Source organism: Aquarana catesbeiana, linkage group LG06 (assembly GCF_042186555.1).
Source record: "Aquarana catesbeiana isolate 2022-GZ linkage group LG06, ASM4218655v1, whole genome shotgun sequence".
Taxonomy (NCBI): domain Eukaryota; kingdom Metazoa; phylum Chordata; class Amphibia; order Anura; family Ranidae; genus Aquarana; species Aquarana catesbeiana.
Window position 1 is genome coordinate 338,663,738 of NC_133329.1, and position 576,716 is coordinate 339,240,453.

Here is a 576,716-nt window from a genome sequence, read left to right on the forward strand (position 1 = left end):
AAGGGAGACTTACAGCTGATGATCCAGTATGAGAAATGTCTTTGTAATCTGCAGGGTGTATTGACAGAACAATTACAATTTGAAATGTCTGAAAGAGGGGAAAATCTATAGAGGTCCAAAGTAAATATGGCTTGGAGTCTAAGAGAAAAAGTCAGAAAGCAGTAGTGATAAGGTCACCTGGGTAATTTCACTGCTCGCATTGACTTGGTTACAGTTTCAGATGCTATATGGACACCTGAGGCCAGATGTGATCAGAGTTTGCCTGTAGGTATGGGCGACTTACCGCTATGCAGCTGTCAAGGTGCTACCAGCCACCCTATGGCACTTACTGATGAGACTTTATAGTAGCCAGACATCTGGAGAGCCTGCTGCCTTGGTGGGGGGATGGGGGGAGTAAATCAGGCTTTAATTAACCAACTTTCTCAAAAAAAAAAAAATCTTGCTGGTCCACTTCCTGCATGAGCTACTTCAGTTCCTACAGGCAGCTGATCTCTCGAGGGACACACAGGTGGCGTGTCAAATCCACTCACACTAGAGGAAAAAAAATAAGTGAACTTTATCTGGAATAAAATTGTTGAATGTTAGGGGGAGACATTGGCTGGCAATAGCTATAAGCTGCATTATTATTATTATTATTATTTTATTATTATCATTATTATTATTTCTGTTGTTGTCATTATTGTCAGCATCAAATTTAGATTTTTTTTTTTTTATGTATGAAATTGCTGTCTTGTAATAATCAGATGCACTGAGTTGTACCATTGGCCGAGGCAGCTCAATGTAAATAATACCTTGAAATAGTAACAATGTACTGTTATCCAATTTTCTGCTTCAGTGTTTCCTCTGATTTTATCACACCAAACGATCAGTAATGGCCTTCTGGGTTGCCACTTTTCGACTGTCCCTTGGTAAATTAGACGTTTGCATAGACATAGGAGGAATAGTACTATATAACCCTTTGGCAGATGTGATATCGTTGAGATATACTCATAAAATGACATCAACATTGTAACTGCTCGTATTTGCAGCATGATTACATGCTTGAAGTGATACATTATACCAGTCACTTTGCATACTGAGGATGAACCTAAATAAAAGATCACGTGATGTCTACATAAACTTAATTGTGGCTATTTTGTTTAAATTCTTGCTCAAGTTTTTTTTTTTTTTTTGCTTCATATTTAAAATAGTCTTTCATTATTTAGTAATTTAGCAAAATGTAGTGAAATACAGATTTTATTATGTATGGTATTTTTTGCCTTGACCCAAGTAGCACTGTTTGTCAAAACCAAGGAGAAATTCGGGAAAAAAATATTGACACTTTTATGAGTCTGTAAAATGTAGTAGGTAGTACATTGCAAACTTTGTTTTGTTTAGATAAAGTTACAAAACAAAGTTTTGGATAAGTCTGCAAAAAAAGGATAGATAGATAGATAGATAGATAGATAGATAGATAGATAGATAGATAGATAGATAGATAGATAGATAGATAGACATATCTATCTATCTATCTATCTATCTATCTATCTATCTATCTATCTATCTATCTATCTATCTATCTAGGTAGATAGATAGATATATATATATAGATATATATATATATATATATATATATATATATATATATATATATATCTATATATATATATGTATATATATATATATAGATATATATATATATATATCTGCCTAGATAGATATCAAACTGAAAAAAAAAAAACTCAATTTTATTCAATATTTTCAATATTACCCACTGATAAAATAAATGAATAAAACAATAATTAGTGGGTTTTTAGTAACTGAATAACACACCACCTCTTTTTCAAAACCATTTTTACTGTCTTAAAGAAACTTTTATAACTTATTTACAAAGTGTTTTGATTTTTTTTCCTTTAAGATACAAAGCAATAAGTTAACATTTTCAATATAAAACTAAACTTTTGACATATAAGAACACTAAACACAACGGTTCTCAGTAATCACAGATTCCAAAATTTCACAAAGATGTCAAAATTCCATTTCACAAAAGCATCATGGGTACTTACAGGCACGCAGAACAAAACAGAGGGCAAAAAAAAAAAACTGTGCAACATTTTTACAGAACACTAATAACATTATGTACAGGGATGGGGAGTCCTACAGATATTAACTTCTTCATACTACCACCATACTGCACTGCAATAGGTGGGTTATCCAATAGCCGGCATGCAAGGGCTTCATATATGCACACTGGGGGAGGAGGGGGATTTAATTGGTTTTCTAGACACTGGTAAAAATGCCAAATTTTAAAAGTGAATTTTCTACAACAGCCAATTGTCTTGTTTTCTAAGATTTTGCACTGTGTCACATTATTTAGGTGTTGGGCAAGCAGGCCATATTTAGTCTAGCCATATTAACAGATTATAGCATTTCTACAGGGCAGAAGGCGATTAAAAAAAATGCAGAAACACACAGTACCAACCTCAAAGCATAAAAAAGTTTAACAATTGTTTTTGCATTAACAATAACTCGATTCCTTTTTTTTTTATTATTATATCAAACAATCCAGTTTGCCAAACTGGTATTTTCTATCACATTTGTGTTGATGCACATATTTTGCTCCAATAAATAAGTAATTTGCTGATCCGCCAAAATTGAGACAGTTCCTCTGGCATGGAGATAGAATAACGGGCTCCTATAGGGGAATTTGCTGATTGTGGGTTGGATAGGTGGGGGGAGAGAGGTTGGAGAATGAGCACGAATTACCAAGAGACAAAGACAGACATAAGAGGGTCGGTGTCATTGTTCCTCCATCTACAAACATCTTTGCTTCCAATTGTCCTCAGAGTATGGTGTGTATGCCTGTATTCTCCACTTCTGGCTGCCAGGCTCTCCAGTGCCTGGGCATAGAATGGGTAGAGAGTGCTCTGCCAACTGTTGGGTACCAGCCCGCCTCATGTTGCATGTTGTGAGCTCCACCACTTTGTCCACTGGAGTCACCACGATTAAAGGCACAGAGCTTCTCCTCTAAAGTGGGCTTCTTTTTTCTCTTATCAGATAACTATGCAGTTTTATGAAAAAGGTCCCTTTGGGTAGATTTGGCCGAGGTGATCACATCAGCTGAGGCTGCTGCATAGCTTCTTGGTGAGCTGATGGGTACCAGGAGGTGTAGCTTGGAATGTAAGCTGTCCCAGAGGTGGCCTTCCCAGAAGAACTGGAGCTGTTCCATACCGGGGGCACTGGGGGGGAACCAGCAGAAAGTGACCTACCATTAGCTAGGGCGCTGCTTTCCAGTGCTGCCCCTCCTTGCTTCATCAGTTTCTTGAATTTAGACCTTTTGTTCTGGAACCAGATCTTCACCTAACGGAAGAAAACGGTTCAAACCGTTAAATCCAGCATCAAAACAAAAACTCAGCAAAAAAGCAAAATCTCAACACCAAAACAAATTCTCAACAACGATAAATATGCATGCATATGTAGCCATACATGTAAACAGCGACATGTAATTTACATATATATTATAAATCTACATAAATGCAAGTCCCTGCATAATTATATTAATAAATAAATATATGTTTTTAATATTGTATATTATATATATATATATATATAAAACACTTCTATACATGCATTAATATCTGGTTAAGCTTTTTTTAAGCATAAGCTTTATATTTCGAGTTTATTTTCCCTGTACATGTTATATGTATGCTAATATATATGTAACGGAATTTAAATGATTTATTATGTATTCATATCTTATAGTTCCATGCTTGCCCTGGTATTAATCTAATCATTAAATAATGTGGTACGATTAACATCAGAATCAGTGTTTATAATTCCATAAAATAAAGAATTTTAGCTGCTAAGATGTAACGTATACACAAACATTAGTCAGTGCTATAACCATTACAATATGTATATGATCTAAATAAATACACGGTATAGATAAACTATAACTAAATGGCGTATGCTATAACCGTTATGATGTGTATATGCTATGAATAAAAACATTATTTAAATGAATAGTATATGCTATTACCATTATATGATGTTAATGCTAAAAATAAAGTATAAATAAAAATAGTATAAGTTATAATCATTTTAATTAAATCTACAACAATATTTTTTTCTATAAAAACGAAGGTCAGTGACTATGTAGTGGGCATTGTGTGCAGTACATGCCCCCGGCTAGGTGCAGAGCTTTCTGTCGTGCGTTTTATTTTTATTTAATTTGGCAAGCACGTGTAACATACAATTAACAAAATCCCTTCAGTGTATCCTGTCAAGATAGATTGTTCATATAACTGATTGTTATAAAATACCATCACTTGCACTTTTAAAACTCCACCTTACTTTACTTAACCATTTAGAAACCAGCCTAGAATGCTTTCAAGGGCTCGTAATGTACCGAACAAAACAGACCAACATTTTCTGTTATAATGATTATGTTCAGAAATCACAAACACAAGGACGGCATTGTCATTTCTTATAAATAATCAGAGATAAATACAAATCAGCATCCATTAAACTAAATAAAAAAATAAGATCGAGGCATTCCAATGCAGCTGTAGCAGGCAAATGCCGACTATTCTTTGGCACCCCAGGGCTTTGTAGCTGGGCCACTCTTTTTTATCATGGTAGAATTATTTCATTTATATATAATTATAAAAAATATACAGATACACATATGTATATATATATATAAAATACTAGGCCAAAAAAATGCAATATGCAATGGTGTCATTGATCATAGTATAGTGTCAGCATAGCGATGCCAAAATTAAGATTAGATTAAAGTGTAGCCTTAGGTAGTGCCAGGGGCATCCAATTCACATGACACACATGGGTGTTTGGGTTGTATGACACCTGGGTTCTAGTAAGTAAAAGGAAGGGCACTGGATCCAGTGATGCCAAATTATGAGCTAGGCAGTAAAGATATGTGATGAAACAGTGTTTTGGCATGTCTGGCACCTGGGTGCCAGGTCTGTAAAAAGGGTGGCAGGATATTTAGGAGGAGTATATGGGCAATGCCACCTAGGTGCCAGGGCTAAACCTGTCCTGGGACAGGCATTTTGGTGCCAGGACTTGAAGAAGGGTGTCAGGATATTTAGGAGGGGCATAAGCCACCTAGGTGCCAAGGTAGATGCCAACTGAGTGCCAGGTCTGTAAAAAGGATAGCTGGATATGTAAAAGGGGTACATGCCACCTGAGTGCCAGATCTGTGGTGCATATAAGAGGCATACATGCCACCTGGGTACCAGATCTGAGATGGGTATATATGAGGGGTATGTGTCACCTGGGTGCCAGATCTGTAATAAGGGTGGAAGGGTATGTAAGAGGGGTACATATGAGGGGTACATGTCACCTGGGTGCCAGATCTGTAATAAGGTTAGCAGGGTATGTAAGAGGGGTACACATACGAGGGGTATATATATGAGGGGTATATGTCACCTGGCTGTCAGATCTGTAAGGTTAGCAGGGTATGCAAGAGGGGTATATAAGAGGGGTATATGTCATATGGGTACCAGATCTGTAATAAGGGTGGAAGGGTATGTAAGAGAGGTACATATAATAGGGGAATATATGAGGGGTGTATGTCATCTGGGTGCCAGATCTGTAATAAGATTAGCAGATTGTGTAAGAGGGATATATATGAGTGGTACATATAAGGGGTATATGTCACCTGGCTGCCAGATCTGTGAGGAGGGTAGCAGGGTATGTAAGAGGGGTACATGCCACCTATAGGTGTTGAAGCACAGGCGTGTGTGGGTTAGATGCCATGTGGATAGAAGAAGCCGATGAAATGAGTAGAGGGTACCTGTGTCTGGGTAAGTCCCAGGGAGGCTGCCAGCTCCGCTCTCTCGGGCAGTGCCAGGTACTGAGTCTGCTGGAAGCGCCTGTTTAATGCCTGTAGCTGCAGACTGGAATAGATAGTCCTTGGTTTTCGAATCTTCTTTCCTTTGCCATTAAAGCGAACCTCTCCACCTTCCACCACCGTGCTCTTCTCGGTCTCTGCCCCTGCGTGGCACACACACCAAAATCAACATCAAGCAAATATCAGGTAGAAAACTGACAACTCAACAACAACAACAACAGAAAAAAAAAACAACTAATAAGCGAACAGATCAAGTGTGAGAAATCAGAAAATAAAGCTCCAGCAGCCAGTGCAAGCTTCTATTTTTTTTCTTTCCAGCATGCTGCAGTTTAGGTTTAATTACCCTTAATTGCATACATTGTTTATAGCGCCACGCAATAAATAATTAGGCAGGCTAATGCGCGCACATCTGGGCTGATGCTGAGCTGAGCTCAGATCTATGTGTGGCTGCGGGGGGACGGCGGCTGGAGCGGTCGGTCGTGCCTTTAGAGAAGGGAGAGAAGATTGTCCATTGTACTGTACCTGGCTCCTCTAAGCGGCTCTGGCTGAGGCTGGAGCTGTTGGGGTAGGGCTGCACGGTACTGATGTAGGGATTAGAAGTATGGCTGCTCACCGAGTTCACATAGGGGTAAGCCAGCGGTCTGGAGAAGGAAGAGGCGCCGCTGTACGAAGTGTCGTGCTGGGCTGAGTGCAGGCAGTGCATGGAGTAATGTCCATGAGACATGGGGGATGGAGGCATCTGCTGGTTCGGCGGCCCGAACTCCATGAACACCGCCTTCCCTGACACCGGGCTGTTCAGACTTTCTGGCATAGTAGTCATGGTCATTGCTTCTGTCTTCCTGGGTTTTTTCCCCCTGCCTCTATTTTTTTTAAAGGGGGGAGGGGGGATATAGTTTTGCCTTATTTTTTTTTTAAGGATCCCCCCTTTTTTTTTAATTTTCCAATGGGGGTCCTCCCGAAAGAAAAAAAAAAAAAAGGGATCCCAATTTAAGCGGATCGGATTTTTTCACTTTCCATTCATAAGAAAAAAATGGAGTTTTGCCTCTTTAGGGGAAAAAAAGCAAAAAAAAAGTCCTAGAGGCGCGAGGCTGTGCACAGCTACACAAACTCGCCCGAGAGCTTTGACTCAGCCCCGCTTTGCATATTCATGAGGCGGCGCGGCGGATTGGTCGGCTGCCTGAATCCGGGCGCTGCCATTGGCTAAAACGCGCCTCGCTGGGCAGCTTCGCTGACTAGGGGAGTGAGCGTGGAGCGGAAGAGCAGAGGAGGCTTTTCCCAGTGGCCTGTGATCTGCCATCTATGACAACACATTACTAATGAAAAGTCTGGGGGACCGGGGGACAAACACACGGGGGGATCAGGTACACAAGGCGAAGGATTGTTTTAATCAGCCACATCGTTTATTTTTGTTCCTTCTCCCATATTTTACAATTGCCCGGGTTTCGCCGTTCAATACAGCAAAGTGAAGCGCCCACACAGCACTTTTCCACTCAATTTGTGATTTAAGACAGCAATAATAATTCTCCACACACGGTGAGAAAATCTGTCACATCCAGTAAACATCCACACACTGCAAGACTCAATGGGCCTGACCAGGGCTGAGATCTGATCTGTGCACCCCAGTGACCCCCTAAGATCTGATCTGTACACCCCAGTGACCCCCTAAGATCTGATCAGTACACCCCAGTGACCCCCTAAGATCTGATCTGTGCACCCCAGGACCCCCTAAGATCTGATCTGTGCACCCCAGTGACCCCCTAAGATCTGATCAGTACACCCCAGTGACCCCCTAAGATCTGATCTGTGCACCCCAGTGACCCCCTAAGATCTGATCTGTATACCCCAGTGACCCCCTAAGATCTGATCTGTGCACCCCAGTGACCCCCTAAGATCTGATCTGTGCATCCCAGTGACCCCCTAAGATCTGATCTGTACACCCCAGTGACCCCCTAAGATCTGATCTGTACACCCCAGTGACCCCCTAAGATCTGATCTGTACACCCCAGTGACCCCCTAAGATCTGATCTGTACACCCCAGTGACCCCCTAAGATCTGATCTGTGCACCCCAGTGACCCCCTAAGATCTGATCTGTGCATCCCAGTGACCCCCTAAGATCTGATCAGTACACCCCAGTGACCCCCTAAGATCTGATCAGTACACCCCAGTGACCCCCTAAGATCTGATCTGTGCACCCCAGTGACCCCCTAAGATCTGATCTGTATACCCCAGTGACCCCCTAAGATCTGATCTGTGCACCCCAGTGACCCCCTAAGATCTGATCTGTATACCTCAGTGACCCCCTAAGATCTGATCTGTGCACCCCAGTGACCCCCTAGGATCTGATCTGCACACCCCAGTGACCCCCTAAGATCTGATCTACACACCCCAGTGACCCCCTAAGATCTGATCTGTACACCCCAGTGACCCCCTAGGATCTGATCTGTACACCCCAGTGACCCCCTAAGATCTGATCTGTACACCCCAGTGACCCCCTAAGATCTGATCTGTACACCCCAGTGACCCCCTAAGATCTGATCAGTACATCCCAGTGACCCCCTAAGATCTGATCTGTACACCCCAGTGACCCCCTAAGATCTGATCTGTACACCCCAGTGACCCCCTAAGATCTGATCTTCACACCCCAGTGACCCCCTAAGTTCTGATCTGTACACCCCAGTGACCCCCTAAGATCTGATCTCTACACCCCAGTGACCCCCTAAGATCTGATCTACACACCCCAGTGACCCCCTAAGATCTGATCAGTACACCCCAGTGACCCCCTAAGATCTGATCTACACACCCCAGTGACCCCCTAAGATCTGTTCTACACACTCCACTGACCCCCTAAGATCTGACCTGTACACTCAAGTGACCCTTGAAGATCTGCTCTACACACCCCAGTGACCCCCTAAGATCTGATCTGTACACCCCAGTGACCCACTAAGATATGCTCCACACACCCCAGTGACCCCCTAAGATCTGATCTGTACACCCCAGTGACCCCCTAAGATCTGATCTGCACACCCCAAGGACCCCCTAAGAGCTGATCTGTACACCCCAGTGACCCTCTAAGATCTGCTCTACAAACCCCAGTGACCCTCTAAGATCTGATCTGTACACCCCAGTGCCCCCCTAAGATCTGATCTGTATACACCAGTGACCCCCCAAGATCTGATCTGTACACCCCAGTGACCCCCTAAGATCTGATCTGCACACCCCAGTGACCTCCTAAGATCTGATCTGTACACCCCAGTGACCCCCTAACACACATGTCCTAATTACTCAAAGGGAGTGGGGTCCTACCACCAGACACGCAATACTTGCAAATAAGAGTACCTGTCATGGTTCCTGCACACCTACCCTTCCATGAAGGGACTGGGAGGATCAATAAAGAGCACAGGCAATGGAACCATTTTATTAAATTGTAAATGTGTTTAAACTCAGATAATTGAATGCTTGCTTTGCATCGGTGGTGAGCATTATGCAATCACAAATGGCACATATCCACATATATAGTCATCATAGGAAGTACATTTATTATAGTATGGAAACCCAATTATTTATATATATACCTAGACATATAAATTTTTTAAGTAACATACTATACAGGTAAATAGATGGGTAGATGCCTGCTTTGCAAATATTATATATATATATATATATATACATATATATAATATATATATATATAATATATATATATATATATATATATATATATATATATAAGCCTTGCGCAGATGACACAAGTATACAGTGTAAGTGGATAGGTAGATGCATGCTTTGAAAAAAATATTTTTTATTTTATATATATATATATATATATATATATATATATATATATATATATAGGCCTTGTACCGATGATATAATGCTATACTTCCTATATATATATATATATATATATATATATATATATATATATATATATATATATATATATATATAATAAAAAATATTATGCCTGCTGTGCAAATTCATGTATAGAATAAGTTAAATATATATATATATATATATATATATATATATATATATAGGAAGTATAGCATTATATCATCGGTACAAGGCCTATATATATATATATATATATATATATATATATATATATATATATATATATATATATATTTAACTTATTCTATACATGATTTTGCACAGCAGGCAGCTGCCTACCTAACTACATACTTGTATAGAATATGGTAATTTAAAGCACACACACATATATATATATTTACATGCATGTTACCCATGGCTGTGTAAATCCTGTGTTGATGAATATAGACATCATACATGAATATACATTAGCACAATAAATAATTTATATATATATATATATATATATATATATATATATATATATATATATATATATATATATATATATATATATATATATATTTGCAACTCATTTTGACAGTAAAATAGGCACAATAAACAATGCCCATGATTATGTCCCAAGACAGCTGTATTCATTCAGTAATGGTAGTTCAATAATAAAGTCATAGACACCAATATGTAGGATATATATTGCATGCACCAGATATTCTTGTTTCCCATATATATATATATATATAGGTGGTATGTGAGTGTGATGTCCAGGCCATGCTCGGGGTGCTGTACTCAGTATTGGGGAGTCCGGTGGTTTTGTATTGTCGGCTCAGGGAGATTCCTGCCTTGTGGGAGATAATTAGGGATTGCCGGTAATGGTTTCTTCCCTAATTCGGTGGTGACTGTACGTGGCACAATGATCCTGTGGAACTGGTTCTCACGTGCAGCTGTATTGCTCCCTGATTCATTTGATTAAATGCTAGTCTCAAGTGCTCTGATCCCCAGCTGAAGCGGCCTCATTAGCATAACACTGATGTTTAATTTTCATACGCATAATTAGCCATATATTTAACAATAATAGCAACATGCTGCCTTTCACTATTAAACAGCCTGGGATTTAATCCTGCTCAGCTGAACTTGCAGCACCGCTATCACCATTCCAGCTTGTGCCAGGCTGTGGTCAGGAGATGGGATCACACTGTATTGCTGTGATATTGATATCCTAATAATTCAATCTTTAGCTTTATAAAGTACATAGTACTGCCTGATAGCAGAGAGGGAGCTGGCCTGTTGTAAAGGGGGGGACCTGGCATTGTAAAGACTAGGTGTCACCATAAAAGACAGATTAATGTATAGAGTCTTGGTGCAGGGAGCACTGATCATTCACTCTGACCAGGTAAAGGGATTTGTAATTCTGCTTGTTTTATACAGAAGCCATAAAATACAAAGCGACCAATGATTGGGATGAGCTCCTGTGTATTAGCTGATTGCTGCCTAGATTACTTCTGGGTGACACCAGTCATCTGTTTGTGTGCTGTAGGCAGTGACATGGAACATTATTACTATTTTCCTGAGTATGAAATTATACCAATGTAATGGCTGCAATTAAGAAACTGACCCTTTCTAAAAAATAAAAATAATAAAAGGACTAAAATACTAGCCACACATTTTTTGTTGTTGTTTCACTATAAGATCTTCTGGCTTCAAGTGTTAAAGGGACAAGGAAAAAATATATAAACTGTGATATACAAAGGAAGCATGTGTGTCTCATTAAAAGCATGCTTGTTATAAAGGTCCTTAAAATATAATTTGTCATAAAGGTGACAGCAGACAGTACATTCTTGGCTCCACCCCTTTTGTTCCCCTGAAACACAATCTCAATGTAGAGGTTAGAGCAATAATACAATTAAGCCTGTTTATCAAAAGATACATTTCAGGATGTAAAAACATAACATGTAAACTGCTACTTAATTATCATTTGCACTGCTCTACATTTTGCATTTTTATTTAAATAATATATATAAAAAAAACTTGGTTTACTTCCATTTTCAAACTTTGTTGCATCTCAGTGCTATTGGATCTGTTGCTCTGTGTAGCCACCTACATGCCTTTCCTCAAGGGATTGTTTCCTGATGAACACAATGGTGGACCATGACAATGTGTAATGTGTGTTGAACGGACCACTTGTAATTTCCACTGCAAGCCTTGGTGACAGAGTGACAACAGAGGAGCACAAATTGGAAGACAGGGACAGAGAGTTGTCCCCCTATAACAGGAAGTGCCCCCCAAAAGAACCTTCCTGCTAGGATAACCAGATATTTTTTTAATAAAAGCTGCTGGTTTAAAAACATTGAAAATGCTATTAAGATGTTACATCTTATATGAGATTTTATGATTGGGTTTACATAAACATAAAACAAATTGGTTAGGTGTAAGACAAGGCCAGAGTCTTGTAGAGCAGACAACAATCTGCTCCTAATTTTCACATTTACACAACCACTGCCAAGTGATGGGCAGTGAAAAATAAATGGGGTTTTGTGCTTTTTATGTAAACAGACAAAAGTTCTGCACCGGACAGCCAATCAGCTGCAGAGAACTTGCATGAAGATTGACAGCTCAACACTGCCCTGTGCCTGGCTACTGCAGAGAAAGATTCAACATGGAGGGACCAACAGTTCTATTATTAATTAAAAAAAAAACGGTGAGAGTGGTCGAGTACATAATGTTATTGTAGCGAATAAATCTGTACAACAGGTGTGTGTATTTCTGAACGGTTCTCTTTAATTAGCCACTAAAACTGGACAATGCAGAAACTGTGCATAGTAGCCAATCAGCTTCTAACTTCAGCTTGTTAAATTAAGCTTTTACAATAAAACCTGGAAGCTGATTTGTTTCTTTTGCAGAGCTGCACCACATTTTGCACTCTCATGCTTTAGTAAATAAACCCTAATTACTAGTAGAAAAAGTCAGAACTTTTTGCAATAAATAGTAATAGGATGTCTTTAATATCTCTGGGACACAGACATGCCCTATAACTATATAAACACAAACAACACTTTTTTTAATTATGTAGATCTTTTATTTCACATAATATATTCATCAAATAATGAAGTATGAGAGGTGCCCATGGCACCCTAAAATAAGAGCTCCAGGACATCACTATCTATAGAGGGTTGATTCTCATATATTGCTCATTCTTTAAATGGAACTCAAGATCTGAGGTCTGTAAGTGACATCTACCAGAAAGCAAGGGGTTAATGTTACCTGTCAGATATCACAAGGTGCCTATGTGCAATGTCCCATCATAACTTATGTGGCACTACAAGCCCCAGCATATCCTGACCTCGATTACTGAAGCCTTTCTGTCCACAGGCAATGGGACTACAATTATCATTAGAAAATGTAGTAAAGACCCCCTAGACTAGATCGTGGGGCCTGCACAAAAAATAATCGGAATACAACAGCCTATTTCCTATTTATTAGCCGCATTTTTTTAATTAAGAATTTGAAAAAGTCGCACCACCTCCGTGTAATTGCTACATAAACAGCTTGTTATCGTAACAGTGGGTACACTCTTCATACACTCCTAGCAGGGGAACACGAGCTCACAAAGCGACACACACACTGAGCGATCAGATACAATCGGTGCGACTGATCGCAAACGACTCCTTGCCACACTTTGCTCACCTTGACACGAATCTGCCAACATTAAACCACCATTGTAGTCAAATGTATCCATTACTAAAGTCTCAGGACACAAATTGGAAAATAAAATTGCAATGTTTGCTACAATTTTATCATAAACAGCAACTAAAGTGGTAATAGAGATTAGAGAAAATGAAAATATGTGAAGAGGAAAAAATAGATAATGATTCCAAAAAAAAAAAAATCTGCTGTTTAATGAAGGATCTGTCAAGCTCTGTGATTGATCATTTTGAAAGGTTATTGATTTTTATTTTTTATTTTTATTTTGTTTTTACAATTCTTGCATGTTATAAATGTCAAATCCTGCGTTATATAGAATAAAGTCATCATTGGACTGTTTTGTCTGTCATTTTTTTACACTGAAGTCATTAAATAAGCTGCAAATAGGACATTGCCTGACCTACAGCAGCCAGACTTTTTTTTTTTTAATTTATCCAAAAACGAATAAAATAAAATGTGATTACTAATCAGGACCAGGCGATCACAATGTGCAGATGAGGAGTAGATAGGGCTGAGCTGTGAGCTTGGACTGGATCCCAGAGGCTGGTTAGCGGTCTCTGAAGTCCAATTTGAATACCAAATGAAAAGCGCTCACATTCCTGCAGCCTGATTAGCAGCTTCCTAATTACACACTCCATGCATTACCTCCACCAGCCCGATCTGCACATTATTCCTTCTTTCCTCTATTACATTTTTTTTGGAGCTATTATTTTTCTCCAAAGATACACGTTTGATGCAGATTTCTTTTTTAAGCAAATGGGCATTTCTTGACATTTTGTAGAGGTTTGTGATTTCCTAAATAAGCACAGCCCAAAACAAAAGGTGACATGTACCTATAACACACAATAAAATTATAATAAATAATGGCTGGGAAAATGACACACACACAAAAATACACAAATGACATGATAAACAATCTAAATCAATTTTTAGAAAACAATTTAAAACAACAAAATGTATTATTTTAGTTTGTTTATCATGTCATTTGTGTATTTTTGTGTGTATGTCATACATCTAAAATAAATAAATAAATCTAAAACAATAAAAAAAAAATATTAAAATGACACAAACAGAATCCATGATTTTACGGTGTAAAAGCAGCTTTATTACCGAGCCAGGTGGACAAAAGGAACACTGATTCAAAGGTGTTAAAAACAATTCAGTGTGTGCAATTTATAAATACATATCATACATCTGGAAAATAAAAAATTCTACACTGATATGTACAGATCAGCTTCCAGGTTTTGTTGTCAAAGCTTAATTAAACACTGTGAAGGTTATAAGCTTATTGGCTACCATGCACAGCTGCACCAAATTCTGAGTGCACAGATTTTAGTAAATCTCCCTTGTTGTGGGCTATTTACTAAAACCAGAGAGTGCAAAATCTGCTGCAGCTCTGCATAGAAGCCAATCAGCTTCCAGGTTTTATTGCCAAAGCATAATTAACCACTTCAATACTGGGCACTTTCACCCCCTTCCTGCCCAGGCCAATTTTCAGCTTTCAGCGCTGTAACATTTTGAATGACAATTGCACGGTCATGCAACACTGTACCCAAATTAAATTTTGATCATTTTTTTCCACACAAATAGAGCTTTCTTTTGGTGGTATTTGATCACCTCTGCGGTTTTTATTATTTGCGCTATAAACAAAAAAAAACAATATTTTTTACTTTTTGCTATAATAAATATCCCCAATTTATTTTGAAATACATTTTTTCCTCAGTTTAGGCCAATATGTATTCTTCTACATATTTTTGGTAAAAAAAAACCAAAACGCAATAAGCGTATATTGATTGGTTTGCGCAAAAGTTATAGCGTCTACAAAATAGGTTATTGATTTATGGCATTTTTATTATTATTTTTTTTTTACTAGTAATGGCAGTGTTCTGCGATTTTTATTGTGACTGCGACATTGCGGCAGACAGATCGGACACTTTTTTTAAACCATTGACATTTATACAGCGATCAGTGCTATAAATAGCCATTGATTACTGTATAAATGTCACTGACGGGGAAGGGGTTAACACTAGGGGGAGATCAAGGGGTTAAATGTGTTCCCTGACTGTGTTCTAACTGTGGGGGAATGGGACTGACTAGGGGAGGAGACCGATTGGTGTTCCTATATACTAGGAACACACAATCTGTCTCCTCTCCCCTGACAGGACTTGGATCTGTGTGTTTACACACACAAATCCACGTTCCTGCTCTGTCACGAGCGATCGTGTATGCCCAGCGGACATCGCGGCCACCAGGCACACGCATAAATCCCTTGGTGACGCAGCAGGCGCGCCCACGCCCCCTATGCGGGTGGGAAGCCAAGGACGTCATATGACAATGGCCCGGTCCGGAAGTGGTCAAACACTGTGAAGGTAGAAGCTGATTGGCTACCATGCACAACTGCATCAGATTTTTGCACTCTCCAGTTTTATTAAATATATCCCCATGGCTGTTAAAATGACATACACGACAAAAATACAAATATGACATGATAATATGGTCTAAAACAATAAAAAATATTGAAATGAAGCAAACAGAATCCATGATTTTACGGTGTAAAAGTATCTTTATTACTGAGTCAGGTGGACAAAAGGAATACTGATTCAAAGGTGTTAAAAAATTCAGTGTGTGCAATTTATAAATACATATCATACATCTGGAAAATAGAAAAATCGACACTGATTTGTACAGATAGGAGAGCAGAGTGTGTGTTATTTGCTAAAACTTTGTGCAAAAGTGCAGCTCTGCATAGAAACCAACCTCTGGCCATACACTATGCAATTTTCTTGTTCAATTTCCTTTAGATTTACTTTCAACTATGTAGTGCAAGGGCCTGCCTGATTGCATACAAATTGAACGCATTTAACTTTGACCTCATATTATATGGTTTTGGTAAATCTAGAAGAAAATTGTATATAGTATGGCCAGCCCTATTGTCAATGCTTAATTAAATTAGAAGAAATGGACCCACATCACTGTAGATCAAAATCCTCTTTATTTGGACATCCCAAAAATTACAGGCATCAGAATGCTGGGTAGACGCGTTTCGCACACTTCACATGCGCTTAGTCGTTACTGTAGTAATGACTAAGCGCACATGAAGTGTGAAAAACGCGTCTACCCAGCATTCTGATGCCTGTAATTTTTGAGATGTCCAAATAAAGAGGATTTTGATCTACAGTGGTGTGCGGCCATTTCTTCTAATTTCATTGTGTAAAGAGGCGAAACGAGGCGAGCACCTGCTGGATCATTAGGCTTCCTTATCTCACCTGGAGCGGCGGGTTTTCTTTTTTCCAATGCTTAATTAAACACTGAGGTAGAAGCTGTTTGGCTACCATGCACAAGTACACCAGATTCTGAGTGCACCGGTTAAGTAAATCTCCCCTGTTGAGGGTTATTTACTAAGGCTGGCCATACATTATACAATTTTCTTGTACAACTTTCCTTTAGATTTACCAAAACCATATATTAAGAGGTCAAACCTAAACATTTTAAATTTTATATGCAATCAGGCAGGCCCTCGCACTACATAGTTGAAGGTAAATCTAAAGCAGATTGAATAAGAACACTGTATGGTGTATGGCCAGCTTAAACCCGGAGAGTGCAAAATCTGGTGCACCTCTGCATAGAAGCCAACCCACTTACAGGTTTTATTGTCAAAGCTTAAAATATAACTAAAGACAAAACTTTTTATTTTTAGTTTTGGATAGAGTGCAGAGGGATTAGAACACTTGTCAGTTTTAATTGCTGTCTGTGCCCCATTAAGGAGATTCACCTTCTTTATTTATTCTGTTTATTTATTTATTTTAGGTACTTATATAGCGCCGTCAATTTATGCAGAGCTTTACATATACATTGTACATTCACATCAGTTCCTACCCTCAAGGAGCTTACAATCTAAGGTCCCTAACTCACATTCATACATATACTAGGGACAATTTAGACAGGATCCAATTAACCTACCAGCATGTCTTTGGAGTGTGAGAGGAAACCGGAGTACCTGGAGGAAACCCACGCAGGGAGAACATGCAAACTCCAGGCAGGTAGTGGTTGGGATTCGAACCAGCGACCCTTCTTACTGCTAGGCGAAAGTGCTATCCACTACTACAATGTGCCGCCCGTTTACTGTTATCAATGAAAGGGAAAGAAAATCCCAAAATTTGGGTTGTCCCCAGAAAAGTAATAGAGCGGAAATCTTCCACTGGGGACACTAGATCTGCGGACCTGGGGAATTCCTTTACTTTGCAGGGATTTCCTCTCACTTCCTGTTTTGGTTATGGGACAGGAAGTGACGGGAGAGCTTCACAATGGGATACAGTGAAAAAAATAATCTGAGAGGGGTAATAACCCTTCCTTGCTGTATTAAGACCCCTTTCACACTGGGGTGGTTTTCAGGCGCTTTAGGGCTGGAAATAGCCTCTGCTAAGCGCCGGAAAACCACCTCCCATTCATTCAAGTGTGACTTTTCACACTGGGGTGGTGCTCTCGTGGGACGTTCTGAGAAGTCCTGCAAGCAGCATCTTTTGGGCAGTTTGGGAGTGGAATTCATTGGAATGAATGGGCAGAGCTTTGGAAGCACCGCATCACAGGAGTTTTTAACCCCTTCTTTGGGGTTAAAAGCGCCTCACTAGTGGCCCAAAAAGTGCCTCTTAAACATCGCTAAAGCGCCACTAAAACGAGCAGCACTTTAGCGCCAACGTGGCCCAAGTGTGAAAAGGGTCTTAAAAAAAAAAGTTTTGCCTATAGTTCTACTTTACTTTAACACTGTGAAGGTAGAAGCTGATTGGCTACCATGCACAGCTGCACCAGATTCTGTGTGTACCAGTTTAGTAAATCTCCCCTGTTGTGGACTATTTACTAAAACTGGAGAGTGCAAAATCTGATGCAGCTCTGCATAGAGACCAATCAGCTTCCAGGTTTTATTGCCAAAGCCTAATTAAACACTGTGAAGTTAGAAGCTGATTGGCTACCATGCACAACTGCATCAGATTTTTGCACTCTCCAGTTTCATTAAATAAATCCCCATGGCTGTTAAAATGACATACACGACAAAAATACAAATATGACATGATAATATGGTCTAAAACAATAACAAAATATTGAAATGACGCAAACGGAGTCCATGATTTTACTGTGTAAAAGCATCTTTATTACTGAGCCAAGTGGACAAAAGGAACACTGATTCAAAGGTGTTACAAAATTCAAAATTCAGTGTGTGCAATTTATAAGTACATATCATACATCTGGAAAATAGAAAAATCTACAATGATATGTACAGATAGGGGAGCAGAGTGTGTGTTATTTACTAAAACTGGAGAGTGCAAAATCTAGTGCACCTCTGCATAGAAACCAATCAGCTTCCAGGTTTTATTGTACGGCTACAATCAAATCAGGTTTTATTGTCAAAGCTTAATCAAACACTGTTAAGGTAGAAGCTCATTGGCTACCATTCACAGCTGCACCAAATTCTGAGTGCACCCGTTTTAGTAAATCTCCCCTCTTGTGGGTTATTTACTAAAACTGGAGTGTGAAAAATCTGGTGCAACTCTGCACAGAAACCAATTAGCTTCCAGGATTTTCTGCGAAAGCTTAAACGCCAGGTTCACACCTTAGCGTTCTTACGGCCCGCATCTGCGCAGGCATGGCAGCCCAGTTAAATGAATAAATACAAATGAATGAAGGTGCATGCACCTTTTCAAAAATGTGTCCACGGACCGAGATGTGTGGGGGTGTCATTCAGAATAAATGGCAGCCCCACACATCTCTTAAGAGCTGTGCGTTTTCACTGCGGGTGGTTGCAGGTATCGCTGCGATTTCCACAGCCACAGGCAAGTAAGAAGTTGATTGGCTACCATGCAAAGCTGCACCAGATTCTGAGTGCTCCAGTTTTAGTAGATCTCCCCCATTGTGTACTAAAATCAACCAAATGCACTGTAGTCTTTATTATGAAAATACATCATATTTGCCTTTACAGAAAGCAATGGGCAATACACTGAGTACAGCAGTCCATAGCAACCAATCAGCATTAGACTCTGACTGCACTAAATTGATGCAAACAGAAATCTGATTGGTTGTTATAAGTAACAGCACTTTATTTTTATCACAGTTGCTTTTTTTAAACACGCCTTGCACAGAGATTTTCCTAGTCTTCTTCTAGTGCTTTGGTTAGGATTTCAGCTCCTAGTGATGTAATTATGATGGTATGTTCAAACTGGGCTGACCTGGAAAACATATTTGTCAAGCATTAGAAAAGAAAAGGCCATACAGGTAAGTTATCATCGAGGAGCTAAATAGTTAACAGACATATTGACACTGATCACCTTTTTTTGTCCAGTGACACTGCTGTCCATTTGTCCTTGAGGATCCTAAAATCAGGAGAGCCCTCCATTATAATGGGTTCTAGAAGAAAGAAGAAATGAATTATGACTTACAGAAAAAGATGCTGATCTAGATTTCCATTAGGTGGTAACTGCAATGCTCAATGGGGGTGGGAGGCATGGGGAGTTAAACTAATTTGCTTGGTTAACTAATTCAGTAAATATATAATATAAACACATTCCTTTCTGCAGATGTGACTCAAAGGGATGGAAATTATAACCAGGCAAGAGAGATTAACACTATATTAATCAACATGGAGGGGGGATATTGCCACATCTTAAATATAAAAAAAAAAAAAAAGAAAGAAAGAAATGACCCTGCCAACCCGAAATAATGGATATTTGAAGCAGAGAATAAAATTCAAGACAGAAAATATATGGATGTCGTTTTAGGAAATATCTAGCTGTAGATATTGAGAAATGTAAAAGGCAAAGAGCTACAATATGTTTACATATTTCGATGGTTAAGAACAATTGTGTTGCACAGCATCTGGCCATGCAAAAACATTATTTACAAAACCTGTGCAAAATTGGCGCTGGTATCAGAAAAATCAAATTTTTAAATTTGGAAGATAAAAACAGTGAACAATTTATAATGAGGGAGATACATAGCTGGCCCCTGGAGCATAAAAGAATGATTTGCATGACTCCACCTACTGTCCTTGAATACAGTAATCAATGTGTGATTAAAGGCGAATTACTGTACTTTGCAGCCTTTTATTTGGATCACTATTCCAAATTATTGGATAAAAAAATATAAATGATATAATTATTGGTTATAATTACATAATGCCAATTCATAACATAATTTGTTTAAAATGTATAAATATGTTGCATCGCACCTAATACATACATTTCAAAATATGTTATTGCTTTAAATACACAAGATCTGTCCTAGTAAAGCTGGAGCAAATTATATGGAAATATAAAGAAGAACATAAAAATAGAGTCACCTCCATTACAAGTCTGAAATTGTACACTAAGAATGGTAGAAGAGCTTCAGAGATCACAGGCAATTTTTTTTTTAACTTGGTGCAAAAAAATTATTAATTGTATAATTGTATACATATATAAATGTACAAGTATAACAGAACGATTCCTTATGTGCCAGAATTTCCTCCTGAAGAAAGATATCCAGGGTGATATAATAAAATGGAGCTTTTAGCTGCTGGGGCATGCTGGACTGTATAGTTCCACAAGCTCTGCAGCTTTGTAGGCTGGCTATATTTAGCCTAGAAGTGAAGGATGTGGCACAGATGTGTGCAGACACACACAACCTAGCACAGGCCCTGCTGTAAGCGCAGACAGGCCAGCAGAAGAGGTCAGCAGGGATCAAGGTTCAATTTACAGACTGGTGATTGCCCTCTTTTTCTAAAATGTTTACAGCTGTGCCATCTTTACAAGCTGGGTGTTTGATGACATACCTGTTGCAAAAATGGGATTCAAGTGTACAGGGTAGTGATTCATCCAGAGACAGGGAGCAATATTGTTTTAGATTAGCCAAATAATCAATGCTAGGCTTGAGCTAGAACTGAAACAGTCCTTATGTGCAGGTGGACTCATCAGAGCTAAACAGAGAGTGAGGTGGGCAGCCTGGAGCTTCTCAGTAGCCTTGGAACTATACCCCCTAGAATGCCATTATACTCTGGGACTGAATGGTAGGCTGGAGTCACACCTAGGCCTTGATTTACTAAAGAAAATAGAGAATAAATTAAAAAGAAGGAAATATGTCTTTTATTTTTTAGTGTAAATATCGCCACATCTTCCGTGCACCAAGTTCACAATGCCATTACACAAGTTCTATATGTTGTTCCATCAGCTGTGCCAAATCACTTTTAAAGTCATAAACAGCAGTTTTTTTATTAATGTTCGATATCTCCAGAATAATAAAGCATTCACGTCAATGTTTTAAAGTGACATTTAGGCTACTTTCACGCTGGGGCGCTATTCAGGTGTTTTTGCGCTAAAAATATTGCCTGTAAAGCGCCTGAAAACTGCCTCTCAAGCCACCCCAGTGTGAAAGCCCGAGTGCTTTCACACTGGGGCGGTGCGTCTGCAGGACGAGAAAAAAAAGTCCTGCAAGCAGGATCTTTGGGGCTTTGCAAGAGCGGTGAATTCACTGCTCCTAAAATACCCCTGCCATTGAAATCAATAGCCAGCGCTGCCGAAGCGCCTGCAAAGCGATTTGGGAGCGGCGCTTTTAACCCTTTGTTTGGCCGCTAGCGGGGGTTAAAAGCGCCCCACTAGCGTCCTAAAAGTGCTGCATAAATTACAGTAAAGCGTCGCTAAGACGCACCGCGCCAGTGTAAAAGTGCCCTAAACTATATCCTTATTCTCCAAAAATACTCTATACAAATCCACTACTTAAAGTGGTAGTAAAGGTGGCTTTGCTTATTTATACCTACAGGTAAGCTTATATAAATCTTACCTGTAGTTACAGTAAATATCTCCTAAATGTGTACCTTTTAGGAGATATTAACTTAATGGGTAACTCCCATTAAATTGTAAATAAAATAATAATATAGCGTATACAATTGCAACTCAAGTCATATTGTAATTGAATGTTATTAAAAATGATCTTTCCTTTTCATTCTGCAGCTCTGTAATTCTCTATAAAATGCAAAATGATAGCTTGGAGGGATTCTGTAGACAGATGGTGTACAGAACGCCCCCAAGAAAGGTCATTGCCTGCTTGTGTAATTGGCTTACTGATTTTCCCAGAAATCTGCACTAACATACAAGTCAAGATTTTTGGCATCCCCTTCAACAAAAATGTCACGTTTGGTGAGATACTCCCAATAGTAACACGTCTACAGGGATGCAGACCTTGCCACTTTCCTCATTAAAGCCCCGCTGGTGCAGCAGCTGTTTGATAATGATAAAAACCACACTCATACAGATTCACTGAGCACATGGGCACAGACAAACAGCTTATCCTTAAGAAAAGGTAGGAATCTGCAACAAAGTTTGTTAAAATCCCTGCAATGCACATAGATAACCCAGAGAGGGAATGTATTTTTTCTCAACAAAAGTAGAGTTACTCTTTAAGCATCGCCGATGATGTCACCGGCGCATGCGCACTGCACTCTCAATGGACGGTGTGTCATTGAGAGAGCTGTGCCACGGCTGTGACTCCCATGCACTGACGACATTGCGACTTTGCCAATCAGATGGCCGCAGCCCTCGAACCTGGAAGGAAAACCGGGTGAAGATAGAAGCCCTGTCAGCAGTGAAAGCACGCTGCTGGAGGGCTTCGTTTTCAGGTAAGTCTTGCAGCAAGAAGGTTTTTTTAATAATGTCCTCTCCCCCCTCCCCCACTTCTGTTTACTTGGAATGAGCAATGCAGGTTAGTTACCATCATGAGCACTGCTCTATGCACTCTACAATGCCCATAGAAACATCCGGAATGCCTGGCTGTTGCAGCCCTCCTTAGATGGGGGAATCCAATAAGAAGCTACAAAGAAAGAGACAGGAAGGCACAGGCACCTAGTGCATCACCAAAAATAATTTCTTGGAAAATGTAAAACTAGTAAAAATGGATACTCACAAAAGTGCACAAGTGAGAACGTGTAAACAAGACAAGGCCATACGGTGCAGGATAGGCGTCGCCAACGACACCCCACTATGCTGGTTTAGACTGCCAGCATATGCTGGTTTAGACTGCCAGCATAGTGGGGTGTCATTTGAGAAGCCTGCCAACATAGCGGGGTGTCATTGGAGAGCCTGCCAACATAGCGGGGTGTCATTGGAGAGCCTGCCAGCATAGCGGGGTGTCATTGGAGAGCCTGCCAGCATAGCGGGGTGTCATTGGAGAGCCAGCCAGCATAGCGGGTGTCATTGGAGAGCCTGCCAGCATAGTGGGGTGTCATTGGAGAGCCTGCCAGCATAGCGGGGTGTCATTGGAGAGCCTGCCAGCATAGTGCTGTGTCGTTGCAGAGCCTGCCAGCATAGCGGGGTGGCGTTGGAGAGCCTGCCAGCATAGTGCGGTGTTGTTGCAGAGCCTGCCAGCATAGCGGGGTGGCGTTGGAGAGCCTGCCAGCATAGCGGGGTGTCATTGGAGAGCCTGCCAGCATAGTGGGGTGTCATTGGAGAGCCTGCCAGCATAGCGGGGTGTCATTGGAGAGCCTGCCAGCATAACAGGGTGTCATTGGAGAGCCTGCCAGCATAGTGGGGTGTCATTGGAGAGCCTGCCAGCATAGTGGGGTGTCATTGGAGAGCCTGCCAGCATAGCGGGGTGTCATTGGAGAGCCTGCCAGCATAGTGCTGTGTCGTTGCAGAGCCTGCCAGCATAGCGGGGTGGCGTTGGAGAGCCTGCCAGCATAGTGCGGTGTTGTTGCAGAGCCTGCCAGCATAGTGGGGTGGCGTTGGCGACGCGTATCCTGCACTGTATGGGGCCTTGGTCTTGTTTACACGTTCTCACTTGTTGCACTTTTGCGAGTATCCATTTTTACTAGTTTTACATTATCCAATAAATGATTTTCGGTAATGCACAAGGTGCTTGCTCCTTCCTGTCTGTTTCTTTGTAGCTTCTTCCGAGGAGGGATGCATCCATGCTAGTCATTCTGGATGTTTATGGATTTGTTCTTTCATAGTCCCATCCTGCTGTGGAGGACCTCTGAGTGCTGGGAGAGACTGTTTTTTTTCTTGCCCATACTTCATAGTGCAAAGTCCATCTCAGCACCGAAAGTTGGATTGCATCAGCATTAAAAAAAAAAAAAAAAATTAATTTTTTTAAACAGAGTTTAACATCACTTTAAGGTAACAATTGTTCTAAAATGTACACTATTAGCACAGTGGTGTAAATTCTGTTGTGAAGAGAGCCGGCAGCAAGGAGGAGCACTGCAGGAAAAAGAGGAGAGGTGGATGTATATGGACCGCAGTGCACTATTATCACACAGAAAATTAACAATTTGGCGGGCCAAACTTTACTTTATTGGTGAATAAGGTTGGGTTCATACCTATGCATTTTTAGTGCTTTTTGCATTTTGCAGATTTGTACTACTGTCCATTTAGCATGGTTTCCTATTGAACATGTTCTGTAGTGCAAATCTGCAAAATGCGCTAAAAATGCATAGGTGTGAATCCAGCCTTAAACACTAAAAGAGTGTGCATATAGGAAATTGGTGCATTTTCTCTGTTTGTCATCCTTTGTTAATACCCCCAAGAGTGTTTACCTTGCAAAGTAAATTTTCCATTAGCTTAGTAAATAAAGTGAAGATGTGCTCACTTCAAAAATCAAATCAGGTGTAAAGGAAAAAAAAAGGATTTTTGCTTTCAAATGATTGGATGATTGATGTGAACACAGCTTGACCTTATTCCCCCTAAGTGAACAGATCTACCCCTTTAGTAAATCCACCTTTTGTGGTGTAAAAATGCATGCAGTTTCGCCCTCCATGTTATGGTCTGTGTTTTCATGGTCTCTCAATTCTATGACTGTCTGTTCTTGCACAATTTCTTTCTGGAAGACATATGGAATACTGCATTCACATTACCATCAATGTATACAGGCTCCAAAAGACACATTGCACTGCAGCACAGATATACAATATTTGCGGGCCTGATTGATATGCATGACAGTGCTATGTTTGTGATAGTAGCTGACTGTGTTCTACCGCTGGAAGCACATAAAATGTTAACAATGTGGTAATACTTGGACATCCCGTTCCATATTACAAACACATGCATAAACTCTAAATCTAGAACAGACTGCCGTGCAATTGTTTTTTTTTTAGCTACAACACTGGGCCTGACTGCAATTATGACTGCATTATAAATGTGCAATGGAATAATCTCAACACTTGCCGAACGAAAGCAGGTAAAGATCTGCAGTAAGGTTTTTAAAGCGTATGTAAGGTCAAATTGTAAATTCATATATTCATGTTCACATTGTTTTTCAATTATTTCTAGCTTACTCCGATTAATCTGAACAATCTTGACGTTTGTAAATTTTCTGTAGATCTCCACACATTTACTTCCTTGAATTCTGTTGCACATATTCACTACTTCCTGTGAGTAGGCACTGCTGTGTCACACATTTCACAGAGTCTGCCTTCTGAACTACCGAGGTGCTAGAGGAGGAGCTTCAGGAGGCGGAGTCAAAACAGGAATCACGGCTTTCTAGCAGCAAGGTACCTTGGGATATGTAGTCTTGAGAAATAAAAAATAAGCAGTAGAGGGGAAGCTGCAAAGCATACAGGGAATCCAGGCAGCATTTACAAAAAATATTTTTCAAGTAAGCCTATATAGGATTGTCAAAAACAACTGTTTGTATTGTTGTATTATCAAATAAATGTATTGAAATTATTTTAGCTAAACTGAGAATTCTTTTTTAATCTAAAGTTTAAATGTAAGATACCCTTCCCAAAGTACTAGCCATTCAGCCAAGTTAGAATTAGGTTTACAGATGATGGAACAGCAAAGCCCTTGCTGCTGCAAGTGAGCCATCTCTACATACCCCAAAGCCAAAAGAACTGCAACTCTCAGACCTTACACAGTACACAGTACTGACATATCCAGCAAATATCCAAAATAGTGATTTTGCATAGTTCACTTGCTTGATAGGTTTGCTGTGAAGAAAAGTATGCAAACAACAACATGGAAGACCACCGACTCACCCACGATATCACTTTGGCTATGCAAAGTCATTAAAATCTGCTGCATGGAGGATCTGGTCCTCCTTGCTCAAAATAAACAAGACTCCTTCAAAAAAGACATGATTCTACTGGCTGGACTTTACTTTTTTGGAAGACGGTAAAGCCTGGTACATACTAGTCGTCTTTTTTTTTTTTTTCAACCTAGCAGGCTGAACTAAAAAAAAAAACCTGAAGAGCTCAGGAGGAGCCGCTCTACTAACTATGAAATGTTAGTACAGCAATCTCCCCTGCTGTGCTTTTGTGTTCTGACAGTGGTACTGCCTCCCGCCAGAACACACTGGTCAGCTCTTTTAGCTATTTGTGAGAGTGCTGATCTGGTGCCGATCGGCAGACCTTTTTCAGTCATGCCGGCCGAATGGCCCTTAAGGCATTCATGTTTGGGGACACTTGACTCTGCTCCCCAACCACCTGACATTCCACCAGAGGTATCCCCCCCTTACTATTTTAAATTTCTTTCTCCCCTGTCCTTTCTTCCAACTTCTGCAACACCCATAGCTTTCCTACCATTACTCTTCCAAATAACTTCCTTTCCCCAAGCCCTTCTTTATCCTACCTTCTCTCTTCTGTTCTCCCTCCACCCATTGAACACTTTTACCCCTATTTATCTTGATAGGCTACTTGTCATTTTCTCTCAAAATATTTTGCTCCTCTTTGATGCTATTTATTATTTAAGCAATCTTTGAAGGCTTTGTATACCCTTGATCTACATACCTTTTGATGATAATATGTCATACTATTTTGGGTGATTTGTACACCATTTTCTCTTGAAAAACACAAATAAAAAAAACATCACCAAGGGAGCCCGGACACATTTCACACAGAGTAAGAAAGCAAATATCCACTTTGTGCAAAATGCACCAAGACTCTTTTAATTACTGCTTGCCTGTGTACCTTTTTCAGAATAAACATACAGTCAAGTAAGAGAACTATGTGGAATCATTATTTTTGGTTATTTGCTTATTAGAATAATTAGTATTTTTCACCCCAAGATAAGGCTAGCACCAGAGGTGTCTGCTTCCTTTACTTCAGGGCATAAAGGTGCATGTTTGGTCAATATAAGCATGCATGTCTATTTAATAATTATTAAGCTGGACACAGATGGATAGAATTTCTGTTTCAATAGATTTATTGAATTGTTCAGAGAAAACATGACAAGCTCACGGTTTGCCCACACGGGCAGAGCTAAACAGTTACACGTAAGAACAAGTACAAATAGGCAATGTATAATGTTAAATCAGCAGAGTTGTGCTCAAAACTAAAGAGGACTGGTAGGAAAGTCAAAAGCAAACATCGCTTTCATTGCCAGGCTGTCCTCTAAGGGGAGACGATCCCCAATAACAATTATTATGTAGTAAGAGAAAGGAAGAATGAAGAATAAGAAAAAAAGAGAGGGGAAAGCAGGAAGGGAGAGAGGGGCCAGAGAGAGGAAAAATCGAGGGAGAAAGAGGGTATCATAGACTCGGGACCGGCATGGGCAACACCCATAAACGACCATAACTGGTTGGAGATAAAGATGGGAAGGAATAGCTTATCCAGGTTTCCCAGGCTTTAAGAAACTTTGAGTGCGAGTCCTAAAGAATACTGGACATCTGCTCATTGACCATCATGGCGGTCATCCGGGCTTTCACATCCTGGAGGGCAACCAAAGGAGTCTTCTAGGCCTGAGCTATGGTACGTTAGGCAGAGATAAAAAGATAGGAAGCCAATTTCCTCTGCAGTGCGAAATGGCCCAATAAAGGGCAATGTAGGAGAGCCAACCTGGCATCCTTGACTACTGTCACAAAAGCAATGTCTGCAGCAGGCCAAAAACCCTAGCCTAAATACCTATCAGTCATGGGCATGACCACCAGATTTGCAGGATGTCCCCACGCTGACCGCAATTCCTAAAACATCTGTCGCTGCTGCCAGGATAGGCATGAGCAATCCAAGCTGGGACCCAGTAACATTGCAGAAGAACTTTATAGGCAGCCTTAAAGGTAGTGGTATTGAAGGCACATTTCTCCACCATTTTCCAAGCCTTACTCCAGTCCTCTACCTCAACAGAGGAACCAAGATCTCACTTCCTTTGGGCCATATGGGAAAGGGAAGTTAAAGATGTCCTACTGTCAAGAGAGGCATAAAGTGTCAAGATGAGACCAGGAGACCCCATCAAGTTCTGGCAATTGTGCACAAAAGACATCTTGAGATACGGGTGTGTGGAAGTACGACGAAGAGACAAGATCCAATGTTGTAATTGCAGATAATGGTAATGTTGCCACTACGGGATCTCATGCATTTCCTTGAGGGCCTCAGATGGATAGAATTTTGTTTGGTTCTAACATTTGATTTTGAAATGAGTGGACTTTACTGATCAAACACCACATACAGTATCTCACAAAAGTGAGTACACCCCTCACATTTTTGTAAATATTTTATTCTATCTTTTCATGTGACAACACTGAAGAAATGACACTTTGCTACAATGTAAAGTAGTGAGTGTACAGCTTGTATAACGGTGCTGTCCCCTCAAAATAACTCAACACACAGCCATTAATGTCTAAACCACTGGCAACAAAAGTAAGTACACCCCTAAGTGAAAATGTCCAATATGGGCCCAATTAGCCATTTTCCCCTTCCGATGACATGTGACATTTTCCATTGCTTATATAGTCGCTGTTGAATATATCACTTTTATTTTTTTGTTATAATAATTTTTATATACACTGTAGTCTTTGCGTGTTATATTATTGTATCTACAGCACAATCTGCTTCCAGATTTCCATTCTGGTCAGGCTTCTGTATTTTATATACATCACCAGCGCTACACATTCATTTTTCCCATTTGGGAAATAGACATATTAGCGCTGCCAGCATTGCTGCAGAGGTTGAAGGGGTGGGGGGATCAGCCTGTCAATGCTCAGACCATACTCCGCACACTGCATCAAATTGGTCTGTATGGCTGTCGTCCTAGAAGGAAGCCTCTTCTAAAGATGATGCACAAGAAAGCCTGCAAACAGTTTTTGCTGAAGACAGGCAGACTAAGGACATGGATTACTAGAGCCATGTCCTGTGGTCTGATGAGACCAAGATAAACTTATTTGGTTCAGATGGTGTCAAGCGTGTGTGGCGGCAACCAGGTGAGAAGTACAAAGACAAGTGTGTCTTGCCTACAGTCAAGGATGGTGGTGGGAGTGTCATGGTCTGGGTCTGCATGAGTGCTGCCGGCACTGGGGAGCTACAGTTCATTAAGGGAACCATGAATGCCAACATGTTCTGTGACATACTGAAGCAGAGCATGATCCCCTCCCTTCAGAGACTGGGCCACAGGGCAGTATTCCAACATAACGACCCCAAACACACATCCAAGACAACCACTGCCTTGCTAAAGAAGCTGTGGGTAAAGGTGATGGACTGGACAAGCATGTCTCCAGACCTAAACCCTATTGAGCATCTGTGGGGAATCCTCAAACTGAAGGTGGAGGAGCGTAAGGTCTCTAACATCCACCAGCTCCGTGATGTCGTTATGGAGAAGTGGAAGAGGACTCCAGTGGCAACCTGTAAAGCTCTGGGGAACTCCATGCCCAAGAGGGTTAAGGCAGTGCTGGAAAATAATGGTGGCCACACAAAATAATGACACTTTGGGCCCAATGTTGGACAGTGTGTTGAGTTATTTTGAGGGGGCAGCAAATTTACACTGTTATACAAGCTGTACACTCACTACATTACATTGTAGCAAAGTGTCATTTCTTCAGTGTTGTCACATGAAAAGATATAATAAAATATTTACAAAAATGTGAGGGGTGTACTCACTTTTGTGAGATACTGTACACTGTTAGAAATGTGTTGTTCGAGAAAAGTTTTCCATCTTGCTCCTTTGAATCTTCTCATCACTGCATTTGAAAACGAATGTTGGTTTGACCCACCAAATTTTAGAAAAAGGACCAAACTTTCTTAGACCCTTCTTTTGCCAAGAAATTTCTTTCAACATTCTACCCATCTATGGCCAGCTTTAGTGATGACAATTATTTGGCATTGTGTTCTTACCTCTGACAGTCATCTCATGTCTATGGCTAGCTCTAGGCCAGAAGTACAGGTATTATTAAATAATGTTTGTTTAAAGATGGCCACCATTATTTAGCCACCATCATTTTCCTCTCAACTCCCCTGGCATTTGAAGGCAATGCACATCTCCCTATCTACCAAAAAAAAAGTTAAAAAGCAATTCCAGGTAAGTGAAATCACTCGGTGAACTACTAATTCCTTTTACCAAACATTGCAATTGTGGTAAAATGAAAAAGTTCATTTCTTTTGCTGTAATCTGAGTATGTGTAGTTAACTGTAGCCAGAATTCAGAGAAAACCTCACAGGGTGACTGAGTATACTTACTAAATCCTGTGCTGTGTAACTTTCCTCTATCCTTGAATCACATTCAAATCTCAAATGGCTGATCGGAACATGAGATGTACCTGCGAGAAACTCCTTAGTACTAACCTTATTAAATTTGGATTTCTGTAAATGAGACAGCAAGTAGCCTGCAGTAGATGTGTTAGGGCTTATCTCTCCGGCATCACAAATAGGGATTCTCAGATAACCAGAATAATGACAAAAATGAACAGTGTGGACCGCTGAAGTACAGAAAAACGAAAGTCCTGAGCAATGTGGCCAAGTTTCTCGTTTGAGTTTTAGGATGTAAATTTCAGTTTTACCTGGAGATAACCTGTAACACTCACTGACTACAAAGACATTCAACATATTAAAAAATACACTATATTACCAAAAGTATTAGGACACCTGCCTTTACACGCACATGAACTTTAATGGCATCCCAGTCTTAGCCCATAGGGCTCAATATTGAGTTGGCCCACCCTTTGCAACTATAACAACTTCAACTCTTCTGGGAAGGCTGTCCACAAGGTTTAGGAGTGTGTCTTTGGAATGTTTGACCATTCTTCCAGAAACACATTTGTGAGGTCAGGCACTGACGTGGGCGAGAAGGCCTGACTCGCAGTCTCCGCTCTAATTAATCTTAAAGGCGTTCTCGGGTTAAGGTCAGGACTCTGTGCAGGCCAGTCAAGTTCCTCCACCCCAAACTCGCTCATCCATGTCTTTATGGACCTTGCTTTGTGCACTGGTGGAGGGGGGATTATGGTGTGGGGTTGTTTTTCAGGGGTTGGGCTTGGCCCCTTAGTTCCAGTGAAAGGAACTCTTAAGGCCCCAGCATACCAAGACATTTTCATGCTCCCAACTTTGTGGGAACAGTTTGGAGCTGAGCTCATCTATGTCTTTATGGACCTTGTTACACATTCACAATATGACATGTCATCAGAAATGAAAACAATTCATTTATAGTGTGATTATTATCATAGCCACGTGTTACCTTTTACTTTACCTATTTTTAGAAAAGGAATTGTACTGACCTATAGTAAATGCCATCCCTTCTTCCATTTCCATATGATTAACATTTGCTAGGAGGAGAAAAAAGAATATATTTTACTACATTATAACAGCCTCAGAGAATACAGTTCTATTCCAAGATGGGTCTATGAGATGGAATCTCTGGGAAATATTATTACTTCTTACAATATTACATTTCATTCCGCTAAAGCAGAAGTGTGTCAGTATAAATCAAAGTCTACCTGGAATGACACTCAAACTTATACATATGAAACTATGTACATATAATTGGAGGTGTTGCCACAAGCAGATCATGGTAACACTGACAAGTAGATATATAAGTGATGGAGAAGAAGTATTTTCCATACAATTCATCCATCTCTTTCTGAAGGTAACTTGTCATAAGATAAATATGTAGACTGCCATGGCTGTTTGTCTGACTATCATGCTAATCCTCTAACTTCACTGCAAGCAAAGGAAAGGGGTAATTTAAAGCTTAAAGTGATATCAAAGTCTCATTTTTTTTGTTTAAAAATTACAAACATGTTATACCTATCTGCTCTGTGCAGTGGTTTTGAACAGAGCAGCCCGGATCCTCCTCTTCTTGGGTCTGTCATTACTGTCACATTGGATGGAAAAAGGAGCCCGTAGCACTGTGTAAGATCTATAAGTCAGTTTGGAGTTTACACTGGGACACGGACTCAACATACTGGAATCAGATAATCAGTTTAACCAGCCAACGGAATTTTCAAACAGATGTAGCACCCTGGGGTTTAGTCAGGGAGCTCCTCACAAATTTACTTACCAAGAGTAGTTATCTTGGTCGATTGATAGAGATCTATTGATTTCTCCCTAAGTTTGGCCTTGTTGCACTTCTCTCTTCTACCACTAGGTGGCCAGGTGCTTGGTGGTACTAGATGCGAGAAGGGCAACCCAAGGTCAGGTTATGGGTATATGGGGTATCTCAGCCAATGGGCAGCGGTTTTCTTGAATCCCTTGGCCTGCTGGGAGAACCTATATATTCGGGTGGGTTCAGGTGATCTATGTTCTGTGCCACCTGGACGGGTGTCTGGGTGGATGTGTGTTGTACGCCCGGGCTACTAGGCTGGAGTTTGGGCCTATCCCGGGGGCATCTGTCTGCCAGGCTGTGTGAGGGCCTGTCCAAAAGTAAAGAGAGCAGCGCAGGTTTGGGATTGCGGCTTGCAATCCAACCAATAGTGAGGGTTCTGTCAGCCGGAGAACCTGTCAATGGTCGGAGGCAGAAGGGAAGCTGTCGCAAAAAAAAGGAACCAACCACCTTTACCAGGGACCACAGTGAGCAACTGAAGCAAGTACCGGAACCACATTCTCACCGAATAGGCATGGTGGAGAATCGGGAAACTTCAGGCGGTGATCAAGTCACTGACCCAACCCGCGGAGGCTTGCAGAGCAGCCTTGTGAGTCAAGTCAGGGACCTCGCCGGTTAGCAGGGGTGAAGCTTAAGAAGTATCTGGAGTGCCAAGCTGGGGACCCAGCAGGGGAGCGTGGGTGACGCTTGAGGGGATACCACCGCAAACCTTGGAGGAGCTCAAGGGATTCAGAGTCAGTGAATCAGAGGGTCTAGAGAGAGACCGGGAGCTCAGTGTTGAAGAACCACACGAGGCAGTTGTAGTGAAGCAGAAAGGACTGTTACGTTTGAGTTAGGAACTGTTAAAGACTGTTGACAAAGGAGACAGCAAGCCTGCATGTGCAGATGTGGCTTCTTGCTGGGGCTTTTCCCTGCACAGCTGTCCTCCTATTGAAGTCTTGGAGTCTGTCAATTGAATTTGCAACTACCTAAGGGTGTCCTGGCCCTAACCCTCTTTCCCCCAAAAATACAAAAGGACTGTCAAAAGAAATAAAACCTCTTTTTACATCCAAGAAGTGTCTGGTGCCCAATGACTTCCACCATCTTTGCACCCACTATGCCTCACAACCCACCACATACTGAAGGATGTCAACTAGCTTTGGCCTGGAAAGTTCTCATTAGACTGGAAAAAGCCAGAGACCTTACTACACAGAGATAATAAATGACAGGCTACAGATTTCTCTTATGACAGGTGTACAGATAACTCATACAAATTCAGTATAAGATTTGTAAGTGAAAAGCTATTACCACACTTCCATTATTTTCTGAATAAACTATTTGAAAGAAAAATAAGGTCCAGTTTGATGCATGTAGCAAGAAAGTAAGCCTACTCTTGTGTGGTGATGGTAACAACTAGTAATTATACATAATGCTGTTCTATTTAACTTTAAACCCCTCTTCACCCATCAACTACTGGTGTGACTAGTAGGAATAATCCGTTAGTTGCAAAGAACTTTCATCACAGGTAATGCAGTAGAGCTCTCAGCCAATCAGAATCATTAAGTGCATGTAACCTAAAATATAGGGGTACAAGGCCTTTTTACTACTTGCCTGCTGTTTCCCATTAAAGTGGAACTTTAGTCAGAAACTTAAGTCCTGCTAGATGACTTCAGGCAGGCCTCTTTTGCAGGTATAGCTATGGTAGAACGTTAAAAATAAGTGCCTATACGGTTTAGAATCTAGTAAGACTCTGCACATGCTCGGTTGCTCTCCAGTTTTGGCACTGTGCCTAAAATCAGAGTCACTAGAGGCCAATCAACTGACAGCTGACAGTTTTTTTCCCTATAAAAACAACAAACATGTTATACTCACCTGCTCTGTTGAAGTGGATTTGCAGAGAGCAGCCCAGATCCTCTTCATCCCGGGTCCCTGTGATCCTGGACCCTCCCTCCTGTTCAGTGCCCCCACAGCAAGCAGCTTGGTATGGGGGCACCCGAGCTGAGTCACAGCTCCCTGTGTCCATTCAGACACGGAGCCCCGACCTGGCCCTGCTCCCCCTCTCCCCTGATTGGCTAGCTGACTTTGATTGACAGCATTGGCAGCCAATTGCGCCACTGCTTTGTTTCAGGAGGGAGAATCTCGGATGGCTGAGACAGTTGTGGACATCGCTGGACAGAGAGGGACCTCAGGTAAGTATTAGGGGGGCTGGGAGGAGCTGCTACGCACATAGGATGCATGAAGATAAAAAACCTTCTGCCTTTACAAGCCCTTTAAGAACTGTTGCTGAAGGGCAATGAAAGCAACAGAAATGCCAAAGACTGTACTTAGGGAACATAGAATAAAGTGATTGCAAAGTCTTGTTTTTAAAAAAAATAACAAACATGTTATACTTGCCTCTTCTGTGCAGTTGGTTTTGCACAGAGCAGCCTGGATCCTCCTCTTCTCAGTTCCCTCTTTTCTGCTCCTGGCCCCTCCCTCCTATTGAGTGCCCCCACAGTCAGCAGCTTCCTATGAGGGCACTGGAGCTGAGTCAGAGCTCTGTGTGTCCATTCAGACACGGAGCCCCGACCCGGCCCTGCCCCCTCTCCCCCGATTGGCTGACTGCCTTTGATTGACAGCCACGGGAGCCAATGGCACCGCTGCTGTGACTCAGCCAATCAATCGCAGCGTCCCGGATGGCTTAGACATTCATGGACATCGCTGGAGAGAGATGGGACTCAGGTAAGTAATTAGGGGTGCTGGGGAGGCTGCTACATACAAAAGGTTTTTTATCTTATTGCAAAGAATGCAAAGAGAAAAATAAAATCAGGAGAGGTAACAGGGAAAACTCTGGTAGAAATGTACATGTTTTTAATGGATAAAGCGACATAGTTTTTCAGACCAAGGAGAGGGGAAGCGTTTCCAACAAGGAAGTGATTGCTGTGGGCTTCAACAAAATGGCGGCCTCCAGCAAGAAGAAACAGGAGCAATGCTGGAGGCAGTTTACAGCACACAATCATTTTGGTAGTATAATTACTTTTTATTTTGTTAAAGAACATAATAATTGTTATCAAACTATTATGGGTAAAGTTCCGCTTTAAGGGAGGAGAACACTGACTAAAGATTAATAGAATCCTTACAGCAGTCATAAGATCAACCGCCTAGGCATTTGGTCATAATGAGCCTGATTTACTAAAGGAATTGAGAATCTTCACATAGTAAATTGTATAAAGGGCGATTGACTTTTTTTTTGTGCATTAACCTCCCTGGCGGTATGATTATGTCAGATTTTTGAATCTCAAAGCGGTACATTGTTTTGCATAGGTATTTGGCATTTTATATTGTAGGCCTGTAATTCTTAGTAATAACACACTTAAATCTGTCGGGTATAATAAAGTTTGAAACACAAAATCATAAATTATAATATAATAAATAACTATAAATAACTATAAAAAATAATAATATAATAATAATAAAATTACTTTCCCCGCAAATCACAATCGCTCAATTCTGCAAGTGTTCTAATTTACTATCGTGGTTTTCTAGCTGGTCTAAAACCACTTTTGACGTAAAGGGACACTTTTTCGTTGCCGTGGACATTCTCAGGTTTCCAGGCAGAAATAACAGTATATATAATATAAAAGTACATGCAGGGCACTGGACAAAGCACTAGGGACAAAAGGGAGGTGAAATGATTTGATACAGTAATGTAATCTGTAAGATTACAGTGTACTGAGTTATGTTTTTTTATACTTTTTAAATTTGCCGCCGGGCTCCGCCCCCCCTGCGTTGAGACGCTCGCAGGGAACGGTGCCTGGAACACAGAGCATTGGGGAAGACACAGCGGGGGGACATCGCAGGATCCTGGTGACAAAGTAAGTACACTATACCAGGATTCTGCAATGCAATCCTGAGTGTGCCTCGGGGTTACTGCTAATGGTACTGAAATTTAACCCCGAGCCACACTCGGGAATACCGCCAGGGAGGTTAAGTCATGAGTTAGCATCTGTTGTATTAAGGCAGGCTTTTGATATAAATAGTCTGCCAATGTCCCTTGACATGCTAAAAATCAGAAGGGACCCTTTTTTGTACCACAGCACGCAAAATTGCACATGCATTGCCTTAGTACATTGGTGTACCATTCAATATGAATGGCATTGCAACACAGTAACGCATGCTACTGCACATTGTGGTAATGTGCCCGGTACCACAACGTGTTAATTTAAATGGGCCCTAAATGTTTACTTAAATTATTCAGTTGAGTGAAAAGCAAATCCCTTTTCTTACTTATTTGATCTGCACATGACTGGGTAATATTGAAGTGAATATTCACACGATTTATTAAGATTTTTATCTTTTAGTAAATCAGCCTCATGACCTCTACTGAAGAGTTAAGATTTGTGTGATCACATGGTTGGCAGACAGACAGAAAGAAGGATGAGCAGCATTTTCCTCAGAAATAATATTTCAGCTCTTCTCTTTCTATACCATAAAACCACTTACCTGGCCTTAAAATGATACTAAAGTTGTTTTTTTTTTTATTTGAAATTAATAAACATGTTATAGTTACCTCCTCTGTGCCGTAGATTTGCACAGAGAAGCCCAGATCCTCCTCTTCTTGGCACTTGCGACCCTAGGGGGGGCCAGAGGGGGCCCTGACCCCCCCCAACATTATGCTGTGCCCCACCATGTGCCCCCCCAATAATTTTTTATTTTTTTTTACAAAAGGGCAATGTCTAAGAGGGAGAGCGCCCCCAGTCAGCTCCTGCGGGTAATTCCTCCCCCTCCCTCTGCTCGCTGATACTGCATAATGCGAGCGCTCACACAACCACAGCCACCCGATCTGCTCCTCCCCCTGCATCCTCATTGGCAGGGAGAAGAGCGAGTTGCAGGAAGCACTCCACCAGGACTCTCAGTTACTGAAAAAACAGACTGATTTCTCCCGTCCTTAGGACAGGAGAACCAGCCTGTAAATTCCAAGAGATGCCAGACCAGCGCTGTCAATAGCAGGGGCAGGACAGCAAGAGGAGGCTGGGGAACCCCACAATGGCAGAACACCAGGGCCCGGTGGCAAGACAACCTTTGCAACCCTGATAGTTCTCCCACTGCTTTGGACCCTTATATTTTCTTGGTATGCTGGTGACATATATCTCTTGTTTTCTGCCACCCTAGGGGGGGCCCAATACAGTAGGAAGGGAGCTCATTGCAGAACATGTGAAAGGGCCATTGTGGGATCGTAGTAAAGGGCCCCAGGATATATATATATATATATATTAATATATTAAATAGTTGCCCCCCTACTTTTGTCCATTCCCCCCATGTGCCCCCCCTAAATATGAAAGCTGGAGATGCCACTGCTTCTTGGGTCCCTCTTCGATGCTCCAGGCCCCTCCCTCCTGCCGAGTGCCCCCACAGCAAGCAGCTTGCTATGGGGGCACCCAATCCGAGCCGCTGCTCTGTGTGTCCAACCAACTGAGTCTCTTGTGCATCATCGCTGGATCGAGATGGGCTCAGATAAGTATTAAAGGGGCTGAGGGGGGGCTGCTGCACACAGAAGGTTTTTGTTTTATCTTAATGCATACAATGTATTAAGATAAAAATAAACCTTCTGACTTTACAACCACTTTAAGTTAAAAATTGGAATTATAGATATATTTTAAAGCGAAACTCAATAAATCTGTATTTGGAAACTGAGAATACCGCAAAAGCACAGACAAATAGAGGTGCCTATAAATACTGTAAAAACTGATTTATTTCACATGGGTGGAACACATTCCTCATCATTACATATCACATACAACAATATTTTGTACCCATCTTATACTGAAACTGTTCTTGCACAGAGCGACTCCGATCCTCCTCTTCTCAGGTGCCCCGCTGGTGCTCCTGGCTCCTTCTCCTCTCAGTGTGCCACCATAGGAAGCCGCACACCCGCAAGCTCACTACAGAGCTGTGCTGCCTATGTCTATAGACACAGTGTTGCTCAGCCACCCCCGATGCTCTTCACAGGATTTGACTGACAACCATTGGCTCCCGCTGCTCTCAGCCAAGCCTGCGAGAGCAGGGAGAAGAGGAGAGTGCCGTTGCAGACATGCACAGCGCTGGATCAAGACTGGGCTCAGGTAAGTATAAGGGGGGTGAGGGGGCATATTGCTACCTAAACATTTTTTATCTTAATGCAAGGAATGCGTTAAGGTAAAAAACGTTTAGGCTTTAGAGACACTAAGAAATTTAAGGAAAATGTCCAGTATCGGTTTCCCACCTGGGCCATTGTAAAATGATGGCCGGAAAGGAACCCTATTGTTCTGGGTGGATGTCATATGACGTCCTCCCCAAGCCATGCTCCAGGCGCGATCTGTCACCTGCTATGTCCACCGGACACAGCAGATGACCGATCACAGCAGATGACCGATCAGTGTACCAGCTCACTGCTGGTACCATGTGATCGCTGCAATCAATCACTGCAGATCATATGACAGTTGTAAACAATGAATGGGTTCAATGGTGTTGATAGCTGTGATTGGTCACAGTGATCACATAGTACAAACAGGGACAATCACAGACCAATTGTAGCATGTGATTAGCTGTGCCCAAATCACAGCTTATCCCAAAAACACACCGTGGACTTTCATTCAGTAAAAATGTTTGCTTATAGCAGTGAAGCTCACTGTTATAAGCAATCATAGTGTGTAAAGAAAAACAATCCTGATCACTTCCCCAGAGTGGTCCAGTGTTACTATGGTAAGGTATGGTTAACACTGTACTACACTGTACTGCTCTGGTCACAGTATGTAAAAAAATGTAAAAGAAAGAAAAAAGAAAAAATATTTTTTAAAAATTGAAAAAACAATCAAAAATATAAAACAATTGTATTTTTTTTTTTACATACTGTCAACAGTCAGTGTCCCTGGTCACTGCCACACCAGCTTTATGATGACACTGTACTGCACTAGTGACAGTATGTAAAAACTTTTTTATAAAATGTGATTTTTTTTTTTTTTAATTTCTTCATTCTCCAAAAAATTGTGTCCAAAAATTACAACTTAAAAAAATGTGCCATGCCTCTTACTAAATACTTTGGACTGTCTACTTTCCAAAAGGGGTCATTTGGGTGATATTTGTACTGTCCTGGTATTTTCAGGATTCAAGAAATGAGGCCATCAGTACATCAGAATTGATCGCTTTTCAGATATATTTACCATAGTTTGTGGACTCTATAACTTTCCTACAGACTAAATAATATTCACTGATTTGGGTTATTCTCGTCAAAGAAATGTAGCAGAATTCATTTTGGCCTAAATTTAAAAAGAAAGATTAACCAAATTTTACATCAGAAACAAATTGAAATGCTCTTTTCCCCCAAATTTTTGGCCTTTTTTCATTTATTTACCAAAAATAACCCCCCCATATTTATATGAGTACAGTGTTGCATGACATTCAAAGTGTGACAGCGCTAAAAGCTAAACACTGGCCTGGGCAGGAAGGTAAAAGTGTCCAGTATTGAAGTGGTTAAAAAATAATAAAACACACCAAAGCCAATTTCATTGTAATGGCTTTAAAATAACCAATTTCACTCTGCAGTCAGTACTGGAACGGAGAATGTAATTATAACAAACATATACTTCTCTTTCCCACTCAAAAGCACTGCCACAGCCTAGCAAGATATCTACAGAACAGAAACAGGTAATAGATAATGATTTGCAATAAAGGTCAATAAAATCATTGTAATGTATAGTTAATCTGGAGAGAATTTGTTTTCCTTAACAAAAATCTGGCTTTCACTTTTTGCATTTGCTTTCCTGGAAGTGCACTAGAAGATGTGATGTGACCTACAGTTGTCAGCTGGAGCTGAAATAGGCAACCTCAGAGTATGGAAAATGTCAGAATATTCTACCAGCCATCAGCACAGTGGGGACATGTGTCACCCAAAGACCTGAAAGGCTGTAGGTTGTCCATGCTTGACCTGTAGGACAGCAGATCTCTTTGAAAAGACACAGGACAGCTGATAGCAACACGTAAATAAGTGGCCACAAGTAGATAGCTGTATCCTAGGCACTAATGGATAATTTTTGCCTTTCACATAATACATAAATACATTTTGCTCTTTTTATTACTGTCTGTCCAACCTAATATATTTTAGCCACAGGTAAGCTCAGTCATGGTCTGTATCTCCTTTCATTCTCAGGAGGTCCAGCAGTGTTCCTGGCTCTTGCTTACAAAACACATAGAGGTTGATTTAATAAAGGCGAGACTGTGCACTTGTGCAGTTGTACTCTGCAAGTGCAGTTGCTCCAGAGCTTAGTAAATGAGGTAAACCTTCCCTCTGCTCATTTATTAAACTCTGGAGCCCCCCCTGTTTTTTACCTGCCCCCCCCCCCCCCCCAATCTGGTCCATGTTTACACGCAGTATTATCTTTCTCACTATAGCATCACTATGTATCCACTTGTATTTGTCCCCCACATCCCCTGTAGGGGAACATTGGCGGTGCTTGGACCCCGGCTGTGTGTGGGTTCATTGATAAGTAGCAATGTTTTCTTTTCCCCTATGTAATAATAATGATCATTGTATATCATTATGTATTTGTTTACCTTGATTACTATGTACATTCTATTAATTAATTTCAGATATTATTCTCCTGATGAAGCAGTAGAGTTCAGTGAAACAAGTTGAGGAATACAGGATTTGTGAGGACCCACTTATACCTTTGTTCTCCTTACTGGAGCGCACCAAGTAAAAGTCACACATTTTGTTAGGTTGTATTTTAAAACAATGTTCTGGCACAAATTTTGCTTAGTATGTTATGGGGTATTGGGATACCCTACTTTTATCTTTATTGTATAAATAAAAATGTAATCTTTTATATAATCCCTCTGTGTATTTTGTCCAAAACAGAAAGAGATAGTCCATATTTCCTTGTTTATGGGTGACCAGTAGGGGACTGATCTCCACTTCCAAATTTCCTTCAATACTTTTTGGATACTTCAATTTTTCTTATATAGCTAATCCTATTAGAACTCTGGAGCAACTGCACTTTGCAAAGTCCACAGTTACATAAAGTTACATAGTTAGTCAGGTTGAAAAAAGACACAAGTCCATCCAGTTCAACCATAAAAAAAAAAAAAAAAATATCGTACAATCCAATATACCCAATACTATACCCACAGTAGATCCAGAGGAAGGCAAAAAACCCCAGCAGAGCATGCTCCAATTTGCTATAGCACAGTCTATTTGCCTTTAGTAAATCAACCCCATAGCATCTTGCTCTCTTGTTTTTTAAGTGAATAGGGAGGAGATTTCCCCAAGAGACATAACAAGTTATCTACTACATCAATCTATTTGTATCTACTAAAAACTGAAATATCTCTTAGATTGTAATCAGTAATGAGCAGGGCCCTCTGTTTACTCTTATATTGAATTGTATTGTAACTGTACTGTCTTGCCTTCAGTTTGTAAAGCGTTACGATAACTGTTGGCACTATATAAATCCTGTATAATAATAATACTAATCAATTTTGATTAAACTGCCCATTTCACTTTTACTCCAACTGACTTTCTCTTTTTCTCTCCTCAATTAAAGTGATACTAAAGGTTAGTTTTTTATTTGTTTAAAATGACAAACATGTCATTACTTACCTCCACTGTGCAGCTCGTTTTGTACAGAGTGGCCCTGAACATTCTCTTCTGGGGTCCCTTGGCGGCTCTCTCCTGCATCAGATAACCCCCTAGGAGAATCGCTCTCCCGAGGGGGTTACCTTGCGGGCGTGCTCCTGAGTCCAGCATTTGCGTCTATAGAGGAGCCAATGGCTGCACTGCTATCAATCCATCCAGTCAGGACCCGAGACACCGGCTTTTGCTGGTGTGCTCGTCCCTGAGACGAGATAGAGGGGGTAGAGGTAAGAAAAAGGGGGGCTCAGGGGGGCTGCAGCATTACAGGAGGTTTTTCACCTCAATGCATAGAATTGTAGATTTAATCTTTAAGTAGATCCAACGAACGTTTACTTTTATTATAACATATGCTGTTAACTTTCCTTTCTCCTATTCATTTATACCAAAACCTTTGATTATTAAGTAAAGTAGAATATTTGGGAAACACTGTAAATGTGTCATGGATCAATATTGCATTGCATCCATTAAGCCCATGTATATATATATATATACACACATACACACACACCAATCAGCCATAACATTATGAGCACCCACCTAATACTGAGTACGTCCCCCTTCTGCCACCAAACAGCTTTGACTCATTGAGGTATGGACTTCAAAGTAACATGCACATGAATGTCAGCACCCAAGGTTACCCAGCAGAACATTATCTAAAGCATCACACTGCCTCTGCCGACTTGCCTTCTTCCCATACTGCATCCTAGTGCCATCCCTTCCCCAAGCAAGTAACGCACATGTACTTGCCCATCCAAATGATGTAATAGAAAACATCATTCATCAGGCCAAGCCACCTTCTTCCATTGCTCTGTGGTCTAGTTCTGATGCTCACGTGCCCATTGTAGGCACTTTTGGCTGTGGACACGGGTCAGCATGGGCATCCTGACCAGTCTGCGACTACACAGTCCCATCCACAACAAACTGCCATGCATTGTCTTTTCTTACACCTTTCTATCGGAACCAGCATCAACTTTCAGCAATTTGAGCTACAGTAGCTTCTCTATTGAATTGGATTACACAGGCCAGCCTTCGATCCCCACATGCATCTAGCCTTGGCCGCCCATCAACCTGTTGCCAGTTCTCCTTCCTTGGACCATTTTTGGAAGGTCCTGACCACTGCAGATCAGGAACATCTCACAAAGCTGAACTTTTGGAATTGCTCTGACCCAGTCATCTAACCAGACAAATTTAGGCCCTTGTCAAAGTTGCTGAAATGCTCGCCCAGTTTTCCTGCTTTCATCTTCAGGGATAGCTGCGTAATACTGTATATACCACCCATTTTCAGATGCCACTGTAACAAGATAATCTCTGACTGTTATTCACTTTACCTATTGGTGGACACAATGTTATGGCTGATTGGTGTAAACATACATACACATTTTTGGAATTTGAAAGGGTAGGACTGAGCTGACTCCCTAAATTAAAAATCTGCATATTTATTTATATAGTTTTGGGTAAAATAAAAGACTTACATCATCAGTTCATATCCCTAAATAAGCTTATTATTATTATTATAATACAGAATTATATAGCGCCAACAGTTTACGCAGCGCTTTACAACATTAGGGCAGACAGTACACTTACAATACAATTCAATACAGGAGAAATAATAGCCCTGCTCATTAGAGCTTACAATCTAAGAGGGAGGATCAAGTGATACAAAAGGTAATAACTGTGGGGGTTGGGCTAATGAAGAAAATAAAAGTACAGTTATTAGGTGGAGGCAGGATAGGCTCCTCTGAAGAGAAAGGTTTTCAGGGATCAACTAAAAGTGGACTAGGTGACAGTCAGACACATTGGGGGTAGGGAATTCCAAAGGATGGGAGAGGCTCTGGAGAAGCCATGGAGGCGAGCATTGGAGGAGATGACGAGGGAGATATAGAGCAGGAGGTCTTGAGAAGAATGGAGAGGACGATTTGGTTAGTATTTTGAGACTAGGTTACGGATGTAGCTTATGATCTAATGTCATATAAAAGGGTGGGTGGCAGTCAATTAACCTTCCACTATGTTTTTGTCCTGTTAGAGGAAGGCAGAGAATCAGGATGAAACCCAAAGAAATATGAGTATAAGGTACAAAATTCACGCAGACAACATCTCTGCTAATAAGTGAATGGAGTACCAAGTTTTAGTGTTTATTGCCAAGTTATGTTACATAGTTACATAGTAGATGAGGTTGAAAAAACACAAGTCCATCAAGTCCAACCCATGTGTGTGATTATATGTCAGTATTACATTGTATATCCCTGTATGTTGTGGTCGTTCAGGTGCTTATCTAATAGTTTTTTTAACCGCGTGCCGACCAGCTGCCACAGTTAAACTGCGGCAACATGGCTCGGCTGCGCGAAACGCCATCATGGTACGTCGGTACCATAGACAGCCACTAGGGGGCGCGCACCCCCTGCTCGCCCATGGAGCCGATGCGAGTGCCCGGTGGTCGCGATCACCGCCGGGCTACCGCAATCGCTCGGGGCACACCGAGAACTGGGATCTGTGTGTGTGAACACAGTTTCCGGTTCTCTGAGGGGAGAACAGACAGATCGTCTGTTCATACAGAGTATGAACAGATGATCTGTCATATCCCCTGTACAGTCCCCTCCCCCTTCAGTTAGAACACATACTAGGACACACTTAACCCCTTTACTGCCCCCTAATGGTTAAACCCTTCACTGCCAGTGACATTTTCACAGTAATCAATGCAATTTTATAGCATTGACCGCTGTAAAAATGCCAATGGTCCCAAAAATGTGTCAAAATTGTCCGACGTGTCCGCCATAATGTCGCAGTCCCGATAAAAATCGTAGATCGCCGCCATTACTAGTAAAAAAGAAATGAATAATAAAAAAGCCATAAAACTATCCCCTATTTTGTAGACACTATAACTTTTGCGCAAACCAATCAATATACGCTTATTGCGATTTTTTTACCAAAAATATGCAGAAGAATACGTATCGGCCTAAACTGAGGAAAAAAAATGTTTTTTTATAAATTTTTGGGGGATATTTATTATAGCAAAAAGTAAAAAATATTGCGTTTTTTTCAAACTTGTTGCTCTTTTTTTGTTTATAGTGCAAAAAATAAAAACCGCGGAGTTCACCAAAAGAAAGCTCTATTTGTGGAAAAAAAAAGGATGTCAATTTTGTTTGGGTGCACGATCGTGCAATTGTCAGTTAAAGTGACGCAGTGCCGAATCGCAAAAAGTGCTCAGGTCAGGAAGGGGGTAAAATCTTCCAGGGCCGAAGTGGTTAAACTATTGATGCCCCCCGCTGAGACCACCGCTTGTGGAAGGGAATTCCACAACCTTACCGCTCTTACAGTAAAGAACCCTCTACGCAGTTTAAGGTTAAACCTCTGTTCTTCTAATTTTAGTGAGTGGCCACGAGTCTTGTTAAACTCCCTTCTGCAAAAAAGTTTTATCCCTATTGTGGGGTCACCAGTATGGTATTTGTAAATTGAAATCATATCCCCTCTCAAGCGTCTCTTCTCCTTCACTGCTCGCAACCTTTACTCATAACTAAGATCCTCCAGACTCTTTATTAGCTTTGTTGCCCTTCTTTGTACTCGCTCCATTTCCAGTACATCCTTCCTGAGGACTGGTGCCAAGAACTGGACAACATACTGCAGGTGCAACCGGATCAGAGTATTGTATAGTGGGAGAATTATCGCTTTATCTCTGGAGTTGATCCCCTTTTTAATGCATGCCAATATTCTGTTTGCTTTGTTAGCAGGAGCAGAGCTTGGCATTGCATGGCATTGCTGAGCCTATCATCTACTAGGATCCCCAGGTCCTTTTCCATTTTGACAGAGGGGAGGAGGGGCAAGCGAGTACCTAGTTTGTCGCTGCAAACTTAGCTGGAAGTTCAGCCCCCTTCCTCCTTCCCCCACAGCCGGCCCATTCACAGAGCGCAATGTCCTTCATGCATGTGCAATAGGGAACCGGCTACACTGCTGGTTTCCTTTAGTAGAGATGGCGGAGGCAGCACCCGATAGCCGACTGAAAAATCGGCTTGGATTAGCACACTGCTGGATTCCTGGGCGGGTAAGTGTCCTAATATTAAGAGTCAGCAGCTACAGTATTTGTAGCTGCCAACTTTTAATTTTTTCTGACTGAGCCTGGAGCTCCTCTTTAAGTCGGCCATACATAGATCGAAATCTGGCCGCTTCAGCAGTGAATGGCCAAATGTCGATCCATGTATGGGCAGGCTGGTTGCTCCATGTATTGATTGATTTGTGTACAATTAGCCTGTTGGAAACTTTTGTCTCGATCAGCTCTGCTGGCTATAGTTGGTGGTGCTCATGAGTGTGTTCTGACAGCGGAGAAGTCTGACAGCGGGGAAGTCTCACATCGACTGTGTGGGTGGGGAAATCAAGTCGTCTTCTTTCATTCAACTTATGGGTTGAACAATAGAAAACGACTTGTGTACAGTCAACCTTAGAATGGTCAGTCTTCACTCATGTGGTTAAACTGTTTATTTTGTTTTTAAACTGTAGTGTAACTGCTAAAAATATGTTAGTTAGGGTTGACCCCCCCCCCAATCCCCACTGTGACAGCAGACCAGGCATCTTCTCCCACGTCTGCTGCCGGGCCGCATCACTCATTCACAGTATTCTGTGAATGGGAAACTACAACTACCGACAGCCTTTGCAGCTGTCAGGTTGTAGTACTCAATTAACTACCACGGCACTGTTGAGCGCTGCGGTAGTTCATTGAAAGTTCTTGTCAGTATGTAACCGAATGCTCGTGTGAGGTATGAGCACAGAGCTTACACACAGAGTCTGCAAGAGCCCTGCAAAGCACCCACGATCTGCTGATTGTGGGTGGAATGCTCTGCAGGCTCCCACTAAATAAAATAATAAATAGACATTTTTTTACCTGCAAAAAGACATGCATGTATTATTTATTTGAAAAGGTGAACTTGTCCTTTCATTTATTGCTTATTTAAAAAAATAAACAAACTAAATGTCAGACTATAATTACCCAGTCCACAGGATGACAATGCTTTGTGATCTTACTGCAGGATAAACAACATTGTCACCCTCTCAAAAGAAGTGAAAAAACAATTGATACACCAGCAGGATCAACAGGTAGCAGGTAATAAACTAATATTACATGGGGACTCTTCATCAATATTTACAGTAGGCCTAGATAAAAAGAAGAGAGAGTAATCTTGAAGATGCCACAACCATCCTGGCACTATGTCCCACATTTGGTGGGACTGCCCCCCCATCAAGAACTTTTTGGACATGATTCTGGGACTCGACACTAGGTCTACAGGTTTCACTATGCCTAACCTTCCTCAAATTGTTCTACTTTCTGTGTTACCAGGCTCTATTAAACAAACGAAACTGAATATCCTCCTACAATTTCTTACTGCCGCAGATACTGTACTACGGCACTGACACTCACCCAAACCACCAATCTTTCAGAATGGGTTGCTGAACTGGACTACATTTCCCTCTGCCTAGCTCAGGAAAATGACAAATAGGATTCATATATTCAGATCTGGGCTCCTTGGATGTTCCTGTGGGCCTCACAAAAATTCTATGACAGATTATCATCCACCTAATGCTACACTTCTCTGGCCCAAAGATGGTGACTATCCCTGTATCCTTTTTCACACCCAAAATTGCCCCTTTGCCTACAAAAAATTCCATCTCCTTCTTTTTCCTCTTCTCCATCATTGCTAATACGTCCTACAAATGTTTTCTACATGAGTATGGGCATATAAGTCTCTAAATATTGGAATCTCTATACCTGGTAGATTCTCTTAAATCCAGAATCCATGCTCACCTGAGATCTGTCATGCACCAAGGGAGATCTAGTCACCATGATGATGTAACACTTCTGAAGCAGTCTTGCTGCAACCTGACACTCTATAACCCTGTTCTTGATGGTGAAATATATTATACTTATAAAACGCCTACTCTACGATCAGCTTATTTCTATTATTTTCTAACCAGAGACATGGAAGGGGATACCTTTTGGTTATTATGGTCAACACAGCCTTCTTTTACGATCTAGATCTGGTCATAGATGCACAGTTTCCTCCATTCTCATTATACAGAGCAGCTGTCATAATACCCATCTGTCTCCTTCGATTTTTCATTCAAGAAATGTTGGGTGAGATGGATAATAGGGCTGCCCACTGAATGAATTTGTACAGTGTATGACCAGCTTAAGATCTCTTTGAAACTGCAATCCCTACAGCTAGATAAGTCATACATGAGAAAACTGATTAATTACTGTTCCTGGAGGAAACAGCAGTTATTGGTGACTGTCAGAAGTGCTCTCATTCCAACTATTATTTCTTTTTTAAGATTGGCTTCCAGACACACCAGATAGCTATTGTTTATGAGCAGATCACCCCGTCTTCACTGCATCAACCACAATGATGACATAGTCTAAGTTTTGGCAGCTGTACATCATGTAATTTACTAATAATGTGTCAGTGATAGAATACATATAATTAATGCATGCTACAGGGTGGTACTAAGGCAAAGTGCCATCACACTGCAGCTCTCTGCTATTCTGGCATATTGATATAGCCACTGGTTAGGAACCCACCAACAAATACACTTATACTACCATCAGACTTTAATGTCATAAACCAAAACGTTCAACTGGCTGATATCAGATGCAAGAAAAACATTTTTATGGCTTGTCTGTTAATGTCATACTATCTGTTTTCAGTTTTTTTTTCTACATTAACAGCTACAGCAGTACCTGAATGGAGGGTTAGATCCAAACTCCAGGCAAATAGCTAAATACGCAATTTAACTACATATATTGGACCTGTTCTACCTGTCAAAAGATTTGTATTTCTGTCCTTTCACAACCACGCCACACTGCATAGCCCTGTCTGGAAGGGCATGAGACCTGATTTGTCTCTGCTGCAGTAAACTAATGCCGTGTACACACGGGCAGACCGAATCCGGCGGACAATCCGACCGTGTGTGGTCTGCATCGGACTTCCGACGGACTTTAGATTTGAAACCTGCTTCAAATCTTTACGTCGTAACTCAGCCGGACTATACGACGCAAGGGCAGGGTACTGCATCTCGCGCTCGCTGCAATAGGAAAAACAAAATTTCCTATTGCAGCGAGCGCGAGGGGGAGGCGACGATGTCCCTTGGGTCTGGTATGGATTTTAAGGGGAACCCTCTATGCCGAAAAAAACGCGTGGGGTCCCCCAAAAATCCATACCAGACCCCTATCCAAGCATGCAGCCCGGCCGGTCAGGAAAGGAGGTGGGGACGAGCGAGCGGTCCTCCCCTCCTGAACCATACCAGGCCGCATACCCTCAACATGGGGGGGGTGGGTGCTTTGGGGGAGCGGGGCGCCCTGCGGCCCCCCCACCCCAAAGCACCTTGTCCCCATGTTGATGAGGACAAGGGCCTCTTCCCAACAACCCTGGCCGTTGGTTGTTGGGGTCTGCGGGCGGAGGGCTTATCGGAATCCGGGAGCCCCCTTTAATAAGGGGGCCCCCAGATCCCGCCCCCCCACCCTATGTGAATATGTATGGGGTACATCGTACCCCTACCTATTCACCTAGGTAAAAAAGTTGCAACAAAAAAACACACTACACACGTTTTCAAAGTAATTTATTAAGCAGCGCCGGGGGTCTTCTTCCGACTTCGGAAGAGGCCGGAGAGATCAGCGAAGTCGGAAGAAGACCCCCGAAGTAGGAAGAAGACCCCCGGAGCTGCTTAATAAATTATTTTAAAAACCTGTGTAGTGGCTTTTTTTATTGACACTTTTTTCCCTAGGTGAATGGGTAGGGGTACGATGTACCCCATAATCATTCACATAGGGTGGGGGGCCAGGATCTGGGGGCCCCCTTATTAAAGGGGTCTCCCGGATTCCGATAAACCTTCTCCTCGCAGAAGCTGACAACCAACGGCCAGGGTTGTTAGGAAGAGGCCCTTGTCCTCATCAACATGGGGACAAGGTGCTTTGGGGGGGTGCAGGGCGCCCCCCTCCCTCAAAGCACCCACCCCCCATTTTGAGGGCATGCGGCCTGGTACAGTTCAGGAGGGGGGGAGCTCGCTCGTACCCACCCCCTTTCCTGACTGGCCGGGCTGCATGCTCGGATAAGGGTCTGGTATGGATTTTTGGCGTAGGGGGTTCCCCTTAAAATCCATACCAGACCTAAGGGCCTGGTATGCCCCGCGACGGGGCTCGCAGGGCGTCAGTTTCGCCGATAAAAGCGGGAAGATTGACTTCCTTTTCTAGTCCCGTCGTACCTGAGTCACGTTCAAAATGAACAGACTTGTTTGTGTGTGGGCAAGTCCGTTTATTTGGAAAGTCCGCCGTAACACCTTCGGGAACTAGGTCCGCCAGAAAGTCCGGTCGTGTGTAGGCAAGTCCGTCCGTAGTCCGGTTGTGTGTAGGCAAGTCCATAAAAAAAGTCCGTCGGAAGTCTGTCAAAAGTACATCGGAAAGTCAGTTGGACCAGTCTGGTCGGAAAGTCTGCCTGTGTGTACGCTGCATTATACCTACAGGTCTCCCCCCCCACTCCACTGACTGGACAGTAAAAGGGAACAACAAACAAAAGACTAATAAGCTCATCTTACTGTCACTCTGCTCTCTCCTCACATCAGCCTATTCCTTGTTAACACATGAACGCTGCAGCACATTTGACATTTGATTGGCTTCTTGTGCTACTTTGTCCTCTCCAATTCCGAGCTCTGCTGTAGGATTGCAAAAGACTGATACCACATCAAATTCAGGTAATTTCCCTGCTTGCAAATAAAAAGCATACAGTACCTTAAAAAAGTATTCAAGCATAGTCATGTGTAATGCCCTGTACATACAGTCAGATTTTCCTACGGAAAATGTTCCATGGGAGCTTTTTGTCGGAAATTCTGACCGTGTGTAGGCTCCATCGGAATTTTTCCATCAGAATTTCCGACATACAAAATTTGATATCTGGATCTCAAATTTTCCGACAACAAAATCCGTACCTCACCGCGTACTTGGCGATTGGAATTTCCGACAAGATTTGTGTGACCGTGTGTATGCAAGACAAGTTTGAGCCAACATCCGTCGGAAAAAAAACATGGATTTTGTTGTCGGAATGTCCGATCGCATGTACAGGGCATTAGAATGGCCCAGTCAAAGTCCAGATGTAAATCCAATTGAGAATCTTTGGCTAGACTTGAAAATTGCTGTTCACAGACACTCTCCATCCAATCTGACAGAGCTTGAGCTATTCTGCACAGAATGGGCAAAAATGTTACTCTCTAGATGTGCAAAGCTGGTGGAGACATCCCCAAAAAGACTTGCAGCTGTAATTGCAGTGAAAGGTGGTTCTACAAAGTATTAACTCAGGGGGGCTGAATACAAATGTACGCCACACTTTTCACATTTGTTTGTAAAACATGTGGAAAACATTTATAAGTTTCCTTTCACTACACAATAATGTGCCACTTTGTGTTGATTTATCACATAAAATCCCAATAAAATACATTTACGTTTTTGGTTGTAACATGACAAAATATGTAAAAATTTCAAGGGGTATGAATACTTTTTCAAGGCACTGTACATTTCATGATGTATTATTGAATATAGAGCTGCATTTATACGTGACTTTCTATCTGCCTAGCTTTCAGCTTTAAATATTCGTTTCTAGCAGATGTACAGACTTCCCGTGTGGATGGGGGAAGCGCAGCCATGGATGAAAATGCATTGCCAATGCCTATGCAAACGCCTGTTTGCCTAATGCAGCATACACACTAGTGGACTTTTCGACCGGACTGGTCCGAAGGACCGAGTCCGGCAGACAATTCACACATGCGTGGGCTTAATCGGACCTGCAGCGGAGTTTTTCGGTCGAAAATCTGACAAACTTTAGATTTGGAACATGTTTCCGTGCCTATCGAAAAGTCCGCTCGTCTGTATGCTAGTCCGACGGACGAAAACCGACACTAGGGCAACTATTGGCTACTGGCTATCAACTTCCTTATTTTAGTCCAGTTGTACATCATCACGTACGAATCCGTCGGACTTTGGTGTGATCAAGTGTAGTCAAGTCCGTTCGTTGAGAAAGTCTGTTGGAAGTCCGCCGAAAGTCCGTCGGACCAGTCCGGTTGAAAAGCCGCTCGTGTGTACGCAGCATAAAACACACCAATATGCTGGATGGTGGCAGACACTACAGAAATACAAAATGCATAGCGAGCATAAGAGTGTTGATGAGCTGCTGAAGGTTCTGACCTGGCTGTTCAGATAACACTGCTCTAAGTATTACTTACTGTTAAATAGATTCTAGTGTGTTTCTATTATTGCAGATCTTTGTGGTTACTTCCAACATTAGAGTAACAAAATGACAACTAAGAAATGTGAAGCATTTGATGGCGTTTGTTGTTCTATACAGTAAGCATTTGTTTAAAATAATTTGTGCTGGGAAGTCTGCCAAAATGCATATTATATTTACGCATGAAGTCATAACACGAGCACTTCAGCATCTTTTTCTATTTTCATGCAGCATAAAACAGAGCATGTAACACATGGGGTTTAATGCCTGAACACAGTTTTGCAACTTTGACGTGTGTTAGTAAAACTGTCTCATCGCAACTACTTTTGGCATCCAGGTGAATTATACCGCCTTTCTCCAAGATAAATTAGTCTTTCATTTAGTGGTAAATTGTAACAGATATCACCTAATTTTCTTTTATTATCAAAGGAAAACTGGCCCAAAATTACAAAAATATATATATTTTTTAAACGTCGCTGTATTTTCCTTGCTACTACCATAACCTGCCATCAAAAAATGAATTCTCCTACTCCTGATGATCACAGCAATATCGCATATGTATATATTATCTATTGTTTGTACCCATAGTATGGCCAACGGTGCACATTTTCCTGTTTTTTTTATCCTACCTAAAACACACTAACTGATACCAATTAAAAAAATTCTTTGAAAAAAATACTGCCTAAAATATACTGATTCTGGACTCAATCTTTGACCCCCAACATTGACCCTTACTTTAACCCGGATTTATTTTTTACACACACTTTTGTTTATTTACATTTTTCTCCTCCAGCAAGGAGAGAAAGATACAAAGGGGTTGATTTACTAAAGTCAAATAGCCTGTGCCCTTTGCAAGCACAGTTGCTCCATAGCTGAGTAAGAGGGGAAGCTCTGCTGACTTTCATCATCCAATCATATGCAAGCAAAAATGCTGTTTCATTCTCCTTTTCTTTGCACGTGATTGGGTATTCTTTGCAAAGTGAAGCTTTACCTCATTTACTAAGTGAGGTAAAGCTTTCGGCTTAACTCGATTTTAAACCGGCAATGCAGTCCAACTTCGGGGGGCAATTTGACAGACATCTGTGCAGGTTCATGCACAGATGTCTATTCAAATCGCCCCCCAAAGTCATCAAAAGTATTACAGGAACTACTTATGGGAATCGGTGTGGCGCCACAAAGTCGGCGTCGCACTGATTCGGACAGTGCCATTGCCGGCAATAGCCCCCGATTTGCCCTGTGATTTGACATGTCAAATCGCAGGGCAAATCGGCCCAATATGAACGCGGGCTTAGTAAATCAACCCCAATGTATCTTTCTCTCCATTCAGAGAAGAAAGCCTACACAGGGGCAGGCTTTATAGTAACTGACCACTGTGACAGTCAATTAGAAGCGATCACAGCAATCAGGTGATCAGGAACTTGGCTTTCTGGCTCCCAATCATCAGTACTGGACCCCGGGCTCTCAGTGACAGCCCTGGCCCTGTGCTAGGAGGGCGCTGTGCAGCATCCTCCCAGCACAAAGATGTGAACACATGTATGTGGCCTCATGGAAGAAGACCCACTTCAGTGAATTCAGTTCACTTGGCGCAATACATATATTTCCAAATAGCCACAAACTATATAAAATCACTTTGCAATAAAATACCCTTGCAAACCCAGACATTACCTTGTACAATTAGCAGTGATGTCATCACTGGCCTGCACAAAGCCTGTGGAGAGAGCAGAACTGTGGGAAGTACCTAGCAGGCCCCACCTATTACAGGCTACTTGCAGAAAACTACAGAAGAGGACGGATACAAGACCAGTCACTCAGCACAAGGAGAGATAACAGCAGTGACCAGTCTTTTTTTCAGGTAGCTCCTGTACAAAGACAAAGTGCAGAGGTTGCATCATACTGGATTGCTGATCAACAATATCAGTTTTAAAGGAAAAGTACAGCCAAAGCTTGTTTAGCTGTACTTCTTCTTTGGATCACAGGCGTGCAGATCATTCTGCACTCTCATGACCCTATTTTCAGCAGTCCAGGCTCAGGAAAGATTGTGACCGTATGGTCGGGATCTGCCAACATGCCTGGACGAGTACCCGGCTCAGCCTCTTAGCGAACCGCTGGGAGCCTGAGCCGGCCGCTTCCACCCCCCTCCACAGCCCTGTGCTACAGTGAGCACTGGAGGGGCAGAGCAGAGAGCCGGAGACTTCCTATGGTGGCACACCGAGAAGAGGAGTAGACAGGAACACTGACAGGGGACCCTAGAAGAGAATCAGGGCGACTCTGCGCAATTCTATTGCACAGAGCAGGTAAGTAGAACATATTTGTTAATAAAAAAAATACAATTTAGGTCACTTTAAGGTTTGGTCAAACAACAGCTCAACCTCTTGATCTTTTTCCTTGCATCAGGTACCACTGTCCAATGAGAATACCTGGCAGCATTTCAACTCATCATCCCAAAGCTGTTCATTGGGGTTGAGATCAGGGCTTTGTGCAGGCCACTTGAATTTCTTCAGACCAAGCTCATCAACCCATGTTCTTATTGAGCAACACAGTCATGGTGGAATAGAAAAGGGCCTTTCCCAAACTGGTGGGAAAGGCACAACTGTTTATTATGTCTTCTGGACCACTGACACTACCCTTCACTGGAAACACCTGAACTCAATCATTTGGAGTGGCCATATAGTAGGTGTATGACAGCTGCCATTTTTGAACTGTGAAGGCTCCAAGGTTATAATCCTGATCACATGACTATGTAAACGGGCACTCCAAAAAAAAGTATTAATTTAGTTAAAGGTAGGTTGAGTCAGCTCCTGCCTATGTAAAAGTCTTGAGTACGCGGACAATGAGATCTCCCTGCCATAATTCCAGACTCCTGTTCCTATCCACCTGAGGGTTTTGGGTGTTCCAGCAATTCCTGTTGCAATCTCCAGAGGCCACAGCTGGTGTACAGACCCTGAAATCTAAGCACAATTTTTTTTCTCTCCACGTGTGTTATCTGCACTTTATATGTGTGTTTTTCTTCACTTACAGGATGATAGGGCGTGTTTTTTCAGGCCTACCCTGGAGTCTACAGGAAGTATGTGTAGCTCTTAGGCCTTTTGGCTAAGATCAAGTGTAGTATCTGTTCCTATCAGTTAACAAGTGGTGGCGCTGTGCTACTGTCTCTAGCCTACGGCGGTGGGTTGAGGGTGGCGGTGGCTATGCAAATCCACTTGGTGTAATGGTAACCTGGACAGTTAGTTATGAACTGAGGGCCATTAATAGGTCTCCTCTAGAGAAAGCCGGAAGGGTTACCTCCTGATAGGGATGGAGAGACACTGGGTCTGGCCGAAGGCCGGGTCCCGAAGAAAGCCTGTGGAGTATGTGCCCCTGGAGTAGCAGTCGAGGGGTGCCGTAATTACTCACTGTGAGAGGGACACTGAGTTTTACTGGCACCTTGGCCACTGCACCACACGCACTTTTTTTGCACCTGCCTCTTGGGCCGGGCCTTTTGGCCAGTTCCAGAGAAATATTTTATTCCTGGCCTCAGGGCCAGCTATTGCACCATAACAATGGCACTATTGCACTTTCTCAGCTTTCCTTTCCCCACCTTTATGTTGTTTGTCACTTTACGTATTTTTTTTTTGTTGGTTGTTGGGTTTGTACATGTTTTGCGTTTGATTAGTAGGGCGTAGGTCCTCGGCCTGCCCTGAACGTCTTGGGAGGGGGTGGACATGGCCTTCTGGCTTGGTTCACCCTCTCTCATGGGGTCTTCCTTTGGGGGAGCCCCACCTATTACTTGGGGTGGTCTGTCTCGGCAGACCTCCCAGAAAAGGGGGTCCATCTGGTTTCGGCTAGATGGACTATGTGAAAGTACCTCAGTCCCCGTCTGAAGCCTAAAACCCCGGGGATCAGGGTTCAGGTCCTCCCTCTTTGGAGGACTATTTGGTGTGCACTTTCTTTTGCACCGGGTGGAGTTTTTGAAATATGTTCACACACCACAGGCTTTAAAAAAAAAAAATGTGTAGCTCTTAGGTTCTTTTCTCCCCTGCATTTGGGTGGTTTGTCTTCGGGAGAACCCCTTAACTAATACTTAGTGATCAGCTTTGGCTTATCACGAGGAGAGGGATCTGCTGGGGCTTTTGGCTAGGTGAACCTGAGTGTACCCTACCCCTGTCCAGAGTTTTGCACCCCAGGGGGTTAGGGAAGGGTCCCTTTTCTCCCTTACACACCCCGGTGCACTTTTTTGGGTGTGTTCACTTACACTTTTTGGTTCACTTTGTTTGCACACCACACTGTGGGCTTGAAAAAGAAAAACTAATAATTTCACCATAAGAATGCCCCAAAGATATAAAGGAATGTGAGTTGATCGAACTATTCCATGATTTACTAAAACTGAAATTGTTTTGAGTAGACCGAGCCTTTAAAGTGATTGTAAAGCCTTTATTTTAAAATTTAAATAAAAAAGGATGTTATACTTACCTGTTACAAGAGCTGTCTCTTATCTACTTTGCTGGGGGCTCCCGCCATTGCTGTCTGCTCCTTTTCTTCTCCGAGTGCCCCCTCAGCAAGAAGTGTGCAATGGGGCAACACATGGGCATGCTCGTAAATGGGGCTGTGTGTGTCCTTAGACATATTTAACGCCCCATGCTCCCTCCTCGTAGGATTTGACTGACAGCAGCAGGGGCCTGAGTCTGTGAGACCAGAAAGTGAAGGGAGAAGAGCTCAATCACTGACAGAACTCAGGTAAGTGTTTGGTGCAGTTGGGGAATTTTTTTACCTTAATGCAGGGAATGCATTAAAGAAGGAGTATAGCCAAAGTTCCTTCCTATGGTTCACAGGAATGCAGTTAGTTTTGCACTCCTGTGACCTGTTTTCAGCCAACAGCGGGCTACAGTCTGCTGTCAGCTGACTGATTTTGACCATATGGTCAGGATACACACAGATCCCTGGACCGGCAGCTGGCTCAGCCTCTCAGCCAGCCGCTGAGATCCTGAACCAGCCTCTCCCGCTCCCTCCACAGCCTGGTTCTCCAGTGAGAACTGGAGGGGCAGAGCAGAGAGCTTGTGGCTGTCAGTCTGCAGCTTGAAGACTGACAGCTAAGCGATCAGCAGTGTTTCATCGCTCAGTTCTCAGTCTTAGAGCCAGTGGGGGACAGATGCAGCATCGGACCTATGCTGCATCCACCTAGGTGAATATCTTTTTTTTTTTTTTTATGAAACCCAAACTTTTCTTTTAAGGTAAAAAACTGTTAGACTTTAGAATAACTTAAATAGGTCACTAACTTAGAGCAAGCATACAGTCAAGTCTAAAGAGTTTACACCATCAAGCGCAGTATAGTTGCTGCAGTATAGTCCTGAACCCTGCTCATATTTCTACACTGACAGGTTCCTTTGGAACGTTACATTTATTATATCAGCTATGAAATAACTGAAGAGAAAATCCTATGTGTCTTGGAAATGATCACTCTCTGCTATTTAGTTCTGATCATTTTGTGAAACCTTTAGAAACTGAGCCATAGCATTCACAGGGGATCTTACATAAACCATACTAATCTATTTTTTTTTATTGTTCTTTAATATAGAACCTGTCTTCAGCAAATGTATGAAAAGACCTTTAAAGAAAACGTAAACCATTTTAGTCTCCTAAAGCACCATGTATCATAAGCAATTGTTATTTTTTTAAATAAATTCTTGCCTTTACTTATTTCTACTACTTGTTGCTGCTGATCTCCTGCAGCCTCTTCTGATCTCCAAGCACTCATACAATGGCTGCAAGGCATTTCTCAGGGTGGATTTCCTGATGCTGATGACAGTGGACCATGCCAACGTAATATGTGTTGATATGGTCGCTTGTAGTCTTCATCAGAAGCCTGTCAACAGGGTGGCAAAGCAGCAACATAATAGAAGGAGTGTTGCCACCAGGAAGGGCTTGCACAAGGACCTTGATTGCAGAATCACCAGGTATTACTATAATGGAAGCAGACTTTTAAAATGACATTACCATGGTAACATGAGATTTTAGTGCTTAGGTAAGTATTGTCCAATGCTGAATATCTCAAACACCTTTATTCAACAACAAAGTTCAACAGTGCATTGACAATTTTAATTAATTCCCTGTTGTTCTCCATTGTGAGCATATAGATACAATTCCAAGAGGCTGTCCATATGACACACAAATGTGGCTGTATTACAAATAACTTAGAGTAAAGCCATACATGGATAAAAAAGGTGTTTGAAAAAGTGTTCGATAAGCCTGATCGTTCAACTTTAGAAATGTAAGTGGGCGCATTTCGATTCTTGCAAATACAAAGTTTTATGCTAAAAGAAAGATCCTTCATGTCTGCATTTTGTTGCGTAATGAAACGATTTTCTAAACATTAGTAAGGTAATTGATCGTGTAGAGTTTGAAAAAACGTACAACACGCGCATTGATCGACAACATTTTTTTACCATTAACATCATTAATGATCAATAATATGTCGAAAAGTTTGGAAAACAATTAGATACAATGATGGTGTTAACACACTGTAACGATTTTCTATCCATGTTAGCCAGCTTAACTTTCTAGGTTTCATGATGATACTAAAGATTAGTATGTATTAAAGGAAAGAAGAAAAAGGGTCTGTTCATTGATTCCCACTCATGGGTACCCAAAGCCCTTCCTATCCTTCACCACAGATCTGCGGCTCACTTCAAATATTAAAGGAATAAATTAAAATGAAGAACTAGAGGACTCACTAGGACAGTAATTAAGATACATATCAAGCTCTTCCCAGTGTTCCCAGTTTATCAATTCACTGTACATGTCATCACCATTTCATTTAAATGACCCCACCTGCCATTATGGGATGTCAACTGTGATGCAACACAATGCTGTAAATTGAAGAGTTTCTTATCATATAGAGCTGAGCACACATCAATACACCACTTAGCTCATTCATGTATGTACTGGATCTTAACTTCTCAGTTCTTCCATTTGTGGTGTTTTTTCTTAATATCTTTGTCTACAGTAATTTTTGAAGATTTTTTTCTTAGAACCCCTGAAAAGCCTAGCTCTTGTGTTTTCCAGGCTTCACAAAGCAGCAGTTATCAAAGTAGTATGTTTTGAGTGGGGTGGGGGCAGAGAATGGACCCTGCTATGTCTTTAATATGCAGGATCTGAACAGGGGGATCGAATCCCAGCAGGCTGTGATTTCTTGTCACTCTACTAACTTAATTTTTCAAATATCTTATAGAGACTCCATTAGAAGGTGGAAATTTTAAGAAATAGTGCATCGTGTCTTCTCATGGATCCTCCCTAGGATTACACAGGGGAACTCACTTGGAGACAATGGTAGCTTGGCTGTAAGGGTCACCTTAAGCCATCTTAAAGTGGAACTTCACCTGAGAAGGGAAGCTCCGCTCATCCTCTTCCTCCTCCTCTGCATTATTGGAAGTTTTTTTTTCTGGGAGCAGGTACCGATCTCTGACAGGTACCCTCTCCTACTTCTGCTCTACTCGCCGAGGTGAGCTGAACAGACGTCCCCCCCCACCCGCAACCTCCTGCAACAAGTCACATATTCCAGGAGACTGCAGAACCATTGAGAGAGCGCAGCACGTCTCACGCACAGTGGGAAGCCAGCTGTGAAACACAAGGAAGTCACAGCCACCTTCCCTCAAGCAAGATGGCAGCACTGGGAACCTATAGACTGGTGAATAATCAGCCAGGGTGTTGATAGCGCTGGATCCCTGGACTGGTAAGTGTCTGTATATTAAAAGTCAGCAGCTCTAGAATATTTCTTTTAAAACTGACCGGAACTCCTCTTGAAGTCTCTATGTAGACCGAATCTCTCCATAGACCACCCAAACAGACCTACTACAGGTGGTACCCGGGTTATGAACAAGATAAGGACTGTAGGTTTGTTCTTAGGTCAAATTTTGTAGGTCGGAACAGTACATTTTTAAGTGTAACTCCAGCATGTGCAATGGTGTGGGATGTTCCAGGTGCTTCTGGGTGTGCAGTTGTGTTATTTGTGGCTCTTGTGGCCATGCAATAGTGCTGTGTGGGATGTCTGATGCTGCAAGATGGCTGCACGGCTGTAGTATCCGGGACCACCGCGGAGCGCAAGAGGCCAGCAGTGACATCACACCACCTGCATTCATAAGTAGTAGTCGTTTGTAACTCGAATGTTCGTAACCCGGGGACTGCCTGTATAGACTGAGTTTACATTTTTCCTACTAAAAAATCCTGAAACACTGAACTTTTGTTTATGTCATCTATTGAGTTTTGCAGCCAGAGCAACCGTGTAAAATATGTAACATATTTTGCCTTTTTTTTTTTTTTTTTTCTATTTCCCCTGATTACATCCTTGGGATTCCTACATTTCTATTGATAATCTAATGTTTTACCAGACTTCTTTTTTTAAGAACAGCACATGGGTGAATTTCCTTACATGAAAGTAAAGAATAAATAAATGATTTCAGTTTAGTGAACAGGAAGTTACAAGGATACTGGATTTCTAGCAGGATTTAATTTGTATTTGCAGGAAATGTATTTAGCCTGAAAAAAACAAAACGATGGCACCACATCTAAGGACAGTTAAGATGCAATGTATTTTAATTGTGTTTTTGGGTTTAGACACACTTTACGTAACAATGGCACCATTCTCTACCCATTTAATTATTGACATAAACTCAGATGACAGGAGAGATCCAGGCATAGGAAGCCATAATTAAAAGGTCCCAGTCATATAGGAAAGTGGCAGGGACAAGTGAAAGCTGTAAGAGAACACAAGTGTATGGGAAGAGATTAGAGTAGTAAGTGCTGCCACAAGAATGTTAAGCCTTGAATGAGAGGAGGAGAGTTTTGTAATTAACACAGACGTGAATGGGAAGCTGGCAGCAAAAGATATCCAAGTGGTAATGAAAAGCTGTGAATCTAATGATGATCTGCTGAACAGATCGTGATAATAAGAGGGATCAGTCCCTTTAAAATATCACCTATTTTACATGACATCGTACCTTACAGTTTTCTATAATTTGTGCAGCATTTGGGACGTCTTACACTAGCAATTACAATTTCCCAGTCCCGTGTTATCTTAGGATCTTCTTGGAAATAATTTCATATATAAAATGATGTTTTCTAAGAAAAAGCAACATTTGATTGTCTCTCACTTGAACTGTACATTTATGTGTATTTTTCAGCAACTGTAAAACGGATTATATAAGAAGAATTTCTGGTTGCACATTGCCAACATAAATATCTACAGAGGCCTGTGACGTTATCATCATTACAATGCTTCCATTGTTAGAGCTGGAGATGGTAAAGGAAAAAAGGTAATATGCGGTACATTTGCTACAAAGCACTTAAAGGGGAAAAGGCACCTCAAACATCTTGCTATACATGTCAAGTTTACTGTAGCTCCTCAGCATAAAAAATGTGTTTTTGTGCCAAGTTGGGATTCCCTACATTCCAAAACCTGGAAATATAGACATGTGTATTTTCTGACATTATGCTGTACAATGCATTATGGAAGATGAACTAGTACAAACCGCCTCAATGGGACACAAGAAAGTCAGTTAACAAAAAGAAATAAACCCAATGTGACATAGTAGACTCATTTCCAACATGTAACTGTAACATCTTATTTTCTGTCTTGCTAAAATATTCTTACAAATTGTTGTGTCTTGTTTACAGGGGTTTACCAGTTTAAAAGCAAACTTTTCACTGAAGAAAACTTGGACAAACCGGAGTAGTTACAATTGATAATATAGTGAAAAGAAATATAAGCAATAATTTCAATGGACCTAATAGCAGAACGATCAATAAATTCATAGATATAGACACCTGAATTTGTTATGTACTGTATTGTGACCTTTTCTATGAAAGTCAAACTTGGCTCTGCCCATCCCACCTTCCAAGATACTCTATTGGTTCCTTAATGGATAGCTGTACTTTCAAACAACTAAACCCTAACAGCCTTCCTCATGATCACCATTTTAGCTGTCCTTTCTTCTACATGCTTTAGATTACCAACCTGGGCTAGAAGCTGTGATTTACATTTGGTGGCACCCTAATCTTATTCCAAGTTGGTGCAGCTCTTTAAAAATTGCTTTTCTTCTTTATGTGGTACTGCATGGCCCTGCTGGCTTGGAAGAGGACCAGAGTGCTGCTTGGTATTGACCATAGCATCTGTACAGAGTTCCCTCATTGATTTGAGGTATGTACAAGCAGGGGGGTATAGTTAGAATGGAGAGGATGGGGGGTAGTTAGGATTTGTTGGTTCAACTCACTATTAATCTTAAATGTGATAGATAGCTACACTGACCAATGGTGGGGCTTAGGATTGTGAAGGCAATGACCAAGTGTAACTTCTATATTTGCATATGTATAGCTTCAGCTGCCTATCTCTGATCATTGTGAATCTTATAATCTCAGTTATCCAAATGATCATTTTTTTCATTGAACAACAAACTACATGTTTTGTAGGCTACTTAATACTTCCTTATCAGATACAGCCAATCTAAGAATATAGACTAAATAATGAATAAGTGCTTGCTATAACCCATTACAGTCAACCTGTCACAACCCTGATAGCAAGATCAAAGACATCAATAGATGATCATCACATTTGGTTTAACTCATTTTGTCTATTTGTCCTAACATCTACTGGTGATGAGGTTGAACAAGGCTGACCACACATGCGTAGGGCAGCCTGACTAAACCAAGTGAAGAGCTGCCTGATCTGTAACAGAATTTTTTTTTCATCCATTGTGATGGCCAACTCTGACTGATCTTGATCTTTTGCACCTGCTCTAAATTTCTGGATTATGTTTGAATAATAGCAGTGGTCATATTATCACTGGATACAATGGGCAATTAGGTCCTAGCAGCACTGGTTAAAAGCTAGTCATAAGATGGATAAAAAGTTGTCCGGGTTCAGCAGGGACCAGCAGAATTTCAATCCATCTATGGTGGTATCTATTCAAGAGTCAATTTAATGATCTACTTGTTTCGTAACAGACTGTTGGTATATTATCATTTGATCAAGAATTTGAGTGGCTGCAGCACTGATCAGTGTATACTGACAGCAGAGGAGTCCTCACAGTCAGAATACAATAGCAGCGGGGAGGATTCCTTCATCCACCTCGAATGTGTGGATGAGAGAATCCGTTCGGTTGTTTTTGATCAGCTGGCTGAATGATTAAAAATAAATAAATCTATCTATCTCTGGCCAGCTTAACCTTTCCCAGCTAACTGTTATCTAACCAAATACCTGCTGTCCTCTAAAGTCTTATTCACCTTATATAAAACCTGTTCTTTGCAAACTGGGCCTAACATAGCCTAATCTACATTGTAATCAGGTTGTGCATTAACATCTTCTTATTCAGACTCTTGTTGGCCTGTTACACTTTTCTACAGTTATTTTAATTATTGTGTATATTGACCTGTGAAGCACAAACTGTGCCTATTAAAGTATTTGGCCCCTTTGGAAGTTTTCATATTTTATTGTCATAGAAAATTGATTCACATTGGATTTAATTTTGTTTTTAACATTAATAAACAGAATTATACTTTTCAATATACTTTTCTGCGTAGCATAGGTTTTAGGTGATTGTAAGGTCCACCCTATGATGTGTCAGTATCCTTGTATAACCCACCCCATTAAAAAAAAAAAAAAAGAAGAACACTCTGCCATAGAATGGCTTATATTGGTGACAATCCACATATGTCGGAGATTTACATTATATAATCATTGAAATGGTAACACAGAGCAATAGTGCTCCAGAAGAGTATTTACTTACCATGATGCCAAATTTCAGGATGCCCATGAAAGTATGACCCAATTCCATGGCCAATAAATTGGGGACAGACTTGGAGTTTGTTCTCCTCAGCAATGCGGCTTCATATAAAAAAAAAAAAAAAAAAATGAAATAATACAAATAAAATTAACACATTTCTTTTTACTGAGTAATTAATTTTGTAATAAGTATTATAGTCATCCCATGAGTGACACAAACTTGGCCTCAGCCATGAGGGAATTAAAAATTACAGCCATATACTGTACTCTGAGACAGAGCAGCGACAGGTTGCAGCCTCTGAGATTTTCCCCCAATTCCTGTTAGGGCAGAAAGTGATGGGAACACAGACAAAAACAATATCACATTTTAGCAAACTGAGAAAGCGAAGTTCTGACATTGTTTATTTTTCTGTCTGTGCTTTTCTGTCCGAGTGACAACTTGTATGGGCATCACTAGAGCCAGAAACAAGGAGAACATTTTTCCCAATGGGGACAGCACTGAAAGGCTGTAATACTTCCCTGCTCAAAAAAAAATGTTTTTTGTTGTTGCTGTTTGAGCCTCTGTTGGAGAGATTTACCCATACCTCTTCTCCCGAAGACAAGGGAAAGGGTATTCAGAGAAATCTTTACAACAGAAATCAATAGTAACTTTACAAAAGTTTTGACTTTACCCAAAACTGTGGGAAAAAAGTTTTAGCTGAAGTGGGATCTTATGGATTACAAAGGGAAGTAGAAAAATGTGTACTTCTTAAAGAGGAGTTCCAGATATGGCATTTTATACATAGTTACACTAGTCCAGCGTGGACCAATGTAAATATGCATGTACACTTGGCCCAAAGGTTTGCATTCCCTGGCAGAATTTGTGAAATGTTGGCAGTAATATTGGAATAATGATTGATCATGCCAAAAAACTGTTTTTTTTTTATTTAGGGATAGTGATCATATGAAGCCATTTATTATCACATAGTTGTTTGGCTCCATTATTAATTATAATAACAGAAATCACCCAAATGGCTCTTATCAAAAGTTTACACACCCTGGAATGTTTGGCCTTGGTACAGAACCACAAGGTGACAAACACAGGTTAAAATAGCAATTAAAGGTTACTTTCCCACATTTCCCATGGCTTTTTAAATTAGTGTCTGTGTATAAATAGTCAATGAATTTGTTAGCTCTCACGTGAATGCACTGAACAGGCTGGATACTGAGCCGTGAAAAGCAGGAAATAACTGTCAAAAGACCTGTGCAAAAAGCTAATGGAACTTTATGAAGATGGGAAAGGATATAAAAAAAGATATCCAAAAGCCTTACATTTGCCAGTAAGTACTGTTCGATCACTTATTAAGAACTGGAAAGTTTGGGGATCTCTTGATACCAAGCCAAAGTCAGGTAGACCAAAAAATACTGCAGCCACAACTGCCAGAGGAATTGTTTGGGATACACAGAAAAAAGAACAGGTAACCTCAAAAAGACGGTGTGGTTGTTTTTAAGGAGGACAATATGTTAACAAAATATAATGGCTTCATATGATCACTATCCTTATATAAAAGTTTTTTGCCATGATCAGTCATATTTTCAATATGAATGACAAAATATCATCATTATTGCCAGGGTATGCAAACTTTTGAGCACAACTGTACCATATCTATAGGGTCCTGCTAGACACCACTACTCCAGTGATCGCCACTAGCTTCGGGGTCCTGTGCTGAGCAGCTACCCTGCTGCATTGTGCGACTGGATGAGGTGGAGAGGCAGGGTGGTGACATCACACTCTCCACCTCGTCAAATTAAAGAATGATTTGCATTCATTGAGAAAATGCAAAGCAATCTCTGAATGGCACCCATGCCGAGCGGCTGACCTCCGTTGTTCACAATGTAGCAACTCGGCATGGGACCCAGAAGCGGTGTCTGCTGCAGTGGTTTCCAGCCTCGATCCAATAGGTATGGTATATGCATAGTTACATTGATCCAAGCTGTATAAAACACTATACCTGGAATTATTCTTTAAACACATGACCAAGCTTTACCATTTAAACTCCAAACCATGAAAGGACTATAGCAAGTATCTTTGAGCTGGTCAAATGTTCAATGGCAAATGACAATATCATCATTAAAGTAAGAAACACATATTCTGGCACTGAATTATATACAAAAAATAATATACAGTAACTGGATTATGCATGATAAACTTATTGTTTGCTATTGCCATCAATTTTTAATTGCATAATATTGGTCTTAATGACACAAAAATAGTATGCAAAATTTAAGAAAACCCATAGCATTTAACGTGAATGAGTATTTCATGTGTGCTTAAGGTAATTGTAGTTGTTTTGTTAGTGCAACGACTGTGTTATTGCATTCATCCAATTTAGGTATACTGAAAGCTGGTTGGTTGCTCTGGAATTTTGCACTCAATCATTGCTCTTTATTTTATTAACTTTATTGCAGGTACTTATATAGTGCTGTCAATTTACACAGCGCTTTACATATACATTATACATTCACATCGGTCCCTACTCTCAAGCAGCTTACAATCTCAATTCCCTCACTCACATTCATAAATAAATACACATACTAGGGCCAATTTAGACAGGATCCAATTAACCTACCAGCATGTCTTCAGAGTGTGGGAGGAAACCGGAGTACCCGGAGGAAACCTACGCAAGCACAGGGAGAACATGCAAACTCCAGGCAGATAGTGTCATTGTTGGGATTTTGCTGCTATTCAAAAGTGCTAACCACCACACCACTGTGCTGCCTATACATTGCTTAAAGTGTATCTAATCCTAAGAAAAACAAACAATGCATATATTATAGCTTACAGTTCCATAGATTTGGTGGCTGCATATTGATTTATTGTGATTTTGCCAGTAATTCGCTCTTTTTCTTATGGTGACAATTCTCACTCACTGTACATAGGGGGAGGTGTTATTTGGTCCACAGAAGGGAACTGGGAAGGCTGATATATTGTTTGATATTTCAATTTAGTGCACAGGAAGTCACAGAGACACTGGATTTCTGGTAGGACCAACTGTTTTTTTTTCTGTACGCTAGGAAAATTTACCTCAAAATAGAAAATGAATGCAGTCATCATATTGTAAACTGCAATATATAAAAGTGGATGTAAACCCTCACATATACCCAGTGAAGTGAACAGCATTAGGTGATACACAGGGGATGAAACAAATCTCCCTACATACGTTTTACATGTATATCTGCTGTCTTTAGTTTTATATATTCTTTAGAAAGTTCAGATCATGTTAGAAGATTTTCTCTTCCTGTTTAGCACTGCAGTGACGCCTGGGCATACAGCCAAGACAGCTGATTGGAGGAAAGGCACACACCCCCTCTCCTCATAGGTAGAGACTTTCAGTTCTGTTTGTTAAATCATTCAGCACTCTGTTAATCTATTTATAGCATCCTCCCCAACACAAAACTCTGGCTACTTTTATCTTCTGTGTCGGAGATCTTTTCAGAAGTTCTCATGTTGATAACAGAAGAATGGGGCAGGAGACAGCTACGGGACACTGCAGATATATGTGCCCAGCTGAAATTTCATGAATCGGTATTACATCCACTTTAAGTTTTGCTTCTTGAGTTTAGAGATACACTATATTGTCAAAAGTGCACAAAGCAAGGTCCATAAAGACATGGATGAGCAAGTTTGGGGTGGAGGAACTTGACTGGCCTGCACCTCAACCTGATAGAACACCTTTGGGATGATTCAGAGTGGAGACAGCAAGCCAGGCCTTCTTGTCCACATCAGTGGCCTGACCTCACAAATGCGCTTCTGGAAGAATGGTCAAACATTTCCATAGACACACTCCTAAATCTTGGGGACAGCCTTCCCAGAAGGATTGAAGCGGTTATAGCTGCAAAGGGTGGGCCAAGTAAATATTGAACCCTATGGACGAAGACTGGAATGACCTTAAAGTTCATGTGCGTGTAAAGGTAGGTGTCCCAATACTTTTGACAATATAGTGTACTTTAACTGTGTAAGTCCTTACAAAGTTATAAAATACCATACTTTTGGCTGATGTATTCTCTACTTAGCAACCTTTCCTGTTTACGATAATGTAGTGATATGAAACTAAACAATCTTACAAATAAATCCATAAAAGTAGTAAGTCTAAAATGTTATTTTAATTGCAAAGCACATCTAAGGTCTGTATACAGTGTACAAATGCAAGTACAATTTACATAGGTTGGCTAGGCTGGTAAGTGTCCTAACCTCAGAAAATGATGCGGCACTAGCAGAGGTTAACATCATGGTAAAAGCATAGTGTTCCACACAGAAAATGTAATGCAAATGATATGCAGATGTGCAGTTATCATAAATATGCCCGATTCATTACGATCTATTAAAATTAATTTGGGTAAATAATGTTATGCTTAATATGGCATGTCTATAAATGGCACTAGGTATAATTTATGGCAAATTAACTGTAAGCTGATGATGGATTTCAAATCGACCAACATATATAGGAGGACTTGAAAATACAAGTCATGGTGCAAAAAAAAAAAAAAAAAAAAAAAAGCATTAAACGTATTAATTTAATATTTATAAAACAAAACTGCCACAAAGGCAGCCTGACAAACCTGGCTCTGCAATCCATCTCATAGGGGAAAACATATTCTTGATTCACCATTTTTTCAATTTTTGTTTTAGTTTAATTAAAAAAGATCTCCAAAGTGAATTGGTAAGGAGGTCAGCACAGGCTCCTTGCCTCGTCACTGTCTGGCCTCCAATGAATCCGTAGTGTCTCCTTGTTACAGTTATGGACAGCTGGAGTGGATCACTGGTATGTTGGGAAACTTCTGCAAATCTCCCCTACCTGGGTCAAATCTTACACCAGCCGTTAGAGATTTTTTTTTTGTAATAGTACCTCCACATATTATACAAAAGTTGCCATTCACTACCCACTCTCTCCATGCTCCAGCAATATTCCGCTCATCTTCCTCCATTCTGTGTCAGTCACTTCTGAGCTGAAGGCACCTAGCATGATGCAATCCACTTCCTCTGAGCCCAGGGTGTCAAACCAAATGGTGCTGTTATTAGTACATGAGCGCATTCTTGCTGCAGGTATGACAGGTTCTCTCATAATGTGCTATTACGTAGTGCATACAAGCACATTATGGCATAAAACAGCAGAAGCCCCCCCCCCAAAAAAAATGAAAAGAAAAAGGGGTTTATTACTGATTTAGGCAAACCAATTTGCTAATTTCCCCGAGACGTCAGATTGTGACGAAATGCACATCGGGAGGTTTGACATGCTGACGCCATCGCGCTGTAACACAGTGGACGGGTGTTCGCAAGCCGGCCGGCTCCTTTCTTGACCATTTTTACCAGCATTTCTGTAAGTGCAATCTTTTAACCTTAATAAACCAATATGATATGTTTTTACACTATGGTGAGTCTCTTTACATTTTTTGGGTAACGCTTGACCCATTCCCCTGGCGGTTTGATATTTGAGTCTCCCTGGTCGCCTGGCGCTTAGTTCAAGATTCTTCCCAATCAATACCTATGGATATTCAACACTCTTCTGGACAGAGGCCCTGGCTGGGTATTTAGCCGCAGGCTCATAAGAACTTGCCTTTTGGTAAGCACGCACTTTATGTAGTGGAGGTGCACTGTCTTTGAGAGGTGTTTTTTTCACAAGAATATTACCAGTGTGCACTATATGGATTTAATTTATTTTTGCAAACACATAGATTGCTGTGCGTTGAATTCACACACATTCATTGTGTGTGTCTGTTCTGGACTATATTCACAACACTATTTTATTTTTTATTACTTTTGATTTTATAGCACTGCTTTATTGAACTTTATATCTGTTTATGTGTGTATCTCACGTTTTAAGCGGCTGCTTTTTATTTTTATTTATTTTTTTTATTTAGCGCGGTATTTTCCTTTTATATATCTAATTTGTATCTTCTATGTTATACTGTAGAAGCTTACCATAAAAATCCTTAAAGCCCAACCCCAGTTTTTGGTAACGTGGGGGGAGGTCCAAATCCCTGTCAGGTTTTTGTGTGCAGTCTGTGAACCTGTTGAGGAGATTTACCTTTACTTTAGGTTCAAATGACCACATATGAAGTTATAAAAACCTCCCCATTTGAAAGAAAATTGTAATATCACATAACCACCTCAATCTTTGTTCCAGTACACAGAAAGTGGAAGAAAATATCCCCAATGAGGACAAATACTGCAGCAAATACTCAATACTCTAAATCACCCCAACCCAATTAAAAAAAAAATTAAAAATAAAGCTTTGGTTAGCATTGAACTTTAATCAATAACACAGAAATTATGTTGCTAACATCAGCCTATCAGAAATGAGCTTTTAGCAGTTCAGAAAATGTAGGGTGAATTTTGATGGATACCATGATGATTTTGTGCTGCTAAACCATTGAGATGATGGTTTATTTATTAAGATAAAGTACACAAAATCAGTAACCTTCTCCTAAATACAGAGTTCTGTGCCCTTTATGTTCTAAGAACTCTAATTTATGGTTTCTACTGGCAGACCCATTATGATCTCTAAATTGAATTTCACAGTTTGGAAGCATGGTACAAGCTTTAACTAACAGATCTAAACAAAATGCTAAAATAAGAAGTAATATGTTGTAATGTATTTGTATTGTATATTTGGACGACAACTGTACTGCTTAAACAAAAATTCGTACGATCTGGTATCGTACGAGAAAATTTGTTCCTGTTTGTCACTTTAGAAGATTTCGGAGGAAAGCTATGTCCTAACAAATAGATTATCTTACAATCGCTTATAAAGCGGTATTTTTTTGTACAACTTTCCGATCGTGTGTATGGGCCTTTACGTTCTATTTAAAATATTATTTTGGTATTCAATTTATTTTTCTACAAAGAAAAAAAAACAACCCACCTATTGTCAGTATTATTTGCCCTGTTTTAAGACCATTGGAAGTCAGTGGGAGAGCCTGTGTGCCTGTGCCTGCTTTCACCACTGACAACTAGGAAGAAGAGGGTTGGCTAAACAGAGCCCCACATTTTTATCTCTACTCTTTTCATATGCGTTTGGCTGCTAGAGACACAAAGGCATCAAACAATAAGAGGTCTATTTATAAAGCATTAAATGACAGATTTACAGAAGAACTGCCATAGATTTGATGACAAACCATTTTCCCTGAAAGCACTTTATTCATTATGTTGATTTGCACTCACCCTCCATCCTCCTAAATACTGGCCAATGGTGAAAAATGTGCAGCTAATGCATGTTAATCCTTGCAAGTGAATTTGCCTGGTTTCACCTAGCTGTAACAAACAGTCATTTTTTCACAGAAGGTTTTTTTTTCCATGAAACTGGTAGTATGTTAAATGGGCCACAGATCTTTTTTTGGATAGGGTAGGGAAGGGTTAGAACCTTGGTTAAAGGAGAAGTACAGCCAAAGTTCATTTGGCTGTACTTCTCCTGAGGATCACAGTAGTGCAGTACATTCTGCACTCCTGTTACCCGTTTTCAGCAGACAGTGTACTGAAGCCTTCTGTCGGCTGACCTCAGGCTGGGGCAACATCACAACAATGAAGTCGGGATTCGCCAACATGCCTGGACCGACACCCGGTTCAGCCTCTCAGCGAGCCACTGAGGGCCTTAACTGGCCGCACCCGGCCCCTCCACAGCCCAGCACTCCAGTAAACGAGGGGTGGGGGGGGGGGCAGACAGCAGTCACCAGCTCTCTTCTCAGGGTGCCCTGAGAACTGAGCGATCAACAGTGTTTGATCGCTCAGTTCTCAGTCTTAGAACCAGCGGGGGACAGATGACATCCACCTAGGTAAGTATGATTCTGAAAAAAAAAAATGAAAAACGCCCATACTTTTCTTTTAAGTATTTTTGTCCATGTTGGGGAAATTTCTCCTTACTTTATCTCCCAAATACATCTATCATTGTAAATACTGTACACGTTAAATACAATACCAACCAGTGAAATGCCATCAGTGATTGGTTGCAATGGATTACTGCACATTATTATTGCTGTATATTTTGATCTATTGAACAGACATGCCTATGTCCAAAATGTTGTGTTTCAGATTTACATGCATTCATTTGAAGAAGTTGATTTTTCCCAATCACTGTCCATGGTACTGAATTAATTGACTAGCCGGATTTGGGACATGGTCATGAATGGGTTAATATATATAAAACATATGTTCTTTAATCATTTTCATCAACTGTAAATTTAACATGCGTTTTCCTTTCTACATTTGCGGGAATGTGGAATGTGACCTGTCATTTAAAAATAATGGTCAATGCTAATTGTAAAGTAAAGATACTTCCTTGTAATAAGAATACTTCTTTATCCTTCTGGCTTTTGATCACATGATCGCTGCCATAAGATCTTCAGGGACTCATACTTAGGTAGTGCTGGGAAGTCACTCTGTGGCTGAGACCGCGACACTGACTCAAGGAGCCTAGGTATACAGTATTACTTTAGGTTCACAAAAAAGTGACGTTTTTGAATGAAAATGGTACTTTATTAGGATACCATAAAGGCTGCTTTTACACTCCTCTGCTGAAAAATGCATCAAAAATGCATATGTGTTTCCAGTGCATTTTCTGGTTGCCCGACTCCCAGCATGCACCTGTGAAACATGCAAATGTGACTAAAAAAAAAGCACCAAAAATGTAACTGTGTTGTGTTTTTAATAAGTTTTCTATTTATTTCAATGGGGAATTGCGTTTTTAATTTGGGTTTTGAAAAACACACCAAAGATGCAGCAAGCAGGATTTTTAAAAATGCAACTGACTGATGTGAAGAGTTCCAGAGGATTTAAAGGAATGCATTTTTCATACATTTTTCTTTTTAAACTGAAAAACATAAAAAACTGATTAATGTGAAAGGGCCCTAATGCCGCATACACGGTCGGATTTTCCGACGGGAAAGGTTGGATGTGAGCTTGTTGTCGGAAAGTCCGACCGTGTGTACGCTCCATCGAACATTTGCTGTCGGACTTTCCGCCAACAAATGTTCGATAGCAGGTTCTCATATTTTTCGCCAACAAAACTTTGTTGGCAGAAAGTCTGATCTTGTCAAGTCTACGCACAAAAGTTCACACATGCTCGGAATCAAGTACGAACCGGAAGCGCTCGGTCTTGTAAAACTAGCATTCGTAATGGAGATAGCACATTCATCACGCGGCAAATTTTGAAATCTCTCAACACAGCGCATTCTCTTCTTCTTTATAATGCAAGAATAATGAAGTTGCTTTGCTGCTGATATTCACAGAGTTCTGACAAACTGATTTTTTATTATTTCTCGTGATCTTTTGAATAATCTTTGTTTTTGTTGTTTTTTTTTTCTTGTGATCTCCAGATTAATCTTGTTTTATTTTTTTCTAGTGATCTCCATATTTTTTTTCTTTTTTCTCGTGATCTCCATAATATTTTTTGTCGTTTTGTGTGTCAAGTTACCACAACACCATTATTATCTTGTATTTTTTAATCTCAAAGAGATACAACTATGTTGGTGTCTCTTGTTTTAATTTGACATTGTATTTTTGAAATGTACCTGCCTACTCACAAACAAATTGTCCTTTTTGAAGTAAAACACATAGCCAAGTATTTGTCCAAACAAAAATTAGGAATTAAATAGGGATCATAACAAAATAAAGGCAAGGCTGGAGAAACAGTTGGAAATGGTGAAGCCTTTGTACCCCAGGGCAGACATCAATTATTTGACTGTCAAAATTGGTAACCTGAGGAGTCCATTTAATAGGGAGCACAATATGGTCCAGGACTCAGAGAGATCGGGAGCAGCAGCAAATGACATATATGTCCTGAGCATATATGTGGCTTATTTAAAAAAAGCCAAACCACTTTGCCCTACAAGTGCAATGCAAGTGCACTTGTAGGGCAAAGTGGATTGCCCTTTCTGAAATAAGACCCAGTGTGTCAACATGTGCTAGCTCACATAATGGGGGATCAATGGACGTGTTTCGGGGGTGCAACCCCTTCCTCTCACCTACTTCAGTTGCAAGGAAGGAGTTGCACCCACAAAACGCGTACATTGATATCCCATGATGGCAGATAGCACATGTTGACACACTGTGTGTTTTGTGGCTTTATCAAAATAGATGTAGGGAAAATAGTCACATTTTAGGCATGGGATCATGATGGAAATCCACATTTTGAGTCCCAATTTGTGTGCATCTTCAAAATTTGGCTTTTACAGGGGTGAGATCAACTCATCTGATGAAGGCAAAATCAACACATTTTTAACATACTAATGTCTCATATGGCCTTCATTTTATCAAAGTTGAACTTTGTAAGTTCCTGAGTTGGGGATGTGGATGTTATGTTTAAAACATGCCTGTTTAGCCACAAAAAAGGCTATATCTACTGTTAAACATACATGTTATACACCAAAGTTGTTGGTTTGTTTAAAAACCCTTTTATAACATACATGTGAATGTGCTTGGAGTAAAATGTTTTATACTCAACAATGTGTGCCTTCTTCTTTAAATGCTCAATACCATTTTTTTAGGAAGTTGTTCTAGATAAAGGGACAATGGGGGGTATTTACTAAAGGCAAATCCACTTTGCACTATAAGTGCACTTTTAAATGCACTTGTAGTGCAAAGTGGATTTGCCTTTAATAAATAACTCCCACTGTGCTGTTAAATTTGCCAAAAATCAGGCCATTTTAGGGACTACAAGCAATTAATTCATGGAGTTTAAAAGGATGATTATTTTTATCATTAATGCATTACATACATTAACAACGAAAACATTGTGTGTGTGTAGCAGACCCATAGCACAGCAGAACATAATAGTTAGCCGAAGAAGAGATTGTCACCTCATGTATCAAATAAGTTACGTTTGCACTATTGAAGAAAATGGCCAAAAATAAAAGGCCATTGGAGAACCTAGGAGACAGATAAGAAACACAAGCAGTAAACCAATTGAAATATGAGTTTAGTTTTTCACAACAAATTTATTATAAAGAGATTACAGATTATCTGGCATATCAATTGCCCCCTACCTGCAAAGTACTCCAGATAGCTTTGCCGTACTTCATGGGCGCTTTGGGGGGGGCAAGCCAGGACAGCCAGCTGCAAGAGCTGTCATTATTTCTTCAGGTAAGCCGGCCTCAGTCGCAACTGAGGCCAGATAGTTGGCTGCATTTTGACGCATTAAATTATGCAAAATGCAGCAGCATAAAATTATATGGTTCAGTTTATATTAGGTCATATTTATTGCCGTTAGAAAAAGACGGAACCGGCTGGCCATTATGCCAAAGGCATTTTCCACCACTCTTCTGGCACGGGCCAGCCGGTAATTAAAAACCCTCTGGTTCCGGGGTCAGGGTTCTCATGGGGAACAGCCTCATCAAATGCTCCCCCAGCGCAAAGGCCTCATTTGCGACAAAGACAAATGGGAGGCCCGCCACGTTATCCACTGGAGGAGGCAATCCCAAGCTGCCATTCTGGAGATGCCTGTAGACTTCAGTCTGGGTGATGACTCCTCCATCCAACATACAGCCATTCTTCCCCACGTCCAGATACAGAAACGTATATGTCGCCGACACCACCGCCAACAACACGATACTACTGTACCCCTTGTAGTTGTACGACCCCGAGTTGCGGGTGGGACGATCCAGACGTGTTTCCCATCTATCGCACCACCGCAGTTAGTACTTTTGCACATAACATTGCAAGCAGATTAGACACAAACATTCTTGGCCAACATAAGTATAACATTTATTGAAATGAGTATTTAAAGTCAAAAGTATAAGGTCCACTTATTAGATTCCTCACCCCCTGTGATGGCCCATTGTAAACATTTTAGGGTGGGGGGAGATGTTTTGGACAGGTAACCATTTCCACTTCATTGAGAGCTGAATGCATATATAATGTGTGTTACTTTGGCCAGCCCCTCCTTACTTACACTATTGGCAGCCCACAGGACAGGTATGTGTCATAATCCAAAAATATGAATACACACTGTCCAAATTGAAGCACATCTTTACATTCTGCAATTACCTATAAAGATAATAGGAAAACAAAACAGTACCATTTGAAAGCATTCAGGCAGGCACTTGCACTACATGCTTTGGTAAATTTATCCATAAATCTGACCACAAAAGAGGCAGGTATAGTGTGTATGGGTTTGGCAAAGTCAGCAGACAGAGTATTGGTATTGGTTGACTTAGCGGTTAAGGGGGGAGGGAGGGTTCCAAATGAGTTTGGGCGCCAAAAGAAAAGCCTCTTGCACTCTGGCTGAATTTAAGGACAACAATAACATTTATACACATTTTAGGGGGTGTTTAGGGTAAGCACTACAATAGAGCTGACAAAATACATTGGTAAGTGACTAGGCTAGGTGTGTAAGGGCCCAGGATAGCATGCTGGGGAGGTTAGTGAAAGCAAATATGCATGAAGGACTAAAAAAGAGCATTAGAAGCTTACAGCATGCATAAGCACAAAAAGGGCATTCACAGCATATTATAATCATAAACAACAACAAAGAGGGCCCCCCTATTGGTGGACTATTCAGGCACATATAAAAACCATAAGAAGGTATAATTAGTACAAATATAATTTATTAAATTGACACAATAAAAAATATAACAAAGTTGTAGCATCTATTGTTTGGAATGCGAATCAGACCATATTGCAGTAGTGTATATACAGTGTTTGAGGCAGTACTCTTGCACCCGACGCGTTTCGGAGTCAATTAAACTCCTTCCTCAGGGGTGGTGTACATTAGAGATAGTAATATATATATATTTTCTCTAATATAGAAAGAGGATGACAGTCAACATATGAGTATAAATCAATAGAGCATTTCATAATGTACTTTTTATATCTGATACACTTACATTAACACTATGTTGGCTGACTTGGCATTCTGTAAAACTTTTAGTTAAAAACAGCGACAATGACAAGGTCTGTCTACCCAATATGCTCTTGATTCCGATACAAACAGACATCTATATATTAGAGATGGTATAAATCCATATGTAGGTGGGGATGGGGTTTATTCCACAAAAATATATGCATAATATTCTCTTCAAGAAGAAAAGAAAAAACCCACAAAGGGCGTAAGATAGATATTTGAGGCTCCACTGAGGCGAAAGGCAACTCCTGCGAAAAATGTAATAATATAAGTGTATAGTAGGGGATCCTTTTCACTGTTTAGTATTAAAGTACATTAAAAGGGCTAATTCACAAAGTTCAACTCATACCTGGAGGTGGCTCAACAGATGATGTTTATAGATGTATGTTTGGTAGTTAAAAGGATGATAAATAGATATAAGGTGTTCAATTAATTGCTTGAATTTCAGATATTAGTTTTAAATGTTATTTTCTCATAGTAGAGAATTATGTGAAGGGATAAAACAGATACTATAATACTGTAACAAATAAAATTGATTAGCTTGATGAAGCTTTATCATATGTGTAGTATGTAAAGTAAAAAATAATAATACTGATATAGAGCATTCTATTTCTATATAATCAATTTTATATAGAGTTCATCTGTTAAGTTAATTAGGAATGACCGGGGGAGTCCCAGGTACAACCCAATTATAGATGTAATTGAAAAGCTGAAACTGAAGTAGATAGCCATTCCATAATGACTGTTTATTTATATAGTACAGAAGTACAAATTCAAGTAGTAATTTCTCCAACCAAAAAATATATAAATGGGTAAAGGGGTTATTATAGTGCTGTAACATCTGAATGGAGCTGATTAACTTTGGTTGGAAATTCATTGTAACACAAAAGATGTTAAAAGACATCTATATATAATGCAATCAGTTTTGTATTAAATTCATTAAACAGAGAAATCCCAAAGGCAACCTCGGTGTAGAAGTTGTAAGGGTATAGTTAGCAAAGTTGAGCTAGTGTCATGGCCCTTAAACAAGGATTGTTTACTTACATAGCATAGGAGTGAGTCAGATCGTGCAGCTATTCAGGCCGGTGTCATCCCGCAGTATGCGAAAGATGTCCGGCATAGAAATCAGCTGTGTTATAAAGCCTCTTTCCCCCAATCAGCTGTTGATGTCAATTACAACAGCTGACGTGGTGGGAGGGAGAGGAGGCAGATGCAAGCCATGTATGGCCCCCTGGGAGGAGTGAGCGCCGTCTCATCCGCGGCGCGCATGTGCGGGCCTATGCGTCAGGACGTTAACACGCCCACTCCACCCACCGACACAGAATGCTTCCCTGGCGGACTGCGCATGTCCGCCAGGGTCGCAAGATGGAGGTCAGTCAAGAGTGGATACAGACTGTAGCCTCTCATAGCGCCGTCACGGGTTACATGGCCTGGGCGGCTTTCTGTGTCGGGCGAGCGTCAAGTTTAGTGTGATACTGGGATGTTAAAAAGACATCACCTTGGAAATAGATTGGAAAAAATAAAAAATAATAAGAATGGAATGACAGTTTTACAGATTTCCGGAAGCAAGAGAATGTTGGTGACAGGCAGAGTCTCACAGGTATAAATGGCATTCTGGGAAACAGATTCACATATCAAGAAGTATGTAGGTTTACATATCCAAAAGTATACATAGGCAAAAGATCCAGATCATAAGACTAATTGATGTGATATGTAAAGAAGAAGAGGTAAATAGCAGGATCAACAATAGTCTCTTTCATTGGAGAACAGTATGAAAGTAATAACAACGCTTCTCATTAGGTAGGGGAACTTCTTAAGGGTATTCACCAATTCAGCATGGGATCACACATGGTTTGTAAATACATAAATTAAGGTAACGCAGTGGAATGCATGTAAACGTAAATCGCATCAGATAATACAAATGTCCATAGTACCAAAATAAGGTGTCACATTTGTATACATATAAACATCTGTGCTTCCATGTCCATATACATTAAAAAAATACATATCAGACATGACATATCATATGTGGTTACCATGCCATATGAAATATAGTGATAAGATAATATAGTAATGTGCTAAAGCAATCGTATGCAGCGAGAATTCATCGTTATCCTATTTGTTCCAACCCTAACATCTGAATACGGCTGGAAGTAAATAGACCACATGCATCCACATCCCAGAGGAGGAGAGACCAAAACAGAGGAAAGATAGTTTTATCATTATTGTTCCCTACCCCCTGAGGAAAAACCCTCAAGGGACGGTTTAAACCAAATTGTTTCATTCAAGCCCGGAGGCTGAGTGGCCTTTAATTTATATTTCCATCGTGATTCCATCTGTAATAAGCTCTTGTTCCAGTCTCCCTCTCTGGGATTCGGGTGCACGCGGTCCAGAATAAGAAACCTTATTTCCATTGTGCACCAATGTGAAGGATACACTTCATTTTTTGCAAATCATTGACAAACTCAAGATCCCTGCAAATGCATTACTAGTTACAGTAGATGCCGAATCCCTGTATAGCTCAATCCCCCATGATAAAGGCCTGGCAGCTATTAAGCACCTCATGCAAAATGCTAAAAATGTAGATCCTGTCTATGGAGAGTTCATCATCTCACTGTTGGAGTTCATTTTGACCCATAATGTATTCACTTTCAACGGCTTCCACTACCTCCAGGTTCAGGGGGTTGCTATGGGGACATGTTGTGCCCCATCGTATGCCAACCTGTACCTGGGGGAGTGGGAAGCCATGTTCCTAGGTAATGAGACTCTATCGATGTACACGGACCACATCCTTGGGTGGATACCGGTACATCGATGATATATTCATCATCTGGGACGGACCATCAGACCTACTCCAGAAGTGCCTTCTTAGGATGAATCATAACAATTTTAATTTAAATTTTACCATGTCTTTTGACAAACAATGTGTCACTTTCCTCGATGTAGAAGCCTACAGAGGAGAGGGGGGAACTATCTTGAGCAGGCTATATAGGAAACCTACTGCAAGCAATGCAATTCTACATGCTACCAGCTTCCACCCCAAACCCCTCATGGATTCTATCCCATATAGCCAGTATTTTAGAATAAGACGAAACTTTTTGAACGACAATATCTTCAAAATTGAAGCGAACAAACTACGTGAGAGATTACTACAACGTGGCTACTCATACACTTCATTAAAACGATCTTTCAAAAAAGCCTCTTTGAAATCAAGGACGGAACTACTCTATTCGGAGAAATCCGAAAACCAAAATGATACCAACATCATAAGAATCATTACAAAAAATAGCAATCAACAAAAACAAACAGCTGATTTCTATGCCGGACATCCTTCACATACTGCGGGATGACACCGGCCTGAATAGCTGCACGATCTGACTCACTCCTATGCTATGTAAGTAAACAATCCTTGTTTAAGGGCCATGACACTGGCTCAACTTTGCTAACTATACCCTTACAACTTCTACACCGAGGTTGCCTTTGGGATTTCTCTGTTTAATGAATTTAATACAAAACTGATTGCATTATATATAGATGTCTTTTAACATCTTTTGTGTTACAATGAATTTCCAACCAAAGTTAATCAGCTCCATTCAGATGTTACAGCACTATAATAACCCCTTTACCCATTTATATATTTTTTGGTTGGAGAAATTACTACTTGAATTTGTACTTCTGTACTATATAAATAAACAGTCATTACGGAATGGCTATCTACTTCAGTTTCAGCTTTTCAATTACATCTATAATTGGGTTGTACCTGGGACTCCCCCGGTCATTCCTAATTAACTTAACAGATGAACCCTATATAAAATTGATTATATAGAAATAGAATGCTCTATATCAGTATTATTATTTTTTACTTTACATACTACACATATGATAAAGCTTCATCAAGCTAATCAATTTTATTTGTTACAGTATTATAGTATCTGTATTATCCCTTCACATAATTCTCTACTATGAGAAAATAACATTTAAAACTAATATCTGAAATTCAAGCAATTAATTGAACACCTTATATCTATTTATCATCCTTTTAGCTACCAAACATACATCTATAAACATCATCTGTTGAGCCACCTCCAGGTATGAGTTGAACTTTGTGAATTAGCCCTTTTAATGTACTTTAATACTAAACAGTGAATAGGATCACCTACTATACACTTTTATTATTACATTTTTTGCAGGAGTTGCCTTTCGGCCTCAGTGGAGCCTCAAGTATCCATCTTACGCCCTTTGTGGGTTTTTTCTTTTCTTCTTGAGGAGAATATTATGCATATATTTTTGTGGAATAAACCCCATCCCCACCTACATATGGATTTATACCATCTCTAATATATAGATGTCCGTTTGTATCGGAATCAAGACCATATTGGGTAGATAGACCTTGTCATTGTCGCTGTTTTTAACTAAAAGTTTTACGGAATTCCAAGTCAGCCAACATAGTGTTAATGTAAGTGTATCAGATATAAAAAGTACATTATGAAATATGTTGACTATCATCCTCTTAATATATATATATTTTCTCTAATATAGAACTATCTCTAATGTACACCACCCCTGAGGAAGGAGTTTAATTGACTCCGAAACGCGTCGGTTGCAAGAGTACTGCCTCAAACACTGTATATACACTACTGCAATATGGTCTGATTCGCATTCCAAACAATAGATGCTACAACTTTGTTATATTTTTTATTGTGTCAATTTAATAAATTATATTTGTACTAATTATACCTACTTATGGTTTTTATATGTGCCTGAAAAGTCCACCAATAGGGAACCCTCTTTGTTGTTGTTTATCCTAATTTTGGATGTGGCACAAATCACGGTTAGCTGCTGATCTACTATATATGTTACATATTATAATCATGGTAATTATGCAATGATGAACTAAATACAATACATTAGCAAACATTAAATACATAGAACGTGATGTTAAAGGATAAAACTTACCTTAAAGTGGGGTTCCACCCAAAAAACAAAAATACATTAACCACTTCCCTACCCAGCCATAGTCATATGACGTCCACAGATGGGATCTCCCATCTTGGGTGGACGTCATATGACGTCCTGGGATTCCCGGCCGTCTAGGGGGTCTAGGGGCCGGACCGTGGATCTGTATGTGTAAACACACAGATCCACAGCCTGTCAGCTCTGAGGAGAGCGATCTGTGTTACCAGAACGGAGGAACACAGATCGGTCTCCTCCCCTTGAGCGTCCCCTCCCCCTTCAGTTAGAATCATTCCCTAGGAAACATATTAACCCCTCCCCGCCCCCTAGTGGTTAACCCCTTCACTGCCTGTCACATTTACACAGTAATCAATGCAATTTTATAGCATTGATCGCTGTATAAATGTGAATGGTCCCAAAAATGTGTCAAAAGTGTCCGATGTGTCCGCCATAATGTCACAGTCATGAAAAAAAATCGTGATCGCCGCTAAAAAAATAAATAAATATTTTTTTTTTTAAAAATGCCATAAATCTATCTCGTGTTTTGTAGACACTATAACTTTTGCGCAAACCAATCAATATACGCTTATTGCGATTTTTTTTACCAAAAATATGTAGAAGAATGCGTATCGGCCGAAACTGAGGAAAAAATTTGTTTTTTAAAAAAAAAATTGAAATATTTATTATAGTAAAAAATATTGTGTTTTTTTCAAAATTGTCGCTCTTCTTTTGTTTATAGCGCAAAAAATAAAAACTGCAGAGGCGATCAAATACCACCAAAAGAAAGCTCTATTTGTGGGGAAAAAAAACGTCAATTTTTTTTGGGTACAACGTCGCACGACCGCGCCATTGACGTTCAAAGTACGACAGCGCTGAAAACTAAAAATTGGCCTGGGAAGGAAGGGGGTGAAATTGCCCTGTATTGAACCAGTTAAAAATCATAAAAAACAAAAAAATTTGGATATTTTTTTTTTTTAACTAACATCTAAATGCCTGTTGCTAGGGGGTCCCTCGTAGTCTGCCCCTTCCAGTGCCTGGGCTGGTGACATCACTTCCCCCTCAGCACAGGAAGGGCTCCGCTCTGCTCCCTCGCCGCTGTCAATCATCTGGGACCCATTACAGGCCCCAGGTGACTGAGTGGCCAATCACGGCGCGCGGCGCCGCTGGCGCAGTGGGTGCCTGGCTGTGAAGCCACAGCCCGGCGCCCACAGTTGCAATGCCGGAGCCGCTGAACAGAGGGGGAGACGAGCGGGGCTTCGATCCCCCGCATCGCTGGACCCCGGGACAGGTAAGTGTCCAATTAAACGTCAGCAGCTGCAGTATTTGTAGCTGCTGACTTTTAATTTTTTTTTTTTTTTTTTACCCGACCCCCTGGGTGGAACTCCTCTTTAATATAGTCCTTCTGTAGGACCTGAATGATGGCAGAACAGGTCTCTGGAAAAATGATTCCCAGAGCCTGGGGGGAGATCCCAGTCATAAACTTAATATCCTGGAGACTTCTCCCCATCACCAAGTACTGTAAGGTGGCGACTAGCCTTTGCTCAGGAATGATGGCTTGCCACATGCAGGTGTCCTGCTTGGTAATATAGGGCGTAAGCAAAGCCAACAGATGGTGAAAAATGGGGTCTGTCATCCGGAGAGCATTCCTGAAATCATCAGGATTATTCTCCTGGAGCTCCTGCAGAAAGGGCATATGGCAGAATTGGTCACAATTAAGTAACCAATTCTTGGTCCATGAACTCCTCCTCCCCCTGTACATGGACTGGACTTGGGTCAAAGCAAGAACTCCAACACCAAGCCCAACAACAGCACGAACTCTACGACGAGTATGTAACCGCAACATGGCTAGGAAATGGTCGGCTGCTCAGAATGAACTGACAGAACGCACTGAAAAACAGAAAGGACCTGAGAAGAACGAGCTGAAAATCAGAAACGAGCGGACAAGAACGCACTGAAAAACAGAAGTGAACTATAAATAGAACGCACTGAAAGACAGGAACGAACTGACAACACGCACTGAAGAACAGATACGAACCCACAAGCATAAACTGAAAAGCAGAAACTAACTGAAAAGCACAAGGCTGAAAAGCGCGAATCGTCTCTCACCGAACTTCTACTAATACGAGATAAACATGAGATTAGCAGAAGGAGCCCAAAGGGTGGCGCACTGGCTATTGAACTTCCATTTTATCTGCTCGTCGTATGTGTTGTACGTCACCGCGTTCTCATGTTCGGAATTGTTGGCCAACATTTGTGTGACTGTGTGTATGCAAGACATGTTTGAGCCAACAACCTTTGAACAAAAATCCATGGTTTTGTTGTCGGAAAGTCCCATCGTGCGTACGGGGCATAAGGCTGAATATTAATGTAAAGATTTTTTTACACTTTTACTCTACAGAGACACTTGGAATTTCTGCCATCCTGTTCATATCTTAAAAAATGGTGTGCTGTGAACAAGACTTATCGCCAAAACTAGTCTGCTGCTGACTGTACTCACTGTGAAGGCTTTACAATAAATACACTTGATGTTATGGAGTTGCTGGCTGCTTCTTTTTTCTTGATGACCGTTTGTCTATTGGTGTGTGGGAGAACACCTCGGCTTGGACACCCTGACTGCAAACTTTTAAGTCTTTGTTTTCCACTGTTCTGAGCCATACAATCTTTGATCGAATATCTTAAAAAATGTCTGCACTGGTTTCTGAAATAGGTACTAAGTAGGGCGATGAATAAAATGTAACGATTATCTTGCCAAGGTCTGGCTATCCAGTCCTCTCTCATGTTTCTGAGGTCAAACCTAAAATGCACAGGACCCTAATTTGTAAAACCATCACAGAAAAACTATGAGACTATGTTTACCTTTCTTCTGCTTCACGTATACTGTTGCAGCAACTCCGTGTACAAATCCTGTATTAAAGGGGTTCTAAAGGCAGGTTTTTTTAAAATCTTAGAGTGGATGTAAACCCCATTTATGAAATCTGACCTGCGTACATATACAGTATCTCACAAACGTGAGTACACCCTTCACATTTTTGTAAATATTTTATCATATCCTTTCATGTGACAACACTGAAGAAGTGACACTTTGCTACAATGTAAAATAGTGAGTGTACAGCTTGTATAACAGTGTAAATTTGCTTGGAGGAGGACAGGAGCATGTACGTCCGAGGATGAGACCCAAGAGCGTTGCTCCGGACGGTACCCTTTCCAATGAACTAGGTACTGTATGCGCCCACAGAACCTACGGGAATCAATGATCGATTGTATGTCATACTCCTCATGGTTCTTGACCTGCACCAGGTGATGACATAGTACCGAGGTGGTGAAGTGGTTGCACACCAAATGTTTTAATAAGGAGACATGAAAAACATTAGAAATACGCATGTTAGAAGGAAGGTCTAATGAGTAAGCCACAGGGTTGATCCTATGTAAAATACGGAAAGGCCCAATAAATTGTGGTGCCAGTTTCAGTGAGGGAACACTCAGGAGTTGGAAGTTATGAGATGACAGCCAGAACCTCTCCCCAACCTGGTAAGAAGGCGCAGGTAGGCGTTGATGTTCAGCATGGAGTCTGTACCGCTCACTGGCACATAGCAACGACTCCTGGACCTGCACCCAAGTGGAACAAAGATCGCTGAGATGCTCCTCTAACAACATGGATGGTTGGAAACCATAATTCGCCATAAACTGAGATAATCGAGAAGCAGAATTGACGACACTATTGTGAGCAAACTCCACCCAAGGGAGGTATCACCAGTTGTTATGGTGGTCAGAAATATAGCAGCGTTGAAACTGCTCCAAGGCTTGGTTGGATCGTTCTGCGGCCCCATTGGACTGCAGGAGGATATGCAGAGGAGACAGAAAGCTCAATTCCTAACTGTGCACAAAAGGCTCGCCAAAACCTGGAGACAAACTGGCTACCCCTGTCAGAGATGATAACCTTGGGTAGTCCATGTAGCCGAAAGATCTCCCGAGCAAAAATGGATGCCAGTTCTTTGGACGTGGGCAACTTCTTTAGTGGAATACAATGTGACATTTTCGAGAACCGGTCAACCACCATAAGAATAACTGTGATGCCCTGGGAGTTAGGTAACTCCACAAAGAAAACCATACACAGGTGGGTCCAAGGCCTCTCTCCATTGGGTCATGGGTTAGAGGAGGCCCACTGGAAGGTTTTGTGGTGTCTTACTCTGTGCACACACGGAACAAGTGGCTACAAAGACGGTTACATCAGCGCTAAGATTGGCCACCAGAATTGTTGAGAAAAAGCCCAAATTAGTTGATTCTTCCCTGGGTGGCCAGCCACCTTGAGAGAATGGTAAGTCTGGAGCAAAGCAGTGCGGAGATTCTCAGGGACAAAGCAGCAGTCACCGGGTTTCTCGGGAGGAGACTGGATCTGAGCTGCACAAATTCTGTCACCCAAAGTGAGGTGAGACTGGTGCGTACAGTAGCCAGAATGCGATCGGGAGGTATTACAGGAACAGGCACCGACTCAATCAGGAAGCATAGGAAAACTGTTGTGTTAGCCCTTACATTCTTACTACCGGGTAAGATTGAGACTATGTAATTGAAGCTTGACAGAAAAAAAGCCCACCGCACTGTTCTGGGAGATGAGCATTTAGCCTCAGACAAAAATGTGAAATTTTTATGGTCAGTCAAAATGAGGACTGGCACAGTGGTACCTTCGAGGAGATGCCTCCATTCTTTAAGAGCTAAAATGATAGCTAACAATTCTCTGTCCCCAATCTCGTAATTGCATTCTGCAGGAGACAATTTCTTAGAAAAGTAGCCACAAGGACGCAGAGCGCTCTCAGGGGTAGGACGTTGAGACAGAAGGGCGCCCACTCCGGTCTCGGGTGCATCCACCTCAAGAATGAAGGGTAGCGTAGGATCAGGATGTGCCAACACAGGAGCTGAAACAAAGGCAGAGTTGAGAGACTCAAAGGCTTTAATAGAATCCAGAGACCAATTCTGTCAGTTAACATCCATTCTGGTAATATCAGTAAGGGGTTTGACCAGAGAATAGAAGTCCCAAATACATTTCCGATAAGAATTGGCAAATCCAAGAAAATGTTTTAACGGACGTAGACCTATGGGTCAAGGCCATTGTAGAACTGCAGATAATTTCTCTGGGTCTATTGAAAAACCAGCAGTAGAAATCTCATAACCCAGAAATTTACTTACAAAACAGGTTATTATCTCTCAGCCTCTGTAGCACATGGGAGACATCTGTGTTGTGGCTCTCTAGGGATTTAGAATATATGAGAATATCGTCGAGATAAACCACCACACATTGCTGCAACGTATTTCGGAGGACATCGCTGATGAACTCCTGAAGGGCTGCAGGAGCGTTGCAAAGACCAAACGGCATTACGAGGTATTCGTAATATCCTGTCCTGGTGTTAAACGCAGTTTTCCATTTGTCACCCTCCTTGATCCTCACAAGATTGTATGCCCCTCTCAGATCGAGCTTCATGAAAACCGTTGCTTCCTTAAGGTGGTCAAATAATTCTGTGATCAATGGAATCAGATAGGCGTTCTTAATTGTGATGCGATTGAGACCCCTATAATCTATACAAGGTCTCAGTTCACCACTCTTCTTTTTCACAAAGAAGAAGCCAGCACCAGCAGGAGATGAGGATTTTCAGATGAACCTTCGAGAAAGAGCGTCAGCAACATAGTCCCCCATAGCTTTATAATTCAAGACAGACAAATGTTGAAGGTCAATTGCGCAATCATATGACCGGTGTGGAGGCAATCTACCTGCTTGACCCTTGTCAAAGACATTGCTAAATTTGTGGTACTCTACTGGCAAGGAGGAGAGGGAAGAGGTGCACAAGACCTTAGCCACTTTCCAAAAACATGCCTTACTGCATTGTGGCGACCATGAAAGAACCCCAGCACAAAGCCAATCAAAAGAGGGGTTCTGCCTCTGTAACCAAGGATATCCAATAACCACCGGATAATGAGGAGAGGAAATTACTTGAAATTGGATTATCTCATGGTGAAGAGCCCCTACGGCCATGGTCAACGGAGCAGTCTCATGAGTCACATGGGCAGGCTGTAGAGGTCTCCCATCAATAGCCTCAAGTGAATGGCAAGTGGAGTGGCATGAGTGGCATGAAGCTGCAGCAAAATCGAGTATCGAGTGCTTAGACACAAAGGCACTGTCTATGAATAGGCCCCAAAGTCGATTAGAGCCTGTGTATCTATGGACGACTCAGACCATGAAAAGGTAACCAAAACTAAAGGCTTATCCTTCAAGGTAACTGAGGACGTAACAATGCCACATAAGGTCTGTCCCGGACGGGTAGGACAAGACTTCAAGAAGTGACCTTCCTGGCCACAATAAAGGCACAATCTCTCCCTCCTCCTAAAGGCCCTCTCATCTGCAGAGAGGTGTGAAGCCCAACTGCATGGGTTCTACTTCACTGGCAGACTGCACAGCTTGGCACCAAATGTACAGGAGGCATCCGCAAGTGCTCCTTAAAGGAAGGTCTCTCTGGGAGTCTGGAGTCAATGAGAATGGCAAATATGAACTTCTCCAGACCTGTAGGTATGTCTCGGGCTGCTACCTCATCTTTGATGTCGTCTGAGAGACCATGAGAAAAAGCAGCCACGAGGGCCTCATTGTTCCAAGCGACCTCTGCTGCCAGAGTACAGAATTCAATGACATAAAAATGGAAAAAGGTCCCCCGAGCGGGGTTTTTAGGCAGCTAACCATAGATATGAACAAGGCATTAAATAAAATATTAAAATGCTTTATTGAAGGGTAATGAATGAATGTAACAACATATAAATATAAATTGGGAGCTCCAGTGGGGAAATACCCATACCAAATACATATAATAGCAAACATAGGTTATACACAGCATATGATAAGGCTATTGCATAACAATCCTGACGCGTTTCGACCCATGAATTTTGGGGTCTCTTCAGAGGATGAGTTTGCTACAAAAAAAAGAAAAATTTATAACAGTATGTCCAGCTTATTTAAAAGAATTACAGCATAGGCAAGTTTGTTTAGCAACACTTTGCACATAATTACCACTGAGTTTGGATGTACCCCTCGATCAGAGCCTCCCCACACAGCAGCCAGACCATCCAGTGTGCCCGCACGTAGCAGCACCCCAGGAAGAAGGGGGAACAGGAATCCACTTGATATGGCTTACAAGGAGTCACACGTATAATTGCCCCCCCACCAACACACCACTGGGGGGTGGGGCCGGAACCTACGAAAATTGTCAGAGCGTTATAATCTGACATAATCTGCAACAATTCCCGTACTTTGATGGACATGAGTTCTCGGCAGCAGAAGTGGAGCGTGCGGGAACGTCAAATACCCTTTTAGAGGAAGTCACAAACTCTGGATAACTCAGGACAATGGGTTTTTGCGTCTCCCGTAGAGGGTTTGCCCAGGCCAAGGCTCTATCAAAAAGCAAAGAAATGAGGAAGCCTACTTTGCTTCTGTCTGTGGGGGAACGCCTGAGGCAGCATCTCAAAGCATATCCCAACCTGATTCAGAAACCCTCTGCATTAAGCTGGATCACCCCCAAATTGCTGGGGAAGTGGAGCGGAGCCAGGTAAAGGTTGAACCTGCGCCCTCAGGTAAATCAGGTGGTGAGTTCATGCCACTTCTACCTGAGACTCCTGAGGTCGACTTTTCGCTATATCGCAGACTCTGACAAGATTGCCATGGTCGATGCCATTATCACCAGTCGACTGGACTACTGTAATGCCCTGTATTTGGGTTTGCCTGCTTGTACCATCTACAAGCTCCAGTTGATTCAGAATGCCGCAGCAAGGTTACTGACAGGTGTTGGTCGTCATGACCACATCACTCCATCTCTTAGAGCCCTACATTGGCTGCCCATGAAAGAACGGGTTCTGTTAAAAACTGGATGTCTTGTCCATAAGGCATTGCATGGACGTGGCCCAGAGTATCTGAAGGAAAAATTTGTCAAGTAAGTGCCTACACGATCCTTGAGATCGGCGAACTTGGCAATTCTGAAGATTCCAAAATTTAAAAAGAAAACACGCGGAGGGAGAACGAGTGAAGTACAAGGAGCTGAATTTTGGAACACCTTGCCTCTAAAACTGAGACTTGAGAATGACTTTTTGAAATTCCGAAAAAAATTGAAAACCATACTTTGTACAAGCTTTTAGAGTCACCTAATTTTAATTGGGGTGTGATGGACAGACTCCTTGGCTTTTAATTCGTATGTTGTCATGCTGGTATGTTGGTTCTCTTAAAGTCTTTTAATGTCAATGTCTTTTTGTTTTGCGCATCGAGGCCTTCGGGTAAGACTGCATAGGTTAAGCATTTTAATAAATAAAATATACCTTTTACAGAGGCGGGTGACTGCACAAAGGCTGGAGCAGCAGCAGGGACGGCCTGCAACACAGGTTGTACTGGAACTGCCACAGTGGAAGGATCAGGTGAGCAGTGCGAATCAGGAGCGTCTGTAACGCTATGGCAAACTGATCAATGCGGTGATCTTACTCATTCAACCTGGAAAAAATATTACCACTAGGTGGATTGCCTGCATCTTCTGAATTCATGGCCTTTGCCTACTGTCAGGAACCATGAAACAGACGGAGACAGAAAATGCAGTAAAAATCACACCTTTTAATAAAACAAGGTACAACTGGTAAACGTAGTCAAAACATAGCCAGGGTTTGGTAGCCAAATCAGGTAGTCAGAACAAGCCAGGAAGCCAGAGATCAGCGTAGTCAGAGGCAGCAGACAGGATCAGGAACCAGAAGGGACGTCAGCCAGGCAAGTCTTTAACAGGAACACAGCAGAGAGTCTCTAGATATGTTGACCAAGGTGAAGGCCTGAACCAGGCTGCTTAAATAGCCAGAAGGGGCTGGCTGTGGGCTTGACTGACGAGCATTAGATGATCAACAGATGAGCCACTGTGGAACGATGAGTACTGGCAATTAACAGACAGCTGAGCAACCTGAGCACAGGAAGGGCTGAGAGGCCAGCCATGACAACCATCCCATCTGTTATACGCTATGTTTCCTAGTGCCTGTGCTGTATAAAAACAATGTAGATTTCTACCATATCAGAGCATCAGAGTAAAAACTATGCCAATTCCTACCTTATTAGAGCATCTCCTGGCGCTCACGTAACTCCTTGGCTCTCTGCTCGTCTCCCCACTCCTCCCTACTGACGTGAGCGGGAGTTCTCAACCCCGCCCACTATAGCTGTCAGCCAGGGAGAGGAGAGAGCCCAGGAGTCACGTGAGTGCCAGGAGACGCTCTAAGACAAGCTAGAAATCTGCATCTTTTTTATACAGCACAGGCACTGGGACATATAGCCTTATATAACAGAAGGGATGGTATAAATATGATATAGTGGCTTAACAGCCGCTTTAACTTAATATCCCAAGAGATACAGCAGGAAGTGAATGTAAATCTCTCAAAAGTGAGGGGAATATCCCTTTTTAGTGGTCACCAAGGCAGGTGTCCCTTCAGATTTTCCATTACTTCACCTGTTTTAGTAACAACTATAAAATGCTACATTTTTCATCACATTCTTTTTGTAGTGATGAGCCATAATTGTAAAATGTTATTATAGAAACTATATTTGGATTTTTTAGGTGAAATCATCTTATCTCGTTAGAACTGCATGTGGATATGTACGAGCTTCACGTCAAGCTTCATCTATCATTTGCAATGCAATCATAAAATATATGTATCTCTGAGGAGCATATGAAGTTTAGATTTTACATTTATGTGCAAATTTTTAACATATTGGTATATATCCAGTAGATGCATTACTTTTCTTGGAAGGACGTAAGCACGATGTATACCTATTTGGGATGCCAGTAAGAAATATGGGAGAGTTTACCATCACTGGGTTTTTGTTAGGGGCAACACTGTCCTGGCTTTAAATTGACAGTCTGGTCTGGTCTGGTACACATCACTAAATTTTTTTCCGTTCAACCCAGCAGGTCGAACGAAAAAAAACTGACGCCTCTGGTCGGTACCGCTGTACTAACAATCTATTGTTTCTACAGCAATCTCCCCTGCTGTTCTTCTGTGTTCTGACAAGGGGACGGCCGTCCCACCAGAACACTCCAATGACTGAGAGAGCTGATTGGGAGCCGGTCGGCTGCTGGTCTTCCAGCATGCTTGTCTGACAGAAGCTGGCCAGACGGCCGGCTTTTGTCTGACTGGCTGCCTCACACACGGGCCAAATGTCGGACAGTTTTTACTGAACCGTCCAATGTTGCCCGACATTCTGCCCATGTGCACGGGGCTCAAGCAATATCCTTATTCTCCAAAAATAATCAATACACATCCATTACTTATTGGCCCTGTAATCTTTTTTTCATTTAATGGTTTCTTACTGTGTTTTTCTGCCTCCTGGTAATGTCCTCCAGTAACTCCTGAACCTCCCTCCTCCCCTCACTTTGGAACAAGCAGTGCATGTTAGTTGTGGTTATATGCACTGCTCTATGTATACTACTAAACCTCATAGTACACAGTACATAAGCTCTAATCTATAATCGGGAGTGAGCAAGAGAGAATGACTACTTTCACACATACAACGGGACCATGGAGAACAAATGTATCCACCCTCTAACAGGAAGTGGGATCCCAACAGCAAAAATAAAGACTTGGATTTGGAGAAGCCCGAGAGCAACAGAAGGTATTTTTTGAGCTACAACTACATACATTAATAGATTTCACTTATTTTCATAATCGGAGTTTAGCAGAGGAAAAATGTGTTATTTTAACAGACACATTTTTATTTGTCTCCAAAAGGAGAAACATGGCATACAAATTAACATTGCCTTACACATACTTGTAACACAAAATACAGTGTACAATCATTCTTTCAGGTCATAGTGCTATATGTACAAAGTATAAAATAATAGTTAGTAATCCGTTGAAGAGGAACCAAAGGGGAACCAGAGTTAGATTGCGTGGGTTTAAATTATACAGTTATTCATCTATTATTGTAATCAATTTTCAGGTCTGACAATAGATGGTAATGATCTTCCTGTACTGAGAGGGGGGGGGGGGGGCGGGAGAAGATCGTAGGGGACAGGAGATTAGTAGTGGGGGGGGTGTACAGGGGACAACAGTGCAAGCCACAGTGAAGAGGGGCAAACCAATCTCCCAAGGCTCAGTCGCCTTCCCTTGCTCTCCTCCACTCCATGGGTCCTTCGGCCTATTACCAGTGCTCAGCTCTTAGTCCAGCTACCCCATATCTTCTCAAATTTCTTGAGGCATTTATGACTCACAAATGCGAGTTTGTATAGTGGTAAGATAGAGTCGACCATGGCTCTCCATTGTGAAACTGTGGGAGGGTCTGGTTGCTTCAATGAAGTAGGATAGCTTTCCTAGAGTAGAATGTTGCATAGAATATAAACAGCTGTTTGTGTGAACTCGGTGTAATATTATCACAGATACCCAGTAGGAAAATAAGCGGATCTAAACCTATCAACAAGCCTCCAACCGAGTTGATCGTAGAAACTACGTCCAAACAGAACTTTTGTATGAGAGGGCAGGACCATCCCACATGAAAGAAAGTGCCCATTTCAGTGGAACATTTTAGACATCTGTCAGATTGTGTAGGGTATATTCGAGAGTCTCTGTGGGGTATAGTACACTCTGTGCACAAATTTGAGCTGAACTAATCTGTCTATGTATTTGTTATTTTAATTTGGATCTTTGGGTAAATTATCTGAATACGTTTAATATTTCATAAAATTAATAAATGACGTTGCACAGGGAAAAATCTCATGTGGTGCTCTAATGCCCCGTACACACGGTCGGACATTGATCGGACATTCCGACAACAAAATACATGGATTTTTTCTGACGGATGTTGGCTCAAACTTGTTTTGCATACACACGGTCACACAAAGTTGTCGGAAAATCCGATCGTTCTGAACGTGGTTACGTAAAACACGTACGTCGGGACTATAAACAGGGCAGTAGCCAATAGCTTTCGTCTCTTAATTTATTCTGAGCATGCGTGGCACTTTGTGCGTCGGATTTGTGTACACACGATCGGAATTTCCGACAACGGATTTTGTTGTCGGAAAATTTTATAGCCTGCTCTCAAACTTTTTGTGTTGGAAATTCCGAAGGAAAATGTGTGATGGAACCCACACATGGTTGGAATTTCCCAAAACAAGGCCCTATCACACATTTTCCGTCGGAAAATCCGACCGTGTGTACGGGGCATAATCGTCTGTTTCCTTTCTTGTGTCTAGATCCTCCAAAGCAGGTATGACATTATCTATTGGGTTTAAAAAATGTTTTACCATGCTCTATTTATGAGATCAAGGCCTGAATTTGTGAAGAATCAATCATTTTAATGGCAAAGCTAAAATGGGTATTGATATTTTAAACTATATGGTATAATTCTTTATATTTCACCTGTGAATTGATATGCAGATTATCAGACAGGTGTGCCTAATACTTATTCACAATCTCTATGACTGAAAAATAAAATAGTTTTAAGTGGTTTTCTTTGGCGTCAATGTGTATTTTACCTGTACTTCAAACGTTTATTACTCAAAGGCACAAAAGGCCACCACACCCACTAATATCAGTTAATTTGAGGTGATTTCCATTATGAACATGTCCTTTTATGAATAATCTTTGTGTATGAAACTATTTGAAACAGGTATTTTTTTGGGTGACAGGGCCAGATTAAAGTGATTGTAAAGGCTTGCTCTTTTAAAAAAAACAAAAACAAACATGTTATACATACCTCCTCAGTTGCTTTTGCACAGAGCAGCCCGAATCCTCATCTTCTCGGGTCCCTCTTTGCTGCTCCTAGTCGCTTCCCCCTTTGAGTTCCCCTCAGCCAGCAGCTTGCTACAGGTTGTCGCCCAAGCCAAGTCATAGCTCTGTGTATCCTTTCAGACACGGAGCCCTGACCTGGCCCCGCTCCTCTCTCCCCTGATTGGCTGACTGACATTGACTGACAGCCATGTGAGCCAATAGCGCCATTGCTCTGTCTCTCAGCCAATCAGGAAGAATGTAATGGATGGCTGAGGGGATCATGGACATGGCTGGAAAGAGAAGGAGCTCAGGTAGGTAATTGGGGGATGCTGGGGGGGCTGCTACACACTGAAGGTTTTTTATCTTAATGCATAGAATGCATTAAGATAAAAAAACCTTCTGCCTTTACAACCCCTTTAGGTCAGTGGAGGCCTCCAAGCACTATACTGTTTGAGGAAAGGCCTACCTTTAAATAAAGAAAAATATAGAAAAGAATGACAGGCCGATCAGGAGTTGCAGTGGAAATATAGTCCCTGAAATCAAACAGAGCTAACTTGGTCAAGCAATCACACAAATAGCCCAATGGCATTAATATGCAGGCACATGTGGCAATATGGAGTCAACACGCTGGCAACAGTAACAATGCATTTGTAACAAATCTGGGCAGCACTGTGGCGATTGGGACAATATTTGGACAATGCACTAGTAATTGTGGCAATATGTGGAAAATGCACTAGCAATTGTAGCAATATGTGGACAATGCACTAGCAATTGTAGCAACACAGTGGCAATACATGGGCAAGAGACTGCTAATGGTTTCAATACACAGGTAGTGGTGGTAATACATGGGTAATGGTGCAATACACCTAAGCAACAAATAAAATATTAATCACTGAAGCTTTGTATACATTATCTTATCTGTTCTCAAGACAATAGTCATCATCTCCCTCTAGCCATAAAAGTCTACTTTGTGACCAAAGCACAACTCCCCACTTCTTTCCTTCTACATATCAACATCTCTATTGTTTGGTCTGTTGTGTGATTCCAAGCAGCAATGTTGATGTCACTACTCATTTAATGAGCAGGCCAAAGTCCTATCACTGCAAGTGACCAAGAGGTCTGGCAGGCTTACAGAAAAGTCATTAAAATTCACAGTGAAGACCATAATGCCTTAATCAAGTACAGTACAGAGATGAACGGATTCAATCAAGTATATAACCTATATCTATAAGTTTTATAACATATATAACATCCATCTACGTATTTATGAGGGTATTTGGTAAAAGGTACAGTGCTATAAACAGGCCCTGGTTAGCTTGTGGGCGGTGGCCATACAGGCACTGGGAGAGAGCACTTTCTAATGCCCCCATAGGTGAACTGAGGCTGGTGCTAATTGCAAATTGCATTTGGGGCAGCTCTTCATCCTAAATGCAACTCTTCGCCATAAGGACATCAGTTAAATCCTTGTAATCTGTGGCCCAATTTCTGTAACAGTTTACATTTTACACTACGGACAGTTCTTCTTTACACTTCATAACCCTTCTCTCTTGTGTGCAGCATTTCTAAACCGGTGCTGCAAAGCTTACACCTGACTCCACCAACCCAGTAACCAGTCACTCTCACGCTGACATTGCTTTTTATATTACACTTGAATAGTAGAAACTTCAACTTTGTACATATCCGATGCTTGTTCTCTCCCGAGGCCTCACTCTATCTTCCACGATCTACAGATTGGGTCCCTAGGATGACCCATGCCATGAGTCAGACCCAGTATTGGAGTTCTGGTTGCTTGGCACACAAGCTCCTTCACTACCAGGGCATTCCATTACCTATGCCAAGTCACCACTGCTTCCCAACCAGCTGGCTGCTTATGCACAGACACTAGTACTGTAGCCATTGGCAATGACAATATAGCCTCTTCTAAAAAGCTTCACTGCACATTAGACATATGTGCTGCATCTTCTCTAGCGTATTTCCTGTCCCTGGTTGTTAACCCTGTTTTGTGATATGCCAAGCATGCATGCACCCTGTTGAGATTGTCCTAAAGTAACTTCTGACCAGGCAAAGATGTAACAACAAGATTCTTTATGTTTATTCTTTATATTTAAATGTAACAAAGGAACAGTTCAACGTAAATGCATCCATCACACATTTCTGTACACATGCTTCTAAATGCCCTATATTTTCCTGGTGCCCCTGCCCCATGAGGTAGTCACATCTTAAATAGGTGAGAAAGTCCTTTAGAGTCTTTAAATCAAAAACATGAGTCCATACCCCTGGATTTTGCATTTTAGTAAACCCCTCTATATTTAGCATATTAAATATTTCAAGAAGAAAAGCAAACACAATAACATACTCTTATAGGTCCATGGTAACAGCTTGGCACCCTCAATAAAACACGAAAACTAATGCTACAATCAAAACATAACTGTGGATGTATAATGTATCAAAATATATTTTCTTCCAGGTGTAACTTACAGTGGTTAGAGTACAAGGCATTTCTTCTGCTACAGGGGTCCTAACCATGACATACAATGTTTGCTGTTATGCTTCCACTAGCTTCTACTGGAAAAGGATCCACATAAGAAGAGGTTGCAGAACAGGGGGATGCTAGGGGCAGAAGCAGTACAGGCAGTCCCTGAGTTATGAGCGGGTTAGGGACTGCTGGTTTGTTCTTAAGTCGAAAATGTTCGTAAGTCAGAAGCACATGCGCAGAACGGCAGAGACGCCATTTTTCGATGTTTTCCTATGTTCTGTCAAGTAGCCGTGCATGCGCAGACGTCGTTTTCCGATGTGCTGCCTCCCGTTCGTAAGTAGGAGTCGTTCGCAAGTTGGATGTTCGTAGCTCGGGGACTGCATGTCTGGGGAAAGGGGAGGGATGGCGGTGGTGGAAAAGAGGGGCAATGGGAATAAGAAGCAGTATGGGAGGGTAGTTGGCTGCTGGAGGTGAACAAGATGAACAGTAAATGTAGTACTGTAGGCTTATGAAAGGAGCTGCACAGGGGGTGCTGTAGGTGACCGGAGGGGACACTGCAGAAGGATGCTGGAGGCAGATGAGAGAAGCAGTAAAGTGTGACTAAGGACACCAGAAGAGGACTATACAGGAAAGAACTGGAGGCGAGGGAAAGGATGGGTTGGATAAGAATGCATTATGGGGGCCAATTGAGGTGAGCAAGTATGGGAAGAACTGGAGTCAAATAAAGTAAGCAATAAAGGGGAGTGCTGGAGTGTTGAAATTACTTCACTGTATTTAGTGACTGCCGAAGTGGTGATACAGAGTCAATCAGTGTGTGAGTGTGGGTTAGCAGATCTGAGGTTTGCTGATCAGGGTAGGAGTGGCGACTGGTTTGGCAGCTAGATTTCTTATCAGCCCAGTCTGTCCTTGATAGCAATTGCCCCTTTTATCCAACCTCCAGCTTTTTTTACTAAGAAAAACATCCAAACATTGAGTCTTAAGGTTTACCTAGAAGTGCTTCATAGTCTTATTACTCATTTGAGTTTTACTGTATATTTTCCCTGTTTTTTGTCAGAGACAAGCTTTTCCTGATAACCCTAACAGAACTCACTGTTCTGTACAGAACCACAAGCCCATATGATGTCTCTTGCTAGTTGAAAGAGCTGATTATAAAAGGGGAATTCTGCTCTTTGCATCACATGAACGGTAATCCATGGATTACGTTGCAATTGCTTCTTGAGACATGTTAGCACAGAGAAAAATAACAGTGACTTTTGCTGGTCACTCAAGCTAGACAGAAAAACAAAGCAATGTGGTTATTTCATATAATTGAAGTACCACAAAGGTTTTTTAAAAATGGAGAATCAGATGATCCTTTTAAATAATTTTAGACCATTCTTCTTCAGCATTGCTCTACAATAAAATTGGAATACTAATATCTTATTATACCAACATAACATTTGAAAATTTTATACAAGCAGGTATTTCTAGTAACAATAACTTTAATTCTAATGATCACCTTGAGGCTAGTGCCTGAAATCTTTATAATTTCATAACTGCACAAATTTGTTTATGTAAAAAATTCATCAGGTTTCAGCTGCTAAAAACCATCAATTTTTCCAACAGCTGTGATAAAACAGTATACTGTAACACCAATACAGAGAAATATTGCATTATGAGTGGAAGCTGGCTAAGAGCTGATCAAACCAAGGCTTATTTGTTTTTTTTTATTGTGTCCTTTTAAGAGATGTCTGGCAACAGCTCTTCCTACAGCATAAACATGCATGCGTAGCCTGACCAAGTGCCCAAATGTAGGTAGTTGTTGGCCGATAGACAAACCTGAGGGAATCTGGATCATGACATCCTAACTCTCTCGAATGTTGCTGGCTGATCTTTAAAATAAAGTAATAATCAAAACCTTTTGACTTGTCAAATTTTAATTGTTGTCTGCATCAATATTGGGGAGTAGCTTATTCGATCAGTCATGGTGGTCACCAAGGTGGGCACTAAGTGAAAATCTCTCCTGTGAGGACACAACAAAGCTTTTTCTTTTCCATTTTAGTACTGAGGCATTAGAACCTCTGTCTGGTTTTAATCACCGCATCCCCACCCCAGACATGCAAACACATTCAATATTGAGGCCAAATAATTAAATTTTAGTCTCAACTGACCACCTTAAATGCACCTTGAAGATTCTGAGGCCACATGGAAAAAGGTATTATGGTCAGATGAGACAAAATGTAATTATTTGGCCTCAACACCAAATAATGTCTGGCGGAAATCCAGCTCACCATCCAAATAACTCCATTCCTACAGTAAAGCATGGAGGTGGCAATATCCTGTTATGGGGGTGTTTCTCTGCGGCAGGGACTGGAGCACTCATCAGGATAGAAGAAAAACGGATGGGGCAAAATACCATCAAATTCTTGATGAAAATTTGCTGTCCTCTGCCAGAAAGTGGTCAATGGGAAGAAGGTTTACCTTTCTTTTTTTTTTTTTTTTAAATTGTTTATTTATTCCAGGAAACAGGCCCACAAGGACCATTACAACATATTCAACAAAACAGTATTACAGACACAGGGAGGTTTTCATGATAGCAGGGTACAAAAACTTATAGATGATGTTGATCGTATTATAATGAGTTTCCTATAAAGTAAGCCATCTGAGTTTGTAGGATTGTTAGGTAAGACTCCTGTATATCTCTGTCCATCATTTCCCTATCTGCTTTCTGATGATGGTGGTTTAGCTTGTACAGAGCTATCTCCTGTGTCCGGACACAACTGCAAACAACGCTGCATCCCTGTGGATTCGTCTCCCAATTTTTTTCCCTAATTAACTAAAACTTATATAGAATAGATATCTAAAAATGTAAACATTGTCCCAGATTGGGACTAAAAATAGTGAGGGGGAAAGAAAAAAAAAAAAAAAAAGGGGGGGGGGGAATGAAGTGTGTGTTTCTTTTTCTTTTTTTCTTTTCTCCCTCCTTTGGGGGGGGAGGGGGGGGCTCACGAACATGGGTTATTACCTTATACATTATTTCTTCAGTCTGTGCTATGTTATGTATCTACTATTGGGGGGGAGTTATGAGGTCGAAATCTGAGGGGTTTCTCTGAGATTTTGTCCTTCTGTTGAGTATTTGAACATATTCCATAATTGCCATGTTCTGGAATATGTCTCCTGTCTATTTTGGTTGGTCAGAATAAGGTCCTCCATTTTATTGATCTCTTCTATTTTTTTAAACCATAAATCCATAGATGGTGGTTGCGTTGACTTCCAGTTAAGTGGAATACAGGCCTTAGCTGCATCTAACAAATGGCGTACTACCGATTTCTTATAAATGCGTGTAGGGGTGTCTGTTGCATGCAGGAGGAAATATGCTGGATCATCCGGGATCGTACGATCTGTAAATTTTTGTGTTATTCGACGGACTTCTCTCCAGAAGCTCTGGATCCGCGGGCAGGTCCAGAATATATGTATCAGAGTCCCTCTGTCTTTTTGGCATCTCCAGCATAGGTCTGTTGTGTTTGGGAAGAATTTGTTCAATACTGATGGGGTTCTATACCAACGTGTGAGGATTTTGTAATTGGTCTCTTGTATTTTGGTGCAGATAGATGATTTGTGTGTGAAAGTCACAATATGGTGCTTCTGGGCTCGAGTGAAGTGGCAATTCAAATCTCTTGCCCATTTGTCTAGGCATGGAAGCTGGTAGTCTTCAGGTGGTGTGATTAGCAAGTTGTATGTTAGAGAAAGTGTATGTAGAATTGTTCCTGTTTCTGTACAAATCTCTTCCAAAGTCGTGAGTTGTTGGTCTGTAATGCTAGGGGGAGTCATGGTATTAAGAAAATGGTTTAGTTGTAGGGCTCTCAGGAAGTCAAGTTTGTATTGGCCTGTGGAGTCTAGAAGTTCTTCTAATGTTTTCCAGCGTCCTGCGGTACTGAAATGAGAGGCCTGGTATAATCCCGACTCGTACAGAGTGCGGAACTTTACGTCCCCCATTCCCGGGGCAAATCGAGGGTTCCCCAGGATTGGGCGGAGAGGCGAGTGGCGGGAAGACAACGCGGCCTGAGATATCAGGTGGGCGCTTATTTTGATGGTGCATCCTATCAGTGGATGACGTTTCATCTCTGTTGGTATGTCCGCATGGCACCATGGAGCTCTCTGTAAAGGAACTTCACTTTGAGCTTGTTCTATCTGTGTCCAGGTTTTGGTATTTCCATGTCGACACCAATCAATGAGTCTGCCTAAATGTACTGCGTGGTAATAAGTTCGGGTATCTGGCATTGCTAGACCTCCATATTGTTTTGGGAGTGATAATATTTTTTTGTTTAACCTAGGTTTTTTTCCCGCCCAAAGAAAAGTAATAAACGCTGAGTACACTTGTTTGAAGTATGTTGCGGGTATATATATGGGAAGTGCCTGCATTAGATAGAGGAACTTGAGTAGTATTGTCATTTTAAGGATGTTACAGCGGCCAAACCAAGAGTGCAGGCCACTGTCCCATTGGCTAAGTAGCTTTTGGACCTCTTTTAGAAGGGGTGGGAAATTGAGTTTGAATAATTGGGATAGTTTAGGTGGGATATGTGTTCCCAGATATTTCAAGGCTGTACTTGTCCATTTGAATTTAAAATTGGCTTGGAGTCGTGTGAGTTGTGGGGTGGGTATTCCTACACTCATTGCCTCTGATTTACTGAAGTTTATTTTTAGATTGGAGAGTTTCCCATAGGTTTCAAATTCGCTCATTAGATTGGGTGGGGATATGATTGGATTCGTTATTGTGAATAGCATATCATCTGCATAAGCAGATACTTTATGCTGTGTTTTGTCAACTTCTATTCCCTTTATATTAGGATTTGATCGGATATGGCACAGGAATGGCTCTAATGATAGTGCGAAAAGCAGGGGGGAGAGTGGGCAGCCCTGTCTAGTCCCGTTGGTGATCGGGAAAGAGTCCGAGACTACTCCGTTCGCCCTGATTCTAGCCGTCGGGTTTGAGTATACTGCTGTAATCCAGTTTAACATTTTGTTGCCTATTCCTATGTGTTGTAATGTCTTAAACATGAATTGCCAGCTCACCCGATCAAACGCTTTTTCAGCGTCCGTTCCAAGGAATACGCTTGGTGTTTTATGTTTGTTGGCTATGTGGAGTAAATTCAAGACTTTAATGGTGTTATCCCTGGCTTCTCTGTTCGGGACAAAGCCAACCTGGTCCAAATGTATTAGGTAAGGAAGATGCTGTTGAAGTCTGGAGGCTATGATCTTTGTGAAAAGTTTTAAGTCTGTGTTCAACAGGGAGATAGGGCGGTAACTCCCGCACTGTGTAGGGTCCTTTCCTTCTTTAGGTATTACCGATATCTGTGCTTGTAACGTGGAGGTATGAAGGTGTGTTCCCTTACTAAGGCCATTGAATAAGTTAACCATATGATTGCTAGGGAGGGGAATAGAGTTTTGTAATATGTGATGGTAAGTCCGTCTGGACCCGGCGCCTTACCTGGCTTTATGTTACCTAGTGCCATTTGAAGTTCTGGTATTGTGATCGGTTCATCTAATAGGTCTTTAACCTCGGTCGGTAAGGTTGGTAGGTGGGAGGAGGTTATGTACTGTGTTGTTGCGTCTTGATTTGGTGTCGATGTGTCCAGGTTGTAAAGGGAGTTGTAGAATGATCTAAACTCCTGTGAGATATGTTGGGGTAAGGAAAGTTTCTGGCCTTTGGAGGAGTTTATATATGGTATATATGATGCCAATTTCTGTGTTTGTAGAGTTTGGGCTAATAGTCTCCCGCATTTGTTTCCCGACTCGTATATTCTTTTCCGGCAGATCTGGAGTGCTGCTTTGGCCTTGTACTGTAGGAGTTCTGTAATCTGTTTGCGGGTCATGTCTACTTCCGTGCCTACACTCACGGATGGAGTCTGTTTGTGTTTAGTCTCTAACATCTGTAGTTTGTGGAGCAGTGAGGTCAATTGTGCAGTCCTTTGTCTCTTGAGTCGGGATCCATGCTTTATAAGCACTCCCCGTATCACCACCTTGTGTGCCTCCCACACTACCCCTGGGTCACTACCAGGAGTGGAATTAGTATGAAAGTATTGACCTAATTCTTTTACCACATCCGCTATGATCTCAGGGTCTTGTAGTAAATTTTCATTTAAGCGCCATGATGGTCTCTGTGTTTTATATATATCTGTTATCGCATATCGTAAGGTTATCGGGGCGTGATCTGACCAGGTGATTGATTCTATTGTAGTGGCTTTAATTGCTTGTAAATGTTTGTGAGGGATCAAGAAGTAGTCAATGCGGGAATATGTCTGGTGTGGTCTGGAGTAGAATGTGTAATCCCGTTCTCCGGGATGGAATAGACGCCAGGCGTCTATCAGTTGTGCAGTATGCAGTGATGTGGATATTCTTTTGCCCATGTCCCTTGAGATCGAGGACAGTCCAGAGGATGTGTCTTCTTTTGGCGTCAGGGGGATGTTGAAGTCCCCTCCGACAATCAGTTGTCCGTCTGCAAATTGTGTGAGATGTTCTAGATGACGTTTTAGGAATGTGTCTTGGTGAGTGTTAGGGGCGTAGAAGTTTGCTAAGGTTATCTTCACCTCTCCAATCTGACCTTTCAGGAATAAATATCGTCCCTCTTTGTCAGTCTTTGTGTCAATATGTGTCCATGGTATCCTAGCTGAGATTAGAATGGATACCCCTCTGGATTTGGCTTCAGAGTATGTGGAGTGGTACACTGTGGGGTAGTATCTATTCTTGAGTATTGGCAAGGTGTTTTCTCTGAAGTGTGTTTCCTGTATAAGGACAATGTCTGCCCTCATGCGACGCATGTCATGAAGCAGCATTCTCCTTTTTTCTGGCGTGTTCAACCCCTTTGTGTTCAGTGAGACCACGTATAATTCATCCATGTTCGTGAGTTTAAAATTAGGTATTTAAGAAAGAGAAATTAGGGCTGATGGGTTAGAGCTGGGGGAAAAAAAAAAAAAAAAATGAAGAGATAGGGATCTTTCCTAAAGATATACAGTCCCTATGAAAAGTGCTAGTGTAGCAGTATTTAACTGAGGCGCTCACCAGTTTCCACTGGGAACTGAGCGCAGTCCTAGTTGGGTTTGAGGATGGACAGAGTCGGGAAGTGAGCTCCACGGCCCCTCCACCCACCCCCGGCATTTGCAGCTATGATGTCTTAAACTAGACTGCAATAAAAACATATGTGAATAGACCAAATTCCGGTACAAACCATCTCACATATAATAAGGCAGTAAGTGACCTTAACTGTGAACAACAAGAGGGTTAATGCATTAGAACATTTGTAAACTTTCTTAGTAATTGGCTATGTATCCGACCATAAGATTATGCATCTAATACCGCCCCTATGTTTCCCACCACTGGCATAGATTCTGGTGTAGATATAGAACTTTCGTAATTTCCCCATCTGTGATTCTCCACACTTTAACAAAACTGGTATATGGTATACTTATTGATCTACAACGTATTCCCCCATGTCTCCAAAGCCAGGATGTGTGTGTGCCCTCGTCTCCCCCCCCCCCCCCCAGTTTTATCACTTGCATCCAAAAGGTAAAGTTACGCCTATCGGATAACATAACGCCTGTTTGGTGTTTGAGCCGGGAGTTTCAGTTATCACATTCAGTAATGAGTCTCGCTACGTAGGCAGGGGTCACATGTCCATCCTCCTTCCCCTTTGGTCTCCAGATGATCTCCCCCTCCGCTCTGCCCCTCCTTGGGGTCTCTAGTTATGGGAGTGCGGCAATTTCCCGCTGCTCGTTTATGGACAGAGGGGTAACAACAAGTTTGGTACCTGTCTATCAGTCCTCAAGGCAAGGAGGATATGAACTAGGCCACTTAGGAATCCCCCAGTTCGTTCCTGTCAGAACCCCCTAAACAGGCAAGGGTTGCCTCTCCAGCCATGCATCTGTCTAATAGCAGTGTCAGCGGACCTTCCCTGCCGCAGGATAGGGGTAAGAGAGGGGGTAGTCCTCAGGCGTGATCAATATTCCCGTGAGGAGAGGAGTGGGGGACACCTCAAAGTGTGGGGAGACCGGAGGGATACTGCAGGGAAGTCAATTTAGTTTCCATCTGTCCTGGGTGGGATATTGCGGGTATTACAGCGTGTGGGCACAATCGGGTCAGGATTCATAGTTTACTCACGGTGTCCGTCTCTTGGTTCTGCATGGGATCCTCTTCTATTTCTCTGTGGGCGTGGGTGATCCGGTCCTCTGTATGTGGAGGGGCCAGATCTGCTGGTGCGGCGCGGTAGTAGTTGGAGCCAGTCTGGAACTGGAATCTGATCCGCTTTGAGGAATCTGAATAGCCCGGGGAGGTCTGTTGGTGCCTGCAATGTGAAGGCATGTCCGTCTTTCCTGAACGTGACCGCAAACGGATATCCCCAGCGGTAGGTAAATCCTTTCTGCTTCGCTAGGTCTAGGACGGGTTTAAGCAGTGCTCTGCGTTTCAATGTAGCCCTGGACAAATCCGGCAGGATAGTAACGTGTGCGCCTTCTAGTTGAACACCCCCCTGTTCCCAGGCTCTACGGAGGATGGCATCCTTCTGTGGGTAGCGAAGCAGTCTACAGACCACGTCTCTAGGTCTTCCTGGATCTGACGGCCTGGGGCCCAGTGCTCTATGTGCTCGGTCAATATCTATGGAGCCAGTGGGGTCATTCAATATGTTACGGAACATCTCCTGTACTGTTTCTCCCAGGGCATCCGCTTCGATGGTCTCCGGTAAGCCTCGTAGCCGCAGGTTATTCCTGCGGCTCCGGTCCTCCACATCTTCCAGGTGGAGCTGGAGTGTTATGGCGGTGTCTCGATGGTGGTCCCGGGATCGCTCCAGTTCCGACACCCGATTCTCCAGTATTGAGAAGGATGCCTCCCCCGAGGAGACTCTGCTTGCCAGGGCGGTCACATCTTCCCTCACCTCCTGGATGTCTCGGCGGTGAGTTTCCTCTATCCGTAGGATTAGTGTCTCTATGTCAGTTCTCGTAGGGAGGGCTTGTATAAGGGCTCGTAGGTCCTGCTCGGCTTGATGCAGTTCCTGGGGATGCTTGGGGGTCTCCATTGCGGCTTGTGGAGCACTCGGAGTACTCAGGGATCGTTCCGGTGTGTTGGGGTAATGTTGCCACTCGTCCTGATCTTGGGCCTTTGTGATGGCTCCACGTGGGCTGCCTCGCGCTGCGGCCGTTCTAGCTCCGGTGGAATTCCGCTGCTTGTGCCTGAAATACCGATGTATATCACCGGTGGGTAGGCTGGAACGGTTCTCCCTGGATGCTGCTCTTGTCTTGTACTTTTTGGTTGATTGCATTCCGGTTTTGACGGCGTTTTTGCCGTGGGTGGAAGGCCGAGGCCGGGAGCTCTGAAAAAGTACAGCTTCACTCCGCCATGTCCAGGCCACGCCCCCCCCAGAAGGTTTACCTTTCAACATGACAATGACACAAAGCACATGGCAAAAATGACCACACAGTGGTTGAAGGAGAAAAAGGTGAACGTCCTTGCATGCCTTAGTCAGAGCCCAAACTTAAAGCAGGATTCCGGCCGTAAAAAAAAAAAAAGTCAGCAGCTACAAACACTGTAGCTGCTGACTTTAAATAAGTACTTACCTGTCCTGGGTGCCCGCGATGTCGGCCGCCCGAGGCCGACCCATCCCTCGGCTCTCAGGTCCCAGCACCGCCATCCTAGGTAAGAGAAACAGGCAGTGGAGCCTTGCGGCTTCACTGCCAGTTTCCTACTGCGCACGCGTGAGCGGCGCGGCGCCCTGTGAATGGTCCCGTGGCTTGGTGCAATTTAAACTCACAAAATGCTTGACCAATCCTTAGGTTTTTCTATGGATTGCGTTTGCTTTAGCCCGGGTTCACACTACAACGAGCTGCGGATCGCACAGGAGCGCTGTGCGTCCCTGTTCCCCGTTTCAGGGACGATTCGGGGCCGATTCTATGCCTGAATTTGGCCCTGAAACGGAGCCAAAGACGCACAGCGTTTTTGTGCAGTGCGCTCCGCAGCCGCCCTGGAGATATGTGAACCGGCTCCATAGGGAGCAAGTCACATTCTCCTGCTATGTGAATTAGATGTGCAGAAACGCACATCTAATTCGCATAGGTGTGAACCCAGGCTTAAGCTTATGCTTTCAACCCTGACGTCAAGCCTCAGGAATCAGAGTTTGGTTTTCTTACTGACCATGAAGCAAGGTGAGAAGCTTGTATTAAGTTACTCCTACAAGGCACCATATAAAGTCAAATTGTCACCTTCCCTTTTTGTAGGAACAGCCCCGGTTTCCATCATGCCACTAATCCATAGTTTACTGATGGTCCTATTTCCATAAATAACAGCTGTCTCACTGCATGTTGACCGACCATTTTCAAGCAAAAATTAATTTCACATATATTACAAAAAAAATGAAAAGAAATACCCCTTTTAGTTCCCAGCACAACTGAACACATTCTTAAGGCAGTTTATTCAAACAAAGACATTTCTGATGTACAAATGGCACATAAATCATTGTGTTTTCTTGACAATGAAGTTGAACTTATCTAGTGTTCTCTTTCTCAAAGCAACTGTGATGGATTGTAATAAATGATAATTTATAACATTGCATGTTCAGGTACAGTGAAAAGCATAGTAATTGTAATTTACAGTAACTGTCATGGCACATTATTAGCAATGACATTAAAATGATTTATTTTATTTTGCCTGGAGTATGGTTTTAAACATAAAATAATACAACAATAAATAAATAAATAAATAATCTGGGGTAGCCTTAGTCCTCAAAGGGTTAGACAAACTCTTCATGGTAGTCCTCACATGAGTGAAATATTGTCATTTTACCAAGCTACTCAGCTAAATTAAATTATGGAAAGTCGCACTTTTGCCAGTTTCTTGTATACATTTTTTTATCTTGATAAAATATTTATCCCTAAACACTGAATGCCCTTACATAGAATGTCCTTCCATTGAGCCCTTTACAGACAGGAAGTTTCAGTGTCACCAACTTTGGTTGCAAAAACAGACTCCCGTTTGTTCTCTAAGATCTGAAGATTGACAATATTAACCACTTAAAGGGGTTGTAAACCCTCAAGGTTTTTCACCTCAATGCATTCTATGCATTGAGGTGAAAAACCACCTGTAATGCTGAAGCCCCCCCGAGTCCCCGTTTTACTTACCTGCACCCCCTCTATCGCGTCCTGGGGACAGACACACCAGCAAAAGCCGGTGTCTTGGGTCCTGATTGAATAGATTGATAGCAGTGCAGCCATTGGCTCCTGCTGCTGTCAATCAAATCCAATGACGTGGGCGCCAGGGCCGAGTCCGGCATTCGTGTCTATGGACGCAAATGCTGGACTTGGGAGTGCGCCCGCAAGATAACCTCCTCGGGAGAGCAATTCTCCTGGAGGGTTATCTGATGTGGAGAGGAGCCGTGAGAGCCGCCGAGGGACCCCAGAGAGGATGTTCGTGGCCACTCTGTGCAAAATGAGCTGCACAGTGGAGGTAAATATGACATGTTTGTTATTTTAAACAAATAAAAAACAAACCTTTACAATCACTTTAAGGTCTGGCCTATAGCAGTTTTACTGCTAGAGGGTGGCACCTGTGCACATATATATATATATATATATATATATATATATATATATATATATATATATATATATATACACACATATACACACACACACACACACACACACACATACACGATCCGACTCTTCTGGGTAGGGGGCGTGCATGCGCGCCACCGGCGGCTTGCTTCCAATGTGATTACACACAGTAGAAGCTTAACGGCGGGTGCACGGTACCCAATGTCCTCCGGCAACCGCTGATAGTTAGGCAGAGAGACAGAATTGCGATCTGCCTATGTAAGCAAAGCAATTCGCCGTTTTAGTAGGAGGGAAAAAATTAAATTTGTCTCCCTGCAAAGCAGAAAAAAATTCCATCTCTTCCCCTAATAAAAGCACCTCACACAGTGTAGTAAAACATTGGTTAGGCTAACCCCTTCCCAGCCAGTGTCAATACTATAGTGTATATTTTTTTTAGCACTGATCATTGTATTAATGTCATTGGTCATCAAAAAGTGTCAAAAGTGCGTTAGTGTCAAAATGTCCGCCTCTATATCGCAGTCCTGCAATAAGTCGCTGATCACCGTCATTTTTTTTAACTTTTTTATTTATTTCAGGTACTTATATAGCGCCGTCAATTTACGCAGCGCTTTACATATGCATTGTACATTCACATCGTCCCTACCCTCAAGGAGCTTACAATCTAAGGTCCCTAACTCACATTCATACAAACTAGGGACAATTTAGACAGGATCCAATTAACCTACCAGCATGTCTTTGGAGTGTGGGAGGAAACCAGAGTACCCGGAGGAAACCCATGCAGGCACAGGGAGAACATGCAAACTCCAGGCAGGTAGTGTCATGGTTGGGATTCAAACCAGCGACCCTTCTTACTGCTAGGCGAGAGTGCTACCCACTACACCACTGTGCCGCCATTTCTAGTAAAAACAATAAAAAAAATCCCATAGTTTGTAGATGCTATAAATTGCACAAACCAACCAATATACGTTTATTGGGGCTTTTTATTTTACCAAAAATATGCAGCAGAATAGCTATATACAAATACAAATTGGCCTAAATTTATTAAGAAATTCGATTTTTGCTATTTTTTTATTGGATAGGTATTATAGCACAAAATATACATTTTTTTTTTGTTTTCAAAATTTGTCAGGCTTTTTCTGTTTATAGCGCAAAAAGTAAAAACCGCAGAGGTGATCAAATGCCACCAAAAGAAAGCTCTGTGTGTGAGAAAAAAGGACATACCTTTTATTTGGGTACAGCATTGCATGACCATGCAATTGTCAGTCAAAATAACGCAAAAAATGGCCTGGTCATAAAAGGGTGTTAAATATTCCAGAGGTCAAGTAGTTAAAAGTGTATGTCAAGCCCAAAACATTTTTTTTCTCGTTTTAGATGGAACCCTTGTAGTCAGGTTTTTATTGCTACCTGGGGCACCGTTAGAAAGATTACCCTCACTTCCTATCCGGTTGACAATGTTTTTACCAGACAGGAGGTGACGGGATATCTCCAAGTGCAACACAGACAGAGATGAAAAGGATTTCATAAGTACAGTAGGGGAAAGCTACCCTGTTTCCCTGAAATTAAGACCTAGCGTGATTGTCAGTGATGGCTGCAATATAAGCCCTACCCTGTTTCCCCGAAAATAAGCCCTACCCTGAAAATAAGACCTACAAGGACTTTAACTAGGGCTTATTTGGGGGGTAGGGCTTATATTGCAGCCATCACCGACAATCACGCTAGGTCTTATTTTCAGGGAAAGAACCTCTGTCCCCTTATTAGTCCCACTTCTAATTCTGATCAAAATCTGATAGAGCCAAAGGCTTAAACTCTAGCATTTATGAGCTCTTACAGAACATTTCACACAAATCATAACTTGTATACAGTTGCGCTCATAAGTTTACATACCCTGGCAGAATTTATGATTTCTTGGCCATTTTTCAGAGAATATGAATAATAACACAAAAACTTTTCTTTCACTTATGGTTAGTGTTTGGCTGAAGCCATTTATTATCAGTCAACTGTGTTTACTCTTTTTAAATCATAATCACAACACAAACTACCCAAATGACCCGATCAAAAGTTTACATACCCCAGTTAATCCTGTGTAATCCTGTGTATTGCCCCCTCTAACATCAATGACAGCTTGAAGTCTTCTGTGGTATTTGTGGATGAGGCTCTTTATCTTCTTAGATGGTAAAGCTGCCCATTCCTTTTGGCAAAAAGCCTCCAGTTCCTGTAAATTCTTGGGCTGTCTTGCATGAACTGCACGTTTGAGATCTCCCCAGAGTGGCTCAATGATATTGAGGTCAGGAGACTGAGATGGCCACCCCAGAACCTTCACTTTATTCTGCTGTAGCCAATGACAGGTCAACTTGGCCTTGTGTGATCACTGTTATGTTGAAATGTCCAATTACGTCCCATGTGCAGCTTCCTGGCTGATGAATGCAAAAGTTCCTCCAGTATCTTTTGATAACATACTGCATTCATCTTGCCATCAATTTTGACCAAATTTCTTTTGCCTTTGTAGCTCACACAACCACAAAACATCAGCGATCCACCTCCGTGTTTCACAGTAGGAATGGTGTACCTTTCATCATAGGCCTTGTAGACTCCTCTCCAAAAGAAGCGTTTATGGTTGTGCCCAAAAAGCTCAATTTTGGTCTCATCACTCCAAATGACGTGCCAGAAGGTTTGAGGCTTGTCTCTGTGCTGTTTGGCGTATTGTAAGCGGGATACTTTGTGGCATAGTAATGGCTTTCTTCTGGCGACTCGACCATGCAGCCCATCTTTCTGCCTTCTTATTGTGCATCTTGAAACAGCCACACCACGTTTTCAGAGAGTCCTGTATTTCACCTGAAGTTATTTGTAGGTTTTTCTTTGCGTCCGGAACAATTTTCCTGGCAGTTGTGGCTGAAATTTTAGTTGGTTTACCTGACAGTGGTTTGGTTTCAACAGAACCCCTCATTTTCCACTTCTTGATTAGTTTGAACACTGCTGATTGGCATTCTCAATTTGTTGGATATCTTTTTATATCCTTTTCCTGTTTTATACAGTTCAACTACCTTTTCCCGCAGATCCTTTGACAATTCTTTTGCTTTCTCCAGGATTCAGAATCCAGAAATGTCAGTGCAGCACTGGATGGAAGATGCAAGGGTCTGTCAGGAGTCCAGAAACTCATTGACCTTTTACACACACACACACTAATTGCAAGCAGATTACAGGTGAGGATGGTTACCTTTAATAGCCATTCAAACCCCTTTGTGTCAACTTGTGTGCATGTTATCAGGCCAAAATCACCAGGGTATGTAAACTTTTCATCAGGGTCATTTGGATAGTTTCTGTTGTGATTATGATTTAAAAAGAGTAAACACAGTTGATTGATAATAAATGGCTTCAGCCAAACACTAATCATGAGTGAAAGAAAAGTTTTTGTGTTATCATCATGATGGCCAAGAAATCATAAATTCTGTCAGGGTATGTAAACTTATGAGCACAGCTGTTCATGGGTGCCTGTGGGTCTGACCCTCAGTTGAAAAACCTGGAATGAGCTTTTTGAAACCACTAGCATGATTTTGCATAGCACGAGCCTTAAAGAAACCTCTCAAAAATTATTTCAGGAATACTTTCAGAAATACAGTAAATGCCTGGTCTCAACATTTTACTGCTCTACTAGCCGATTCTACGAGACACGAGTATATGTAGACCCTCATCTTATAAAACCACTCACTCAGTTTACAATAGAAATAAAAGGCAAAACATTTGTGTATTAGATATAAAAAAACATCATTCCTCCCTATTTTTATAAGTGATCACATTCCCTCTGTTCTCAGCTGCATAAGAGCTAGGGAAGGAAGAACAGCAGCAGACTGATCTTCCAAGTGAATGGTTGTGCAGGGGGGGGGGGGGTGTCAGGACAAGTATGACCATGGTGTGTCCTCCTATGACCATGGTGTGTACTCCTGAGTTCCCAGCACAGCTAGATAACTGACCATGGTGTGTACTCCTGTTTAGCGTGGTTATAATAGGAAAGCAGAGGGACTGGCAGGAACACCATGGATTTCACACAAAGGAAGCAATACAAAGAGAACAGGACACTTTCTCATACAAGTACAAGGTACAGCAGGCACATATCAGGAATATGAAATGTTGGGTTTATATATTTTTTAAAGCAACTCTAATGCCCCGTACACACGGTCGGACATTGATCGGACATTCCGACAACAAAATCCTAGGATTTTTTCAGACGGATGTTGGCTCAAACTTGTTTTGCGTACACACGGTCGCACAAAGTTGTTGGAATTTCCGATCGCCAACCATGCGGTCACGTACACCACGTACGACGAGACTAGAAAAGGCAAGTTCAGAACCAAGCGTGGCACCCTTTGGGCTGTTTTTGCTAATCTCGTGTTAGTAAAAGTTTGGTGAGAGACGATTCGCGCTTTTTCAGACTCGTGGCTTTCAGATCGTTTTCTGCGGTTCAGTTTGTGCTTGTGGGTTTGTATCTGCTCTTCAGTGTGTGCAGTAAGTTCGTATTGGAGTTTTCTGTGCGATCTTGCCCGCTCGTTGCTGTTTTTCAGGTCGCTCTTCACAGGCCTTGTTGTTCTTCAGCGCGTTCTGTTACTTCGTTCTGAGCAGCCGACCGTTTTCTAGCCATGTTTCGTATATGTACTCCTCGTAGAGTTCGTGCTATGCGGGGGCTTGGTGTTGGGGTCCTGACCTTGACACAAGTCTAGTCCATGAACAGGGTGGGGAGGAGTTCATGGACCAAGAATTGGTTGCTTCAGCGTGACCAGTTCTCTCATATGCCTTTGCTCCGTGAGATCCGTGAGAATAATCCTGATGATTTCAGGAACTTTCTCAGGATGACGGACCCCGTATTTCACCGTCTGTTGGCTTCGCTGACCCCCTATATCAGCAGGCAGGATACCTGCATGAGGCAAGCCATCACTCCGGAGCAGAGGCTCATCGCTACCCTGCGGTACTTGGCGACAGGGAGAAGCCTGCAGGACTTGAAGTTCTTGACTGGCATCTCCCCCCAGACTCTGGGTATCATTATCCCTGAGACCTCTTCTGCCTCATCCAGGTCCTGCAGAAGGAGTGTATGAAGGTAAGATTTTTATCCTTTAATATCACATTTTATTGTATTTAATGATTGATAATATATTGTATTTCTTTCCTCATTCCCTAATTACCATGATTGTAATATGCTGTGAATGTCCCCTTTGTCCTAATGCATGCTGGATTTTTATGTAATTAATTTTTTAGGTCCTTCATACAGATTTGCCTTCACTGACCTCCCCGACATGCTCTCCTGGCCCTATATTCACCTCATGTAGTCACTTAACAATGTATTTTATCAGCTCCATAGTAGTGTTTTACCCCAAACACCCCCTAAAATGTTTTTAAATGTGATTTTTGCTTTAATTTCATGCAGAGTGCCAGAGGATTTTTTTTGTGGTGTCCCCAAATCATTTTTAGTAACCCTCCCTCCCCCCAACTGCTAAGTCAGCTGATCCCAATTCTCTATCTATCCTCAATCATCTATCTGCTGACTTTGCCAAACCCATACACACTATACCCACCTCTTTTGTGGCCAGATTTATGGATGAATTCCCCAAAGCATGTAGTGCAAGGGCCTGCCTGTATACTTTTAAATGGTACTGTTTAAAGTTTTTGTATCCTATTATTATCTTGATAGGTAATAGCAGAATGTCCAAATGTGCTCAAATGTGTACAATGTGTATTTACATCTTTGTATTATGACACTTCTTACCTGTCCAGTGGGCTGCCAATAGTGTAACTAAGGAGGGGCTGTTCCAAGTAATACCCTGTATTTAGGCATTCATCTCTCAATGAAGTGGAGAGGGTTTCCTGTCCAAGATTTCCCCACCCCCCATAATGTTAGAAATGGCCCATGGGGGGGGGGGGAGGGGGAATATGATAGGTGTACCTTATACTTTGTTGTTGTTAAATTCCCCTTAATAAATGCTATCTGGAGGTTGGCCAAGAATGTTTGTGTCTAATCTGCTTGCCATGTTTATGTGCAAAAATATTAATTTATTTTTGTTTTCCTCAACAGTTTCCTTCAACGCCACAGGAATAGCAGACCGTGGCCTCCCACTTTGCCGAGCGGTGGGACTTTCCTAACTGCGGAGGGGCAATTGATGGGAAACACGTCCACATCGTCCCACCACCCAACTCGAGGTCGTACTATTTCAACTATAAGGGGTTCAATAGTATTGTGATGTTGGCGGTGGTGTCGGCTAATTATGACTTCTTGTATGTGGATGTGGGGAAGAATGGCCGGATGTCCGATGGTGGAGTCATCGCCCAGACGGAGTTCTACAGGTGTCTCCAGAATGGCAGCTTGGACTTGCCACCTCCAGAGGACAATGTGGAAGGACTCCCATTCGTGTTCGTTGCTGATGAAGCGTTTGCGCTGGGGGACCATCTTATGCGGCCATTCCCTATGAGGACCCTCACCCCAGAACAGAGGGTTTTTAATTACCAGCTGGCCAGAGCCAGAAGAGTGGTGGAGAACACATTTGGAATCCTGGCCAGCCGGTTTCGCCTATTTCTGACACCCATCCATATGGCGGAGTATAAACTTAATCATATAATCCTGGCGTGCTGTATTCTCCATAACTTTTTACGCAAACATTCCGCCAACTATGCTGGCTCAGTTGGGCCTGAGGCTGGAATGATCCATGAAACAACACTGACGGCGCTTGAAAGTGGCCGTCCTGGCTTGCCCTCCCTGAGTGCCCGTGATGTCCGGTTACGATATCTGGAGTTCTTTGCGGGTAGGGGGGCCATCAATATGCCAGACAATTTGTGAAGCCTTTATCAAATAAAAAAGCAAAAAAAAGAAAATCTTTGTGGACATTTACTGCTTGTGTTTGTTTTAGCTGACCGTGACAGAAATGTGTTGAGTCCAGAAAATGGCGTGATTGTGTAACCTTTTATACAAAGCACTGTTGGGTGTTATTTACTAAAGGCAAAGACACTTTGCACTACAAGTGCACTGAAACTGCACTTGTAGTGCAAAGAGGATTTGCCCTTAGGAAATAACCCCCATTTTCACAGAAAACAGCAATGACATCACCAACAAAGTGTTTTAGCGTTGACACAATAATTCACACATTCTTGCTTAACAATCTCTTTAATAACTGCACAATCACATGTGCATTTAGAAAAGTTTTTTCTAACAAAACAACATGTTTGTGGTATAACAATGTTTGGGGTAGCATTATCAAACAGATAAATGTCCATTTAAGCTAAAACAGGCCTGTGTAAAACCAACAAGAAAGCCACAAATCTTGAACTTACAAAGTTCACATTTGGTAGAACTTGAAGGCAATATCAGACATGAGTATTTAGGAACTGTGTTTGATATTGCGTTCAGATGGGGTGAAGTCACCCCAGGAAAAGCCTAATTTGGAAGATGCACACCAATTTACAAATGTCAACATGTGCTAGCTGCCATCACGGGGGATCAAGGGACGTGTTTTGGGGGAGAAACCCCTTCCTCACAGCTACTTTATTATTGAGGAAGGGGTTGCACCTCCAAAGCGCGTCCATTGATCTCCCGTGATGGCAGATAGCACATGTTGGCACACTGTGTGCATCCTCCAAATTAGGCTTTTCGACAAATCTTTCAAACATTTTGAACATTGGAGCACACAAAAAAACAAAGGGATTGTGAGGGGTTTTAAACTCGCCCCAAAGCATCAATGATGTTTTTATTTTTTTGAATAACATCATTGATGTTTTTATTGAGGTTTTCCAATTCTAAATTACACCTCATGATCTCCCCGATCAGGATCTGGGCACTTTCTGATGTGAAAGGATCTGGATCCACAACATCACGATCACCTAAAAAGAGAGAAACCCCCAAAAAAAAGGTATCAAAACAATGCCGTCATCCATCTCTTACCTGAGCCTGTGGTCGCAGACACTCACCTGTTGTGGTGACAATTTCCACCACATCTTCTTCCTCCTCCTGCTCTTCTTGGGTTGGTGGGATTTCACCTTCTTCCAGAGGTGGGGGGTCTGTGTTCTCCTCGGATGAGGGGTGTCCTCCGAGTCTTTTCTCCCCTATGTCAAACAAAAATGGTATACTTAGCACACAGTGATTTGATGGCAGAACTATAAATATAAAACATTGCTTGGAAGTGGGGTACAATTGTCTATTTTGGCAGAGTTCCAAAATGTGGCATTTTCAGTGTCCTTTGTCAAGCTTCAATACTTTACCTGTTTGGTACAAGCTTCACAGATGAAGCCCCCCTATAGTATACACTGGAGCACCTGTGTGGGCCCCTTAATAAAAATGGTGTTCTTGTGTCCCACACTAGTGCTCCATTGTCCAGATGTGTAAACAGCTGCTGAGTGTCCTCTCCTTACACAGAATCTAGTTTGCATTTCATTCTAGTAACAAAGCCATCTACACAACCAAAATCGTTTATGACAAGTAGGGCGTAAAAATTGTGGCCAAATGCATATGGCCTAAACAATGGTGTTTTATAGGCCGAAAGAAAAATGTTTGATACGAACGAATAATGTACCCATGAACATGAAATTTGTCATGTAAAAATGTAGACTTGTAAGAAAAGCACATGGAGCAGCACGAACGTAATAAACATAAAGAATAGGAACACAGGACAACTGCTTACTTTTTTGCAGCACTCTCTGGATCTTTCTGCACTTCTCATATTCTCTTAATTTCAGGTCCGACCACCGCTTCCTGAGCTGATCTTTCGATCGTCGTACCCCGAAATGCTGGTGCAGACTCCTGACCACTTTCGCCATGATCTTGGCCTTTCTGACATTGGGGTTGGGGTAACGCCCATACTTCCCGTCATAGTCGGCCTTCTTCAGGATGTCCACCATCTCCAACATCTCCCCAAAGGACATATTTGAGGCCTTAAATCTCCTTCTGGATCGTGACGTTTCAGGCTCCGAGCTTTCCTCCTCCTCGTTGCTATAATTAGCACGCACCTGCTGTGTATCTGCCATGTGCTCTTCCCCCACTGCGCCGAACCAAAAGGGGCGGGGAATAGACTAGAAAGAACGTCAGGGGCGGGCGGAGTTACAAGCATGCGCAGTGTGTATAAAGCGTAACATGCATGCGTATTACGTACGATCTGTGAGCATCGAAAGCGCCGATCGTGATAACGAAGGTAAGATCTAAACTTGGGCCTATACTGCTTCGAAATTGAAGCCTATATTGTAACACGATTAGGAGAGTTTTCCCTGACCTTAGGGTTTGTCTTGTGTTGTGTCTTGCAGAGAAAATGGATTGCTTCAATGACCACAACTTCCTCCCCCTGTTCATAGACAAATACAGGGAGCTGCCCTGTCTGTGGCAGGTGAGACATCCCCATTATAACAATAAACAAAAGAGGCAGGCAGCGCTGGAGAAACTGCTGGAGTTGGTGAAGCCGGTGGTCCCCACAGCAACCATCCCCTATTTAAAAGCCAAAATTGGTGGCCTGAGGAGCACTTATCTTAGGGAGCGCAAGAAGGTCACAGATTCCCAGAGGTCCGGAGCTGCAGCAGATGACGTTTATGTCCCCAGGCTGTGGTACTATGAGAGACTGCAATTTCTGTCAGACCACACTGAAGTCAGGGAATCCCTCTCCACTCTTCCTTCCACTCTTCCTTCCACCCCAGCTGAGGCTTCCGATGTCGAACCTGGGCCTTCCAGCCAGGAAGAAGTGGAGGAGCCCAGCTGGACCCAGGTATAGCATTCTTCTACAGATTTCTGGTCAATAAATAAATGATGTTTACTAGATGTTATTATTGATCACTAATTGCTGATTGAAAAAAGTGTTTTACATATTAATAGACAGTAGTGGGCACCCAAAATTGGGACAAGAATGAAAAATGCTGGGCTCAGAATGATAGTCTGTTATATTTGTTAACATTCAATTTGCAACAGTCAGGAGGTGAAAATTGTGTGTGACTGATGAATAAAAAACTAAAACTATGTCCCTTTTTCATACACAGGAAGACCTCAGCCAGGAGGAGGTTGTAGAATGTGGCAGTCAGGAGGAGGTGGGGATTAGTGGCTGCCAGGAGGAGGCGGGGCTAAGTGTCAGCCAAGAGAAGCCTGGGACCAGTCGCAGCCTGACTGAATCGCAGGTTCCTCCCCTCCGCCTTCCATATAAAAGAGCGAGGAAGACGACTCCCATGCAGGATTTAGCACTCAGGCTCATTCAGGAGGCTTCTGCGTCCCTACGAGCCTTACCCACTCCTGAAGAGGCCTTTGCCTGCATGGCTGCCACCAAACTGCAGGGCATGCAGGAGGGTCAACGCCTCCTGTGTGAGCAACTTATTTATAAAGTCCTAACTAAGGGGGTGAGTGGGGAACTAACACCCAAGACCGATGTGATTGAGTTGGACCATCCTCCTCCTCCTCCTGCTGCCACAACTCCACCACCAGAGCCACCGCGTGGAAGGAAGCATGGAAGGAAGACAAGAGAGTGATGACCCTGGGTTCAGTCTGGTCTGGCCAAAGATGCAGTCTCTCGTATGACCACAGCCTGGGGACACAGATGTCATCTGCTGCTTTCTGGATCTCTGGGACTTCTGGACCAGACTGCACTCCCTTAGATAAGGACTCCTCAGGCCACCAATTTTGCTTGAAAATAGTTGATGTGTGCCCTGGGGGTCCAAGGCTTCGCCAATTTCTGCAGTTTCTCCAGCGTTGCCTCCCTCTTTGTTTAGTTGTGAGCCCTGAATAAAAGTTATTTTTTTGAAAATTATACTCTCCTATGTGTGTTTTCAGCCAAAAAGGACAGTTTGTTGTTGACGATTCAGGTACATTTCTAAAGTACAATGTGAAATTAACAAGGGACAACACCACCAAACAATCTTCTACAGATTAAATAGAACAACATATCAATGGTGTTGTGGTAACTTGACACAAAAAACACACACAAAAATTTTCAGGAGTACAAATAAAAATCCCCCCCCAAAAAAATAAGCCTTGAAAAAAAGACAAACCAAAAAAAATAAAAAAATAATCGGCCTTAAAAACCAGAAAACAAAAAAAACAAAATAATGTTGTCAGATGTGACAAATCAAAATATATTGAGGGAATCCCGATAAATAGTAAAGAAATAAGTTTGTGAGAAGTCTGTGTGAATATGAGCAGCAAAACTTCTTAATTCTTGTCACATTATAAAGAAGAAGAGAGTTACCATTTTTAACATTGCAGCGTGAGGAAAGTGCTGTATCCATTGCGAACGCTAAGTTTACCAGACCGAGCTGTTCCGTGTCGGAATTTCTTCTGAGCATGCGTGGCACTTTGTGCGTCGGAACAGGCCACACACGGTCGGAATTGACGCAATCGGACTTTGTTGTCGGAAAATTTTATCTCCTGCTCTCCAACTTTGTGTGTCGGAAAATCCGATGGAAAATGTCCGATGGAGCCCACACACGGTCGGAATTTCCGACAACACACTCCGATCGGACATTTTCCATCGGAAAATCCGACCGTGTGTACGGGGCATTACACTTATTTCTTTACGCTAACTGCAGCTAGCCAGATCATTGCCAAACAATGTCTCAAGCCGGACTTCCTGATTAAATTGTCACAGAACAAGCTTGATGATAAAATGCTAAATGAAATGGCTTAAAGCTGAAAGCAAAGTACACAAGGTACATTTAGGAGAGATGTATTACCTCTGAAAGGATTTGGGTTTACACACCTGATTAGCCCCTAGTCCTGTTCCTTTCTTGGATTGGTACCGTACAGAACATTGGAAAAGGCTGATATCAAGTCAGAGTCATGTACCTAAGGGGTTAGTTCACCTTTACCAAAAAACTGCCTATTCAGGTATGGAGCGCCCCTGAATAAAAGCAAACAAAAATCAAATGCTGAGCTCAGAGCTGCTGCATCAGGAGAGAGAAAGCGCATGTGAGGGGATTTGAATCAGAGAAAGTGCTCACTCCTGTGATGGTGGATTGAACAGTGAGAGCTAGGAGTCTCTTATTGATATCCTAGCAAAGGTGCAGAATGGGATGATGCGATCTCTGGGAGTTTTTCAATTAGGCTTCAGGAGGTACATAAATGGCCTACACCTGTAGCAATCACATCATTCAACTTTAGACAAAGCTGTACAGTTTGTTTTTATCTATGGGTGCCCCTTACCTGCAAAGGCAGTTTTTAGGAAAAAGTGAACTATACCTTTAAACTTTTTACATTTAAAAAGTACATTTGATTAATTATTAACACATAGCGGCTTTCAGTTGCATTGTTTATATCTGCCTGGAATTCTGTGTACCTCCTTTTGGATCAAATTCCAACATTTACCACCAATCTGATGAAGTCTTGTTGAAAAAGAAATCACATCCTGGTTTTGGGCACCTCTGCGTTCCAACCGGGTTTGAATGACCCACAATTTGCATCACTTCTGAGACAGAACCTCTCCAGACTCCTTAATTTCTTGGTTGATCGCAGGCTTATGTCCAGCCGGGATATTGAGTCATGGTTCCAAATGGAACTAGACTTTTTCTGACTGGCTCAACTGACCACATACACTATATTGTCAAAAGTATTGGGACGCTTGCCTTTCCACGCACATGAGCGTTAATGGCATCCGAGTCTTAGTCCATAGGGTTCAATATTGAGTTGGCCCACCCTTTGCAGCTATAACAGCTTTAACTTTTCTGGGAAGGCTGATGGACGAGAAGGCCTGGATCACAGTCTCCGCTCTAATTCATCCCAAAGGTTGGGTTGAGGTCAGGACTCTGTGCAGGCCGGTCAAGTTCCTCCACCCCAAATTTGCTAATCCATATCATTATGGACCTTTCTTTGTGCATGGATCTAAATCATTTGGTGGAGGGGGGGGATTATTGTGTGAGGTTGTTTTTCAGGGGTTGAGCTTGGCCTTAGTTGGCTTAGTTCAAATGAAAGAAACTCTTAAGGTGTCAGCATACAAAGACATTTTGGACAATTTCATGGGGATGGCCCCTTCCCGTTCCAACATGACTGCGTACCACTGCACAAACAAGGTCCAAAAAGACATGGATGAGCGCGTTTTGGGTGAAGGAACTTGACTGGCTTGCACAGAGTCCTGACCTCAACCTGATAGAACACCTTTGGGATGAATTAGAGCAGAGACTGTGAGCCAGGCCTTCTTATCCAACATCAGTACTTGACCTCACAAATGTGCTTCTGGAAGAATGATCAAACACACTCCTAAACCTTGTGGACAGCCTTCCCAGAAGAATTGAAGCTGTTACAGCTGCAATGGGTGGGCCAACTCAATATTGAACCCTACAGACTAAGACTGGGATGCCATTAAACGTCATTTGCATGTAAAGACAGGTGTACCAATACTTTTGACAATATAGTGTATCTTCGATCACTACCGGCAGACCATCAACGAATTTGTCAACCTACGCCGTTCAAACAGATTTGCTTAGACCAGAATCAGCTCCCTCATTCTCACTCCCACTTCTATTCACTACTGAGGGATCAGGCAGACATGTAAAATGTAACCTTATTACAAAAATGGGAAAGTGACCTTAGGATTACTTTCTCCCAGTCTCCGAAAGACAGAATCATCCTTTTTGCCCACAAAGCCTCATTGGCAAGCAGGTACCAGGAGGGAGGCTACAAGCTTCTCACATGGTGGTACATAACTCCAGCTAAATTGAAAGCATCTATCCTCAGATCCTGAATACTTGCTGGCGCTGTAAGGAACCCGTGGGGACCCTTTTACATATTTTTTGGGAATGCCCAAAATTTAACAGTTTCTGAGATGAAGTAGAATCTACAATTAGGACCCTGACGGGGGTTTCTCTTGATAAGAATCCAGCGGCGTATCTGTTAAATGAAACTCTTCTATCTAACAAGAAATTTAAGAATTTACTACTCAGGCATTTACTCACAGCGGCTAAGGCCTGTATTCCGGCATTGTGTAGTACAAGCCCCCCCTACAGTAGCTCATTGACTGACGAGAACTGCAGAAATTCAGGTTATGGAAAACCTCATCATGATCTTGAAGGAACAGGAGGACAAGTATTGGAAGATCTGGCCTCCCTACTTCTTTTATAGGTATCAGACCCCACTTGCCTCCCAAACATAACAGTTCTTCAGGGCGACTGACGGTGGGGCGAGTCCTTTTGGGTGGACTCTTTGAGAGGGAGTACACCTCATCATTAGGTCCCCCTCCTTTTTTTTCCAACTTCCCCTGCCCCACCGCCCTTTATATGGCATTCCTCCCCCACCTTGCTTACCCCTCAGCTTCTAATTCCTCCCCATCTTCTACACATTCCCACTTTCTCTTTGTGTCTTTAATGAGCACTTTGCACTTCTGGTCTACAATACCGACTCTCTGGTCACTCTTAAAATATACAAACATTTCTTGGAATTTGACAATCAATATTTGTGCTTTGTATTGTTGATAAGGTTTGCTATACTTATTAGTGTGTTTTTGTCAGCTGCCCTAGTGACTGTTGTGCAATGGAAGTGACTGGATGTAATTTTGTACTCTTCTGCATTGCTGTACCGAATACCTTGACAATTAAATAAAGAATTAAAAAAAGAAAAAGAAATCACCCCAAAATATTACGTATAGCGCTTTGTCTTTCGGAATATATTGTTTCTAAAGAGTACAACTGGCTGGATACTGAGGATCTCAGATGGGAATGCTATTACTCTTGCTTTTTGGTTCTGTCAAAGTTATGGGAAACAGTTGCAACAGTCCACTTATAAATGTATGGCATTAGTTCCATAAGTTCAATAAAAATAAGTCTCCTGGGTATAATCCCTCCACAGACAATACTTCAAAATCTGAGACAGCAGCTATTGTAATTTTTTTCTGTGAAAGTTAGATTTTATATGGTTGTAAATCTAAAAAAAAAAAAAAAAAAAAAAAAAAAACAAAGATGAGGGGGGAAAAGAATTTCTCTTACACAAACGAAAAAGTCCCTTTGGATAATATATTTAAAAGTATATTCAATGACACCAACCTTCAATTTAAAACGAATAGGGGCAGAAAATGAAATGCGTAATTCTAAATAAGCTTTAATTTAAACTCACGGAAACAAAAATAAAACTGCAGTTGCCCTCCTCATTGCAGTCATAATGAAATAAAACAGGATACAGGAGCAGACATGTTTTTACCTTTCCTCTGCCCGTCTGCTTCCATGTAACCAAAAGGTGTTTAGTAGCGCATCCCCCTTCCTGTTCACATGGTGCATGTGGCTGTGGCTCCCAAAGGAACATGACTGTGCCATGAATGTTCTATAGCATTACAATTGACTAAAAATGAAAGTTTTGTTATATTTTATGTCCAAATAAATTATAATTCCTTTCACAGTCGTTACTCATGTTACTAATAATACTGTATATTTTGATTTGAATAATGTATGAATGAAGTGTAGTGATCCATTGCAAGCAATCATGCTGTTATAACTGCTTATAATTGTTAAAACCTGATTGGCTGTTAAGGATTATAGAACTATGCACTGCTGTTTGGACTGATGAACCAAATAAGCTAAACCAACAAATTATGCACTATGAACTCGTTATAACAGTGGACACACTCATATTATTACATACATAACCAACATAAAACTGTACGTTGACCATCTCCAGCAGGCTATTACTATTTTACCACCCCCCCCCCCACCCCACCCACCACCTTTTAGATTGTTAGCTTCATAAGCTGGTCCCTCCTAATCCTCATATATTGAACTATACAGTCTCCCTTTATATTGTAAAGCGCTACATAAACTGTTGGCGCTATATAAACCCTGTATAATAATAATAATAATAATAATAATAATAATAATAATAATAATACCATAAACCTATCTTAAAATGCTGATTATTGAATTCAGTCAATTCCCCACCCTATCACGTAGTCTATGATAAGCAGTAAGAACAGATATGTTAAGTTATCCTATGGCCTCAAACATGTGCTAACAACCCCCCCCAAAAAGTCATAGTTTAAAAAAAATTCAATTGACTCTTTGAAGGAAACCCCAAGGCATTATGTTTCAGGTTCGCAAGTTAATATTATTTAAGTGCAATTTTTTTTTCTTCAGAATACAGCACACAGATCACTCAGTTATGCCATCAGAATATTCATTAGATTTGACTGTAATAAAAAAAAAAGACCAATTACCATTTAAGCACTCTAGACAATGACACAAAACAAATGGCACCCATCTGTTGAAATTTAAATGAGAACCAGTTTGGATCCACTTGTTTTTACTGCTAGATTATTCCTTTTCCCCCATTAATATTTACATTATGCGACTGAAATCTCTGTAGTCTCTCATCAGAAATCCAAGGCTGCTTGCCATTATATGCACTAAAAATTTTTATGATGTTTTATTTATTATTTTTCTTTTAACAGCTTTGATTAATTCAGCAAATATGCAAAATCTTTTCCCCTGTACAGGAATATTACAGGGCACAAAAAAAAAGGCTAGGCTTTAGCTGCCACTGTTCACCTGGGTGTTGGTGTAGTGAGTGGGTCCCTTTTTTTTTTTGTCAAGTCGTACACACACACACACAAGTCGTACACACACACACACACAAAAAGGGAACAAAGGTCAGCACCCAGCCGCCACCTGAATGTGGGATTTTTCTTTTTATTCCTCTTGATGTATAGCAGGCTCTGTGTTATTAGTCTTAATGATAGAAAATTGTAGTGTTGATACAAATTTTTTTTTCAAAGTAGTAGGCGGGAGTTCCATTTGTTAGTAAGTTTTTTCTGCGACTAAAAGCCACGGACAGTACATTTATGTAGCGGTAAAAGGCCTACGAGCTCTTTCCATAGCAGAGCTAATTATTCCTACTGTGACCTTACTGATCCGTACTGTTCCGAGAACATCTCATCTGCGCGCCCGTTCCTCTGTGTAGATGGTGTCAGGGAATATGAAAAACCCTATAATGAAACCATTTTCATGAAGGAGAAAGGCTACAGGAGTTGCACTTGCTACAAAGAGGCTCAATTATATGAGTAATTGTGATAATTTTCTACATTCATATCCTTCAATGGGGGGAGAAGAAAAAAGGAGAAAAAAAAGGAACCACAAGAGAAAATTACTTTAACAAGAAAGTGCAGAGTAAAAAAAAGGAGGAATAGACAAAAAAATGTACAAAAAAATAAAAAAATAAAATAAAAAGTAAAAAAATAGACATGGAAGGAGGAATATAGAGAAAGAGGGAACAACAGATATGCTGAAAAGCTCATGTGCAGCTGGGTTGCACAATTAGATTGAATTTTTTTTTTCCTGCAGTTGATGAATGTGACTACCGCAAATGTGCCTGTGTAGTTAGCTATCATTTGTTGTTCCGTGACAGGAAAAGGATAATTACCTCTCAGAAAGAATCAAAGGCTGACATGCCCTTTAGACACAGCTATGAATGCAGAGCTCCATACAATGCCTGAATAAGAATTTCGTACTCGCTGGCCCTTTCCACATAAGAATACATTTTGTTAAAAAGCAAGAACACCACCAGCAAATTTGTTTGAACCCTAGGTGTTCGGAAATACGAGGGGCACCTATCGACTCATCCCTTTTTGCAAAAATAAAACTGCATTCTGAATTCCATTCCATTATATTCATGGATAGTAAGATAGTGAGATATGCATTAAATTTCTCTTCCCAGCAGGGGTCTGATTCAACATTTCCTATAAAAGAAGAAAAAGACACTATCCTTTTTTTTCTCTCAGATGATAGTTAGCCTATAATTTAAAACTGTCAAAAACACAATTTTGTGCAAAGTCTACAATAAAAGCTTCAGAGATATAACCCAAAGACGTTTTTGCTAAAGTTAGATTCAGAATCAGTTACAACATTTCTATAGCAATAAATACATATAAATGATACATCAACTTTTTTTTTGCCTCATTGTATACATTTTCTATTTTCTCCAAGAATCCTTTAAAGGTCCGTGTAGCAGAAAGTGTTTAGATTAGGTTTCTGACATCAGGAAAAAAATAAGGAATTGTCTTATCACGTTGAAAATGCTAATAACCTATTATAAATAAGCTCTAAGAATATGCATACCCTTTTTCTTATGAATGTATTAAATATATGGTTGCACAATTAATTTACTGCATTTGCATGTATTGGATCTGCTATCCAGAATTGAGTCTTGTTCTAAATTTACACCAACCTTCTATCTATATCTATAGATATAGATAGATATATCTATCTATAGATATATATTTATATATATCTATATATACACACACACACACACACATTGGCCATACACAGACCAAAAATTCTGTATTTTGTAACTGGTCTTGGAACGCTAAAGCTACCTGTGATCCTTTCACATTATAACAACAAGCCTTTTCATTTGTTGAGCACATAACCAAATTTTGCCTTTACTTGGCCTTTTTTTTAATGAAGCAAAAAAATTGCAGTGAGCCACAGGAGATAGTAAGAATCCATCAGAATTTTCCTTGAAAAATGTATGCTAGATGCTATGAGATCCTATACTATATATGCATTACTAATTAAACTATGAAATGTTTTGGCTCCTAGGAATTCGATCACTATTGGGCATGAGAAAAAAACTGACCTCATTGCTATCTAAATTAAGCACATAAATACGGTCATCGGTATTCTTAAACTATAGGACAGATCCAATAGAACATATACAAAACACACATGCACATATGCAGACATACACATTGCACAGCAGATATAAATAGAAAATCAGTGTGTATGTGCATATTTTTCTATTAACTGTATAGTAACAGTTGCAGGCTTGTAGGCCAGCTGCCAATCCCTCCCAACAGCTCATACCATCCAAAGTTGTCTGCATGCAGGCAGATCTAATATTTAAGTGGCAGTTGTTATATTCACATTTTGCTCTTTTTATGTAGTTATCTTAACTGACCCAAAGGTAATTCATTTTTATAAAAAACCTTTCTTACCCAAGGCACAATACAACTTGGTCTTCACACCCCGTATCAGTGAAATGGTAGTTTTGAATCGTAAAACATATCATCAGCTTCTACCTGACTCAGAAAAGACCCTGTCACATCTGCTAGCCTTCCCCTGTGCTTGTCACTACACACTGTAAGTTCACCTGATTGTGTTTCCAATAACAGAGAAGGGAGCTCCTGGCTTGCAGGCTGCAATTGCTTCATCCCTACATCTCTGGGCAGTTCCCACTAACTTCTTCCCATCTTCATCCACGTTCCCAACAAGAAATGTTTCCGACGTGTCCCCATGGTATCCGCCACTATACACCTAATAAGAAAAAAATGCATTCAAAGGTTACAGAATGTTTATAATAATCATCACCATATCTCCATTGTTTCTGAGATTCTAAAGCAGGACATTTCTGCGGCCAAAATTTTAGCTTTGTGATACAAGATAAGGCACACAGGACAGCAATACTCCATGCATGTTTTAGTAAATCTGCATACAACCATAAAGGTCAAATTTAGCAAAATGTTCTGCAAATAAAACACTAAGACAGTGGTGCTTTTTAAAAAGAAATCTAGTTATGTATATAGTATCTAGTAGTCAAATTCCATCACGATTCTCAAAATCAGATATTTGTTTGCCAAGAGCAATAACGCTATGTTTCATTTAGGTTAGGTTCACATTTATGTGTTGCAGGAACGCACCCCCACACATCTAGACAAAACATGTGGGTGTGTGTGTACCATATCATAAAGTAATAAAGTGCCATGCGTTTTGGTGTGAAATGATTTTTCAAAAAAGGCCATGCACTTGTTTAGTGCGTTTTCTGTGCCTAGGGCAGGCCACTATAATAAATGGGCAGCCCTAAATGCAATGGCTGAAACACGCACATGCTCCATTGCACCTGCATGGGTGTGAACAGAGCCCCACACAAGTGATTATAAAAAGGAAGGATATCAGTTTACATCTAACAAAGTTAAAGTATATGTCAACCCTCACCTTGTAAAACAACCCATTCAGTTTATAATAGAAATAAAGGGTAAAACTTTGTGTATACAGTATGTATAAAAAGCATTTGGACCCTTTTACACAGGCGGACCGATCAAGCCCATCTGTCAGGTTTTCAGGCGGACCCGATCGGACTGTCCACTATCCTCTATGGAGCAGCGGGTGTCAACAGACATGTGTCCGTTGACACCTGTCAATATCTGATCCAATCCTATCTGCTAAAAACAGAAGGACAGGGATCCATCCCCCATCCGTCTGGCGGATCGGACAGCAGTCAGATGTAAACGGACAGGTAGACATCCAACTGCCCATAGAGGAGAGCAGGCCATGTCTGCTCTGCATAAGTGAACACGGACCAGCAATCTGCCTGCTCAACAGGGAACAGCAGAAACATTCCCCACTGAGCGGACAGACTCCAACGGAGCCCACCCTGTGTGTAAGGGCCTTATGAATAACTTTTGTTTAACATATTCTTTAAAAGTAATCAGTGGCAACCCATCAATAGGGGGTGTACGGGCGCCTCCCCCCAAAGCTAGTCGCAAAAAAAAAAAAAAAAAAAAAAAAAAGGTGTCCTTTAAGTGTGTACAGGCGATGGCCACACTGCTGTCTATGGGAAGGTTGCCATGTTGTAATCAGTTGATTGCGGCTGAAAAACTACATTGGGCAGTCTTTAGGGAGTGTTCGGGGTGCAAGCGATGCGCCCACAAACACCCCCACTCTACAGCGATTGCTTCTTAGGCTCCTGTGATCTTTTGTGATTGGTGCAGTCCAGAGGAGTGCGGGCGGTGCTTTTTGCTCAACCGCAATGTCACTTCCCATCACTCACTCTTGTGTTGTGGACTGTAATGGATGCAGAGCAAGGCCTGAGCGGCGTCTCTCTGAGTCTCGGCCAGACCCAGACCGGAACTCCTACAGTAAACCAAGCAGAAGTGTCAGCCGCCCCTTCGCTCTGCACACACTTCCCAAATCCCGGCTGCTTCTCTCTCTCTCCCCACTCCACATGGCACTGTGGCAGACTGCGCCCAGGCGGGGCATGACTGATGATTGCGTGGCTGGAGCACACGCACACACTGGACTGGTGACTGGCTGCAGTGGCTGCACAGAGATCAGCCCCAAGAAGAGAGAAGGCATCATCGATCATCATGAGGAGGACTGATTACATAATCTGTTCTATGGACTGTAGTGTATACCCAGCATCTATATACACCCACCTTGTTCCTTCCTGTCTAAATCTTCCTCCATCATCACTGACTGCAGAAATACATCATCTGTCCTGTTACTGTATATATAGCTGTATACAGGACAGATGATGTATATCTGCAGTCAGTAATGATGAAGGAAGGTCTCTATATACAGGAAGGAAGATGTGTGTATATAGCTACAGTTGTGCTCATAAGTTTACATACCCTAGCAGAATTTATGATTTCTTGGCCATTTTTCAGAGAAGATGAATGATAAACACAAAAAAACTTTTCTTTCACTCGTGGTTAGTGTTTGGCTGAAGCCATTTATTATCAATCAACTGTGTTCACTCTTTAAATCACAATGGCAAAAGAAACTACCCAAATGACCCTGATCAAAAGTTTATATACCCCAGTTCTTAATCCTGTGTATTGCCCCCTTTAACATCAATGACAGCTTGAAGTCTTTTGTGGTATTTGTGGATGAGGCTCTTTATCTTCTCAGATGGTAAAGCTGCCTTTTCCTCTTGGCAAAAAGCCTCCAGTTCCTGTAAATTCTTGGGCTATCTTGCATGAACTGCATGGTTGAGATCTCCCCAGAGTATCTTAATGATATTGAGGTCAGGAGACTGGGATGGCCACTCCAGAACCTTCACTTTATTCTGCTGTAGCCTTGGCCTTGTATTTTGGATAATTGTCATGTTGAAATGTCCAAGTACGTTCCATGCGCAGCTTCCTGGCTGATGAATGCAAATATTTTTTGATAACATACTGCATTCATCTTGCCATCAATTTGACCACATTTCCTGCGCCTTTGTAGCTCACACATGCCCAAAACATCAGCGATCCACCTCTGTGTTTCACAGTAGGAATGGTGTATCTTTCATCATAGGCCTTGTTGACTCCTCTCCAAATGAAGCGTTTGCGTTGTGGCCAAAAATCTCAATTTTGGTCTCATCACTCCAAATGACTTTGCGGTTTGGTGTATTGCTGTGCTGTTTGGTGTATTGTAAGCGGGATACTTTGTGGCATTTGCATAGTAATGGCTTTCTTCTGGCGACTCGACCATGCAGCCCATCTTTCTTCAAGTGCCTCCTTATTGGGCATCTTGAGACAACCACACCACATGTTTTCAGAGAGTCCTGTATTTCACCTGAATTTATTTGTGGGTTTTTCTTTGCATCCCGAACAATTTTCCTGGCAGTTGTGGCTGAAATTTTAGTTTGTCTACCTGACCATGGTTTGGTTTCAACAGAACCCCTCATTTTCCACTTCTTGATTAGAGTTTGAACACTGCTGATTGGCATTTTCAATTCCTTGGATATCTTTTTATATCCCTTTCCTGTTTTATACAATTCAACTACCTTTTATCGCAGATCCTTTGACAATTTTTTTGCTTTCCCCATGACTCAGAATCCAGAAACGTCAGTGTAGCACTGGATGAAAGATGCAAGGGTCTGTCAGGAGTCCAGAAACTCATTGACCTTTTATACACACACACTAATTACAAGCAAACAGATTACAGGTGAGGATGGTTACCTTTAATAACCATTCAAACCCCTTTGTGTCAACTTATGTGCAGGTTATCAGGCCAAAATACCAGGGTATGTAAACTTTTGATCAGGGTCATTTGGTAGTTTGTGTTGTCATTATGATTTAAAAAGAGTAATTCACGATTGATTGATAATAATTGGCTTCAGCCAAACACTAACCATGAGTGAAGAAAAAGTTTTTGTGTTATTATTCATATTCTCTGAAAAATGGCCAAGAAATGAAATTCTGCCAGGGTATGTAAACTTATGAGCACAACTGTATGCATCCTATATAATAATAATAATTTGGAATGGAAAACTGATATATGACAATGTTGTTCCAGGAAGATAATGCTGCATTTCCCAATATTTTATCAGAGGGATTATTGATTCCTCTTGGCCAAACACACCAACTGTGGGTGGACTGTATAACCTGACAGTGTGTAAATTGTACTGGCAATTTTTGTCTTATTAGCAGCTTAATAACCTACATGTCATGGCGATCTTTAACTATTAAAGAAGAAATTCTTTAATAATTAAAGTACGCTGTGACATTCAGGGTAATAAACTGACAATATAAAGGTAAAGCAAGCACTTAGAGGTGCCTCAACATATTTTTTTTTTTTAATTCCTTATTTATAATTATGAAGCCATACAGCAGAAGGATGTGATTAACAGTCGAACAGATAAAGTCCAAAGCAATGACATCACCTCAGAATCAGATATACACAAAGAAATTCTATCTGAAATTATTAGGGGCTAAAGAGTTCAACTATGAAGAGCATCTACGGTGTATCTACACCGCATGAGACCCTCTAGGGACCATGATGAGGCATGTATGAGCAAATGTAAAAAAACAAAACAAAAGAAAAAACAGTACAGAGAAACACACATTAAAAACAATGGGACAAAACAGGGAGATGAGAATAAAAAAAGGAGGGGGAGGAGGGTGGAAGGTGAATAGAAATAGGTAAAGACACAGGAGGGGGGGGATGGGAGGGACCGGGAAAAAAACAGCACGTGAAGGCTCCTGGCAGCACCACCTAAAGCAAGTAAATCATCCAAGTTAATGATATAGACTTCAGGTATCCAGCATTAGGGAGAGCTCAGTTTAGCAGGTAAATACACTCCAACAGAACCATATTTTGCGGGCTTGTTCTGCCCTATATTTAGTTGCAGCAACCATTTCTTATGAACATATCTTTACATACAGTATCTTGGCTGGGGTCCTCAATTAGCAAATATTAATCTCTGTTCCTTAACCCAAGCTTTGTTGTGCCTCCTAGTAACTCATTATCATTAAGGTTGCCCATCATAGTTATGAACCAATATAAATGGGGGCTCCCAAAGGATTCTATCATGCAGATCTCAACAAATCTTGACACCTGAAATTGATCGGAAACTTCATTTAGGCTCCTCTAGGTGACACACATTTTCTCTACTGTGTTAGACCAATACAGTTAAATCACCTTCCTTCCCTTAGCCTGCCCCTCTCTCTATCATCTGAATTCTACTGTACACGAATAACAAGATGCTGATACCAAGTAATATACAGATGCTTACACTAGTTTAATCTAAAAATACATGTAATGATTGTTTATTCAACACATAACTGAATCTGTATTCTTTTTTATGCTCCTGCTTTCTGCTTGAAGCTCAGCTTTGTCAAGAGGGATCCAATAAGTAGCAAGATATGAAAAATATGTTTGCCAATTTCCCCATATATCTAGTGCAAAATAAAAATGTTTAAACATCACTACATACACCAGCTAAAGCAGTAAAATGCAAGGTCTGCTTATAATGCGCAGGTTCCCATCCTGTAACATTCACTGCCTAAAAGTGCTTTAAAATGTATCTATAAAGAAAAAGGTAGGCTGATAATAACCCTACCCTGTCTTCTGCCCATGGCACTTCCTGGTCAAAATAGGGCAGCCCAAATTTGGCGAGAAGATGAAATTGCAATGAAATAGAGAGATTTGGCCTGCTCAGAAATATTCCTGAAAGGTGGTGACATTCTCTCCCCCCCCCCCCCCCCCAACGATGTGGAAGATGGGGGTAAGGTCGATATGAAACATCCTTTTTTTTTTTTATCGTCAATTAATGGTATGTGTCAAAATAACACAACATGATACAAATAGGCCATGAAGGACAATCATCAGCAACACAAATTTAGAAAACCATAGCAGAAGCGTGTGCAGATGACTGCACTGCAATAAAAATTAGTCACCAGCACCATAAAGGTATACCTCCCAATCAAAACTACCATTGAGATGAAATGTGTTAGAGCTCATTAAATCCCATATACATACACCTTAAAATAGCAGCTGGTTAAAAAAGGTTCAGGATTACAAAATGTAGAACCTGTACACATGACCTGCAAGCAGTCATACCCATGGAATCAATGCACACCAGAAAGCTTTTTAAAAATGTTTTTGAAAATGTTGAGAGTAACACCCAAGGGTGTCTGAGGGGAGAGGGAAGATGTGAAAAGAGAGGACAGAGGAAAAGAAAAAAAATTAAGGAGGGGTAGAGGAAGAAGCAGAATGATAGTGCGAATTGAAGGGACGGAGGTCCATGGTAGGGTGATGGATCCTCAAAACAAAATCAATGCAGAAAATGCTAGCAGGTTAGGATAATGATAAGTATTCATCTGAATAGAAAAACAAATCCCAGTGAAGTCATCGCCTATTGGGCTCCTCTATTTGGTTTCTAAGAGCGACAGTCAAATGCTCCATGTGTTGGCTGTCGTTCACCCCAATGAACCATTGAGAGATGGTAGGTGGAGACTGTTTTTTCCCACATACTGGGGATGCAGGCCCTGGCAGCATTTAGTAAATGATTTAGTAATGATTTATTGTATTCTCTCACTGGACATAGGGGGTTAAGTTAAGAAGCACTGCAGCGGGGTTGTCAAAAAGGGAGACGTCCATTAGTTTAAGAACAATTTGCAGGACTTGTCGCTAAAAAAGCTGAATATTGAGACAGTCCCAAAACATATGAAGTATTGTACTGACCTGGGCTCTGTATCACCAACAAGGGCTGTGTCTGGGAAACAAGAACACTAGAACAGAGGGTGTCCGGTACCATTATGACAGGATTTTATATGCAGTCTCTTGGTATTTGCTACACAAGGAAGATTTGTGGGCAAAGAAAAGTATACAGTTCTTCTGATCGTCAGTAAATGTGGCATTCAGGTCCATTTTCCATTTGGATAGGTATGGAGGATCCTGCTGGAAAGATAAGTCAAGCGTGATACGATATGAGGAAGAGAGTGATTTACGAATGGGATCTTCACCGAGGCAGAGGTCTTCAAATGGGGTGAGGCACCTGGTAAAGCATGCAGGATCCGGGAGGGAATGTAGAAAGCAAGACAGTTGCAAAATTCTCCACCTGCCCATTGCAGAAATGGTGAGGGATCCAAAGTGATCCGAAGGTTGGGCCCAACCGAAGGGGCAGGAGAGCTTCATTGCACTGACGATTTGAACGATCTTGTCCGTGTAGCCCGGGGCTAAACCTGGGTGACCTATAATGGGTGTCATCGGTGAAGGAAAACCAGTCATGTCTGTGAATTTAAAATACCTTTTAAGTTCTAATAACGTCGGTTCTATTAAGGGATGGGATTGAAAGACGAGAGAGGTGGGTGCCTGCACAGACAAGGCCAACTATGGGAAATTATACCTATTCCTGTTCCAGGGAGACCCAAAGTTTACAGGAGGAATTCCTGCACCAATCAATCACTCTAGTACAGTATAGGGCAGGATCTGGGAGGTCTACTCCACCAGTTAGTTTGGGTCTTTGGAGAAAGGTCCTCTGGAGGCGAGACAATTTCCTCTGCCAGACGATCGTTTGAAAAAATGTTTGTGGTATTTTAATGGGGAAAGCCTGCAGGGGATATAGGAGTCGTGGCATGATGTTCATTTTAAGGACATTGCACCTACAGAACCAGGAGATGGCTAAAGATTTCCATTTCTCCAGGTCTGATGTTAAGATAGATAGTAAAGGATGAAAGTTTAACTGTTGGCGATCGAATGGGATTTTAGTGCCCAGGTACTGAAAGGCTTGTGGGGCCCAACGAAAGGGGAAATTATGAGAAAGATTAATGAGGGCCTGCGAGGTGAGGGTGACATTAAGTGCATCTGATTTTTGCTGGTTAACTTTGAAGTTAGACAAGTTTCCATAGGTACAGAGTACTGAAAGTAAGTGTCAGTTCCGGGCTCAGCCCTTCCTTCTCTGAGCTGGCTGCTCAGCTGTCGGCCAATTACCAGCTCCTATCTCTCCACAGATACTGAGCTGTTGACGATATCCTGCTCGTCAGTCCTGCCAACTTAAGCCGTCCAGCCCAGAAGATCTCTGCCTTCGCCTTAGTCAACATCACAGAGACTCTCGCCTGCATTCCTGTTAAAAGACTTGCTTGGCTGACATCCCTTCTAGCTCCAGATCCTGCTTGCTGTTTTACTACGCTCATCTCTGGCTCCCTGACATTTGGCTTGTCTGATTATCCATTTTGGTTCCTGAATTCTGACTATGTTTTGACTACGTTTGTTCTATTTATTTTTATTATTAAACAAGTATGATTTGACTGTACTTCTGTCTTGGTCTGATTTCATAATTTCTGACAGTAGGCAAAGGCCATGAATTCAGAAGATACAGTCAATCCACTTATTGGTAATACTTTTTCCAGATTGGATGAGCAAGATCACTGCATGGATCAGTTCGCCATGGCGTTACAAACACTCCTAAGTCGCACGGCTCACCTGGAATCTCCCACTGTGGCTGTTCTGGTACAACCTGAGTTGCAGGCTGTCACTGCTGCTGCGCCAGTTTCTGTGCAAGCACCCGCCTCGAGTATTACCTCTATAAGAGGTATATCTGGTTCAGCTCTGCTTCCCCAGCGATTTGGGGGCGACCTAGTTCAATGCAAAGGGTTTCTCAACCAGGTTGAGATATACTTTGAGATGCTGCCCCAGGCGTTTCCCACGGAAAGAAGCAAAGTAGGTTTCGTGATATCTTTGCTTTCTGAGAAAGCCTTGGCCTAAGCAAACCCTCTATGGGAGACGCAAAAACCTGTTGTCTTGAGTTACCCTGAGTTTGTGGCCTCCTTTAAAAGGGCATTTGACGTTCCTGCCTGCTCCGCTTCTGCTGCCAACTGCCTCATGTCCATGAAAGTACGAGAACTGTTGCCGACTACACCACTGAATTCTGTACTCTGGCAGCAGAGGTTGCTTGGAACAATGAGGCCCTCGTGGCTGCTTTTTCTCATGGTCTCTCGGATTCCATCAAGGATGAGAGAGCAGCCTGAGATATACCCACTGAGCTGGAGAAGTTGATCACGTTTGCCATCCTCATTGACTCCAGACTCAGAGAAAGACTCTCCGTACTGCCGTGCTCCAGACTTACCATTCTCCCAAGGCTGCTGGCCACCCTGGGAAGAATCAACTCTTTTGGGCCATTTCCCAACAATTCTGGTGGCCTAGTCTACGTGCTGATGTAACCGCCTTCGTAGCTGCCTGTTCCGTGTGTGCTCAGAGCAAGACTCCACGATATCTTCCAGTGGGCCTCCTACAACCCATACCTAATGGAGAGAGGCCCTGGACCCACCTGTCTATGGATTTTATTGTGGAGTTACCCAACTCCCAGGGCAACACAGTTGTCCTTATGGTGGTTGACCGGTTCTCAAAAATGTCTCATTGAATTCCACTTAAGAAGTTGCCCACTTCTAAGAAACTGGCTTCCATTTTTGCTCAGGAGATCTTTTGCTTACATGGGCTACCCAAGGTGATTGTCTCAGACAACAGTAGTCAGTTTGTGTCCCGGTTCTGGCGAGCCTTTTGTGCACAGCTGGGAATTCAGCTTTCTTTTTCCTCTACGTATCACCTGCAGTCTAATGGGGCAGCAGAAAAAGCCAATCAGTCCTTGGAGCAGATCCTACGTTGCTATATTTCTGACCAGCATAACAACTGGTTAGACATACCTATTACCGTGGGCAGAGTTTGCGCACAATAGTGCCTTGAATTTTGCTTCTCGATTGTCCCCGTTTATGGCGAACTATCGTTTCCAACCTTCCATGTTGCCTGACTCATTTGTTCCTCAGAGTATTCCTGCATTAGAGGAGCATCTCTGTGGTCTTCGTTCCACTTGGGCACAAGTCCAGAAGGCTTTGCGACATGCTAATGATAGGTACAGACTCCATGCTGACCGCAGACGCCCGCCCGCGCCTTCCTACTAGGTTGGGGACAGGGTCTGGCTGTCATCTCGCAACCTCCGACTTCATGTTCCCTCACTGAAGTTCGCGCCTTGGTTTATTGGGCTTTTCTGTATTCTTCGCAGGATTAACCCAGTGGCTTACGCATTAGACCTTCCTTCTAACATGTGTATTTCCAATGTATTTCATGTCTCCTTATTAAAACCTTTGGTCTGCAACCGCTTTACAACCTTGGTGCCACATCCTCATCCTGTACAGGTTGAGAACCATTAGGAGTATGAAGTACAGTCCATTGTTGACTCCCGTAGGTTCCGTGGGCGCATACAGTACCTGGTTCATTGGAAGGGGTAAGGTCCGGAGGAACGCTCTTGGGTCTCATCCTCGGACGTACATGCCCCTGTGCTCCTCCGTGATTTCCATAGACGTTTTTCCCTCAAGTCTGGTGGTCCTTTGAGGGGGAGGGGTCGTTGAGGAGGGGGTACTGTCAGGGCTGGGCACAGCCCTTCCTTCTCTGAGCTGGCCGCTCAGCTGTCGGCTAATTACCAGCTCTAATCGCTCCACAGGTACTCAGCTGTTGATGATATCCTGCTCGTCAGTCCTGCCTATTTAAGCCATCCAGCCCAGAGGATATCTGCCTTCGCCTTAGTCAACATCACAGAGACGCTCGCCTGCATTTCTGTTAATAGACTTGCTTGGCTGACATCCCTTCTGGCTCCAGACTTGCTGTTTTACTACGCTCATCGTGGTGCGGGGCCTAGACATAATAAGCAGACCTTGCATTGTGCTGCTTTAAATGTTTGCTTTAACGGGTCTAGGACCTGACATCAGAAAGACTGGTCCAAATATTTCTACATTTATTTTTTATTTATTGTTTATTACCAGTATTTATATAGCGCCTACAATTTACGCAACGCCCTGTCAGTCCCTGCCCTCAAATTGCTTCCAACTCCCTCACATGCCTGATTGTTATAGGTACAGTAAAGGTACCCCTATAAAGAGAAAGCAATGTTTAATGGAAAGGGAAGCTTTCCTGAAACTTTACTGGTGCTCTGTTATGCGGTCAAGCTGGATGTAAATTGTGCTTTCAACAGTGGGCAGTTTATTTTCGGTTGGTTAATACATGTCTTAATTACATGACTAATTTAAAGGTTTATTAAGAATGATGCATACTGCTGGAACTTTCTGCATTTTGAAACATCTTATAATCCTGCATGTAACTGCTGTTTCCATTCATAATGAAAACCTTTGTACACCTACAAACAGCAGATTTACAAAGGCATTAAACATCAACAATATTTGTAAGAAAAATATATGCAAAATAATTCTTATAAGCTGGGAGAGTGATGTAAAGATGAGTAACATATGCAGTTGTAAGAAGTCTGTGAACTCTCGTGAATTTTCTGGATTTCTCCATTATTGCCCCTACAATGTGATCTATGCCATAATAGTATAGGCAATTTGTACATTATCCTATCATTATGGAACACACATAGGTTGATTACAAAAACTAGAGAGTACAAAATCTGGTGCAGCTGTCCATGGTAGCCAATCAGCTTCTAACTTCAGCTTGTTCAATTAGGCTTTGACAAAGACAAAAAAAAAAAAAAAAAAAGAAAAAAACAAAGCGATTGGTTTCTATGTAGAGCTGCACCAGATTTTGCACTTTTACTTTAGTAAATCAACCACATAATCCCCGAGTGTGGCTCGGAGTTAAATTTCAGTACCATTAGCTGTAAACCTGAGCCACACTCGGATTGCAGAATCCTGGTACAGCGTACTTACCCTGTCACCAGGATCCTGCGATGGGCCCCCCCCCCCTCCTCTGCCGGATCCTCCGCACGATGCTCTGTGTTACAGGCTCCGTTTCCTGCAAGCGTCGCAACCAGAGCTGGTACGGGGGGGCGGAAAGGGCAGATGCCCTGGGCGGTACAATTTATTGGGGGTGGGGGGGGCGCAATGAAGTGTCCTTCTAAAACAGGCACAGCAGTCATTAAATGGTGGCCCGTGCACGGACCGAGCAACGCTCTTCCCCGGACCGCCAGGCCGCCAGTGTAGTAGCAGTCACTGGCTTGCTGAGACTGTGGGTTTCCCAGCAACCAGTGATGTTGCATGTGTGCGCCCTGCCTCCTGACCACGGCTCTCACTCCCAGTCTTCTGTCACAAGAGTGCCTGGCCGGGTGTGACATCACGTGCGCGCTCCGCCCCCTCCCCCTGCTACTCGCGGCTCCTGTCCTGACTTTCACTTGCATGATATGTCTCGCAGCTTTCCGCCCCACTGCAGTTTGTGCTAACTACTCTATGTAGGGCACGTTTCCTAAGCTGCACACTGATGGGCAGAATTTGTTAAGGGGCACACTGATGACCATATTTTGTTAAGGGGCACACTGATGGGCATAATTTGTTGTGCCCACCAGAGTGCCCCTTAACATAAAATGTGCCCATCAGAATGCTAATTATTTGCTCTGATGGGCATATTTTATTTTAGGAGCAACACTAATGGGCACATTTTATGCTAAGGGGCACACGGATGGGCACATTTTGTTATGCCCATCAGAGTGCCGTTAACATAAAATATGCCCATCAGCCTGACCCTTAACATAAAATAAGTAGCATGCTGATGGGCACATTTTATGTAAAGGTCACTCTGATGGGCATATTTTATGGTAAGGGGCACTCTGATGGCCATATTTTATTTTAAAAGCAACACTGATGGGTGCATTTTATGTAAAGGGCACGCAGATGGGCATATTTTGCTGTGCCCATTGGAGTGCCCTTTAACATAAAATGTGCCCATCAGCATGCAAGCTTATTTTAAGTTAAGGATCACGCTAATGGGCAAATTTTATGTTAAGGAGCACTCTGATGGGCACAACAAATTATGCCCATTGGTGTTGCTCTTAAAATAAAATATGCCCATCAGACCAGTGCAAGTAAATTAACCCCTTTGTGCTGCATAAATGGCACCAGTGTCAGTGTTACACTGGTGCCACTAATGCAGCACAAAGGGGTTCATTAACTGGCACTGGTCGCTAATGTATCAGAAACCAGTGGCAATACATTAACCCCCTCATGCTGCATTTTACAAATTGAGTGCAATTGAACTCTGTTTCTATTGCATTAAACATGATTGAATTTGTATTTTTTTAAGCATATTCTTGTTTTGAAATGACATTGATTCTTTCTTAAAAATGGGGGGGGGTGCAGTTTGCCATCTTCGCCCAGGGCACCAAATGGCCTTGTCCCAGCACTGGTAGCGACGCCTGGGGGCAGAGCCCGGCAGTAATGTTTACACATACAGTAATGCAATCTTACAGATTACAGTGTAATGTACTGTATCAAATAATTTCACCTCCCCTTTGTCCCTAGTGCTTTGTCCAGTGCCCTGCATGCAGTTTTATATTATATATACTGTTTTTTCTCCCTGGAAACTTGAGAATGTCCACGGCAACCAAAAAGTGTCCCTTTACGTCAAAAGCGGTTTTAGACCAGCTAGAAAACAGCAATAGTAAATTAGAACACTTGAGCGATAACGATTTGTGGTGAAATTTATTTTATTATTATATTTTTATAATAATTATTTATAGTTATTTATTATATTATAATTTCTTGTTTCAAACTTTATCATACCTGGGATGTCTACTAGACTCTTGTTTGGACAGATTTAAGTGTGTTATTCCTAAGAATTACAGGCCTACAATATAAAATACCAAATTTCTATGTAAAACAATTGTACCGCTTTAAGATTCAAAAATCTGACATAATCATACTGCCAGGGAGGCTGCATAACCAATGTCATTGATGCAAACAAAAAGTATATAAATCTCTAGCATTAGCCATCTTGAAGAGGAGAAAGATGAAGTCACATATTCAAATCAAGTAAACAAATCAAACCAAATACATTTTTTTTAAATCAAACTTACTTCGAACACAACACAAAAAGAAAAAACATAGCAAACAAACTCCTTCTAGGGCAGGAAACAGAGATAGGGTGAAAGGAAAAGGACCATTTACAAAACAAGTTGACTGAAAGAGCTACAAGAGGGGATTCTAAAGTCCTAGGCCCCCCAGCAGTTCACTGTAAAAACAGTTTACTATTGGAAGTGGGCATCCAATAAAGATTATAATAAGAACATATCTCACAATCCTTAGACTGGTAACAAAGGACCAGGTATGGGCCTGCAGGTATCGCTTACACTTGATAGTATCCATAATCATGAGCCTAACTTGAGAAAAACACTAAACAAGAGTTTTACTCGTGAGAAGTTACCATGGAAGATAACAATGTGCCTAAAAATACTCTCAATTAAAGCCCAACTCCAGGCAAATAAAAAATTATCCCTCGCAGTGGTCTAAATAAAAAGAAATTTTCTTACCTGATCCTCCACACTTCCTTGCAGCTACAGCGGTTTCCACAGCATCTGCACCCCCACACTCCACCGGTCTAGAGTCCTGGCATCATCAAGGCCAGGACAGAATCCTTAGCTCTGCATTGGACATGAGGATGCAGAGGAACAGTCCACCACCAGATCATAGGGGTGTGCTGCCTGTCAGAGGAGTGGATAATCAGGTAAGTAAAACATTTTTTTCCCTCCCCTAGATGAAAAAAAAGCTACTAACCCTTGCACTGTAGGCACAGCCCCACTGCAAGGGATACTGTTCGGGGTTTTGAGTTGTGCTATATAAGTATGCTGAATTCCACCTGATTGTTACAAAGCACTTCCGCCACACTGTTATATGGACAGAAGTGAGAAAATATTAACTTTTTACAAATTGTAAATAGTTGTTACCTTTGGAGAAAAATAAACACATGCAAGACCAACACTTCATACCAGCTGTGCAGAATAGTGGAGAGAGTATGAGAATGCTCTACTTCCCAAGGACCTAGACAACTTGAATCAGTAAAAAGCTAGTGAATTCCAGGTTGTAACAGACAGCTGTAGAGCATAATGCCAAGGCGTATCTGATCCAAAATTAGTTTAAAGTGATACTAAAGTCTTGTTTTTTTTTTTTTTTTTGTTTAAAAATAACAAACGTGTTATGCTTACCTGCTCTGTGCAGTGTTCTTGCACAGAACAGCTCAGATCCTCCTCTTCTCGGGTCCACCGCTGGCGGTCCTGGGCCCTCCCTCCTGCTGCCACAGCAAACAGCTTGATATGGGGGCACCCAAGCTGAGCCACTGCTCCATTTAGAAACAGAGCTGCAGCTCTGCCTTGCCCCCCCTCTCCTCATTGGCTCAATGACGGTCCATGGCGTCCATTGTATGTCTAAGCCAATAAGATGGGAGAGTCCCGGACAGCCAAGTCTCACCTGCAACATCGCTGGATCGAGATGGGGCTCAGGTAAGTATTAGGCTTGATTCACACTAATGCGTGTTTCTGATGCATTTTGCAGAAATGCAGGGAAATTTTTTAACATGGGTTCCTATGGAACATTTTCACATCAATGCATTTTTGTGCCTCTGCATTTTTGGAAAAGGTCGGGGACTTTTTTTCCCTGCAAAATGCAGCATTTTGCATGTAATAAAATTCAATGGACCCGCATCCAAAATGCAAGTACCACGTTTTTAACATGATTTTGCCTCAATTTGCATTTCTTTTTATTTCTTTTTTTTTTTTTACACTGTATATAGCTGGTTGCTAAGGAGGGGCCGGGAAGCCGGCCGCCGCGTCCTTAACAACCGATGAGTCATCAGCTGTCAGCTGGCTTCCCGCTCAATGTAATAAAAAAAATGCCGGTTAAAAAAAAAAATCGTGAAAAAAAACGGCGTGGGGTCCCCCCCCAGGTCCATACCAGGCCCTTGGGTCTAGTATGGATTCGGAGGGGACGCCCATGCCAAAATTCTTTAAAAAATGGCGTGCGGGTCCCCCCCAAAATCCATTAAAGACCCTTATCCGAGCATGCAGCCTGGCAGCTCAGGAAAGGGAGGAGCCGAGCGAGCACCCCCCCTGAACCATTCCAGGCCGCATGCCCTCAACATGGGGGGATAGGTGCTTTGGGGCAGGGGGGGCTCTGCGCCCCCCACTCCAAAGCACCTTGCCCCCATATTGATGAGGACAAGGGCATCTTCCCGACAGCCCTTGCCCGGTGGTTGTCGGGGTCTGCAGGCAGGGGGCTTATCGGAATCTGGATCCCGCCCCCTCCATGTGAATGAGTATGGGGTACACTAAAAAAAAGTAGTGTAGTGTTAAAAAATACAGTAGACAGTTTTTGACAAGTCTTTTATTAAAAATCTTCTTCTCCGCTTCTTCCTCCAGTCTTCCTCCATCTTCTCCTGCATCTTCATCCTCCGGTCTTCTCCTTCTCCCCATGCTTCTTCTTCCACTCTTCTTCTGAGTCCCACTGGTCTGTCAGCGCCAATGTCCTGCATTTCTTATATAACGATGGGGGGCATGGCAATCGGATTATGTCATTCGGAGGCCATGCCCCCTTGTGACGTCGCGGACCCATCATGCCCTGGGCTGTGATGTCATAAGGGGCAGGGTCACCGGATAACATCACCCTGTGACCCCGCCCCATGCCCATATAAGTCATTGTGCACCGCGCACATGGTATTACAGCGGGAGAGAGCGTCGAGTCAACATCGGAAGAAGAGAAGAGGGAAGAAGACGATGGAGAAGACCGGGCAAGAGCAAGCAAAAGAGCGGGCAAAAGAGCAGAAGAACCCGGCAGAAGGCACCAGACAGCGGGAGAAGAAACGGAAAGCGCGGAGAAGAGAGTGGAGAAGTCGGAAGAGACCCCCGGAGCTGACTTTTTTAAAACCTGTGTAGTGTGTTTTAATTTTGCCACTTTTTTCCAGGTGAATGGGTAGGGGTACGATGTACCCAATACTCATTCACATAGGGTGGGGGGCCGGTATCTGGAGGCCACCTTATTAAAGGGGGCTCCCACATTCCGATAAGCCCCCCGCCCGCAGACCCTGACAACCAACGGCCAGGGTTGTCGGGAAGAGGCCCTTGTCCCCATCAACATGGGGGCAAGGTGCTTTGGGGTGGGGGGCACAGAACCCCCCTGCCCCAAAGCACCCATCCCCCTATGTTGAGGGCATACGGCCTGGTATGGTTCAGGAGAGGGGTGCTCGCTCATCCCCTCCCTTTCCTGACCTGCCGGGCTGCATGCTTGGATAAGGGTCTAGTGTGGATTTTGGGGGGACCCCCACGCCATTGTTTTTAAATTTTGGTGTGAGGGTCCTCTACGAATCCATACTAGACCCAAGGGCCTGGTATGGACCTGGGGGGGGGACCCCACGCTGTTCTTTCTCTCAATTTTTTTTCCAGCAATCCTTTTTTTTTTACATTCAGCGGGAAGCCCGCTGACAACTGATGACTCATCGGTTGTTAAGGACATGGCGGCTGGCTTCCCGGCCCCCTCCTTAGCAACCAGCTATATATAGTGTAAAAAAACCCTGCAAATCGCGGTAAAAACACGTGTCCAAAAACGCAGCAAGCACCGCAAAAAGCACTGTAGAAATGCTCAAAAGCAACATGCATAGATGTGCATCGAGCCTTAGGGGGGCTGCTGCATACAGGTTTTTTATCTCAAAGCACAGAATGCATTAAGATAAAAAAAAACTTCTGCCTTTAGAACCACTTTAAGGCTCTTACCAAAAAAAGAAGGCTTGGCAAATAACTGAAAATAGCAATTACCTTGTTTTAACCATCCCCCCCTCCCAAAAAAAATACAGCAACATGTAACATGTTGTGCATTTCTTGCAAAGGAAGCCTTTTCTATTTATTATTACTATGACATAGATGAAGAACAGATCCCATTTTGGAAGACAATCATGCACAAATCCACAAAAAGTTTCACAAACTTTGTATTATAAACTGGTGATTTTATGGCATTATACAAAGTAGTTAAAATCAACTGTAATCTACATTTCAGCCCTGTGACAGAGCAGTTTAATAACGCTTTCCAGACGCAGGGATTAAGTATTTCGTGATTTTCACGAAATACACAGCATTGGTTTGCAGACAATTGAAACTAATTCCTTGCAGTCCATTGTGAAAAGTCAATAAATAGCACATTGTCAGTCATCCAGCTCTATATTTGGCACCTATAAAAGGTGTCCGGTACAGCAGCCCACTTCTAATGTGGCATCAGACAACAGCACACACAGAGCCAATCATAATGATAGCCCTTAAGAGATATGCTGGGCCTGGTATTGACGTGTACTGTATATGTACCTTAAAAAAAAACCATAAAATGAACCAGTCAGTGAATGGATCTCCAAATGCCTTTCTATAGAAATTTTTGGATTGGTGGGAAACTGGAAAGTTTGTCAAGCACACTCAGAAAATGACCCCCTTGACATGTAATTTAGAATGAACAGTAAGTTTTATTTTCTCATCAAAGGGAAATTATTATTTTTTGACAAACAATAATCTTAGTTCTATTAATGAAACATCTAGTAACACTTTGTTGTCTCACAGCTGTATTTAATACATGGGTGTGAGGCAATCATAAGGCACATTGAACTGTATGCCTGTAAGTGAAACTGGCATCCTGGCTAAAAGTCTTCTGGGGGAACATAAGGGATTGAGTCCTGCAGCAACGCATGGAAATTGCATTCTAGTACTTTTTCCACAGCAAGAACGGCGTTAGCAGATGCATCCTGGCTGGGAGTCGGGAGTGGGTGATAGAGGGACAGCCTTCACTGCTCCTGCACGGCTCCCCCAGCCCTGCCTGCTGCCTTGCTCTGTATGGCTGACATGAAGCAGTGGCAGCATATCAGAAGTGAATGGGGGGGGACGCAAGTGCAGTGAGTGGCTGGCTGTGTCTGTGCCCCTGAATCCCTCCTGTATGTTCCTAGTCCCCAGGTCCCGCCCTCCCCTGCGGTATCGACTCACCCCCCAGCCAAGCGAATGTGCTGCTGACCAAATCGTGAGTACCAGCTGCCCTCCTCTCTGCCCGACTCCTTCCAGCTCTGAATAGTACAGAGGGCACTGATCCGTGTTCCCTCTGACCGTGCCAGGCTATCTGCACCCCTCACTATGCACCCCACCTCCGACACTGTCCTCTACTCCTCTTCTGCCTCTACGCAGGAGCCCTCTCCTCTATCTGCACCTCCCATCCACCCTGCACCCCCTCTGATCTACCCTTCAGAACCTTGACCCCCTCACTGTTCACCCTGCCCCCACCCCATAGAACCCTACACCCCTCACCCCATACTGATCTAGCCTTCAGAACCCTGCCCTCACCCCACAGAACCCTGCACCCCTCACCCTGCCCTCACCCCATAGAACCCTGCATGGCTCACCTCATACTGATCTACCCTTCAGAACCCTGCACCCCTCATGCTGCCCTCACCCCACAGAACCCTGCACCCCTCACACCATACTGATCTACCCTTCAGAACCCTGCCTCCCTTACTGTTCACCCTGCCCCCACCCCATAGAACCCTGCACCCCTCACCCCATACTGATCTACTCTTCAGAACCCTGCTCCCTCACTGTTCACCCTGCCTCCACCCCATAGAACCCTGCCCCCTCACTGTTCACCCTGCCCCCACCACATACTGATCTACTCTTCAGAAACCTGCCCCCTTACAGTTCACCTGTCCTCACCCCATAGAACCCGGCACCTCTCACTGTTCACCTTGCCCCCAACCCATAGAATCCTGCACCCCACACCCCATACTGATCTACCCTTCAGAACCCTGCCCCCCTCACTGTTCACCCTGCCCCCACCTCATAGAACCCTGCACCCCTCACTCCATACTGATCTACCCTTCAGAACCCTGCCCTCCTCACTGTTCATCCTGCCCCTACCCCATAGAACCCGGCACGCCTCACTGTTCACCCTGCCCCCACCCAAAAAAAACCCTGCACCCTCACTGTTCACCCTGCCCCCACCCCATATAACCCTGCACCCCTCACTCCATACTGATCTACCCTTCAGAACCCTGCCCCCACCTCAAAGAACCCTGCACCCCTCATTGTTCACCCTGCCCCCACCCCAAAGACCCTGCACCCCTCACTGTTCACCCTGCTCCCACCCCATAGAACCCTGCACCCCTCACTCCATACTGATCTACATTTTAGAACCCTGCCCCCTCACTGTTCACCCTGCCCCCACCCCATAGAACACTGCACCCCTCAACCCTGCCCCCACCCCAAAGAACATTGCACTCCTCACTATACATCCTGCCCCCACCTCATTAGAACCCTGCACCCTGCCCTCACCCCATAGAACCCTGCACCCCTCACTATGCACCCTGCCCCCACCCCACCTCAGAGAACTGCACCCCTCATCGCTCTGTGCTATCAGCTGTGTCCTTACTCTCTGACCCCATCTCTTGTAGTAGGTCTGCAGTCTCTTGTAGCATGTCTGCACAGTCTGACCATCTCCTGTAGCATATCCGCACATGGAGTACGTATTATATATACAGTATATACATACATACACACACACTTTTTTATTTTTGAGGTGGGGGGATCTTGGGTGAGTTCCCACACTTTTTTTTCCCCAGGACTTGACTCCTGGGGAGCATCAAGCATTAGAGAAGGGCCTGGAGAAGTGTACTGGTCAACAAACTGTTCTGCAGTTGGAGTGATGTTAAGTGACCCTCATGCAGCTTTCATAGCAGTCAGTAGTCTAGGGAGGATATATAACAAATATGCAAGCGCCCAAGGGAAGTACACCTGAAAGCTTATTTAAAAAGAGGAATTTTGACCTGTAAATTCCATATCTTGGAGTACAGTACAGGACACCGTATAGGCACCTACCCTATAATCCTACTCCACGAGTCCCCAGTTTTGTAGCAAGCAGTGCAGGGTAACCCAGGATAGAAGGGAGGGGTGCCCGTGTCCTGTACTGTTCTACAAGATATGGATTTAATAGGCAAGTTAAAATTCCTTTTATCCTAATCGTACAGTACACAGGCTGAGTATTCATAGACCCTGGGGCATTTCTAAGCAATGAATGAGAAGGGTAGGCGACAACTAGGCAAACACAATTGTGCCAACAGGCCCAACAGCAACAAGGGTCAACAGACCAAAATTTATAGTGCCGCTGCAAGAACCTTGTGGCTAAAAAGCTGTATACTGTATGTAGCTGAGGTTACAGTTTATACCGCACGCCCTGCCGGTACACCTGTTAGTATACAAAATAGATAATTTGGGCCTGCTTTGGCCAAACAAACTATTTAAAAGCACAATAAACCTGGAGATCGGTTTTAAGAGCAAAATCTTTGAATGAAGGGACATCTTCAATTGGAACATGAGATTTTTGTTTAAGACTAGCTTCCAGACAAAGATGGCAGATATCTTTTCATAAAAGGCTCTCTACATAACAAAACAATAACACTAGCAAACATTTATGCTCCAAACAAGCACCAAGTCCCTTTCTTTCGGTCTGTAATGAATGCTTTCACAACCTTCAAAGAAGGCGCTCTTGTATTAGGCGGCGACTTTAATGTCCCACTAAATCCCATTCAAGACACATCATCAGGATCCTCAACACTTTCCTATAAGGCCCTCAGAGAAATCAAATCCCTACTTACAAGACTACTGCTTCATGACGCATGGCGTACGGTACATCCAGACACTAAAGATTACACCTTCTATTCCAAACCGCACGCCAGATATTCCAGATTAGACTATATTTTTCTATCACAAAATGACCTGCACCGGATTCATCAAACATCCATTGAACCCATGACCATCTCGGATCATCACCCTGTCTCCTTATCACTCCAGTTCCCCGAAACAACACCTAACTCGAGAATTTGGAGATTAAACCCATCTTTACTCACCGATCCCTCCGTCACAATGGCAATAAACTCCACCCTACAAAACTTCTTCAAAGAAAATAACCCAGAAGAAACATCCCTGTTAACTAACTGGGAAGCACACAAAAGCGTAATTAGGGGCGCCTTTCTCGCAGCTGCAGCAAAACGAAACAAAGAAAGAAGAAAACAACACTTAGATCTGATAGATAAGATTCACAAACTTGAAAAAGTCCATAAACAATCTCAAGCACACACCACTTTTCATGACCTGATACAAGCTAGAAAGGATCTTCTAGAACTACTAGACAAACAAATACAACGCAAATATATCCTATCCAAGAAAAAATTCTATGAATTTGGCAACAAAGCAAGCAAAATGCTAGCCAGGGCCCTACAAATATCTAAATCCAACACGACAATCCACCATATCATAGACCCCGCAGGCAATAAACTAAATAAAACCCCAGACATTGCCCAACAATTTGTAAAATATTACAGTAAACTATACAACCTAGACAAACCCATCCCCCCCCCGGGCGATCTCACCCGCACTCAATTGATATCAGAATTTTAAAAAAAATACAGCCCAACCCCTATATCGGAATCTGTAGCCCAGGAACTAAACACCCCACTTTCCCGCACGGAAGTTGAACTGGCTTTAAAACAGATGAAAACGGGCAAAAGCCCAGGCCCAGATGGCCTCACTGCAGGCTACTACAAAACGTACACAGAACTGCTTATACCTGCCTTCTTAAAAGCATTCAACTCTTTCACACAACCAACCGAACCCCCAAGAGACCTCCTTTCAGCCCACATAGCTGTAATTCCCAAACCTGACAAAGACCATTCCTTAGTCGCCAACTACAGACCTATCTCACTCCTCAATGTTGACCTCAAATGGTTTGCAAAATCCTTAGCTAACCGAATCCTACCTTTGATCCCCCAACTAGTTGGCCTTGAACAAGTAGGTTTTGTCCCCGGAAGAGAAGCGAGAGATAATCTCTCAAAACGCTCAACATCCACCATTGGCTTACTTCTACCAAAAACAAAGGCTTTATGCTTTCCCTCGACGCGGAGAAGGCATTCGACAGGGTGGCTTGGGACTACATGCAAGAAACTCTTAAAACTATAGGCCTTCCTCAAATGATGCTAAACTACATATCAGCTCTGTACTCCAGTCCCACTGCAAAAGTCAAAGTAAACGGTCACCTGTTGGATGCCTTCTCCGTGTCGAATGGAACACGTCAAGGCTGCCCACTGTCCCCTTTAATCTTTATTCTCTCTCTTGAACCTCTTCTTCGACGTCTTAATTCCAACCCAGACATCAAAGGAATACGAATTAAACACCGCACTTATAAACTAGCAGCATTCACGGATGACATCCTCCTATTCCTCACAGACCCACTTACCACGATCCCAAACCTGCTTAAAGACTTCCGAACCTTCCATACCCTCTCCAATCTCCAAATCAATTTCTCAAAATCCAATGCTCTGAACATCACCCTACCACCAGACATTTGTCAACAATGCCAACTCAACTTCCCGTTCACATGGAAGAAAGAAGCACTTCCATACTTAGGCATTCAGGTGCCGACCTCTCTAACCAATCTATAGACCATGAACCATGCCCCTCTTCTTAAAAAAATACAAGCTGACTTACAGAAATGGTCCTCCGGTTACTTCTCCTTGTTCGGCAGGGCAGCTATTATCAAAATGAACACATTGCCCAGAATTCTATACCTCCTACAAACTATCCCGATCAAAATACCACCCGTATTCTTTACTACCTACCGAAAAGCTTGCACAAGGTTTATATGGGGTAAAACGCGACCACGACTGAGCTTCTCAAGACTGACTGAACCCAAACTACTAGGGGGCATAGGTACCCCAGACATACGCAAATACCAACAAGCATGCCACCTGACTAGGATCATTGATTGGAACATACACTCCGCACACAAAGATTGGGTTCACTTAGAACAAGCATTTTCAACAGTACCCATTCAAAACTTACCGTGGATTAAATCCCACACATTACTCCTTGAATACGCCCAACACCCACTCATCAACCCTACACTGATCTCTTTCAGGGACACCTGTAACAAACACAATATCTCCTCAGTAAACGGACCGATGACACCCATTAGACAAAACCCTGACTTCTCCCCGGGAATGCATACTTCATTCCTGACATCTATATGGCCCCACCAGACTATTAGAGCCGAACATTTCTTTGAGGGAGGCCACCTCCTATCGCAAACCGCTTTAGCCACGAAGCTAAAAATAGACTCCTTCCCTTTTTGGACATATGTCCAATTACGTAATTTCTTCAACAAACCAAAACCCAAACCGAACTGGTCCAGAACCACAACCCCATTTGAAAACCTATGCCTAAGTAACTGCTCCCAAACCCATCTGATCTCACAAACATACACCCTCCTCTTCAATGAAAACAACTTGACAACACATTGGACCAATAGACAATGGGAACGAGACCTTTCAATACAACTAAGCGATCAAGAATGGGCTAATGTCCACACTTTAATCCACAAGGGTTCGATGAACGTGCAAATCCAAGAATCCGCATATAAACTATTCTCCAGATGGTATAGAACTCCACTCCTGTTGCATCGCTTTAACCCAACAATTCCCCAAACACGTTGGAGATGTAACGCAGACATAGGTTCACTCATACATATCTGGTGGTCTTGCTCCAAAATCCAACCTTTCTGGAAAGAAGTGCACACCCTCATCACACGAATCACCACTTACACCCTAAACTTCGATCCCGCAATGTTTCTATTACATCATTCTTCCTCTCACATACCAGCTTACCATCGTTCTCTAACCATGCATCTGGTGAACGCTGCAAGAATGTGCATACCCCCTAAATGGCGCTCACCTGAACCACCTACCATAAAGGAGTGGTTCCATCGTATACAACATACACAAACAATGGAAGACCTCATCCACCAATCCAATGACACTCAAGCAAAGTTCACCAAAACATGGACATCATGGATACACTTTACCACAACAGATGTATACAAACATTCCATAACATGACTACCTTCACTGGGCTGTGGCAGGAACTAAATACCTCCCGATTCCCTCATCCCACTGTATCCCTAAACTTCTCCCTTTATGTTTCTACATATCCATCTAACCACGGACTTATTGTTCTCTTCACTTTTTTTTTTTCCCCTCTTCCCACTCCCCCACCCCAATGAAATTCAATATCCACCCGTAACCATGATCTAGACTGTCAACTATTGCACCACTCTGTTAACCTATCATACCAAACTCCCCTACCTAAATACCTCGTAGGCCTCTCACGTATCCTGTCCTAACCCTAGCCGGTACCCCGACATTGGATACCAAACCGATATGCTCTATCGAACATACTGAATTTACCCCGAATTAACCCCTATGCAGTACCCACTGAAATATAATGATTTACCCATACCTTTCTCCATATACCATAATATATTTGTTGCCAACAAGAACACACATTAACATCCCCAGATCTATTGTAACGAAAAGTTGTACCCCTCTGCTTTTTCTATTCCTCACAGCATAAACTATTTGTAATGTTACTGTTTAAATCTTCATACCAAAGTGGCTGCGTCTGCATTACTGTATTTACAAGCAGTCTCTTTCAACTCCTCTTAACATGTTGACCCTTGTTTGAAAATTCCAATAAAAACTTGATTGAAAAAAAAAAAAAAGACTAAGATGGAAGGATCAACTACTGGGACGAACCACTTATTAAAGAACTCTTTTTTCCACTGGAAAGAGCCTGGCAATGATTTTTTGAGGAGTGAAAATCTTTTCTAGATTAACCAAGTCGTCATAACTTGCTCATTAAATGGGGAATGTCTTTTTTGATTAAGCAAGTCACTTTGTGCCCAAAGGGACATGGTGAAATGCAGGAGAATCAAGTGCGTACAGCAAATGTTCACACATACACATTAACAAACATATTGCGTTAAATTGCAATTTCAGATGTAGTGGAGCCCGGGGGTGAGGAAACTTCCACAGCCTCATCTAACACTGCCTGTGGGTCCTTCTCATGCCCTTGTATGTCCACCTCTTCTAGGCCAGGCATATCGGGATCTGACTCAAGTAGAGACATGGAGCCGGAGAAAGATTCTGGCGTTTTGTAGTCCTGGACAGAGATGGCTATATTAAAGCTGTTAGTTGTCTGAGGAATTGTGACTTCATTGTAGAAATCCAACTCGGTCAGGTAGGCTGCTTGTTTTGTGAACTAGAGTAAGATGCAGAGACCAGTGTTAAAACTGGGGCCTGCTCTGGTGCAAGAGGAGCATCATCCCTCTGTGAGGTTGAGGGTTGTGTGGGTCTTTGGCAGAGCAAAAGTTTGCCTTGCCTTATTGTGTGTTGAAATATCCTTTTGTAGTCCCAATTCAAATTCTGTGCGACCGGGTAACAAGTGGAAGCATAGGACATACCTAAACAAGGACCTTCATGGCAGGATCACTAATTATTATTTTAATTACCCCTATGCCAGGACCTGTATATTCCTTTGTCGCCCACTGCCTCAGCCACTAATTTGTATCTTTTTTTTTATGATATGGGTCAGTAGTTTTCCAAACTGCGGCACATTGGCCGAATGTGGCCCTTTGTTTGCCTTTATCCGGCCCTTGGGACACTAATCCTCCCACTGACACCAACAAGGGGGCATCATTCCCTTCACTGACAACAGTGGGGAATCATTCCTCTTACTGATATCAACAATAGGTCATTTTTACTTCCACTGACATCAACGATGGGGCACTATTTCTCTAGCTGAAACCAACAATGGGGCATTTTTCCTTCCACTGACACCAGTGATGGGGCACTATTCCTCCCTCTAATACTAATGATGGGGCACTATTCATCATTCCACTGACTACAGACACTTTGTAATTTTTTTTAATCCCACTGACACTGGGGAATTTCCACTCCGGCCCCCCTACAGTCTGAAGGACAGTAAACCGACCCTTTGTTTAGAAAGTTTGGTGACTGCTGATATAGGTGAATGACCTAGCCCCATTATGCTCAACTGTTAGGGTACTGTTACTGCAAAAGTATTATTAGTTTAATATTTTCCTTTTCTTTTTTTTTTTGTGTATTTATCTAATTGCCTATTCATTGGAACTGGTAAATAATGTCTTTCAGACACTATTTTGCTAAATGTCCACTTTATTTTTTTCAACTACAGTATTATCTCGTGCCTTATGTTTGAGGTAGTGGACTTTATTTACCCCGCAATGATAATCCTGGTTCTTCTGTTATGCAATAGTCATATGATGGGGTATTTGCATTGGTCTTTGACTGATATTTTTCAATAAAACTCAGTTTTTTTAAAAAGTAAGTATTATTTTAACGAAAGCTACAGGATTTAAAAATACTGAAAATTACTTTTGAAATTACATAAACATTTAACGCTCATATGAGATTTTAATGATTGGGTGTACGTCTAAGTTAACGCTTCTTCATAAAGGAACAGATGACTTACAACTGAGTTGAAAGTAAAGGAACAGCCTCTGTGTTATACTACGGTTGCAGTTCTGTTTCACTTGTTAGGAGCTTCTCTTCAAGATGTTAACAATTACATACAGTAGACACATTTATAATCAATATTTAAATGTCATTGTGATGTAGGATAGACAGAGGGTCAGTCAACCCAAAAAACTGTGATTTTCTTTACTATCTCAATTTTTAAACACCACGTCTCAGTGATTTAACCGCTTGCAGACTGCCAGCAGTACATTTCCTGGCTCCCCCAGGCATGGCAATGTACCCGTACGTCGCAGTGCACATGTGCACTGAGGCGCACGGTGGCGTGATCTGCAGCGGATTGCGATGCTCGGTATCGGGCCACTGTGAGCGGCCTGTATACCACGAGATTATTGTGTGATCACATGACACCTAGTAAACAATAGTTCCATTCATGACATCATTGTTTACTACTGTGTGTGATCTGTAATTGGTCACCCCCACCACAAGAGAATACTGTACCCTATTCTACAGAAGCTCATTTGTGATAGAAACTGCCAAGCATATTGAAGCTTGTTCTAGAGTAATACAGTGTCATTATGGTGGTACTGAACTACTGTGATGAAAGTATGTAAAAAAAAAAAAAAAAAATTCAAAAAGAAAAAACAATCTTTAAAACTGAATAAAAATCTAAATTTTTTGCAATCTTATTTAATTTAATAATTTCCCAAAAAATTGAGAAAACAAAATTACAACTTCAAAAAACTTGCCATGCCTCTTACTAAATACCCCGGACTGTATACTTTTCAAAAAGGGGTCATTTGGGGGGTATTTGTACTGTCCTGGCGTTTTAGGACCTTAAAGCAGAGGTCCGACCCCCCCCACGAAAAATTAAAAGTCAGCAGCTACAAATACTGTAGTTGCTGACTTTTAATATATTGACACTTACCTGTCCAAGGAGCCCGCGATGTCGGCACCCCAGCCGATCTTCGGATTCCTGGTAAGAGAACCCGGAAGTGAAGCCTTTGATTCCCTACTGCGCATGCGCAAAGCGTGCTATGCTTTCTAATTGGCCTGGCGATGGAGGAAGGAGAGGGGGCCGAACTTCTGAGCGACGGCGCCACAGCGTCGCCTCCGGAAGTGGGGAAGGAGACCTGTCAAATCAGGTCCCCGTTCCCCCCTCCCCCCTGAAATGTGCCAAATGTGGCACCGGAGGGGGGGAGGAGACAAATGAGTGGAAGTTGCACTTTTGGGTGGAACTCGGCTTTAAGAAATTAAATAGGCAGTCAGTACGTCAGGAAAAATCAATTTTCAAAAATATATTGCTATAGTTTGTAGACTCTATAACTTTCACACAGACTAATATACACTGATTTGGGTTGTGTTTCACCAAACAAATGTAGCCAACTACATTTTTGCCTAAATTTATGAAGAAAGATTATTTGTTTGCAAAATTTTATAACAGAAACTAAGAAACGTGTTTTCAAAATTTTCTGTATTTTTTTCACTTTCTGGTCTGACGAAGAGGCTGTGCATGCTCTGAAACGCGTTACCGCCCACCTTCACCTGATGTCACATTGGCCACGTGCATTCCAGCTTGGTTCCAGAACCTGGGCTGTCTCATCGCATCTTCACCTCCTCGCCAATCCACGTCACCAGGGACTCTGACAGCTGCAGGACGGCTCTCTCTCTCTCTCTCCCAGACAGACGAGGATTAAAGCGATCCCCATAAGGTCAAATTATATGCCTATGACCTCTTACTATCTTGTAAGTGTATAGTTGCTATATGTGGTGTGATTTGACTGTGCACCCATACTCCTGCATGCAGCAGTCTGGTTATGCTTTACATGCAGTGGAGCAGTAGGCATCCTTCTAGGATATGCAATTAAAAACATTCATACCCCACTCTGAAAACTGAGTTTTTATTGATCTGTATTCTTCCTGCCTAGATGTGAAGATGTGATGCAGTGGAGCAGTAGGCATCCTTCTAGGATATGCAATTAAAAACATTCATACCCCACTCTGAAAACTGAGTTTTTATTGATCTGTATTCTTCCTGCCTAGATGTGAAGGTGGCTTTACTCTGAGTACAGATTTACTTTAACCACTTCAGCTTTAGAAGTTTTTACCCCCCTCCATGACTAGGTCATTTTTTGCTATTTAGTACTGCACTACTTTAACTGGCAATTGTGTGGTTATGCAATGCTGTACCCAAACAAATTTTAAATAATTCTCTTTCACACAAATAGATCTTTATTTTGGTGGTATTTGATTGATTTGATTTGGGTTTATTTCTTTTACCATATAAACAAAAAAAACCCTGAAAATTTTGAAAAACAAAAAATATTTTTTGCTTTCTGCTATAAAACATATCTAATAATAAAAATATATTTTTTTAGAAATTTAGGTCAAAATGTATTCTGCTGCATGTCTTTGGTAAAAAAAAATCCCAATAAGTGATATTGATTGATTGTGTGAAAGTTATAGTGTCTACAAATGATGGTGTATATACTGTAATGGAATTTTATATATTATATTTTTTATACTAGTAATGGTGGTGATCAGCGGACTTATAATGGGACCGTGAAAGTGCGGCGGGCAATGAAAATTAAAATGTTTTGATGGGCAGGTGCCAGTCTTGAGGAGTGAGCTCTACAAATGGCCACTGCCCTCATCTATAACTGGCCTTTGCAGCAAGAAGCACATGGGCAACGCATGCAAAACAAAACCAAAGAAATTCCCAGCTCAACTTACTGACCAGCCTGCAAAGGCCAATTATAGGTGGGGGCATTTGTTTGTACTGTTGGAATACTGGTGAGGGGAGTGTGCCCCCGCGCCTAAACTCCTGTTTTTAATGCATACTGTTAGACAAAATAATTTGGTTGGTTGCAGGCTGGTCGGTAAGCTGGGATTTTTTTTTTTTCTTTCATGCGTTTCCCTTCCATGTGCTCCTTGCTGCAAAGTCCAGTTATAAGTGAGGGCAGTGGCTATTTGTTTGTACTGTTAAAAAACTGGCGAGGGGATGCACTGGACACCTTTGTTGCCACTGTGCTATGTGCTGGGTGTCCAGTGCGCCCTTGCACCTTTAAGGAGGGGTGGGCTCCCTCCAGGCTCACCTGCCCTCTGTCTATCCAATATAATGCAGGTGCTTCTACTATGGAGGCTCTCAATATTTGAAGTTAGGACTGCAGAAAATACTGGGGTGTCATGAAGTGGCTCTACAGCTTATGCATGTATTCGCAAATACGTGCAAACTAAATCACCATTTTTAACGCATACTGTTAGACAGGATAATTCAGTTGGCAGCAGGCTGGTTAGTAAGTTGAGCTTAGAATTTCTTTGGTTTTGTTTTTGAGGAGTGGTCTTGCCTAGGAAGATTGCATTTGCCTGTCATCCTTATAGAGAGGGCTCTCATGTCCTTTATGCATGTTTTTTATCCTGATATGGGACACTAGTAATTTCTTTATCTGGACCTACTTTGGCATGTTAACTTTCTTTATGACTGCAGTTGCATGTAGAATATCAATACCCAGCTGAACATTCAAGATTGAAAAAAATTGAAATTCAATAAAAGGGGCACACCAAGGACAGAAAGGTTGGGGAGGAAAATTAGGCGGGCTTTATGTGAATTGCTGAAGCTTCTAATGAGCGCTGTGAGAAGCTCTTTCAGTTAAAGAGATGAGCCTGTTCAATACTGCAAAACTAAAGATAAGAGTGGAGTTCAGCTTTAACCACTACAGCCCTGGAAGATTTTACCACCTTCATGACCAGAGCACTTTTTGGCACTGCGTCGTTTTAACTTACAATTGCACAGGCATGCGACGCTGTACCCAAACTTTTTTCCCCACAAATAGAGCTTTCTTTTGGTGGTATTTGATCACCTCTGCGGTTTTTATTTTTTGCGCTATAAACAAAAAAAGACAATTTTGAAAACAAAAACATTTTTTTTAACTTTCTGCTATAAAAAATATCCCCCGAAAATATATATAAAAAAAAACAAATTTCTTCCTCAGTTTAGGCCAATGTGTATTCTTCTACATATTTTTGGTAAAAAAAAAAAAAAACAGAGTCCGTGGGCACACTTACGCGCCGTGCGCATGCTATACTGCTTTTGCGGACTGACGTACAGGTACGTCTGTTTGTGCAGGCGTGCCATTCTGCCGACGTATATCGTCATGAGCCGGTCGGCAAGCTCTTAACCACTTGCCGACCGCCTAACTCACATATACGGCGGCAGAATGGCACGGGCAGGCAAAATCACGTACCCATACGTGATCTGCCTCCCGCGGGTGGGGGGTCCGATCGGACCCCCCCCGGTGCCATAGGCGGTCGGCTCTCGTTCGCGGGCGATGAAAGGTCAGGGGGAGGCCATCCATTGATGGCCACCCCCTCCCGATCGCTCCCGGCGAATGAAAACACTTCCTTTCCCTCTGTAATGTAAACAGAGGGAAAGGAAGTGATGTCATCCCTCCTCGAGCCGGTCTTTTCGTCCCGGCGCAGAGGAGAGAAGACATCCAAGTAAGTGCACCAACACTACACTTACAGTAGAACACGCAGGCACACTTTTCACCCCCAGTCACCCCCCGATCACCCCCCTGTACCCCCTGTCACTCTGACACCAATAGCAGTTTTTTTTTTTTTTTTGCATTGGTGTCAGTTTGTGTCAGTTACAAGTGTTAGGGCAGTTAGGTTAGCCCCCTTTAGGTCTAGGGTACCCCCCCTTAGGTCCAGGGTACCCCCCTAACCCCCCCTAATAAAAGTTAACCCCTTGATTACCCCCCGTCGCCAGTGTCGCTAAGCGATCGTTTTTCTGATCGCTGTATTAGTGACACAGGTGACGCTAGTTAGGGAGGTAAGTATATAGGTTCGCTGTCAGTGTTTTATAGCGACAGGGACCCCCATATACTACCTGCTAAAGGTTTTAACCCCTTGATTGCCCCCTAGTTAACCCTTTCACCAGCGATCACCGTATAAGTGTTACGGGTGACGCTCGTTAGCTAGTTTGTTTTTTGTAGTTTATTACAGTTTATTATAGTTTATTATAGTTTTAGGGCACCCGCCGTTTATTACCTTATAAAGGTTTAACCCCCTAATTGCCCGGCGGTGATATAAGTTACGTTTTTAGGGTCAGATAAGGTCTGCGTTGCCCCAGGCAGCGTCAGGTTAGCGCCAGTACCGCTAAAACCCACGCACGCAGCATACACCTCCCTTAGTGCTATAGTATCTGAACGGATCGATATCTGATCCGATCAGATCTATACTCCCCAGCAGTTTAGGGTTCCCTGAAACACAGTGTTAGCGGGATCAGCCCAGATACCTGCTAGCACCTGCGTTTTGCCCCTCGGCCCAGCCCAGCCCAGCCCACCCAAGTGCAGTATCGATCGATAACTGACACTTACAAAACACTAAGCACACATAACTGCAGCGTTCGCAGAGTCAGGCCTGATCCCTGCGATCGTTAACAGTTTTTTGGTAGCGTTTTCAATCAATCGCTAACAGTCAGGAGCTTTTTTGCCTGTGAGTCTCACTAGTGTACCCCTAAATTTAGAGGCCAAAATGGCAAATCGAAGGTACACTAGTGAAGAGGCCTACACGTTTCTGAGTATGACAGATAGTGAAGAGGAAGTCACTCATCTGTCAAGTTCAGGCTCAGAATACGAACCTGTAGAGGACAGCGGCTCCATGACAGATAGCTCTGACGACGGAGTTGTGGTCCCTGCTAGGGTCAGGCGTACCAGACCCCGAACTTCTTCTGTCCTTGAAGTGCAAGAACCGCAGGGCTCTCGTATGGAGCAGAGAAGTACTAGCGCCGCTACTCCTTCTGGTGAACTGGCAAGCACCAGCGGCCTAGTACACCCTGGTCATACATCCAGCACTGCAGTATCACGTGGTGACGTGGCGAGTCCCATAAGTGCAGTTCAAGCTGGCGAGGTGGCAAGCACAAGTAGTGTCCCGCTGCCACCAAGAAGAAGACGAACACAGGCCCGTCGTGCCCATAGTGCCCTTCCTGCTGCATTCGCCAATCCGAATTGGGAACCCACCACTTCTGCAGCACCCATACTTCCCCCTTTCACTGGCCAACCCGGAATTCAGGTGGAAACAGTTGACGTTACGCCACTGGATTTTTATTCGCTGTTTTTCACCGAAGATCTCTATAGATCTATTGTGGACCAAAGCAATTTGTACGCTGGTCAACACATCGCCACTATTCCCCAGTCCACCCTTGCCAGAGATTGGAGACCAATTACGGTCTCCGAATTTAAGATCTTTCTGAGCCTTTCCCTCCTCATGGGCATAACCAAAAAGAGTGAGTTGCGGTCATATTGGTCCACTGACCCAATTCACCATATGCCCGTGTTCTCTGCCTCCATGACCAGGGCACGATACGAGCAGATTTTGCGGTTCATGCACTTCAATGACAATGAACTCTGTCGTCCTCGTGGAGACCCTGCATACGATCGGCTCTACAAAATTCGGCCCCTCGTAAACCACTTCAACCAACGTTTTGCAGACTTGTTTACCCCCCATCAAGTTGTCTGCGTTGATGAGTCCCTGATTAAGTTTTCTGGCCGCTTGTCCTTCAAACAGTACCTTCCCAGCAAGCGTGCCAGATACGGGGTCAAGATGTATAAGCTCTGTGACAGGGCCACAGGCTATACATGTAGATTTATGGTTTACGAGGGCAAAGATAGTCACGTAGAGACGATAAACTGCCCTGACTACATAGGAAGCGCTGGCAAGATAGTGTGGGACTTGGTGTCACCCTTATTCGGAAAGGGGTACCACTTGTACGTGGACAATTATTATACGAGCGTGCCACTTTTTAGTCACTTGTTTGATCATCAGATTGGAGCATGTGGCACCGTGCGACCTAATCGCCGGGGCTTTCCCCAGCGGCTTGTAGAGTCCCGTCTTAGGCTGGGGAGAGAGCCTGCTTGCAGTATAATAATTTGCTCGCTATGAAGTGGAGGGACAATAAGAATGTTTTCGTTCTTACCTCCCTTCATGCAGACACGACGACCCAAATTACTACGGCGACTGGTGTTGTGGAGAAACCCCTCTGTGTCCACGAATACAACCTTAATATGGGAGGGGTGGACCTCAACGACCAGTTGTTGGCGCCGTACCTAGTTGCCCGTAAGGCCAGACGCTGGTACAAAAAAGTGTCTGTTTATTTATTTCAATTGGCTTTGCTGAATGCTCATGTGCTATACAGAGCTTCAGGACGGACTGGATCCTTCCTTAAATTCCAGGAAGAGATCGTCAGAGCCCTTCTGTTTCCAGATGGTGCTCCACCTCACCTTCCCAATCCAAATGCAGTAAGCCGGCTGCATGGGAGGCATTTTCCTTATGTCCTCCAGAGTACCCCTACCCAACGAGCCCCCCAAAAAAGATGTCGTGTCTGCAGCAAGCGCGGATTTAGGCGTGACACCCGGTATTGTTGTCCCTCCTGTCCTGACAATCCTGGTCTATGCATTGGTGAATGTTTTGAACGCTACCATACACTAGTGGAGTATTAGCGTAGGGTTCAGCACGGCACAGACTAGGCACACTAACACAGGGTCTCCCAAGATGCCATCGCATTTTGAGAGACCCAAACCTGTTACAGTTAAAAGTTAAAGTTACTAAAAAAAGTGTTAAAAAAAAAAAAAAAATAAAAAAAAATAAAAAAATAAAAATACAAAAAAAATATAAAATAAAAAAACCAAAAATAGTTGTCGTTTTATTGTTCTCTCTCTCTATTCTCTCTCTATTGTTCTGCATTCTATACTGCAATGTTTTATTGTTATGTTTTTATCATGTTTGCTTTATAGGTATGCAATTTTTTTATACTTTGTTTTTTTATTGTTAACCACTTTGTTTTTAGGTACGCCATTCAGCTGCAGAGCGGATTTATTTATCTTGACAGCAACAGCGTTTGCTCCCACGATATATAAAGCCGTGACTCCAGCGCTGTCGGAGGTGATTTCACCACCACAGTTACATACTTCAGCATATATGCCAAAGCGTGGGGGCAGCATTGGGTGGAGGAGCAATTTGCTCCTGCCTTTTGCGGGAGGATGCCCCCATGCTTCGGCATATATAAATGGTGCATGTATGCCCATCATTAGAAGTGGGCGGATGAAGGGAGGTATTCTAATGGTGGGCATACCCACCGATCAATATCTTTTTTTCGTTCAGCCCACAGGCTGCATGAAAAAAAAGTTTACAATACAAGGACCAGCAACGTACTGGTATGTTGCTGGACTTTGAGTGGTTATACCAGAATGATGCCTGCAGGTTTAGGTATCATCTTGGTATCATTCTTTTCAGCCAGCGGTCGGCTTTCATGTAAAAGCAATCCTAGCGGCTAATTAGCCTCTAGACTGCTTTTACAAACAGTGGGAGGGATTCCCCCCCCCCACCGTCTTCCATGTTTTTCTCTGGCTCTCCTGGCCCAACAGGGAACCTGAGAATGCAGCCGGTGATTCGGCCAGCTGACCATAGAGCTGATCAGTGACCAGAATGGCTCCAATCATCTCTATGGCCTAAGAAACCGGAAGCTACGAGCATTTCATGACTTAGATTTCGCCGGATGTAAACAGCGCCATTGGGAAATTGGGAAAGCATTTTATCACACCGATCTTGGTGTGGTCAGATGCTTTGAGGGCAGAAGAGAGATCTAGGGTCTAATAGACCCCAATTTTTTCAAAAAAGAGTACCTGTCACTACCTATTGCTATCATAGGGGATATTTACATTCCCTGAGGTAACAATAAAAATGATAAAAAAAAAATAAAAATGAAAGGAACAGTTTAAAAATAAGAAAAAAAAAAAAAAAATTAAGAAAAAAAAAAAAAAAAAAAAAAAAAAAAGCACCCCTGTCCCCCCCTGCTCTCGCGCAAAGGCGAACGCAAGCGTCGGTCTGCCGTCAAATGTAAACAGCAATTGCCCCATGCATGTGAGGTATCACCGCGAAGGTCAGATCGAGGGCAGTAATTTTAGCAGTAGACCTCCTCTGTAAATCTAAAGTGGTAACCTGTAAAGGCTTTTAAAGGCTTTTAAAAATGTATTTAGTTTGTCGCCACTGCACGTTTGTGCGCAATTTTAAAGCATGTCATGTTTGGTATCCATGTATTCGGCCTACGATCATCTTTTTTATTTCATCAAACATTTGGGCAATATAGTGTGTTTTAGTGCATTAAAATTTTAAAAAGTGTGTTTTTTCCCCAAAAAATGCGTTTGAAAAATCGCTGCGCAAATACTGTGTGAAAAAAAAAAATGAAACACCCACAATTTTAATCTGTAGGGCATTTGCTTTAAAAAAATATATAATGTTTGGGGGTTCAAAGTAATTTTCTTGCAAAAAAAAATAATTTTTTCATGTAAACAAAAAGTGTCAGAAAGGCCTTTGTCTTCAAGTGGTTAGAAGAGTGGGTGATGTGTGACATAAGCTTCTAAATGTTGTGCATAAAATGCCAGGACATTTCAAACCCCCCCCAAATGACCCCATTTTGGAAAGTAGACACCCCAAGCTATTTGCTGAGAGGCATGTCGAGTCCATGGAATATTTTATATTGTGACACAAGTTGCGGGAAAAAGACAATTTTTTTTTTTTTGCACAAAGTTGTCACTAAATGATATATTGCTCAAACATGCCATGGGAATATGTGAAATTACACCCCAAAATGCATTCTGTTGCTTCTCCTGAGTATGGGGATACCACATGTGTGAGACTTTTTGGGAGCCTAGCCGCGTACGGGACCCCGAAAACCAAGCACCGCCTTCAGGCTTTCTAAGGGCGTAAATTTTTGATTTCACTCTTCACTGCCTATCACAGTTTCGGAGGCCATGGAATGCCCAGATGGCACAAACCCCCCCCCCCCAAATGACCCCATTTTGGAAAGTAGACACCCCAAGCTATTTGCTGAGAGGTATAGTGAGTATTTTGCAGACCTCACTTTTTGTCACAAACTTTTGAAATTTGAAAAAAGAAAAAAAAAATATGTTTTTCTTGTCTTTCTTCATTTTCAAAAACAAATGAGAGCTGCAAAATACTCACCATGCCTCTCAGCAAATAGCTTGGGGTGTCTACTTTCCAAAATGGGGTCATTTTGGGGGGGTTTTGTGCTATCTTGGCATTTTATGGCCTTCAAAACTGTGATGGGTAGTGAGGAGTGAAATCAAAAATTAACGCTCTTAGAAATCCTCAAGGCGGTGATTGGATTTTGGGGCCCCGTATGAAGCTAGGCACCCAAAAAGTGCCACTCATGTGGTATCCCCGTACTCAGGAGAAGCAGCAGAATGTATTTTGGGGTGTAATTCCACATATGCCCATGGCATGTTTGAGCAATATATCATTTAGTGACAACTTTGTGCAAAAAAAAAAAAAAAAAAAATTGTCACTTTCCTGCAACTTGTGTCAAAAAATAAAATATTCCATGGACTCAACATGCCTCTCAGCAAATAGCTTGGGGTGTCTACTTTCCAAAATGGGGTCATTTGGGGGGGGTTTTGTGCCATCTTGGCATTTTATGGCCTTCAAAACTGTGATAGGTAGTGAGGAGTGAAATCAAAAATTTATGCCCTTAGAAATCCTGAAGGCGGTGCTTGGTTTTCGGGGCTCCGTACGCGGCTAGGCTCCCAAAAAGTCCCACACATGTGGTATCCCCGTACTCAGGAGAAGCAGCAGAATGTATTTTGGGGTGCAATTCCACATATGCGCATGGCCTGTGTGAGCAATATATCATTTAGTGACAACTTTTTGTAATTTTTTTTTTTTTTTTGTCATTATTCAATCACTTGGGACAAAAAAAATAAATATTCAATGGGTTCAACATGCCTCTCAGCAATTTCCTTGGGGTGTCTACTTTCCAAAATGGGGTCATTTGGGGGGGTTTTGTACTGCCCTGCCATTTTAGCACCTCATGAAATGACATAGGCAGTCATAAAATAAAAGCTGTGTAAATTCCAGAAAATGTACCCTAGTTTGTAGACGCTATAACTTTTGCGCAAACCAATAAATATACGCTTATTGACATTTTTTTTTACCAAAGACATGTGGCCGAATACATTTTAGCCTAAATGTATGACTAAAATTGAGTTTATTGGATTTTTTTTATAACAAAAAGTAGAAAATATCATTTTTTTTCAAAATTTTCGGTCTTTTTCCGTTTATAGCGCAAAAAATAAAAACGGCAGAGGTGATCAAATACCATCAAAAGAAAGCTCTATTTGTGGGAAGAAAAGGATGCAAATTTCGTTTGGGTACAGCATTGCATGACCGCGCAATTAGCAGTTAAAGCGACGCAGTGCCGAATTGTAAAAAGTGCTCTGGTCAGGAAGGGGGTAAAACCTTCCGGGGCTGAAGTGGTTAAAGTCTAGGGCTTAAATTTGTAATACATAATAAAGAAAAAAACTTCCTTGCATCCTTTGTTATCAGCTGGCTAGGCCTCTTCAGGTGTATTCTACCACATACCTCATTTTACTAAAGTGTAAAGCCAGGCTATGGACATTTAAATACTCTATATACATATTCTTAAGTAAATATGCTTAAAATAACCTTCACTGACCTCTCTAGTTACAGTCTCTGTTGAGCAATTCATCCAAAACAGTTTACAATAGAAAAAGTCGGGACTCAGCACTTTGATGTCTAAACTCTTCCAGTGCACCTTACCTGTGTTTGCATTAGATATTAGAAGGCTAACAGAAAGGAGTTGAGCTATGGAGAGAAAGTGGAAGTAAAACAGAGAATGCAAATTTTAAGGACAAATTATTTCACTGTGTTCACCCTGCCCAGAAAGAACACATGAAAACAAAGGAGGAGTGCTGGGGGTCTGATGGTTGCTGCAATAACATCTGATCTGAGGTCTGCTTTTTCATTAACCCTAAATGCAGGGGAGAGTGTTGGTGGCCTTTGCTAAAATGTGACATATAGTTTCAGTTCCACTTTAATCCCCGAAAGCAGTCTTTACAATACTTCAGTAGAGAGATAAATGGTAAACACAACAGAACTTTAACATATAGGCATGGCTAGTCAAGTTAGGAAAATGTCCCTAACAAAAAGATCAATGTATGCAATAATGTGGATCTATCAGAAAACAGACCAATATCAATCTAAACCCAGACAAAACATCTAGTTAGTAGCCATTTGGAGATCATAAATCAATTGTAGGGGGTTAGCTTAAACTTTGAGAAGCAAAAGGCCAACTCTAGCAGCACATGTGGAAACATCTTGAACCGTCTTCCCATAGTACTGATGTAAGGAGGCATTGTTTGCATATGCCGGCCTTCTGAGTTAATGTAGCCAAAGGCAAAGTTTGTTAATCAAACCAAAGGCAAAAATCGCTTCCGATGCCTGAAATATCCCATTCAACTCCTAGGCTAAAGAATTTTAAACCAAGGCAATCACAGCTTCCCCTAAAGAAAAATAACTCCGTGCTCCTGCCAGAATCCTTAATCCATCTTTCTTAACTATTTTATTTTTTTGGTGTAATAGGTAGCCTTGTCTGTTGACCTCTCCCAGTCAGTGATAGAAAGAATCTTTTTTTAAACATGCATCGGAAAATCTCTTTGTCATCGTCAAAAAACGTAGGGGGATGAAAAACTGCCAGATGTGGGGAAAATACACAACCGCAGAAGACAGCATAGCAAGATGATCAGCCCAATTACAGCTAATGTAAACTGATACAGATACACCAATGCACTGCTTCAGAAAAATACCAATTCCTGCAAGACTAGTTCTTAGTCTGCATCACGCAAAGTCTATTTCTTTTTTCCTTTTCCTTTTTAAGTCAGAATGTAAAATAAACTCAAATGCTTACATATAGCCTCCCTTAATATATATATTTTTTTTCTTCATCTAAGGAATTTAACTTTACATAGCAGAGAACAAAAGTCAGTGCAAGATTGATTATATAATCATCCTTATGGTTTTGACTTTTTTTTTTTGCCTTGGACAAAAAAAAAAAAAAGAAGATATTTAGGTTTTCAATCACATAAATATTAGATCTCATTTATTAAAATGTTGTATTCTCCCTCTGAGCCAGAGATGGGAGCTCATTTGATTTCCTCTGCAATGCCTTAACCCCTCCATAGCAAAAAAAAAAAAGCCTATTATTTACAAGACTCAATAGCTCAAGCTAAAATGTCTACACAAATTAAAGAATATGCTAGCCTAACAATTTATGTTCCTAATATGTGCCCCTTGTAGTTGATATGTAACCATGTACTGTAGCTGTGTTTTTAAAACATTCTGTTCTCTTTGTATTGCATCCTTTGTGTTAAATACCTGATGTTCCTGCCAATACCCCTGCTTTTGATGCCTACAGCTGTAGGCATCATCCCGGTTTTGTTTTTTTTCAGCCAGTAGACGGCTTTCTTGTAAAAGCAATCCTAGCGGCTAATAAACAGAAGAATAATTTAAAGCAACAGTGAAAAAAAAAAAGAAAAAAAGAACTTTTTTAATGCACCCCTGACCCCCCACCCCCCCGTGCTTGCGCGCAAAGAGGTGAGAGCATGCGTTGGTCCCACAAGTGCGCAAACAGGGATTGCCCCATACATGTGAGGTATCACCTCAAACGTCAGACTGAGGGCAGTAAATCTATCTATGGATTATAAAATTTACGTCATTTGTCGCCATTGCACAGACTTACGCAAATTTTAAAGCATGACACGTTTGGTATTTTTTTACTTGGTGTAACATCATCTTTTATATTTTACCAATTGTGTTTTTGTGCATGAGAATTTAAAAAAGTGTATTTAAAAGAAATAAAAAGCATTTGAAAAATCCCATGGCAAATACCGTATGACTTAAAAAATTGCAACATCCACCATTTTATTCTCTGGGGGCCTCTGCTTTAAAAAAATATATATATATATAATGTTTGGGGGTTCTTGCAAAAAAAAAAAAAAAATACTGATTATTACATGTAAACAAAAAGTGTCATAAAAGGCCTGGTCTTAAAGTGATTAATCCTTAGGCTGCTAATAGGAGTACATAGATAGGAATGTATACCATATTTACTTGTTTTAAGCTTTTTTTTTTACATTTCTTTAGTTGCTTCCTGGTTTTCAGGCCTAGGCAAATCATTTCATACGTTTCAGGAGTCCTCAAGACGGGCGGAGGGGTTTTCTCAGCTAAGCACACCCTCCTTCCTGCATGCCTGCGCTAAGGGCAGATGGATTCCAAGAAGTTAATGCTACATGAATCATCTTCCCTTAATCAAGATGTATACAGCCAGAAATGCTAAGGGTTTTTTTCTTTTCAAAGTGATTTCTCAGCAAAATAAAGCATTGAGACATGGACAGATGGGTGCATTTGCTTTGACTATTAAAAATGAATTAAATTGCATTTTTATTTTGTGGTGCTCAGATGCAGCGTACTTTCACTTCAGCATCGCATGTGTATAGACAGAATTTAGGAACGTGTGTCCATGCCTGTCTAGGGCTTATAAACAGGCATTCTAAACACTCTGATGTTTTATCTGTGCTAAAGCCGGCTGAGGGTCCAAGCAGACCAAATAGCTAGGAGGCTATACTTTTGTTGACAAAAGTGGACAGGAGCCCTAGAACGCAAGTTCTCTGAGTGGACTGAGCTCCTGTAAAGCTCTCTATTTGGACCTAATCACACAGATGGTGGAGGCTGCTGACAAAAATGGAGCTCCTTCTGCTTGGAGTCTGCTGATTCCTATAAACGATGTATGCTTTGGGTTAAAGAGTCACTGATGCAGCACATAATGGGGTTGATCTACTAAAAATGGAGAGTGCAAAATCTGGCGCAGCTCTGCATAGAAACCAATCAGCTTCCAGGTTTTATTGTCAAAGTTAATTGACCAAGCTAAACTTAGAAGCTGATTGGCTACAATGCACAGCTGCTGCAGGTTTTGCACTCTCCAGTTTTAGTAAATAAACCTCCTTGTGTTTTGTACCTGCAAGAGTTAAAGAGAGATCAACTGGTGACAGTGCACCATTTTTTTAATTCTTTATTTTTGCTTTTACAAGGTCATATAAGAGCATACAATATAGAAATGAGGTACATAGAAAACAATGAAGAATTTTCCCCTCATCTCCTGAGGTCCATAAATGGAACAGTGCATTATAAAAGAGAAGATGGGACGGCTATGACATATGTCCTGTATCGTAGGAGGCATAAGTCAGGAAAACACATACACACACAGGAGTGCAAAATAGCTCCATGTAGCACAGCAAAATTGGCTCCTCCCAGACAACCCGTCAAAGTGTAGGAGAGGGGGAATGTAACAAGGACCTAGCTAAGGAAATGGTTAGTACATTCATAAATGGTGAGAACAATGGCAATTCAAATAGTAAGATTTAGCCCATCGCAGAGGATAAAATAGAGAAAGAAAATATAGTGTGCGAGAAAACTGGGCAGGGGGAGGGTTTGAGTAAGGGAGGGCGTGGGCGCCTGGTGGTGAGCAGACCTTAGTACACCAAGGAGGGGTCTTGATGTATGCGTTTTTGAATAAGGGGTAGGAGACTGCTAAACATTTTGTAACTAATTTGAGATATACATTTAACAATAAGATAGACCAGTAGCTGCATTGGACAAGAACCTTGCCTTTCTAAGGAATTACAGTAATTGTTGCATGGAGATTGTCTGCTGGGAAGGGACCCCCATCTAGAATAGAATTATAACCCTGAGTGAATAACTGCGCTAGAATATGTGTAAATGTTTTCCAATAAAACACAGAGAAACTCTCTGGACCAGGGGTCTTCTGTGGCTTTGACTCTTTCAAAGCTTGCGCCCATTGCCCTACCATGACTTGTTACCCTAAAGTTTGAGTATCTTCTACAGATATATGTGGCAGACCTGAATCTACTAGGTATTGGGAGATTAAATCTAGTTTGACCTGATTGACCTCTGGTATGGTGGGTAAAAGGTAAAGGTTCCTGTAAACGCAGAACCATTTTGCAATTTCCGTCATGGTATGAAGTAAGCCGCCTCTTCTGGAATCTATAGATGGAAGCCTTGAGAGAGAAGGATCCCCCTAATCACACATTTAGGTATTTCTCAGATCGTCACAAGGGCAGAGTCTTTGTCACTGTGATTTTGAAACAAATGACCTGAGTTCAGATTTCACCAAGGATTTGACCTGTGTATCCTGTAGCAAAGATTGGTTCTGCCTCCACTGCCATGTTTTCCGGGAGTCCCTGCAGAGGAAAATATCTAAGAAAACAGGTGCATGATCAGAAATCATACGAGGCCAAGTGTACCCTGTGAATGTCTGAATGCTTTATTAGAAAATAGTCGATTCTGAAATACGATTTGTGGACAGATGAGAAAAAGGAATAACCCCCCCAAGTGCCCAAAAACAATCCACCATTTGACTGGTGTAAACATCATGTGGCAGCAACAAAAGAGTGGCAAGCCAGCTCCTTAGTGCTATAAAACAGCCAATGGCTGCCCAGAAGCAGGAGGTGAGTGCTACTGCCCAAAGCAATGCTGTTGCAATGAGACTAGTTGAATTTATGCAGATTTCAGCAACTGATGATGCAAACATTTTTCCAAGTGGCCTTGAGAGGAATGCTGTGCAAGAAATACGGCTATGGTGCTGCTTCTTCTGGTGGCAAAGTGTCAGGCAACCTACTGGGTGATGGGCTGTGGTAGCAACACCTATGGCAAATTTAAAGGAATTTTCTGCTAATGGAGAAGATTCACAGTGACCGATAGTCTTCAAACTTTAGTTTAAGAAAATACATCTCCCATGGAAACAGGTGAGTGTGTTTTTCCAGGACACAAGATCTCCAGAGAAAGCAAAGGTCCCGCCAAGGAACTGCAAGGGTAGCAGGGAGAGATAAAGCATGCTGTTGCCAAATTTCTCAAGGTAAACCAGCCACACAGAGATCTACACTACATTGTCAAAAGTATTGGGGCGCCTGCCTTTGCACGCACATGAACTTTAATGGCATCCCAGTCTTAGTTTGTAGGGTTCAATATTGAGTTGCGCCGCCCCCCCCCCCCCCCCCTCAGTTATAACAGCTTCAACTTTTCTGGGAAGACTGTCCACAAGGTTTACACAAGGTTGTATCTATGGGAATGTTTGACCATTCCTCCAGAAGTGCATTTGTGAGGTCAGGCACTGATGTTGGACGAGGAGGCCTGGCTCACAGTCTCCACTCTAATTTATCCCAAAGGTGTTCTATCAGGTTGAGGTCAGGACCCTGTCCAGGCCAGTCAAGTTCCTCCAGTCTTGTTTATATACCCAAGTAACTTAGTGACATTAAACTCTTTATTTTTTGAGTATTTTCAGCAGCTTATTAAAATTTATAGAATATGCGGCGTCTTTATCTTTTAATCCTGGTCTAGTTTAAGCTGGTGCCCCAGGTCTTCTTTTTCAGGGTGGTTCCTTTCTTTTGAAGCTTCCCATGAACCACCCTTGCATGCAGAGACTAGAGTTGTGTCTCCCTACAATGTGTGCATCAACAGAAATACACAGCCTTGTAGCCTAGAATGACAAGGCAATCCTTTGCTCCTCCCTCCTTCCTCTTTTCCAAGCTAATAGATTGGCTCAAGACTCCACTGTTCACTGTCTTCTTTCCTGTGCAAAACAGAAATTCAGGGAAGCAGCACAGAGAGCAGGTGCCAGCAGCATTGAAATCTGGGTTCTCAACTTGTGGCCCTCTAGTTGTTTAAGAACTATAAGTCCCATGAGACATTGCAAGCTGCTGACCGTTACAAGCATGAATCCCAAAGTCAGAGGCATGATGGGACTAAGTAGTTCTGCAACAGCTAGAGGGCCACAGGTTGAGCAACCATGCTGTAAATGCTGTGGTAATTTTAAAATGATGAGGGTTTAACACTACTTTAAGCAACATGCTGATGTAAAAGTTGTGGGGTATCCACTTAGATATCCCTGGAAACCTCAATGGGGCTGGAGTACCAGAGCCAGCGGCTTCTCAAGGCAACTCTGGTGGTGCCTGGTGGGTGAGGGTGTTCTTTCAAAGGTTAAAGAGAATAGGTATGGGTTAAATGAAGAGCCAAAGGCTCATAATGTTTAAAATATGTTATTATGCAGTTATTAAAGCGGAACTTCAACTGCAAAACTTATAAGCAGGAGGGATTTTTATTGTAAAAGACACATACTACGACTTGTCTGCAATAAAGGTTTCTTACCTTCCTCCTTGCAAGATGCTTTAGCATGTGCAGCTCAGTGTACATTCTTGACACCTCAGTGCCAGGATAAATTAACTGATTTAATTCATCTTGGTCCAGCCAATTGAGATAGCCAAAGCCCCTGGACTCAGAAGAAGCTGGGAAGAAGGTGCTGGTGCTGGCGAGAGAACTTACAAACAATGCATCACTAGAGGGACATTTTTGAGGGTTTAGTTCAAATTTAAATCGATGGTGTACTAAACAATGTTCCTGTTGAGGTTGTGGCAGCTAGAAACACTCTGCCCATTGACTTATATGGGCAGGTGGATGTCAGCAGAGTTGTGTCCGCTAACACCCATCTGCCATCCGATCCGACAAGATCCACTGAAAATAGAGGGATGGCGATATGTTCGCCATCCATCCATCGGATCAGATGGGATTGGATGAAAATGGACAGGCTGTCCATCTTCATCTGATCTTCCCATAGAGAACAGCGGGGCTCTGACAGGTCTGTTCCTGCACAGTGAGCAGAGACAGACCTGTCAGCCGCCTGCTCAGCGAGGATCAACGGAGTAATCCCCCTGCTGAGCGGATCCGCCCCGTGTGAAAGGGGCCTAAATTGCCTCCAGCATTGCTCCTGTTTCTCCTTGCCAGAGGCTGCCATTTTGCCGAAGCCCAGAGTCCCTGAACAGCAGTAAAGCTTTAGACTGTTAGCAGATTCACCTCTACATTTTCGGCATAGTGCCTAAAAATAGAGAGCAACGGAGCAAGTGCTGAGTATGGTGAGACAGTATCACTGGATTTTAAACAGTATAGGCACTTATTTTTAAAATTTTATATAGCTATACCTGCAATAGGTGCCAGCCTGAAGTTATCTATTTTCTGACTAAATTTCCACTTTAATGGCAATGCAAAAAGTCCCACGGTCCACTGCTGAGCTGCTTCCAGTTAATTGGGTGCATGGAAGGCAAGACAGAGGACTGCTAGACCATATTATGGAAGCCAAAATATCGGGGGCCACTCAATGTAACAGTGTGATGAAAAACATTTCTGCTTATCAAGTCTGATGTGCTCCTGGCCAGCTTACAATAAAGGGTGCTCTTTCTGCAACAGCAGGGCAACCCTCCTGCAATGGAAGGGCTGAGAATTGATGGGAAACTAGTCAAAATCCGGACTGTAACCAATGAAAGGGTTAAACAGTTGGTGTTGCAAAGTAGAGAGGGATTTATAAAAGTGTCAAAGTACACAAGTGTGGGTAAAGCATTTGGGGTCGTTGATAAACCCAATAAGGTCCCTGAAGTGCAAGGGGAAATGGTAATGTTGGATATGGAGAGTCGTGTCAGAAGGGTTCTCACCTGTTAAAAGTATACATAGAGACTTGGTTGCTTATACTAAAATGACAAATGTCACAACATTTGCCTATAGAGTATCAGGCAACAGATGAGTCTGTGTTTAATGAGGTTGCTGTAAGAGATAACCGCTCATCTGTGTGTACTCCTTCTGCAAACATTACCCTGCCTGAACAGAGTCTGAAAAGCAAATTGTTGATGTTACTGACAATGGTAAAAATGTAAATATATTGCTGGTTTCCAGATAGTTTGGTTACCATGGTATAAACCAAGAGTATGGACATTCCCAAATACCAATTTGATACGATAGAAGGGGCTGACAACTGCAGCAAGGTGGATACTCCTCAGTAAAAATGGAGATAGAAACTTCGGGTGGTATGGTACCATGTACAGTGAATGAAGAAAATGAAATAAATGTAAAAGTGTTGACAAAGAAAAAGTCCCATTAATAGGTTTTAAGTATATTTGTCCCAGACATCCAAAGCTAGGTCGACACATGCAGAGTTATGCTACTGCAAGACTCCATAAAGGTCTTAGGCTGTGACACTGTCTGGTAAGTATTTCCAGCTATAAGAATCACTGTAGTTTACAAAGAAATACCAAGCCACATAAATGCCCTGTTTGTAATACAGCTGGTGTGACCCAGAATATAATAGCAGACTTCGCTCTTGAAAACATACTTGTAAGAAGCTTCTGAAATGTGTATGCCAGTGTGGTGGCAAGCAAGTGTAGAATGTACCTCTGTTTGCATAATGCAGAGTTCCCCTTTCAATGCTTTTTGTGAGAGCAGAGATATCCCCAATCTGGGAGAGAGTGGGGGAAATGATCCTGGTGAAAAGCCATACAGGTCCTGTAGTGGGCAGTTTGATTTTGTCAGGAAATATTGGAATAAGGCTGGGGAGTGTCCATGATAGTAATATATGGCAGAAATATATTAAGAAAGGCACCGAGGGTTACTGTGATGATGTGGATACTTTACAGTTAAGATAATGAGTCATTGTTATATGGGGTTCATGAGTTGTTTTTTTTTAGATTATATCTTTTTAATGAAACATTTTTAAATACTGTACAAAGTGCAAAACAAAGTACAATCAGAGACACGGTACACTAAAGAGCAGTCATATGGCATGTTACAAAACAAATAAGTAATTCTTTTGGATACAAAAAATAAAAAAGACAAAAAAATACACATTCCTAGATACTGGGGTATATCAATACATAGTTCTAACAAAATGACCCTCAATATGCAGGCCCTCATTAACTTCCTATGTTTCGCACGTGACCTTGATTCTATGACTAAGTGGTCATTTAAAAAGAAAAAAAAAGGGAAGACAGAAGACATCTAGACCTCACCGCACCATATCTTAGCCTGATAAATCCAATAATCAAGAGTCACCAAATGTCAACAGTTCTCTAAATCTGGGAATTGTACAAAAAATGATCCACAGAGACCAAATTTCCAAAAATGTAGCATAACTATTGTATAAAGTAACAATTAGCTCTTCTAATCTTTGCAGCTATTGCATTTCATCCACCCATTTACAAAGAGATGAAGATGATTTCTGATTTCTAGGTATAAATTTATCTGCCAGCCATCAGAAAAAAAATCCCAGTCTACCTACTACTCTGTCTGCCCTTGTAACAGATTCCAATCCTAGGTTCATCGCTGCTCAGGTAAAATGGGCTTCATTGGATATCCACTCACAGATGCAGATTGGGCTGAATTTAGTGACACCTACAAAAAATCTGTTATTTTTTCCAAAGTTAGAATTATACAGCTTAAAGGTATTCATCATTCTCACCTTACTCCTGCTCGATTACATAAAATGGTTTTACGACTTTCGGGAAACTGTTCAGAGGTTGTGATCAGGTGGCTGATTTCCTACATTGTTTCTGGTCCTGCCCGATAGTCCAGAGATTTTGGGAGGAAGTAGGTTCTTTTATTTCTTCCACGCTGGGCTTTTCTAATATTTTACATCCCAAGAATTGTCTCCTGGGAATCTTTAGAGACCTGAAACTTTCTCAATATGCCAAATGATATAGAAGAAGTGCGTGGCCTCACATAACGATATGGGAGATATCAAAATTGATAAAATGTACCATCATCCGAGTTTAATTGGAATAGATGTTTGGGAGCGAGGGCCCCAACCCCAGACTCACCAGGGAAGATGCAAGCGGACTATTTCGGTACATGTGAAAGGAAATATATAGCAATAAGCAAAGAATATATCTAAAAGTGACAAGATTTATTGATACAACAAGCAAAAACAACAGAAAATATACTAAAAATATGCACAGATGACATGGAGTTTCGACTAGTTTCGTGGAATAACCTTTTAACATTAACATTTAACAATAACATTTTATCGCATTATATTTCATTCACAGATATAGTTCCTGATGAAGCGGTTATTCCGCGAAACTAGTCGAAACTCCATGTCATCTGTGCATATTTTTAGCATATTTTGTGTTGTTTTTGCTTGTTGTATCAATAAATCTTGTAATTTTTAGATATATTCTTTGCTTATTGCTGTATATTTCCTTTCACATGTCCCGAGATAGTACGCTTGCATCTTCCCTGGTGAGTCTGGGGTTGGGGCCCTCACTCCCAAACATCTATTTCAATATGCCAAATGCTTTTTACACATATTATACTTTTACTGTCCTGGAAAGTGTTGGTTTTACCTATACTGGCTTAAACTTATTAATGATTCGCCCCCTTGTATAAACTCACTTTCGAACTTAGGAAAAAAACAAAAGGTGTTTAATAAAATATGGGGCAGGTGGCTTTCTAACCCCTTTACTTTGACCTTTCTAGATCCAAAATATAAATGTTGTCTTTCCATGTTTATGGATAATGTATAATTTGTCATGGAACACGCAACTTCTGTTTGTTTTGTGCTTTCCCTGTGATTTGTAGGCACTGTGAGGCAATGTGAAGTGGCGTAATTGTTTATTGTTTCATTTTTCTTGGGGGGGTGGGTTTATTGGGGTTCACTTTGTACACCTGTTTGATAAAACTCAATAAACATATCTTTAAAAAAAAAGACAAAAAACACAGAGGACCCTTTTTAGCAGCAGTCATGGGACCAAGAGAGAATTGATAATGATGCAATTTGAAGAGAACAAATTATCTGAATACCTAATGTATGATTGTATATGTTAAATATAGCTGACCAAAAGGTGATAATGCAAGGGCATGTCCACCATAGGTGGAGCAGCGTGACTGGGTGACTTTGGCATCTTCAGAAAGATTTAATCTGAACCCACTGTTTACTGGATGAGTAAAATATGCTATCCAAAAGTCTAGTTAAAAGAACTGCCCTATAATAAAAAGCTAAACTGGGAAATCCCAGTCCCACATCTTCTTCTAATGAGAACATCTTATAGTAACCGTACTTGAGAACCTGCCCATATATATTGTATAAGGGCAGGTCATAGCACGTGAAAAAAATACTTTGGAGTCTTATAGGTAAGGTTTGAAATGCATATAAAAAACAAAGAATGATAAGTTCACCTTTAGTAACATGAGACATAGAGAGAGGAATAGTAATTATGAAATACCTTGGCTATATGTTCTGGAAGCCCAGGTTTCTATGACAGCGGCCTTCAGCTCATCTGAATTAATGGGTCTGCATCTTTCTCTTGACAATACCCCACAGATTCTCTATGGGGTTTAGGTCAGGCGAGTTTGCTGGCCAATCAAGCACAGTGACACCATGATCATTAACCACTTCAAGCCCGGAAAAATTTACCCCCTTCCTGACCAGAGCACTTTTTGCGATTCATCACTGCATCGCTTTAACTGACAATTGCGTGGTCGTGTGACGTGGCTCCCAAACAAAATTGACGTCTTTTTTCCCCACAAATAGAGCTTTCTTTTGGTGGTATTTGATTGCCTCTGAGGTTTTTATTTTTTGTGCTATAAACAAAAAAATAGCGACAATTTTGAAAAAAACACATTATTTTTAACTTTTTGTTATAATAAATATACCCAAAAAATATAAAAAAAAAAAAAAAAATTTTTCCTCAGTTTAGGCCGATACATATTCTTCTACATATTTTTGGTAAGAAAAAAAAAAAAAAAAAAAAAATCGCAGTAAGCTTTTATTGATTGGTTTACGCAAAAGCTATAGCGTTTACAAAATAGGGGAGCTTTATGGCATTATTATTATTTTTTTTTTTTTACTAGTAATGTCGGCGATCAACGATTTTTATCGTGACTGCGACATTATGATGGACACATCGGACATTTTTGCCACATTTTTGGGACCATTGTCATTTATACAGCATTCAGTGCTATACAAATGCACTGATTCCTATGTAAAATGACATTGGCAATGAAGGGGTTAACCACTAGGGGGCTAGGGAGGGGTTAAGTATGTCCTGGGGAGTGTTACTAACTATGGGGAGGCATGGTTATGTGTGACACGTCACTGATCTCTGCTCCCGATCACAGGGAGCAGAGATCAGTGACACTGTCACTAGGCAGAACAGGGAGATGCTCGTTTACATTAGCATCTCCCCGTTCGTCCTCTCCGTGAGGCGATCGCGGGTATCCCCGCGGCGATCGAGTCCGTGGGACCCGCGACCCGACTCACGGAGCTCCCGGCCAGCGGAGCGCATGCAATAGCACGGCGGCAAATTTAAAGGGATATATGGGTACGCCCATTTTCCCAACAGTGCCATTCTGCTGATGTACATCGGCGTGCGCCGGTCGGGAACCGGTTAAACCAGGTATTGGTACTTTTGGCAGTGTGGGCAGGTGCCAAGTCCTGCTGGAAAATGAAATCAGCATCTCCATAAAGCTGGTTAGCAGAGGGAAGCATGACATGCTCTAGAATTTCCTGGTAGAGGACCTCACTGACTTTGGACTTGACAAAACACAATGGACCAACACCAGCAGATAACATTGCTCCCCAAATCATCACCAACTGTGGACACTTCACACCTCATGCAACTTGGATTCTGTGCCTCTCCACTCTTCCTCCAGACTCTGAGACCTTGATTTCCAATTAAAATGCAAAATTTACTTTCATCTGAAAAGAGGACTTTGGACCACCGAGCAACAGTCCAGTCGTTTTCTCCTTAGCCCAGGTAAGATGCTTCTGATGTGGTCTCTGGTTCAGGAGTGGCTTGACACAAGGAATGCGACAGTTGTAGCCCATGTCCTGGATACTTTGCTTCACAATCCTCTCAAGGCTGCGGTTATTCCTGTTGCTTGTGCACCTTTTTCTACCACACTTTTTCCTTCCCCTCAGCTTTCCATTAATATGCTTGGATACAGCACTCTGAACAGCCAGCTTCTTTAGCAATGACCTTCAGTGACTTACCCTCCTTGTGGAAGGTGTCAATGACTGTCTTCTGGACAACTGTCAAGTCAGCAGTTTTCCCCAGGATTGTGTAACCTACTGAACCAGACTGGGTGACCATTTAAAGGCTCAGGAAACCTTTACAGGTGTTTTGAGTGTGACACCACGAGTCTAGAACATTGAACTTTTTCACAATAGTCAAATTTTCTGAGATACTGAATTCTGGATTTTCACTAGCTGTAAGCCATAATAATCAAAATCAAAAGAAAGAAATGCTTTAAATATATCACTCTGTGTGTAATGAATCTATATTATAGGAGTTTTGTTTTTTGAATGGAATTACTGAAATAAAATTAACTTTTTGATGATATTCTAATTTTTTGAGATGCACCTGTAGGTGCGAGTGTCTTTTTTGTATAGAACAGTGTATGAATGTACTTTTGAAGACAAATACAATTGTGCATGAGCCTTAGAATGTGCAGTACGGTTCTTTGAAAGCTCTCATTTGAATTTAAAATGCCCTCTCATATATATATATATATATACATATATATATATATATATATATATATATATATATATATATATATATATATATATATATATATATATATATATATATATACACACACACACACACACACACACACACAGTTGTGCTCATAAGTTTACATACCCTGGCAGAATTTATGATTTCTTGGCCATTTTTCAGAGAATATGAATGATAACACAAAAACTTTTCTTTCACTCATGGTTAGTGTTTGGCTGAAGCCATTTATTATTAATTCAACTGTGTTTACTCTTTTTAAATCATAATGACAACAGAAACTACCCAAATTACCCTGATCAGAAGTTTACATACCCTGGTGATTTTGGCCTGATAACATGCACACAAGTTGACACAAAGAGGTTTGAATGGCTATTAAAGGTAACCATCCTCAACTGTGATCTATTTGCTTGTAATTCGTATATAAAAGGTCAATGGGTTTCTGGACTCCTGACAGATCCTTGTATCTTTCATCCAGTGCTGCACTGACGTTTCTGGATTCTGAGTCATGGGGAAAGCAAAAGAATTGTCAAAGGATCTGCTGGAAAAGGTAGTTGAACTGTATAAAACAGGAAAGGGATATAAAAAGATATCCAAGGAATTGAGAATGCCAATCAGCAGTGTTCAAACTCTAATCAATAAGTGGAAAATGAGGGGTTCTGTTGAAACCAAACTACAGTCAGGTAGACCAACTAAAATGTTAGCCACAACTGCCAGGAAAATTGTTTGGGATGCAAAGAAAAACCCACAAATAACTTCAGGTGAAATACAGGACTCTCTAAAAACATGTGGTGTGGCTGTTTCAAGATGCACAATAAGGAGGCACTTGAACAAAGATGGGCTGCATGGTCGAGTCGCCAGAAGAACGCCATTACTATGAAAATGCCACAAAGTATCCCGTTTACAATACGCCTCAAACCTTCTGGCAAAAAGTCATTTGGAGTGATGAGACCAAAATTGAACTTTTTGGCCACAACCATAAACGATATTTGGAGAGGAGTCAACAAGAACTATGATGAAAGGTACACCATTCCTACTTTGAAACATGGAGGTGGATCACTGATGTTTTGGGGATGTGTGAGCTACAAAGGCACAGGCAATTTGGTCAAAATTGATGGCAAGATGCAGTATGTTTATCAAAAAATACCGGAGGAACTATTGCATTCATCAGCCAGGAAGCTGCGCATGGGACGTACTTGGACATTTCAATATGAGAATGATCCAAAACACAAGGCCAAGTCGACCTGTCATTGACTACAGCAGAATAAAGTGAAGGTTCTGGAGTGGCCATCTCAGTCTCCTGACCTCAATATCATTGAGACACTCTAGGGAGGTCTCAAATGTGCAGTTCATGCAAGACAGCCCAAGAATTTACAAGAACTGGAGGCTTTTTGCCAAGAGGAATGGGCAGCTTTACCATCTGAGAAGATAAAGAGCCTCATCCACAAAAGACTTCAAGCTGTCATTGATATTAAAGGGGGCAATACACGGTATTAAGAACTGGGGTATGTAAACTTTTGATCAAGGTCATTTGGCTAGTTTCTGTTGTCATGATTTAAAAAGAGTAAACACAGTTGACTGATAATAAATGGCTTCAGCCAAACACTAACCATGAGTGAAAGAAACATTTTTGTGTTATTCATATTCTGTGAAAAATGGCCAAGAAATCATAAATTCTGCCAGGGTATGTAAACTTATGAGCACAACTGTATATACATATATACACATATATATATTCACACACACATACACAAGGACTATCCGGAAAGCATCCAGCCATATAATATGAAATGAAAAAAATAGAGACATTTATTGAAGATACAAAAAACATTGTACATAGGTAGCAGAAGCCATGAAACAAATGTTGCCACAACACATTTCATGCCAAGATCCTGCGTCAAAATCTCGGACACCGTAGATTTTGGAATCCCAAGATTAGCTTCTAGTTCTCACACTGTCAGCCACCGATCATTGATTGACAGATTGATTGCAGCCCGTACAACATCTTCAGGTGTTCTGCTTATTGCAGGCCTTCCAGAACGTGAATCACTTTCAACAGATTCTTGACCAATTTTGAAACATTTTTGTTACACTTTTATTTGCGCTGCACTCATTGCATTGTCCCCGAAAGCCTTCTGAATCATCCAAATAGTGCGCGGAGGAACGTACTGCTGTTTGCTTAACACAAAATTTGAAGGAAATTCGGTGCTCTACTCGCTCAGTCACTTTGAATGCAACGGTCACAGAGTACACATGCTCACTCAATGACGTTCAGCTCCCCCACTAACTAGTACAGTGAAGTCATCATTGTTCACGCATGCACATTCCAGTCCACTCAGCTTGGCTGTCAGGTTACATCGATGTTGTGCAATATATACACACATAAATGTAATATATGGAAAATGTATGGGAAAAAAAAATATATGCACCAATACAAAACTCAGGAGATTGTTCACAAATGCCAGGAGCCTAGGCAATAAAATGGAGGAACTGTAGCTGCTATTATACGAGGATGTGGACTTCATGGGAACAACAGAAACTTGGTATGACAGCTCACATGACTGGTTGGCAAACATCCAACGGTGTACCTTGTATAGGAGGAGGAGGGGTGTGTCTATATATCAGGAAAGATTTATGGGTAGAAGAGCAGAATGACATAAGTGATGGGGCAAGGGGGGAGGTGGAGTCCGTATGGGTGGAACTCCAAAAGGTAAAAGTAAGCAGCAAATTACTAGTGGGGGTATGTTACAGGCCCCCTAACCTGAGGGAAGAGGTGAAGTTGGATCTCCTTTCACAGTTAGAAATGGCAGCGAGACAGGGAAAGGTCATCATAATGGGGGACTTCAACTATCCCAACATTGACTGGGTGGAAGGGACAGCCCACTCATTAAAGGCTTGCCACTCCTTAAAGCCGAGTTCCACCCAAAAGTGGAACTTCCACTTAATTGCTCCCCCCCCCCTTGGCACCTTTCAGGGGGGAGGGGGGTAACAGGGACCTGATTTTGACAGGTCCACTTCCCCACTTCTGGGAGACCGGGCCACGGCCCAATCTCCCAGAAGTTCAGCCCCCTCCTCCTTCCTCCACCGCCTGGCCAATCAGAAAGCGCTAGCGTGCTTCGGCATGTGCTGTAGGGAACCTACCGTGAAGCTGAAAGGTGTCACTGCTGGTTTCCCTTACCTGGAATGGCGGTGGCTGCACCCGACAGTCGATCCGAAGATCGGATGGGGTGCCAACATCGCAGGCTCCCTGGACAGGTAAGCGTCCATATTGTAAAAGTCAGCAGCAACAGTATTTGTAGCTGCTGACTTTACATTTTTTTTCCCCAAGGCAGAACTCCGCTTTAAATGTTCTATAGGACAATTTCATGTCCCAATAGGAATATTTCCGGACTAGAAATATAGAAATAACGCATTGCTAGATCTATTGACTACAAATGATACAGATCTGGTTGCAGATATGGAAATATGGGACAACTTGGGAACTAGCGACCACAGAATTATTACAGAAAATAAAAAGAGAAAAACTGCGCTGTACACTCAAAAACATATATGTGAAATATATGACAAATATTCCCAAATCATTAAACAAAGTGAAATTATAAGAAATCAAACTGGTGTCTAATTATTGTCACGTGCATATATAAAAAAAGTTGCCAAAACACGTCTGGGGAACGGCGTCAGTCACTAGATGAAACGTACGTCGGGAGGGTGACGCTCTGACATCATGGCCTTTCACTTGGACGGGCGCTCGCCAGCCGGCCGGCGATTTTCGCTCTTCTTTTAACTTCATAATTGTAAGTGTTTTACCTTATCCTAATAAATTTGTTATACGGAGTCACGCTATGGATACTTCTTCTTTACTCCTATGTTTGTGATTCGGGGAATGTTACCTCCCTATACCTGCCCACGGCTACGCCGCCAGAGAGATGCCCTAACGCTGGTTGGATATTCAGATCTTCATTTCATACAGTTTGTCTGCTGCCTGTCATAAGCGTACAGAGGGACGTTTTTGATCCATGTCCATCCGGCCTCCGATTTTTTGACAAGCTTATTAGCTTGCTATCTGGTAAGCTTGCATTTTAGGTGGTGGTGGATCACTATAATGGGTGTTTTCCTACTTTCGACTTCTCCACATTGATCCCTATGAATAGTGATCAAGGGTCTCTTCTCATTGCCCACTGGACATCTGTTCATCTGGTTATGGACTTGGTGTTTTAATTTCATTTTCACCACAAGTGTTTTGGCAACTTTTTTTATATATGCACGTGACAATAATTAGACACCAGTTTGATTTCTTATAATTTCACTTTGTTTAATGATTTGGGAATATTTGTCATATATTTCACATATATGTTTTTGAGTGTATAGCACAGTTTTTCTCTTTTTATTTTCTATATATTGCTGTGTATATCGCACATTGGAACTGCAGCTTATTTGTGAGTTTTTTTGAGCGCGGTGTTTTTCTACTTTTACAGAATTATTACATTCTGCATAAATCATAGGAAAGGGAGGCACGAGGGGAGTACAACACTACTAGATTTCCAAAGAGCCAACTTTTCTATACTGTGCTCAATACTGCAGGATATTAATTGGGACCAAACCCTTGAAACATTGAACACAGAGAAAAAATGGGAGTGCTTTAGGAACATATTAAATACAAGTATCACCAAGTGCATTCCAAGGAGTATAGCATATAGAAGAACAAAGGTTAAACCTGGGTGGCTAAACCAAAACTTAAAATGTCATATTAAGGACAAAAAAAATGGCATTTAAAACGTACAAAGCAGAGGGGTCATTATCAGCATTCCAACACTACAAGGAATGCAAAAAGAAGTGTAAGAACGCAATAAGGGCGGCTAAAAAAGAGACAGAGAAACATAGTGGAGGAGAGTAAAAATAATCCCAAGAATTTTTTAAAATGTATTAACAATAAAAAGGCGAGGTCAGAACACATAGGCCCCATAAAGGACGAGGAAAGGAAGGTGGTTACAGATGACAAGGAGAAGACAGCTGTACAAAATGTTTTCTTCTCCTCAGTCTTCACACAGGAAAAAGGATGGGTATAACACCCACGACTGTATTGTTAGCAACACACCACAGGATCTACTCTTGTGGCTATAATAGGCCAGAGGCAGGAAAGGATTAGAGAAGCTTAACATAAATAAATCACCAGGACCAGATGGCTTACACCCAAGAGTCCTTAAAGAATTCAGTCAGGTTATAGCCAGACCGCTATTCCTAATCTTTATGAACAGCATACTGACAGGAATGGTACCAGCTGATTGGCAAAAAGCCCACGTGGTACCAATATTTAAAAAAAGGGCAGAGATATATTCCAGGAAATTATAGGCCTGTCAGTCTAACGTCGGTAGTTTGTAAACTTTTTGAGGGGATAAGGGACCATATCCAAGAATTTGCTGATGAAAACAGTATCATTAGCAGTAATCAGCATGAGTTTACAAAAGGTCGCTCTTGCCAAACCAACCTATTAACATTCTAAGAGGAATTGAGCTGCCATCTGTACAAAGGTAGGTCGGTGGATGTGGTGTATCTGGATTTTGCAAAAGCATTTGATACATTCCCCCAAAAATGCTTAATCTACAAGCGGAGGTCTGCAGGCATGGACCATAAAGTTTGTTCTATGGATAGTATGGATAGTTTTAAAAGACTCCTGGATGTGCATCTTATTTCAAAAATTGATTTGCTTTTTGATGAGTGAAATAAGTATTTGACCCCTTCACAAAACAAGACTTCGTACTTGGTGGCAAAACCCCTTGTTGGCAATCGCAGAGGGCAGACGTTTCTTGTAGTTGGTCAACTGGTTTGCACACATCTCAGGAGGGATTTTGTCCCACTCCTCTTTGCAGATTCTCTCCAAGTCATTAAGGTTTTGAGGCTGACGTTTGGTAACTCGAACTGTCAGCTCCCTCCACATATTTTCTATGGGATTAAGGTCTGGAGACTGGCTAGACAACTCCAGGACCTTAATGTGCTTTTTCTTGAGCCACTCCTTTGTTGCCTTGGCTGTGTGTTTTAGGTCATTGACATGCTGGAATACCCATCCACAACCCATTTTCAATGCCCTGGCAGAGGGAAGGAGGTTCCCACCCAGCATTTGACGGTACATGGCCCCGTCCATCGTTTCTTTGATGCGGTGAAGTTGTTCTGTCCCCTTAGCAGAAAAACACCCCCAAAGCATAATGTTTCCACCTCCATATTTGACGGTGGGGATGGTGTTCTTGGAGTCATAGGCAGCATTCCCCTTCCTCCAAACACAGCAAGTTGAGCTGATGCCAAAGAGCTTGATTCTGGTCTCATCTGACCACAACACTTTCACCCAGTTCTCCTCTGACTCATTCAGATGGTCATTAGCAAACTTCAGACGGGCCTGTACATGTGCTTTCTTAAGCATGGGGACCTTGCGGGCGCTGCGGGATTTAAGTCCTTTGTGGCGTAGCGTTATTCTCCTGTGTAGTTCTGGCCCGATTCCTCACCGTTCCCATGATCACTGAAACTCCACGAGGTGAGATCTTGCATGGAGACCTAGACCGAGGGAGATTGACAGGTTCAGGTGTAGGTCTACAATCTTGTCCCTGACATCCTTGGACAGCTCTTTCGTCTTGGCCATGGTGGAGAGATTGGAATCTGGTTGACTGATTGCTTCTGTGGACAGGTGTCTTTTATACATACATACATTAAGAGCCTGCTCCTAATCTCAGTTTGTTAATTGTATAGAAGACACCTGGGAGACAGAAATCGTGCTGATTCATAGGGGATCAAATTATTTATTTCACTCATTAAAATGCAAATCAATGTATAATTATTCGAAATGCGTTTTTCTGGATATTTTTGGTATTATACTGTCTTTCACTGTTAAAATAAACCTACCATTAAATTTATAGACTGATCATTTCTTTGTCAGTGGTCAAAAGTATAAAATCAGCAGGGGATCAAATACTTTTCTCCCTCACTGTAACTATGTATACAGTATCTCATAAAAGTATCTCACAAAAGTATCTCACAAAAGTGAGTACACCCCTCACACAGTGGAAGAAGACTCCAGTGGGCAGCACAGTGGTGTAGTGGATAGCACTCTCACATAGCAGCAATTGGGTCGCTGGTTCAAATCCCGACCACGGCACTACCTGCCTGGAGTTTGCATGTTCTCCCTGTGCCTGCGTGGGTTTCCTCCGGGTACTCCGGTTTCCTCCCACACTCCAAAGACATGCTGGTAGGTTAAAAAGCGCCCTGAGGCGATTCAGTTCGCATAGGTAGCGCTATACAAGTCACTCATTCAGTGGCAATCTGTGAAGCTCTGGTGAACTTCATGCCCAAGAGGGTTAAGGCAGTGCTGGAAAATAATGGTGGCTACACAAAATATTGACACTTTGGGCCCAATTTGGATATTTTCACTTAGGGGTGTACTCACTTTTGTTGCCAGCGGTTTAGACATTAATGGCTGGGGGGGGGGCGTGTCCGGATGGCAGAGAGAGCAGAAGTGTAAAGCCACGGCTCCAGCTTCCGAGCGGCATCCTGCAGTCATCCTGAGCCCGATTTGCTCCAGAAAGGTCTTAAATTGTTCCCCATGGCTATGGGAACTTTCCAGGCTGGCATCCATGGTAAAATACGGGCCCCCGCGACAGTATCGATGGCGGAACAGGCGGCCGGGCACCGAAGGCAAGATGGCTCCGGGACACAGGCAGAGCAGCATGACATGCTGCTGCAGCCATCGGTCTCTGCTCTCCACAAACAACAGGCTGCAATGGTGAGTGAATTTGCCCCTGCTACTAGAGACACAGCCTGATCCACTGCAGTCCCACAGCCTCCACATGGACAGTGACAGCCCAGGCTCCCCCTCCACTGAACCTACCCTAGCCTCCATTATGCTTGCTATTCAGGACTGTAAAGCCTCCCTCAGTGCTCAAATAGCGTCAGAATGCATGGACTTTTCTCTCCTGAAGCAAGACGTACAAAACTTAAGGGATAGGGCAGGGGAAGCAGAGGAATGCATCAGCTCCCTTGAGGATGTTGTTCATCCCCTATCTGCCACAGTGAGGGATCATACAGGGGAAATGGCGGCCCTTCGTGCCAAACTTGAAGACCTGGAAAATCGTTCCCGAAGAAACAACCTGCGATTCGTGGGCTTCCCTGAACATGCAGAGGGTCCTCGCCCTGAAAAGTTCCTCTATAACTGGCTAAGGGAAATTTTTGGGTCTGACGCACCATCCTTTTCCCATGTGATTGAGCGGGCACATCGCACCCCTCCGGAGCACCACCCCGCTCCATTATTGCCCGGCTCCTCAACTTCCAAGACAAGGATGCCATCCTTTGCCTCACCAGGGAGAAAGGCCCCTTAAAATACAATGGCAATACCATTGCAGTATACCCTGACTTTTCAGCGGACGTCCAGAGGCAGCGCATCAGCTTCGCAGCAGTAAAGGCTCGATTACACACAGAGGGCCTCTCCTATGCCATGCTTTTCCCTGCAATGCTGCGCATCATTCATGATGGCAAGGCACAATTCTACACCAACCCCAAGGAGGCCATGGCATGGCTCAATGACTGATATGGAGTTCCACCAACACGCAGAGCAGTTTAAAGCCTGAGGCTCTAACCCCTACAATCCCCATCTACACTTGCCCTGAGCTGAATGTGGAGACACCTTTCTCCCTACACATGGGAGTTCCTCTACTATGCCCAGCGGACCGTTTTGGTTTTCCATAAGGATATTCCACCCCCCCCACAGCAGAACTGTGAACTGTTATCCTGTCATCCTCCACCCTTACAGACCAGACCTCCTTCCTATCGTCAGATCTGAGTCCCCCTATACAGGCTACTTGCATTTAACTATGCAATTTGCTCCATCTACTACTGAACTATGCTACATGCCCCATATGCAGAACCGTACGGGGGTCACTCTGGATTCCACTACCACCCCACACCAGTTGGTGGCGAGGCCATAGGACAGTTCTCCCCCAGTTTAAAAGGGGGCCCTTCAGGTTACTTCAGTTCAGGGATCCAAGGCTCGCTATGTTGGGGTTGGCTGAGGGGGGCAAAGGTTTTTTTGCTCTTTTTTTTCTCTTTTTTGGGACACTCTAATTTTTGATTTTTTTGCATCTTCTACGGGTACTGCCCAGGACAGTTTATGTTTTTTTTTTCTGGTTTATTAACTGATAGCTCATGCAGCTGCAAAGGCAGTTATATGTAGTATCCTGAAGATATGTTTAGATATGCTCAGAGTGGCATGGCCTACCAGGTATTAAGTGTGAAGGCATTTACATTTCTATGTGACTGTGATATGATGTATGACTTAGAATGGCAAAGCCCTTGAAGACAGTGTCATGGAACACTAGAGGAATGAATGCACCCCAAAAGAGATCCCTAGTCTTTTCGGTTTTAAAAAATGTCGTCCCCAAATTATATATCTCCAAGAAACTCACCTCACTGGCACTAAAGTGAGAACCCTTGGGCGTCCATGGCTGGAAAAATCTTATCACTCTACCCACACACACTATTCCAGGGGAGTATCTATTCTACTAGCTAAATCCCTTCCCGCTGAAACCTTACAAGTAACCACAGACCCAGAGGGAAGATTTATTATATTAACTAATTATACTTTTCGGTGGAGGTACTATCTAAATTGTCACTTAAGCTGCTGACCAGACCCCCTGGACCGATACTTTATATAGGGGACTTTAATGCCCTAATAGACCGCTTGGGAGGTGGTGGTAGGTCTTTTTCCTCCCTCCTGAATTGGATGCAGGTATATGATCTTACAGAGATATGGCGCTGGAAGCATCTGGACATGAGCCAGTATTCTTGCCACTCGGATTCATTCCACACCATGTCTCGGATTGACATGGCATTTACCACGGCGGATACCCTTCCCGTTGTCACTGCAGTCTCGTACCTACCCAGAGGAGTCTCGGACCACGCTCCTCTCTCTGTGGACTGCGCTCTCCTCCCAGATTCGGGCCCTGCTATCTGGCGTCTGAACTCTTACTGGTTAGAGGATGAGGTGATGCAGGGAGAGTGCAGAAAGGGTATTACGGGCTATTGGAAGGACAGCTTGGGAACAGTAGACTCCTCCACGGAATGGGAAGCATTTAAGTCCACATTGAGGGGCACCTTTATGTCCATCACGGGAGTCCTACGGAAAAACAATAGGCAACTCACGGGGGAATCTGAAACTGCCATGGTACAAGCAGAATCTGTTTACGCCTCTAACCCGAACCCTGACACAAGAGAAGAGTGGCTACAGAGACGCAGGGAGTATGAACTCCGTCTGTTAGACCTTACGCAGAAACGCATGTCACATGCTACTCAAAAATCATTTGAGCATGGTAACAAAGCTGGACGTCTCTTGGCATACCTGACCAGACCTGATCACCCCCTCATATCCATTCCGTGTATACTTACTGCATACTTACCAAAAAGGGGCAAATTAGTGACACCCCTGGGGACATCATGGAAACTTTTTTACATTTCTACAAATTTCTCAGTTGAAGAAATCGCAGTAGCTAGCTCACAAATGCCTGCTCATAAAACTCCCGGTTTGGATGGCTATCCAACCGAAAGGTACACACAATTTAAAGACATACTATCCCCATTTCTTTGACACATATACAACAAGGCTTTAGATACCTACTATGCGAGAAGCTTTGATTATACTTTTACTAAAACCCTGCAAGGACCCACTTAAATGCGAATCATACCACCCGATATCACTCATAAATGTGGATGTTAAGATCCTGGCCAAAGTGTTGGCAAATTGTTTAAACACTGTAGTGATGACCCTGGTACACAGTGATCAGGGGGGGATTTATACCCGGAAGGTCCACCAGAATGAATATCCACAGACTATTCCATAATCTGCAATACCCACATGACTGTCCTCCTACAAGGGCCATAATATCCCTAGATACATGTAAAGCGTTTGACAGTGTGGAATAGCCGTACCTCTTCCAGGTGTTGAAAATGTATGGCTTTGACCCCAGAATGGTAGCGTGGATAAAACTCCTCTATGCTTCCCTGAGGGCCCGTATTTGGGTTAACACTATAGTCACTGAGTACTTCTCAATCAATAGGGGCACAAGACAGGGGCTTCCACTGTCCCACCTTCTCTTTGCCCTGGCCATGGAGCCGCTAGCGCTACGTATCCGCTCCTCTTCATCTATAAAAGGTCTCCCCATTGCCACCATTGAGGAACTAATCTCGCTCTATGCGGATAACACGTTGGTGTACCTGGCAGACACCGATGTGTCACTCCTAACATTGTTATCCGAAATCAATACATTTGGAGACTACTATGGATTCAGGGTGAATTGGGACAAATCCAGTCTTTTCCCCTTGGACCCAGACGCAACTTCTCATATTTACCCAGACTCCAATCTGCAGGTCGTGTCCTCCTTTAGGTATCTAGGGGTTCTGGTGCAGACACCTCTGTCCACTTACATTGTCAATAACTTAGACCCACTACTAACTCGCTTAAAGGAGCAAACTAAACAGTGGATGGACCTGCCCCTGGATCTCATGGGGAGGGCAAATAACCTCAAAATGATCTATTTACCAAGCCTGCTATACATCCTGGCCAACTCCCCATGCAAAATACCTAAATCTATTTTTAAAAGTATAGACACAATCTGTACAACGTTCCTGTGGAATGGCAGATCCCCCAGAGTGGCGCTTGAGACACTAAGGTTACCGACACACCTGGCAGGATTGGCATTCCCAAACTTCTTTCTATACTACCTAGCATTTCAACTGGTGCATATCCATGACTGGCTACAACCGATAGCAGCAAATGCATGTACTACCACTGAGGGGGCCATTGTGTCCTCCATGGAAACCCTTCACAATATTGTTTACAGGGGCAAAGTCCCGCCCCCCCCCGGCACCTCCATGCTGGCCACATCCCTTTCATTGTTCAAATACATCACCACCAAAATAACACGGCACACACGGTCGGTATCCCCAAATAACCCTCTATGGTTCAACCCCACCTTGCAGGAACTTTACTCTTTACCTGACCCTAAACGTTGGTACTCCAAAGGGATTAAATACTTTTGTCACCTATACACTGCACAAGGCTTTAAATCCTTCCATCAGCTCAGACTTGACTTTGACTTGCCGCACTCATACCTGTTTTACTACTATCAGCTCAGACATGCTATCAGAGCACAGTTTGGCTCCTTAGATGACCCAACTAACCTACCACCACTAGAGAAACTGCTGAGACAACCTAACCCTACCAAACTTATATCTACTTATTACGCTGCCCTAATGACTGACTTTAACCCTAGATTTAGTAGGGCCCAGGAAAAATGGATCAAGAGACCTCATTATACAGGTAAAAATTTTCCATCAATCTCACCTCACCCCAACCAGGTAGAAAAAGATGGGTTTGTCACCCACGGCTGAATGTTTCCGCGGCTGCGGCCAAGAAGCCGACTTTCTACACTGTTTTTGGGCATGCCCAATGGTTCAGGACCTCTGGGCAGAGGTGGGCTCCTTTATCTCCACAGCCCTAGGCCTCCCTAACATTATTCACCCCAAGAATTGTCTGCTGGGCATCTTTGGTGACCTGCAAATATCGACGCATTCTCTACTTTTATGTTAGAAAAGTTATATTGTTGTCATGGAAGGGAACACAGACCTCTTTAAAAACCTTATGGCTGAAGCTAATCAACGATGCTATCCCAATGTACAAACTTACCTTTGAACTTCGGAAACGAAGCAAAATATTCCACAAAATATGGGACAGGTGGCTGGCTAGCCCCCTGACCCTCCCCTCACATTAGAAATAGATTGCAGGTTGCCTGTAGGCCGTGCTACTCTATATACTGTATATATAGAATTTTACTGGTGCTAAGTAACCAACACCTTGATTGTATTCTACATACGAATGTATGATGCTTAAACAATGTATTATCATAAGTCTCCCAAATGCACAAGCCTAGTATTTGATGCTGTATACCTATGATTGCCAAAGTTTTGTTTTTGTAAAGCATATTGTTTTGTTTTTCTCTTTTTTTTGGTTCGTCTGTTTGTCATAAAACTAATAAAAAATATCTTAAAAAAAAAGACATTAATGGCTGTGTGTTGAGGTATTTTCAGGGGACAGCAAATTTACACTGTTATACAAACTGTACACTCACTATTTTACATTGTAGCAAAGTGTAATTTCTTCAGTGTTGTCACATGAAAAGATATGATAAAATATTTACAAAAATGTGAGGGGTGTACTCACTTTTGTGAGATACTGTATATACACATTATATATCACCAAAGGCTGGATGCTTAACGGAGAGACCTCATATATATATATATATAGAAACACACATACATTATGTATATATATATATATATATATATATATACACATACACACACACATACATATACACATGTTCCTCCACTTCAAACTCGCTCATCCAGGCCTTTAGGTCTTGGTTTGTGCACTGGTCCAAATCATTTGGTGGAGAGGGGATTATGGTGTGGGGCTGTTTTTGAGGGGTTGGGCTTGGCCCCTTAGTTCCAGTGAAGGGAACTCTTAAGGCATCAGCATACCAAGACATTTTGGACAATTCCATGCTCCTAACTTTGTGGGGACAGTTTGGGGATGGCCTCCTCCTGTTCCAACATGAATGTGCACCAGTGCACAAAGCAAGGTCTAAAAAGACATGAATGAGCAAGTTTGGGGTGGATGAACTTGACTGGCCTGCACAGAGTCCTGACGTACACATTTTGTTTGGTCTAGACCATGATAAAGACAATATAAATAAAACCACTATACATTTCCTTTAAATATTCAATACACAGCAACTCAAGGTATTAAGCTCAATGGTGATGTGCATTTTCTGTAATGAAGAAGAATCAATCAGAAATTGATATGACTACTAGAACTTATGCCGCGTACACACGAGCGGACATTACGGTAGACTTTGACCGGCGGACCAGAGTCCGCCGAACAATCCGACCGTGTGTAGGCTCCACTGGACTTTTCCGGCGGACTTTTTCCCAAAAGCCCGCCGGACCTAGATTTGAAACAAGTTTTAATCATTCCGTCGGACTCAGTTTCTGGCGGAAAGTCCGCTCGTCTGTGTGCTGGTCCGACGGAAAGCCCACTCGTGTGTATGCTGGTCCGACGGACCAGATACCACGCGAGGGCAGGGTATTGCATTTCGTGCTCGCTGCAATAGGAAAAACAAATTTTCCTATTGCGGCGAGCGGGGGGCATACCAGGCCCTTAGGTCTGGTATGGATTTTAAAGGGAAGCCCCTACGCCAAAAAAACGGCATGGGGTCCCCCCTAAAATCCATACCAGACCCCGATCCGAGCACGCAGCCCGACCGGTCAGGAAAGGGGATGGGGACGAGCGAGCGCCCCCCCCCTCCTGAACCGTACCAGGCCGCATGCCCTCAACATGGGGGGTGCCTTGGGGGAGTGGGGCCCTGCAGGGCCCCCCCACCCCAAAGCACCTTATCCCCATGTTGATGAGGACAAGGGCCTCTTCCCGACAACCCTGGCCGTTGGTTGTCGGGGTCTGCGGGCGGGGGCTTATCAGAATCCGGGAGCCCCCTATAATAAGAGGGCCCCCAGATCCTGGTCCCCCACCCTATGTGAATGAGTATGGGGTACATGGTACCCCTACCCATTCACCTAGGGAAAAAGTGTCAATAAAACACTACACAGGTTTTTAAAATAATTTATTAAACAGCTCCGGAGGGGTCTTCCTCCGGCTTCGGGGGTCTTCTTCCGTCTTCGGGGGTCCCTCCGGTTCCTCTTCTCCCGGTGTTCCAGTTCTTCGGCCGGCTCCTCCGCTGTCTTCAGGCCACTCTCTTGCCAGCGGAGGTCCAGACTTCTGGGCTTCTTGTCTTCTTCCCTCTTCTCTTCTCCAGATGTTGACACGATGCTCTCTCCGGCTGGACTGCTCTCTGAGGGCTCCATTGTGACTTATATAGGTGGAGACCCCACCCCCTTATGATGTCACAGTCCCTGGGCATGCTGAGACTGACGTTTTAGGGGGCGTGGTCAACATCACCCGGTGACCACGCCCCCTAAAACGTCACAGTCCCAGCATGCCCAGGGACTGTGACATCATAAGGGGGCGGGGTCTCCGCCTATATAAGTCACAACGGAGCCCTCAGAGAGCAGTCCAGCCGGAGAGAGCGTCGTGTCAACATCTGGAGAAGAGAAGAGGGAAGAAGACAAGAAGTCCGGACCTCAGCTGGCAAGAGAGCGGCCTGAAGACAGCGGAGGAGCCGGCCAAAGAACTGGAACACCGGGAGAAGAGGAACCGGAGGGACCCCCGAAGAAGACCCCCGAAGCCGGAGGAAGACCCCCCAGAGCTGTTTAATAAATTATTTTAAAAACCTGTGTAGTGTGTTTTATTGACACTTTTTCCCTAGGTGAATGGGTAGGGGTACCATGTACCCCATACTCATTCACATAGGGTGGGGGGCCAGGATCTGGGGGCCCTCTTATTATAGGGGGCTCCCGGATTCCGATAAGCCCCCGCCCGCAGACCCCGACAACCAACGGCCAGGGTTGTCGGGAAGAGGCCCTTGTCCTCATCAACATGGGGACAATTTGCTTTGGGGTGGGGGGCCCCCCTCCCTCAAGGCACCCATATTGAGGGCATGCGGCCTGGTACGGTTCAGGAGGGGGGGGCGCTCGCTCGTCCCCACCCCCTTTCCAGACGGACCGGGCTGCGTGCTCGGATCGGGGTCTGGTATGGATTTTAGGGGGGACCCCACGCCGTTTTTTCGGTGTAGGGGGGCTTCCCTTTAAAATCCATACTAGACCTAAGGGCCTGGTATGACCAGCGGCGGGGCTCACAAGGTGTCAATCTCGCCGATAAAAGCGGCAAGATTGACTTCCTTTTCTAGTCCCGCGCACCTGAGTCACGTTCAAAATGAACGGACTTGTCCATGTGTGGGCAAGTCCGTTCATTCTGAAAGTCCGCCGCAACTCCGGCGAAAGTCCGTCGGAAAGACGGGCGGACTTAGCCCGCCGGAAAGTCCGGTTGTGTGTGGGCAAGTCTGTCCGTTTTAAAGTCTGGCGCACCTGGCGGACAAAGTCCGGCGTAAAGTCCGGCGTAAAGTCCGCCGAGCAAAGTCTGCCGTAAAGTCCACTCGTGTGTACGCGGCATTAAAATCTTTTTGCATTGGCTTACAGCACATGGCACATTGTGATACTGTGTTACTATTCGAGGCAAATTAGTGAGTGTGTATGTTTATATAGTAAAAATGTGTATATATACACTGTATATACACACACACACAGTATATACAGATAATATGCACAGCATCACTACTTTATTATACAGTTAAGAAAAAGCTTCCCTCAATTTCTTTGTCATGTGTTAAAGCCCTCTGTTGCCTCTCAGCCATTAACCATGGTATTGACACATAAACCCACACCTTATTCTGCAGGGAAGGGTTAAAGGCTCTTCTGCTGCAAATGGAACACAACACTATCTTCTGGGATTTTAATAAATGTAGGGAACACTGCTAGAAAAAGAGTTGCTGTCCAAATAGACTGACATACACAGGCCAATGTAGCCTCTAATGACAGAGTAAGATAATGACAGGCCCTACTCCAAATCAGCAGGAAGAGGAAGATCAATCTCGCTAGAGTGAAAGAAAAATGCAGCCTTTCCCCCACGTCTGCTCATCTCATACATATCTATCCGCAGCAGCTGCTCAGTACTGCAGCGCTCTGCATTAACTACACAGAGGATCAATAACAATTACACCTTCTCAAAAACATGACACATAGCGGGATGGGGCTGACATTTCACTTAGGCCAACACTGATCTCAGTTCATCTGATTCCAGCCTTAAATTCGTGTCAAGCCCAGGTCTACCTGGAATAAGTCCAGGGTTAAAATAAAAAAAATAAAAAAGCGAGGAAATAAAAATAGGTGCTTTTGTGTAACAAGAAAACACTGTCAACTAAAGCATTCTGCTGTCTGGGGACTTTTATAACGGGAAACATCTGCTGAAAGATTTGCACTGTTAAAAATACATAAAAGAAGCTGAAAAATGTTACGCTGCCTAAAATGGAAATATTGGTAAACATCTTTCAATTCTTACACATTTCAAATTCACTAGAGATGACTTTAAAACAAAAAGTCAGTCAATGAATGGAATACAGGAAAGCACTGCAACCACGCCAGATGTGAAAGTCTTCCATAGCTAAATATGGATCTTATAAAATTGAGCAGGCTTTTCACAGTGTAGCTAAGGGGGGACTTTTAAAGTGGTTGTAAACCGCACCTTTAAAAAAAAAAAAACAAAAAAAACCTGCAAGGCAAAGTCATAATGTGCTAATATGCATCACATACTAGCATATTATGTAACACCTTAGAACAAAGCCCTCCAGTTGCACACTGTCACTGCTGACAGGGCTTCCATCTTCCCCTGGTCTTCCTTCTGTGTTCAAGTGATTGGGCGAGCAGTAATACTTTACTACCACTTTAACACTATGCTGTACTGTATAACCCTCCATTCTCATGTTCCAGTGTCTTTGGCTTTGGTTTTGGCTGCAAGGACCTCAGAGAGATAGGGCATTGCTTAGAAACTGTGAATATCTGGCCTCCATTTTCACAAGCTTTATTTTATGGCCATTCAGAAAACAAAACTACATAACAGTTACGAAAGGGATTTAGGTAGTGGGGCAGATAGGTACATAACGGGAACGCAAGGAGAGCTGAAGTCTAGGAAGGTTGGTCTCCTACCAAAATACAGTAACAATATAGTTTGCATTCTTTCATTATTGCAGTGTAATTAATGTCTTTGTGTTTGTTTAGTTTTTTCATAGGAAGAGTTATTTTTTATCTAGGACAAGCTTTTAGGGGCCAACCCCTTCATCCAAGTCCAAGCAGTATTGTTATTGAGTAGACCAGTGCTCTCCAAACTCCATGCCGCCCTTTGCTCGCCTTTATCCAACCCTTGGGTTCTGCCCTTAGCAGAAATAGCCACCATGAGAAGAATGGGGAGGAAAATATAAATAAGGTTTGCAAAAACTAAAAAAAAACCCAGCAATTTTCTATAAGTATCTGTAGATTACTAGACATTTCTAAAGCCTTTGCTGTATTTTTTTTAGATGAGCATGAAACTCTTTTTTAAAAAGTAAAAATTCTATATTTTTTTAACAGAGAAGTTTTTTTTTATTTTATTAAAAAAAGACAAGACAGTACAAACACACCAAGTATCGTACATTGGATCTGACAACAGGTGATTACCGTATTTATCGGCATATAACACGCACTTTTTTCCCCTGAAAATCAGGGGAAAATCGTGGGTGCGTGTTATAGGCCGATCCCCGCCAATTTTGTGTGATCGCAGCGATCGCTGCTGACATACACAGCCGTGTGTAAATTCAAATATGGCGCCGAGACTGCAGGGACTCGGCGGAGCCGAGATACACATACCCGAGAGTCCTCAGCTTTTCTCTGCGCCGCTTACAGTCCCGCCCAGTCCCGCCATTGGACCTGTGTGATGTCCATCATAGGGCGGGACTGGGCGGGATTGTAAGCGGCACCGAGAAAAGCAGAGGACTCTCGGGTATGTGTATCTCGGCTCCGCCGAGTCCCTGCAGTCTCGGCTCCATATTTGAATTTACACACAGCTGTGTATGTCGGCAGGGATTGCGGCGATCACACAAGGATGCACTGGGGCAAGGCTGCACTGGGGTAAGGCTGCACTGGGGCAAAGCTGCACTGACATGGCTGCACTGGGGAAAAGCTGCACTGACATGGCTGCACTGACAAGGCTGCACTGGGGCAAGGCTGCACTGACATGGCTGCACTGGGGCAAAGCTGCACTGACAAGGCTGCTATGGACACTGGGGCAAGGCTGCACTGACAATTCTGCACTGGGGCAAAGCTGCACTGACAAGGCTGCAATAGACACTGGAGCAAGGCTGCTTTGACACTGACAAGGCTGCACTGACACTGACAAGGCTGCAGATGGACACCGATAACGCTGCATTGATGGGCATTTTAATGTACGTTTTTCTTCCTTAAACTTTACTTCTAAAAGTTTTTTTCCTTAAAATTCCCTCCTAAAATTGGGGTGCGTGTTATACGCCACCGCGTGTTATACACTGATAAATACTCTAATTATATGACATTAACATTGCATGTGGATGGGTTATTCAGCTCCAACAAGATGATGTACAGAATATAGAAGGTTTACATTACAGATTTGTATTATAAGATGAGTGCTACAATAGGAGGTGATCCTACAGAGACTATAAGTAGATGGAAGCAGACGAGCTAAACTGGTCCACTGGGGGCCGCACCTATCCCCCCAGCCGGAAGGGGGGATGGGGGGGAAGGCCCCACCCCTGATCAAAATTGAGCAGGATATAACCCTGAAATCTAGAAGGAGGGGGCAGCCCTGATCTCTCTTGCAGACAAGAGTGGAACTCTGATAAGAATTTCCACATGGGTCAACCACACCCAGTCGGGGCTCAGCCGCATGCATCAACCCAATTCGACCATACTTTATCATATTTTTGTGGACAATTTCTACTCTCATAGGTGATACGGTATAGTGGTAACACATTATTTATCATTTTTTGCCATGCCTCCCTGGATGGGGCCTGCCTTTGCTTCCATCTAAGAAGTATTTCTCTTCTAGCATAGAATAATGAGTAGTTTAGGCACAATTTAACATATCGGTCCCCTTCTATGTCTTCCAGATGACTCAATAATAGGGTTAGAGGGTCTAGTGGTATCGTAACTCCACATACCATTCCCAAAGTATCCGCCACCTAGCTCCAAAACGGGCAAAGTTTGAGACAGGACCAGACCATATGAAAGAAGGTGCCCGTTTCTAGTTCACATCTAGTAAAATTGGGGCTAAGTCCAGGATAAATTTTCGCTAACCTTTGTGGCGTATAGTAAGCCCTGTGTATAAATTTCAATTGTATAAATCTGTCCTTAGCCGCAATCATAGATGGAATAAATGCAGTTAAACATTCCTCCCATTCCTCCTCTCCCAAGGAGGGGATATCAACTTGCCATTTGGCCATAGATCTATTATTCTTAACCTCATGGGCTACTGTTAGGTGGACGTATAGGGAGGAGAGAGGTTTGTCCAGCATCCCCGAAATCAGGAGGCGCTCGATTGAATCAGGCTCAAGCGTCACCTGGGAGGGGAATTGGGCCCTAAGGGCATGCTGTAACTGCCAGTATCTAAATAGGAAAGTTCTCGGTAGGCTATGAGCGATTTGCAATTCTCGGAACGAAATTATGACACCCCGTGGCATGATCTGTCTTAATGTGGTGATACCCCTCTCGGCCCAGCTTGCCGGGTCTGGGATAGTAAAGAGATGAGGAAGCATGGGATGAGCCCAAAGTGGAGTGTGGGGGGAAATGTATGATTGTTTCAGGAGGGCTGCCCTGGAGGATCTCCACACCTGAATTGTGGTTTTCATAGGACCTGTCATTGCAGGGTCAGCCCTCGGCCCCCTGTATGGTAAATATGACCCTAGGAGGGCTACCTCCAGAGTGACAGCTGGATTCTGCCGAGGTTGCAAGAATCATCACCTTACCGTCACTAGGACTGCTGCCCAATAATATACCAGGAAATTGGGCAATGCCAATCCACCTCCAGACAGTGGGAGGCAAAGTATGTTCTTTGCTACCCATGGGGGTTTCTCTGCCCATAAAAAGGAGATCACTATACTTTCCAACCGGCGAAAAAAGGATCTGGGGATAGGGATCGGGGTGTGCCTGAAATAGTACAGGAATTTTGGTAAGTAAATAATTTTTAAGAGGTTGCCTCTTCCTACCGGGGTCAAAGGGAGAGATCTCCAGGTGGAACACTTCTGTTAAAGTTGGGTCAACAGTGGGTATACATTTTTGCCCAGGTAGCCTGTCATGTCATTCGATATTCTCACCCCCAGGTAGGTAAACTCGTCCACTCATTTCAAAGGGGTTCCTGTATCTATCTGGGGCATTGATTGGCAGAGGGGAAAAAGGACCGATTTATTCCAATTTTTTCGGATGCCCGAAAACCAGCCAAATTGTCAAACACGGCCAGGGCTGCTCTTAAGGAGTCAGAGGCCTCTGCCAAATAGAGGAGCTAGTCATCAGCATATAAAGAGATCTTCTTTATCACTGGGCCCACCTGTAGTCCCTTAACTGACTCGTCCGCTCTAAGAAGGATGGCAAGGGGCTCGAGTGCTAAGGCGAACAGGGCCTGGGAGAGCGGGCACCCTTGTCTTGTACCTCTTCCCAGCGCAAATACCCCTGAGGGGACCCAGTTGGTGCGGATACGGGTTCTGGGTTGGGTGTAGAGTAGTTGGAGCCAGGCCAGGAATCTAGGCCCGAATCCAAGTTTGTAAAGAACCGCCGAAAGGTAGCCCCACTCGACCGAATCGAAAGCCTTATCGGCGTCAAGGGATCTCCCAGTTTATCGGAAGAGGCAACCGATATGTGTGTGTGTAACCGACGGATGTTTATGTCTGTTCCCCTACCAGGCATGAATCCTGTCTGGCCTGGGTGTATCAGGCCCGTGATGACTGTATTTAATCTATTGGCCAGAATTTTAGAGAGGATTTTTGTGTCAACATTAAGGAGGGAAATGGGGTTATAGGAAGAGCATTGAGTCGGGTCTTTTCCTGACTTGGGGATGACTACTATTACTGCCTCATGCATTGAGTCAGGAAGGTGGCCCTCATCGAAGGACTTAGCTAGTAGGGATTGAAGCCTGGGGCCAGTTGTTCTGCATACATTTTATAGAATTCCACCGGGATACCATCCGGTCCTGGTGTCTTACCTGTTTGCATCATCTTAAGTGCCTTCTGGATTTCTTCGATTTTAATGGGGGCATCTAGTTTGTTGGCATAAGTTGGGGTGAGGGTCAGTATATCAACATCCCCAAGATAGGCTAACAATTCCTCAGAGTCATAGGCGACTTGGGAGCTATATAGTGTTTGGTAATAGGAGGCAAATCCACGATCAATTTCCTCAGGCGTGGAGAGCAGAGAGCCGTCAGTAGCCTGGATCTGTCCTATGGTCATACCTACGGATTGCTCCTTGGGGAGCCAGGCCAACAGGTGACCAGTCCTCTCCCCCTGTTCAAATATCCTCTGTGTTTGATGGAGGAGTCTCTTCTGCGTCAGAGTGGTCCTCAACAGAAGAATCTCTCCCAGAAGGGATTGCAATCGGGCATATGTCTGTGGGTCTGGGGACCTAACATATAAAGCCTCCTGTTTCTGCGCTTCCACTTCGAGGTTTGTGAGATCTTTTCTACGTTCCCGGCGAACTTGCTCTATGATGCTCTGGTACTGTCCCCTGGAGTATGCCTTAAAAGCATCCCAGACTGAGGAGGCCGAGGCTGAGTCAGCATTTATCCTCCAGTATGACTCCAGCTCATCCCTGTATTTCGGTTCCACTTCCGCATCCGAGACCCAATATCTAGACAATCGCCAGAGTTTGTCTGATGGGGCCATTGAGAGATCTAGCTCCAGGAGAACCGGAGCGTGGTCCGGAATACCTCGGGGAAGGATTGTGATATCCCGAACTTTAGGGAAAACAGGTCCTCCCACATAGACCAGGTCAATGCGGGAGAAGGTTCTGTAAGAGGCGGAGTGGCATGTGTATGCTCTGGCCTGGGGGTATTTCCATCTCCAAATATCATATAGACCGTAAGTGTCAGCCCAATCCACAAGCCCTTGGCGGGTCGTACCGGAGGTAAGGAGCCTATCTAGTCCTGCATCGTGAACCAGATTAAAGTCCCCTAGTATAAGTACATTTTGGGTGGAAAATTCAGTTATTTTGGCAGTTATTTGGTTCAATACCTGAAGGGAGGCCAGGGGTGGGAGGTATAGGCCTACAATTACCCATAGCACATTGTATAGTAATGCATGTATCAGCACATACCTGCCCTCCGGGTCCAGAGCCAAACTGAGGAGTCTGAAGGGAGGGTTTTTAGAATTAAAATGCTTACCCCTCTGGAAAATGTAGAGTGGGATGAGTGGTAATGTTAACCCATCCACGGCTTTTTTAAACTAAAGGTCTTCTTCCCCACCAGGTGGGTCTCCTGGAACACACATATGTGTGGGTGGTAGGCTTTGACAAATTGGAATACTAGGGAGCATTTAATAGGATAATTTAGGCCTCTTGTGTTCCAGGAGATTATCTTAAGGGAAGACATCTGCATTGTCTAGAAATGGTGTAGGATGATAGGTGTGGGTCAGACATCCCCCATCAGAGCGTCTGGGCCCGGAAGAGCACATAGGAGACATTAGCAACCATGTAATATTAGTCAGAGCAATCACCAACAGTACTGTCATAAACCAAAAAACCATAAAAACAATAACTCAGGGTCTGCAACAGCAGTCCAATGTAACCAACTGTCCCCTCCCCCACCCCGCCCATCCCCCCAACATGGCAGGAGGGCCTCCATCCCCAAACATAGGTCGGCTTTCCAGCCTAACATGAGGGCAATGTGCAAGAGGTACCTAGCCTCCCACTTCAGACCTGGCTGAAAAACAAAAAAATCATTTTCCAGTCCAGCAAGGATATTGAGTGTAGATCTCCCGGATCCCCGGGGACACATACTTCAGAACACGGGGGTACATAACATAAAGATCAACCCCGAAACCATGAAAGTTATTGGCTCGTTATAGCTGTATGCCCTGTCCCTTCTGTGAGTATGACAAATCCAAGTATTTGAGGAGAGAAAGTAGTCCCAGTCTCTGCAACCCGTGTCTCCCCCCCGGTACAGTAGAGGGGGGAAGGAGGGAAGAAGTGATATCTCTTCCAAGCGTCCCCGTTGCATCGGGGTGCCTCCGGGCAGGAGCATAATAGGAGGGCTGCCATTAGAGACAGGGGGAGACTGCACACCCAGGTTTACTACCGTCTGCAAGTTACTCAGTTTCTCTAAGGAGTCAGCACCATAAGGAAGGTAGATCTTATGCTGTCTGTAAGTGCAGGACCCCTAGGCATTATAGTAATGGGAGCAAACACTGCCCGTCCCCCCCGCTATAGACTGCAGCTCCGTGACTCAGCCGGGGAAGGAAAGGAACAGTCCCCACGCCATCTTGAGTCTTCTCTTGCCCGGGGTCCCTCGGGCAGGAACATATAAGGAGAACAAAAATCCACGTGGGAGCCGCAGCTCACAACTCAATACAGTTCAGCAGTGTTTCTTCTATGCTCAACAAGGGTAATGTCACAGTTCAGGAGAATATACAGGGGGAGGCTCAAAAGAACACTGGGCCAATGTGTAAAGGGCAGCATACCTGAGAGGATCTAGCTGGGGAGTGTCTCAGCCCATGCTGCAGCGTCTCTGGGTGAGGTGAAGAACTGAATCCTCTCCCTGTCCTGGACTCTCAGCCTGGCTGGAAAGAGCATACTGTATTTTACTCCCTTCTGACGTAGCAGGCCTCTGACATGATCGAAAGCTTTCCATTCGCGCTGGGTCTCCACCGTATAATCCGGGAATATGAGGAGCTTTGTGTTCTCGAATTTAAGTTCTCCTTGCAGTCTAGCCGCCTGCAGCACCATGTCAGGGTCCCGGTAATGTAGCAACTTGAATATAAAAGTGCGCGGGTGGGCTCCCTGAGGACCTCTGGACGCCGGGATACGGTGGGCTCTTTCAATAGAGAAATGCAGGGAGAATTTAGCTCTAGGCAATAGGGATGGTAGTAGCCCCTCCATGAATTCGACTGGATCATTACCCTCAGCACCTTCAGGAAGGCCGAGAACACGCAGGTTATTACGCCTGTTCTGGTTCTCGGCATCTTCAGGTCTTATTTCCAGGTTTTTCACTTTTAATTTTAGGGCCTCAATGTCTGTATGGTGTTCCCTCTGAACGTCCTCTGTCTCAGAGACTATCTCTCTACCTCCGCCACTCGGTCGTGGAACTTGTCCATGTCTCTACGGATAAGAGCGGTTTCAGTCTGTACATGGTCAATTTTCGTTGTCAGCGCGGCCTGGCATGTTGTTATCGCCAACATTAGGGCGTCAAAAGCTGCCGAGCCAGCCTGTATGACTCCGTCAGGCGGGGGATCCGTCTGAGTCTCCATGTGGTGAGCCGCGTGTACTATAGGCCGTGGGACGGGTACTCACAGAGGTCACGATGTTGCTCTTTTGGCGGTATCTTCTGCCCCCAGGCATCGCCGATCCCCTCGCAGAAACTTCGCTGAGGGACAGCTGTGTTTTAGTCCTCTAACACCAGGATCGTGGCAGGATGAAAAGCCGGAGACGGGAGCTCAGCTAACACGCGTCCACTCCCAGCGTTGTCTTGGACACGCCCCCCAAAAATTATATATTAATTTCCACAATGTATTTCAATTATTTCCAGCCAAATCCTATTACTCTGAACAATCTTGAAGTTTGTAAACTTACTTTTGAAGATCCCCACACATTTCCTTCCTTGAATTCTGAGACACGTATTCACTACACCCTGCTGATAGGCACTGCTGTGTCACACATTTCACAGAGCCTGCCTTGTGAACTACAGAGGTGCTGAGAGGAATTACAGGGGTCAGTGCTTGCAGGCAGCAAGGTATCATGGGATATGTCATCCTTAGAAATCAAAAGTAAACGGAAGAAGAAAAACTGAAAAGAATGCAGGGAATCCAGGAAGTTGTGGAAAAAGATGGCCAGCAGACAGGCAATAATCACAGCATTTTTCAAGTAAGCTTATATTCGATTGTCAAAATAACTATTGTTTGTATTGTCTTACAATGCTAATGTTATAAAATGAAAGTGTATGCTGTGACCATAGAAATGTTTTAACGTGGTTGTAAAGTCAGAAGGTTTTTTTTATCTTAATGCATTCTATGCATTAAGATAAAAAGCCTTCTGTGTGCATCAGCCCCCCCTAATACTTACCTGAGCCCCCTCTCTATCCAGCCATGCTGTAGGATTGTCTTGGCTGCCCGTGACTCCCCTCCTCACTGGCTGAAACAGCAGTGTGGCGCCATTGGCTCCCACTGCTGTCAGTCAATGAGGAGAGAAAGGGGGTGGGGCCAGGCCGCAGCTCCATGTCTGAATGGACACAAGGAGCTGCAGCTTGGCTCGGGTGCCCCCATAGCAAGCTGCTTGCTGTGGGGGCACTCGTCAGGAAAGAGGACCAGGAGAGCTGAAGAGGGACCCGAGAAGAGGAGGATCCAGGCTGCTCTGTGCAAAACCACTTCATACGGCAGGTAAGTATAACATATTTATTATTTTTAACAAAAGAAAAATTTGACTTTACAATCACTTTTCACAAGTTCTACTTGCATGCAGCTAATTCAGGATGAAAAATTAAAGTACTGAGTAGGTAATCTAGGTTCCCTGTATACAACTCTAGGCTTAAAGTAGAACTATAGGCAAAACTTATGCTTGTCATTTTTTTCAGCTTCCTTGCTTATACCACAAAGTAACCTTGCTAGATAGATGCAAGCAAAACAATAGAGTAAGGGAGGAGTATAACCTCCTTTGGTTTTTGACATCTGTGTCTCATTGGGGAGATTTTCCTTCACTTCCTCTCCCATAAGGAAAACAGGAAGTGAGAGGACATCCCTCCAAAGTGAGGAAATCCTTGGTTGTCACCAGGAACACCTGTTCCGGTGGAAATTTGGGATTTTGTTTTACCTCACTTCACTTGACCTCTACACCCTCCCTTATGAAATGGGCGACCAATCTTGACTCCATTAAGGACCTGAAACATCCAGAAAAGAACAATTCACACACTTGGACCGACTGGTCCATGCTTCGCTACTTTTCAGAGTTTCTTAATTGGGTCAAGGAAGATACTAACTCAGTGCCCCAGCCATGATGGAATGTCCCTATCCCGCCATCCATACCCCCATTCGCTTTTCTATTTCTCCCTCTCCACCAGTTACTCATCAGCAAACTCTCTACCCCATCCTTGCTCTGCACCATACTGGTTTGATTATTCCCAGTATACAAATTGACAATCCTATTGTTTGAAATTCACTACCTCCCATAATGCTTTCTGATGATGGTATCCTCACGGTCTATTTGTCAGTATTAGTGTCTGTATATCCATGTAAATTTTTCATATGCAACTTACCATACTTTGGTGGAGCTGTATTTCGCTATTTTTGTATGCGTTCTACCTCATGTACAGTAACTGTAACTTCAGTAATACAAACATTTAATAAAATAAGATTAAAAAAAAAAACTCAACAGGTGTTCTTATTCCGCTCTACTACCCAAAACTAAAAAAAATTTGTTTTGCATTTAGTTTTACTGTAAAAGTCCTTTTGTGTGGTTATTCTTTACGTTTATACTCCGCTCTCTCTGGAGTTCCACAATGTGCAGTCTATGGGAGCCCTGCATTCATAGTTAGAAACTCTCCAATTAGTACCTTGCTTCTTCTGCAAATGCACAGAGAAAACCCCATTCATCAGCATTCTGCTGATCCAGCATTTGTTGACTACTGCATATGATAAGCACATCATGGACTTTTGATTAGCTTGAAAACACTGTTGCTATGCAGTGCATAACTCCAGTAAGACTACAGCATAATTCTCAATTCATGCAAGAAGCACACATTTCACATTAAGTGCATTAATAAGCACAATCTTAAACTTACACTGCAGACAAAATTAAGCCTTTACAGAGATGCATCACAGGGCACCATGCCCAGTACTTCATTTTTTTTTTGTTTTAAGTATTGCTGTGACATACCATCCCACCCTGTTCCCAGGGAGAAAAAGTTACAACAAAAGTCACTGGGAAGTGTTCTCTGGATTCTAAATACACTATAATATCAAAAGTATTGGAACAACTGCCTTTACACACACATAAACTTTAATGGCATCCCAGTCTTAGTCCATAGGGTTCAATATTGAGTTGGCCCACCCTTTGCAGCTTTAACAGCTTCAACTCTTCTGGGAAGGCTGTCCACAAGGTTTAGGAGTGTGTCTATGGGAATGTTTGACCATTCTTGCAGAAGCGCATTTGTGAGGTCAGGCACTGATGTTGGACTAAAAGGCCTGGCTCGCAGTCTCCACTCAAATTTATCCCAAAGGTGTTCTATCCAGTTGAGGCCAGGACTCTGTCCAGGCCAGTCAAGTTTCTCCACCCCAAAATCGCTCATCCAAGTCTTTATGGACCTTGCTCATTTTGTGAAGGGGGGGGATTATGATGTGTGGTTGCTTTTCAGGGGTTGGGCGTAAAGGGAACTCTGAAGGCGTCAGCATACCAAGACATTTTGAAGAATTTAATGCTCCCAACTTTGTGGGAACAGTTTGGGGATGGCCCCTTCCTGTTCTAACATGAGTGCACACCAGTGCACAAAGCAAGGTCCATAAAGACATGGATGAGCAAGTTTGGGGTGGAGGAACTTGACTGGCCCGCACAGAGTCCTGACTTAAACCCAATAGAACACCTTTGGGATGAATTAGAGTGGAGACTGTGAGCCAGGCCTTCTCATCCAACATCAGTGCCTGACCTCACAAATGCGCTTCTGGAAGAATGGTCAAACATTCCCATAGACACACTCCTAAACCTTGTGGACAGCCTTCCCGGAAGAGTTGAAGCTGTTATAGCTGCAAAGGGTGGGCCAACTCAATATTGAACCCTACAGACTAAGACTGGGATGCCATTAAAGTTCATGTGCGTGTAAATGTAGGCATCCCAATTCTTTTGGTGATATAGTGTATTCTGATTTTAGTACTGCTGTATTGTTTACTGGAAATCATTATTAGCTTAGTGATTGGTTTGCTAGGAAGGGCTTTTTAAGATATTTTTTAGTGCACATTGCTAATGACTTCTGTGCGCAAAACATTTGCCAGAGTTGTTTATTTCTTTCACACAAAAAAGTAACTTGCTGGCAAAAAAGTTGCCCTTTGACCTCAGCTTTAATGCTTTCCAATGTATTAGTGAGTGCTTATTTGTATTAGTTTACATGTGTGTAATTGCATGTCATTTTGGCATAAGGCATACTACACAGGGAGCGTAGAGACCTATTAATCTGAATACGCACTGGCATTGACAACATGTGAACTTGCCTCCAGATCCTTTGCACTAAATGTCTCAGATCTGTTGTGGAATTACTCAGTACCAGGATTCTGGCACTAAAAGCTACTGACGTGTACATCTGCCCACTATTGATGCTGAAGGACTTTTTAATGTTGGTATAATTGATGGCATATGCTTAATAAGGCATCCTTGGTCATTGACCTACTGAATCTGAAAAACCCACCATGAAACTAAGAGTGTACATATATTCATCGATTTCAAAAATAGTAGGGGGCTAGCTATGGTGTTCAGGTTGTCCTGGTAGAACAAATCTCAGCATAGCAGCAGGTGTGGACCTAGGCAACATTTGCTGCACTAGCCCTATAGTCACTGGAGCACTATATGCTGAACAGTCAATGACTTCTGTAAGAAGCATACAATGACAACAGGAAAAGTCACTGGAGGCCTAGTTTCCCAGTGGTTGCATTGAGTTCTTGAGTTTCAACACTATTAAGGACCCAATGATGGAGGACTGAAGGAGAAAGGATTCACAGTGCAATTCATTAAGGACCTCGTCATCAAACGGTTTATTTTTAACACGAAGGGGAACAGGCGTTTTTGTTTAATTGTAAAGCCAATGAAAGGTGGTTAATAAGTGACTCACAGTGACGTCTATGTTGATAATGTCTCCATCCTCAAGAGGTCGGCTTTAAAAAGAAAAGAAAAGAAAATGACACATGTATTTAAGCCACCAATAGCGTACACTTCTATTTTAAGCCTATGATAATAAGCTGGGCAGCTATCACAATAACACTGAACCATGTATTAGTTCATTTAAATACAATGAGGGATATTTTTATAATACAGCTCAAACATATAAATCTGTACCAAAAATTTAAAAGCCAATTATACACTTTCCTAATTATCCAACATAAAAATAATGTAACATTTTCAAATGATGCAGTCAATTCAAGTATTGTTTGGGGTAATTGGGCAGTATCTGAGTTAAATGAACCTGTACTTTTTAAATAGAATCATATGACGCCAATGAGGAATATAGGGTAGATAGGTATTGCCTTTTTCTTTATAATTATCATACTGACCTCAGATTTTTTTTTTATTATTATTTAAGTTTAAGGTTATTCTAAAGGAACAAACAGTTCTACTTTGACTATAGCCGTGTATAGTGTATAGATAAGCTGTGCCCGCTTAATATGTGACAACTGAAAAGAGATTACACTGTATCAGATTTACTGTAGACAGCACTTCGAATTGCATTGCATGTATCCATAAGCAAATACGCTAGGACTACCAACAAAACACGGGCAAACCATATGGAAGAATACAATCTAGGGGTGGAGGTAAATCAGATTGGTAGATAAATCAGATATGGTAGATTATAGACTTGAAGTAAACCTGTGTTGTGTAAAACAGGCACCTAGAGGTAACTGGGCACACTGGGTTTGAGGGATTCTGGGTTACTAAACAAGAGATGGGGGAGAGAGAGATCAAATCATCCAGTTTACAAAAGTGGATGTGCTAGAACCAGACATAGCATAAAGGAAAGCATTCCTGCCGCTACTAGTACTGAAGTAAACATTTAAAAATGTCACTGCCAGCCCCTCTGTTTTATCTAGCCATACCACACTGTGTAAGTTTTTTTTTCAAACTAAGCCTCTAAATACCTTTTTCAGAGATCTTCAGGCCCCCCTCCCCCCCGGCTGACGTCAGAGGGAGATTTTGGCCCCTCCCGCTGTAGCCCTGGATCGGAGTTGAAGAACGGCCAGGAGTCACGTGACCGGCCTGAAGATCCCTGAAAAATGTGGAGGCTTTGTTTTAAAAAAAGATTTATACAGTGTGTTATGCCTGGATACAAGAGAGGGGCTTGCAGTGAATTACATTTTTAAGGTTACAAACACTTTAATAACAGCCACGTTGGCCTTGGCTTTGAAGAACGCTAACTGAACAATTATTTTTTTTATATTTTGAATTAAGAGGAAAATTCAGGTCATCTAAATACATACACTCTTTGTTATATTGCAACCATTTGCTAAAATCATTTAAGTTCATTTTTTTTTTCTTCATTAATGTACACACAGCACCCCATATTGACAAAAATTGTTGACATTTTTGCAGATTTCTGCTCCGTTGCCGCTCTTTTGCTAGCGGTGGCCCGGTCTTCTCCGTCGTCTTGTTCCCTCTTCTCTTCTTCTGATGTTGACACAACGCTCTCTCCCGCTGTAATACCGTGTGCGAGGTGCGCAACGACTTATATAGGCATGGGGCGTGGTTACCGGGTGATGTCACCCGGTGACCCGCCCCTTATGACGTCACAATCTCATCATGCCTACGGCATTATAGCGGGAGAGAGCGTCGTGTCAACATCAAAAGAGAAGAGTGAACAAGTCGACGGAGAAGACCGGGCCACCGGTAGCAAAAGAGCGGCAAAAGAGCAGAAGATAGCGGAGGAGCCCGGCAGAAGAACCGGAGAGCAGGAGAAGAACCGGAGACCTGGAGAAGAGGCCGGAGAGCAGGAGAAGAATCGGACACCGGGAGAAGAGGCCGGAGAGAGTGGAGAAATCAGAAGAGACCCCCGAAGTCAGAAGACCCCCGGAGCTGCCTAATAAATTACTTTAAAACCCTGTCTAGTGTGTTTTTTTATTGACACTTTTTTCCCCCAGGTGAATGGGTAGGGGTACGATGTACCCCATACTCATTCACATAGGGTGGGGGACTGGTATCCGGGGGCCCCCTTATTAAAGGGGGCTCCCGGATTTCGATAAGTCCTCCGCCCGCAGACCCCGACAACCAACGCCCAGGGTTGTCGGGAAGAGGCCCTTGTCCTCATCAACATGGGGACAAGGTGCTTTGGGGTAGGGGGGCCGCAGGGCGCCCCCCTTCCCCAAAGCACCCCCCCCATGTTGAGGGCATGCGGTCTGGTACGGTTCAGGAGGGGGCGCTCGCTCGTCCCCACCCCCCTTTCTGACCGGCCGGGCTGTGTGCTCGGATAAGGGTCTGGTATGGATTTTGGGGGATCCCCACGCCTTTTTTTTGGCGTAGGGGGTTTCCCTTAAAATAAATACAAGACCTAAGGGCCTGGTATGCCCCTGGAGGGGAATTCCCTCTCGCGCTTGCTGCGATAGGAAAATGTGTTTTTCCTATTGCAGCCAGCGCGAGATGTACAGTACCTGATCGCCGAGAAGGGATCGCGGTGGAAACACATTCTCGCGGACAGATACTGTACATTATCAGTTGATTAGGAGGATGTCATTTGCCTGTATATCATCCTTGTTTGACCCTCCCTTGTCCCTCTCCATCAGCTCTGGGGTCTCCATAATTTTGGAGAGTGCCTTGACTGAAAAAAGGTTGAGAAACACTCTAAACATTCTTTTACACATATCTGGTTCTAACTCTCAGGGGCTATTAACTAGATTGGAACCATGTGCTGTAGTGGTGGCACCGCAATACAACAGCAACAAATCCAGTGTGCACCCTGTAAATGGAACGCTCTATGAAGGGCCTCTCTACCTCTCCCTGTGGAGACAGCGTAATATTTACCCCTGCAAGAATAGAAAGCATGGGAACCTGTGAGGTCCCCCCCCCCCCCCAAAGACTGCTCAACCTCAGTAAACCCCCCCGCTGTAAGTGATAAGGAAGGAAAGCCAAAGACGAATGTAAGTGTGATAAACCATGAAAACAAGCATAGACTGGGTACTGCAATAGTAAGAGCACCAGGAACTAATCAACACAATACTCATAAATTAAGGTGGGTAGCCCAAAAACAAATAACCAGCCTACTTCTCTAACCATGTTAACCATGTATGTGGTGCTGTTGGATACACCAGAGAGGGTGCTCCATCACAGCACACCATAGTGTAGTAACTTGTAACAAGCTAAAAAGGAATTAAATGTTAAAATTGCACTCAAAAAGGGTGACAGATGACAGGTGTGTACAGCAAGTTGAGTTGTGGTGGTGCCTCAGAGCCGGCAGCCTCACATGGATTTCTCATCAGCCTTGGCCACAGGCACCCCTGCCTTTCTGCTTAACCTCACGCCTGTGGCCAAGGCTGGAGAGACATCTTTGGGAGGCTGCCGGCTCTGAGACACCACCACAACTCGCTATACCCACCTGTCATGTGTCATCCTTTGTGAGTGCAATTCTAACATTTAATACATTTTATCTCTTTACAGCTTATTACACTATAGTGTGTTTGTGCTGTGGCTCTCTCTCTCTCTTTGTTTAGTACTTCCCTGTGGCATGCCTATTGAGTGTTTTGCAGAGCGTATGTCCTCACAACCCCTTTCACCTGCCAGTATTACTAACTTAAACTTTTTGATACACGAAAGGACAGACAGATCATGTGACCTGAGATCTAAAAATGATTTTATGATACTTTCATGTTTTGTGAACATTTAGAATAGCTTAATATTGATCTAGTAATTTATCTGATATATCTGTATAATAATTTATAAAAAAAATCTTGGTTTTATCTGCATTACATGGGCAATTATTTTACTCTCAATAGCAATAATTTTTCAAGCTAACGCCATCTAAATGACTAACAACAGACCTTTAATGTGACTTGTCCAGATTACAAGTTCAAAATCCCAACATCAGTGTTTATTCCCTTTTATCCTATCCATTTTAGCGCTTGTGCAACATATCCAAAAAAAAACACTTAAATCACAGAAATCTTGGTAGGTCCTGGAGGTGTACAACCACTACAACAAAGTTCCCTTACCGCCAACCTCACTTTGGAGCCCTTTCCATTAATAGCTGCCCAACTTGCTGTAGGCAAAAAAAGGTTATTACTGACTGGTTATGTTTGAAATAAACTTGCACTGGTATATACCACCCTTTTTTGCATATTCATACACATTGTGGCTTTTAATTTAATGGGCTTTTATTAAAGTTTAATAATAGGAAGGAGAGAACAAATACATTTTAACACATACAGTTGTGCTCATAAGTTTACATACCCTGGCAGAATTTATGATTTCTTGACCATTTTGCAACAGAAACTACCCAAATGACCCTGATCAAAAGTTAACATACCCTGGTGATTTTGGCCTGATAACATGCACATAAGTTGACACAAAGTCGTTTGAATGGCTATTAAAAGGTAACCATCCTCACCTGCGATCTGTTTGCTTGTAATTAGTGTGATTAAAAAAGGTCAGTGAGTTTCTGGACTCCTGACAGATTCTTGCATCTTTAATCCAGTGCTGCACTGACTAAAATTTCAGCCACAACTGCCAGGAAAATTGTTCCGGACGCAAAGAAAAACCCACAAATAATTTCAGGTGAAATACAGGACTCTCTGTATCTGGTATGTGGTGTGGCTGTTTCAAGATGCACAATAAGAAGGCACTTGAAGAAAGATGGGCTGCATGGTCGAGTCGCCAGAACAAAGCCATTACTGCACAACTGCCACAAAGTATACAATATACCAAACAGCACAGAGGCAAGCCTCAAACTTTCTGGCACAAATTCATTTGGAGTGATGAGACCAAAATTGAGCTTTTAGGCCACAACCATAAACGCTACTTTTGCAGAGGAGTCAACAAGGCCTATGATGAAAGGTACAGAGGTCGATCACTGATGTTTTGGGGATGTGTGAGCTACAAAAGCACAGGAAATTTTGTCAAAATTGTTGGCAAGATGAATGCAGTATGTTATCAAAAAATACTGGAGGAAAATTTGCATTCATCAGCCAGGAAGCTGCGCATGGGACGTACTTGGACATTCCAATATGACAATAATTCAAAACACGAGGCCAAGTCGACCTGTTATTGGCTACAGCAGAATAAATTGAAGGTTCTGGAGTGGCCATCTCAGTCTCCTGACCTCAATATCATTGAGACACTCTGGGGAGAACTCAAATGTGCAGTTCATGCAAGACAGCCCAAGAACAGGAACTGGAAGCTTTTTGCCAAGAGGAATGGGCAACTTTACCATCTGAGAAGATAAAGAGCCTCACCCACAAATACCACAAAAGACTTCAAGCTGTCATTGATTTTAAAGGGGGCAATACACGGCATTAAGAACTGGGGTATGTAAACTTTTGACCAAGGTCATTTGGGTAGTTTCTGTTGTCATTATGGTTTAAAAAAAGAGTAAACACAGTTGACTGAAAATAAATGGCTTCATCCAAACACTAACCATGAGTGAAAGAAAAGTTTGTGTTATCTTTTATATTCTCTGAAAAAATGGCCAAGAAATCATAAATTCTGCCAGGGTAAACTTATGAGCACAACTATATATTTTGTCATGTTACAATCAAAAATGTAAACGTACATTATTGGGATTTTATGTGATAGACCAACACAAAGTGGCACATAATTGTAAAGTGGAAGGAAAATGATAAATTGTTTTCCAATTTTTTTTACAAATAAATGTCTGAAAAATGTGGCGTGCATTTGTATTCAGCCCCTTTTACTCTGATAGCTCTAACTAAAATCTAGTGGAACCAATTGCCTTCAGAAGTCACCTAATTAGTAAATAGAGTATACCTGTGTGTAGTTTAATCTCAGAATAAATACAGCTGTTCTGTGAAGCCCTCAGAGATTTGTTAGAGAACCTTAGTGAACAAACAGCATCATGAAGGCCAATGAACACACCAGACAGGTCAGGGATAAAGTTGTGGAGAAGTTTAAAGCAGGGTTAGATTATAAAAAATTATCCCAAGCTTTGAACATCTCATGGAGCACTGTTCACTCCATCATCTGAAAACAGAAAGAGTATGGCACAACTGCAAACCTACCAAGACATGGCCGTCCACCTAAACGGACAGGCCAGGCAAGGAAAGCATTAATCAGAGAAGCAGCCAAGAGGCCCATGGTAACTCTGGAGAAGCTGCAGAGATCCACAGTTCAAGTGGGAGAATCTGTCCACAGGACAACTATTAGTCGTGCACTCTACAAATCTGGCCTTTATGGAAGAGTAGCAAGAAGAAAGCCATTGTTGAAAGAAAGCCATAAGAAGTCTCATTTGCACTTTGCGAGAAGCCATGTGGGAGACACAGCAAACAAGTGGAAGAAGGTGCTCTGGTCAGATGAAACCCAAATTGAACTTTTTGGCCTAAAAGCAAAATGCTATGTGTGGTGGAAAACTAACACCACACATCACCCTGAACACACAATTCCCACTGTGAAACATGGTGGTGGCAGCATCATGTTATGGCGATGCTTTTTTTTTTTTAACAGGGGCAGGGAAGCTGGTCAGAGTTGATGGGAAGATGGATGGAGCCAAATACTGGGCAATCTTAGAAAAAAATCTGTTAGAGTCTGCAAAAGACTTGAGACTGGGTCGGAGATTCACCTTCTAGCAGGACAACAACCCTAAACATACAGCCAGAGCTACAATGGAATGTTTTAGATCAAAGCACATTCATGTGTTAGAATGGCCCAGTCAAAGTCCTGATCTAAATCCAATTGAGAATCTGTGGCAAGACTTGAAAATTGCTGTTCACAGACGCTCTCCATCCAATCTGACAGAGCTTGAGCTATTTTGCAAAGAAGAATGGGCAGAAACGTCATTCTCTAGATATGTAAAGCTGGTAGAGACATACTCAAAAAGCCTTGCAGGCTGTAATTGCAGCAAAATATGGTTCTACAAAGTATTGACTCAGGGGGGCTGAATAAAAATGCACGCCACACTTTTCAGATATCATTGAAAATCATTTTTCTTCCACTTCACAATTATGTGCCACTTTGTGTTGGTCTATCACATAAAATCCCAATAAAATACATTTACGTTTTTGGTTGTAATCTGACAAAATGTGGAAAATTTCAAGGGGTATAAATACTTTTTCAAAACGCTGTATACAGTATATTATTTATTATAAGATATAAATATTGATTGTAAGATGTTCAAATATATATATATATATATATATATATATATATATATATATATATATATATATACACACACGTACACATACAGTATCTCACAGAAGTGAGTACACACCTCAGGTTTTTGTAGATATTTTATTATACCTTTCATGTGACAACACTGAAGAAATGACACTTTGCTACAATGTAAAGTAGTGAGTTTACAGCTCGTATTGTGTAAATTAGCTGTCCCCTAAAATAACATTTATAATACACAGCCATTAATGTCTAAACAGCTGGCAACAAAAGGGAGTACACCCCTAAGTGAAAATGTCCAAATTGGGCCCAGTGTGTCAATAATTTGTGTGGCCACCATTATTTTCCAGCACTGCCTTAACCCTCTTGGGCATGGAGTTCACCAGAGCTTCACACGTTGCCACTGGAGTCCTCCTCCATGACGACATCACGAAGCTGGTGGATGTTAGAGACCTTGTGCTCCTCCACCTTTCCGATTGAGAATGCCCCACAGATGCTCAATAAGGTTTAGGTTTGGAGACATGCTTGGCCAGTCCATCTCCTTTACCCTCAGTTTCTTTAGCAAGGCAGTGGTCGTCTTGGAGGTGTGTTTGGGGTCGTTATGTTGGAATACTGCCCTGTGGCCCAGTCTCCAAAGGGAGGGGATCATGTTCTGCTTCAGTATGGCACAGTACATGTTAACATTCATGGTTCCCTCAAACTATAGCTCCCCAGTGCCGGCAGCACTCATGCAGCCCCAGACCATGACACTCCCACCACCATGCTTGACTGTAGGCAAGACACACTTGTCTTTATACTCCTCACCTGGTTGCTGCCACACACACTTGACAGCATCTGAACCAAATAAGTTTATCTTGGTCTCATCAGACCACAGGACATGGTTCCAGTAATCCATGTCCCTAGTCTGCTTGTCTTCAGCAAACTGTTTGCAGGCTTTCTTGTGAATCATTTTTAGAAGAGTCTTCCTTCTGGGACGACAGCCATGCAGATCAATTTGATGCAGTGTGCTGCGTATGGTCTGAGCACTGACAGGCTAACCCCTAACCCCTTCAACCTGTTTAGCAATGCTGGCAGCAATCGTCTATTTCCCAAAGACAACCTCTGGATATGACGCTGAGCACATGCACTCAACTTCTTTTGTCGACCATGGCGAGGCCTGTTCTGAGTGAAACCTGTCCTGTTAAACTGTATGGTCTTGGCCACCGTGCTGCAGCTCAGTTTCAGGGTCTTGGTAATCTTCTTATAGCCTAGGCCATCTTTATGTAGAGCAACAATTCTTTTTTTCAGATCCTCAGAGAGTTCTTTGCCATGAGGTGCCATGTTGAATTTACACTGACCAGTATGAGAGTGATAGCGATAACACCACATTTAACACACCTGCTCCCCATTCACACCTGAGACCTTGTAACACTAACAAGTCACATGACACCCGGGAGAGAAAATGGCTAATTGGGCCACATTTGGACATTTTCACTTAGGGGTGTACTCACTTTTGCTGCCAGCGGTTTAGACATTAATGGTGTGTGTTGAGTTGTTGAGTTACTTTGAGGAGACAGAAAATTTACACTGTTATACAAGCTGTACACTCACCACTTTATATTGTAGCAAAGTGTTATTTCTTCAGTGTTGTCACATGAAAAGATATAACAAAATATTTACAAAAATGTGAGGGGTGTACTCACTTTTGTGAGATAATATATATATATATATATATATATATATATATATATATATATATACACACACACACACATATATACATACAATAGATACACAGATAGATAGACAAACTGTATATACACACACACATTTTTTTTTTTTTTATTCAATCCAATTATTCCAAGTAGTAGAAGTGCACGAGTCAATTTTTTGGCAGACAGATAAGAGTTCTCCCCTTTTTACAAAATATTTTTTTTCTAGAGTCTAGACTGAGTAAGATCATTTTTGGTTTCATCTGTAGTATTTGTATTGTGATGCTTGTCACTTTTTGGGGAATATAAGATAGCACACTCCCTCTAGATTGTAGACTCAGGGGGGGTGAATCCCATTCTCCTATTGTTTCTTTTTATTGCTACAACTGTGTGTACCTGTCTGTGAAACATTAGTTTTGTATTATGTTTCTTGATATATCTACAATAGTGCTTTGTATAATGCCACTTGAGATAGCACGATAAAAAGAAAAACAACTAATAATAATCTATTCAACTCAGGGCAAATGTAGTCAGGGATTCAGTTTAGACCTATAAATACTGATCACTATAGCTTCTAAACATTACACTTTACCGTGTTCATATTCAATAACTTGAATAGCAAGGCTGTTTATGGATGACTAACTGCCTTGCACCATTATTCTTCCTACTGTTCTATAATGAATTCCGCGACCAGTGAAAATAGCACACCGGAGAGCATTTAGGCTTTGAGTTTTGATTGTGTATGAAGCCTTAAATGGCTGTATGCATATCATGTTCTTGTTAGTAATTATCTCTTTATAGAATTATCAACTGATTACCAAATAGCCCAGCTTCCTCCTGCCCTTCCTCTGAATCCAAATCCCTTTGTCCCTTTTTTCCTCTAACACTGTCCTTCCTTAGATCCAATATATGATCTCACTCAACTTTGGGCAACATGATTTGCAATCTTTTCTTGGAGCTCTGGATTCTGGGGTTTGTATCACACCAAAGGCACTAGCTGTATAGACTTTCTATAGTGTCCCTGTGCGGATTTCTTTTGACTGCACCAGTTTTCTCCAACAAACCAAAAACATAACTTTTCTGCCATTTCACAGATTTTTTTTCTGTGCAGGTTTGTGAGTGACATCAGACTTAGTTGAGGCAGTGGCTTACAAGAATGTTTTTGCATACTCTTTTAACCAATGCATAGTATGCCAGAATTATATAAATTGAATAAATATGTTGCTTGTTAATATGTTAATATAGGTATTTGTAAGTTTATTTCTAAATGCACAGAATTTAACTGGCTAATATATTATATTATATATATATATATATATATATATATATATATATATATATATATATATATATATATATATATATATATAATAAATAAAAAGTGAGTACACCCCTCACATTTTTTTTTCATGTGACAACACAGAAGAAATTACACTTTGCTACAATGTAAAGTAGTGAGTGTACAGCTTGTATAACAGTGTAAATTTGCTGTCCCCTCAAAATAACTCAACACACGGCCATTAACCACTTACGGACCGCCCACCGTCGTTATACGTCAGTACTTTGAAGAGGGGTTTTGTTGTTATGGCAGCAGCTAGCTACCATAACCCCGGTATCCTCTTCTTCAGCAGGCGGTCCTCTTTCAGATGAAAGTGGCCTCTATGGTGGATTTGCCACAAGATCACTTTTATCGGCGGCGGGAGAGGGGCCCTTCCCCCTCCCACCACGCTCCGGTGCCCTCTGCCACTTACCGGAGCCGTCGGTAGTGGCGGAGGCGATCAGGTCCTGTGTCCTGTTGGGTATGGAGATGAGTGAGGGGAAGATGGCCCCCACCCGTTTCCATACCATTGCAGGGCGGAAGCGACTTCAAAATGTCAATTCCGCCCATAGCTCTTAAAGAGACATTTTTTTTTTTTCCAGATGACATTTAATTACATTTTTTTTTATTGCATTTTAGTGCAAATATGAGATCTGAGGTCTTTTTGACCCCAGATCTCATATTTAAGAGGCCCTGTCATGCTTTGTTTCTATTACAAGGGATGTTGTGACACAATTTTTTTATAGAACAATGTAAAAAATAAGAATAAAAGGTAAAATAATTAAAAAAAAATTTTTTTTAAATGCGCCCCGCCCCGCCGAGCTCGCGTGCAGAAGCGAGCACATACGTGAGTAGCGCCCGCAAATTAAAACAGTGTTCAAACCACACATGTGAAGTATCGCCACAATCAATAGCGAGAGCAATAATTCTAGCCCTAGGCCTCCTCTGTAATTCAAAACATGCAACCTATACAATTTTTTAACGTTGCCTATGGAGATTTTTAAGGGTAAAAGTTTGTTGCCATTCCACGAGCGGACGCAATTTTGGAGCGTGACATGTTGGCTATCAATTTACTCGGCATAACATTATCTTTAACAATATAAAAAAAAAAATGGGCTAATTTTATTGTTGCGTCAGCGTGTGACATAGGACGTGCTGAGCCGAGTCAGAGAGCGGGGATCCAAGCCCAAGAAGCGAGGGATAGCGAGTAGTGGTGAGAGTTTCATCCACACACCTCGGGTCCGCCGTGACCATTAAAGCATTGGTGTTGGATTTCATTGGTGTTGGTGTTGGATTTTATGTGAGTGTAATGATTGAAGTTTACACAGTGGTTATTAAATTTGGTTTTACGTTACTACACTATTAGCGCATTTTTATTTACATGTGGACTGAACCTGTACATACATGGATGGATGTTGGATCACTCGTTTAAACCTGTCTGAAGGGAGAGGAATCACTAACATGTGTGGATTGGTGAATACTTTAAGAAATCTGCACATCATCCACGGTGTTCATCAACTTATGGACTTTATGCATATCTTTTATTGACACAGGGTGATTTTTGTGATTTCACTATAACTATTTATGGTATAGGTTTGTGCAAACGAATATTCACTTTATCACATTTATAGTGTCACTTTCAGCGCCGCTTATATTAATTTTCTTTTTGCAAGTTAATATCATTTATAGTATTTAGTTTTAAAGTGGCAGCTTTTGGGTTTTACACACTTTTTATATACACTTTTTTGGTTAATTTCCATTAAGCGCAGTGGTGGGGACCCAAGGAGGCCGCGATTTTTGCTTGGTTACCATTGTTTTCCTAAATTTATTGTTGTCTTATTGTTTAATTCAAAAAGTGTATTTTTCCCAAAAAAGTGCGCTTGTAAAACCGCTGCGCAAATACAGTGTGACAGAAAGTATTGCAACGACCGCCATTTTATTCTTTAGAAAAAAAAGTCAGTTTTTAACTTGTAAACACCAAATCTCAGAAAGAGGCTCGGTCCTTAAATGGTTAACATCTAAACTGCTGGGAACAAAAGTGAGTACACCCCTAAGTTAAAATGTCCAAATTGGGCCCAAAGTGTCAATATTTTGTGTGGCCACCATTATTTTCCAGCACTGCCTTAACCCTCTTGGGCATGGAGTTCACCAGAGCTTCACAGGTTGCCACTGGAGTCCTCTTCCACTGCTCCATCATGACATCACGGAGCTGGTGGATGTTAGAGACCTTGCGCTCATCCACCTTCCGTTTGAGGATGCCCCACAGATGCTCAATAGGGTTTAGGTCTGGAGACATATTTGGCCAGTCCACCACCTCTACCCTCAGCTACTTTAGCAAGGCAATGGTCATCTTTGAGGTGTGTTTGGGGGTCGTTATGTTGGAATACTGCCCTGCGGCCCAGTCTCCGAAGGGAGGGGATCATGCTCGGCTTCAGTATGTCACAGTACATGTTGGCATTCATGGTTTCCCCCAATGAACTGTAGCTCCCCAGTGCCAGCAGCACTCATGCAGCCCCAGACCATGACACTCCCACCACCATGCTTGACTGTAGGAAAGACACACTTGTCTTTGTACTCCTCACCTGGTTGCCGCCAAACACGCTTGACAGCATCTGAACCAAATTTCTTGTGCATCATCTTTAGAAGAGGCTTCCTTCTGGGATGACAGTCATGCAGAGCAATTTAAGTGCAGTGTGCGGCGTATGGTCTGAGCACTGACAGGCTGAGCCCTCACCCCTTCAACCTTTGCAGCGATGCTGGCAGCACTCATACGTCTATTTCCCAAAGACAGTCTGAGTATGACGTTGAGCAAGTGCACTCAACTTCTTTGGTTGACCATTGTGAGGTCTGTTCTGAGAGGAACCTGTCCTGTTAAACTGCTGTATGGTCTTGGCCACAGTGCTGCAGCTCAGTTTCAGGGTCTTGGCAATCTTCTTATAGCCTAGGCCATCTTTATGTAGAGCAACAATTCTTTTTTTTCAAATCCTCAGAGAGTTCATGACATTTAACACACCTGCTCCCATTCACACCCGAGACCTTGTAACACTAACAAGTCACATGACACCGGGGAGGGAAAATGGCTAATTGGGCCCAATTTGGACATTTTTACTTAGAGGTATACTCACTTTTGTTGCCAGCGGTTTAGACATTAATGGCTGTGTATTGAGTTATTTTGAGGGGACAGCAATTTTACACTGTTATACAAGCTGTTATACAAGCTGTACACTCACTACTTTACATTGTAGCAAAGTGTAATTTCAGTTCAGTTCTGTTGTCACATGAAAAGATATATCGGATGCACCGATACCATTTTTTTTTAGTACTCGCCGATACCAATTACCGATACCTACCGCAACTGTTTTGTTTTCACTTCAGCTGTCAGCAATGGTACAAAGCATTGAAAAGTTAATTACAAATTAAATAAATAGATTTTTTTTTTTAATTTGCGCTTTTTCAATGTGAAATGTGTAAATATGTGTTTTATATATATATATATATATATATATATATATATATATATTATATATATATATATATATATATATATATATATATGTAAAAATATTCACTAACAAAGCAAACAAAAAAAGTTTTAATTGTTTATCGTTTATAAAATAGACGTGAACAAAAAAAAAAAGCAGGAAAATAATTAAATAGAGGAGAATAGGGAGTTAATTAAGGCTGATTAGAGTAAATTAAGGGTTTATAAGGGGTTGATCAAAGGAACATTTGTTCATCCCTTTGATCTGCAGATAAAGAAACAGAAAGATTCAAAAAGAAACAATGAGGGTTATTTACGAAAGGCAAATCCACTTTGCACTACAAGTGCAAAGTGCACTTGAAATTGCACTTGTAAGTGCAGACGCTGTAGATCTGAGGGGGACATGCAAGGAAAAAGAAAAAAAAAAAAAAAAAAGCATTTTAGCTTGCATATCATTGGATAATAAAATCAGCAGATCTTCCCCTTATTTCAGATCTACCCCTCAGATTTACAGCGACTGCACTTCCAAGTGCACTTTCAAGTGCACTTTGCACTTGTAGTTTGCACATGTAGTGCAAAGTGGATTTGCCTTTCGTAAATAACCCCCCATTGTTTCTTTTTATTTTAGTGTTTCCGCGGCTGAGCAATGTTGTTAAAAAACATTTCCGGCTACTTTTTTTTTTTTTTTGACAGCTCCAATTACCTGACTTCTTTAACTCATCAGCTGTCAACAGGGGAGACCCATTGACAGATCAAAGAACCGAGCCTGAAAGTATTGTTTTCAGGTATCGGTACATTTGCACGAGTACCGATACTTGTGCAAATACTCGGTATCAACACCGATACCAATACTAGTAGGCAGGCACACACACACACACACATATATATATATATATATATATATATATATATATATATATATATATATACACACACGCACGCACGAACAGTGCCTTGAAACAGTATTCATGGCCCTTGAAATTTTCCACATGTTGTCATGTTACAACCAAAAACATAAATGTATTTATTGGGATTTTATGTGATGGACCAACACAAAGTGGCATATAATTGTGAAGTGGTAGGAAAATGGCAAATGGTTTTACACATAAATACGCCCCCCCCCCCCCCCCCCCCCCCCAAGTCATAACTTTAAAGAACCACCTTTCACTGCATTTACAGCTGCAATTCTTTTTGGGGATGTTCAATTTTGGTCTCATCTGAACAGAGCTCTTTCTTCCACATGTTTTGCTGTGTCCCCCACATGGCTTCTCGCAAACTGCAAACGGGACTTCTTATGGCTTTATTTCAACAATGGCTTTCTTCTTGCTGCTCTTCCATAAAGGCCAGATTTGTGGAGTGCACGACTAATAGTTGTCCTGTGGACAGATTCTCCCGCCTGAGCTGTGGATCTCTGCAGCTCCTCCAGAGTTACCATGGGCCTCTTGGCTGCTTCTCTGATTAATGCTCTCCTTGCTGGGCTTGTAAGTTTAATTGGATGGTCATGTCTTGATAGGTTTGCAGTTGTGCCATACTCTTTCCATTTTCGGATGATGGATTGAACAGTGTTCCGTGAGATGTTCAAAGCTTGGGATATTTTTTTATAACCTAACCCTGCTTTAAACTTCTCCACAACTTTCTCCGTGATGCTGTTTTGTTCACTAAGGTTCTCTAACAAACCTCTGAGGGCTTCACAGAACAGACGTATTTATATTGAGATTAAATTATACACAGGTGGACTCCATTTACTAATTAGGTGACTTCTGAAAGCAATTGGTTCCACTAGATTTTAGTTTGGGATATCAGAGTAAAGGGGACTGAATACAAATTCACGCCACACTTTTTAGATATTTATTTGTAAAAAATTTGGAAAACAATTTATCATTTTCCTTCCACTTCACAATTATGTGCCATTTTGTGTTGGTCTATCCCAATAAAATACATTTACGTTTTTGGTTGTAACATGACAAAATGTGGGGTGAATTAACTATTTTAATATTACTGGGTTTAGTAACACTATAAGAAACTTTATATGCAGATTTCGAATCTATTTTTATATAACCTTTTTCTATTTGTAGAACCCAATTGACTTGTGTCTTTTTTTATCATAACTATGTAATGTCCTTCCTATAAGATGCGGTTTTACTTATGATGAAATACTAGTATAATAAATAGAAACGTTGCCCATATCAACCATTATATAGTATTTTTTTTTTTTTGTTTACAAACTTTTTATTGGGTACAAAAAAGTGGTACAAAAAGTTGTTAACATATGCCATGAAAAATATATACACTGGTTTGATAGCATACCATTGGAAATCCGTACCCCTAGTACATCTGAAAACTAGAATAATTTTTTTTTTTTTTTACATTTTCTAACTTACTCCAGAAAGAACTGGAATTAAAGCGGAACGAAACCATCTTAGCCTCCGTTTGATCTGCAACGCCATGGTGCTGCCCATGTGATCAGTTCTGACACCAGACATTTTATGGTTTTACAGTTTGGTTAACAGCACAAGAAATTGTGACAGTTAACATTCCCAGCAATATAATTTCCGTTAAATCGATGGGTTTAGTTTCCTCTGTTATCAAGGTATCATTGTACATTAGACACAAGCATGGATGTGTTAAAAAAAAGGTCTGTTTTTCCCCAATCCTGGAAAGTTGGACAGCATGTAGACAAATACATTGGTTTATTATACAACAGTACCTGTCTGGAATTCCATGGCAGACCACATTGTTCACTGAAGTGCACACTGACTTGGGGAACCCTCCATAACCTAATGGGGATGGATAAGCATTCCGACTGATAATGTTCTCGTGTACAAATGCGTCTATTTCCTCTGTTGTCATGCCAACCTGGAGCAGAGAGAAAACGAGAGACATATACTATAACTTGTGTCAAGGTATAATCTGCTAGGTGCACACATAAATAGGTACAGCTGTATGCTGTAAATAGGTAATCACAGTTGCAAGCATTATGATTATGTGAAAACAAAACAAATGATGCTATATTAAAGCATCTCATTTGTAGCCAAGGGACATCCAATAAATCCCGGTATTATTTTTGGTCTACAAGGTCTGGAACATTATTCCAGTAAAGAGCAGAGTTATATGCCAATTAGAAATACAACACATTTTAAGGTGGTTTTGTTTTCCTAAGGCTGGGTTCACACATATGCAGCTGTGGTTTCAGTGCTGCAGTCCAGTGCATTTCTGTTCACCGGTTCAGGTGCGATTCAGGTGAAAATTTTTACCTGGAATCGCACCTGAACAGGACCCAAAAATGCACAGTACTCTTTAAAACTGCACCGCAGCCACCCCGCACATGAGTTTTTGTTTTGATAGTAACCTTCTCTAAAAGCCCTTACAGCACCACTCAGACTGGGAGAAGCAAGGGTTAGCTGTAGGACCCAGTTAGGCTCTGCTGCACATATGTACTGACAGGAAAAGAGAGAAGAGTGAGCAGAGAAATGACCATCACTGTGCTGCTGTTAATTCTCTGTCCAATCATAAGGTTGTGGTGGGGTTGATTCCTTGATCAAACGGTGCTGTCGTTGTCATAGAGGTTGTGACATTGGAAATGCTGTCTGGCCGCGGGGTACCTGGATCACAAGAGCGGCTGTTCCAATATAAGCATTTCCAATGTGTATTTTGGTGGTTACCAGAATTTCAGCTCTAATGGGCTCATGATTATACTGAACCATGGGTACATGTCCCATCACAGATATAATTCATCTCTGGTCTCTTGGCTGAGCACACAGGAGCCAATACATACTGATACTTTGCTCAGGGACTGGACATATATCACTTACATTCAGCTTAAAGAATAAAATAATACTGAAATCTGTGTTTATTGTGCAAAACACTGAGTTTTGTGTTTAGGTATCCAGTCTCTGGTCAGAATTGGGAACATGGGGGAAAAATAATAATAAAAACGTATAAAAAAAAAAAAAATGTATATATATCTATATATCTATATAGATATATAGATATATATATAGAGAGAGAGAGATCTCTCTCTCTCTCTCTCTCTCTCTCTCTCTCTCTCTCTCTCTCTATATATATAATATATATATATATATATATATATATATATATATATATATATATATATATATATATATATATATATATATATATATATCTATCTATCTATCTATCTATATACAGAGAGAGAGAGAGAGAGAGATCTATATAAAGTTAATCAAGTAAATTGATACCCAACATGTCACGCTTCAAAATTGCGCCCGCTCCTGGAATGGCGTCAAACTTTTACCCTCAAAAATCTCCATAGGCGATGTTTAAAAAATTCTACAGGTTGCTTTTTTTGCCTTACAGAGGAGGTCTACAGCTAGAATTATTGCTCTCGCTCTACCGGTCCCGGCGATACCTAACATGTGTGGTTTGACCAATGTTTTCATATGTGGGTGCTACTCGTGTATGCGTTCGCTTCTGCGCGCGAGCTCGTCGGGACGGGGGTTTTTAAAAAAAAAAAAATTTTATTTTTATTATTTATTTTACATTATTTTATTTATTTTTACACTGTTTTTTAAAAAAAAAAAGTGTCACTTTTATTCCTATTACAAGGAATGTAAACATCCCTTGTAATAGAAAAAAGCATGACAGGACCTCTTAAATATGAGATCTGGGGTCAAAAAGACCTCAGATCTCATATTTACACTAAAATGCAATAACAATAAAAAAAAGTAATTTAAAAAAAGGACATTGAAAAAAATATGCCTTTAAGAGGCGTGGGCGTTTTGACGTCGCTTCCACCCAGCAGTGTCATGGAGACGAGGGGGCGCCATCTTAGCTTCACTCGTCTCCAGTCACAGAAGGGAGACGGACGCAATCGCCTCCGCCACTACCGATGGCTCAGGTAAGTGGCAGAGGCACCGGATCGCGGCGGGAGGGGGGGGGGCCCTCTCCCGCCATCGATAAAAGTGATCTTGCGGCGAATCAAAATTTTTATGAAGTAAGCGTTCTTGGCCTTGTAGTAGGTAAAGGATTTTTTCCTCAAAAAGCAGTTTCAGGTATTAACTCTAGTATTTCAAGATGTGAGCAATTAAGGGAACTTTTGTCCTCTACCTTAAAAAAATACAGAAGAATAAATCTAAAATGTATATAATTTATGTTGGTATTTGGGTTGTTGGCAGTCCAATCACGCTTTAGGAATTATCTGCTAATTTGATAATTGTAACAGAATAAACTAATATTTTTTCTCAAAAAATGTGCATTTAAACTTTGATAAATTGGACATTTTAAAGCTGAACTTCAAGCAAACAGTTAAATACACATTTGAAATACATACTGTGCACATGAACTGTTTTACCTGCCAAATTACTGAGACGTGTGGTTTAGACAACCATATTAGCCAGGTCAGAGAACTCACTTTTCTCTGTAGATGTTAAGAAATACAGTTTGGTCAAGGACCCATATGCACCCTGCTGATTGGACAATGAAGGAGCAGTAGAAAACGGATGAGTTTGTCCCTGTGCTCCCCTTCCTGGCTCAGAATGCTGCCCCTCCTCACTTTTGCTGTGCAGATGATTGCAGAAAGCTAATATAAAGACATAGGGGTTGATTTACTAAAGGCAAAAAGACTGGGCACTTTGTAAATTGCAGTTGCACACTGCAAGAGCAGTTGCTCCAGAGCTTAATAAATGAGCAGAAGCTCTGCTGACTTCCATCAACCAATCATTCGCAAGCAAAAATGCGGTTTTATTTTTTATTTTCCTTGCACGTGATTGGGTATTCTTTGCTAAGTGAAGCTTTACCTCATTTACTAAGCTCTGGAGCAACTGCACTTGCAGAGTGCAACAGCACTTTACAAAGTGCCCAGTCTTTTTGCCTTTAGTAAATCAACCCCATATTCCAATGCTATTTTTAGTTTAAAAAAAAAAAAAAAAAACAGTGTAAATGTTTTAATGTATACATATCTGGTTTAAACTATATTTGTATTTCTGCCTGAAGTTCTGCTTTAACATTCCAGTGAAAAGGAGACATGTTTATCTTACTATTTCTTTAAGCATTGGGTGATACTCTCTCGGCTTCCATTACCTTTAAGATTTTTCCAGTCATAAGTAAAATGTGACGAGCTAGCTGACAAGCCCGGCGAAGCCCTTCAATCTGATCTTCGTCCTTAATTTCAATGAAGTCTCCCCATTCAGGCACAATGCCTGTCGTCACATAGTCTGGCTTCATTATGTGCTTCAAGGAAAAGGATTGGAAAGGAAGATCACAAAAAAAGGCACAACAATGGGATCATTTTCTCAGACAGTCCCCCTACTTCATGGCAACTTGCCCTTTAAGTTTGAGCGGTGACCTTCATGAGCCACCAAGCAAACCCCCAAGGCTTCTTCAGTGTTCCTTCCACTGCCCTTTTGAACTTAACATTGCCTGATACAAGAAGCTTATACAGCATGTAAACTACAAACTATTGCACAAGCAAAATACATAGCACCACAAGTTTCCTGAAACATATTTGTCCAACGTAACCAGAGAAGGATTCCCAAAATTCTCAACTGTAATACCTGAGTGTTTGTTCTTTCACATTAAACTGTCAGGAGTGCTGCAGATAACAGAAACACGCTTATTGGAATAATTTGAGTAATGAGTCTGAATTGAGAATTTGGTTATTACAGTCTGTCATTTTTGATGAAATGTAGTATGACTTTACTTTCCATTGATTTCTCATTTTTAGAATGTTGTCATCACAGAAAATACGAAGAGAACCTTCCCTTTCTCTGGTTGGGTATACGGAAAAGCCCTCACCAGGTCTTTCTTCTGTAATCTACAGGTCTCAATGGTGGAATGTTGTGATCTATACCTACTGTCATTTTGTAGCAACCCAAAAAAAAAAAAAAAAATTCAAGCTGTGAAAGTAAATAATTTTTTTTCATTTTAACAGACCTTACAGAGAATGTGCAAAGGGGCGCATCGTTTGGGCCCACATTCTTGGGACTGTGGCCACTTAGCTTTGGTTTTTGTTTTAAATTACCATTTGAATTGTTTGGTGCGATTGCTGTACTAATGACACTGTACCTTTAAATATGTAAACTGTGGTATCCAACATGGTTGAAAGGGAATTCCTGGAATTCCCTTGGGACACTAAAAAAGGGCTGCAGTTCGGTTTTCCCCTGCAGTGGCCAGTTAGTCCTAAAAAGACCTCCCTTCCTTTCCCATTGTGAGCACTCTGTGTGGTTTGGGACACCCCAGAATCCTGGGGGGGAACGTTTGTGATTCTTCGTTAAAGTTTAAGCTGCTCGAGTTCTGACAACTGAGCAAAGCCCTCTTTGAAGTTTTTTTTTAAGTGTGATAAAATTACCTGTTTGTTATTTGAGTTGTAAAACCAAGAAAGTGCCGTGGCCATTTCTTGCCAAAATTTTGTGGTTGTATGTAATTTTTTTGGTTGTATTTGAGGAATGTTTTTGATGGGCGGGTATGGCCTGCAGTCCCATTATCAAGGGACAGAAAGGGGGACAGTGTAGCAATGTGTACCACATACCACACAACCAAGTCACCTATCCCAACAAAATGTGAACTGTGCCAAGCAACTGGATACCAAATCTTATGTATCCCATGTATCCGGGTGCTTGGCTGGGGGTTTCCCCAACCCACTGCTGTGTAGTTGACAGAGTGGTCTGTGGAGTCCTTGACCTGCTTACAACCCCCCACCCCCCCTGGCTGGGGTGTGTGCTCCACCTTCCAGCAGCAACAGGGAGATGATGATGCAGCTAATAGGGACACTGGGATATGTAGTCCTGGAAGAAGGCTGCACAGGGAAGGCTAATATCCCTGCACATGCAGAAGGAGAAAGCAGATTTTTCCATGTTTTTGAGCTACGGATCTGGGTCTTATGTGGGGGGACAAGCTAGAGCACGAAACGTGTGTAACGCTACCCCCGTAGGAGCCCCTGATTAGCATGGTTCCTGTGTTCTTGGCCTTGGCATTGTTAAGAACTTCAGTCCCTTTGACAAACTTAGTTACGTGTACAAAGCAGGCAATATTACAGAAAATCACTGAAAGTAATACTTAGTACTCAGTAATAGTATGTTATCAAAGAAAACAGGCACTAAATCATTCAGTAAAGGCAAACTTAATATATTGTCACCTGACATGGTTGGTCAGAAGTAAGCATAGAAATGGATTAACAATTGTAATAACACAATTTAGCAGACGGGGTTATTAGTAATAAGGACTGGGCATAAGATGACACTTAGGGGTTGATTTATTAAAGACAAATACATGTTGCACTCTGCAAAAGCAGTTGCTCCACAGCTTGGTAAATGAGCAGAAGCTATGCTGACTTCTATCATCCAATCATCTGCAAGCAAAAATGCAGATTCTTTTATTTTCCTTGCGCGTGACTGGGTACTATTTCGCAAGTGAAGCTTTATCTCATTTACTAAGCTCTGGAGCAACTACACTTGCAGAGTGCAACTGTCCTTTGCAAAGTGCACAGTCTATTTGTCTTTAGTAGAGGTAAATTGGGTATCTGGCGCTCCAGGAGGCAATGCCCTTAGTTTGTACAATAATGTACATTTAATTAGTCAGTCTTTAGGTAAAAAGAAAGTTGAACCACAGTAAGGGGGTGATTTAAAAAGAGGCAGCCATCCTCAGAGTGTGTCAAGCAACTCTGCAAAACATAAAAGAAATGGGGGGGGGATGCGCCTCTAAGTGTAGTATTAAAACTAAATTATTGATAAATTATTGTTTATTGCACAAGATTAAAAACACTTACAAGATATAAGTGGGAGTAATGCTTGTCATAAGTATGTAGTCCTGGCAGTTCTACTGCTTCCCACAGGCTCCTCGCATTATCCGGGTAGCTGGGAGAGGTTCTGGTGTGATATTGTGCTGCATAGCTGTACATTCAGGAAAACCAGGAGTATTTGCCTTTAGTAAATCAATCCCTTAGCGTCCAGATCAGCATAAATAGTAGCAAGGTGTAGCAGTGAGCAGTAATAAAGCTTGATTTACAGAACACAGGAACCATGCTGCCAAAGTGCATTATTGGTGACTATGCTAGGTCTAGACTGACTGGATGTGCACTGTCCATAGAAATGAAGAAAAGGGGAGAAGGGAACAAAGGGGACTTGCAGGATGGTTTTATGGGAGGGGTAGTCCTTTATGCTGTTCTTCTGCTGGCTGCCGTTGGGGCCTTTTAAGAAGCGTTGGTGCACTTAACGACAGTTTTGATAAACCAGCATGCAGCAAAGGTACAGTATATGTGCAGTTTACCTAAAGCCGAGCTTCACCCAAAAAGGGAAGTTCTGCTTTAAGGCCTCCTTCCCGGCTCCTGTTTTACGAAATGGCATTTTTGGGGAGGGGGGAGTGGGGAGTGGGTTCCTGATTTTGAAAAAGCAAGGACAACAATACCGATGAAATTTACATTTTTCACAAGCCTACACAAACACAGTTAAAATACTGATTATTTAGTATAAGCCTGTATAAGAGTACAGAGATGAGATGTTTTATAGAGACTTAATTTCTCCACAGAGTACCATTGAGTATAATTATCCTATTATATAGATCACATCCCTTAGTGTTTTTTTTCTGTTACAGGTCCAGTAGGTTGAATTGTGCAAGTTTTTCTTAAAGACGTTAAGTAATGTGAGAAAAAATGTGGAGTAAACACTGCAAGGTCCAGCGGCAAGCGGTATCAACTCTTATAAGTAGGGCCCTTAGTGCCTTTCCCCCCCACCCAGATTGTAAGTAGGCTCATGTCTAATGTAGCTAATTGCATGCACATTCCCCATAAAGGTTACTGTGACCAGATTAAATATTCTTAGCAAGATCTATTATAAAAGAACAGAGAGAAAGAATACATATATAGGGAGAAGGGAATGGTCAGCACAAAAACTGGAAGAAATTGTAAAAACAAAGCATTTTAACTAGGAAAACCCAGTCTTGTGAATACATTTTCCTTTAATGTCCCTGAGTAAGCGCCTAGACAGAGAAAACACTAGCTAATAGCTCATTCCCTGCTGGTCCACACATAAAGGGTGTATAGAGGGGTCCGCCTCCAAGAAGGAAGGTTCACACTGACCCTTACCGCAAGATATGTACCACTTAATCAAAATGTTCAAATGCGCTTTATGAAATGCTTTGACTCCAATTTCCCAATACATGCAAGATGCTTGAATACTGGAAGCCAGACGCAATCCACCTCAGGCAGGAATTCACCACACCAACATATAGGGAATGGGCAAAGAGAAACCTCATTGTGCAGTATAACTGACAAAACTTGTTTATTATGATAGAGCCAGAGGTCATTGCAGTAAAAATCACGTGTAAAACCTCATTGCCGTAGCTATATTTCCAACCAGTAAGATGGCTGACCATCCAGCCTGGCGACGTCACGTGACCAAACTCCTCCTGATGTGTTTGGTAGCTCACAGACGTCTTCAGGGGCATGGTACCGCAAGTACGGGTCACCATTTATATACCCAATCAAGGCCGGAAGTAAAATACATTTATTAAAGTGCTCCACAACCCACAAGCAAGCTGTGCTTAACCAGAAACAACACAACTGCACCTCAATGGGAGGAAGTGACGCATTAGGTATTTTACTTCCGGCCTTGATTGGGTATATAAACGGCGATCCGTACTTGCGTGGCCACGCCCCTGATGATGTCTGTGAGTGATGAAGTGCGTCAATAGGACTTTGGTCACATGATGTTGCCACTCTGGATGGTCGGCCATTTTACTGGTTGGAAACATTACTATGATAATGAGGTTTTACATGCGATTTCTACTGCAATGTTTGAGTATTCTGGCTCTTTTATAATAAACAAGTTTGGTCAGTTATACATATACTGCATGTATGGGGAATTAAAGTCAAAGCATTTCATAAAGCGCATTTGAATACTTTTGATTAAGTGGTCCATCTCTTGCGGTAAGGGTCAGTGTGAACCTTCCTTCTTGGTGACAGACCCCTCTATACACCCTTTTGTGTGGACCAGCACGGAATTAAATTTTTTTGGAGATGTTTTACTTTTAACTTATCTGGACTATGATCTGGGCACTGCATTTGGTGTTGTTATTTTATTGTTTTCTATACCAGGAGGACCCTGTCAGCTGCTTTGCCATAATGTGATTGATATTTTTGTGACTGTATCTAGTGCGGTTGATCTGTGGGTTTTTACTAGTAGCTGTTGGGACCCATAAATACCATAAACAAGGGGGGCTCTTCATCAGGCTGGCATTAAAGTGTGTCACACAATGCTCTATAGAGAGCATCCCCAACTATTTGGGAGGGATACACCAAATAAATGATCACATCATAACAAGAATAGGCCCTAGTGTGATTTGCCATACAATTTAGCAGTTTAAAAACGCATGACAAGATGCATCCCATTGCCAGCAAAGAAACCGTTCAAGTCATTCCGACTCAAATCGCAGCGACTTTGAAAAAGGTTCCTGCACTACTTTTTTTGAGATTTCATTGCGATTTTAATTGACTTCTGTTAAATGAAGTCACAAGCTGCAATGAAATGGCACATCAAAATCGCACTGATCTATGGGTTTGAAATTGTACTGAAGTAGCGTGATTTCAAAGCCACACTGGTGTGAACCAGGGCTAAAGGGGATACTGAATATTTTATTTGTAATGGAATACATGTCAACGTGACCAGTTTTGTGAAAAAATTCTTGTTAACTAAATGTTTTAGAAACCGTGTTCTTTTATGTAATAGATTATATATGATTTTAACACTGCAATTAAAATTGCTATTTATTGGCCAGAATCATTGTTCCTTTGCCTCACTGTAAGTCTACAAGTCAGGTGTGATAGTTTGAAAACATCACAGCAGTTCTTGATCAAAAATGGATTGTAGTAAAACAGTGTAGTCTGGAGTTTGATGGAATTTTTGGGGGGAAAAGAAGGCGGCTAACTCTAAACACACAACTGTAGTGCAAGACAGATAGAAGGAGAAATACAAATCAATGTATGTAATATAATGATAATAAGGTTACAATAAAAATGCCTCAAGGTGAGCATTATGATAATAACCAAATGTATGTGCTTAGTGAAATTACACCATAGTTTCATTTTATTATACAGTTTAAGAAATGTCAGCACTATTTACCAACTGCTTTCTGGGATTGCAGTTTTTTACCTGGGTTATCAAGACCATAACCCCTTCCTGGCTGCGACCAATCAGTGCTGTGCTCCTCTCCTGGACAGCCTATACAACTCAGTGCAGCTCAAAGCCTACTGCCCAAGCAATGCTTCTTGTAGTTAAACCGGGCATGGAAGTTATCTGTAGTGTGTTTTGCCTGGCCTGACTTCTTGCCAGTTTCTTGGGTATAGACCATTTTGGTGTGATCCACAGTCCTCCAGTCTTACACCATTTGATGACCTCTTGACCCAAATACCCTGCGGTTCATGGTACCTAGGGTTTGGTGAACCCAGGAGTTGCAACCTGGGGTCCAAACCCTAGTGGGGGGAGCTTTTGAATTCTGTCTAGCCTTAGCCTGCATGCTTTGGGGGATCCCACGTCACCTACTTTTAACTGGGACCATTCTCAAGAACCTTTGCGAGGTGAGAGACACATTCCAATGTCCTCGTTTCCAACACATTTCAGTTCCTGTGTGTTCCGTTGTCCTGGAAACCTGTTCTTGGTCTACACTTCTCGGGTACAACTATGCTTGGTACCCTGACGCAGTGCAGTAAAAGGGTCCATGCCAGTGAAGGCGCCACACAGACAGGGAAACTAGCTGGTACTTAAAATCAGGAAAATCAATCAACATCTATGATTGTCTTTTCATGGGCTGTCTGCAGATTTACATATTGTTGTCAACCTTGACCATTGCTAACAACTGCCTAACTAAAACTCCAATGGGGCTATATGAACTCACAACAGGGGGGGGACCAGTCCTTCCTTGAATTAATTCAATGATGTGTGAGTTGCGATTTGCCCTAGATAACACAAGATCAAAACACACAGGCAGTTCAAAATTTTCAAACCATATCTGCAAATTACTGCAGGAAATTTGGGGTCAACCACATCTAGAAAGTCACCTGTTGGCTGTAAGTTGTAGATGCAAATAACCTCATAAGCAATAATTCATAGTAACTTAAAAATATTTTATTTTTTTTTTCCAAAAATGTTTTGTTTTTATCCCGAGCTCAACTAAAATCAATGTACATTTCTGTTAAAGTGAAAAACAACAAATGATCCTATCAAAAGTAATAAGTTCAGTTTACATTTAGCCAGGCTCTTACTCCCAGTTGAACAACTTTTAATCACAATTACCCTGGAACTTTCTGATATTTGGGACCGCTGAGCGCTCAGCCCTCTGGCAGGTGAATTGTGCAGCCTGCTGCCAGCGGTATATAATGCCACGTGTATTATTATCACAAGGAGGCTATTTTTTTTCCATTTGGGAAGATGGGAATGGTTATGTGGGAAAAAAATGAAAAGAAAAAAACCTTATTATAGTAGCTTATGTTTTTCTTCAAAGGTAACCACATCAGTCTCAATGTAGACTCATCAGATTCACAACAGTCCATCTAATGATGAACGCTCAGGTTGGATATCGACCATAAAACATCTTATTTACTTAAATCATTTACCAACATTATGGCACATTTTACAAGTTGGCTGGCCACTTCCTTGGTGTTGATGCCCACCTGCTGGTGTCTGCATCATTGAAGAGATTGCCTGTAACTATCTATCTGGAGGCTGATCACACCTATGCACTGATTACCTATTCTTCATAACACTGTCTGGCTGGGAGAGGAGTGTACGCAGCTCTGCTGCTCGCATTTAAATCCCAGGCTATGCCTACGGCCCCCTGGCTGTCAGTAGATGAATGTACTTGATCAGTAGTGCAGTCAACCTTTATATTGACGGGGAAAAGAATGAGATAATAGAAATTACAGTTACCTCGGGAACTGGATGAGCTGGGGAAACTGTACCTGGCCAAACTATACTATAAGCAGTGCTTCTTTGTCTCCGCAAAAAGAAACATCTCCTTTGTTGAATGCTCAACTGCCTGTGTAAGAAGATATGATTGATTGGTGCAGAGAAAACTCTTTGACAGCCAGTCACATAACCTGCAAAGAGAGACGTGAAAAGAAAAATATCAGTTAATATATCCTTTCATTTCTCAGACATTGTCAGATTAACTGTTGAATCGGTGTTTGTCTTTAGCCGGATTTTATGAAGAAAAGTAAAAATGTGAACTTTTTAGTTCTTTTGAAACTACATTTGCTATACATACATTAGAAATATAGGAAGAAAAAAGGCACAGTAAATATCCATAAAGTGAAACATGACTGAGAGCATTATGAAGGCTGCCACTGTGGGGCTCCACTGGAAAATGCGAGTTGCTTGGCTGTCTCTGGCTTCAGAACTTTCAGAATCACCAACATGCAACAAGCATGCAGAATGGAGATCAGGAAACTCAGAGTAAAGTCAGAACTCCTGATCCACAGACTTGGTCTGGGTCAGTGACTAATTCTTAATGGTACTAAAGCCTCTGGATCATTAAAGCAACATTTTCATAGGGAAATTCTTCCAGCAATGGCAGCCTCCATGCATCTTCAGTACAGGTTTGCTTTACCTTAGAACTAGTGCCCTTGGAGTGCCACCTTTTCATCTTCTCTGTATCATTCTAATTTTAGTATATGTTCTGGCGAAGCAAGGGCGCCACCGTTTCATATTACACACACATATAGGTAGCCCATTTACACAGGACAAAGTGTTAACTTTTGGAAGACTTCTTCCAGCATTTCAGCAATTTCTCAGTAAACAAAATAGTACTGATGCACCAAACTAGAGACAGGAAAATGAGCAGAAAGTGGAGTTTTTACAGTCAGTTTCACACCTTTTATTAGAAATTTAAAAGAAAAATTCAAATGAGATCTAAGGGCATCAATTCCATCTTTGTCCCCCTTTTTTTCTTTGTCCAGGTATAATGAATAATGTCCTATGAATTGTTACACTTCACAAGATCTCATGTATCAGTACTAGTTTTGCTTCTTTAAGTTGCCACCATGGAGAAGTAAAAATTTGCTACTATCCTAAAGGAATGTGTACCTTTTACGTACAATTAATGGATAACTTAAGAAATTATACTTCCTCCTTGCTGTATTTTCCCAAATACAATGCTCCTAAAATTTGGACTAACTGCAGTATCTTTATCTCAGAGCTTCTGGTCTGTGCACTATTTTTGAAATGGAATCAGTTGCTGCAGTAGAAGTCTATAGGGCCACCATTGTAGGGACCAATTCTAATAAGACAATAACAAGGACGAGAAGAAAGCACGGAGCTAAATGTACCACTCCACTCTGGTCCCAGGTTTTACATGAACTGTATCTTGGAAACGACAGCCCAGATGTATAATTAACACTGTACACTAACCTAATTTTGTACTACTACTTTTCAATAAAATTCCTGGAGTTCGCCTTAAAAATAATATATAGCAAGAATTGTATTTGTTGTCAGGGTGAACACAGGCACAATTGTTTCCACCCGTGTTTATGCACAAACAGCATTACTTGCTTTAATTTAGGACGCTAGATTGGTCAGCACCCAATACACTGACATCCCAGTGTAAATTAGCCTATCATGTTTTTTTTATTTTTGGAGGAAAATGAGTATCTACAGTAAATTGTGTAACCATAGGACACCCAAGCAAACAGGGACAGCATACAAACTTCATGCTTGTAATCAGTGGAGGCTTGTGCTCAATTTTCTTGAGGGCAGCCCGCGGCCCCCCCCAGCCAGCCAGCAACCCCCCCAACCAGCCAACCACTGCCCCCCCAGCGCTCACCACTCCCTGCAACGCTCATCCGCCAGCCTCACACTTACCCCACCTAGGTCACGGCTTCAGTGGCTTCTGCCTCTGCATCTCCTCCCAAGTCCCAGCGGTCGCTTCTCCTCCCGGCCATTCAGGACTTGGGACTTATGGCCGATTGGGTCTTAGTCCTTAGACTCAATTGGCCAGGAGGAGAAACAGGAAGACATTGGCAAATATTAATTAGCTAATGTCACACAACTGGGTGGGCTCCGGGTACAGTGCTTTGCGTCCTGAGCCCATCCTTTTTGAAGCCAATTAGAGCCTCAGGCTCTAATCATGTGTTTCGAAAAAAAAAAATTGCAATCAATGAGTCCGGCGCCATGCATGTAGACTATATGCCGTGCGCATGGATTGGGGGGCGGCGCCCCTGCGTCCTGTGTGAGCGGCCGCCATTGCTACTGATCCTGGATTCCATGTGACATCTCAACACAGGGAGGTAGCCAGAATTTTAATTAGGCACAATGGGCTCATGCCTACAAATGCTAGTATGACTGTGACGGACAGATCCCAGTATTACAGCGGCTCCTGCAACACAGACCTGGACTTGTCTGTCATTCTATTAGCTGGGTCCCAGTCTCTGTTGCAGGAGAGATGGAAGCTGCCCCAAATACAAAGGAAGCTTAAAAGCAACACTGTTTGCAGGCTCTCTTTATAAATATAATATCAATATTATTGTTTTTACATTTTTACATTTAGATCAAAGGAGTTTCCCTTGATCTCACATAATCTCAGTTAAAACAACCTGGCAAGTGAAAAAAGGTCTAATCTTTTAATAAAAGATTACCAATCAAACTAGCCTGAATTAACTAAGCACATGCAAAATTAAAAATGTTTTCCAATATGTTCCATTGTATTTGTCAAAAAAATATTTTTGCAAGACAATATTGCCAAAAGAGAATGAAAAACTATGTACAGCAGGTAAAATAAAGTAGTGAACACGCCACCATTTTTCTAGTTAGATATATTTATAAAGGTGCTATTTACATGAAATGTTCACCACATGTCAGTAACAACACATGCAATCCATACAAAGAAATCAAAACAAACAAGCTCAGAAATGAAGTTATGTGTAATAAAATGGAATGACACAGGGAAAAAGTATTGAACACATGAATTAGCCTAGGTTTACATTGGTAGGATTTGGCATGCGATTTGACATGTCAAATCGCATGCCAAATTGGCGGCTATTGCCGGCAATGGCACCGTCCGAATCGGTGTGGAGCCGACTTTATGGTGCTGCACCAACTTCCAAAAGTAGTTCATGTACCACTTTTGGCGACTTCGGGGGGGGGCGATTTATATAGACATCTGTACAGAAACCCACACAGATGTCTGTCAAATCGCCCCTGTAGACGGACTGCATTGCTGGGTTGAAATTGTGCGAGTTCAGCTGAACTCGCACGATTTCTAATCCGCAGCAATGTGAACCTAGGCAAAAGGGCGGTGCAAAAAGGCATGGAAAGCTAAGACACCAGCTGAAATCTATTAGTAATTAGAAAGCGTTCCTGCCCCTTGTCAGCGCAAATAAATATCAGCTGGTTCAGTCTCAACTGATGGCAAAACATACTGATGGCATTGGTTACAGGTGGTTTTCCAAACTTCTGAATGTTCCAGTGAGCACTGTTGGGGCCATAATCTGGAAGCAGAAAGAACATCATTTCATCATAAATCGGCCATGACCAGGTGCTCCTTGGAAGACAGAGAAGTGAAAAGAATTATCAGAGTTGCTAAAGAGCCAAGGGCCACTTGTGGAGAGCTTAAGAAAGACCTCGAATTAGCAGGTACAATTGTTTCAAAGAAAATAATAAGCAATTCACATGTTGAAGCTCGTTTAAAGTTTGCTGCACAACATTTAGACAAGTCTGTGAAATACTGGGAGAATATAGCCTGGTCAGATGAGACCAAAATTGAACTCTTTGGATGTCATAATACACACCATTAGACTTGTGCACAACGGAAAATTTAGTTTTGTTTTCATTCGTAAAATACATTTCGTTCTGTTATGTTCATTATGATATGTTAATTTGTTTTCGGATAATTCGTTATTTCTGTAGAGTATTGATATTGGAAAGTCGTTTGTTTATTGAATCCATTAACACACACAATGATAATATCTCTTCTCCTATGCTTAAATACAATACAACACCCTTTTCACTCATTTCTCAGGAATGTACTTTGCCAGTAATCAACCTCCGGCACAAAATGAATCAGCTGATTGGACTGTAAGATTTACTTTGAGTTGACCTTTTGTTTCATTAGACCTTTAACAAAATTAAAGAATTATGTCAAATTAATTTGTTATTTTCACTATAATTTCTTTTGTATTAGTTGAAATTCGTTTTTTTTTTTTTTTTCAGACGCATCTGAATGTCCGAAAGATGCAAAAGTCGGCCGAATTTCGATTCGTTACGAAATGTATTGCACATGTCTACACACCATGTTTGGAGGTCAAATGGCACTGCACATCACCGCTGTATGTATTATTTTGTTATCATTATTATTTACACATTGTATGTCAATCATTTGTAGCTTAGTCTTATTACTCTAAATGATACGGATGCTTGTAATCTGACATTGTGAAGATCCCCACAAACTTACTTCCTGGAATTTTGTGATAGGTATTTATTATGTCCTGTGGGTAGGCACTGCTGTGTCACACATTTCATAGAACCTGCCTTCTGAACTACACAGGTGCTGAGAGGAGGAGTTTCAGGGGATGAAGTCCTTAGGAATTGAAAGCAAACAACAGAGGAGAAGTTGCAAAGCATGCATGGAATCCGGGAAGTTGTGGAAGGAGATGGCAGCAGACAGGCAGAGTAAGCTTATATTGGATTGTCAAATATAACTATAGGTTGTATTGTTATTACAATACTGATGTTATAAAATGAAAGAGTATTTCCCTTAAAGTGGAAGTAAAGGCAAAACCTAACCAATTCTAAACCTACTCCCACCTCCATTCTAAGCCTAATCTATCTAACACTGTAAAGAAAAGATTGCTATACTTACCTATTCTGAAGCCACTCCGGTCTGGTCTACAGCGGCATAGTCTGTGCAGCAGAAAGCCAACAATGGATGGAAAATGCCTGGGAAGTGACGTCACCCCTATGGGGTTATTTACTACGGGGCTTCCGTTGTCGGATGTCTCTCCTACACACTGAAGCCGCCGTTGACAGCTCAGCCTGGGACCGGACAGGAGTGGCTGCAGAATAGGTAAGTATAGCGATCTTTTTTTCACAGGGTTAGCTAGATTAGGCTTAGAATGTGGATGGAAGTAGGTTTAGCGTTAGATAGGTTAGATAGATAGGTTTTGCCTTTACTTCCACTTTAAGTAATGAAAAAGTTATTGTTGAATCAATAGGTTTACAGCTAAATGTTCAGTTATGGCAGCTGATGTGATCCAATCCACCCACTGCTCCAGCCCCCAGTACCTCCGGATCATAGTTACATTCACAGTTGTTTTTTCCTGGTGGTTTAGGAACAAAAATTGTTTCATGCAGCATAACAGAGGAGTGGTTTGGGCATGGTCTATGTATGGGTGGTGTTTAAAGCACCTGATTTTCTGTGATTATCGTCTCTGGCATGAAATCAGGCCCCTGGCCACTATACCTCACAAGCTGATTACATTATATCACTAGTTTTATAATCAGTTTACTTTTTTGTTTTAACCTTTAGATATTATAATCATACAACAATCACTTTGATGAGGAGGACCATAGCAATGCTATATATGATTGCCACAATTTATGATGTATGTATCCAGGACAATCAAATACAATTTATTTTTGACAGATATTAGTAAACTGATTAGTTGTAATGGGCTACTGCACTTCGCATATCATCACAATTCTTTATACTGCATAACAGATAATGTCCAATTCTGTAATCTATGATCAATTAGTAATTTGAAAATTGCAAATATTTCATTAAAGAACAATAATAAAAATAAGCAAAAGAAGAGATTGGATTGGATGCAATCTAATGGGTTACAGACAGGACTTATTTTCTTTTTCTGATAGAAACAGTTGTTAATTGATTGAATTGGCCATTTTGTGTTTGAGAGCTACGATTCCTTCATCAAAACATTTGAACAATTGTTTTATGAATATTAATACATGTATGGCCCACAAAACAAAAGAGCAAAACCGCTCCTTTGGCTTTCATATTTAATATTAAAAGCTCCTATCCCCACTATATTTTAACAATAGGATCCCCTGTGTCTGTGTTATATAATAAATATGCTTATCTGTACCGATAACACAGCGGTTCCCCGCGATCTTGTGACTTCAGCGGCAGTGCTCGGTCCTGCCCACTGGAACTGTCAGCCGGGCAGAGGAGAGAGGAGAGGAGGTATGGGAGCTTTTTATAGAAGTGGCTAAACAACCACTTTAAAGGTTAAGTTCACTTTTTGAAGAAAAAAAAAAGAGTGCACATTTTGCAGGTAAACAAGTGTGCATTTTTTTTTCTACGGAGCCTGCAGAGCATTGCACCCATGATAATCAGATGAAATGTCTGGCTCCTGCAGACTCTCAGGACAGCTGTCTGCCCGTACCCCCAACACAGGCAGGCAGTTAGCTGACAGCAGGAAGATCAATGAACTAAGAAGAGACTCACCAGTGCCCTCTCAGTTTATTGAGAGCAATGGCTGATAGTACATGTAGTCTAGTCATTCACAAGAAACTGTAAATGAAGGACATGGCCGCGTGAGCAGAGTCCCGCACGGCCACACTGTTTTTAAATTGTGACAGGTGCGGGGAGAAGATTTCCTGCCCGCTGTCACAGGGGGGGGGGGGAGATGCAGATGCTGGGAGGTGTTACATGTTCCACCCTAAAAATGAATGGAACTTGTAATACAGTTAGGTCCATATACTGTACATTTGGACACAGGCACAGTTTTCATACTTTTGGCCCTGTTTGCCACCAGAATAAATAAACGAAACAATCCAAATGAAGTTGAAGTGCAGACTTTCAGCTTTAATTCAAGGGGTTGAACATATATATCAAGTACAAATTTTAGGAACTGCAACCATTTTTATACACAGTCCCCCCATTTTCAGTGGCGCAAATGTAATTGGACAAATGACTATAATCATATATAACATGTACGTTTTTAATAATTTGTTGAGAATCCTTTACTGGCAATGACTGCCTGAAGTCTGGCACCCATGGACATTACCAAAGACTGGGTTTCCTCCTTTCTGATGCTTTGCCATGCTCTAACTGCAGCTGTCTTCAGTTGTTCTTTGTTTGTGGGTCTTTCTGCCTTTAGTTTTGCCTTCAGCAAGTGAAATGCATGCTCAATTGGGTTGAGATCAGGTGATTGACTCGGCCATTGCAGAATATTCCACTTCTTTTCCTTCAAAAGCTCCTGGGTTGCTTTTGCAGTGATTTTTGGATCATTGTCCATCTGTACTGTGAAGCGCCATCCAATCAACTTTGGTGCATTTGGTTGAATCTGGACTGACAGTATATCTCTAAACACTGCAGAATTCATCTGGCTGCTTCCATCTCATCATCAATAAACACCAATGACCCAGTGCCACTGGAAGCCATTCATGCCCATGCCATCACACTGCCTCCACCATGTTTTACAGATGACATTGTGTGCTTTGGATCATGAGCTGTTGAAAGCCTTCTCCACACATTTTTCTTCCTGTCATTTTGGTACAGATTAATCTTAGTTTCATCTGTACAAAGAATACTTTTCCAAAGCTGGTCTGGCTTATTTAGATGTTTTTTGGCAAAGTCTAATCTGGCTTTTTTATTCTTCAGGCTTATGAATGGTTTGCACCTTGTGGTGAACCCTCTGTATTTGATACCACCTCATAGAGAGTGTCCCTCACTTGTCATTGTTGTGAATGGGTTTTTCTTTACCATAGAGAGAATTCTGCGATCATCCACCACTGTTGTCTTCCATGGATGTCCAGGCCTTTTTATGTTGCTGAGCTCATTTGTGCGTTCTTCTTTCCTCAGAATGTACCAAACTGTTGACTTGGCCACTCCTAATGTTGCTGCTATCTCTCCGATGGATTGGTTTCATTTTTGAAGCCTTACAATGGCTTGTTTCACTTGCATGGGCATCTCCTTTGAATGCAAGCTGTAGGTTCACAGCAATAAATTCCAAATGCAAATATCACACTTAAGCCTCATACACACGGTTCGATTGTTGTACGACCGAGCGTCTGACCTTTGTCAAAAGCATGTGTGCAGGATTTTGTCTAGTATACCAACTATCTGCAAATTGTTGTTCGACAAACACGAATGTAGTGACGTACTATGAGAGTATAAAGAGAAAGTTAATTTCTCAAGCGCCACCCTTTGGGCCCCTTCTGCTAATTTCATGTTAGTAGGAGTTTGGTGAGCGTTGATTCACACTTTTTTGTTAAGTTATTTTTATTTGGATGGCAGATAGCATCTCTAATTTAATTTCTGTTGGTTTTTTTCTGAACAATAAAAAAAAATTGCTTAGAATAATACTTGGCTATGTGTTTTTCTTAAAATGACAGTTTGGGAGTAGGCAGTTACATTAAAAACAACACAATGGAAAATTAACAAGGGACACCAACATAGTTGTATCTTTGATCTTAAAAACTCAGAGATAATGGTGTTGTGGTAACTTCCCCAAAAAAAATCAAACAGCAACCATAATATTAATATTATTTATATCACTACAAAACAAATGCCTTTTAAAATACGTTTGGCATAAACATCAGTATCACCAGCAAAGCAGCTCTGTGCTCTGCATTTCGACATTTCAACAATTGCGAATGTTAATTCTAGATTACGAACAGTGGTTTACAAGACCGAACTGTTCCCGGTCGTTCCTTGATTCCGATCATGCGTGTTTGTACATTTGATTTTTGTGTGACAATTTCTGTACTGACCATCCCAAAAACAATTGTATAGCCTGCACATCCAGCTTTTGTCTGACGAAAAAGTGAAATCGGCTGTCGAAAGCACCGTACTAATGATCCGAAAATCCGCAGACAGCTCGTCTTACGAATTTTCCCATCTGATTTTCGTATCGTGTGTACGGGCTTTTAGGATCAACTCCAGACCTAACTGTATGTTCCAAAGGTGAACTTATCCTTTAAAGGCCAATAATGTTTCCTAGTAAAAATTGTAATCTTACCAGTGGGTGTTTCATAGTCCATAAGAGGTAGCCAACAGGTTTCCCGAATGAACATCTATTAATGAAACCAATGATAAAAATACAGAGCTTGACATATATCTGGAAAAGATAGCTGCCTGACAGTCATGCTTGCCTTCCAAACAAACCAAACAACAGTGTTGTAAGGTGCTAGACTGACTCCACCTTGATGAAGTCCACAGCCATGAATGATCCAGATATCAACAGTCATATAGAAGGGCTGCCTCAGATTGACCACTGGGATAGTGGCGAGAAACACATGAGAACATAACACTGACAAGGCACTCCTGAAATTACATGAGTGTGTTATATATGCACAATATGATAAGACCTCAAAGGGCTGACTAGCAGTAATATCAAAAGCCCAGAAACACAGAGAACAGTGTATCCATTGAAACAGCCTGGGTTTATTCCACACACAGGTAAAAACAAATGAGATGAATGGTGGTTACCAGTTGATGACCAACACCATACCGCAGGCATGCAGGATTTGCTGGGGAGCCAGGTTACCGATGAGAAGGGATCTATGCTGGAACATTCTCGCTGGCTGCAGCAAAAAGGCAGGTGGATCCACGTCACTGAAAGTAGCTAGAACCAGGAAGTCTGTGGTGGAGGACACTCAGACTGGGTCACACCAGAGAATCAAGCCGGTTGCCAGGATAGCATGTTTCGGGGTATGCCCCTTTGTCAAATCCTGACAGGCAACCAGCAAACCAATGTTTATATCTGTGTACCGACACCCATCAATTAACGGTTAACCCAGCATATCCCTCAGCCCAAAGATGTCTGGTCAACTACTGATGGGGAATGCAACATTAACATTTAATAGACCTTTATAAAATATATAGATTAAAATTGCCATTAAAAAATGAAAAACGCACACTGCCTCGTGGCTGCACTCTAACGTACATGTAAATAATTTATATACCGCATAACACACTAATATTGTATGAATATAAAAACATGATAGAAAAAGAGGGGAAATAAATAAAAAAACTGAAGAAATAGAGGGGTGACAACAGGCAGACTATTTAAATATACTGTATCGCAGACCAGTATGTTCTATAACAAGATCAACATAGTTAGCCACTAATTTATACTTTATCCTCATTGAGACCATTGGAAGTCAAAGTATCTAATTTGTGGATCCAAAAGGTCTCAGGTTTGCACAGTAGTGCACACTTTACCTTCCAGCCTGTGAGTAACTGACTCACAACAAGTATGCAGCAAGTTAAGTCACACTCTTTATCTGCATACTTTTTCTGGGTCAGTGACTCAAAGAACAGAAGCACCAAAATCAGGATTCCAGCCATGCAATGTTCGTTTACATGTATAGTACCTCCTAATTGCCAGTCAGGCAGCATGAACCTGCTTCTCCATTATATAGGACTTTCCACATTACAAAAAATTGCCTGTGTAAAAAAACATACTTTTAACATATCAGAAACAGCGAGCTATATGAAATATATATTTACATGTAAACCTTTAAAAAAAAAAAAAAAAAAAGGGCTTCAATTGTGCTGAGGTGAAACCATTAAATTTGTCCCTTGGCAATTTCAATCTAAGCTTGCAGTACTTAACATAAAAAAGTCATGCAGATAAACGTTATAGCAGGTAGCATTATGGTAATCTTTTCATAAGACTGAAGTGTTCTTGAAAAAATCTTGCAGTGTATTATGCAGGCACACACACAGTTCACTCATGAAGCAAAGAAAGTCTAGAATGTATTTATTTTTTATCTGCACAAATGTGTTTCTCAGGGGTCAAAATACAGTATATGTTTTCTATATATATAAGTTCTGGCAGTGTCAATCCTGCACATTAAAACAAAGTTGGTATAACATTTCCCATTGATAGGACTTTCGTACACAGTTTAATTCAAAGAGTTATCATAAATAAAGATGATCTGCCATTGTGGAGGGGCACAAAGTAACCCCCTAATTTCATAAAATCTACAGAAAACAAATTTACATTCTATGGCATCTCCATGAGGCGACATGGGGTCTCACAAGTTGGATCCTAAGTCGGATGACATGTGAAATTCAATGTTTCCCTATGAGAGCCATCTTAATTGATACTACACAAGTCTGTCTGACTTTAGAAAAGGTTCCTGCACTACTTTGGTCCAACTTTGATATGACTTTGATATGACTTCAATGCCACAGAGTGTAAAGAGTCACAAAGTCGTATTCCAAAGTTGCACTGAAGGTCGCACGACTTTGGAACCGGGCTAGTGTGAACCGAGCCTGACTGAATTCTATTTGCAGTTTGCAAAATTTTTAGTTTCTTTATGTGGATTGAGTATGTCTGAACCAGAAAAAAAAGCAAGCTTCCATAATGCAATGTTTGTAGTACTCTATACAAGATGTATTGTCAGTCAGGATGATGTAATGAAGGTGGTGGGGACAGACTCAAAAATTTCTAGGGTCAGGTATTGGAATTCATGTTAGCTACCCTCTCCCATCACAAAGAAACCCCAGTGAAAACCTGATCAGCTACTGGAACCCCAGTGAAAATAAAATCATCTACTGGAACCCCAGTGAAAACAAGATCAGCTAATTGAACCCCCAGTGAAAACCTGATAAGCCACGGGAACTCCAGTGAAACCCTGATCAGCCACGGGAACTCCAGTGAAACCCTGATCAGCCACGGGAACTCCAGTGAAAACCTGATCAGCTACTAGAACTCCAGTGAAAACCCGATCAGCTATTGGAACTCCAGTGAAAACCCGATCAGCTACTGGATCTCCAGTAAAAACCCGATCAGCTACTGGATCTCCAGTGAAAATCCGATCAGCTACTGGATCTCCAGTGAAAATCCGATCAGCTACTGGAACTCCAGCGAAAACCTGATCAGCTACTGGAGCCCCAGTGAAAACCCAATTAGCTGCTGGAATTCCAGTGGAAATCAGATAAGCTACTAGAACCCCAGTGAAAACCTGATCGCCAACTGGAACCCCAGTGAAAACCTGATCGCCAACTGGAACCCCAGTGAAAACCTTATCAGCTACTGAAACTCTAGTGAAAACCTGATCAGCTACTGGAACCCCAGTGAAAACAAGATCAGCTACTGGAACCCCAGTGAAAACCTGAGCCATGCATTGCTTGGTGCTTAAGTACAATCGGATGGAGAGGTGGTAGGTGAGGGAATGTAAAAAAAAAAAAAAAAAAAAATTACTTCCAAGAAAAAAATGAGGGACACAGGTGATGTTGTCAATTTAAAGTAGTTGTAAAAGGTTTTTTTTGGTCAAAATTATAAACATGTTATATTAACCTGCTCTATTCCTTGGTATTGCACAGAGCAGCTCCAAAGCAAGCCGCTTGCTATGGGGGCACTTATGGTGGGCTCGCTCCCAAGCCGGGCTGTGTGCATCTCTAGACACACACAGCATGGCCCAGCCCGACCCCCTCCTCACAGGATGTGACTGACAGCAGCCAGAGCCAATGGCTGCTGCTACTGTTTTGATGCCTGTGATAGAGGAAGAGAAGACAAACGCTACTGCAGATGAGCACAGTGCTGGAGAGAAAGTACCACCAGGTAATTATTTAAGATGGGGCGGGGGGAGATGGTCTCTAATGGTTGTGCTGAATAGCATTAGACTGCCTGTAATTTAGGCTCACTGAATTATAAATCTACACGCTTGTAGTCTCTCTGTGCACGTTCACAAGCAATCCTTTATTTTTTGTCTCTTTTTACACTCTCTGTGGTTATGTATACACCAATGGATTTTTTCTGATAACTAATGAAAATATCTTTACACACTGGTGTCTTTTTACCGACTAAAGCTATCGGCGTGCATGTGGTGACAGTCATTGTCATCTGGAGCAAGTAAAGGTCTTATGTCTGTGTGGGCCCTTACTGCTTCCTCTATCACCAATCAAATTCAAATATCCAAGGCAGGTCTGCTTACGATTGCATCACAATCAGACGTTTTCATGTTAACAGATGGTCTCACTGACAAAAAGGCAATGGGATGAACAAATGACCCCATGGCTACCTGTATAAATCAGGTCATATATATATTGAATTTTGCCCGTTTCTTGCTAAATCGCCCAAAATTTGTTACATGGGTGGCCCTGCTGGCACCATCTGGCTTGACTTTGATCAGAAAATTGAAAGAAACGGGCTGAAAATGTCGGTGGAACAGTGACGGAAGCCAACAACCTGCAGTCAATGTTCTGGTATTCTGAAGGCTGCAGGTACCGGCTGTTTAAATACAATAACCCGCAGGAAAGATTTGCTGATGTGCACTGTTTAGCGTGGATAAAAAAATCTGTTAAAAGGAGAAGTCCAGCCTGAGCTTGTTTAGCTGGGCTTCTCCTATGGGTCACAGGAGTGCAATTCGTTTTTCACTCCTGTGACCCATTTTCAGCAGAGAGCGGTCTGAAGTTCGCTCTCCGCTGACATCACTGGAATCAGTCCAGGCACCGCGTCATCCCAAATTAGGAAGTCTGGATCCGCCAGCTGCCTAGACTGATGGCAGTCTCAGCCTCTCAGCGAGCTGCTGAGAGGATGAGATGGCCGCTCCCTGCCCCTCCACAGCTCAGAGCTCTAATGAGCGTGGAGGAGCAGAGCAGAAGAGCTACTGATTGACAGGTAGCAGCTCTCCCCTCGGGAAGGGGAGAGAACCCAACCATCGGCGGTGTTCGGTGGCTCGGTTCTCAGTGAATAGGCGGAAGGGGACAGATGCAGCATCAGTCTGATGCTGCACCCACCTAGGTAAGTATGAATACACAAAAAAAAAAAAACTTAATTTATTCAGCCTACAAGCTGTATGAAAGAAATGTATGCACATATGGCTGGCTTAAACAACTAAAGTATGGTGCAGGTAGGCTCCCATTAGGCATCTCAAGGTTTAAAGTGGTTCTAAAGGCACCAGGATTTTTACCTTCATGTATTCTGAAGGTCAAAAACCTTCTGTGTGCCCTCTCCAATACTTACCTGAGCCCCCTCTCGATCCAGCGATGTCCAGGAAAGCCCTGGCTCTCCAGGCACTCGCATTCCTGATTGGCTTTTGGCAGCAGTGGAAGCGGGGCTGCTCTGTGCAAAAACATTACACAGGACAGGTAGGTATGACATCTTTTTTTTTAATGTAAAAAAAACAAGGGTTTAATAACACTTTAATAATCAATTTTGACTTACATATCGGATATCTTTTTTATATTTGTAAAATCAGAGATAATCTTTGGAGTAAACATGGTAAAGTTGATTCCAGGACCTCTTTAATTGATTAAGGATGGAGGGGGGCTGTAGCGTCACACGGCAAGGTGGGTCTGTAATTTTTCATGATAACTCTGGCCTTAATATTACAGCATCTTTATTCTAGCCAAGGACTAAATGTTTATAGAATAGAAATAATTTGTCCAGCAATGGAAGTAGAGTCATGCTATTACACAATCCCTTAATGTTGTGTATATGGCAGACATGAATATGTTGAATAGGAAGTCCCATGAATAAGTCTTTTCTTCCAGGGACACATTTCCGTGACATCACACACAAGAAGGTTTTTATGCCAAGCATTTGCACTGTCCATATAATGTATTTTATGTACATGACTGTCAGTTTCATACGCTCTCAGACATCCCTTCATCTTCTTTAGGCTCTTTGAAGGTCCCTTCTAGGCCAGCTCTTCTCAGACTTCTCTTTCTAGATAAGATCATCTTAGAATGGATAATTAGTTTTCCTATTTACTAAAGCCAAAACAAAAAACACACCAACATGTGTATTGATATAATAAGACCCACTGATCTCATTTACACTTCCTATATTCTGATCAAGCTACGTGACCTCTCCAAGCCAAGTACAAATAAAGAAAATGATGAGTTGTCCTATGTTCTAACATGTGGTAAACTGCACATCATCATGCTACTGGGAGTGAGGATTCTGGAGTCTCAATTGAGACCCATATTTTACAAGCACTACTCTGCATGTATATACTCCAACCTATATGTTTAAAGTGGTTGTATACCCCCGACTATGAGTTTTACCTATAAGTAAGGCTACTATAAGGCTTACCTATAGGTAGTGGAAATATCTCCTAAATGTGCGCCGTTTAGGAGATATTTCCTTTGCGGTGCGCCGATGATGTCATTGGCGCATGCTCTGTGAAAAACGGACCTCCATGCCATTTTTTCCCGAGCGTGTGCCATGACTGGCGGCTCCGCCGCAAATGTGCGGGAGTGATGTGACGCCGCTCCGGCCAGTCACGCAGCCAGAGTCTGCGGCCCCAGAAGGAAGAGGGGCGAAGATGGATGCTTCCTGCAGTGGGAACAACACAGGCTTTGATTACAGGTAAGCGCCACAAAATGGGCTAGTATGCTGTGCACACTAGCCCATTATGCTGTTACTTTGCAGGGTTTGCTGGAAACAAAAGAGGAAGTAAAAGCCATCAGGGTTTACTTCCTCTTTAAGTGACATTAAACTCTGGTTTAAAACAAGGAAAATTCTATTAATAAATTGTATACATTCTTAAAGGGGTTGTAAACCTTCGTGCTTTTTCACCTTAATGCATCCTATGCATTAAGGCGAAAAAAACACCTGGCAGCGCCCGGACCCCCAGCCCCCCATTTTACTTACCTGAACCCTTGAACTTGACTCAACATGGACGCGCTGTCTCTCTGCCCGGGGTTTTCGGCTCTTGACTGGATAGATTGATAGCAGCGCAGCCATTGGCTCCCGCTGCTGTGAATCAAATCCAATGATGCGGGCGCTGGGGGGCGGGGCCAAGTCATACATTCGGTGGCTATGGACGCCGAATGCTGGACTCGGGAGCACGCCCACAAGGTAACCCCCTCGGGAGAGCGCTTCTCCTAGGGGGTCATCTGATGTGGAAAGGAGCCTCGAGAGCTGCCGGGGGAACCCGGAAGAGGATGTTCTGGGCCACTGTGCAAAATGAGCTGCACAGTGGAGGCAAGTATGATATGTTTGTTATTTTTAAACATTTAAAAATGAACCCTTACAATCACTTTAACTCCAAAAAGTCCCTTCTATTGCTCTCTGCCTACTCCAAATCTCCAAATTCTCTTTTGCTGCTGTGATCTGACTTCCTTAGAGGGTGACTACATGTGTTCTCTATGGTCCAACTGTATGTAAGAACCTAGCCATCCTCCTTTGTTCATTCCTAAGATGACTAGGAACTATGGGTTATGTAGTTTACATAGAGCAGTGCACACGACTGCAAATAACATGCAAAGGAGAGATTCAGGAGCTCAGAGAAGACATTACAAGGAAGCAGAAAAACACACTCAGAAGTCATTTATTGAAAAACAGATTAAAGGGGCCATTAAAGAGGTTGTAAACCTCCATTGGTAAGTTGTACCTATAGGTAAGCCTATAACTGCGCCGAAAATGTCATCGGCACATGCACTGTGAAGAAGCGGTCGCCCGTGACGTTTTTTTCAATAGCGAGTGCCGTGACCAGAGGCTCACACGCGCATGCGTGGGAGTGACGTCACGAGACTTAAGTCAGTCAGAGCCGAAGTCCATGGCCCCAGAAGGAAGAGCTGCGAACATGGAGGGGTGAACACGGCCTGCAGCGGGGACAGCATGGGCTTCGTTTGCAGGTAAGTGTCACATAATGGGCTAGTATGCAATGTATACTAGCCCATTATGCTTTTACTTTGCAGGGGGGGGTAAAACCCATCGGGGATTACTTCCTCTATAGTAGTGGATATGTATGGATCATTTTTCTAAAATAAGGATTATGTTTAGTGTTACAATTGTAACATTATTCACTTTGGATTTTCGTGGCCAACTCTATTTTGTGTAATCATGAATTAAATTACAAATTGAATGAAGAACTTCAATGTTTACAATAATTCATCTTTTACAAGGAATTTATTCCTTTTTATGTCTTGTTGGAGAAATAAAATTATCCCTTTAAATACAAGATGCTTTGGTGCCGTTACCATACCTTCTTCAATGTTTACAGTATTACCTCTATAGTTTTTGTTTATGGTCCCCTAATCTATTAATATGTACCTCTGCAACAGATCATCGATTGGCTGATTACTACATCAAGCTAAACTTTTTGAGACTTTACATATATACTGGGCAGGGGTAGTTAACATGCTAAATGCCGTTTTTCAGATTTCTTTTCCGCTTGACCCTAAACCATGCCTTTTGGGCATCTTAGATGATTTCCAATTGCAGGCTCTTACTAGAGAAGCAGTAGCTAGAAAACTTTTTCAAGCCAGGAGAGTTATATTATATTGCGGCACTGGAAATCCTATGATCCCCCTTCCCATAAGGAATGGGTACAATGTATGGGTAAAAACTCTCAGATTGGAGTAGTACATCTACCAGCATAGGGGATGCCCCTGTAAATATGATAATCTTTGGGGCCCAAGATTAGCTACCCCAGACCTGAGCCCACTTGACCTTGTCATAGACAGGCTCCTAGTAGGGTAATGTGTATCCCTTTGGTTGCTGGTCTTAGAAGTACTTGGATCACTAGGACTGATGCAATAGCTGCAAAATGTTACATATCAATTGTGTGGTTTGCAAAATCTATGCTCGGTTTGGTTGTGCCCAGTTTGTATTACTGACTGAATCTAGCATCATACACGACACAGATGGTAACTGTTAGGATTGGAAGGATATTCTAGACTTGCTGTTTGTAAACTCTTCTCAATAAAAACTTTTGGGGATTTTAACTAGAGTGTCTTTTCGCTTCTGATATGCGTTTGTTTGTAAAGCAATTTGGACTTCTTTCTTACAGAGCATATTTTTTCCACTTGTATTGGCATCTGTATAAATGCAGCAGATCCTATCGGGCACTTCTTAGCTTCTTTTTTCCACTATACCATGTAAATGCATTGCAAACAAAATTAACTAAGCAAGCCAAAGCAAGTGAAAGTGATCTAAAATGCAAGCCATTTTGTCTTCTGCGTTTCTGAAAGCATGCTAAGTTTGACTGGCCTCTGAATCTTACCATACCTTCTCTAACCTTGGCATTAATTTTCTGGAAATAAAAGTGATCAACATTAATTTAGATGATGAACAGCCAAGTATGTAGTTGTATAATGACCAACTTAGAAAGCATAAAGCAAGTGCAGGCTTTCTATCTGGCAAATTAGGCATTTGTCCCTTATTGTCCCTTGGGGCCTCCTGTCCATACCAGACAGTAGTCAATTATCAATCAGATGTCTGCATTCCATGCTAGGAAACCACTGTCATACCAAAAGATTCTGAGAAGCACATTAGACATGTTTTAGACAGTTCATATATTCTCATAATACACAAGAATATAAAGTATATACGTAAACTCAAATGGCTCATATTAATATCTACAAAACAGAAAGGGTCAAGAATCTGCAGTAAATGATGTGCTGTCTTTGCCAGGAATAAAGAGGGGACAACAAACCAGAGTTTAATTTTATTGTTGCAAATTATAAGGAGAATAGCAAATACGTCTGTTTGCGCACATTCCTTTCATCAATGAAGAGAAGGCAGGACAGAACCGTGTATGTTACAATATACAAAAGCGGTCTTGCATTTAGTGGGCAAAACCCAAAGAATTTAGTGATAAGCCTCGGGCTGATTGGACACAACCAGACAAGTGCCCTTCATTACAAAACAAAAGCAAATTCATTCTATTGACAGATGCTGATTACATCAAAGAGATTTTTGCAGGTGACCCATACCTGTTTCATCTATGCGTTTAGAGTCAGCAATGTCTCTAAGCAATTGTAATCATCATCTAACATGCAAGGCCCTTCCAGATCGGTTAAAGGATAGTGTCACAAGTCCCCCACTACAAGCTCCTGGGGAACAACGGTGCATTGATATTGTCAAGCATGTAGCCGGGCACTGGTCACGCTATCCTGAGCATTACTAGCAGGGGTTAATTGCTCAGACAGCCAAATAAAATACAGAGAGAAGCGTATAATTACAGAGACACTGAAAGGCCACGCTCAATTTTGAAGCTTAGTTGCATGAGTAAGATCTTCAAAGGGGAAGAAGGAAAAAAAAAGTACTTACCAAATCAAATGTTTTTGCTGCTGTTCTGCAGAGAACAACAATTTGCATACACAAGCGAACATGAACTGATGTAATTCAGAGGCGAGAGTAATCAGAGACAAATCTCTTTCGTTATAAAACTACTATTTTTTATATACAGAGCTGAAGATTCTAAATAAATGTTTTTTTAATTATTCTGTTCTGATACAAAGCCTGCTAAGAGGCTCAGAGAAATATTTACTCCAGACTATTTGGGTTCTTACTGGGAAGTGCATTTTGCTGATATTAGGGAGACTAATATGGTTTTTGATTACAGTAATTACATTTTTTTAAATTTGAAAGTTGTATGTAAAATGAAGATACACACACACACACACACACATACATATACAGTCAGGTCCATAAATATTGGGACATTGACACAATTCTAATCTTTTTGGCTCTATACACCACCACAATGCATTTGAAATGAGACTAACAAGATGTGCTTTAACTGCAGACTTTCAGCTTTAATTTGAGGGTATTTACATCCTAATCAGGTGAACGGTGTAGGAATTACAACAGTTTGTATATGTGCCTCCCACTTTTTAAGGGACCAAAAGTAATGGGACAATTGGCTGCTCAGCTGTTCCATGGCCAGGTGTGTGTTATTCCCTTATTATCCCATTTACAAGGAGCAGATAAAAGGTCCAGAGTTCATTTCAAGTGTGCTATTGGCATTTGGAATCTGTTGCTGTCAACTCTCAATATGAGATCCAAAGAGCTGTTACTATCAGTGAAGCAAGCCATCATTAGGCTGAAATAAAACAAACCCATTAGAGAGATAGCAAAAACATTAGGTGTAGCCAAATCAACTGTTTGGAACATCCTTAAAAAGAAATAACGCACCGGTGAGCTCAGCAACACCAAAAGACCTGGAAGACCACGGAAAACAATTGTGGTGGATGACCGAAGAATTCTTTCTCTGGTGAAGAAAACACTCTTCACAACAGTTGGCCAGATCAAGAACACTCTCCAGGAGGTAGGTGTATGTGTGTCAAAGTCAACAATCAAGAGAAGACTTCACCAGAGTGAATACAGAGGGTTCAACCCCAAGATGCAAACCATTGGTGAGCCTCAAAAACAGGAAGGCCAGATTAGAGTTTGCCAAAAAACATCTAAAAAAGCCTTCACAGTTCTGGGACAACATCCTATGGACAGATGAGACCAAGATCAATTTGTACCAAAGTGATGGAAACAGAAGAGTATGGAGAAGGAAAGGAACTGCTCATGATCCAAAGCATACCACCTCATCAGTGAAGCATGGTGGTGGTAGTGTCATGGCGTGGGCATGTATGGCTGCCAATGGAACTGGTTCTGTTGTATTTATTAATGATGTGATTGCTGACAAAAGCAGCAGGATGAATTCTGAAGTGTTTTGGGCAATATTATCTGCTCACATTCAGCAAAATGCTTCAGAACTCATTGGACGGCGCTTCACAGTGCAGATGGACAATGACCCGAAGCATACTGCAAAATCAACCAAAGAGTTTTTAAAGGGAAAGAAGTGGAATGTTATGCAATGGCCAAGTCAATCACCTGACCTGAATCCAATTGAGCATGCATTTCACTTGCTGAAGACAAAACTGAAGGGAAAATGCCCCAAGAACAAGCAGGAACTGATGACAGTTGCAGTAGAGGCCTGGCAGAGCATCACCAGGGATGAAACCCAGCGTCTGGTGATGTCTATGCGTTCCAGATTTCAGGCTGTAATTGACTGCAAAGGATTTGCAACCAAGTATTAAAAAGCGAAAGTTTGATGGATGATTGTTAATCTGTCCCATTACTTTTGGTCCCTTAAAAAGTGGGAGGCACATATACAAACTGTTGTAATTCCTACACCGTTCACCTGATTTGGATGTAAATATCCTCAAATTAAATCTGAAAGTCTGCAGTTATATCACATCACACTCAACACCTTCTCATCCAGTCCACGTCAACTCTTCTCTACCTTCAACACTCTACTCTGTCCTCCACTGCCTCCACCCACCAACTCACTCACTGCCCAGGAGATTGCCAATCACTTCAAAACTAAGATTGATACAATTCATGAGGAGATCGCCAATGTGCAAAAACCTCCCCCATGCAACACCCCATGTCCACAGATACAATCATTACTTCCCTCATTCAACCCTGCTACTACTACTGAGGTTGCTAAACTTTTATCCAGCACTCATCTAACCACTTGCCCCCTGGATCCTGTTCCCTCGCAAATGCTACGCTCACCCTCTGACTCGATTCTACGCTCTCTAACTCACATTTTCAACCTCTCCCTCTCTTGTGGCATCTTCCCAAACTCTCTAAAGCATGCGCTAGTCACCCCCATACTAAAAAAGCCCTCACTGGATCCCACCAATCTCAACAACTTACGTCCCATCTCCTTACTCTCCTTCTCCTCCAAACTTCTTGAAAGACTGGTCTACAACCGATTAAGCGACCATCTGACCATGAATAAACTTCTTGATCCCCTTCAGTCCGGTTTTCGCCCTCAACACTCCACGGAAACTGCTCTCCTTAAACTCTCAAATGACCTACTAATGGCTAAAGCCAATGGACACTATTCTGTACTACTTCTCCTGGATCTCTCTGCTGCCTTTGACACAGTGGACCACCCCCTCCTCCTCAAAAAACTCCACACCTTTGGTCTCCGTGACCGTACTCTTCGCTGGTTCTCATCCTACCTATCCCACCGCTCCTTCAGTGTCACTTACAACTCTACTTCCTCCTCTCCTCTTCCTTTTCCCGTTGGGGTCCCCCAAGGTTCTGTTCTCGGACCTCTCCTTTTCTCAATCTACACCACCTCCTTGGGTCAGTTGATTGCCTCCCACGGCTTTAAATATCATCTCTACGCTGATGACACCCAAATCTATCTCTCCACCCCCCAGCTCTCTCCATCTGTCTCCTCACGCATTACCAACTTATTAGCAGACATATCAGCCTGGATGTCACATCACTTTCTCAAACTCAACCTATCCAAAACCGAGCTCATGATATTTCCTCCCTCAGGTGCTACTTCCCCTGATCTCCCTGTCAAGATCAACGGCTCAACTATCAACCCATCTCCCCACGCCAAGGTCCTAGGTGTAATCCTGGACTCTGAACTAACCTTTCGACCCCACATTCTATCACTATCCAAAGCTTGCCGCCTCTGTCTTCGCAACATCTCCAAGATACGCCCCTTCCTAACCAATGACACCACAAAGCTTCTAATCCACTCCCTGGTCATCTCCCGCCTTGACTACTGCAACTCCCTCCTCATTGGTTTACCTCTAAATAGGCTATCCCCACTTCAGCCCATCATGAACGCTGCGGCCAGGCTCATCCACCACACAAACCGCTCAGCGTCTGCTACACCCCTCTGCCAATCCCTCCATTGGCTGCCACTCAGTCACCGAATTAAATTCAAGATACTAACTATAACCTACAAAGCCATCCACAACCTGGCCCCTAGCTACATCTCTAACCTAGTCACAAAATACCAACCTAATCGTTCTCTTCGCTCCTCCCAAGATTTCCTGCTCTCAAACTCCCTTGTCACCTCATCCCATGCTCGCCTTCAGGACTTCTCCAGAGCCTCCCCCATCCTCTGGAATGCTCTACCCCAATCCGTCCGATTTTCTCCTACTTTATCCACTTTCAGACGGTCCCTGAAAACTCATCTCTTCAGAGAAGCCTATCTGGCCCCCACCTAACAACTGTACATTTATCTTCTCAATCAGCACATCACCCACAGTTATTACCTCTTGACCTTCCCTCTTAGATTGTAAGCTCTAAGGAGCAGGGCCCTCTGATTCCTACTGTATCATTGTATTGTATTTGTATTTGTACTGTCTACCCTCAAGTTGTAAAGCGCTACGTAAACTGTTGGCGCTATATAAATACTGTATAATAATAATAATAATAATCTTGTTCATTTCATTTCAAATCCATTGTGGTGGTGTATAGAGCTGAAAAGATTAGAATTGTGTCGATGTCCCAATATTTATGGACCTGACTGTACATTATATATATACATACTATATTACCAAAAGTATTGGGATGCCTGCCTTTACACCAGGGGCGTCTCGCTGGGGGGGGCAGCAGCACCACCAATGTCGCACGGTCCTCACCCCCTACCCTGATCTCTCCGGCTGTCTCCCTGTCTTACACAGCGGAGCAGACCAAAGCTGTCTCCCATATCTATGGAGGAAGAGGAGGAGGGAGTCCAAGGGACACACTTTTGTGCCTATCCCACTCTGTTCTGAGGTCTGTAGAAATGTAATGCAAATGGACATGTGCTGGGGGGGGTGCTATGGGAGGGGAGGGTCTGCACTGATGGAGAGGGGGGGTCTGCACTAAGGGGGGTTTGCACTGATGGAGGGGGCTCTGCACTGATGGAGGGGAGGGGGGTCTGCACTGATGGAGGGGAGAGGGGGTCTGCACTGATGGAGGGGAGAGGGGGTCTGCACTGAAGGGTATCTGCACTGATGGAGGGGGGTCTGCACTGATGGGGTGTTTGCACTGAGGGGGTCTATACTGATATATGGGAGTGTCTGCACTGAAGGGGGTCTATACCAAGGAGGGGGGTCTACACTGAGGGGGTCTATACTGATGGAGGGGGGTCTGTACTTAGTGGGGGGTCTATACTGAAGGGGGACTATAGTTGGTGGAGGGGGGTGACACCAATTTTTTCTGCACCGCGTGACACCAACCGTAGTGACGCCACTGCTTTACAGGCACATGAACTTTAATGGCATTCCAGTCTTGGTCCATAGAGTTCAATATTGAGTTGGCCTATCCTTTGCAGTTATAACAGCTTCTTTTACAAAAGGTTTATGGAGGGGAGGGGGTCAGTCCGTCAGATTCGGGGCTATAACGTCAGCTAACTTCCTATAATAAAGTACTGTAAAGCCGTTGGGCCAGGTCTTTTGCCCACTTTCAGATCCTTAATACATTGGAGGACCTCCGAGACTTGAATATCTCGGTCCATTAGGGACACATGAGCTTCAGACAATGCGGGAAGCGAAACGCGACTCAGAAAGGTATCAGTGTCCCTACTGCACGTCTGGGGTGGAGCCGTATACAATGTGGTAAGGCGGTGGCGTAATTCCTCTAAAACTCGCACTGGATTACCAGTGAGCACATTATGTTGAGTGCGTAGAGTAAGAAGGATAAATTTAGGAGCGAAAGTGCGTAACCTGTTAGCCAACATCCGATTCGGCCTATTTGCCTTAGAATACCAATTCTGGGGGGACCAGAGCAAAATGCGCTCAGCCCCGTCAGTGAGACAAAGATCCAGCTCTGATCTTTGGTTTGGTCTAATAGTTTGCGGTTGGTGGGAGTAGAGGCCTGTTTAAAAGCAGTGGAGAGTACCTCCAAACAGGCCTCTAAGTCCCGTTGTTTTAGGAGGCATTCTCGCTTGCGTTTGGAGGCCAACTGTATAATGTGGCCCCTGAGAACCGCCTTTTCTGCCTCCCAGAGAGTTACAGGAGATGACACTGAGCCTGCATTAGTGCGAAAATATTCCACAGAAGTCTTCAGGATATCCGCCTGGACCTCCTTGAGGGGCAATAATGAGTAGTTCATGACTCAGGGTGAGTGCTGAGGTTTATCAAGTATAAAATGGCAAACGACCAAGACAGGATCATGATCTGACCATGGGGCGGCAAGAAAAAATAGATGCCACTAAGGGAAGATGCTTTCTCAGCATAAACATGTGGTCTATTCTAGAGTGAGAATGGCGGGGGTGGGAATAATACATGTAATCCTTACCCAGAGGATGGAGCTCCCTCCAGAGATCAACTAGATCATGAGACTGTAAAGAGCAAGGAAACTGTTTAGCATCAGGGGATGGGGTAGTGCGTTCCGAAGGATATTTGTCCAAAGAGGGATTCAAGGGTAGGTTTGAGTCTCCTGCAAGAAGGAGAGTACCCTTTTGGTGGGATGACAACAGGCTGCAGACATGGGTCAAAAAAAAACTCCTGGGGTAGAGTTAGGAGCGTAGTAGGTCATAATGGTAATTTCTGTTTCCTGGATGGTACCTTGAAGTAAATGATACCTACTCTCTGGATCCACTATCCATTTGTTGCAACTAAAAGGGACCGATTTGCGAAAGGCAAGGAGTACTCCCCTTTGTTTAGTTGGGCTAGTAGCCGTAAAAACCTGGGGATATTGAGCATCAAAGTATTTAGGACTGGAGGTAGTTGAAAATTGCTTTCCTGCAAACAGGCTATATCTATCTGCTATCTCTTGAGGTATTTAAAAATGTTCACCCATTTTTGAGGAGAATTCATGCCCTGAACGCTCAGGGACAACCAATTTAGCGTCATAGTGAGGAGAAGTAAAAAAATGAAATGATTCCACCGAACACAACCTCCGTGGACTCCAGAAAATAGAGAAAAAAAGAAAGGGAAGGAGAGGTAAGTAAAAGACAAGAGAAGATCATGCAATGAAGCAGAAAAAGGCTGAGTAAAACTCAAAGTAGAAAAGATCTATATAACATAGTTGTCACTGGTAGTGGGGCAAAAGGACCACTGGAGGGACGGAGGTTGACCAAGACTGTTGTCCTAGCCAAGTTCCGGCACATCTGGGAGAGCAGTGGTCCGTCTAAACCACTCAGCATCTATTACAGTCAAATTTACAACAGAAAGAAAAGGCACATAATATATATAAATAATCATTTAAAGGCATAACATAAAGGAAAAAGAACATTGGCCCAAGCAAAGTAGTAACATTATTCAACTAAGATTGCTATGACTACCAAAGCCCAGGGCTACCCACACGTACGTAGGAGAACCCAAAGCAGAGAGCCAATATACAGGTAACAAAACGACACTAGTAATCAGAACATTTAAATGCGACCACAACATGGTCAATGACACTGTGGTTCAAGATAACACCAAACAGCACAACCCGGGTCTGCTAGATGTTACCATAAAGGTAATAGAACACATCCAGAAGCCCATGATGAGCATGCGGTCCCCAACAACCAGGTGGGGACCACCTGGTCAACACCAGGTAAATCCCAGTTGTAAGCGACTGGGTGCTTTCACCGCCAACCATAAAAATAAAAAAAAAAAGACAGAGAAACACCATGCACATGGATTCCATTATTAAAAATAAACGTTCAGGTCGCCACAACCCCACGCCACCATCTCTTTATTGGGCAGCCCGGGGCAAGGGACCGATATACAGGAACAGTACTCAAGGAAGGTAAGGATTATCTGGTGCCATTAAATGTCCGGTTGGCAGGTAAAAGACACCATACTGAGGTGGGTAGAGCAGCTGAGCCTGGGCTCCATAGGCTGGCAACAAAACGTGGATCAATGCCCTCAATTGGCGATAAAAGCAGGTGGTCTGGTAGGAATGTCAGACTCTGGGTGGAGTAGAAAGCAATCCAGTCGAGTTCAGCCAGCTCTATCATCCTGTGGGCACATCCTGAAAGCGATGCTCTTGAAGAGAACAAAGTGCTTGAGATCCTTGGCGAGACAGCTTGGAGGACTTGCGAGAGGGTAGAGAAGGTCTCAGACGAGCAGAAGAGGAGGGCGTGCCCTTTTGAGAGGGGGGCAGGTCAAACTGCTGGTACTGAAAATGTCGCCGCAGGTCATATGGGGAAGAGGCGTGAAACTGGTGGCCTCGGTGGGAGAATGAAAGCTTAAAGGGGAATCCCCACCTGTACCTGATCCTATGCATTTGCAGAACCTGCAAGTAAGGTTTCAGGTTCCTCCGTTTAGCGATGGTAACCGGGGAGAGATCTGCAAAGAGTTAAATGGGAGTTGTCTTGAAAGGAGAGATCATGGCGGTCCCTTGCAGCATACAGGAGTCGTTCCTTGGTCCTGTAGTAATGGAACTTAATAATGATATCCCTTGGAGGGCCGTCAGTAGCTTTGGGAGCAAAAGATCTGTGGATACGATCAAATTCAAAATGCTCAAGGGTATCTCAGGTGCAAGTTCCTGAAAAAAAGCAGTAACAGTACCTTGCAAATCAGTGATGGCCTCAGGAACCTCGTGGATGCGGAGGTTATCTCTGCGGGCCCTATTTTCTACATCCTCCAGCTTATCCTGCAAAGTTCAGCGTTTAGCTTATCAACCTCCTCCTCGTGCCCCTCAAGCACGGTTGTGGCGAGGTCCGTGCGTTGCTCCAATTGGTTAGTGCGGTGGCCTAGCTCTTTAAGACCTTTTACTAGGTCTGCTAAAAGTTTGTGGGAGGACATTGTTATTTCATCCCACACTATGGAGCGAAATTTGTTCAGCAAAACATCTGAATCAATAGTTAAGGGGCTTACCAGATCCAATGGAAATTGGTGCAGGCTATCTGCTGGGGAAGCAGGGTCTGCTGCTGAGTCACGTGGAGTCACCTGGCTCTGGTGGTTTAGGCGCCATCTTGCCTTTGCCTTTCCCAGTAGCAGGGGGGACCTTTGCCTGAGAACGGTACCACTGGCTACTCCGGGGTGTGCAGTACATGCCTACCGGGATCCTGAAAGTATCAGCCGCCTCGAGAGCCGGACTGTGTGTGCCGGTATAGTGCCTGTGCCTTGTCAGCTGGGTTGTTGTGTTCAGACAGCGCAGAGCGAGAGAATCAGCCAGCCATCTCCCTCACCTGTGCGCATATGCCCTCAGTTATAACAACTTCAACTTTTCTGGGAAGGCTGTCCACAAGGTTTAGGAGTGTGTCTATGGGAATGTTTGACTATTCTTCCAGAAGCGCATTTGTGAGATCAGGCACTGATGTGGACGAGAAGGCCTGGCTTGCAGTCTACATTCTAATTCATCCCAAAGGTGTTCTATCGGGTTGAGGTCAGGACTCTGGTCCAAATTATTTGGTGGAGGGGGGATTATGGTGTGGGGTTGCATTTCAGGGGTTGGGCTTGCCCCTTCGTTCCAGTGAAGGGAACTCTTAAGGCGTCAGTATGCCAAGACACTTTGGACAATTTCATGCTCCCAACTTTGTGGGAACACTCGAGTGTACTAACTTTAGGCTCTAAAGAACAATTAAGAACTGAGTCACAAGCAATTAATTTTTTTAGGATCAAACTAAAATGGAAATGTTTAGACAGGTCACAAAATCTTGGTTTCTTAATTGTTTGTCAGGAATTATGGAAGGGAGGTCTCACATCTAATGTGTCCAAGGCATATAAGACGTCAGGGGCTAACTCAGCCACAAGGCTCCACCTATCACTATCGACTGACCCTTTAAGCGTTTGATACTGGCGTCTTTGCCTCTCTGCAAATGGCATGTGTGAGAAAAAAAAATGAAAACTAGGTCCAATTCCAGACTAAGGCTCCATTCATACTAGTGTGATTTCAGATGCGACTTGAGTCGCACAGAATCGCATACCAGTGAAAGGCACGTTGTTTTCAATGGTGCCCATTTACGTTATTGTGACTCAACATGGTGCAATTTTGGATAAGGCTCCTGTACTAGTTTGGCGTAATTCCGGTGCGATTTTGGCCCCAGAATAGAATATGCAGACCTTATAAAAGTTGCATTCAAGTTGCACTACATAATCACACAGAAAATATGATCAAGTTGGATCGCAGCAGTGTGAACCTAGCCTAACAGGTTTAAAAACCGGGAACTGTCAGAGATCTTTGACAATTAAGAGGAACTCTCCCCAATAGAAGGGGAAATTCCACCTTTGATAGATTTCCTATCACTCCCTCTCTTAATGATAGCAACTGAATTATTTTGCCTACAATCAATATTAGGATTTCTACTCAATGTAAAATCGTTTTCTTGGAGTCCACTTTGGGACACAAGAAATCTTTCATATTGCCACCTACAGGAAGATTGGACACCAGCAAACCAAATAAACTAGTAGGCCAGCCTAGGATAACACCTTCTACTACCAGCATTTGTCCCAGTTTTGTAGCAAGGCAGTACAGAGAATATGATGATAAACACAAAGGGGTGAGACCTGTGTCCCTCAATGAACTCTAAGAAAATAATTTTAATTTGGGTAAAAAAAATCCTATTCTCTTTCTCCTGCATTAAGAGACACACACAAAGTCTTTTACCTTTGGGACATCCAGCAGCAGTTCAACTGAGGGGAGGGCAACACAGCAAATACTAACAGACCAAAGAAAAACAGCGGAAAACTGGGTACTACAACACAAAGCCACCTTAAGAACGTAGAGAATGTGTGAAAAAGGAGACCAGGTTGCAGCCTGGCAAATCTGGAAAACAGTTGCTTGATGCTGAAAAACCTAGGAAACACTCTCAGATCTAGTAAAGTGTACATTAACAAAACACTGGAGCACTCTTTCAGGGTCCATCAGAAATCACAAAAAGAGTCAGCCTTCCTGAAAGGAGCAATATCCCAGAGACAGAAGTTGATTTAATAAAGGCAAATAGACTGTGCACTTTGCAAAGTGCTGTTGCACTCTGCAAGTACAGTTGCTCCAGAGCTTATTAAATGAGGTAAAGTTTCACTTTGCAAAGAATAACCAATCACATGCAAGGAAAAATAAAAAACAGGATTTTTGCTTGCATATGATTTGATGAATGACACCAGCAGAGCTTTTGCTCATGTACTAAGCTCTGGAGCAACTGCTCTTGCAGAGTGCAACTGCACTTTGTAAAGTGCACGGTCTATTGGCCTTTAGTAAATCAACCCCAAAGACTCAATGGAGGGAAATTTCCTTTGGGTGAACTGGTGCTGTTCAGGGGAACGGAATTGTTATATCCTGGTTAACCACTTGCCGACCACCTAACGCAGATATACTGCGGCAGAATGGCACGGGCAGGCAAAATCACGTATCTGATCACAGCATCGTTAGGGGAGCGATCCGTGCTGAGAGGGAGGCCACTCATTCGTGGCCACCCCCTCGCGATCGCTCCCAACAAATGACAATCTTCCTCTGCTGCTGTAATGTAAACAGCGGCAGAGGAAGTGATGTCATCTCTCCTCGTGTCGGTCTTTTCGTTCTGGCGCCGAGGAGAGAAGACATCCATGTAAGTCTGCACAACACTATACTAACAGTAGAACATTCTAGGCACACTTTTCACCCCCCTGCACCCCCTGTCACAGTGACACCAATAGCAGTTTTTTTTTTTTTTTTTTTTTACGGATTACTGCATTGGTGTCATTTGTGACCATTATAAGTGGTAGGGCAGTTAGTGGTAGGCCCCTTTAGGTCTAGGGTACCCCCCTAACCCCCCCTAATAAAGGTTTAACCCCGTGATCACCCCCCCCCATCGCCAGTGTCACTAAGCGATCTTTTTTCTGATTGCTGTATTAGTGTCACAGGTGACGTTAGTTAGGGAGGTAAGTATTTAGGTTCGCCGTCAGCGTTTTATAGCGTCAGGGACCCCCATATACTACCTAGTAAAGGTTTTAACCCCCTGATTGCCCCCTAGTTAACCCTTTCACCAGTGATCACCGTATAACTGTTACGGGTGACGCTGGTTAATTCGTTTATTTTTTATAATGTAACAGCACCCGCCGTTTATAACCTAATAAAGGTTTAACCCCTTCATCACCCGGCGGGTGATACAAGTTAGGTTTTAGGGTCAGATAGGGTCTGCGTCGCCCCAGGCAGCGTCAGGTTAGTGCCAGTACCGCTAACACCCACGCACGCAGCATACACCTCCCTTAGTGGTATAGTATCTGAACGGATCAATATCTGATCAGATCTATACTAGCATCCCCAGCAGTTTAGGGTTCCCAAAAACACAGTATTAGCGGGATCAGCCCAGATACCTGCTAGCACCTGCGTTTTGCCGCCCAGCCCACCCAAGTGCAGTTCACTGGCACTTACAAAACACTAAACACACATAACTGCAGATTTCGCAGAGTGAGGCCTGATCCCTGTGATCGCTAACAGTTTTTTTGGTAGCGTTTTGATACAGTCGCTAACAGTCAGGAGCTTTTTTATCTGTGAGTCTCACTAGTGTACCACTGAATTTAGAGCCCAAAATGGTAAAATCGAAGGTACACTAGTGAAGAGGCCTACATGTTTCTGAGCATAACAGATAGTGAAGAGGAAGTCACTCATCTGTCAGATTCAGGCTCAGAATACGATCCTGTAGAGGACAGTGGCTCCATGACAGATAGCTCTGACGACGTAGTTGTGGTCCCTGCCAAGGTCAGGCGTAACAGTTCTGGTGAACTGGCAAGCACCAGCGGCCTAGTACAACCCGGTCGTAGTCAATCCAGCACTGCAGTATCACGTGGTGGTGTGGCGAGTCCCATAAGTGCAGTTCAAGCTGGTGAGGTGGCAAGCACAAGTAGTGTCCCGCTGCCACCAAGATGACGAACACAGGCCCGTTGTGCCCATAGTGCCCTTCCTGCTGCAATCGCCAATCCTAATTTGGAACCCACCACTTCTGCAGCACCCGTACTTCCCCCATTCACTGGCCAACCCGGCATTCAGGTGGAAACGATTTTACGTCACTTGATTTTTATTCGCTGTTTTTCACTGAAGATCTCTATAGATCTATTGTGGACCAAAGCAATTTGTACGCTGGTCAACACATCGCCACTATTCCCCAGTCCTCCCTTGCCAGAGATTGGAGACCAATTACGGTTTCCGAATTTAAGCTCTTTCTGGGCCTTTCCCTCAACATGGGCATAACTTAAAAGAGTGAGTTGCGGTCATATTGGTCCACTAACCCAATTCACCATATGCCCTTGTTCTCTGCCTCCATGACCAGGGCACGATACGAGCAGATCTTGTGGTTCATGCACTTCAATGACAATGAACTCTGTCGTCCTCGTGGAGACCCTGGATACGATCGGCTCTACAAAATTCGGCCTCTCGTAAACCACTTCAACCAAGGTTTTGCAGACTTGATTACTCCCCATCAAGTTGTCTGCATTGATGAGTCCCTGATTAAGTTTTCTGGCCGCTTGTCATTCAAACGGTACCTTCCCAGCAAGCGTGCTAGATATGGGGTCAAGATGTATAAGCTCTGTGACAGGGCCACAGGCTATACATGTAGTTTTATGGTTTACGAGGGAAAAGATAACCAGGTAGAGCCGACAAACTGCCCTGACTACATAGGAAGCGCTGCCAAGATTGTGTGGGACTTGATGTCACCCTTATTCGGAAAGGGGTACCACTTGTACGTGGACAATTATTACATGAGTGTGCCACTTTTTAGTCACTTGTTTGATCAGCAGATTGGAGCATGTGGCACCGAGCGACCTAATCGCAGGGGCTTTCCCCAGCGGCTTGTAGATTCCAGTCTTAGGCTGGGGGTGAGAGCTTGCTTCAAGTGTAATTAACCACTTGACGACTGCCTCACGCCGATGTACGTCGGCAAGGCGGCACGGACAGGCAAAATCACGTACAGGGTACGTGATTTGCCTTCCGCGGGTGGGGGGTCCGATCGGACCCCCCCCCGCCGCCCGAGGCGGTCCCGTTCTGTCCCCCGGCGATCAGAGACGAGGGGGAGGCCATCCGTTCGTGGCCCCCCCCTCGCGATCGCCGCCGGCCAATGGGAACACTCCTTTGCTGCTGTATGCTAAACAGCAGCAAAGGAAGTGATGTAATCTCCCCTCGGGTCGGTAGTTTCCGTTCCGGCCCGAGGAGAGACGACATGTGAGTAAGTGCACCAACACACACACACACAGTAGAACATGCCAGGCACACATTACACCCCGATCCCCCCCCCGATCGCCCCCCGATCCCCCCCAATCACCCCCACCCCCCTGTCACAAACTGACACCAGCAGTTTTTTTTTTTTTTTTCTGATTACTGCTGTGTCAGTTTGTGACAGTTACTGTGTTAGCACAGTTACTGTTACCCCCCTTTAGGTCTAGGGTACCCCCCTAACCCCCCCTAATAAAGTTTTAACCCCTTGATCACCCCCTGTCACCAGTGTCGCTAAGCAATCATTTTTCTGATCGCTGTATTAGTGTCGCTGGTGACGCTAGTTAGTGAGGTAAATATTTAGGTTCGCCGTCAGCGTTTTATAGCGTCAGGGACCCCCATATACTACCTAATAAATGTTTTAACCCCTTGATTGCCCCCTAGTTAACCCTTTCACCACTGATCACTGTATAACCGTTACGGTTGACGCTGGTTAGTTTGTTTTTTTTTTATAGTGTCAGGGCACCCGCCGTTTATTACCGAATAAAGGTTTAGCCCCCCGATCGCCCGGCGGTGATATGCGTCGCCCCAGGCAGCGTCAGATTAGCGCCAGTACCGCTAACACCCACGCACACAGCATGCGCCTCCCTTAGTGGTATAGTATCTGATCGGATCAATATCTGATCCGATCAGATCTATACTAGCGTCCCCAGCAGTTTAGGGTTCCCAAAAACGCAGTGTTAGCGGGATCAGCCCAGATACCTGCTAGCACCTGCGTTTTGCCCCTCCGCCCAGCCCACCCAAGTGCAGTATCGATCGATCACTGTCACTTACAAGGCACTAAACGCATAACTGCAGCGTTCGCAGAGTCAGGCCTGATCCCTGCGATTGCTAACAGTTTTTTTGGTAGCATTTTGGTGAACTGGCAAGCACCAGCCCCAGGCAGCGTCAGGTTAGCGCCAGTACCGCTAACACCCACGCACGCATCGTACACCTCCCTTAGTGGTATAGTATCTGAACGGATCAATATCTGATCCGATCAGATCTATACTAGCGTCCCCAGCAGTTTAGGGTTCCCAAAAATGCAGTGTTAGTGGGATCAGCCCGGATACCTGCTAGCACCTGCGTTTTGCCCCTCCGCCCGGCCCAGCCCAGCGCACCCAAGTGCGGTATCGATCGATCACTGTCACTTACAGAACATTAAACGCATAACTGCAGCGTTCGCAGAGTCAGGCCTGATCCCTGCGATCGCTAACAGTTTTTTTTGTAGCGTTTTGGTGAACTGGCAAGCACCAGCCCCAGGCAGCGTCAGGTTAGCGCCAGTACCGCTAACACCCACGCACGCACCGTACACCTCCCTTAGTGGTATAGTATCTGAACGGATCAATATCTGATCCGATCAGATCTATACTAGCGTCACCAGCAGTTTAGGGTTCCCAAAAACGCAGTGTTAGCGGGATCAGCCCAGATACCTGCTAGCACCTGCGTTTTGCCCCTCCGCCCGGCCCAGCCCACCCAAGTGCAGTATCGATCGATCACTGTCACTTACAAAACACTAAACGCATAACTGCAGCGTTCGCAGAGTCAGGCCTGATCCCTGCGATCGCTAACAGTTTTTTGGTAGCGTTTTGGGGAACTGGCAAGCGCCAGCGGCCTAGTACACCCCGGTCGTAGTCAAACCAGCACTGCAGTAACACTTGGTGACGTGGCGAGTCCCATAAGTGCAGTTCAAGCTGGTGAGGTGGCAAGCACAAGTAGTGTCCCGCTGCCACCAAAAAGACAAACACAGGCCCGTCGTGCCCATAATGCCCTTCCTGCTGCATTCGCCAATCCTAATTGGGAACCCACCGCTTCTGCAGCGCCCATACTTCCCCCATTCACATCCCCAACCAAATGCAGTCGGCTGCATGAGAGGCATTTTCTTTATGTCCTCCCGAGTACCCCTACCCAGCGAACCCCCCAAAAAAGATGTTGTGTCTGCAGCAAGCGCGGATATAGACGTGACACCCGCTATTATTGTCCCTCCTGTCCTGACAATCCTGGTCTTTGCATTGGTGAATGTTTTGAACGCTACCATTCACTAGTTGAGTATTAGCGTAGAGTACAGCATTGCACAGACTAGGCACACTTTCACAGGGTCTCCCAAGATGCCATCGCATTTTGAGAGACCCGAACCTGGAACCGGTTACCGTTATAAAAGTTAGTTACAAAAAAAGTGTAAAAAAAAAAAAAATATATGAAATAAAAAAAAAATAGTTGTCGTTTTATTGTTCTCTCTCTCTCTATTCTCTCTCTCTATTGTTCTGCTCTTTTTTACTGTATTCTATTCTGCAATGTTTTATTGTTATTGTTATTGTTATTATGTTTTATCATGTTTGTTTTTCAGGTGTGTAATTATTTATACTTTACTGTTTACTGTGCTTTATTGTTAACCATTGTTAACCATTTTTTTGTCTTCAGGTACGCCATTCACGACTTTGAGTGGTTATACCAGAATGATGCTTGCAGGTTTAGGTATCATCTTGGTATCATTCTTTTCAGCCAGCGGTCGGCTTTCATGTAAAAGCAATCCTAGCGGCTAATTAGCCTCTAGACTGCCTTTACAAGCCGTGGGAGGGAATGCCCCCCCCACCCCCACCGTCTTCCGTGTTTTTCTCTGGCTCTCCTGTCTCAACAGGGAACCTGAGAATGCAGCCGGTGATTCAGCCAGCTGACCATAGAGCTGATCAGAGACCAGAGTGGCTCCAAACATCTCTATGGCCTAAGAAACCGGAAGCTACGAGTATTTCATGACTTAGATTTCGCCGGATGTTAATAGCGCCATTGGGAAATTGGGGAAGCATTTTATCACACCGATCTTGGTGTGGTCAGATGCTTTGAGGGCAGAGGAGAGATCTAGGGTCTAATAGACCACAATTTTTTCAAAAAAGAGTACCTGTCACTACCTATTGCTATCATAGGGGATATTTACATTCCCCGAGATAACAATAAAAATGATTAAAAAAAAAAATATGAAAGGAACAGTTTAAAAGTAAGATTAAAAAAGCAAAAAAATAATAAAGAAAAAAAAAAAAAAAAAAAAAAGCACCCCTGTCGCCCCCTGCTCTCGCGCTAAGGCGAACGCAAGCGGCGGTCTGGCGTCATATGTAAACAGCAATTGCACCATGCATGTGAGGTATCACCGCGAAGGCCAGATCGAGTGCAGTAATTTTTCCAGTAGACCTCCTCTGTAAATCTAAAGTGGTAACCTGTAAAGGCTTTTGAAGGCTTTTAAACATGTATTTATTTTGTTGCCACTGCACGTTTGTGCGCAATTTTAAAGCATGTCATGTTTGGTATCCATGTACTCGGCCTAAGATCATCTTTTTTATTTCATCAAACATTTGGGCAATATAGTGTGTTTTAGTGCATTAAAATTTAAAAAAGTGTGTTTTTTCCCCAAAAAATGCGTTTGAAAAATCGCTGCGCAATTACTGTGTGAAAAAAAAAAATGAAACACCCACCATTTTAATCTGTAGGGCATTTGCTTTAAAAAAATATATAATGTTTGGGGGTTCAAAGTAATTTTTTTGCAAAAAAAAAAAACTTTTTCATGTAAACAATAAGTGTCAGAAAGGGCTTTGTCTTCAAGTGGTTAGAAGAGTGGGTGATGTGTGACATAAGCTTCTAAATGTTGTGCATAAAATGCCAGGACAGTTCAAAACCCCCCCAAATGACCCCATTTTGGAAAGTAGACACCCCAAGCTATTTGCTGAGAGGCATGTCGAGTCCATGGAATATTTTATATTGCGACACAAGTTGCGGGAAAGAGACAAATTTTTTTTTTTTTTTTGCACAAAGTTGTCACTAAATGATATATTGCTCAAACATGCCATGGGAATATGTGAAATTACACCCCAAAATACATTCTGCTGCTTCTCCTGAGTACGGGGATACCACATGTGTGAGACTTTTTGGGAGCCTAGCCGCGTACGGGACCCCGAAAACCAAGCACCGCCTTCAGGCTTTCTAAGGGCGTGAATTTTTGATTTCACTCTTCACTGCCTATCACAGTTTCGGAGGCCATGGAATGCCCAGGTGGCACAAAACCCCCCCATATGACCCCATTTTGGAAAGTAGACACCCCAAGCTATTTGCTGAGAGGTATAGTGAGTATTTTGCAGACCTCACTTTTTGTCACAAAGTTTTGAAAATTGAAAAAAGAAAAAAAAAAATGTTTTTTCTTGTCTTTCTTCATTTTCAAAAACAAATGAGAGCTGCAAAATACTCACCATGCCTCTCAGCAAATAGCTTGGGGTGTCTACTTTCCAAAATGGGGTCATTTGGGGGGGGTTTTATGCCACCTGGGCATTCCATGGCCTCCGAAACTGTGATAGGCAGTAAAGAGTGAAATCAAAAATTTTCACCCTTAGAAATCCTGAAGGCAGTGATTGGTTTTCGGGGTCCCGTACGCGGCTAGGCTCCCAAAAAGTCCCACACATGTGGTATCCCCATACTCAGGAGAAGCAGCTAAATGTATTTTGGGGTGCAATTCCACATATGCCCATGGCCTGTGTGAGCAATATATCATTTAGTGACAACTTTATGAAAAAAAAAAAAAAAAAAGTGTCACTTTCCCGCAACTTGTGTCAAAATATAAAATATTCCATGGACTCAATATGCCTCTCAGCAAATAGCTTGGGGTGTCTACTTTCCAAAATGGGGTCATTTTGGGGGGTTTTGTGCCACCTGGGCATTCCATGGCCTCCGAAACTGTGATAGGTAGTGAAGAGTGAAAGCAAAAATTTACACCCTTAGAAATCCTGAAGGCGGTGATTGGTTTTCGGGGCCCCGTACGCGGCTAGGCTCCCAAAAAGTCCCACACATGTGGTATCCCCATACTCAGGAGAAGCAGCTGAATGTATTTTGGAGTGCAATTCCACATAGGCCCATGGCCTGTGTGAGCAATATATCATTTAGTGACAACTTTTTGTAAATATTTTTTTTTTTTTTTTTTTTTTTTTTGTCATTTTTCAATCACTTGGGACAAAAAAAATAAATATTCAATGGGTTCAACATGCCTCTCAGCAATTTCCTTGGGGTGTCTACTTTCCAAAATGGGGTCATTTGTGGGGGTTTTGTACTGCCCTGCCATTTTAGCACCTCAAGAAATGACATAGGCAGTCATAAACTAAAAGCTGTGTAAATTCCAGAAAATGTACCCTAGTTTGTAGACGCTATAACTTTTGCGCAAACCAATAAATATACGCTTATTGACATTTTTTTTACCAAAGACATGTGGCCGAATACATTTTGGCCTAAATGTATGACTAAAATTTAGTTTATTGGATTTTTTTTATAACAAAAAGTAGAAAATATCATTTTTTTTCAAAATTTTCGGTCTTTTTCCGTTTATAGCGCAAAAAATAAAAACCGCAGAGGTGATCAAATACCATCAAAAGAAAGCTCTATTTGTGGGAAGAAAAGGACGCAAATTTCGTTTGGGTACAGCATTGCATGACCGCGCAATTAGCAGTTAAAGCAACGCAGTGCCAAATTGGAAAAAGACCTCTGGTCCTTAGGCAGCATAATGGTCCGGGGCTCAAGTGGTTAACTTGCTCGCTATGAAGTGGAGGGATAATAAGAATGTTTTCGTTCTTACCTCCCTTCATGCAGACACGACGGTCCAAATTACTACGGCGACTGGTGTTGTGGAGAAACCCCTCTGTGTCCACAAATATAACCAAAATATGGGAGGGGTGGACCTCAACGACCAGTTGTTGGCGCCGCACCTAGTTGCCCGTAAGGCCAGACGCTGGTACAAGAAAGTGTCTGTTTATTTATTTCAATTGGCTTTGCCGAACGCTCATGTGCTATACAGAGCTTCAGGACGGACTGGATCCTTTCTTAAATTCCAGGAAGAGATCGTCAGAGCCCTTCTGTTTCCAGCCGGTGCTCCAACTCACCTTCCCCCAGCAAATGCAGTAAGCCGGCTGCATGAGAGGCATTTTCTTCATGTCCTCCCGAGTACCCCTACCCAACGAACCCCCCAAAAAAGATGTCGTGTCTGCAGCAAGCGCGGATATAGGCGTGACACCCGCTATCATTGTCCCTCCTGTCCTGACAATCCTGGTCTTTGCATTGGTGAATGTTTTGAACGCTACCATTCACTAGTTGAGAATTAGCGTAGGGTACAGCACTGCACAGACTAGGCACACTTTCACAGGGTCTCCCAAGATGCCATTGCATTTTGAGAGACCCGAACCTGGAACCGGTTACAGTTACAAAAAAAAAGTGTAAAAAAAAAAAAAGTAAAAAAAAAAAAAAAAAAAACCCACAAAAAAATATATAAAAAAAACAAAAATAGTTGTCGTTTTATTGTTCTCTCTCTATTGTTCTGCTCTTTTTTTACTGTATTCTATTCTGCAATGTTTTATTGTTATTATGTTTTATCATGTTTGCTTTTCAGGTATGCAATTTTTTTATACTTTACTGTTTACTGTGTTTTATTGTTAACCATTTTTTTGTTTTCAGGTACGACATTCAGCTGCAGAGCGGATTTATTTATCTTGACAGCAACAGCGTTTGCTCCCACGATACATAAAGCCGTGACTCCAGCGCTGTCGGAGGTGATTTCACCACCACAGTTAAAAAAAAGAGCATATATGAACGAAGAATGGGGGCAGCAGGGGCGGAGGAGCGATTTGCTCCTACCTTTTGCGGGTGGATGCCCCTATGCTTTGGTATATATATATATATATATATATATATATATATATATATATATATATATATATATATATATATATTTTAGGCACAGGTTGCGTTAAAAAATATTTTATTTTTTTACTATGGTTTTTTTGTATTTGCTTTGCAGGTATGGTAAGTCTTACTGTTATACTGTAATGTTACTTTGTTTTATTGTTAACCATCATTTGCTTAGCAAGTACGCCATTCAGTTGCAGCACGGATTTATTTATCTTGACAGCAACAGCGTTTGCTCCCACGATACATAAAGCCATGACTCCAGCGCTGTAGGAGGTGATTTCACCACCACAGTTAAAAAAAAGGAGCATATATGCTGAAGCATGGGGGCAGCAGGGGCGGAGGAGCGATTTGCTGCTACCTTTTGGGGCGGATGCCCCCATGCTTCGGCATATATAAACGGTGCATGTATGCCCATCATTAGAAGTGGGTAGATGAAGGGAGGTATTCTAATGGTCGGTATACCCTCCGATCAATCTCTTTTTTTCGTTCAGCCCACATGCTGCATGAAAAAAAAGTTTACAATATATGCCCAACAAGGACCAGCAACGTACTGGTATGTTGCTGCACTTTGAGTGGTTATACCAGAATGATGCCTGCAGGTTTAGGTATCATCTTGGTATCATTCTTTTCAGCCAGCAGTCGGCTTTCATGTAAAAGCAATCCTAGTGGCTAATTAGCCTCTAGACTGCTTTTACAAGCAGTGGGAAGGAATGCCCCCCCCCACCACCATCTTCCATGTTTTTCTCTGGCTCTCCTGTCCCAACAGGGAACCTGAGAATGCAGCCGGTGATTCGGCCAGCTGACCATAGAGCTGATCAGAGACCAGAATGGCTCCAATCATCTCTATGGCCTAAGAAACCGGGAACTACGAGCATTTTATGACTTAGATTTCGCCGGATGTAAACAGCGCCATTGGGAAAGCATTTTATCACACCGATCTTGGTATGGTCAGATGCTTTGAGGGCAGAGGAGAGATCTAGGGTCTAATAGACCCCAATTTTTTCAAAAAAAAGAGTACCTGTCACTACCTATTGCTATCATAGGGGATATTTACATTCCCTGAGATAACAATAAAAATGATTTAAAAAAAAAATGAAAGGAACAGTTTAAAAATAAGATAAAAAAGCAAAAAAACAATAAAGAAAAAAAAAAAAGCACCCCTGCCCCCCCTGCTCTCGCGCAAAGGCGAACGCAAGCGTCGGTCTGGCGTCAAATGTAAACAGCAATTGCACCATGCATGTGAGGTATCGCCACGAAGGTCAGATCGAGGGCAGTAATTTTAGCAGTAGACCTCCTCTGTAAATCTAAAGTGGTAACCTGTAAAGGCTTTTAAAGGCTTTTAAAATTGTATTTAGTTTGTCGCCACTGCACGTTTGTGCGCAATTTTAGAGCATGTCGTGTTTGGTATCCATGTACTTAGCCTAAGATCATCTTTGTTATTTAATCAAACATTTGGGCAATATAGTGTGTTTTAGTGCATTCAAATTTTAAAAAGTGTGTTTTTTCCACAAAAAATGCGTTTGAAAAATCGCTGCGCAAATAGTGTGTAAAAAAAAAAAAAGAAACACCCACCATTTTAATCTGTAGGGCCTTTGCTTAAAAAATATATATATATATAATGTTTGGGGGTTCAAAGTAATTTTCTTGCAAAAAAAAATATTTTTTCATGTAAACAAAGAGTGTCAGAAAGGGCTTTGTCTTCAAGTGGTTAAAAGAGTGGGTGATGTGTGACATAAGCTTCTAAATGTTGTGCATAAAATGCCAGGACAGTTCAAACCCCCCCCCAAATGGCCCCATTTTGGAAAGTAGACACCCCAAGCTATTTGCTGAGAGGCATGTCGAGTCCATGGAATATTTTATATTGCGACACAAGTTGCGGGAAAAAGACAATTTTTTTTTTTTTTTTTGCACAAAGTTGTCACTAAATGATATATTGCTCAAACATGCCATGGGAATATGTGAAATTACACCCCAAAATACATTCTGTTGCTTCTCCTGAGTACGGGAATACCACATGTGTGAGACTTTTTTGGGAGCCCAGCCGCGTACGGGACCCCGAAAACCAAGCACCGCCTTCAGGCTTTCTAAGGGTGTAAATTTTTGATTTCACTCTTCACTGCCTATCACAGTTTCGGAGGCCATGGAATGCCCAGATGGCACAACCCCCCCATTTTGGAAAGTAGACACCCCAAGCTATTTGCTGAGAGGTATGGTGAGTATTTTGCAGACCTCACTTTTTGTCACAAAGTTTTGAAAATTGAAAAAAGAAAAAAAAAATACATTTTTCTTGTCTTTCTTCATTTTCAAAAACAAATGAGAGCTGCAAAATACTCACTATGCCTCTCAGCAAATAGCTTGGGGTGTCTACTTTACAAAATATGGTCATTTAGGGGGTTTTGTGCTATCTTGGCATTTTATGGCCTTCAAAACTGTGATAGGTAGTGAGGAGTGAAATAAAAAATTTACGCCCTTAGAAATCCTGAAGGCGGTGATTGGTTTTCGGGGCCCCGTATGTAGCTAGGCTCCTAAAAAGTCCCACACATGTGGTATCCCTGTACTCAGAAGCAGCAGAATGTATTTTGGGGTGTAATTCCACATATGCCCATGGCATGTTTGAGCAATATATCATTTAGTGACAACTTTGTGCAAAAAGAAAAAAAAAAAGTTTGTCATTTTCCTGCAACTTGTGGCAAAATATAAAATATTCCATGGACTCAACATGCCTCTAAGCAAATAGCTCGGGGTGTCTACTTTCCAAAATGGGGTCATTTGGGGGGGGGCAGTTGTGCCATCTTGGCATTTTATGGCCTTCAAAACTGTGATAGGTAGTGAGGAGTGAAATCAAAAATCTACGCCCTTAGAAATCCTGAAGGCGGTACTTGGTTTTCAGGGCCCCGTACATGGCTAGGCTCCCAAAAAGTCCCACATGTGGTATCCCCGTACTCAGGAGAAGCAGCTAAATGTATTTTGGGGCGCAACTCCACATATAACCATGGCATGTGTGAGCAATATATCATTTAGTGACAACTTTTTGTAAATTTATATTATAATATATTTATATTTATATATATTTATATATATTATATAAAAATTAATATTCAATGGGCTCAACATGCCTCTCAGCAATTTCCTTGGGGTGTCTACTTTCCAAAATTGGGTCATTTGGGGGGATTTGTACTGCCCTGCCATTGAGATAGGCAGTCATAAACTAAAAGCTGTGTAAATTCCAGAAAATGTACCCTAGTTTGTAAACGCTATAACTTTTGCGCAAACCAATAAATATACGCTTATTGACATTTTTTTACCAAAGACATGTGGCTGAACACATTTTGACCTAAATGTATGACTAAAATTGAGTTTATTGGATTTTTTTTATAACAAAAAGTAGAAAATATCATTTTTTTTCAAAATTTTCCATCTTTTTCCGTTTATAGCGCAAAAAATAAAAACCGCAGAGGTGATCAAATATCATCAAAAGAAAGCTCTATTTGTGGGAAAAAAAAGTACACAAATTTTGCTTGGGTACAGCATTGCATGACTGCGCAATTAGCAGTTAAAGCGATGCAGTGCCAAATTGTAACAAGTGCTCTGGTCAGGAAGGGGGTAAATCCTTCCGGGGCTGAAGTGGTTAAAGTAAAAGGTAAGCTATGGGCCTTCAAATGCGAACATTAATTAGTGCTGCCCTCTCAAAAATCAAATATAAAAAAAAAAACAAAAAAAAAAACATATATATGGCATGAAAAAAAAAACAATGCATGCAAATCCAAATGAAATGTGAAAAAACATAAAATAATCCCATGGATTACAAAACAGAAAATCCTTTAATAACAGTCCCAATGTGTACAAACTACAAATAAATCCAGCGAAAGTGATATCAAAATCCTCCGTGTGAAATCGCTACCCAAAAACACCCTCAGGGGTGTAAAGCTCACCTCAGTAATGGCTCCCTGTAATGGGGCAGCAAAAGCTTTATAGTGCCTATGGGGTTGAATTAATAACCGCATATGGATGCTTCAGTGTTGTTACCAGTCAGCATAACATCAATATGTTCAGCTCAAAAAAAGTACAATCTCCGTGTAGACCATACTAAAAACATGCATTTATTAAAAACTTTTGAACACTCACATTGGAAACACAATAACAGGCTCATCTGAAAGCACACAGCCACCTTCCAGGATACAGCCAATCAAACAATGAAGCCACACCAAAAGGAAAGATTTACAGAAGCGTAAAATGCCCAGAGATTGACAGTCTCTCTTCTCGGTCTGTGTAACTCCGCCTACAGGTTTCATTTAATTGATGTCATTAGGGGCACACCATATATCTCAGACTAGAAAAGCTTAACTATTGCAGCTCTTTAGACATACGTAAAACGTTGAAAGAGTGAATGACTGCAGTAGGAGCCATCAGTTTGTGCCCATTTTCCTCAGCCGATTTCTGGCTCTAAAGTGATAGTGATCTGGTGACTCTGTAGCTGCCGGATAACTCCCCAGTATGCGGGCGGCACGGTGCCTGCCCCCCCCCCCAATGTGGTGGTACCCTGGCTCTTCCACTCTTATTGAGGCTCAGGACCACATCATCCACTGGCTTCAGGAGGCCAAGCGGGAAGGGACAGGGGAACATCCATTCCCCGATCTCCTCTGCACTTAATGAAACTGAAAGCAACAATGCTTTTGTCGCTTCCAGTTTGACAACCCTGGTACAGCCAGGAAAACATGTAATCAAGCAGATCTGTGATTGGCTATATGCTTTGGAGAGCAGGGGGGCACTGGGGTCTATTAGAACTCCAATTTCCCTAAAAAGAGCACCTGTCACCTGTCCAATGCTATCATATAGGGGTTTGTTAACAGCTGAGATTAAAAATAAATACGTTAAAAAAAATGTATAATAAAATGTATAATAAAATGTATTAAAAAGAAACAAAAACATAACCATAACCCCCCTTGCATTACACACAGAAATGTAAACGCTGTACAGGGTTTGCACATGTATCGGAACCGCAATCAAATTACACATCTGAGGTATCACCAGGATTGTTGCAGTGAGAGACAAAAGGAAAATTGTATACTCACCTTTCGGTAATTTTCCTTTCCTGTCGCATCTTCATGGCAGCATACACTTTGGGTTGTGACTCCGCCCCCACAACCTGATAGGACCACATAGCTATAAATTGTAGAGAAGGTCCCCAGCCCAGTATTCTCTGTATATATCTCCTCAGAAGGGTGGGAGATTGTATACTGCCATGAAGATGCGACAGGAAAGGAAAATTACGGAAAGGTGAGTATACAATTTTTCGTTTTCCTGTCGCATCATGGCAGCATACACTTTGGGGAATAACTCGCACAACTGGGTGGGAATGCAAACTAAATTTATTAACAAAGAATAGAAGAATTGGCCTGGATAACGGATCTCCCGGAATCCACTGTGGATAAGCGAGCGGAATCCACCTTATAATGAGACATAAAGGTGTTCCTGGAAGACCAGGTAGCCGCTCTGCAAATTGTCTCCGCCGAGACTCTACAATATGCCGCCCAGGAGGTTGCCACTGCCCTGGTGGAGTGTGCCCTTAAGCCCTCAGGTATTTGAAGGTTACTTAATGAATAGGCCTTCTTGATGGTCTTTACTAGCCATGAAGCGATGGTGCGTGAGGATGCCGCTTGACCTCTCCTGAATCCATGCGGGATGATTAGGAGACTTTCCGTCTTTCTGATGGATTTGGTTGCCGAGAGATATTCCAAGACGTTACCTTTGACGTCTAATGGATGAGGATCGCCCTGATCCGTGCTGAGTGCTGTGAGATTAATCTCCTGGTTGAAGTGAAAGGATGAGGATACCTTGGGGATGAAGCGATCCGAAGGTCTTAGGACTAGTCTGTCTGGAAAAACAACCAGATATGGTTCACTAACCATTAAGGCTTGCATCTCTGACACCCTTTTAGCCGATGTTATGGCTATTAAGAACGAAACTTTCAATGTTAGATCCCAGAGGGAGATGTTCTCGATTGGGAAAAAAGGCTCCTTCGATAGTACTTCCAGAACAACTGAAAGGTCCCAGACCGGGAAGGAAGGCTTTCTGGGGGGCCTCAGTTTTAGACAGGCCCTTTGAAACTGAACTACAAGGGGATCTTGTGTTCATTTAACTCCTGTCAAGACAGGGCCGACACCTGAACCTTCAGGTTGCTTGACCTAAGGCCTTTCTCTAGGCTTAATTGAAGAAATTCCAGGATCTGTGACACCGATAGGGAGGATGAGTCCCAACCTTGCTGTTGAATGAAAGTGACAAATTTCTCCCAGACCCGTCTATATGTATTGTTGGTGGTAGGTCTTCTGGCCTGGAGTAAGGTATCCACCACCTTCTAGGAGCAGCCTTGCTCTAAGTACCTAGCCCTTTGAGTCTCCAGGCCATCAAATGTAGCTTCCCCAGATTCGGGTGAAGAAGACAACCTTGGGAGAGCAGGTCCGTCAATAACGGGAGGAGCAGGGGATCTGCCGTGTTCAGCTGCATGAGGGTAGTAAACCATGGCCTTCTTGGCCAGAAAGGAATTACTGCTACCACCACTGCCGTTGATTTCTTGAGCCTCAGGAGGAATCTCCCTATGAGGGGAGTCGGAGGAAAAATGTACCCCAGGCGAAAGTCCCAGGGGTGCTGGAGGCAATCCGTCCCCTCCGCCGAAGGAAAGGGTATCCTTGACAGGAATCGCTGGCATTTTGTGTTTTCCGGTGTTGCAGCCAGGTCTATCTCCGGTGAACCCCAGGTCCGGGATATGAGAGCATAGGCCTGTGGCCTGAGACCACTCGTTGTTGGAGGTGAAATTCCCGCTCAGCGAGTCGGCAAAGAGGTTCTGGACTCCCGGAACATAAACCGCCCTTAAGTCCAACAGGTTCAGCTGTGCCCATTCTAGAACAGGACGGACCTCCTGCATCATGGACCTGCTTCTGGTGCCCCCCTGCCTGTTGATATAGGCAACCGCCACTTTGTTGTCCATCCTCAGAAGGACATGCTTCTCCCTCAAGAGGGAACTGAAGGCCAGGAGAGCCTGAAACGCTGCTTTCATCTCCAAAACATTCGACACTGAGTCCTGTGTCCTGAATGGCCAGCGGCCCTGAGCTGCGTAGTCCTAATAGTGAGCTCCCCACCCCTGCAGACTGGCATCTGAGGTCACTATCTCTTGATGAGGAGTGATTATATGTTTGCACCTTCTCAAGTTGCAAGGTCGTGTCCACCAATGCAATGATTGTTTTACCTCCTGAGAGATGTAGATCGGCTGGGACATTGACGTACCGTTCTACTGGCACAGAAAGGATATTTGAAGAGGCCTCAAGTTCCATTGAGCCCACTGGACCATTGGAATGGTGGACGCTAAGGAGCCCAGGATACCGAGGCATGCTCTAGCCAGTAGCCTTGTGGCTGAGATTGCCCTCTTCACCCTCTGAATTAGGAGAGGAATCTTTTCCCGTGGAAGCTCCACTGTGTTCTCCCTTGTGTCCAGCTCGGCTCCCAGAAAGACCATTCTCTGTGTGGGATGGATGTTGCTTTTTTCCAATTTATCAGCCACCCTAGGGACTGTAATGTGGAGACCAGAACTTCCCGATGTTGGATGAGAGACTCCTTGCCGTCTGAGAGAAGCAGGATGTCGTCCAGGTAATGGTGGACCCTCAATCCTTTTTCTCTCCTGGGTGCGGTGGAGATCCCGAACAGGAGACTTCGGAACTGGAAGTGCCGACAGTTTAGAGTGAAACGGAGGAATTTTTGGAATTCGTCGTGGATAGGGATATGTAGGTATGCATCCTGGAGGTTGATTGAAAGCATCCAATCTCCCCGGTTTATTGTTTCTCTCTGGGAGATTGCGCCTCAGGGGAGGCAGCCTTTGTTGTTTCAGCCTTCTGTCTGATGGGATGAGACCTGACTTTCCGCCTGTCACCTTAGAAATTGCAGCATCCAGCTTTGCCCCGAAGAGGCTTACCCCATCATACGGAATTCGGCACCAACTGGATTTTGAGGCAGGGTCGGCCGACCAGGGTTTAAGCCATAGCGCCCTTCTGGCCATAACAGTGGCTGGCTAGCATGGATCTTGATGCGAATCTAATAGTGTCCACGCAGGCTTCTGCCACAAAGTCCCCTGCAAGGCTAAGTTCTTGCAAAGCCTTAATGATTTGCTCTTGATCTGCTCCCCCAGTGACTAGTTTTGCGGTACTTGAAAACCAACTGGAAATAGCTTTCCCAACGGCGGCCAGAGTCACTGCTGGTCTGCAGGCGCCTTCTGCGAATAGGTAAGCCCTTTTAAGATCTGTATCGACCTTCCTGTCCAGCACGTCCCTGAATGTCACTGCGTCTTCAATGGGAAGCGTCACATGTCTGGCTAGGCGCATCAAGGAAGCGTCTACTACCGGAGCAGAAACCAAGGGAGATACCTTGGGTTCCTTCAGCGGGTATAACTTGGCAAATCTGTTGGAAAGACTAATCTTTTTTTCGGGGTTCTGCCATTCCTCTTTAATCAGGTCATCTAGCTCCTCGATGAACGGAAAGGCTTCTGGAACTCTTTTGAGGTTCGGAAAATACTTCCTCTGCTTCTGCTGAACCTCCTCCGGTTCCTCCCAGCTTATTGCCTCCTTGACCGATTTCACGTCTGACGGGAATTCTTGTTCCCTTGATGTACTGGGATGGAATGGTGAAGCGCTCTGGGCTGTAACCTCCGCATCCGGAGTTGAGACATGCAGAGCAGGGACACCCATAGGCTCTATAGTAGCCAGCTCCTTCTCCCTGGTGGCAATACATCTGCGGCAAGCTAGTTTGTCTGGTAGGGCTGTGGCCCCGCATACCCAGCAAGCATTTCCGTCCGGACGGGAGGGGTGCACAGGAGACTGGTGTCTGCGTGCAGGGGATCTTCTGTGGTAGGAGCTTCTATGTCTTGAATAGGAACGACTCCTTCTACGGCTTCTCCTATGGCCTGAGCGCCTTCGCCTATGGCTGGAGCGGCTTCTCCTGTGCAAGGTCTCTCTTCTTCTTGATTTTGACGACCTTGATGACCTGATAGGGCTGACCAATTAGGCAGCGTTAGTACGATCCTGCTCTCTTTTTCAATCTTCGCTACTTACCATGGGAATCCCCCCATTACCTATTTGGCTGATGGTGATCTGCTGGGGCAGCGGCCTCCATAGAAAGGAAGGTGATACACCTGGGAGAGATACAGGCAGGTATAAACACACAGGCAGACCAGGAAGAGAACGTGCATGGAGAAAGGAAAAGCACTTACCCAGAAGGGTGAATGACAGGAGTGCAAACCGGCTGAAATGTATGCAGAGTACCTTTCAGGGAACAGGAGGAGCACAGAATGACTGGCTGGATCCTTTTAAAAACGCCGCAATGGCCACCGAAGCCACGTCCCGCTCGTGCATGCACAGAAGCACTGCGCCACACTCGGCGCCATCTTGGAACCTGGCAAAAAGCGAAGGACGCCCTGAGGCTGTGAACCGCGCATGCGCGGCGACGCTCGGCGGCCATGGGGAGGCACAGGGGGACTACAACACCCAGGAAACCACACAGCAAAGTGAAACAAAAGTTTCTGGAGACTGCTGCACAACAACTAAGCCTATTTAAGGCTTATACTGGAGCCGCAACATACCCCTGAGACCACCAGAGTGGGGTTCCTTCCATCTAGCTCATTTAGAGGCTGTACAGGCAAGGACTTCCACCCAGGAGAGGCTAGACCCTGCTGTGGGGAATGCAGTAAGGGGGTGCTTCTTAATCCGTTCGGTCCTGACAGGTGAGGAAAAATAAGAGAATACTGGGGCGGGGGCCTTCTCTACAATTTATAGCTATGTGGTCCTATCAGGTTGTGGGGGCGGAGTCACAACCCAAAGTGTATGCTGCCATGATGCGACAGGAAATAATTCTAGCACTAGAGCTTGCAGATAACGCTAAACTAATAAGTAGTAACGACTTTTAGCGCATCGCCTATGGAGATTTTTGGGTACTGTTTTTTGCGATATCATGGGTGCACGCAATTTTAAGACTTGGCATGTTTGGTTACCTATTTACTTGATGCAACCCCATCTTTTATACTTTTACCAAAAATGTGGTATTATATTGTGACTGATTGCACTAAAATTCAATCTATCATATTTTTTTCCTGAAAATGTGTGATAAACAGTTCTGCAAGATACAGTGCAAAAAAAAAAATTGCAACTACTTTATTTTTTATTCTACAAGGCCTCTGCTTTCAGAATATATATAATGTTCTGGGGGATTTAAGTAATTATATGGCCAAAAATGTTGATTTTTACATGCTTGCAATAAATGAAAATAATTGTTCTAGAGTAGAAGTGGTTAAATATTGTAATCATATACAGAAACATTCACAGAATAAGGGAAGGAAATAACATCAATCATGCCAAAGAATAAAAGGAGCACACATCTCATGTATATATAAGGCCAATACAGCCCACGATGATGTAGTAATATACAACAGAGATGTACTGCATAGGAAAGCACTCCCAAACTAATATCCTCATCACTGAAGCATATTATAACCCTCAGATAAGAAATATATACATGCCAAGATGCCCAGCCAGACAGAACAGAGCTCTATAAATGGCTTCCAACAGCATATTGATTGGGTCCTTAAAGACAGGCGCATCTACTATTGGAATAGAGAGTACCTTTTTAAGGCAGCACACTACCAGCTCCATAGTGGGAATAGAACACTTTTGCACAAAATCCTCCTAAACAGCTCGTTGGGATATTTCCAATCTCCTTAGGCTTCATGCACACTGGAGCTCAAAAAAGCTTTTTCTTGACACCAGATTGCTAGCAGAAAACGCTGGTTGAAAAACTAGCTTTTAACAGCGTTTTGTACTAGCATTAATGAGTGTTTATGAGCGTTTTTTAGCGTTAGCGTTAATGGGCGTTTTAAAAAAAAATACACAGAGGACACTCCAAAAATCCCACAATGCATTCCAAACTCCCACAATGTATTGAAAAAAATAGACCGCCGAACGCTAATTAACGAGCGTTTATGAGAGTTTATGAGCATTTATCGGCGTTTGGCTTTTTTTAGCGGTGAAAAACGACACTTTGAACGCGAATTTCTGGCGTTCAGAAAAAAACCCATAAACTCCACTGCTCATTAAAGCTAAAAAAACGTCCATGTGTGCATGGACACATAGGCTAACAGAGTGGAGTTTATGGGCTTTTAAAAAAAACGCACAAACGCCAATAAACTGCAGTTTATCAGCTCCAGTGTGCATGGAGCCTTAGAAAAAAAATGTTGGAAAAGTGGCTGCAAAGAGAAAGTATTTGGGGTCTTAGGAATTTTAAAGGACCCAAGACTGGAGAAAGCAATGGTAGACGCAACAATTGTAATTGTAGAGTGGGGAGTGCTGCATCAATAAAAGCCAAAACTGTTGCCTATAATTTGAGAGTAATGGCAGTAGACCGACTCTTCAGAATGTTACCTCATCAGTCAAGGATTGGAGCAATTCAGAAAAGTCTCTGTGGCTAATGACTCAGAAGCCACTATGGCCAATAGCAAGTAAGAGAATCTGCAAAAGAGTGTGCAGGAGTGAAAATTTAGCATATGTGATCAGAGTGATTTGCCCCATAAAGTCTTGCATGACTATAGCAAAAACCTCAACTGAAAGAACAGCGAATATAGCCACACATGAAAGAACTAAAGTTGACTCTGATGATGGGATTGACTCTAAAAGCAAAGGGCAACATGGCTCTAAACTGCAGATGTTGGCACCATGAGTAGGCTTGTTGCAAGAGAAGTACTTAAAAAAAACCAAAACAGACAGCTGGTAGAATATTTGGATGGCCGGAGGTGACCAAAGTCACTGTAGGTAGCATGAATAGATCAAAAAACAAAGTTCCATGTGTCTCTTTGTAAGCAGCAGCAGGGGGGTGCTGTATGGCAGGAAAGAGGGAGCAGAGTGTGCGACAAACCATCCCGCAGAGGACGTCAGTACTCAGTTCTACAGTGTTAACCCCCCCCCCTTTCATAGTAGAAACCAGCAGGAAGGAGAAAAAAAAATGCCCAGAAACCCATGTAAATGAGGTAGCTCCTGGCCCTCAGCCTGACCAGCCTACTCACATATGAGTCTTCAGGGACAGTGCATGCTCCGAAGCAATGCCAACAGCTCGACACCTGGAAGGAGTTTGTTGCTAACATTTACCAGACATGTAAAGCACTCTGGGCAGAACCCAGAGCCTGAAGGTCACTTACAGGCTATCTCTGCAATGTTCAGTCCTGCAGGGTCCTGATATAAAAAAATAAAATAAAAATGACAACGTAAAATAGATTAGCAGAGCGTAAAATGTTGCTAAACCCACAACGATAAAATCCGTCTGTATATGCAATAAAGCATGCTTGTTATACTCACTGTGAAATCTAAGGGGTTAATCCTCTGCATTGTGTATAAAGGTTTTGTAAACCTGTCTCGTTGATCCTCCTCTTCTTCCACTGACTCCAGTCCATATCCTGATGGAACAGAGCATTAGGGGACAAGCTGCACATGCTCATTTTGGTATGTTTCGCTAGAGAGTTTGTTTTTTCTCTTGGGAGAGTGCATGTGATCAGCACATGGCCAATCAGCACAGTCCAGACAGAGGTTCAGGGGTAATGCAGTCTTATAGGACAATCAGGGGAAAATGAAAACTTGTCCTGCAAGCTTTAACCAGACACTGATACAAGTCATAAGACTGCACTAACTGCTAATAAAATAAGGTATTTAACAGTTTATATTTACTAAAATAATTGCATTTTCATGTGTACTTTGGGAGACCAGATATAGTGAATGCAGGGTCCTGGGTTTAGTAACAATTTAGGAGAAGACATCCTTCCTTCTAGTAAACTAGCAAAAAACAGACATGCTGGCAGTAGGAGGGGTTATCTTGGGCTGGCCTACAGTTTTTTGTTTGTGAGCATCCAATATATCCATATGCGGCAATACAATTTGAAGATAAAAAAACTTCCATGTCCCTCAATGGATGAGAAAGACTTTTTTGATATCTCCAAGCTACACAAAATTACCAATTTCTCAGCAACGCTACTCTTGACAAATTTTTTGTTTGTTGTATCAAATGATCATTATATACTGAAAGGTTTTGAAATTAGTGAAGGTATGATCAACCACTGCATGTATAGCAAGTATAAAAGAAGAAACCTTGGGTGGCCTTCATCACCGATGCACAAACATAGCAGCTCTTCCAACATCAAGCTGCAAATAATCTGTTCTTTTTATGGTGCAAAGATAACTTTCATAGTCAACCAAAATTCAGTTTGATGCTTAAAAGGTGTTGGATCAAGCTTATGATATAATCACTTTTACTACAGGATACTATATCACTGTACTTCATAATGCAATCAGATACCTTTATCTTAAAATATGTTTTCTCCTCCGACTTGGTGACGTCGGCCACAGAGGCTATGTCAGCAGCTGGTACTAGCGGTGTGAGAATCCACCGCTCTGAAGCGGCTGATTGTTCTTCCAGGCGATTTTTTCATTCGGGCTCATGTGAGTGCACTCTGAGCAGTGCTGCACTATCCTTTTCATATAGAGATCATTGCGCAATGATGTTTTATCTCTTCTTTTATTACATGTACTGGGAACATTGAGGATAATCTGGTGAATTAGCACATCACACTACAGTTTGTGGATTTTGTACATCTAGACCAAACTTTTGGTGGAAATATTTTATGACACAGTGGAATTTATATCTGTCATATGTTTTGAGTGTCTTTAACATCAAAGGGTTTGTCCGGATCAATGATTTGATACTCAGTTTAGATCGTCCATGTATGTGCTTATTGGGTCTTTATTTGCACATTTTACTGCAACTCTGCAATTTGTCACTTTATTGGATTAATGAACATATGTATATTTGATTATTCATCTTTTTAAATAATTTTTTTGGAGTATTTATATATTCATTGTTTTATCACTCGAGCACACATATATATTTACTGCTCCTTGTTTGGAAGGTTAATATCAGCGCAACTTCTATTAATTTATTATCACGTTTTCTACATTACATGATTCTGAGGAATACATAGACTGCCTAACTTCTCTGATCCCATTCATCTTTTTCAGGCCAGTACATTTTCATGCAGCAGCATGGGGCTGATATAAGGAAAGTCAGTCCTGACACTCCATTCTACTCTCTGGAATTGTAAGTAGCCCAGTAGTTGGCACTGGGCTTTGTTGTGTGAATGCTCCATAATTTCATTTCATTTCTTATTAGAGCTAAACATTTTAGCACTTCCAAGCTAGCTAAGAATATTTAAATTATGAGATTAAGACATTTATACGAACAAAGAATATCACTGGAGGTATACATTGTGTACCAGCCGCAAAAAGTCATAGGGTAACAAAACCAAACTATAAAAAATAATGAGGTTATTAACAACAGTGGTGATAATAGCAATCATTACAGTATAAAGAAGCCCTTTATGTGTGCTAGTAATGAACTGGAATGAGTTACAGCAAATGTAGGAAACAGAACATTCCATAGATACTGGAGTGTATGTTTTATAGATACTGTGCTTTAAAATAAGGCTGTGGACAGGGAGCGGCCTTAGAGAACAACAGCAGTCTGCCCAGAAGATGGGCCAGTATGAAGACAGGGATTACCATTGTTCTCTGTCACCGATGACAATTATCAGCTTGGGGCATGCGCAAGAAAAAAAAAAGTTCTGTCGAGAGTCAAACATCAGTCTATAATTATTACTATGCAGGAACTATATAGCACCAAAAGTTTGTGCAGTGCTTTACAAAGTATGAGAGACAATACACTTCAGTGGGTCTTGCTCATGAGAGTTTAAAATCCAAAGGGGAGGTGCAAGGGAGTGAAAATGAATATTCCCCTGATTTAAGTTGGGAAGCTGGTAGATTACTGATGGAGAAACTGAGGTCAGGGGTTGCTGATCTTTATAATATGGGAAACTAAAAACGTGCAACCAATGAAATGTTAGTTTCTTCTTCCTCCTCTGTAGTTCAGAAACCTTTTGAAATCAAACCTGTACTACTACCAGCATAAAGAAAAAAGTATACTGATTAAAGCAGTTATGCATTAAAATGTATTGCATTTATTTTATGAATGCAGCTAGTTGTCACAATCAGGGGTCAGGCTTGGAGGCCAGTGGCTATAGCAGTGGAAAGGCTCACAAAGAAACAAACAGGGTCCAGTCATGGCCAAAAATGTTGGCACCCCAGCAATTACAAATGTTTAGGCATTCTCATGTTTATTTCTTTTGTTTGTATTGGTAGGACACAAAAAAGTGGAGAAACTAAAAGCCAAATCTGACACATTCCACGCAAAACTCCAAAAATGTACTGGACAAAATTATTGGCACTTTCTCAAAATTGTAAGAAATAATTGCATTCCAAGTTTGTGATGTTCCTTTAATTTGTAATAAACTCACCTGTATCAACTAACCGGTGATGATAATAAAGAAATCACACCGGCAACCAGTTAAAATGGTAAACAATACACTCAACCTTTTCTGTTTTGTGTCTCTGTGTGCCACACGGAGCATTGAGAAGAGAAAGAGCAACAATGATCCTGTGTCCACTGTGTGCAACATTGTCAAGAAGTTTACAGCCCATGGCACTGTAGCTAATCTCCCTGGACGTGGACGAAAGAGAAAAATAGGATTTTTATAACAGCTTACAGTACCTGACCGCGAGAATGTGTTTCCAGGGCGATCCCATCGCACTGGTTCTCGGCGACAGGGTACTATACATCTCGCGCTGGCTGTGTTTTTTCCTTTCCCGATGAGCGACAAGCATTGCTGACAGGTGTCTGGTATGAATCATGAGGGGGAACGCCCTGCGCCAAATTTTAAATAAAAAACCAGCATAGGTATCCCAGGGGCATACCAGGCCCTTAGGTCTGGTATGGATTTTAAGGGGAACCCCCTATGCAGAAAAAATGGCATGGGGGTCCCCCCAAAACCCATACCAGACCCTTATCCGAGCACGCAGCCCGGGCAGTCAGGAAAGGGTGTGGGGACGAGTGAGCACCCCCCCTCCTGAACCGTACCAGGCCGCATGCCCTCAACATGGGGGGTGGGCGCTTTGGGGCAGGGGGGTGCCCTGCGGCCCCCCCACCCCAAAGTACCTTGTCCCCATGTTGATGAGGACAAGGGCCTCTTTCTGACAAACCTGGCCGTTGGTTGTCAGGGTCTGCGGGCGGAGGGCTTATCGGAATAAGGGAGCCCCCAGATCCCGGCCCCCCATCCTATGTGAATGAGTATGGGGTACATCGTACCCCTACCCATTCACCTGGGGGGAAAAAAGTGTCAATAAAAAAAACACACTAGACAGGTTTTTAAAGTAATTTATTAGGCAGCTCCGGGGGTCTTCTTCCGACTTCTCCGCTCTCTCCGGCCTCTTCTCCCGGTGTCCGGCTCTTCTCCCGCTCTCCGGTTCTTCTTCCTGGCTCCTCCGCTATCTTCTGCTCTTTTGCCACTCTCTTGCTAGTGGTGGCCCGGTCTTCTCTGTCGTCTTGTTCCCTCTTCTCTTCTTCCGATGTTGACACGACACTCTCTCCCACTGTAATGCTGTGTGTGAGGTGCGCAACAACTTATATAGGCATGGGGCGAGGTCACCAGGTGATGTCACCCGGTGACCCCGCCCGCTTATGACATCACAGTCCTGGTGCATGATGGGACTGTGACATCATAAGGGGGCGGGGTCACCGGATGACATTACCAGGAGACCACGCCCCATGTCTATATATGTCGTTGCGTACCTCGCACACAGCATTACAGCGGGAGAGAGCGTCGTGTCAACATCGGAAGAAGAGAAGAGGGAACAAGATGACGGAGAAGACCGGGCCACCGCTAGCAAGAGAGTGGCAAAAGAGCAGAAGATAACTGAGGAGCCCGGCAGAAGAACCGGAGAGCGGGAGAAGAACCGGACACCGGAAGAAGAGGCCGGAGAGCGGGAGAAGAACTGGACACCAGGAGAAGAGGCCGGAGAGAGCGGAGAAGTCAGAAGAAGCCCCCGAAGTCGGAAGACCCCTGAAGTCAGAAGAAGACCCCGGAGCTGCCTAATAAATTACTTTAAAAACCTGTCTAGTGTGTTTTTTTATTGACATTTTTTCCCCCCAGGTGAATGGGTAGGGGTACGATGTACCCCATACTCATTCACATAGGGTGGGGGGCCGGGGGCCCCCTTATTAAAGGGGGCTCCCAGATTCCGATAAGTCCTCTGCCCGCAGACCCCGACAACCAACGGCCAGGGTTGTCGGGAAGAGGCCCTTGTCCTCATCAACATGGGGACAAGGTGCTTTGGGGCAGGGGGGGGCGCAGGGCCCCCCCGCCCCAAAGCACCCACCCCCCATGTTGAGGGCATGCGGCCTGGTAAAGTTCAGGAGGGGGGGGCGCTAGCTCGTCCCCAAACCCTTTCCTGACCGGCCGGGCTGCGTGCTCGGATAAGGGTCTGGTATGGGTTTTGGGGGGTTCCCCTTAAAATTCATACCAGACCTAAGGGCCTGGTATGCCCCTGGAAGGGGAACCCATGCCGGTTTTTTATTTAAAATTTGGCGCGGCGTTCCCCCTCATGATTCATACCAAACACCTGTCAGCAATGCTTGTCGCTCATCGGGAAAGGAAAAAACACAGTTTTCCTTTCCCGATGAGCGAGCCAGCTCGGCGATGGCTCCCGCGACGGCGCTCGCAGGCGTCAAATCTCGCCGATAACAGCGGCGAGATTGACACAATATCGCGGTCACCTACTGTACCTGTAAAATCCTTTTCTTTAAAGTACATCACAGGACACAGAGCCATAGTAATTACTATGTGGGTTATAGGCCACCGTCAGGTGATGGACACTGACACACCCTAAGACAGGAAATCCACTCCCTATATAACCCATCACACTACTGGGAGTACCTCAGTTTTTGTAGCAAAGCAATACACGTGTATACCAGAAAGAGGGGAGGGACCTCTGTGTACCGTGATGTACTTCAAAAGAAAAGGATTTTACAGGTAAGCTGTTATAAAAATCCTATTTTCTTAATCGTACATCACGGGACACAGAGCCATAGTAATTACTATGTGGGATGTCCCAGAGCAATGCCAACTAAGGGTAGGTAGACACAACAAAAGTAGGGCACCATGAGATCTTATACTGCTGCTTGCAGCACACTGCGCCCAAAGGCGATATCCTCATGTCTTTTTACATCCACCTGATAGAATCTGGTATATGTAAGGACTGAAGACCAAGTTGAGGCCTTGCAGATTTGAACCATGGAAGCTTGGTGATGCACTCCCACGAAGCACTAATGGGGCGTACACACGGTCGGACTTTTCAGCTACAAAAGTCCGACAGCCTGTCCGACAGACTTTCGACGGACTTTCGACGGACTTGCGGCGGACTTTCTAACGAACAGACTTGCCTACACACGATCACACAAAAGTCCGTCGAATTCTTACGTGATGACGTACACCGGACTAAAATAAGGAAGTTGATAGCCAGTAGCCAATAGCTGCCCTAGCGTGGGTTTTTGTCCGTCAGACTAGCATACAGACGAGCGGATTTTTCGACCGGACTCGAGTCCGTCGGAAAGATTTGAAGCATGTTTCAAATCTAAAGTCCGTCGGATTTGAGGCTGAAAAAGTCCGTTGAAAGTCCGGAGAAGCCCACACACGATCGGATTACCAGCCAGCTTTAGTCCGTCAGCGTCCGTTGGACTTTTGTAGACGAAAAGTCCGACCGTGTGTACGCGGCATAACAGTCCTAGTGGAGTGTGCTTTGATTTCAGAGGGTGGAATCTTTAAACCATAAGACCGAACAGTTACTTGCTGAATCCACTTAAAAATAGTATATTTCGATGCTGCCTGTCCTTTTTCTAGGACCTTCAGGCAACACAAACAAAACATCTGTTTTTCGAATCTGAGCAGTCACCTTCAAGTAGACTGAGTGCTCTCACCACATCAAGAGAATGTAGTAATTTCTCTTCCATAGAACAGGGTTCTGGGAAAAATTAAGGTAGAACAATATCCAGGTTTGGATAAAAACTAGACACTACCTTCGGTAGAAAGTTAGGATGAGTAACGCAATGCTACCTTATCCTTGTGAATAACACAAATATGGCTCTTTAAAAGAAAAAACAGCCAACTCTGATACCCTTCTTGCAGAAGATATGGCTACCAGAAAATCGGTTTCCTTGTCAAAAGGACCAAGGGAATATGCTGTATCGGCTCAAAAAGGCTGTTTTAGCAATGCCAACAGAACTAAATTCAAGTCCCAAGGGTTCAGGGGTGACTTAACCGGAGGATTAAGCCGCGTTACCCCCTGAATAAAGCTACGAACCAAGGAATGCGAAACAAGTGGTTGTTGAAATAATACCAATAAGGCTGAAACCTGGCCTTTGATAGTATGCAAGGCCAGCTTCATTTCTAACCCCATCTACAGAAATTTAAGGATTCTACCTATGACATACTTCCTGGGGTGCCAACCCCTGGATTCACACCAGAAGACATATGCTTTCCAGACTCTATAATCTATGATTATGGAAGCCAGCTTCCCTGCATTAATCAAGGTAAATACCACTGGACCTGACAGCCCACGCTTCTTCAGAATGTGGGACTCAATAGCCGTTTGTAAGCTAGGATGGAATACCGGACCTTGCGAGAGAAGGTCTGTACGTGGTGGTAGAGTCCATGGGTCCCCTACCGCCATCCTTATGATCTCTGCATACCAAGATCTTCTGGGCCACAAGAATCACCGATCTCCCTTCATGCTTGATCCTGCGAAGCAGTTGTGGAAGCAGCAGAATAGGAGGAAATGCATAAATCAGTGAGAACTGATTCCACTGGAACACTAAGGCATCTGTTCTGCATGCTAGCAGATCCCTTGTTCTTGACACAAAGTTGTTGATTTTCTTGTTGAACCTGGACGCAAACAGATCTACATCTGGGATCCCCCATCTTCGGCATATTGCCAGGAAGATATCGGGGTGAAGGGAACATTGTCCTGGGAACGACTGCTCGCGACTCAAGTAGTCCGCCTGCCAATTTTCTATTCCCGGAATGAAGACTGCCGATAGGCAAGGTACATTGTTTTCTGCCCAAGTTAAGATATGATTCACCTCTCTCTGGGCCGCACGACTTCTCGTGCCCCCTTGGTGATTTATACAGGCCACTGCTGTGGCATTGTCGGATTGGATCCTGAAAGGACAATTACGTAACCTGAACGTCCAGGCCCTCAGGGCCAAGCACACTGCCCGGATCTCTAGAATGTTGATGGGCAAGGTCATTTTTTATCTTGACTATTTCCCTTGGACAGTCACCCCTTCCAGGACTGCTCTCCAACTCAAAAGGCTGGCATCTGTTGTTACCATCTTCCAGGTAGCTGGTAGGAAAGATTTTCCCTTCTGCAGATTCTTGGTTATCAACCACCAACTGAGGCTCCGGTGCACCCTGAAGACAGACACATTACGAAAGCTAGAGCTTGGACCTTCTTGTTTCAAGCCAATAAGATATTGTTTTGCAGCATCCTCAAATGAAATGGAGCATAAGGAACAGCCTCGAATGAAGCCACCATCTTTCCCAACAACCTCACGCAAAAGACAAATAGAAGGATTCTTCTTTGCCTTGACCATCTGAATTAGTTCCTTTATGGCACTGATCTTCGCCTGGGGCACTAGAAATTTTTTGGATGTATTTATCCAAATCATCCTCAAACAGCCGTTCACAGTGAAAAGGAAAACTAGCCAGGAGCTTTGCATGACGCTTCGGCTGACCAATTTTTCAACCATAAGATTCTATGCCTATGCACCAGCCCAAGCGTAAGGCGCAAGGCTGGAAGAGGAAAAGATGATCCGCACTCCGGTGATTGCTCTTAAGAAGTATAATATTTATTGACAAGCCACAGTGACCAAACGCAAATAAGAACAGTTGACACGTTTCAGCCTATAAGGCCTTAGTCATAACCACCATGACTAAGGCCTTATAGGCTGAAACGTATCAACTGTTCTTATTTGCGTTTGGTCACTGTGGCTTGTCAATAAATATTATACTTCTTAAGAGCAATCACCGGAGTGCGGATCATCTTTTCCTCATTTACCTACTCAGCCAGCGACTGTGGGTCGAGCACCTGGGATCTCTGCTTTCTATGTGATGTATGGGTAGTAGCACTTACTTTTTTGTTTATATTCGAGGCTTGAAGAGTAGAATCTCTCATGGCGTCTATTGCCAAACATAATGTCGCTGGTAACTCTGGTAAATCCTGGGCCTGCTGATCAGGAATAACCTTGAGCACCTGTTTAGACTGGTCTCTCAAGGATTGACATACACCAATTGCTGCTAGCGCAGGTTGAGTCATCAGAAAAAAAGTGTTTTTTTTTTTTTACAGGAATTTCCAACTTCTTATCCATTGGATCCCTAAGCATTTGAGCATTGTCTATCAGACAAGTCAAACTTTCATTCACAGAGGATATAGCAGCGACAATTGCTGGTATCTCCCACTTCTTAGTGAATGTTTCCTCCATAGGATAAAGTGTTAAAACTTTATAGGAGAAAAAAACAATGCTTATTTGGGTGATCCCACTCAGAATACATAAGCCTTTCCAGCAATGAATGGACAGGAAAGGCATGCGGATCTTGAGAAGGCTTTAGTGAACCCAAACAAAAAGTGGGCATATCAACCGACTCAATGAAGAGTAGCAAAAATGTGGAACGGACAAATTCAGTAAGAATTGCACCATCAATCTTTCAGATTTTGAAGCTGATCCCCCGCATTTGACCCCTCAGAAGTGGAGTCATCAGCCTTCTCACGGTCCCCTGAGGGAAATTCATCTTCTCCCGCCCCCAGATCCTCAGTTTGAGGGTCCTGGGTAATGGAAAGGGACCTGTCGCATTTTATCCCATTCTAGGATGCGATTAAAGCCACTAGTCAATCCTATCATGGCTTGAGGAAAAACCCTCTTCAGTAATATAGACAGGGGCTGCAGTGTTGAAAACAATTGCAATATTTGATAGCCCTGATCGCTTACTCTGACCGGCCACCCCAGAACTCTCAGGGGAGAATGCCATTATAGAGATGAGTTTAGGATGTTGTAGGAGTCCCTTTAAGCTCTTGTTGGGGTGTGTATACCTCCCCTTCTGACCATAGCCCGATGCACAAATGCAGAGGTACTACCAGAATAAATCACATTCACTGCTTGAGCAAATAGTCCAGCAACTGTAGCTTATATTAACGCTCAGCCTGATGCTTCAGTAAATGTGCCAAGGGAATACCTGTGTCACCACTTACATGCCCCTTTTTTGTTTTTGTGTCTCTCCGACAGCTGCAGTCAGTAAAAATGGAGCCTTTTAAAAATACTCCCACGCTGGATGTTGCTGCACGCCAATGCAGTGCTAAGCAGCATATTCTCACCATGCCCCCCCTCCGCTTTCAAAAAAGAGCATTTTCCCGTGCGAACGCAGGCCTCCGATCCGACAGGAGAGGCGTGTGTGTAGGGGGGAGGGGCGGCAAGCAGGAGAGCCATGGCAAACCACAATACAGAGGCGGTGGAGAACGGAGCAGCATCCGCTGATCGTTCTGGCTTCTCCCTCTACTCAAGGAGAGGGGGAGAGCTTTTGTCCAGGTGGGGGGTGTTTTTTTGGAAAAAAATCCCCCCCCCCCAACATCTTACTGGAGTCCTGTGACTGCTAGCCAGAGAGAAGTCTGTCAGCTTCTGCTGACACAGCATGATCTGAGAAAGCATGACAACGTATGTGCTCTATACAGCCTCCAGTGGTGACTTTTAGGCATTACAACATTTACTTTTTAAAGAAGACAATTCATAAGAAACTTTAAAATTCCTTAGAAAGCTCCACTTACCTTTCCCGCCGCAGGGATTTCTGTGGTAAAACCAACAGACCCAATCTTCACCCCTCACGGTGGGCTTCATTTAAAAAACCTTCAGGAACTGGGGCCCCTTCTTATTGGGGATCCACACTCCTGGACCCATAAAGCACCCCGCCAGAAAAACTTTATGGCTGAAAAAACCAAAGCACTGGATCCCGGGGGCCAGCTCTCTAAAAAGAAAAAAGTGTTATGGGCTAAACCTAATTTCTTCCGCCACGAGGCCCCGGTACCATTCAGTATGACCCAAAAAAGACACTTTGAATGGATCCGGCTGCATAGCTAGCCCCAGCAAGGAATATTCCAGTGGAGCTCAGCACAGCACATCTTTACTCATGACCAACACCTAAGACACTGGCGAAAAAACTGAGGTACTCCCAGTAGTGGGAGGGGTTATATAGGGAATGGACTTCCTGTCTTAGGGTGTGCCAGTGTCTATCACCTGAAGGTGGACTATAACCCACAAAGTAATTATTATGGCTCTGTGTTCCGGGATGTACGATTAAGAAAATTAATCAAAGATTGCAACGAAGGATTGTTCGAATGGTGGATAAAGAACCTCAAACAACTTCCAGACAAATTCAAGCTAACTTTCAGGCACAGGGTACAGTTGTGTCAGCTCGCACTATACATCGCCATCTGAATGAATGATGCTATGGTAGGAGACCCAAGAGGACTCCACTGCTGACACAGAAACATAAAGCGTAGTCGAGGAACAAGCCAAGGGTTGGTAATGAATGGTAATGTAGATGCGGACACCAGCAGGAACGTAAGGAGCAAGATATGGGCTGGTGAAGAGCATAATAATCTGGCAAACAGGAAGTGAAAAGGTATGAATAGGAAGTTCACGGGAGGGGCGAGGAGTTTAAGATTCCCAAGAAACAAGATAGAAAGTAAGTTTGTCCAAGGGATGCTGGACAGGGAGCTGTCCAGCATCTCATGTAGCTTAGCAAGGAGAGCTACTGCCAGGCACAGCAGAAGTTCTGGGTTCAGATCCAGGTTCTGACACTAGTTTAAGTACCTGCAGCTGTCTTGATGTTAGCCTCCTGAAAATCAGTATCCAATCTGGGTGACAAAGGGAGAACACTCTGAGCAAGAGCTGGATGGTGATGTATCCATAGAAAGGGGTATTTAAAAGGGAAGGCAGCCATCCTTCAGAGTGTGTCCAGAACTCTGCAACACATGTAAGGAAAAAACAGGGAGGGGGAGGTGCCGACCTGAGTGTAGTATTAATCTTATCCTATTAAAGTGATCATTTTAATACTACACTCAGGTAGGCGCCTCCCACAGTGAAACATGGTGGTGGCTGTCATGAATTCACACGCCCACGGCGACCAACTAACCGCGACGTGCGTTCCGTGACTGGGGTATGTGAGGAACTAAGGGAATAAGGGGGAACTTATACTGAGCATGTAAGACCGGCTGTGGTACTTTCACAGCCTGCACTATCTTTGGCCACCACTAGAGGGAGACTCCACTCCAATCCAGCTAGCTGACCACACACAGGCAGATACAAATCTTACATACAATCTGGTGTACTCTTATAGGGCCTACACACGGTCGGACTTTGTTCGGACATTCCGACAACAAAATCCTAGGATTTTTTCCGACGGATGTTGGCTCAAACTTGTTTTGCCTACACACGGTCGCACAAAGTTGTCGGAATTTCCGATCGCCAACCACGCGGTCACGTACACCATGTACGACGAGACTAGAAAAGGCCGGTTCAGAAACAAGCGCGGCACCCTTTGGGCTCCTTTTGCTAATCTCGTGTTAGTAAAAGTTTGGTGAGAGACGATTGGCGCTTTTTCAGACTCGTGGCTTTCAGATCGTTTTCTGCCGTTCAGTTTGTGCTTGTGGGTTTGTATCTGCTCTTCAGTGCGTGCAGTCAGTTCGTATCAGAGTTTCCTGTGTGATCTTGCCTGCTCGTTGCTGTTTTTCAGGTCGCTCTTCACAGGCCTTGCTGTTCTTCAGTGCGTTCTGTTACTTCGTTCTGAGCAGCCGACCATTTTCTAGCCATGTTTCGTATGCGTACTCCTCGTAGAGTTCGTGCTGTGCGGGGGCTTGGTGTTGGGGTCCTGACCTTGACACAAGTCCAGTCCATGAACAGGGTGGGGAGGAGTTCATAGACCAAGAATTGGTTGCTTCAGCGTGACCAGTTCTGTCATATGCCTTTGCTCCGTGAGATCCGTCAGAATAATCCTGATGATTTCAGGAACTTTCTCAGGATGACGGACCCCGTGTTTCACCGTTTGTTGGCTTCGCTGACCCCCTATATCAGCAGGCAGGATACCTGCATGAGGCAAGCCATCACTCCGGAGCAGAGGTTGGTCGCTACCCTGCGGTATTTGGCCACAGGGAGAAGTCTGCAGGACTTGAAGTTCTCGACAGGCATCTCCCCCCAGGCTCTGGGGATCATTATCCCAGAGACCTGTTCTGCCATCATACAGGTCCTGCAGAAGGAGTATATGAAGGTAAGATTTTCTTCCTTTTATATCACATTTTATTGTCTTTAATGTTTGATAATATATTGTATTTCTTTCCTCATTCCCTAATTACCATGCTTGTAATATGCTGTGAATGTCCCCTTTGTCCTCATGCATGCTGGATTTTTATGTAATTATTATTTAAGGTCCTTCATACATATTTGCCCTTCAATAACCTCCCCAGCATGGTGTCTCCTGCCCTATATTCACCTCATGTAGTCACTTAACAATGTATTTTACCAGCTCCATAGTAGTGCTTTACCCCAAACACCCCCTAAAATGTTTGGTAATGTTATTTTTGATTTAAATTCAGGCAGAGTGCCAGAGGCTTTTTTTTGTGGTGTCCCCAAATAATTTTTAGTAACCCTCCCTCCCCCAACTGCTAAGTCAGCTGATCCCAATTCTCTATCCTCAATCATCTATCTGCTGACTTTGCCAAATGCATACACACTATACCCATCTCTTTTGTGGTCAGATTTATGGATGAATTGCCCAAAGCATGTAGTGCAAGGGCCTGCCTGTATATTTTCCAATGGTACTGTTTAAAGTTTTTGCATCCTATTATTATCTTGATAGGTAATAGCAGAATGTCCAAATGTCCTCAAATGTGTACAGTGTGTATTTATATCTTTGTATTCAGACACTTCTTACCTGTCCAGTGGGCTGCCAATAGTGTAACTAAGGAGGGGCTGTTCAAAGTAATACCCATTATTTAGGCATTCATCTCTCAATGAAGTGAAGAGGGTTACCTGTCCAAGATTTCTACCCACCCCCTATAATGTTAGAAATGGCCCATGAGAGGGGGGGGAGGGGGAATATGATAGGTGTACCTTATACTTTGGCCTTGTTAAATTCCCCTTAATAAATGCTATCTGGAGGTTGCCCCATAATGTTTGTGTCTAATCTGTTTGCCATGTTTCAGAGTAAAAATAGTAATGTTTATTGTTTTTTCCTCAACAGTTTCCTTCCACGCCACAGGAATGGCAAACTGTGGCCTCCCACTTTGCCCAGCGGTGGGACTTTCCTAACTGCGGAGGGGCAATTGATGGGAAACACGTCCACATCGTCCCACCACCCAACTCGGGGTCGTACTATTATAATTACAAGGGGTTTAATAGTATAGTGATGTTGGCAGTTGTGTCGGCTAATTACGACTTCTTGTATGTGGACGTGGGGAAGAATGGCCGGATGTCCGATGGTGGAGTCATCGCCCAGACGGAGTTCTACAGGCGTCTCCAGAATGGCAGCTTGGACTTGCCAGCTCCAGAGGACAATGTGGAAGGACTCCCATTTGTGTTCGTTGATGATGAAGCATTTGCGCTGGGGGACCACCTGATGCGGCCATTCCCAATGAGGACCCTCACCCCGGAACAGAGGGTTTTTAATTACCGGTTGGCCAGAGCCCGAAGAGTGGTGGAGAACACATTTGGAATCCTGGCCAGCCGGTTCCGCCTATTTCTGACACCTATCCATATGGCGGAGTATAAACTGAACCATATAATACTTGCGTGCTGTGTTCTCCATAACTTTTTACGGAAACATTCGGCCAACTATGCTGGCTCAGTTGGGCCTGAGGCTGGAATCCTACATCAAACCACACTGACGGCGCTTGAAAGTGGCCGTCCTGGCTTGCCCTCCCTGAGTGCCCGTGATGTCCGGTTACGCTACCTGGAGTTCTTTGCGGGTAGGGGGGCTATCAATATGCCAGACAATATGTGAAGCCTTTTTCAAATAAAAAAAAAAAAAAATCTTTGTGGACATTTACTGCTTGTGTTTGTTTGAGCTGACCCTGACAGAAATGTGTGGAGTCCAGAAAATGTCGTGATTGTGTAACCTTATACAAAGCACTGTTGGCTGTTATTTACTAAATGCAAAAACACATTTCACTACAAGTGCACTTGCAACTGCACCGAAACTGCACTTGTAGTGGAAAGTGGATTTGCCCTTAGGAAATAACCCCCATTTTCTCATAAAACAACAATTACATCACCCCAAAAGTGTTGTAGCGTTAAGACAATAATTCACACATTCTTGATTAACAATCTTTTTAATACCTGCACAATCACATGTGCATTTACCTAAGGTTTTGCTGACAAACCACATGTTTGTTGTATAACAATTTTTGTGGTGGCATTATCCCAAATCAAAATGTCCATTTTATAGAAAACAGGCCTGTGTAAAACCAACAAGAAAGACACAAATCTTGATCTTACAAAGTTCACATTTGGTAGAACTTGAAGGCAATATCAGACATGAGTATTTAGGAACTGTGTTTGATATAGCGTTCAGATGGGGGAAGTCACCCCAGGAAAAGCCAAATTTGGAAGATGCACACAAATTGCCCAATGTCAACATGTGCTACCTGCCATCACGGGGGATCAAGGGATGTGTTTTGGGGGAGCAAGCCCTTCCTCAACGCTACTTTATTATTGAGGAAGGGGTTGCACCCCCAAAACGCGTCCATTGATCTCCCGTGATGGCAGATAGCACATGTTGACACACTGTGTGCATCCTCCAAATTTGGCTTTGGGAAAAATCACAAAAACATTTAGCACATTGTAGCACACAAAAGAAGAAAGTGATTTGGAGGGGTTTTAAACTCGCCCCAAAACATCAATGATGTTTTTATATTTTGGAATAACATCATTGATGTTTTGCTTGATGATTTCCAATTGTAAATTACACCCCATGATCTCCCCGATCAGGATCTGGGCACTTTCGGATGTGAAAGGATCTTCATCCACAACCTCACGATCACCTAAAAAGAGAGGAACCCCAAAATAAATTTGGTTTAAAAAAATGGCGCAATCCATCTCTTATCTGAGCCTGTGGTTGCAGACACTCACCTGTTGTGGTGACTAGTTCCACCACGTCTTCTTCCTCCTGCTCAGATTGTGTTGGGTGGATTTCCCCTTCTTCCAGAGGGGGGGGGGGCTCTGGTCTCCTCAGATGAGGGGTGTCCTCCGAGTCTTTTCTCCCCTATGTCAAACAAAAATGGTATAATTAGCACACAGATATTTAATGTCAGAACTATAAAGATGAAACATTGCTTGGAAGTGGTGTACAATTATCTATTTTAGCAGAGTTCCAAGATGTAATTTTTTTAATGCCCTTTGTCAACCTGCAATACTTTACCTGTTTAGTACAAGCTTCACCGATGGAGACCCCCCTATAGTATACACTGGAGCACCTGTGTGGCCCCCCTAATAAAAATGGTGTTCTTGTGTCCCACACTAGTGCTCCAGTGTCCAGATGTGAAAACAGCTGCTCAGTGTCCTCTCCTTACACAGGATCTAGTTTGCATTTCATTCTAGTAACAAAGCCATCTACACAACCCAATTCTTTGAAGACAAGTATAGGGCGTCAAAATGGTGGCCAAATGCATATGGGCTAAAAAATGGTATTTTATATTTGGAATGAAAAATGTTTGATCCGAACGAATAATGTGCCCATGAACATGAAAGTTGCCATTTTAAAACTGTACAACAGTTCCTAAAAGCACATGGAGCAGCACGAACGTAATAAACACAAAAAGAATAGGAACACAGCACAACTACTTACTTTTTGCAGCACTCTCCGGATCTTTCTGTACTGCTCATGTTCTCATAATTTCAGGTCCGACCACCGCTTCCTGAGCTGATCTTTCGATCGTCGTACCCCGAATTTCCGGTGCAGACTCCTGACCACTTTCGCCATGATCTTGGCCTTTCGGACATTGGGGTTGGGGTAAGGCCCATACTTTCCATCATAGTCGGCCTTCTTCAGGATGTCCACCATCTCCAACATCTCCCCAAAGGACATATTTGAGTCCTTAAATCTCCTTCTGGATCGGGACATTTCAGGCTCCGGCCTTTCCTCCTCCTCCTCGTTGCTACAATTAGCACGCACCTGCTGTCTATCCGCCATGTGCTCTTCCCCCAATGCGCCGAACGAAAAGGGGCGGGGAATAGACTAGAAAGAACGTCAGGGGCGGGCGGAGTTATACGCATGCGCAGTGTGTATAAAGCGTAACACACGTGCGTCTTACGAACGATCCGTGAGCGGAGGAAGGAGCATCGGAGACGCCGATCGTGATAACGAAGGTAAGATCTAGACTTGCGCCTATACTGCTTCGAAATGGAAGCCTATATTGTAACAAGATTAGGGGAGTTTTGCCTGACATTAGGGTTTGTCTTGTGTTGTGTCTTGCAGAGAAAATGGATGGGTTCAACGACCACAATTTCCTGCCCCTGTTCATAGACAAGTACAGGGAGCTGCCCTGTCTGTGGCAAGTGAGACACCCCCACTATAACCACAAACAGAAGAGGCAGGCAGTGCTGGAGAAACTGCTGGAGTTGGTGAAGCCGGTGGTCCCCACAGCAACCATCCCCTATTTAAAAGCTAAAATTGGTGGCCTGAGGAGCACTTATCTTAGGGAGCGCAAGAAGGTCACAGATTCCCAGAGGTCCGGAGCTGCAGCAGATGACGTTTATGTCCCCAGGCTGTGGTACTATGAGAGACTGCGATTTCTGTCAGACCACACTGAAGTCAGGGAATCCCTCTCTACTCTTCCTTCCACCCCAGCCGAGGCTTCCGATGTCCAACCTGGGCCTTCCAGCCAGGAAGAAGTGGAGGAGCCCAGCTGGAGCCAGGTATAGCATTCTTCTACAGATTTCAGGACAATAAATAAATGATGTTTACTAGATGTTATTATTGATCACTAATTGATGATTGAAAAAAGTGTTTTACATATCAATACACAGTAGTGGGCACCCAAAATTGGGACAAAAATGAAAAATGCTGGGCTCAGAAGGATAGTCTGTTATATTTGTTAACATTCAATTTGCAGTAGTTAGGAGGTGAAAATTGTGTGTGATTGATGAAAACAATACTAAAACTATGTCCCTTTTTCATACACAGGAAGACCTCAGCCAGGAGGAGGTTGTGGAATGTGGCAGTCAGGAGGAGGCGGGGATTAGTGGCAGCTAGGAGGAGGCGGGGCTAAGTGTCAGCCAAGAGAAGCCTGGGACCAGTCGCAGCCTGACTGAGTCTCAGGTCCCTCCCCTCCGCCTTCCATACAAAAGGGCCAGGAAGGCCACTCCGAGTCCCGTGCAGGATTCAGCGCTCAGGCTGATCCAGGAGGCTTCTGCGTCCCTACGGGCCTTCCCCAGTCCTGAAGAGGCCTTTGCCTGCATGGCTGCCACCAAATTGCAGGGCATGCAGGAGGGTCAACGCAAGCGCTCTGAGGACCTGATTTGTAAAGTCCTACGTAAGGGGTTGAGTGGGGAACTAACACCCAAGACGGATGTCATTGAGATCGACGATCCTCCTCCTCCTCCTGCTGCCACAACTCCACCACCACAGCCACAGCGTGGAAGGAAGCGTGGAAAGAAGACCAAAGAGTGATGACCCTGGGTTCAGTCTGGTCTGACAGAAGATGCAGTCTCTCGTATGACCACAGCCTGGGGACACAGATGTCATCTGCTGCTGTTCATGATGTCTGGGACTTCTGGACCACACTGCCCTCCCTTAGATAAGGACTCCTCAGGCCACCAATTTTGCTTTTAAATAGTTGATGTGTGCCCTGGGGGTCCAAGGCTTCACCCACTTCTGCAGTTTCTTCAGCTTTGCCTCCCTCTTTGTTTAGTTGTGAGCCCTTAATAAAATTTTTTAGGTAAATTATACTCTCCTGTGTGTGTTTTCATCCAAAAAGGACAGTTTGTTGGTGAGTATTCAGGTACATTTCTAAAGTACAATGTGAAATTAACAAGGGACAACAACACCAAACAATCTCCTACAGATTAAATATAACAACATATCAATGGTGTTGTGGGAACTTGTCACAAAAAACACACACAAACATTTTCGGGAGTACAAATCAAAATCACAAAAAAAAAAAAAAATAGAAACACAAAAAAAGAATCTACATTAAAGCCAAAAAAAAAAATATATATATACAAAAATATGTTGTCAGATGTGAGAAATCAAAATATATTGAGGGAATCCCGATAAATAGTAACGAAAGAAGTTTGTGAGAAGTGTGTGTGAATATGAGCAGCAAAACTACTTAATTCTTGTCACATTATAAAGAAGAACAGAGTGAGCTGTATTAAACCATTTTGAACATTGCAGCGTGACGAAAGTGCTGTATCCATTGCGAACGCTAAGTTTACCAGAACGAGCTGTCCTGTCTCGGAATTTCTTCTGAGCATGCGTGGCACTTTGTGCGTCGGAGCAGGCCACACACGGTCGGAATTGACGCGATCGGATTTTGTTGTCGGAAAATTTTATCTCCTGCTGTCCAACTTTGTGTGTCGGAAAATCCGATGGAAAATGTCCGATGGAGCCCACACACGGTCGGAATTTCCGACAACACACTCCGATTGGACATTTTCCATCGGAAAATCCGACCGTGTGTACGGGGCATTAGGGTTGGGGAACAGTCTAGCAATTACTATACACTTCTAGGGTTCCTCCAGCTATCCTGCAAGCTTGAACCCCTGTGTTAATCACTGTCCCCACACCCACACAATAAACAATAGCCTGCCACCACCCAACAGTTTGTCCGCAGACTGGTCTGCTGAGCCACCACACACACAGATCTCTGTCTGGAAGATCTGTTAGCTTACAATCTGCATGCAATCTGCCAACACACAGTGCAATTGCATACCGATTGGTACGTAACTTAAACCGAGTACTTAGGCACTAAAATACAACAACCTCTCCAGAGATATGAGTCCTAGCTTAGTACACAGAAGTCACTTATTAATTTTATCATTTAATATCCCGAAAGTGGGCAGTGCATATAAGATATACAAAGAAAAAGGAGTTACTAAAAAAAGATACAAAAAATGCAGAAAGACACACAAATTGGCAATTTGCTATGAAAATAAAAAGGGATAAAAACAGAAATAAACTTTACCAAGTAAGTCTATCCGTTAGTAGAAGCATACTGGAACATGTGGGAACTCCCCAGTTTCGAACTGGCTTCGTGGAAGAACAATGTGCATATCTCAGGCTACCCAATTTATTGAAATATGGATGTGGGGTGGACTTTAGCCCTTGGCCAATCAACCCTGGGGGGGTGTTTCTGTCTCAGCCCACAAATGTTTTGTGTTCTGAAATGACCAGAGTCAAACTGGCCCAGAACGGCGCTGATTGCTGGGTCATGGATAGGCTTTCCGATACCAGCGCATCAGTCCGATCGCAACAGTACCAATCACTGCCTACCTGCCGCAATCAGGCGCCATATAGCGGTTTTGTGTGGTTCTCCAGGATTCCACACCTGCTAAACATACAGAGTCATATGTACACGTAACCCATCAGGTGTACGATCAAAAGGAATTATTTTCATCTCTCTGCCGTTAATATTTTAGCTTTTATGAGAGATAAAATAGGTTCCTTAGATCTCTTGATATTAATCAAAGCTTGCAGACTGGCTGGGGCCTTATGAATGCCCCCTGCAGATCCGTGTAGCCAAGATGACTAGCAGTTTTCTTTGAGCCTCAGGAAGGTTGCAATCTATGTTTACTCTAATGGGAACTTTTATTGGCATCTAGGTGTCACTTCGATCCTAAAAAAAGTGGCTCTGTCCTTTTCAAATGCTAATGAAAGAACATATGTGCATGACTGACATTGAATACTATATTTTTAATAACCCAGAATTAAACTACATCTACAATTACACTACTTCTACAGATCACACCACATCTTGTTAAGGCAAAACTATCCTACGCTTATATTTTCGTCACAGTGGCAGCATCATGCTGTGGGGATGTTTTTCAGCAGTCGGGACTGGGAAACTGGTCAGAGTTGAGGGAAAAATGGATGGTGCTAAATACAGGGATATTCTTGAGCAAAACCTGTACCACTCTGTGTGTGATTTGAGGCTAGGACTGAGGTTCACCAACCAGCAGGACAATGACCCCAAACACACTGCTAAAGCAACACTTGAGTGGTTTAAGGGGAAATATGTAAATGTGTTGGAATGGCCAAGTCAAAGCCCAGACCTCAATCCAATAGAAAATCTGTGGTCAGACTTAAAGATTGCTGTTCACGAACGCAAACCATCCAACTTAAAGGAGCTGGAGCAGTTTTGCAAGGAGGAATGGGCAAAAATCCCAGTGGTAAGATGTGGAAAGCTCATAGAGCCTTATCCAAAGCGACTTGGAGCTGTGATAGCAGCAAAAGTTGGCTCTACAAATTATTGATTTTGGGGGGGGGGGGGTGAATAGCTATGCACATACTTTTTCTGTTATTTTGTCCTATTTATTGTTTGCTTCACAATACAAAAAAATCATGGTCAAAGTTGTGGACATGTTCTGTAAAACAATCCATGTTAATTCCAGGTTGTGAGGCAACAAAACACAAAAAATACCAAGGGGGTGAATACTTTTGCTTGGCACTGTAGGCCTCGTTCACATCATTGTGCAGAAACATCAGTTTTTCTGCACGCGTTCTGCAAGGGCACAACAAAAACAATGGTTCTCTATATGACATGTTCACACCACAACGCGTAGAGTTTTTCTGCACAGGAATCTGCAATGTGTATGTAGTTTTATGCATAGGAAAAAAACTGACATGACATCAATATTGGTGTGAATAGGGCACATAACTAACACGTATGAAAACGGATGTCAACGTGCATGTAAACTGACGTCACACCACTGAAGAAAATCTGTTTTTTTTCAGTGGTGTGAACGAGCTCTAAAGGTTCTCATATGTGTATTTAGCTGTTTGCCTGGAGTTCATATTTAATTCTTTTGCACAGGACAGGAGTCCAGGGATAAAACCTCAATACAAGGATTCACCAAACTGTCCTCCAATTAAATACATTACAGAACACAGACATAAATAGTTCTTTCAAAAACACAAGTTGCCTTTTTTCCGCAGTGGAACAACAAACTATGTGACCTAGTTAAGAATTTACAAATTTTGGACTCTCCTGTACTAAGGAATAGGTAACTACGCTTTACCCAGTCCCCCCCCCCCCCCTTAAAAAAAAAAACAGGAAAATATAGCATTTATCTTGGACATCTTGAGGTGTTCTAAAAAATTGCATAAAAAAATAGCACTAATAATATATGTTTAAAGGTGCCACTGACATGATCTAATTTGTAGTCGTTATTTTCTATATTTTTCCAACATCAAATGCAATTTTTCAGCAGAGAGATACTAATTTCAGCTTTTCGCAGGCTAGTTATTGGCCAAATTTGGTTGACTTTAGACTTGGGCTTCTGATAATCACAATGTAGCATGCAATTCTCTAGAATTACTATTTTAAACATTTCCAACTGGCAGGATGAAAAATCCAGAAATATAATGACTGTATGTTCAGTATTGTTAGGATTATCTTGTTATTGCTAGTTCCTAAAAAAATCCACAGGAACCAAGGTTGGCATGGTTGCCGAAAGACTTGCAAAAGTACCCGAAGAGTCAAACCTTTCCATGATGAGAATATCAGGCTTTGTATTGGCATAAAATGAACACAGCAGCCAAGATGTCAATGAAACAAAGATGGAAATCCTTGAGCAAATCTCAATGCTCACTGCTACCACCAACACACATAGGACTCAATGGGCACACACCCAACATCACCTGGCAGATGTGCATGCAGAATTTATTAACCTTTTTTTTTTTTTTTTTAAGAAAACGGACTTGAAAATGTTGCAGGCTTCAACTTCTGACTCCCTTCTAAAAATGATTACTGCTTGATTGTCTCTTGCTTCAATAAATCACTTTTTAGGAACAAAGCAGGTCAGAAATCTCTATACTTGTTCATGGTCATTGACTCAGACATTGGAATTAATAAAGACTAGCGCAGACGGATTTTGTGAAAGTCTCTCTCATATGCTCTAAAAGTGGTGCAGAATGCACCAAACTCATGTCCCTGTCTAGTACCTAGATTTGATGTATGTGCATTCTAAAAGTGGGGCATCAGAGACACTTTCAGAAAAATCTGTGCCAGTTTATCTTTCTATGTTAAAAGAGAGTTGGTCTTAATTACTTCCACTTTCCTAAGATACAAATAATGTGCAATTTATTTTAAATTTGGCGTATTCATTGCACCAGACTGTGCACTCAAAATCTCACGATACATGGCCCCATTCATTCTTTGTACACGGATCAGTCGTCCTGTTCCCTTTGCAGAGAAACAGCCCCAAAGCATGATGTTGCCACCTCCATGCTTCACAGGAGGTATGGTGTTCTTTGGTTGCAACTCAGCATTCTCTCTCCTCCAAACACGACGAGTTGTGTTTCTACCAAACAGTTCTACTTTGGTTTCATCTGACCATATGACATTCTACCAATCCTCTTCTGGATCATCCAAATGCTCTCTAGCAAACCTCAGACGGTCCCGGACATGTACTGGCTTAAGCAGGGGGACACGTCTGGCCCGGCAGGATCTGAGTCCCTGGCGGCGTAGCGTGTTACTGATGGTAGCCTTTGTTACGTTGATCCCAGCTCTCTGCAGGTCATTCACTAGGTCCCCCCGTGTGGTTCTGTTATTTTTGCTCACCGCTCTTGTGATCATTTTGACCCCATTTTGAGATCTTGCATGGAGCCCCAGATCGAGGGAGATTATCAGTGGTCTTGTATGTCTTCCATTTTCTAATTATTGCTCCCGCAGTTGATTACTTCACACCAAGTTGCTTGCCTATTGCAGATTCAGTCTTCCCAGCCTGGTGCAGGTCTACAATTTTGTTTCTGGTGTCCTTCGACAGCTCTTTAGTCTTCACCATAGTGGAGTTTGGAGTGTGACTGTTTGAGATTGTGGACAGGTGTCTTTTATACTGATAACAAGTTCAAACAGGTGCCATTAATACAGGTAATGAGTGGAGGACAGAGGAGCCTCTTAAAGAAGATACAGGTCTGTGAGAGCCAGAAAACTTGCTTTTTTGTAGGTGACCAAATACTTATTTTCCACCATAATTTGCAAATAAATTCTTTCAAAAATCAGACAATGTGATTGTCTGGATTTGTTTCCACATTTTGTCTCTCATAGTTGAGGGATACCTATGATGACAATTACAGGCCTCTCTCATCTTTTTAAGTGGGAGAACTTGCACAATTGGTGGCTGACTAAATACTTTTTTGCCCCAATGTATGTATGAGCATCAGGATAGGTTATATATCACTTGCAAGTATTTGCACGTAGGCACACACAAGCAGAAAGCGTGAAACTTGCCCAAATTGATGAGTATTTGCACATATTTATGAGTATACATGCAAAAATACTGACCGACAACTCTTTACTGCATTTGGATCAGTAAAAAAACACAAAACACCTGAATGTCTGAAAACTGAGATTTTTCAGGCAGCAGTGTTCAATAGGCCTTATAGTTTTAGACAGCTCATCTATTTCAATAAACATTTTTTTTTTATAAACTTTTCCCGAAAAGGCAGCCTGTCATTTATTGAGAAATATAATATTTTGTGCCATCCCCTGTACAGCTTTTATAGAAATACAAAAAAATAAATATAATGCAACTGATGTCCCTTCCACTTTACACGCATATTAGCTATAGAACTTTCTTTGAGTTCAAAGTTACATCACATATCAGAGTTTTGTTTTTCTTCCCACAAATTCGTTTTATGGAGTTGGAAAACATAAAGGCAAAAAGGACATATCATAGTGATACACAAGGAAAAGAATACACCAAAAAAAAAAATTTTTATCGTACATGAACACAATATTCGATTTTCATTTAATTAGTACAGTTTTCATCCAAATAAAATCGTAAGAGCAAGACTACGCATGCTCAGAAGCGAAAAAATGCAATGGGAAAAGGGAAGATTTGTGGATCAAAAATAGGTGAAAGTCATCTAATGCCTAGTGTGAAGTCAACTATATTCAAGTTGTTTTACTTGAAAAGGCATTTGTATTTCTGTCCATCCAGCCCTGAGATTTACACAGCCATGTCAGACAGCCAAGTGGTGACCTGACTTCTCTTACTAATAGTGGAGATCCACCCAAACGTGGAACTTCCACTTGTCCAATTGGTACCCCCACACTTGGCACTTTTGGGGGGAGCGGGTACCTGTTACATAGTTACATAGTAGGTGAGGTTGAAAAAAGACACAAGTCCATCAAGTCCAACCTATGTGTGTGATTATGTGTCAGTATTACATTACATATCCCTGTATATTGCGGTCATTCAGGTGATTATCTAATAGTTTCTTGAAGCTATCAATGCTCCCCGCTGAGACCACCGCCTGTGGAAGGGAATTCCACATCCTTGCCGCTCTTACAGTAAAGAACCCTCTACGTAGTTTAAGGTTAAACCTCTTTTCTTCTAATTTTAATGAGTGGCCACAAGTCTTGTTAAACTCTCTTCTGCGAAAAAGTTTTATCCCTATTGTGGGGTCACCAGTACAGTATTTGTAAATTGAAATCATATCCCCTCTCAAGCGTCTCTTCTCCAGAGAGAATAAGTTCAGTGCTCGCAACCTTTCCTCATAACTAAGATCCTCCAGACCCTTTATTAGCTTTGTTGCCCTTCTTTGTACTCGCTCCATTTCCAGTACGTCCCTCCTGAGGACTGGTGCCCAGAACTGGACAGCATACTCCAGGTGCGGGCGGACCAGAGTCTTGTAGAGCGGGAGAATTATCGTTTTATCTCTGCAGTTGATCCCCCTTTTAATGCATGCCAATATTCTGTTTGCTTTATTAGCAGCAGCTTGGCATTGCATGCCGTTGCTGAGCCTATCATCCACTAGGACCCCCAAGTCCTTTTCCATCCTAGATTCCCCCAGAGGTTCTCCCCCCAGTGTATAGATTGCATTCATATTTTTGACACCCAAATGCATTATTTTACATTTTTCTACATTGAACCTCATTTGCCATGTAGTCGCCCACCCCATTAATTTGTTCAGGTCTTTTTGCAAGATTTCCACATCCTGCGGAGAAGTTATTGCCCTGCTTAGCTTAGTATCGTCTGCAAATACAGAGATGGAACTGTTTATCCCATCCTCCAGGTCATTTATGAACAAATTAAATAGGATTGGTCCCAGCACAGAACCCTGGGGGACCCCACTACCCACCCCTGACCATTCTGAGTACTCCCCATTTATCACCACCCTCTGAACACGCCCTTGTAGCCAGTTTTCAATCCATGTACTCACCCTATGGTCCATGCCAACGCACCTTATTTTGTACAGTAAACGTTTATGGGGAACTGTGTCAAATGCTTTTGCAAAATCCAGATACACCACGTCTACGGGCCTTCCTTTATCTAGATGGCAACTCACCTCCTCATAGAAGGTTAATAGATTGGTTTGGCAAGAACGATTCTTCATGAATCCATGCTGATTACTGCTAATGATATCATTCTTATTACTAAAATCTTGTATATAGTCCCTTATCATCCCCTCCAAGAGTTTACATACTATTGATGTTAGGCTAACTGGTCTGTAATTCCCAGGGATGTTTTTTGGGCCCTTTTTAAATATTGGTGCTACATTGGCTTTTCTCCAATCAGCTGGCACCATTCCAGTCAATAGACTGTCTGTAAAAATTAGGAACAACGGTCTGGCAATCACCTGACTGAGTTCCCTAAGTACCCTCGGATGCAAGCCATCTGGTCCCGGTGATTTATTAATGTTAAGTTTCTCAAGTCTAATTTTAATTCCGTCCTCTGTTAACCATGTAGGTGCTTCCTGTGTTGTGTCATGAGGATAAACACTGCAGTTTTGGTTACTGAAGCCCCCCGATTCACTCGTGAATACTGAGGAGAAGAATAAATTCAATACCTCTGCCATCTCCCCATCCTTTGTAACCAGATGTCCTTCCTCATTCTTTATGGGGCCAATATGGTCTGTCCTCCCTTTTTTACTGTTTACATACTTAAAGAATTTCTTGGGATTTTTTTTGCTCTCCTCCGCTATGTGTCTTTCATGTTCTATCTTAGCCATCCTAATTGCACCCTTACATTTCTTATTGCATTCTTTATAAATTCTGAATGCTGTGGATGATCCCTCAACCTTGTATTTTTTGAAGGCCTTCTCCTTTGCTTTTATATGCATTTTTACATTGGAGTTAAGCCATCCAGGATGTTTGTTCGCTCTTTTAAATTTATTACCCAATGGAATACATTGGCTAATGCCCTTATTTAATATGCTCTTAAAGCAAACCCATCTCTCCTCTGTATTTTTTGTTCCTAATATTTTATCCCAATTTATGCCTTTTAGCAAGGTTTGTAGTTTAGGAAAGTTGGCTCTATTGAAATTCAGTGTCTTTGTGTTCCCTTCATGTCTCCTATTTGTGTGATTTATACTGAAACTAATTGACCTGTGATCGCTGTTACCTAGATTGCCCCGTATTTCCACATCTGTTATCAGGTCTGTATTGTTGGTAATCAGTAGATCTAGTAATGTTTTATTTCTAGTTGGTGCGTCTACCATCTGACCCATAAAATTGTCCTGCAAGACATTAAGGAACTGGCGAGCCTTAAATGAATGCGCGGTTCCCTCCGCCCAGTCTATGTCTGGATAATTAAAATCCCCCATTATGATAACACTTCCCATCCTTGCTGCTAATCCAATTTGTGATAGGAGATCCGTCTCCACTTCCTCCCTCAGGTTAGGGGGCCTATAGCATACTCCCAGTATTATTTTCCCCTTAGCTTCATCCCTTTGGAGCTCTACCCATAAAGATTCCACCTCCTCCCTAGCCCCCTCAGTGATGTCATCTCTCACATTCACTTGTACATTATTCTTGATATATAGGCATACCCCTCCCCCTTTTTTACCCTCTCTATCCTTGCGGTATAGGGTATACCCTTGAATGTTTGCCAGCCAATCATGAGAGCTGTTGAACCAGGTCTCTGAAATTCCCACAAAATCCAAATCCTCCTTGTACAACAGTATCTCTAGTTCACCCATCTTGTCCGCCAGGCTCCTGGCATTGGTGAACATGCCACATAGTTTAGACCGGTCGCATATTGTCCTCGTATTGGGTGTTTCAAGATTGCAACTTGGACTTGCTACTATACTCACCTTGTGTTTTTGTGCTTTGGTTAACCTACCACTAATGCCCCCAATACTACCCTCTGGAATATCTTCCGCGCTGGCTATCACTGTCTCTGGACCCTCCCCCCATCGCCTAGTTTAAAAACCCCTCTAACTTTTTGGCCATCTTCATTCCCAGCAGATCTGCACCCTCCTCATTTAGGTGCAGTCCGTCCCTTCTATAGTACCGGTTACCGACTGAGAAGTCGGCCCAGTCCTCCAGGAACCCAAACCCCTCCTTACTACACCAGCTCTTCAGCCACTTGTTTACTTCCCTAATCTCCCTCTGCCTCTCTGGTGTGGCTCGATGTACCGGTAGTATTCCTGAGAACACTACCTTGGAGGTCCTTTTCCTCAATTTAGCTCCTAAGTCCCTAAAATCGTTCTTTAGGACACTCCATCTGCTTCTGACTTTGTCATTGGTGCCAACGTGCACCATGACAGCCGGGTCTTCCCCAGCCCCTGCCAGTAATCTGTCCACAAGATCCGTGATGTGCCGAACCCGAGCGCCCGGTAGACAACATACTGTTCGGCGCTTCAGGTCTTGGTTACAGATTGCCCTCTCTGTCCTTCTAAGAATTGAGTCCCCTACCACCAGAATCTGTCTTTCCTTTCCCTTTGCTGCCCCCCCACTCTCACTGGAGGAGTTCTTCCCCTGGCAGCTAGGAGAGTCCCTCAACTCCAGCAGTGCTGGTCCCTGACTGGTTACACCAATGTCACTCAATGGAGCGTACTTATTGGGATGCTCCAGTCCTGGATCGGCCTCCCTGGCACTTCCCCCTCTACCCCTCCTGACTGTCACCCATCTACTCTTTGCTAGTGCCTGCACCTCTTTGTCTCCACCCGCCTCTGTGCTGGCCCCTGCCGGCACCTGCCGTGTACGTTCCTGGCTCACCTTTAGTATGGAGGGACTTCTCAGTGCTGACAGTTGCTTTCCCAGATTCAGAACCTGGGCTTCCAGGGAAACAATGTGCTTACATTTTGCACAGCAGTATTCGCCCTCGATCGGATGATCAAGGAACGCATACATGCGGCAAGATGTACAAAGAGTCGCCTCTCCACACCCGCCGGGCATCGTACCTATTAAATTTAGTGAGGATTTGGGGATTTTACCCTGTCCAAATTACCTAACAACTAGCTTCCTGGCACTAATACTCAAGACAATACACAGGTACACAATACACAAGTACTAACGATCCACACACACTACTCAGACAACACTCAGATACTCACACTACACAGGTACTATGACCCCTGTTATAACCTCCTGTTTTAAACTCTTGTTTATAACTCCCACTTAAAAAAGCTCCACTTACACCAAGCTCCACAGCTTCAAACTGAGCACGCTCAACTGAGTCCTACAACAAGTTAAATAGTCACCTGGGAGCAATTAACCACACCCTTAATTGATAGACTGATGAAACAAAAAAAAAAAAAAAAAAAAGAAAAGCTATTTAAAAAGTGACATGGAAATGGTGCCGACAGACTCCAGGACAGGTAAGTGTCCTAATATTAAAAGTCAGCAGCTACAGTATGTGTAGCTGCTGACCTTTAATTTTTTTGAGGGGAAGGCGGAACTCCTCTAAGTTAAGCAATACAGTGAGGTCAGTTTACTACCCCCAGCCTGTGATTGGACAGTGAAAGAAAGTAACAGAGTAGTGAGCTATCCATCTGTTCACTATGCTCTCTCCTGCTGTAAGAAGGTTCTTGCCAGCTCATTTGCATGGCAGCACAACTGATTGGCCCCTAGTACTGTCGTCGCGCCCCCCCCCCAATCTAAATGCTGCTGTATCCCCCCCCCTTTTTAAATTTTTTTTACCTTTCCTTATTTTTCCCTTTTCCTTTCTTCTCTGCTACTTTATTAGTGCTACATGGCATTAGAGTTGCACAATTCTGGCTAAAATGAGAATCACGATTTTTTTGCTTAGAATTAAGATCAGGATTCTCGCGGTATAACATCTTCTTTCACATTATACAAAAATAATTGGGCTAACTTTACTGTTTCATTTTTTTTTTGAAATTCATTAAAGTGTTTTTTTTTTTTTTTTTAAATTGCGTTTGAAAAACTGCTGCGCCAATACAGTGTGACATAAAATATTGCAACCACCATTTTATTCTCAAGGGTCTCTGCTAAAAAAAAAAATATATATATATCGTGTTTGGGTGTTCCAAGTAATTTTCTAGCAGAAAATAATGATTTTTACTTGTAAACAATAAATGTCAGAAAAGGTTTGGTCTTTAAATAGTTAAACTTCCTTCATTTAAATGCTGGAGTTCTTTCCTTTGATAAAAGAACGAAAAGATACTTTATTTCTACTTATTCCTGTGTTGTGATAAAACTTGGCAGGCTGCCTGGATTTTTTTTCCAGCTGTGAGAACTCTCTGCACTTGTTAGAAAGTATCGTAACATGCTGTTTTGAAGATCGGGACGGGAAAAAGATTGCAATTTCGATTCTCAACGATTAATCGTGCAGCTCTACATGGGATTATACTCATCTTCCACCTAATTCAAGTTACTACCATATTCTGCTTCTACACACTTTTAGATTGATTTCTAATGGTTGTTGTACCAGTGGAGTTTTCCCTCGGGTTTTAATGGCTATACAGCATGCACTAAAGAGTTATTCTATATTGCTGCCCAGCTGTTTTGTAAGTGGCATTGTTGAATGTGTATGTATATTGACCTAATTGTTGTTACCTATTTTGTTCAGCGGTTATATAACCTGACAATTTTATTTTTTTGCCCTGGTTCTAATGGCCATGTATGACTTTTAGTTAGTGCAGTATCTCTCTTTTTGGCTTCTATGACCATGTTATTGTGGTGTTTTTTTTTTGTAAAAATCAAATAAACTTACCGTATATCAAACATAAATGCTGTTGTATAGGGGATCAGAACAGGGTGCTACCAAGTTAAAGTGGTTGTAAAGGCATAAGGCTTTTTACCTTACTGCATTCTGTGCATGCAGCTCCTCCTCGCAGCCCCCCTAAATACACACCTGAGCCTGATCTCAATCCGGTTGGGTTCACACTACTGCGAACTGGATGCGGAGTTTCCCTGGATCCAATTTGCACAACAGGAGAGTATGGCCATCTCTCAATGGAGCCAGTTCACACAGCTCCGGGACAGCCGCGGAGCACACTCCAGAAGAATCCTGTGCGTCTTCAGGTCTGAATTCAGACAAAAATTCAGACCCAATTCGGAGCTGTAACACTGAATAGGGACGCACCACCGGACCCCCTGCTATGCCCAACGGCCGCACAAAGTGTGTAACCCAGCCTCTAGGGGCACTTGGCAGGGGGTGGAGCCGGGAGCAGTGGCGGGGGACCCCAGAAGTGGAGGATTCGGGCTGCTCTGTGCAAAACCACGGCACAGAGCATGTTTGTTATTTTTTGTTATTTATTTATTTATTTTTTATAAAAAGGAAAAAAACAAGCTTTAAAATCACTTTAACTTAGGTACTTATACTACGGTAGCTGCATAAAAATACATTACAATTATTTAAATTAAAAAAAAAAAAAAAACAACAATTCAGTCTGTGTTAATTTGCATAGAGTTCAACTTAAAAAAAAAAAAACTACTACTCCAAACATGAACAGGTGATCTTCAAAATGAAAACAGAGCATCTGGTCTAGTGTATACAATTCCTTAAAACATGCAATATAAGGCTCTGAATTTGAGCAGGGTTTCATATCTCTGCAGCCGTGGCTTACTCATCGAACTCACTTGTCTATTTGTATTTTGAAGATCGAGCCTCTGTTTAAATGAACAGCCCCATTTACTGGCTAAACTTAAGGAGTTATTGATTTTATTATTGAAGGGTCCACCTCACGCTGGCTCCATACATACACACAGCACCAGTCTGTAGGTCGGCACTCAACTGATATTGGTGCTGAAAAGACAGCATGCTGGGAATAAAATAGACATTCGTATCAAGTAAATGCTATCTGTTCTGGTAGTTTAGGATCAGTCAAATCTATGACAGGAAAACCGAGAAACATACGGTCCATAATCACAGGGACAGAAGCGAACAAGGATTCTTTTTTCATATAATGTGCATATTCTGTAAAAGATAAGTATATGATTAGGGAGAAGGAAGCATATGAAGAGCTGTAAATGAGACAAGGCTGAGATTTATCAACAAGCATTGCACACATGTAGAGAATCTGCAGACAAAGATTAGAAGAACGCGTCACATAACAAAGAGAGCTATTGGGAGTTATGCTGGCCATACACTATACAAAAAAATCGGCCGAAATTCGGTCATTTAGACAGTTTGTTCGTTTTTCGGCCAGTTAATGGGCACAAAAACGATAATCGTTGGGATGTTTTTGAGCCGAAAAAACGAAGGACAAGTTTGGAAATTTTCTGCCGAACGAATGATAAATTGAAAGGTTAATGTGTTTCCCGTCAGACCTGTCTGCACTAGGCATTTGTAAAAAAAAAAAGCATTCATTACTGCCCACTGAACGATTTATCGGCCATTGCACGATGGCTCACGGCCAAATGTTCGTTTTTCGAAAATGGGTTCAGACAATTTTTCGTATAGTGTATGGCTAGCATAAGCCTGTAATAATCACAGAATAATAAGGTGATGGTCTATGGCGAACCATTCCACTTATTATTATTGTCACTTAAACATAAAAATTAAAATAAATAAAAAATAAAATTTGAGACAGCAGGTAGAACCGCAGTGTCGCAGGTATCCAACACAGCCAGAAAGAACTCAGCAGCTGGTGTAGTTCTGTAAGCAAAGATTGAAGTGACCAGTAGCCGGACTGATAAGTATTATTACTCTTCTTTAACCACTTCAGCCCCGGAAGGATTTGCCCCCTTCCTGACCAGGCCATATTTTGCGATTCGGCACTGCGTCGCTTTAACTGACAATTGCGAGGTCATGCAATGCTGTACCCAAACAAAATGAATGTCCTTTCTTCCCCACAAATAGAGCTTTCTTTTGGTGGCATTTGATCACATCTGCAATTTTTATTTTTTGCACTATAAAAAAAAAAAAAACGAGCGACAATTTTGAATAAAAACAAAACACAATATTTTGTACTTTTTGCTACAATAAATATCCCCCCAAAAAATGTAAAAAAAAAAAAAAACTAATTTCTTCATCAGTTTAGGCCAATAAATATTCTTCTACATATTTTTGGTAAAATAAAAAAAAAAAAATCGCAATAACCGTATATTGTGTGGTTTGCGCAAAATTTATAGCATCTACTAAATAGGGGAAAGATTTGTCATTATTATTAATATTTTTTTTTACCAGTAATGGCAGTGATCTGCGATTTTTATCAGGACTGCGACATTGCGGCAGACAGATCAGACACTTTTGACACTTTTTTGGGACCATTGACGAACAGAGATAAAAATAGCCACTGATTACACTAGGGGGCGATCAAGCGGTTAATTATGTTCCCAATGTGTGTTTCTAACTATGGGGGGATGGGAGTGACTGGAGGAGACATATCGTTGTTCCTACCTAGTAGGAACACACGATCTGTCTCAACTCCCCTGACAGAACGAGGATTTGTGCGTTTACACACACAGATCCCTGTTCTCGTTCTGTCAGGAGTGATCGCGGGTGCCCAGTGGACATCCTGCCCGCCGGGCACATGCATCAGCTTCGGGGACACGCCTGCTATAGCATCTTAAAGAACCGATGTATAGCTATGGCAATTTGTGCAGCCGTGCCAACCTGCCACAGTATAACTGTGGCGGCTGGTCGGCAAGCGGTTAAAACACCACTTTTTTACAGTTTTCTTTTTTAGTCCCACCGCATCTAAAAGTGATCCCTCAAGCATATACAAAGGCCAATTTGGTGGAAGTTAAATAACCTATCTGTAAAGTTTTGGTTTGTGGGAGACAACTGGCACACATAGAAAAAGCCCTTGCAAACACAGAGTGCATACAAACTCCATGTAGACATGAAACCAGTGTATTCAGAACCAAAGGGGCAACAAACTTCAATGACTGTGTCACCATGTAAGCCTCTTGTAAACCTTGTGAATAAGAAACTGCAGGCAGGGTACAGGGAATTTGTAGAATATTGAAATTGCATTCCACGTAATAGTGCCACATGATAATGTTCCCATAGACACTACACTGATCGCCAATAAAGTGCCTCTGCTACCAACCTCATTTCTGAAGCAGTGATTGTTCTAAAATTCTTATTTTTTTTAATACAAGGTTTTAAAGAGAACATTTCAAATTTTACAAAGAGCAATAAAATAAAAAAAAAGAAAAAAAAGAAAAATCCAGAAAGATATACCAAAAATCACTGCAGTAAAAAATTGTACAGGTGACAAAACTTAAGCCTAGTACACATGGGTCGAATGTCGGCCATCATCTGCTTCAGCCTGTGTGTATGGCCGTTCATGACTGAAAAAGGTCTGCCGATTGGCTCCCAATGGCTGAGAGCACTGACCGGAGTGTTCTGGTGGGGGGGGGGGGGGGGGGCCTGCTAACATCAGATTGTTAATACAGTGGCACCAATCTGAGCTGGCTGTTTTTTTTCGTGGAACCCGCTAGGTTGAATGTAAAAAAAAGCTAGAAGTGTGTACTAGGCTTTAGAGTAGCTGAACACTGCCTCTCACGTAATGAAAATAGCAATTGGGGTGACCCACTCCGGGCCACAGCAGGAAACCCAAAGCGGGCCACTAAAATTCTTAGTTCTAAACATGACTTGGTGTAGACCAGTGGTTCTCAACTCCGGTCCTCAGGACCCACTAACAGGCCAGAATTTAGGTATTACCTTGGGGAGATGCAGACTAGAATACTGCAATCACTGAGCAGCAAATTATATCACCGGTGATATATTTCAGTTATTCTGCAAACCTGGCCTGTTAGTGGGTCCCGAGGACAGGAGTTGAGAACCACTGGTGTAGACTATATGGGTTGCCTCATCTACTTCAGCAAGACAGCCCCTTATTATCCTTATAGTTTTTGCAGTTTATGGATGGTCATACATGGGTAGCTCGAGGATTTAAACTAAGGGTGAGGAGAAATCTTCCCATCTCTGCGTACACTGTCCTGAATGGCTTCTTTTGTTATCTAGAAGAGTTCCATAACTGTAAAAAGAAAATTTACAATAAGAAAATCATCTTTTGTTAAGTAAGGAGAGGTGACTACAGGAAAAAGAATGCTGACATCTTCCAGAATTTCAGAATCTAACATTGTAAATTCTGTTGGGCCACATATGGCCCCCATTCAGTGAATCCTTAAGGACTGACTATCTTTAACGCACTGGGATTTAGTAAGTGAGCAGAAGCTCTGCTGACTTCCATCATCCAATCATGTGTTAACAAAAATGCTGTTTTTTAAATTTTCCTTGCACGTGATTGGGTATTCTATGCCAAATGAAGCTTTACCTAATTTACTCTGGAGCAACTGCTCTTTTCAAAGTGCACAGTCTATTTGCCTTTAGTAAATCAACCCCGCTATATCCACTGGATCATTTTCTCATGTCTGCGTGCCAGAAGAGCCCTGTCGAAAATGAAGGAATCACCAATCCTCAAGAAGATCTTGCCATGTAAATGTGCAACTTTAGGCTTTCTTAAATATTACAAGAAATTGCCTGTCAGTTGCAGATGTACATATTTTGCTATGGCTATTACAAGTTAGATAGTGTACAATATGTACCCAAGCTAAGCTTTCTACCATGATCATCTCCTATAAGCTCTTGAAAATATGCAACATGCCAAAAATGGGTCATTGATATAAAGCAGTAAAAGTCACCAGAGTGCTGAAATCTTAACGTTAATAATCATCACAAGTAAAAAAATACTACCAAAAGAGTAGCAATAAGTTTAAGCTGTATATACAAATTCTTAATCTCTACACTTCTTTCCTGGCTCCAGTCCATTCTTAATTACAAGTTGTACTGCTGCCTCAAAAATAAACTAGTTATTGGGACCAAAGACGCACACTCTGGAGGGGGAAAAGCAATAGGTTACAGATAATGTATTCCAGGCATAAATCAGGCCTGAGAAGATAAAAGGCATAACTGTAGAGAAATACTCATCTGAAGGCCCCATAGGGATTGCATGTAAAAATATCACTTCCCTTAAGCCAAGTAATAGAAGAAGCAATGCTACTTGATTAGAATTATGTATACAGATGGGACTGGGGTTTGTTCCTGTGTTCCGTCTTCTTTTTGTAATAAGACAATGTCTGGGCACAGTATCTGAGCTTTCCACCAGTTTTTCCAATAACTAAGATACACTGAAAAAGAGGCTTTGCTGATATGGGCGTTTCCTTCTTGGACAATTACTACCAGACATAAACTGTAATTGTATAACATTTTATTTAAAAGGTAATTATAAACATAACATTGATTGATTTTATTCTTGATTCAATTACACATAAATATACACATAATATAATATATGTACTACAGGGATGCAGGATTAGGAAAGAGTTATTAGCTGAACCTTAGACGTCTTGTACAAGAAATGGTTTGAGAAAGGAACTAAAGACTGCACAAACCCCTGGCCCAACCTCTTAGATAAATCAAGCAATGCAAATGACAACATCCTAAGGCCTCTTTCACACGAACGATCCGTTCAGGTCCCCCTGTCAGTTTTTTAGGCGGACCTGAACGGATCCTCCATAGACCTCTATGGAGTGTCGGATGTCAGCGGTGACATGTCCGCTGACATCCGATCCGCTCTGATCCAAAAAAGTGTAATGGAGGAAAAACCTACTTTTCCATCCGTTTTCGTCACGGATCGGGTGACGACGGACTCTATGGTCCGTCGTCATCCGATCCCCCATAGGGGAGAGCGGCGCTCTGACAGTTCCGTCGCTGCACAGTGTGCAGCGACGGACCTGTCATCTGCCTGCTCAGCGGGGATCGGCGGAGCGATCCCCACTGAGCAAGCGGATGTTCACGGGGCGGATCATCATGGATCCGTCTCGTGTGAAAGAGGCCTTAGAATGGCCCCAAACTTTGAAAAGCAATCAAGTGTGAAGGCATGATCCAACTGGCTTTAGCTAAAGCATCTTCAAGGAATTGTAAGAACTTGGCTAGGTGAAAGGAGGAGTGAGGACTCACCTTATCACTTCACACCTAGTTAAAGGAGTTGGAAAGGCAGAAGGTTTTTTATAGAATGCCTTAAGATAAAAAAAACCTTTTGTGTGTAGCAGCCACTCCAGCACCCCCCTAATTACTTACCTGAGCCCCAACTCTCTCCAGCAATGTCCACGAATGTCTAAGCCGGCCAGGACACTCCTCCTGATTGGCTGAGACACAGCAGTGGCGCCATTGGCTCCCACGGCTGTCAAAGTCAGTCAGCCAATCAGGGGAGAGAGGGGGCGGGCTGGGTCAGGGCTCCGTGTCTGAATGGACACATGGAGCTGTGACTCGGCTCCAGTGCCCCCATAGGAAGCTGCTGACTGTGGGAGCACTCGATAGGAGGGAGGGGCCAGGAGCAGCAAAGAGGGACCCAAGAAAAGGAGGATCTGGGCTGCTCTGTGCAAAACCAACTGCACAGAGGAGGCAAGTATAACATGTTCGTTTTTGTTTTTTTTTTTAACAAGACTTTACAATCATTTTAAGTATTTTAGGTCTAAACCAAGCTTTTAAATATTGCAACCAAAGAAGATATTTCAGATGGATTAAATCAGTGGTCACCAAACTGCAGCCCTGGGGCTGGATGTGACCCTTTCCTTGCCTTTATCCAGCCCTTGTGGTACTATTCTTCCAAATGACACCAAGTATTGGGCACTATTGCTCCTAATGACACCATCGATGGGGCACTATTGCTCCTAATGGCACCATGGATGGGGCACTATTCCTCCAAATAAAACCATTGATGGGGTACTATTCCTCCTCTTAATGAGACCCTCGATGGGGCACTATTCTTCCCACTAAAACCAATGATGGCGCATTTTCTACTTCCACAGGAGACAGTCTGCCCCCCCCCCCCCCCCCCAAATCCAGAAGGACAGTAAACTGGCCCTCTGTTTAGAAAGTTTGGAGACCCTGGACTAAATTGTACCCACATCACTAGCTCTGTAACCATTTAGGGTTCGAAGTGCAGAACTGTCCCAACCATCCAGGTTTAGATATGTCTTTGGGATCCTTGGATACATTTTAAGTCTCTTCAAGAGCCTTAAAAATTAGGCTATAAGTAATAAGTAATAATATTAAAAGATCCACATGATGAGAGAGATAAGGAAGCTACCATTGCTGACTTCCTTCTGAAAATGCTAGTTGCTTCGGTGTGTTTTGACCTTACCACTTTCTGAGTCATAAATCAGGAACAAACATACAGCAAGGGACATAAAAGTGAAGTCAGAGCTTTAAATTTGTATACTTATTGCAAGTCCAGAAAACACTGAAGGCAACAACTAAGCACAATGGCTGGACCAGCTAGCTGAAGATCTACAATACCAGCTTCCATTTTCTGCTTTAATAAGAACAAGTTTTGTGTTCGCACAAATATCATGGATGACTAACAATAGAAAAAAAAAAAAAATACAATCTCACTACATTTACCTAGCAGTAAGAAAAAATGTACATCGTTTGCCTAAACTTTCACAATCAACATATCAACAACAGCACAATATAGAAAAAAAAAGACACAGACAGCACAGCTATTTTTAAGTGTTTAGCCTTTGCTTCCTTTGTGTTTAGGCCGGTGTAGTTTTTCCAACTCTATATGGTCGGTACACAGCAGAGCCAGATTTTTGCTAATACCTTGGAAGAAAAATAACATTTTAAAGATAATGTGTAGCTTATGACTTAGAAAATCTAAAAAGCACTATATGAAATGTTCAGAGCAAGCAACACAAGCTGAGTTCAGACTCACAGCCTGGTCACTGCTGTGCTAAAAAATTCTCACACAGCTACCATCAGGGGAATAAAGCCCTTTTGCTTACACACTATGTCTGGAAAATGTCAGCGTTCCAACTGGCAAAAGAAACATTCCACTTTGCTTACTACACTTTACTAGGAGGAAAAATATAGGAATTTATCTTAAAACATCTAAATCAAAACCAGAAGCGTGCGTCCGCTAGGACTTTCCCTCTTTTTCCGAGGTTGCATTTAAGTTTTTAAAAAGAACAGAGTAATGTCGGGCTGCGAGTAAAGAACAATTTGTCCAATTTGATCTGAAATTACTTGAGCTCAGAATTCTCTGATCTTTCTGAGTGATAAGTCAAAATCTGTTATTACCTAGGAAGAGCCAAGAAACAACAGACTTATGTGATCTTTACAAAGCAGGGGCATATGATAGTTGTAGTGGTATAGTAGCCTAACAAGCTATTCGCGCACCCCATCACAAAAAACAAAATATAGCACCCATTCAACAAAAAAAAAAAAATCTAATGGTTTTTGTTTTTTTTTTTTTTAACCTTTTTTTATATGTCATTTTAAGCACAATTTTTGAGTCACTTTTTTCTAAAAAGATACAAAAAAAAAAAAAATTATCTCCAATTCTGTGTCAGACAAAACATCATCAGTAATCATACAGGAGGTATATCACATATTTTGTTATTTAGAGAACCCCAAAGCAAATTCTACATTTATTTAAACCTAAAGTATATATAAAGCAATGTTTATTTTTTACATTTTGGATGGCATAAGGAATCCTCATCCTGTAGACACAACAGGAAGTGAGAGAAAATCTCTCCAAAGTAATGAATCTCCTTACTTAGTGGTCGCAGGAACAAGCTTTTTTTTTTTTTTTTTTCTTTTTTTTAAAGATTTCCCCCACCCCATTCCGGCCTGACCTATTTATTGAAAACTTGAAATTTCATATTTCCCACTTTCATTCCTGATGACTATGGCCACCAGGACAAACTGTCAGGAACCATAAACCAGGTGGTGACAGAAAATTCAGTTAAAAATCACACCTTTAAAAAAAAAAAACAAAAAAAAAAAATAACAGTTCAGGAACGTAGCCATAAACTGAAGCCAGAGTTTGGATGACAGAGCGGGTAATCAGATGACCCAGGGTCAGGAAGCCAGAAGCCAGCGTAGTAAGGAGAAAAAACAGGAACAGGTATCGGAAGAAAAGTCAGCCAGGCCAAGTCATACACAGGAACACACTGGAGATCACAGACCACGCAAGGGCACAAAGGAAATGAGCAAGGCTGTTTAAATAGCCAAAAGGGGTTGGCTGTAGGCAGGTAATAGAAACTAGTTGAGTCAAAGTGGAAAAAATGAGTGGCTGTTAATTAACCAGCAGCTGAGCAGCTTCTGTGCACTGAAAGAAAAGAGCCGCTCATAAATAGCAGGAGCCCAGCCCTGACTCAAACAGAGTTGGCAAATCTCCCCAGAGCAGTGGTTCTCAACTACTGTCCTCAGGACTCACTAAGAGGCCAGGTTTGCAAGATAACTGAAATACATCACAGGTGATATAATTTGCCACTCAGTGATTGCAGTATTCTAGTCTGCATCTCCCCAAGGTAATACTTAAAATCTAGCCTGACAGTGGGTCCTGAGCACAGGAGTTGAGAAACACTGGTCTAGAGGGTAGAGAGCAACAAAATTATGAAGGTGGTCCTAATCTCCCTTCCATTCTTTAGCCAATCTATTGTTAGATAAACTTTGTGCTTCAATTTAAAGCTGAAGTTTAGTCTGACAACAATCTATAGCTTTAGTGAGCTAATTTACAGTTTCTGCAGTAAAGTTTGTCCCACGTTGTGTATTCAGCTGGCTTCTTGAGAAATCTTCTGTGCAGTGATGGCCCGTCCTCTTCCTGTCTGAGCTTACAGTGCTGCGGGGCTAAATAGCTTTAGGTCTTCTGTGAAGCTCCTGTGAAAAAGCTCCTCCTTCTGCCTCTTCCTTCCTTCCTTCACGATCTGTGAATGTGGGTGAACCTGATGACTCATTGGATTCTCTCCCCACTCACAGATCGTGGTATGGGCAGTATAGGCAATGTAAGAATGTTTCTCAAAGGAGGAAGAGAAGGTGGGTCTTCATCTGGAACTTTTTCTCAGCAGCTTCACAGAAGACACAAATCTATTAACCCTGCAGTGCTGGAGGTTCAGAGACAGGAAAGGGATGGGGCATCCCTTCACGGAAGATTTCTCCATGATTCAGCTGCCTGCACATCCTGGGACATCTTTCATTACTGGTAAGTTTGTTTACTAAAGCTATAGAGATTTTTCAAGCTTAACTTGAGCTTGAATGGACTGTAAGTTACTAACATAAGAGCAGAGTGAACAAAGAAAGAACATGGTATGATTTAGCCTGAATGATGTCACCGGTACCTCTAGACTGCTCATTTTTTGGATCATAAATGCTTGGCAGGGCAAAAGATTTGGAAATAATCTGCATGATGTCAGACCAAAATGGGCGTACCAGTGGACATTCTCAAATGAAAACAAATGTACCTCTGATATATACTGTGTAGGAAGCCTGTTCATGCTATATCTTTCTACAGCTTGGTAATTAGTAAAGTATAGAAAGCAGATCTAGAGCGTTTGTATCTAGACAATATTACTTACCAAGTATGAGCTGATGGTTTCCTCCCTGTCTGACAGGGATCGCCTCCCTCCACTTTCCCACAGCTTATCAAGAGGGATGGTATTTGTACTCAACAGCTGGGAATAATTAGAAGACAATAGCCTGTAAAGCCTAGTACACATGGGCCGACTATTGGGCAACAATGGCCATTCAATAAAAACCAGCTGATATTCAGGCCCTGTGTATGGCAGCCGGTTTGACAGAAGCCGGCCAAGCATGCTGGAAAACCAGCAGTCAACAGGCTCCCGATCAGCGCTCTCAGCCAATGCTCAGAGAGCACTGAGCGGAGTGTTCTGGCAAGGGGGCTGTCCCCCTGTCAGAACACAATAGAACAGCAGGGGAGATAGCAGTACTAACATTGAATTTCTAGTACAGTAGCTCCGACATGAGCTGTCAGCATTTTCGGGTTGAACAAAAAAAAATAAAAAAACTAGTGGTGTGTACCAGGCTTTAAAGTCTCTTTATTCTCTTCACATACCACAGCACTTTTTTTTTTTTAAAGACCATTTGAGAAAGTCAGTTCCTTAATGGTTTTCCTGAAGCCTGCCAGAATTTCAAAGCCTGCCAGATAGTTATGAAGGATTTAAAATGACCCCTGTTATATGGTTGGTGAGTGCGGTTAACACCGTGGGTGAACCATATACAATCTTCATATAGAGAACATTTTTTCTTTTTGCAAAATTATTTAGGGTTATTTAAGGATTCAGAAATGTTAGATCCTGAAAAGAATGGGAGAGATGGAGAGAGGTGAATGTATTGTATAGTACAAGAATTCTTGTCAGTGAAGTGGCTACAGCCATTTTCTGCCCTGGAAAACATTTTCAGCTAGTGAACATATACCCACCAATAAATATTTGCTAATTGTAAATCAAGGCAGTATAGGTAGAAGTTCAAAAGTGGAAGACAGGGAATGAAGCTAGCTGAATTGGTTAGGACATTCAGCAATCTGGGAAGAAAAATCCATCTTGTTCCAAGCCTGGAATAAATGGTTTCTCAATTCCACATTTATTTGTCCAGCGCTATGTGACCCATGCTAAGCCAAGAGTGGAGGCATGACCTGCTGAATGGCTTCTAAGATCAGAACTAGGTGGCGTCACTCCAAAAGTATATTCGGTACTGGAGGCGCTGCCTTTCCTAAAGTAGAAGTCTAGCCAATTTTAGTTCTAGCTGTTGAAAGCATAGGGAAGGATTACAATGTATTTCAGGTGTTTACTGCTGTTTATGTCCCATTGGGAAGATTTTCTGTTGCTTCCTGTCCCAAGTGGCAGCAGTTGCCAAGATAGAAAGTGAATGAGCACTAATCCTTACTTTCTGCTTCAATTGTTTTGATTAGTGTTACAATGGGATTTGTAATACATAACATTGTATTGTACATTACTGAACCTTTAGAGATGCACGATTAATCCTTAAAAAAAAAAAAAAAAATCATGATTTTGATTCAACCCCCTCACGATCTTAATCCAGCATTTCCACGATTCAGTCATGTATTAAGTGCAAAGTTGTTCTCTGCTCACTCACAGCTGAAAAACAAACGAACAGAAAAAAAAAAAAAACAATCCAGCAAATGTTTATCAACATTGCTAAGTGCTGGGAAATAAAAGGAAATATTGTAACATTTGGTTCTTTTAGAATAAAGGGATGAACTTTCATCTGCAAATGAGGTCAGTTTAACCACTTAAAGACTAAATCTTTTTCTGACACTTGTTGTTTACAAGTTAAAAACAGTATTTTCTGCCAGAAAATTACTTAGGATCTCAAACATTATATATATTTTTTTAGCAGAGACCCCAGAGAATAAAATAGCGGTTGTTGCAATATTTTGTGTCACACTGTATCTGCGCAGCAATCGGTCTTTCAAACGCAATTTTGGGGGAAAAAAAATACACTTCAATTAATGAAAATAAAAAACGAAACAGTAAAGTTATTTTTTTGTATAATGTGAAAGATGATGTTACACAGAGAATCATAATCTTATTCTAAGCAAACAAACATAATTCTAATTTTTTCCAGAATTGCAAAGCTCTACTGAACATACAGCATTAATGTCAATAGCAAAAACCGAGGCAAGTGGGCTCTGAAATAAGGGTCCCAAATCATAGACCCAAGGACAAAACTGTTAATGATTAAGCAAGTATAAATAAAAAAGCAATGCGCTAAACTTTACTATAACACAGAAACCGGCAGCTAGGGCCCTATGTACAAAGGGCACCCATCAATGTTAGAAGCACCTTTAAGGTCATGAGAACACATCGTTCTCTATACAGTATTGTATTACTAGTGGTAAACAAGTAACCATAAGTCGAGACAGGTGTCTTGACAACAATATACAACTTGTAGTAAAAGTAAAAGAATAGTGTGAAAAGCAGAAATGGATGAGAGAAGAAAGAGAAAAAAGTATAGAGGACCAACAGTACATCTATCCAGGGATCCATCATCTGCTCACCCAGGAGCCACCCCTAGGCACCGGGCACCTGTAAATAAGATAGCCAGGGGTTCCAAATTCTTTCAAATAGGGTTTGTTCATCTCGTAAAACACGTACAATCTTTTTGTTGGGCATGATCCAGGTGAGCTTGCATTTCATCAAAGCCAAGTCAATCATTGGACTTTTCCAGGCTGTTGCTATTGCAATTTTGGCAACTAAAAATTAAGGGGATATAAATATGTGCGTGTCTCGGGATATTTTCCGCTGGTGCATTTAATAGTGTAGTCTGAGCATCTTCGGTAAAATTAACCATGGTGACATATGAGTGAGCGCATAAGGGAGTGGACCCATATCCAGAAAGCGATGGCTCTTAAGACAGGTCCACTACATGTGGAGGAGGGCCGTTCCCACAACCCTGGAAGCAGGAGGATGGGGCCTAGGTACATTTTGGAAAGGTGCTCTGGCACCAAGTACTACCTAGCATATACTTTGTACCTTGCCTCACTAATCCTTGCTTTTTGCACACAAAAAAGTGCCCAATGCAGCATCTGTTGCAAACATTTTTCTCATTTCTGTCCCAAGTGGCATTAGTCACCAGAATTGAAAGCGAGAGGATCATTTCTTAACAAAGAGAGACAACAGCATAAACATAAAAGGTTCTAATTCTTCTGTACTCTCTGGTCGAAGTTATCGCGAGACCTGTTTTTAAGACTTGCTGAAGCACTTCCTGTAGGTTTCCCTCTCCCACTGTCCTACTTAATCTCTTCTGTCCAAAGACTACTAAACATACTTCTGCCATAGTCCTTGGGCAATACTGTAGTTGCTGTTGAGCATGGGCACAGGCACTCCTCGTAACCAGCAGCTGGTCTCAGCATATGCCTGCTTTAGTTCTACATCTCCAGTTCTCCATTATCAAAACCATCCCCACAATTCATTCAAGCTAAAATTAGTCATTGATCACAGAACTCAGAACACAGTAGGATACTTTTTTTTTTTTTCTTTATTACATGTTTTATTTAGGGATTTTAAAAATTTTGTACAAAACAGTGCAGAAGTTAAAGTGGTTGTAAACCTAGTTACACCACTTGAACCTACAGGTAAGCCTATAATAAGGCTTACCTGTAGGTACTGTAAATATTTACCATATACGCTTGCTCTGACGTCATCGGCGCATGCGCTGTGAAGAAATGGCCCTCTGTGCCGTTTCTTCACTAGTAAGTGCTGTGACTGATGGCTCCCACGCGTATGTGCGGGAGTGACATCACGTGACTCCGGCCAGTCACAGAGCCCCGGAAGGAAGCCCCCCCGGAAGGAAGAGGGGCAAAGATGGATTTGGCCACCAGCGGGGACAACGCAGGCTTTGTTTGCAGGTAAGGTCCACATAATGGACTAGTATGCGATGCATACTAGCCCATTATGCTTTTACTTTGCAGGGGAAAGCAGCTGAAAAAAAGAGGAACTAAAAGCCATCAGGGTTTACTTCCTCTTTAAAGCTCTGCAGAATCAAAAATAAGTTACAGCACTAATGTAACACATTTTATGTAAATGAGCCATGATCGCTATAAGCAAAAGTCCTGGCCACAGAGAATATAGCAAAGTGAGCAGAACTCTTTTTCTAGGGCATCATGTTCAGTTTGCAAGTGCACTGTATGTATGACGAATAAGAAATAAGGAAGAGGAAGTGGGTAAAAGACATAAGGTGGGAGGGGGTTAACTAAAACTGGAGCAGATAGAATCTGGAGCAGCTGTGCATAGTAACCAATCAGCTGCCAACTTCAGTAAACCCACCTCTCACCCAATATAAACTAATGGAACAGTATATATATATAATTTTTTTACACATATAAAACATACAGTATCTCACCCCACACATTTTTGTAAATATTTTACTATATCTTTTCATGTGACAACACTGAAGAAATTACATTTTGCTACAATGTAAAATAGTGAGTGTACAGCTTGGTATAACAGTGTAAGTTTGCTGTCCCCTCAAAATAACTCAACACACAGCCATTAATGTCTAAACTGCTGGCAACAAAAGTGAGTACAACCCTAAGTGAAAATGTCCAAATTGGGCCCAATTAGCCATTTTCCCTCCCCGGTGTCATGTGACTCATTAGTGTTACAAGGCCTCAGGTATGAATGGGGAATGGGTGTGAAAATTTTGGTGTTATCGCTCTCACTCTCTCATACTGGTCACTGGAAGTTCAACATAGCACCTCATGGCAAATAACTCTGAGGATCTGAAAAAAAGAATTGTTGCTCTACATCAGGGGTCTTCAAACTACGGCCCTCCAGTTGTTCACAAACTTCAATTCCCATCATGCCTAGTCATGTCTGTGAATGTCAGAGTTTTACAATGCCTCATGGGAAGTGTAGTTCTGCAACAGCTGCTAGTTTTAGGATCACTGCTCTACACAAAGATGGCCTAGGCTATAAGAAGATTGCCAAGACCCTGAAACTGAGTTGCAGCACGGTGGCCAAGACCATACGACGGTTTAACAGGACAGATTCCACTCAGAACAGACCTGGCCACAGTCGACCAAAGAAGTTGAGTGCACGTGCTCAGCGTCATATCCAGAGGTTGTCTTTGGAAAATAGACGTATGAGTGCTGCCAGCATTACTGCAGAGGTTGAAGGGGTGGGGGTCAGCCTGTCAGTGCTCAGACCATACACTGCACACTGCCTCAAATTGGTCTGCATGGCTGTCATCCCAGAAGGAAGCCTCTTCTAAAGATAACAAGAAAGCCCGCAAACAGTTTGCTGAAGACAAGCGGAATAAGGGCATGGATTACTGGAACCATGTCTTGTGGTCTGATGAGACCCAGATAAACTTATTTGGTTCAGATGGTGTCAAGTGTGTGTGGCGGCAACCAGGTGAGGAGTACAAAGACAAGTGTGTCTTGCCTACAGTCAAGCATGGTTGTGGGAGCGTCATGGTCTGGGGCTGCATGAGTGCTGCCAGAAGTGGGGAGCTACAGTTCATTGGGGGAACCATGAATGCCAACTTGTACTGTGACATACTGAAGCAGAGCATGATCCATTTCCTTCGGAGACTGGGTCGCAGGGCAGTATTTCAACATGATAATGACCCCAAACACACCTCCAAGACAACCACTGCCTTGCTAAAGAAGCTGAGGGTAAAGGTGATGGACTGGGCAAGCATGTCTCCAGACCTAAACCCTATTGAGCATCTGTGGGGCATCCTCAAATGGAAGGTGGCGGAGCGCAAGGTCTCTAACATCCACCAGCTCCACGATGTCATCATGAAGGAGTGGAAGAGGACTCCAGTGGCAACCTGTGAAGCTCTGGTGAACTTCATGCCCAAGAGGGTCAAGGCAGTGCTTGAAAATAATGGTGGCCACACAAAATATTGACACTTTGGGCCCAATTTGGACATTTTCACTTAGAGGTGTACTCACTTTTGTTGCCAGTGGTTTAAACATTAATGGCTGTGTGTTGAGTTGTTTTGAGGGGACATCCAATATACACTGTTATACAAGCTGTACACTCACTACTTTACATTGTAGTAAAGTGTAATTTCTTTGGTGTTATCACACGAAAAGATATAATAAAATATTTACAAAAATTTGAGGGGTGTACTCACTTTTGTGAGATACTGTAAATATAGTGTGAAAAGAAACTTGCAGTAGCTGTACACAAAGTGCTAAACACTTGGAATTCTATAAATGTGGGCTACTGCGTTCACAACCGTGCAAAATTAGCTCATTAAAATAATGTGCAATTGTGTCACAGAAATATTCTCTTATAGTGCTCTTAGGCTACAAATTAACACATAACATTTGCAACAGATACTGTACATACATAAATACACACACACACACACACACACACACACACACACACACACACACACACACACACAGGCCTCCTGTATGTAGAACACCTTGCAAATGTCACCCCTTCAGCAGTAGGAGCCCCACAAAACACTGGAATCAGTGGGTGGGTCTCTTTGCCTCTTTGCTCTTTGACTCTCCGCCCACCTCTGAACTCTCCTACTCTTCAGTCACACTGATCATGCCCCATAATGAGTAACATACAGTCAAAACGCAGGAAAGGCACCGCATGACTTCAGCATGCCCAATCATGCTAAAGTGTGGAGCAGCCAATACTGGGAGAGCTGGAGAAGAAAGGAGGGGGGATAAGAAGCTGGAATCGTAACACACTCTCTGCTCATTCATGAGATAAATAAATGAGATGTCAGTCAGAGCAGTGGGGGAAGTGGCAACACAAACTTATCTGTGTGTAGTTTATCATTTTACTAAAAAACGACAAGAGGATTGCTGAGAGCTGGATCACCTCTTCGCGGCAAGACTGGACACAGATGACTTGACATCCTCTACTGTACCAGGTAGAAGTCTTCATTAAAAACATTTTTTTCAGGTTTACATCCTCTAAGTTTTGAAAATGAACGCTAGAAGCCAATTGGTTGCCATGCACAGCTGCTCCAGATTCTGGCTGTTCCAGTTTTAGTAAATTCCCCTCCCTATGGTGGTCTAATTTGGGAGAAAAAAAAATACATTTTAGAAAATTAGACAAATGTTTTTAAACCTGCTCAGCTGATCTTTGCTTCCAAGATTGTTAAGCTAGAGACATGCGTTGGCGTCCCAGACATTAGAATGACCTGAATCAGTTGAAATAAACAAAGATCAGTTAACATCTATATCTATCATTACTCACTGACACTCTGAACCTGCTTGTGTAATCGAACAGTGCACCTTAAGCGCTTGGTTTCATGTGGAGCTCAAGCAGAACCAGTGTTTCTCTGACAGGTGTCGTCATACTTCTAAAATTGTTGTTGAAAATTCTTGCATAGAGAAATATGACTGACTATCTCACCCACACACTCAGTTTACAAAAGCGCCTGTTCTCTGCAGGGCCAGACCTGGATTTCACATAGCAATAGAGGAAAGAGGTGTTTATATACCCGGCACTGGAAACATATATCACTTATGACACAAAGAAATAAGCACTCCTTAAAAAATACTCTGTCACTGCCAATCATGTGTAGAGTGATCTCTAGAAACCAAAGAGCAGAGTATGAAGTGTGGAGAGCTTAAACTAACCAGAGTATTATCCCAACAATAAATAACTAAACAAACAATAACATGTGACTAACTTAAGAGTAAAGAACTATCAAAGCTTAAAACTATATGGAGATAATGGGGGCTGGCAGCTTCAGAGGAAAAAGTGTGACCTGTGTTCCAGCTGGAATACTAAAAAGAGAGAACCCCAAGCAAAACACTAAAATTGTTCATAAATACACAAAAGCAGGAAAAGTCCTGTGATCGGTACCACCAAAGTCAGCACTTAAAGTGCCCCCTTTCCTTATAAGTTCCACATTATAGTTGGGTTTGGTAGTGGCTTCCGCAAACCTTCTCTGGCTAGCCACTTAACCTCTGTATTCTCTGGCATTCAAACTTTTCTGCTGCTGGTAGTGCTCACTATAAGCAAATACCCTTACTGTCTGCTGTTTTGAATGAGGAATTTAAAGTGTATTAAAACCAAATAAAAAAAAAAAAAAAAAAAAAAAAAAAACTTAAAATATTGCAGCTTACCAATCCTTAGATTGTCATGGTTGCATTATTTTTCTACAAAGTTTAGTAATGGTGGAACCTTCCTGTAGTTACTTATATCCCTCTGTGGGCACCATCCCTTATTCTAGACCAGTCTTTTTCAACCAGGGTTCCCAGGCACCCTGGGGTGCCTTAAGGTGTCTTTCAGGGGTGCCTTGGCAAAATTACTAGAAATTGGACAAAAAATGTATACAAGCTAGCCAGTGGATCAAACCTGCCTATTAGTTACATAAAGCCAAAAGTTTTCATGGTGCACCATTACAACAGCCACCAATGTCCCAACAACCAATGACATCATCGGTTAATAAGGAGGATGTTGAGCATTTGCACAGCATCCTTGTTTGCCCCTTGAAAAATGGATAATGCAAAATACCATTAAATTCTTGAGGAAAACCTGCTGCCTCTGTCCGAAAGTTGTCACGAAGAATGTTTACCTTCCAACAGTCTAATGACCTAAAGAACACAGCAAAAATTATCACACAGTGGTTGAAGGAGAAAAAGGTGAATGTCCTTGCATGGCCTAGTCAGAGCTCAGACATAAACCCATTGAAAATCTGTAGAACAACTTAAAAGACTGCAGTCCACAAACTGTCACCATCAAAATTTAACTGAACTTGAGTTCTGCAAAGCAGAGTGGGCAAATATTGCAAAGTCTAGACATGCTAAATTAGTAGAGTCATATTCCAACAGACTAAAGGCTGTAATTAAAACAAAAGGATGTTCAACAAAATACTGATATAAGGGGGTGATCCTTTTTCAAACTCAGAAATTCTGTTGTTGAATTTTTAGAAATGTTCTCTGACATGTTAGTGTTATATCTTTCACTTGGATGCTATGTTATAAGTTGCACTAGTAAATACAGCTGAATAAAACAAAAACTGTGCCTGCCTTAATTTCAGGCTGCAAAGCAACGAAATGTGATTATTTTCTTTACCCACTGTATAGCACATTTACGGTAATACACTCCAAAAAAAAAAAAAAAAGGAGGCTTGTATTGTCCAACGCCTTACATTGCCTAATTCTTCAATACATAGTAAAACCATCACCCATGTGGCTGCATGGGCACCCCCACTGGCCATTCCTTCCACAACCCCCAAGCCACGCTAGGCGCCTAACACTGGACACGGTGTCAGTCCCAGCACACACACATCCAGACCCACAGCAAAAGAAGGATGAGATGCCAGAGGAGCAACTCCACCCATCAATCAGATGAATTCGTTAGCTGAGGATCACACCATAATTAAGCACATTATCGCCATAGTGGTCCCACTATGGCACAGGAACCAGCTTACAGTCTTGAACTGCCCAATGATGGATAAGACATTGGCGCTTTCATTCAGAAGTTCAAAAATAATTCAAATAAATTTGCTTGTCAAACCAATTCCAATCTGGACATTTTGTTAAGTTGGAGTTCCACCCATAAAATGGAATTTCCACTTTTTGGATTCCTCCCCCCGTCCGGTGTCACATTTGGCACCTTTCAGGGGGGAGGAGGGAGCAGATAGCTGTCTAATGCAGGTATTAGCTCCCACTTCCTGGCATAGATCACCGCAATATATATATATATATATATATATATATATATATATATATATATATATATATTTTTATTATATATATTCAAAACTTATTTTCAGCAAGTCCACAGTATAAAAATATATATAATATAATGTCCCATAAAGTGACTCTGTGATGATGATCCAAATAATATTAACCGTGACTTCACACACGTGCCCCCCCCCCCCCCCCCGTGTGACTGCTCACCTCCAATTGTGTGACCGCACAATTAAGTTTGGTCCACAACAGCAGCTGAACCACTTCTGGGCTCTGAGTAGCAGGATTTACAGGCTCCCCTGTACATTGACAATATTTTTATCCTTTGGATGAGTCCAAGTGAATTGCTGATGGAAATCGGTGAGGCTTTGAATAGCAAACCTTTTTTCTCTTTTATCGACTTCAGACAGGCACAGTTTACCTTTTTTGGATCTGTAGGTTTATAGAGAAGCAGATAATAACATTGCAACAAGATGATATATTGTCTCAAACTATGCAAAGCTTATTATTAAAGAGGAACTGCAGTCTGCTCACATAATCTGTAATAAAAATAGCTTTGCCATTCTGAAGCTTCCCTACAACCACTTTTCATATTGTTTTATATATACTATGATTCTGTACTTGCCAAATATGCTGCATAAATCACCCTCCACTGAGTGTGGCTGCATCCATTTTAACTGTGGGCAGCTGAAGCTGCTGCCTGTTCACTTCCTGGATTTACACAGGCACACCTCCAGCTCTGCAGCTCTCATTGGCCCTCTTATGACTCACCCCCCCTCCCTTCCTGGCAAACTCTCATGAGAGTGAGAGAGAGAGCTGTGCATGATGTCATAAGCCTAGGCTTTTTACCAGACAAGAAACAGGAAGTGGGCTGTATAAGGTATTTACTGGCAGAAAAAAAAGTTTTACTATCCAAAGTTAAAATAACAAGGGCAGAAGATTTAATAGATGGATAGTTTAAAAATGGCTGAAGTTCGGCTTTAATGTTCATATAAAAGAAAATCTGGATAGCAGTGACCACAACATGATTTAATTTAATGTTAGCTGTAAGCAACAAGCACATACTGGAAATATAAAAACACAACTTTAAGAGAGCAAATTTTCCAAGGATGAGGGCTGCTCTCCAAGTCTTAGCCTGGGAGAGAATATTGGCATCGATGAACACAGAACAGAAATGGGAATTCTTCAAAAAGACTGTATGTGAACACACTGCAAAATATATTCCCATGGGCATAAAAGGCTAAAAATAAAAGAGAAGGCTAAGTTATTAAATACCTTCTTCAGCTCTGTGTATACAATGGAACAGGGTTGGGGTTTCTGGAGGACTGGGTCGGCTTCTCAGTAGATAACCGGTACTATAGAAGGGACGGACTGCACCTAAATGAGGAGGGTGCAGATCAGCTGGGAATGAAGATGGCCAAAAAGTTAGAGGGGTTTTTAAACTAGGCGATGGGGGGGGGGAGGGTACAGAGGTAGAGATAGTCAGTGCGGAACATATTCCAGACGGTAGTATTGGGGGCATTAGTGATAGGTTGACCAAAGCACATAAACCCAAGGTAAGTATAGTAGCAAGTCCAATTTGCAATCTCGGAATACCCAATAAGAGGATAAAATGCGACCGGTCTATACTACGTGGCATGTTCACCAATGCCAGGAGCCTTGCGGACAAGATGGGTGAACTAGAGATACAGCTCTCATGACTGGCTGGCAAACATTCAAGGGTATATCCTTTATCGCAAGGATAGAGGGTAAAAAAGGGGGAGGGGTATGCCTATATATCAAGAATAATGTACAAGTGAATGTGAGAGATGACATCACTAAGGGAGCTAGGGAGGAGGTGGAATCCTTATGGGTAGAGCTTCAAAGCATATTAAATAAGGGTATTAGCCAATGCATCCCATCGGGTAATAAATTTAAAAGAGCGAACAAAAGTTCTGGAGGGCTTAACTCCAATGTAAAAATGCATATAAAAGCAAAGGAGAAGGCCTTCAAAAAAGGTTGAGGGTTCATCATCAGCATTCAGACTTGAATGCAACAAGAAATGTAAGGGTGCAATAAGGACGGCTAAGATAGAATATGAAAGACACATATCAGAGGAGAGCAAAAAAATCCCAAGAAATTCTTTAAGTATGTAAATAGTAAAAAAGGGTGGACAGACCATATTGGCCCCATAAAGAATGAGGAAGGACATCTGGTTACAAAGGATGGGGAGATGGTGAAGGTATTGAATTTATTCTTTTCCTCAGTTTTCATGAGGGAATCGAGGGGCTTCAGTAACCAAAACTGCAGTGTTTATCCTCATGACACATCACAGGAAGCACCTTCATGGTTAACAGAGGACAGAATTAAAATTAGACTTGGAAAACTTAACATTAATCACCGGGACCAGATGGTTTGCACCCGAGGGTACTTAGGGAACTCAGTCAAGTAATTGCCAGACCATTGTTCCTAATTTTTACTGACAGTCTACTGGCTGGAATGGTACCAGCTGATTGGAGAAAAGCCAATGTAGCACAAATATTTAAAAAGGGCCTAAAATATATCCCTGGGAATTACAGACCAAGTAGCCTAACATCAATAGTATGTAAACTCTTGGAGGGGATGATAAGGGACTATATACAAAATTTTAGTAAAGAGAACGGTATCATTAGCAGTAATCAGCATGGATTCATGAAGAATCGTTCTTGCCAAACCAATCTATTAACCTTCTATGAGGAGGTGAGTTGCCATCTAGATAAAGGAATAGGTGTATCTGGATTTTGCAAAAGCATTTGACACAGTTCCTCATAAACGTTTACTGTACAGAATGAGGTCTGTTGGCATGGACCATAGGGGGAGTACATGGATTGAAAACTGGCTACAAGGGCGAGTTCAGAGGGTGGTGATAAATGGGGAGTACTCGGAATGGTCAGGGGTGGGTAGTGGGATTCCCCAGGGTTCTGTGCTGGAATCAATCCTGTTTAATTTGTTCATAAACGACCTGGAGGATGGGGTAAACAGTTCAATCTCTGTATTTGCAGACGATACTAAGCTAAGCAGGGCAATAACTTCTCTACAGGATGTGGAAACCTTGTAAAAAGATCTGAACAAATTAATGGGGTGGGCAACTACATGGCAAATGAGGTTCAAAGTAGAAAAATATAAAATAATGCATTTGGGTGGCAAAAATATGAATGCAAGTTATACACTGGAGGGAGAACCTCTGGGGGGAATCTAGGATGGAAAAGGACCTGGGGGTCCTAGTAGATGATAGGCTCAGCATTGGCATGCAATACCAAGCTGCTGCTAACAAAGCAAACAGAATATTGGCATGCATTTAAAAGGGGATCAACTCCAGAGATAAAATGATAATTCTCCCGCTCTACAAGACTCTGGTCCGGCTGCACCTAGAGTATGCTGTCCAGTTCTGGGCACCAGTCCTCAGGAAGGATGTACTGGAAATGGAGCGAGTACAAAAAAGGGCAACAAAGCTAATAAAGGGTCTGGAGGATATTAGTTATGAGGAAAGGTTGCAAGCACTGAACTTATTCTCTCTGGAGAAGAGACACTTAAGAGGGGATATGATTTCAATATACAAATACCATACTGGTGACCCCACAATAGGGATAAAACTTTTTCGCAGAAGGGAGTTTAACAAGACTCAGGGCCACTCATTAAAATTAGAAGAAAAGAGGTTTAACCATAAACTACGTAGAGGGTTCTTTACTGTAAGAGCGGCAAGGATGTGGAATTCCCTTCCACAGGCGGTGGTCTCAGCGGGGGGCATTGATAGTTTCAAGTAACTATTAGATAAGCACCTGAACGACTGCAACATACAGGGATATACAATGTAATACTGACATATAATCACACACATAGGTTGGACTTGATGGACTTGTGTCTTTTTTCAACCTCACCTATTATGTAACTATGGAGGAGCTCATGTCCATAATGGGGATGGTATTGACATAGCCCCAAATGATCCCCAATGGCTCAAAATTGATATGGTCCAGAAAATATTAAACAGAATAAAGATGACTAAAACGCCTGGACCAGATGGCATACACCCACTGATCCTAAAAGAATTGAGCTCTGTCATTTCAAATCAATTGTTTCTCATTTTTAGGGACTCTTTAATGACTGGAATGGTATCACTGGACTGGCATAAGGCCAATGTGGTGCCTATATTTAAAAATGGATCAAAGTCTTTACTAAGTATCTATAGACCTATTAGTTTACATTCTATAGTTAGATACTGGAGAGTTTAATAAAAGACCAAATAGATGAGTTCTTGCTAAAAAAAAAAAAAAAAAAATATTTTAAGCAACAGACAGCATGAATTCATGAAAGACAGAAGTTGTCAGACAAATCTGATTTCTTTTTATGCAAAGGTAAGTAAAACCTTAGACAAAGGAGTGGCTGTGCACGTAGTATACTTGGATTTTGCAAAAGCTTTTGACACAGTTCCCCACACACGACTAATGTTTAAGGTAAAGTCTACAGGCTTGGATAAATCAGTCTGTAGATCGATAGAAAACTGTCTAAAAGACCACATCCAGAGAATAGTGGTTAATAATTCATACTCTGAATGGTCTAAGGTTATTAGTGGTGTAACCCAAGGTTTGGTGTTGGGACCCCTGCTTTTTAATATATCTATAAATGATCAAGGGTCTGGGATTAAACATACCATTTAAGTCTTTGCAGATGACACCAAGCTATGCAGTGGAACAACATGCTTACAGGATGTCTCCAACATACAAGCCAACCTCAATGCACTGTCTAATTGGGCAACTTTGTGGCAAATGAGGTTTAATGTTGATAAATGTAAAGTTATGCATTTGGGGGCTATATGCATGCATCATACATACTAGGAGGAGAACAGCCGGGGGTGTCAAAGGTGGAGTAGGATCTGCGGGGTTTTGGTAGATCATAAGCTTATTAATAGCATGCAATGCAAAGCTGCGGTTTCCAAAGAGAGCAAAGTCCTTTCCTGTATTGAGAGGTATGGAATCCAGAGAGAGAAATATATGTTTGCCCCAGTACAAATCTTTAGTAAGACCTCATCTGGAATATGCAGTTCTGTTTTGGGCACCAATTCACAAAAAGGATATCAGGGAACTGGATAAAGTGCTTAGAAGGGCAAACAAAGTTATAAGAGGCATGGAGGAGCTCAGCTATGAGGAAAGATTAGAGGAACTGAATTTATTTTCTCTTGAGTAGAGGAGATTAAGGGGGGATATGATCAACATGTATAAATACATAAGTGGTCTAATATAGTGACTTTGGTGTGAAGTTATTCACTTTAAGATCATCTCAGAGGACAAAGGGGGCACTTTTTACATCTAGGAGGAAAAGAGATTTAATCTCCAAATACGGAAAGGTTTCTTGACAGCAAGAGCTGTGAAAACGTGGAATAGACTTGCCTCAAGAGTTGGTTCTGGCTAGGTCAGTAGATTGCTATAAAAAAGGCCTGGATTATTTCCTAAATGTACATTATACATAAATATAATTTATTCCCCTGCTGGACCAAATTGGATCATGCTTTGCTGGGGTTTTTTGCCTCTCTCTATATCCATTGTGGTTATAGGACGGTGTATATAGAATTGTATTATTTATTCCAGCCCCCCCCCCAATTTTATTGGTTGAACTGGATGGACTATGGATGTCTTTTTTCAACCAGATTAACTATATCGCAAACCAACTGCAAGTAACTCCGTTCTGCACTCAGAAAGTGACCATCCATGTCATGTAATAAAAAAGATCCATGTAGGACAATATTTGCAAGTCCGCAGGAATTGTACAAATTCACAAGTGTTTGACAAAGAATCCCTGAATTTACAAGACCTATTGGTACAGTCATTGGTAGAACGACTTCTGTTCAAACACAGTGGGCACACCCAGATCAAAATTTGGCCAGTCCCTGCTAAACTGGACACGTTTCAATCCATGTATAACCAACTTAACACACTTTGTACCGCTCATCTGTTTATTGAGGAGCAACAGAGACACACTTGGACAATAGCATTGTCTAGAGTGGGTAGTGTTAGGTGGACTAGTAGATTTAGATGGGCTTTACATAAGTGACTAACAAATTAAAGCCTGACTCCACCGAAAACTTTATAAGCAGTTACAAAAATAGTTTTTTTTAAATTTTGGGCTAAAGGTTTTAACTAAATGAATAAAAGCTGACCACTGTAAGAACCCCTGTCAGCGTTAAATAGTTTGTCTCAAACCTCGAACGTCTACTTTTGCAGCACAGATTGGTCTGTTAAATTAAGGTGAAAAAGGACAGGTCAACAGACTAAACAACCTATAATACGGGTTACGGGAGTGATTATGTCTCCTTATCGCCTAGGAAGAATTCTGTGGCTGGATTTGATGGATAATACTCCATGTTTTTCTATCTAGGAGTTATATTTAATCTCGTCCTGCCATTGGGGGGGGGGGGGGGTGCCTTCCCTTCCCTTTTTTCTTTTGGAGAATACTAAATGTTTAACTAAATTTCAACTTTAAAAAATATTATTCACAGTAGGGATTTTTATAAAAGGAAAACTTGACAACTGTAAAGTTTGCAATCTTTTTAAAATGCTAACTTTATTGGCTACAAAATTTTACTGTTTTGTTTGAGATATTTTTAAGTAACATGGACACATTTTCAACTTGTTATTCATTTATAAATGTCCTGTCATACATATTGCTGTAATCACAGCTCCTCTTTGATTTCAACCAATGCTCTAATAAAAAAAAAAACCTTCGCCATTGGTGGGAACTGACTGTTATCCTTCAGCACAGTCATTTATCATTAACAAGGAAATTATTACCAGGTGTTCATATAGTGTTCTTTTAAAAAGGAAAATGAAATATATATCCATCGCCATATATATACTGCTTGCCTTACCTTCAAACCCACCAATAGAACTATTCCCTTGTTTTTGCTGGCATAGCCTGTCACAGGGCTCTATTGTACTCTGACATGTTGTGCATGTAGAAGCCAAGACACACAAAATGATGACCACTATGCTGCATGATCTGTACTTAAAGATTGGAAGTGCCATTATTCTCTATGGTTGGGTCCAACACATGTGCTACATATCTGAGCACCAAAAAAAATAAACACTGCCCAGGAATAAGCAGGATGTGGCAGTGATAAGGCAGGGATTTATACACCTGACTACTGCATTTGTATAAGAGATTGTTTTTTTTTCTCATACCTTTGCGTTTCTCTTTAAAGCTGTATTAACCAAGGGCAGAGCAGAGCATTGACAATAAGCAGTCAGTGACAAGGGGGAACAGATATGTAACTCTCAGTCATGCAACAGTACTTGAGACTAGCAATTGGTTGCTAGGCCTGGGCACTGTCACAGAGGAGCAGGTTGCATGCTCCTCTATACCTTGAAGTGCTGGGCTGTATCACCAGCTGATGAAGGAAGGAGCATCAAGGAAGCACAAGCAAGTTGAGTTCAAGGGGTGTGCCCATTGAAGGGACAGTGTCACTTTGCCTTTCAAGGGCTTACTGGGAGCCTTAAAAGATTCTTGTATACAGAGAGGCTACTGTCAAGTTTGGGTAATTGGAACCCGCAGACACAGGAAGTGTGTGCAGAGTTATGGATTCCATACCAAGACTTGGGGTTGACAGTTCAGTTGTAGATGTGGATTACTGTGCTCTCATTTGTCCACACCAGTTACAATATGATCTAGTACTTTGTCCGCATTTACAATGTCTTGTATGAAGCCTCAGTGGAAATCAGAGTGATTCTGCGCTCACTGTTGCATAAAATACAGTATAACTCCCTGAATACATCACCTACTTTATTTTACAAATGTTTCCACAAGTACAAACAGTACTTGGGGAAACTTAGATGACATTGACTTAATAGATGAGCGTAGATAAAATGACAGTTGTCTATATTAATGGATTCTTATCCCCAGGAGTCATCTGTTGCTTTTCTAAAGCTTACAAGTGTGATCGTCTGAGCTATTAATGCACAGTGGAAGCTGAATATATTGCAAAACCCCATTTGTGAAAGAAAGCTAGGTCACTCCCGTGTATTGGGAGTTGTAAAATAAAACTTAATTCATATTATGGTGATGGTTCTCTATCACTTCATAGTTTGCTGGCTCAGCAAGAGAAAAGTACTGAATAGATTTTTCAATCTTCACCACGAAATAAGGCTATTTCTAGGACAACATGGTGCAAATTATCATGACTTAGTTTTCATTTTAGAGTCTGAGGATCTTGAGCGCCTTTTAAACTGCTCTTCAGAAAAAAAATACATATAGATTGGAGGCTAGACTTGCAAGGATTCTTTGTATGAGTTGAAATGAAGAGAGCCGTACCATACAGCTATAACGTGGTTGAAGATAAGGAATTTTAAGTTAAAATAGAGAATGGAACAAATCAAAATCTGAATAACCCTACTGTGTAACCATGGCAGCCTCGAGGTACAGCAGTCTAAAAGGAGTTTCTATACAGGTAGTGAGTCCAGTTCAATCCAGGATTTTTTTTACTTTTACATTTTTATTATTTTTGACAAAATACATTCCAATATAAATGAATACAATTAATAGGTATTGCTTATCATATTGCATAGAACAGATAATAACAAAAATTGGGGAATGAATAACAAGAAGCAATAAAAACTTTAGGGTACAATATCTGGAGTTTGATATCCCGCTACCACCCACCCATCATACCGTAGGCGGGAGCTGGTCACCAAATATTCAAATAGCTCAATTCAGGTTTTAAACTGCAGCAACCACCTTTATTAAACTTGCAGCTTCAAACATAAATAAATACATTTTTAACCGCTTTCCGACCGCCACATGTACTTTTACGTCAGCAGAATGGCACAGCTGGGCAAATGGGCGTACCTGTAGGTCCCTTTGAATTTGCTGCCGTGCCATCGCACGGGCTCCCGCCACGAGTAGGATTGCGGGTCCCGCGGACTCTATGTCCACGGGGATACCCACGATCGTCTCATGGAGAGGAAGAACGGGGAGATGCTAATGTACACAAGCATCTCCCCGTTCTGCCTAGTGACACTGTCACTGATCATAGCTCCCTGTGAACGGGAGCTATGATCAATGATGTGTCACACACAGCCCCTCCCCCCAGTTATAACACATCCCTAGGACACACTTAAGCCCTTCCTAGCCCCCTAGTGGTTAACCCCTTCACTGCCAGTGTCATTTTTACAGTAATCAATGCAATTTTATAGCACTGATCGCTGTAAAAATGACAATGGTCCCAAAAATGTGTCAAAATTGCCTGATGTGTCCGCCACAATGTCGCAGTCATGATAAAAATTGCAGATTCCTGTCTTTACTTTACAGTTCAAATGCCTTTTTAATTAGGAAGATGCAGAAAAATGGATCACATGTCCAGCACCAAAAGCTCTGTACCTACAGGACTGCCATCACATTGAACATTGTTGCCTGGTGACTTGCCTAAGGAATCAGCTTTCTCTAAAAAGAATAACCATGGTGGTAGTCTGGCTTTTGGAAGGAAAGACTTCCTCTATACATTTGTTATACATCAATAATCAGTTTTGCAAATTTTGTAATTTGTTCAATGAATTTTGAGACTATTTGTTTTAAATTGTGCAGCTTTTCAACTGGATATAAACCTATGTAGAAATTGGAAGAGACTACACACTGCACACCTAGCCAGAGTGGTTAGCAGGTAAAAGCAGCCTCAGCTCGATTCATCCAGACCATGCCCCCCCCACATGTTTCGCCCATGATTAAGTTCTGAGGGTGGGGCGAAACATGTTGGGGGCGTGGCCTAGATGAGCAGAGGCTTTTCTTTTACCTGCTAACCGCTCGGGCTAGGTGTGCAGTGGCTGGGCTATCTCTTCCTATTTCTACAGCGTGCCTTGGGTCTGAATGAACCTTACCCCCAGCGTGCACCCTCACTAGTCAGCGACATCCAATTCATTGGACCTTCTCAGCACGAGCGGGTGCCTTTAAACATTTATTATGGGTCACAGTGGACACAAACTTATAATGGAAATGACAGATGGTTTCAAAATGTACTTGGTTAGTTTTGTTATGCCATAAAACAGCAATCTAAAAAAAAGAAGAAATAAAAATAAAAAATAAAAAAAAAGAGAAAATTCTGCCTCCTTATGCAAAATGATCATTCTCACCTGATGACTATTCCTTACCTTTTACTCTTAACCCCATTCATGACTAAGCATTTTTTTAATTCAAAGCTACAATACACTCAGCATTAAAAATCACATTTTTTTAAAAATAAGATCTGCTTAAACCAGAGTGCTCAAGCTTATTTTACCCATGATTAAATGCCCAGAAGCTTCTTTTAAGGCAGATTTTGGAATTTTTGGCCCATCAGCCTTCAATAAAGGCGTCTGAAAAAGGGTGTGAAAATGCATCATATGCGTTTTTCCAGACGTTCCCATAATACAAGTCAATGGGGCCAAAAATGCTCGATCCTAACCAAAAGAATGGCACATTGCTCCTAAAACATGTAGGAAAATGCACTAAAAATGCCTTTAAAATCACCTGACTATGCTACGCTCAAGTAGGAAAGTAGCCTAAAAGCTAAACTCCAGGCACACGGCTAAATATACAAAAGAAATACATACATTAGGAGCATTTTTACCTGCCAAAGCATTTGTATTTCTGTCTATTCATTTGTGAGATTTAAAGAGCTCTGCCAGCAGCACAGTTAGCCTAGAAGCCTAACATTATATTGCATTTAAGAAATAAAACTAGCTATTGTATTTACCCCTGCCTTGGACCTGACAGTAAAAGGGAAAGAAGCAGACTGATGAGCTAATCGCTCTGTCATTCTTCTCCAATCAGCATCTTCCTTTTTAGAACACAAGGACTGCAGCACAATTAATTGGCTTCTTGCACTGCTTCTCCCACTTTCCAATCTGAGCTCTTCTGCACAGGGGACTACAAGGGGCTGGTACCAAATCACATACAGATACTTAAACTGCTTGGTGGCTAAACCCAGAATGATTTTTTATACAATCGTATTTCTGATAAATTTACTATACGATCAGTATATCACAAAGATCCTCTGATGCATCATACATTTAGGCTCAATTCACATCTATGCATATTGCTTTCGAGCGTTTCTGCAGTGCTTTTTGCAGTGGTTGTCGAGTTTTTGGACGTGCATTTTTACCATGATTTGCGAGAAGCCGGCTGCCGCGTCCATAACAACCGATGAGTCTTCAGCTGTCAGCAGTCTTCCCCGCTGACAGCTGAATGTAAGAAAAAAAGAATTGCAGGCTAAAAAAAAATAGTGAAAAAAACTGCTGCAGGCATCATCCCAGTACCGTTTTTTAGAGCCGGCGATCGGCTTTCCAGCGATAACAACCGATGCAGCTAAAAGCTGCTCGGCTGTTATACCGGAGGAGCGGGATGGGATGCCCCCCCTCCCGCCGCCTCCTGCCGCTCTTACCGGGCCTCCTGTTCCACCGGGAGGCCCGATCAACAATCCGCCGCCTCCGGTGGCTAGTGACAGTCTGGAACGAAGCCGTAAGCGGCTTCATTCCAGCCTCCTAATTGAAAACCTCGGAAACGACGTCATGACGTCACTTCCCGTTTACTCGGCTGCCAATGGCGCCGGTTTAAAAAAAATATACAGTATTCGGAATCGCTGAAAATGGCGATCTGAATACTTTGAAGTGCAAAGGAAAAATCGGGGGTCTTTTAGACCCGATCCTTCCATACAGAGTACCTATCACCACCTATTACTGTCACAAGGGATGTTTAGATTCCTTGTGACAGCAATAAAAGTGATCAAAATTTTTATTTTTTTTTTAAAAACAATTTATTAATATTAAAATCAATAAAATAAAGGAAAAAAAAAACTATTTTTTAAAGTGCCCCCGTCGCCGCGACCTCGCGCAGCAAAGAAAACGCATACGGAAGTCGCGCCCGCATATGTAAACGGTGTTCAAATCACACATGTGAGGTATCGCCACGATCGTCAGAGCGAGAGCAATAATTCTAGCACTAGACCTCCTCTGTAACTCTAACCTGGTAACCGTAAAAAAAATTTAAAGCGTCGCCTATGGAGATTTTTAGGTACCGTAGTTTGTCGCCATTCCACGAGTGCGTGCAATTATAAAGCGTGACATGTTTGGTATCTATTTACTCGGCGTAACATCATCTTTCACATTATACAAAAAAATTGGGCTAACTTTATTGTTTCGTTTTTTTTTAAATTCATGAAAGCGTCCCTTTTCCCCAAAAGTTGCGTTTAAAACACCACTGCACAAATACTGTGTGATATTGCAACAATCGTCATTTTATTCTCTAGATTCTCTGCTAAAAAACTATATATAATGTTTGGGGGCTCTAAGTAATTTTCTAGCAAAAAATACGGATTTTAACTTGTAAACACCAAATGTCAAAAATAGGCTTAGTCATGAAAGGGTTAATAACAAAAACAGTAATTCCACTCACATGTGTGAAGTTTAAAAAAGGCATGTAAGTAAAGCTCAGGTCCGGTGGGATAACTGGGAACTCACACTGGAGCTATCCCTGCCGCTGTCTCACTGTGTGCTCAGCTGGCTGGATGGTGAAGAGATGGTGGAGACCCAGGAGCGAGGGCTGGAACGCAGGGTAAACCACTGCGTGGAGCGCAATGACGTCAGCGGACGTGTTTGCGATGCATTTCGGAGCATGTGCACTCGGAAGCTCAGGAATTGTATAGCTCGAAAAAGCTTGACAAAGGAGAGTGCACAATTCCTGATAACGATCTTTGTGATCTTCTGATCGTATAGTAAAATGTATCAGAAATACGATTGTATAAAAAATAATTCTGGGTTTAGCCATTATAACTGCACTTCATGCAGATGTGAAAGACACAAATTATTGCAACTGTTGTATACTTTTTTTTTTTTACGCAAGCAGTGTAAGTATCTGTATGTGATTTGGTAATACCCCCTTGTAGTCCCCTGTGCAGAAGAGCTCAGATTGAAAAGTGGGAGAAGCAGTGCAAGGAGCCAATAAATTGTGCTGTAGTCCTTGTGTTTTAAAAAGAAGCATGCTGATTGCAGAAAAATAGCAGAATGACAAAGAGATGAACTCATAAGTCTGCAGCTTTCCCTTTCACGGTCAGGTCAGGCGCCTTTGTTCTTTTTCCTTTGGTTATTATGCACAACTGCACCAGATTCTGTGTGTAACAGTTTTAGTAAATCTCCCTCACTGTGTATTAGTACCTGCTATTGTCATTACTACAAGCTACTCCATTCAAGCACCTTCAAAAGTATAGACACATTTCAAATAACAGCAGCTTAAACTTGGAAGAATACAAAGCAAACTGCAGTGTTTAATGTCTATATTAAAGTGGTTGTAAACCCTTTACAACTACTTTTTACTACAGGCAAGCCTATAATTAGGCTTACCTGTAGCTACACTCGATATCTCCTAAACCTGCGCAGTTTAGGAGATATCCCTGTATTTGCATGTGCCAACGTCATCGGCACCAGTGTTAGTTTCGTTGACTAAAACATTTTAGTCGACTAAATGAATATTATTTTAGTCGACTAAAACGCGACTAAAACTAACACAACTGAGATGACTAAAATACGACTAAAACTAAAATGGCATTTTAATCAGAAGACTAAAATGGGACTAAAACTAAAATGCCATTTTAGTCAAAAGACTCAAATTAAAACTAAATTGAAATTTGACTTCCAAATTAACATTGGTCTGTACTGCATGTTCATACCTCAATGCCATAATAAATAACATATTAGATTTTTCACTCCAGCAGTAATGAGTTTGGAAATTGTAGAGAAATGTTAACTAATGCATTACAATTTAATTACACCTATTAGATTTTAGGCGGCTAAAATGTACTGGAGATTAAGTCAACTAAATATGACTAAAACAATTGCAGAAGACTAAAATAGGACTAAGACTAATGCCCCGTACACACGATTGGACATTGATCAGACATTCCGACAACGAAATTTCCGATCGCCAAGAACGCGGTGACGTACATCACGTACGACGAGACTAGAAAAGGCCAGTTCAGAACCAAGCGCGGCACCCTTTGGGCTCCTTTTGCTAATCTCATGTTAGTAAAAGTTTGGTGAGAGACGATTCGTGCTTTTTCAGACTCGTGGTTTTCAGATCGTTTTCTGCTGTTCAGTTTGTGCTTGTGGGTTTGTATCTGGTCTTCAGTGTGTGCAGCAAGTGACGCGTGACTCTTGTCATTCTGTTCTTGTTCGTTCGTTACTGTTTTTCATATATAAAACAAGGTGCAGCGCTCAAATAATAAACTGAAAAGAAAAATGCGAACCTGGCAATCAAACAAATAATCCCTCACGGGGATATAATAAACAGTCCTGTGATGATAAAAGCACTATAAATGTCCAAAAATGGTTAAGTGAGTGTCCATCACACGTGACAGCATGCCAAAATATAGTGACTGATGACTGTGCCCAGCACCGGTGAACAGAATGGCCTCTCACCTGATTAACAGGTTAATAATGCGTTCCCAGCAAGGGTCAATCGGCACGAAATCCTTATCCAGATAAAGATATTCCGTCAGGGAAACACTGGGGTAGGTGAGTCAAGATGGCTCTGGCTGAGCTGTAGGTGAGGGTGACTCTCACATAGCATATGTAATGCAAGAAAGGACAAAATAGTGCTCTCTGTATACTCACATTTATTAAAAATAATGTTAAAATTCAAACTTACAGAAGTGGCACTTCATAAGTGCAAGATAAACACAGCAAGTAAAGTTGAATCACCGCCGTGTCGATACACGGAGTGGAGCATGCGCGGTAGCAGCGGGTGACGTCACGCCGTTACGTTCTGGACGCGTTGCGTCCCAGTGGGCGGGGACTTCTTCAGCAGATGACGAGACGACGAGACTACGTGGGCACCCGCGCTATAAAGAGGTGAGTTGCCATAGCTACAATGGACGCTTCATAACAGGAAGAGACCGGAAATGTCCCCTGATATTGTAAACAGGGAAAAACCGGAAACGACTCCATTTGAGCTAATCGCTATGGTTCACCAAGGAAGGTCAATTTATTGATTGGCAAGAGTATAATGATCCAATAAACACCTCACGTGTTATCTTACATAAAACCGTATAAAAACATGTATAAAACCGCATTAAGAAATATTAAGACTTATCATTTTCTAAAATAATAATATCTTATTAAAAAATATATGTCAGAACAGAAAAATCTGTCAAACCGCTGATACCGACTGCTCCAAGACCCAAAACAATATTGGCATTTCGTAGATTAAAAATTAATAACAACAATAATTTATCGATCAGAAATAAAACAGTTTGTATCGAACTCTACATTTAACCCTTCGGGGCACATAACTCTTGTCTCATATATCCAATAGGATTCTCTTTTACTTAGTTGTCTAATGAAATTGCCCCCCCGCCAGTGTTTAATAACCCTCTCAATGCCCCAAAATTTCAGACCCTTCGGATTCTGTTCATGAAAGGCCTTAAAATGTCTGGACACATTATGGGTCTTTAGGCCTTTTTTAATGTTGTTAACATGTTCAGCCAGTCTAACATGTAGCGGTCTGGAGGTTCTGCCCACATACTGGAGCCCACAACTGCACTCCAGCATGTAGACTACTCCAACCGTATCACATGTGATCAATTGTTTGATCTCATACTCTTGGTTGGTGGCTGAGGCCAAAAACTTTTTTCTTTTTTTGACGTTCCCTTTGGCATGCTTACAGGGTACACACCTACCGCAAGCATAGAAACCCCCCAAAAAAGAAAAAAGCCTATCTGACGTAGGTACGGGCGGGTCAAGAACTCCAGGGGCCAATCGGTCCCTTAATGTGGGGGCTTTTTTATAAATAAATTGAGGCCTGTCAGGAAGTACAGGGCCCAAAATTTTATCCTGTTTTAGTATTGCCCAGTTTTTTTGAATTATTCTCTCAAACTTACGGTATTGGACATTGTAATCCAACACCATTTTAAAATTGTGGTTATCATTAGTAGGTACCTTCGCAGACCCAGCTATAAGTTCTTTTCTATCTAATGACGTAACTCTGGACACCTCTTCATCAAGGGTGGATCTGTTATAACCCTTTTGTTCGAACCTAGAAGAGAGGACTTGAGATTGATTTACAAAATCATCCAGAGTGGTGCAATTACGTCGCAACCTAATGTATTGTCCCCTGGGGATGTTACACAGCCAAGAGTTGTGATGGCAACTCCCCAGGGGAATATACGAGTTACGATCTGTTGGTTTAAAATAGTTAGTGAGAGTGAGCTGGTCATGCTTGATACTAATGGACAAATCTAAAAACACAACTTTTTCTGAACTAATGGTCCATGTTAGGGATATATTCTTTGTGTTATTATTGAGTGATTCAATAAAATCATTTAATCTAGATCTATCACCATTCCAAACGAGGATAAGATCGTCTATGAATCTCCTATAACACACTAACTCAGGGGGGCGACGGAGGAACACTGCCTCATCCTCCCAGTGGGACATAAAAATATTAGCCACACTGGGAGCGAAGCGAGCCCCCATAGCTACACCCCTGGTCTGTAAGTAGAATTCTCTATTGTACCAAAAATAGTTCTTTGTGAGACAAAAATCTAAACAGCTTAAAAGGAACTCCTGATGTCCACCAGATAGAGAAGATGTAGACAAAGCCCATTCTACCGAAGCCATAGCATCCTGATGGCCGATAATGGTGTACAGGGAACTTACATCTGCTGTAACTAAAAAGGTAGATGGGGAGCATTTCAAGGTGTCTAGAATTTGAATGATGTGTTTAGTGTCCTTCAAAAAAGCTGGAGTTTGCATAACTAAAGGTTGTAAAAAGAAATCGATGTATTGTCCTAATCGCGCAGAGACAGAATCGATCCCATTAACAATGGGTCGCCCTGGAGGTCTAACAGCATCTTTATGAATTTTTGGTAGAAAATAAATAACTGGTGTTCTGCAGAATAAGGGATCTAAATACAAAGCTTCCTTTTTATTAAGGATCCTTCTGTCCTTGCCATCTTCAATAATATTATGCAGTTCATCCTTAAAGGAAAGCATAGGATCCCTATTCAAAACCTGATAAGTATCCTGGTCCGATAACAGGCGACTCATTTCATTTTGGTAATATTCTTTACTGAGAATGACTAACCCACCGCCCTTATCCGCAGGGCGAATAACGATATCTTTGCGATCCATCAAGGATTTAATACCCTGCTTGATAGACAGTGGGTCAGATACCCTCTTCACCTGTAATTTTTCTAGGTCATTAGAAACCATGTTTTTGAAAACTTCCAAATGTTTGTTATCGGAAATCTGAGGATTAAAAGTAGACCTATTTCGAAGAGAAGAATAATTCTGTGCCAAGGGTTTAGATCCCTGAGAAGGGTGTGATAGAAAATATTTTTTCATGTTAAGAGTTCTTACGTATTTTTGAATATTAACATAAGTATTGAACTTATTAAGATTTTTTATAGGGGCGAATTTAAGACCTCTGTCAAGAACCTTGATTTCATCTTCATTCAAAACAGCATGACTGAGGTTATAAATTCCTTTACCTGTTACGGTCTGGACTTTTTGTACTCGCTTCCCCCCTCTCCTTCCTCTCTTTGTTTTCGCTTTCGGGGGGGACCGGGGTTTGGGGGTGTATACGGTACAGGCTGTCTCCAATGTTCCCCTTGAGCTACTGGGTATTGCGGAGGGGGGTTCCTCTGTGCCCCCCTTTGATCTAAAAAATCATTGTGGTCATATGGAGTATGTTCAGTAAGTGGAGCATATCTATTTTGCGTGGGGATAGGTCTTTCACGATATTGATGAGAATATCCCCTATCACCATAATCTCTCCTATCATTTTGAGAAGAGTACCCATCCCGATGTGGGGGAGGGTCGAAAGCGAAAACAAAGAGAGGAAGGAGAGGGGGGAAGCGAGTACAAAAAGTCCAGACCGTAACAGGTAAAGGAATTTATAACCTCAGTCATGCTGTTTTGAATGAAGATGAAATCAAGGTTCTTGACAGAGGTCTTAAATTCGCCCCTATAAAAAATCTTAATAAGTTCAATACTTATGTTAATATTCAAAAATACGTAAGAACTCTTAACATGAAAAAATATTTTCTATCACACCCTTCTCAGGGATCTAAACCCTTGGCACAGAATTATTCTTCTCTTCGAAATAGGTCTACTTTTAATCCTCAGATTTCCGATAACAAACATTTGGAAGTTTTCAAAAACATGGTTTCTAATGACCTAGAAAAATTACAGGTGAAGAGGGTATCTGACCCACTGTCTATCAAGCGGGGTATTAAATCCTTGATGGATCGCAAAGATATCGTTATTCGCCCTGCGGATAAGGGCGGTGGGTTAGTCATTCTCAGTAAAGAATATTACCAAAATGAAATGAGTCGCCTGTTATCGGACCAGGATACTTATCAGGTTTTGAATAGGGATCCTATGCTTTCCTTTAAGGATGAACTGCATAATATTATTGAAGATGGCAAGGACAGAAGGATCCTTAATAAAAAGGAAGCTTTGTATTTAGATCCCTTATTCTGCAGAACACCAGTTATTTATTTTCTACCAAAAATTCATAAAGATGCTGTTAGACCTCCAGGGCGACCCATTGTTAATGGGATCGATTCTGTCTCTGCGCGATTAGGACAATACATCGATTTCTTTTTACAACCTTTAGTTATGCAAACTCCAGCTTTTTTGAAGGACACTAAACACATCATTCAAATTCTAGACACCTTGAAATGCTCCCCATCTACCTTTTTAGTTACAGCAGATGTAAGTTCCCTGTACACCATTATCGGCCATCAGGATGCTATGGCTTCGGTAGAATGGGCTTTGTCTACATCTTCTCTATCTGGTGGACATCAGGAGTTCCTTTTAAGCTGTTTAAAATTTTGTCTCACAAAGAACTATTTTTGGTACAATAGAGAATTCTACTTACAGACCAGGGGTGTAGCTATGGGGGCTCGCTTCGCTCCCAGTGTGGCTAATATTTTTATGTCCCACTGGGAGGATGAGGCAGTGTTCCTCCGTCGCCCCCCTGAGTTAGTGTGTTATAGGAGATTCATAGACGATCTTATCCTCGTTTGGAATGGTGATAGATCTAGATTAAATGATTTTATTGAATCACTCAATAATAACACAAAGAATATATCCCTAACATGGACCATTAGTTCAGAAAAAGTTGTGTTTTTAGATTTGTCCATTAGTATCAAGCATGACCAGCTCATTCTCACTAACTATTTTAAACCAACAGATCGTAACTCGTATATTCCCCTGGGGAGTTGCCATCACAACTCTTGGCTGTGTAACATCCCCAGGGGACAATACATTAGGTTGCGACGTAATTGCACCACTCTGGATGATTTTGTAAATCAATCTCAAGTCCTCTCTTCTAGGTTCGAACAAAAGGGTTATAACAGATCCACCCTTGATGAAGAGGTGTCCAGAGTTATGTCATTAGATAGAAAAGAACTTATAGCTGGGTCTGCAAAGGTACCTACTAATGATAACCACAATTTTAAAATGGTGTTGGATTACAATGTCCAATACCGTAAGTTTGAGAGAATAATTCAAAAAAACTGGGCAATACTAAAACATTAAGGGACCGATTGGCCCCTGGAGTTCTTGACCCGCCCGTACCTACGTCAGATAGGCTTTTTTCTTTTTTGGGGGGTTTCTATGCTTGCGGTAGGTGTGTACCCTGTAAGCATGCCAAAGGGAACGTCAAAAAAAGAAAAAAGTTTTTGGCCTCAGCCACCAACCAAGAGTATGAGATCAAACAATTGATCACATGTGATACGGTTGGAGTAGTCTACATGCTGGAGTGCAGTTGTGGGCTCCAGTATGTGGGCAGAACCTCCAGACCGCTACATGTTAGACTGGCTGAACATGTTAACAACATTAAAAAAGGCCTAAAGACCCATAATGTGTCCAGACATTTTAAGGCCTTTCATGAACAGAATCCGAAGGGTCTGAAATTTTGGGGCATTGAGAGGGTTATTAAACACTGGCGGGGGGGCAATTTCATTAGACAACTAAGTAAAAGAGAATCCTATTGGATATATGAGACAAGAGTTATGTGCCCCGAAGGGTTAAATGTAGAGTTCGATACAAACTGTTTTATTTCTGATCGATAAATTATTGTTGTTATTAATTTTTAATCTACGAAATGCCAATATTGTTTTGGGTCTTGGAGCAGTCGGTATCAGCGGTTTGACAGATTTTTCTGTTCTGACATATATTTTTTAATAAGATATTATTATTTTAGAAAATGATAAGTCTTAATATTTCTTAATGCGGTTTTATACATGTTTTTATACGGTTTTATGTAAGATAACACGTGAGGTGTTTATTGGATCATTATACTCTTGCCAATCAATAAATTGACCTTCCTTGGTGAACCATAGCGATTAGCTCAAATGGAGTCGTTTCCGGTTTTTCCCTGTTTACAATATCAGGGGACATTTCTGGTCTCTTCCTGTTATGAAGCGTCCATTGTAGCTATGGCAACTCACCTCTTTATAGCGCGGGTGCCCACGTAGTCTCGTCGTCTCGTCATCTGCTGAAGAAGTCCCCGCCCACTGGGACGCAACGCGTCCAGAACGTAACGGCGTGACGTCACCCGCTGCTACCGCGCATGCTCCACTCCGTGTATCGACACGGCGGTGATTCAACTTTACTTGCTGTGTTTATCTTGCACTTATGAAGTGCCACTTCTGTAAGTTTGAATTTTAACATTATTTTTAATAAATGTGAGTATACAGAGAGCACTATTTTGTCCTTTCTTGCATTACATATGCTATGTGAGAGTCACCCTCACCTACAGCTCAGCCAGAGCCATCTTGACTCACCTACCCCAGTGTTTCCCTGACGGAATATCTTTATCTGGATAAGGATTTCGTGCCGATTGACCCTTGCTGGGAACGCATTATTAACCTGTTAATCAGGTGAGAGGCCATTCTGTTCACCGGTGCTGGGCACAGTCATCAGTCACTATATTTTGGCATGCTGTCACGTGTGATGGACACTCACTTAACCATTTTTGGACATTTATAGTGCTTTTATCATCACAGGACTGTTTATTATATCCCCGTGAGGGATTATTTGTTTGATTGCCAGGTTCGCATTTTTCTTTTCAGTTTATTATTTGAGCGCTGCACCTTGTTTTATATATTTTGATTGAGGGATTTGATTGTGTTGACCCTGGTGTACAGCTGCTTAGTAGTTTTTTGCATACATGCGCTGATTTATTCATCTTTTCTTTTTGTTACTGTTTTTCAGGTCGCTCTTCGCAGGCCTTGCTGTTCTTCAGTGCGTTCTGATACTTCGTTCTGACCAGCCGACCGTTTTCTAGCCATGTTGCGTATACGTACTCCTCGTAGAGTTCATGCTGTGTGGGGGATTGGTGTTGGGGTCCTGACCTTGACACAAGTCCAGTCCATGAACAGGGTGGGGAGGAGTTCATGGACCAAGAATTGGTTGCTTCAGCGTGACCAGTTCTGTCACATGCCTTTGCTCCGCGAGATCAGTGAGAATAATCCTGATGATTTCAGGAACTTTCTCCGGATGACGGACCCCGTATTTCACCATTTGTTGGCTTTGCTGACCCCTTATATTAGCAGGCAGGATAATTGCATGAGGCAAGCCATCACTCCGGAGCAGAGGCTCATCGACACCCTGCGGTACTTGGCGACGGGGAGAAGCCTGCAGGACTTGAAGTTCTCGACAGGCATCTCCCCCCAGGCTCTGGGGATCATTATCCCAGAGACCTGTTCTGCCATCATCCAGGTCCTGCAGAAGGAGTATATTAAGGTAAGATTTTTATCCTTTAATATCACATTTTATTGTATATAATGTTTGCTTATGTATTGTATTTTTTCCTCATTCCCTAATTACCATGATTGGAATATGCTGGGAATGTTCTCTTTGTCCTCATGCATGCTGGATTTTTATTTAATATTTTTTTTTCACTAACCTCCCCAGCATGGTCTCCTGGCCCTATATTCACCTCATGTATCACTTAATGTATTTTATCAGCTCCATAGTAGTGCTTTACCCCAAACACCCCCTAAAATGTTTTTAAATGTGATTTGTGCTTTAAAATCAGGCAGAGTGCCAGAGGCTTTTTTTGGGGGGTCCCCAAATCATTTGGAACCCTCCCTCCCCCCAACTGCTAAGTCAGCTGATACCAATTCTCTATCTATCCTCAATCATCTATCTGCTGACTTTGCCAAACCCATACACACTATACCCATCTCTTTTGTGGTCAGATTTATTAATGAATTCCCCAAAACATGTAGTGCAAGGGCCTGCCTGTATACTTTCAAATGGTACTGTTAAAAGTTTCTGTATACTATTATTATCTTGATAGGTAATAGCAGAATGTACAAATGTGCTCAAATGTGTACAATGTGTATTTATATCTTTGTATTATGACACTTCTTACCTGTCCAGTGGGCTGCCAATAGTGTAACTAAGGAGGGGCTGGCCAAAGTAATACCCATTATTTAGGCATTCATCTCTCAATGAAGTGGAGATGGTTACCTGTCCAAGAGTGCCCCCCCCCCTATAATGTTAGAAATGGCCCATGAGAGGGGGTGGGGAGGGGGAATCTGATAGGTGTACCTTATACTTTGGTCTTTAAAAACACCCTTAAATAAATGTTATCTTGATGTTGGCCAAGAATGTTTGTGTCTAATCTGCTTTCCCTGTTTATGTGCAAAATGACTAATTTTTTTTTCTTGTTTGACTCCACAGTTTCTACAGGAATGGCAGACTGTGGCCTCCGACTTTGCCCAGCGGTGGGACTTTCCTAACTGCGGAGGGGCAATTGATGGGAAACACGTCCACATCGTCCCACCACCCAACTCGGGGTCATACTATTTCAACTACAAGGGGTTCAATAGTATTGTGATGTTGGCGGTGGTATCGGCTACTTACGAGTTCCTGTATGTGGACGTGGGGAAGAATGGCCGGATGTCCGATGGTGGAGTCATCGCCCAGACAGAGTTCTACAGGCATCTCCAGAATGGCAGCTTGGACTTGCCACCTCCAGAAGACAATGTGGAAGGACTCCCATTCGTCTTCGTTGCAGATGAAGCGTTTGCGCTGGGGGACCATCTTATGCGGCCATTCCCAATGAGGACCCTCACCCTGGACCAGAGGGTTTTTAATTACCGGCTGGCCAGAGCCAGAAGAGTGGTGGAGAACACATTTGGAATCATGGCCAGCCGGTTCCGCCTATTTCTTACACCCATACAAACTGAATCATATCATCCTGGCGTGCTGTGTTCTCCACAACTTTTTACGGCAACATTCTGCCAACTATGCTGGCTCAGTTGGGCCTGAGGCTGGAATTCAAAATGAACCAACCCTGACGGCGCTTGAAAGTGGCCGTCCTGGCTTGCCCCCCTGAGTGCCCGTGATGTCCGTCTAAGATACCTTGAATACTTTGCGGGTAGGGGGGCTATCAATATGCCAGACAATGTCTGAAACCTTTTGCAAATAAAATAAAAAATGTACCTACTAAAATCTTTGGTGACATTTACTGCTTGTGTTTCTTTTAGCTGACCCTGACAGAAATGTGGCGAGTCCCAAAAATGGCGTGATTGTGTAACATTACAAAGCATTGTTGGGTGTTATTTACTAAAGGCAAAGACACGCTATATGGAGCTAGAGAGGCCTTGAGACAACAAATAGAACTAGAAAACCGAAAAAAGTATAAATTAGTTAAAAAAGAATGATATATCGCTGGTAACAGACCTGGCCGACTCCTGGCAAGGGCATTAAGTAAAAAGAAAAATAATAAATACATTGATAAAATAAGGACTAAATCAGGTGAAATTAGATATAAAGATGTAGACATAGCAAAGACCTTTCAAGAATTTTATGGGGAACTTTATTCAATAAACAAAAAGAATACGAGTATAGAGAAAGAACAAAAACTAGAGAAAATTAAAAATTATCTAAAAGAAACGGGAATGCCAAAAATAACCAAAGAGGAGAGAACATCCTTGGAGGTCCCCATTACAGAATCCAAAGTAAGGAAGGCCATTAAGGAGACGCCAACAGGCAAGAGCCCAGGTCCAGATGGGCTGACAGCATTATACTACAAAAAATATCAAGATTACTTAGTACCAAAACTATGTGCTTATATGAATGAGATAGGAAAGAAAGGGGAAATGAGTAGAGATGCACTAGCAGCTAACATAGCGATTATACACAAGGAAGGAAAAGATGACACACTATGTTCTAGTTTTAGGCCCATATCCTTATTAAACTGCGACACAAAACTATTCGCAAAAATAACTGCGGGTAGAATAAAGCAAACAATTAAAAAGATCATCCACCCTGATCAAGTTGGGTTCATACCAGGCAGACAGGAGAGGGATAATAGTATCAAAACCCTTTTGATAACCCAGGAAATTAAAAAGAGTGGAGTCCCAGGGCTACTGCTGCCAATAGACGCGGAAAAAGCATTCGACAGAGTAGACTGGGACTTCATGACAGAGACACTCAAAGAAGTGGGTTATGGGGAAAAGATCTGTAGTTGGATAGGGGCGCTGTATACAAAACCATCAGCGAGAGTTAAAATTAATGGGACATTATCTGAGCCCTTTTATATGTATAATGGAACAAGACAGGGGTGTCCAATCTCTCCAATTCTTTTCCTGTTAGCACTAGAACCCCTCCTTATCAGGATTAGACAGAATCCGGACATTAGAGGAGTAAACATAGGTGGAAGAGTACAAGCTTGCTGCCTTTGCGGATGACATTCTGCTCTATATAACACACCCAAGAATTTCCCTCCCGAATGCCATGGCCACCCTAAAAGAATATGGGAAGTTGTCCAACTTTAAAGTAAATACCACCAAATCTGAAGTGTTAGACATAAACCCCAACAAAATGAGAGATTCCGCATACCAAAAACACTTTCCTTTTGAGTGGGGGGAAAGAAGATTTAAATTATCTAGGAGTTAAAATTACAACATCCATAGGAAAGCTATTTCAGGCGAATTTCATGCAGCTTATGAATGAGGTAAAATCAGAATTAAATAGAATACAGCAGGGACAATTGTCGTGGGCGGGAAGAATCAATATATTTAAAATGGTCTTATTACCAAAAATAACATATAAAATGCAAATGCTCCCAATCACACTTCCATTTGCATATCTCAAAAGATTACACTCAATGCTATTAGGGTTTATATGGAAAGGGAAAACACCACGTTTAAAATATACTCAATTAATAAACATTAAAAGTAAAGGGGGATGGGGAGCACCAGATATCCGTAAATACTACAAAGCCATTGCACTTGCGAGAGTAGTAGACTGGGTTAAAAATAAAGAAAAACAATGGGTAGAAATTGAAAATAAAACTAGTAATTTAACACTGCACAAAATAATATGGAGTTCACCAAAATTAAGAAAATATAATATTGAATTACACGAAATCACTAGGCATGCACTCAGAACATGGGATGTAATACATAAAAGGGAACACTGGGAATACAATTCACTGTAAATGTCACTAAAATATATGGAATACTTCCCACCGGGGAAGGAAGAGTGGTTTGGTAAATGGCTCCTAGATGAGAATATACAATTGAAAGACGTAATGGACCGGGGCAGAATTTGCCCAATACAAGAGCTTAAGAATAGAAGAGATAAGATAATCATTAACCCATGGCGTTATAGTCAATTAAAACATTTTGTTGAATCTTTACCTCATCCAATTAGAACAATAAAAAACCTACTTCCATTAGAGAAATTATGTATGGATAAAGACAAAAAAGGCGTTTTTTCCCGGATATATAAAATACTGATAGAGCTGAGGAGGTCAGATACCATGGCCTTTATAGGAAAATGGGAGAAGGAGTTAGGAAAAACACTATCAGAGACAGAAGTAGCTATGACATTCAAGAGACTCCCGGTCACATCTGTTAATAGTAAACTGTTAGAGCTAAATTTTAAATGTCTGACAAGAATGTACATGACGCCGGATAAGTTGCATAAAATCAATGGGGGAATATCCCAGCTTTGTTGGAGGGGATGTAATGAAATTGGGACGATGGCTCATATGTGGTGAGCGTGTCCCAAAATAGGAATCTTCTGGGAAGAGATTAAAAAATACACTAAAGAGATAACAAACATTGATTTACCAAAAGATCCTAGAATTTTTCTGTTTCATCTAAGTGATATGCCCACTAAAACCTATCTCAGAACACTTCTGCCACATCTCATAGACGCAGCTAAAAGTTTAATTACTAAAAACTGGAAAAGAAAAGAAAGACCAACCATGAGGGAATGGATTAATAAAATAAACGAGATTCAGGAACTAGAGTACTTAAGGTTCAGTGAAGGGATAAAAATGGAGGCCCACAAGATAAAGTGGGGACTGTGGGAAAAATTTAAAAAATCCATAAGTGCGGCTGAGATGTGGACAACTTGAGTAAAAGAGAGGGTTGAGGGGGTGGCCAAGGAGGAAGTAGATGGGAAACTAGAGAGGAAGAGTGGGGAGGGAGGAGGTACGGTCTCGGGAAGGGGGAGGAGGGGAGGAGGGAAGGGGGGATAGCTAGAAAGAAATCAAGGGTAAAAAAATTGAATCATAGGGGGGTTGGTTATTTGTTGTGTAATAAAATTACTTAATTAATGTAACAGATTTAAAGCCACAATGATGTGATGATAAAAGGGAAGTATTTTTGAATGTTACTTATTTGAAAAATCTATTCCCATGGTTAATCTTCTCGCTGACGTGGCAAAAATAAATAAATAAATAAATAAAAAAATAAAGGCAAAGACACTTTGCACTACAAGTGCACTTGTAGTGCAAAGTGGATTTGCCCTTAGGAAATAACCCCCATTGTCGCTGAAAACACCAATTAGAGCACAACAAAAGCGTTGGAGCGTTGAAACAATAATCCACACATTCTTGATTAACAATCTTTTTAATACCAGCACAATCACATGTGTATTTATCAAAGGTTTTTAAAACAAACCAACATGTTTGTTGTATAACAATTTTTGGAGTCACATTAGAAAAAGTAGAAAGGTCCATTTAAGATAAAACAGGCATGTTTAAAACCAACAAGAAAGACACAAATCTTGAACTTACAAAGTTCACATTTGGTAGAACTTGAAGGCAATATCAGACATTAGTATTTACAAACTGTGTTTGATATTGCGTTCAGATGGGGTGAAGTCACCCCTAGAAAAGCCAAATTTTGAAGATGCACACCAATTGCTGAATGTCAACATGTGCTAGCTGCCATCATGGGGGATCAAGGGACGTGTTTTTGGGGTGCAACACCTTCCTCACAGCTACTTTATTATTGAGGAAGGGGTTGCACCCCCAAAACGCGTCCATTGATCTCCCGTGATGGCAGATAGCACATGTTGACACACTGTGTGCCTCTTCAAAATTTGGCTTTTCGCAAATATGTAAAAAAAAATGCTAAACATTTTTAGCTCACAAAAAGATTAAAAAAAAATAAAAAAATAAAAAAAGGGATTTTGAGGGGTTTTAAACTCTCCCTAAAACATCAATGATGTTCTTCATTTTTTGTTGAACATCATTGATGTTTTTAAGGATGTTTTCCAAGTCCCTATTACACCCCATGATCTCCCCGATCAGGATCTGTGCACTTTCCGAGGTGAAAGGATCTGGATCCACAACATCACAATCACCTAAAAAGATAGAAACAAAAACACACCATGTATTATAAATATGCCGGCATCCATCTCTTACCTGAGCCTGTGGTCGCAGACACTCACCTGTTGTGGTGCCAATTTCCACCACGTCTTCCTCCTCCTGCTCTGCTTGGCTTGGGTGGATTTCCCCTTCTTCCAGAGGTGGGGGGTCTGTGGTCTCCTCGGATGAGGGGTGTCATCCGAGTCTTTTATCCCCTATGTAAGAAAAAAAAAAGTATACTTAGCACACAGATATTTGATGGCAGAAATAGGAATATGAAACATTGCTTGGAAGTGGGGTACAATTGTCTATTTTGGCAGAGTTGCAAGATGTAGAATTTTTAGTGTCCTTTGTCAAGCTTGAATACTTTACCTGTTTTGTACAAGCTTCACAGATGGAGACACCCCTATAGTATACACTGGAGCACCTGTGTGGGCCCCCTAATAAAAAGGGTGTTCATGTGTCCCACACTAGTGCTCCAGCGTCCAGATGTGAAAACTGCTGCTGAGTGTCCTCTCCTTACACAGAATCTAGTTTGCATTTTATTCTAGTTACAAACCCATCTACCCAACCAAATTATTTGCAGACAAGTAGGCCATAAAAAAATGTGGGCAAATGCATATGGGCAAAACAATGGTGTTTTCTAGGCCGAACGAATAATGTGCCCATGAACATGAAAGTTGCCATTTTAAACTGGATAACAGTTAAGAAAAGCACATGGAGCAGCACAAACGTAATAAACATAAAGAATAGGAACAAAGGACAACTACTTACTTTTTTGCAGCCCTCTCCGGATCTTTCTGTACCGCTCGTGCTCTCTTAATTTGAGGTCCGACCACCGCTTCCTGAGCTGATCTTTCGATCGTCGTACCCCGAAATTCTGGTGCAGACTCTTGACCATTTTCGCCATGATCTTGACCTTTCTGACATTGGGGTTGGGGTAAGGTCAATACTTCCCGTCATAGTCGGCCTTCTTCAGGATGTCGACCATCTCCAACATCTCCCCAAAGGACATATTTGAGGCCTAAATCGTCTCCTTCTGGATCAGGACGTTTCTGGCTCCGGGCTTTCCTCCTCCTCCTCCCCCTCCTCCTCGTTGCTGTAATTAGCACGCACCTGCTGTGTCTCCGCCATGTGCTCTTCCCCCACTGCGCCGAACGAGAAGGGGCGGGGAATAGAATAGAAAGAACGTCAGGGGGGGCGGAGTTTCACGCATGCGCAGTGTGTATAAAGTGTAACACGCGTACGTAGTACGTACGTTCTGTGAGTGGAGGAAGGAGTATCGGAGGCGCCGATCGTGATAACGAAGGTAAGATCTAAACTTGGGCCTATACTGCTTCTACATTGAGGCCTATATTGTAACAAGATTAGCAGAGTTTTGCCTGACATTTGGGTTTGTCTTGTGTTGTGTCTTGCAGAGAAAATGGATGGCTTCAATGACCACAACTTCCTCCCCCTGTTCATAGACAAGTACAAGGAGCTGCCCTGTCTGTGGCAGGTGAAACATCCACATTATAATCATAAACAAAAGAGGCAGACAGCGCTGGAGAAACTGCTGGAGTTGGTAAAGCCGGTGGTCCACACAGCAACCATCCCTTATTTAAAAGCCAAAATTGGTGGCCTGAGGAGCACTTATCTTAGGGAGCGCAAGAAGGTCACGGATTCCCAGAGATCCGGAGCTGCAGCAGATGACGTTCATGTCACCAGGCTGTGGTACTATGAGAGACTGCGATTTCTGTCAGACCAGACTGAAGTCAGGGAATCCTTCTCAACCCTTCCTTCCACTCTTCCTTCCACCCTAGCTGAGGCTTCCGATGTCCAACCTGGGACTTCCAGCCAGGAAGAAGTGGAGGAGCCCAGCTTGAGCCAGGTATAGAATTCTTCTACAGATTTCTGGTCAATAAAGAAATGATCTTTACTAGATGTTATTATTGATCCCTAATTGCTGATTTAATAAAGTGTTTTACATATCAATAGACAGTAGTGGGCAAAAATATTTGAGACAAGAAAGAAAAATGCTGGGCTTAGAATGATAGTCTTTTATATTTGTTAACATTCAATTTGCAACAGTCATGAGATGAAAATTGTGTGTGGTTGATGAAGTAAAAACTAAAACTATGTCCCTTTTTTCATACACAGGAAGAACTCAGCCAGGACGAGGCTCTGGAATGTGGCACACAGGAGGAGGCTGTGGAATGTGGCAGCCAGGAGGAGGCGGGGCTAAGTGGCAGCCAGGAGAAGCCTGGGACCAGTAGGAGCCCGACCGAATTGCAGGTTCCTCCCCTCCACCTTCCAAACAAAAGACCCAGGAAGGGGAGTCACGTGCAGGATTCAGCTCTCAGGCTCATTCAGGAGGCTTCTGCGTCCCTCAGAGCCACCCCCACTCCTGAAGAGGCCTTTGCCTGCATGGCTGCCACCAAACTGCAGGGCATGCAGGAGGGCCAACGCCTCCTGTGTGAGGACCTTATTTATAAAGTCTTAACTAAGGGGGTGAGGGGCGAAATCACACCCAATACCCACGTGATTGAGATGGAACATCCTCCTCCTCCTGCCACAACTCCACCACAAGAGCCACAGCGTGGAAGGAAGCGTGGAAGGAAGACCAGAGAGTGATGACCTGGGTTCAGTCTGGTCTGGCAAAAGATGCAGGTTCTTGTAGTACTGAAGTGGCAACGAGGGTCAGTTTATATGGCCATAGTTTATGTGTGTAGTAAGACTGATTTAGAATTTCAGCTAAGAATCAAATTTCTTGTATTTCATGTTGAAGCTACTTGTGACTCCCCCATCACAGGAATGTGCTACGTTCCTCTTTCTGTGCAAAAAGCTTGCTTGCTGACATCATTTAAGACAGATGAAGGAACCGCAAGAGCATACTGCAGAGAAACGAAAGTTTTGTATAAAGTTAAAAATATATATGGTTTGCAGAACTTGTCTGGGTTAGGATGCATAGGTTGATTTTTAAAAGGTTAGAATGTTTTGTATAACGGAAGTGTACCGCCTGTGACGCAATATGCTGAAAATGATATGTACACTGTATTAGACACTCTTGACATGTAGACACTAGTCGTGTCAGGAGTGTCCACTCTTTTGGGCCAAAAAGATGGAATAAATCTCCCATACCAGTGTTCTTTGTCCAACAACGTCATTTATCGATATTCTGCTACTTTATTTGGTGCATTTGGCCGTGAGGGGGGAATATCGGTGTGACCTGTTGAGGCAGGTGGCACTGTTTTCCACCAGACCTACAAGGAGTGGTCCGAGAGGCCAGCCCTGTGGGCTATATCGTAGTCTCAAAAGGCGCCTTCTAGAACTGTTATCTAGGAGACTGCGCTGTGTCCCATTTGGTGGCCCGCTGTGGACGACCTTGGTAGCGTCAAAAGGACCTGGGAATCTGAGAAACAGATAGCTGGAGCTCCAACGGGAACATGTGAGAGTCTTTTTACTTTTGTTTTTGGATAACAGTCAGACAGACAGCCAGCCTCTTGACGGATCGAGAGAAGGGAAGCCTGATCACCTTCCGAGAGAGATGTCCGTTCAGATGATTGTGCATCTTTCGGACGAATCCTCAGTCAGTCAGTAATTTTTGGGTGGGGGTGTCTGGTATGATTGATGTGTGTATGAGACATCACTTTGTGGTGAGGTGACAGTTGTCCTCTTCTAAGTGCGTTTCCTGGCCGGGAGACCGTGCCCAGGCCACTAACCGAGGGAAGCGTTGTCTATTGTTCCTACTTGTGTCGAGGATTCAGACCCCTTACTGAATTCTCATCATTTACCCTACCCTCTGTGTCTGTCTTGGTGTCTTTTAGTACAACAAGAATGGGTGGGAAACATAGTGTTGAATCTCCCCTACAATCCATGATCTCCAACTTTAGGAAAGGATTCTAAGAACTGCAATTAAAAACTTAGTCCTGAGAAATTGATAACATTGATAACATTGTGTCCCACACCAAGTACAGGCATTAATGGTTTACAAGGGAAATCACTGGTTCACTAACAGTCGACCGGTTAAATATCAAGCTATGCTGTGTGAAAATCCTCGTATCCACTTAGAGACTGTAAATACTTTAAACCCAGCCACTCTGCTCCCCACCTCACAAGAACCCCTAACTCATAACTGTCTCCAGGTAATGGATATGCAAGCCGACCAGACTTGAAAGACAGCCCCTTGGAAAATCCAAACTTTGAGTACTTTATTGATGGAAGCAGTTTTGTAAAAGATGTTTATCCCCAGATATGGAATCCCCTTCGCCATAGGCTCAGACAATGGCCCTGCCTTTGTCCACAAGTGCTTCCAGGAATTAGCAACAGCACTTAAGATTACTTGGAAACTACACACTGCATACAGGCCCCAAAGCTCTGGAAAAGTTGAACGAATGAACCGCACGCTCAAGTCACAACTGGCCAAGCTCTGTCAGGAAATCCAAATGAAATGGACCTTGATGTTGCCCATTGCTTTACTGAGAATTCGGAGTACCCCAACAAAGAGGACAAATCTGTCCCTTTTAGGATACTGTATGGTAGGCCCCCACCCATTATTAGAGGGATAAGAGGAGACTTGCATCAGATAGGAGGGGTAGTTAACCGTGAACTGATACAGAGACTTGGGGAGAGTAAGCAAGACATGGGGAAATGGGTTCAAGAGAAACTGCCCATATGCCTGTCGAACCCAGTACACCCCTTTAAACCAGGAGATACAGTGTGGGTAAAGGAGTGGAACTTAACCCCACTAGGGACACATTGGAGAGGTCCTTACACTGTTCTGCTATCTACCCCAACAGCCATTAAGGTAGCTGAGGTGACACCCTGGATACACCACTCCAGGGTAAAATGAGCTGCTGACCTCACAGACTCCTGGCACAGTACAATAGATCCCCAAGATCCTTTGAGACTGAGATTGACCAGAGAAATCAGAAGGAAGAACTCCAACCCTGCAGCCAGCACACCCCTGGAAGCTGCTGGCTCAACGCACGGCAGAAGATAAAGGACATCTACTAAGCTCTGCTCCAACCACAGCCCGGACGCTGGTTGGTCTACGCATAAGCTGAAGCTTGAGGATATTCATCGATGTAATGTTTACTAAAATCTTTATAATGAGACTGTTGATAGCCATAGCAGTGATACTGGCCGAGCTTAAAAGGGGGAGGGTAATTCATGTGACCCTTGTATAAAGACCACCAGAGTAGGATCCATAGCTACCAAGATGTTACTGTGGCACTCTCATTATCAATGCAAGGGCACAGAAGCTGGTACCTGCATACATAATTGGACTACATATTCAATGTGCTCCATTGAAAATCAGATAACCTGTTATAACCCCACTTGTGCACCCTATAAAACTTGGCTAACTGCTCTGAGCTTTAGCTCCACCGGTAAGCTGGTAAACCATACCCTGATCACCAACTCAAGTATTGCAGAGACAAGTTTTAATTATTTTCTGATTCTCCCTATAGTGTATGGAGTGCTAATATTTTTACTCTTTTTGCATTCTTATTGTTACCATGGGCCAAGGGTCACTATTCCAGTGTTTTATAAGTTAATGAGAGACCCGACTGGAGCTGACAATGGGGAATAGTCTCGGTAGAAGAATGTTTTGTGCCTGCTAGTGAGGCCACCATAAAGAAGAAAAAACAAAAACAAAACTGTATATTATCTAGTGATGCTTAATCTCACTCATATTAATCGCTATGATTATGATCAAAGGGGGGAATGAAGTGGCAACGAGGGTCAGTTTATATGGCCATAGTTATGTGTGTAGTAAAACTGATTTAGAATTTCAGCTAAGAATCATATTTCTTGTATTTCATGTTGAAGCTACTTGTGACTCCCCCATCACAGGAATCTGCTACATTCCTCTTTCTGTGCAAAAAGCTTGCTTGCTGACATCATTTAAGACAGATGAAGGAACCATAAGAGCATACTGCAGAGAAACAAAAGTTTTGTATGAAGTTAAAAATATATATGGTTTGCAGAACTTGTCTGGGTTAGGATGCATAGGTTGATTTTTAAAAGGTTAGAATGTTTTGTATAACGGAAGTGTACCGCCTGTTTGCTTGTGACGCAATATGCTGAACATTATATGTACACTGTATTAGCTGTATTAGACGCTCTTGACCTGTAGACACTAGTCGGGTGAGGAGTGTCCACTCTTTTGGGCCAAAAAGATGGAATAAATCTCCCATACCAGAGTTCTTTGTCCAACAACGTCATTTATCGATATTCTGCTACTTTAGTACCACAGCCTGGGGACATACATGTCATCTGCTGCTTTCATGATCTCTGGGACTTCTGGACCAGATTGCACTCCCTTATATATGGACTCCTCAGGCCACCAATTTTGCAGTAAAATAATTGATGTGTGCCCTGGGGGTCAAAGGCTTCACCAATTTCTGCTGTTTCTCCAGCGTTGCCTCCCTGTTGTTTGGTTGTGAGCCCTTAATAAAGGTTTTTTGGTTTCAATTAGACTTGCCTATGTTTGTTTTCCTTCAAAAAGGACAGTTTGTTTGTGAGGAGGCAGGTACATTTCAAAAATACAATGTGAAATTAACAAGGAGACACCAACACCAAGCAACCTCCTTGAGATTAAATAATACAAGATAATAATGGTGTTGTGGTAACTTGACACACAAAACACACACAAAAATATTCAGGATGTTAAAAAACTAAAAAAAAAAAAAAAACAACAAGATCAGCCTTGAAAAAAATACCAACCAAAAAAAAAAAAAATCACATCAGGGTTTAAAAAAAAAAAAAAAACACAACAACGGTCTAAACTATGTGGCATGTTCACCAATGCCAGGAGCATGGCGGACAAGATGGGTGAACTAGAGATACTGTTGTACAAGGAGGATTTGGATTTTGTGGGAATTTCAGAGACCTGGTTCAACAGCTCTCATGATTGGCTGGCAAACATTCAAGGGTATACCCTATACCGCAAGGATAGAGAGGGTAAAAAAGGGGGAGGGGTTTGCCTATATATCAAGAATAATGTACAAGTGAATGTGAGAGATGACATCACTGAGGGAGCTAGAGAGGAGGTGGAATCCTTATGGGTAGAGCTTTAAAGGGATGAAGCTAAGGGGAAAATAATACTGGGAGTATGCTATAGGCCCCCTAACCTGAGGGAGGAAGTGGAGACGGATCTCCTATCACAAATTGGATTAGCAGCAAGGATGGGAAGTGTTATCATAATGGGGGATTTTAATTATCCAGACATAGACTGGGCGGAGGGAACTGCGCATTCATTTAAGGCTCGCCAGTTCCTTAATGTCTTGCAGGACAATTTTATGGGTCAGATGGTAGACGCACCAACTAGAAATAAAACATTACTGGATCTACTGATTACCAACAATACAGACCTGATCACGGATGTGTAAATACGGGGCAATTTAGGTAACAGCGATCACAGGTCAATTAGTTTCAGTATAAATCACACAAATAGGAAACATAAAGGGAATACAAAGACACTGAATTTCAAAAGAGCCAACTTCCCTAAACTACAAACCTTGCTAAAAGGCATAAATTGGGATAAAATATTAGGAACAAAGAATACGGAGGAGAGATGGGTTTGCTTTAAGAGCATATTAAATAAGGGCCAATGGCATGCAATGCCAAGCTGCTGCTAACAAAGCAAACAGAATATTGGCATGCATTAAAAGGGGATCAACGCCAGAGATAAAATGATAATTCTCCCACTCTACAAGGCTCTGGTCCGGCCGCACCTGGAGTATGCTGTCCAGTTCTGGGCACCAGTCCTCAGGAAGGATGTACTGGAAATGGAGCGAGTACAAAGAAGGGCAAACAAAGCTAATAAAGGGTCTGGAGGATATTAGTTATGAGGAAAGGTTGCGAGCACTGAACTTATTCTCTCTGGAGAAGAGACACTTGAGAGGGGATATGATTTCAATTTACAAATACTGTACTGGTGACCCCACAATAGGGATAAAACATTTTCGCAGATGAGAGTTTAATAAGACTCGTGGCCACTCATTACAATTAGAAGAAAAGAGGTTTAACCTTAAACTAAGTAGAAGGTTCTTTACTGTAAGAGCGGCAAGGATGTGGAATTCCCTTCCACAGGCGGTGGTCTCAGCGGGGAGCATTGATAGCTTCAAGAAACTATTAGATAATCACCTGAATGACTGCAACATACAGGGATATACAATGTAATACTGACATATAATCACACACATAGGTTGGACTTGATGGACTTGTGTCTTTTTTCAACCTCACCTACTATGTAACTATGTAACAAAAAAAAAATGATATAGATTTTTGGTCAGATGTGACAAATCATAATATATTGAGGGAATCATGACAAATAATAAAGAAAGAAGTTTGTGAGAACTCCCTTCTCATTGGCCTACCGCTCCATAGGCTATCCCCTCTTCAGTCTATCATGAATGCTGCTGCCAGACTTATCCACCTTACCAACCGCTCAGTGTCTGCCAACCCTCTACTTCAATCCCTACACTGGCTCCCAATCACCCAGCGAATTAAATTCAAAATTCTAACCACAACATACAAAGCCATTCACAACTCTGCCCCAAGCTACATCACTAATCTTGTCTCCAAATATCGCCCAAATCGACCTCTCCGCTCTTCTCAAGACCTCCTGCTTTCAAGCTCTCTCATCTCTTCCTCCCATGCTCGTCTCCAGGATTTCTCCAGAGCCTCTCCCATCCTCTGGAACTCGCTACCTCCATCTATCCGGCTATCCCCTACTCTTGCTACCTTCAGGCAATCCCTGAAAACTCATCTCTTCAGGAAAGCCTATCATGTCTCCAACTAATCTCCTACCACTTCCACCAGCTCATTCCCCACAGTTACAACCTTTTGTACCACTTGCCCCACCCTATTAGATTGTAAGCTCTTCTGAGCAGGGCCCTCTTAATCCTATTGTATTGTATTGTATTGTATTATAACTGTATTGTCTCCCTTTTATATTGTAAAGCGCTGCGTAAACTGTTGGCGCTATATAAATCCTGAATAATAATAATAATAATAATATCAGCAGAAAAACTACTTCGTTATTCCTGCATTATAAAGAAGAAGAGAGTGCGCTGTATTAAACAATTTTAAAGATTGCAGCGTGACGAAAGTGCTCTATCCATTCCGAACGCAAATTTTACCAGAACGAGCTGTTCCGTCTCGGAATTTCTTCTGAGCATGCGTGGCACTTTGTGCGTCGGAATTGTCCACACACGGTCAGAATTGAAGCGATCGGATTTTGTTGTTGGAAAATTTTATAGCCTGCTCTCAAACTTTGTGTGTTGGAAAATCCGATGGAGCCCACACAAGGTCGGAATTTCCAACAACACGCTCCGATCGCACATTTTCCGTTGGAAAATCCGACCGTGTGTACGGGGCATAAGACTAAAACGAAATCGAAATTTGCTGCCAAAATCAACACTGATCAGCACATGCGCACTTAAGCAAGCTGAAGCAATGGCACATACGTGCCATTGCTTCAGTTAGACTGTGCCGTTACCGGCGGCACCTGTGCACATGCGCGAGAGTGCTGTCATCACGTCTCCGGTCAATCACAGTGCCGGAGCCACGATAACCGTAAGTAACCCCTCGGGAGAGATGTCGGCTCCCGGAGTGGTGAACGAGGACCGCTGTGGGGGCTTCGATCTCAGGTAAGTAATTCATAATGAGCTAGTATGCTATACATACTAGCTCATTATGCCTTTGTCTTGCAGGTTTTTTTTTTTTTTCGGAATTTTTTTTAGGGTTTACAACCACTTTAATGTCATCATAAACACCCAGTTATTCTTCCAGAACCTGAAATTTGCTTTAAAAGGGTGACAGTCCAGTCCCCCCCTCCCCCCATGTGCAAGCGTTGACGCCCACGTAAAAGCCATCATGCAGACACTGGTTCTCAGCAAAGCCTATTTCCTTCACCAGGCATTGTGACTGACAGCACAGCACTGGTCACGTTGTCTGATAGGGAGTCCACCCTAACACTAAGATCCCTGCAGCTACAGACCTCCACGATCTAACGCTAACCTATCTAGCCCTGGAGAAGAAATCGCTATACATTTTTGTACATTCGCTGCTGGAGATCCGACCCGATCTCCAGCGGCAGAAGCTCTGCAGAGGACACAGCCTACAATGGCTGTGAAATGAATGGGGAGTGACATCACCCATAGACTTACTATGGGGCTTCCTTTGTCGGATGTGTCCTCTGCACCCGCCTCTACAGCGAAGTCACAGCTCACAGCTCAGCATGGGATCGGGTCAGCTTCAGAAAAGGTATGTATACTGAATTCTTCTTTACAGGGTTAGATAAATTAATGTTAGATAGTGAATTTCTATAGTGTTTTAGTGTTAGGATGGACTTCTACTTTAAAACTTAGGTTTAAAGAGTGCAGTACCACCTCTCATAGCCAGAAGAACTCAGTAGCCCCTTTCCAGCTTTCTGTAAGCAACTGTTTTTTTTTTTCTCTAGATTTTAAAGGAAAGAAATTAGGCCTTGTAGTGGTTTAATACTGAGCTCTGGAAATCAGCTGCGAGCACGATTGCTTGTTGTAACAGGCAGAGATTATCTGACATGGTTGAAAATCTCTGCAGTGGCCCAATACTAAATCCAAATTAGATCAGATAGATTGCTTAGTCACTACTGTGCCTTATGATGGTTCTGCCTGCATACAGGTGCTCATGAAAAATCGTATAATAAGTTTAAAATGTAGAACATCTTGAAATTTTAAGTCATTTATTATTTTTTATAATAATAATTATAACCAGTAATTCTCCATTTGATGGATTTCTATTGCATTGCATAAATACTACTGAATAATAAAAGATCATGCATACTGCAAACCATTTAAAAACAACTGAAGTGTTTTCTAGCCTGTCTGAATGCTTCCTTCTCATTTCAACCTCAAGAAAATTTAAAAATTGCCCACACAGTTCAACTTTTTCAGATATGGTTAGATTAAACTACGTGTGAGCACCTTTACTAATGTTGGTCAAGCACTTTTGTTTATAACCCCAAGTATACAAGAAAAAGAGACAAAAACTTCAAGTGGCGGGGTACATATATCAAGGGTAAATTTGGAGATTATAAGCATACTTGAAACCAAAAGGTACTCAGTTATTTGTTGAGAAGTCGTGTAACCTAATGGTGAAAAAAGGATGAAAGGAAACCCAAATGGGGTCAGGTAAAGAGCACAAAAATCTGAAGGTGATTGAGAAGTAGACTGAAATGCTGAAAAAATAGGATTAAAAAGGTCAAATGAGCAGGTTGTAGGGCCAGAAGACACTAGGAGAGCATAGCAACCTAGAGCAGCAGGTGAAAACGCCGCAAGAATGTACAAATGGACTCGTTCTGTAAAAGACATAAGATATAGCTTTATACAGGTAAATATTTCCATATGTACCGATTATTTTGCCTAACACTACGAACTAGTCAATATAAAAAAAAAAAGGGTATTTAAAAAAGAAAACACTTTAAAACATGAATATTGCAATATTATCTATATTGTTATAAGTTGCATCTAATCTATAAGGACAGATATAAGTTCAGCCTTTTACATATTCTAGTGTCGTTGGTACAGATAGTTAAAAAACAAACACAAGAAAAGCTTTATTAAAGGCGGGTTCACACGCCACAATTTCTGAGTTCCGCATGCATTTCTGCATGTGCGTTTTTGATGCGTTCCAGTGCATTATTCACTATATTATCTTCATCTCAATAGAGGGTATGTGCGTTCCAGTGTCTTTAACACATTTTGCCATATTCCAAACTTAAAAAATGTAACGTTCTACTTTTGTTGTACTAAGACCACCCCTTGAGAACGTCCCATTGGATGAAACGCGTTGGTGTGGAGCCTATGCGGACGTCATCACGCCCACCGTATCGAGCGACAGCGTGGATTCTGCAACATGCTTGTCGGATGCTGTTTATGTGAGTAGAGACACAGTATATGAACATAATAAAGTCATAACATTACAGTATGGGAGGTTGTCCATTTCTTTTTGCCAAAATGATGTAAATGGAGGAGGACAGGTGATTGTACAGAGCCACTGCTGGTGTGCCTTGCGGTTGCCATGTTGTCAAAGATACCTTGCTGCTGTGGTCCTTACTGGTGTGCCCTATGGTTTCCAAGTCTAGAGTGATAGATCCTTGCTACAGAGCGCAAAATAGATCACCTATAATTTGGGGTCTATTATTTTGGGGTCTATTATTTTGTTTTAATGTGGGCACTTTTTGGTTAATTTAAAGGCACAGCGCAATATTTTCTAATATTATTTAGAGCACTTGTATTTTGGAGGTTATTTGAGTGCAGCTATGATAATTTAAGATAATTGGTAAGAGACTGCATGTGGCAATGGTGGTAGAACTCACTTAAAGGAATAGACACTTCACATGGATGGACATTATTTAATTTCATAATTTTACACAGATTATACATGGCACTTGAGGTGTTGGCATTCGGTTTAAAGTGTATTTTTTATGTTTGCTTTATTTTGTTTTAATGTTGGCACTTTTTGGTTAATTTAAAAGGCACAGCGCAATATTTTCTAATATTATTTAGAGCACTTGTATTTTGGAGGTTATTTGAGTGCAGCTATGATAATTTATTGCATTTTTAATTTCACTTAGGCACTAGACATGTGCACTGCCAAAAAATGTGTTCGTTTTCATTTCATTTAGTTTTTTTGGGTCATTCATAATGATCGAAATTTGTTATTTTGAATGAATTTGTAAATTCGAAATCCAAATATTCAGAAATTCGAAAATAAGAAAGAAAGTCCGAAAATCCAAAAATAAGAACGAAAATCCGATATAACTAACTAATAATAACTATTAAATTATAGGTATCGGAATTTCCTTTCAAATTTCACTGTTAGTGAACATAACGAATACGAATTTATCCGATGATACGAATTATCCGAAAGAACAAATGCAGCTTCTAAACAAACAGAACATTACAAATTAATAATAATAAATAATAAAATGTTTTTATTATTATTTTGTTACGTTCCATTAGTTTAGATGCGGCATTCATTATTTCGGATAATTGGTAACTTTGGATAAATTCGTATTCATTCCGTTCACTAACAGCCAAATTTGAAAGGAAATTCCAATACCTATAATTTAATAGTTAGTAATAGTTATTAGTTGGTTATTTTTTTTAGATTTTCAGGTTTTCTGATTTTCGTTCTTTTGAATTTTCGGATTTTCAAATTTCAGAATTTTCACATTTTCGAATTTCCGAATTTCCGAATCTTCGAATTTTAGAATTTCGGAAAAATTTAACAGGTTTTTGTTAATTGTAATATTTCCGAATTAACGGATTTGTCGAATTTCAGTAAAAAACTAATTTGGAATGAAACAAATTGCATGTGTCTGTTAGGCACTAACACAGTTTTTTCAGTCTAATATTGTTCTAATTTTGAAAACTGCACTGGAAGGCACTGCACTGGTGTGAACTAGGGCCATTGGAATCCATGTTAAAAATGCAATGGACTGCATCTGGTGTGAACTAGTCCTAAGGAATTGTTTTTTTCTTGCAAGTGTGAATTCGTAAATTCATAAAAAATCTAATCAAAACTGACTCTGCTGAAGTCAGGCCAGTTCAAGATGGATTCCGACTGGTTGGAATGTACTTAGGGATAAAAAACTCTTTAAAAAGTGATTGTCACAGAAAAAAAAAAAGTGCCTCTACGTATTTGCATTAAAGTGCAACAATGGGATTAACCGGTTCTCGACCAGCCGCCGCAGTTTTTCTGCGGCAGAATGGCATGGGTGGGCGAAACGACATTACCTTATGGCGGCTGCAACGATTGGATTAGTTTCAGAACCGATCAGTCTCCAGGCCCAGGCCAATGATTTCTGGCCTGGACCTGCTGGTTCTGACGAATTAAATGCTTCCCCTGCCTGTAAGTGATGTCATCTCCCTCTCTGGAATTCGTTTTCGTTCCAGAGAGAGGAGAGAGGACATCCAAACGTGAGTTGCACCAACACTATACTGACACAGTACACGTAGGCACACATTTCGCCCCCCTTCCAGTTAACCCGCTTCACTCCCTGTCACTGTGTCACCCAGTGCAGTGTTCATATTTTTCTTTGATCACTGTACTGGTGTCATTTGTGACACTAATCAGCTTTAGGGTACTTAGTAGTAGGCTCAGATAGGTCTAGGGACCCCCCCTTAATAAAAGGTTTAACCCCTTGATCACCCTTTGTCACCAGTGATCACTGTGTTAGTGTCACGGGTGACGCTGATTAGTTAAATTATTTATAGCGTCAGGGCACCCGCTGCACATTACCTAATAAAAGGTTTAACCCCTTGATCACCCGGCGGGTGACATCAGTTAGGTTTTAGTGTCAGTTAGGCTCTGCGTTGCCCCAGGCAGTGTCAGATTAGTGCCAGTAGCGCTAACACCCACGCACGCACCATACACCTCCCTTAGTAGTATAGTGGCTGAACGGATTGGTATCTTTGATCTGATCAGAACTACATTAGCGTCCCCAATAGTTTAGGGTTCCCAAAAATGCAGTTTTAGCGGGATCAGCCCAGACACCTGCTAGCACCTGCGTTTAGCCCCTCCGCCCAGCCCAGCCCACCCAAGTGCAGTATTACTGCACTGTCACTTACAAAACACTAAACATAACTGCAGCATTTGCAGAGTCAGGCCTGATCCCTGCGAACGCTAACAGTTTTTTTGGTAGCGTTTGAAGCAGTCGCTGACAGTCACATGCTCTTTTTCCTGTGAGTCTCACAAGTTGTACCAGTAAATTTAGGAGGCCAAAATGTCCAATCGAAGGTACACTAGTGAAGAGGTCTACACGTTTCTGAGCATGACAGATGAGAGTGACGAGGAACTCACCCATCTGTCAGATTCAGGCTCAGAATGCAAACCTGTAGACAGCAGCGGCACCCTGACAGATAGCTCTGATGACGGAATAGTTGTCCCTGCCAAGGTCAGGCATACCTGACCTCGTTCTTCTGCTGTTGTTGAGGTGCAAGAACCGCAGGGCTCTCGTAAGGAGCAAAGTGCCAGTACTAGCGCCCCTCATCCTTCTGGTGAACTGGCAAGCACCTAGTACATCCTATTCGTACATCCAGCACTGCAGTAACACTTGGTGACATGGGGAGTCCCATAAGTGCAGTTCAAGCTGGTGAAGTGGCAAGCACAAGTAGTGTCCCGCAGCCACCAAAAAGATAAAAGGCAGGCCCGTTGAGCCCATAGTACCCTTCCAGCTGCATTTGCCAATCCGAATTGGGAGCCCACCACTTCTGCAGTACCTGTACTTCCCTCATTCACTGGCCACTACGGAATTCAGGTGGAAACAGTTGATTTTACGTCACTTGATTTTTATTCGCTGTTTTTCAAAGAAGATCTCTATAGATCTATTGCGGACCAAAGCAATTTTTATGCTTGTCAATTCATCGCCGCTAATCCCCAATTGACCCTTGCCAGATTGGAGACCTATTACTGCTTCCTGGGCCTATCCCTCTTTATGGGCATAACTAAAAATAGTGAGTTGCGGTCATATTGGTCCACTGACCCAATTCACCATATGCCCGTGTTCTCTGCCTCCATGACCAAGACACGATACGAGCAGATCTTGCAGTTCATGCATTTCAATGACAATGAACTCTATCGTCCTCGGGGTGACCCTGAATACGATCGGCCCCACAAAATTCGGCCCCTCGTAAACCACTTCAACCAGCAGTTTTCAGCCTTGTTTACTCCCAATCAAGTTGTCTGGGTTGATGAGTCCCTGATTACGTTTTCTGGCCGCTTGTCATTCAAACAGTATCTTCCTAGCAAGCGTGCCAGATATGGGGTCAAGATGTATAAGCTCTGTGACAGGGCAACAGACTATGCATATAGTTTTATGGTTTATGAGGGAAGAGATAGTTACGTAGAACAGGAGAACTGCCCAGACTACATAGGGAGCGCTGCTAAGATTGTGTGGGACTTGGTGTCACCCTTATTTGGAAAGGGGTGCCACTTGTATGTGGACAATTACACAAGCATGCCACTTTTTAGTCACTTGTTTGATCATGGAATTGGCGCATGTGGCACCATGCGATCTAATCACCGGGGCTTACCCCAGTGGCTTGAAGATTCCCGTCTTAGGCTGGGGGAGAGAGCCTGCTTGAGATGTAATAATTTGCTCGCTGTGAAGTGGAGGGATAATAATAATGTTTTTGTTCTGTCCTCCCTTCACACAGACACGACAGTCCAAATTCAAACGGCGATGGGTGTTGTGGAGAAACCCCTCTGTGTCCATGAATACAACATTAACATGGGAGGGGTGGACCTCAATGACCAGTTGTTGGTGCCGTACCTAATTGGCCATAAGGCCAGACGCTGGTATGAAAAAAGTGTCAGTATATTTATTCCAATTTGCTCTGCTGAATGCTTATGTGCTATACAAAGCATCAGGATGAACTGGATCCTTCCTTAAATTCCAGGAAGAGCTCATCACAGCCCTTCTGTTTCCAGACGGTGCTGTGGCCCAACTTCCCAATCCAAATGTAGTGAGCCGGCTGCATGAGAAGCATTTTCCGTATGTCCTCCCTGGTACCCCTACCCAAAGAAATCCCCAAAGAAGATGTTGTGTCTGCAGAAAACGCGAATATAGGCGTGACACCCGCTTTTATTAACCCTCCTGTACTGACCAACCTGGTGTTTGCATTGGTGAATGTTTCAAACGCTACCACACACTAGTGGAGTATTAGCGTAGGGTACAGCATCGCACAGTCCTAGGGCACTCTTACACAGGGTCTCGAAAGATGAGATGGTCATCACATTTTGATAGACCCTAATCTGGAACGTTTACAGTTTATATTAAAGTGCAAAAAAAAAAAAACACACAAGAAATACAAAAAGCAAAAAATAGTTGTGGTTTTATTTTTCTTCTCTCTCTTATGTTCACTCTCTATTGTCCACTCTATTGTTTACTCTCTATTGTTACTGTATTTTAGAACTGTAATGTTTTATTTTTACTATGTTTTATTGTATTTGCTATGCTGGTATGGTGTGTCTTACTGTTATAGTGTAATGTTACTTTATTTTATTGTTAATCATCATTTGCTTAGCAGGTACGCCATTCAGCTGCAGCACGGGTTTATTTATTCTGACAGCAATAGCGTTTGCACCCACGATATGCAAATCCATGACTCCAGCGCTGTAGGAGGCGATTTCACCACTACAGTTAAAAAAAAAAAAAAAGCATATATGCGGAAGTATGGGGGCAGGGGTGTAGGAGCGATTTGCTCCTAACATTAGGGACATATTGCCCCCATGCTTCGGCATATAGTTTTTAGGCACAGATTGTATTAAAAATGAAGTTTCTTTTTTAGTTAATGTTTTATCGTTACCATGGTTTGCTTTTCAGGTACGCCATTCAGCTGCAGCACTGATTTATTTATATTGACAGCAAGAGCATTTTCTCTCATGATACGAAAATCAGCGACTCCAGCGCTGTAGGAGGTGATTTCACCACCACAGTTAAAAAAAATGGTGCATGTATGCCCATCATTAAAAGTGGGTGGATGAAGGGTGGTATTCTAATGGTGGGCATACCCACCGATCAATCCTTTTTGTTCAGCCCACGGGCTGCATGAAAAAAACGAACATTACAATATATGCCAAGCTATACCAGAATGATGCCTGCGAGTTTAGGTATCATCTTGGTATCATTCTTTCCAGCCAGCGGTCGGCTTTCATGTAAAAGCAATCCTAGAGGCCAATTAGCCTCTAGACTGCTTTTACAAGCAGTGGTAGGGAACGTTCCCCCCTCCCACCATCTTCCATGGTTTTCTCGGGCTCTCCTGTCCCAACAGGGAACCCGAGAATGCAGCCGGTGGTTCCGACAGTGAACCGTAGAGCTGATCAGAGACCAGAACGGCTCCAATCATCTCTATGGCCTAAGAAACCGGAAGCTATGAGCATTTCATGACTTAGGTTTCGCCGGAAATAAACAGCATCATTGGGTAGTTTGGGAAAGCATTTTATCAAACCGATCTTGGTGTGGTCAGATGCTTGGAGGGCAGAGGAGAGATCTAGGGTCTAATAGACCCCAATTTAAAAAAAAAAATACCTGTCACTACCTATTGCTATAAAAATAAGTAAAGGTGCAAAGGCGAATGCAAGAGTCGGTCTGGTGTCATATGTACACAGCAATTGCACCATGCATGTGAGGTATCATGATGAAGGTTAGATCGAGGGCAGTAATTTTAGCAGTAGACCTCCTCTGTAAATCTAAAGTGGTAACCTGTAAATGATTTTAAAGGCTTTTAAAAATGTATATAGTTTGTCGCCGCTGCACGTTTGTGTGCAATTTTAACCACTTCAGCCCCGGAAGATTTGGCTGCTGAATGACTGGCCATTTTTTGCGATTCGGCACTGTGTCGTTTTAACTGACAATAGCGCGGTCATGCGATGCTGTACCCAAACAAAATTGACTTCCTTTTTTTCCCACAAATAGAGCTTTCTTTTGGTGGTATTTGATCTCCTCTGCGGTTTTTATTTTTTGCGCTATAAACAATAAAAAAGAGCGACAATTTTGAAAAAAAAAAAAACGCAATATTTTTTACTATAATAAATATCCCCCAAAAATATATAAAAAAAAACCATTTTTTTTTCCTCAGTTTAGGCCGATATGTATTCTTCTACATATTTTTGGTTAAAAAAATGGCAATAAGTGTATATTGATTGGTTTGCATAAAAGTTATAGCGTCTACAAAATAGGGGATAGTTTTATGGCATTTTTATTATTAATTTTTATTTTGTTTTTTTTTTTACTAGTAATGGCAGAGATCTGCAATGTTTATCGGGACTGCCACATTATGGTACACACATCGGACAATTCTGACACATTTTTGGGACCATTGGCATTTATACACCAATCAGTGCTATAAAAATGCATTGATTACTGTAAAAATGTCACTGGCAGTGAAGAGGTTAACACTAGGGGGCGATCAAGACGTTAATTGTGTTCCCTGGGAGGTGATTCTAACTGAAGGGGGAGGGGACTGACTAGAGGAAGTGACAGATCGTGGTTCATATCTAATAGGAACACACGATCTGTCACTCCTCTCAGAACAGAACACGGATTTGTGTGTTTACACACACACACTTTCTTGTTCTGTCCCTCGTGCTCGCGATCGCTCGTGGCCGGCGGTCATCGTGACCGTGGGCCACGAGCATCGGCACCCCCACTGTGCCTGATATCCCAATCCCGCGAGTTTACGTATAGCTACGACGGTTCGGGGATCGTGCCGACCTGCCGTAGTATAATGACAGAGGCTGGTCGGCAAGCGGTTAAAGCATGTCGTGTTTGGTAACCATGTACTCGGCATAAGATCATCCTTTTTATTTCATCAAACATTTGGGCAATATAGTGTGTTTTAGTGCATTCAAATTAAAAAATGTTAAATTTCCAAAAAAATTGCGTTTGAAAAATTGCTGCGCAAATACTGTGTGAAAAAAAATTGCAACACCCACCATTTTAATCTGTAGGGCCTTTGCTTTAAAAAAATATATAATGTTTGGGGGTTCAAAGTAATTTTCTAGCAAAAAAAAAATATATTTTTTCCTGTAAACAAAAAGTGTCAGAAAGGGCTTTGTCTTCAAGTGGTTAGAAAAGTGGGTTATGTGTGGCATAAGCTTCTAATGTTGTGCATAAAATGCCAGAACAGTTCAACACCCCCCCCTCCCCCAAATGATCCCATTTTTGGAAAGTAGACACCCCAAGCTATTTTCTGATAGGCATGTTGAGTCCATGGTATATTTTATATCTTGCCACAAGTTTTAGGAAAATTACAAACTTTTTTTTTTTTTGCACAAAGTTGTCTCACACATGTGAAATCCCTATACTCAGGAGAAGCAGCAGAATGTATTTTGGGGTATAATTCCACATATAACCATGCCATGTTTCAACAATATATCATTTAGTAACAACTTTGTGTAAAAAAAAAAAAAAAAAAAAAAAATGTAATTTTCCCGAAACTTGTGGCAAAATATAAAATATTCCATGGGCTCAACATGCCTCTCAGCAAATAGATTGGGGTGTCTACTTTCCAAAATTGGGTCATTTGGATGGAGTTTTGTGCTATCTTGGCATTTTAAGGCATTCAAAACTGGGATAGGTAGTGAGGAGTGAAATCAAAAATTTACGCCCTTAGAAACATGTTCAGTGACACCCGCTGCCATTCGGTCTGCCAAAAACAGACAGATTGTGGTCCTATTTTCCATCCGTCCAGCAGATCGGATCAGATGGCATCAAATGGAAAAGGATAGGCAGTCTGTTTCCATCTGATTGCCCCATGGAGGAGAGCGGGACTGTGTCCGTGTCTGCTCTGCATAGCGGAGTGGACAAGGACCTGTCATCCACCTGCTCAGCAGGGATCAGCAGAGAGATCCCCCAGTAAGCAAACATAGCGGAAGTGCCCGTGTGAAACGGGCCTTAGATACAAGTAATGTTTTCTGTAGCTTTTTTTTTTTAAAGTGGAGGTCTAGGTATCATTTGTGTTGCCCATTTACATTGGTCTTGCTTGGACCAATGTACGTGTGCATATCTCATACCTGAGAGGTCATTGTGGAAGCTGGAAATCACTCTAGGAGTTGGCGCTACTACAGTGTTAACAGTGGTTTTCCTAGTCCTGTGCCAAGCAACTGCCCCTCTGCACAGTAACCATGGGGAGAATGGGGTAACTCGCTTGGCACCACCACCATTCACCTTGTATTTTGTTTAATGAGTACAAGACATGCTCTGATTTGATAAGGAAGATAAGTGGGGCAGTGATGTAATGACTTCCACCTCATCCAACCAGAGAATTCTTTGTATTCAATGTAAAAAAAAAATACAAAACATTTTGGGAATGGCAGCAATGCCAAGCAAGCAATCCTATGTGGTTACAATGCAGAAGTGAAGCCACTCGAAACAGGGCCTAGAAGATTGCTACTATAACTGTAGTAGCACCAACTACTACAGTGATTTGCTGCTACTCCAATGAGCACTCAGGTATGAAATATGTATGTCCAAGCTGGAACAATGTAACAATGCCATAAAAACCATCCCAGTTAGCAAGGATAACTTGACACAAATTTGTGGCAGCGTTGAATTGTAAGTCTTGTTAACTTGCTGAGCACTTGAAGCACAAGTTCTAGTTGACACTTTTCCAATTTGTAGCAAATGTGCGTGGCAAGTCTCTAGCAAGAGCAAAGTTGCAGTGGTAAGTCTATAGCAAGAGCTCTGCAAGTCACAGTGACCCCTGTGGTGGGATGACTATTGCACAACATAACTGAACCAGAACTTGCAGCAGACTTGCAGAATGTTTGCAAAGAAAGTTGATCTGGAGTCATGCAATGCGGACTTGCTGCAACTGTGCAACAAACTTGTGAAGCCTGACAAGTCTAGCAATAGCTTAGTAAGTCATTTTCAAACTTGCAGCTCAATTGCTTGCTATCTGGGATACCTAGGCTTCGGCTTTAAATTGGTTCTGGCAGGCAGAGCACAATTTGAACTTGTGATCCTACCCGATGAGTGTCACTATAGTAAACAGCAAATAGTCCAGGGTGGGAGAGATCTTGAAGAGATGCAAACACAGAATTAACAGTCTACATGCAATCTGATCCAGTTTCAGCAGACATACTGCTGATTGCACTATGCAATGCTTTTCAACTTTTTCTGCTTCTGTAAATGTGTGAAGCAAGGATAATAGAAAGTGAGCCAAGTGACTGGCAGGAGCGTATAGTGGAGTCAACAGTACGTATATAAGGAAACACCAATAATGATAACCAATAATATTAACCCATAGCCAGCCCTTTCAACAAATGAAGATAAACATTTGGCCAAGATGAATATTTGCCTGTAACTGACCCTACTGCTACTGTTCCATTATCAACCATAGTCTAATGTACGATAATTCGTCTTGACGGCAAAGCAGAGGTATATATTTATTTTCTTTAAGGCTGGAATTAAGAAATGCGATAACTCCTTATTAACGTGTAAGCAGCTAATTACTTTAGAAAAAAAAAAGAAAAAAACCCATCCGTATGCCTAATAAACAGGAGGTTACATTTTATTATCCCATGTCATTGCCTCACAGTTCATTAGTGTCTGTTTCACAAACATTATGTTCAAATTTATATTTTGTTACTGCTTGACAATCACATTAGCATAGCTTAATAAATTATACTATGATTAGCGTTAATGTCCTCTGTGTTACCTTATAATCTAAGAGTAAAGACGCTGGTTGGAGTTCACTGAATCTGCTGTTCACAATGGAACTGCCAGTGTTTTTCATTATGTAAATTTGCACTGAGTCTGACATGATTAAAATGGGTCAGAAGTATTCTTCTATTAATCATTCAGACAACTAAGGGGGACAGAAGAAGGAAGAACAAGAAGAATTTTGCTTTACCCATATATCTCTCCAATCCAGTTAAAGCTGAACTCCAGCCACAAAGAGCTAAATACATGTCTGAAATCCCTAAAAACTGAACTGTGTAACCCACTGAAATGTTTGTAATTGTTGTTCAGACATAGTCCTAATTCAAACACTGCAGAGCAAGGAGATTGACTTCATCTTCCACCATCGTATATAAGAAAAACGGTTTGGTCGCCTACTCTCCCCTAGTAGGGCCTACATTAGGCAAGCTCCCAGGGCCTGAAAACATGTTGGACTGGAAGCACTGCACAATACAATACAGTGCCTTGAAAAAGTATTCTTCATACCCCTTGACATTTTCCACATTTTGTCATGTTACAATCAAAAACGTAAATATATTTTATTGGGATTTTATGTGATAAACCAACACAAAGTGGGATATAATTGTGAAGGGAAGAAAAAAGCATGGGGTGCATTTGTATTCAGCCCCCAAGTCAATACTTTGTAGAACCACCTTTCGTTGCAATTAAAGCTGTAAGTCTTTTTGGGTATATCTCTACCAGCTTTGCACATTTAGAGTGTGAAATTTTTGCCCATTCTTCTTTGCAAAATAGCTCAAGCTCTGTCAGATTGGATGGAGAAGGTATGTGAACAGCAATTTTCAAGTCCTGCCACAGATTCTCAATTGGATTTAGGTCTGGAATTTGACTGGGCCATTCTAAAACATGAATATGCCTTGATCTAAACCATTTCATTGTAGCTCTGGCTGCATATTTAGGGTCGTTGTACTGATGGAAGGTGAACCTCCACCCCAGTCTCAAGTCTTTTGCAGACTTTAACAGGTTTTCTTCTAAGATTGCCCTGTATTTGGCTCCGTCCCTGCTGAAGCAAAAGCATTCCCACAACATGATGCAGTCACCACCATGTTTCACAGTGGGGATGGTGTGTTCAGGGTGATGTGCAGGGTTAGTTTTCCACCACACATAGCGTTTTGCTTTTAGGCTAAAAAGTTCAATTTTGCTCTCATCTGACCAGAGCAACTTCTTCGACATGTTTACCATGTCCCCCACATGGCTTCTCGCAAACTGCAAACGGGACTGCTTATGGCTTTCTTTCAACAGTGGCTTTCTTCTTGCCACTCTTCCATTAAGGCCAGATTTGTGGAGTGCACGACTAATAGTTTTCCTATGAGCAGATTCTCCCATCTGAGCTGTGGATCTCTGCAGCTCCTTCAGAGTTAGCATGGACCTCTTGGCTGCTTCTCTGATTAATGCGCTCCATGCCCGGCTTGTCAGTTTAGGTGGACGGCCACGTCTTGGTAGGTTTTCAGTTGTGCCATAGTCTTTCCATTTTCAGAGGATGGATCCGTGAGATGTTCAAAGCTTGGGATATTTTTTTTATAACCTAACCCTGCTTTAAATTTCTCAGCAACTTTATCCCTGACCTGTTTGGTGTGTTCCTTGGCCTTCATGATGCTGTTTATTCACTAAGGTTCTCCAACAAAGCTCTGAGGGCTTCACTGAACAGCTGTATTTATACTGAGATTAAATTACAAACAGGTAGACTCTTTTTACTAATCAACTGACTTCTGAAGGCAATTGGTTCCACTAGATTTTAGTTAGGGGTATCAGAGTAAAGGGGCTGAATACAAATGCATGCCACACTTTTCAGATATTTGTAAAAACATTTGAAAACCATTTATCATTTTCCTTCCACTTTACAATGATGTGCCACTTTGTGTTGGTCTATCATATAAAATTCCAATAAAATAAATTTATGTTTTTGGTTGTAACATGACAAAATGTGGAAAATTTCAAGGGGTGTGAATACTTTTTCAAGGCACTGTAGAGCCTGAATGGTTCGCTTCTTTTAGCCTGAGTTGTAACGTTCTGTAGATTATGCCGAAAAAAATGAAAGTGGAAGCAAACTCCCATACATGAATTTTGCCTATAATAAGGCCTACCTATAGGTACTGTAAATATCTCCAAAACGTGCACCGTTTAGGAGATATCTACTGTACATGCAGCCAGTGACATCAATGGCGCTTGCGCTCTGAAGGAACGGCCACCCAGGCCATTGCTTCAGAGTCCTGAGCTTTTTTTTTTTGACAGTAAGGAGTCCTGAGCTTTAAACCATGGGTCCCGCACTCAGGCACAGAAATGATGTCATACAGCTCGGCGCTGGAAGGGCCTCGCTTTCAGATAAGCTTAACATAATGCACTAGTATGCGATGACATTGCCTTGCAGGTTATAAAAAAATAAAAATCGCCAGCAGTTTACTACCGCTTTAACCTGTGTAGGAACAAGCCTTTCACCCAACCATAAAAAAATTAAAGGTTTTTTTTGCCAATGAGCACATTGTTCTTCCCCGAAACAGTGCGAAAAAAAAAAACACCCTGTGTGAATCTTAGCACATCATTTCTAATAAGCTGTTACCAATAGCTGTCCTTGAGTGCCTTAGCACAGTCCATTCCCATTAGATGTAAACCAGACAGGCATTTTACTTTCTGAATGCAAAAATGGAAAAAAAAATATGATAAGGAAATGTTCTTTTACAGGACAGCAATGAGCATAAATGTTACCTCCAATGGCTACCTATATCTCAGGAGTAATCATTTCACCAGGGTATCTATCTGTTATTGTTATGAAAATAATGCACATCGAGCAATGAAGTCATTTTTGTGTTACAGAGCAGACACACTGCAATAGGTAGCCAGTGAAATGAAAGCATGCTCACCATGTGAGATCATGAATATATCTAAATCACAAAGTAGGCTAAGACTTGTTAACTGCTTCCTCCATCTGGAAGGCAGGCAGTCTCTAGAAACAGCAAATACAGAACATTAACACGTCATTACTGAAAGAATCTACTTTTGTCTGTACTCTATTGAATTGTCATGTGTTGTGCTTGGTTACTAACACATAATTACTGATGATGAAAATCGCTAAACCCTGCCATCGGGATGTACAGCTGTTGTCCTATGATGAGCTTACTAGTAAATGTTGAAAAAAGACATTATCATAGATCCAAACTCAGGACCTATTCACACCAGTTTGGTCTGCTGTGTTGGGTTAACATGAGTTACTGGTCAACGTACGTTGTATCTACTTGACAACCGGCCCATAGTAAAAAATACGTCATTACTTTGACGTTAAATACCGGTGTTACTGCAGCAGCTAGCTGCCATAACCCCTCGGTATCGTTTTTTTTACTATGGGATATTCCTAGTCAGATAAAAGTGGTACTGCAGGCGCAGTCGCCGCAGGATCACTTTTAGAGGTGGTGGCAGAGGAGAGGTGGGGAGAGGTGCCCCCCTCAACTTCTCAGTCGGTTTCCCAAATTTATTCTTCTCAGTCTTCACGAGGGAATCAGGGGGCTTCAGTAACCAAAACTGCAGTGCTTATCCTCATGACACATCACAGGAAGCACCCTCATGGCTAACAGAGGACAGAATTAGAGATAGACTTGGAAAACTTAACATTAAAAAGTCACTGGGACCAGATGGCTTGCACCCGAGGGTTCTTAGGGAACTCAGTCAAGTAATTGCCAGACCATTGTTCCTAATTTTTACTGACAGTCTACTGACTGTAATGGTACCAGCTGATTGTAGAAAAGCCAATGTAGCTCCAATATTTTAAAAAGGGCCAAAATACATCCCTGGGAATTACAGACCAGTTAGCCTAACATCAATAGTATGCAAGCTTTTGGAGAGGATGATAAGGGACTATATACAATATTTTAGTATTGAAAACGGTATCATTAGTAGTAATCAGCATGGATTCATGAAGAATCGTTCTTGCCAAACCAATCTATTAACCTTCTATGAGGAGGTGAGTTGCCATCTAGATAAAGGAAGGCCCATAGACGTGGTGTATCTGGATTTTGCAAAAGCATTGGACACAGTTCCCCATAAACGTTTACTGTACAAAATAAGGTCAGTTGGCATGGACCATAGGCTGAGTACATGGATTGAAAACTGGCTACAAGGGCGAGTTAAGAGGGTAGTGATCAATGGGGAGTACTCGGAATGGTCAGGGGTTGAAAGTGGGGTCCCCCAGGGTTCTGTCCTGGGACCAATCCTATTTAATTTATTCATAAAATGACCTGGAGGATGGGGCGAACAGCTCAATCTCTGTATTTGCGAACGATACTAAGCTAAGCAGGGCAATAATTTGTCCGCAGGATGTGGAAACCTTGCAAGTAGATCTGAACAAATTAATGGGGTGGGCAACTACATGGCAAATGAGGTTTAAAGTGGAAAAATGTAAAATAATGCATTTGGGTGGCAATAATATGAATGCAATCTACTCACTGAGGGGAGAACCACTGGGAGAATCAAGGATGGAAAAGGACCTGGGGGTCCTAGTAGATGATAGGCTCAGCAATGGCATGCAATGCCAAGCTGCTGCTAACAAAGCAAACAGAATACTGACATACATTAAAAAGGGGATTAACTCAAGAGATAAAGCGGTAATTCTCCCACATATTGGGATTTTATATGATACAAGACTCTGGTCCGGCCGCACCTGTAGTATGCTGTCCAGTTCTGGGCACCAGTCCTCAGGAAGGATGTACTGGAAATAGAGCGAGTACAAAGAAGGGCAACAAAGCTAATAAAAGGGACTGGAGGATCTTAGTTAGAAAGGTCATGAGCACTCTCTGGAGAAAAGACGCTTGAGAGGGGATTTGATTTCAATTTACAAATACCGTACTGGTGACCCCACAATAGGGAGAAAACTTTTATGCGGAAGAGATTTTAATAAGACACGTGGTCACTCATTAAAATTAGAAGAAAAGAGGTTTAACCTTAAACTGCGTAGAGGGTTCTTTACTGTAAGAGCAGCAAGGATGTGGAATTCCCTTCCACAGGTGGTGGTTTCAGCAGGGAGCATCGGTAGTTTCAAGAAACTATTAGATAATCACCTGAACAACCACAACATACAGGGATATACAATGTAATACTGACATATAATCACACACATAGGTTGGACTTGATGGACTTGTGTCTTTTTTCAACCTCACCTACTATGTAATTATATGTAACTATGTTTCTGAGCTTACCGGAGCCGTCGGTAAAGATCAGAAGTGATCCAATTCAGCCATTTGCTGGACAGGAATTCACATGAGGGCAAGATGGAGACCCCCCACTCATCTCTATGCCCTTGGAGAAGCAAATACACATGTAAGTTGCGCCCCCATATGTAAACTGTGTTCACGTAAAACATCAGCTATGGAGGTTTTTTAAGTACTGTCGTTTTCGCCATTCCACGAGCGTGCACAATTTTAAAGCATGACATGTTAGGTATCTATTTACTAGGCGTAACATCATATTTTACATTATGCAAAAAAACTGGGGTAACTATTGTTATCTGAAGTGAAGAGAAGCTGAGAGGGCCGCAGAGGGACCCCAGAAGTCGAGGATCGGGGCCACTCTGTGCAAAACGAGCTGCACAGTGGAGGTAAGTATGACATGTTTGTTATTTTTTTTGTTTTTTTTTTAAACGAGCCTTTATAATCACTTTAATAGTTGGTAATTTGTTATTAAACTGTAACACATTTTTGTTTTTAAACATAACTATTTGAAATCGAGTCATTCTTTTTGAAGCACACTGTACAATGTTGCATAAATGTGAATGCCATATAAGAACAATTCAATATGAACTCAACTGGTGGCAGCATTGAAGCAAAGAGCATACAAATGGTTGGTCTACTTACTAAAAGAGATCTGGTCTATTTTTTCTGTAATGTAGTGCCTGGTTTTTACAGTAAGCTGGTGGCTTTACAAGAAATGCAACTGGAGGTACAATGGATTCCTGGCACCAAGAGAAAGTACGGTTATCATCAACCAGGTGGTACTTCCACTATCCCAGAGGCAACTGCCTGCTTTAAAGTGAAAAAAATGATTGCCCTGATGTTGCAGCCCAACTCTTCCCCCTTTATAGTTGTTGTTTTAGGCCTCATGCACACGAGACGCTGTTAAACTCGTGTTCAGAGGCAGTTGGACACTTTTTTCAACTGCCCCTGAACCCATTCAATGTTATCCTATGTGTCAATGTACACAGTCTCCTTTTTGGCGTTTTTAGGCAGTTGCGTTTAACCTCGTTTTTCCAGAAGCAAAAAAATGGGTTCAGACACAAAAGTTTTCCACGTTTCAGACGCCAAACGTGGCTAAAGGCCGGTACCGCATTTAGCCGCATTTGCGTTTATAAGTGTTTTTTTACAACCCAACTTTGGGGCCCCAAAGTCGGGTCACAAAATGTCATTCTCTGCTGCAGAAAAGTGCTTGACATTTTGTGACCCGAATTTGGGGCCACTTAGTGATAGGAACCCCAAATTTGGTGTGCTAACACAGTTGGACTAACACTATAACATATCCAAATTTGGGGTTCCTAGCACCAAGTGGCCCCAAGATATGGGGCCCCAAAGTCGGTCACAAAATGTCATTCTCTGCTGCAGAAAAGTGCTTGACATTTTGCGACCCAAATTTGGGGCCCCATATCCCGGGGACACTTGGTGCTAGGAACCCCAAATTTGGTGTACTAACACTATAACATATCCAAATTTGGGGTTCCTAGCACTAAGTGGTTCCGAGATACTGGGCCCCAAATTTGGGTCGCAAAATGTCATTCTCTGCTCTGCAGACGCTTCTAGATGCAAAAGCGGCTGAACGCGGCATGCAAATTCGGCAAAACGGGCGTTTCTAGACGCCGGTTTCATCTTTTAAAAACCTGTGTTCAGCAGAGTTTGCACCAGCGTCTCGAGGCCTTAATAAACACATTGCCAAGTCTTCTGTGCCGACTGATGGTTACCCCTACTGTTTTTCAAATCAGTCACACATCCATAATATCTATAGATTAGATTTAGGCCTTAAACACTCCCACACAGTGATTTATACTTATTTGTTTGATATAGCCGCAATTTTCTCTCCTAATGTATGTTTATTGTTTGTCATTTTTTCTTTATATACTTTCATTACTCTTAGGGCTCATTTACACTTGCTTCGGTTTCAACACACATTAACGGATAATTTACACTTGTTTCAAAACAAGGCTTCAAACAGGCTTTGTTAAAGCTCTCTGAACACTAGTCAAAGCCCCTGTCACTAAATGGTTAGCTTACAGTCCTGTTTACACCTGCTTTTGCTTTGCTTTGGCTTTGCTTCAAAAATTATACCCCATGTAGTTTTAGTAGTGCTTCAAAGCATCTTCAAATCCTCCATAGAAGTCTATGGCAAAGCTCGCTTGAAGCCCCACCGAAGCTCCACGAAACCTCACCGAAGCCCCAAAGCGTCACCGAAGCCCCATCAAAGCTCCATCGAAGCCCTATCAAAATGCTCCACCGAAGCCCCATCAAATGCTCCACCGAAGCACCAAACAAAAGCAAGGTGTAAACAGGACTGTAAGCTAACCATTTTATTTAGTGACAGGAGCTTTGACTGGCATTCAGAGAGCTTAAGCAAAGCATGTCCAAACCATGTTTTGAAGTGTAAACTAGCCCTAACAGATAAACCTATGGAGATGGCTTATTAAACTACTCATGATGTATTCCTTACATGGTTAACTATGAGACTGATACTTGATGTGTTAAGATGCTTATTTTATGGTGCATGTACATCACAGAACATGTGTGTTACTCTTTTCTGTACATGGAACTTTGCCTTTTTTTTTTTTTTTCTGTATTGTATGTACACAAAAAAAAAAAAAAAATTTTTCAATTAAAAAAAAAAAATCTAAAAAAAAAATAAAAAAATAAAGTGAAATAAACAAACAGTTATAAAAGAAAAAGGGGATTTTTTTCTACTCATGGTAAAATCCCTTTCTCTGAGTTCATTGACTGACACAGCTCCTCTAATCTTGACCTTAGGGTTAGATCGCCACCTTCAGCAGTAGGACTAGGCAGAAATAACAAAAAACAATCACAGCACCGCCTAGGGGCGGTCCTTACTGGTAGTAACCCCCCACTCTGCTACAGGCAGCTCAGTTTGTTACAAAGCAGTACAAACATAAACAGGAGGGTTGGGTGCTGTGTCAGTCAATGAACTCAGAGAAAGGGATTTTACGGTGAGTAGAAAAAAAAAAAAAAAAAAAAAAAACAGTATTCTCTTTCGTTCATTGACAGACACAGCTCCTCTAATCTTGACCTTAGGGACGTCCCAAAGCAGTGTCACAATGAGGGGTGGGAGCCAAAAACAAAGGAAACAATAACCTCCACCCAAACAGAGCCCCCCGCCAAGGGAGCCAAAACCTCAGATGGCCGCCTGCAAAACTTTGCGGCCAAAACACGCATCCGAAGATGCGCCAACATCCACCTTGTAAAACTTGGTGAAAGTGTGTACTGACAACCAGGTAGCCACCTTACACACTTGAGAAATGGACGCTTGATGCCGGAAGGCCCAGGAAGCACTAACCGCCCTGGTAGAATGCGCTGTGACGGGAAACGGGGGCACCCGCCCCTTAATGGCATAACGCCTGAACAACAATCTGTCTGATCCACCGAGAAATAGTGGCTGATGAAGCCCCCAGGCCCTTCCTTGGACCATCCACGACTTGCGAAAAGAAGCCCTAACCGACAGATACACAGGGAGAGCCCGAACTACATCCAAAGAGTGCAAAGCGACCTCCTTGGGGTGAGATGGTCAAGGACACAAAGAAGGAAGCACAAGGTCTTCATTTAGGTGAAAGGCAGATACCACCTTAGGAAGAAACGAGGGATGCAGACGCACCACTGCCTTATCTTTTTGAAGAACCAAATAAGGAGACTTACACGACAAGGCCACCAGCTCAGAAACTCGCCGAGCGGACGCAATAGTCACTAAAAAGACAACCTTCTGAGAGAGCGTGAGTAAGGGGATCTCCCTAATGTTCTCGAACGGTGGCCTCTGAGGTACTGATAGCACCAGGTTTAGATCCCACGGAGGCAGCGGCGGAAGTACCAGGGGAGCCACATGACGAACCCCCTGAATAAACGTACGCACCAACGAGTGAGCAGCCAATAGCCGCTGAAAAAAAAAAAGATAGCCAGAGCTGATATTTGCCCCTTGATAGTACTCAAAGCAAGCTTCTGATCAACACCACGCTGCAGAAACACAAGGATTTTAGATACCGAACAGGAACGCAGATGCCACCCCACAGCCTCGCACAAAGATGTAAGCCTTCCAGGTGCAATGATAAATTTTCCTGAAAAGTGGACTTACACGCCCGCAACATAGTGGGAATCACAGAAGCCGGCAACCCCCTGTCTCTTAGTACCTGGCTTTCAATTGCCATGCCGTTAAAGCCAGAGACGGTAAAGCAGGGTGGAATATAGGACCCTGGGACAGAAGGTCCTCCCGCACCGGCAGCCGCCAGGGAACGTCCGCCACCATCCGTACTACGTCGGCGTACCAAGGACGCTGAGGCCAATCCAGAGCGATTAGAATTACCGGAATTCCCTCTGCCTCTACCCTGCGTAGCAGATGAGGAAGGAGCTTGAGAGAAGGAAGGCATAAATTAGTTGATAATGCCCCCATGGAGCCACCAGCACATCTGACGCGTCCGCCAAGGGATCCCTTGTTCTGGCCACAATCTCTGCACCTTCCGATTGAGACGAGAGGCCAGAAGATCCACGTCCGGCATGCCCCACCACAGGTAAATGAGATGAAGCACTTCCGGATGCAGCGACCAGTCCCCCTGATCCAGCAACTGATGGCTGAGGCAGTCCGCTTGCCAGTTTTCTACGCCTGGAAAGTAGACGGCTGAAAGAACCGGCACGTGAAGCTCTGCCCACTGCAGAATGTGAGTGACCTTCAGCGCTGTTGCTGAACTCCTCGTCCCCCCCTGGTGATTGACGTAAGCCACTGCCATGGCATTGTCGGACTGGATCCTGACTAGACAACCACGCAGCAACTGCGACCCAGTGGAGAGGCATAACCTGATCGCACCCAACTCCAGAACATTGATCGATAGGCGGGACTCCTCTGGCGTCCAGCGGCCCCAAAACTCCCCCCCAGCCATTCAAGCTGACATCTGTCGTGATCACTGTCCAATGGAGAGGGAGAAACGACTTCCTGGACCGTAGAGCCGGGGACCGTAGCCACCAAAGAAGTGAAGCCCTGGTTAGATGGCCCACCTGGATCAGACAATCCAGAGATGCCAGGGATTGGTCCCATTTGGATAAGATCTCCCTCTGCAAGACCCGAGTGTGAAACTGAGCAAACAGAACGCCTCGAAAGTGGATACCAAGAGGCCCAGAACCCGCATGCAGCGCAGCGACAGCCACTTGCGGGACAGCAGCAACCGCACCGCGGAGTGAAGGGTCTGCAGTTTGATGGGCGGAAGAAAAACCTTCAGCCTTGCAGAGTCCAGAATCAACCCCAAGTACTCCAGGCGTTGTGTCGGGAGTAACACAGAATTCTGGAGATTCAGCACCCAGCCGAACTCTTGTCTGCATGGTGATCGCCACATCGTTCTGAGGCTGACGCCGCTTTCAGGAGGAGATCGTCCAGGTAGCCCACAATCGCGATCCCCCGCTGTCTCAGCAACGCCAGAACCGGTGCCAGCACCTTGGTGAAGACCCGTGGCACCGACGCTAGGCCAAAGGGAAGTGCCACAAATTGATAGTGCGCATCCCCGACGGCAAAGCGCAGGAACCGCTGGTGCCTGATGCAGATGGGGACATGCAAGTACGCGTTCTTGATGTCCAGGGAGGCCAGGAAATCCCCCTGATGAAGTGCAGCCACCACGGAATGAACAGACTCCATCCTGAACCTCCGTACCTTCACAAAACAATTGAGGGCCTTGAGATCCAGGATTGGATGGAACCCCTTCCTTCTTCTGAACTATGAACAGATTGGAAACCCGGAAACCTTTCTGAAGCTGGTACAGGAAATATCACCCCCCCCGTAGTAGCAAGTCCTGCGCTGCCCCAAACAAAGCCTGCCGACGAGATGGGAGAAGATGAAGATTGGAGGGAAAAAACCTGTCTGGTGGACAAGAAAGAAACTCTATCTTGTAACTGGACACAAATTAGTTCGCAGTACCACTGGTCGGAACGAAGAGAAGTCCACCTGCCTGCAAACCACCGAAGACGACCCCCCCACCCGTAAGTCGGGCGGGGGTAAACCTTCATGCGGAAGAGGACTTGTCCACGGGCTTGTTTGGCTTGCGATGCCAAGGATGCTTTTGCCCATCTGTGGGAGTCTTGGTGGGCTGGGAACGCTTGGCCGCAGAACCTGTGAGCTGTGAGCGGAAAAGGAGGGACCCTGCGTACGATGGGGCTCCTTGCCTTTTTTGGACTGTGGGAGAAAAAGTACTTTACCCCTCAGTAATGTCCTTAAAAATGTCCAGAGAGGCTCCAAGCAGCCTCCCAACCTTGAAAGGCAAATCCGCCAAAGCCTTCTTAGACGTCTGGTCCGCCAACCAGCCAAAGCAGCCGGCGAAGAACCACGTCTGACACAGAGACCTTAGAAAGTAATGGGGCCGTGTCCAGAGCCACATTACAGACATACTTAAGTCCCTGCACTAACTGGTCTGCCAGTTCCACACAGACTGGGGACGCTTGCTCATTACCCAACTCGCGGTGTAATAGCTTAGCCCATTCAGTAAGCGTCTGCGACACCAGAGCTGAGGCCAGCACCAGACGAAGAGCCGACCCCGCCATTTTAAACATAGACCGAGCAGCCGCCTCGGCCTGTCAGCAGAATCCTTGAAACCCCCCCCATCGGAATCATGGTCGCCTTATTTAACCTGGACACTGAAGGATCAACGACCGGAGGGGAAGCCCATTTCTTCAACAGACTCTCCTCAAAAGGATAATGCACCAAAAAACGCCTTGGAACTGAAAATGACCGCTGTGGGCGCTCCCAATCCTTGTAAATAAACTTGTCAAAATAAGACAGGTAAGAAAACACCTTAGTGGTGCGGACCGGCTTGTGAGACCCAAAAGGGACCGACACTTCTGCAGACGTCCCTGCCGGATCCTAAATTATCAAAGTATCGCACACCGCCGTAATGAGTGCACTCACCAGCGCTTTCTCATGCGCCGCAATGGACGCGGAGGATTCCTCCTCACTGTCCGAAAAATCAGGGGCTGCATCATCCGAACCGTCCAGGCAGGGGCCGCCTGCCACGGCGGAGCCCGAGTCCAAATCAGAGTCCTCCCCAGAAGATGGAGGGGAGAAGGGGACGTTTTTTACACGCCTTACGCCCGCACGCCACCTCAACCCAAGAGAGGAAGGATTCCAGAAGTGCCGACAAAGCGTCCAGGGGCACCACGCACCCAGAGGGGCCAGTGCCGTCACGGGGGTGTCTGGGTGGGGGGCACCTGCTTCAGAGGCCATGGCGTTCCACGCTCGACCGGACACTGCCAGGGACTGAACGCCCACTAGGGAGAGAGAAGGATAGACCACCCCCCAGTTGCTGCAGACTGAGGGACCCCCCAGAAGGACTCACCGCCTTGATCTATGAGGAGCAGTGCTGTACTGTCTGTCCTCCACAGATGGGACACCCACAAAGAAATCCACGCTCTTGCATGGCTGCAAATGCAGAGACTAGCGCAAGATGTCCAGCTCAAAACTCACCACGAGGCTACAAGAAAATGGCTGCCGTGCTTCCACAGATAGAGCCTGAATGCCCTGAAACCACGGGGAAATGGCCGCGGCGCCCACCGAACGGCGGCTACTAACACGAGGAGGAAGACGCCAGCCACCCCCCCAGCACCCCATACAGAGACCAGCCGGAGGGGACCCCAATAGCCAGGTAACCCAGCAACCGCCAGTAGCCGAGGGGCGGGGGGAGTTCGGTGAGAGGATGAAATACCCCAAAGCCGATCACCCCAGGGAGTACCCAGCTGCCCCACCGTGCCTGGACCGGGCCGGTGGAGCTCATACTTACCCTCCAGTGGGGATTGTGGGTCTCACTCCCCGGACAGATCCACTTCCTGCCTAAGACGGGGTGGCTGTTGGCCATGGCGATACTGTGACCCAGATGTCAGGTGCCCGGTCATATGTGTCCCTGCGAAGCATCTAGCCCGCCGGGCCGCCCCCATCAAGAGTGGGGCTTGTCGCGGCCGACCCAGCGCGGAGTTCAGGTCTCGCACGCTCGGTGGTCAGGCTGAGGAGACTACCAGGATCTATAATATCCAGTCTGTCACCCAGCCCAGCGGTTGATTGCAGATTCTCATGAAAACCAAAAAGAAATAAAATAAAACAAAAAAATCACAGGTCCCAGCAGGGAGCCAGGTCCTTCTCCTAGACTAGGCAGAAAAAAAACTGAGCTGCCTGTAGCAGAGTGGGGGGTTACTACCATTAAGGACCGCCCGAGGCGGTGCTGTGATTGTTTTTTGTTATTTCTACCTAGTCCCACTCCTGAAGGTGGCAATATAACCCAAAGGTCAAGATTAGAGGAGCTGTGTCCGTCAATGAACAAAAGAGAAATAACTATTAATAATAAAATAATAATAAAAGGTTGCAACAGAAGATAAGCAAATGAATGTGAATATTGCAATAAACTCATTTTGATTACACGATTACACTAGATTCTTTTCTTCAATCAAAAGGCATACCCAAGTTTAGATTAGAATGATCTGTTACAGCTAGTATCAATTTCCCCATCACTATACATCTTTCTACAAAAGAACGATGCACAGATGTGAGGTTAGTTCAGTGATCTCCCCCGCTTAGCTGTTGTGTTCTGACAGGGGAACCCCCCACCAGAACACTCTGATCAGCACTCCCTGCCATTGGCTGGGAGCGCTGATCGGGAGTCAGCGCTGATCGGGACTCAGAATGCACGTCTGACAGAAGCCGGCTTCTGTCGGACAGACTAGCATATACACGGGCAGAACATCGGCCATTTATTTTGAACAAGCAAGGTGAATGGAGGAATCCTCCCCGCTATGTTATTGCTTTCTGACAGCGGGGACTCCTCTGCTGTAAGAATACACCAATCAGCGCTGCTCAGAGGAAATTTTTCCAACAAGCTGGTTCGAGAATAAGTCTATCATTAGATTGACTTCTCTGGAATGAAAATGGCCAAAGATGAATCAGTCGAATTTCAATCCATCTATGACCAGGCAATAGACATAAAGTCTGCAGGTAACCCTTATCTTATTTCAGAGGAGGCAGTAGGTCAAAGCAGAAATAAACAACCTGGCCACTTAAGCTGGCCATACACGGATTGAAGTTCAGCTGGTTCAGAAGGGGCCAGCCAAATTTTTATCCATGTATGGGCACCCTGGTAGAACAATTGATAAAATTGTGTACAAGCAGCCTGTCAGGTTTCTCCCAAACGATAAGTGCTGCTGGCTATAGCCGGCAACATTGTTTTCTGTTGGCAGGGAAGGCTCCCCGCCGGCCGAGCACAATAGCGCTGCGGGTGGGATTCTCTCATCAATACTGGCATAATTTATGGCCTGCCTTCATTTTTTTCCTGGAAAACAAGATAAAGGAAGGGCTATGCATACAGATCACAAAATCATTAGAATGATGATCTTAGGTCTTGAAATTCAGCTGGTACAGCTTATTTAATACTTCTCATATCTGGACTCCACACAAGCAGTAAGGTGCTTTCCTCCTTGCCCCTTTAATAACAATAATAAACCTGAACCTTTCCCACTCTATCCAGAACTAAAAGAAAAGTTTTAGGTATACATTTACACTTTAAAATTATTTATTAACTTTGGACTGTTCTATTTGGGGAGGGAGGGAAATTCTACAGCATTCACAGTTACATTTTATGTTCAAAATATATTTTTTTGCAATCCAAGTGAATTGGTGATTATAGATTTTATTGAAAACCACCTTAAAATAACATCCAGAAGCTAAATTGTATTAATTAAACAGGAGTTGACATAACGGTAGCAGGTGTGACGTATTCTTGTCCTTGCTTCACTGAGCCCATGCAGTCATTCTTTTGTACTCTAGAACAATCAAAACCTGACAACGCAAGTCTTTCACTGCATACTCTGCTGCCTCTCTTTCTTGTGATCTTATCTTAAAAGAATATTTGACCTTAATTACCAATAAAGCAAAGAGGTCTAACTGATTAGCTAGCGTTTTAGCCCATAGGGTATAAGCTGATATGGCACAACTGCAGCAGAGGCCTGCGAAGCAAGAGTCCAGGACCCTGAACACTGCTTTCTTTCAAATCCCTTGGGAATTTTGCTACCAAAGGTCTAGAATTCCTTAACAGGGGAGATCATGTTTATCAGCTTGAACAGGTCAGCTGGGCCACGATCCAGGTAGTCTGCTTGTCTAAGCTTGATGAAACATAGGCGCCATCGGGTAACAGTAGTGGTCAGGGATGCTGCCAGTAAGGTGTAACTCAAAACGAAAAAATGAAATTAAAATACAACGGTCGCCAGGCCGTTTCTTTCTGCAGATAGTAATAACTGTAAAATAGGGCATATGTATAGCCCACTCCTCACATGCTTTTAATATCTTCTCACACATATCATTTCAAGCTTGAAAAGCTTATAATATGGATCCCACCATTGTAAATATAGTAAGTGCTTCCTGCATTTCCCCCTACAAGCTTCACCTCCTGATAAAACCACAGTGCATGGCTCTGCTATAACATCTCATCTTCTGTTAAACAGGCCAGCAATTTGAAGGGGTTTCTGCTTTATCTATTTCATCTTGAACCTCCTGATACTTACAGGTGTACATTTGTAGGATAAATTGTATGTGAGTACCCTTACCCGCCATAGATAATATACCTAAAAACACACACTCAGATGCAGCAGGGTTACCCTCTACACCATATATGGCAAACACAAAGCCCACAGGATGAATCCGGCCTGGGGTATTTCACTCCAGCCCTCCTCCGGTCCTCCTCCTGACCCTGCACTCTCTGCTTCCCAGCTCTGCCCTTGGGTTCCTCCCAGCAGCAGCACAAGGTAAGAGGGGTGCACTGTGGTGTAAGGGATGGTGGGAGACGCTTGACTGCTGATGGTGGGGGGGGTTCTTGACATCTGATGTTAGGGGGAGTGGGGTGCTCTGGATATCTAGTCTTACAGATAAAACTGGCCCTTTGGGGGCAGCCATAATGCTGGTGCAGGCCAGAGATGAAATTGAGTTTGACACCTCTGCTCTATACTATCTAGCTTTCTGTTGCACCAGGCAGGGATCGCTTCCAATTTTCTTCCTGGCATCCGTATTCTAGTGCACAGCCATGACTACATGGTTCCTAAAGATAAATGTCCAAGGCTGATTTTCTATTTGAGCCTGCCCATGAGGTCTGCCCATGAGGTCTGGTTTTTGGGTAAGCACATAGTGTTTTTTCACAAAAGTACACCTGCACTTGGACCACTTGAGGACCTTGATCATACAGTGCATTCCCAAAAAAAGTTTATCCAAGTACCTTGGGTATGCATCCAGTCTTTTCATCTCCACATAATGACAAATTCAGTAAAATTGCATGTGAAAAGAAAGAAAAAAAAATGTACTCCTATTAAACACCTTTTAAACCTTATTTGATGTTTGCCAACATCCCTGACTTCATCTTTAGCAATTATTTTTTTGATTAAAAAAAACAAAAAAAACGGAAGGACCACATGAGCAGATATTCTCCTGTATGATAGAAAGGAGAGTCACTGCACGGAACCACTATAAATCACACCTCCGGCTGGAGGGTAATGTAGTGGGCATTTCTGTCTAGGTAAGACTGTAGCAGGGATGGGTTATTACCCTTTTGTATTTGTTGTGGGGGTGTTTTTATTTATTTATTTTTTGTTTTCCCTTCTTTTTTTGTATTACATAAGAAAGACACTAAGTTTAAACAATTGTAATTATTAATTTATAAATAATTTAGACATGCTTTAAACCTGGTTTGTAAATGCAGTGGCAGTATACTTGTAAATGGGACAAATCTTAGAATAAAAAGTTATCTACAGTAACACTAGTTATTGTAAAATTACCAAATTACCATTGGTCAGACTAAAATACTTTTTATATTTTGTTTTTTCATTATGTCTTTTCATTTCATAGAAAATGAAAAAAATAATGCAAGAAAATATTCCCAAAGGAAAGTATTGTATGTCCTAAATAAAAAAAAAAAAAAAGAAGATTATTACACACATATACATACATACACACACATATACACAGTATCATAAGTAATAACAACTTTTTTCTGAATAGAGAAACCGAAAATTGAAATGTAAAATTTACTTTGGTTCTACAAGAGTTAAAAGTCCAAACACCTACAGCACACTTTTTCTTACTACTCATGAATGAGTCTCCCAGGTTAAAAAATGGCCTGCATGCTGGCAAGTAGAAAGATTAAGTCAAACAGCACAACTACTTCGTGTCTCTGTAGATTCAAATGCCGCATACACATGGTCGGATTGTATGACGGGAAATGTTGGATGTGAGCTTGTTGTCGGAAAGTCTGACCGTGTGTATGCTCAATCGAACATTTGCTGTTGGACTTTCCGCCAACAAATGTTTCTTAGCTGGTTCTCAAATTTTCTGCCAACAAAACTTGGTTGTTGGAAAGTCCGATCGTGTGCACACGAGTCCGTTGCACAAAAGTTCACGCATGCTCTGAATCAAGCAGAAGGAGCCATACTGGCTATTCAACTTCCTTTTTCTCAGCTCGTCGTACGTCTTGTATGTCACTGCGTTCTTGACGTTCGAAATTTCCGACAACATTTGTGTGACTGTGTGTATGCAAGACAAGTTTGAACCAACAACCTTTGAACAAAAATCCACGGTTTTGTTGGCGGAAATTCCGATCGGGTGTACGCGGCATAAGACTCCGTTCACATCTAGGTGTTGCTACTTTTACAGGCGTTTAGGAGAGTTGGGCAAATGCCCTATTGTGCACGGCATATTAGCACATTATGGCAGATTTGCCTGCCAAAGAAACTCTCCAGCACTGCTGTTTGATCAATCTAGCGAGTCTTTGGGAGCTTTCATCTTCACCCAGTCTTCCTTTCGGCTGTCGTGTGTTTGGCCGATTGAATGACCGGGCCGCGATTACATCACTTCTGTGCATGGGCACAGACCTGAAGCTGTAAATATAAGCTTTTATGACAGAAGAGCCTTATAAGATCTCTTCTATCAAATACCCTACCTGTCAGCAATAAAAAAAAAAGTAACTTTACTACCACTGGGGGCACAGAAAGCAATACAAACTGACAAGCATTCTATTCCCTCTGCACTAAAAAAAAAAAAAAAGTTTTGCCCTTAGTAATACTTTATTTACGGGTAAGCTCAACTATATTAAAAAGTTTTCTTTTTGGGTTCAACTCAGCTTTGAAATGAAGCTTGCATGATTATGCAAGGTCCACTTACCGAAAGCCTCCCTACCCCCCAAATAAAAATACTTATATTAAAAAAAAATACCTTGGACTCGTGCTTCTGGTCACTTCCTGTAGACATCGGTGACATCACTGAGGCTCACTGCTGACTCTTTGGTCCACCAAAATACATTCCCTGGATCCAAGCTTTCCTAAATGCTGAACAGGTAATAACTAAGGCTTTATGCACACTGGGGTTTAATCCCCGATGTATTAAGTTATGGTGTTTAGCTGGGGCTGGAGGGCACAGGTGCACCACCCAGCTCCTCTCTATGAGAGTCTGACAGCTGCTGGGGCTGGAGGGGCTGGGCAGTGCATTCAGCAATACTTTAATATAGGGCAGTATGTGTCTAGGGCACAATGATATCACGTAGGGAGCTTGACAGTCCCCTCGTAACTGCAATAAAGTTAAAGCGGAGCTCCACCCAAAAGGTGGAAGCTCTGCTTGTTTGTCTTCTCCACCCCCCACCCTGTTGCCACATTTGGCCCCTTTCGGGGTTGACAGGTACCCGCTCCCACTTCTGGCTGACTTCACTGCAGCAAACTCAGTCGAAAGTTCGGACCCCCTCCTCTGAGCCATTCACAAAGTGCAGCGCAGTAGGGAACCAGCCGCAAGGCTTCACGGCCGCTTTCCCTTAGCCAAGAATAGGGGCAGCAGCACCTGAGAGCTGATTGATAAATCGGCTCGGGTGAAGATACCGCTGGATTCGTGGACAGGTAAGTGTCTTAATATTAACAGTCTGCAGCTACTGTATTTGTAGCTGCTGACTTTTAACTTTATCTGAAGAAGCCTGGAGCTCTTCTTTAGGTTGAAAATAAAATTGCTTAAAAAAAAAAAAAAAGTATGAAATCTACTGAAACTATAGTGGTTCTAAAGAAAGAAAGTTGCACTAGAAACTCGGCAGTCCGAGACTCTCTCCGAGTCCCTCTTCACTGGCTGAGACAGCAGCAGGTGCCATTGGCTCCTGCTGCTATCAAAGTCAGTGAGCCAATGATAAGAGAGGCAGGCAGGGCTGAGCCGCAGCTCAGTGTTTGAATAGACACACAGAGCAGCAGCTCGGCTCAGGTGCCCTCATAGCAAGACATTTGCTGTGGGGGCGCTCGGCAGGAGGGAGGAGCCAGGATCGACGGCGAGGGACCTGAGCAGAGGAGGATCTCGACTGATCAGTGCAAAACCACTACACAGTGCAGGTAAGCATGACATGTCTTTTTTTTATTATTTAAAAATAACAAACAAGACTTTAGTATCACTTTTATTAAAAATATTTTGACCACTTGAAGACTAGGCCTTTTCTGACACTTTGTTTTCATGTAAAAGTCATAGTCAGTGCCTCCCCTGCCACCCCAGTGTGAAAGCCTGAGTTAAAAATAAAGTCCTGCAAGCAGCATCTTTGGGGCGCTTTAGGAGTGGTGTATACACCATAGAGCTGGGCGATTTTCTAAAACAAAAAAAAAAAAAAAAAAAACCCTCGATTCACGATTCGAATTGAGGTTTTTTACTGGACACCGCGTCGGTCCTGAGGAGCTGCGGGCAGGAGTTTTTAGGCGAGGCAGCGGCTTCGGCCTAGTCTGCGGCGTCCGGCCTCGCGGACTAGGCCGAAGCTGTGGCCTCGCCTAAAAACTCCTGCCCGCAGCTCCTCAGGACCGACGCGGTGTCAGCGCCGGTCCTGGGGAGCTGCAGGCAGGAGTTTTTAGGCAAGGCCGCGGCTTCGGCCTAGTCCATGGCATCCGGCCTCGTGGACTAAGCCGAAGCCGCGGCCTTGCCTAAAAACTCCTCCCCGCAGCTCCTCAGGACTGGCGCAATGTCAGCGCCGGTCCTGGTGAAAAAAAAAAAAAATCGATTTGCTGAAATTTTGAATCGATTTGACCTCTCAACTCGATTCAAATCGATTTTTTTCCCCGTCCCTAATACACCGCTGACAGACCGCCCCTGCCCATTGGAATGAATGGGCAGCACTTCGGAAGCGCAGCAACATGGGTGCTTTTAAAAGCACCCCGCTACTTCCCGAATAGTGGCGCTATAAGAGCTTTACCGCTAACACTCGGGCGGCTGCAGTGTGAAAGCAACTTAATTCCAAGAGGTTCATGTACTTTTTCTTGCCACTGTACTTGGTGTATGCACAAGAATGTATGATCATCTATTTTCCTTCCTGCTCACTTGATATCGAATATACAGAATATCCATACTCAAATTGATTACAGAAGACTAAATGGGCAATATTGTTTTATTTTGTGCTAGAAGGAGAGCTGTGCTATATTTTAGGTTCATGCTTCAGTTCAGATGTTTTTGATGACAACTCTCATAAAATATCCCTCTAATCTGGGAGCTTCTCAGGCTCCATCCTGCGACCGTAAAAATAAGAAAGGAAAATTTAGAGAAAGTTTCAACCACCATTCTTGCATAATAAAGTCACTAGTAAACGTCCGGTCAGATCAGCTGGGTATTCTATCAATGACATGACCTATGTTTCGGGAATTCTAACCTCTTCAGCGACACAAAGGAGCCCAGATTTATTGCCAAGCAGTTCTCATAAAATCGCAGCAGGCATGTAGCAATGATTGCGCTGCTGATTGACTAGACACAGCAAATCTGTTCTGAGAGGGTATCAATAGCAGGATTGGGACTGTGCTGAAAGATGCAGGCTCTAACAAAGCTCATCCCTGCTAGCGATGGTATGCTAGCAGATATGTAACTGATGGAATCTTCACCAGCCTGGCAACTGTTTCATTATAAATACAGCGCTCACCAAAAACCCTGGATGGTATTATAGTGAACTAATAACCTTTGTTATTGAATGTGACCATATAAAAACTTAATACCATAAAATAACCTGGTTCTAACATATCATTTCCATAATACATCAGTAAAAAGAGCATCAAATATGCCCAAATGCTAATAAAAGGAATCTTTATAAAACAGCAATATTCTGAGCAAAGAACTTCCATTAAATTGATTGAATCCCTTACCAACTTAAGCTAGCCATACACCTTTGGATCAAATTATATTGAACTGGAAAGTGCCGAATCAGCACCACAGTTCTGTTTTCAGCTGATTGAGCAGTAAGCAATGTAGGGCCAATTTCAGTGTTAGGCCCCTTTCATACATACGGACCGTTTGTCTGTTTTTCATCCATCCATTGATGGAAGAAAAACGGATATCAATGCATCTCTATGTAAAAACAGATGTAAATGGATGATCATCCGTTTGCATCCGTTTACATTCGCTTCTGTCAACATTTGTTTTTTGGAATGGCTCAAAGTCCTATTTTACTTCCGCTAAAAAAAACGGATTGGACGAAAGCGGTCTGTTTTGCATCCATTTTTGAATTGGTATTGGATGTAAAAAAAAAAAACTGATGAAATACTGATGAGAAATTGATGAAAAGGGCAGTTCACACCACAAAAACACACTTTGGATGCGTTTTTGATGAGTTTTGCTGTGTTCCAGTACCATTCTGTGTGAAAAAAATGCAGCATGTTCTACTTTTTTTTCTGCACTGAAAACTGACTGGAACTGACTGTTCCGGAGTGAACTAGGGCCATTAGAATACCTGGAAAACATTGTGCATGCTTTTTTTCTTTTCGAGAGTGCATGCATTTTTCATTCAGAAAAAGAAATGCACTGGACTTCATTTGGTGTGAACTAGCACAAAAAACGTCATCGTTTTTCTTCTTTGAAAAACATGACTGAACTGAATAAATAAAAGGTGCCTTAGGCCCTACTCACAATGGTGCCTCCACTAAGTGGAGTACACTTAGCGTGGGATCTATTCGGTGATCACCACTGAGCAGGCGGATGGCAGGTCCGTGTCTGCTCTGCAATGCAGCGTGGACACAGTCTCGCTCTTCTCTCCCCTATGGGGCAATCGGATGGAAATGGACCCCCTGTGCAGCAATATGAAGATCCACAGCTTGCTTTATTCCTAGTATACAATCCTTCATGCCTCCCACATATAGAAGAAGAAAGCTCTCGTAGTGTAATGCCGTTTTAAAAGTTTTATTGTGCCAAAGAGTTACATTGTGTGTTAAAAGCTAGTGTACAAAAAATAGGAAGCCGGGATAATCCACGGATTTGACCGGAAGCAACGCAAAGATGTTCAGAAACTCCACCCTGCGCATTTTGTCATCAAGACGTCATCTGGCTCCAGATGATGTCCTGATGCGAGTTTATTACTCTGCTTATCTTTGTGTCATCCGCAAAGACTGAGACTGAACTAGTTATCCCATACTCTATATCATTTATGAATATGTTGAATAGAAGACAGAACCTTGGAGTACCCCATTCACCGCTCCAGACCAGTCTGAGTACATGTTATTTATTACTACCCTTTGGACCCGTCCCTGTAACCAGTTTTTTACCCAAGCACAAACCCTATGGTCCAAGCCTGCAGACCTCAGTTTGTAAATTAAGCGTTTATGGGGGACTGCATCAAATACTTTTTGCAAAGTCCCGATACACCACATCCACCGGCCTCCCTCTATCTAGATGGCTGCTTACTTCCTCACAGAATGTTAGCAGATTGGTCTGGCAGGAATGTCCTCTCATAAACCAATGCTGATTACCACTAAACTGTGGCAAACTCAGCAGGAAGTGGGAGCAGGTACCTGGCAAACCAGGTACCTGCTCCCCCCCTCCCCCGTTATGTGCCAAAATGTGGCACTGGAGGGGGACAGACAAGCGGAACTTCCTCTTTTGGGTGGAGCGCCACTTTAAGAATACTTGCTGGGATATTTTTTTAGACTGTTTTTAGACTATTGAAACTTTTAACATACAAATTAAGTAAAGCATTTTATCCAATTCTAAACAAAAATGGCTAAATTGCTCTACCTCCAAAATCAGAACAAAATTTGACATTCCTGGAAATTAAAAGCACAATATTCTCAGATTTTCATTTCAACCTAATTCCATAAACATGCTATTAAAATGCACAGCCAGATAGTTTGAATGCTTTTTATTTTAAAATACTCTTTGCTAACAATTTAGCCTTTTACGAGAGATAGTAATTGTCACAAGGGTTGGAGCTGGTGGAAGGAGAAGATGAATGGGACCTTTGTATGGTCTGGGATGGCAGTCAGTGCTAAAGAGACAAGCAACAGTGGCCAGTGATGGATTAGAGGCCAGGTACAGTCATATCAAAGCACTGATTTGGAACAATGCCCCCTCCCCCTCAACTCTGATAATTAAAAGATAAGAAACATCTCTGATCCAAAAAGATCTTTCTGAGCCAATGAAAATATTTGCATACACATTTATCTGCAAAGAGGAAAAAACTGATCCGAGCGGAAGTTCAGGAAAATATAAACACAAATATCTTTTGATACACTTTTTTTTTTTTTTTTTTTTATATAAAAGTCTTATTTATGTTAATACTAGTATAACTCAATGAAATGTATCTATATATTCAGCTCTCCAAATCCTCTGTACACCAGAAATCAGGTCAACTGAGGGACTGGCAAAAAAGTGACCCATTCACATTCTATAAAAGATATTATTATTCTAACATATTTCAGGCACTGGGGCTGTAGGTGTATAAGGCAGGGGAGGATTGATTTATAGTTTAATCACTTGCTGTCCAGCATACATGTACTGTGTGTGTGTGTGTGTATATTGTATAATATATATATATATATCCTGGACAGCAAGTGGTTATACCAGGATCATGGCTGAAGCTGCTGGCAATCGGCTTTCTTGTGAAAATGATCCAGGCAGATCTACAGCTGCCTGTTTACTTTTACAGTGCTGTGGAGCCTCCCTTCTGTCTCTTGCCACCATTCCCGGGCTCTCCCATTCCACCGAGGAGCCTTGGACCACTGTAACCAGTCAGGTCAGTTTCCCACAGAGAAGATGGAGGAACATCTGTTCTCCCACCATCTCTGATGAATAAAGCTGGAAGCAACATGGGATTTCCTCACTTCTGGTTTCAGGGCCAGAGAAGCAGCTGATCAAAACAGATCTGTGTTGGTTCAGCCATCCTGGAAGGCAGGGGAGACATCAGGGGATTAACAAACTCCTGATGTCTACATAGATTACTTGTCACTGTCCAATGTGAAGGATTTGTTCACTCCTTATGATAGCAATTAAGTTAAATGAAAACAAACTAAAAAAGCGTAAAAACAAATGTTAATAAAATAAATAAATGTGCAGCATAAAAAAATTAGCAAAATCCATCATTTTTTCTTCAGCGCCTTTGCTTTTAGAAAATACAAGCCCAATTCCGAAAAAATTGGGGCACTGTGTAAAATCTACATAAAACCAGAATGCAACAATTCGCAAATCTCATAAACCCATATTTGATTCACAATAGAAAACATATAACATTTTTAAACTGAGAAAATGTACCATTTTAATAAAAAAAATAAGGCAATTTTCAAATTGATGGCAGCAACACGTCTAATGGGGCGTACACACGGTCGGACTTTTCGTCTACAAAAGTCCGACAGCCTGTCCGACAGACTTCCGGCGGACTTTCGGCGGACTTGCAGCAGACTTTCTAACGAACGGACTTGCCTACACACGACCACACAAAAGTCCGACGGATTCGTACGTGATGACGTACACCAGACTAAAATAAGGAAGTTCATAGCCAGTAGCCAATAGCTGCCCTAGCGTGGGTTTTTGTCAGTCGGACTAGCACACAGACGAGCGGATTTCGGGGTCCGTCGTAGTTACGACGTAAAGATTTGAAGCATGTTTCAAATCTAAAGTCCGTCGGCTTTGAGGCTGAAAAAGTCTGCTGAAAGTCCGGAGAAGCCCACACACGATCGGATTACCAGCCAGCTTTAGTGCGTCGGCGTCCGTTGGACTTTTGTAGACGAAAAGTCCGACCGTGTGTACGCCCCATAAGACACATCCACTACTAAGAGATGTCAACTGCTGCCTCCTAAGCTTTCAACTCAAATCCTGAAGAAAACGAGAAGCTGAGACCATCTATTATACAATGGATTGGCCATCCAGATCTACCAAGAACTGTCACAAATCACCTTGTAACATAAAAGATCACTGCAACCCTTGCTGGTAACCTGAAGGAATGCAACATTGTCTACCGCTGGCGTTTTCCTTCCTACCTATCTGCCTCCAGAGATGGGCGCACATAATCCAGCACAGAGAACTCATCTCCTTCAAGAAATACACAAACACAAGGCATAGGTAGCTTTCACACAGGAGACACATTTTAAAATTGTCTGCTATCCCCAAACTCTCAAAACCCCACTATCCTGTAGCATATCATGCAACAAATGTGGACAGTAAAACTAAAGGTGTCCGTTATCTTCTCTAAACTTGTCCATTTCCAGATAGAAGATCCAGCTAGCTGACCCAGAAGGGTGCTACCTTTTTTGAAGGGTAAAATACACAATATTCCTGTAACTTTGGCCAACATATATTGCCCTGAATCCAAGTATGCCATGTTTTTCTGCAGCATTAATGCAAAGCTACAGGGTTTTGCATTAGGGATGATCATCCTAGGAGGCCATTTTATTGTCCCACTAAACCCATTACGTCACTCCTCTAATGGGAAATCCTCATTTCCCTACTGCGTCCTTGGACAGATTAAGCAGGAGCTCTCACAACTAGCCCTCCATCATACCTGGCGTTTGGTTAACCTGTACACAAAAGATTGACCTTTTTTTCGCAACACATAAAAGACACACGGTTGGACTATTTCCTTTTCATGCCATGAGACTTACCAAAATGCCACTGAGTCACCAAATAAGCTATGACACTGTCGGACCATGCCCCAGCAACACTGTCCCTTGCCCTCTCCCACTCTGACCCGGTTTTAAAGATAAGGAGAGTGAAACCATCCCTGTTAGCACAATCGTCACATGTCTCACACATACAACACGAATTGGTTGAATATTTTCGACTTAAAGTGTTACTGACATATAATCACACACACAGGTTGGACTTGTGTCTTTTTTCGACCTCACCAACTATGTAAACCCAGTAATATGAAAATAGTTCATCCACTCCCCCACAGTGCCCACAGCTTATAAACCATCTTTTTACATTAAAATACTGCCACTATATACCTTTTTGGGTGATCTGTATACCACGGTTACATCATAAACTGCACATTTTTTTTTCCAGTGCTGAAAGTTCAGGAAGGAGGAGATTTTCACTGAAGCCTGTATACACGCCCACATGTGTGATGTCAATATCATGTGACCTGGCTATCTCTGAGAACAAGTAACTGTTCTCTCCAGCATAAAAGACCCAACTGAGCATGTGCAGGTCGACTACTCTGCCTGTGTTAGCTGGCCTTCCCCAGATAGACAGTGCAGGAGGTGGAGGATCTATGCATACAGGATAAAACAGCCTTTTTACACAATGCAGAGGATTAACCCCTTAAGTTCCACAGTGAGTATATGCTGCATATACAGACAGATTTTACAGTTGTGGGTTTAGTAACACTTTAAGAATATACCATATACAATACACCTTCTGCACTGGGAAGCACACAAAAGTGTCATAGAGGAACTTATCAAACTGCAAGCCCATCGCAAAGCCGAAAATCAAAAACAAATTTCATCTCTTCTGGCGCAAATCTCCCATTATGCATTCCTAAATAAGCAATCAATACTACAACAACACTTGGCAGTCCTCGTAGAGCTTAGACAAGAACTGCTCTGCCTTACAGGCCAACAAATCAAATGAGCCTACACCTTCCGCAGTAAGTTCTTCTAAAAGAACGAAAACAAAAGCGGTAAATACATGGCTCAAGCCTTACGTGCCAAGAACGCTGCTCATACAGTAGAATTCAACAGGGACTAAACACCGCAATCGCAAATCAGTTCAGGGGCTACTATGAAAGTCTCTATGATTTACGGCAGTTACTAGACTCAGTGGGGTTGATTTATTAAAACTAGAGAATGCAAAATCTGGTGCAGCTCTGCAAAGAAACCAGCTTCCAGGTTTTTTTTCAAAGCTTGATTGAACAAGAAGCTGTTTGGCTACCATGCACAGCTACACCAGATTTAGCACTCTCCAGTTATAATGTCCCCCTGCAAACATAGACCTGAGAGGATACAGTATTGGCTTTTCTTTCACCAAATGGCCCCCCTAAACTCTCAGATTCTACTGCCAAAGTATTGGAAGCACCAGTTACCCATAAAAAAGCTAAGTTAGCGATCTTGCAACTCAAAGTGGGGAAAAGCCCAGGCCCTGATGGCCTCACCCCCCCACTATTACAAGACCCTTGCAGACATCCTTATACTTAAATTTATAAAAGCATTTGACCCACCAGACCACGTTCCCTACCCTGCCAGACACTTACTTGAAGCTCACATTTTGGTTATACTGAAAGAAGGCATAGATCCTGCCCTCTGTTCGAGCTATCGGCCAATTTCTTTATTAAACGCTGGTGTGAAAATCAACGCCAAGACCCTTGCCAACAAACTGCAACCTCTGCTCCCAACCTTGATGTCCCTCAACCAGGTAGGCTTCACCTGGGTCAAAAATTTAAAGACAATATCACTAAGGTTAATAATCTTAATTATTGGGCTTCTACAAAAAGGCTTTTCCCTCTCCACTGACGCTGAGAAGTTTGCTTGACAGAGTGGCCTGAAACTATGCCTAACTTTACAGTATGCCTAACTGGCAGCACTGGAAAATGACACAGACATTCATTATTTGAGACACACAGCCCAGAGTGAACAGGAAGATAAAAAAAGAACCCCCCAGGATAAACTTTAGGTTACACTGGGGGACTTTCAGAACCTCTGTCAAGCTCTTACTGATTTCTGTGTCTCCACCAGAAAGACTGACGCCGACTTCCTGTATCAAGAAATCATGGAAAGTGAAAAATGTGTTTCGCCTCACTTTTAGTCCATGTGACAATGGTCAGCAGGGCAAATAGTGAAGGTAAATATCTCAGTGAGGACACAGACAACAAAAAAACTTGACAGAGGTTCTCACCCTTCCACCCCACCTGATCCAGAAAAAGCATTTGGCTGATGTTCTCTTCTAATTATTATCACTCTCTCCTACTGTTACGCGGGGGAAATAAAGAAAGGATTCCCAAAAATAAAAACAAAAAAAAACATGTTGCAGTAATACTATACAACTGGCCATACACTAGTAAATTTTCAAATTAGCGTTCGTACAAATATTCATATGAACAATCTCATCAGCACATTCAATGACTTCAAAAAAACATTCACTGTTATTTCTTTGAAGAAAAATTTTCCATCCTACTCCTTCAAATTTTCTCATCACTGTGGTTGAAAATGAACACCAATCTGATCCCGCTGACTATTAGAAAAGGGAATGAACGTCCTTAAAGTGAAACTTTCCAAACAAAATTCTACTAGTGTCGATGGACCAGCACCAAAAACGCAGCACTTGCATTTTTGATGCATTTTTACATGTGTTTTTTTCTTTTTAACAGTGTATAGCAGGTTGCTAAGGAGTGGGCCGGGAAGCCAGCCGCTGCGCCGTTAACAACCGATGAGTCATCAGCTGTCAGCGGGCTTCCCCGGCTTACAATGGAGGCACTCGGAAGGGGGGGGGCAGGAGCCAAGAGCACCAACAGGGGCCCCATGCAGGAAGGATTCAGGCTGTTCTGTGTAAAACCATTGCCTTAATATAGGCTTACTTATAGGTAAAAATCATGCATGGGAGTTAACTTCCATTTTAAACTCAGCATGGCTCTGCCCGCACGGCTGTGTCATCCATTCAATCAATGAAAATACTACAAGTCCCATCTGCCACTATGGGGCACGCCAGTGATGCCACCATAATTGCAGCCCCATAACGGAAGGTCTTTTTGGGAAAGATGCAACAAGTTTTTCACACCTGGATTTGGGGATCCACTGCCATTCCTCCTTGCAGATCCTCTCCAGTTCTGTCAGGTTGGGTGGTAAACATTGGTGGACAGCCATTTTAGGTCTCTCCAGAGATGCTCAATTGGGTTTAAGTCAGGGCTCTGGCTGGGCCATTCAAGAACAGTCACGGAGTTGTTGTAAAGCCACTCCTTCGTTATTTTAGCTGTGTGCTTAGGGTCATTGTCTTGTTGGAAGGTAAACCTTCGGCCCAGTCTGAGGTCCTGAGCACTCTGGAGAAGGTTTTCATCCAGGATATCCCTGTACTTGGCCGCATTCATCTTTCCCTCGATTGCAACCAGTCATCCTGTCCCTGCAGCTGAAAACCACCCCCACAGCATGATGCTGCTACCACCATGCTTCACTGTTGGGACTGTATTGGACAGGTGATGAGCAGTGCCTGGTTTTCTCTACACATACCGCTTAGAATGAAGGCCAAAAAGTTCTATCTTGGTCTCATCAGACCAGAAAATCTTATTTCTCACCATCTTGGAGTCCTTCAAGTGTTCTTTAGCAAACTCCATGCGGACTTTCATGTGTCTTGCACTGAGGAGAGGCTTCCGTCGGGCCACTCTGCCATAAAGCCCGACTGGTGGAGGGCTGCAGTGATGGTTGACTTTCTACAACTTTCTCCCATCTCCTGACTGCATCTCTGGAGCTCAGCCACAGTGATCTTTGGGTTCTTCTTTACCTCTCTCACCAAGGCTCTCCTCCCCGGATAGCTCAGTTTGGCCGGACGGCCAGCTCTAGGAAGGGTTTTGGTCATCCCAAACGTCTTCCATTTAAGGATTATGGAGGCCACTGTGCTCTTAGGAACCTTAAGTGCAGCAGAATTTTTTTTGTAACCTTGGCCAGATCTGTGCCTTGCCACAATTCTGTCTCTGAGCTCTTCAGGCAGTTCCTTTGACCTCATGATTCTCATTTGCTCTGACATGCACTGTGAGCTGTAAGGTCTTATATAGACAGGTGTGTGGCTTTCCTAATCAAGTCCAATCAGTATAATCAAACACAGCTGGACTCAAATGAAGGTGTAGAACCATCTCAAGGATGATCAGAAGAAATGGACAGCACCTGAGTTAAATATATGAGTGTCACAGCAAAGGGTCTGAATACTTAGGACCATGTGATATTTCAGTTTTTCTTTTTTAATAAATCTGCAAAAATGTTAACAATTCTGTGTTTTTCTGTCAATATGGGGTGCTGTGTGTACATTAATGAGGACAAAAATGAACTTAAATGATTTTAGCAAATGGCTGCAATATAACAAAGAGTGAAAAATTTAAGGGGGTCTGAATACTTTCCATCCCCACTATATATATATATATATATATATATATATATATATATATATATCTCTATCTATCTATCTCTCTATCTATATCTATATACATATAGACAAAATTAAGAGCAGTTGAACATTGCTTCCAACTTAATGAAGATAACAAATGGAGTGACCCACTCCAAGGCCATAGCAAGAAGCCAAGAACAGGTCATCCCATATTAAAGCATACAGTACCAAGACGAGACTCAAGAAAAAAAACAAAAGGAGCGTTATATCTCATAAAGCATGAATCACAACACAGTAACATGGTATATGGGAGAGCTAAAATATTACAAAAACAGTAATAAATAGACAAAAGAGATGGGCCACAAAGCCCCAGAAAGGAAGAAGGAAAGAAATAGGCCAGGCTTTGTGCAAAAGCTCAAGCAACTTAACTGCATTAAACGTAAGTAGGGTATTCCGCAATCTAGCCATAAGATACTCCATTAGTTTGATTTATCTAACCTGTTGTAGAAGGGCAGAAAATGTCAGTGGGGGATGTCTGCTTCTATGGAGCAGTGATTAAGCATCTAACTGCTGTGTATGCGTCACCAATTATTTTAGGGATGTCCCTAGCTTCAGTGGGAAGGCCCAAAAAATGTGTCACGTGGATCGTTTTTGACAGCCCATTTTCTTTTATGGACTGCCAAACACATGGGAAGAGTTTGACAGAAGTGACTTTTTGAATTGTGTCGCACCAAACCGCATGGTACTACGGCATCACGCGTTTTGCTGGCTGCAACGTGCACGTTTACTAGTTGCATTTGAGAAGTCATTAACAATTAAGAGCACCCCGCGCCTGTTTAACAAGGGCTGCGTGATCTTGTGAGGTGCAGCAAATGCACATAGAAACACGCTATTGGTGTGGACGGGCCTGAACTCCGTACACACCTGAGGTAGACACTACAGCAGCCTGTACATTGCGATTATCTTGATTGCGAAGTTCTACAGGCCTGAGCGCAAAAATATAATAAACGCAGATTTCTGATGGTCTGTCACTGCATTTATGACATTATCTGGTGGACCGTGCCTGGGAACAGCACGGACATTATCTGGTGGACCGTGCCTAGGAATTGCACTGACATTATCTGGTGGACCGTGCCTAGGAATTGCACTGACATTATCTGGTGGACCGTGCCTAGGAATTGCACTGACATTATCTGGTGGACCGTGCCTAGGAATTGCACTGACATTATCTGGTGGACCGTGCCTAGGAATTGCACTGACATTATCTGGTGGACCGTGCCTAGGAATTGCACTGACATTATCTGGTGGACCGTGCCTGGAAGCTGCACTGACATTATCTGGTGGACCGTGCCTGGAAGCTGCACTGACATTATCTGGTGGACCGTGCCTGGTAGCTGCACTGACATTATCTGGTGGACCGTGCCTGGAAGCTGCACTGACATTATCTGGTGGACCGTGCCTGGAAGCTGCACTGACATTATCTGGTGGACCGTGCCTGGAAGCTGCACTGACATTATCTGGTGGACCGTGCCTGGAAGCTGCACTGACATTATCTGGTGGACCGTGCCTGGAAGCTGCACTGACATTATCTGGTGGACCGTGCCTGGAAGCTGCACTGACATTATCTGGTGGACCGTGCCTGGAAGCTGCACTGACATTATCTGGTGGACCGTGCCTGGGAACAGCACTGACATTATCTGGTGGACCGTGCCTGGGAACAGCACTGACATTATCTGGTGGACCGTGCCTGGAAGCAGCACTGACATTATCGGGTGGACCGTGCCTAGGAATTGCACTGACATTATCTGGTGGACCGTGCCTGGAAGCTGCACTGACATTATCTGGTGGACCGTGCCTGGGAACAGCACTGACATTATCTGGTGGACCGTGCCTGGGAACAGCACTGACATTATCTGGTGGACCGTGCCTGGGAACAGCACTGACATTATCTGGTGGACCGTGCCTGGGAACAGCACTGACATTATCTGGTGGACCGTGCCTGGAAGCAGCACTGACATTATCTGGTGGACCGTGCCTGGAAGCAGCACTGACATTATCGGGTGGACCGTGCCTAGGAATTGCACTGACATTATCTGGTGGACCGTGCCTGGAAGCTGCACTGACATTATCTGGTGGACCGTGCCTGGGAACAGCACTGACATTATCTGGTGGACCGTGCCTGGAAGCAGCACTGACATTATCTGGTGGACCGTGCCTGGAAGCAGCACTGACATTATCGGGTGGACCGTGCCTAGGAATTGCACTGACATTATCTGGTGGACCGTGCCTGGAAGCTGCACTGACATTATCTGGTGGACCGTGCCTGGGAACAGCACTGACATCTGGTGGACCGTGCCTGGGAACAGCACTGACATTATCTGGTGGACCGTGCCTGGAAGCAGCACTGACATTATCGGGTGGACCGTGCCTAGGAATTGCACTGACATTATCTGGTGGACCGTGCCTGGAAGCTGCACTGACATTATCTGGTGGACCGTGCCTGGGAACAGCACTGACATTATCTGGTGGACCGTGCCTAGGAATTGCACTGACATTATCTGGTGGACCGTGCCTAGGAATTGCACTGACATTATCTGGTGGACCGTGCCTAGGAATTGCACTGACATTATCTGGTGGACCGTGCCTGGAAGCTGCACTGACATTATCTGGTGGACCGTGCCTGGGAACAGCACTGACATTATCTGGTGGACCGTGCCTAGGAATTGCACGGACATTATCTGGTGGACCGTGCCTAGGAATTGCACTGACATTATCTGGTGGACCGTGCCTGGAAGCAGCACTGACATTATCTGGTGGACCGTGCCTGGAAGCAGCACTGACATTATCTGGTGGACCGTGCCTGGAAGCAGCACTGACATTATCTGGTGGACCGTGCCTGGAAGCAGCACTGACATTATAGGGTGGACCGTGCCTGGAAGCAGCACTGACATTATAGGGTGGACCGTGCCTGGAAGCAGCACTGACATTATCTGGTGGACCGTGCCTGGGAACAGCACTGACATTATCTGGTGGACCGTGCCTGGGAACAGCACTATTATCTGGTGGACCGTGCCTGGGAACAGCACTGACATTATCTGGTGGACCGTGCCTAGGAATTGCACTGACATTATCTGGTGGACCGTGCCTAGGAATTGCACTGACATTATCTGGTGGACCGTGCCTAGGAATTGCACTGACATTATCTGGTGGACCGTGCCTGGAAGCAGCACTGACATTATCTGGTGGACCGTGCCTGGGAACAGCACTGACATTATCTGGTGGACCGTGCCTGGGAACAGCACTGACATTATCTGGTGGACCGTGCCTAGGAATTGCACTGACATTATCTGGTGGACCGTGCCTGGAAGCAGCACTGACATTATCTGGTGGACCGTGCCTGGAAGCAGCACTGACATTATCTGGTGGACCGTGCCTGGAAGCAGCACTGACATTATCTGGTGGACCGTGCCTGGGAACAGCACTATTATCTGGTGGACCGTGCCTAGGAATTGCACTGACATTATCTGGTGGACCGTGCCTAGAAGCTGCACTGACGTTATCTGGTGGACCATAAACAATGAAAGGCGCTACTACCCCAAATTAATGAAACTCCTCCTGAGCTGTCGAGTGCAGGATGTGCATTTGCTCAGCTGCCAAACTGATGAATGGATAAAGGACAATCCGCCACTCCATACATGCTCTTTAAATCAGTCCAAATGTATTATATCTCCATAAACATAAAAGTACAGCAGAGACAGACGCGTTTCACCCGTAACAGCCTTGTTCACAACATGTATGGAGTTGCGGATTGTCCTTTATCCATTATCTGGTGGACCGTGCCTGGGAGCTGCACTGACATTGGTGGACCGTGCCAGGGAGCTGCACTGACATTGGTGGACGGTGCCTGGGAGCTGCACTGACATTGGTGGACGGTGCCTGGGAGCTGCACTGACATTGGTGGACAGTGCCTGGCTAGAAATTGCACTGACATTTTTATTTTATTGAACCCCCCCCCCCCCCCCCCCAATAACGACACAGTGGAGAGATGCCTACAAATCGATACATGTACACAGCTACAGTGACGATATTACAGTATAAAGTATATGAAGAGTAAAGTGCCCAGCATGCAGCAAGTGTGTGACATTAGGTGAGTGACATGTGACATTAGGTGAGTGACATGGACACACATTCCGGGTCCTTCACGCTATTCTGGCACTATTTGTCCACAACATTCCGCATGTGACCCCTCCGCCGCCTCTTACCTCTCTGCACAATACAGCGGAGGGCTCTACACGCCGGCATCGTGATCAGCGCCTCCAGTCAGGTGTCGTCACATGCTATAGAACCGATTCGGCCAATTGGCTATTACTCACTGGCGGAAGACCTGTCTTTGGCGCTGGGCACCGCCCACAAGTGGGCAAATCTGGCGCCAGCGGCGGAGCTGAACTGAGCCAAGAAACTGAAACGCAAAGTTTCTGTGCTGTGTCAGTGATGAGATGTGTGATCGGTTATGTAAAATATCTTGGGGTTCTTACTCACTCATCATACGCATATGATCGCTGCTGATATAACGTCATCTATTTTTAGTAAATTGCACGTCTCATTGAAATCTGCTTTGGAAGATCATCTCAAAATCCAGCACCTTAAAGGGAAACACACACGTAATATTAACGTGTTACTAAACCCAGGGCTTTTTTTCTCAAACAATAGGTGCTGGAACTCAATCGACCCCAAAACCCCTCCCCCCACACACACCCTCCAAATCTCATCAAATAGTGGGTGTGGTCATATTTCACAAACAGTAGGAGGGTCTTAAAGGGGCATTAAATATCAGGATTGCATTACGTACAGAGTGCAGAGCTGTCACTTGTAAACACAGAAACCGGACTTCTGTGTTTACAAGTGACAGCTGGTGAGCAGGCACCAAAGGGTCTGAGCCAGAGGTGGTGGAACTGAGTTCCACCAAGTTCCCCCTGAAAACAAGCCCTGACTAAACCCCTTTTTTAAAAAAAATAACAAACACGTTACCTCCACTGTGCAGCTGGTTATGCTCAGAGCAGCCCCACTTCCTCTTCTTCTGGGGTCCCTCGCCGGGGATCCAGGCCCCTCCTCTTCGGCGGGTGCCCCCACAGAAAGCCACTTTGCAGCCAGGGGGGCACCTATGTGTGCTCGCTCCCGAGTCCCGCTGCTGCCTCCATTGACACAGACAGACTGAGTCACAGCTTTCAATTGACAGCAGTGGGAGGCAATATCAAAGTGTCCAATGAGAAGGGAGACAGCGGCTCTTATGCAGTTTGCTGGATCAGATCGGGCTCAGGTAAGAAAAGAGGAGCTGGAGGGGGGGGGGGAGCTGCAGCACAAAAGGTTTTTCACCTTAAAGGGGTTGTAAACACTCACCGTTGTTTACCTTAATGCATCCTATGCATTAAGGTGAAAAACCTTCTGTGCTGCAGCAGCGCCCCCTTATCCTTACCTGAGCCCTGTAATACCCACGACGGGAATGAGCACACCAGCCCCAGCTGGTGTCTCATGTACTGATTGGATAGATTGATAGCAGTGCAGCCATTGGCTCCCACTGCTGTCAATCAAATCCAATGACATGGGCGCCAGGGGGCGGAGCCGAGCCCTGTTGTCTGTGTCTATGGACACAGCAGCAGGACAGGGGAGTGCACCCGCACGGGTGTCTCGTCAGAGAGCGCTTCTCCAGCAGGACACTCATGAAGAGGAGGAGCCAGGTGCACCGCGGAGGGACCCCAGAAGAGGAGGACCGGGGCCACTCTGTGCATAACCAACTGCACAGCGGAGGTAAGTATGAGTTTATTTTATTAAACTGAACCTTTACAACCCCTTTAGTGCATTAAGGTGAAAAACCTTAAGGGTCAGTTCACACCATAGAAACGTAGTCTGGACATGTTCCAGATTTCTGCATGTGAGTTTTTGACACATTCCAGTGCATTTATTCCCCCCTAATTTAAGGTTAAGAAAAAAAAAGGACATGTGTGTTCCAGTGCGTTTTTGGTGCGTTTAACAGTGTTCCAGTACAGTACAGTAGTGGAATAATGCAGCATGTTCTACTTTTTTTTCCTGGAACTAGAATGCACTGGAACTGCAAGCACTGGTGTGAACTATTTCACTGAAAACCATATAACCTACTATCAATGCATTTTTGATGCAGAAAAAAAACACACTGGACTGCATGTAGTGTGAACTGACCCTAAAGGATAAGTTCACCTTTGGGAACATGTTACACCCGATTTTAGGGTGGAACATGTAACATGTTCCCAGTGCTGCAGCCGTGCCCCTCCCTCCGTGGCAGCAGTATAGGTAGAAGTTCCTCGTACTGAAAACAGTGCAGCAGTGTGGGGCGCCGCCCACATGGCTGTGTCATTTATACACACATGTATGTGAATGAACTACAAGCCCTGACATCCTTTGTGGTTGTCGGCTTGTAGTTTTTAATGAACTACCGGGGGGGCTGTGGTAGTTCATTGAGTCTTTCTGTCAGGGAGTATTGGCTTAGCCGTAGGGGATGTACGGGCACACAGATACACTGACAGTCTGCAGGAGACCTGCATGGCATCAGTAATCTGCTGATGTCTGGTGCAATGCTTTCCAGACTTCTAATACAAAAAAATAATAAACGCACATTATTTCACCTGCAAAAGCACTTTTAAGGCTCCATTCACACTTTTGTGACTTGTCATGCAACTTTGGACATCAAAGTTGCATGACAAGTCACTCCCCATGTTTTCCAATGATAACCATTCATATATGCAACTTGAGCGTCATAGACTTCAATGTTAACCTTCAGAAGTTGCATGAAAGTCGTACCTGAATGCTATACAATGCAACTTGTGTGCAACAGTTGTCCATTATTACTGGTCAAAGCCAAAGTCGTATTCAAGTGTCACCCATTCAAAGTTACGACTCCAAATTGTGCCGAATTGGAGTGCAAAACTGTGACTGGAGCCTAAATGGATGATCATTCATTCTCAGCTGTGTGCAATGTACAACAATGCAGCTCATATCAGATCAGTAAGGCTCCATTCACACTTGTACGACTCCCAAAGTTGCGCTATCTGCAACTTTGGATGGGTGTGGCTTGCATACGACTTTGACCGGTGATAATGGACAGCTGTTGCACACAAGTTGCATTGCATAACATTCAGGTACGGCTTTCATGCAACCTCTGAAGGTTAACATTGAGGCTGGGGTTCACACTTAGTGCGGACGTGGCTGACAGCAGATGTCCGGTGTGTCCTTGTTTTCTGTTTCAGGGACGAATCAGACACACATTTTTGCCTGAATTTGGATCTGAAACGTAGCCAGAGACACACAGGACTCCTGTGCAATCCGCTCCACTACCGCTACCAGAGATGTGTGAACCGGCTTCATTGAGAGCCAGGCACAATCTCCTGTCATGTGACTATGATGCAGTGAAACCCACATCCAATTCGCACTCGTGTGAACCCAGCCTCGTGTCTTTGGCCCTCAAGTTGCATGAAAGTTGGACCAAAGTAGTGCATGAACAACTCTGAAGTTGCTGCAACTTTAAGTCGTGCATATATGAATGGTTATCATTGGAAAACACAGGGAACGACTTGTCATGCAACTTTGATGTCCAAAGTTTCCTGATAAGTCTCACAAGTGTGAATGGAGCCTTACATTCATTTTTCCATAGAGATGCATTGATGTCTGCTTTGCATCTGTCAAGGGATGGATGAAAAACGGACAAACGCATGTGTGAAAGGGGCCTTAGCCTCCAAGCTGGTGAGAACAATCAAAGTGTTTTAATTTTTCCTTTTATTCTTTTGCCTGCATACTTTGCAAGCAAAAGCGTCCCTTTTTTCACCCTAAAAAGTTGGAAGATATGGATGGAGTATCATTTGATGTGACCCTGTTGCTTATCTGAAAGTTTTGAGGCAGCCGCACCTTGTAATATAAGAGGGCAAACGCTTACTTCTCTGGGTGAGACTTCATTCTTTGCTGTCTTCCATCACTGCTGCTATCTTACACTCCTATGGTGTTGTAAAGCAAAGTCCCTGCTGGGCACCTCTTCCCACAGGCCGCTATATCACTACAGGACCCAGCAAAGGGAGGAAGCACTGAAGGCACCTTGTCTGACATAACCGGTAGTGTGGTATAGCAGTGGTGTGTTTGCAGACTGCTGAGGGGTTATAGATTCACTAGGCACCAGGGAAAGCCAGAAGTCAGTCATTTAACCCCACTCATCCCTCTCTCCCTGTGAGAACAGCTGCTGTCAACCCAGAGAGAAGGAAGCTTCAAGGTAAACCTTAGAGGCATTGCCTCAATCAAACTTGCAGAAGGGGTCATCTTAACCACTTGCTTACTGGGCACTTAAACCCCCCTCCTGCCCAGACCAATTTTTAGCTTTCAGCGCTGTCACACTTTGAATAACAATTGCGCTGTCATGCAACACTGTACTCAAATGAAATTTTTATCATTTTTTTCACACAAATAGAGCTTTCTTTTGGTGGTATTTAATCACCTCTTGGGTTTTTATTTTTTGCTAAACAAACAAAAAAAGACAGGCATTTTTGGAAAAAAAAACAGAACATGTTTCATAGTTTGTTATAAAATTTTGCAAACAGGTAATTGTTCTCCTTCATTGATATTCGCTGATGAGGCTGCACTGATAGGCACAGGCAGGGCTTTTTTTCTCAAACAATAGGTGCTGGAACTCAACCACGACCCTCCAAAACCCATCCCCCCCACACACCCTCCAAATCACATCAGATAGTGGGTGTGGTCATATTTCACAAACAGTAGAAGGGTCTTAAAGGGGCATTAAATATCAGGATTGCATTACATACAGAGTGCAGAGTTCATGGGGGTTATACACAGAGTGCAGAGCTGTCACTTGTAAACACAGAAACCAGACTTCTGTGTTTACAAGTGATTGTGGTGAGCAGGCACCAAAGGGTCTGAGCCAGAGGTGGTGGAACTGAGTTCCACCAAGTTCCCCCTGAAAAAAAGCACTGGGCACAGATAAGGCGACACTGATAAGACGGCACTGATAGACCCTGATAGGTGGCACTGATGAGTGCCACTGATGGGTGGCACTGATAGATTCCACTGATGGGCATTGATAGGCACTGGTAGGTGGCATTGATAGGCAGCACTGGTGATGGGGCACTGATTGGTGACATTTATAGGTGGCACTGTGGGGGCTGATAGGTGGCAATGATATGTGACACTGTGGGCACTGATGGGTGGCACTGTGGACACTGGTAGTTGGCGCTGTTGTGCACTGGTAGGTGGCACAGGTGGGCACAGATGACTCTGCAGAGCCTTTCCACAATCAGGACTGATGTCCCTCTCACAGCCGCCGGTGATCGGCTTTTTTCGAGAGGAGAAAAAATAGCCGATTACCGTCTCTGTTTACATCACATGATCAGGCTTGAATGGAGGAGAAGATTTGGATGCCGCACACTGGATGTAGTCAAAAAACTTCACTTTATTGAAAAAATGGGATCATCAAAACAACAAGACTGTCATGCAGAAAGTACAGGTAAGCTGACGCGTTTCGCACTCAGGACAGCTGATCATGACAGAAGATCGACCCCTTACTCCGGTCTGTGATCAGCCGAGTCTTAGACTCGCTGATCACAGAGCGTGCCCTGCAGGGGGCACGCAGGCCACTCGAGCACGGGAGGACGTCTATTGACGCCCTCCCGGCAAAGTAGGTCCACGCTGTAGCTGTCATTCGGCTATAGCGTGGACGGGAAGAGGTTAGACTGCATCTAGGTGGACAATTGTTGGATTGGTGAAGGGCCTTCTTGGCCACCTTCCGGTGAGTTAATCATACCCATCTGAGGACACTACTGCTTGGAGGGACTTTAAAGGGGACCAATTGCTGTCTTAGGCCTCATTCACGCCAATGCGTTTTTTATGCTTTTTGCCGAAACGCAAGACATTATTTTTTAACATGGGTTCCTATGGAACACGTTCACATCAATGCATTTTTGTGCCTCTACGTTTTTGGAAAGGGTCAGGAACGTAAAACTCAGTTTTTTTTGGTTCAATAGACTTCAATGGAGAAGCTGCAGAAAAGCATGTAGTTAGTTTTTAACGCGATTTGCGTTTTTAATACAAATTTGACAAAAAAAAAAGCATAATAAACGCAAATCGTGGCAAAAAAACACAAAAAGTGCAGCAAAAAGCAGTGCAGAAAGGCTCATAAGCAACATGCATAGGTGTGAATGGAGCCTAAGTAGCTGCTGGATTGAGAAATTTTGTGAAGACACCTTTAGACCCCTTTCACACTGCCAGCGGGCTGCGTTAGCGGTAAAGCACCGCTAGTTGTAGTTGTAGTTGCATCACTTTTCGGCCGCTTTTTTTTTCGGGGTGCTTTTAACCCCCTTTATCGGCCGAAGAAAGGGTTAAATGCGCTCAAAAAGCGCTGCTGCCGAAGCACTTTGGCAGTGTTGCCCATTGATTTCAATGGGCAGAGTCGGTGTATGCACCACCCCAAAGATGCTGCTTACAAGACTTTAATGTCATGCAAGCGCACCGCTCCAGTGTGAAAGCACTCTGGCTTTCACACTGGGGCTGCAGGGGAGGCGTTTTTCAGGCGCATTACATGCTCTATTTTTAGCCCTTTAGCGCCTGAGAAACGCCTCGAGTGTGAAAGGGGTCTTAATCACGTATGATTACAAATTATGTATTACAGGGCTTGACAAATTTGCTTAGAATCTAGGAGGCAGCTGAAAAAGTTAGGAGCCAGTTTTTTAAATCAGCTCCCCAGAACTGCATGTCCAGGGCATCGGGCTCACGCCTGATGCCAAGCAAAAAAAAAGACCGGAAAAAAGAAAACATTTTTTTGTTTGTTCTAAGATTTTGCAAATAAGTTATTTTTCTCCTTCACTGATGTGCGCTGATAGGCTGCACTAATGGCAATGGCGTCCCTAGGAGGGGGCCAGAGGAGGCCCTGACCCCCCCAACATTATTTTGTGCCCCACCATGTCCCCCCCCCCCCAATAAAAAAAAAATTCTTTTTTTTTTTTTTTTTTTTACAAAAAGGCAATGTCTAAGAGGTAGAGCGTCCCCAGTCAGCTCCTGCAGGTGATTCCTCCCCCCTCCCTCTGCTCGCTGACACTGCATAATGAGAGTGCTCACACAACCACGGCCGCCCAATCTGTTCCTTCCCCTGCATCCTCATTGGCAGGGAAAAGAGCAAGTTGCAGGAAGGACTCCACCAGGACTCTCAGTTACTGAAAAAACAGACTGATTTCTCCCGTCCTTAGGACAGGAGAACCAGCCTGTAAATTCCAAGAGATGCCAGACCAGCGCTGTCAATAGCAGGGGCAGGACAGCAAGAGGAGGCTGGGGAACCCCACAGTGGCAGAACACCAGGGCCCGGTGGCAAGACAACCTTTGCAACCCTGATAGTTCTCCCACTGCTTTGGACCCTTATATTTTCTTGGTATGCTGGCGACATATATCTCTTATTTACTGTCACCCTGGGGGGCCCCAATATAGTAGGAAGGGAGCTCACTGCAGAACATGTGAAAGAGCCGTTGTGGCATCATAGTAAAGGGCCCCAGGGTATATATATATATATATATATAATTGCATTTTATAGTTGCCCCCCTACTTTTGTCCCTGTCCCCCCATGTGCCCCCCCTAAATATGAAAGCTGGAGACGCCACTGACTAATGGGCATTGATGAGGTGGCGCTAATGGGCTGCACTGATGGACCTTGATGACCTGGTAGGGCTGACCAATTAGGCAGCATTAGTACGATCCTGCTCTCTTTTTCGATCTTCACTACTTACCATGGAAATCCCCTCCCCCCGCCTTACCTATTTGGCTGATGGTGATCTGCTGGGGCTGCGGCCTCCATGGAAAGGAAAACTGTGATACACCTGGCAGAGATACAGGCAGGTATAAACATGCAAGCAGCCAATCAAAAAGTGCCAGGAGAAAGGAGAAACACTTACCCCAAGGGGGGAACGCCAGAAGTGAAAACACAGCTGATAATACAGTCAGGGTATCTTCAGGTAACCAGAGGAATCACAGAATGACAGTCTGAGCCTTTTAAAAGAACCGCCATGGCCGCCGAGGTCACGTCCCGCTCGCGCATGCGCAGTAGCGACGCGCCCCGCTCGGCGCCATCTTGGAACCTGGCAAAACACACCAGGACGTGCGCGCATGCGCATGCGCGGTAGCGCCGTGGTGCTTGTCGCACCAGGGGGAGGCACAGAGGGACTACAACACCCAGGAAGCCACACCACGAGATGAAAAGACTAATGGAGACCGCTGCACACAACTAAGCCTATTTAAGGCTTATACTGAAGCCGCAACATACCCCTGAGATCACCAGAAAAAGTCAGACAGAAGCTTTTCATCGTATATACTGATCGTGTGTATGCCTCATCGGACTTTTTTTTTTTTTTTAAATCTGACGGACCTAGAAATGGAACATGTTCTATATATTTCCGAAGGAACCAATTCCTATCGGGAAAAATGATTGTCTGTATGCTGTTCCGACGGACCAAAAACGATGCATGCTCTGAAGCAAGTAAGAGACGAAAGCTATTGGCTACTGGCTATTGAACTTCCTTTTTCTAGTCCCGTCGTAAGTGTTGTATGTCACCGCGTCCTGGACAGTCGGACCTTGGTCGGACCTTGGGTTGACCGTGTGTAGGCAAAACCGCTGGAACTGATGGGTACTGATAGGCGGTACTGAGTTGGCACTGATGGGCAGCACTGATAGCTGCCACTGACAGGCAGCACTGAGATGGCACTCCCCGTCCACAGCGGCGGTAAGGAACAGGCGACTGATCTAACCCGCAACCTCAACCCCAGCTGTCAAACTGGTAAGATGATCACAGCACAGCTCACCACAGGAGGGCACTGATTCGTAGAAAAGAGCGTGTATCTCGCTCCAGTAGGCCGCAAAGCCGCAGCCTCAATTTTGACCAGCCCGAGTCCACGCACCCATGGGTGGGCTCGTGGCAGGAATTCAGACGGCTGCTGTGGTGTAGCCCAGGCACCGGTAAGTAATTTCCAGTCGTCATTGCGACCTGACGCCTGGGTTTTGTCGTGCCCTGATGTATTATAGGTACTTATATAGCACCATCAATTTACATATATATTGTACATGCATGTCAGTCCCTGCTCTCAAGGAGTTTACAATCTAAGGTCCCTGGGCCAATTTAGACAGGAGACAGTGAACCCCTACCAGCATGTCTTTAGGGTGTGGGAAGAAAACCACGCAGGCACAGAGAGCACATGTAAACTCCAGGCAGGTAGTGCCATGGTTGAGATTCGAACCTAGTGCTTTTAGGTGGACATGCTAACCATTTAGGCACTATGCTGCCCAATGACTTCAACCTAAAAGCTTAACCCTGCAAAGTTGGAATTAAAGGCCCCAACACCAGCAGACTCTGTGATAGGTTTACCCACTGTCCAGGGTCAGGTAGAATGTCGCTAGGCCCTGTAGTTAGCTGAACCTCTCTCACCATACAACTAGGTATGCCCATGTATTAAGTTCTGTTTAAGTACTGCCCCCCCCCCCCCTTTTTTTTTTTTTTTTTGCTGCTTACAGCATCATACTCTACTTGCCTAACATGTTTGATGCAGGGCCTCTCACAGGTGGCCAGAAGAATGAAATCTCATCATGCTCACCTCATCTTGTGCTTGTATTGCACTGCTATCATTGTCTTGTTGCAATTATCTCTACCATTGCTTTGTTATTATTTATCTGTGGGGGGTCATTCCTGTGTTAATAAACCCCAGATATCTGCTATTGGTGTATCAGTGTACTACTGGGTCCAGTTACCACTAGGAAAGGAAGCAGAACCCAATATTTCTAGTAGCTCCTTCAGGGCATTGCAACTGTCAGATTTTTATCTTTATTGAGGTTTCCCCTGTTAACTATTCTGGTGACTGGTGCCACCTGGAAGAGAAGAAAGAAAATCACAGCAACAATCCATATCTAAATTCAGTTCCCAAGGAATTTCATGGCACCATTACATATGTAGCATACAAAGTATATTATCAAATAAGAGTATGCATTTATAGTGTAAGTCCACTCTAAAACTAAAAATCCTTGCATCTACAGATATCCACATTCTAAAGCCCCATACACACTATTAGGCTACTTTCAGACTGGGGCGCGCGGACATCGGAGCTATGTTTAGCGCTGCTTTACCATCCTTTTAGCAGAGCTATTCGGCCGCTAGCGGGGCGGTGTTAACCCCCGCTAGCGGACGAAAAAGGGTTAAAACCGCCCGCTGCAGCGGCGCTGCAACATTGATTTCAATGGGCAGGGGCGCTTTAGGAGTGGTGTATACACCGCTCCTACAGCACTGCAAAGATGCTGCTTGCAGGACTTTTTTGACCATCCTGCAAGTGCACCGCTCCAGTGTGAAAGCCCTGGAGCTTTCACAGTGGAGAGACAGGAGAGGCTCTTTACTATGCAGGCGCTTTTTTTAGCGCTGTAGCACCTGTAAAGCGCCTCAGTGTGAAAGTAGCCTTAGATTTTCTGCAGATTTTTGTCTTCAGATTTACAAAAATCATGCAGGGCAAGAGCCTGCCTGATTGCGTACAAATTGAAACTCTTAAGGTTTGACCTCATATTATATGGTTTTCGTAAATCTGAAGACAAAAATCTGCAGAAAATCTAATAGTGTGTATGGGGTCTCAGACTAACCTATCTAGCCCTGTAAAAAAAAGAAATCAGTATACATACCTTTTCTGAAGCTGATCCAACCCAACCTCCAGCGGCGGAAGCTCTGCAGAGGACACAGCCTACAATGGCTGTGAAATGATGGGGAGGGATGTCACCCATAGACTTACTATGGCGCTTCTGTTGTCGGATGTGTGCTCTTGTACCCGCCTCTACAGCGAAACCACAGCTGACAGCTCAGCTTGGCCGGATCAGCTGCAGAAAAGGTATGTATACTGATTTTTTTTTTTTTCCTTTACAGGGTTAAATAGGTTAGTGTTAGTGGATCTCTGTAGATGCAGGGATTTTAGTTTTAGGATGGACTTTTACTTTAAACATTCAAACAAACTGGGTATTTACAGAGGATTAAGCTGATTTTTCACACATACTTTAGATCTAGAAACAAATTATTTGAGGTTAACCGTCTGTTTAAAAGGAGTAGCTTACTTTGCACGAAGTGAAAGAACGTTTCTTTATCAGGTTTATCGAATATGGCAGCATGTGCATTAGGCACAGCCAATCAGAATTCTATTTTTCGCTGTCTGAAGTGTGAGTGGTAACTAGGGATTAATGCGCACTTCTTTATCTCATGATATACCTCTTTCTTCAAATTTCACATGGTGGTTAACCTATATATTCATTCTTCATCCTACCTAAGGGCTTCTTTACACAAGCATTGCCCTCTGAAGTGTTCCACAGTGGTTGCTTTTCAGAGGGCCTTTTGACAGCCATTGAGGAGGCAATATGTCGCCTCCTCACCACCTGTTTTAACCCCTAAAAGCCTGCATGGCTCAATTCACTTGAATGGGTCACGTTCAGCAGGTGGTATAATTCTTGCATGGAATCGTGGCTGTGGCAACTATACAACTGCTTTTTCAGATTAAAGAGATATTATCCACTTGCCATCCAAGATGCATCATATGTCGTCCTGGACTTTGAGTGGTGATATCTGAATGATGCTTGCAGCTGCAGGCTTCATCCAGATACATTTTGTTCAGCCGGTGATTCCCTGCACCATAAGAACAATCATAGCAGTAGTCCAGCCGCTTGATCGTTCTTACAGGCGGCGGGAGGGGACGCCCCTCCATCCGCCCTCTGGTGCTTCTACCACCTCACCCCTGCGAATCGGCAAGCTGGAGAAGGAATCCGCTGACGCCGGAAGTTAGCCATAGAGAAAACCGAGGGCCAGATGGTCCTTGGCAGTCTATATGATTCTCAGAGGCCCGGGCGCGATGTTATGACGTCACGTCCTGGACGGAGGAGGTAAACAATGCCGGGGACTCGGCCGGAAAGCCTGAGATTGTGCATTTATTTTTTTGGATCTCAGGCTTTCCAGCCTGGAGAAGAGATGTACAACTCTCCATAAAGAGGACCTGTCGCCTATGGAGATTTTTTAGGTAAAAAAGTTTGGCGCCATTCCATGAACATGCGCAATTTTAAAGTGTGACATGTTAGGTATCTATTTTCTCAGTGTAACATCATCTTTCACATTATACAAAAACATTGGCCTAACTTTACTGTTTTTTTTTTTTAAAACACGTTTGAAAAATTGCTGCACAAAGACCGTGTGAAATATAAAGTTGCTACAACCACTATTTTATTCCCTAGGGTCTCTGCTAAAAAGACACATATAATGTTTGGGGGTTCTGAGTAATTTTATAAAAAAAAAAGTGCCAGAATAGGACTGGGCTGCAAGTGGTTAAAGAATAAGTTCACCTTTCATAACATGTTACACCCATATTCAGGGTATAACATGTAACATGCTATGAATGTACCGACCCCGCGATCCCTGCTGTGAGAGCAGACCGGGGATCTTCTCGCCATGTCTGCTGTCACAATTAAAAAAAAAAAAGACGCGGCTGAATGGTGCTCCTCCCACCCGGCTGCGTCACTCATTCACAGTCCTCTGTGAATGGAAAACTACAAGGCCTGGCAGCCTTTGCTGTGAGCACTGTGGTAGTTCATTGAGTCTTCCTGTGAGAATGTATTAGCTTCCTCATATGAGGTACGAACAAGCCGATAAACCGACATCTACAGGAGACCTGCATGGCATCAGGCTCCTAAAACAAAAAATAAATGCACATTTGTTTACCTGCAAAAAATATGTGCATTTATTATTTTTTGGCAAAAGGTGAACTTATCCTTTGTCGACCGCCTTCCGCAGATATACTGCGGCAAGGCAGCTCAGCTGCACAAACCGACGTACCTGTACGTCGGTCCGTGCATGAGATAGTGTGGGCGCGATGCACGCCGGGGGAACGTGCATGCGGGCCTGGTGGATTCGATGTCCAACGGCCACCCGTGATCGCGGTACAGAGAGGCAGAATGGGGATCTGCCTGTGTAAACAAGACAGATCCCTGTTCTGACAGGGGACAACTCTGAGATCGGCTGTTCCTAGTGATCAGGAACAGCGATCTCTGTGTTGTCCCAGTGAGCCTATCCCCCACACAGTTAGAACACACCCAGGGAACACAGTTAACCCCTTCCCTGCCAGTGTCATTTATACATTTTGTAGACGCTATAACTTTTGCGCAAATCAATCAATATACGCTTAGACCCCTTTCACACTGAGGTGTTTTTCAGAAGCTTTTAGGCTAAAAATAGCACCTAAAAAAACGCCTTCCCTGCAGCCCCAGTGCTTTCACACTGGGGCGATGCGCTGGCAGGACGTTAAAAAAAAAAGTCCTGCAAGCAGCATCTTTGCAGTGTATACACCTCTCCTGCCCATTGAAATGAATGGGTACCGCTGCCGAAGCGCCTGCAAAGCGCTTCAGCAGCGGCGCTACACGGGCGCATTTAACCCTTTGTTCGGCCGCTAGTGGGAGTTAAAAGCGTGCCACCAAAATGGCCTTTTACCATGAATATGTAGAATACATATTGGCCTAAACTGAATACATTTTATTTTTTTGGATATGTATTATAGCAGAAAGTAAAAAAAAAAATTTATTTTCAAAATTGTCGCTCTTCTTTTGTTTATAGCGCAAAAAATAAAAACCACAGAGGTGATCAAATACCACCAAAAGAAAGCTCTATTTGTGGGGGAAAAAAAATACATCAGTTTTGTTTGGGTACAGTGTTGCACGACTGCGTAATTCTCAGTTAAAATGACGCATTGCCGCATCGCAAAAAATGGCCTGGTTATTAAGGGGGTAAATCCTTCCGGGGCTGAAGTGGTTAAAGGTATTTTTTTATTTAAAGAAAAATAAGAAACATGTTATACTAACCTTCTATATCCAATGGTTTTGCACAGAGCAGCCCCGATCCTCCTCTTCTCTGAGTTCCGCTATAGCAAGCTGCTTACTATGGGGCACTTGTGCGTGCTCACTCCCAAGCCCTGCTCTGTGTGTTCACCAATCTATAGAACTTTAATACAAAGTTTGAGAATGCACAATTAAAAAGTAATTAAAATCACATCCAAAATATAGTAGCATCCTGCACCCTTATGGTGGTGACCCCTTGCTGTAATAACAGTACACACTATACAAGATTAGTGGTACATAATATACATGTATTCATCCAGGGGTTGTCACCATCCATTCACATATATCGCTTCTTCAAGAGCAGAGGTGCAAAATTTGGACTGTTACACAGAGCGTCAGCAAAAGTGGGAATCCCAAAAATGATATGCCATAGAAACCAGCCGGTCCCCTCCAAAGAACAGGGGAAGAAATTAGGGTCCAGCCAGATATTAATGAAAGCACAGCAGTCACTTCTGTCTAAATATCTAAGGTCTTTCAAATGAGCCTCTCACTATGTTTAGTAACCATAATGTACAGTAGCTGGGGATCCTAGATACTGCTTTTATATTATACAGATCTTTGGAGGAATTAATCTTGAACTGCTAGATTGTACCAGTTTGTTTGTCCATACAGATCTCTAGTGTATCAAGCCTTGAAAAAATACATTCATGTACCTTTGATGGCTCCTATATAGCAGTCTGCCGTCTTATTATTGTTGTTAAACATTGAGAAGCTCCTTTGAGAGACCTTAGATATTTACACAGAAGTGACTGTTCTATCCCCAACATCTGAGTGGACCCTAATTTCTTCTCCTGTTCCTTGGAGGGGATCGAGCTGGTTTCTGCTGTATGCTATTTTTGGAATTCCCCTTTTTATTGACGTTCTGTGTAGCAGTCCAAATTTTGCCCCTCTGTACATGAGGAAGCGATATATGCGAAACATGTCGAGCTTTATGTGAATGGATGGTGACAACCCCTGGATGAATACATGTATATTATGTATCACTAATCTTGTATAATGTGTACTATTACAGTAAAGGGTCACCACCGTAACCAACATAAGGGTGCAGGATGTTACTACATTTTTATTGTGATTTTAATGACTTTTGAATCGTGTATTAATAAAGTTTGTATTAAATTTCTATAGATTGGTGTTGTGCCTATAAAGTCACTGGATCGCGGTCCAACGTTTGTTTTTCCTTAATCATTAGTGGGGTCAAATCCACCGCTTGAGAAAATTTGAAGGAGCAAGATAGAAATCTATACATTCAAGGAACATTTCCAAAAGTCCATTTATTCTAAAAATGAAAAGCAAACAAAACCATGAACTACTTTAACGTCATTGGAATGTTCTGAGAATTTTCGTTCAAAATTTTACTAGTGCATACTCAGCTTTAGAGAATGCTCTAGTACAGTATCTACTTCATCCTAAAATATGGATTAAAGAGACACTGTCACTATAGTGTCAAAACTAAAATGAATCCAACCTGTAAAACAAGATACTATATACCTACTTTTCAAGCAGACCCCGGACTGGTCATAGGGCATAATGGGCATTTGCCCAGTGGGCCGGGGCCGCCCGCTCCATGGCCTGTTGATGATCAGTTATACAAAAAAGAGGTTTTGCCTGGATCAACCACCAGTAATAAAGTCATAAATTATTGACAGGATCAGATATTCATCCACATAAAACAATTATTGGATGCAGTTTGGGTTGCCTTGTAGAGCATACAAAACAACTAGGAGAAAGGGGTTCCCCCAAAGAAGGCAAGTTACCCAAACACAATCTGCAAAAACAATAAATTTATTGTACTACAAAACACCAATTGTTGATGATCAGGCCACACAGCGGGAGGTGAGTGGAGGCTGTGACCTGGACAGGGTTAACATCGGCCGCTGCTCGCCTACCGCTACGCAGCCATGACTGTGTCTTCTCCTGCGGAACTAGCGGCTGAATGGGCTGAGCTGTGTGTCTCTCTCACACACAGCTCAGCCTCAGAGCCGACGCTGACAGTTTCGCTCTCCGCTCCTATGGACGCCTCCTCCAGCCGTGGGCGCCCGCATGGTGGGGAATGGGGGGGGGGGGGGGGGGAGATCTGCGGGCCGCTGCCAGGATGTTTCCCCTGCTCATGTCAGCAGCACGGGAGAAGAGAACGCTTCTTGCCCGTTCTTCCTTCCCCGTTGGTCATAGCGGAAGGCCAATCAGAAAAAACCAGAGGGGCATCATGGGAAATGTAGTCCCGGAGATTGGTGGCCCAACTGTTCTCAGCAGGGAGCGGACTACAGTCCCCAGCATGCACTCTGCTGGGGGAAAAAGGGAAAACCCGGAAACAAGCTAAGGAGTGCTACAGGAGACATGGAAAAAGAAAGAGGACTGTGCTGGGGGAACTAATAGCCCCAAGCACCACCAGAGAGAATCACGCTGTACCCGCACCACCAGAGAGCCACGCTGTACCTGCACCACCAGAGAGAGCCACGCTGTACCCACGCTACGCTGTACCCACACCACCAGAGAGCCACAATAGGACTGGGACACTGTAATATAAAGGGGACTGCACTGTAAAGGGGCGATGTAATCATTGCAGTGCAGTTCCCTTTATATCACAGTGTTCCTGTACATTTGTACATTACAGTGTGGAAGACCGACACCAGCCACCCCCGCAAATGTCTACCAACACACCCCCCCCCCCCCCAGGAAAAGTTAGCTGCTCAGTCTAAAATGACCGGGACTGATTTTTGTCCCAGTCCGGGCCTGCTTTCATGTGACGTAGGTGTGTAAAATCTGCAGTGTTGCCGCTTTCCAGCCATTGCAGGTATCCGACACTGCTGGGTGTGTTGAATACCTGCTCCCCTGCCACACACTGTGGTTGCTTCCATTGGCATACATCTTATCGTGTAACAATAAAGCCACAGTGTTTGGCAGAAGGAGCAGGTTATCCTCACACATCAGAAGTGTCAGTTACTTGCAGCGGCCGGGGAACAGAAGTAGGTGCAGAGTTCTTGCGCATAGACTGCGAGAAAAGCAAGTATTGAACATCTTGTATTACAGGTAGGGTTTATTTTAGTTTTGAATTGATGTCGACATAAGCACTTTCAAGAATATTCTATAAACAGCACAAATAAGGTCAAGGATGTGCTGAGGGCAGTAATCCATAACAACCAAAATTTTGGTTTACAAGAAGCCCACTGCTATGGATTACTGCACTTTACGCATTATCATTGCTCTGCACTGCCTAGGTGCTTTTCTTTTTCAGCATTATATGACATATGGGAAGAATATCCCCAACTACCATTCTGAATTACCCTATCAAAGACCAAGAAAGAATTTACCGTATTTATCGGCGTATAACACGCACCGGCGTATAACACGCACCCCAATTTAGGAGGGAATTTTAAGGAAAAAAAAACTTTTAGGAGGGAAGTTGAAGGGAAAAAAACTTACATTTAAATGCCCATCATTGCAGCCTTCCCAGTGCAGCCATGTCAGTGCAGCCTTGCCCCAGTGCAGCCTTTCTTTCCCCTGTCCCTGCTTTGTGGGCTTCAAAATCGCAGACCGCGATTTGGAAATGGCGCCGCCGGCGCCGAAATACACAGAGCCGGTCCTTGGCTCTTTCCGGCGGCTCTCGTTCACTTTCGGTTCCACTCGTAGTCCCGAGCGGAGCTATCCGAGTAGGTTCGGATAGCTCCGCTCGGGACTACGAGTGGAGCCGAAAGTAAACAAGAGCCGCCGGAAAGAGCCGAGGACCGGCTCTGTGTATTTCGGCGCCGGCGGCGCCATTTTCAAATCGCGGTCGGCGATTTTGACATTTTGACAGCTCGGGATCGCGGGGGATCGGCGTATAACACGCACCTGCGACTTTCCCCTGATTTTAAGGGGAAAAAAGTGCGTGTTATACGCCGATAAATACGGTACTTCTGTAAAATAACCCTAAGCATCCCTATCCACTCCTGGGAAAGTTGTCTTCCTACTGCTTCTCACCTATGGTGTGTCTCTGCCCCTACAGTCTCTTTGAGAGCTCCCAACATCGGGAGTCTGGATTGAAGACCAATAGCCTAAGGAAGTCCACCTTCTGCAAAAATGTAATAAATGCACCGAAATTAGTAGTTAAAGTTGGCCATAGGTGGGAAGAGGTTTTTCGAACAAAATTCAAACGTGCAGGATGGAAAATTTTTCTCGAACAAATTTCCAACAGTGCATGTGGTTTTTAGTAAACTCCGTTCAACTTCATTTCAAAATCAAATGTGTAAAAGCAAATAACATTTTTAAAACATTCAAATGTTCTGAAAATTTTCAGTGGAGACAAGACATTCACACAGGTGCATAAACATAAGCTGCGTTGTGAACCATAACACAAAATCCAAAAATCTGTATCTGAGAATATACGTATGTATTCTGGGATTGAAAAAAAAAAAAAAAAAAAAAGAAATTTTTACACATTTAAAAAATTTGGATACAAAAGCAAGTATCATTTATGCAGTAACTTTTGTATCAGTAACATTTTTATGGTCGTGTGAGTGTAGCCTTAATGTGCTTTTATAGTAAAAATGTGCATTTATAAAATTTTTGCATTGAAGCCTGTAGGAGGCTTAAAACTGAGCGAGGAACAGCCAAACTCTGCTACTAAGGTGAGGTTGTGTAAGACAGTTTCATGTCACAGGTCATACACCAAGGCAAAACTGAGCACAGCAACAAGACAAAAAGGTAGTTATATTGCATCAGTAAGTTCTCTATAAGGGAGACTGGGGTTTCAAGATGTGCTGTTCAAGCTCTTTTGAAGAAGCACAAAGAAACCGTCAACGTTGAGGACCATAGATGCAGTGGTCGGCCACCAAGGAAGCTTAATACAGCAGACATCGAAGATGTCCAGCAGTGCTATTGGCACAGAACTGGCGGAAACTAGTGGGACCCAAATACACCCTTTTTACTATCTGGAGAAGTCTGGCCAAAAGTGTTTTTTCTGGAAGTATTGAGGTCAAAAAGCCATACCTCTGACATGGAAACAAGGCTAAGCGACTCAACAATGCATAAAAACATAGGAACTGGGTACAGGAAAAATAGCAGCAGCTGCTCTGGACTAATGAGTCAAAATTTTAATATTTGGCAGTAGCAGGAGGCAGTTTGTAATGCCGAAGGGCTGGAGAGCGGTACAATACTGAGCGTCTGCAGGCAACAGTAAAGCATGGTGGAGGTTCCTTGCAAGTTTGGGGCTGTATTTCTGCAAATTAAGTTGGAGATTTGGTCAGGATCCGTGGTGTCCTCAATGCTGAGAAATACAGTCAGATACTCATCCATCATGCCATACCACCAGAAAGGTGTGTGATTGGCCCCAAATATATTCTGCAGCAGGACGACGACCCCAGCCAATACTGCCAATGTCATTAAGAACGGTCTTCAGTGTAAAGAACAAGGAGTCTCGGAAGTGATGCTTTGGCCCCCACAGACTCCAGATCTCAACATCAAGTCTGTCTGGGATTACATGAAGATGCAAAAGGATTTGAGGCAGCCTACATCGACAGAAGATCTGTGGTCAGTTCTCTAAGATGTTTGGAACAACCTACCCACCAAGTTCCTGCAAGTATACCTAGAAGAATTAATGCTGTGTTCACGGCAAAGGGTGTTCATGTCATATATTGATTAGATTTGGATTTTTCTTCTGTTCATTTACTTTCCATTTTGTTAACTGATAAATATAAATTATTAACACTTCTATTTCTGAAAGCATTCTTCATTTACAGCATTTTTCACACCTGCCTACCTTTTTGTCAAGTAGTATATGCATATTCTGAAGCGAGAATTTTACCATATCTAGAATTTAGGAAAATGTGTTTTACAAAGACAAAGCAAAATAACTTTTTTTTTTTTATTTAGAGTTTTAAGTGCTACTGAGTAAATATTGACATTTGAATTTAGTCAACTAGAAAAATAAAACCGCTGAAAAGCACAGAAAACCAGAGAGCTGTATTTAAAGGAATCATGACCAGGGCAAGTATTACATGGTATATTTACATGTGAAAATTGTTGCTATCAGTGATAATTGAATAACCTCAGAATTATACAAAAATCACCAAAAAAACACATTTTGCCCAAAGATCAACTTTGCACCTTCAAAGCAAAGGCACCCATCAGGTAAATGCAATCTTCAACAAGTGGTGTTTGAACCAATAATAATGTGTTGGTTTATAGACTTTATTTAAGCAGCAAACACAAATAGTTTATTGCTGTTATTAACAAGTTACAACTGAATGCCATGTCTGAATTTAAAGTCCACAATAAAGCAACAGTACTTAGTGGGCTTTGTATGGAATAGACTGACTGGCAACATCAGGCTGTAAAGTAGTTGAAACAAGTTTCAGAGCACCGACGAGATCTATACTTGGGCAAGCCTTTCCACTGTCCTTCTGTACTCAGTTACCAGCTCCTGATAGCTCTCCTCAAGCTGTTCATGCTGTGTTTTTAGATCTATTTGGTTCATCTGGTTTGTAAGCTCCTCTGGTTTTAAGCATCTCCTCATCTTAGCCATTTCTCGCTGATTTTTCTGTTAAAACACAAACAGATTATAAAGCACTGCAAAATATAGGAACAGATTTTGGAATTTAGTGCAGCTGATTTAGATGTGGATGGTGATATTTTTGCAACACAGGAAGTAGTAATAAAAAAAAGCTCACAGACCCAATGCAGATAACAAAAAGGTGCTCCACACCAGAGCGATCACCAACATCCATGTGGTTTGTATAGGACATCCACAGGCATTGCAATGACAGTCCCCACCATCAGGCAGCCCCCCTCCAACGTGCTTCACCCAATGGGGCTTAGTCATGGAGATGAGGAGGCTTCTTTCAAAAATATTACAAGCAGCACCTAAACACATCTCAAAGCACAGTCAATACTCCTAAAAGAGTACGGAATGTGTTGGCAGTATTAACAGTCTTCATGGTATACTGCCCAATACAATTCAAACATAAAACCTAATTTTTATTAAACCTCAATTTAAAACTATTAATGTCTGAAAGGCTATTTGCATCATATACTAAAGATTTTTTCCACATGTTACAGTTTGGAATAAAATGAGATAAGACATATCACTCAGAGATATGTACCCTTTGTATATGGTGATAAGGACTTGAGAAAAAAGTTATTGCCACATGTCGAGTTTGTGGCAAGACGAGCACCTACTATAGGTAATATGTTATTTCCGATTATATGCATCTCCAGGACTAGTGTTGGTACCTGGTTGAGTACTACAGTTATGTACAGATGTGGACATTCTCAATGCCTGTGGATGTGCTATACAAGAAACATGGAAGTGTGTGATCCCTCTGCTGTTTTTTTTCCACAGGAAAAGTAGTAGTTCACACGGTTCACCTAACTTATGCAGGCCATAGATTATGCAGTTTTCTTTCCTGTAACCATGAGTTGCAGGAAAGAAAATTTCTCCTGTGGAGCTATTGTGTTCTCCCAGCAGAGGGGGCACAGGGATTCGGGCCTGCTGGGAGAACACACCGATTACTGCTAGCAGCTATAGCTGCTGGCAAGAACAGCTTGCTAAAAATCCGACATGCTGGCTGTACCCAAGTTGATAGATGGATCGACTTGGGTACAATCAGCGTGCCCATAGATGGATCGAATCTCAGCCGGTCATCTATAGCCAGCTTAAACCTGGCCATAGATGGGTAGAATTTCAAATGACAATTCTTAGGAAAAGAATATTCCAAGAACGTTTGTTAATTTTTCTAATCATTAGTGGGGTCAAATCATTGTTTGTTTTCAATTACAGTGACGAGAAAATTTGAAGGAGCAGGATGGAAAATTTTTAGAAGAAACAAATTACTAAATGTGTGGTTTTATGGTAAAATGCATTCTAATCAAAATCAAACGTTAAAAGCAAACAAAATCTTTAAAACATTCAAATGTTCTGAGAATTTTTATACACATTTTCCTGAGACTTTTCCTAAATTCTATCAATCTATGACCAGCTTAAACTGAAGCAACATTCCATTTTGTTGTCAGTGATAAAAAGATTACAGCTGGTTTGAATACATTTTAAACAATATTAAACTACAAAATGGCTTATGTAACTGGTGTTTTTTTTTTTCTACGAATGTGGAGATTTACAAATACAAAATATGGTTAATAGTGTTCCTTTAACAATAAGGGGTGAAGGGTGTATAAGCAACTATTGACTGGAAAGATTCCAAACAATAGCACTAGGCAGTAAATGTGTATAGCATAGAACATATGCTCTGTGATAACAGCTATTGATTTTAATATATGTGATCCCCAGAAATATATGTATGAATAGAAGGTGTATATGTAAGCTACCATGCTAATACTCATGGAGAGAAAGTTCACATTGGGATTCCATCAAAGCCGCTATGATAGAGATTGCAAAACACATCCATACCTTATATGGGCCAACAAGTCTCTTTTTGATTTCTAGTCTGTAAGCCCTGGATTTTTCAGGATCACTCATGTCTGTTGCACGAAGCCGAAGAATTTCATAAACACGTCTTGCATGTTGCTAGTGATTAAAATTGGCAAACAATACAACAGAACAATGTTACAATGTTTCCTCTATTTACAGCAGCATTAAAAAAATGACCTTTTAGCAAAAATAGAAACTTTACAGAAATCAACAAAAACAGTTTTAAGGATCCTGGAAATAATTTAGTAATGTGTTTCTAGAACTGTAAATGTGCTTCTAGTCATACTTGTTGTCACTGTAGGTGATACGCAGCAAAGCTGTGTTTATGTGAATGCTAAAATCCTAAAGCTATGGCACTCGACCCTCCTACCCTAAAGATACTTCGTTCACACACCGTGGTTGCTTTACTACAGGAGTAGAGGCTGTTCAGTGTGTGTGTTCACCGTGCAAAGTGAATGACAGTAAATAAAAGTAGAAAAAACTCAGTTTGTGTACACTCTGAATGGCAAATCATTATTATATTCTATGATTTTCCTAGCACATGATTGGCTGATTGATGTGAATATAGCTTCATCTAATTTACCATACACCATGAACATTCACTTTGCAAAAGTAAACAGTCTCTACTCCTTAAACCCTTTCATGACTAAGCCTATTTTTGACATTTGGTGTTTACAAGTTAAAATCCGTATATTTTGCTAGAAAAGTACTTAGAACCCCCAAACATTATATATATATTTCTTAGCAGAGAATCTAGAGAATAAAATGGAAATTGTTGCAATATTTTATGTCACACGGTATTTATGCAGCGGTGTTTTAAACGCAACTTTTTGGAAAAAGGCACACTTTAATGAATTTTAAAAAAACAAAACAGTAAAGTTAGCCCAATTTTTTTGTTTATTGTGAAAGATGATGTTACGCCGAATAAATAGATACCAAACATGTCACGCATTATAATTGCACGCACTCGTGGAATGGCGACAAACTACGGTACCTACGCGCGCATCGGGGAAATACTGTGTTGGCCGTGTCCCTTGGACACAGCCAATCACAGATCATGCTAAATGGCCAATCACAGTGGCCATTTAGCACTCGATCGCAGTGTCCAATGAGAGATGATCTCAAATGTAAACATATGAGATCATCTCTCATTGCCGGTGTCTTGCCGAGAAAGTTACGCCGGCGGATAAGGACCCCCCTGTACTGCGCAGGCGCAGCACTTGCGCAGTACGAACGACTAGCAGCGGCCGAAAATAGCCGAAGCTGAAAAACTTCAATCAGCTGTACACGGCGCCTGCGCCCTGGGTCCAGGTTGAAGCCCCACCATCCAAGTGGACCTAGAGGGAGAATAAAAAAGTGCAGAGTGAAGCGAGGCCGTGGCCGAAGCGTGGCGAGCCCGCGAGGGGCCCTATTACAGGCGCCGTGTACAGCCGATTTCTATTCAGCTTCGGCTATTTCCGCCGGCTCCTACTGTGCAAGCGCTGCGCCTGCGCAGTAGAGGGGGGTCCTCATCCGCCGAGGGGAACTTTCTCGGCAGAACAGCGGCTCTCTCTCCTCACACAGAGACCGCATGTGAGGAGAGAGAGGATCTGTGCTGCCGCGTGAGTGCCAACCTTAATGTAAAAAAAAAAAAAATTAACCAGTGAAAACACACATCAGAGCCCAACAGTGCCAAATCAGTGCCATTGTTGCCACAGTGCTCATCACTGTTAGTGCCACCTGTCATCAGTGCCATCTGCCACATCAGTGCCACCTGTCAGTGTCACATGTCACCAGTGCCATCTGCCAGTGTCACGTGTCATCAGTGCCACGTATCAGTGCCATCTGTCACCAGTGCAATCTGCCAGTGTCACGTGTCATCAGTGCCACATATCAGTGCCAAGAATGTCACAAAGATTATTTTCAGCCGAGGAGGCATACAATATTCTTGCGGCCGACGAGAGCAATGGGGAGCTCTCCGCTTCGGATTCCTCATATTCACATTCTGAGTCTGAGGTGGACTACGAGCCTGTCCTAAGTAGTGGAACACTGACAGCCTCAGAGGAGGATGAGAGAGTCCGCCCACCAGATGAAGGCGTACTGGTGAGGAGGCAGTGCCATCCACCAGCAGTGCCATCCACCAGCACTGCAATGCCATCCACCAGCACCGCAGTACCTCGGCAAAGGCCACGTACCAGTGGGGTGTCACCTCAGTCTCAAAGGGTTAGGTCCCATGCCAGCCTTCCCTATTCCCTTCAGAACCCCTTATGGCTTTCTCCTAATTCAGGAGAAGCTATCATTCCCCCTTTCATTGCCCAGCCAGGAGTCCAGGTGGACACAGAAAATTTTTCACCAACAGATTTTTTCAACCTTATTTTTACTGAGGACATGCTTGCATCAATTGTGGCCCAGTGCAACCTATATGCCCAACAATTCATAGCAAGTAACCCAACGTCCTATTATGCCCGTCCCTACGAGTGGAGAGCCCTAATAGTGGAGGAGTTTAAAAGTTTTTTGGGCCTCACATTCTGTATGGGACTAACCAAAAAAAATGTATTACGTTCCTATTGGTCTACCCTCCCCATCCATCACATGCCGATCTTTTCCTCAGTAATGCCCAGGACCAGATATCTCATGATTATGAGATTCCTACACTACAATGATAATACCCAGTGCCCTCCCCGAAATGACACAAATTTTGACAAGCTTTATAAAATTTGGCCACTACTAAAATATTTTTCTAATATCTTCTCCCAGTTGTTTACCCCAGACCAACACATGTGCGTGGATGAGTCCCTTGTCAAATTTACTGGCAGGCTGGGCATAAAACAATTTATTCCCACCAAAAGGGCCCCCTATGGGGTGAAGATGTATAAATTGTGCGACCGAGCTACAGGGTATACATATGCCTTCATGGTATAGGGGAAGGACACCCCAGCTGCATCCCCCTAATTGCCCAGACTACATAGGAACCAGCGGGAAAGTTGTTTGGGAACATAAAACCCACTACTGGAGAAAGGCTACCATTTGTATGTGGACAATTTTTACACTAGTTTGCCCCTGTTCCGCAACCTTCACAGAAAGAACACTCCAGTATGTGGCACCGTAAGGAAGAACCGGAAGGGCTTTCCTCAAAACATAGTCAACAAGAAGCTAAGAAGAGGGCAGACGGCGAGTTTACAGAACGAGGAAATTCTGGCTGTGAAGTGGAGGGACAGAAAGGATGTCTAGTGCTTTCATTAATCCACAATAATACCGTCGTGGAGGTCACCAGGAGGAATGGCCGAATCCAAAAGCCAACATGTATCCACGAATACAACATGTTCATGGGGGGTGTCGACTTCAACGACCAAATGCTCAAACCCTACCTTGCCACAAGACAAACATACCAGTGGTATAAAAAAGTTTCAATTTGTTTAATTTGGCCATATACAACAGCTTACGTTATTTATCACAAATCCACTGCAAGCCCCAAATCCTTCCTTGGCTACCAGGAGGAAATCACCACTGCCCTTGTATTCCCGAATGGCCCACCAAAAACCATTCGATCCTATGTGATTAGCAGACTCTCCGATGCCACTTTCCCGAAAAAAATCCCTCCCAGACCAACAGGCCAAAAACGGAAGAAAAAATGCCGTGTGAGCACCAAAGGAGTGAGAAGAGACACCACTTTTTATTGTCCCCAATGTCCTTCCCAACCAGGGCTCTGCATAGTTGACTGTTTCCGCTGTTACCATACTTCACTAAATTATTAGTGAAGTATGGTAAACATAACCCTCACTTCCTGCCATTTACCTTCACACCCCTTATGCCTCTACTTGCTCTGGAACTGACCCTGGCTTGTTATTCAACCATGCTTCTGCCTACCGATTCTGTTCATACCTCTGCCTGATCTGGAACTGACCCTAGACTGTTTGACCATGCTTTTTGCCTGCCTCTTGGACTGATCTTGTACCCTGCCACTGGACTAGTGGGATTCATAACACAGGGGTCTCACATATGTGAGGGGCTATAGAAATGTTTTCCTGGATGAAGAAAACATTTTTTTTGTTTTCTCATTCCTAGATTAGGGTCTGGAGACTCTAGGCTTCAAAGAGATTTGGGTGGGATAAGCCTCTACCCCTGTCCCCATTCTATACTGAACAAGGTCCTACTTCTGCCTGCTGCCTGTAGGACCTATGCCATCATGCCTCTGCCTGTCGCATGAACTGACCACACCACAAGGATGGATCACATTCCATCCTACTACCAGGATCAATATTTTGGCACTGCTGACCCTGGACTTTATATGGACAGTATCCCTGCCTGCTGCCTGTACTGACTATGGACAGTGTTCCTGCCTGCTGCCTGGACCAGTGCTATCCTCCTGTGGACAACTGTGCTACTAAAACCACAGGTAATTTTTTTTTACCTTTTGCTCAGCAGACTGTATTTTGGGGTTTTAATTCTTGGTTTGTGCATGCTATGTGTCCCTAGAATACCGGACGGTGTTCCTTGTATGTGGCCAGGCTGTGTAAAAGTCTCACACATGTGGTATCGCCATACTCAGGGGAAGTAGCAGAATGTATTTTGGGGTGTAATTTTTGCTATGTGTTGAAAATATCTTATAAATTGACAACTTTGTGTAAAAAAAAATGTGTTTTATTTTTTTCCCACATTTTCCAAAAACTTTTGGAAAAAAATGAACCGTTCAAAAGACTCATTATGCCTCATAGATTATATGTTGGGGTGTTAGCTTTCCAAAATGGGGTCATTTTGTGGGCGTTTCCATTGTCCTGGTGCTCCAGGGCTTTCAAAAGTGTAATAGGTAGTCAACAAGGTAGATGTGTCATTTATGCTTCTAGAAACCTGATGGTGCTCCCTGCATGTTGGGGCTCTCTATGTGTCTCTAGGCAGTGAAAAAGTCCCACACATGTGGTATTTGCCATACTTAGGAGGAGTAGCAGAATATATTTGTGGTATACACATGCCATGTGAGAGAAATAACCTATTACAATGACAATTTTGTGGGGGAACAAAAAAAAATCATTTTGCAAAAAATTGTAGGAAAAAAATGACATAAAAAACCTCACCATCTTACGAAGTACCTTGGAATGTCTACTTTCAAAAAAGGGGTCATTTGGGGGGTATTTGTACTTTCCTGGCTTGTTTGGGTCAGAAGAAATGAGATAGGCCACCACATCAGGTGTGATCAATTTTTTATGATTTGCACCACAACTTGTAGACTCTAACTTTCATACAGACCAAATAATATCCACTAATTTGGGTTATTTTTACCAAAGATATGTAGCAGTATAAATTGTGGCCAAAAGTTTTGAAGAAAAATTAATACATTTGCAAAATTGTATCACAGAAACTAAGAAAAATGCTTTTGTTTTCAAAATTTTCGGTCTTTTTTCATTTATAGTGCAAAAAATAAGAAAACCCAGAGGTGATCAAATACCAGCAAAAGAAAGCTCTATTTGTATGGAAAAATAGGATTTTTTTAAAACAGCTTACCTGTAAAATCCTTTCTTTCGATGGATATCACGGGACACAGAGCCACAGTAATTACTGATGGGTTATATAAGTATCACTGGTGATTGGACACTGGCACACCCTATCAGAAAGTTCAACCCCCTATATAACCCCTCCCCTTGCAGGGATACCTCAGTTTTGTAGCCAAGCAATATAGTGTATTAGAAGAGGGGCGGGACCTCTGTGTCCCGTGATGTCCATCGAAAGAAAAGGATTTTACAGGTAAGCTGTTTTAAAAAATCCTATTTTCTTTCTCGAACATCACGGGACACAAAGCCACAGTAATTACAAGGCTATCTGGGGGGGGGGACCACGAACAAGTAGGGTGCAATCAGACCTGAGGACCCTGTACCGCTGCCTGCAGCACACTACGCCCAAAGGCGATATCCTCATGCCTTCTCACATCCACCTGATAGAATCTGGTGAATGTATGGACTGAAGACCAGGTTGCGGCTTTGCAGATCTGAGCCATAGAGGCCCGGTGATGCACTGCTCAAGAAGCACCAATAGCCCTTGTGGAATGTGCCCTGATCTGAAATGGAGGAATCTTCTGTTTCAAACCGTAAGCCTGAATAATCATCTGAATCCATTTAGAAATGGTTGCTTTTGACGCTGCCTGTCCTCTATTGGGACCCTCTGGCAGCACGAACAAAACATCCGTCTTGCGAATCTGAGCAGTTGCCTTGAGATAGGCCTTGACTGCTCTTACTACATCCAATGAATGTAGTGATCTCTCTTCCGGAGAACAGGGATCTGGAAAAAAAGAAGGCAGAACAATGTCTTGGCTTAAATGAAAATCAGAAACCACCTTTGGTAAAAAACTAGGATGAGGGCGCAGTACCACTCTATCCAGCTTCATCTCTAAACCCAATTGTAGAAAATCAAGAATTCTACCTATCACATATTTTCTGGGATGCCAACCCCTGGATTCACACCAGGATACATAAGCTTTCCAGACTCTATGATAAATCATTCTGGAAGCTGGCTTCCTTGCATTGATCAAGGTAGATATCACAGAACCTGAAAGCCCACGACTCTTCAGAACGTGGGTCTCAATAACCAAACCGTCAAATTTAGCGTTTGTAAGGCAGGATGGAACACTGGACCTTGAGGTAACAGGTCTGGGCGTACCGCTAGTGTCTACGGGGAACCCACCGTCATCCTTACTATTTCCGCATACCGCGTCCTTCTGGGCCAAGCGGGGGCCACCAGAAGTACTGACTTCCTTTCCTGCCTGATCCTGCGAAGAAGTCGCGGCAGTAGCAGAATAGGCGGGAATGCATAAATCAGTGAGAACCGATGCCACGGAATCACCAACGCATCCGTCCCACATGCAAGAGGATCCCCAACCTGACAGACTGGCATCTGTTGTTACCACCGTCCAGGTAACCGGCAGAAAGGATTTCCCCTTCTGCAGGTTTTCAGGAATGAGCCACCAATTGAGGCTCTGACGCACCGCATGACACAGGTGCATCGGAAAGTCTAATGCCTGACCCCGCTTGTTCCAGGCTGACAGAATACTGTGTTGCAGCAGTCTTGAATGAAACTGAGCATAAGTCACTGCTTCGAATGAAGACACCATCTTCCCTAGCAGCCTCATACAAAGGCGGACAGAAGGAACCTTCTTGGTCCTGACTGCCAGAATCAGCTCCCTTAAAGCAGTGATCTTTGCCTGAGGTAGAAATACTTTCTCCTGACTTGTATCTATGATCAGACCTAAATACTCCAGTCTTCTTACTGGTTTTAGGAAAGATTTTTCTAGGTTGAGGATCCAACCTAGGTGTTCCAGATACTTGACTGTGGTTCTCAAGTTCCCGTTCAAGGAGGCTACCGACCGGTCTATCAGTAGCAAGTCGTCTAGGTATGCTATGACAGCTATACCCTGAGCCCTTAATATGGCCAGAGGAGGGGCCAAGACCTTTGTGAACACTCGAGGTGCAGTGGCTATCCCAAAAGGCAGAGCCACAAACTGGAAATGGCGCCCTCCTATCTCGAAGCGCAGAAACTTCTGATGAGCAGGAAAAATGGGCACATGCAGATATGCATCTCTGATGTCTATCGATGCCAGAAATTCTCCTCCCTGTAGGGTGGAGACTACTGTCCGAATTGATTCCATGCAGAAGGACTGAATCCTTAGGAATCGGTTCAGATCCCTTAAATCCAGAATGGGTCTGACAACCCCATTTGGTTTTTGGACCGTAAAAAGGTTGGAATAGAAGCCCAATCCCTGGTTCTTTGCGGGAACCATCATAATGAACTCCTGCGACAAAAGTCGCTGTAACGCTAGAAGGAGCGACTGCTTCTTCTCTGGGGACACCTGATCTGAGGAACCGAGGAGAGGGAAATTCCTGGAACTCCAACTTGTACCCTAAGGTTACTATGGAGATTACCCATCTGTCCTGGAAGTCCTCCTGCCAGAGCTCTGAGAACTGTCGCAGTCTTCCCCCCACTCGAGCGAGCGGGGGCGCCCCTTCATGAAGAGGTCTTAGTGTTTTGCCTAGTAGGCTTCTTCCCCCAGGGCTTCTTTTGTTCCTGGGGTTGACTCTTGTTTCTGAACCCAGACGGAGGAGGCCGTCGAGACTGCCTGGAGGCTGAAGCCCCTGGCGCTGGGGAAAGAGTCAGTTTGAAAGAGGGACGCTTATTCTTCTTCTTGACAGGTAAGAGAGTACTTTTCCCACCAGAGATCTTCTGGATATAGTCATCCAAGACCTCTCAAAACAACCTTGCACCACGAAATGGAAACCCAGCCAGCAGCTTCTTACATGGTGCTTCGGCTGACTAATTTTTCAACCATAGGATTCTACGTATATGCACCAACCCCAGTGAAAGACGAGAGGTTTGCACTATAGAATCTCTGATGGCGTCAACAACGTAACATAAGGCCACAGGAAGGTTAGCCAACCCCTGGGCCTGCTGTTCAGGTAATGCTTTGATGACCTGCTTAACATGGTCTCTTAAGTATTGACAGACTCCAATCGCTGCAACTGCAGGTTGAGCCACTGAACCTGCCAAGGAGAAAACATCCTTCAATAGGGATTCCATCTTTTTATCTACAGGATCCCTGAGCATCTGAACATTGTCTACAGGAAAAGTCAGACTATTAGTTACGGAGGAAATGGCGGCATCAATGGCCAGTATTCCCCACATTTTTATAAACTTTTCTTCCATCGGATAAAGTGTTGAAAACTTTTTCGGCGGAAAAAAATGTTTATCTGGGTGATCCCACTCAGAATAAATGAGCTTTTCAAGTAAATTATGAACAGGAAAAGCATGCGCTGTTTGAGAAGGCTTCAGTGACCCCAAAGAGGGTTCTTTAACTGATTCAGATACGGGCAACTTAAATGTGGAGCGGACCAATCCAGTAAGGATCTGCACTAAGACTTTCTCCTCCTGGGAAGTCGCAGAGGGTCCCTCTCCACCTGATTCCTCAGAAGAGGGAATTATCTGTCCCATTCTGATCCTCTGAAAGGGATTCGTCTCCTTTATCCCAGAGCACCTCTTCCTGAGGGTCTTGGGAAACAGAGGAAGGCCTAGTACGTTTTCTTCCACCGAGTTAAGATGTAATCACGGCCATTAATCTCTCCTCTAAACCACTAATGGTTGAGGAAAAAACCTCCTGTGTAATGTATACAGGGGCTGAAGTGCCGGAGGCAGGTATAGCCCCTGACCCCAATGGCTCCCTCTGGCTAGCTGTCCCTGGCCCCTCAGGGGGGGAGGATGCTGCAGAAAGGGGGTCCTCAGAACCCGAACGAGATCTCCTAGAGTCTCTGGTTCTTGGGGTGTTTGAACCTCTTCTACCCATAGTGCAAAGCAACAAGGTGGAGTTATCACAAAATGAACACTGACTGCTGAGCGATGTAGTCCGGCTAAAAGCCCTGCTACCAAATGCCCAGTCTGGTGTTACCTTAGTAAATGCTGCCTAGGAGAATGCCTGTATCCCACCTTACATGCGACCTGTCAGCTATGTGTCCCTCATGAAGGCTGTGTGCACCTGTACAGAGTGCTTTAAATAGCCTGCAGCTGGCCTGAGTGGGCGTCTAAGCACCTGTGCTGACACCCCGCCCCCCTCTCTACCGCCCCCTCCTCCTCGAATTTTGAAAAAAAAACGAGCGCTTCCCGCACTGGCCGACCCTCCAGAAACAATATGGAGGAAGGCTGGGGGAGGGGGAGGAAGGAGAGAGGCCGGTAGTGATGTGCCTGTAAATGGCGGCGGCGGTGGTGCTCGAGCGGTGTACAACCGCTTTACAGACACCTGTGGCCTCCTCCTAGCCTGGGGGGAACATTTGTGAAGGAGAAATCCCCCCATCCCATCCTACCTGGAGCCGGCCGGAGACGCTGTGCAGCATGAGAACACTGAGACCGACATCAGCATGACAAGGTATGTGCTCTTGGCAGCCCCCGGTGGTCACAATAGGCATAGCATGCATTTACCTTAAAGGAGAAAACCTACTAGAATTAAAAAATTCTGTGGAATCTCCTCTTACCTTATCCAGCCGCAGGGTTCTATTATACAGACCCAATCTTCACCTCTCATGGTGGGCTCCGTTTGAAAAAAAACGTCAGAGACTGGGGCCCCCTATGAATAGGGAGATCCACAGTTCTGGGCCTGTAAAGCACCTGGCTAGAAAAACCATTTTCTAATATGCGGGGTCCAGCTCTCTAAAAAGAGAAGCGTTACAGGTAAAACCTCGTTTCTTCAGACACAAGGCCCGGGTACCATCCAATTTGGCCACAAAAGGACACTTTGAATGGATCCGGTTTGCCTGGCTTGCCCCAGTATAGGATATAGGATAATCCCCTTGGAGTTCAGCACAGGACATCTTTACACGTCCATCACCTAAGACACTGGCGTAAAAACTGAGGTATCCCTGCAAGGGGAGGGATTATATAGGGGGTTGAACTTTCTGATAGGGTGTGCCAGTGTCCAATCACCAGTGATACCTATATAACCCATCAGTAATTACTGTGGCTCTGTGTCCCGTGATGTTCGAGAAAGAAAAAGGGCAAAAAATTCATTTGGGTACAGTATTACATGACTAATTGTCATTCAAAGTGTGAGAGCGCTGAAAGCTGAAAATTGGTCTGGTCACGAGGTGGGTTTAAGTGCCCAGTTGTCAAGTGGTTAAATAAATCAAATTGTATGGTTCCTCAAGATTAGTATCTATTATAATATTTTCTCTCTAGGCAGTAGACTTGCAGGAACCTACAATAGTGCATGTCACAACTCTGCCGGGGATGGATTAGAGAAGGTTTGGGAACCCATGAAGACCCGAGCTTGTGGCTATTGTCTTGGGTAGGAAAGTGCAAACAAAGTACTGTTGTTGCATGTAACCGAAAGGATAAGTTCACCTTTCGGAGCAAGTTACACATTACACTCATTTTTAGGTTGTACCGTGTAACATGCTCCAGCACTTTCCCTGTGTTTTATTCTACAAGCAGAGAGAAATACCTTTGGATTCAGCAGAAAAGCACTTCGCTCCTAAATCCTGCTGTAGGCTGACAACATAGCATTTTAGTGGACTGAGTGGTGTCAGCTCTACCCAGTTGTCTTTTGCTAATCAACTCAACTACTTCTGCTTTCAGGCCTCCATAAACATAAAAGGCAAATCATTCTGTAGTCGGTGATAAAGAAATAAGAGATTTGAGAGTGCGCCGGCAGTGCACACAGGACGGCTCTGAATTTCTGGCAAGATCAAAGATCAACACTTTTCCCCCCCCCATCACAGATGTATTTAACAGACAAAAAAGGAAGTGTGTGCACGGGTCCGGCAGGCTCGATGTCCGCTGGCCACCCGTGATCGCTCCAGAGAGGCAGGACGGGGATCTGCCTATGTAAACAAGGCAGATCCCCTTTCTGATGGGGGAAAACTGAGATCGCCTGTTTCTAGTAATCAGGAACAACGATCTGTGTTGTCCCAGTCAGTCCCATCCCTCACACAATTAAAACACACCCAGGGAACACAGTTAAAGGGGTTTGTAAAGGTATACATTTTTTCACCTTAATGCATTCTATGCATCAAGGTGAAAAAACTTTTGAAAATACCGCTGCCCCCAGCCCCCCCGTTTTACTTACCTGACACCTCGAAACTCGGCCGCTCGCTCCCGACCTCCATTCAGTCAATCAGCCTGGTCGCTGATTGGCTATAGTGGATGGATTGAAAGCAGCGCAGCCATTGGCTCGCGCTGCTGTTAATCACAGCCAATGACGCGGCACGCCGGGGGCGGGGCCGAGTGATACAGCGAGCGGCTATAGCCGCTGAGAGAGCTCGCATTAAGGTTGTTAGTTATTGCGGGGAGGAGCTGAGACAGCCGCCGAGGGACCCCAGAAGAGCAGGTTCGGGGCCACTCTGTGCAGAACGAGCTGCACAGTGAAGGTAAGTATAACATGTTTGTTATTTTAAAAAAAAATAAAAATTTACCTTTACAACCCCTTTAAGTTAATTTTTTTTAGCACTGATCACTGTATTGGTTCCCCTGGTCCCCAAAAAGTGTCACTTAGGGTCAGATTTGTCTGCCGCAATGTCGCAGTCCCACTAAAAATTGCACACAATACCAGTAAAAACAATAATAAATAAAAGTCCATAAATATATCCCATAATTTGTAGGCGCTATAACTTTTGCGCAAACCAATCAATATACACTTATTGCGATTTTTTTACCAAAAATATGTAGAAGAGTACATATTGGGCTAAACTGATGACTGAAGAAATTTTTTATTTTTTTTTATTCATTTAGATATGTATTACAGCAGAAAGTCAAAAATATTGTTTTTTTTCTCAAAATTGTCATTCTTTTTTTGTTTATTGCGCAAAAAATAAAAACCGCAGTGATCAAATACCACCAAAAGAAAGAGCTATTTGTGGGGAAAAAAAAGAACATGTTTTTGAGGTACAACGCTGCACGACCACGCAACTGTCAGTTAAAGCAACGTATTTCAAACATTGGCCTGGTCATTAGGGGGGTAAATCCTTTTGAGGTTGAAGTGGTTAAAGAGACCATGTCACCACCCATTCATATTACCGTGAAAAAGTTATGTACATTTGCCACATTTCCTCAGAAGTGCAAGCCAGATGCCGGCACTTCTCTTCTGCTCCCATCCCAAGCCCTGATATTCTCCTGACAGCTTGTAATATCTGCAAGGGCTTTCCTGGCTGACCCCTTACCTTCGCTGATTGAAGGGAAAACCTGTCTGCAGACCATCAACCTGTTGAGGAACTTTTCACTGAATTTGTTTAAATTCAGACTAAAGTTTACCCCATAGTTTTGTCTCAGCTAAGTATGACTATAGTGCTTGAGAAGAGAGACCCAAAATTGATGTTATTGGCTTATTCTTTAACCACCTCAATACTGGACACTTTCACCCCTTTCCTGCCCAGGCCAATTTTCAGCACCGTCACACTTTGAATGTCAATTACTCATGCAACACTGTACCCAAAATACATTTATATCATTGTTTTTTGAGACAGTCTTTTGGTGGTAATCACCATTTTTTTTTTTTTAGCAAAAAATATACCCAGACTGAAATTTTTAAAATAAAAACAAGTTTTTTTGCTTTTGGTTATAAAATTATGCTACACTTATATATATATATATATATCTATATATCTCTCTGAAAATTGATCAATCCTTATGTATGGATCGCCTCTCTCTTCGAGGCCCGAAAACAGGACAGTACAAATACCCCCCAAATGACCCCTTTTTGGAAATTAGACAAGTTGTAATTTTTTGTCACTTTTTTTGAAAAACGAAGAAATTAAGAAGCTTTAATTTTATTTTTTTTAACTTTACATACGTCATCAGAGTAGTAAAGCGTCATATGACTGTTGGGACAGTGATCAGGAACAATAATTCATTTTTACTGTGACCAGAGCAGTACAGTGTTACCACAGTGACACTATACTACTCTGGGGAGAAGTAGAATGGCATCCATTCATCCAGTGTATACAGCGATGATTGGCCACAACTATCACATGGTACAGATGCAGTGTGATTGGCCCTGCCTGTACCATGTGATCAATCACAGAGATCAACAGTGCACAATGAATGGCTATGAATAAAAGCCATTCATTGCGAACAACTGTCATGTGATGTGTCGCAGAAAACACATGGTACTGGCCGGGTACACGTATTTCTCATTCGCTGTGTCTGGTAGAAACAGTGGGTAACAGATCATGTCGCAGCGTGGTGCGATCCTGGGAGCACATAATAGGGCGTCCACCCAAGATGATAGCTCGGCCTTCATTCAATCATAGGTCAGGCAGAAAGAGGTTAATGCATGTAAATATGGCAGCTTCTACCACAGAACATATATAATCCCACAGGTAAAGAATGTGCAGTGTACTCCCTTCAGTTTTTCTATCCATTTAAGGAGATTTAAAGAGCACATAATGTATATTTGTATCAGAATTGAAAGTTCATGCTTTTCCCACTATATGTCAGCAATTCTAGGAGAGTAAGCTAAATTCCCATGAAAGCCAGATAATGATATGGAATAGTCTGCAGCATTCATGTCAGGAAAAAGGGGGAAATGTTCAGGCTTTAGGAATTTTTCCGAGTCAACAGCATGTCAATGTAAAGAGTAATACTGTGCTCACCAAGTCATCACAGGCGATTCTATAGCTAAAATACCTTATTTATCTTGAGTTTCTGTTGAGCCTCTGTCACCATTTCTTGACTGAATCCTTCAAGAAGTTTTTCAGGAGAAAAACATGGCAGATTCTGGCAAAGCTTTGCAAGAACAAAGTCTCGGAGCCTGACAAAGTTTTCTGATGGATCTTCAGCTGGACAAAAGAAAAAAAGAAATTAAACTCTCAAATACTTTTTTTTTTCTTCCAAAACCTCATTATTTCTCTGCCTTGCATTCTGTATACAAATAAAGCAAATATGAATCAGGCTTTAATGTTGCAATCATTGGTACAGGCTTAAAGAGTAACTCCATTTTTGTTGAGAAAAAAAAGCAATCCACGCTGGATGATCAATGTACATTGCATGGATTTTAAAGTGTAACAAAAAGCTATTTTTTTTATTTCTGGATAGATTGGAGAGGGATTAGAACAACTGTCAGTTATTGCTATCTGTTCCCCTGTTAGGGAGATACATCCTCTCTATTTGTTCCGTTTACCATTAGTGAATATAAAAGAAAATCACAAATTTTGGGTTGACATCAAAACACTAACACAGGGGAAATCTTCCAATTGGGACACTAGTTCTGGGGACACACGGGGATTCCCTTACTTTGGAGGGATTTCTTCTCACTTCCTGTTTGGTTATGGGACAGGAAGCCAAGGGAAATCTCCCCAATAGGACACAAATGGCAAAAATGGTCAGGGGGTGTAACGTCCCTTACTCCATTCAAAAAAAAAAAAAAAAAAAAAAAAAAAAGGTTTTGCCTTTAGTTACACTTTAAAGCCAAATTCCACTTTCTCGATAAACTATTTTTAATCCTTATGCTGCTAGTATTAGTGAATACAGTAAAGCATATCAGAGAAGGATTTGGGGATTTTAACCGCTTGCCAACCAGTACAAGCCGATGTACGTTGGCAGAATGGCGCTGGTAGGCAAAAGGGCGTACAGGTATGTCCCCTTTAAGAAGCGGTGTCGCGGGCGCGTGCCCACCATGGGCTTCCATGACCATGGGTCCCGCGGACTCGATGTCCGCCGGGTGCCCGCGATCGTGTCACAGAGAGGAAGAACGGGGAGATGCTTTTGTAAACAAAGTATTTTCCCGTTCTGCCTAGTGACAGGACAGTGATCACAGCTCTCGCTCATCGAGAGCTGTGATCACTGTCCTGTGTGTTGAAGTCTAGCCCCCTCACAGTTAGAATCACTCCCTAGGACACACTTAAACCCTTCACTGCCCCTAGTGGTTAACCCCTTCACTGCCAGTGTCATTTACACAGTAATCAATGCATTTTTATAGCATCGATCGTTGTATAAAAAAAATCGCAGATTGCCGCCATTACTAATAAAAAATTTTTTTAAATAAAAATACCATAAAACTATCCCCTATTTTGTAGACGCTATAAATTTTGCGCAAACCAATCAATATACGCTTATTACGAGTTTTTTTTTTTTTACCAAAAATATGTAGAAGAATACATATCGGCCTAAACTGAGGAAAAAAATAGTTTTTTTTATATATTTTTGGGGTATATTTATTATAACAAAAAGTAAAAAATATTACGTTTTTTTCAAAATTGTCGTTTTGTTTATAGTGCAAAAAATAAAAACCACAGAGGCGATCAAATACCACCAAAAGAAAGCTATTTGTGGGAAAAAAAGAATGTCAATTTTGTTTAGATACGTCGCACGACCGCGCAATTGTCAGTTAAAGCGACGCAGTGCCAAATCACAAAAAATGCTCTGGTCAGGAAGCGGGTAAAATCCTCTGGGGCTGAAGTGGTTAAAGATGCACAAATACAAGAAAGTAAAAAAATATAAATTTATTGAACAACATTAAAAGCAATATAAAGACATGAATATATCCAAAATGACCATACAATACATAGACAGGTGCAAACTGATTGACTCTCTACATGTTTCGCTATACCAATGGCTTCTTCAAGAGAATTATCATCAGGCACTGTACAAATGATCACTAAAGAGTCAAAAAATAGAAAAAGATTTTTAGAGAAAAACAAAGTATATTACAAAATATACAAATATACATTTTAAATTTAATTTCTCGGGTTAGCAAGGATCGAGCGGCAACAAGACTTAGATCAATTAATTACCTATATATTCAATAAGTAAATTTTAAAGATTTTAAAGGCTCCAGAGTCATAGGCATGATTCAATTGGTGTAACCATAGAGAGGGATATATCTGTATAAACAGATGCCCACTAATAGTCCATCTAAGGGGAAAAACAGTGAATAATCAATATCAATGATAAAAATCCATTAATCCAGAAAATAAGGCAGAAAAGCCTACCTGAGGCTAGCAATGTGGATGACAAATTCCAAAGATTCTAAATAATTCTCATTATTCCCTTCTCGGATATTTTATAGGAATTTTATCTACGAGATTAAATTCTCGTTAATCATATTTGTATAGAAATTTTTGTATTTCAAAATTTGTCTGTAATCAACCTGTAACCTGGATTGGCAAGGTTTTCTTGATTGCGCCTCATGCCTGTATAGGTCATTTGCTTTAGTGTTGGATTTGATTTAAATAAAGTTAACAATGGGCCAATGAGTTGTTTTGTCTATTAATAATATATGATGTCTCTCCTACTTTGAGACACTCTAATATACAGTTAGCTGTCTGGTAAATTGATTTATTGGGGATTGGATCCGAATTAAGTGACCATATGCAAGCCCAGGGCGTAATCTTTTGTGGTGTCCGTTCCCTTGGACTCCACTAGATGGCGCCATGCGCCAGTTGCCCATTCAGTGATCTCCATCACAATCTGTGGCCTTCATCATCTAGGGCACGGTTGTGGAGGGCGGTAGTTTAGGCTTTTCCTGATCGTGCCTCCCTCTAGACATTGGTGTCATCAGGACGCCGGTTCCATGTTTCTACGTGGGACGTATGACACCATTAGGGCACCGACATCGGCGTTGTTTACCTCTAACGTCCGACATCTTCGATGCTCAACGTTTGTAACGTCTGGCATAATTTCCTGTACGTGATGTCTGGTGTCTTTCGACGCTATCGTCCTCAACGTTTTTGCCGTAATTTCCAGCACGACCTCGGCATGCGCACTGGCGCAACAAGGCGCCCTCACCCCCATTCGGCGCCAAATTGTCTCCATTGGGGTGGAGGGGGATATTAAAGGATGCCAGCCACAGTTAGTTGTTATGGTCCGGTATAGGAGGGCGAGAAGATATTGTGGTGGTCTTTTCATGGCAGGTAATTAAGCTACTTTGGATGCAATGTTTTACTGGCTCTTATGCTTGATTGATGGGAGATGTATTTGTATTGATTTGGTCATTTGTTCTTGGTTTAAAAGGTGGCCTCTGATGAGTTGGAGCTCTAAGAAAAAAAAACTTTTTTCTCTCCTCCACTCCCCTCTTACATAGTTACATAGTTAGTAAGGTTGAATAAAGACAACAGTCCATCCAGTTCAACCTGAGTGAGTGTGGGTGAGTGTCTACAATTGTCCCTATCCCTGTATATTGTGTCTCATTAAGATGCTCATCTATTATATTATAGATTGCTCATCTATTATATTATATTATTTAAGGTACCCATATAGCACGGTCAATTTTATGCAGCGCATCACACATACTTTGCACACTCACATCGGTCCCTACCCTCAACGAGTCCACAAGCCAAGGTCCCCAACTCATTCATATACTAAGGCCAATTTTGCACAGAAGCCAATTAATCTACCAGCATGTCTTTGGAGTGTGGGAGGAAACCAGAGTACCCAGAAGTAACCCACACAGGCACAGGGAGGACATGCAAACTCCAGGCAGGTAGTGACGTTGGGATTGGGTTGGGATTCGAATCAGCAACCCTTCTTACTGCTAGGCGAGAGTGCTGCCCACTACACCACTGTGCCGCTCTCTTGGTTCCTCCATTTATCCAAAAAGGGAATAATAGGAATTATTTAGAATTTCTGGAATTTGTCATCAACATTGCTAGTCTCAGATAGGCTTTTCTGCTTTATTTTTTGGATTAATGGATTTTTATCCTTGATATTGATTATTCACTGTTTTTCCCCTTAGACAGACTATTAGTGGGCATCTGTTTATACAGCTATATCCCTCTTTATGGTTACACCAATTGATCCATCCCTATGACTCTGGAGCCTTTAAAATCTTTTAAATTTACTTATTGAATATACAGGTAATTAATCTAAGTCTTCCTGTCGCTCAATCCATGCCAACCCGAGAAATTAAATTTAAAATGTATATTTGTATATTTTGTAATATTCTTTGTTTTTCTCTAAAAATCTTTTTCTATTTTTTGACTCTTTAGTGATCATTTGTACAGTGCCCGATAATAAAATCTCCTGAAGAAGCCATTGGTATGGCGAAACATGTAGAGAGTCAGTCAATCAGTCTGCACTTGTATGTATTGTATGATCATTTTGGATATATTCGTGTCTTTATATTGCTTTTAATGTTCTTCAATAAATTTTTTTTTTTTTTTACTTTCTTGTTGCATTTGTGCATCTTTAAAATCCCCAAATAATTCTCTTATATGCTTTGCTTATACAAGGGATGTGGTGCAAAATGACTCTCAGATGATCAGCAAAAAACTCTCTCCTAGTGAATACAATAAGTATATCATAGTTGCTTGTTTTTTTTTTTTTTTTAACCTTTTTTTTTCTTCAGTTGCTGCCTGGTTTCCAGGCCTAGGCAAATGTCATACATTAAAAATGAATTAAAGATTATTTTCTGTTGGTGGTGCTTCGACACAGTGTAGTTCTACTTTAACAAAATGTGTTCCACTTTGTATATTTGTAGAAAAATTCTGAATAGGAGTGACTTTTTCATTATCAGCTGATGCACTTGCAGTGTTCTAATGCGTAAAGCTGCAGGGTCTGCTTCATTAGAAATAACCCTTTGGGAATCTCACCAAATATGAATTTTGTGTTGCAAAGGATGCCCAAAATCTGACTTGTATCTTAGTGCAAACTTCTAGGAAAAATTTGTGAGCCAATCACACAAGCAGGAAATTACTTTTCTGGGGAGGTTCTGTCCACCAACTGCGTAAAGAAAGCCTCCAGGTTGTCATATTGCACTGAATTTTACAGAAAATTACAATGCTTTAGATTGAAAAGAAAAGGTAATTTTTAATAACATTCTATTACAATATGACGTGTGTAGCAACTGTATGTGCAGTATTTTTTTTTTTATTTGCTATTTTTTTCCCCATGAAAGTGGAGATATCTTAAGTCAGTGGTTCTCAACTCCAGTCCTCGGGACCCACCAACAGGCCAAATTTTAAGTATTACCTTGGGGGAGTTGCAGACTAGAATACTGCAATCACTGAGCAGCAAGTGATATCACCTGTGATGTATTTCAGCTATCTTGCAAACCTGGCCTGTTGGTGGGTCCTGAGGACTGGAGTTGAGAACCACTGTCTTAAGTGAATTCTGCGTAAAATACACACACACACCTTATATTATATATATATATTAATATACATACACACAGTACTGTTGTTCTAGACCAGTGATGGCGAACCTTGGCACCCCAGATGTTTTGGAACTACATTTTCCATGATGCTTAACTACACTGCAGAGTGCATGAGCATCATGGGAAATGTAGTTCCAAAACATCTGGGGTGCCAAGGTTCCCCATCACTGTTCTAGACACATCAGACAAAATTGAGAATGCTTTCAAAAATAATAAAATAATTTTGTTTTTATTATCAATTAACCTACAAAGTTCATAAAGAAAAAGTAAACCTAATCAATCGTTAGAGTGTCCACCCTTTTCCTTGAAAAAGGCATCAATCTCTCAGGTACACTTGCGCACAGTGAAAGGTTTTGCAGGCATATGATCTAGAGCATCTTTGAACAATTATGGCAAATGGGTGCGAATGACCAACTAGAGAACATGTGGGTTAAAATACAATAACTGAATCAACAGAATCAGCTGTGCAGGAGGAATGATATTGGGTGGGGAAATTCCATGCTTAACTGAACAGCCAGTGATTACCTGCGGTGATCACGGCTGGATGCACACAAAGTACATCCAACAGGATCACAGCAGGTAATCGCTGGCTGTCACTGTAGTGAATGGGGCCATTGGCTGCACCTAGCTGCTGAGAGTTGGAGGAGGAATCCGCGATTCCAGGCACTACTATTCACATCAGACCTAATCACCAGTGGGAACATAGCCCAACTAAGTTGAGGTCACAGTAGACCTGTAAGCGTTAAAAACATCTTACACAATGCAAAGACTTAGCACAGCAACAAGACATAGTGGTCCCACTGCTTTATCAACATCTCTTACAGGAAGACATTTGAAGCAAGACGGGTGATTTCAGGTGCATTGTCCAAGATCTTCTGCAGACGCACAAAAACAGGCAAAGCCGAGGACCAAATGTACAGTGGTCAGCCAAGAAACTTAGTGTCCCAGATGAAAGATAAACCCGTTTGTAATTGTAAGGGGTCCTGTAGCACTATCAGCTCAGTCTTGGCAGAAACCATTGGGACCCTGGTGCACCCACTAAAAGTCGGGAGCTGTCTTCTGCCATGGAAACAAGGCCAAGTGACTTTGCTATACACAAAGCACAAGAACTGGTGTTCAGAGAAATGGTTGCTGGTGCTCTGGACTAATGAGTGCAAATTCTAAATATTTGTCTGTGACAAAAGGCAGTTTGTTCACTACTACTACTAGGCCTGGATAGCAGTATAAGGTTGAACATCTAATGGCAACAGTGAAACATGGTTGAGGCTTCTTACAAGTTTAAAGGCTCCGCCTCTACACGTGGAACTTGGTTGAAATTATTGGTTTCCTCAATTCTAGAAAGTACAGGCAGATTTAGTCCTGGAAGAAACCTCAATGAGTCTCTGAGATTACTGAAGAGACAGAAGCAACTGAAACTGCCTAAATCCAACTGTGTTTAGTTCTGAGACGTTTAAAATGATCTGCCAACTGAAACTTCCTAAATACAACTGTGTTTAGTTCTCTGAGACGTTTGAAATCATCTATCTACTGAGTTTTACTCTAGGAGTCATGCCTGTGATTGTCAGTGTCTTGCAACGTCTCATAGGATGTAGTTTTCAAAGCAGCATGTGTGCATGGGCACATAGGCCAACATGCAGGGGAGTTTGGAGGAAGGAAAAAACAAAAGCCAGACGCCCCTAAAAGCAGCTGGAAAAACATCCAATGTGCATGAGGCCTTAAAATGAAAAAAATAAATAAATAAATTATGAAACAAAAAAAACAAACAAACAACACACACCCCTCCCAATGAGGTTCAAGAGATATAATATATGAAATCTCCCTAACTTAAAACGTATGTTACCCCAACATCTCATATTTCCGATAGGTGTCTGTGATACCATGTACGTGTATTAAGTATCTTGCTCTCTTTGCATTGCTTCCTTTGTATGGTCAGTGCATTCTATTTTGGAGCACAGCCAGCCTGTACTCCAATGGTCAGATTTGTGCTGACACATCCCCCTGCACAGCTCTTCACTGAAAAGTTGAAAAAACAGTGTACTGCAAAATATATCATATAGTATACACACACACACAAACATTTTGCCTTGTATATCCATTTTAAACTGAATGGCTCGTTTTACAAGATAACAGTTTACATATACATATATTTTAATTGTGAGTTTCTCATGCACAGTGCATCTCACAGCAGCTTTTAGGCCTGCCAACAAAGCTGGAGAAAACTACTACATATATGGACTACACATATGGAATCCTATATAAGAAATGAAACTGCCAAAGCTTGTGGTACTTTTAAAAAGATACAAACCTAAAGGAAATTAGTAAGCGCATGAAAAAGCAGCAATTTTCAGAAAGGAAAGGTGGAGTTTCACTTTAAGAAAAAAAGCAAATTAAACACTTGCATATTTTCCCTTTCAGATGTTAATTATACTTTGCCAACTCTGCCTTGTTTAATGAAAAGATCAATACAAATAGACAAACGATCATTTTGAGGTGGATGGGTAGACAGACATTTACACATTATATTTTACTGTGTAAAGGGCTTACTAATCTTAAGAATCGACACAGCTGCCTGGGAAAAGCAGCCTGGCTACCATTATCCATAGTCATTAGCCACTCCATTGTACTGTAAGCACATAAATACCCAGCATTTCAAAGAGAAGGAAACAAAAAGATTTAATTGTTCAGAAAAGCCTGTACCCTTTTACTGCCAAATCACTCAGCCAATTCTGGCATCCTTAACCCCATGGAACATCAACAGGTCAATGAGAATTTCAGACCCTTAAACATTTACAATAAAGAAAAAAATCTTCTAGACAGATATCTCCATGTGTAGAAAGGAATCAGGTCTTTTACCAAGCAACTATTTTTTAAAATAAAGCTCTCACCGACACAGATTGGGCAACTCGTTGAGGGACACAAAGTCTTTCACATTCAGGATGTACTGCCACCAACAGGAGAACTGGACACTGGCAAACTAAAAACCTGTAGGCCAGCACAGGAAACCTCTACCATTATCTGCTACTTGCCTCCATTTTGTAGTAAAGCGTGAGTCAGTATTCACACTAGATTAACTTAAACTGAAAAAAAAAACCCAGCTGGCAATAGATTTTTGTAGTAGTGTTTTAGGAGCGTTAGCGTTTTCACAGCAAAAGGAAAAAAAAAAAAAAAAAAAAAGCTCAAAAACGCCAATAGTAGCGTTTAGGAGTGTTTCTGCTGGAAAGAAACTATAAAAAACTATAAAAAAAAGCTCCTAGACACTGAAGCTCAAAAAACACTAATAGCCTAAAAAAAGTGTGCATGGACACATAGGATAACACTGTTTAGCTTCTAGGGACACAAAAAAAAATGCTAATAGCTTCTAGGAGCTTAAAAAACCCTAGTGTGCATGAAGCATTACCGAGAACATGATCATGAAAAACACAAAAAGTGTTGGGACTTGTCACCCTAAATGGACTCCAAGAAATGGATTTTACAGTGTTTATTAAAATCCTATTGGTCATCCAAAAGCAATCCAACTGATTGGTGGGCAACACGGAAAATGCATGCTAACAGGTCCAAGAAAACAGAACTGGAGACTGCTTGCCAGTTAACTGGTTCCTGACCGGCTCACGTACTTTTACTGCCGCAGAATGTCTCTCGTTGGCGAAATCCCGTACGAATATGGCTTTGCCCAGGAGAGCCGCCAGAGGGCACGTGAGCGCCCACTGCACAGCAGGGGATCTGATGCGCGTGGCCAGCGGGTACGATCGCCTCTGGCCACGTGCGATCGCGTGCACGCACTGGGATTTGTGTGTGTAAACACACAAATCCCTATGCTGTCAGGATAGAGGAGAAAGATCGTGTGTTCCTACTAAGTGGGAACAATGATCTGTCTCCTCCCCTAGGCAGTCCTATCCCCATACTGTTAGAACATGCTAAGGGAACACACATTTAACCCCTTGATCGCCCCCTAGTGTTAGCCCCTTCCCTGCCAGTGACATTTACACAGTAATCAGTGCATATTTATAGCACTGATCCCTGTATAAATGTCAATGGTCCCAAAAATGTGTATGATCTGTCCGTCGCAATACTGCTAAAACAGCAGATCACCACTATTACTAGTAAAAAAAATAAAAATAAATAATAAAAATGCCATAAATCTTTCCCATAGTTTGTAGACGCTATAACTTTTGCGCAAACCAATCAATATACGCTTATTACAAATTTCTTTACCAAAAATATGTAGAAGAATACATATTGGCCTAAGCTGGGGAAGAAATTTGTTTTTAAAAAGTAAAAAATAGTTTGTTTTTTTCAAAATTGTCGCTTTTTTTTATAGCGCAAAAAATAAACGCAGAGGTGATCAAAATGCCACCAAAAAGCTCTATTTGTGGGGAAAAAAAGAACGCAAATTAAGTTTGGGTACAGCATTGCATGTCCGCGCAATTGTCAGTTAAAGCGACGCTTTAAAAGTGCTGTAAAAAGTGCTCTAGTCAGGAAGGGGGTAAAACCTTCCGGGGCGGAAGTGGTTAAAAAGCCTCCTGAAGAACCTTACTCCAAAAGGCTGGCATCAAATGAGGCTGCAATGTCCTCCGGGCGAAACTTAAGAGAACGTGTTAACAGGAGACCAGATGACAGCCCGCCACAAAACTCAAGAAGCTTTCACAGATATAATAGAATGCACCTGGACACAAAATGCTTGAACCTGATCTTTGAGACCATAGGCTTGGATGATAGTCTGTCAGAGTCAACTAGAGGTTGTGCAACAAAAGGCTGTGCACCCTTACTGGGACCATCCAGAATGACAAAAAGGAAATCTTTAAAAAAAAAAACTGATACTCTCACAGCCTGCCCCACATCCAGCCAATGGAAAGAAATTTCCTTTTTGGAAAACTGGAACCAGAGGGACGGAAGAACGATGTCCTGGTTTAGGGGAAAGGCAGAAACTACCTTGGAAGTCCTGAGCATCAATACCTCCTTGCTCCCTTAAAAACAAAAAAAAAAAAACAAAACAGAAAAGGTTCCTTGCAGGAGAAGGCTGGCCATACACGGTTCGAATCTCCTGGTTTCTGCTGAACTGGCCAAGATTTCAACGGTTAATGGGCAGGCTGAATGTGCCAAGCTGATTAAGTCAATCAACTTGGGTACAACTAGCCTGCTAGATTATCTTGCGATTATCGCTAGCGGTTGGTCTAGAGATAATCACCATATTCTCCCGGCAAGGATGCCTTCCCCCGCCTGATGCAGACACTGTGTGTTGATGGGAGAATTGTGCAAAATTTCTTTCCTGCAACCCGTGGTTGCAGGAAAGAAATTTGCACTGTGTATGGCTAAATCCTAAAGGCTGACAGGTCAGACATCTGCCTTGCAAAGGTGATGGCTACAAGGAATACCACCACCTTGTTGATGAGAGAAGAGCAATGCCTCTAATCCATTTAAACAATGGTTTCTGAAGTGTAGACAGAACCAGATTCAGTTGCTATGGATTCAAAGGGGAACAAACAGGAGGAACTACACTGGAGACTGTACAAAAATCTTAATCAAGGTCCGTGAAAAAAGATAGAAAAGTTACAAATGTAACCTTTGATAGCGCTGAGAACCAAGTGATGGTTGAGAACCAGCTGTAGAAAGGGAAGAATTTGTCCTACTGAGAAAATTCTAGGATGAAAGCTGCAAGACTCATACCAAGTCAAGCATGTCTTCCATGTGGGAAGCAGACTTCCTAGCTGTTAATATCGTAGGAATCACAGAGATGCCCATGTCTCCCTCAGAACCTGTTAAAGCCAGATATGCAAAGCAGGATGTTAAAGTCTTGAGACATAAGATTTGGACAATCTGGTAGAGCCCACTGGGAGACTTACTAGGCTGGCATACCACAATTGCCTAAGCCAGTCCAAAGCAATGAGGATCACTGGAATGACCGCTATCTAGATCCTGCAAAGCAGATAAGAAAGGCGATTCAGGAGAGCAAAGGCATATTAAAGTGGAGTTCCACCCACTTTTACAACTCTTCAGCATCCCTCACTAAACTGTGCACTGTAAACAAATTGGATATTTTTAATTTTTTTTCTCAGCACTTACTGTATATCTGCTGTATTCATTTTTCACTTCCTCCTCCCTGGCCGCGGCCCATCACATCATTTCCTGTTTGCAATGCCTTCTGGGAAGGGGCGGCAACTTCCTCTGAAACTGCCGTTGCTATGGAAACCTGACCTGAAACCTATTACATTGCTTGTGCTGCGCTGAGCATGTGCGAGATCTGCAAGGATGAGATCCAGGAATAAATACAGTCTGGCTTCAGATGCCCACACTTAAGATGGCCACGGCCTGCTGTAAGTGTATAAAATAACAAACTACTGCTATAAACTAACAAAACAGACCTTAGTTTGCAGACTAACTTTACTAGAATACATTAAGCTTGTGTATTATAGTGGTATTTTTATTTAAAAAGTATAACTTCGGCCGGAACACCGCTTTAAGGTGTACTGATAGCACAGAGCCACCACAGCATCCAGTGCTTCTGACAGAGGATCCCTGTATCTGGAGACAAACCTGTCCAGTTTATTGTTGATCCTGGAGGCTAGTTTATTAGAGGTACTTATATTGTGCCATCAATTTATGCAGCTCTTTACATATTTACTATACATTTACATCAGTCACTTCAATCAAAGGTCCCTAACTTACATTTATACATATGCTAGTTCCAATTTAGATAGGAGCAAAATTAACCTACCAGCATGTTTTTGAAGTGTTGGAGGAAACAGAGTGCACAGCGGTAATCCACGGAGGCACAGGGAGAACATGCAGACTCTGTGCAGGTAGTGCCATGGTTGGGATTCAAACCAATTCATTAGTGCTATTGGACAGAAGTGCTACCCACTTAGTCACTGTGCTTGTGATACAGATCCTGGGACACCTCTGGCTCTTTAGCAGGTCGAGGCATTGCCAAGTGTCCATACTTGAGACGTACACGGTAGACAAAACTTAAACCTGAAATTCTGCCCAGGATAGGATCTACCCCTCTTGCCACAGCGAGAATTCTGGTTCCGAATCCTGCCTAATGGTTTATGTACATCATTGCCATGGCTTTCTCGAATAATCCTGCAGCAGGATGGTAGAACACCGCAGAGAACGTCAAATCAGCCCACCACTCCAGAAAGCGCCAATATCCAGGCGAGGCAGTGGTATCAAGAGTAGATCTGAAGATCTACCTCGAAGGCTACGTGGATCAGACGCTTCTTAGATGCGGGTTCCACAGTCCAAGACTTTATTCCTAGTGTCCTGTCCATGTGTACCAACATGAAACCCATGTAGGAGATAGGCCAGGAAGCCTCTAGGTAACCATCCCAACTGAAGTTCAAAGATACAGCAATTTGCTCCACGTGTTTTATAAGCAAGAGATTAACTGCAACAGTGGTAAGATCCCTTTTGAGGAATTTTGACCAGTCAGCCATGGTTTGAAAAGGTAGTCACAGCCAAGATGGGATGAACTGCAAGACCTGCTAGCAGTGTTCTAGAAAGGGCTTCCAAACGCTTACTGGTTAGATCCTTAAAGCAAGGTGCATCGTCCACCAGTATAGTGGTCACTTTTTACAAAGACAAGTGTGTCTTGCCTACAGTCAAGCATGGTGGTGGAAGTGTCATGGTCTGGGGCTGCATGACTGCTGCCGCCACTTGGGAGCTACAGTTCATTGAGGGAACCATGAATGCCAACATGTACTGCGACATACTGAAGCAGAGCATGATCCCCTCCCTTCGGAGACTGGGCCGCAGGGCAGTATTCCAACATGATAACGACCCCAAACACACCTCCAAGACAACTGCCTTGCTAAAGAAGCTGAGGGTAAAGGTGATGGACTAGCCAAGCATGTGTCTAGACCTAAATCCTATTACATAGTTACATAGTAGGTGAGGTTGAAAAAAAGACACAAGTCCAACCTATGTGTGTGATTATATGTCAGTATTATTACATATACGTATATCCCTGTATGTTGTGGTCATTCAGGCGCTTATCTAATAGTTTTATTTAAACTAATCGATGCTCCCCGCTCATACCACCGCCTGTGGAAGGGAATTCCACATCCTTGCCGCTCTTACAGTAAAGAACCCTCTACGTAGTTTAAGGTTAAACCTATTTTTTTCTCATTTTAATGAGTGGCCACGTGTCTTGTTAAACTCCCTACCGCAAAAAAGTTTTATCCCTATTGTGGGGTCACCAGTACGGTATTTGTAAATTGAAATAATATCCCCTCTCAAGCGTCTCTTCTCCAGAGAGAATAAGTTCAGTGCTCGCAACCTTTCCTCATAACTAACATCCTCCAGACCCTTTATTAGCTTTGTTGCCCTTCTTTGTACTCGCTCCATTTCCAGTACATCCTTCCTGAGGACTGGTGCCAAGAACTGGACAGCATACGCTAGGTGCGGCCACACCTTGTAGTCTTGTAGAGCGGGAGAATTATCGCTTTATCTATGGAGTTGATCCCCTTTTTAATGCATGCCAATATTCTGTTTGCTTTGTTAGCAGCTTGGTATTGCATGCCAATGCTGAGCCTATCATCTACTAGGACCCCCAGGTCCTTTTCCATCCTAGATTCCCCAGAGGATCTCCCCCCAGTGTATAGATTGCATTCATATTTTTTGCCACCCAAATGCATTATTTTACATTTTTCTTCATTAAACATCATTTGCCATGTAGTTGCCCATGCCATTAATTTGTTCAGATCTTTTTTCAAGGTTTCCACATCCTGCGAAGAAGTTTTTGCCCTGCTTAGCTTAGTATCGTCCATAAATACAGAGATTGAACTGTTTACCCCATCCCCCAGGTCTTTTTTGAACAAATAGGATTGGTCCCAGCACAGAACCCTGGGGGACCCCACTACCCACCCCTGACCATTCCGAGTACTCCCCATTTATCACCACCCTCTGAACTCGCCCTTGTAGCCAGTTTTCAATCCATGTACTCACAGTATGGTCCATGCCAACGGATTTTTTGTACCATAAACATTTATGGGGAACTGTGTGAAATGCTTTTGTGAAATGCTTTTGCAAAATCCAGATGCACCACATCTACAGGCCTTCCTTTATCTAGATGGCAACTCACCTCCTCATAAAAAGTTAATAGATTCGTTCTTGCCAAACCATTCTTCATGAATCCATGCAGATTACTGCTAATGATACTGTTCTCATTACTAAATTACTAAAATGTATATAGTCCCTTATTATTCCCTCCAAGAGCTTGCATACTATTGATGTTAGGCTAACTGGTCTGTAATTCCCAGGGATGTATTTTGGGCCCTTTTAAAATATTAGTGCTACATTGGCTTTTCTCCAATCAGCTGGTACCATTCCAGTCAGTAGACTGTCAGTAAAAATTAGGAACAATGGTCTGGCAATTACGTGACTGAGTTCACCAAGAACCCTCGGGTGTAAGCCATCTGGTCCTGGTTATTTATTAATGTTACGTTTCCCAAGTCTAATATTAATTCTGTCCTCTCTTAATCATGGAGGTGCTTCCTGTGATGTGTCATGAGGATAAACACTGCAGTTTTGGTTACTGAAGCCCCCCTATTTCCTCGTGAAAATTGAAAAGAATAAATTCAATACCTTCGCCATCTCCCTCCCCATCCTTTGTAACTAGATGTCCTTCCTCATCCTTTACGGGGGCCAATATGGTTTGTCCTCCCTTTTATACTGTTTACATACTTAAAGAATTACTTGGTATTTTTTATGCTTTCCTCGGCTGTGTGTCTTTTGTGTTCTATCTTAGTCGCCCTAATTGCACCCTTACATTTCTTGTTGCATTCTTTATAAAGTCTAAATGCTGATGATGGTCCCTTAACCTTTTGAGCATCTGTGGGGCATTCTCAAACGGAAGGTGAAGGAGCGCAAGGTCTCTAACATCCACCAACTCCATGATGTCATCATGGAGGAGTGGAAGAGGACTTCAGTGGCAACCTGTGTAGTTGCCCACGCCAAGGGGGTTAAGGCAGTGCTAGCAAATAATGGTGGCCACACAAAATATTGATACTTTTGGCCCAATTTGGACATTTTCACTTAGGGGTGTACTCTTTTTTTTGCCAGCAGTTTAGACATTAATGGCTGTGTGTTTAGTTATTTTGAGGGGACAGCAAATTTACACTGTTATACAAGCTGTACACTCACTACTTGACACTGTAGCAAAGTGCAATTTCTTCAGTGTTGTCACATGAAAAGATATAAAAAAACATTTACGAAAATGTGAGGGGTGTACTCACTTTTGTGAGACAGTGTGTGTGTGTATATATATATATATATATATATATATATATATATATATATATTACACACACACATACACACACACACACACATACATACAGTAAAACCTTGGATTGCGTTCCAGAAAAATGCTTGTAATCCAAAGCACTTGAATAACAAAGCGAATTTCCCCATAAGAAATAATGGACACTTAAAATGATTTGTTCCACAACCATTTATTCATAGGTCCTTCCGTTTATAGTTCATAAAAAGATTAGAGCAATTTGACCAGGTTGTGTAACCATAAAATGTCCATCGACAAATGGAAGCCTCCACAAGTGGATTAGAAGCAAAGTCCATCAGGAGCTACAGAGTTGAAAAAGAGAGGAGAGGCGCCTCTAAGTGTAGCAATTTGGTGACACTTAATGAGGGTACAACATTTAGCAACTCACATGGTTGATGATTAAAAGAGGCACATCTAAGTATGCAGGCATCCGGGGTAAAGCTGTCCACAAACTATCCTCTGCACCGCCGGCTCTCACTGCAGTCAGTCTGCAATTGTGACCGTAAAGACTACCCTGCAGTAGAGTGATCTGAAAGCTAGGCTTGAAGCGCTCGTGGAAGGGATGGCGGCGAGGAGGATAGGTTATGTGGACAGCTTTACCCTAGCATACTTGGATGCGCCTCTTTTAACCAATAAAGGACCGAGTCTGTTTCTGAGATTTGTTGTTTACAAGTTAAAAACTGTTTTTTTTGCTAGAAAATTACTTAGAACCCCCAAACATTATACATTTTTTTCCTAACACCCTAGAGAATAAAATGGCGGTCGTTGCAATACTTTCTGTCACACCGTATTTGCGCAGCAGTCTTACAAGCGCACTTTTTTTTGGAAAAAATACACTTTTTTTAATTAAAAAATAAGACAACAGTAAAGTTAGCCCAATTTTTTTTTATATTGTGAAAGATAATGTTACGCAGAGTAAATTGATACCTAACATGTCACGCTTCAAAATTGCGCCTGCTCGTGGAATGGCGACAGACTTTTACCCTTAAAAAATCTCCATAGGCAATGTTTAAAAAATTCTACAGGTTGCATGTTTTGAGTTACAGAGGTGGTCTAGGGCTAGAATTCTCGCTCTACCGTTCACGACGATACCTCACGTGTGTGGTTTGAACACCGTTTTCATATGTGGCCGCTACTCACGTATGCGCTCACTTCTGCATGCAAGCTCGGCTGGATGGGGCGCGTTTAAAAAAATATATATATATTGTATTTATTTAACCTTTTATTTTTACACTGTTCTTGTAAATAAAAAAAAATGGTGTCACTTTTATTCCTATTACAAGGAATGTAAACATCCCTTGTAATAAAAAAAAAGCATGACAGGACCTCTTAAATATGAGATCTGGGGTCAAAAAGACTTCTCATATTTACACTAAAATGCAAAAAAAAAAAAAAATTAAAAAAAAAAAAGGCTCTTTAAGAACTATGGGCGGAAGTGAGGTTTTGACGTCGCTTCCGCCCTGCAATGGTATGGAGACGGGCGGGGGCCATCTTCCCCTCACTCGTCTCCATATCCAGGAAGGAGAAGCATCCAATCGCCTCCACCGCTACCGACGGCTCCGGAAGGCACCGGAGAGCGGTGGGGGCCTCTCCCGCCGCCGATAAAAGTGATCTTGCAACAAATATGCCGCAGAGACCACTATTATAAACCGGACCGCCCGCTAAAGAAGAGGACACCGGGGTTATGGCAGCTAGCTTCTGCCATAACGATATTCCTCTTCAAAGTGAGGACGTATATCAGCGTGTGGCGGTCCAGAAGTGGTTAATCATCAACCATGTGAGTTGATGAGGAGTACACAAATAATAAATATGATTAAATATATTTATACACACACAGGCCACTTTATTAGGTACACATCGGGTAGGTCAGATGCAGTTTATTAAATCACCAAGGTGACACAAGGGGACACTAACACATGATCTTGTAAGCGTGTCAACAAGATTGTGTGTTGGGGTCCCCCGGTGTCACCTTGGCGATTTAATAAATGGCATTTGGAACCTACCCAATGTGCAGACATTTCATCTTTATCATGACAATACCCACCGAGGCGGGCTGGGGCTAGAACTTGTCTGGAGGTTCCATCAGGCACACTAGATTCTGGCTAAAATGAGAATCACTATTTTTTTGCTTAGAAGATAGATCACGATTCTCTCAGCGTAACATCATCTTTCACATTAAAACAAAAAAAATTGGGCTAACTTTACTGTTTCGTTTTTTTTTTATTCATTGAAGTGTATTTTTTCCAAAAAAATTGCGTTTGACTGGACAAATACAGTGCGGCATAAAATATTGCAGCAATTGACATTTTATTCCCTAGGGTCTCTGCTAAAATATATATAATATTTAGGGGTTCCAAGTAATTTTCTAGCAAAAAAATATTGATTTTAACTTAAGAAACAAGCGTCAAAAAAAAGATAGACTTTAAGTGGTTAAATGTAGACTTTAAGTGGTTAAACTTCCTGCATTTACAGGTTGTGAAAAACTTGGCAGACTGCCTGGATTTTTTTCACACAGAAGTTTACATCCCTTTGATCTAAGAAGGAAGAGTTAGTTACAATGTTTCAAGTTAAAACTTGGCAGACTGCCTGGATGTTTTCTTTTGACAGCTGAGTGAGCAGATAAGTCTCTCCACTTATATGAACTGAATGGCAAACTGCAATAGAGATCTTCAGGAATGTTGAATCCAGATCATGATTTTTTAACGATTAATTGTGCAGCTCTAAGGCATACCCATCTAACCTGGAGCAGCAAGTTCTTTAAATCTTTATTCCCTTTAGTAGTTACATCTGTTCACTTGCTTGATAACACAAACTGCTCATCACCCAATCACATGGCAGCAACTCAATGCATTTAGAAATCTAGACGTGGTGAAGACAACTTGCTGAATTTCAAACCGAACATCAGAGTAGGGAAGAAAAGGGATTTAAGTGACTTTGATTGTGGCATGGTTGTTGGTGCCAGACGGGCTGGTCGGAGCATTTTAAAAACTGCTAATTTACTAGGATTTTCATGCACAACCATCTCTAGGGTTTACAGAGAATGGTCCGAAAAAAAAAACATATCCAGTGAGTGGCAGTTGTGTGGATGAAAATGCCTTGTTGATGTCAGAGGAAAATGGAAAGGCAACAGTAAAACAGAAAGGCAACAGTAACTCAAATAACCACTCGTTACAACCAAGGTATGCAGAATACCATCTCTGAACACAACACACATCCGGGTGCCAATCCTGTCACCCAAGAACAGGAAACTGAATGTAAACATCCCTTGTGATAGAAATGAACAGTGACGGGTCCTTTTTATGGAGAGATCTGGGGTCCATAAGACCCACATCTCTCATCTACAGTGTAAAGCATTAGATATAAAAAAAAAAAGCCTTGTTTACATTGGGCCAGAACCGGAAGTGCCGTCATGACGTTGCTCTGGTCCACATAGACCATAGAGATAAGCGGAGTTCTACTGGTCATCCAGGTAAGCCCGAAAACCACCGGAAAGTGGCAGAATGGCACGACCCTTCCTGCCGCTTCTAAGTGATCCAGCGGCTAATCAGCTGCTCGGATCACTTGTAGCGGTACGAGAAATGCCAGCTGATAAAAAAAATACCGGCATATTGCTGCAGCCATAACCCTGATACTCCACTTCCGACTGGGGACGTCATTTGTTTATGATCTGGTCGGGAAGTGGCTAAAACTAAGAAAATGTATAGTTTTAAGAAATTGTAATATCATTTTGAAATTGAGTTGTGACAGGCAACTGTTTACCACGGTGTAGCATCCCCTCTTTTAAATAAATTTTAATAACGCTCTGTAAACATCTGGAAACTGGGGAGACCAGCTGCTGGAGTCTTGGAAGAGCAATGCTGTCCCATTCTTGCTTAAGACCGGATTCTCACTGTGTTTTCTTTGTCTTATTTTACATTTCAAGATGCAACAAATATTTTAAATTAGTGAAAGGTCTGGACTGCAGGCCAGTTAAGCACCTGGATTCTACCATGAAGCCATGCTGATGTCATAGATGCAGTATGCGTTTCAACATTGTTAAGCTGAAATATGCTTGGCTTACCATGGAAAATAAATCATCTGGATGGGATCATATGCTGCTCTAAAACCTGGATATATCTTTCAGCAGTGATGGTGACTTTCCAGATGTGCAACCTGCCCATTCAGTATGTACTAATGCAACCCCATACTACCAGAAATGCAGGCTTTTGAACTGAGTGCTGATAACAAACCGGAAGGTCCCTCTCCTATTTAATCCGGAGGATGCAGTGCCCATGGTTGCCAAAAAAATTTTGAAATTTCAATTTATCTGACCACAGAACAGTTTTCCATTTTACAACAGACCATTTTAAATGAGCTTCGGCCGAGAGAAGAGAGTGGCGTTTCTGTATCATGATCAGATATGGGTTCTTCTTTGCATGATAGAGCTTTACCTTGCATTTTTGGACGGCACATCGAACTGTGTTCAGACAGTGATTTTTGGAAGTATTCCTCAGCCCATGCAGTGATTTCAATTCACAGAATCATGCCTGTTTTTAATTCAGTGCTGTCCGAGGGCACGAAGATCACGGGCATCCAATACTGCGTTTCAGCCTTGTCCTTCATGCACAAAGATTTCTCTGTATTCTCTGAATCTTTTAATGATATTATGTACTGTGTAGATGATGATAGATTTAAAGACTGCAATTTTACATTGAGGATTATTATTCTGAAATTGTTTGCCAATTTTTACAAGCAGCTTTTCACAGACTGGTAAACCGCTGCCCATCTGTACTTCTGAGACACTGACTCTCTAAGATGCTCTTTTTATACACAATCATGTTACTGACCTATTGCCAACTGACCCAATTAGTTGCAAAATGTTCTTCTAGCTCTTCCTTTTTAGTACCGTTTACTTTGCCAGTTTTTTGTTGTCTTGTCCTTACTTTGAGACATGTTGCTGCCAAATTCAAAACTACCTTTTTATTGTTAAAATTGTACATTTTCTCAATTTAAACATTTAATATGATTTTGAATAAAATATGTTTGAGATTTGCAAATCAGTTCATTCTGTTTTTGTTTTAAAAAAAAAAAAAGTGTGTATATATATATATATATATATATATATATATATATATATATATATATATATATATATATATATTCGATCGGAGTAAAAATAAAACTAAAATAATGTGGTTGCATAAGTGTGCACACCCTCCTATAAATGGGGATGTAGCTGTGTTAAGAATTACGCAATCACATTCAAACTCATGTTAAATAGGAGTCAGTAGACACTTGCCATCATTTAAAGTGCCTCGGATTAACCCCAAATAAAGTTCAGCTGTTTTAGTAGGTCTTTCCTGACATTTTCTTAGTCACATCCTACAGCAAAAGCCAAGGTCCGCAGAGAGCTTCCATAGCATCAAAGCAATCTCATTGTTAAAAGGCATCATTCAGGAGAAGGGTACATAAGAATTTCCAATCCATCAGATATACCATAGAACACAGTGAAGACAGTCATCATCAAGTGGAGAAAATATGGCACACAATAGTGACATTACCAAGAACTGGATGTTCCTCCAAAATTGATGAAAAGACGAGAAGAAAACTGGTCAGGGAGGTTGCCAAGCGGCCTACAGCAACATTAAAGGAGCTGCAGGAATATCTGACAAGCACTGGCTGTGTGGTACATGTGACAACAATCCCCCGTATTCTTCATATGTCTGGGCTATGGGGTAGAGTGGCAAAATGGAAGCCTTTTCTTACGAAGAAAAACATCTAAGCCCGGCTAAATGTTGCAAAAACACATCTTATGAAATGGATCCTCGACTTCTGGGGTCCCCCGGTGGCTCCTCTTATCAGATAACCCCCTAGGAGAAGCGCTCTTCCAGGGGGTTACCTTGCAGGCGCGCTCCCAAGTCCATCATTCGGTGTCCATAGACGCTGAATGTAGGACTCGGCCCCGCCCCCGCATCATTGGATTTGATTGACAGCAGCGGGAGCCAATGGCTGCGCTGTTATCAATCTACGCAAGCAAGAGCCGAGAACCCCAGGCAGAGGGACAGCGCATCTCCGTCGTGGGAAATTCCAGGGCTCAGGTAAGTAAAACAGAGTGGCGGTCACTGCCAGGTGTTTTTTCACCTTAATGCATAGGATGCATTACATTCAAATCATCAAAAGAATGGCTTTACCAGAAGATTCAAGTTTTGGAATGGCCCAGCCAGAGCTCAGGCCTGAATCCGATTGAAAACCTGTGGGGTGATCTCAAGAGGGCTGTGCACAGGAGATGCCCTTGCAATCTGATAGGTTTGGAGTGTTTTTGCAAAGAAGATTGAGCAAATATTGCCAAGCAAAAAAAAAAGTTCTGAAATGATTTCATCTTTGTCTCATTTTTTGACATCACAGAAACCTGACATTTTAACAGGGGTGTGTAGACTTTTTATATCGTGTGTGAGTATATATTATATATATAAAATCCTACCAAGATGCTCACAACATACAAGTAAATATGCCATTATAGCAAAATTCTGCAATACTGAGGATGTAAGACCTACAACATCTGGTGAACACATTTAACCCAAGAGAAAGAAAAAAAATATCACATCGAACATATCCGGTGCAGGACATACTGTTGACATGCCTAACATTCTTTTAGAACACATACGTGCATTTCCTTGTCAACCAAATGATCAGAACATTACACACCCCATACAAATTCCACACAAAAGTTTATTTATCACATTTGTCAGTTCTATTATAATCTATTGTATGTGTGAAGGACTGCCCATGTACATATAAGTGCATGTGTGTACAGTTGTGCTCAAAGGTTAAAATACCCTGGCAGAATTTATGATTTCTTGGCCATTTTTCAGAAAATATGAATGATAACACAAAAACTTTTCTTTCACTTATGGATAGTGTTTGGCTGAAGCCATTTATTATCAGTCAACTGTGTTTACTCTTTTTTAAATCATAATGGCAGCAGAAACTACCCAAATGACCATGATCAAAAGTTTACACACCCCAGTTCTTAATACCGTGTATTGCCCCCTTTAACATCAATGACAGCTTGAAGTCCCTTGTGGCATTTATGGATGAGGCTCTTTATCTTCTCAGATGGTAAAGCTGCCCATTCCTCTTGGCAAAAAGCCTCCAGTTCCTGTAAATTCTTGGACTGTCTTGCATGAACTGCACATTTGAGATCTCCCCAGAGTGGCTCAATGATATTAAGGTCAGGGGACTGAGATGGCCACTCCAGAAGTTTCACTTTATTCTGCTGTAGCCAATGACAGGTCGACTTGGCCTTGTGTTTTGGATCATTGTCATGTTGGAATGTCCAAGTATGTCCCATGCGCAGCTTCCTGGCTGATGAATGCAAATATTCCTCCAGTATATTTGATAACATACTGCATTCGTCTTGCCAACTATTTTGACCAAATTTCCTGTGCCTTTGTAGCTCACACATCCCCAAAACATCAGTGATCCACCCTCCTGTGTTTCACAGTAGGAATAGTGTACCTTTCATCATAGTTCTTGTTGACTCCTTTCCAAATGTAGCATTTATGGTTGTGGCCAAAAAGCTAAATTTTGGTCTCATCACTTCAAATGACTGTGCCAGAAGGTTTGAGGCTTGTCTGTGCTGTTTGGCGTATTGTAAGTGGGATGCTTTGTTGCATTTGTGTAGTAATGGATTTCTTCTGGCGACTCGACCATGCAGCCCATCTTTATTTAAGTGCCTCCTTATTTCGCATCTTGAAACAGCCACACCACATATTTTCAGAGATTCCTGTATTTCACGTGAAGTTATTTGTGGGTTTTTCTTTGCATCCCAAACAATTTTCCTGGCAGTTGTGGCCGAAATGTTAGTTGGTCTACCCGACCATGGTTTGGTTTCAACAGAACCCCTAATCTTCCACTTCTTGATTAGAGTTTGAACACTGCTGATTGGCATTCTCAATTCTTTGGATATCTTTTTTATATCCCTTTCCTGTTTTATACAGTTCAACTACCTTTTCCCGCAGATCCTTTGACAATTCCTTTGCATTCTTCATGACTCAGAATCCAGAAACGTCAGTGCAGCACTGGATGAAAGATGCGAGGGTCTGACAGGAGACGAGAAACTCATTGACCTTTTATACACACACAAGCAAACAGATCACAGGTGAGGATGGTTACCTTTAACCACCTTCCTAACCAGACCAATTTTCAGCTTTCGGTGCTCTCACATTTTGAATGACAATTACTCAGTCATGCAACACCATACCTATATGAAATTTTTGTCCTTTTTCTCACACAAATAGAGCTTTCTTTTGGCGGTATTTTAATCACCACTGGGTTTTTTATTTCTTGCACACTCAAACAAAAAATACCGAAAGTTCTGTAAAAAAAAATAAATGCAGTTTTCTTCGTTTGTTAAAAAATTTAGCAAATTAGTCATTTTTCTTCATAAATTTTGGCCAAAATGTATACTGCTACATATCTTTGGTAAAAAAAATAACCCAAATTGGTGTATATTATTTGGTCTTTGTGAAAGTTAGATTCCACAAACTATGGTGCCAATCTCTGAAAATTGATCACACCTGATGTACTGACGGCCTCTCTCATTTCTTGAGACCCTAACAAGCCAGGAAAGTACAAATACCCCCAAATGACCCCTTTCTGGAAAGTAGACATTTCAAGGTATTTAGTAAGATTTAAAAAAAAAAAGATTTTTTAATTTTTTTTTTTTTTTCACAAAATTGTTATATTAGCAGGTTATTTCTCACACACAGCATGTGCATAGTGCAAATTACACCCCAAAACACATTCTACTACTCCTCCTGAGTATGGCAATACCACATGTGAGACTTTTAAACAGCGTGGCCACATACAGAGGCCCAACATGCAGGGAGCACCATCAGGCGTTCTAGGAGCATAAATTTCACATATAATTTCTTGACTACCTCTTGCACTTTTGAAGACCCTGGAGAACCAGGACAATGGAAACGCCCCAAAAAATGACCCCGTTTTTGAAAGAAAACACCCCAACGTATAATCTATGAGGCATAACGAGTCTTTTGAACATGTCATTTTTTTGTACAAGTTTTTGGAAAATGTGCAAAGAAAATGTAAAAGCATTTTTTTTTTTTTACACAAAGTTGTCCATTTATACAATATTTCTAACACATAGCATGTACATACCAAAAATTACACCCCAAAATAGTTTCTCCTACTCCTCCCGAGTACGGCGATACCACATGTGGGAGACTTTTACACAGGCTGGCCACAGAGAGAGGCCCAACATGCAGGGAGCACCATCAGGTTTTCTAGGGGCATACATTTCTAGGGGCCACTGTAGTGGCATGGATGAGAACTGATGTGGCATGGATGAGCTGTGGATGGGGATGGCTGAGTATGGATGGGATGACTGAGCATGAATGAGCATCGCAGGGTATGGTTGAGTACGGCTAAGTATTGCTGGGTATGGCTGAGTATATATGGGGGTGGATGGGATGGCTGACGATGAATGAATGGCTGAGTATTGCTGAGTATGGATGGATGGCTGAGCATGGATGGATGGCTAAGCATGGATGGATGGCTAAGCATGGATGGATGACTAAGCATGGATGGATGACTAAGCATGGATGAGTATTGCTGATTAGGAGTGGATGGCTGAGCATGGATGGATGGATGAGGTTGCAATGGGCACAAATCAGCGCTGTGGGCACTACAGATCCTGCTGCACCCGATCTCACCCCTCTCCGCTCACACTGTACCGATCGGTACAGAGAGGGGAGAGTGGAACCAGACATGACGCAGGTTTGTTTACAAGTGATCGCTCAGTCATTTGATGGAGCGATCACGGATTAAACGGCCGCTATCAGCGGCCATTTGCCGTGATGCCCTGGGTCCTCTGGACTCGGCGGTCACGGATACTCACATGTTAGCGCCCCAGGGGAGCACGATTCTGGGAGGACATCATAGTACGCCCTTCCAGAGTTATCGAGCCGCACTGTAGCCTACGGCACAGTCGTTAAGTGGTTAAGAGCTATTCAAACCCCTTTGTGTCAACTTGTGTGCATGTTATCAGGCCAACATCACCAGGGTATGTAAACTTTTGATCAGGGTCATTTGACTAGTTTCTGTTGCCATTATGATTTAAAAAGAGTAAACAGTTGATTGATAATAAATGACTTCAGCCAAACACTAACCATGAGTGAAAGAAATATTTTGTGTTATAATTCATATTCTCTGAAAAATGGCCAAGAAATCATAAATTCTGCCAGGGTATGTAAACTTATGAGCACAACTGTATGTATCTAGCTCTATTTCACTTCTACCAAGTAGTGTGTGTATAACTAATAAACAAACAGAAGAGAAATCCAAATTAATATTTGGTGTGACCATCAGCAGGACAACAATCCAAAACATACAGCCAATGTCATTAAGAATTATCTTCAGTGTAAAGAACAAGGAGCCCTGGAAGTGATGGTTTGTCCCCCACAGAGCTCTAATCTCAATATTATTGAGTCTGTCTGGGATTACATGAAGAGACAGAAAGATATAAGGCAGGCTACATCCACAAAAGATATGTGGTTGGTTCTCCAAGATGTTTGGAACAACTTACCTGCCAAGTTGCTACAAAAACTGTGTGTAAGTGCACCTATAAGAATTGATGCTGGTTTGAAGACAAAAGGTGGTCACACCAAATAATGATTTGATTTAGTTTTTCTTCTGTTCGCTCACTTTGCATTATATAAATTAATATAAAGAATTAAAATATATTTTTGAAAGCATTTTTAATTTTACAGCATTTGTTCGCACCTGCCTAAAACTTTTGCACGGTACTGTATATACACGGTACATACTATATATGTATAAAAACACACAGTACTGTACAGTGTGTGAGCATGTTTGATATCTCTCTCTCTGTGTATATATATATATATTCTATCTGTACTCCTTTTTTGTGTTTGTATGCCTTATGAAATCCAACTCGCATATTAAAAGTAATTCACAATTACCAGCAATGCCAAAAAAATATTTTAGGGTTATATATAAAAAAAAAAAAAAAAAAAAATATACACATTTCTTGTTCAATCCATATATAAAAACTACAGAGGTCTGTAGCCTTTCCCTTTCAATGCATCCCCTTTGGGCAGAGAAAATATGTAATAAACACTTAAGTAGCACTTAAAATGTGCATAAAAATAGCTCATGCATGTTAATCGTTTCAAAAATTCTACCTCTTCAACAAAGCCCAGGCAGATCTTGTAAGTGCTCTTTCCCTCCCTACATTTACAGCTGACGGGCCAAGATGCAGGAAGTGCGGGTACTGCCCATTCTGAAAAGTATAGGGGGGCATACAGCCACAAAGAGACATTCAGACAGATCTCTTCACAAAAGGGAAGGATTTGTGCAGCCTGCACTGATTATACAGGGGACATGCAGGTGTTTGAAAAACTAAAATTTTCCACACATTCAATACCTTTCATGGAGAAAAAAAAAAAAAATACTGACATATACAGTATTCTGCACACATTTAATCATTTTACCTCTATCCTTCACAGTTTTAACTACAAATTATCAATACAAATGAAAACTACTACAGATTTCTATTATATACTGTGCTTAGTAGCACTCACAAAATAACATAAAAAATGTATAGTATGTTTACATAAGCATAATAAATTGGATCTTAAACAAGGACTCTGGTGAGCAGTGTTACTTATAAAATGGCCACATAACTTAGAATTTTAGAAAATAAAGAAAACACTTCTAATACTGTCATGGCTCGGACATCCACTCTGTCATATGATGTTAATGAAAGAGCAGGCAGAGACAACATTTTTCAGGCCACCAGACATTGGGTTACAGGTCAGCTGCTATAGTTATAATAAATGATTTCAACTAATTTGTAAAGAGAACCCTTTCCTCTACTATATTATTTCCTGAGAGAAATATGGAGGCTGAATTGGCCTGGGCAGGAAGGGGGTGAAAATGCCCGTTATTGAAGTGGTTAAATATAAAAAAAAATTCAAAGTTTTTAACCACCTCAATACCGGGCACTTTCACCCCCTTCCTGACCAGACCATTTTTCAGCTTTCAGCGCTGCCATGCTACACTGTGCCCAAATACATTTTTAAGCATCTTCACACAAGTAGAGCTTTCAAATAGAGCCGGGTTTGCTAATTTTTGCTAAAAAAAAAAAAAAAAAGACTGAAAATTTTGGGGGAAAAAAACACATTTTTTCTTAGTTTGTCAGTAAATTTTGTAAATAAGTATTTTTTCTCCTTCACTGATGTGTGGTGGTGAGGCTGCACTGATGGGCACTGATGAGGAGGCACTAATATGCCGCACTGATGGGCAGTCACTGAAAGGCAGCACTGGCTGGCATCACTAATGGGCACTGATTGGTGTCACTGGGGGGCTTTACTGTAGTCAGGGCACTGATTACCTGTGCAGTTGTATAATAAATGGAACCGGTGCCAATAATAAAACAAAAAGGAAAAAAAGGGTTGCTGCACCTGAAATTAGTGAAGACTAATGAAGAATGAATACTGTGGTAAAAGGCCTAATGCATAGCATACACCGCTGGTCAGATAGCGCTGTCTGAACGGACATCCACCGCTCTAGGTGTTTCCGATATACTGATGCACTCCCCTGCTGGAAATATCATAAGTGACTTTTTTAACAATAAACAAACAATACTACACTATATCTGCTTTCCCTGGCTCTTCTTGATTTTCAGATGTGGGAGATTGGAGTGGAGGATAGATAAAGATTTGATGTGGCTGTTCCCGGGCTCATTCGACCAAGTTCACCATACATGTGAACGATCGATTGGAAAAAGATCGTTGAATGGTTTCCAGGATTCAAGGAGGTACTTCATGTCTTATGGTCACTTGCTGGCCAGGGCCATCTGATGAGCGCAATTTGTTGTCACTTTGGGTGAAAAGTCATGATTATTATTTGGAACACGGATTTTATTTCTCACATGGTGTTGGAGTGGAATCATCTAGAAAGAATCTTGGAGCTGTTTTGAACTTTTCATGATATATTTGTTTGAGCAAAGAGATGAGATGTGGGGACTTATTGACCCCATATCTCACTGTAAAGATGACCTGTCATGTTTATTCCTATTACAAGGGATGTTTACATTCCTTGTAATAGGAATAAAAGTGATCAAAAAAAATGTTGCTAGAAAAATAAAAGTAAAATGAACAATAACATTTTTTTTTAAAGCGACCCTGTCCCCGTGTGCTCGTTAGCACGTTAGAAACGTTAGCCCTAGAGTAGAACTCCTCTAACTCAAAACATGTAAGCAGTAAAAAAATAATATTTTAAAGCGTCGCCTATGGGGATTTTTAAGTACCGAAGTTTAGCGCCATTCCACGAGCGTGTGCGAATTTGAAGCGTGACATGTTAGCTATCTATTTACTCAGCGTAACATCTTTTACATTATGCAAAAAAATTAAGCTAACTTTACTGTTTTGTTTTTTTTTAAAGCATGAAACTGTTTTTCCAAAAAAGATAACGTTTGAAAAGTTGCAATGATCATTTTATTCTCTAGGGTCTCTGCTAAAAAAAAAAACATATGTTTGGGGGTTCTATGTAATTGTTTAGCAAAAAATTATGATTTTTACATATAGGAGAGAAATGTCAGAATTGGCCTGGTAGGCAAGTGGTTAAAAGATAAGTTCACCTTTCATAACATGCTGCAGCCATATTCAAGGTGTAACATGTAACTAAATCAGCAGCCACCACACCCCACCTGAACCCCCGTTGTGACACCCACTGTCACAATTTAAAAAGAGCACGGCCATGTGGGGCTCCACCCCCAGGCTGCATCATCCATTCACAGAGGCCTGTGAAAGCGAATACAACTACCATCATCCATTGCGGCTGACGGCTTGGGGTCCTCAATGAACTGCAGAAGCGCTGGTAAGTGCTCTAGTGGTACAATGAATTTTCCTGCCATTCAGTAACTGCCTGCCCATACGAGGTACAGGCAGACAGCTACGCTGACAGTTTGCAGGAGACTGACATTGCACCCGCAATCAGATGCTTTACAGCAGGCATGTCCAAAGTCCAGCCCGCATTCCGATTTCAGGCCTGATAATTTTGACATGTATATCTTTTGTGGCCCCCAACGAATCCCCGAGCACCGGGGGTCACAAAAGATATACATGCTGGCTGGCTGCATTGGAGGGAACAGGAAAGCGGGCGGGTGCCGTACATACAGGAGTATTTCCTGTTTACACGGCGGCCTATGTAAAAGGAAGTCCCATCTGCGCTGCCATTGGATGACTGTTCTGTCCATCATAGGAGGCAGGAATTTCTATTACAGAGGCCACCGAGAAAACAGGATTTTCTCCTGTATGTCTGTTGGCGCTTGTCGTGCTGCATTCATGAAAATGGGGGTGTTTCATTCATGGCAACGGGGTTTGCTGCATTCATGGCAACGGGGTTTGCTGCATTCATGGCAATGGGGTTTGCTGCATTCATGGCAATGGTGGGGCAGCATTCATGGCAATGGTGGGGCAGCATTCATGGCAATGGTGGGGCAGCATTCATGGCACTTGTGAGGCTGCAGTAAGGCACTGACCCTTATTTTGCTTCACAGTTGTTTATTTAAAATTTAATATTTTTTTCCTGAAACTTCCCTCTTAAAGTGAAGGTGCATGTTATAAGCTGATAAATACGGTATATCCAAATAACAAGCCCAAGCTCATCTCTTCACCACACACAGCCACAAAGGCAAGAGAATTCTTGTTGGGCAATGTATTAGTGCTTGGACAAACACACTTATGCCCCGTACACACGGTCGGATTTTCCGATGGAAAATGTCCGATCGGAGCGTGTTGTCGGAAATTCCGACCGTGTGTGGGCTCCATCGGACATTTTCCATCGGATTTTCCGACACACAAAGTTGGAGAGCAGGAGATAAAATTTTCCGACAACAAAATCCGTTGTCGGAAATTCCGATCCGTGTGTACACAAATCCGACGGACAAAGTGCCACGCATGCTCAGAATAAATAAAGAGATGAAAGCTATTGGCCACTGCCCCGTTTATAGTCCCGACATACGTGTTTTACGTCACCGCGTTTAGAACGATCGGATTTTCCGACAACTTTGTGTGACCGTGTGTATGCAAGACAAGTTTGAGCCAACATCCGTCGGAAAAAATCCTAGGATTTTGTTGTCGGAATGTCCGAACAAAGTCCGACCGTGTGTACGGGGCATTAGACTGAATTTTAATGGTTCAAAGAATGTCAGGCAAAATGGTCGGCCCTCGTGCATGTTCACTTCATTAAATCAGACCCTCTTTGAAAAAAGTTTGGACACCCCTGCTTTACAGACTCCTAATAAAAAAAAACAAATGCATTTTTAATTTACCTGCAAAAAAGATGTGTTTTTATTAATTTTTTTTTATAGGCGAACTTATATTGACAGAAATAAATAGGCTGCCATAGTAGAACTCTATGTGAAAATTCAAGTCTCCTTGCTTGTCTAATGCCGCGTACACACGAGCGGACTTTACGGCAGACTTTCTGAATGAACGGACTTGCCTACACACAATCAACCAAAGTCCGTCGAATTCGTATGTGATGACGTACGACCGGACTAAAACAAGGAAGTTCATAGCCAGTAGTCAATAGCTGCCCTAGCGTGGCTTTTTGACCAGACTCAAGTCTGTCGGATAGATTTGAAACAGGTTTCAAATCTAAGTCCGTCCAACTTTTGAGAAAACAAAGTCCGCTGGAGCCCACACACGATCGAATTGTCCGACGAAATCCCATCCGCCGGGCAAAGTCTGCCGTAAAGTCCGCTCGTGTGTACGTGGCATTAGGCTTCAGGAATCTAAGTCACCAAGTATGTAAGCACACAAAATCAGGATGTAGTCAGAAATCTGCGTACTTTTTCCTTCTCTGTTACGCAAAAGCTATTTGTTTACTATATTAATTTACATTTTCAAAAGGAGAGGTCAGAAATGGCAACCTCAATACTTTTCTTGGTATACATTTTTGTTCCATATCTAAAAGTAAAGCGTATAGGGATTAGGAGTAACTCCTAAATCCTCAAAATAGCCTTTATTGCAATTTGGAAGCCCCCAGTCTCCGACACATCACCCCACACCCATATAGCCTAAGGCAGTGATGGCGAACCTTGGCACCCCAGATGTTTTGGAACTACATTTCCCATGATGCTCCATTACACTGCAGAGTGCATGAGCATCATGGGAAATGTAGTTCCAAAACATCTGGAGTGCCAAGGTTTGCCACCACTGGCCTAGGGTTACAAAAGCTCTTCTACAACTGAGAGAAGTAACTACTGATGCACCGAAACATATCGTCAGAAAATGGCCTTTTCGGCAATTTCCCGAAAGAGAATTCTTGCAGATAATGGCGCAGATAATGGGGCGGGGCCCCACCCCTGGTGCCGCCCAGTATAGGGGTGTCATTCTGGAGCACCCAGTCCAGTCCTCTCCTCTCTCTTGTCAGTATGATTAGTGTGCAGCGCAGGGGGGTTAAGAGTGCAGGACTTGTTGTTTGACATGCTGTTAGAAACAGTGAGCCCGCTCGGTGAAGCTTACGCTACCGTAAGCTTCACCGAGCGGGCTCACTGTTTCTAACAGCATGTCAAACAACAAGTCCTGCACTCTCAACCCCCGCGGCGCTGCACACTGATGATGCTCCTCCCGCTGATCATACCGACAAGCCGATCCATAACGCGGTGTGCTGACAGCTCTCCTCCATAGATAGAGCACTGTTCTTGGCTTTGCCTTGCTAACACTGCCCTGTCCTGATCCTGTCTGACATACTAAGGCAGGCTGCATGATGGGCACTGGTGAGGCACAGGCAGCCTGCATGATGGGCACTGGTAGGCTGCTGGGCACTGGTGAGGCACTGGCAGGCTATATTTGATGGACACTGGTGAGGCTGCATCTCCTGTACCACGTCTGCAGTCTCTGACCATCGCCTGTACCACGTCTGCAGTCTCTGACCATCTCCTGTACCACATCTGCAGTCTCTGACCATCTCCTGTACCACGTCTGCAGTCTCTGACCATCTCCTGTACCACGTCTGCAGTCTCTGACCATCTCCTGTACCACGTCTGCAGTCTCTGACCATCTCCTGTACCACGTCTGCAGTCTCTGACCATCTCCTGTACCACGTCTGCAGTCTCTGACCATCTCCTGTACCACGTCTGCAGTCTCTGACCATCTCCTGTACCACGTCTGCAGTCTCTGGCCGTCTCCTGTACCACGTCTGCAGTCTCTGGCCGTCTCCTGTACCACGTCTGCAGTCTCTGACCGTCTCCTGTACCACGTCTGCAGTCTCTGACCATCTCCTGTACCATGTCTGCAGTCTCTGACCATCTCCTGTACCACGTCTGCAGTCTCTGACCGTCTCCTGTACCACGTTTGCAGTCTGACCGTCTCCTGTACCACGTTTGCAGTCTCTGACCATGTCCTGTACTATGTTTGCAGTCTCCGACCATCTCCTGTATCATATCTGGTAGAGGTGCACCGCATGGAAATTTTGCTAATACTATTAGCAATGTGTTATATAAAAATGGATACATTTTATTTAAAATATAAAAATAAATTTTTATATAAAAATATGTTTTAAAAACAGTCATTTTCGGTTTCGGTCAGTTTTGGTATAGGTTTTCGGCCTAGTGTATTTTTCATTTTCGGTATCGGTTTCGGCACCAAAAAACCCATTCGGTGCATCCCTACTTATTCCCCATTATCTCATTAGCAGCATTTGGATTTCAGTTGTAAGAGAGCAGCCTATTTTCCTGCATTTGCCTAGGTGACGCTGGTGCCCCGGTGTCTCCTGGGATGAAGTTGCAGTCCCATTCAATTAGGAGGAGGGGGCAGGCCTAGCTGCACCTGAACCAGGAAGACCCAGCAGCTGTCAGGAGGCAACATGGCAACGCTGTACCTGTGCTGTACCTGTGCAAGGGCTGCAGAGAGGAGGATCTCAGCCGGTCAACGCTGGATCCACCGGCTAGGTGAGTATGCTTACTGTGTAGAACACAGCATCGTGTAAACAGGGGGAGGGGAAAGTTCCTCTTTAAGCCTCAATTCCTATTCAATGATCCAGTATAATCTTTTCTGACTATAGACTGTTAGCTCCTCCGACACCAACTTGTTGAATAACAGGGAGCTAGGCTAAGCTAGAGTAGAGTAATGCCTTGAACACACGGTCGGACTTTCCGATGGAATATGTGCGATCGGAGCTTGTTGTCGGAAATTCCGACCGTGTGTGGGCTCCATCTGATTTTTTCCATCGGAATTTCCGACACACAAAGTTTGAGTGCAGGCTATAAAATTTTTCAACAACAAAATCCGTTTGCGTAAATTCCGACCGTGTGTGGACAATTCCGACGCACAAAGTGCCACGCATGCTCAGAATAAATTAGGAGATGAAAGCTATTGGCTACTGCCCCGTTTATAGTCCAGACTAGGGCTGCAACTAACGATTATTTTTATAATCGATTAGTTGTCCGATTATTGTATCGATTAATAATCGGTTAATAATAACCTTAAAGAAAAGTGTGGTGTATAATTTAGTTACTATGTAAAGTTTTAAAAAAAGGCAATTTATTCTTAAATATCTCTATGCAGTGGTAAATATAAATAACCAACTATATAGTTAGAGAGCAAAATCTCTAATCCACTCTGAGAATAATAAGACAGAAGAGATATATTGTATATACAATTAGAGGAGATATACTGTTTATACTATTAGAGGAGATATACTGTTTATACTATTAGAGGAGATATACCGTATATACTATTGGAGGAGATATACCGTATATACTATTGGAGGAGATATACCGTATATACTATTGGAGGAGATATACCGTATATACTATTAGAGGAGATATACCGTATATATTATTAGAGGAGATATACCATATATACTATTAGAGGAGATATACCGTATATACTATTAGAGGAGATATACTGTATATACTATTAGAGGATATATACCATTAGAGGAGATATACTGTATATACTATTAGAGGAGATATACTGTATATACTATTAGAGGATATATACCATTAGAGGAGATATACTGTATATACTATTAGAGGAGATATACTGTATATACTATTAGAGGTTGAATCTGGTAAATATCATCAGACTCAGATCTTTTTTTAAAAAGAGAGACTGTTAAAGACTGTTTTGCAGATTTTCAAACAGAACTAACAACTAATATATTATATGCTGGCCATACAAAAACAATGTCTTCCTTCAAAAATAATGTAATTTTAAGAATGTTCGTTTGATTTTCGAACCGTTAGTGGGGTCAAATCGACGTTCGTTTTCAACCACAGTGACGGAAAAATTTAGAAAACTTCTTAGTCAAAGGAATTTTCAGACAGTGTATGCTGTTTTCGTTCAGAAATTACATTCGTTTTAAAACAGAATGTTAAAAGCAAGTGAAAATTTCAAACAACATTCTTTCATTCAGCGAATGTACAAAGATTTTTCATACAGGGCATAACAGAGTCACAAGCCGCACTGCTATGGGACTTTAAAATCATACTTAAGTAGCACGATTTCAAAGTCGCACTGGTGTGAAGAAGGGCTAAAGTTTCTTTGGAGGCAGTTTTCAGTACTTGCTCTTTTTACATCTAGCTAATTTTACATGTATACCACAGGTTTTATAATATTGTTGGTTATATACACTAAAAAGAAAGAGATCTATGGGGTGTGCAACTGATGAGATTACCTTTTAAAAATGCATGCTGCCTGGCTGTCATGATGGTACTAGCTTACATATTTTCTTAGCCACTGACCAGGAACAATTGAGCAGAACATGAACTACAACCTCACTGGCTGTCTACTTGCTCAAAGACAATGGACCAGAAAGCAATGCAGCCAGGGACAGACAGGCAACTAGCATTTTCAGAAAAAGGTCACCTCTAAATAGTGAAGGAAGGTATTTTGAGGCTGCTGTCAGAGGTCTTGCAGACGTGCCATGACGCCAGTGTTGATCACATGTATGCAAAAAAAACCTCTGCTTTTAACCTAAATATTTAAACTACTAATTATATCTACAAAGTCCTGGGTAATTTTTGTATTGAGTGTACTGCTCTACCCATGTACACCTTTCCTTTTCTACTTATAAACCGATCCAAGAGGTTGCCATTTTCTGCTTCACAAAAATGCTCATGGCCACACAAACAGCATAAAAAATAGCACAGGCCATATTAACCACTTGAAGCCTTTTCAGGCACTTTGTTTACACGTAAAAATCTGTCTTTTTTGCTAGAAAATTACTTCCAGCCCACAAATATATATATATTTTTTTAGCAGACACCCTAGGGAATAAAATCATTGCAATTATTTAAGTCATAGGGTATTTACGCAGTGGTTTTTCAAATGCTCATTTTTTATTTTTTTTAACCACTTAAGGACAGAGCCTCCTTTTGAGATTTGGTGTTTGGTATTGTACTGGTTTAAAACTGTTTTTTTTTTTTGCTAGAAAATTACTTAGAACCCCCAAAAATTATAAATATTTTTTTCTAATACCCTAGAGAATAAAATGGCGGTCGTTGCAATACTTTGTCACACCGTATTTGCGCAGCGGTCTTACAAGCGCAGTTTGTTTTGGAAAAAAATACACTTTTTTGAATTAAAAAAAAATAAGACAACAGTAAAGTTAGCCCAATTTTTTTTTATTGTGAAAGATGTTACGCCGAGTAAATTGATACCCAACATGTCATGTCACGCTTCAAAATTGCGCCCGCTCGTGGAATGGCGACAAACTTTTACCCTTAAAAATCTCCATAGGCGATGTTTAAAAAATTCTACAGGTTGCATGTTTTGAGTTACAGAGGAGGCCTTGGACTAAAATTATTGCTTTCACTCCAACGATCGGGGTGATACCTCACATGTGTGGTTAAACACAGTTTACAGATGCGGGCGCTACTCACGTATGCTTTCGCTTCTGCATGCAAACTCCACGGGACGGGACACGTTAATTTTTTTTATTATTATTATTATTTTGTTATTATTATTTTATAAAAAATTGGATCACTTTTATTCCTATTACAAGGAATGTAAACATCCCTTGTGACAGAAAAAAAAAAGCATGACAGGACCTCTCAAATATGAGATCTGGGGTCAAAAAGACCTCAGACCTCATATTTACACTAAAATGCATTAAAAAAATAAATAAAAAATGTCCCTTTAAGAGCTCTGGGCGGAAGTGACGTTTTGACGTTGCTTCCACCCTGCAATGGTATGGAGCCGGGTGGGGGCCATCTTCCCTTCACTCATCTCCATACCACAGATCGAGAAGGATCCGAACGCCTCCGCCGCTACCGATGGTAAGCAGCGGAGGGCACCGGAGTGCGGAGGGATACCACCGATAAAAGTGATCTCGCAGCGAATCCGCTACAGAGACCACTTTTATCTGAAAGACGACCGCCTGCTGAAGAAGAGGATACGGGGTTATGGCAGCTATGGCAAAATGCCGACGTATAACGACGGGCGGTCGGCAAGTAGTTAAATACACTTAAATAAATAATTAAAAAAAAAAAAAAAGCATACAATATATACCCCAATTTTTTTGTAAAATGTAAATGATGATTTTACCCTGAGTAAATTGATACACAACATGTCACACTTTAAACTACGGTACTTAAAAATCGCCATAAACATTAAACATTTTCACAGGTTACAGAGGAGGTTTAGTGCCAGAATTATTGTTCTCGCTCAAACGCTCATAGCGATACCTCACGTGAGGTGCGAATACCGTTTACATATGCGTGTGCGACCTACATATGCGTTCACTTCTGTGCCCGAACACAGAAGGATTTTATTTAATTAAAATTTTTACACTGTCCCATTAATTTTTTTATTTTATCGCTTTTATTCCTATTACAAGGAAAGTAAACATCCCTTGTAATAGAAATAAGGACAATAGGTCCTCTTTATGGAGAGATTTGGGGTCTCAAAGACTTGACTTCTCCTTTACGTTTTAAAAAAAAAAAAAAAAATATTGTTTACTTCCACCCTGGACCGGAAGTGACATGGCATCGCTCCGGTCCTCCAAAGCCATAGAGGTGATCAAAGACGATCTATTCTTTTATCGCTTCTGTGACCAGCCGACCGCACCGTTAATTTCTCAGGTTCGCCTTCCCCCCGCTTCTGAAAGCATTCCAGCGGCTCATGAGCCCCGGAATGCTTTCAATATAAAAAGCCAGCCGTCGGCTGAAAAAATAAATAAAAAAACCTCAGCCATACCCCTGGTAAACTATTTGCAAACTGCATTGTATAGTGTGTGTGTGTGTGTGTGTGTGTGTGTCTATATAGATACCTAAACAAAATTAGAACACATTAACCACTTGCCAACCGCTATATATATATATATATATATATATATATATATATATATATATATCTAGATATCTATATAGATATATATAGCGGTTGGCAAGTGGTTAATGTGTTCTAATTTTGTTTAGGTATATACAGTGGGGACAGAAAGTATTCAGAACCCCTTAAATTTTTCACTCTTTGTTATATTGCAGCCATTTGCTAAAATTATTTAAGTTCATTTTTTTTCCTCATTAATGTACACACAGCACCCCATATTGACAGAAAAACACAGAATTGTTGACATATTTGCAGATTTATTAAAAAATTAAAACTGAAATATCACATGGTCCTAAGTATTCAGACCCTTTGCTGTGACACTCATATATTTAACTCAGGTGCTGTCCATTTCTTCTGATCATCCTTGAGATGGTTTTACACCTTCATTTGAGTCCAGCTGTGTTTGATTATACTGACTGGACTTAGAAAAGCCACACACCTGTCTATATAAGACTTTACAGCTCACAGTGCATGTCAGAGCAAATGAGAATCATGAGGTCAAAAGGAACTTCCTGAAGAGCTCAGAGACACAATTGTGGCAAGGCACAGATCTGGCCAAGATTACGAAAACATTTCTCCGTGACTGTTCCTGAATGGCCCAGCCAGAGCCCTGACTTAAACCCAATTGAGCATCTCTGGAGAGACCTAAAAATGGCTGTCCACCAACGTTTACCATTCAACCTGACAGAACTGGAGAGGATCTGCAAGGAGGAATGGCAGAGGATCCCCAAATCCAGGTGTGAAAAACTTGTTGCATCTTTCCCAAAGACTCATGGCTGTATTAGATCAAAAAGGTGCTTCTACTAAATACTGAGCAAAGGGTCTGAATACTTAGGACCATGTGATATTTCAGTTTTTCTTTTTTAATAAATCTGCAAAAATGTCAACAATTCTGTGTTTTTCTGTCAATATGGGGTGCTGTGTGTACATTAATGAAGAAAAAAAATGAACTTAAATGATTTTAGCAAATGGCTGCAATATAACAAAGAGTGAAAAATGTAAGGGGGTCTGAATACTTTCCGTCCCCACTGTAAGTGTACAAACAAATGTGACCATCAGAAATGGGAAAGTCTTTGGCACATAGGTCAGGGTACAGCTCCAGGTATCTCCACCACCACAAAAGTCTACCTTTTAATAAGGAAAAAAAAAGCCACGGCTTGGAAACCAGACAGCATGGGTTGGCAAGAGAAAAACATATTCAATGAAGACTTTGTGAAATCAGCAACACAAAAAAACATCTGTTCTACACAAAAGACCACCCCAGCTAAGTGGAGACTCCTCTCTGAACATCACTGCCATGTAAACCACTGCAGGAGGCTCTCTTTTAGGTGGTAATTCAATAAATCTTGAAGGATGCATTACAAGCTCTGCTAGATCGCTTATGATAAACGACTGCTGCCAACTCAGCTCCCTGGCCTTAAAACCACTACTTTATATGTGCAAATATACATATTGCATTTATTATTTTTGAACACATTTCAAAACACCGAAACAAAAAGCATGCAAGAAACTGACAAACCACGTGCCAAAACAGTTCAAAACGATAATTCCTCAGCTGCAAAAAAACAGTTAGAGAAAGTCACTCTGGAGGGCAGATTTGCTATGTCTACAGTAAAATATATACATGTTTACAAGCACAGGGTTATGGGGACAGATCTTATCTACGCAGAACATAAGCAAATACTGCTCTCAAGAGTAACAGGCAAAAATGAGGCCCATCTGAAACGGAAAACATTACAAAACTTCAAAGTAAAGTGCCCTAATCGTATAATAAACTACAATGTAATCTGGAAAACATTTTCTTAAAACAGGCTTTCCTGATTAACATGACAGATACATTTCAGACAGGAGAATATTGGCGGCTTATCTTTCTACAACTGATCTTTTTCATGCTACTACATACACTGCCTGCTTGGCAAAAGAAGCAGCAGTCTACAAGCTTGCTAAAGTCTGCTTTTCACTTCTACTACACGGCGACACAAAAGAGTGTAGAGTTGTAGAGTTAGTGGAAAAAACATTATTACCCAATCATTTATCCCCAAAGCAAATACTACAAAAAAAGAAAAAAGAAAAAAAGAAAAAAGTTTGCCGACATAGTTGTGGCATTTTCTTTTGCTAAATAAATGCCTCTTCTGTCCTAGTGGCACGAGTAAAGAACGGACACAAAGAAGATAATGGCTCGATAAAGAAGTCTTGTCACCATTGTTTTTGTTTACTAGGGTCCAACTCTTTGTGACCTCGTGGACTTTGTCAAACTGGGCCTGTCTGTTAACATCTGTTTCCCTGAGTTACTGTGTTTACAGCTTCAACCTCCATCGTCCTCTCACTTTGTCTTCAACTCTTCCCAGAATGACAGTCTTTGCCATTGAGGCCTGCATTCCTATTATGTGGCCAAAACATTTGAGCTTCGGTTTCAGTATCTGTTCATTCAGTGAACTGTGTGTTTAGTCCCAGGTAGCGACTGATACATTCTCCTTTCAATCCAAGGAACTCTCCAGTGTTGGTTTTCCAGTGCTCAGCCTTCCTAAAGGGACCCACATTTGCCGACACATTACTGGTATGATAACAGCTCTGACTCTACCAACCAATAATGACAATGTGATATCCTGTTGAAAATATAATACAGGCTGAGCACTACCTACTTCTAAATTGGGCACACAACATAATCCACTGCTCTAAAAAAAAAAAAACAACCACATTTTCTGTGGTGAAAGAAGACTTTTATGCAAGTCACATGTGGAAATATTATATTAGAACAGGGGCCTTCAAACTTTCTAAACAAAGGGCCAGTTTACTGTCACTCAAGACAGAGGTTCCAGACTGAAACTGCAGAATTTTCTACTCCCATTGTCTTCAGACAATAGGTTTTGGTTTCTATTCAGAGCTGCATCAGATTTTGCACTCAAACTTCGTGGTCAGTGAGAATACAAAAATCACATTAGTAATAGTAATAGTGCCACATCACTGGTGTCAGTGGGAGGATCAATGCCCCATCACTGGTGTCAGTGGGAGGATCAATGCCCCATCACTGGTGTCAGTGGGAGGATCAATGCCCCATCACTGGTGTCAGTGGGAGGATCAATGCCCCATCACTGGCGTCAGTGGGAGGATCAATGCCCCATCACTGGTGTCAGTGGGAGGATCAATGCCCCATCACTGGCGTCAGTGGGAGGATCAATGCCCCATCACTGGTGTCAGTGGGAGGATCAATGCCCCATCACTGGCGTCAGTGGGAGGATCAATGCCCCATCACTGGCGTCAGTGGGAGGATCAATGCCCCATCACTGGCGTCAGTGGGAGGATCAATGCCCCATCACTGGCGTCAGTGAGAGGATCAATGCCCCATCACTGGCGTCAGTGAGAGGATCAATGCCCCATCACTGGCGTCAGTGAGAGGATCAATGCCCCATCACTGGTGTCAGTGAGAGGATCAATGCCCCATCACTGGCGTCAGTGCGAGGATCAATGCCCCATCACTGGTGTCAGTGGGAGGATCAATGCCCCATCACTGGTGTCAGCGGGAGGAATAATGGGAAAGACGTGTCACCAGCACACCAGGATCTCCCAAAAACTGGGTCCAAAACTTTAATCACATAGTATCAAAAATTAAAAGCGATATTTTGGACCCCTTGTTCAGGCATGTGATGGACCAGCTAGCACAGGTTAACGCACACAGGACCCCTTCTTCAGGCATGTGACCAGGACCAGCTAGCACAGGAGTATTGCAGGAGTATTGCATTGGAGCAGGTCCAGATAGCATAGGAATATTGCACAAGTATTGCATTGGAGCAGGAGGAATAATTCCCCACTGTTGGTGTTTGTGGGAGGATTGGTAACTCATTGTTGGTGGGAGGAATATTGCCTTGTATCAGTGGAAAGATCAGTGTCCCAAGGGCCGCATAAAGGCAAGCAAATACTGCAGTTTGGAGACCACTGTGTTAGACTTAGAACATGTTAATGGCTATTCTCCCCCTCCATGATACAATAAATTCTCCTTGTAGTTTATTGCTGTAATGGCAGTCAGGCTGCACACACAGTAAATATAAAGGGTTTAACGGGGCTTTAAAGGATAAGGATCCCCATACAGGCAAGCAGATACACTGACAGGAAGAATTAACTACCACAGCGATCCAAAGCGCCCTGGTAGTTCGAGAACTACAAGATGACAGCCTCAAAAGGATGTTGGGGCTTCTAGTTAATGCACACACTGGGCGGCTTTCAGAAAGTGACAGCTGGTACGGGGAATCAGGGGAGGGGGGGGGGGATCATGCAGCAGCTGCAGCATTGGGCACGTTAAATGTTCCACCTTAAAAACAGTAGAACATGTAACACGTTCCCAAAAGTGAACTTATCCTTTAAGTTTTGCGGTCAATCTGCACCTCCCATTGCTCAGCCTTTCAGTCCAACACTTGCTGCAAGGTTATTACAAAGATCAGTCAATCAAGTTGCATAATTAACAGATGGTTTGTCCTGGTGTTACAAATGACCGAGAGAGGTCTTCTCACCCACACTTTGCAGGGACACATCTGCATTTCCAAGACCAACTTGGTAGTACTTACCTTGTAGTAGGGACACCTATCGAAGTGGTGGGGATGAGGACTGGTTCTACATGTGCTAAAGAACTGCATACGTTGCTGTTGCTATAAATACAAGTAATACAAAAACTCAAGCAATATCACCAGTCTCCTTGTTGTGCAGTATATCTAATTTCAACAAACAATCTAGGCAGTATCATTTCGAAAAAAAAAAAATTCTTATTTGTGCTATAGTAAAAGAAAATCAAATGAACTACAGAATCTTCAATGCAATGGAAACCTATGCATGCTTATTGCAATTTGTATTGCTGACCTTCCCTAACTACAATATAAAAGGGCACATCAGAATCAATTTCAGAAGTTACTCACAAAACACAAGAGACTCCTGATGTTTAAAAAAAAAAGGGAGGTAAAGTACACGATGGAAATGAGTACCATTAGACACTTCATATACTGTGCAAGAAACAGTGGCTTCAGAATTCTCTGTGTTCAAGAAACAAGTCCATTGTTCCCAAGTGAGCAGCCTCAATGTTCTCAGTGTTCTTCACTAAAGAAAGTTCAACCTCTTTCTAAAATAAGTCTTTACAACACTTCCATAGACCCTCTAATTACATTAAACTGTTCTATGGGCAGCAGCACTTACGTATAATAGATTACTATTCCACAAAGCCTGCAAGGGGATACTGAGCAAGCTTTGGGAAGAGATAAAAAAAATAAACGAAAGCGCCAGAGAACTGACAAACTTGAAATAGGCTAGCATCAAAGGTTTCGATCATTTTAGTTAGGATTCAACCTGGAACAATTTTATTTCAATTCAACATCATAACACAACAAAAAAGCAAGTTATCAGCAATCAGTTTTTCTCAACATCCAAAAGAAAAAATCCCCAATGATCTGGGTACACAGGTGGTTGTACTATGCGCCCATATTTATCTGTATTAGTGGAGCTGGAATAGGTCTCCCACCGGCTGCTTTCAGAGCCCATAAACACATACGATGTGTGTTGTGGTAACATGCATTTTACAGCAAACCATTGTACTTCGTCCAGTGCTATGCAATGCCTTTATCTTGAATTGCACCTCAATGTAACTAAGAAACACACCTCAATACATTGCTCATTTTAGTGCATTAAAATGAGGCAGGTACATTTTCTGTTCAGTTAAGTACACCTCCAGTCCATTTAAAATGAATAGGATGCCTAAAAGCAGCACACCCCAGTCCATGTAAATGCAATGCATAGTATAATTGAGACCCTTAAAGGGTAACTCAACTTTTGAGGGAAAAAAAATAGCAAATAAAGAAAAAATAATATAGCGCATATAATTGCAACACTAATCATATTGTAATTGAATGTTATTAAAAATGACCTTTCCTTTTCAATTTGCAGCCACTGTAATTTTCTGAGAATGCAATGCAATATGGCTACCTGGAGTTGTTATGTACACAGAGTGTGTACTGACCACCCCCCAGAAACATAATTTCCTGCTTGTGTGATTGGCTCACCAATTTTCCCACAAGTCTGCCTAAGATACAAGTCAGATTTTAGGCATCCCCTGCAACAAAAATGTCATTTCTGGAGAGATACTTTCAATAGAAACACGTCTAAAGGGATGCAGGCCCAACAGATTTCCTCATTAGTGCTCTGCAGCTGCTCACCTGGCAGTTGATTATGAAACCACTCCTATTAGACCCACTCAGAACAGAGGCACAGAGAAACACAGAGGGATTTCTTCAGAACAACAAAAGGTAGGAATCTGCAACAAAGTTTGTTATAATCTTTGCAATGTACACAGATCACCCAGAGGGGAATGTTTTTTTCTCGACAAAAGTGGAGTTACGCTTTGAGGTTCCACAATGTAGCAGTTTGTCCTGCAGGGTACACGATTCTGTGAAACTTTGCCAAATGGAAGGATAGTAGACGTGGCATATTCCAATACACATGGCTTCCACTGCATTCACCAAGACGTTCAAAGGTCTATGAAAATGCAGCCTCTGTGGGTTTTAACGAACCCCAAAAAGGAGCAGATATGACCCTGTAAATCACAACCATAAAATATCAGTATTCAACCAGTGGTTCAGGAGCAGGATGTGGTTCTCGCAAACCAGAAAAAGAGCCAGTACCATGGTATATTCTCTGCAAACATGGGTTTTATTCAGTAGTGGTTACTGTGCATGTTTGCTGAATAAGGCCCATGCTTGTAGAGGATATACCATGGTGCCAGCTCTTTCTGAATTTATGTGGGCGGGGCTTCAGCTGCCTTAGCATGGACACCAGTATTCTAGCTGCGGAATAGAACGAGAGGTAATAGCACCTATATGATTGGTGGTTCTCACAACCCTCTGCACATTTGCTCATTAATCCCTTAATGATCATAAAGTGTACACCTATATAGTGCACTACCACACCACAACCGATTTGTTTTTGAAACACCGAACTTCGTAAAATGCTGCATATTATGTCATACTATATAAATTCTGCAAACAATGATCATTATTATGATACCAGGAAATAATGTTAACTGTTCATTAAGTGTTCTTTTAATAGTGGACATCCAGCTTGCAAAACAGTGGCTGCCTATGACTGTCCAGCTAGAATAAACAACACTTTTGTATCTGCTTTGATATTTGGTTCAACAAGGAAAAAAACTATATGAAAGCAAGTTCTGTGCAGTGTTATGCCCTCCTTTTATTTAAAAACAACATATTGTGCTTACATTTATTTTATACCATAGTGTAGATCAGGGGTCTCAAACTGGCGGCCCTCCAGCTGTTGCGAAACGACAAGTCCCACAAGGCATTGCAGGGCTGACAGTTACAAGCATGACTCTCCACAGGCAGAGGTATGATGGGACTTGTAGTTTTGAAACAGCCGAAGGGCTGCCATTTTAAGACCCCTTGTGTAGAGAGACTAGGTGTCTATCAACTGGAAAGAATTATCAGAGAATGGGCACCATATAGCAATAGCCAATACAAAATCAAAGTAGGACTCCAGCTAAATACATGGTGAGAATAAAATTATGAAAACACAGCATGTTTAAGTTTTTGGTATTTTGGCCAGTTATACTCATGCTTCACCCCTGCTAGTCAGTAAACTCACTCTACTACTCACTGGGTTCATTTACTGTTTACTGGGACAAAGCCAATGCTCACCACATAAAAGGTTCTGATGACACAAATTAACTGTCTATTGAGTATGCAGAAGATGGAGAGGTGACATGGGAAGCTGGTATCGCTGAACCTAGGACTATGCATGCCACTTTTTTGCTGTACAGAGTTGTAAATCACAAGGCTGTACTCAGTTACAAATAATTGACAGGTAAACAGGAAATATATATTATTTATGTATATACTGTATATGTATTTCAACAGTGTATTTAGCTGTTTGCCTGAAGTTTGGCTTTAGGGTTTTCTTTTATCAAAAGTCATACCTAAAATGAAGGGGATGTCAAATAATAGAATGTAGTAAAAAAAAAAATATAGGGACAGTACCTGTAACATCCATAATATTGGGAGAAGTAACATAGTATCTATGAACAGTTTCCAGTAGTTGGGCGCCATGTCCCTCACCCTGGAATGGAGGCAAAATCAGCATCTGGCTGCAAAGATAAACAAAGAACGTGTATTTTCATCATGGGAACCCAAACATATCCATATTGTTATGCAGCAAGTCAGGATTATTTGAATGAAGAAGCTATAAAAATATTCAGTGGTCATTCATTTTTATTTAGTGTTGCCAAGCTCAGACTGTATGTTACATGCATTAGCCTCAATCTTTATCTAAACCTGGGCCAATAGAAATACATAAGCAGACAAAGCTCTCCTTTTTGAAAATGCTAGTTCTTTGCTCGCCTTACACAATGGCTCCAATAAATTTATGGGTCACTGAAATTTATTGGTGCTCAGGAAAACCTACAAGGGTTAGCTAATAATAATAATAATAATAATAATAATAATAATAATAATAATAATAATGTGGCAGATGAAAACTTGTGTTTTATTTATATTTTTGTTATTAAATCCTTTGAGGTGTTTACAGTTGTGTTTTTGCAACAATATTATAGATTTGACAATACTAAAATCTTGTACAATACTTATTTCTCCACACTGTCAAGACATCTACCGAGGACCCCCCAGGTCCTTGACAGCTTGGGTTTAGAGGAAGTGGGCTTAGGCTCGGTTCACACCAGTGTGGGCCGTGAGTTCCGGATGCAGGAATTTAAATCGGTTCCCGAACCCGCAACCGTAATGACCTGCTCTTGCATTCTGAATAGAGCCCCCGCACGTCTCAGCACGCAGTGCGTTCGCGGGTGTGGAAAACATTTTTAAAAAGGTGTATGCATTCAAATGAATGGGCAGCCATGCCCAAGCAAATGCAGGATACACGGCCCAAACTAGTGTGAACCAAGCCTTAAAGAAGCTTGTTGTCATTCAAACCAAAAGACGAAGGATATTTATTTAGTGACAGAAAAGTACTGTAAAGGACAGTTCTGGATTAAAACTACTAAACCCAACTTTCAGGCTTAGAACATTTTCAGCAAGTACAGATGATACATGTTGATCTTGCCAGAAATGCAATGCCCTTGTCACTTACTACTAATCCCATCACCCTATGTAAAGCAAACAGGTTGCAGTTAAGTCCAGTGGCAACAATGGCTTCCTCTATATATACAGGGGAGTGAGTGAGAGAGTAGCCACTCAGGGAAAGGAAGTGTTATTCATAATATTACCAAGTAAAAATAATAATAAAAAAGCCAGAATATAGAAAACGAATGCAGCCACTACATCTAAGGACTGGTAAAATGCAATATATTATTTTTTTATTTTTGGGTTTAAATACAATTTAGTAGTATTGAAGCAAAAGCTGATTTTAAAATAATTTTTTAAAATTGCTCAAAGCAATGGGGGGGGGGGGGGGGGTGCAATCTTTATCCTTTAATGCATCTTTGTGTAACTTTGGCTTTGCACAAAAAGACACAATTATGGTTTAGCATTAACAAAGATCAGTCCAGGTTTAACTAAACAGAGTCAATCTTCACCCTTTTTCCCACTTGTCCCCTAAAGGGAAAAAACCTAAACACAATTATAGGTAAAATTGGGAACGTGAGTGAGACTCAATTGTGAAAGAAAAAAAAAAAAGGGGAAAAAAAAAAAAGAAGGAAGAAAAAAAAAAAAAAAAGAAGAGGCACGTGCATCGTTGGCAATTACCTTACACGTGGCCGGGTTTTGTCTGGGTACACATAGTAATTATAGACTGTCATGTAGCCTACAGTCGCAAAGAGTGTAGTCCCGTCCTTATTGTACTTCTCAAATCTGCAGATAAAACAGAAAGCCAAGCAGGTCAATTACAGGCAAGCTCCCATGCAGGGTCCATTTTCCTTTTCCATTCTCTGAGAGAGTTTCCAGTGTCAGCAAGCTACGCTGTGAGGGCCCAATGGGTACACCTGCTTTATTCTGAAATGTACAATTCACTTAATTGGTGAGCTCAACTTGGATAAATCAGCCCTCTTTGCATCACTTCAGTGCACTTGCCCATTGTGCACTTGAATGGGTGGCTAGTAAAAGGGAACACAGGCAAAGCTCATTTTACTCTTAAAGCCCACATTCAGAGCTCCCACAGACAACAGAGTTTAATTCAGCGCTATTCTGGAGGCCTCCGAAAACACAATGAAGGGAAACTGTGAGCCTTGTAAACAATAGTTTATCATGCCTGGGAAAAAATATCATTATACTGTTGCTGCATAATTGGTGTCCGCCAATTAAACCTCCAAGATTTGTTAAAGGAGAGTTGAATGTTGATTTGGAAAGCCACTTACACCAAAAAGTAGTCCCATCGCTCATCATCCACATCAATGTAGCTGGCTGTTTCAATGAACCACATCAAGAAAGTCTGGAGCCTTTCATGGTACTCTCTGAAGCCTGGACAGGTCATGTCAGCCTAGAGCAACATGCAAAGTCAGGGTCAGACATCAAATATGGCGTGTGGCATCTCGAAACTGATATATTAAAAGTAAAAACATTTATCATAATGCTTCAAAATGAAAAAAAAAGTTATTACGTTTTGGCATTTTTATTGTCCTTCTCCAATGAAAAGGCTTCAAAATCACTATGAAAAACTCATCTCAATCCTTGCAATGACATGAATAGTACATGCACTAATTCAAACCTATTTTTTGGGCATCTAGATTCAGGAATATAAATGTGCACGTTGTGTGGTCTTGCCAAAAAAAACACACACCTTTTTCTTATTATTTATTACAGGTACTTGTATAGCACTGTCAAGCGTCATACATACACACACACACACAGTGGATATAAAAAGTATACACACCCCTGTTAAAATGTCAGGTTTCTGCGATTTAAAAAAATTGGACAAAGATAAATCATTTCAGAACTTTTTCCACCTTTAATGTGATCTATAATCTGTACAGCTCAAGTAAAAATAAAAAAACTGAAATAATGTGGTTGCATAAGTGTACACACCCTCTTACAACTGGGGATGTAGCTGTGTTCAGAATTAAGCAATCACATTCAAAGTGATGTTAAATAGGCGTCAGTACACACCTGCCATCATTTAAAGTGCCTCTGATTAACCCCAAATAAAGTTCAGCTGTTCTAGAAGGTCTTTCCTGACATTTTCTTAGTTGAATCCTACAGCAAAATCCATGGTCCGCAAAGAGCTTCCAGAGCATTAGCGGGATCTCATTGTTTAAAGGTATCAGTCAGGAGAAGGGTACAAAAGAATTTCCAAGGCATCAGATATACCATGGAAAACGGTGAAGACGGTCATCATCAAGTGGAGAAAATATGTCACAACAGTGACATTACCAAGAACTGGACGTCCCTCCAAAATTGATGAAAAGAAGAGAAGAAAACTGGTCAGGGAGGATGCCAGGAGGCCTACAGCCACAGTAAAGGAGCTGAAGGAATATCTGGCAAGTACTGGCTGTGGGGTACATGTGACAACAATCTCCCATATTCTTCATATGTCTGGGATATGGGGTAGAGTGGCAAGATGGAAGACAAACCAAGCCTGGCTAAATTTTGCAAAAACACATCTGAAGTCTCCCAAAAGCATTTGGGAAAATGTGTTACGGTCTGATGAAACCAAGGTTGAACTTTTTAGCCAAAATTCAAAGAGATATGTTTGGCGTGAAAACAACAATGACATCACCAAAAGAACACCATAGCAACCGTAAAGCATAGTGGTGGCAGCACCATGCTCTGGGTCTGTTTTTCTTCAGCTGGAACAGGGGGCTTTAGTCAAGGTAGAGGGAATTATGAACAGTTCCAAATACTAGTCAATATTGGCACAAAACCTTCAGGCTTCTGCCAGAAAGCTAAACATGAAGAGGAACTTCATCTTTCAGCATGACAACAAACCAAAGCATACATCCAAATCAACAAAAGAATGTCTTTCCCCAGAAGAAGATTAAAGTTTTGAAATGGCCCAGCCAGAGCCCAGACCTGAATCCCATTGAAAATCTGTGGGGGAGCTGAAGAGGGCTGTGCAACAGGAGATGCCCTCACATTCAGACAGATTTGGAGTGTTTTTGCAAAGAAAAGTGGGCAAATATCGCCAAGTCAAGAGGTGCCATGCTGACAGACTCATATCCAAAAAGACAGTGCTGTAATAAAATCAAAAGGTGCTTCAACAGAGTATTAGTGTAAGGGTGTGCACACTTATGCAACCATATTATTTTAGTTTTTTTATTTTTACTTCCCTCCACCTAAAAGATTTTATTTGGTTGTTCAACTGAGTTGTACAGTTTATAGGTCACATTAAAAGGTGGAAAAAATGAGTTGTCTGTGTCATTTTTTTACATCATAGAAACCTGACATTTTAACAGGGGTGTAGTCCCTGCCTTCAAGGAGCTTACAGTCTAAGGTCCCTAACTCACATTCATACATACATATACTAGGGTCAGTTTAGACAGGAGCCAATTAACCTACCAGCATGTCTTTGGAGTGTGGAAGGAAACCGGAGTACCTGCAGGAAACGCGCACAGGGAAAACATGCAAACTCCAGGCAGGTAGTGCCATGTTTTGGGATTCAAACCAACAACCCCAGTGCTGCTAGGCAGAAGAGCTAACCACGTAGCCACTGTGCTGGCCTAGTGCCCTTTGCTTTTCTTGACAATCTTTTGGCGGTAACGAGGGGTGGGCCTTCTTCTAGGACTGAGTGGTGCTCATGTAATGATGTCTGGAGTACTGAGAGCCCAGCCTGCACGATGATGCACCCCCTAGGAGGACTTGAAAAACTACAGGCTGACCTCACAGGAATAGGCAGAAAGACAGAGTCCTTCTACCCCGAAGAGGTCCCTTCAGTGCTGGACCGAGGAGGAAGTTGGGGACAGTGCTGGAGCGTGGAAAGGGAAAAGGTTTTGTGTGCGTGTGTATAATATATATATATATATATATATATATATATATATATATATATATATATATATATATATATATATATATACACATACACACACACACACACACACACACACTCTAATACTTTGGGACGCCTGCCTTTACATGCACAGTAACTTTAATGGCATCCCAGTGTTACTCTGTAGGGTTTAATATTGAGTTGGCCCACCCTCTATAACAGCTTCAACTCTTCTGGGAAGGCTGTCCCGCAAGGTTTAGGAGTGCTATGGGAATGTTTGACCATTCTTCCAGAAGCGCAATTGTGAGGTCAGGCACTGATGTGGACGAAAAGGCCTGGCTCGCAGTCTCCACTTTAGGTCATCCCAAAGATGTTCTATCGGGTTGAGGTCAGGACTCTGTGCAAGCCAGTCCAGTTCCTCCACCCCAAATTCGCTCATCCAGGTCTTTATAGACCTTGCTTTGTGCACTGGTGCGCAGTCATGTTGGAACAGGAAGGGGCTGTTCCCAAACTGTTCCCACAAAGTTGGGAGCATGAAATTGTCCAAAATGTCTTGGGATGCGGCGTTCCCTTCACTGAAATTAAGGTGCCAAGCCCAACCCCTGAAAAACAACCCCACACCATAATCCCCCCTCCAAATGATTTTCAGCGGTGCACAAAGCAAGGTTCATAAAGACTGTGATTTTAACACTGTTTACAAATAAAAATTTCTTTTTTCTTATTTTATTTTTTTACATGGCCACTTTAAAAAGTGACTGGATGGGAGGCCAGCGGGAGGGGGCGTCCCCTCCTGCTTCTTTGGGATAACAGCCGAGCGGCTTTTAGCCGCATCGGTTGTTATCACTAAAGAGCCGACCGCCTGCTCTAAAAAACGGTTCCAGGATGATGCCTGCAACTGCAGGCATCATCCCGGTATAACCCCTTAAAGCCGAGGCCGCATAAGTGCATACGGTAGGCGCTAAGGGGTTAACAAATGAAAATGAACACTGGAGTGACAACTTTCTTTAGCACTTGACACAGGCATCTTCTAGCACTATACAAAATATAAGCACAAATTGTAAACAGAATTTATAAAAAATAAAAATAACCAGCTGTTTTTTGATTTCTTGAAAAGGGGATAATTATCATACACACCATCATAGACAGATGGACATGACAGAAATATGGCAGCTGCAAAAGGATAGTTTGTTTTTATAGGTGTAAGTTGCAGGGCTGCCATCTTATGGCCTAAAATAAGTTATATACATATCAGATGTTCCAGCACTTCATTGGCTGCATGTGGATGCATCAGGTCACCCATTCAATAAATCTTAAGAGCAAAGATAAGTATGACTTCTCCAGAGCTGCTACATAAAAAATATCAGAAATTACAGCTACCATATAACATTTTGACATGTCCCTTTGAAAGGTGATTTGCAGGCCAAATCTAAAGAGGAGCTGCAGGCACCTTCAGAAAATATTAAAAGTCAGTAGCTAAAAATACTGTAGCTGCTGACTTTTAATATTGGGACACTTACCTGTTCCACAAATCCAGCGGTGACGGGTGCTGCCGCTGCCATTTTTCTTGCAGGGTTCTCTACTGCACATGCCCGGCGGCGGGGGGGTGGGCCGAACTTCCGGGTGAGACCAGCCTAAAGTGGGAGCGTGTACCTGTCAAAACCAGGTGCCAAATGTGGCAGCGGAAGTGGGAGGGGGGGGAGGCAAACAAGTGGAGCCTCCCCTTTTTGGTGGAGCTCCACTTTAAATCCCTTTTCCTTTTTTTTTTTTTTTTTGACAGAATAGAAGGTATAGCTCACCCCCTTCCTGTTACTGTAAACACTTTTATAGTATTGACAAGAGTCTGCCACTCCACATCTTTGAGGAGGCACACTGTATCTGTATAGTCATGCTGCAATACCATATTTTTCCAGAAGGTAAGAACTAACTAAAGCCAGGTACAAACGCACGAAATTTGGCTGGTTCAGCGTGAACCGCACGACGTTCAGTATAGGTGTACCGCTCTCTGTTTAACCACTTAAGGACCAGCCTCGTTTTGGATTTTAGGTGTTTACATGTTTAAAAACAGGTTTTTTTTTGCTAGAAAATTACTTAGAACCCCCAAACATTATATATGGTTTTTTTCTAACACCCTAGAGAATAAAATGGCGGTCATTGCAATACTTTTTTTTGCACAGCGGTCTTATAAGCGCACTTTTTTTTGGAAAAAATTCACTTTTTTGAATAAAAAAATAAGACAACAGTAAAGTTAGCCCATTTTTTTTTTTTTATATTGTGAAATAAAATTTTACGCCAAGTAAATTGATACCCAACATGTCACGCTTCAAAATTGCGCCCGCTCATGGAATGGCGTCAAACTTTTACCCTCAAAAATCTCCGTAGGCGACGATTAAAAAAATTCTACAGGTTGCATGTTTTGCGTTACAGAGGAGGTCTAGGGCTAGAATTATTGCTCTCGCTCTACCGGACACGGCGATACCTCACATGTGTGGTTTGACCACCGTTTTCATATGCAGGCGCTATTCCCGTATAAGTTCGCTTCTGTGCGCGAGCTCGTTGGGACGGGGGGTTTTTTAAAAAATTGTATTTTTATTATTTATTTTACTTTTTTTTTTTTTTTACACTGTTTTAAAAAAAAAAAAAAAAAAATTGTCACTTTTATTCCTATTACAAGGAATGTAAACATCCCTTGTAATAGAAAAAAGTATGACAGGACCTCTTAAATATGAGATCTGGGGTCAAAAAGACCTCAGATCTCATATTTACACTAAAATGCAATAAAAAAAAAAAAAAAAAAAGTCATTTAAAAAAATGACATTGAAAAAAATATGCCTTTAAGAGGCGTGGTCGGAAGTGACGTTTTGACGTCGTTTCCGCCCAGCAGTGTCATGGAGACGAGTGGGCGCCATCTTAGCCTCACTGGTCCCCAGACACATCACTGACAGGACGCGATCGCCTCCGCCGCTACCGACGGCTCCGGTAAGCAGCAGAGGGCACCGGATTGCGGCGGGAGGGGCCCCTCTCCCGCCACCGATAAAAGTGATCTCGCTGCAAAGCCGCCGCAGGGACCACTTTTATCATAAAGCCGACCGCCGCATGAAAACGGGGATACCGGGGTTATGGCAGCTAGGTGCTGCCATAACCCCGGTACCTGCCGCCAAAGTTTGGATGTACATCTTCGTGCGGCGGTCGGTAAGTGGTTAACAGAAGCTTGTCCAAAGACTGGCTTCTAACGGTCATGCCAAAAAACAAGCATTTGATCTGTGCTTGCGCGTATTCTGATGGGGGTTGATGTAAGGGGGGGGATGTCAGTTTTTATCTTTTTTTCAACCCGCTGGTACGTGTACCCTGCTCCATCTCCACAAAACATTATTGTATGGAACAAAGAGATATAAGTAACTGTGTGCCTGGAACTGCTTGGATTTTATTCTTGTGTGGTCCACTTGGATTGAATTTTTCCTCTTGTATAGTATTTCTTAAAGCCATAAATGACTGCCTTCCATGGAACAGGTGAATTTTTGCATCAAGTTAAAAAAAAAAAAAAGAAAAAGAAGATACTTTGTCAAACTGATTCAGTCATCTGCTGCAGTTTTCCAGATTTAGTTGTAGCAGGAGTGGAATTTCCAGACCTCTACACAAACATAACATTTTTAGAAATAACAGACTTAAATAACAGACTTACCTTACATATCTGGTATGTGATTTCTTCCCCAGCGTCTTCATTAAAAATGTTATAGCTGTGACATATGGTGCCAAACGGCTTAAAGTTAACCTCTTTTTCCAATAACGTTATAAAGTCATCTGTACCACAGCAAAATCCTGGAGGGATGATTTCCCGAATTTTGTTTTCAACATCATCAGCCTAAGAGAAGAGAGTTAACCAGATTATAATAGAAATAAAGAGAAGAGTCACCAGATATTGAGTCTAATGTTAAATTACAGAAAGCAAATCTATAAAATAAAATAACCCAAGTTAAAGTGTATGTAATCCATAACAAAGCTCTCTCATCGGCTCCACTTTGGTCTGGTAAAGAAAATCTGTGGCCACAACATACACTTTCATTTTATAACATAAAACATGTAATAGCAATACAAACAATTATTGACAATCCAATAGAAATCTCCTTCCATGTGAGTGCTGCCTGTTTGCTGCCGATTACAGAATTCAATGAAGTAAATGTGTGGGAATCTTCACAAAGTCGTTTTAAAAATTTAAGGTCATACGGATTAAGAAGCATAAGCCCAGAAATAGTTGAAATACAATGTGGAAATGAATATATGACTTTTCATTTTCACCATAGATATACCTAGAATAAAAATACCATCAAAAATGTTTTGTTCCGGAGTGATGTCCTAAGGCGACAGCTGATGCCCCATAGATACTATATGCTAAGTGAGCGGTGAGCGTTGTCAGCCTACAAAAAGTGTGTTACTGGTAGGATCACTAGGTAAAAATAAAGTGTGTGTGTGTGGGGGGGGGGGGGGGGGGGGAACCATAGGGAGTAGAGAGTGATCAGACCATGTCTTAATCATCAAAAGATGGCCACTAGATGAATAAACAACTATAATGGCATTGGAAACCAGTCGCATTTATCCTAAAAAGAAGCTTACATCATACAGCCTTTCCTTCATAACTCAAAATGTCTGTTATTTTAAAGATACAGAAGACCGTCACTCCATATGTCCAAAAACAGAGACTACCACACTTTCAGGCTAGAATGCCCGAATTATGTTTCCCACACATTTGTCGAAATTACATTAACATAGTCGTTCTATTGTTTAAGCTAGAATATTTGGATGGCATTTGGGAGTACAGTGGAACCGCGGATTGCGAGCAACGCGGTTAAAGCGGGGTTCCACCCAAATTTTTAACAATATCTGTATGTATTCTCTTCCTTGCCTAGATGCTGACATGCCGTTTAAAAAAATTTAAATCACCGTAATTACCTTTTATTTTTCTATTCTTCTTTGCACTTCCTGGTTCTCCTCCCGTGGGAGTAGGCGTGTTTCTAGCCTCTCCCAGACTCCGCACAGACTCCTGGGAGCTAGTCTCAGGCTTCCCAGGATGCCACTGAGCATGTGCGGGAATGAGCGGTGAATGCTGGGAGCACAGCATTCACCACATCCAGGAAATAAATGCTTGTGGGCTTCAAATGCCCACAATGAAGATGGAAACCGCCTGCAGTGAATAATATAAGTTATTCTTTCCAACGAAATCTGACACAGGCGGACATATTACACACAATATGTGAGTATGTAATGCTGAGAAGAAAAGTTTGTGAATGAACTAAAAAGAAAAAAAGGATAGATAGGTGGACCCCGCTTTAAGGAGCGTTTCGCAATACGAGCACTTTATTTTTAAAAATCGTAACTCGGTTTGCCAGTGCTGTCTCGCATAAACAAGCACAATTCAGGCCAAAATGTGTGCAGTACCGCGTTTGGCCTGAGTTTGGCCCCTCCACCTCTGGCCGCATGCGGTATTGTATGCCATTGAAGTCAATGCGGAACAAATTATTTTTGTTTCCATTGACTTCAATGGGGAAACTCGCTTTGATATGCGAGTACTTTGGATTACGAGCATTCTCCTGGAACGGATTATACTCGTAATCCGAGGTTCCACTGCATAGATTTATGATGCTGTCACAAGCATGTATAAAGTTTTGAGTTTAATCCAAAATTACAATAAACATTACAATATTGCGCCAAAAAAATTTTATCAGTTTTTTGTGCCCTGAAAGAAAATTTATTTGATCATCATCATCATACACAAGCTAAAAACTTATCAAATTTTTCCAACTGCTCTGATCATTTCTGTTTTGGTCTGACTTAAAAATAAATAAAAAAGGGAAAAAAAAGATCACACTTGGTTCAATTTGAATGCATACGGTCATCATAATAAAATGATTTGATTATTAAAAAGGATCAGATGGAAACGTGTGGACATAAATACGAATGTTATAAGAAAAACAACAATTATTCCATCTGGGAGCCTGTGGAGAATTAAAGCCGGCCGTACATGGAAATGGCTGAATTTCAAACCATGTATGGGCACTGCGGTTGTACAGAAATCGACTTCTGAACATCTGCCCTATCAGATTTTCCCCGCTCGATTAGCTCTGCAGGCTATAGCACATTGGGTATAGCAATAAAAAAAGCTAAGGACATTGCATTGTCTGCAAACATCTAGGAGGAAACACCCGGCGCTCGTGGATTCCTCAATAGAGACTTCCCGGCGGTCCTCCTGCGACACTGCACATGGAAGCTCCCACTCGCTCCAGCACGCTGCAAGTGCTCCAACATTTTTCACGCAAGTTTTTAGTGTTGTTTTATACTTATATACTGAATAAATTCCTAAACTGTTTAAAGGATTGGCTTGGCGCTTCTCTGCTCCTTCTGAAAACATCTACATCTCTGAAACCACAATGCAGTGCTGAATATGGAACAAAGATCTGTACTTATAATCTCCAAGTACCATTTTTAACAGGTAAACACAAAGGCATCAGAAGTATGGAAAGTGGAAGTTAAAGTGATACTAATGCCGCGTACACACGACAGGATTTTCCAACGGAAAATGTTCGATGGGAGCTTGTTTTCGGAAATTCCGCCCGTGTGTAAGCTCCATCAGACATTTTCCACCAGAATTTCTGTCATAAAAAATTTGGGAGCTGGTTCTCAAATTTTCCGGCAAAAAAATCCATTGTCGTAAATTCTGGTCGTGTGTACACAAATCTGACGCACAAAGTTCCACGCATGCTCGGAATCAAGCAGAAAAGCCGCACTGGCTATTGAACTTCATTTTACTCAGCTCGTCGTATGTCTTGTACGTCACCGCGTTCTTGACGTTCGGAATTTCGGACAAAATTTGTGTGTATGCAAGACAAGTTTGAGCCAACATCCGTCGAAAAAAAAAACCATGGATTTTGTTGTTGGAAAATCCTATCGTGTGTACAGGGCATTAAAGTCTTGTTTTGGTTTTTTTTTTTGCTTAAATAACAAAACATATTATACTTACCTGCTCTATGCAGTGGTTTTCCACAGAGCAGCCTAAATCCTCCTCTTCTCAGGTCCCTCTTTGGTGATCCCGGCCCCTCCCTCCTGCCGAGTGCCCCCACAGCAAGCAGCTTGCTATGTGGCACCCAAACCAAGCCGCAGCTCTGTGTGTCCATCCAGACACAGACCCGTGGCTAGGTCCCGCCCCCTCTCCTCATTGGCTCATTGACTGATTGACAGTAGCCAATGGCATTCCGCTGCTGTCTCAGCCAATGAGGGAGAGTCCCAGGCAGCCGAGTGTCTCCTGCAACATCGCTGGAACTAGATGGGGCTCAGGTAAGTATTAGGGGGGCTGTTGCACACAGGGTTTTTTTATCTTAAAGCATAGAATGCATTAAGATAAAAAAAAAAAAAAAACTTCTGTCTTTACAAATCACTTTAAAATTAGAAGCATCCCTTGCTGTGATACAAAAACTCATCTTATTGCTAATAGGGTACAGACAATGATTATTTTCTGATCTGAATATGTCTAGTAAATAATCCAAGGTGCCCTTCAAGGTAGATATATGGGAGACCCCTGAGAGTTCAATGAATAAGTGGGGATATTTCAATATTATGTTCCAGACTATGAAATTTGAGAGGGCAGTGTCTCTTTCCATACATAAAACTTTCTTGTAGAGAATGACTTGGTTGATTAATAATTTCCACTGGGATAGACTAGGGGAAATGGTTTTATCTAATACTTATGGCTTTGTAGGCCATAAACGTTTCCCATAGAAATATTCTTGTGTAATGGTGACCATCACTCTCTATATAATAGACCAAATAGGCAAATCTCAGGTGTACACATTGTAGGGAAGCATAGAAAGCAGTTCCAAAAATCAGCTATGCTAGCCAACTCTAATAAAGTGCATAAAATCATCAGCTTGAGGTTGGGTGCATCAGATCCAGTTTGGGGGTTAATGCTTCCCCTGTTTATGGAGACAGACTAGGGATAGATAGGACACATGAATAACAATAAAACTGTATTATAAACTAGCTATTATTTCCACTAAAAACGCACAAGGAAAATACTTTAATCCCAATCTTCGCCCGTTGAAGTAGGCATAAGAACTTGCCATTTAGCTATGTCAGTAAGAAGATATTTGACCAGTTTGGTATGTTGGTATGTAATAAATGGAAAAATAAAGCAGAAAGCAACCCTTTAGCACCTTGTGATGGCAATATTCCTATAATGGGGTAATATATATTATATAAACATATAGGCAGATCGATTTCTAATTTGTGACTCCAGGTCATGATGGAATGCAGAAATCTGTGAAAGGAGGAGCAGGGTACTTTCTTGTAATTCTGCAAAGGAATACTTAACATCCCAAAGAGATATCTTTCAGGATTACCCAAAGAGCCCCAAAACCCTATGAAGCTCAGTAATACAAATAGGGGTCGTAAACCCTCAAGGTTTTTCACCTTAATGCATTCAATGCATTAAGGTGAAAAACCTTCTGTAGTGCAGCAGCCCCCCAGAGCCCCTTTTACTTACTGGAACCCAATCATTCCATCGACGGGGACAAGCACAGCAGCTCCAGCCACTGTCTCGGGTTATCATTGGATAGATAGCAGCGCAGCCACTGGCTCCTGTCCTGCTGTCAATCAAATCCAGTGACACGGGAGCCAGGGGGGTAGGGCCGAGTCCCACTGTCCGTCAATGGCCACAGCAGCAGGACTCAGGAGCGTGCCCGCATGGGTATCCCCTTGGAATGCAGGTCTCTGAGGGGGGCAACCGATGTGGGGAGGAGCCAGGAGCGCCGCTGGGGGACACCAGAAGTGGAGGATCGGGGCCACTCTGTGCAAAACCCTTGCATTGAGGTGGTAAGAATAAACACATTTCCTTTTTTTTTTTGTTTTTGTTTTTTTGAACAACCACCTTTACAACCCCTTTAAATTTTTGGCTTGACCTTTCCTGCACCACTATTGGTCTATAACTATGATTAACACCTTCAATGACCTTTACTGAGGCACAGGAGGAGTTGAGCACAATGAATTCATGAACTAGTCAGTATCTATCTGCACACAGAGCTGTATAGATTTGGCCCTTGATATATTATGCTTCAGAATGTTATTGGTGCCAAGCGGATTGGGCTTTTGCTGTTACGACTTCCAACCACCCCAAACTAATCATTGACCCCAGAGGAGAATACTTTGTTTTTATTGCCTCACTCTCAGTAGCCAAAGTGTCATTCTAAACAGGATTGGAGCTCCTGGCTAATACTATAGTGATCATACATGACACCTTGGGGGATATTTACTAAACCTGGTGCACACAGAATCTGGTGCAGCTGTGCAGAGTAACCAATCAGCTACTAGGTTTTATTGTCAAAACTTATTTGAACAAGCTGAAGTTAGAAGCCGATTGGTTACTATGCACAGGTGCACCAAATTCTGTGTGCACCCGTTTTAGTAAGTAAGTCTCCCCCTTGTGTGTTCCATGAGCCAAGATTGGGTATAGACATTTGGAGAGTCTTTGGGGAAGATTGGATCTGAGCACTGACAAGAAAAAAATAAGAGCACAGGAGGAGAAATTTAAGAACGTAAAACACAAAGAAGAGCTAAAGCAGATAAGAGTATATAAAAGCCTTACAATACAAAAGCAGAAATATAGTGAGGAGCCATATAAAATCAGCAACATGGGTTGCCAAAGTAATGGCATCTGGCCTTAGGTGATCAATTTCAAGGTAAACTGCTTCTGAAGGCAAATGTGGTTCACTAGATCCTTGTCTTAATTTAAAGGGGCCAAAAGACTATAAAACACTGGTCTTAGACTAACGACCGGTTTACATTAATTACAAGATATGCTTAAACAGGGATAGATTTTAATGAGTGTTTTTCCAGTAGTACACATTCAGAAAATGTATAGTCTCTTTTTCTGATACAAGTAAACTATATTTTCACATATACAAAAAAATGAGGTTTAGGAAAATTTGTGGTGCAGATAAAGTCTCACCCTCTTCAAGGAAAGACAGGTGCAATTCTGCTTTGGTAACAAAAGGAAACGTGAACATACATAACAGAGCAAGGATTAACAGGGCTGAGGGGGCAAAATTAAATAAAGAACTCCCAAAAAACGTTGTCTAGAAGAGATTTAAGAAAAAAAAAAAAAAACCACAACAAAAATGTGTTTAAAGAAAACTGAAGTGTAAGTCAAGATCCTCAATTTGGGATTACAAGGCATTACAAGTTCTGAACACGGCTGATTTTATGCAGATTTCCAACAATAAAAAAGAGGAAATCCTCTCAGACAAACCGTAATCAGAGATTATACGTAAGCTTGTTAAACAAGCGCCGTCTCCCTGTAGACTGTCAGCTGAGCAGACTCCATGTTTCTTTTCAAATCCCCCTAAGACCACTTGAATGAATACATTTACTACTTATGAATGTTTGATGAACTTACACAATAACATATTACAGCTTCTCACCAGGCAATAAAACTTAATGAATTGGTCTCAACGCAACAAAAAACGTGCCCCCTCAGTGCAGTCCCTAAAAGCCTAGCAGTGCATGGGACAAAATGAGCTTGCACTCCTATTCATGGACTTTCTGTTCTCACTGTGTAGGGGAGGGTGCTTAAACAATGAAGGCAGGTTTTTACTCAATGGAGTCTACAGCGTGTTCATCTGAAATGTTTGTATTGTATCTATTTCCACAAGGGCGGACACAAGAACACTCTGTGTTCACTTACCAAGGGACCCTTTTCACACCGTTTACATGCATGATGAGTATTAGTTGAAAACCCACACTCTTGCTGCTTCCCATTCAGACAGGGAAATTAAGATGCTTAGTATAAAATACGCTACAAAAGGCTAATGCAACATGCCACTAATTCCAGTCCTTTCAACTATTATTCCTCCTAGTTAAAGCAATGCACCTGCAGTTGAATAGCACTTACATCGGCATTCACTTACCCCTGTAAGTTACTGACTGAGAAAGGACTGACACACTTTATGCTAACACTGGCCATTTTATTATCACAGAACAAGGAACAATGACAGGCTCACCGATGACCCCGTACTTTTTATTTTTGTGAACATTTCAAAGACTATTAGTTGTTTTCTTTATTTTTATAACCTACAGGAAGGACTGATATGATATCATATAAGCTACCGGTACTTGTTTCATTGTCAGTTTTTCAAACAATATTGTACCTTTAAAGGGCTGCTCTTTCAGTACTGAGAGGCCTTACCTTTTAAAGAGCTTCTCAAACTTGTTCTGTAATTTTTAATCCAGAATGTTGAACTTATTACAGAAATTTAAATATTCTGTTGTGCTATACTCTAATAACACCTTTGTGTCCATGCTATTTGAAAGCCCAGATGCCAAATGGCCCAGTAAGCAACTTTAAAAAGAGACAAGAAACACATGTTCCAGTTGACAATCAAAAAGGTTTAAAAAGGTTAGGAGCAAAATGTATTTTTAGTACTAAAAGTAACAACTGTACACAAATAAATAAAAGAACATCAAGCTAATGGATTAGCTGGAAAAATAAGTGGTGAGCACAGGACCTTTCGATAAATTAAATTAAAAAGTGTGTGTAAAGGCATTTTTTTTTTTTAAACAATGGGGAAGGGAAAGATACCCGCTCAAGTATTTTGTTGCCGTCTATGTTCCCACTTGGGAGATTTACCTCTCTATTTGAACTGGTGACCACTGTCACCGATTGAGAAAGTGAGGAGAGATCCAACATTTTCAAGCTAAAGTCTTTCAATTGGGGCACACCTGTTTTGGTGTCAACTGTAAAAAAGGGGGGCTTTCCCTCACTTTGGAGAAATTTTCTCTCAATTTCTGCTGTGTCTTTTGGACAGAAGCGAAGAGCAATATATACACTTTAAGTTCAAGTTAATTTCTGGACTGGACTTACATGCAAGAAACTAAAAGTTGGAAGGTACAACCCCTGGCAAAAATTATGGAATCACCAGTCCCTGAGCATGTTCCTTCAGTTGTTTATTGTTGTAGAAAAAAAACAGATCGCAGACATGGCCAAAAACTAAAGGCATTTCAAATGGCAACTTTCTGGCTTTAAGAAACACTAAAAGAAATCAAGAAAAATAATTGTGGTGGCCAGTAACAGTTAGATTTATAGAACAAGCACAGGGAATAAATTATGGAATCACTCAACTCTGAGGAAAAAATTATGGAATCATGAAAAACAAACAAAATAACACTCCAACACATCACTAGTACTTTGTTGCACCACCTCTGGCTTTTATAACTGCTTGCAGTCTCTGAGGCATTGACTTATTGAGTGATAAACAGTACTCTTCATCAATCTGGCTCCAGCCTTCTCTGATTGCTGTTGCCAAATCATCTTTGCAGGTTGGAGCCTTGTCATGGACCATTTTCTTTAACTTCCACCACAGATTTTCAATTGGATTGAGATCCGGACTGTTTGCAGGCCATGACATTGACCTTATGTGTCTTTCTTCAAGGATTTTTTTTTTCACAGTTTTTGCTCTATGGCAAGATGCATTATCATCTCGATAAATGATTTCATCATCCCCAAACATCCTTTCAATAGATGGGATAAGAAAAGTGTCCAAAATTTCAAAGTAAACCTGTGCATTTATTGAAGATTTAATGACAGCCATCTCCCCAGTGCCTTTACCTGACATGCAGCCCCATATCATAATAATTGACTGTGGAAATTTGCATGTTTTCTTCAGACAGTCGTCTGCATAAATCTTATTGGAACGGCACCAAACAAAAGTTCCAGCATCATCACCTTGCCCAATGCAGATTCGAGATTAATCGCTGAATATGACTTTCATCCAATCATCCACAATTGCCTTTCCTTAGCTCATTGTAACCTTGTTTTTTTGTGTTTAGGTGTTAGAGATGGCTTTCTTTTAGCTTTTCTGTATGTAAATCCAATTTCCTTTAGGCGGTTTCTTACAGTTCGGTCACAGATGTGGACTCCAGTTTCCTCCCATTTGTTCCTCATTTGTTTTGTTGTACATTTTCTGTTTTCAAGGCATATTGCTTTAATTTTTCTGTCTTGACGCTTTGATGTCTTCCTTGGTCTACCAGTATGATTGCCTTTAACCACCTTCCCATGTTGTTTGTATTTGGTCCATGTTTTAGACACAGCCGACTGTGAACAACCAACATCTTGTGCAACACTGCGTGATGATTTACCCTCTTTACCTACATACTAACAAGCAGATTTAATCTGATGCAGGTGTTAAGTCTTTGTAATGAAAATTTACAGGGTGATTCCATAATTTTTTCCTCAGAATTGAGTGATTCCATAATTTATTCCCTGTGCTTGTTCTATAAATCTGTTACTGGCCACCACAATTATTTTTCTTGATTTCTTTTAGTGTTTCTTAAAGCCAGAAAGTTGCCATTTGAAATGCCTTTAGTTTTTGGCCATGTCTGTGATCTGCTTTTTTTCTACAACAATAAACAACTGAAGGAACATCCTCAGGGACTGGTGATTCCATAATTTTTGCCAGGGGTTGTATAGAGTAATCTTGCCTGTGCAAAAAATGCAAACACTGACCACCATTGGATTCTGAGCCCCTGACAGATTAAAGAATATGTAAACCCTACATTTCATATTCCTGATATGTGCCTACTGTACTTGTATGAGAAAGTATCCTGTTCTCTTTGTATTGCTTTCTTTGTGTGAAATCCCTGTTGTTCGACAGTCCCTCGCAGCACCATGGAGAGCACAGCGTGGTCAGTTCTCCAATGAAAAACTTACAGGTTTTGTCCCTCCCAACCCTTTTGACTGGAAAAAAGAAGAATGAGCAGTCCACCTCTGTCAGTCTGCTCTCTCCTCCTATCAGCATGCTCCTTACACTGCAGTACAACTGCCTGGCTCTTTTGTGCTGCTTCTCCCTCTTCTAGTCTCTGCTATACAGAGGACCACAAGAGACATACAAATTCAAATCCAGGTATTTACACAGCTTGTGTAGCTATAAAAATAAATTTCAAGGGGAAAAAAAAAAAAAATCACCTTTATAAAAAAAAAAAATTACAATACATGCAGATCTTTTTGCAGGTTAAAAAAGTGTATTTATCTATTTTTTTTATTAGGAGCCTGTAAAGCATTGCTCCCGTGATCAGCAGACTGCGGGTGCAATCTCAGGCTCCTGCGGACTGTCAGTGTAGCCGTCTGTCCATAACTCTATGGGCAGGCAGTTACTGAATGACAGGAAGAATGAACTAAATACCTAGAGTGCTCATCTGTGCCCTGGTAGTTCATTGATAACAACAAGCCGTTAGCTGCAATGGCTGACAGTAGTTGTAGTTCTCCCATTCACAGAACTCTGAATGAATGACACGGCCGGGTGGGCAAAGCCCCGCACAGCCACTTTTTTTTTTTTTTTCGGTGACAGCTGGTGCGGGGGCTGCTCAGTGAGTAACATGTTACACCCTAAAAATGGGTGTAACATTTAACATATTACTTAGGCTGGGTTCACACTTATGCGAATTGGATGCAGGTCTCCCTGTCCAATTCGCATGACAGGAGACCGTGACCGGCTTTCAATGGAGCTGGTTCACACACCTCCGGGCGGCCGCGGAGCACACTGGAAAAGGGTCCTGTGCGTTTTTGGCTCAGTTTCTGGTCCGAATTCAGGCAAAAATTCTGACCCGATTCGCCCCTGAAACGGAGAACAGGGGCACACCAGACCACGGCCGCAGCTAGTGTGAACCCAGCCTAAAAGGTGAACTTATCCTTTAACCGCTTCACTACCTGAGCTATTTTTTCAGTTTTTGCACACATTGAAATGCACATGCATTATGCTTTAAAAGCCTTTACAGGTTATTAGTTTAGAGTTAATCATGAATGATGATGGTCCTAGAATTACTGCTCTCACTCCAATGTTTGCAGAGATAGCTCACGTTACAAAATAGTTGCTTTTAAAAGTGCACCCGCTGCATGTGTTCCTTCTCTCCTATGTGCATGTACGTTGGTGGGATAGTTGAAACTTTTTTTTATGTTTTTTTAAATACTTTGCTTAGCCAATATCCCCCTATGTAATAGGACACGGTATTTACAGGTTCAGTTTATTGAGACATCAGAGTTCAAACAAACCCTGGGTGTCTTCTGTGTCACTAATGGAGCACCAATCCTTCCCCGGCAGCAGCAGCCAGGGGAATAACAGCTCTGAACTTAGGAAGTGTGTAAAATGCATGTAGGTGTGCCCACTTACGAAAATGACGATTAGGCTGAAGGTTACATATCGCCAAAAAAGGAGTAGTAAGAGCAATAATTCTTTCTTGGATAACGCTATACACTGATGACCTCCAAAGGCTTTTAAACATCTATGGAGAATTTGGGGTATCAAAGTTTGTCACTGGGCGAGTGCAATTTTAAGGCTTGGCAGGTTAGATATCCATTTACTCCTTGCAGCCTCTAGAAATGCCTATATTTCCTACAATAGCAAATACTCAGGAGGAGCAGCAGAATACGTTTTTGGGTGTAATTCCAAGCATGCCTGTGTTGTATGGTAGAAATTTGTGTAAAAAAATACACTTTCATTTTCTTTCCGAATTTTTCAAAAGCTTGTAGCAGAAAAATTATAATTTTCAAACAACTCACCATGCCTCCTACAAAATACCATGGGGGGTACTCTTTTCTGTGGGTGTTTCTATTGTCCTAGTACTTCAGGGCCTCCTAACACGTCATTGGTAGTCAGGAAATTAAATGCCTAATTTATGCCCCTTGAAAGTCCTCCTTGGATTTTCAAGCCCATTACACAGCAAGGCTGCAAAAGAGGCTCACATATGTGGTATCCCCATACTCAGGAGGAATAGCAGAAAGTGTTTTGAGGTGTAATGCCCTATGATGTATGATGTGTACCATCTTACGGACAGCTGTGTGTAAAAAATACAAAAAAAAAAAAAACAAAACAAAAAAAAAAAAAACAAAACAAAACAAAAAACAAAAAAAACACAATTTTCTTTCTTCATTTTCCAAAAACTTGTATCAAAAAATATGATCTTTAATAGAATTTTAATGCCTCTAATTAAATATGTTGGAGGGTCTACTTTGAAAAATGGCGTCATTTTACAGGCGATTCTCCTGGCACTTCAGGACCTCAAGAAATGTGAAAAGTAGCCAGGAAATCAGATGCCTCTTGAAAGCCTGAAGGTGCTCCCTGGATTTTTGGCCCCTCTATGCATCTTGGCAGTGAAATATGTTTCACATATTTTATGAGGAGAAAAAAAACACGTAGGGTGGGATGGGGGGCTACTACACAGTTAATGGTCAGCTCATCAGAGGCGATCACAGCAAACGGGTATGGCACCTCCCATTTCCTTATTATTAGTACGGAACCCAAGGTTCGTGGTGAGAGCCCATCTCTGTGCTGGGAGCGTGCTGTGCAGTGTGCTCCCTTCACAAATACGCATATATACATCCTCACGTATGAAGACCCACTTCTGTGAGGCTGCATATATGTGTACAGTTAGCAGGAAGGGGTTAACATGCCAGTCTTCAAGTGGGTAATTTGTGTCTTTAATATGTGCCTAGAGTTCAGCTTTAAATGTGCAACAGCTACCACTGCTGGGCTCCTGAAAATGCTAGTTACCTTGTTGTCACTTTACACTTTTAGGTTACTATTACACTGCAGTAATGTGCGTTAAACATATGCCAACCCATGGCTCCAAGTGCAGTAAATAGCACCTCAATGCACTATACCAGGGCGCCAGGTCGCCATGGTGACTAAAAATTCCGTCCTGGCGCCTGGGCTTTTGTCAGCACATTCACTGTTGGCACCAGGCGCACAATTCCTATCGCCTGATGCCCGGAACATATAGTTCAGGGCACCAGGCAGTTTACTTGTCAGATGAGAGCATGTACAATGTCACTTCCGGGGTCCCCATTGACAGTTTCCCCAGCCATCAAGGTCGGAAAAGAATGTAATGTTGTGCGATGTGCATTGCATTACACTTAGTGGAGCACAGGGGAGACATCCAGAGTCTTTTTAGACCCTGGATGTCTCATTAAAGAGAACTTGTCACCAAAAAAATCACCCCATAAGGGACTTTTTGTCCCCTATGTGATGAAAAAAAAAAGTAAAAATGAAAAAAAAAAAAAAAATTCTCTGATTGTAAAAAATGTCCATTACACCCAAGCACATAAAATCCCCTTCCAAAAAATGTAGGCTCCCACACATACATACGCCTGAAAAAGTTGCTTGCGATACATGCATTACATATCGCCACGCACGCCGAAATGAGAGCAATAAGTGTAGGACCAGACCTCATTTGTAACGCTAAACTGATGACCTATAGGGGGCTTTTAAAACGTTGCTTATGGAAGTTTGTCGCTATTTCACGGACGCACGCAAATTTAAGGTTTGACATGTTGGGTATCTATTTACTTGGTGCAACCTCAGATTTATTTTATTTTATTTTTACCAAATAATTGGGTAGTTTATTGCGTTTTTGGGAACACTAGAATTAAAGGATATGTAAAGGTTTGTTTTTAAAAAACAAAAAGAAAACAAAAATGTCATACTTGCGTCCTCTGTGCAGTTGGTTTTGCACAGAGTGGCATATATATATATACATATATACACACACATATATATATATATATATATATATATATATATATACAAATATATACGTACATATACCGTATTTATTGGCGTATAACACGCACCCCAAGTTTAGGAGGGAATTTTAAGGGAAGAAACTTTTAGGAGTAAAGTTTAAGGAAAAAAAACTTACATTAAAATGCCCATCAATGCAGCGTTATCTGTCCATCTGCAGCCTTATCATTGTCAGTGCAGCCTTGCCCCAGTGCAGCTTTGCCAATTGCAGCCATGTCAGTGCAGCTTTACCCCAGTGCAGCTTTGCCCCAGTGCAGCCTTGTCAGTGCAGCTTTGTGTGATCTGTGTGATCGTCGCTGACATACACAGCCGTGTGTAGATTCAAATATGGCGCCGAGACTGCAGAGACTCGGCGGAGCCGAAATACACATAGCCGAGTGTTCTTGGCTAATTTCGGCTATTCTCGGCGCCGCTCACTGTCACCCCCAGTCCCACCCTATGATGGACATAACACAGGTCCAATGGTGGGACTGGGCGGGACTGTGAGCGGCGGCGAGAATAGCCGAGAACACTCGGCTATGTGTATCTTGGCTCCGCCTAGTCCCTGCAGTCTCGCCGCCATATTTGAATCTACACACGGCTGTGTATGTCGGCGGCAATCGCCGCCGATCAAACAAAATTGGCGGGGATCGGCGTATAACACGCACCCGCGATTTTCCCCTGATTTTAAGGGGAAAAAGTGCGTGTTATACGCCAATAAATACGGTATATTATATATATATATATACACACATACATACATACATATATACATACACACACACACACACACACACAATCTCACAAAAGTGAGTACACCCCTCACATTGTTGTAAATATTTTATTATATCTTTTCATGTGACAACACTGAAAAAGTGAGTACACCCCTAAGTGAAAATGTCCAAATTGGGCCCAAAGTGCCAATATTTTTTATGGCCACCATTATATTACAGCACTGCCTTAACACTCTTGGGCATGGAGTTCATCAGAGCTTTACAGGTTGCCACTGGCGTCCTCTTCCACTCCTCTATGACGACATCACGGAGCTGGTGATTTGAGAGACCTTGCGGTCCTCCACCTTCCATTTTAGGATGCTCCACAGATGCCTAATAGGGTTAAGGTCTGCAGACATGCTTGGCCAGTTCATCACCTTTACCCTCAGCTTCTTTAGCAAGACAGTGGTCGTCTTGGAGGTCTGTTTGGGGTCGTTATGTTGGAATTCTGCCCTGCGGCCCAGTCTCCGAAGGGAGGGGATCATGCTCAGCTTCAGTATGACACAGTACATGTTGGCATTCATGGTTCCCTCAATGAACTGTAGCTCCCTAGTGCTGGCAGCACTCATGCAGCCCCAGACCATGACACTCCCACCACCAAGCTTGACTGTAGGCAAGACACACTTGTCTCTGTACTCACCTGGTTGCCACCACACACGCTTGACACCATCTGAACCAAAAAAGTTTATCTTGGTCTCATCAGACCACAGGACACAGTTCCAGTAATCCATGTCCTTAGTCTGCTTGTCTTGAGCAAACTGCAGGCTTTCTTGTGCATCATCTTTAGAAGAGGCTTTCTTCTGGTACGACACCCATGCAGACCAATTTGATGCAGTGTGCGTCATATGGTCTGAGCACTGACAGGCTGACCCCCCACCCCTTCAACCTCTGCAGCAATGCTGGCAGCACTCATACGTCTATTTTCCAAAGACAACCTCTGGATAGGACGCTGACCACGTGCACTCAACTTCTTTGGTCGACCATGGTGAGGCCTGTTGTTAATGGAACCTGTCCTGTTAAACCACTATATGATCTTGGCCACCGTGCTGCAATTCAGTTTCAGGGTCTTGCCAATCTTCTTATAGCCTAGGCCATCTTTATGTAGAGCAACAATTCTTTTTTCAGATCCTCAGAGTGTTCTTTGCCATGAGGTGCCATGTTGAACTTCCAGTGACCAGTATGAGAGAGTGAGAACGATAACACCAAATTTAACACACCTGCGACCTTTTAACACTAACGAGTCACATGACACTGGGGAGGGAAAATGGCTTATTGGGCCCAATTTGGACATTTTCACTTAGGGTGTACTCACTTTTGTTGCCAGCGGTTTAGACACTAAGGCCTGTGTGTTGAGTTATTTTGAGGGGACGGCAAATTTGCACTGTTATACAAGCTGTACACTCACTACTTTACATTGTAGCAAGGTGTAATTTCTTCAGTTTTGTCACATGAAATGATATAATAAAATATTTACAAAAATGTGAGGGGTGTACTCACTTTTGTGAGATACTGTAAATATATATTAGCATGACAGCCAGACAAATAGCATTTTCACAAGGACAAGTCAGCAAAAGCAGCCTCAATATTCTATATAGGACAGATTCCTCTAAAATTACATTGCAATAATTACTTAAAATATGTTCTCCCTGGGGAGTGTGGCCTGACGAAGCATGGAGTAGGACGCATATGAGAGGAGCTCCGTCTATTAATCCTGCAAACCCGGTAATCCTACAACCCCAAGATATCCTGCTTGACCCGATTTAACTTAGGAAGGATCCCTCCATCTGGCCCTAACGTGTCTCCACCTAAAACTCCAAAGACCACCCTGGCAAAACTCGATCAAGATCGCCTGCAGGACAAAGACAACCCAGGGGAAGATGGCGGCGCCGCGAGCAAGAAGCAGTAGGAGGAGACACTGAAAAACTGCTGGGGCAATCACATTCTGCTGTACCTCACTGACTGCCCAAATCGAGGAGGTTAAAAGGTAGACATCCAGAAGCCCCGGGAGCAGGTTAAGACAGCCGAGACTCGACTGGGGGAAGTTGAGTATGCCATTCCACCACTACAAACAGGATCAGATCACATGCAAATCCAGATTAACCAACTCCTGAATAAACAGGACGATATGGAAAACAGGCTCAGAAGATGTAATCTCCACTTCATCAGGCTCCCTGAGAGTGCGGAAGGTAAAGATCCAACCACCTTCTTAGAACAGCTACTCCACCACATATGGACGTGAGGCCTTCTCCCCCACCTTGGCGGTAGAGAGAGCTCACCACATGCCTGCTAGACCTCCTCAGGGCCCCCCATATGTTTATAGCCAAGTTTCTAAATTTTAAAGACTGGGATGCAGCTTTGAGAATGGCCAGAGAGAAGGGCAACAAACCCCTCAGGAACTCCAAGGTGGCTATATTTCCATATTTCTCTGCGGAGGTGCAGAGGTACAGTGCCGCCGCCAGAGTTCCATAAAGGCAAAGAGAAGACTCCGGATCCGACACCTCAAATACTCCATGCTGTTTCCTTTACGCCTCAGAGTGGAGAGAGATGATCAAGTTTTTTTTTGACGATCCGGAGGAAGTCCTTACCTGGCTGGAGCGCCCCAAGGCTTCTAGAAAAGCAGCAGAGTAAACAGCTTCTACCTGGCAGTGACCATGGCACTTAACCACCATTACTGGCTTACTGCTATGCTTCATTGTGGATGCCCCTGGATCACTGGTATGTTCCCCCCTTGACACTTACCCTTTCGTAACTTCGACACCTGATGAGTCACCTATGTGCCAGCCCCAGGAGGGATAAATAGCCTGTCCCCCCCCCCCCCTCTTTTTTCTATCCCAGGAGACCTGGACTTCACCTGCAATGGCCTGTGGATGACACTAGCGCGGACCTTCCACCAATGACTCCCAGGGGAAGGCCTACACCTTACAGGGTCCCAATAATATTTTCTGATACTGACTCCTATACTCCTTGGGATATGACCATGGAGTCAATGCAGTCCTACAACATACATGCAAAGTGCAGCGAATTTTCGCCCCATCAGCAACTAGAAAATACAGCCTGAGTGGGCATGACTGCAGTAACTTGCCTCCTATTTGCCCCACGTTGCATTTCTGGTTCATAGTACAGTTGGCAACCGTTGCGCTACTGTGGATCTTGCACCATCAACTTCACCCGAACATGCCAACTACTTTACCTCATTTTCTTTACAGCGGGATGCTCTGTTTTTTTCTAGTTGACACTTACAATATGTTTTGGGTATATGCCCGCATCAGTTGGGAAAAGTGGCGGGGAGGGAGTTGTTATCACCATGATGAGACGCAATACGATTGAATTTATGTTGATACAGATGTCACAGAGATGGAGGAATCTTGACTCATGTAAATTATCTCTAGGCTTGCTGCTATATCTAAAGAATGGATATTATAGCTTATTCCTTAAACTACATATGAGTGGGGTTCGGGTTTTTACTGTGCTAATGAAATGTTCCTTGCACTATGGCCTTGATAAAACTTCTTACCTGGAATGTCCATGGCCTGGGTGACAAGGTGAAAAGATCAGCTGTCTTTTCATTCCTTAAGAAACAACATGCCGACATTGTGGTACTGGTAGAGACGCACATCGGGGGCCGGCTGCAGCTGCCACTCTGACGTCCGTGGGTCTTTCATTCGACCCACACTTCCCATGCACGCAGAGTTTCGGTTCTTGTTGCCAAGTCCATGCATTTTGAGCTGTGTGACATCTGACCCACAGGGACAGTATATTATTCTGTATGTTAAACTATATGGAGAGCCCTTATGCTTTTAGCCTTTTATGTACCTCCACCATTTTGCTCTACTATTATTACGGAGGGATTCGTGTTCATGGCTGGTCATCCCTCGATCCAGGCCATATGGCTATGTGATTTTAACGCTACACTGAACCCCAGCTTAGATAGACCCCAGCCACTACCAGATTCTCTAGACTCATTTCCAATTTCAATATGACTGACACATGGCGGTATAAGTTCCCATTCACAAGAGCCTATTCCTGCATTTCAGCCACCCATAACACTATGTCTCGCATAGATTTCATACTAATAACTCAAACGCTTACCCCACGGTTAATGGAAGCAGCTTTCTACCCCAGACTTCTTTCAGATCACAGCCCTTATTGGATTACCCTGAGCATCCCGATTGAAAAACCACCCCGCATTTGGCGATTGAACCCATTCTGGCTCTCACTGTTACCGGAGGATGACGAGCTCATGAATAAGTGGAAACTCTATTTTTTTCAGAGAATGATAGTTCTGCCTCCCCAGCCATAGTTTGGGAATCCTTCAAAAATTGTATGTGCGTATGACCCTGACCTCACGCATCAACAGACTTAAGGCTGATTCGGCTACTGCTGTTGACAGGGCAAAACGTGAACTATCCTCCTCTGAACTACTCTACACATCTGACCCCTCTTCTGCTCAAGCTTTTTTTCGTTAGGCAAAAGATGTTCGAACATGGAGAGCGAGCAGGTAAACTGCTGGCGTACATGGTCCACAGTGAGGATAGGCCCCCGATTGTTATCTCATTATACGGGCCCAATGGGAACAGATTACAGAACCTTCTGCCATCACCACCAGATTTAGGGATTTCTTTGTAAAGTTATACACATCACAGGTCTCTACCGATAAAGACCCATTAAAACATCTGTTGGAGGGAATCACTTTCCCACAACTAAAAGTAGACATGCTAGAGGCACCCCTTACGACCAACGAAATAACAACGGCGATTGCTAGTTTTGTCAGATCTAAGTCTCCGGGCTCAGATGGGTTACCCACAGAATTCTACTCACAATATAGCGAGGTACTCACCCCTAAATTGTTAACACAATATAACTATCTCTTTGAGACTTTCACATTGCCCCATTCCATGAGTGAGGCAATCATAGTCCTTATACCTAAGCCAAGAAAAGACCCAGGTTATCCAGAATCATACCGACCTATTTTTAAGTCAATATTAAGATATTAGCCAAGGTCCTCGCCCTTCGCCTCAACCAGGTGATACTAAACCTAAGTCATGCAGACCAAGCAGGTTTTATGCCGGGTCATAATACCTCCTTTAATCTCAGAAAGTTATATAATCAACCTGCAAGCTATACATGAAAATGTTGGTTCGCGAGTTGTGGTGACTTTAGATACAGCCAAAGCATTCGACACGGTGGAGTGGCGGTATCTTTGGAAATGTCTGACAGGGTTTGGATTCGGTCCTAACTTTATTAAATGGATTCAACTGCTGTATCTGTCACCGACGGCTAAAGTGGTGGCTAACGGCTGGCCCTCTCAGATGTTTGGTCTAACGAGAGGCACGAGACAGGGCTGCCCGCTATCCCCGCTGCTGTATGCTCCGGCAGCTGAACCTCTCGCCATATCCATCAGGGAAAACCCTGAGATTCATGGTCTTTACCTTGGATCCCTAACAGAAACAATTAGTCTAAATGCAGACAACACATTGTTATGCCTAGCTGACTCCGACACCTCTCTCCAAGTTGCACTGCAAACGATAGAGCGATTCGGTTCCCTCTCTGGACTCAAAATTAATTGGGAAAAATCCCAAATCCTACCCATTGATAGCTTTCCCCCTCCCAGAATACAGGAACAGCTACCGTTACAGAGAGTAAACACTATGAAATATTTAGTAAAATCTGTGTCTCGGAAACCGGCTGATTATAGATCCCTTAACATAGAACCTCTATTTGCCCTAATCAAATCCAAAATTCAAGTATGGGTCCGTATTCCACTAGGCGTATGGGGACACATTAATTTAATAAAAATGGTATTGTTGCCCAAAGTGACTATATATATATATACACACTATGGCACACACCAGTATACCTGCCCCTGAAATATTTTAAGTCAATAGAAGCTCTGCTTAAGTCATTCTTTTGGCGTACCAACAGACACAAACTTGCCTGGAGGATTCTTAAGAATCCCACTGATCTAGGCGGAACAGCCCTACTCGATTTTAATTTATACCATCTTTCCTCTCAACTATCTCAATTGTACCATATTAGACAAAACAGATAGAGTAAGATTTAGTACACTCCTTTGTCTTAAGTGGGCACAACAGACCTCAGACCCACTTAGTGCGATCGCGGTGGGCTCTGAGGAAGATGACTTTGAAGGGGACCGCAGGTCTCTCTTATATCATTATAGGCGAATATGGGATATTGCCTCCAAAAAATGAGGAATCCCCAAACGTAATGGCTTTACCTCGGAATTCAAACAGATCCCAGGTATGGAAAGCTTGAGTACAAACGGCATATACTACTTATACCACACTGTCAAATGGCGAACTTAAAACTTTTGACGACCTCCAAAATACGTTTATGCTTTCCAATTTCATGTTTTTTAGATTCCTACGGATACATGCCACACACTCTCAGTTCCGTCAATCCCCTCCGCAACCCACCCCTAATGCTATTATGGCAGTGGTTAAAGGCAGAGACCCACAAAAATTAATCTCCGACTTCTACAGCATCCTCATTACCCCTTCATCTACTAAACTAGCATATGATATGATATTAAACCGCGCTGGGAAAGGGAGGTGGGAGCATTAGAGGACAAAGAATGGAGTGAAGCACTCGATTCCTGCAAGGTCGTCTCCCCTAAACTTTCTGACAGACTATCCTAGTTATACATTCTACACCGAGCATTTCTTAGCCCTTTAAGAATTGCTCGATTTCGGCAGGGAAACCCTACCACATGCGTGATGTGTAACCGTGAGGCAGGCACGTTTTTCCACCTGATTTGGGCATGCCCACTACTCCAAGGGCTCTGGAAGGAGATTGTAGACTTCCTGCACAATACCATGGGCTCCCCCCTGACCCTAGATCCCAAACAATGCTTGTTGGGGATATTCCTCGATTGCGATATAGACAAATTCACAGACATTCCTGCAGGAAACGCTGTTCTTGGCCAGGAAAACTATTGCCAGACAATGGATGAAACCATTACCCCCTAGCTTTAATGACTGGAAAGCAGAAATAAATCACACACTACCCTACAAAAAATGTGTATACATTAACAGAGGGTGCCCAGACAAGTACAATAAGATTTTGGACCGATGGCTACGGGTCACAGAAACCTGCACAGAATCAGCCTTGAGACTGTAGATTAATGCAACCCAACAACCCAACCCTAAGCAGATGCTCATCAACCTATAGGAATTGTTGTCTATCTTTTTGCTAGGTGGTTTTCCCCCCTTTTGAAATGTGTTGACTGTAAGCCAAGATACCAGTCTGTGTTTATAAGATATCCAAAGCTTTAATGCATAATTGCTGCAATGCCTTATAACATGCAAAATTATGTTTAATATGTACATTGTTCAATAAAAACCATTTGAAACAAACAAAAAAAAAAATGCTCTCCCTAGACAAGCACCATACTTTCACACCTTTAGCATACAAGCTGTAAGAACATACACTTGTGGTAATGGATGTGTAGATGAGAAAAATAAAAAAGATCCTCTGTGCTGAATTTATTTTCCTTTTATATAGAATGAAAGAAAACATTAAGGCTGAATAGCAAACAGAGCATACTTAAGCTTGAGCAAACAAAATTACTACATTAGACTGAAATTGCTTTAAAGAAACGGCTAAGACAATATCAGCTAATAAAAACGTTTTAACATTCATTATAACACAGCAGGTCTAATACTAATAATACTGTATGTACTTGTATGTTTTATATAGGGAAGGGAATGAAGTCTCTCTAGGGCCCAGGCTCAAACGTCATGCCTGATGTTCTATTCATGAATATACAGTAACCTGGTGGTCTACATTTTTGCCTTAAGTTGGTCATAAATGGATAGAAATTCGGCTGCTGCAGCAGAGACCGCCCAAAATCTGTTTCTTGCTCAACAGAAATCAATCTATCGACTTCTGTCGAATGGGAATATAGGAAAACTTTTGTTGATCAGCAGCTGCAGCCACTGTGCATTTTGGCAGTAGAAGAGTCCCGCTGCCAGAAAACAATGGCATAGCGGGGAGGATTCCTCCATTCACCTCGCTTGTGTGAATGGGGAAATCTGCTTGTTTTTTTTCCAACCAGCCCCCTGGCTGATCAAAAAAAAAAAAAATTTACATGTTTAATGAGTTGATAATCACATATATATTATATATATATATATATATATATATAGTGCAGCACTTTATTGTATTTATCACAAAATCAGGTGAAAAACTGCAAAGATCATGTGCTTATGCTACTACTGGGGTGTCCCTACTCCTTGGAGGCTGCATACCCGCCTATGTAAGTCAATAACAGTTATTTCAACCACAGCACAGAAATATATTAGCACAAGTCTTTCACATATGGCTAACTCGGTAAGTCCACTACCGACACAGTGAGGATCCATAAAAACACATCCCGGCACAACAGTATCAGGCAAAAACATTGCCGGGATGCAAGTCAGTATAGGACTGCCATTGTTTGCTTTGATTGCTGCTCAGTGTCCACACTGCTCCTCAGCACCAACAACGCCAAAGTTCAATTATTGCTAATGTGAGTTTCTACAATCATTAGAAACCACATACTATTGTCCTGGTGGGAAACCCTTACTTTACTATCTCCATCTGTCCCTTTCTTGTAATCCATCTCTATATTTATACATGAAGTTTCAGATCCAGACACATACACTGAACCATATTACTCGACAACACCGAGGAACCCATACTTACTTATTGCCGCTACTGATCCAACCACTGTTTTCTCCTCCCAGAGGCTTTAGGAAACCTATAGCTAGCCCTGTACTAAGTACTTGAGTCTATGGTAAAAATGAACGCTTCTAATGTAGATGGATGGTGGATCTGTAACTATGAAAATCTTCACTAAATACTCACTGAAAAAGAAACATACTACTGTTAAGGCCATTTGATTTTTCTATAATTTTATGTGTAATAAAAAAAATGACACCATGGCCTTTGGCCACAACATACTGAGTGTGGACTTGCTATCCACTTTTGCTGGCTCCATATTTGCTGCACTCTTATCTACACCATGACAAACTATGGTAATTCCTGTATCAAGTTTAGGACCTTAGGGTTGGGTTACAATGCAGCAAGGATGAAAATACAAGTGTGTGTGAAAACTCCTGTGAAAAAGGATTTCTCAATTAGGCATGAGGATGAGATGATGGATGTAGAAAACAAGTGCAGGGAAACAGACACTGAGGGGACAGACAACAGGGCAAAGATCACATCGCAAAACATCTGCAATTATACTCATGTTACTACTTTATTTGGAGGGAGTAAACATATTCCATACAGGCGCATTCATGAGGTACAAATAGATTTGTGATTATTGCAATGTCTAGGCATATTCATCAATAGCGGGTGGCACCACCAATTTACATAGTTACATAGTAAGGTTGAATAAAGACACCAGTCCATCCAGTTCAACCTGAGTTAGTGTGGGTGCGTGTCTACAATCATCCCTATTTTTTTTTTTTTTTTTTTATTTAAGGTACCCATATAGCGCCGCCAATTCACGCAGCACTCCGCACATACATTGGTCCCTACCCTCAAGGAGCCCACAATCCAAGGTCCCCAACTCACATTCATATACTAGGGCCAATTTTGAACAGAAGCCAATTAACCTACCAGCATGTGTTTGGAGAACAACTGTATTCAACAACTGAATACAGTAACAACACATTTTTTGCCTGGAGGGTATTACAAACAAAGGTTGTTGCAAATATTAATTATGAATAAAAAAATGTTTCTTTCAAGTGTTGAAGAAAGTGCGGGTGCTGTCATTGCTGGCCTCTTGAACAAAATGCTAAAGGCCTGGATGTGTCTGATGCCTGAAACATAAAAAGGAACTCACAACACTCTCCTCAAAACCTTGGTCTACACTGCACTTACACCCTTTTGTACCTTCTTTTTTTTATCCGGGATAGCTCAAAGCAATTCTCATTGGTCAGTGTGGACACGGGGCCGGCGCAGACCAACGCTCGTTCACCACCGGATGCTACAAAGCCTCCAGGCTGCACTTTACTGCATTTTTCAGATGCCTGGACCACTACACTAGTTGAGTGGGCAGCAGAAGAGAAGGAAGGAGATAAGTGCAGTGGGGACCCGATGTGTGGGAAGGGGTAGCGTGTTAGTACACTTTTTGTTTTTTGTTTTCTTTTTTTTTTTTTGTGAAAAGGTGAACTAACCCTTTAAACATTTTGGAATCACAGAAAGGAACATGTATGCTTTGAATGAATGTCAGAAGAGTATCAAAATTACTTCTTGCTAGATTTGGTCAAAGTCAGTGACTCAGATTTTCCTAAAAAAAAAAAAAGAATAGTTCAGCAATGGCAGCCTCAATGAAAGTCTCTTGACAGCATTGCTTTAAATACAAGTACAGCCAGGCTAAGACCTGTGGCCTGGCCAGATTAGGCATTCCAGCTAGGAAATTAAAGGTTTCGGCAAAAGTCCTCTCTTCTAAAAAGGCAGATGACGCCAAATAGTAAGGCTCTAAAGCAGCCATCATTAAATGGTGGCCCGCGGTCTGGGCACTACCTGCTTCTGCCTGGGCTGCCAGTGTAGTACCAGTCATTGGTTGTGGGTTTCCCTGCAACCAATGACGTTGCATGTGTGCGCCCCGCTTTCTGCTCCTCACTGCGGCTCTCTCCCGGCCGGGCGTGACATCACGCGCACGCTCCACCCCTCGCTGCTTTCTGCTCCCTGCTCCTGGCTCTCATGCAAGGTATATCTCACAGCTTCCGCCGCCCTGCAGCTCGCCGAATGTGCCTTTTCATATCCTCAATGTAAGGGGACACTTTGATGGAGACTTGTGATTCGGACCTCGGCCGGAATTTTTTTTTTTCAGTGACCGGACCTCGAATTTTAATGCACTACCCCTGCTCTAAAGTACTGAAGGACCTTTCAGTGGATTTAGAAAATTGCTTTAAAGGGGATGTAAACACGATTCGTGAAATTTGAGCTGGGCACATATCTGCAGTGTATTCTTAGCTCTCTTCAAAGCACTATGTCTTGTGGCTTTCTCCTGCTCTGTTCTTCTGTTAACAGCCTGATAACTTCTCACAAGTTCTCTTTCTACTGTGATAAAACCAGGATGAATTTTGTGTTGAGGGGGGTTGCTATAAATACATTAACATAGCTGAACTATTCACAAAACAGCTCTGCAAGTCTCTGCCTATGAGGAGAGGGGGCTGTGCCTTTCCTCCAATCAGCTGTCTTGGCTATATGCCCAGACTTCACTCCCAGTGCTGAACAGGAAGAGAAAATCTCCTAACATGATGTGCACATTCTAAAGAATATATAAAGTTGAAGATAGCAGATATACATGTAAAACTTATGTTGGAAAATTTGTTTCTCTGTGTATCATCTGAGGCTGTTCACTTCACTGGGTATATGTGAGGGTTTACATCCACTTTAAACTTTATTTTTCATTTAAAAAACAATTAACCCAGTTACAGAAGGGTTGTAGAAACTAGGGTCTTCTCTCACATCAACTTGTTTGTTCTGCTATGAGGTGGGAAAAAAACAGAGGTACAGAGAAAATGTAATGCATAACACAGAAATCATGTGCCAGAATAGAACGGTGTATATTTTTAGATTAAAAACCATATCAGTCCAGGGGGCACTGTAATGGATATTCAATTCCTGCAACTACAGTATTTATTGGCATATAACAGGCACCCCAATTTTAGGAGGGAAGTTTAAGGAGAAAACTTTTTCACAGCCCCCTTTACAGTACACAGGCCCTCTCCCCCGTACACAGCCCCCCATCCAGTACACAGCCTCCCTGCATTCCCAGGAGACCTCTAGTCTTCTGGGACAGCACTGCCAGCATACTCTGAGTTAAGAAAAAAAATCACCGCCAGCCCCTTCTATACTGCTCCTCCTGTGTCACTCATATTGTAAAACGAAGCTTACATATACCTCATTATCTCCGTTTTTTTCCACTGACCTGGTCACATGACTGCTCTCCTGACGTTACATAGATGGTCATGTGACGACTCTCCTCCTCCAATCTAAAGCTACACTCAGATGAGGAGGAAGAGCAGCAGGAGGAGGAGAGCAGCCAGAAAAAAAACGGAGCTATTGACATATTTAGAAGCTTCATTTTACGACACTGACACAGGAGGAGCAGTGTATGAGAAGGGGCTGGCAAGTGATTTTTTTTCCTCAACTTTAGACTATGCAGGCAGTGCTGTCCCAGGGCCAGGAGAGGCGGGGCGGCCCCCCAATGGGTGGCTCCAGGGGCGGAGCGCCCGATCCCCGCCCCCTGTTGGTAAAATATATTATCGGCATATAACACGCAGGCTCTGTTTACAGGGAGAAAAAAGTGTTTGTTATACGCCAATATGGTATTTATTTATTTTTAAGGGAACACAAGCTAGTGTTCACATCCCTGTTGCCCAACGAATTGGTACTTTTCGTGCAGCACTCGGGGCTCTTGCAGACAATCTGTTTCACTATTGCACGTCATTGCAGTGACTTCTAGCAGTCTCATGCTGTGTGCATGCAGTCAATTACTGTCTTCTGAAGCATGTCCCCAGTCTCCTCTAGCACGGCAGCAGCCACCGACCGTCTCCTGTAACACGTCTGCAGTCTCTGACCACTTCTTGTAGGTAAAAGTCATACAAAATGATTTTACGCAGATCATATTGAAGAAAGAGTGATTTGAACAGTAAAGGGACTTACCTGAACACCATCAAATTTGTCATCAACCTTAGCACTATATTGTACGCGGAACATGGGGGAGAGATTTCCTGCACTGTGGTACAGCAAGATCTGCAAACCCTTGTATCCAAAAGCCACTTCACTGATAAGACAAACAGAACACGTTATTAGCAAATGTATGCATTTAAAGTAAAAAATAAACTCTACAGTCCTAAGTGGCATCCTAAAATGACGCTAAGATATCGGACATTTATCCGAGCATTAATTTAGCTACTATGGGTCCCGAGGACTTTTAGCAGTGGAAGCTGTCACTGGCAACCAGGTTCCAGTGCTAAGCCTAGGAGCAGAAACGATCAGCTCCTGGGCTTTCGATCTGCTACAGAGTACTTTATAAGAGCTTGATAGCAACATGTTAGGATTCCTTATGTCAGCTGAAACAAGATTCAGGATAACCACCAGCTGAAAGACTGAGTTTTTCTTCAGAATGCTTACTTTGATGAGTGAATATTTTTAGTGAATATTTTTTGATTGTCTTGAGGTTGCAATTGTAGCAATCCTACCACCAGAAACCTCAGCCAAAACATTTATTTTGTTTTGGGTGTAGAAGGGTTAAAGCCTTCTCCTATTAGAACCAGTCACTTTTTTTGAGGGGTTTCTCCCCCCCCCCCCAATAGGGTTACATGCAGAAATACAAATCTGACAAATTTTAGTTATTAATACTTTGTTTAATGTAATTTTTGCTTGAAAAATCTTATATTATACATGTGTTACTTACTCATCTCCAAATATTTGGTGACTGAACTCTGGATTAAAGGTTGTGCTATCATCATCAATATCCTCAGGAAAACGCACTAAAATAAAATGGGAAAATATATGAATACATTCTAGTCTGAGATTAAAGTCAAGTTTAGCTTAAAAAAATAAAATAATAATCAGCACAAATAACAGTACTATACATGTGATGTGTCCTTTGTGCTGCTGTCTCCTAGTTTAGGAGACATCTTTCTCCTCCGATCCCCCCTACCCTCAATGTAATCTTCCAGTGAGGCAGACATTAAAAGAGGTGAAAGAGCAGCAGGAGGGTTTCATCAAGAGTGCCAACTATGCCCTACCTTTCCACCTACCTCTTTCATTCATAAAAAATGTACCATTTCCTCTATGAGTGAAACACCATCTATAAATGCGGGGGGGGGGGGGGGGGTAATCTTTAATTTCCCCCACATTTACCTGTCCTCCATTTATACATCGCTTTGCGTTTGTAGAAGCTATAATAGAGCCCTGTCACAGCTTCTTCAACTTTATTAACCTTCACCAAATTGGAAGAGAACAGCGGTAGGAGGGGACAGGAGTAGGAAGATTTCTACTAAACCAGAAGACAGCAGCCCAAGGGACACGTCATACAGTAACTTTCCTTGTGCCGATTTTTTTTCTTTCTTTACTTACGATTTAAGAATTGCAATCCACACTGCAAGTAACTAAATGTAATGTGCAAAGTGTTTGTAAGATAATACAGATGCAACTCAGACCAGATTTGCGACTTTACTGGATCATGCACGGACCCCTTACAATTGAGAATTTTAGCCTGCTGGCCTGTGTAGACATACAGAGAATCAAGTTGGCAATGACTAGGAATTAGCACATGCACAGCTTACTGGTTTGGGAGCAGTGCCCACTGATGCTTTTTTATGGGTGAAACAGTGCCTAAGCTTTTTTACATATTTTAAACATGTAATACATGTAAATACATGTAAAACATGTAATATATGTTTTATAGCTATGATCCTGAACTCGGCTTCTCCAATTAGTGAGTCTTGTGCTTTTACAAAACAATTCAGCAAAGTAGTGTCCATATTTCTAAACTCACAAGTTAATTTTTAGGCTGCCATACTTGGATCAACAGATCTTGCGAATTCTGGTGTCTCCATTCAATGATGATTTAGCCCTGGTTTACACTGCTGTGACTTATCATGCGACTTGAGAGTTCAAAGTCACGCCCCATTAGTGGCAATAGAACTGTTCTAATAGGAGCGACTTGAGTGGCTCCGACTTAAAAAAAGGTTCCTGCACTACTTTTGGTGCAACTTCAATACTACTTGCATTGACTTCTGTTAAAGAAGTTGTATGCAAGCCACGATGAAGTCGCGCCGGCATGTCGGATTCAAAGTCACAGTAGTGTGACCCGGGGCTGAATGGGTTCAGTTTTATCATCTTGCTAGACATTCAGCATACTGGATGTCAAGTTGGGTGAACATTGGGACACTTAAGAGGTCAAACTGTTAAATTTTGATCCCCACATATGCGGCCAACATTTGGTATGGAATGTACTGCATAAACTAGATTTGTATTCTTACGATCTGGTTTTCATCAGTTTTTTGTCAGGTATAAAAGGAGTGGTTATTATATCTGATGGCCTTAACATGAACAGTTTACAATAGTTGATAAGTGAAAGCCCAACTCCAGCCAAAATGCTATCATGTTTTTTTGCCGTGTCCCTGTTAGGGAGATTTCCACTTGCTATGAAGGCAGGAAGTGATCAAAATTCTCTTCAAAAATAGGACAGACAAAACTTTTTAGACAAGTGAGAAGTTAGAACTTCTGATAATTCCTTTCCACACCTCCTTTTCCATTAACATTTGCATGTTCCCCTCCCCCACATTACAGGGAAAGGAAGTAAAGAGATCATCTTCACAATGGGGTCACAGACAGAGATAGACAGCTATGCTTTAAAGTAGATATACGATTACATTTTGTGCTTTATTACTTTAACTTTTCTGTCAGGTCTTAAAACAACAACCCCTCATACAGTCTACTGTCTTTGGCTATCAGGAACACTAGTGGATTTTCACTTCATTAGTGTCATCAGGTAGACTTGCAGTGAGAAAAGAAGGTCAGCAGGGAAAATGTAATTAGACCCTCATACCAAACTTTTTTCTTTTTTTACATTTAGACAAGGACTCAAATGCTGTATCCTTACAGCTTCATTCCTACTCATCGATATTGATTAAAATAGAAGCAATTACCTCATGTATACCTGCATGCCTTTGGCATGCAAAGAAAGTGTGAAAATATAATATTGCTTATTCTACAAAGATACTTTAAAATAACCTGGATGATTTGTTGGCACCCCTAAAAAAATATATTTGGAGAAAGCAAAAAGAGAAAGAGAGCTGTCTGAGGAGATTAAAAATAAATGTATAGTCCAGCATGTCATAAGTAAAGGCTTTAAGAGCATTTCCAAGCAACTTGATGTTTAAGGTCAAGTTGCTTGTAGCCAACTTCCCTGGACATGGCAGCATGAGACAAATTGACCCCAAATTTAACAAAAGCATAGTGTGAATGGTAGACGGAGCCAAGGAAACCTCCCAGAGATGCAAGCTGAACTCCAAGGTAAAGGTGCATCAGTGTCTGATAACCCAATTTGTTGTTTTTTGAGCAACAGTGGGCTCAAAAGGAAGTATCCCAGGGGAATGCCACTGTTGGAAGGGGAAAAAAAAAAAAAAAAATCACAAAAAAGCCAGACTGGGATTTGCTAAACTGCATATTGACATGCAACAATGTTTCTTTGGACAGATGAGACAAAGCTGGAGCTTTCTGGCAAGTCAGAAAGCTCCAGCTTGCTGACTTGCTCAAATGTGGGACAAAATATCTATTGGCAGGTACCAAAGTCTCCTTGAGAGCTACAGAAATCGCTTGTTTGCAGTGACTGCCTCCAAAGGTTCCATCATTTTTGTCCATGTCATTTATATAACATATTCTGTTGAATCAAAAAGTCTGTTTTTTTTAAATTAAATATGGAACAAGCAATGATGAATGCAAATTATTTTGTCAGTCTCAAATGGTTTCAGAGAAAATGGCGGGTTGTTTTTTTTTTCGTGAAAGGATACCAACAAATCTGTCCACAGATGAGCACATGCACATCTAACAGATCTACATAAAAAACACTCTCCGAACATCCTCATGGCATTGGTAAGAACAAGCTTTTCTTTTTTACATACAGTAAGTGTACTTAAAGTAGAACTATAGGCAAAACTTTATTTTTTTAATTTTGGATAGAGTAAGGCCCCTTTCACACTGGGGCGGTTTGCAGGCGTTATTGCGCTAAAAATACCGCCTGCAAACCGCCCCAAAACAGCCTCCGCTGTTCGTTCAGTGTGAAAGCCCGAGGGCTTTCACACTGAATCGGTGCGCTGGCAGAAGAAAAAATCTCCTGTCAGCCGCATCTTTGGAGCGGTGAAGGAGCGGTGTATTCACCGCCCCTAAACCGCTCCTGCCCATTGAAATCAATGGGACAGCGCGGCTATAGCCGCGCTATATGAGTGGTTTTAACCCTTTTTCGGCCGCCAGCAGGGGGTTAAAACCGTACCACTAGCGGCCGAATACCACGGTAAAACAGCACTAAAAATAGCGCTGTTTTACCGCCGACGCCCCCTACCGCCCCAGTATGAAAGGGGCCTAAGGGAGGGTTATAACTCCTGTTAGGTTTTTATCACCAACCTGTCTGATTTTGGAGATTTCCTTTTACTTCCTGCCCCATAGCCAAAACAGGTTCCTTGGGGACCCCCAGGTCATCAGAACCCCATGTCCCCATTGGATGATTTACCCTCTATTACTTTTCAGGGGACAACCCAAAATGTTGTATTTTCTTTTACTTTCCATGATAATGGTAAAGAGGACACATAGAGAGCGTGAATCTCCCTAACGGGGGCACTAACAGCAATAAAAACTGACAAGCATTCCTTCTTCCCTCTATCCAAACTAAGAAAAAAGTTTTGCCTTAAGTTATACTAAGACTAGGCAACACCTGTGTTTATTAGTACCACTGAGTTTGGTAAAATGTCTCTGTTCTAAGCAACATTACAAAGAAAAGCAAGGCCTAAATAAAGTATTGATGGAGGTTCTAGGTATACATTGTGGAAAGCTGAGCAGCAACATTTCTGAAACAAGGACATTGAATACAGAAGGGCTGTTGGATGCTTCTGGAGTGCGATGCAACAACTAAACAAGAGTCCAGTCTATATTTTGAAGGGTCCTTCTATTAGTTGGGAGTGACATGTTTTATTTAAATGATATCTAATGAACACACCTAATTTCAATTTAATTGCTTCATTTGTGTTACACTTGTACTCAGCAAGCTTCTTCTCCATAGCACTGAGGCCTAAAATAAAAAAAAGAGACAAAAAAAATACATCATTGAGAATCATGATTATGTTCAGGTTTAAAAATTAAAACAGCAAGATTAACAACCTCAATACCGGACACTTTCACTCCCTTCCTGGCCAGACCATTTTTCAGATTTCAACACTCTCACGCTTGGAATGACAATTACTCAGTCATGCAACACTGTACCCATATTAATTTTATCATTTTTTGGAGACAGATAAAGCTTTTTTAGGTAGTATTTAATCACCACTGTTTTTTTTTTTTGCTACATAAAAAATAAAAAAAAAACTGAAAATTTAGAATTTCTTCATCGATTTAAGCCAAAATTTATTCTGCTACATTTCTTTGGTTAAAAAAAAACAAAAAAACAAATCAGTGTATATTATATAGTCTGTGTGAAAACTGTAGAGTCTACAAACTATGGTATATAGATGTGAAAGTTTATCAGTCCTGATGTAATGCCTGTATCTCATTTCTAAAAAGCCAGGAACAGTACAAATACCCCACCAAATATCCCCTTTTTGGAAACTAGACAGTCTAAAGGTATTTAGTGAAACTTTTTTCCACAAAATTTTCAATTTTACAAGTTATTTCTCACACACAGCATAGGCATCCTTGCAATTACACCCCAAAACACATTCAGCAACTCTTCCTGAGTATGGGGATACCACATGTGAGACCTTCACCCAATTTTGGAAAGCAACCGCCCAACGTACATTCTAATGCCCCGTACACACGGTCGGACTTTGTTCAGACATTCCGACAACAAAATCCTAGGATTTTTTCCGACGGATGTTGGCTCAAACTTGTCTTGCATACACACGGTCACACAAAGTTGTCAGAAAATCCGATCGTTCTAAACGCGGTGACGTAAAATACATACGTCGGGACTATAAACGGGGCAGTGGCCAATAGCTTTCATCTCTTTATTTATTCTGAGCACGCGTGGCACTTTGTCCGTCGGATTTGTGTACACACGATCGGAATTTCCGACAACGGATTTTGTTGTCGGAAAATTTTATATCCTGCTCTCAAACTTTGTGTGTCAGAAAATCCGATGGAAAATGTGTGATGGAGCCCACACACGGTCGGAATTTCCGACAACAAGGTCCTATCACACATTTTCCGTCGAAAAATCCGACCGTGTGTACAGGGCATTAGAGTCTTTAGAAAGTTTCTTTTTGCCACAAGTTTTTGGAAATTGTGGAAAGAAAATGTACTGAGCACAATTTGGAGATTAAATATCCCAATGTATTTTTTAAGAGGCACGATGAGTCTTTTGAAGACTTCATTTTTTTGTACCAGATTTTCTCAAAGTGCAGAATGAAAATTTTTTATTTTTTTTTACAAAGTTGTCAGTTTTATAAGATATTTTTCACACACAGCATGGGCATACCTAAAATTTCACCCCAAAACACATTCAGCTACTTCTCTCAAGTATGAGGATACCACATGTATGAAACTTTTTCAAAGTTTGAACAGATTATGTACCAGCCACTGTATCTTGTGTATCACAAACATTAAAACAAGAGCTCCACCCAAAAGGGGAAGTTCCGCTTGTTTGCTTTCTGTCACACCCCCGGGTACCTGTTTTTGACAGATTACCATCCCCACTTCCGGGAGACTTCGCCGTTCGGCCCCCCTACCCCGCCTACCTGCACGCATGCATAGTAGGGAACAAGCTGTGAAGCCGCAAGGCTTCACTGCCGGCCTCCCTTAGATAGAATAGCGTCAGCAGCACACGAGAGCCGATTGAAAAATCGGCTGGGGTGCTTACATTGTGGGATCCCTGGACAGGTAAGTGCCATAATATTAAAAGTCAGCAGCTACAGTATTTGTAGCTGCTGACTTAATTTTTTTCGTGGTCGCCTCTGTGGTTAGGAAATATAGCTTAATATAGTGTCACCTATAGTCCCCATTCCTATAAACCAAACAGGCCAAGCCTACTGGTGAGTGGCTGCCCCCAAGAAATGCCATATTCTCTGGTCAGGAAGTACAGGAGACTGAAGAAAGGGAGAACAAACTAATTTCTGTGGTTCCAGGAGTGCAGTTGTCCACAGGAGATGGCGGAGACTGGTGTCTCACAGGAGTGTAGTCAGCTGAACACACTGATGGGTCAGTTTAGGTGGCAGGCAGTTGCACAGTCAAACACAAAAAGAATCGGTCCAGGCAGCAGCCAGAAATGTGGTCAATACAGACAGCAGTCAGGCAGAAACAACACTGCACTGGTGTGGTGGTGATCAAGAACCCTTTTGCTGGCTGCACCTGTCTGGTAACATTGTCACTGGTGTGGCGTCAATCAGGAACACTGTGACTGGCTGCATTAGGCCTCATTCACAGGGAGTGTATCAATGTGTACTTGGTACAAGGGCCATGTTTACCTGTATGGGAATGCTCAGGTGTTCTGTGCAGGTAGTCCCATTTATATCAATTGGGATGCAGCAGCTTAACCGCTTCTGACCCGCCCCACGTACATTTACTGCGGCAGGGCGGCCTGGGTGTACAAAATCACGTACCTGTACGTGATTTCGTGCACGCGGTTTGGGGGGCGTGCACGCAACGGGGTGCCGCTGCGGATGTGATTGGACACAGCGGGAGCCAGTCAGTGGGTCTGGCAGCGGCGAAGGCCGCCGCGACCCGCCGATCGTTCACAAGAGAGACGGAGCAGTGGTGTGCCAATGTAAACAAAGCACACCGTTGCTGTCAGGTAGGAAAAGAAAGAGATAGTGTTTCAGCTAAGCTGATCCCCAATTTTGTAGGCCCTATGACTTTTGTGCAAATCAATCAATATACGCTTGTTGGAATTTTTTTTAACCAAAAATATGTAGAATACATGACTTCCCCATATCAGGGTCCGCTCCACGCCTCTGTGCGGCATCCTGGGCCCCATTGGTGGAGTTTTGCCTTTGGCTTATTCTCCGTCCCTCCATCCTCCTGTCATCTAGGTTTTGGAGTGTGTTTCCCTTTCTTACCGCCCCTCTGCCCTGTGGCGATGGGCCCATTATGTGTGATGTTTGCTGGGTTCCCTCCTCACATCATCACCTTCGGCTATGCCTCCCTTGCCTCTCGCCGCCGAGCATTGTGGGCACTGTAGTTTGGGAGCCCATTCGAGGCTCCAGCACATGCGCACGAGCATCATCACATCGACCAGATGGAAGGCACATTTAAGCCGGCGTCTCAGGCCATACAAACGCCAGAGACGGAGGGTGGCTGCTTTGTTGTATTTCCCTACTATAGGTAAACTGTTCTCCCCACATACTGCATATTTACTTGGCATCTCAATCGACCACTTTACTGCTTTCTCCTGGTCATTGTGCATCCCCCTTTTTTCTTATCAGTCCAGTTCATCTTCACCTTTACTCATTTGCATTGTACATATCTCTAAAGTGTCTGCATTTTTTTTCTTGGCTGTTTTCATGGTTACTTTACCATGGTCACTATAGGACTCTTTTTCCTCTCTCAGTTCCAAACTAATGATAACTTTCATCTCTTTTTTTTTTTTTTTTTCTCTAACATGTAGTATTATTTCAATTATTTTTACTATTCTAATTTTCCTTTTAATATTATTGAGACATTTGCCTTTGCATCCTTGTATATATATATTCCATATGGATACACGTTTTGATTATCCTTGTTGATATTCATTGGCTTTCTATTCCCTTTCCTAATTATATCCTTGTTGGATTATTTGTGCCTATACATAAATCAGCTAACCATGTCCACTATGAGATCCTTGTTATATCTTCTACATACTGTATTTATTGGCGTATAACACTCACTCAAAATCAGGTGCAAATAGTGCGTGCGTGTTATACGCCAATACTTCAGTTTTAGCTGCCTCGGAGAGGACAGGCAGGGGGGCAGGACGAGCACACAGTGGGAATCTCCTGTTTACTTGGCAGCCTCTGTAATAGGAACTCCTGTCTCCTGGGCCGCCATTGGACCACTGTTCTGTCTATCATAGGAGATTCTCACTGTATGTAATCTGTCGGCGCTCGTCCCGCCCCCCCCTCCCTATCCCCTCTGGGCTGCAGATGGGCATCGATCAGGCTGAACTGATGGCAATGGTGAGGCTGCTGCATTGATGGCAATGGTGAGGCTGCATTGATGTGGACTGATGAGGCTGCAGATGGGCATTGATCAGGCTGCATTGATGGCAATGGTGAGGCTGCAGAAGGGCACTGACCCTTATTTTACTTCAAAGTTCCTTATTTAAAATTTTAGTTTTTTTCCTGAAACTTCCCTCTTAAAATGAATGTGCGTGTTATACGCCGATAAATATGGTAATTTTCCTCTTTTTTTCCTTCCCTCCTAGTACCCATGTTCTATATACATACGTGTATGTATATGTATATATATATATTATATATATATACACACACACACACACACTCCAATGTCCATTCCCTATTTTTCTTCCATAGAGTCATTCAGTAGATTTCTATTGGATTTAACATCTCAGACGCCCTCCACCCTAAGCTCTGAATTTAACTTTTTTAAGCGAGTATCCATATTATTAAATATACATGTTCATTCAATCTTAAGATTTGTGTTCATCTAATAAACTAGAAAAATCCTTCCATATACCCACCCATTTCTTCCTCTTCTATGCATTTGCAGCCTGGTTACCTTGTGTACCCTCTGTGGTCCTCTCATTTGAGTCGTTTGGTTCCCCGTGGTGGTGGTTGCCCTTTATGGGGTCTAGCATGGAAGGTTTACCTCCCTTGGGGGCGGATATTGGCAGGGGACACATGCATCTATATATATGGTCGCTGGTTCGAATCCCAACAACGAAACAACCTGCCTGGAGTTTGCATGTTCTCCCTGTGCCTGCGTGGGTTTCCTCCGGGTACTCCGGTTTCCTCCCACACTCCAAAGACATGCTGGTAGGTTAATTGGATCCTGTCTAAATTGTCCCTAGTATGTATGAATGTAAGTTAGGGACCTTAGATTGTAAGCTCCTTGAGGGTAGGGACTGATGTGAATGTACTATCTATATGTAAAGCGCTGCATAAGTTGACGGCGCTATATAAGTACCTAAAATAAATAAATAAAATAAATATTATATTATATATATGTATTCAAGATAATGTATGTTCTGTTACTTTATATCTAATTGTATTTCTTTCTTGTTCATATCCCTGTAGAGTTTTTTACGCGTCTTTGATTCGTATATCCCCCGATGAAGCTAAATGCGAAGCATGTCGGGTTAATATACGAAAAAGCAATCTCTGTTTAAAGCTGAATACTCGCCTCTGACCACCTGTATCACCAATTGTTAATCAACTATGACCCAAGTGGTTTTGTCCATATTTTTATCTATATTCTCATTAAAAGTATTATCAATTTTATTTCATTGGTTTTCATTATTATTTGTCAGCACCGTCAAAATCCCGTTTCTCCTCCCTTCCTTCATACAACTACTTGGGATGAGGTGCTAACTTTTTGGGTGTTCTACCTCAAGCCGGACATACCCCATAAATGTAGAATACATATTGGCCTAAATTGATGAAGACTTTTTTTTTTTTTACATTTTTGTTTTGGATATGCATTATAGCAAAAAGTAATAAAAATTGTTTTTTTTTCCAAAATTGTCGGCTTTTCTGCTTTCAGGTCTTGCACTTCTATGGACGTCAGATTGGAAGCAACAGCTGCATCTGTGTGGACACTGTGTCCCAATTAACATAAATGGAACGGGATGCACAGAACGCCTGAGTATTCCTGCATAGGAAAACATGGCCCCTCGCATGGGGTACGCATTAATATGCCCCGCTCTGAATCAAGCCCTCAGAATAACATTGGGACTGATGTGGCGGTGTTCAGGGACACGGTCACTGGCTGCAAAGGTGTGGTAGTGAGTGTATAAGGGCTGGTTTACACATGTGGTTAAGTAGAGGTAAAACCCCATGGTTGAGCCGCATTTTTACCCATTTCCTTTAGGCGATGTCTTACAGTTCGGTCACAGACATTGACTCCAAGTTCTGACCATTTGTTCTTCATTTGTTTTGTTGTGCATTTTCTGTTTTCAAGGCATATTTCTTTTAGTTTTTTATCTTGGTACATTGATGTCTTCCTTGGTCTACCAGTACGCTTCCCTTTAACAACCTTCCCATTTGATTTGTACTTGGTCCAGATTTTAGACACAGCTGACTGGGAACAACCAACATCATTTGCAACATTCCGTGATGATCTACCATCTTGAAGAAGTTTTATAATCCTCTCCTTTGTTTCAACTGACATCTCTCGTGTTGGAGCCATAATTCATGTCAATCAGGTTGGTGCAACAGCTCACCAAGGTGTGCAAGCACTCTTTAACTGCAGACTAATTAGCAGATGTAATCTGATGCAGATGTTTGTTTTAGAACTGCAAAGTACAAGGTGATTCCATAATATTTTCCTCAGAATTGAGTGATTCCATTTTTTTTTCCTCTGCTTGATCTGCAAAAACAGTTGCAATTGACTACAGTTTTGTTTTGTTAAAGCCAGAAGGTTGGAATGTTAAATGAAAATAGTTTTGAGGCATGTCTGCCCGATTAGTTTTTTTTCTACACAATTAAACAATTGAATGAACATTTTCCAAGAGTGGTGATTCCATACTTTTTGCAAAGGCTTGTACTCCCCTGTTCCGTTCGGCAGGCGTTACTGCCTGCTGAGTTCAACACATTGAATTAATTGGGCCTTACTGTAACTGCGCCACAACTGCACACGTTGCAGTGCGGTAGTCAAGCATTAAGGGGGTTAAAATGTATTTATTTTTTTAAAATATAAAAGAAAAAAAATGGATCGTTGATACCAGAGCAGTGCCACTATGGTGACATTGTACTGCTCTGATTAATGATCAGAAAAACTGTATGCTACAATGGTATACAGTGTCACTGATCACTAACCAGAGCAGTACACTGTCACCATAGTGATACTGCACTGCTCTGGAGACAGTCATTCTATGGTATCTGTGTTATGTAAGAAAACTAATGCAGCCACCACCTCTAATGAATGTAAGCTGCGATATATCACATTTTTGGATTTAATACCGCTTTAGGCCGGGTTCAAACCATTGCGAATAGCAGGAAATTTTGACCGGCTCTCTATGGAGCCAGTTCACATATCTCCGATGCGGCTCCAGTGTGAATTTGCACAGGAGCCCTGTGCGTCTTTTGGTCCGTTTCAGGTCCGAATTCAGCCAAAAATTCGGGATGAAATCGGACCTGAAACAGTGAACGAGGACACACCGGACCCCTGCTGGGAGCCGCATGCGGCGATGTTGTGAACCCAGCCTTAAAGTGTTAATTCACCTTAACAGAAAATCTGAGTTGTAAGGGCCCCCACAAGCCCATCTACCAGTCCAGGAATTGGAAATCCCCACTAATTTTTCTCCTCTTCGTCCAGTGCTGCCAAGACAGATTCTAATTGGTCAGTGCCATCACATGGATGGCCCTGACTAATCAGAATCCATCTGGTGAACTGGCCAGTAAAACGCCTGCTGTATTAGAGTGCTTCCACTGTGGATGAAGGAACACAGGGGGCACCTTTGTACTACAGAATTGTCAGTCTGGGGGTAGAGGCGTTTTAGATGTACTAACAGATTTAATTGCACTAACAAATTGAGGCCAAACTCCAGCTTATACTTTATAAGCAATTACAGAACCAATTTAATTTTGCCTATTGGAATAAAGGTTTTACATAAATAAAAACTGATCATTGTAAACACCCCTGCTAATGTGGAATGGTCTGCCTTATCCCTGTAACTGATACATCTGCAGGAGAGCTTGTTCTTTTGAAAAACAAGGGTGAGTTCACATTTGGGTACATCTCATATGTTTCTCCTGTTTTTAGGGTGGAACATGTAACATGCTGCCCGCTCCACTGCATCTAGTGACAGCAAGCGAGGAATCTTCTCTTCTACACACTGTCATTCATTCACAGAGTTCTGTGAATGGAGAACTACAAGTACCAACACAGCCTTTGTGGCTCTCGGCTTGCAGTTCTCAATGAACTACCAGGGCGCTGTTGAGCGCTCTCTTTGGTAGTTCACCATCTCTTTCTGTCCGTCCGTACGAGCAGACAGATACACTGACAAGTTTGCAGGAGAAGTACATGGAACCCACGATCTGCTGATAGTGGGTGCAATGCTTTCCAGGCTTCTAGTAAAAAATAAATGCACTTTTTTTTTTTTTAAGGGATCGTCCAATTATCGGTGCGGCCGATATTCACTTTTTTTAGAAGTATCGACATCGGTCAAAATACTGACCGATATTACAGATATTGCTTCAAGGGGTTTTACCAGGTTGATGCTTGCAGCTGCATGCATCACCCCAGTACAGTTCTTTAGAGCGGACGGTCGGCTTTATTATTAGGGCTGCAACTAACGATTATTTTCATAATCGATTAGTTGGCCGATTATTGTGTCGATTAATCGATTAATCGGTTAATAACCTTAAAAAAAAGTGTGGTGTATAATTTAGTTAATATGTAAAGTTTTAAAAAAAAGGCAATTTATTCTCAAATATCACTATGCAGTGGTAAATATAAATAACCAACTATATGGTTAGGGAGCAAAATATCAAATCCACTCTGAGAATAACAGACAGAAGAGATATACTGTATAAACTATTAGAGGAGATATACTGTATAAACTATTAGAGGAGATATACTGTATAAACTATTAGAGGAGATATACTGTATAAACTATTAGAGGAGATATACTGTATATACTATTAGAGGGTGAATCTGGTAAATATCATCAGATTCAGAGATCAAATTTTTTTTATTAAAAAACAAACCATGTCTTCCTTCAAAAAAAAAAATGTAATTTTAAGAACGTTCATTCGATTTTCTAATCATTAGTGGGGTCAAATCGACGTTCGTTTTCAACAACAGTGACGGAAAAATTTAGAAATAGAAAACTTCTTGGCCAAAGGAATTTTCAGACAGTGGATGTGGTTTTCGTTCAGAAATTACATTAATTTTAAAAACAGAATGTTAAAAACAAGTGAAAATTTCAAACAACATTCTTTCATTCAGCGAATGTACAAAGATTTTTCGTCTGAATATTCTCGTCTTAAAATTGATCTGTGTGGCCAGTATAAGGCTCGGTACACACCTATGCAGTTTGCTTTTACGTTTAGTAACATAATGGGATTAAAAAAACTAGCCCTTTATAGTACAAAAAAAGCAGATAATCACTACTGTAAGGGGTTCATTTTTTTTTACTGTAGAACTGTGAAAGTAATATTTACAGTAGCAATTTGCTCTTTTTGTACTATAAAGGGCTAATTTTAGTTTTTTTTAACCCCATTATGTTACTGGCCGATTAATCGATTATGAAAATAGTAATCGATTAATTTCATAATCGATTAGTTGTCGATTAATCGATTAGTTGTTTCAGCCCTATTTATTATAATAACAACCGATGCGGCTCAGCAGTCGCTCGGCTGTTATTACAAGCAGTGGGATGAGACGTGTGTCGTCGCCACCCCCCCCCCGCGCCGCTTGCTCTGGCTCTTTCCTGTCCCATCGGGAGGGCCAAGCAACCAGTCCGTATGTCCACCGGCTAGCTGAAGACCCGAACAAAGCTGATGCTTCATCCGGATCTAGTAATTGTTAAAGTGTTAAAGGCGCCAGTTTTAAAAAATAAAGTATTCAAAAACACCGATCTTGATGTTTTGAATACTTTGAAGCTTATAGACCCCCGATCTCTCCATAAAGAGTACCTGTCAATGCCTATTACTGTCACAAGGGATGTTTACATTCCTTGTGACAGCAATAACAGTGATAAAAAATGTAAAATGACAGTGTAGTGGCAAAAAATATCGGCTATCGGCAGGAGAGGTGGCAGAATTATTGGTACTGTATCAGCACCGAAAAAACGATATTGGTCAATCCCTAATTTTTTAACCTGTAAACAAAAAGGTGCATTTATTATTTCTTTTAAAAAAGGTGAACTTATCCTTTAAGCTGGGTTCACACTGATGTGAATTGGATGTGAGTTTCTCTGCATCAAATTTGCATGACAGATTGTGAAGGGATCTCAAATTTCCGGGGTGGCTGCAGAGCGGATTGCACAGAGGTCCTGTGTGTCTTTGGCTCCGTTTCAGGTCCAAAATTCAGGCAAAAATTCGGGCCCGATTCATCCCTGAAATGGAGAACTAGGACACACCGGACCCCTGATGTGAGCCGCATCCAAATTCAGTGTGAACCCAGCCTTAAGTTGGATCTAAATTCGGCCAGTTCGGCAGGAAGTGGACGAATTCTGATCAATGTATGGGCAGGCTGGTTGTACTGAAGTCAATCAACTCCAGTACAATCAGCCTGTCAAGTTTTTTGGTTTGATCGCAGACAGCGGATATAGCCACAAGCAGTGATCTTTGTAATCTGACAGCTGGGAAACCTCCCTCTGTCATAATACAATAGCGCAGTGGGAGGGATTCCACCATCAACACTGTGTTGATTGGTGGTTGAAGGAAATAAAAATTGCATAATGTATAGCCTGTCTTACTGACTGGATCTCCAGATGAAATAAGAAAAATAGCCTAAAAAAGAAAATGAATTCAGCCATCACATCTAAGAATAAGGAAGCTGCAATTTAATATAGGGCTTGGCAAATCCCAGGTGCCAGGCCGCCATGGCAAACAAATTCCATCCTGGTGCCTGGGCTTTTGTTAGCCTCCCACGCTATAGCCGAAAGACAGCTACATAGAAGTTGTCCAGTTCTGGGATGGCGCCTACTGACATCCAACTTGAGAACTACAAGTACCGTTGGTTATTATTGCAGCTGACGGCTTGCGAGGGTGCTCATGAGCCCTCTGGTAGTTCTTTTGCAAGGGAGAACACTGGAAGCGCCACCTAAGTGTAGTATTAAAATCAGGGCTTTAATGGCAAGGTACACATACACACTTACAAGAAGCAAGAGAAACATAAGCCAATAAGAGGCCAATAGAAGGAGCTGTTGCTCTGAGCGCGTAGCCTGCAAATCCATCCTCTCTTTCTGTGAGAGCTGCCCCGGATGTGATCCCGCGGATCATGATGTCACTTCCGTGTGTTCCACGCTGGTTCCAGTCTCTTTCCTGGTGGTCACAGGACATGCTGCGGACCTACAAACAATACAGCCACACACTGAAACCTGCTCCGGATACGAGGAGCCCCCGGGACCACCGATACAAAGCTTATGTTTCTCTTGCTTCTTGTAAGTGTGTATGTGTACCTTGCCATTAAAGCCCTGATGTTAATACTAAACTTAGGTGGGGCTTCCGGTGTTCTCCCTTTTATCTTTCTGTGTACAGAGACAGCTCCCTGAGGACAGCAGCCACCCCTTGCCATCCCATCCTTGTATTTTTAAATCTTTGGACTAATGATTTGTTTATGGACTGACGACTCAGTAATAGAGATCTTCTTTACTACTATTTTACACTGTATTTTGCGCTTACAGTTATTGTTACCATAGTTCTTTTGCAAGCCCTGCAGCTTGTAAACAATCAGCCCATATTGGAGGTACACACAGAAAGCTGCAGGGCTTGTCTGCAGGATCCTGAAACTGCACCCCTAAACCACTGATCACAGGTGCAATGCGTTGCAAGCTCCGGTGGGAAAAAATTATGCATGTAATAAATTGTGTTTCCTGCAAAAATATTTTTTCTCAAAAAGGTAAATTTGGCTTTTAAAGTGGAGTTCCACCCAAAAATAGAACTTCCACTTTTTGGATCCCCCCCCCCCCTTCCGGTGTCACATTTGGCACCTTTCAGGGGGGAGGAGGGAGCAGCTACCTGTCTAATACAGGTATTGACCTATGCCACTTCCGGCGCCTACCCCGTCCTCCACCACTGTATTCTGGGAGACACACAGGTCCCAGAACACAGCAGAGACCTGAGAGGACACGCAGCGCGACTCGCACATGCGCAGTAGGGAACCAGGAAGTGAAGCCGTGTGGCTTCACTTCCTTATTCCCTTACCGAGGATGGTGGCGGCAGCAGCAGAGAGCCGAAGGACGGATCGGCTTCAGCTGCCGACATCGCAGGCTCCCTGGACAGGTAAGTGTCCATATATTAAAAGTCAGCAGCTGCAGTATTTGTAGCTGCTGGCTTTTAATATTTTTTTTTCAGCGGACCTCCACTTTAACTACCCTGTAAAAGACAGTCTATACTTCCCCAATCCTATTGGAGCGTCTACTTTTTCAGACTCTTTCTTTTTGGTTGTATTTGTACATATATATGTTCACGCATTTTCGCGCAAATGCGAAAACTTATTCTCGTTCTGCACAATAAGTAAATGGACATTTGCACGCATTAGACGTAAATTACTGGCCAAAAAAAGCTGAATTTTCTATTTTATTTTTATACTGAAGACTGCACGGTGCTTGTGTACGCACCTGTGTGCATAGGCACATTACAATTAACGGGCTGTATTTTAGCTCAGTAAAAAAAATTAAAAGCTGTACTGCCCTATTTCAAGCTGCAGTGTGCAAGAGGCCTAAGCATGCTCCGCTCCAGTCACATGATAAGCTCACCACAGCTGGCTTCAGGGAAGAGGATAGATTGCCGACAACGGCTGCGGAGCCTGGGCGATGAGGTCACCCGTAGGCTTACTATGGGGCATGCGTTGTTGCCTGTCCCTCCTCTACAAGCAAGACACTCAGGGACCAGACTGGAGCACCCTCAGCATAGGTAAGTATACAGACCTTTCCTTTACAGCAGGGATATGCAATTAGCGGACCTCCAGCTGTTGCAAAACTACAAGTCCCATCATGCCTCTGCCTCTGGGTGCCATGCCTGTGGCTGTTAGAGTCTTGCTATGTCTCATGGGACTGGTAGTTCTGTAACAACTGGAGGTCTGCTAATTGCATATCCCTGCTTTACAGGGTAGTTAGTATAAGACATGGTCCATCTGGACCGCAGCAATCCCCCTCCCCCCTATTTAGGAGCCGTTCTGCCCAGAGCTGTCATTCTCAAAGCCAGGAGCAGAAGGCAAGAAAGCTCTAGATTGGGGGGGCGGGGGCTGAAGAGTTAATAAGCAGGTCATCGGTTGCTAGGAAGCAGGGCGGTCCTAGCAGCCAATCACAAGCTTGCTGCCCCCCGCTCTCTGTCCAGACCTGCTGTGCCTCCTGTGATTCGGACCTCTGCTGGAAGACTATCTTACTGACTGGACCTCCATGAATTTTCATTTAATACCCCTGGTATAAGGATTAGAATGGGGGTGGGGGCAGGTTTAGGCTGTTTGGTTTTGATTGGACATCCACTTACCTACTATTCCTGAAAATGATTCTATAACCCTGACCAACATTCTCTACAAACACAGATATAGTCAACCCGACATATCCCATCTAAATGTCGGCATGTTTATCTCTCAGGATATGCTGGAACTTGTGGTGACACTGAAGGAAAGCCGGGACTCAGCAGTGCACACACACTCTCCTCTATTACTAGGACATGCTGAGCCATGTAGTGCCACAGGAGGCAGAGCACATAGGCTCTCAATGGGTGGCTGGGCCTTGTAGTGCCAGATAAAGCAGAGCTGAGATCTGGCAGTGTACACCCACTCTCCTGCACTGCTGAGCCTTGTAGTGCCACAGAGCAGGAGAATGGGCAGTGTACACACACGCTCTTATATCAGCTAAGCCATGCAATGCCACATTAGGCAGTTCATACAAACGCCCCCAGTTGGTAGGACATGCTGGGCCCTGTAGTCCCCCTCAAGCAGTATACACAGGCCTCCTTCGGTTGGTAGGACATGCTGGGCCCTGTAGTCCCCCTCAGGCAGTATACACAGGCCTCCTTCGGTTGGTAGGACATGCTGGGCCCTGTAGTCCCCCTCAGGCAGTATACACAGGCCTCCCCTGGTGGTGGGACATACTGGGCCCTATAATGCCCCTCGGTCAGGCCTGGCACTGTACACAGGCTCCCCTCAGCCAGCAGTGTGGATTTGGCGGGAGAATGTACAGGTGGTCAGGCGGTGTACGGTGTGAGAGGAAAGCCCCGCCCCCTCCCCGGACCCAGCACCGCTCTGCCTCCTCCAGTGTGACCCGCTGAGGGGCTCTCCGCTCCTGTGTCACCCGCTTACCAGCCACACATCACCCGCTAGAACTTACCCGCCATGTCCGATCATCTACCTCACTGTCAACCACAGCCAATCAGCCCGCCCGCATCACCCATGACGTGTTTCCGCTTCCATCACAGCCTGACCACCCCTCAGTGTATAACATTGGTTGTACTATACTTCCTCCGTGTACAACACTGCACCGTGCATCTGATCCTACACACCATCTGTGTACAACACCGCACCGTGCACCCCACACACCCTCCGTGTACAACACTGCACCGTGCATCTGATCCTACACACCATCTGTGTACAACACTGCACAGTGCACCCCACACACCCTCCGTGTACCCCACACACTCCGTGTACAACACCGCACCGTGCATCTGACCCTACACACTCTCCGTGTACAACACTGCACTGTGCACCCCACACACCCTCCGTGTACAACACTGCACCGTGCATTTTTTGCAGCCACCGTGCACCCCACACACCCTCCGTGTACAACACTGCACTGTGCACCCCACACACCCTTTGTGTACAACACTGCACCATGCCCCCATACACCCACTGTGTACAACATTATACCATGCATCCCACACACCCTCCGTGTACAACACCACACCGTGCACCCCATACACCCTCCGTATACAACACTGCACCGTGCAGCCCATAACCCTCCGTGTACAACACCGCACCGTACACCCCCCGTGTACAACACTGCACCGTGCATCCCACACACCCTCAATGTACAACACCGCACTGTGCACCCCACACACCCTTTGTGTACAACACTGCACCATGCACCCCATACACCCTCTGTGTACAACATTATACCATGCACCCCATACACCCTCTGTGTACAACATTATACCATGCACCCCATTCACCCACTGTGTAAACATTATACCATGCATCCCATACAACCTCCGTGTACAACACCGCACCGTGCACCCCACACACCCTCTGTGTACAACACCGCACCGTGCACCCCACACACCCTCCGTGTACAACACCACACCGTGCACCCCACACACCCTCCGTGTACAATACCGCACTGTGCACCCCACACACCCTCCGTGTACAACACTGCACCATACACCCACTGTGTACAACATTATACCATGCATCCCATACACCCTCCGAGTACAACACTGCACCCTGCACCGCACACACCCTCCGTGTACAACACCACACCGTGCACCCCATACACCCTCCGTATACAACACTGCACCGTGCAGCCCATAACCCTCCGTGTACAACACCGCACCGTAACCCCCCGTGTACAACACTGCACCGTGCATCCCACACACCCTCCATGTACAACACCGCACTGTGCACCCCACACACCCTTTGTGTACAACACTGCACCATGCACCCCATACACCCTCTGTGTACAACATTATACCATGCACCCCATTCACCCACTGTGTACAACATTATACCATGCATCCCATACACCCTCCGAGTACAACACCGCACCGTGCACCCCACAACCTCCGTGTACAACACCGCACCGTGCACCCCACACACCCTCCGTGTACAACACCGCACCCCATACACCCTCTGTGTACAACACCGCACCGTGCACCCCACACACCCTCCGTGTACAACACCACACCATGCACCCCACACACCCTCCGTGTACAATACCGCACTGTGCACCCCACACACCCTCCGTGTACAACACTGCACCATGCACCCCATACACCCACTGTGTACAACATTATACCATGCATCCCATACACCCTCTGAGTACAACACAGCACCGTGCATCCCATACACCCTCCGTATACAACACTGCACCATGCAGCCCATAACCCTCCGTGAACAACACTGCACCCCATACACCCACAGTGTACAATATTATACGGTGCACTGATTGGCAGTGTGACCCTCTACATGTACTGACACAGTAAAGGGAATTTACTAAGACTGCAGCAACTGTTCATGGCAACCAATCGGCTTCCTGCTTTCATTTTTAAAGCTGAAGATAAAAGCTGATTGGTTGTTATACATGCTGCTCCAGATTTTGTCTTCTCCAGTTCTAGTAAAGCCCCCCAGTATGTGTGATGGGGGATCAGACTGGGGTGTTCAGAGTATTTCCACCCCTGGCTCCTCCATACAACACTGCACCATGCACCCCATAACCCTCCGTGTACAACACTGCACCGCGCATCCCATACACCCTCCGTGTACAACACTGCACCCCATACACCCTCCGTGTACAACACTGCACCGTGCACCCCATAACCCTCCGTGTACAACACTGCACCGTGCATCCCACACACCCTCCGTGTACAACACTGCACCGTGCATCCCATAACCCTCCGTGTACAACACTGCACCCCATACACCCACAGTGTACAACATTATACGGTGCACCCCATACACCCTCCGTGTACAACACTGCACCGTGCACCCCATAACCCTCCGTGTACAACACTGCACCATGCACCCCCATAACCCTCCGTGTACAACACTGCACCGCGCATCCCATAACCCTCCGTGTACAATACTGCACCCCATACACCCTCCGTGTACAACACTGCACCATGCACACCATACACCCTCCGTGTACAACACTGCACCGTGCACCCCATAACCCTCCGTGTACAACACCGCACCATACACCCTCCGTGTACAACACTGCACCGTGCATCCCATAACCCTCTGTGTACAACACTGCACCCCATACACCCACTGTGTACAACATTATACGGTGCACCCCATACACCCTCCGTGTACAACACTGCACTGTGCACCCCATAACCCTCCGTGTACAACACTGCACCCCATACAACCTCCGTGTACAACACTGCACCGTGCACCCCATACACCCACTGTGTACAACATTAAAAAAAAAAAAGGAAAAAAGGTTTCCCCAGACGGGGTTTTTTGGCAGCAAAATTAAAATATTAAACCAATGTTTGTAAAAAGATATATATTTTATTATACAAAAGTTGCTTCAACACATCGGTTAAAAAATGAGCTCCCATATAGAGTGTTTTACAAGTCTCGTGATAGCCAACACATATGATGCAAGCCTATTTTCATAACAATATTGTATGTATGTTATCAATAGCACAATAGTGGACCTGACGCGTTTCGACCTATATATTCCAGGTCTTCTTCAGAGGTCAATCTGCTAGAAATATACAACAAAAGTACATATATCAGGATTTGATTACATGTATTCCATAACAGGTATACCATATTCTATATGACATAATTACCCAATGGTGCGTGTCCTAAGACGAAAAAGCTTCCTATAGAGGAGTCCCCTTAAAATCAAAAATTGCCTGCTCACTTTTCCCCCAGAGGTCCTATGGCACACATACACCCTCCGTGTACAACACTGCACAGTGCACCCCATAACTCTCTGTGTACAACACTGCACCGTGCACCCCATAACCCTCTGTGTACAACACTGCACCGTGCATCCCACACACCCTCCATGTACAACACTGCACCGTGCATCCCATACACCCTCTGTGTACAGCACTGCACCGTGCACCCCACACACCCTCTGTGTACAACATTATACGGTGCACCCCACACACCCTCCGTGTACAACACTGCACCGTGCACCCCATAACCCTCCGTGTACAACACTGCACCGTGCACCCCACACACCCTCCGTGTACAACACTGCACCGTGCACCCCATACACCCTCCGTGTACAACACTGCACCATGCACCCCATAACCCTCCGTGTACAACACTGCACCGTGCACCCCATAACCTTCCGTGTACAACACTGCACCGTGCACCCCACACCCCCCCGTGTACAACACTGCACCGTGCATCCCATACACCCTCCGTGTACAACACTGCACAGTGCACCCCATAACCCTCCGTGTGCAACACTGCACCGTGCATCCCACACACCCTCCATGTACAACATTATACGGTGCACCCCACACACCCTCTGTGTACAACACTGCACCGTGCACCCCATAACCCTCCGTGTACAACACTGCACCCCATACAACCTCCGTGTACAACACTGCACCGTGCACCCCATACACCCACTGTGTACAACATTATACCGTGCATCCCATACACCCTCCGTGTACAACACTGCACCGTGCACACCATACACCTTCCGTGTACAACACTGCACCGTGCACCCCATAAACCTCCGTGTACAACACTGCACCCCATACACCCTCCGTGTACAACACTGCACCGTGCACCCCATAACCCTCCGTGTACAACACTGCACCGTGCATCCCATACACCCTCCGTGTACAACACTGCACAGTGCACCCCATAACTCTCCGTGTACAACACTGCACCGTGCACCCCATAACCCTCCGTGTACAACACTGCACCGTGCATACCACACACCCTCCATGTACAACACTGCACCGTGCATCCCATACACCCTCCATGTACAGCACTGCACCGTGCACCCCACACACCCTCTGTGTACAACATTATACGGTGCACCCCACACACCCTCCGTGTACAACACTGCACCGTGCACCCCATAACCCTCCGTGTACAACACTGCACCATGCACCCCATAACCCTCCGTGTACAACACTGCACCATGCACCCCACACACCCTCCATGTACAACACTGCACCATGCATCCCATAACCCTCCGTGTACAACACTGCACCCCATACACCCTCCGTGTACAACACTGCACCATGCACCCCATAACCCTCCGTGTACAACACTGCACCGTGCACCCCATAACCCTCCGTGTACAACACTGCACCGTGCACCCCACACACCCCCCATGTACAACACTGCACCGTGCATCCCATACACCCTCCGTGTACAACACTGCACAGTGCACCCCATAACCCTCCGTGTGCAACACTGCACCGTGTATCCCACACACCCTCCATGTAAAACACTGCACCGTGCACCCCACACACCCTCTGTGTACAACATTATACGGTGCACCCCACACACCCTCTGTGTACAACACTGCACCGTGCACCCCATAACCCTCCGTGTACAACACTGCACCGTGCACCCCACACACCCACCGTGTACAACACTGCACCGTGCACCCCATACACCCTCCGTGTACAACACTGCACCGTGCACCTCATAACCCTCCATGTACAACACTGCACCGTGCACCCCATAACCCTCCGTGTACAACACTGCACCCCATACACCCTCCGTGTACAACACTGCACCGTGCATCCCATACACCCTCTGTGTACAACACTGCACCGTGCATCCCATACACCCTCTGTGTACAACACTGCACCCCATACACCCTCCGTGTACAACACTGCACCCCATACACCCTCTGTGTACAACACTGCACCGTGCACCCCACACACCCTCCGTGTACAACACTGCACCGTGCATCCCATACACCCTCTGTGTACAACACTGCACCCCATACACCCTCCGTGTACAACACTGCACCGTGCACCCCATACACCCTCCGTGTACAACACTGCACCGTGCACCCCACACACCCTCCGTGTACAACACTGCACCGTGCATCCCATACACCCTCTGTGTACAACACTGCACCCCACACACCCTCCGTGTACAACACTGCACCGTGCATTCCATACACCCTCTGTGTACAACACTGGCTGCACTGACAACACAACACTGATTGGCAGTGTGACCTTCTACATGTACTGACACAGTAAAGGGAATTTACTAAGACTGCAGCAACTGTTCATGGCAACCAATCGGCTTCCTGCTTTCATTTTCAAAGCTGAAGATAAAAGCTGATTGGTTGTTATACATGCTGCTCCAGATTTTGTCTTCTCCAGTTCTAGTAAAGCCCCCCAGTATGTGTGATGGGGGATCAGACTGGGGTGTTCAGAGTATTTCCACCCCTGGCTCCTCCATACTACACCATAATGTCCTCCTTGCTGTCGGTTTCCACACATACCTATATGGCTGAGTTGGACACTTCCCTGACAGCACTGCATTGATTTCTCTTCCGGGGACATGAGCAGCATGGAGTTTGTCTGTGTCCCCTGTGTTTGTGTGACCTGTCTGATGCTCCCAATAAGCTTGGCTTAACCATCTGTTTTTACTGCCCCCCCCCCCCCAATGTAAACAAGGCCTTAGAGCTTGTTCACACGGGTGGGCTGAGTAGGGTTGCCACCTCACCCATTTAAACCCAAACACATATTAATTACACAGGTTCTGTGGCTGATTAAGGTGGTAATTAAACTCACATGGTGCATTATCTGCATTAAATTAGCCTCAAAACCTGTGTAATTAATATGTGTTCGGGTTTAAAGGGATGAGGTGGCAACCCTAGGGCTGAGTAGGAAGTTAAGCCTTGTTACCACCAACCTGAACAAGGAGATGCAGCTAGACGTGACATATTTGGAGTTCCGCACAGCCCTGCTGATTTTAAAATGTAAAAAGCGACTTCGGGGGAGAGGCCACTGTTCCCTGTTGTGGGGGAGGGTGCGTTATACCCTAAATACAGGTGTGTAGTCAGGTGCCGTCAATTTGCTGCACAGTAGGCGGCGCTCGACCGCAGCAGCATTGCAGTTGGAGACAGTCAATACAAGGTCCCAGCAAACCAGTCTATGGTTGCACCAAGTCAAGCAGTGACCACTCTTGTGAATGGACAAGAGATCCCTTGCCTGATTGACATAGGTTTCGAGGTCACTGTCATGGAGTATGACTTCCATGCCCAGCGGATTGGGACACAAGACCCACTGGATCCCTCCTGGCTAGCCCTCAAGGCGGCCAACAACTTGCCCATCCTGGTAGATGGTGTCACCAGGGTGAGGATCCAGATTGACGATCAAGGGGTGGTGGTGACTTGCAGCCCAGTAATCTCAGCTCACCTATTGTTCAAAGGCATGAACATGTTAAAAGACCTGGGCTAGCCCCACTTGCTGGCCAAGTTCAAACATTGCAGCCAGCGGGGCTGTGGTCTGTGTTGCTCAACATGAAACAGGCCTACGAAGCTCAACAGAGAGCAGCAAGGAAACAGTCCGGACAGGTGGGAGTCCTGCATATGCCCTCCAAACAAAAACTAGTCCTGGCATCCCTCCAAGACATAGTTTAGTCTCTTTCCACTGGAGGCCCACAAAAAGCTTCAAGGGATCACAGTAATCGTGGAAGTGGCTAGTCGCACGCATATGGCTAGTCGCACGCATATTGTCCAAGAGGAAAGGTTCTGGTACAGCTCATCAACCTGGGGACATCCCTGGTTTCACTCCCCAACCATGCCACCTTAGTAGACCTGTACATAGTGCCCCATCACTCTGTCCCACAGGCTCAACCTGGGGTAGAGGCCATTTGTGCTCCACTACAAGCAGCCATGTTCTCGTACGACACACAATAGAAATTACTGTTGGAACAACTGGAAATCCCTTCCAGGACTACTCTGTACTGCAACAAAGGTTGCTTCACAAACTGCATGAAAAGCATCTACTGGTTTTTGCTGCTAGAAGACTACAGCTACACATTGGTCATCGATCACACCCATCCACACGGGGGATGCTCCACCCATTCCAGAACAATACCTTCATATTCCACCAGCCTTGTGCCAGGAGGTCAAGGACTTGTTACGCAACATGCTGCAGAGCGGGGTGATTTGAGAAAGTCGTCTATGGGCTGCTCCCATGGTTTTGGTGCAAAAGAAAGATGGGAGTCTGCAGTTTTATGTAGACTACTGCAAGCTAAATATCTACACCCACCAGGATGCCTACTCTTTACCCCAGGTAGAGGAATCACTTATGGCATTGTGTCAAGCCAAGTACTTTTCCACCATTGATTTGGCAAGCGTAGGGAGCAGGGGTCGTGGAGGGTATTCACATCCTTTATGCTTTCCTCCTTGTTTGGCAAGGGTCACACGAGAGGCCTGCTCCGGGGTGGGTTCTTCTGGGCTACCTGTTGCAGGATCACTTTACTACACATGGGATACCTTTACTTCTGTACCATTCTCATCAATTCCCTGGGACAAGGCTGAAGTCGCTGTGGGGGAATACTCAACCTTAAGGCGGGACTCTGCTGTAGAGATGAACATACACCATGCTCACTTACACCATAACTGTTCCCCAGTTAACTCTTGGGTCCCCGTGATAATGTACACCTTCTCCGAACTTTAATTAAAGAGGGACACACTGAGCCTTGTCCACATTTACCTGTCCAGCGTTTCATCAATAACTAACTCCCAGGTGAAGAGGGTATGGAGGGTCTGGTTGCTCTCAACCCACCTGTGACCCTGGAATCACAACCAGAAGATGATTACTTGCAAAATGACTCCCCAGAGGACACTGTTACTCGTCGCCCTTTGCGGTCTAACCACGTATAACTTCCTGCATTTCTCATGTTGTTCTTTACTGGGTTGCAATGCTGAAGTCAAAAGAGGTGAAGGGGGGGAGTGTAGGCAGGTCAGTCTATTTGCTCTACTGTAGCTAGCACTTGACCACAACAGCATTACAGTTGGAGGGGAAGTCAAGAGGAACATGGTTCCTCTATGCTTTCCTGGGTCACTGGAGAAACTATCCGATTGGATTTTGCCACCCTATGTGACTCTGGCAGCCATCTTTGGTCAGGCAGAACCTTTTTAAGGCCCTGGCTTCCAGGCTTGGCTCACTTTTTGCTGGTGGGTAGTGTAGGGACAGGTCACCCATCTGTCAGGGACAGTGATTAGCAGCAGGGAGAGGTAGGGAAAGTATAGGGACGCACCATCTTTCCTGGACGCCTCCAAATTTGAGCATGGAGTGGCCAGAGCACATTCTGCCCCTTAAGACTGATGCTGTCAGCACATCTAAGACCTGTTCTGCTACACACCTCTGTTGCATTCTGTGAGTGTTCCCAGGCAGGTGCCTTCCCGCCGGACTTGTTGTGTATTGCTGAACTTTAACAGTAATACAAGTTCTGTTCTCTGCAGCTGGACTCGTATAACGTTACTAAGGCTGAACTTTCACACTTGGGGAGTATCTCACCAAAACTAAAATTCCTATCACAGAAGATGCCTAAAATCTGCACTTGTATCAGTTCTGGGAAAAACAATGAGCCAATCACACAGGCAGGAAGTGACATTTTTGGGGGCATTCTATTTACCAATAATGGATAGAACACCTCCAGGTTGCCATACAGAAAATTGCAGCGACTGCAGATTAAAGTGGAAAGGTGATTTTTAATAACATTAAATTACAATGGGCACAGCAGTACTGCCATATAGTGTAGTATGTGCCTAGGGCAAGTGCCAGGAGTGCAAGCAGTCTGTGATCCGGGCTTTCTTCCTTGGGTGTATAAAGCTCTAAAAGTAAGTACCATTTGTTATAGATGCTGACAGGCTGCGGGGTTGGACAGTGCACCTGTAACCTTCATCTGCATCTACACCCCATAGCCTCATTCATCAGGGCTATATGCCTGTTATGCATGAGGTCTCATGATTATAAATTTGTTTTGATAGTTTGTTTGTCTATATAATAATTTATATGTTCCAATATACTTCAGAACATAGCCTTTCTATATAACTGGCTATATAGGAAATTATGAATTATCTATTGTCATAGCATGTATATCACATATTGGGGATATGGTGGGTAATATTTTACATTTCTTTTAAGGTTTTTACCTTAGGTTAAGGTATAGGGGTATAGCTATTTCCATACATTTTTGTTGCTATTTTAGTAAAAATGTATGATATATAGTTTTATATACAGTATCTCACAAAAGTGAGTACACCCCTCACATTTTTGTAAATCTTTTATTATATCTTTTCATGTGACAACACTAAATAAATGACACTTTGCTACAGTATAACGTAGTGAGTGTACAGCTTGTATAACAGTGTAAATTTGCTGTCCCCTCAAAATAACTCAACACACATCCATTAATGTCTAAACCGCTGGCAACAAAAGTGAGTACACCCCTAAGTGAAAATGTCCAAATTTGGCCCAAAGTGTCAATATTTTGTGTGGCCACCATTATTTTCCAGCACTGCCTTAACCCTCTTGGGCATGGAGTTCACCAGAGTTTCACAGGTTGCCTCTGGAGTCCTATATATATATATATATATATGTATAATAAAATATTTACAAAAATGTGAGGGGTGTACTCACTTTTGTGAGATACTGTATATGTGTGTATGTATATATATATATATATATATATATATATATATATATATATATATATATATATATATATACATACACACACACAGCGGGTAAATTAAGTATTGTATTATTATTGAATATGTCACCAGTTTTCTATCTTTTTTCTAATTTCGAAAAGGTGCTATTGAGTTCAGAAATGAAGTTATGTGTAATAAAATGTAATGACACAGGGAAAAAAGTATTGAACACCCTAACTAAAATGTATTTAATACATTGTACAAAATCCTTTGTTGGTAATGACAGCTTCAAGACACCTCCTCAGGTGTGCTCAGTAAGGATGAGCTCCGACCTGTTGGCACAGCCCACGTGCAGAGCCCGCCAGGAAGTCGTCATGGCGCTGCGCTAATCACAGGCAATGAGACATTTACCCGATGCGCGGCTGCAGAGATCGGGAAATGTCTCACTGCCTGTGATTAGCGCAGCGCAGTGCTGACTTCCTGGCGGGCTCTGCACGTGGGCTGTGCCAACAGGTCGGAGCTCATCCTTAGTGCTCAGGTGTGATTTTGGCCCATTCTTCCACACAAACAGTCATCAAATATTGAAGGTTCTGTGGGCCTCTTCTATTAACTCTGATCTTTAGTTCTTTCCATAGATTTTCGAATGGATTTAAGTCAGGTGATTGGCTGGGCCATTCTAGCAGCTTTATTTTCTTTCTTTGAAACCAATTGAGAGTTTCCTTGGCTTTGTGTTTGGGATAATTTTCTTGCTGAAACTGGTTCACATTGGTGCGATTTGACATGTCAAATCACATGTCAAATCGGCGGCAAGTGCCGGCAATGGCACCATTCTAATTGGTGCCCTGCTGCATTTGCGGCGCCACACTGATTACAAAAAGTTGTTTCTGTACTACTTTTTGAGATAGCCATTGACATCTGTGCAGAAGCCCGCATAGATGTCTGTGAAATCGCAGCCAAAATTGGGACTGACACGCGGGAGTGAAATTATGCAAGTTCAGCTAAACTCGCACAGGTTCATTCCCGCAGCTCAGTGTGAACCTGGGCTAAGTGACACTTTTTGGGGACCAGTGACACCAATACAGTGATCAGTGCCAAAAAAGAATGTGCTGTCACTGTATAAATTAGACTGGCAGGGAAGGGGTTAACAGAGGTGAATCAAAGGGTTAGGTGTGCTCCTAGGGAGCGCTTTCTAACTGTGGGGGGAGTGGATGCAGAAACACAAGATCTCCCTTTTCCTCCCTCACAGAACGGCGGTCTGCCTTGTTTACATAGGCAGCGCCTTTCTTCCTTTCCTCTGAATGATCGTTGGGTCCCGTAGGCCATCGCGTCCACCAGACCCACTGATTAGATTCCGCTGTGCCCAATCACATGTACGTGATTTTGCGCAGCCGGGCCGCCCTGCCACAGTATATATGTGGTGGGTGGCCTGGAAGGGGTTAAAGCGATAATAAAGGTTAGATTTAGTTTTTTTGTTTTTGAATAACAAACATGTTATGCTCTGCGCAGTGGTTTTGCACAGAGCAGCCCCGAACCTCTTCTTCTTGAGTCCCCGAACAACACTCCAGGCCCCTCCCCCCTGCCTAGTTCCCCCCCTAGCAAGCAGCTTGTTATGGGCCACCCGAATGCCTAAAGGTAAAAAAAATTGAGCCGTTACAACCACTTTAAGTAAATTAATCTAGCATTGTCAAATCTGTGTTCCAGGTAAATTTAGAGCCCAACTCCAGGACTAAGAAAAAAATCTGCCCCTGCAGTGGGGCCCACTTCTCTCTCACAACATAGTTAACAGCTCTGCATTGTATGTGATGACACCAGAGGACCAACCGCAGACCAGAGCTTTGAGGAGTACAGGGCAGTACGGGAGCTAGGGTTGGGTAGGTAATCCTGTTGTTCCTGTAACCCCTAATGAACATTTAACCCTTACAATGCAGGGGTATGGGGAGGGGAAACTGCAAGGGTAGGGGGCCCACTGCAGTGGGTGAATTTTTTTTCTTATTCCTGGAGTTGCTCTTTTAATTCATTTTTAATACTTAAAGCAAACTCACCTATCAATCCATGTCTCTATGTTTTATTTTGCTGAGAAATCACTTTGAAAACAACCCACTAGTATTTCTGGCCATGGCCATCTTAAAGCGGAGCTCCATCCAAAAGGGGAAGTTCCGCTTAAGGACTCGTTCCCGATCCTCTTGAACAATTGGCACTTTTGAGCAGGTAACCAATGCGATTTTGGCAAGTATCCGCTTCCCACTTACCGTTCTGGGACAGAAGTTCTCCTCTACCCCCCCCCCCCCCCCCCGGCCACTAACAGGTCCCAGAAGACTGCATCCATCATTCACAATGCATAGGCCGGCTTGCGCATGTGCAGTGGGCACCCGGCTGTGAAGCCACAATCTGTCACAGTCGGGTGCCCATAGTGAAGATGTGGGGGACCGAAGACAGTGGGCGTGACCGACTGGGATGAGCACACCGCTGGATCATGGGACAGGTGAGTGGCTGTCTTTTAAAAGTCAGCAGCTACAGTTTTTGTAGCTGCTGACTTTTAGTTTTTTCCACAGGTGACTGGAACTCAGCTTTAAGTAAGGGCAGATAAGTAATGAAGCATTTGCTTCCTGGAACACATCTGCCCTTAGCTCAGGCATTCCAATTTATATTAACGGAATGCTTTATTTTTGTTGTAGGGCACATCATGAATCTAGATACCAGTTTGCACAAGTATATTGTTATGCATGGTGTCTGTTTTTGATATACTGAATGTTTTCATATGTAGGGGAAACCCCAAAACTCATGGGTTTCAGTAACATTTTGACTGTTGAAGCCAAATTAAAAATAGAGGTATTTATTATACAAGCATGTAGTTAGCTACATGCAGGGAGAGCGACACAACATGGCGTTGGATTCAGTATTGCTCTAAATGGCTAAGGGCTTCTAACACAATTCATGTTTTAGAATGGGAACTAGCTAGCTAAAGTTTCTTTGAAGTCAAATCTTAATTGAAATGCTGAATAGTTGTTAACATAGGCTTGTCACTTCCAGTGGCTCTGTGGGAAAGGCTGAGCTAGCCATCATCAAAGCTGGAGGTGTAAGTAGCATTTAAGACAAAATACAGCTGTTACACAATATGATCAATTGAAGAAAAGAGAGGTGGATGGCCACACTCCAATACAACACCTTTATTCATGTAAATCGTGATCCATACACCAACAGAGGTACAGGTTACAGATGCAAATATCTGACGCATTTCACACCATTAGTGGTGCTTAATCATAGCTATGATCAAGCACCACTAACTGTGTGAAACACTTCAGATATTTGCATCCTTAACCTGTATCTTTGTTGGTGTATGGATCACGATTTAGTTACATAGTTACATAGTAGGTGAGGTTGAAAAAAGACACAAGTCCATCAAGTCCAACCTATGTGTGTGATTATGTGTCAGTATTACATTACATATCCCTGTATATTGCGGTCATTCAGGTGATTATCTAATAGTTTCTTGAAGCTATCAATGCTCCCCGCTGAGACCACCGCCTGTGGAAGGGAATTCCACATCCTTGCCGCTCTTACAGTAAAGAACCCTCTACGTAGTTTAAGGTTAAACCTCTTTTCTTCTAATTGTAATGAGTGGCCACGAGTCTTATTAAACTCTCTTCTGCGAAAAAGTTTTATCCCTATTGTGGGGTCACCAGTACAGTATTTGTAAATTGAAATCATATCCCCTCTCAAGCGTCTCTTCTCCAGAGAGAATAAGTTCAGTGCTCGCAACCTTTCCTCATATCTAAGATCCTCCAGACCCTTTATTAGCTTTGTTGCCCTTCTTTGTACTCGCTCCATTTCCAGTACGTCCCTCCTGAGGACTGGTGCCCAGAACTGGACAGCATACTCCAGGTGCGGGCGGACCAGAGTCTTGTAGAGCGGGAGAATTATCGTTTTATCTCTGCAGTTGATCCCCCTTTTAATGCATGCCAATATTCTGTTTGCTTTATTAGCAGCAGCTTGGCATTGCATGCCACTGCTGAGCCTATCATCCATTAGGACCCCCAGGTCCTTTTCCATCCTAGATTCCCCCAGAGGTTCTCCCCCCAGTGTATAGATTGCATTCATATTTTTGCCACCCAAATGCATTATTTTACATTTTTCTACATTGAACCTCATTTGCCATGTAGTCGCCCACCCCATTAATTTGTTCAGGTCTTTTTGCAAGATTTCCACATCCTGCGGAGAAGTTATTGCCCTGCTTAGCTTAGTATCGTCTGCAAATACAGAGATTGAACTGTTTATCCCATCCTCCAGGTGTTGAATTGGAGTGCAGCCGTCTACCTCTCTTTTCTTCCATTGATTGTCTATGCTGAACCAGCACCCCCTTCATCTCTCAAGCAAGGATGGTGTGAATG

At 42.6% G+C, this 576,716-nt stretch overlaps 3 protein-coding genes and 1 pseudogene across 5 annotated transcripts; 1 reads left to right on the forward strand and 3 right to left on the reverse strand.

The window, feature by feature from the left end:
• Positions 1-1,816: 1,816 nt before the first annotated feature.
• DLX1 (distal-less homeobox 1) lies at positions 1,817-7,034 on the reverse strand. Its single transcript, XM_073633891.1, has 3 exons — positions 6,377-7,034; positions 5,798-5,997; positions 1,817-3,339 (listed from the first exon to the last, which is right to left on the reverse strand). Exons 1-3 carry the CDS (start codon positions 6,678-6,680, stop codon positions 3,091-3,093), a joined length of 753 nt encoding a protein of 250 aa, XP_073489992.1. The 5' UTR covers positions 6,681-7,034; the 3' UTR covers positions 1,817-3,090.
• An 11,477-nt stretch (positions 7,035-18,511) lies between these two features.
• METAP1D (methionyl aminopeptidase type 1D, mitochondrial) lies at positions 18,512-424,949 on the reverse strand. 2 transcript variants are annotated; one of them, XM_073633892.1, is made up of 10 exons: positions 424,819-424,949; positions 237,436-237,605; positions 229,601-229,750; positions 226,248-226,396; positions 209,843-209,885; positions 127,944-128,107; positions 64,264-64,361; positions 31,812-31,859; positions 19,706-19,784; positions 18,512-19,606 (listed from the first exon to the last, which is right to left on the reverse strand). In XM_073633892.1, exons 1-10 carry the CDS (start codon positions 424,856-424,858, stop codon positions 19,528-19,530), a joined length of 1,020 nt encoding a protein of 339 aa, XP_073489993.1. In that variant the 5' UTR covers positions 424,859-424,949; the 3' UTR covers positions 18,512-19,527. The 2 variants fall into 2 exon arrangements, with proteins under 2 accessions (XP_073489993.1, XP_073489994.1); XM_073633893.1 differs by lacking the exon at positions 229,601-229,750.
• Positions 55,581-55,671, forward strand: LOC141101893 (U2 spliceosomal RNA; annotated as a pseudogene).
• Positions 424,950-444,337: 19,388 nt separating the features above from the next.
• On the reverse strand, positions 444,338-562,463 carry HAT1 (histone acetyltransferase 1). 2 transcript variants are annotated; one of them, XM_073633894.1, is made up of 12 exons: positions 562,324-562,463; positions 554,174-554,684; positions 548,170-548,241; positions 543,862-543,937; positions 543,108-543,228; positions 515,742-515,921; positions 509,496-509,617; positions 508,888-508,992; positions 507,172-507,278; positions 461,038-461,189; positions 446,893-447,009; positions 444,338-445,026 (listed from the first exon to the last, which is right to left on the reverse strand). In XM_073633894.1, exons 2-12 carry the CDS (start codon positions 554,502-554,504, stop codon positions 444,859-444,861), a joined length of 1,551 nt encoding a protein of 516 aa, XP_073489995.1. In that variant the 5' UTR covers positions 554,505-554,684; positions 562,324-562,463; the 3' UTR covers positions 444,338-444,858. The 2 variants fall into 2 exon arrangements, with proteins under 2 accessions (XP_073489995.1, XP_073489996.1); XM_073633895.1 differs by lacking the exon at positions 554,174-554,684 and having other exon boundaries at positions 562,324-562,423.
• Between the last annotated feature and the right edge of the window lie 14,253 nt (positions 562,464-576,716).

Bases quoted from the DNA above. Each gene is read 5' to 3' on its own strand.
- HAT1 (XM_073633894.1), bottom strand. From the start codon at position 554,504: ATGGCTCCAACACGAGAGATGTCAGTTGAAACAAAGGAGAGGATTATA. The intron at 543,938-548,169 runs GTGTGTTCATTA...ATTTTATTTTAG, and splicing joins AGCAATTAAATTGAAATTAG to TGCGTTTTCCTGAGGATATT. The intron at 507,279-508,887 runs GTAATTGCCAAC...TTATCTTTGCAG, and splicing joins AAAACCCGGCCACGTGTAAG to CCAGATGCTGATTTTGCCTC.
- METAP1D (XM_073633892.1), bottom strand. From the start codon at position 424,858: ATGCCGGCGTGTAGAGCCCTCCGCTGTATTGTGCAGAGAG. The intron at 237,606-424,818 runs GTAAGAGGCGGC...CTCTCTTTGCAG, and splicing joins CCGCTGTATTGTGCAGAGAG to GTTATGTGACTGGCTGTCAA. The intron at 19,607-19,705 runs GTGATCAGTGTC...TATGTTTTCCAG, and splicing joins GTGTCACTGGACAAAAAAAG to GTCAGCCCAGTTTGAACATA.
- DLX1 (XM_073633891.1), bottom strand. From the start codon at position 6,680: ATGACCATGACTACTATGCCAGAAAGTCTGAACAGCCCGGTGTCAGGG. The intron at 5,998-6,376 runs GTACAGTACAAT...TGTGCCACGCAG, and splicing joins GAGCCGCTTAGAGGAGCCAG to GGGCAGAGACCGAGAAGAGC. The intron at 3,340-5,797 runs GTACCCTCTACT...TTCTTCCGTTAG, and splicing joins TGGGACTTACCCAGACACAG to GTGAAGATCTGGTTCCAGAA.